This window comes from Phalacrocorax carbo, chromosome 1 (assembly GCF_963921805.1).
Source record: "Phalacrocorax carbo chromosome 1, bPhaCar2.1, whole genome shotgun sequence".
NCBI lineage: Eukaryota > Metazoa > Chordata > Aves > Suliformes > Phalacrocoracidae > Phalacrocorax > Phalacrocorax carbo.
Genome location: NC_087513.1, coordinates 81,667,612 through 82,244,327, shown reverse-complemented (window position 1 = coordinate 82,244,327; position 576,716 = coordinate 81,667,612). Strand labels below are relative to the sequence as shown.

Genomic DNA, 576,716 nt, shown 5'->3' with positions numbered 1-576,716 from the left:
ACAGGGAACTGGATAGACTTTATATTGCCTTAGCTTTGACCTTAGTAACAAAAGTCATTGCTATCACATACATGCTCAGTCCTAGCAATCGAACAGCTGAATTAGCAACACACAAGCTACTGGACCAGTTTGAAGTTCCAAGCCTACACAGCTGCTCCACTGGATTTTTTTCCATGCTGTGCATAAAATGATCACAAAATTCACCTGATTTGGAGCTTTCCTATGCTGGATACTCAGCTAAGCAGTTTAAGCTAAGTCATACCATCATATTACACTTTCTGTTTTTTGAACCAGGGCCTCAGTTCAAACAAATATGAGCAGCTGTGTGCAGTTCTACCTTGAGCCTGACCATACTTTAGAAGGTTTGTGAAGGCAGACGAAGCACTCTGGTTTGACCTATTTCTTTCTTTTGTAGACTTCTGGGTTTTATGTAACCTATAGTGAAACACCAAGCAAAGCTAAGTCCTGGACGGAATCCCTACAAGTAGAACCAGAAAATAGTGCCTTTGAGGCAAATACAACTTTGCTCTGATGGATTCAAAACCTACACACAGGTTGGTGTTTTACTTGGGACTCCTCTTCTTTGTAGAAATGGATGCAAAGTCCCAAGTCTACATGCTCCAGAGTGTTGCCTTTTCCCAACTTCCATTATTTTTTAGGTTTGCCTTTTATCTTCAAGGTTGGTATATACAGCATCATGGACTGTTCCTTCTGGGTATTTGAAAGTGGAATAGTTATCTGTGTAGGTAGGTTGGGAGTAGGTAGGTAGATATGTAGACACGATAGTCAAGATGTGCTTGAGAAAATAGGGAAGGAGAAGAAAAAAACAACACAGGACACTTGCCTCAGAGCTGTAAACCACTCAGTTTCCAGTGAATTTAGATCTCTGCCAAGTATCTGCTTAAATGTTTGGTCCCATAATCTTGGCCTACCTTGAAAAGAGTTTGCTGTTAGGAAAACATTCTACCTTCAAACTGCCTTGTTCCTTCTAGTCTTTTATTTTGCTGCTCCAGCTGAAGTTGTTTTTCATTTAAATGTGGTAAACATAACAAGCCCTTTCATGAAATTTTAGAGGTCAAGTACACTCCCTATTTTATTTAGTATATATTTCTTTACTTCATTTAAAAGAAAAATAGCAAAACGACAAACTGAAACCAAATATCATCAAGCACTAAAAACAAAAGGGTGCTTATGGGATTGGAGTGCTGGAAAAAACTTTTTTTTTTTCATTTTTTTCCCAAAGCATTCAGAAAAGCACATTATTTCATTCTTTGGTGCCTGATATTTCAGCCATCCATCCTGGGTTCAATTTTGTGTGGTTCTACCAGCAAATCTGGGGTCTGTTCCTGATTGTACTGCTTACCTACTGTGTGACATGGATTAAAACTCATATCCTTGTGGTGCTTAAAGACATCTGAATTTAAAATGGCTGCAGAGCTGTAAGAATACAGCTTGATGACAAAAGGCTTATACATAAACAGTCTCCTTCTGCTCATAGTACCTAAATGGGAGATGGAGTGGATCCACCTTGTCTTAGTTGTAATTTTGGGGGTTTGATGAAGGTGCAAGGTATGCTCTGTGATTGTCCAATGCAAGTTACTCTGCATCCACCCTTAGATCTTGGAGCAAGAGCTGCCCAAACTGTGAGCACCATTTCTGTGGCTTCTCCATCACAGAGGTCCCTACTCCTACTGTGCATGGAAGGTGAAGGCACCCCCACTGGCACCAAGCCTCTTATGATATCACAGTTACACTAAGATATTCTGCTCACTCTTTCTGTCTTCCTCCATCCTCAATGCCTGAGCTCAGACCTGCACTTTGTTTAAATACTTAATCAGAATTTCCTTTGCCTTAACCTTCCTCATTTCCAGACAGTAAGTATAATTTTTGGGTGTCCCCTCAATATTTCTATCTCCAGACTTATCATTTCACACTTCCAAACATTTATTTTAAACAATAATTCTAAATAAAATAAAAAAACACAGGCCCCAGGAAGGGGAAATAAAGACTTCCTACACGACTATTTCCTGGCCTTTTCTAGTTTTCTGCTATGTAAGATTTCTTTCAAGTCCAGACTCTGTATTCTGTCTTGTGTTTTGTCCAGTCTAAATCTAAATGTGGCATATTTATTTGTTTTAATTTTGTCATGCTAATAGCTTTGGTAGTACTTTTAGATTTAATTTTTATCTATTTGCAGCCCCCCGTTCTGGAATATTCTTTGGAACTATTTCTATGGGAAGGACTGCTGGACTGCACTGTCCTCTCACCTTACAAGCCTCTAGCAGATATAGCTACTCTATAAATCAATAAAACAAATAAACAATGTGAAAGAGGTTTTGGTATGATAACTCTTAATTATCATGTTTACTTTATGAATTCCTACACTTTATATATTTATGAGTTTCTGCCATTTTGTACTTTTAATAAAAAGGCATCAATTCGTAAGCTTCCATATTTCAAATATTAAAATACCTTCATTAAAAAAATACACTTTTATGGTGTTTAGCAGAAGGATATGTATAAAAAATGGAAGCATTTTAATTATCCAGTATGTTCCTTTATAATTAGCCCTAGAGGCAATGGGAACATTAAAAGGAAGATATTAAATGTAAGTCGATTTCAGTAGTTTGCTGGGTGAACATGTGTGTTATATGCACAGAATCAAGAATCATCCAAACTTTTTGAGTTAATGATGAAGTGGAATTATTCAGCTTCATGAGTGTCATAAATGTGACCCATTTCTATATCCCTGCTGAGGTACTCTTTGGTGTGCACAATTGGAGAAAGGAGCTTTAAATTTCTCCTGGATGGTTAAGCTTAAATAACCAGGAAAGATGAACTGCATCTGGAAAAGTAACAGAGGAGAGATACTAGACAGCATCAGGAATAGCAAGTCTTTCAGAAAAAAAAAAAAGAGAAGAATAATATAGAATGGTTTGTCTAGCCTGGTAAAACAGAGGGGTTTGTAATTACTTGTTAGAAATATAAAAGGAGCTAGAAGGCCTGTAGGGGGAGAAGAGGTATCTGAGCAAAGGGTCAGAAGAATAAATGAATTTTAAGTGTCACTGAGGACACTGAAGCTACATTGTTGAAGTATATTTTTAACCATGCAAACACTTAAGTTTTTAACCCTGTTTCAAGTAAAGAAAACTAGCTGTGAAAAGTGAAGGGTTTTTTGAGCTGAACAATGATCAATTCGTGTAGAATATTACATGTAACACAGTTGTTTGCAATAGCAGAGGACTGAGCTGTTGGACCAACATTTCAATAGACTCAGTGTCTCCAAAAAACTCATAGCTAATGATGAGAAAAGATGGGGAGTTGAGTGAAGAAACACCTGAGGAGTCAGATCGGATGCTAACAGCCAGCTCCTTCTCTCTTGTAATCAAGTATTTCCCATTTAGTCCTTTCCATAGATGACTGCTGTGAAAAAAAAAAGGAGGAAAAAGAACCCTCAGTCAGCCTCGTAATCACAAATTAAGACCAAGAGGACCAATAGCAGCACCTTAGTATTCTGCTCTAAAAATATTGTAGTATGCCACTGTTACTTTCCAGTAGCTTCACTTCCACATTCATGGAGAAACAGTGTTTGTTTAATTTGTACCTGGCAGTTTTGCTGTGTATCAACTCTGACTGTGCATATGGACAACAGAAGAAAGACCCTGGAGTTTGAGTACCCAACAGGAAAAGAAAGCCAAAATTATCAAGCAAGGAGGTGCCAACTACTCACCTAGGATACTGGCACTTGCCAGGAGTTATCCTGTAATAAGTACTGAGTCTGGAAAGATGCTTTCTCAACAGAAAGGAGTTGCCTGCAAAGAAATGTTGGCAATAGCAGCTGAGGCATCTGTAAAATCATTTCTGTGAAGAAGCAGAAAAGGTACAGAAAGATTATAGGTCCATTGTTTCCAAGAGAAAACGAAGATGAAGAGAAAAAGAATGGACACTAACACATTTTGTTAATGCTCTAAGAAGTTATATTATCATTTTGGTAACCTAATTTCCAAAGGAAATGAAATACAATAATATGTATTCAGAGGTCCTGAATCTGGTAGCCCAACAAAGGCAAGGCTGTCACAATTCCATGTCTCCAAGTCCAGCCAGTAGTAAGGCTGAGCCTGTATTCCCATTAGGCACACATGCATACATATGCACAATATACATACACATGCACATAAACACATATACGCATACACACATATTAATGGCTGACCACGCAGATCAACAAAGACAGCATCCATTCAAGTGCAAACAGCACCAATGGCTTCATCAACTCAACAACTTACCAGATGTCTGCTGGAATTATGATACAGCAGAGAGGAAACAGTCTAGGAGGTTCCTGGACTGTGTGGAAGACAACTTCCTGACACAGTTGGTGGGTGAGCCAACTAGATACAAGCCTATGGGGCCAGATGGAATCCACCCAAGGGTATTGAGGGAGCTGGTGGAAGGGCTCACCGAGCCACTCTCCATCATTTTTCAGCAGTCCTGGCTAACTGGGGAGGCCCCAGCTGACTGGAGGTTAGTGAATGTGATGCCCATCTAAAGAAGGGCTGTAAGGAGGATCTGGAGAACTACAAGACTGTCAGCCTGACATCGGTGCTGGGGAAGGTTACAGAGCAGATCATCTTGAAAGCCATCACGTGGCACATACAGGACAGCCAGGTGATCAGGCCCAGCCAGCGTGAGTTTATGAAAGGCGGGTCCTGCTTGACTCACCCAATCTCCTTCTATGACAAAGCAACCTGCTTAGTAGATGGGGGAAGGGCTGTGGATGTTGCCTACCTAGACTGCAGTAAAGCCTTTGACAGTGCTTCCCACATCATTCTCCTGGAGAAACTGGCAGCTCATAGCTTGGATGGGCCATTTTATTCACTGAATAAAAATCAGTCTGGATGCCAGGCCCAATGAGTTCTGGTGAATGGAGTTAGATCCACTTGGTGACCTGTCACAAGTGATGTTCCCCAGGGCTTAGTATTGGGGCCAGTTCTGTTTAATGTCTTTATCAATGATCTAGATGGGGGGATCAAGAGCACCTACAGTAAGTTTGCAGATGACACCACGTTGGGTGGGATTGTTGATCTCTTTGAGGGTAGAAGATCCTAAAGAGGGATCTGGATAGGCTGGATTGATGGGCCAAGGCCAATTTTGTGGGGTTCAGCAAGGCTAAGTGTCAGGTCCTGCACTTGGGTCACAACAATTCCATGCAACACTGTAGGCTTGAGGAGGAGTGGCTGGAAAGATGCCTGGTGGAAAAGGACCTGGGTGTCGGTCAACAGCTGTCTGAATATGAGCCGACAGTGTGCCCAGGTGGCCAAGAAGGCCACCAACATCCTGGCTGGTATCAGGAATAATGTGGCCAGCAGGAGTAGAAGTGATCGCCCCCCTGTACTTGGCACTTGTGAAGCCACACCTTGAATACTTTGCTCAGTTTTGGGACCCTCAGTACAAGAAAGACACTGAGATGCTAGAGTGTGTGTGTCCAAAGAAGAGCAACAGAGCTGGTGAAGGGTCTAGAGAACAAGCTTAGAGGGAGGGAGCTGAGGGAGCTGAGGCTGTTTAGTCTGGAAAAGAGAAGGCTCAGAGGAGACCGTATCACTTTCTACAGCCACCTGAAAGGAGGTTGTAGTGAGATATGTGTCAGTCTCTTCTCCCACGTAACAAGTGATAGGACAAGGGGAAACGGCCTCAGGTTGCACCAGGGAAGGTTTAGATTGGATATTAGGAAAAATTTCTTCACTGAAAGGGTGGTCAAGCATTGGAACAGGCTGCCCAGGGAAGTGGCTGAGTCTCCATCCCTGGAGGTATTTAAAAGGCGTGTAGACATGGTGCTTAAGAACATGGTTTAGTGGTGGACTTGGCAGTGTTAGGTTAATGGCTGGGCTTGATGATCTTATAGGTCTTTTCCAACCTAAATGATTCTACAATTCTATGATCCTGTTCCCCTCTCTGGCTGATCAGGATGAAAGCCCATTAGTGGAAAATATGTACATGTATCCCTATGGTGGGTGGTCCTAGACACCCAGTCTATCCCACAGCTTATCCCTGGATCCCCAGGTTTTCCCAGTTATTAGCACCTGGGCAAGTAAAGCCTTAAGACCTGTAGCCACACTCCAGCTGTTGGTACTCAGACCTACGCACACACACACCGCACACTACGTATTGCTCCCGTAACTGGCCTCAGACAACCTGCATAGCCAGTAGCTGGCCCTTGGGTCCCCTTGTCTTCCAGTTGTGTCATGTACAAGCACACACATGCAATATGTCTCTCTGCTCACTTGTCCAGATCTAGTAGCTCACCTTCCCAGGAGAGCTGTCTCTCAGACCCTCTGGTGTCTTCAGTATCCTGACCAGATTTCTGATCACTCCAATACATGGCTTGATGTATACACCCACAAAATAAACACACTTTCCACTTTCTCCAGTTACCAGCACCAGAGGCAAATGGGACCTCTCCAGTGGGTAGCACTTAGGCCTCCATACACACACGTGCACACAGAATAGAGAGACCCTTACTAAGGAAAATAGTCAGGAACAGACTTCACTAAAAAGATGGGACAGAGTATGGTGACTAGGAACAGGGCACAGCCAGACAAGTGCACTGACTAGCAACCTGTTTATATGTGGCAGCTGCTTTTATAATCTTTTCTATCTGTTTTCCCACACTAGTTACCAAAAATAACAAGTTACCTCAATCCCTCCTTTTCCCAGACCTTTGTTTCTCTCTATCCCAGAAATGCTCTTCCTGGCATTCCATGATGAGTCCCATACCTCTCTAATCCCCTCAGTCTGTAAAGTGACTGGGGAGAACATCTCCCATTGACTCATCCGGTGGGTCTCACATCCGGACAATGGGGCTGATTGTTCCCCTGCAACAGCCCTGGGAGTAGCTGGGTAGGGTGCACCATTGGCTCTGCCTAGGTTTTGGGATTCTTCACACATCATTGTTCTACTGGGCCTGCACGTCTGTGGCTCTATGTGTCTCTTTGTGCATCTGCTTTTCCTTTCTGCTCTTTCCCCTTCCCTTCCAAACACAAATCTTTTAAACTAAAGATTAAATCTCAACCACATTTTTCATAGGACCTGAGATCTCAAAAATGCCAAGTCCTGATACATTTTGTAAAAATGATCTGTTGAACAGCGGAAAGATACCCTATTATTTCTTCACTCAGGGGGAGGATGGAGCTTGAGTCCAACCTTTGTTAGCTAAATGAAAATCCACACCAGGGATCAAGCTTAAGATATAAACCCATGGGAAAGTGGACTGTGTTAACTTCACTATATATTTATTAATTTCAGCAACAGTTAGAGGCTCCTTGACATATTGGAACATTTCATGTTCTATGTATGAAGTTAAGAGTTCTGGAGTCAATACTGCCATAGTAAGAAGCTTCTTTCCTTGCAACTAGAAATGAGAAACATGAACACAGATAATGTGATAAATATCACATTGACTGGGAACTGCATTGTTTGGGAAGCCTGTGACTACAGCAAGAAAAGCACAAAAACTGTAATTGTAAATAGGATAAATTAATATTGTGTGTGTGTGTGTGTAATAATATTAAAGTAAACCTAGATAGATCTAATAAAAATATTGAACACTGAAAAGAGAATTAGGAACTTAGTCTGATAACATTACATGTGGGCTTCAATGTCTCATGATAACAGACCAACCAACATGTCTCTTACTTAATTTGAATCCACATAAAGCAAGTATTGCTTTAAAACTTAAATTCTGAAATAGTCAGTTTAATACTTCAGAGTCCCCCTTTCAGTTTATGTAAAATTATGCCTGCATGTATTTCTGTATTCACTGATAAGTATTAAAATATCTGTTTTAATTTATGTGCCATCTATGCCTTTTCTTGGTTTTTTTTTTTACTATATCACACTTTTTTGAAAGATTGAAGGAAATACTGCAGAATAGCAAGGTACTGGTTCTTGTTATGCTATGACTTTCCCTAAAGAAGCAAGATTTGCCACAGCAAGCAGGATTACAGTAACAGAAGCATTTAGAATTAAATTTAGGAAGAGTGTGTACAGGTATGCTTTTATGAATTTGATTTCAATGGGACAAGTTCATGAGCAGGATTATGTTGGATTCAAATCAGTACTTGCATATCCTCATATTTCAGTGTTACAAAACCCCCACAGATCATTTCCTACCACACAACTCTGATAAAAACAGCTAAATATGGTTGGAATGTAGCAGATGAGAAGAGTTGTTTTTAAAGGCTGCTTGCTATACATTAAATGGGAGAACAGCAGTTTTTCATTTATTCCTTTGTAGATCTGCAGTGAAGAATTCTAGGGAAGGGTATAGATTTAGCAATAAACAGATGAAGTGGTTGGGACATCTTGGTCTAATGATATTTTTAATGAAATTTTAAAAAATATCATGGAGTTTATTGCAGATCCTTATCCAAACATTTATTTGTTTGAGCAGTTTCCACAGTAATTGGCTGTGGCAAACACACAGAGTCTTATAGGGCTAGCATAATGGGCCTGATGTTAATTTATAAAAATAAATCACAATTCAAATGTCACTTTGCAGTTCCATGTAGGGAATTGATAGCCAGCTGGAGAATGTTAACAATATGGTAGTTTGTTGTTGTTTTTTTTAATACAGTGGCAACAAAACTTTTTTTCAAGGTTGACCAAAACACCAAGACAACATAACAGCATCAAGACTGATTAGCACAAGCCAATACTTAGGGTCCTCATTGTTTTTAGTGTGGAAAATGGCTTTTAGTGAACTGTACATTACAGAACATTTCAAATTACATACACACATACACAGATGCCATATAGTTGGATATCTTTCTAGTGTAAGGTTATTCTCTGTTGTTAATTTCCTGAAGCTGTATGAGCATCTTCCTCAAAACTGGCAACACGCACTAGCTAGAGCTGCCTGGAAGACAAGGATTTCCATTTTTATTAACATCTTAGAGGATTCAGCATTTGTTTTGTCCTGCTGTTTTTGGAAGAAAAAGCACATTGGAATAAAAATTGCACTGGAACAAAATCTTCCCTCTTAGGAGAAGTAAGAAAGACCAGCTCTACCATTGCAATATGTATTGAGGGACAGATAGCACAACTGTGCCATTGAGGAAGACTAAGGTTCAGACCCCTGCTTTGCCTCCTTTGGCCACCTGGATGACTGCCATGGCATCTGGGCTATGGAATCAGCTTGTTGTCCTCATTTGTAGACTTTACATTATTTGTATACTAGCAAAACTAATGCCAATGAAAACAATCAGCCTTTGTTTAAGTAGTAATTCCCACACATACTGAAATACCTCCACAACCACAATCATAGAATCATGGAATCATAGAATCATTAAGGTTGGAAAAGACCTCTAGGATCATCAAATCCAACCGTCAACGCCACACCACCATGTCTCCTAAACCATGCCCTGAAGTGCCACATCTACAGAGCTTTTAAATACCACCAGGGATGGTGACTAGTAGTTCCTCACAACAGAACCTCAGGATCCATGAACCCTATATTTGTGCATGTAAAGTAAGACAAACTTTATCCAACGCACTAAAAACTAGTTAAAAAAAATAAATCTTTTGCACCAGGATGAACTTTTCAACAACAGATGAAGGATAGGAACATCCATTATTGACAGAACAGTTTTCACTAAATAATAGTTCTGTTTCTGAGATGACAGAGATGATTTTGCAGAGAAGCACATCTTTAAAATGTGTGTCTGGAAAACTGACACTTGTTAATCTATTAGAAACTAAAGCACACTGATCTGATTCAGGGACTGGTTTGATAGCTCATTGCAATTTGTCTCCCACATGCTGATCCGTCTTTATGTCACATACATAGCAAAATAACCCTCTCCTCCAAGAAAATGTAACTACTCTTTTTCATCTCAATTCAACTAAATTATAAGTTCAAATGGAATAATTTAGGACCTTTTAAAACCTGTATTTAGCTTTAAGTTTAATGTTTTGACAGACCCAATTATATGAATTTTTTTCAACAGCTTGTTTCTGTTTTCCAACGAGGCCTGCTGGAAGGACTAAGAAGGTACTATATTCCTCTATTACACTGGCTTCTGTTTCTCTTCACAGGATTAGTTACAATGTTTTTACTATTAAGTTGTATTCCTCCAATTTCATTTCAACTTCTGATTGTTAGCAGTGAAGGTGAAATCTAGTGTTTGAAGTAGATTATGGTGTATCATCCTCCTGAAAGAGCCTTGCAAAGCTTTTCTGTCATTGTTAATAGTTGCTGTCATGTTTAAGATACCAGAAAATGCCACATAAGCTGTCTCCTAAGTAATTCTTGTGTACTTGGCTAACTAAAATGGTCCAAAAAATCCAATTAAAGCCATCTGCCCATTCTGCTACTGCTCCAAAGATGCTGTTGTCAGCTGTCTCTCCTCCTCTTGCTGCATGTGACATGATATTGCTCGGAAGGCACCCAGTCAACACCTTGTTTTGACACTTAAAAAGACAAAAGGACATCTGCAAGACAGACCGGAAATAGTAGGTCTGTGTGTTTTAGAAAGGTGAATGAGAAGGGATATACCAGAAAGGACTTGCATAAAGATTGCAAACCATACAATTTATTTTGACCTATATTTCAGGAGCAGAAAGAAAGCAGTAGAATTAAAATCAGTAAATTTAAAACCGATAAAAAGGAAGGGATATTTCAGCCAAAGTCCAATTCAGCCACCTTTTATCTGTATCTATTTTGAACAGCTAAAAATAATAAAAACCAGTAACAGAATGCTATTCTTTTCATGTTAGAAAGTATAACTGAATATACCCCAAGTGTAAAAATATACCTTTGAGTAACAATTTATCAGACTTATAAAGCTACATTAAAGCTTACTAAAGTCTGCTAAGACAGTTACTAATAAAATAATTAATTTGTAAAAATAGTAATGAATATGTATTTAGAAATACTTATTGCACAGTTTATAGTCACTATGAAGGGAGAACTCTAAATCTAATATAACCTTTAAAGTAACTTCTTTCTGAACATAAGATATTCAAATAATGAACAGTCATGCTAATAATTAGTCAAGATAATGATGGTTCACATGCACTTATATGCATGTAAGTGGTAATGCTGTGTGTGAGGAAACAGAGGATTAGTGAATACTCAAAATTACAGTTTTAAACAATGGTAAAAATATCACTCCCTCTCTAGTGTAATTGAGATTAAAAAATAGGCTGCCATAGACTTCAGGAGGTCATCTAGTCCATTCTCCTACCCTAGGCAGGGTTACATGAAAGCAAACTTCAGTCTCATAACTCACCTGGCAAATGTTTGTCTAAATTGCTCTTTAAATCTCCAGTGAAAGATTCCACAGCTTCCTGAAGCAAGCTAATCCAGCACTTCTCTATCTTGCCATTAAAAAGGTGGGGTTTTTTTTGCTAATTCCCACCCTAATTCTGTTGAGGCAATTCAAACACATCATGTCTTGTCCTGTTCATAGTGACTATTATCATGTCTCTCCACATTCTTCCCTCCCCTAGACTAAACAAACCCAACTCTTTCACTCTTCCCTCACAAGTTGTGTTTTCTGGTCCTCTAATAATTCTTGTAGTTCACCTCTGGATTCTTGCCAATTGGTACAGACATTTCTCCAACTGTTATCTGCCTTTAGCTGGACAATATCCCTGGTGAGGCTTTATTCATATGGAGAAGAAGTGTTACTTCCCAAACCTCATATAGTACACCCCCATCTACAGAGCTTGTACGAGGTTTCCTTTTTTGCAGTAGGATAAATCTGCTGACTCACATTCAAATTCCATTTTGCAAGTCTGCTGCCTACTCAGTTGTCCTGCACCTTGAATTTGTCCCCATGACTGTTCCAATTAAGATACAGCACTTCTTCTTCATCTTTTTCTTCTCATTGGGGCATTTCTTTGAAGTCTTGAATCAAAAAGAGATTTCTGAGTTCAAAAGACAAGAAGCTCCAATCCAAAAGAGGAATTGTACATAGGTTTATAATGATGGAAAGACAGGAAAAAAATATGTTGCCATATAAAAGTAGATGCAGTTTCACTACTCCAAAATTATTATTAACACAATCTCTAATCTCTAGTTATAAATGGTGACAGTGAAGTGACCTCTGGTACAAATGACTTCATTCTGGCAACATTTGAGTTTTGACTTAATAAAAGGAATCAATAACTTCTTACTTATCATTCATAAATAAAAAGGAAAAAGTATGTGATCATTAATCAAATGAATGAATAAAAAGTCTTCAGAGAACGGTGAATGGATGTGTGGGATTTCCAGCCTTGTCTAGAAAATTTAGGAAAGGAACTGCATTTTCTTCACTTCCTGTTAAATATTTAGAGTAAATCTTTTCATTCTCTTCAAATGAAAGGATAAGAAGAAGTCTTTATCTACAAAGAAATACTTCAGTCACAACCCATCTTCTTTCCTAAGAACATGAATCATTCCATGATCAGCAGAACTCCTGAAGCCTGATACTGCTGATCTCCAGGTTTTCTGGTTGAGCTCTCCTCTGAAAAACAAACTCTGGACAAATCGTCCATGACTAGAGCACTAACATTGCTTTGCCACTCTGTTGCCACTCTGTTTTCTGATGTATTTGAGCTTCTGCTCCAGGTTTACTCTCAGTAAAGATGATTTAGATCTTGTTCTGTTCCAACCACCAATTTATTGAAATCTGCAGTTTAATGTCTCTGAAAACTGAAGCAATTTGTCAGATCTAGCTGAAATTGGAAGAGGGTTTCAAGATTACGAATAGAAGGGAGAATAACAGACATAACATGATGTTAACAAAATCAGTTGTTAACATCATTCTTACTTCTCTAGGAAATCAAGCCAGAAAGCCTGCTGTTGTCTGTGCCCTACCTTGTGTCTTCCTATAAAATACACACTGCTTTGTTCAGGCTTTCTAGAAATAAATGAACCAAAAAAAGGGTCTTGCTATAAAAGAAACTTTTTGAGGATCTGGATGTGAGATGAAACCAAGGGAAAGGCTCCTGTTGACTGGAGAGATTGGGTAAAACTCACGTGAACACTGAGACAAGGTAAAATGAAAACTGAAATTTCATGCTTAATTGCAGCTGTCATCAGTGAAATCCCCTCTCCTAATTCACTCTGCAGCAATGACAAAGACATTATCATTTCACTATCATTTAAGTACCAGTGATAATAATGCCAAAGAACAGACACATTAGAATTTGAGCTAGCCAAAGCTTTAGGTTTTCCATTTTAAATAATTTACACATTTATGTTATTTTCCCCTCTTCATTTAGAGATTTTGGGAACTCTCAGGTGCCAAAAGCAAATTGTGGAAAAACTGTGTGAAACACTATGAAAATTTATGAGATCTCAGCCTAGGTGTTTTCTATGGTCATGTAACTGAAAAGTGAAGCAATAGCCTGCCTGTCAATTTTCAGTTCTGCTGTATTCTTTTTCAAAAAGTAAACGAAATCCAGTCTGCCTCTCCTCCAAAACCAATTAACTGACAGGATCTTAATTACATATATTTCTGCTTTAACATTTATTTCTGAGGAAAAGTATTCTAAAAAAGAGGGAGAGGAAATAAACTAGCAAAACTATCTCTGATCTGTTTTGAACTTCATTATTAAATTGATAATTTTTCCTACCTTCTTGCTTTTCCAAGGTTCCCTCTGTCTTTCCTTCAGAAATTCCTTGCATTGTTGCAACAGCAGTTCCTAGTTTGTTAATTCAGGCTTAGGCATCCAGTTCTTTTAAAATGGGCTTCTCTCAATCATTTTCTGGTCATGCAAATAACCTTCTTCTCAAATACTTTTTTTTTTTCTGTCAAAAGCAAATGCACCAGTATTATATTTCCCTATCAGAGAACAAACACATGAATTACAAATTCTTCCTTCTTCCCCCCCACGACAGCCCATTGATTTCATGCACACTTTCCCAGAAAATCCAGCAGTTTCACATTCTCCCTGCCCCCAAATCCATCAGGTTTTCCATTCCCACAGTCTACTGTGGCCCCTCTGAACACACCATGCTCCTTATTCCCAAGGTCTCAATCAACAGCCCAGAAGCAGGGTGTCTTCTCTGGCAGCTCTTCTGTATAACAGCACCAGCATGACAGTGGCAGCAGATGGGCTGCCTTGCAAGCCTCTGCTAACAGCATGATGCGACAAACCAGTCTTCCTGAGGGGCTCTAATATTTGGCTGGTTGGCAGACGAGTAAGTGGGAGAATCTGACCTCCCTCGCTTCTGTACATTAGACAGGAAACAAAAGCCTTCCCCTCCCTCACTGATTTTGGAGAGACAGGCTTAAAACCTTCACATTATGCAGACAACATTTTTTGAGCTGGAGAAGGTAAATGCTTCCCGCTGCTATATCACCTGCCTTCCCATGGCACGCTGGAGAGATGATCCCTGCTGTATACACCTACCTCAAACCAGAGGAAAAGGAGAGATTTCTGTTCCCTTGCCTCAACAATGACCAAAGTATAGGGCATGTGTGTGTCTGTGTGGTAAAGCTCGTCAAGTCTTTTGGAGATTCTCTGTTTGAAAATAATTGTAATTTCTATCATGATATCTCAACTGTAAATAATTAGTGAATTTCCAAGTATTCTATTTCTTTGTTTGTTTGCTAGATTTACTAGGTTCAGCACTCAGAACATGTATGAATGTTTTTATGTTACTAATGTTATTACATGGAAATCAATTCAGGCAAGTTCACCCAAGTCAAAGAGAATAGGTGTTAAGAAATTTGACTGCAAATATCAAGATTATTATAATGAAAGTGAAGCTCTTTCATTTACCTGCTTGTCACAAACAAAATTAAGATCATCCTTTGCAATGTTACTTTGGGAAACAGCTCTCAAAACCTGTTCCTTCAAAGTAATTTAGATATTATTTGATAATCTAAATATAACATATGGGACTCTATAATAAACCCAGGGTCCTATATTCTCTTAATAAATATAACTTAATTAGCATTTAAATCACAGTAACACCAAATACTTACAACATGAAAAATTATTTTTCTTCGAGTAATACCCTAAAACAAACATAATGGATTTCTCACAACAACCAATCTATTACAATACCAATTTGCTATCTCCTTTCTCTACTTTGGAAATACACTCCAGTTCTGACAAACTGACAGACCATAAAATAGTTACCAGCTAATCCTTGTGGACTGAAAGCTCCCAAGGTTTCTTGCTTCCCTCCCCCTTGGCAAGAATTAAAGACTTCCTCTTTCATATGGCAAATCTCCTTTCCCACATATTTTCTGTCAGAGCAGTTTCACTAGGCCTTTTACATTACAAATCCAAATTCCTTCTGTTCTTTTTTTTTTTTTTCCCCCTCTACATATGTACAGGCAATAGGAGTAGTAAGGAAACACATACCCTTCTTCCTCCTGACCTCAGCTTTCAAGGCACCCAGCTCTCCAATGTCCAGAGGTAGTTGATTCCTTTCCTTGCATCCAGTACCATACAGAAGAGAAGTAAAATCCTTACATTTATAATTTCATATATACCTTGCATATGTATAGGAAAAATGCTGTGATTCCTGTCAGATCATTCATCCATGTCACCTCTTCCTCCATGGACCATTTTAGCTGTATGCCCATTTCAATTGCTTCCTTGCCACTATCCCAAGGGAGAATAAACAGCAAAGAAGTGAGTTGTGGAGGCAGCACAGATGTGGAAAAATGTGGACAGGGGTGTGTTCTGCCTCGATGGAGGAACTACAGGATAACGAACATTATTCCTAGTCTTACATTACCTCATAGCTGCTAGAAACCTCCTTCGTTCCTCAGCTGACACCTCCTTGCATCAGTAAGGCTTAAAACTGGAACAGTCCACCTTCCACATGAAATCCATCTGCAAACATTAGTGTTTCTGCATTAATATAGATCAACAGATAATAGCTCCCATCCTTTTCCCCTGAAAAAATATGCTCATGTGTTACCACTCCCACTGCACATTCATATTTCTCAACTGCAACCTTTAAGAATCTGATTATGTACAGATCTATATAGCTGCATTATACGTGGATTCAAAACTCCCCTGTAAAATTGATCACAGTGCTTGTAATGGGCTTGCAAAAGTTTCTGTCGAATTAGTCCCATCCTGACTTTTATTGTGTGAAAAGTACAGTAATTGTTTGTTCCATTATCCATCTTTGTTATCCTTGGTGAGATGGTGGAAGTTGAAAACTTGCAACTTCAGCAGCCGACCTAAAGAGAGAAAGATGAGTCCTTCCAGAGCAACTTTCTGAATGGGGGCCAGCAGAGATGTTAAAAGGGGTGTCAAAGGTGACACCTCAGGTAGCAGATGTTGCCCTAGCTGATTCTAAATACCAGCCCTAATGAGGAACCAGCCTTGCCTTGAGACTTTTTTTTCTAGGCTGCTACTCACCTCTTCAGTAACACTTTTGAAGAGTCTTGACCTGGTGTTGAGACTGCACTTCTTTCAGAATGGGTCATCATGTCCAAGCTGACAATGGATTTTGCTGTAAAAAATTGCTTTACATCCTGCCTTCTGCATTAAGACCCTCACAGCCAGCAGCTTTAAAGCACCTCAAACCTCCATCTGGCTGCTTTGCCACACCAGAGCTGCTCTATGGATGTGTCCTGCTATGTGCAAAACATGCTCTACGAACTGTGAGTGAACTCACTTGCCATGTCATAAAGATGCCAGCAAGAAAAACCTTCAGTTGCTCTTTTTAAAGCATTATGGCTGTGCCAGAGCAGGAGTCTAAGGATGGACCACAGTTTAATCTGTCTTTAAATTGTTTGCTTTTAGCCCAGTTGTTTCTTATTAGAAAGCACTTTCATTTCTTCTTGTCATTCATCAGCACTTTTGTTTGAACAGTGTTTAATAGCACATAATGACTATCAGCTTAAGACACCAGCTTTTTTTCTATTAAAAAAATTCCTCTGTGTTGAAATAAATAGTGTGATGTCTGAATCTTGAGGGTACATTTTTAAAAGGAGAATTTTGTTTTATGCATTTTTATGTGCCAAAAATGCATGCACCCTGATTTACAACTTATATGTTTATACATTTGTGTAAGTGAACAGACTCAAACACTAACAGACCTCTACAGTAAGTGTTTAATGGTAAGTGTTCTCCCTAGCAGGATTTTGGCTCAGGCCAGCTAATTCTGGTGTGGTTCAGGGAAGGTTATATCCAAAAAAATGCATCCAATAGGCACTTCAGATGCAGCCACCCTGTTTCAAGGAGGAAGAAAGTTTGGGCACGTGGACACAGGGCCAGGCCATGACATTTGGCTTGTAAGCCAAGCCTGGGGCACCTGTTTGGGGCTGGGTTTTTTTAGCAGCACAGATGAAATCTACACTCTATGCAATGTGTTTTTGTATTTCTCCTGTAAAAAATAACATAATGAAATAAGTGACCTTGATTAAAGGACCAAGTTAAAACACATACACATTATTCATGCTTTCTTGCTCTGTTCTTCTGGCAAATTGTACATTAGAAAGGAGCAAGAAATTATGAAAATATAATTTTTTCATTTTTCTATGAAGAGCTGGCAAGGGAAGCCCTTACTAACATTAAAACTAGAAAGCAGATAAGGGTTTTCTTTTAATACTAGTATTAAAAACAAAAAATGGTCAAATAAAAGTAATCTACTTATTCAATTATTATTTTTTCCAGTTAAAAAGAAAACCTTAATAACAGGCTGTTGTATGCAAATTGTAATTCAGAACAGTCCCCTGATAATTATTGATGATGTTTTTCCTATCACTTTTTTGACCCCAGTTATTCCAATATTGAATAGAAGGCTATGCATTTAAAGTTAAATTGGCTAAACTTTGCTCAATTTCAGAGATTTCTTTTTGCAAGAGGCTTTAGCAACATCATCAATCCACCACATTTTGGGAGAATGTGTGCCAAGTTCTTCACTAATTTACACACTCTAGAACATGTAGTCCACAGGTATCAGTCAGGTTACACAAGATTGCATGGAGCAGAATTTAGATTTTTCTTATTCCATGTTTTCTATTAGTCTGCTTAATGTCCAGAGAAAGAGATTGTTTTGCTCTGGAACAGTTTTATCTAACTGTATAAATAAGTTTTACCTTCAGATTTTCTATAATGAAATTTCTTTCTTGTATAAAATATAAGAATGCTAGAGAGTCTATTGTAGTGTTAAGTAATTTTTTTTTTAAAGCACTTCAGACAAGAATTTTTGAATACAAGGCATGACTGTATGTGCAGCATTTTCTTCAGGAAAGAGCGTTGGAGAAAGAATACACCTGAGTCAAATTGCTTGAGTAGTAGGAAAGTTCTTTGGAAATGTGGTAATGAGAACTTGTGAGTGCTAAGCTTTCTTGTTTCTCCAGCTTTGTCGCTGGGTCTAATAAAAATATTATATATCCCTGCAAGGTTTGCTTCACTTAAGGTACTGATGTCACTATAAAAGCAGAGCTGATATACATTGCATATTTTAAATAAAGACTATCATTGGTGAATCAGTATGATGGCTGAGATGAGAATAATTTAGACTTGACATAAACTATCCAGTGTCTAAGATTTTGAACCACTAATGGCTTTGAAATAGAAGAGTTAGCTAGTCCTGCAGATACATCAGGCAGTGGTAAGAATCTCTACTTCTGGTTTTGACAGGAAACAAATCTGGCACCATTCCTGGAAATGCAGAATGCAGCTTTATCATCAGTAGAAGTAAGGTATTCAAGTGGTAATGAATTACCTGTAAACACATCAAGAATATATTAAGGACTGAGACAGCTTTTGGTGTTCCTGTGCTCGTACCTGTTTGTATAATTTTTTATGGCTTTGCTTGAACTAGGTATCCTATGATACCTAGTTATGCATTAAGATGTATGATAAGTTTAAGTAAAGGAGCTTTGCCTGTGGGCTTCACCTGCAAAATCAACTGGAAAAGAAAAAAAATTCTAGGATGTCAGGTAAAATTCTCTAGAGATGCTGAAATTTTGAAGTCCTCAAAGGGTGGTTTGTGTGTCATGAAAACCTGTATCAGCCTAAATCAGTGCATCAATGTATGCATATAGGTATATCTGGGGACCTCTTGTTATCACTAGAGCCAAGAAAAACCTTTCAGATTTTCAGCCCCTGCTGAATACTGAGGAATATATGTGTTTTCTGGATTGAAGTGTTGCTTGTCAACTACTCAGTTTAACTAACACCCCAGGTGAAAACACTTTGTTAAGTGATTTATCAATTAGTCAGGACATTTATTGCCTAAAGAAACCCCAAACCTGTATTATGACAAAGCCAGTAGTTCGTGACTTTTTACTAGACAGGTAGGGCCTGATGAAATATTTGAATTTCAGTACGCAACAGTGTTTGGGTATCCTTCAGATTCTGTTTCTGATTCAGCTTTGGAGGCTTCTTTTTTAAAGAAAGGTAGAGAATGCCTGGGCCTGTTCTTAACCCTCTGCTAGATCTCTTTTTCTTCATGGGAACATGCATTGAAATGTAAGAGTTCTCAGATCAGTTGTTATATCTGCATTCACTGTGGCTTTCTCCTCAATCTTTCTCAGTGCTTCACATGTAAATCAAAGGGTCATCTTCACATACAATGACTACTAACTCCTGCTGACTGGTCCATAGGGGAACAGAGCACTAACTCTGTCAACATTCCCTCTTTCCTTATCCAGTAAAAATCCATAGAGGAATAAAGCAAATAGTGCATGCACTCCTGAGACTCACCACTTTGATTTTTATATGTGCTGCCTTTCTTGTGGGATCTTCTCACTCACTGCAGATCTGCATGAAAATCAAGAAGCATTTAGCATGGTGAACACAAACTGGTTGGCTGCTGCTGTCTGTTCTCAACCATTTCCCTACCTCCTGCTTCATGCTTGTGGCACAGGCCTTCAATTTACTGCTTTGCTGGGATTATACTTTCTCAGTCATATTTCTCAAGCATCAATTTCACACACCAGATCCCTAAAGATGCTTGATCAGATAATGTATACCCCCTTCATGTGTTGCTCTCCAAGCGATATGTACCTTCACTAATTCAGGTCTCAAAAGTGAGACCCTCAAAATTTCCTGTGGAAGTATAGGCCTTAGTCCAACTGTTGTTATAGTAAGGACTCCTGTGGACAAATATCAGGCCACCTTTGCAAACTGGTGCACAGATTGAGAAGATTATAATCTAAAAATATAATTCAGAAAAGGTTTAAAGCTGTGCTTCATTTTACACATGTAGGCAGTCTCAAATAAATCAATGGGATTATTCATTTACATAAAGTTAAATGTATCCATAAATCTCTGTGAAGCTATGACCCAAGGGTCCAGTCCTGCATTTATCTTCAGTATGGGTTTTAGTACTAGAGGCCATTTCATTGATCACTTGCGCTCATACATAGTAGTATCGCATATTCATGGTTGCATGTATTTGATCAGTCAGGTCCTTAGATAATATGTGGAGTCACAGAAGAGAGGATTTTTTTATCAGTCTGCTCACTTTTATTGTTGTAACACCAACCAGCTTTAAAGACTTCTCTTTCCTTGCATTTTAACTCTGAGAAGACAGAAAATATTCCTTTATACTAAGTTAATCAGTTTCTTCAGTCTTTCATCAGTACTCCTGATTCCACCACCCATGGTTCTTAACTTCAGTTTATTATTAGATTATTAGTGATGAATTGCTCTCCCCCTTACCCATGTTTGGACTAGATCATATTTGATTCATTTATTCTGGCTGGTTTGGTGTTCCCTTTCCTATAGGAATTGCCTTTCCCTTGGCAAATATGATCTACTCTCATGTAACTGTTTCATTTTTGACCCTTTGACACTCATTGATGTATATTCAAGCATCTTCAATTAAATATAACTGGTCTAAACAGAGGGCTGACCTCGTATTTTTACAGCTGTGTCATAATTTCTTCTCCCCAAGGATGTAAAATTAAATTTGTTATTATTCTTCACTTCTCATTAAAGATACATCAGAAAAATCCTTTTTATACTTATTGCAGATCTTCTGAAGTTTACACTATTTTGCCCTAAAATTCTAAAATTTCCACTATGTTTATTAACTCTACCTATCATCAGAAAATTAACTGGATTCTGATCACCCTCCTTTTAAGGACTGTTATCTGAAAATTTTCTGTCTTCAACACGCTAATTCTCTAAACCTGAAAGGTAATTTTTCCCGACAAGCTTCTTCATTAATACTGATTCTCCACTCTGCCATTTAGTCTTAACACAGTATAGCTCTATAGACTTCAGTAAAATTGCGCTGATATGGAAACATCATGAAAGTAGAGGAAGACACCACATCAATTTAAATCATATGATTTTGTACCATGATTCTGGTTTTCCTTCATGAGTTCCACAAAAAATTACATGTATTAACTAACAGCAGCAGAATTATATTTGTCCAATACCTGTATAAGATCAGAATAAATCCTTTAATAATACGGTCAGGTAGATGGAAGCTAGAACAAAGGCGATGGTTAAAATTATCCAGTTATCCACCAGTCACTGTATATTGCTCTGAAAAACAGGTAACAGCTGTAACCTGAATTTAACCAGTTAATAGACCCCTATATGTGTTTGGGCATATAGTGTCCACAAGGCTCTAATATAATGAAATATTCTTTTCTGAGTTAACTAAGTTTGGCTTTGGTAACTTCACTTATCACTTTTATCTAATCCTTCCATCTACCACGTTTACTCTAGCAAGCTGGGTGCTAGCTATTTTCTCCTGTGAAGGCTGTGCTTGCACTGCATATGCCTTGTTGCAACACCTTGGAGTTGTTGTACTTTAAGGTTGATTTAATGTGTTTTAAAATCTGCCCACAGGCTTAAATTTTCCTGATATGTCCTGTCTATAGGCACATGGATGAAGACTGAGCCACCCAGCAATGGTTTCCTGAGACACAGACTCCAGTATAAAACAAAACTCTCCGGAAGGTCTACTGCCTGCATTACTGCTTGTTTTGGATCACCTGGGACTCATGCAAGGACTGGAAATTGCATGGAATTTGGAATTCCATTGGACATGGAATGGAATTGGAACATGGAGTGGAAATTGCAACAGGCTGGAAACAGCACTCATAGCAAGCCTATGTAAGGGTGTTCCCAGACAGACCACCGTCATGGTATTGGGATGGTTCAAGGTGATGTGCTAAGTTCATTTATTATGGCTATAATCAAAACTCTCAGGGTGAATGTGCCACATGGAGAAGTGATCTACACCTATCCTGGACTTAGATGCATTTCAGGGTGGTTTTGCTTCAGTGTGCTCTAGCCTGGTCCCATGGACTGAATTTGTAGCTGACATGCAGTAGGTGTGCTCCTGGACTTTTTCCAAGTTAATTTCATTCCAAAGGAATGCACTTCATGTGCTCTGAGAAAACCCTGTGATACAAATAACAGCGTGGTATTAAACTTACTGATACCAAACTTCTCTGCAGCTAGTACCAGTCTAAGAGAGGGAAAAGGCTTCAGAAAATGCCTGTCTTTCTATATGAAGAATAGTATTCCTTTCTGATTAAAAAAAAAAAAAAAGGAAGAAAAAAAAGAGAACGAGAGAGACAGAGAGAAATTGAACAAACTGATCAGTGACAAAACCCCCAAGCCTTTATAAATGCACAATTAAGTCTGTTTTGTAGTTCAATTCACACACTTCAGCAAAACCTAAGCCCACAAATTCTAGGAAATTAAGACTGATGGTACACAGCTGCAATTTTACTGTTCCCAAACAATCTTCTAAAACCTCCAAATGCATGTACTCTCCCTCAGTCCTGGTGTTGCCCAGAAAGTTGGACATACGACCACAAAGAAGTGACCTAGTAGGCAGCACCTTCACCACGTTAAAGCAAGGCTAGTGTTTGAAAGAAACGTGATGAGCTGCATTTGGTGTATGCTTTGAACACATTCTCATTCTTACCTGCTCCATTTTAGCACCCTTTCATGTGGGTTTCTGTCTTTACTTGCTCTTTATGTCCTGCTGCCTTGCAGCTGACAGTCTCCCTGGTAAAATAACTCCAGGCATCATTACTGAAATGGACATGCTTATTTTTTGAAAAATAAATGCTGCTGCTTCTCCAGGCTGCCAGAAAAGGGTTTGACAACATTTTTAGCCAGTTCTAGTTATAGCCAAGTGTGCTGGCTTGACAAAGGTCTCTGGTCTTTTCATGCTCAGCATTTGAAGGGTGCCTAGTCCTAAGAGGGCTATTGTTCAGCAGGGTTTGTAAGGCACTTTGGTCAGCAGATGATGGTAACTAATTTAAAGCTGTGGGCTTATGAATTTTATAAGTTACATGAGAAGAAGGTTTACAACACGCAGAAGCTTACAAGCACTGAAGAAACCACTTTCTATGCTCTGTACAGACTATATGACATGATTTTTTTTTCTTTTACTGCTAAAATGTTACTTACTGGACTTCTTAAGCTCTTAAAGACACATATTGTTATATCCATACTATTTTCATCTTCTCTTTCTCTCTAAGTGTCTAATAATATTTAGTGTTCTACAGTAGGATGCAAATTTTACTTTTTAATCTCCCAATAAGTTTCAGAAAGTGTCTTCCATTTGTCAGAGAAAATTTCTATAGCTTTAAAATACCACTGAAGTTTTATGTCATTGCTTCTTTAAGCAATGTTTGGATGCTGTGATGAGCCAGTTCAGCAGGTGCCTAGAAATTTCATTTAAAAATCTCACATTGTGCAAATTTTTCTGACTCACTGTCTTATTAGACTGTAGCTGAGGTTTAATGTGGTCTGCGTCTCTTTATGATGCCAGCTGTATTACTGTTTTAAACAACTGTTTCATAAAACTATTTAGCATCAATGTCCTATGAATCATTAACAATGTTGTTTGCAAGACGACTTCCATCTTCAACATGTTTTGCTGTATTAAATTTCCACTTTAATACAAGCCACAACTACAACCTTAAGTGGAAATTCATTACCTTTAAGCTGAGTGGAGATACCTGCAAACAGAGCTTAGCTTTTGCAATTCTTGTTAACCATTAACATTTAATAGGTTCTGACAATGTGTTCAGCCAAGTGCAAGACAGAACTGACTACAGCCCTTTGACTCTTAGTGATTAAAAGAAAAAGTGACAGGAGTAGCATGTCAGTTCAAACAGCTAGGGACAGAACCTGGAGTTACAAGTACCTTTGGACTTTATTCAGATACTGATCCTGTAGGTGACAGGATTCTGTCAGATGCATAGACAATAAAAACCCTACAGATCACCACTTTTGTGGATACTTCTTTATAGCTCCAAAATGTGATCCGTAGCGTGAATAAAGCTCTTTGACAGAATGAGGAGGAAAACTGGGGTAGGGGCATAACAGGAACAGAGAATTCTGTGGCAATGTAGGAAGTGATCCACTGAATTACTGTTTCTGAGGTGGCCACATCTGTGTTTTATAGATGCTTGGGCTGCCAGCCATGATTGATGGCTCCTCATGAAATGCACCTAGAGTAAGCTATGACTGCGTGCTTTTAATCTAAAATTTTGTCTGATGGCTGAAGTCACAGCCATCACAGATAGCTGCTATTGCATTTTGGCCTACATTGTTTGTTCTGTCTTTTGCCTAAATCATACTGTCCTTTAATTTTACTCTACCATCTGGATTATAACAAAATACCTATCTTCAATAAGATGGTAAAGGCTGAGTGCTCCCATTCTTAACCCTGATGAAAGATCCTGAGAAATAAAGAGAATAGATGGTGAGAAGAGAAATTGCATACAGCAAGTAAGGGAAATTGTGTTGAGGCCACAGCAATTCTGCATTTTTTAAATGCTAGCATGCCTTTACAGAGAACGAAGGATAACATAATGGCAGGTAGCTTAAAGGTATGCTAGAGTTTACAATAATTTTCCAGGCATTTCTGCAATTTCAAAAATAAAACATGGAATACAAGCAAATCTGTAATGGGTTAGAAATAGTTTTTCCCATTTATTTTTCTGAACTTTAAAAATCAGTCCAAATTTAGATAATTTGAAACATTTTAGCAGCTTTCACCAGTACTCTTATAGATGTCCTTATTATTTTTATTACAGCACTAGATGGGAGTTCAAATTATGGACCAGACAACACTGTAAATGCAGCCCTACCCTAGTCCTATTGATTCTGTATAACACAAGACAAAACATCACTCAAGAAGAGCAGGGCATCACAAGTAAGCAATGCAGCAATGCTGATTAGCATAGCAGGCAGATCAGCTTGTTAACTGCCAACTTCCCTGTAAGCATCACAACAAAGGAGAGGCTAAAGGAGGAATGTGAAAACAAGTGGCAATTTTTTTGCTAGAGAGAAGTCCACCAAAAAGGAGGAAAGTTTGAGAGAAGGATTAGGGATGACTGTCAGCCAAATTTGATTAATGATTTGTGGAGACTGGCAGAAAGGAGAGATGGAAGAGTCAGCACCGACAAACAAGAAAAGAGAGTCTGAGTGGGAATAGGGCACAAAGTGCAGTGAAAAAAAAAATCAGCACCTTAGAAAGACAGGAGATGAAAACAAAGAAACAACATTTTGAGAACATCTGGGAGTTGAAGAGCTCCAGAAAAGAACAGAACCCAGCTTTCCTACAACACATTCTCCAAAGAAAGCCAAACAGCTTATCGCTGTGACACATGAGATAAAGAAACGACCCAGCAGAGTATATGCACTCAGTGGTTAGTGCAATACAAAGATCTGTTTTGCCTGAACCAAATGCATTTATGGAGGAGAGCATTTGTCACTTCTGAGAGAAGTAGTTCTGGGAGGAGTATCTAATAGCAAATTTTTATTTAGGTTGGATAGCATCTTACAGGTGCTCCTAGCAGAACCAGGTGCATGACTGTACAGTCTCTCCAAACACAGGCTGTGAGATGTTTTTTCATAATGGCAAAGGGCAAAAAGGAGCACAGGCAACATAACACTAGTGAGCTTAGTTTGCTAAGTGGGCAAACAGAGGGATAGGCTGCCTCAGGAAAAGCTTTCCACACAAACACACCAACACACATGGAGTTACAGTTAACCGAGACCTTCCCCAATCACCTCTCCAGTGAGACCGTACTGTCAAGCCTGGGGAAAATGTGATACTTCCTCTGACTGGTCTCAGTGTTGGGATCTTCGATGGTGGCTTGACCCCAACTTATGACTTCACTGCTTCTATTAAGTGTCAGACATCTAAGTAATGATATTCCCCTGATTGCTACTACCTAATATGTGTTGTTAGTCTAGCTGATTTAGAAAAGCTGTTAGAGAAACCCCCATACACGTTACCTTGCCTTCTGAGTAGAGTCTTCCTTTTAAGCCATGCTAGAAAAGTTGACAGTCCCTCTAATTTTAAAAGTTACTCATGGTTGCAACATCATGAACAAATGAACAAACTGACAGGCAACACTTAGAATAAGCCTTGGAAAAAAAAAAAAAAAGCTCTGACAAACTCTGTCTAGTAACCCAGAAAGAGGAATATGAAAACTGAAATTTGCAATATAGCAAACCTCAGGGAGAATAAAGATTAATTCTATATGATAGGCTATAGTGTATGGTACTACTGTATTATCCACAGTCTGTAATCAGTTGGCCTGCTCAACATTTTACTACTTTACCTTTCCCCTCTGAGTGTCCTTAGCTCCATCTCTTTCTGCTCCTGCCTTTTCTGAATAGCTTCCTGTACTCATCCTTTTTGGCGTGCCACCTCAACCTTACTTTTCCTTAAAGTCCTGAATGTGCAGAACTATTTTAAATCCCATCATTCAGTAGGATTTGGAGAAATGTGACACTTCAGTATGTTGGATTCATCAGCAATGAATAGAAAATATATCAGAAAGAAGAACCTAAACCAAACATCTCCACTTCAAACAATATTTTTTTGATGGGAACCCAGTCCAGTTCTTAAAAACACATTGTTTTATTATTTATGATGTTTTAAAAAGACTTCCCCACAGTAAAATTTTTTTTCACTTCAGCTTGAAAAATTCAACATGTCCATCCAAGACTTTATCTTAATTATTTTAAACTTATATAGTTTTGTAAAATTTTATCTTCTTCATCTTTCCTTGTAGATACTCTTTTTAATTAGGAGGAATAATATGAAATAAAAACTGTTCCACTTTGCGTTCACAGGACAGATAGAGAAGAAAATACGGTCATTGAAACTGTACAGTTTGGGCCCTTTTGGCCACACATTCGTACTTTTTATCCCAGATTACCTTTTTTGTTTACTAAAGTGAACGGAAAGATATGGGGTATGGGGGAAATCACTCGCATTCCCTCCTATTTCTCCATTCACTTGGTAAGTGCCAGAACAGTGATATTTCTACTACACTTGGGACTTTTGAGGAACTATATAATTCTGGATGGGATTCACCTTTATCGCATGCCCCATTTTTAGGGTCTTGTCCTGTCTTTCTCATGCACTCCAGAGCTCCATTCAATGCAATGGATAGCTCAGATTTGCAAAGAATTTTTTTATTCTGTAAGTGTTTAGTATCCTGCAGCAGAGTGATGACAGGCGTTACTGTGAATTCTGCAGTTACCAGTCAGCCTCAATCTTCAGAACAGCTAAACCACAAACTGTGTGTCATAACCATGGAATTGGGAACTTTGGTGAACGAAGGCTAGATGGAGCTGAAATTCACAGAATATCTATTTTATTCAACAGACAAAGTGATTCCCAGTGAAAAAAAGATTAGGAAGAAAAGATTTCCTCTCATCTCTGGTCATGACATCAGTTAAGATTGTTAAAAGAACCTTGGAAATCTCCTGCATTGCTTGCAATTTCTATGTGTTTTTCAGAAGAGGGGAGCACAGAAATTACAAAAAATCTGTTTAGTTCCAAAGAATGGTTTGAAACTCTGAGGTGCACTACTACGTTTTATTTTAAAACTTAGCTGAAAAACATTCTTTTGATGCGTCTCTCAAATGTTCCATAAATTAATATATTTCAGGTAAAAGCAATGCAGATAACTAACACCTATGATGTGCCTCTTATTCCATTAAAATATTTTGGTGAATATTTATTAATGAAGCATATATTTGTTAATGTAAATACTTCATGAACACTTAATGAGTGGATATAAAGCAGATCAAGCTAGACAATTTTTCATTATTGAAGGAAAAGATAAAATTAATTTTTAATCTAAAAGTTTTGGTAAAACTAAATGCTACTCTTTTATGCTACTTTTTAATGAAAGGAATATTTTAAATCTTTGTCCCTGAAAATCTTTCAAGACCTGGTTTCATATTTAAGAACTTTCTTATGAAGGCCTCAACATTTTTATGTCCATCTCCAAAATAGTAATACTAAAAAAGGACATAAAATTGTAGAAATAAAATTTTTAATATAAAATATTTCTAAAAGTCTCTTAAAACTTCTACATAGAAAGGTCTGTAGCTGTCAAAATTTTGATTTGAGGTGCAATTTTCAGCCAAGTACATTTGTATTCATATAAATGCGCTATGTTGACTTCTATGTAACCTGAAGTATGGGGTGTCAGATTTAGCTTTATCGTGTAAACAGACTCCGTGTAATGGCATTCTTTCATACTGTTTTCTTGTCTAAAGTTTCTATTCTGAATTTGAATATAGCATGTCCAGGTTCCTTCTTATACATATAATCAGGAAACAATAATAACTGTACTTTCTGAGATTAAAAGTATTCAGACAAACCTGTAGCATGGGATGGATTCTTTATGGTAAGTTTTAGCACTGATCATTCTCTGTAGGCTAGGATAGGCATTAGATTAACTTAATTTGCACTACTTTTAATTTAAAACAGTGTGAAAACTAAGTCAAGTCTGTGTCTGCAATGACTCAATGCAGGTATTAGAATGCATTTTCCTGCAATCTGCCTCTTAGGTCAACAAAGTAGCTATTACCTTAAGTTGAACGACAGTCAAAGAGGACCTTACTGAGACAAAAGCTGTTGACTGCGTTTAAGAAAAATGTGTGCTACTATTTAATGATAACAAGAAACACCCAAAACTTTTCGCATGGTAAGTTTCTTTCATTCATTCATTCATTTGTTCATTTTTCCTTTAATATAGTCTTCCTGGTTTTAATGATTACTTGATTTAAAGGCAACAAAACCAAAATAATCTGCAGCTGAAGACTACTGTGTTTATTAGCTAAGTTTAACCTGGGACTTCATATGAAATTGGTCATGAAACGTAAGTAAAATTATTTAACTGTCTTTACAAATCACCAGCTATAGTCAATGAGATGACTATCCTCTCACATTAATTTGTGGTTTGACTACAATATGGTTCTACTGTGAATGTCCCATGGCTTTGCCCTGAAGGAAATTCTGTTCACTGCCATAAACAGTAAGCCTGAGGTTCCTTGATTCTTTTATTTTTTTCTCAGAAAATTAGAGAAAACTAGACTTTTTTTTTTTTTTCTCTTAGTAGTTACTTATGCCTTGCAGTCAGATTTGGTGTCAGTATTTAAAAAGGGGGAAAATGTACTTTAAAAGCTAGTGCTGCAACTTCTGTACATATGAGTAGACTAATGTTCATGCAGAAATTAGCTCAACCTGACTATTTGGCTGGAGGTAGTTAAATGGAGAAAAAGGATGGGATACTGACTCTGTACACATCGAGATATCCGTTCAGTAAACTTCATTTACCTAGTGAAAGGCAGAAGAAGTACTTGCATGAGTAAAGGCCACAGTACATAGACTATAAATTACATACAAAACATAGGAAAAAAAATAAGAGGAACCTGTTAGATAGTAAGACCTGAAAAACTCTTTTTTTAATCCTCACAGAGACCCAACTTGGACATTTTTTTCTAACTCTTCTGAAACCAGCCTCATATGCATGAAAAGCTACATGAAGATACGTGTGAGGAAAGGAAGATCTGTTTCTCTATGAAGACAGATGGATCCAGGACAATGGCAAAGCAGGGACTGAGTCAGTGCACAGTGTGTAGCAGCAAGGAAGGGGACAGCCTGGATTCCCAGATGTATCACAGGACAGTGTCCTCAGCCTCCAGGCATCTAGATTGGACTCAGCAGATTCAAGTCTACAGATAGGATCATTGTACTGTTAGCTTGAATGCTTTTATGCTTTATGTTGAGATTAATATGTTTCCTTGACTACAAAGTGTATGTTTCAATTTGCACAACTGCCCTGTTTAAAACTCTTTTGTTACAACCTCTTGTTTTCACGTTTTCACTTCTTCCTAGGGGAAACCTGTTTAGGATTAACTCTTCTTGGAAAATCTCTATGTGCAGTTTAAGCGTAACCAGTTCACTGTGTGAAAATAAAAACTTTGGCTGCAATGCTGCATATAGCTTGACAAATTTTTATTCTGATAACTACAAGAATATTGAATGTGGAAATATGGGACTAAGCTTGCTTATAGTACTCAGAGGGGTGGTCTGTATTCATAACCAAACTGGAAGAAAACACTGCTTAGGGATTATGAAGTTCTGACCATTTAAGAGCTATGTACTGGGTAGTTACAGCAGGAAAAGTTAAGTTTGAGAATTTGCATTGGAAAGGCCATTAACAAGAGGCATTTCCATTCAGCTGAGTGAAAGGTGTGGGGATGGTCTGAGGAGGACCTTCTTAGGGTTGGGTATACAACAAGAACCAAAACTTCCTTCCATGGCAAAATAATCTGCCCACTCTAATAAGTAACTGGGGGGCAGAGGGGGAGGGGTGAGCAATCCAGATGTTTACAGACGGATCCTAAAGAAGAGATTTTCAATATCTTGAAAGACTGGAGTGCTCCAGAAATCACCCAAGGCACCAGGAAAAGAAAACTATTTCTTGATCCAATTTGGGAAGTGAAACTGGCTATTTAACAAAGGACCAGGGCTAAGCTGCCAGAGCTTTGAGATGAAGGGCATACTACTGCAAAGTATCAAATTGTAAATAGGAGCTGGTATACTCCACAACAGATTGATTGGTCCACTCTTTCTTGTCTGGAAAGGCTGGAAGCTCTTGGTGTTTCCTCCAGCTGCTTCAATATTTGTTTCTATTCAGAATGACCCTTAGGACACACCAAGGTCAGGCAATCTGCTGCAGAGGGTGCTTCTGTGAACCACTACTCTTGTCTTTCTGTGAAAGTAGCTACAACCTTCGCTCACTCCTCAAATCCAACTGCCAATGTATAAGTAGGGGCAAAACAGCCGATTACACACCATAAATGTATAAAGGTTAACAGCATCACATCACTTCTGAATCTGGAACTGCTTAGAGCTGTTAGCAGCCCTTTTCCATGTTCTCTAGACACAGTGATGTTGGAGTTGCTTTTTAATGTTTTAAGTAAATGTTTTCTTTCTTTTGTTGGTCAAAATAAAACCAGACGAGAGTGCAGCCAAAGCTAACAACGAAGTCTTTGTGAGCACAGTTTTCCCTGTACTTGCTTTTCACAATTAAGAAGAGCTGTAAACCTTACCTAGAAAGCTTGCCTAGGAAGAAAGGTTTCTAAGAATAGAGTTCCCTCGCAGCTTCCTCAGACAAGGTTGGCTGCAGTTTTCCCTGTGGGATGTAAAATAACTTTAGGCATGGCCAAACAATGCTGTGCATTGCATTGTGTGTCTAGTAAGATTTCTCCAAAGTTCAGAGGCTGGATGCTGATTCAGAAGTCAATGGAAAAATGCCACTGATGTCCACAAATCCATGCACATTCTATCTGAAGAGGAAATTAGTTGCTCTAACTGTATGTGAAAAATTCCAGTCAGCAATGAAACAAATGTATTCCAGGGACAATAGCAGCAAATATCAATTCAGTGATTTAAGACAATAAGAAAACCTGTGTGTCAGTCACAACAAATATGCCTGAGGGGAAAAATCAGTTTCGTCAGCTAAAAAAGGGCAATTGTGTTGGATGACAACAATTCTGCTAGTTGGAGGTGACAATGATGCGCATGAAGTTTGAAGTAATAATATGCTTTAATCACTTCTCTGATTCTTTATTTTGTCATATCTGTTTGGATTTGGTGCATAAGTTTAAGTTTCTAATATTGACAGCTTTATAACCTCACTTGACATAAATCAGCGTAGCCTTACTAACTTCCAAGCAGCAAAGTTGATTTACATGAACCAAGGCACTGGCTTAGGCTTTTTTAGTGCGTTCACATAACTTTATTACTTGCATATCTCCAGTTTTTGACTGCCTGTCTATGTTGCATGCACAATAGCTTTCAAGCACCCAAATAACATTTATTGAGAGTACTATGGAAAGGTTTATTGACTTAGAGATTGAATTTGAAAATGCTAACCACAGGCTACCCAAACAAAATCAGTGGAATTACATCAATTTAGAGCAGTGAAAAATCTGACAAGCAGTGACCTCTTTCTTAGAAATGTTCCTTTTTTTTTTTTTTTTTTAAATGGAGAGAACATAAATTCTCTGATGACTGCACAGTAGAGAACCCTGTTATGTTACAGAGATTGAACTTCTTTTTCTTTTTCTTTTTTTATTCAAAGTACAAAGGCTGAAGTGCTAAACTTTATGAGGCCTATAATAGGCCCTTGCCTGAAAAATAATAAGGAATAAAAATAATTAATAATCATGTAATACCAAGCACTTATGCCATGCCTTTCATCTGAGGAAGTCAAATCACTTTATAAACAGCAATGAATTAATAGAGGAATGTTTTGCCACAGGCAAAAAAGAGAAACAAGAAACCACCCTTCTACTCCCTACTGCCTCCTGAACTCCACAAAGGCAATGATTCTGCGACTGAAAATTATACCCCTTTTTAGTGGTTATTTCTTAGCACTTCTGGAAACTTGGATCATGCTGTTCCTCTACACAAAGTCTCTCAGTATGCACAGAGCCATGTGGCAGGATCAGGTCAAGTAAATGTCAGCCCTCTGTAATTTTCTTTTCCTGTTTTTTCTGCTGTGCCATCAAATACCAGGGAAGGAGATACAAATCATTGATGCATTGATTTGTTACTGGTTTGCTCCTTTTTACTCTTAATTGCACATGTGTGAAAATAGCCATTTAATGTTCATGAAAGAATGGGGGGCAATCAAAGAAAGTCCAGAGTAGAGCAGTAAAAATAACTGGATGCCTAAAAGACAGGGCAAAGATCAAACAGTTGGGGGTGTTCATCCTAGTGAGGAGTAAGGGCAGTTATGGCAGCAGTCTTCAAGTGTAAAAACATTACTGCCAAGAAGACAGACATAACCTGTTCTCCCTGGGCATTGTAACTAGCATGAAAAATAGTGGACTTCAGATACCACAAAGGTGCAACACTATCAAAATGTTGATAAGCTGTATGACAGCTAAGCCCTGGAATAAACTGCAGTTACTGTGAAGTCTCCATTACAGGAAGTTCTTCAGATTAGACAAATATCTCCTCTGTGGTGTTACTGGCATTACTGACCTGGCCTTTGAGTAGGAGCATGGCTCAGGTGGCCTCTTGAAGACTCCTCCAGGCCCTGATTTCTATGACTCAGCTTTTAGAACAATGGTGAGTTTTTCTTCCAGGGTCAGATTCAACACAAGGACTCTAGAGGCTGTAATCCTGCAGTTTCACAGTGCTGAAGTGGATGAGAATTAGATGCTAAGTCATTAGGCAGGGCTTTGGGGAGATCTGCACCTTTTCCTTATGAAAGTGCTTAAAAACACCAGAAACTCTTTTAAAAATATTGAAAGAGATTATATTTAATTATAAAGCAGAACAGTGCCTAAGTCTTTTGAAACAAAGTTTTTAGTGAAAAGTTTAACAGAAAGGCTCTGAACATATTGCCTCTATGCACCTTCCAAGAAACAGTCAGTCAACAGAGTATTCAGCCCATTTTGTCTAGTATCCTGGCAAAGACAAATGAGGCACACTTGTACAAGACTCATGTAACAATGCTTTCTTCTTGCATAGTCAGGAAAACAAATCCACCAGTTTCACAGCAGTGTGACCATATTGCTCTTAGTTCAGTGAAAGTCAAGTAAGTTTTGCTTACTTACACCCTCCATATCTAGTGAGGCTCTTTTAGGGGGGTAGACAATGATCATCTTGGTAATGCTAGACAGTGAAACTTTAGGTGTAGTTTTCACTTGAGACAATATATACCTAAAGCATTGCAGGCAGCTAATCACACTGTTAGAGTTCTTCCAGGTGGTTCTTTTGAAATCAAATATCTAAATTATGCCTAGTAAGCCATTCAGACTCTGCTGAAGCCCCCCAGGGCTATGGATATGCTCTCTCTTCACTGTATACGATCTTTGTCAGATATGCTACACAATTTAGAAGAGAATAACAAAGGAAACAATACAAGGAAGGAAAATAGGGAGATAGATGCTGGACATAGCAGAGACATTATCGTTTAGCTAAGTGGGAAAGAATAAGACATGATATTATGCTACTTGGGTAAATATACAGGACTCAATCCACTGACAGACTCCAGTTCTTTTCCTCCAGTCTGCTTAGAGAAGGGCAATGTGGCAAGAGGTTACAGCAGAGTTCATGTGTGCTTAACCTATCAGATACCTAGAAAGTCAAATGCCTTGGGTACCCTGCATGGAGCGACGTGTTTGTTTAAGTACCACTCATTTCCCCCTAAACTCTCTGTCTAACTAGGGGACAGAATAACACTTTTCCAAAGAACAATTTGGAGAATATAGACATACAGTTGATCTGAATCATCCTCTGGGGGAATATTTTTCTTTTTAGTGATTATGGAAGAAGTCTGAGGTGGCCATCTTCCTATTTTAAACACCTGAACAAGGGAGATGCCCTAAGTATAAAAAAGTCATCTTTGTGGCTGTAAGCATGAAATATCACAAATTTGCTACCATATAATTAAAATAATTAGCTAGATAGAAACATGAGTTTTTGCTCTCATATTTGATGAGAAATTTTATGCTTTTGCAAGCTTGGGACACCAAGCTGCTCGCAATGCATCAAACCAGGACTACAGTAATGTACTTGTGTTTTAGGGGGGTTCCAGTCCCAAAGTCAGCCTTGCTCCTTTTGTGTTCTTTTATCAGCTCATAAAAGCAAGAGGAATTTAAAGCTGCATTTTCAAAATCTTTTACCCTGTTCAGAAAGCCAAATGTGCTTTCTTATTTGCAACTTTGTGCTATGCTGCTTGCTGTACACAGACATCTGGGAAACTCCAGATGCAAACCTCAGTGATACAGAATTGTTTCTGCTCATATGTGAAGAGTAAGGCTCTGATTCTCTCGCTCGAATCCACTAGCTCATGACATTCCAGGTAAAGAAGAAGAACCTGTTTAGACACTGACAGCCCATAGACTGTCAAATTCTTGTGAAGTGTTCCCATTCAACAACAGATTGCATATAGTTTACCTAAATAATTTCCACGTTATGCAGTTTCTCAGCACATAGTTTTTTCCTTTGAGCCATTCTAAGAACTACATTCAACTTAATTGTAATTTCTAGCACCTTTTATTTCCAGTACCCGCACCCCAGTGCTTCCTACCAGTCCAGAGATAGTAATGTTTTCAGAAGTGCTTAAATGACCTTCTAATTATGCTGAAAAATCTACATTTTCAATAGAAACGTCCATATTTTATTTCCCCTACTGTTGCGTGCCTTACACTAGACATGTTTGAGCTCAGCTGTCAAGACTAAGCCATGCATGCAAGATTGTCATTAATTTCCATGAGAATAAAGGGTAGAGCTGATAAGGGAGTTGCTCATGGAAGTTAACAAAATGTTCTTTTTCAATATTTAGGGGAATTTAATTTTGTGTAAAAAGTGCCTGATAAGAATTTGTCTTGGCATGCATAGCAAGAACCCGATATAACCTGAGCCTGAAGATGTATTTATCTCTACCCTTTTTTTGTTGTTGTTGAGTGGCCATGCTGAAAACAGCAAAAAGATTTTCATATCTAAACATCAGTGTTATCAGAATAGAAAACTAGTACAAAGTAACTTTTGTAACAGAACAGAAAACTCTCTAGATAAGACAAATATCAAAATTTAGGAGTGAATAAATAGAACTCCCTGTGCCAGCTGACCAGTTCTTTGTGAGGCAGATTCTTCCCTTTGGACTTGTTCCCAGACCAGCAGATATTAGTACCTTCCTGAGTGTCCGTAAACTCTTCTCAGTCCCCTAGAGAATCTGTGCCTTTTGACTACCCCTGAGGTTAGACTCTTTGCTGGTCCCTGCCTTCCTCAGGAGTTTCCCAGCTTTTTTCCTCCTACATGAAGCACCTTCCCTCTCTTCCATGGCACTATAGATGACTTCCAGCCATAGATGCCTCTCATCAAGGTTGCAAATTCCTCTCATTTCCTTTGATGCTGAGTGCAGTAGCTAAGATAAGGTGAGCAAAGTCATCTTCCTACCTCCTGCCGCAGTCTGTCAATACAGCAGGTCATACAGCAAATGGGTGAACTCAGAAATAAAACAGATACCATTTCATAAGAAACAAAACCCAGGTTTTATGTAATACTGCTTATCACAACCTGCACATTGCATTTTGTTGGGGTAGTTGTTGAGCATATGAGTTATATAGAGGAAACTTCCCACTAGTCCTAGTTAAAAGCACTCAGTTCCCTGTCGTTGTGGTGCAAAGGTGGGAACAGATGAAGCCCCAAACACATCGTGACACATTTTGGAAAATGTTAGCTAAATAACCCCATATGGAAATCACCTCTAGCATTTAAAAGAGCAGTGCCTTCAGCACTTTCAATTATAATATTCAGGAAATAAAATGGGAATTGAATCTACATTCAATTGTTGAATATCACAAAAAATAATCATCCAGCAAAAGGTTCACATTTTATTCATACTAGGCAGGGGGAGGTTTAGGCACTTTTTTGAACGGAAAAGTGAATCCAATTGTATTTTTTCAAAAGGCAGGATGGAGAATTACTTTACTTTGAGAAATGTGGGCTATCCCCAAAGGATAAAGTGTGCAGAGCTGGATATTTTATCTCTGGTGAGAAAGGATCCTGAAGGACAGTGAAAAAGCCCTCAGGCTTACTGGGAACCCCCTTAAACAAGTCAACACATGACTATAATCATAAATAAATGTCTATAGTAATAAATGAATCATGATGCCCCTGAAATGTCACCCACTACTCAAGGGTCGACACACCTGAACAAGACCTGTCCATCAGTACTGTAACTAGCCTGTACTGAAGCTTTTTTCTGGGTCTGTTTTCTTCCAGATGAGCAGAACTATGTTTGTTCTATTCAATATTCAGCTACCTGGGGAGCCATCTTCTACTGACATAACAGCAGTCCTCTGCAAAGTAGGGGAGTGGAATTCTCTGCTTTCAATTTGTATTTCTCTTAAATGCTTCTCAGTCATCAGTTTAAAGGTACATTCTGTTCCGTATTCTGAATTATCCTTGTCTTTTACCAAATGCGTGTTCAGTGTGGATAGAAACCATCCATTAGCCAGACACATGGATGACCAGGGCTCTCTAGAGTCTTGTTCCCTCCTGTAACTGCACATCCCAAACTCCATTAATCTCTGTACAATTAGAGAGCTTTAAGGGAACAGGAATAACACATCCCCGCCATTGCTTATAACCTAAATAGTGTCCTTTTCTGAGCTTGTGTGGGTTTGAGTCACTTATGCTGATGCAGACCTTGGACACAAGTCTGGCTTCTTGGGTCAATGTGCTACTCACCTGTCCATAAAAAGCAAACCCCATACCTCTGCCTTTGGCTGACATAATGTTTTCAGAAGGGGACATCCACTCCTGTCAGTGTTTGGAAATGTGGGGCATGGGATCCACCCTGGATCTACTGAATATAACTGGACCTTAGTCTAGACCCAGGCTCTGATGGTGACAAGTCCAGCTCCTTGCAGACTATCCATATGTGTTGGGGGTGTTTAGGAGATTCCCACAGTTTGGCATCCAGACACCTGCACCCTAAGCTTAGGGTAGTTGTGTTTCATCGCAGCCAGATGATGTTAGACAAACACACAAAGGTATCCCTGCTGTTATCACCTTTGTAATATTTCAGTGACATTTTCTAGCAGTTTTATTCCTCTTTCTGGCTGCATGCCCCAAAACCACTCATCATGCCATAGAAGGATGCTTTCATTCTGCCATCAATAAGATATACTTGTTGGTTTATTTTCTTCCAAGAGTACCAAAGCCTACTACTAGCCAGGAAGCTTTGTTCATCTGCCCCTTAAGCATTGAGCAGAGGTCAGTTTGGAAGTAGAATATGTTGAGTATGAGATATTTGTCATTTAAAGATAGTCTTAACATCACCCAGACAACCAGGATCTTAATTTGACTAAAGATAAAATGACAACATTTTAACTCCCCTCCAAATCTTTTTTAAGGCTCTTACTTAGCAAAGCACTGAAGCATGCCAGCAAACTTAGGGTTGTGCTTGATCCCATCAACTTCATTGGAATTATTCAGGTGCCTACCACTATTCAAATGATTGAGTACTTTCCTGGATTGACACTTAATTCCTCTTAAGCATTTCAAGACCTCACAAAATTATGTTCTGAACTGGTGGGGGAAAAGGATAGAAATATCTTCTTCTATGATAGTAAAACTTCATAAGTAAATCATGGTGTCCATGAATAATTTCTCCAGGTTAGTTTCATTTGTTATGAATGGTTCTGTATAACTAGCTGACTTCCTGGTTTTGTGCTGAGGGGAAAAAAAACCCACTAAATTTTGTATTCCTCAACCTGAAATAATTTTTTTAATTTTATCCCTCCTCCCTAAAAGCCCTGCAAGTTGTTTACTTTAGTTAACATAAGCTGCTCTTTTAATCCTGAAGTAAGTGATTTGGCTTCCAGATTGGATACTTAACCATTTTAAAGACACAATTAAATTCAATTTTGATTGAAAAAGCCTCTCAAAAATCCAAAATGTTTTCTATTAAAAAAAAATCTCAGCAACAAATACTTTAAAATGTGTTTATTTTTCTTCACTGGAAATATTCTTATCTGCTATACTATTTATGTATTACTCCGTACTTGATTTCAAGGAAAAAAAATCCCTTCTTTGCCCAATTTTTTGTGTAGTCCTTATTCTAAGAACTAATAATTTTTTTAATGTTATTTAAATTCTGTATAAACAAATAGTTTTCCCCATACATGTAAATATTTGCAAAACACGGAGGCTGTCTTTTTATGGTTTTCCTTTTATCGCTGTTTGCGTAGCTCTGTAGAATTTAATTTCCCACTTCAGTCTCTGCAATAGAATAAAAACCTTTTTTTGCATTATTATTATGAGTTTCTTAACTGTCATTCATACACATTCAGATTAGAATAGTTTTTTGAATTTGCAATGGCATTTTTCAAACTATAGACTTAGTCTACAAAATGGCATTAGTACTAGATATAGGACATGTTTTATCAGTTTTTGCTCACTCAGATGATCTCATTGAAATTAGAAGGTACTACTCATATAAATAAAATATCACAGTACCTGAAATTTATGTGTAAGGCTTATAAAACAGTTTATTAATGCAAAGAACTGGGGAGGTTATTTGAGAAGGAAGGGGAGGACTAGGAATAAGGATGATCTATTAGAGTTTTTAGATACTGTTTAACCATGCAATAGTGAGCACGACTTTAATAGTATTCCTATGAATTAGAATTAGGCAATGAATTAGATCACTTCGATGTAAATTAATACACACAGAAATTCTTACACAGTTACCTTGACTGGAGAAGGGGTTAAAAAAGGTCTAAAAAGTAAAGAATTTTTCAATGTTTTGTCCATGTTTGTCAGAAATTTTAAAACCACTGGCTTTCTTTTTAAATTGAACAAAGATTAATACATGCCTTAGGAAGTCTAGCTCGTCTGGTGTTTAAGTAAATTTTTATCTTTGATATTTAAAATGCAGTTTTCTATACAAGTTATGAAAAACAAAGCTTTTGAAAATTTCTGAAAATTTTGGTTGGCTCTGTTTTTCTAATTCTGTCATACTCCACTGAAAATAAAATGATGAAAAAATAGACTCATAGAACCACAGAACGGTTTGTGTTGGAGGGGACCTTTGAAGATCACTTAGTCCAACACCCCTGCTATGGGCAGGGACAACTCTTGCTAGATCAGGCTGCTCAAAGCCCCATCCAACCTGACCTTGAGGACTTCCAATCATGGGGCATCCACAACTGCTCTGGTCAACCTGCTCCAGTGTCTCACTACCCTCATTGTAAAAAATTTCTTCCTTATGTCCACTCTAAATCTACCCTCTTTCAGTTTAAAACTGTTGCCCCTTGTCCTGTCTTTCTCATAAGCCCTCTTTAAGTATTGGAAGGCCACAAAAAGGTCTTCCTGGAACCTTCTCTTCTTCAGACTGAACAACCTCAACTCTCTCTGCCATTCTTCCCAGGAGAGCTGTTCCAGCCCTCTGACTGTTTTTATGGTCCTCCACTGGACCCACTCTAACAGGCCTTTCTCGTACTGGGGGTCTCAGCGCTGGATGCAGTACTCCAGGTGGGGTCTCATGAGAGCAGCATAGACCTGGAAAATCACCTTTGTTGACTCACTGGCCCCCTCTTTTTTTCCAAAGCCCAAGATATGGTTGGCCTTCTGGGCCTTGTCTCTGCAGGGCTGCTGTCAATCCCTTCATCCCCCAGTCTGTACTGATATTGGGGATTGCCCTGACCAAGGTGCAGGGGACCTTGCACTTGGCCTTGTTGAACTTTATGAGGTTCACATGGGCCCACTCCTCAAGCCTGTCAAGGTCCCTCTGGATGGCATATCAACTGCATCACTCAGCTTGATAGCTGCAAGCTTGCTGATGGTGCACTCGATCACACTATGTCATAGATGAAACTGTAGAATGTATGCATTGCTGTCCCCCAGACCATTCTCTATAGTCTAATAGTTACAGGAATCCTTACTGTATTGTATAAACCTCTGTCTAAACCTTGCTCTATCTTATGTGCATGTGTGCCTACACACAAATGCAGTGAGATGCGATACACAAGGGAATATGTAGACATATGAATATAAACTCACTTTATTTGTCATATGTTTTTCAGATTTTGTATCAGGTCCTGTAGATCCATTACATACTCCAACTGCATGTAAAATCTTACAGACCTTTTATAGTTTCATGAAAGAGTCAAGAGGCATGTGGGTACAGGAAGTTACCCGCAGAGTCACTGGCAGCTGTGATGCGCAGTAGGTTCACAAATGATCCAAAAGTGAGAAGGTTGACTGGAGAAATGTTGACATAAAATTTTTAAAAATGCAAAATAATGTACATGGGAAAAATTATATTCAGGATTCATAAACCAAGGTAGGTTCTTACTTGGTGCGAGCGGTATCCCCTACTCCTGACCCCAGGTAAGATACCTGGGTGACACTAAGGGCATTATTTTGAAAGCACCAGAGAGCACTGAAAAGGAAAGAGAAATCTTTATTATGCCACTGTGTATGCACCTGATATACTGTGTACAGTCTGGGTAGCTGCACCTCAGGAGGAACTCCACAGGACTAAGGCAGATCTGGAGAAGGCTGGCAAAGGTGGGCAGAGAAACAAAATGACTTCCACATGTGTAACGACTGAACTGACTACAACTCTTCGTCTTGGAAAACAGATGTCAGAATGGAGATATGGCTGAGATCTATAAAATAACAAATGATGCAAATAAGGTGACTGGGGAATGATCATTCCTTATTTCTTATAGAACAAGAACATGGGAATACTAGAGGCAGGATTCAAATGAAAAATAGGAGATACTTTTGCAGAAAATATGTGATCAAATTACGGAATTCATTATCACAGAAGATTATGTACACCAAATATTTAGACACACTTAAAAAGGTACATGAGAATTCCTGGAGGCTAGGCAGATATTAAACACCATCTTACAGATACAACCTCCAGATGTGGAAGCTTTTGTTTATGATTGTAAGATAATACAGTATCTCAGAGTAGCGATTACTGTATACATCCCTGTACTTGAACTCTTTCCCTGTATATTGGGCCAGATGGATCTTTGGTCTCACCTAGCACATCATATCTCATGTTTGATTAATACTTATCATCTAATGTCCATTAGCCAAAATGCAACTTCTGGGCTTAACTGATGTTTGAAGACTGATTACCTAGTTTTAGAAAGAGTATATTTTATTTCTTCAGGAATAACCTATACCATTTATAGATTTAATTTAATCTTTCAAAAATTCCATGAAACCTTGTATGAAAATATCGTATCAGATAAATCCTACTTTCTGATCACATGTCTGTCATCAGAGGATTTTTAGAGTAGGTTAAGTCATCATGCAATAGAAGGACCACTAATATATTTTTATTGCAAGGTAAAGTTCTAATTCAGGAAATTGCTTCCTCAATAGATAAAGTTACTATTAACAGTGATACACTAGAAATGAAGTCTACCACTTTATGGTCTATACCTCAAACAGTTAGCAAAAGAAAAGTAATTGCTACTGCAAACTGTTAACAAAAATAGCCAGGAATGTCTCAAACATTTGGATTGTGAATTGAAAGACCTGAAGTCAGTTCAGAAGAAATTGCCTAGTATTATCATCTGAAGAAAACCTCAACATAATCGTGTTCCAGACTGAACAGGAACTCAGTTTTCTGCATGACTGTACTTTGATAAGTGACATGGATAATGCTCAGCCTCAACATCACTTTCTTTTAAAAGACCCAAGTTAGGTGTAAAAGTAAGGAATCTAGTAAGAGTATTGTGGCTTCTGGTCTAGAGGTATATGATCTGGTATTTCCAGGATCATTGTACACAAATGGGGACACCTCACAACTCAAGACAATAAATCTCTCTGGCAAAAGAAACAGCCTGGGCTGCCTAAACAGAACAAGAACTAGGTCTCCTGAAAAATTGGTATCTAAGGACATCTTCAGCAGGTTCATTATGTGCCTGCAAAAATGCCACTCCAAAACAGCTGCAGGCACAAAACTGCACATGCAGAAATGGAAGGAAAAACAAGAAGCCTTTAAAAATAAGAGGAAAGTTGCTGAGACCGGCTCAGGCCATTTTATGCTCTCAGCATAATACAAATCATTTTGAACAAGACCCATATCAGTACTGGGAACCTTATGCTGGCATAAAATCAGCATCTTGCAGCTATGCCAGAAAGAAAAGAGATGTTCAAGGAGGAGAACAGGCATGTCACATTCTAGGTTATATGACATGATTTGGCAGTAATTCCGCAGATGACCTCCGGAGTCAGGGTGAATTAGAGCTGGCCAAATGAGTTAGGAATAAGAAATAAGGTAACAGAATAAGCTTACATAAAAACTGATTCAGATTTCAAGCCAAACCAAGCCCCTTTGTAAAGTGCTTAAAATGTAATTGGAAGCTAGAAGAAAATAAAAATACACCAAGAAGCAATATATAAAAAGAAAAAGGAATTTAACATTTTCTAATTATTTGACTATAATTAGTATTATAAACTATTTCCCAGCCTCTGGTAGTTATTCAGGAAATGTCACCTCCTTTAACACTTATTCTTTTAGTTTGTGAAAGACACATCAAAAGATGTTATGTCAAATCTAGCAGATACGTCCATGTCACACATGCAAAATGTACAAAGCATTGTGAGCACTTGCACAACGATTTATCCTTACCCATACAAGTAATCCTAAGGAGTTTGAGGGAATGACTTCAGGGAGCAAAGCTAAGCCCTGAGTGTTTGGATGGGAGAGGAAAGTTCTAAACATCCTGCACAGAAGGTAAGATACCATTGCTTATACCAATCCTTAGCAAAGTTACAAATTTCAATCTTTTTTCTTAATATATTCCAGCTGTACAGCATTTAGACATATTTACAAAGCTGTAGTTAGGTTCCTTTGTTGGTTACTGGAAACTCAGTACACAAATATAGCAGAGACGAACTGGATGGAGTTCAGAGGGAAAAAACAACATTGATAAAGGGGTAGGAGGAACTGGTACAGGATGAAGAGATAGATAGCTTAAGTAAAATTTGACTAAGGCAGAGGCAATGGCTGCCTGAAAACACAGAATTTAGCAAAGAATGAAGCATTATTCAGAATGTTGCAATGGAGGGGAGTGTTCCACAGAAACTGAAGTCAGTCTGGTTTTCTATTGCTTTGGCTGTATAACAGAAAGCTATCCAGAGATATCCAATGTCTTCCAGAGATACATTTATGACAAAATATTTGTTTCCCAATTTTTGGTGAGATTTCCTTATGAACAAACTTGCAATGATATATCATTTCTGTAAGAACTGGAGCCTGTAATTTTCTTTTTGATGTCTGAAAAACCTGTTTTAACAACTCACTTTCAGATAATTTTTCTCTTTTTTTCTCTCTGTTTTATATTTTTCCACTTGCAGTCTGCATCAAAAAAAGTTGCATTTGGGGAGACAAATCAGTAAAACAAGCAGAAAGTTTCCATTTTTTTTCTTCAGGTTAAACAGAAATGGTGAAAAATGTCAGTTTAAACATACACACTCACACACACAAAAAACCTGAAGAAATCTGTAGAAAAGCCCCAGAAACTGTGTAACAAAATCAGTTTTGTACTCCTTTCAGTAAAATACTTTCAAGTTCAATGAGATTTTGTCTTTCCAGTTTTTGTGGATTCCATTTTTGCTCTGCCCTTGACCTGGTGCAAGCAAAGTCACGCAGCTGTGAGGCTACTAGGGCAGACTGAGAGCAGGTTCTGGCTTTTTAGTTGTAATTTGCTCCCAGGTCTCCATCAGCTCTGATGGGAAAAGGATGCAGCACATCACTTACCCTGCACCCTGAGCTATATATACTTCCTTCCCAATGTGTTAGGGAAAGAGAAGAAAAGCTTTGCCTGTGTTATCTTCCAGATGATGTCTAATACCTAGGAAGTTATAGAATAGCTCAGCTGGATCTATTTTCCTTCCCACACTACACTGCCCAGCAAGCAGTAAGGAAAGAATAAAATGCAAGAAGGCTGTAGTCCTCTCATTCAGTGAGTGTCTGACTTCAATATCTGATGATTTATTCAGATTAGTGCTGTATCTGCTCCCGACCCCATCATCAGAAGCTGCAACAACAGCACACAGACTCAAACTGCCATAGGAAACCTTGATTTGATTCTGTTATGAGGTGTAAGCTGATAAGATCAATTCACTGTTCAATATTTTTGAAAATAGATTATTCCCTGAAAAAAATGTAGTTCAGTAATAGCTCAGAAAACAGCACGCACAACAAAACTAAAAGCAGAAAAGGCACATTATGTCTAAAAAGCCAAAATATTTTATTACCAGAGGTGTCTGCCTTTTGCTTAGAATGAGGGTTATCGAGCAGTGATTTTATTGCTTTGAAGCACATAAAGCCTCTTTAAAATGCAATTTATAGTGAGCAACCCAATGTATCTCCAATGCAGTATTTTCAGCCTCTCTCCCTGCTCAGCCCCCACTTCTTACGGCTAAGTGGACCTTTGCAGCTCTAGAAGAACTTTTGGCTGTTATGTGGTAGGTGATAAGATTACTGGAAAAATCAAAGCCTGATACATGCCCAGAGGGTACAGTAGGGACTTTGGCCAAAACATTCCTCCAGCTGCAGACAAGCAATTCAAGCCAGTAGGAATTCCTTCCTGTGGCTGAACATCAGGTTTGAACTCTTCCCTGGGTAGCACCTTCCACAGGTCACTAGCTTGATAGTATGGCAGTTTCATTATGCTTTGCAGCATTTACAGAGTATTTCATTATACTCCTGCACCCCATCCCCATTTTAAGATTTATTTAATCATTTGTGTATCTGTATTTCTAATGGCGATTTCAGTTTCAAAATGGGCTTGAAGCCAGAGATGTAAATGGAGGGCATAATATATTCCTTATTGCACGTTGTCACGAGGTAGACGGGAGGAGAAGAGGAGAGTGCAGAAGGAGAAAGGAGGAGGGGTAACGTGGGACAAAATGTGTTCTTAAGATTCAGGCTAATTGAACACACCAACAGAAGATAGATGATCCTCCTGGGCAATTAGCAGACTAAGCAATATCAATAAAAGAGTCTCTTAGAGGAGACCTTCAACAGAGATAAAATGATTCAGATGGAAGAGCTGAAAAGAAGAGCTCTGGAGAGTGATGTGGGAGGGAAGTGAGATGCACAGAGCAGCCATTAAATGAAAGTACCTATATCTGCAGCATTAGAGCCAAGTAAAAAGAAAGGTGATACTGGACAGACAGGGTGGCCCTTCTGAACATTGCAAGGATGCAATTCAGGAGGTCTTAGCCTTCCTAGAGATGAACAGTTTCCAACATGCTGGGCCAAGATACAATGGTAATGGTAGATTCAGAGTCAGCACTGGGTCTCTTTACTAAGCAGTTCTTCCAGTAGCATTTATACCTGCCTGCAGCCCACCAACTGCTGGCTCAAATGACCCATTGTACAAGAAAAAAGAGGTCAGAGCTTGACAGCACTTCTCACTTCTGAAGTAGTTTGGTGGTTTTTTGGTTTTGTTGTTTTGGTTTTTTTAGTCTGTGTTCCCTTTCTCTAGAACCACAGGACAGAGGATTGAAAGGGATTTTCCAGAGTCATTGACCAATAACTTCCACAGTCTCAGGGAACATCATACAATCTTGGTAACCATCCCATGGAACTCTACCTACCTTAAAAACAGCTTGTATTATTGCCTGACTTCCCCTTTGCTCCTGCTGAATGGTTGTTGGAAGAACCTCTGTCCTTGAAAACTTAGGAATGCTTATCAAATTTCCAGCCTAGATGTATTCCTGTCTAGGTTATACCCATTTGTTCTTGTGCCAACGTTTTCCTTTAGTTTAATCACTCTTTTCCCTCCCTGGTGTTTACGTAATTGCTTTTATCTGCTCGATTTAAGAGCTTGTTATGAAATGGTTTTAACTGTCTTTTCGTTTGTTTCTAACTTGACTGTACAATGCCCCAAGGGGTTTGGCAGGGGCTTTCTGTTGTTGTAATTCTCCAATTATTCTTAATCCCATGAGCCATTCCTCTATTTGGGATGGTTTTGAGGTAATTAGAAACAACACTGTCATGGTGTCACTGCTTGGACCAGGATACTAAACCCACAGTATTCTGTTAACAAAAACCCAGTCCCATTTACAGCTGTGAAAATTCAGAATGCAGACTCGTTGGGATCTATGGGATCCCATCAAAACGATGCTAAGACATTTTTCAATTTAGAGCAACTGAACTACTTCTTGATCCAAGGAATAATTGGACACTCTTCAAATGGTTATGGATATTATTCAAATATGACTGGAGTCTAACTAAAGTGTTAGCTTTCAACAGATACTCTCAGAAAGAAAAATTATATTATTGATAATATTCCTGCAACTGTTTAAACATTTATATAAATAAATACACACTTAGATTTCTTAGGGTATACAAGAACCGCCTGCTATTTTCTCTTCCCAATTTATTGCCATTTCTTTACCAAGCAGGCTTTGTACCCCACATTTTGAAATGTAATTCCCACAGCTATACAGAGATAACTATGTCTTTTACATTGTGAGTACCTAAACCAGCAGCAGCTGAATGGAAGTGTTTTACATGTGGAAAGTATCACACCGGTAATGTGTCTGCGAGACTGATGTCCTGCATTGAAACGTTAGAGCAGTTCCCAGCACAGAAAGACCCTGGTTGCCTCCCCTTTGTTGGGAGCCTGCAGCCTGACTGCACTCATTTAGGCGGTATGAGCAGGTGAGACATAGCTGTAAGCTTTCCATGTACACGTTTTGCTACTTCTGAGCCAGCAGACAGCATATGTATTTGATTTATTTAATGAATGGAAGTCTAATTATAAAGCAGAGGAAATCACCGAAACATGAATTTATGGGCTCCCTGAGATCACCTGATCTGTTGACAGGAATTAGTGGTGGGAATTAATGTTGTGGCAGCAGCAAAGATATAAAGAAGAAGGTGTATACCTGGAGGTTTTCCGTGATTCCTAGGTGGAGAGGGGACAGGGCTAAGGGTGTGCCAGCAACAGAAGATGCTCACTTTGCAGTGGCTTGCAAGCAAGCACCTCCTTGAGTCCAGGATGTTATGACAAGTGAAATACAGAAACTTGGATAAAAAGTCCAGCATGTTTTGACAGTAGCCTGTCCTATTGTTTGGATATAACATGAAAAACTGAGTCATAAAGGACTGAAACTATACAGTGCAACTTTGTGCCCATTTTTGGCTACATCTAGAATTACAAAAATTACAATGACTTCTTAGAAAGGAAAGCCTTTCCTTTCTACTAATACGCTGTAATATTCCTGGAAAGGAGCCAATATGTCAATTTAAGTACCCGCTCAAAGTGAAAGGGACTGTGATATTTCCCAGTCACAATGTCAGCTCAAGCCCTTCTGGAACATGTGCCAAAGTCTTTCCACTGGGAAGAATGCCTCACATTAAGCGTGTCATCCCTGGGCTGGCCCTCCACTGCCTCCCTAGTCTTGGAGTCTCAGCTTTAACTTTAATTCCTGTATCCCATTTCTCAGCCCCATGGAAAAATATGCCACGGAAACACATCCCCTCCTCCACCCCCACCCACCCCCCTTACACATTAATGTGAAATGAAAAATTCTCATGGTTGAGGATTGTCCAAGAACAGGGCAACTCTGCATGGGGAATTTTAATGCCGTATTATTTTCATAGCATGGATGCTGTTAAGCATATGCACGTACTCATCAGTACAGCTTATAATTTGCAAGTGTCTAAGGAACCAGCCCTGTACAGGTTTTCACTGGTGTGGAAAGGTCCACATTTGAGCTGTCACAATGGAAAGCAGCAGAAGTTTTGTCTGGGTACAACTTGTTTCAGAAAGACTTTCTGAGACAGGATATCTCTGCTTGTAAGAGAGTTTCCAGACTTGTGTTACTTCCATTGATACATCGGGTATCTGACATATATTTAGAAATCTAGCTAACCATCACGTGCTTGTAGTTTAATGGAAATGAAAGGACAGTGCATTTTAAGGCCTAACCAATGGAAACTCAAGCCCTCAGAAGAACGTAATTAGATATATTTTCAAATGAAACTGAAATTTTTATGAGGTCAAACTCCCAACAATTGATGATTCTTGATTTGGACATCATGAAATGTGATCTAGGTTGTATGATTTTTTAAATACAGTAATATATTAGTCTGTGTCTTGACTTCTTTGGGACTCGAATAGTTTCAAATTTTTAAAAAACATTGGAACCAAGATGTGTGTGTGGCATAATGAAAGGAAAGAAAGCACAAAAGAAACATCTTGCAAGTACATGGCAAGGAGCTTTTACACTTTTTCTGTAAAAAGGGGAACGGCAGTTGCTTGTCCAGATCACAGAGACGTAAAGATGGAAAGACACAAAGAAAAGAAGCAAAAGTGACCAAATGAAACCACTGCCACAACTGATTTTCTACAGCCTCGAAATACCTGAGCTGATCCTTGGCAGCTGTCATTGCAGGCACTGCTGATTTCCTTGATTTCAGTTTCAGTTTCCCTGACATTTGGGTTGTCTGTTGTAGTAAAGAGATGAATTAGAGAATGTCATCATTTACAGTTAGCTTTAAGTAAATTTCTATAATACTAGAGTGGGAAAAAATACCCAAACCACTCTAAAGAATTAAAAGACAATGACTGAAAACAATAGGCTTTTAAAAATAAACATTTTAACTCAGTTTACAGTTTAGGGAGGAAGTCTTTTAATGTTTTTATTTGACAGTGCTTCAAGATCAGTAATTACATAAGAGTAGAAAACCTTAATAATTTTTTATCTAGATCTTTATTTTTAAAACAGATTTTAACAGGAAATTATTTTTCCATCCCCTGTACCTTAGTGTAAAAACACTAACCAGTCAAAAAAAAAAACCCCACACCCTATATGGCATTAGGGAAGAAGTTCAGATTTTTCTTAATTAAGGTGAGCCACATTATTCACTAACTTCAGTTTAAGGTGTTCACCTGAAAAACAGGAGACCTTGGTCTGGAATTTGTGCATCTCCCTCACTGCAGCAGGGTGCTGTCACTAATGGGCTACGGGCTGTATTGCATGTATTGCATAGGGGCTGGGACAGTCTTTTCCTTGCAAGCAGGAGGAGCAGGTTGCTTGGAGAACCCACGGAGAAACTCTTGAGTCCATTTCCTACACTATCATTAACCTTAACCTTAGGCTGTCATAGACATCTCACAGTCCCTCCAGCAAGGGTTGAGCTTTATTCTCAGTTATGCTGGTGAAAATGCAGAGACTGTTTTGGAAGTATTCTGCATTTTAATCCTTGTTTGGCTTTGGCTACCCTGGGAGCTGATCCTGTAAGATGCTGAGTCCTGCTATTAAAATTAAAGGTCTTGGTTGTATTTTACACATGCTACTTTTTCACTACCACAAACCCACTGGTTTATTTGAGCTTGTTACTGATTTACACCCATGAGGGACATTTACATGTCCGGAGCAGCAGCTGAATGAATTGACCTCCTCAGAGGACTGGGCCTGTGGTTTGTTTATGAGAAACTGATATGGGGCTGAAAAGCTAGAGTGGTGATTACACAAACTGATTGCCTGCTTCAGCTCCGTCCCATGTGCCAACAACAACAGTGTAATGCGCTTTCAGAATCAAACCTGCACATGAAAGCTGGGGATGAACGGAGGCAGCAGTCAATGAGCAGAACTCTTGCCAGCTTCCAGCCAGCACCGGCATTTTATTCCTTTTTAATTCACTTGGTAGGCAGATTATGCTTGTCTCTGGTACAGGGTGTAATTCAGGAGTGTCACAGGAATGTTTTGAGAGCTTTAGCACTGTCCCCACTGGCAGCAGACACCATCCACTTGGTGTTATCTCCTTCCTTTGTTCATACCCATGATGTTTCCCAACTCCTCCCAGCTACTAATTTAATTTTACCACTGAATAACATACTGCAGTTTATTTGACTAAGTCTTCACTTTTAAAAATGGAATGCTTGCATTTCCTTACCTATATCGATTAATGAAATTGAGACACGGTTATTGTGGGGGGAAGAGTCAGGAATACAAATAGTGTAGATAATATAGAGAGGTAAAATTAAACGTAGTTACCTTTAGTAACTATATATATATATATTTACTTTAATAATGAGAGGGATGTATACATATATAAGCTGCCTATAAGTACTGTCTAGAAAGATGAATGTTTTAAAATACATAAACACTGGTTGAGGACTATCCAACACTTAGTTCATCGTCACTGAATGATGTGATAGAAATGGAAATGAACCTTTGAAAATCACTGGGTAATTTATATGTTATACTGCTCACCACTAAAAAAAGACAGAAGTCATTACACTAACAATGAAAATTAGTTCAGAGGCCAGCACATTGGAAAACCAAAGATGATAAAAGGCTAGATCCTCACCCACAATAAATCAATATGCATTGGATTGAATCAACAGAGCTTCTTTAATTCTATGCTCTTCCCATTAAGTAATTAAGTGTTTCTTTGTAAAAATTTTCCAGTGCATTTAGGGAGGGAAAAGGTTAGACATTTTTTTTGTTCAGAGAACACAAACACAAAGGCATAAATTTAATGTTATAAATTCTTGTAGCTCCACTGAAGCTAAAGAAATGGCTGCTTACACCTGCTGTTGATCTAACACAGTTAACACCTTTCTAAAACATCTTCTAATGTCTCCAAGTACTTGCTTGAGGTTTTGTGGCTTCTTTTTTAATTAGGGAAAAAAATAGAGAGGAAATAGAAGGATAAAAGGAAGGGCTTAAAGGAATGCAATGCAAAGATACATGGGATAAAAGGAGAAAAAACTAAGTTTTGGGCAAAGGCAAAAAACCCCACAAGTGCAAAGGCAAATGCAAATACTAAAATTTAATCTGTGTATATATTAAAATTAGTTAGAAATAGTAAAATGCTAAATTTTGGAACTGATCCTGAAAAGGGGTAAAAATAAATATATAAGGAGAAGTGCATCAGAATTACTACTCCTTGTAATATACGTACAGGTAACTAGAATCTAGAGGCAGATAAATAGCATTTATTACACTTTAAAGGCTATGCAAAACTGAAATTCATGTGTTAATATTGCAAAAAATGTTTTTCCTACATTGAGTTACAAAGTCAAAATATCTTTTTTTTTCCCCATATATATTTGTCATTTTAATTTCTGACCAAATAGAAATAGTCCCGGGCAAACTATTGCGGTACATACTTCTTTGGGTACATACTTCTTTTCAGCTTTGTTCAACACAATCTCCCATCACTCAAGATCTCCTTAGGATTCATAGGAACTGTATCTCAAAGTATTCCTGTCACCATTTTTTGCAGTCTTTGGTTGAACACTACTTCCTGAGATACATTTTGCTCCTCTGATGCCTGAGCAGACATTTTTTAGACCTTGGGGTTAAATGCAATCTAACATGCGAAGAGTTTGGTCTGTGTAGGAAAGGTTATGAGATAACATAACTGCAGCTCCCAGGAATATTGTGGAAGAAAGGGAGATCCTGATTAGTGTGAAAGTACCCCAAAAGAAACAATTCTGAAGAAACAAAAATTATAATTTAATGTAACTAGTATCAACCCAAAAGAAGTTTCTTAGGTCCCCATCCCATCTCCCCACCCACCCACTTCAGTGAACAACCAACTCTAATTTCTTTCCTAAAATGAAATACAATGGTTTTTAAAGAAACTCAGACAATTAGTCCCAAAGCAGGGGTCCAATCTACACTGTGGTCACTTCTATATCACTCTGCTAATGAAGAGGAGATAGAACATGAGCAAGAAATTACCTCAGGTTCACTGGTTTTATTAATTTTGTTTTCAGCTGGATATAAAGCAATTTTATTTTCAGTGGGTTTTAAACACTCTGACACTCACTTTGCAGGACAAGGAGTTTCTGAACTGCCTAAAGCCTGATAAAGGGTCCATTTTACCTCTCTGCTTGTCACAAAGACGTTAAAGGATTAGTAAATATCCCCAGTGCTCACAAAGCTGGAAGACTTTCATAATCATATCTAGTGGAAGAAAAAAGCCTTTTTGCTTCATGTCTTTCCTCCAAAAACCCAGACTAAAAGCAAGGACATTTCTCAGCAGAACAGCCACCCACCAGCAATGAATCTAAATGTTTATCCACCTCCCTGGGGGCTGAAGTGTGCTTTTCCGCTCTTGTTATGTTAACCCCTAATACCAAAGGTTAGTCTTGCCTGCCTTGTGAATGACATTAGCAGCCACAGGCAAGTTGGAAAAAAAAACAAAAACAAAAAAACAAAATACCAAAAAAAGGTTATTTTGGCTCCTCACAGCAAAACAGAAAAGATAGGCCATTTGTGCATACTTTCAGATGCTGTCTTGTAATCACGAAATATCTGGCTGTGTTGTCTCACCCATAATACAGGAGGTCCAATAGTTAATCTGTGTTTGCAAAATTGTGGGCATTTTCTTTGAATGTTAGATATGGAGTGCCCAGGAGGAGACTTACCATTACCATTCTGCATGCTTACAAGGAGGTGGGTCCAGAACAATCATTGTATAAGCCAGGAAACCCCAACTCCTCTGGGCAGAAGTTATTAACAAAATATGCAGGATTAGATCTCCTGCATCATTTGTACTGCATTATACCAGAACATACTAGTCAAAGAGTGTTACCCTTTTAATGCAAGCTGGGTGGACATCTATTAATCAAAATACAATTTTTGCAATAAATACGTAAATATAAGGCAAGTATTGAAGTAACAGGTCATTCTCATTTAATGTTTCAAATTCTTTAGCTGAAAATACTCACTGAACATTTTTTGAATATCTGATCCAAATTGATCTTACTTATAATTTTTTTTTAAGTGGACTTTGAGAACTGAATCTTTTCAAGTACAAAGGTTTCAAAACCACAATAACCTTTTAAGCAGAGATTTCAGTGGGTTTTTTCAATCAGACCAATCAGACCTACAACTACACTTTTTTCTCAGATAAAATGTTAATAAAATGTTGTGTTTGGGTTTTTTTGTTTGGGTTTTGCTTTTTTTCACAGAAACAAAACCATTGTATATTTTGTTAAAATACTGTGACAAAGTGAACATCTCATTTGAGATCTTGGAAACATTCAGTACCAGCACCAACTGTTCATAATAATCTGGGACTTATGGCAAAGGACTCTGTTTTTGTGTCAGAGCTAGACTCTGGGTGCATTTTTGAGTACAGAGGATGACTATTCAATTGTAGCTCTTAACAACTGGCCTGCGTAGGCGGTAGTATGAAATAATTACAAAAGGGATTGTGCCTCAGGCCATTGTAGAAGAAAAAGTCATGTCTTATCACCTTCCTCTGCTGTTGACTTGATTTTGTAGCCTCAGTGTGCACAAAGTATTACCTTTGTTTCTCTAAGTCCCTCTAACTGCAGTCATTCTTGTGCTTTTCAGTACTATTTACTTCTCCAACTATCTATTCCATTCACTCATCTTCCTGTTTGCCTCCACACTATCACTGTACTTCACTTTTTTCACACAAAACCCAGAACTGGTCTTATGAAAGGGTAAGTGATATGTTAAACACTTGGTTGGGGCCACAAAACATGTCTTATACGCACAATCCCATGCATGCAGAGCCCAAGGAGGTGAAATTGTCCATAAATAGGGGTCAGTTCTAACAGCCTGTACAATGAACAGCAGTTGCAATGATAGACTGGCAGTTTAGAAAGAAGTCCCTGTAGATCACACAGTATTGGCATATCCAACTCATCTGTTTTGGGAGATGAAAAAGAACCATGAACTAAAAAACAAGGAGATTTTAGCCCAAGGCACTGATTTTGTGCAAGCTGAAATTCGTAAGCATAGAGTGCAGCATACAGATGCCCTAAACCCACAGACCGCACAACCCCACCTGGGTTGTGAGGACCTCTCTCTGGGCATGCAATAGTACAACTTCTTGATAAATTCACACTTAAATCCAAGCCCCAATCTCTGAATGGATTTTATATTTTCCTTCATGGGAACAGCATGACTATCCCCTCTTCTCCTGTCCCCGCCTTCCCCGCCATCAAACTGTGCGTCCCACACAGCCATACACAAGTCTGTGACACAGCATTAATTGCTAACCACACTCCACAACGGTAGGGGGTGTTTTAACAGTATGAGCCATTTATGTGTGAGCAGGGGCATGTCTACTGCCTTTTAATAAGTAACGCAAGGATAATTCCATAGAGGTTTTTAATGTTCTTCATTTTATTAAGCTGATTCAGAATACCATCCCTGGGAAAAACACACTGAAGCATGGAAATTGCCTTAAAGAACTCGAGACAGGACTGCAACAGAAATGACATGTGGCATTTCTCTCAGCACAGAGTAAGGCATGTTGCATGGTTATTCTTTTCCAAGTGAAACAATTACAACTTGCCGTAGGTATCACATCACAGGACAAAAGACTGTGTGTGGGAGTAGGACATAGAGCTATGTTGCATGCTAGGAAATGTTTTGGGTTTAGCTGGGCATTTTTAGGAGGATTTTTGAAATTTACTCACTTGCTCAGTCAGAACCCAGATCTGTTACCTTTTAGATACACTAAAGCATCCACTCCTTTCCTGAGATTTTTTGAAAGATAAAAGTCTTGTATGGAAGAAGGGGGAAGGTTGCAAAAAGTTAAGGGAAGATACAGGGAAAGTATCAAGATATGTTGAAGAAAGTGAATTAATAATTGATTATGTGGAGTTTGGTATGGACAAATTTAAATGTGTGTTTGTTTAACATTCTGGGCCTAGTGCACTATAGTCATGTTTCCATAAAGAAATCAGGAATTCCTGGAGTTTTGCTTTGTTTGGGCAAAATATTTGTCTTTATCAGTTGTGTTTTGACTGCAACACTAACTAGTGCCTTGCTGCAACAATAATCTCTAATTTTAGAAGAACTAGCCATGCAAAAAAGTTTTATTTGCTCTCAAGATAAAAGTTTCATCTTATTCACTTCATAATGTTTAGGCAGAGACCATGATTAATTAAGAGAAAGCCAAGATGCACACTTAGGCTATAAATAGTGTCATGAACACTATCCTTAATACCTTTAGATTGCAACTACTTAGACACATTTCAAGCCATTATACAACATAGTGATGTCTTCCTTTATAGTGAAAGCAAAGCCTACAGGGATAGAGCCTGTCTTTAACAAACACAGCTGGTTACTGAGAGAAGCCATCCATAATGGGGAATTACCTTCAGAAGAAACTTCTCTGCAAGGAGAAAAAGCATTTACACTAAAGCAAAGATGAAAATCAAATGCACCATGTGTATTAGGACATACATGCAATAACCTCGTAACCGTTGTAAAGCCCCATAAAGTTTCCTATTGTTACTTGTGTGACCAAGCTTGCATGACTCATGCATTAGGCTTTGCCAGTCATGGACAATTGTGTGACCATGCCCATCTTGTGGTAATAAACACTCTCTGTTGTCCTCTGCTCAACACATGGTTTCTTCATTTTCTTTCCTTGCAGGGCATTAAGCTCAGTTGCTATTCTGGTCCTTGTGGTGCTTGATAAAGAAATGGCTCAACTATAGAACTGGAATGAGAGACATGACAGACAACAAAACATGTGAGTAGGAACCTTTTATACAATCACAGGCGTGGGTTAAACATCGATGATATTTGGGAAGAGAGATTTGTCATGACCATGTAGCAGAACAGTATTTGGCATGAGCTGCCTTAGAGGGCAGAGAGAATAGTTATAAACTAAGAACTTAAACTTAACTTCGGGCATGGACAGTCTGAAGCATAATCAGCCTCAACTGTCAGTAGTACTATTCAATCAAAAGAACATGCTGGATTTTTCCATTCAGCCTCTTTTCCCCCCCTCTTCTTATGATGACAGCTGGGGTCAAAAGCCTAGCAATGCTGTGCCATAAAATCTTCAGATTGAGAAGAAATTATTATTTTAAAATCCTCTATGCCTTTACTTCTTTCCTTCTTCCCCCTGATTCCTTACAGCCTGAAATTTTCCTTCCTCTCCTTCCAAATAAAAGTGGATGGATTCTGGGCAAAAAACATTTGTCCATTTATTTGGTTATAAAAAAGACACATGGCAATGAAAAAATGGTATTATCTTCCTTTGAATTGAGATCAAAAAAGTCTCTAAGCAAGCAAAAAACCCTGCTGCCTGTTCACACAGGACCTAAGGAGAGGTCTTGACTGGTAAGTATACTGCATCCTTGATCAGCTATCTACATGGGTGTCTCTTATGCTGCATGCAGACCACTAGCACATACCTTGCCTAAGCTCAGTACTGCATGATGCCTCCAGGCTCTGGTCCTTGGAGCCCAACATGGTCCAGGGGGCAATCTGTGGCTATGTTAGAAGCTGCCTTTGCAAGCTTGCTTTTCATACAGAGAGCCAAGCTGAGCTTGAGAGCAGGCTCTGGACTTCTGCGTTTCCACTTAAGACCGTGCCACTTGCTTAAACAGCTCTCTTCCAATAGTGCATTTTAATAAATTCAGGCTGGGGTCCTGCACCTACAGTGCATGGAAGACCCTGTTGAAATCACTGCTTACATCTAATACTAAGAAACTTGTAGCTGTATGCTTCTACGGGAGAATTTATCTTGGGCCGCATATCTCCGGGACACAGGGCTCTACGCATCCTGGGGACAGTGATGCACAGACACCAATATGATGGATACAAAATGTCTGTCTATTTAGCTGCGTCACACGCTTATATAGCTCTTGAGCTTCCTGTTCCTGCCACTCCTATGGGGAGGAGTCTATCTTTCCGTCACATCCCATAATCTTCCGGTCGCCGATCACTGTCTATTCCCCTACAGAAACTAATACTAATAAACTAAGCATTCAAGGGTGCTGAGGCAAATGGACATGGAGCAACCCATGTCTGTGCTAATGACCTGCTTGTAAGAGGGTAGGTGCACACAGGCTCCCTGCTGGGGATGGGCCTAGAACAATCCAGCTGCCAGACCTGCCTGGTAGCTGCTGGGGAGACCATCATTTGAAACAGTCCCAGTTCAGACTGGGGACTTCCTAACAGTTCACTAACACAATCACAGTGAGCTTAAATTTAATACTATAGACAGATTAAATTAAATCTTTTGTCTATATACCCTGAAAGAGTACTTAGGCAGCCAGATGAATGTACTGTGTAAGTTTGGTACATATCCTATTTTTTAAAAAAGATAGGCCAGGATTGACAGAGAGCATAATTTGGCGCAGAATTGTTTAAAACCCCCATCTGTACATCTCCATTAGTTCAAATGGGACTTTGAGTTTTAGGCTGCCTGAAAGTCAATCCATGCCATGTTTGCTGCCCTGCCCTGCTCAAGCAGATGTGATTTCACACTAAGCTGTTAGAGAATTAAAATGTAGAAGCTCAGCCAAATGGGCATCAGCATCCATCAGATAAAAGTGTGAATAAATATTGCTTTAATTTAAATAAAAGAGCCTTGTAAGGTCAGAACACTAACTACAAAAAACACTAACTAACAAATACTACCTACAGGGTATACAAGGTAATGCTAAGAAATGTCCCACTGACTTCAGCTTCTGCTATTAACCGCGCCTCTTCAGCTATACTTTGCATCAATACTTTTTCTGTTCTAGCAAACTTAATCCCAGAACAAAAAGAAGAACCTTAACCAAATTAGTTTATGGAAAATGTCATTGCCCAATGGTATTTCCATCATTACACTAACTTCTGTTGCTGATTGCACAGGAGTGAGCAAGGTTGGGAAGCATTTCTTTACATGCAGTGTTTTACTATTTTACCTTCCTTTCTTTGCTTTGCCTTATTTTCTATTTCTTCCCGTAGGGGAAACTGACAAATTAGGAGAAAAAATATATTTGACACTAAGATTAAGAATGTAAATACAAAAGTCAGGACTCATTTCCCTGTGGCAGGGGTATTATCAGATGTATTAAGTAGAACTGTGGCTTTCATTTCAGTGATGGGTTACCTGCTTGAATTTAACAAACACAGCTGATGCCATGTTTGCATACCAGCAATGCTCTGAGGCCCTTCACTTTGGAACTGCTTGACTTAGTGGTAGATTTTTTTTTTACTTACTTTGAAAAAAAAAAATTTGTCTTCTCCTTTTCCTTCATTCTTTTTCAGCTACCCCGGTAACTACAGGCCTGTCAGTCTCACTTCTGTGCCTGGCAAAATTATAGAGAAGATTATTCTGGGAGCTATTGAAAAACACCTGAAAGGCAACACAATCATTGGTCCTAGCCAGTGTGGGTTCATGAGGGGAAAGTCCTGCTTAACAAACTTATTTTCATTCTATGACAAAGTTACTCACCTAGTTGATCAAAGGAAGCCAGTTGATGTGATCTTTTTGGATTTCAGTAAAGCTTTCAATACTCTCTCTCACAGTATCCTCCTGGACAAAATGTCCAGCACACAGCTGCATAAAAAGGTAATGCAGTAGGTGAGCAGCTGGCTGATGGGTCGGGCTCAAAGTGCCATAGTCAATGGGGTTACATAGGGCTGGCAGCCCGTCACTAGCGGGGTTCCACAGAGATCCGTCTTGGGGCCAGTACTCTTTCATCTCTTCATAAATGATTTGGATGCAAGACTGGAAGGAATCCTAATTAAGTTTGCTGATGACACAAAACTGGGAGGAGCTGTTGACACTCCCAAGGGCAGAGAGGCCCTGCAGAGAGCTCTGGACAGACTGGAGAGCTGGGCAATCACCAACTGTATGGAGTCTAACAAGGGCAAGTGCTGGATTTTGCACCTGGGTCACAGCAACCCTGGATGTACATACAGACTGGGGAACGAGAGGCTGGAGAGCAGCTCTGCAGAGAGGGACCTGGGGGTTCTGCTCAATGGCAAGCTGAACATGAGCCAACAGTGTGCCCTGGCAGCCAAGAGGGTCAACTGTGTCCTGGATATAAAGCTACTAGAGAGTGTCCAGAGCAGGCCCACAAAGTTGGCGAAGGGTTTAGAGGGGAAACCATATCAGGAGTGGCTAAAGTTGCTTGGTTTGTTCAGCCTAGAGAAGAGGAGACTGAGGGGAGACCTCATCGTGGTCTACAGCTTCCTCACAAGGGGAGGAGGAGGGGCAGGCACTGATCTCTTCTTTCTGGTGACCAATGACAGGACCCAAGGTAGTGGCAGGAAGATGTGGCCGGGGAGGTTTAGGTTGGATATTAGGAAAAGGTTCTTCACCCAGAGGGTGGTGGAGCGGAACAGGCTCCCCAGGGAGGCAGTCACAGCTCCAAGCCTGATGATATTCAAGACTTGGACAATGCTCTCAGAGATATGGTATGAATTTTAGGGTTGTCCTGTGCAGGGACAGGAGTTGGAGACCTGATGGTCCTTGTGGGTCCCTCCAAACTCAGGACATTCTATGATTCTATGAACTTGCTTCAGGTTTCACTGGACATCAAAAATACAGAAGCATCAGTCTGCGAGAGAAAAACAGTACTGAGGTTTACCTTCCTGCTGGGGAAATATTAGTGTGTACTAGTGTTTTAGTAAGCAGCTCTGCTATGTGTAGCAGTCGATTCCCCTGGTGATAAAGTCCCTTAGTGTCTCAAACCAAGACATATGGATATCTAAAAGAAACTTCCTGAAAGATTTCACTGGGGAGTTTTCTTCAAAAGCTATGTCAGAGTACTAAGTACATGATGTTCCAGAAAAAATTTGTTTTCAGAAATTATGTAAGTCATACAGTCATGGGAAAGATGGACTGAGAGAGAGTGCCTAGACCTTCCCTTGCCCCATTGCAGGATCAGTTATGGTCTAGTGGGTCCTGACAGATTTCTTTACCCTGTTGGTGTGGACCTCCTATGAGGCAGATATCACAGCAGCCCCAGACAACCAGTTCTGGAGCTTGGGGTCTCCAGTTTTTCTTCATGTCTAACTTGACCCTGTCTTGCTGCAATTTATCAGCTCTTGTCTCAGTCATTCAGGACATGAGCTGGTCTCTTCTCTGAAGAACCTTTTTGTGAGTTTGAAGTATCCAGTCATAACACCTAGAAAGTTCTCTCTTTTTGGTAAGCAATTCCAATTTTTCATTTCTCATCATATGTTATGTTTTGAACTATATTACACATTTGATCATAGCTTCTATCATTTTCCAGGTTTTTGCTGACATGAACTTGGTCAGAACTGGAACCTGACCACATTCCAGCTGGTGCCTTACCAGAGTACTTTATGTATCTTGCAGGCTAGGCACCTTTATATGTCCCAGTGTGTATTTATCTTCCTTGCAAAAGAATGGTGCTTGATTCTAAATATCTCCTTCCTCATCTAGAATAATTACAAACTGGAGGTACCTCTTCCCAGTTCCAGCATAAGTACTGGCACCAAACTTCTTCATGTAGCATTAGTTTGCCTTTTTTTTCTTAGGATTTATGGAAGGAAGAAATGGCTTTTTTGCAGATAGCCAAGTGAGTTCTGTTTAACTAATTCGGAAATCATAACAAATGAGTAGAGGCTAAAAGTATGTCTATTGTTACAAAGAAGATTTTTTGTTTGTTAGTTTCCAGAAGTGGTGCCTATCATCAACTAACCTAGTTCTGCTGCAATAATTTTTAATTATTCCTGCAATAAAGACTGTCTCCAGGAAAATTAGATACTATCAGAAAAAGAAAAATATTACACAAGTCCAAAATATGTGCTAAACTGGTAAGTTATGTAACACATCAGTATAGTAGAGAAGATCTGTAATGATCCATAACCTTATTGCCAACACATAGATATTTATTGGCAAGTGCAAGTCCCCTCTTCTATATTACTTAATATATAACTTTATTTTGATACAGGAGTACAGATCCCTACATTTCATTAAACAGGGAACTTAGAAATGAAACACTTAAAATCTTTGGCTGAATACTGCTCTGTTGTGTGTGTGTAAAATAGTTCCCAGAAGAAAGTGCAAGTAGCTGTACTTAGTAGGTACAAAAAAGTCTGTTTACTTATTATTTTAATTAATATGGTATTTATAATCCCATTTCATCTCATGTTGGTAATTCTCAGTCAAGAAAATAGGTTCACAGGTGAAATACATAAAAGCTAACTCTGTAAAGTGCATTGCTTTTAGGAATAGCTCCGAAGAGCAATAACTTCCAGAGTGTGACACTAATTCATGGTTCTTGCCCTGCATTTTTTCTATCCTACTCTTGGCATGTCTACAGCTCTGCATACATGTTTTTCACTGCGTCATCTTTTTTAATTTTTATGAGCTGTTGTAATTATAAGAATTTATCAGATTATTTTTAATGAAAGAGGAAAAACTACAGAAGACAACTTTCCAAGAAATGTGCATTAGAATGAAATTTGGCCTTAATTGTGAATCTTCATTTAAATTAACACTTCTCATTTCTCTAGCCTGGGTGCAAGAATGTAAGGAAAACTCAGATCTGAGCATACATGATGGCTCAAGTTCTGCACTAATGCAAGTGTATGGAAGGCCAATATCAATGAGGTTTCAGCAATGTTTTCAGCTCTGAAACAGTACCATTGGTATTCTTGAAATAATATTTAAATAAAGTTTAAATAAATAATTTCTAAAATAACCTATTCTTTCCCACCACCATTTCTACCAGTTTAAGAAAACCACGCTTGGATTAATTTTCACTTTTAACAAAACTTACAACACATGTCAAGGAAAAATCTTTTCTAGAGATGTTGTCATAACCTTTATTAAATTCTGGAAGCTCGGATGAAAGTGATTTTGACATTTAAAAGGCGAACATCGTCCTGAATTAGTGTTCTTAGTTAGACAAAGTGTTCACTGCTAATCTTCTGCTTCCACTTCTTCTTCTTTGTCTTTACTTCAAAACTACCACCTCATAAATGGAGAACCATATGGCTGGAACATATTTCCATCGCAGGTAAGTGTGTTTGTCAATGTACATCAAGAGCACTATGGGAACAGTGCAAACATGTTGAAGCACATGTGATGTCCCTACAGACGTTCCCCCTTTCAGTATCTGTTTGGGACTTTAACCACAAAGTGGTGCTGTTGCAAAAGCTAATGGATAAAGGGGAAAAGCAGCTCCCGGCTTTTCTAATGACCCAAGGCATGCATTAAAGCCAATAAAATTTTCATCCGTTTACATACATGCATATCTTCTCTATAAATATTCAATTTTTTAACATCACATGCAATTACAGTGGTATCTGCTAATAGGTAGAGAATAATACATCTTCAAAGTATATAAAATGTTACATATTTTGAAGTCTGATCAAGTGCCTAATTAATCAGAGCACTGTCTAGTAATTATTCCAATTAAAATCCCCAGAATTTAAAGATTACTTTCTACAGCATGCTTTGAGAAATATTTCAAATTCTTCAAGACAGAACAGAGACTTGCTCAACGTAACAATTTTTTTTGTCCATGTTAGAACCTGAAATCCACAGACTACACATAAAATAAGATGACCGTTAGAGAGCTTTATTGTTTCTCATAAAAAATTCAAAAACATGTTTAAAGTGTAAAAAAATCCTCTTGTGCTAAAGGTTAGCATTAAAAAAAACCCCAAACACACCCAAGAATAACAGGTGAAGATGTAAAAATATCTAGAAAAAAAACAGCTTGAGAACAACAGAATTGTCTTTAGAGGAAAGGCTGGAAAACTGTGAGGACCAAACATGCCTCCATTTTCTATAGCTGTGAAAACACCGTGTCTACAATGCTTTTTACAGTGCACACATATTTGGCAAGATTAAGGTGTCATATCTCAAATTACAAGGCGTCTGATTGCCCACAGACCCAGACACAAGCACAGGGCAAAACCCCTCAACTTGTGCAAACTGCCCAGATCTGATAGGTTTGACTCCCATCAGAGGTAGGCAGCCCCTCTGCCTAGGACATTTACTTGTAACTTACTTATTTTCCTCCTTTTTTTTTTTTTGCTGGGCTAGCTGCAAATGTGAAGTTCCCGGGCTAGGGCTGCCTTCAGATGCTTAACCCTTTGCCTACCTCTGGGGGAGCGTTCACCAACCACAGGAAAATTTTCTGTTCCTAGCACTGTTTGTCTACTTCAGAAGATTAAAAGCTGAGTCACATTTTAGGCATTTCTCAGGTCTGCCTACAGTGCTGGGGTGGACAGGATTTAATTCTGACTCCCTCCTCTTAGCTGAAAAAGCTGTAAAAATGATGGAAACTGCATTCAGGCAAATGGGGAAGAAAAAAAGGCTCTAGTGTTATTCAAGGTTGAGTGGTTTTTTGATTGGCAAAGCAGCAGGTTTTAGTAGAAAATTCTTAGGAGGCAACAGTGGAAGAGGACTCTTTCCTTTTGCATCTGGGCAGTTAGAGGGAATCAGCAACTCAGGCAGAATTTATGAGACAGGTACAACTTGTAGTGTTCAGGGTTCCCTAAACAGGATTATTTTATGGTTGAAAAAAGTCAGGTAAAAGACAACCACAACAAACAACACTGACCGTGTTTCAATCCACAGTGGAAAATATTTCAATAAAACTGTAACAACTATCAAGGTAGATTAAAATGTCTTAAAGACAATGGTACACTGCTTTGACAGCATGAGAGGGCTAATCATCCTTACACAGGGAGGGGAAAGAGGAAAGATTCCTTGCTTAAATAACAAAAGAAAAACATTCATGAGCTAGTAAAGGAAGTACTCTTTAAGGAAACATTCCAGTGACTCTTAAGATTTGAAGTGTTGTACCATATCTTATATGACCATATTCTTACGGTTATGACTTGCTCAATTATGCTTGAATCAAATAGAAAAGAAAGATGACTTAAGCAAGTAAATTTAGAGGGAGACTTAGAGGCATGCGGCTAAATTTATCAGCCATCTCTGTGAGCAATCACTCTAAATAAAAAGTTTGGAAACCAGTCACTGCTGGTTGCTGATGAACTTTCCATGTTTTTGGCACTCACCATCCTTTACTTAATGGACTAATCTGCAAATCAAAACAGGAGGAATATCTGGACACAAATCTATCCTAAGGTCTGTTCTTAACAGTGAATATTTCTCCCAACACTTATTTTTGTGTCATGGAAGGTGACTTGGTTGACAGAAACGCTGACCAAAGAAATAAATTTGCCTAAGATTTTGAAGTAATAAAAAAAAAAACCAACCCACAAAATAAAAAAGGAGCCAGAGGGAGAGAGCAGAGGCTCATGGCATTCTAGTTCTGTGTCTCTATTTCACCTGTTTTACATGTCCTATAGTGACTTCTGAACATGGGTAAGAATAGCAACACATGCTGGCAGTTTGACCAAAGGGCGTGCGTGTGCATGTGTGTAAGTGTGCATGTGGGAGACAGAGAGAGTATGGGGGAAAAAGAGGAGGGGGGGAGTGGATGGACCATTAGAGTGCAAACACAGAGACATTCCTGCAATAAAATACTTGTCTTCTGAGAATCGCAGTCCGGAAGAGATGGTTATGATTTAACAAAAGAATTCTCTAAAATGTTCCCTGGTGCTAATACTGTTCTTAATAATATGAAAAGATTTTGCCAGGAAGAGGAATAAAACTGTCAATCAGATTAAAAAAAGAAAATAGACACATGATGTTTTTTTAGAGCACACAGGGGAAGAAATGACCTTCATGATGGTTTTGTAATTTAAAAAAAAATGCCTCATTCTCTGAAATTCCCCAACCAGGCAAAGTTATTATAAATGGTAGGTAGGGAAAGAGGAGTGTGGCAATAAAGGGGTTAATCTGCAGAGCACAGAGCCATCTGGCTGAGCTGGTTTGTTATAATCGAGCAGATTATGTTCACGGGACTCAGAGTTTAAGGCTCCTCTCCCATAGAGCAACTCTGCACAACCCAAGCAGACCAACTTTGGGACTTTGAATGAACATATTTACATCCACCTTTCTCTTCATGTCGACTTTTCTGGAAACATTCACACGGATGCCATGGTTACTCCTACCACGGTAAGGGAAATTTGACGTTTTCTAATAGGGTCCTAAGAGGGCGGGGAGGGGAGGGGGGGGAGAGGGGTCCTTTAAAGAAGTGTAATGAAGAGGAGAGGGGGGTATTGTAAGCAGTAGATCTGTCCCAAATGCTGTTGCCTTTCCCATTGTGCCTCCTCCTTCCCCCACCCCTATTTGCCCTATAGCTTGCTTTAGTCCTGAGGTTCCTCTCCTCTTGCTCTGCATGCTGTTGTTCAGGTCCCTGGCAAGAAAACAGCAGAGGAGAAATATGAGGTGCTAAAGGAATCTGATTTAAGAGGCAAAAGCAAAGGAGCCTCTTGGTTTTATTTTAAGAGGGAAACCAGCAACTTCAGATATAACAAAAGGGGTTGCAAATCTTGAGCATGGATTGCAAGAACCAGCCTCAGCATAAGTAGCACACTTGCCCTCAGGGAAAGTTAGACCCCATGACAAGCAAAGTCAAAATTCCCAATTTCTAGACCTTGCTTGTCTCAGGTAACTAAGTTCACTGGCGCTTTTGGGTTTTTTTGTGTGCCAGACACTGGAAACCCTATTCATGACCTTTGAATCAATCCCCGTTCTCCTCAAACCCAAACACTAAATTCTCTGGGAGGAACGGGAGATCAAAGGATTCCCTGCACATCTGTGTCTAGGTGAAAAAGATACTTTGTGCTAGGATGGCAGGAAAACTATTCTTACACTGCAATTTCCAGCGTTTGGTTAAGTGCCTTCTAGGAATGCAGCACACAACTAATCAACACAGACGCACATATAGAGAGCAAAATAGAAAGCTGTTTCTCATCTAAACAGCTGAAATGCAGCTTAAAGCGTCAGTTACTGGCGAGTCCTTATGGAGACACCAAACTGCTGTTAGCCAAGAGGGGAAAAAGTCCTTGAATGGTTTAGATAGTTTTCTGATCAGTTCTTAATCCTTCATTAAAATAAACGGGAAAGCTCTGTGTTGGTCCTATCTCTTGAACTATAAATATGCAGTATCCGGAGAGATGGATATTTTGGATTGAATAGGGCTGCTATGCGCACATTCTCTGGTTCCTATATTGCAAAAACAGTTATTTAGAGATGAGTGTGTGTGCGAGGGGGATTGCTTCCCCCCTCCCCCTTTTTAAATAGACAGAGATGTGTGCTATATGGTCCAGTCAATTGTTATGAGCTACAATCTTTCAGAAAGCACTCTTTACTCTTAGACTCATGTGATTTGTTGTATGAGGAGTGCAAATGGTATGTAAAGTTTGCCTTTACATTGTCCCTTCAGGAAAATACCCAGAAAAGTAGGAGAGACATTCTCAAGCACAGAAATACCTGATCTGTGCAAGCCTGTAAGTGGAGGAGTGATGCAAGAAACACCTATAAATACGATGTAAGAAAAAGGAAAATCTAGTAATAAAAAAAAGAAAAACTTACTTTGTGGCAAGGCAGACAAAAGCAGTAGAGAATGGAAGAGAGTTCAGCATGGTTCCAGCTGCTTGTAGTAAAAAGGCTAGTCTTAGATACACGTGTCAGTACCAGGAGCTCTGTGTGTGAGCATGGTGGGGGGAGGAAAACTAGACATGATTGCAGGTGGTGGACCCAATATATGGGGAGAAAAGGGTGTACCAGCAGAGACAAGAGGGGAGTGCTTTGTGTAGAAGCGTGTTATATACTGAGGTATGCAATACATGTAGGTTTAGGATTATTTTTTTTTTCCAGGGAAATAAGAATTGATGGTAAACAGAAAGATAGATATAAGGAGTTTGGAGGGAAAGTGTTATATAGTGAAAATAACCTGCTATGTATTAAGTGTTGTGTATTGGGGTAATAAGGGCAGGTGAGCCATGCAAAGGTGGTCAGCTTAAAAGGGGAACCACTGCAGGTCAACTGGAAAAGGAGGATCTTTGTGGGTGGGAAAGGTTTAGGCTCTTAGAAGGGGAAGTAACACTTGAGAGGGATGGGAAAAAGTGCAGACTGGAGGCTGGGTGAGGATATGAAAGGGACATACAAGGATGCTAGAGTCTGCAAGGGATTTGTAGGGTATGGAGTGGGAATGGAGGGAGAAAGGTGAAAATGCAGGGCACAAAGGATGTTTGGAGGAGGAAGAAAGATATGAACTATTGTCTATTTGGAGAAAGGTATGGAAAATAATCAGCTACATGATGCTTGTGGGAGGCGTCTAAAGAAGACACCTTTGATTCTGTCAAGAAATAGATATGAGGATATATTTGCGAAGGTGTTACAGTATGAAAGAGAAAGCTTGCGTGGTGATGGAAATACATGCCAAGGAGAGGAATGCAGAGAAAGAAATAAGCTGGATGCAGACAGGGTGTGGTGATGGGAAAAGGGTATAGGGACCCATAAAGGTATGTGAGGGGGTAGTTGCTTAGAGAAATTTTAGAGAGGGTTGGAAGGCTGATGGAGTAGTGCTACAGACATGTGCTGCCTGGTTGCAAGGGAGAGACAGAACTGGGGAAAAAGCCATGTGAAGGTGCTGTGAAGAAATGCAAGATAATGGGAATCATGGGGGCAGGTTGAACTGTGCCAGAAATATAAAGACATGGCAGGTCTTGAGAAGCATGAGAGTGCAGAAAAATGAGGAATGTAGGAGACATGAGGGTGAGATTAAGAGCTGGGGTTTCTGTAAAGATGCCTGAGCAAAAGGTGGCTTAAAGGAGGCATAGGGAAAGAGAGCACAGAATGGGAGGAAAATTGGTTTTGTATTGCCTTGTAGGCAAACAGAGAAAGTGGTGCAAATGTACAGGAGTGCTTGGGCAGCAGAAACAGAGGATGCCTCCTTACTGGGCAGTTGGGATAACACAGGGGAAGAACAGGCTGCATGTTACAGGGGAAGCAGTTGAGGAAAATAATGGAAAGTAGGGAATAATGGGGGGGAGGGGCTGGCGGGGAGGAGGAGGAAAACACTCAAATAAAAAAGACTGCTTTTCTGTTAAGAGACATGTATCAAATGTGTATATCTCTGTGGTAGGTACTGGCTAAGTGAAGAAGCAAGAGGGAATGGAACAAATGTGCTAGTGGAGAAATGACTAAAGATAAAAAGTGGTGGGAGGAGAAGGAACGGGAGGGATAGCTACCTGGAGAGCCGTATAAGCCACATGGCTGTACTAAGGTCAAAATTAAAGTGTGAAGTGTGTGGGGAGGTGAGTGGAGTTAGGCGCTGTAGGGCATGAAGTGGAAATGAATGGGAATGACAGTTCATGTTATGAGGGGTGAGATGCTTAGTGCAGGTTGACATGTGATGGTGTGTAAGCAAGTAAGGTACCTACCAGTTTATGCCTGGTTGTAAGGACTGCAGAAGGAAAGGTGAAAGGAGTGAAAAGGTGTGTCTGATAAGAGAGATTTGTGCACACAGCATCCTCAAAGTAAGTGAGGGAAGTAGAGGTAAATATGCAGACCTGGGTGTGGGGCCCTGGAGAAAGAAAACAGCTTATGGGGGATGGAAGAGTGATGAAGAGTGGGAAAAAGTTTATGATAGCTTAAGCCATCTGTAGTTATCTGCCTCTCAGTTTAAAGGGAGGCTGTCAAAATGTGCAAAGGGCCATACCTGCATGCAGAGAGCAGAGAGCATGCATGCAAATATGCAGCATCAGAGCAGGTTGGGAGTTAAGTGCAAATGAAGAGCAAGTAGGAGGCACAGGTAAATGCATAGAGTCAGTGATGATAGGTGCACAGCTATATGAGATACTGGCTTTGTGTGAGGGTCAGGGACAGATGTGTTCAGTGAGTGCTGTGCTTAAAAGACTGGCAGAGTTGTAGAGGGAGGCATGTGATGAGAACGACCCAGCTGGTCTGCATGAAGAAGCTGAAATCAGTGAGACCCATGTAAGAGTACTGGGTTGCTGTAAAGGACATATATCTGTGTGAAAGTTACAAACACACACCCAGGAAACTGAGTTGATGTGCAAGATGACTATCCGAGGCTCACTGGAGAATCACGTGTCCACCGTGTTTGTGGCACAACTCTCCATGTTGAAATAAGTTATGTAAGACACACAACAGAAGTGAGTTTCGCGAGTGCTAAGAAGCAATGTTTGCATTGAGAAGGAGGGTAGGGAAAGATGACTAACTGAGAAAATGGTTTGGTGCGTGGGTAGCAATAGGACCGAACGTGCACTAGATGTGCTGGCTTTCTGCATAACATGCACAGCAGGCAGACTCTCCTTTAGAGATTTTGCAGGCTTTCTCTAAAGAACTGGTGAATGATCCTGAGAAAATCCCAGGATGTCTAACCGAAATATTTATACCAGCTTCATTTGGAGAAACTTATTTTCATGCCTTAAAACTTCAGTATACATTTGCTGGCACAAAATGGTAGAGAGAATTCTCTAGAACCAGTTAACAGGGTTACTAGGTAGTTAACAGGTCTGTTGGATGAACAACCATTGGGTTGATGTACACATAGGGAGTACAGGTGTTAGTCAAAGGAAACAAGAAATTACTAGCTTTCTCCATGGCTTGAAGCAATACTGGAGTAATGTGCCCTGGTTGAAGGTTGAAAACATAGGATAGATCTTGGGTATCAGAGACAAACACTAAGAACATCTTTCTTTTCAAAACAATCACATATATTGACCATACCTGCTCTTCAAATCTGTTCTACAAATATCTCAAGTTGTCCAGCTTGCCTAGGGCTTCAGTGTCTTCTTAAGAACTGTCCTACACTGGGTAGGAAAGTGCTCATTCCCATCCATAGCTGATCAGAAGATTGTCAGTAATCCTGTGAAACTTGCACTGGGAGAAGACAGTTTGATCACACCAAACTGCTAGGCTTGAAGGCTGAAAGCTCTGAGCCCAGAACTTACAAAGCATCAGTCATATGAAAGTTCATGGATGCCTTTCTGATTTATTCCAGGGATCAGCTCCTGCCAAAAAAATAGGTAGCCTGTAAAATACTTAGCTAATAGGCAGTTGGTGCTTGCATAGCCATTCACTGTGTTGGAAAATAATTGTCCTACTTTATGCTCTGGTTTCCAACTGCAATGTCCAGTTCAAGCTCTCTAGCTGGATAATTTTTCCTGGTGGTTCCTGGAGCCAGTTGTAGTCAGCAGAAGGCCCCTTTGGCAGCAGTGAGCTTCCCACCACAGCAGACTGTGGGCTGTGGGGACAGTGAAGCGGTTGTCCATGAGGGGGAGACGCATGACTACAGCCAGCAGTCCCAGCCACTGGGATTCAGCTGGGCTGAAACCACAGACTGCAGCCTACTCAGCCCACTGTCACCAGCGTGGCCCAGGGTAAAACTCTGGCCTCTGACCACTGCGCTTCCCTCCCTGCCTAATCACTGAGAAAATAAAATGCAAATGGTGGCATCAACCTGCTGGCTGGTCAGGAAAAGAGACAGGGATCAATGGGTACAGCTAGAGCTGCACTGTTGCAGGAAGGGGTTCAAAGCACCGTGACTGAGTTGTGTTTGAATTCAAAGAACATGGGGCATCTGTGCCCGCCTGGACTCCTTTGTAGCCCGGGCACAGCCAGAGAAATGTGTTTGTAAGGGCTGGAACATCTGGGTGTCCCTGCATATGTTTGCCTGTATGGGGCCATGTGTGCGTCTCCTCATGGTGACTAGGAGCGGACAGTGGAAAGAAGCAGCTCGTGGGTAGGGATGACAGAGGTGGATGGCAGCTGTTTCTGTGTGGGAGACAGACATCCCTGTTCGTACATCTGTTGGTGGGGGATGTGGGCATAAGTTGCTTTCTGAGGGGACAGATGGGATGTGCGTGTGAAGAGACAAGTGGTAAGGGTGGATATGGAGTAGTTTCAAGGTTGTGAAATGAGTACCAGAGGCAATATACAGCTATGTTCCTGATTGTATCTTGAACCGTAACTCCAAAGGGGACTGTTCCACAGAAAGCCTCAAGGAAGATTACACTTCCCGAGGAATTAAAAGAAAGACACACCAAGCATACAGCTCAGTTAAGACTCTCCTTCTCTCCTTCACAGGATAAAAGCGTCTTGCTTTGTGAGTAAGCTAAGCAAGGTGGCCCTTTCCTTCAGGGCAGCATGCATTTGGAAAGATCAGAACAAGACCATAGACCCATCCCTCTCTTATCTTTCTCTACCTCTCTCTCCTCTCCACCTTTTCACACACATGCAAAAGGGTCTTCCCCAATTCTGATTCTGTTTCTAAGGATGTGTTTGAAATTTACCTCTGGGGAAATGTGCAATGAAGGTATGTGTGAATGAGGACTTTGGTGTATTGGGGAAGGCTGTGTTTCTGTACATGTTGAAACAAAGTTCATTAGTAGTCACCTGGAGCTCAGAGAAGTAACCTGTTGGTAAAATTTCAATGAACAGGGAAAGGATAGCAGGTAATTCGATGCTTCCATCAGGCAGTGCTGGGAAACCAGCGTGCGTGACTCATTGGCACTCTGCCTATACTTTAGAGGGAGTCACCACCCAGCTAGCCATGTAAATATACAGATTCCATAGAACAAGCTCCATTTGTGTTATCTATTACAAACCTGTACCACAGGTGATGAAAACATTCTTGGAGGATTGCATCCTACAGGGTAAGACTTGCAGCACTCTTCCAACATTTTCTGGGCTTCAGCTGCTCATGATGCCCATAATGGGACCACTGCAATAAATGTGTTTCCTCTTAGTTACTCTTTCACACCTTCCAGCAATAAATTTCTTTATTTTGGGTTTGTCCCTGCTATAGGTTTTACATGTTTTATCTTACATTACCTGAGTTAGCATGTAAGAAAGTGTTAATCTAGTTAAACTCAGAAATATATATTTCTAGGCTATGCCCTACAAAAATCCACCTGCATTTGCTGGAAGTCTAAATCAATATCGTTCTGTAACTGGGGAGTTACAGAACGAAGAAGTACATTGTACTCTATGTGAACGTTTAAAGGCTCATCTACACCCAGAAGTGAATTCAGGTTGTGAGTGTGAAATTTAAGCTCAACAGCTGCTTCTGAATAACTCCATGGTTAGTCAAGTTCTAAGATAGCATCCTTTCCTGTGGCTTCTACCTCAGCCAGGAGGTGAACAAGCACACTCGCAAGAAGAGAGCAGCTTTTGCCCTCTTGAGAGATGGGATTTGGACAGTATTTGGTTTCTGCTTCAAACAAAGGTCAGATGTTATGGCTTTTAGCTATCAAATACAGACCTCATAAATCCAATGGAGACATTTAACCAGTTTTCCCAGTATGCTGTATTTGAGGTAAACCTGTAGTACCACTAGATGCTGAGATTTGTGAATTAATAATGATAATGATAAACTGATGTCTTAGGGGAATAAAATAGATAGTGTGTAGTCAGCTGAGTAAAAAAAAAATGCTCCTTAGGTGCAAAGGCTGCAGCAGAAATACCTAAGAAATGCTTTGGAAGAATGTTGAAACATCTCTGTGTGTCCTCTCTTTACCGTTCCCAACACTTTCCCACATGGTCCTAGCACATAAGTGGTATGCACAAAATTAAACTGCAAGATAGAAGCAAAAAAAAAGTCCAGTGACACCATCTTGGCAAAAAATAAACTTTATCTTTTATTAGGTAAGAAAAACATGGTGGTAATGAAGATGGACATAGTGGGGGTCTTTCCTGGATTTGTACATTAAAAGTTAGAAAATATTTATGCAGTTCATCATTTGCAGCTCCTGTGAGAAGTACAAAACTATTTCTTCCAATCATTTCTCAAATAATTTGCTGTCTTATTTTACATGACTGAATTGCTAAATGGATGATGCAGATAACTCTGTAGAATAGGTTTTCTTTTCTGTCTGTTGATATTTCCATGTTCTCTCACTTAGATCCCCCAACCTCTTGAGTAACTTTCCTTCCTTTTTGCTGTTTACTAAATATACTCCACAAATATTTGACACAAGCTGTTCTTCTTTGTTTAATCCCATTCTTTGTCTTACGAAGTGCATATGATTTTTTTCTTTGATCTTTTTCTTTTCTTTTTTTTTTTTTAATCATTCTTTTTTTAGTTTTCTGACTTCCCTCAATTTCATCCACATCTTCGTAGCACTAGAAAGCCCAGGAGTAAAGGTGACATTCCAAAAACAGGGTGACGTCTTTCATCTCTTTGTCTGATACCACCTTGCATTTGTATGTGCTTTCTGTAATTATATGGATTTCTTGCACTCTCTAGTTGTCTCTTCTCTTTCTCTCTTCTGCTGTAAAAGAACCTCTGTGTAATTAAACTAGGACTAATTTATTGTTTAAATTGTGGATAGCTAATTCTCAATATTATGCCTGACCAACTTCCTCCCTGATATTTAACATAGGTGCTTTGAATTGATTTTCCCTAGACCTTTTATCTTGGGCTTTTCCACTCTGAGTCTCTTCTGCCCATTTTCTAACCACTCTCTGTCCTTCTGTATAAAATTTGTTTTCTGTCCTTTCTATCCATTTGCAGCCCATTCCTTCTCTACCACTTTTTTTTTTTTTTTCCCACAGCTGTACCCCTTAATGCTCTCAGACTACTCAATGACACAACTGAAGAGTGGTAGGTCACCAGACACTAATCCAGCCTTCTCAGTCGTAATTTACCAGGTTCCTGTTTTATGGCTTATCTCCAGTTTTCAGGCCAGGTTTGTTTTGCAGAGAAGATGGGGGACATGTGTAAGCTGAATCTACACATGTGTGGGAATAATGCATGCGTGTGTGTGTGTGTGTGTGTGTGTGTGAATGGAAGAGGAGGGGTCAATATGTGACTGCAGTGTGAGAACACTGCATCTTATTTCTTTGTCCTCCTCTTTCTGACCTTCCTAGCACTGTCCTTGCCCTCCCTTTAGGCCATGTAAGACTGCCTTATAATAGCTCTTTGTTGCACTGACCAACTCATTGCCCCTCTTGGAATTTTTCTACAAACTTCTGCATGCTTTCCTGTCAGGGAGTCAGGAATCTTGTCATCACATCAGTGTGCTGAGTAATTCCCTCTCCAGCTCAGTTGTGCCACTCACACAAGCAGCATCTGTTCATGGGCCAGGCTCCCTCATGGTGCTCCAACCTTGTCCTTCCTGACCACCACGGACCCCACCAACTTGCCTTCTACTTTCAGTTCGCTCTTAAGTACCGATTTCTTTTGTAACATGGGGAAATAAGCTCACTTATACTGGAAGAAGTGGGATCCCTCAAGGCGTTGGACAAAATAGAATTTTTTTTTTTTTTTCAAAAAAAAAAAAAAGGAAAATAAATTTTCTTATGATGAGGAATGCATGTTATCAAAACATCTCCTGTTCACAGTGACTACCTAGCAGCTTCTTCAGACTTATAGAAAGCTGAAAGCAGCTGTAGTCAAAAAGTCCTTGGCATTAGTACCAGTGAGGGCTATCAAGTTTTTGAACCTGATGGCCCTAAGGCCCAGAAAGCAGAATTTTCAAAACAGAGTTGACATTTCTTCTCAGAAGTGAATGGAAGTTTTAACATCGACAGTAATAGACGTGTAATTAATCCGGTGTTATGAGGATCTGAAAGTCCTACAAAACTAGAACTCTTTTAAATATTCTCAACCTTGTAAATAAGAATATGAATAGTGATACTTTACAAGTCTGTGTGTTAAAAAAGAGTAACCCTTTCTACTTGGGCATGTATGGTGAGTACCACCATCTGCCAAACACATCCTTCAGTTCTTCTGTGTAGCACCTGCACATAAAGCAGCCTGCATGAAGCAGGCTTTGCATGCCAGTGCTTGATGCCATACCCTGGCCCTACTTTATTTATTACTATAGGTGCCACGTGAAAGCCCTGGACAGACTGTGTACTGATGATATAGAGCGGCTGGTATAGTCTGGTTGTTTCTGTTAGCAGGCATGATTTGCAACAGATAATTTTATGTAGCTAGACTCTTTCTGAGAGATGACAAATATCTCACCATATCGGAACACCTTTAGGAAGTATTGCCTTAGTACGTCTTTCCTCCTGGATGGTCTCTATATGTACTTAGGAAAAATGTCAAATCAATTTTATAATACAAAAGCTAGTCATGAGGCAGTTTGGACAGAGACTTTATTTTTCTGCTGAGAGATTGCATTTTCTGTATACAAACCACCTTTAAAAAGTTGAAACACTCAAGAACATTGTTTAGCTTTTGTGTTGAAAGAGTAACAATTACAGGCTCTGAGAAAAGCAGAACAACCTAAATACTACTACAAGATAAGTTGGTTTCATTGTTGTTTTTTTTTTTTAACAAAGTAAAAGCAAACGAAACCTTCATGGAGTTAAATCTTGCCCTGGGAAACTAAAACTTCTTTTCACATCTGCTAGGATAGGGAGTGGTCTCCCTTGGAGGAGTTTGCTTTTTGGGAAAATAGATACGTTTTCGAAGTCCAGTAAAATATTCTGATTTTTCTGATTTTCTTCTGTCTTCCTTCTACTAGGAAACCTTCTTGTTCATTTTAGTTTTTTACTCATAGTTTGTCCTCATTTACCTCATTCCTCTGACGTAAAAGCTGGTGACTTTTCAGGTTTTGCTGTCCTTTGAACCACCATTAAGCAAATCTGATTGGCAAAGTTGTTCCTTGGTGAGTTCATTTGTTTACCTTAATCTTTGCCTGTCTCTGGTCAGATTGTGCTTTTACTGTTTCAGCCTCTGATGACAGGTTTGACACCAGCACCTCCACTGAACTCAATGTGGTTGCAGACCAAATTCTGACCTTAGCTGCACCCAGGCAATCCTACTAAAATTAGTGAGACAGTAACCAAACCTTAAATTTGTGTGTTGGTGTTTGGTTTTTTTAAAGCTATGGATGCACATCCAAAGCATTTTAGTATGTTGAATCACAGAAAGCAGAGAGGGGAAGAGAATATGCCTATATTAGTTGCCTGGTATACTTGATTGGAAAAATTGTAGCAAATCCATTCCTTTGCTGGAATTTGCCAGTTCCTCAGCAACAAACCATTCCCCTGTTTGTTCTACTAAATTTCAGCTAAGTTCCCATGGACACTGAAGTTTAAAAACCTGTCAGGCTTCTCCCTTGCTCAAAACCCTGTCTCCTTTTTGACCCATCTGTTGACAGCTACAGGCACCGTCCATCCACAGACCAGGAAACTGGTACTTGCAGCTACTACAGTGAAGCCAGCAAAGCCTGTTGACCGGAAGCAACCCAGGGCATGATACTGTCCCCTCACAGGGGACTCTGAAAGCTGTTGGTCTTGGGAGGTTGAGTGGAATTCCTCAGAGCAGGAGAATTAAAACCAACAAAATCCATCTTCTAGTTCAGTCTAATATCTCCTAATATGGTCTGTGGTCCTAAGATCCCAGCCAGCCAGATAGCATATTCTTCAAAGCTCTGTCATGTCTAATTTTAGATTCATCAAGTGCTGGGCTTCCATCACTCCACTTAAAATCTTCATACCATCCCCCATCTAACTTGAGTGCCACTCGTTACTACAGTATTGAGTGCTTTTCCATGTAAAAGTTGTTAGCAACAACACAGTCCTCGGTGGCAGTAGGATGGCTGGCAAGAGATGTTTTTAGAATAGAGGTTTGGTTTCAATTTTATTTTTTTATTAGTTAACTCTAGTGGTCATTTTTAATGATGGTATTCTTTGAGGAATAAGTGAAAATAAAGGGTATCGTTGCTGAAAATAATGGAGATATTTTAATAAGCTGTTCTTGGAGAATAGCTCTTTTTCAAGAGAAAGGTTTAGCAGCGTCTCCCAAAGATAACTGAGGTATGTTTATAGCCTGGCATCAGCTTGGACAGAGAACCAGAAAATAACTTTACACAAATTGGCATGCCTATACACTACAACACCATGCTTAAGGAGAGTCTCTTGATCCTCCAATCAGTTAGCAAAACTGCTCCAGATTAACTGGCTTTATTCCTGTTTGGATGGCATTGCAAAGCTCTACAGAAGCAAATTGCCCAAAGACACTGTAGATTGGTGTTAAGACATTCCCATATGTAAAGAGGTTCAGGTGGAGTGAGCCAGCACCCTGCAGTGCCTGCAGTGCCTGCAGCGTGAGCACAGGCTGTGCCATGCAGAAGACAGCCACCTGCTCTGCCACGTCCCTGCAATCACACTGAGGGTCCTCTCAGGTATTCAGATTGTTTGGTGGGACACATGAATTACATTACAGCCTTTTTCCAGTTCCCTCAGGACAACATGCTTTTTTAGAATTACCAGAGTCAGAAATCTCCTTGGCCCTGTAAGGGAACTGGTCCAAATCATTGACAAGAGAAATGTACAGACAACTTACTATTTAAGATATTCAAATACGTGCGCACACGGGTACCTTGTGTACATAAAGCCCTCCTTCAGCCAGGTCCATAAATTTCATTATTTTAATTTTTATTCATAAATATCCCATGAGACTTGTTTACTCTAATTGCTTTATGAATTTTCTTCAGATTAACTGATGTTTTTTAGTAACACATGGAAACTTATAGACTACAAAGTAGCATCCAAAATGACTTCCTGGTTACCTGGCAGGTTTCCATTGATGGATTTCACTTTGTTTTTTTCTGTCTTTTCCCATCCATCAGCTTCTATCATCCTCCTGCTGAATTTTCTTGAATAGTCAGTTGCTAGCTCTGGAGATAACTAGCTTAACAGAGGACTAATTCTGACCCCGCTTACATGGAAGAAATCTAATGAACCCCCAGGGAATAACTTCATCTTGAGCAGTGAAAATTTAGAGCAGAGTCAAGACATGAAAACTCAACAGAGAAACTGTTGCAAACAACCAGGGAAATGAGAGTGGTTGTTTCAGCACAAAAATTTTCGTAACGTAGAAACAGTTTTCCAAACCTGAATTAGCAAAATTCTGCTCTGACCTCTCTACTTCTAGATGGTTTCAAACGTTATCTAACCACAAGTCTTATACCACTTTTGTTTGCTTGTTGCTTGCTTGTTTTGTTTGCTTTTTTTGCAACTATGTGCTGATGTGATGACTCTGACTTTTTCAATTTTTCCATCTGTGAATTTCATCCAGATGAATTCTCTTGGGTAAAACCTGAAAAATTAAACGCAGCATTTTACCTCTGATCTGAGGCAAATAGTCATAGGTGCCATCACCAGCCTTCCACAGGATTGTGGTCCAGAATAAAGGACTTGAAAATAATCTCAAAGATCCTTCAAAAAGCCATGAAATGTTTTAGCAATTTCATTTTTTCCTTCCTTTTTCTTACTGAAAAGGAACAGATGGGAACAGAAGTAAACTCTGCCATCTGGAAAGACTGCAAGATTAGCATGAAAAGGGCCAGGTGTCAAGTTTGTTCAGCACCAGCCTATCTTTGAGAAGTATCAACATCAAAACCTACTCTCAACAAAGGATAAATTATGCTAAAGAAAAATTATTTTGGAAAGTCATTTTTTCAGTGTCTTTTTTCATCGAACTGTTCAACTATCTTGAAAACTACAGAGTTATGCACAGAAACACAAAAGAAATTAGTCTGAAGTTTTATCTCTTATAGCACAGGAAATTCTGTGCCTTGGTCTTTCCTACACTATATTTAAGACTTCAGTCTGGATTCCAGTTAAAGTTCATTCACTGTGTCATAATCTTTTAATATTATGCTAATTAGATTTTATTTATGGGTAATTTGGACCACCTTCTTATAACAATTTGACATGGCAATATAGCACCTGTAAATCATCTTCAAGTGGGAAATCAGAAGTTTAAAATCCATCATAGCTCTCTTCAGTCTCTCAGTGGTGTCTGATCCACTGACTTTTCTGCTTTAGATATTGGATATTATGTGTATATTCTATATACATCTACACGTATATATGTGCACTGACTGTACATAGAACAAGACTGGAGATGTCCTGTTCCTTATCTGAGTGGATTTTCTATTTGGTTTTTTACATTACAATTAAAAGAATTCACAATGCCTTTGGTCTTAATCTTATGATTACATAAGCAGGTATTCTTGCTTTAAATTTTCCACTGAAGGACATTTGAGCAAATAATATACCTTCTCTGTACTAATGAAGCTGGTAATACAGACCCCCATATATAGTCTCCCCAGAATAATAAATATTAATAAATATTATAAATAAATAATAATTTAAAAAAACCAAAACCCTGAGTCAGTCTTGGACCTTTGATCTAAGTTCTAGGAAATCACCATCATTGGTGGTGTGAGTTCAATTTTTTAAAGCTTTTTTTTGTGTTTCGATCTTCCTACACTCCTTTGACATAAACATATTGCACCTCTGTCTCAGATCTTCCACTTGTGTGTACAGTATCTCTTAACTTAAAATTAGGTACAACCTTGGAGTAAAACACTGTCACATAAAACCATAACACTCCTTGATGTTTTCCCATCATTTCAAGTTTCACTTAAACTTGGGCACAAAAGGAAAATGTGTAAGTCAGAAAGCTTTAATTTGGATTGAAGGTAATGTTCCAGCTCATATATTAAAAAAGCTGCTCAACAGTTCCAATCAATACTTATTTTCTTCAACCATGAAGAATGCATACACACTGAGTTTCTTGGAAAATATCCTCAGCCCTGTTTTGTCATCTTCTGCAGAACAATTTTGCTTCTTAGTTAAAAAACAATTCTTTCCAAAAGCTGGAGCTATGTAAGTCAGTACTTTTTTTTCCCATGCATAATGCAATCCTTTATGCTTTTTTTACAAGTCAGCTCTGATTACCTTTTGTCAATTTTTGCTTGTAGTCCTCAATTTTCTCCTGTGTCTGCATGTTCCTACGGGTTTGTAGTTTGGTAACCCAGTCAGCTACAGCCTTCCTTTGCTTTCCCTCAAAAACATGCAATTTGTTTTGTTTCTGCTGTGCAGCCTAGCAATTTTTCATAGCTTTTTTTTTTTCTTCCCCTAAATATACATCAGGAGTTTGCAATATTTTTTTTCTCAGTTTGACACCTTTGTGCCCCATCACCATCTGAGCAGATAGGGTCCACAAGCTCCCCTGAAATTGCTTGTTTTATTGAAAAATTCTCAAATATGTTGTGTAAAGTTTTGTCCCCATTTATTTTTCCTTTATGTGGTACTGATACCTTTCAAAATTTCTTTACCACAGTCTGGTAACTCCCTTCCTCTTCATCTCTTAATGCCATGGTATGAAGTAAATCCAGGACCTCTGACCAATCCCCCAAGACATAAAAGACATAATTATTGTTGCTCATGCTATTTTCCAGTAGCATTACTTATCTATGTGAGAAGACAAATTCTTATTTGATTCTCTTCTGCTTGACTTCAGGTCAGGTTAGTCTCTCTGAGGACCTTTGGCATCTCTATTTTCTTACTCATCATCTTCTTTCTTCTCTTGATACCCTACATATACTCTTCTTTTTCTCATCTTTCTCCTGCTACAAAGCACTTGATGATGGTTAGACAGAACTCAGAAAGAAAAAAGAATTAAGGAAAAAGGCATCTCCTCATCCCTCTCTCCAAAAGACATAAATTGAAACTAGATTTTAATGGTAAAAAACAGTATTTTCGAAAGTGTTTAGAGGCACAGAAGAAGAATGGCTGCATCAAACTTCCAAACTACATCTCCATTAGTGCACCATATAAGCCTACAGTCATGATTCACCATAACAGTTTGATCTGAGGGATTTTAATAAACCAGCTGTTGAAGATGTTATCCTTCAGGGGGCTCAGCACAGAAGGAAAAGCCATGTCTGTGAATAAAATTGCTATAATATAATGTTGTACAAAGAGAATTGCTATGTAATTCGCTATTGAGTTTAGGGAAACAAAATGTGTTGAGTTTGTTAAGAAAATATAAAGGAAATATCTCACTTGATGCAAATCACATGGAATAAAATGGAAATTTTTACTGTTAGCAATTAAGGTTTTAATGGTGAAAATGAGAAAAATATTGCCAAATCATAAATATCCAACGGAGAACATAAATTGTACAGAATATTTTGCATGACCACAATGAGAAATTTTCAGCCAGTTCTATTTCTAGTATTGCTGACTGCACCTGGCTACCACACCTTAACACTTAGTGCATAGTTTTCAGTCTGTATTAATCCACAATTTGATTTGAGAGAAATAGGCAAAACCACACCACATCATTGCTGTGCAGCGTGGTTGTATCACTGCAAATAAATTCCCTGCTGTGTCTGGTTCTAGTTGTGAAGGAAAGTGAAAGAGCTTCTCAACATCAGAACCATAAACTTATCTCCTATGTCTGTCACCTGTGCTATTTTCTTTGGTGATGGGGACAGAAAACAGAGGGCATGGAAAATTCCCCCCTCTCGTTGCTCTTGCATTGAAGAGTGCTGTAGATGATACTGGCATCAGCCATATCACCAGTGTGTTGTCTCACCATATTCAGAACACCTGGAGACAATCTGGTAGTGAAAATAGCAATGACTGTTGGCACTGCTAGAATCGCTTCCCTTCTCCCCTGTATTAGGGCTCTTCTGTGCTTTTCAAGAAAATAGGCTTTTTTCTGAGAGATTTAACTGTCTTTGGAATCACTGATACCATTTCAGTAAAAAGTGAAAGAACAGATTAACGGTTCATATCAACAGCACATTGGTGCAACATCACAATTTGTATCACAAATCCTAAACGTAGAGTTCTAAGAATTAATATAAAAAATGCCTCTTTCACAATTCCTCTCCAACTGAATGGGTGTTCTCACGATTCTTTCTTTAACTCATTTATGACTTCCTTTATTTCTTGGCAGAGCCAAATTTTAAAGACATTACCTCCTTCTTTTATAAGGGTGATTGCAGTAATGGTTTTATAGCAGACACAGTTCCTACTGGTACTCCCATCTTGGTTTGCTTTTCAGCCATTTCCATATTTCATTTATGTCCCTAATTTCATATTTCACCTAAGAATGCAAGCAGGCAAAAGATTTTATGCATGCAGACACTGCCTCATCTAGAAAGGAAAGGCTTGCTAGGTTTCAAACTCAGTGTCCCACTATAATATACATTAGAGAAGTGGAATTTGCAATTAAGAAAGGAAGTGAAAAATTTAGACTATGTCTCACTGACAAAAACAAAGAAACAACCTTTTCAAAATTATTCTAACCAATTAAGGGAAAGACATCTCTCAGTAGCACAGGCTTGATACGTCCAGCTGTCCTGAATTAAATGATATTTAAATCTGTATTCTGAATACATGACCTTGATGTTATTCAACAGCTTTCAAAACAGAAGACACGTAAAACTTCATCAGATGATGATTTAACTGTTTTGTTTACTTGCCTTCTTGTTTCATGAAAGGCTTTAAGTAATTCTGACCCTTGCTATGTGCCCTCCTAAATGTCATCGTTCATACAAATTTAGTATAATGGTTATGTCTTCACTACAGAATTAGAGTAATTCATCCATAATTAAAATCGTGTCAACTTTTCTTCAAACTTGTTCTTGGCAATATCTAATTCCCATAGGGTCAAAGTTCTTGTTCATGGAAAAAAAAATTTTAAATGTTTTATTGTAAAGCCTAAAGTGTAAATTTAAAGTAAGCTTTGAATTTGCCAGCATGTCCATTTGTGCATAATCTGCTTCTTGTATATGAGTGTCCAGTTTTGAGTTTAAGATAAGCTATTTTCCAAGTAACAAAGACTAAACCAAAACAAGTTGTTTGTTGGCAGTTACCTGAATGAAGTCTGCTTTCTTGTCCTGTGCCTGTACTCCTTCCTTGAGCTTCACTCCCTTTCATTCTGCAATACCTCAGCTTCCTCCTACTCTCCTGCTATCACTTCCCTGTCCTGTAAGCACCTACACAGTGTTTTATCTCTTTTCAATGTTCTTTGACTACTAGCTTGGCAGGAGTCAGCATGTGCTTTAGCTACTTGAGAGCACTGCCTATGCTAATGCACAGCCTAAAAGCTCCTGAGCTTGCAACACTTCACTCTTTATGAATGAGACATTCACTAACCTGAGTGTCTTCTTCTGCCAACTAGCATGAAACTTGAGGGAACTTAATATTTTTGAGAATTTTGCACCTCTATATATTTGGTTAAAATAAACTTGCAAATTTAGAAATTGCTAGGAGGGGATTAGCAGGCAATGTGGTCATACAAAATTTTTCTTAGTAAAACAGGCTAAAAAGTCACAGTGGGAGTGCACAGGGGCAATTGCAGGGTAAAACAGTACCTCTATTGCTAACAAATATTTCTGTTCCACTAATTACTTTTATGTTTATTCTGTGATCAAACATTTTTTTTTACAATTACTTAGGAGCAAAACTGGGGGTCAGCCCAGGCTGTGTCCGAATTGGGAAATTCTGGAGAAGCAGCAATGTCTTAATTCTTTTTTGTTTTCTGATGCTTAGTTGCCCCAAAATAGTTCAAAGGTGACTTTGCTCTCTAGTTCACAAACAGGGCCAATATGTTCTTCTGTTTCATTTTTTAATTGTACGTAACGGTACTGGAAGCACTTGACTAAGATCTTCAGTGTTGATAGCCCAGTTCATACAGTTGTCTTATTTAGAGCCTCTGTAAACCCAGCAAATTCAAAGATTTATAGTGGTGCTGGGTATTTCTCTAGGTCCTGGTACTGGAAAATAAATATATCTGTCTGACTGCCTGATCACTACAGCTGTTTCAGAGGGGTCAGCAGTCTCTGAGAGTTCATAATCATGCTATTGGAGAAAACTGGAACCAAAGCTTTCTGGCTTTTTGCCCCACAACAAGTAGGAGCTTGCACTAGCACACAGCTTTAAGTTAGCAAATTCCTTTTATCACATGATTGTAGAGGGGCGGGCATTGAAAAATGCAACCCTTCTCACTGGGCATGGGCATGCATTTTTTCCCAATCATATGCGTCCCAAAGAAGAAGGTACTACCTGAGAGGCAGCACATTGTATCATATTATAGTGTGAGATCTTGTCATGGGACTTTATTTGTCAAACTAACAGCAGTTAAGTATTCCATATAACTGGGTGAGAGTATTCAAGTTATGGGCTGAAGATACCAGCTGATAGACAGTTTCTGCCACAGAAGCAGCCCTGGCTTCTTTAAAAAGAGTTGGATCAGCTTGTTCATGTGTTTTTAAATCCCTAAGTTCTACCAGTATCAACTCACTGGGATATGTATTTTCATGTTGAACTCTTCCATTACAAATATTTTGGGCTGGGAATTTGTCAGGCTGTGGTCTACCAATGCCATGTCCACACAAATGCATTCACATCCAAACCACTTTGAGTGAATGTTTTAAGGAAGATCTCATGAGCTTTTATTAGTAATGCATAGCTAGAACCTAGGTACTGCATGTTTTAATGCTCTTCCATTGGCTTTGATTAGTAACACATTGCTAAAACATAGCACAGCCTTCTGTCATTCACTCACTCGTTCATTAATTAATTCATTTATTAATTAAATCATTCTTGTTTCTATTATTCTTTGGGTTAGGCTAATTAATTTTCTTTATACTTTTCAATTAATTTGTTATATACTCAGTGTTTGGGGTATGAGCTGATTCACTCAGATGAACAGAAAAAATTTTAGTGATTTCAGTAGGAACAGACTTCATCTTTCATGTATGAGTTGCAAAGTTCTCTTTGGCCTCCATCTCTAGATAATTGAATATAACTTTTGTGGACTCATTGATATGATCCTTCTTGCTTTTTAGATATAAAAATGCTCTTTATATTGACCTGAGTAGTTTCAGGTTACAGGTGATTCATCTACTTAAAAAAAAGAAAAAAACAAAAACAAAAACAAAAACGACCAAAAATTAACAAGTACAGTCTGAGAGAATAGAAACATTTTTTCTTGAACAGAAAAAAAATTGCCTACCAAAATTGTTTTGACAGTGTTCAGTACCCCTTTTTGTTTTGCTTTCCATAATCATTCCTTCAAGTTCATTCACTTTTAAAGGAATTTCAGACTTTGAGCCCAGAGTGGTTATCGCAAATTTGTAAAAATGACTATCTGCATGGGGAATTCTTGAAAGCAGAATGTCTGTTGGAGAGGATGGGAGGCACTCATTCCACACCTAGCAGCACAGCCTGACATTTAAGTAGTATGTATACAGCAAAAGCAAGGGATAGGGTGAGCAGGGCCGTCACTTCAGAGAGGCACCAAAAAGGATGCATGTTAGAGCTGTTGCTCTTCTCCAAAAGGAGGGCCTGCAGATCTCTGGGGATGCAGGAGTCTTTGCTGGCAGCAGCTGGGAGGAGCCCAAAGAGGGAAGGGAGGGTGAAGGCTTGCCAAAACAGGCTCCAAAGTGTCTTGCTGTGACTCTAACCAAGTGCTTACGACAAACTGTCCAGGAATGAGTTCCAGCTCAAAAAAAGCAGTCACTTAGTGGAGGTTTTTTGGCATGCCTGCCTGAATAACAAATACACCGGGGTGGGGGCAGGGGTGTCATAATCGACTTAAAACCAGTTCTCACAGGCTGAAGCTGACCCCTTACAGAGAACCAGCGATGGGCACCTCCACCTCATTGATTGCACTTATAGTCTATTATTCCAAAAGTTTAGCCTGAGTCCAGCCTCCTTACCAGTCTTCTAACAGAGTGAGTTTCAGACAGAAGGAAGAAGGGAAATTCATTGAATATATTCCCTTTTTGGACATATTAATTCAGTTCTCCACACCTTAATATTCTGCATTGATCCAATGATATCTGAGCCACTTGTGGTGGTGCCAACAGTATAGAAATTTGTGTAAATATCCATGAAACATGGGTTGTTATGCATAGTTTGGCAGTTTGATGTAGGTAGGCTGCCAAAATGAGACAGGACCCTTATCAGAAGGAGACAGGAAATTCTCAAGCAAATTTGGGAGTTGACTTTTGAGTCAGGAGTGTTGACAGGCACAGATCCCTCTGTCTGGCAATTATCAATTCTCCCCCTTATAGCTGCAGAGCAAATCCAAGGATCTTCAGTTTTTGGCTGGGCAGGAGGTGTGTTCAAGACTTGGTTCTTCAGTGCCACTCTAGTTCTGCACTTCTGGTTCTGACTTCAGTCCAAAAGTGCAAGGGTCATACTTCTATATCCAGAAATCTCAGAGCAGCATCTGTTGCTCATGAAATTTCCACCCAACATTGTAGAAATTTCAACACATATCTGACAAGATTGTAATATTGTCAAATCAGATTATAAATTCAACTGTAGACTATGTTTAATCCAGACCCCAGACACTGCCTAGGAAGTATTAGAGGTGGTGCTGCAAGTCAGTAGTCTGTTTTCCCTCCCAGGTATTTGTGGGTTTTTTTTCTCCTTTTCTCCCCCATGCATCATTTGGCTCTGCCAGGTAACAAAGTAGCTGTAATCAACACTAGTTAGTACCTTGTATGGTTGCTTCAGCACCAGACAATACATTCAGACACTAGTAGGAGTACAACTGGACACAAGGTGAATGACAGTTTTTCTTGAAGTGGAAAACTTACTCGATTTTCCGCTAAATTATTCTGTCCATATCGGCAGTTTGTTATTTCCACAGACTTGGCTCATAAATATTGGATGTCTGCCTAGATGGGAAATTACATTTCCATTTTCAACACCTGCTATGTGCTAGACTTCTATGAGAGGGCTAGCTAGTTTTCTGCAAAGTTGGGATACTTACAGTTGCAATTGTTACCCATAACTACTGTTAAGAAGTGGTTAATACTCATCCCAGTTTTACCTTTCCCTCAAGATCCCTCAAGATTACTTCAGTTTGTATGAATTTGGAAGTATGTTTGGGATTCTTATTAGCCTTCCACAGTGTGTTTGTTAGTGGCTGTTTAGCAGGATGCAAGCATTTGCATTTCATAGTGCTGTATCTATAGAGGCTGCAGAGAATTCTGCATATCTACTGAGGTGTTATGTAAACAGAGGACTTCTTTTTATGATTGTAATTATACATGGTTGTACATAATTGTTCATGGAAGCTCTGAAACCATCATTATATATTTTGTTTACTAGTTCTCTAACTATTTTAGTAAGACAGACAGATTTAGGGCTAAATCTAGTCTCTTTCAGGTTAGCAAATCTGGATTTCTGCCCATACACAGCATGGGTACAGAATCAATACCATATATTGGGCTTTTCTTATGCAATGATGCATAAATATGTAAATGCTGAACTTGCCAAAACACACTGAAGTACAGTGTCCCCTCAGTGCTCTACACCATAGACATATCCTTCCCTGCCTCCTATTTACCTTTACCCTAAAGCTGAGACCAGCAAGGGCAACACAGGGGCATCCCTTCACAGTCTCAGTAGCCTTGTCTTGATAAACATATGCACACAAGCATGTATGATATCATTAACATAGCAGATGACTGCATACCTTGTAGCCTAATGCAGCCTAAGATGGTGTTTTTATTTCCTATAGCTTAGGTTCTGTCATCTTTTGTGAGTTTAGAAAGACAATTAATTCAGCAATAGATATTTATGCATAATTTGAAATAACATATGGCAGCATCTCTATACAAGCTGTGTCATCTATTAACCATAAATTTGCAAACACATTTTTATACATGAGACACTTCTCTCTCCTCTTGCAGCAGCCCTAGGGTTCTCAAAAAGAAAAAAATCCGGACAAGACTCTTAAATGGACATGAAGAGATCACCCTTCTCTTGCTCACAGATTTTTCCCTGTAAATAAATATCTGTTTGTCTATCTAGAGGCACAGAGTTAAAATGACAGATGAGCACAGTGGCAGAAGATTCCTGTACTTAATGGATTTGTTCCTGCAACTTTCAAGTATGGGTTTAGCTTACGTCTGGCGGTAGAATAAAGATGAAAATGAAATTTCCTGCCTCCCAGACTGAGTGAAACACACCTGGGAATGAACAGGACTAGGGAACACAATTGTCTGGAGTCCCTGACATGGAGACTGGGTGGCATATAGGTTTTGTTGTGGTGCTTTCCATAGGAGCACTTTTGTCTTCTCTGTTCATTCCTCTGGAGTATGCTAAAGGTTATCACTGTTCTAGTTTCATACTAGTTTCAAACATTTACGCATTAATCAGCCTAGATAGGGCACTGAACTTTTCCTTAGAACTTCTGCATATTTACTGTCTTGCATGACATATGTATATATCATTACTGGATGTTGATAAGAACAAATGAGAAGGAAATATTTAACAGACCCAAACAAGCACTATACTTAGCATATGATTTATAAGTTTAAAATGGAGTCCAAATGCTAGTGGTGGGAGCCTTGTAAACTGCATATGCAGTATTATGTTCTTCATCATCACTTAAAAATGAAAAATTAAACATTACTTCAATTTACTTAGGCTACAATGAATATCTTCAGTGCTTTATGAATTACTGAGATGCGCTTTCATGCCGAACTAAAAGCAAAAAATAAAAAACCCAAATACCCACAAGAAAACTCAAGCCTCTCCACTTTACAAGGTTTTTTGAGTCAGAGACCGACATGTGCTTATGCCATCATAGTGCAGTCTGGCCCAAGACAAGACAAAACAAAGCATTGCAGAGTACATGAAAGCAAATTAATTCACTGGGAAAGTCCTTTGTAGGTCACTTCTGGAAGGCAAAGAAAGTGATCTCCATTTTCAGCCCTCTCCAAAATATCCGCTTAGCAGCATTTCAGAAGGTTGGGTCAAGCGGTCTCTGTAGGAGATGGAACCAATGGAAACACTTTCCAGTGTCAGACTTCCCTCTAAAACAGCTAAAAAGGGGTTTTAATGTAGAATAGCAATGAAGGAGAGGAAAGGGAGTTTTCATATAAAAGGAAAGCATAAACAGAGAGAGCATTCCTTCAGAGAAAACAAAACAAAGAAATCAATTTTTCCTGCCTACTCTTAAAGTGAAAACATTAGGGCCTTGTAGACCAATGCAAATGAATTTAATGGAGACATTCCTAAGGATTTTAGTGGACTTCGGAGTTATACTGAACTTCTGGTATTTCATGGACAGGCTGCTGACATGTGGGTAGGAGGGATCCAGTCCTGTCCACTTTATTTCAGAAATAAAGCAAGCAGTTGATCACAGACCTATGGGGTCATGCCCTGCTTATCCCATGGTAAAAAAGTAGGCTTTGGTGGTGGTGACAGTTTTCTTCCTCTCTCCTCTTCACAATGACTGTGAACCAAAAAGCAGGCATACAAAGCAAGACAACACTGTTGAGGCAGATAGAAATCAAGAAGTAGAACAAGCTATGCTAGCTGGTGAAGTTATGGTGCTTGGGGAGACATGAAGCATTGCTGAGATGGAGTGTTTACAGAAAAAAATCCCACAGCTCATATTTGTATTATGTATTTATAAATTCCTGGAACTCAATTTTATAGGGTTTTTGATTAATGGCTGTACTGCAGTTCAGCTCCAAGCCTATTGAACTTACTGTACTGGAACTGAGCAAGACATACACTAGCCAAATATGAACACTACTACTGGATTGTGATTTAAAGGTGGTTCATTGCTCAAAGGCATTGCTGTTGAAGCTCTGCTTATTGTACATGTACTGCTCAAAGCTAAAGGAGGGCCTCTCAGAAGCCTTCTTAAAATCAGAGTCAGAGATGTGTTCGTCTCAGATGCTTTCATGGCAGAAAAGGTGAAGAACAATGAAAAATGCTGTGATTTCCCCATTACTTTTACAACAAAGTGGGTGCAGCTCTTGTTGATGTACAGATTCTCCTAATTATATATTTATGTCACTTCAGTCACAGTATCTTCCAGGAGCATGGCCAAACGCTTGACTTTCTTATGCTGGTAGTGTATGCCAAGTGTTCCCACACTGTGGTATTTGATGTTAGTGCTGTTTCTCCCACACTTCAGAGAAGACATCTGTGGTTATGGCTGGCAAATGCCAACTTAGTTGTTGATTACCATAATAATATAGTAAAAGCAGTCTCATTCTGTTGAGGTGGGAGTTACTTCATTAAATACAGGCCTTATGGCTATTAGGATTTGTGAGGTGAAACTTGATGCCTGTAATCTCTTGGTGTGCCAACCGGAGTCAAATGAAGGCAATGAAAAAAAAAAAAGGATGAGAAATCTGAAGATTTGCCAATGTTGAGAGAAAATTCTACAGTCCTTTGGGCTGTGGTCCTCCCAGACAATACAGCCTTCAGCTGCAAGATGGAATCACTTTAGAAGGTGCAAACACTGTTCAATCCCAGAGACAGTTTGTGAGAACAGGATCACTGGGATATTTGACCCACCCTCTTACAATCACTTCTAGTGAAAAATAAAACAGAAGATTGATAATCGTTGTTGATAATACCAGTCTTCAGAAAACACAAGGAACATTTGTACTTCCTTTGAAAGTGCAGGATTTAAGGCAACTAAATCTGTTTCGTCTCACTTCTTTCTGAGTATAGCATAAAGATGAAGCTGCATGTGAAATTTGGAAACGCTCAGACTCTCTCTGTTAAGAGAATAGTCTCTTCTTCCATACACTGTGTAACAAAAACAACAAAAAAGCCACCCACCCTTCTACACACAGAATGAATACTGGAAAACTGAATTTGCAAACAAAAATTAATACTGAGGAATTGTTTCTAAGAAAGATTTTCTCCTTTAGTAGTTTGGCTTTGTGTTTTTAAAAACACAAAGCAGTTGCAATGATACTGGCTTATTAAATAGCCCCAGTCGAAAAAAATTAAGAGGTATAGAGTTGCTGAAATTCATTTAATTACATTTTTGCAACATAATGGGCTTAGTCTGTTTTTAATGAAAATGTTACTAGTTGTTATGACTGCTTGCATTTGGATGAATGTCCTTTATTGTTAAGTCTAAAATACTATACATAGGTAATTAGCATGATCTATTTATGGCAGAATTACATCTTGGGTTTTTTTGTTTGTACTGGGTTTCTTCAGTACTCATCTTCCATTAACTACATTTTTACTTGGCTCTTCTTATTTTCTTTGAGCTTTGCAAGGCATAGTGGCTGTCTTTTCTTACTCAGGGCACTATTTCGTTTCTGTTGAAGTCCTTAGTTTCCGGATGGTTCAGATATAAAGCAGCGTTATTCTTGCTGTGCCACACTGTCTCTTGCACTGCTGTGATGATTTAGACACAGCTAATGGCTCTCATCACAGCATTGAGTTGTGTTGTGTTGAGTCACAACAAATAAGACTCTGATTTGTTATTTCAGAAGTCCCTGCTGCATGATTTAAGGGTGCGAAGTGGGTCAGCCACCAGTCACATTGCAGCAGATGGTCAAGATCCAATAGGAGTGACACACAGTTATAAAGTTGCCATTTTAATGGGAGAATACTGGGGAAAAAAGTTACAGTCTGAGTATGTAAACTCTGGAGAAAAAAAAAAAGAAAGCAGTGCTTTAGAGAGGAAAGGCAAAGACATTAAAAGACTGTCGAGGTTTTAGATTCAGATATATTCTCAGGCTTTCAAAGTCGGAATGATGTGAAGTAGTGTGAGTGTAATTGAAAGTACCAGCAGTTAGAGTTGAGCCGAAGGATTTGGATGAAGGTGTATGCAGAAGACCATTCACATTGGATAGTTAACTTATTCACAAACTGGTGATTTGTGCTATCTTGGATGTAGTCATGTCTGGTAGTATCAGGGACCAAAAGGGTGGAGGAGCTGTGAGTGACCTCACTCTTCAACTCCCAGAACTAACATCTCTTTGACACAGTACTTAGATGAATGATGTAAAGAGATGACACCCCCCACTGTTTGGTATAGCTGTGGGTATAGTGGATTTAGAGGATAAAATCTGGTGTCCAGTATCTTGACATACTGTATTATTGAAAATACGAAGGATTAGGGAATACCAGAGGGATCTTGTATTTTCAGCCTGACTCATTAAGTAATTTTGAGTAAGTATTCCCAAAGGTTTCCTCAGTGTTTCTCACAGCTTTATCAGTCCAATTCCATCTTACCAAAAGGAGACAGACAGACTCCCACTGACTTCTTTTGGAACTGGAGTGGTCCCGAAATGTGCTGCATACAGTATATACAGCTATTTGCTTAGAAGCCTGAAAATAAATAAAAACATATTAACAAAATGCATGGATGCTCATGAATTGTAATTATTTTTGCATAAATTGTATGCTTTTTATGGTTCTTGTTTATGGCTGTCAGAACATAAACCAATCACCCATACAAAAGGCATAAAAAATTAAGAAAAGCACAGGATCACAGTATCACATTATGTCATGTATCCTGTGTGAAAGGAGAACAAGGACAGAATGCCTTTGGGACCAGAGAAACTATGACCATTCAACAGTATTCATTCTTGTAATTAATTTCTGTATGTACATCTTTTAGGGTGATATCGTTTTTCTTCGCTATCATACTTCAGCAACTAGAAGCCACTATTATGTTTCTCTTATGAATTTAGTGTGAAAACTGGAGAAAAGGACTTTCTGAAACATTGCAGTGATTCTACACACTAACCAAAAAACATATTTGTTTTTTGCAGAACAAAATTATCACAGAAGGGCGTTCTACACAAACTTCACGTGCTATGGTTTATCTGTGTAGAGAACATCATACCGGATTCCAGCCTTTATCAATTCTGCATTCCAGAAAAGCTGTGTGTTTGACATCTGGACTTGTCCAGATGGTAGATCCAGAGCATAGAGGCAGTGCACACATCTTACTAATACTCCTTGAATATCTATACTTTTTAAAAATGTTGAGCTATTTTCAAAGTCCATCAAAGGACAGGGGCTCTAAAGTTTTTGTCACTTCCCAGTGTTACAGAGCTCTGAGATCTGCAAAGGCACCAAAACACTTTTGGCAACTGAAGGGGTGATCACCTTTAGACAAGTTTGAAAATCCTACCTATGATGCTGGTTTTTCCTCTTTGTTCCCACAGGTGATGACTCACTGAAAGGAATTGAACAGGTTTATTTTCTTTCTTGAACTCACATTTTGGCTATGTCATCACTGTGAGGTTTCACTATGTGTAGGAGGTGCAGATCCACAAGAAAACTTCATTGATATTATTGTGATCACCACAAATTTTTTCTCATCGATAACAAAAAGGAGTCAAAACAAATAGTTTCTAGTGCTTACACATGGTCATGTAAACAGTTTTTGGGAATTAAGATGGTCACATTTGATTTAGCTGAAATTGATTCTACATTGCCTTATGTAAAACCAGATAAGGGTCTGTGATCAAAAAGTAGTGTCTGGATAACTTTTATTAGCAAAATCAGTATCATGTTTTACATAAACAAGCCCAAATATGTGATCTACCATACAATGAGCAAAAAACATTGTTAGTATCCCTCTGGAGGTGACATGGGAGTGGGTTCACACCTTTTCCAAGCACTGTTCAGGCTACCCACAGACCACTGGATAACTGACTACATCAACCACGAGTCTACCAGGTCTGCATCTAGCAATAGCATTTACAGCTATATGCATGTAACCTTTTATTACAGATATTCTGCAGCTAGGAAAATAGTGGCAAGGAATAAACTGGTTTTCCCTAGGTTTTATTTTTAGTTTTTGTGACACAGATAAGTGAAATGTGCAGTTGAGACAAATATCTAAATATATTTTGCCCATACATGAATAAATCAAGGGAGCCTTGGGTACAAGAACTGTCTTCATCTCCCACAGCAGCTCCCACAACAAATATAGTCTCAGTTTTACAGCATACTCAACAGAATCATTGAGGCAAAGCTAATTAGTACTATCATTCCCATTTCACAGGGAGAAAAGTAGCTTTAGAAAGCTGCATTCTTTTTCACTTCAGAACCCCTAAATGCGTTCTAGCTACCCAAGGTCAAAACTACAATGAAGGTGAAACAAATAAACAAAAAACTTCAAATGTGCTACTAAGAGCCAACTTCAGCTAATAACAGCTCAAACTAAAACTAACATGTTTTTTCTTTATTGGTATAACGTTGTGGCAGCTACATGTTTATCCGTAATGAACAGCAAAATGAATCAGTAAAAAAATGAAGTTAATTTTAGCAGCGTAAACAAGTCCTTAATGTCTTTCCCAAACTTATAAAGGCAGTTCCCAAGGGAGTTAGAAACTGAATACAGGTTAGATACCTTAACCACCGGATCACCAGACACCCTTTTCTGACTAGTTAAACAGTGAGAAGAACTCCCACAAAATTTCTGTGAACTGTCAGCTTTCAATTGGCCTCAGTGGGAGCACTGACTTGAAGTCATGAGCATTTGGAAAGCCACAAATACAGTCTGCACGATACTAAAGGCCAGTTCTGATAAGACTGTAGATGTTTCTTTGCAACATTTTTTCTAAAACTGTATGAAAACCAAGATTTTAAATTCATGGTACATTACTCAGTTATGGTAGATTTTTAATTGTTATTGCTATTGCAATAACATCTGGAGGCCTTCATCAGGATCTAGCCTCACTGCCCCAAGACTCTGTAAGATGCAACTTTTCAGAGTTATAGTGAATGAGACCCCACAGACTTCATCATGTAAAGGAAGAGGAAGTGGGGACATGCTTCTGGCATCTGGGGCTGGCAGGCAACCAAGATGCTCTGGGATTGTCCGATGGGCACATGTCCAGTCAGGAGAAGGGCCGTAGCACTAGGCTGCAGCTGAAAATAAAATCTTCTCGTAAGGCTGCTTTCACACGCAACCCCATGAGGTGCAATATTCAGCTGCAACACAGGCACATGACGTTTCTCCTGCTCTGTGACCTCAGTTAATCCAGCGTGTAGGTTCACAGATCAGGAAAGAGGCCACAGCGGTGTTTGATAAAGACAGGAGGTTTGGCCTTCCCTGCTTGGGAGTGATAGGAGCCTCACACGTACTGCTCAAGATTTGACAGAGCTCACGCACAGGCATGAATTAAGACATCAGTCTCCATCCCACAAAGCTCAGAATCCAACAGAAAAGATTTAACACATGGCTTAAGAAAACAAGGCAGGGACGGGGAAAGGCTGACAAGAGAAGAGGGTATATTTATGTATGTAGCTGGGTGCTCAATTCACAGACATGCCCTCAGGCAGTCTATACCAGCAAACACAGCAGTAAGCTGTACTCGTAAATATATATTTTTGCTTACTCAAACTGTAAACAGTGATGACAGCTGGGAGAAGAGCAAAGATGCGTAGGAGGGAGAAAAGGAGAGATTTTTTTCAAATTTCTCATGAAGAAATAAATTTGTCAGTCTCAGAACTGGTGAAAAAGTACACTGGCATCAAACCATAAAACAGTTTCTGCATGACATGTGCTGACAATCAAGGTTTGTGTTTTATTCACTGAATGATACTGTTTCACAAAGCTCTGGAACATTTTCAGTTAAAGGCCAGATCCTCACAATGATGCAAGCTAGAGTAATGACACTAGTCAGTGATGCTATACTGCAGAAGATCTGGCCATCTAGGCAAAATTCAGATGCCCGCATTGTTAGAGAAAAAGGACTTCCTAGGCTTTTAAAGACTTTTCCCTCACATCTTTTGGATAATATTGTTTGTCCTTATGATTTCACTGCAATGATATTATCATTCAGGTCTTTGACTTGCTAGTGTCTAGCAATCAGATGAGATTCTCACACCACACCATACATCCTAGTCTTCCCAAATTCCTGAAAATTTTTTGAATCAGAAATGTCCAATCAATTAAATTCAAGCCATGTGGAAGGAAAGCCTATTCACTTCAAACAATTAAACAATTTGTGTTCCTAAACATATTCTTGGTTTGTTTATTTCTTTTAAAGTTCAAGTCAAGCAAGCTGTTTTGATCTGTTGAACCCAAAATATTTTCAGATGGTCATCTTGTAAACTTTTTGACATTGACTCATGTTTTTTCTTGCCAAATACATGACTTTTAACTCTTTGAGACTCCCTCAGCTTTTGGGATTCCTATCCTCAATTTTAAATAGTACTTCAAACCCCATTTTGTTTCATCTTTAACTGAAACATGCTCTAGTGATTTAAAGCATTTTTGACCTTTTACAATCCCAAGACTTAGCTTTAAGAAGTTACCACTTTCCTTGTTTACTTTTTCTGTTTCTGTGTGTTTAATCTTGTTTCCTTCGCTATCTAAAATTCTACTCAATATAGGTTCCTACACTCTCCTCATGAGCAGAGTATATAACTGCATTTTGATTTGGTGGGATTTTTTTACAATTTTCTTTTATTCCTAATGCATTAAAGAAGACTGATCTGTGAAGTAAGGTTTTTTTTATGATCTTAAACAGGCTGACAGTGTCCTGCAGTCCATACAGAAAAGTTAGCATTGCAGTAGACATTTATACTGAGTGTGAAGAGAAGATTTCTCAGCCCTTCATGAAGGGCTTTGAATTAAAAGTCCTATAGAAACAAATCAAGAAAATTATATGAATCAAGATAATGATATAAAACAGAAATACCCAAAAAGCAATTATTGCAGCATCTGATTATTACACCATTCAACCTGGAACAAAAATGCTAAATCAAGTCACAGGCTCTCCATGCTATGCCACGCTGAGTTCAAAACTGAGAACCTGGCATAAACTTTGGCTTCTTGATCTTTATTTATGCCAGAGAGCCAATTTGCTCTCAAATGCAAGATGTGCATTATTCTTGAGCACTACAGTAGTGGTGCATCTGAAATCATGTTCGAGGGGATGTCACATTGCCACTGTCTCACCAACAGAAAAATTCTAATTCAAGTAACTAAGATCCTAACACCAATTGCTTCGGTACACCTTAAATAACACCATCTCAGCTTTGCAGAGCTCTGACTATAAATCAGCTCAAGAACTGGAGTAGAGGTATAAACCTCAATTGTTCCCTGCTAATCGGTTCATTTTCTGCATTCAAAGCCTGGAGTCCTTTGCCCACTTGGGCAACATGGGAAGAAAGGCCTATGTTTTGCAGCTCCTATCATTCCCTCTGGAAGCTGTTCTGCAGAGATGGCAGAGAGGAATGTTTTCTACCATTGCTCAGGACTATTGGTGGAGTAGATGTCAAGAGGAACTGGGGTCATGGCAGAGAGAATAAAATAGCAGCTGAGAGACCCAGAGACTGCAACAATGATAATGGGGCAAAAACCAGACGTGTTTCTCTATGTCTTAGCAACACATAGCCCATCTCACCCAATTTCTTGCAATTTATTTTTAATACATAAGGCTTATGTAGTGATACAGCCTGTGTGTCTGTTCATAAGTCCCTCCCAATAAGTTTTGAGCTTGGCCATTGTTGAGAGAGAATCTTAAGGTGTTTGGCTTTTATGAAGGTCATGGAAACAGATGGCCACAGAGGAAAAATGGCAGTGCTATGTTAATGCTCCCACTGAGGGAAGTGCAGCCAAGAAAGAGAAATCTGTAGACTTTTGTACTAGACAATCCAGCCAGCACAAAAAGTTAAGAATATCCAAACTATAGCAGGAGTTTCAGTTTCAGTTTGACTTTTTAGGAGACTAAAGAATCCAACCACAAGACACTAAGCTACAGTAAAACATACTTCATTATTGGTACTACTCAAGGAAGCGTACTACCACAGACTGATTTCAGCCATTGAGAGCTCAATGCATAATATCTCATCAGGTCCAAACCCAGAAGCTGCTCTGGCTACTGCTTACATTGGCTCATTTCAGTCCAACTCTGTCGTACCACAGGCCTCCTGTGGGCCTCAGGCAGATCAGCTTGTCTCTTTGCCAGACAGTTTTTCACCTGCAAACCAGGAATAATTGGAGCACATATCAGGTCCATGGGAATATCATGAAGTTAAATACTATAAAGATACCAAATCACAAGTTTTATAAAGTTGAGGAGAACAGAAGGGGTTGTCTAGATCCACAATTCCGCCAGTTGCCTCTGCCATCGAAGCTTTCTAACGGGAAGATGGCACGTGACAAGAAAAGGGATTTAGCTACAAACAGAACGATGCTGCCTCCTAGGCATAAGGACTTTGCAGCAGCATATCTGTGTCAGTGCTGTAAGGTAAAGATTGTTTTACAGAGGCTTTTATTTCATAAAAAAAAGAACTTTGTAGGAAAATCTCTAGTGTAGATCTGGCCCAGGCCTACAGTTGAGTGTTTACCAGGATGACTCCATCAGCCCAGTACTCCTTGTAGGCATGATCATGCTTTGTATAGAAACAGCTACCCTCCACAAACAAAGTAGGCTAAAGGAGTAAAAATCCATTTTTCCCAGGACAAATTCAGAGTCTTCTGCCCATATGGTTGGGCTGATGGCAAGAAGAAGTAGTGCAGTCCCTGACTGATCCTGCTATAGAACTGCATTTTGAGATAAGCTCAGTCAAAATTTCATAGGTGAACTGGTGCAACTTTTCTATGTGGGACATTTAAAAACTGTTTGTTCTTTTTTCCACCTGTAGAACATGCTGGACCAACAGCAAGCAGATTAACCCACTGAAAAGACATTGTAGATTTAATTGCATCAGCGGCAGAGGGGATTCCCCCAGTCTAAACTAGTGTTAGAGAGAGAAGTGAGGCACAGGGAATATCAAGAATCCACACTGAGAATTTTTTAATTAGCTAGTGAACTGAACTGTCTGGACAATTTTTAAGTACATACATTTCTTATGCAGAAGCCTGATAGAAAGGCATAAAGAAAATAATGCTTGTAAAGATGTTAAATGCAATTTATTCCAAGAAAAAAGTATCAAAGGGAGTATTTGCCCAAGAAGAAATTTATGTTGTATGCAAAGCATAGAAAAATACTAGGGAAGCCACTGTTAACAAAAAAACCAAAACATTTTTGGCATCTACTCCAGAAAATAGCAACCAAGAAAAAAGAAGGTAATAAGGTTCTGTGTTGCGTTACTTTAAAAATTTACTTGAATGAAAGCAAGTAGTATAATAATGAACTGAGTCAGGGAGCACTGTTCAATTACATGTAGGATTTAAGAGAGTTTATAGTAACAACACTTGTGAAAAAAGACTTTGTTGGGCTTATTGTTATGGAAAGGGGAAAAAAGTTGTGGTGAGTTAAATGACATTTATAAAATAGGAGGGTCTGATCAAGCTGATCCAGATTAGTCCTCCACAGCAGCAAGACCTAAAATTAGGTCACAGGGATGAAAGGAGAATTTAGTCTAAACTATTTCATACAAAGGCTATGTGACATATGGAACACGTTACCCTAAAGAGTAACTAAAGCAAGGAGCATGAATGTTTTCAAGAAAGAAAACAACAGGGAACTGCATAAGGAAATTTCCAACCATGGAAGCTTCAAAAAGAATACAATTCCTATTTATTTATGTGTTTATTTAGGGCAGTCAACTATTATCAGCATTCTGAAGGGAAATTACGATAAGCACTTTTTCTTTTTCTTTCCCCCTTCCTAACTGGTATTTGTGGGATTTAGCTTGTTTTGTTTTCGTTAGAAGGGCTGCAATTTTGCCTTCACAGAACACAAAGGACAAGAGCTAATATTGTGTTAATGGCTGTGTTTTTTCTTTCAGTATGTAAAGGTTTAAAATCTTCATTCTTTGTATTCTCTTTTGCTTTCACTAGGAGTTTTATGAATATGAAGATTTTTTAGTAAAAAAATGGCACTTTACTACTTTTTATCTATCTGGGAAATCTTCATGTCCTGAAAATATTCTCATGGCTTAGTTTGTCTAGAATTAGACACTGGCAAGCAATCACCAGAACAAGCCATGAGACAATTTGTGATAGTACTGCTGGTCCTATCCTGTTCTACTTGAGTTCCTTGAACTAGTTCTTACTCAGCATCCCTCCTGGGTATCTCAGGCTGTCTCCTATATTACACATTGGGCCAAAGAGGTACAGTGCTTTTTCAATTGCTCTTTATCAAGTACCAACCTGTAATGTAAAGTTTTAAGACAGATGCAAGCACTAAATTAAGTAGAAAAAAGAGAACAGCCAAGACCAGGCCAAAATTGCAACCTCTCATCTGACCACTTTCAGCCTCTAGGAAAACCAGATTTCAATCACAGCCTTAGAATGGCTTATTCACAGTAATGAATAAGATTTACCTCACCTAACACAAAGCATACCATTTAGACAACTCAACACAAATAGGCAGGATGGATATTTACCTTCAGTGTACACACTGGAAAGGATTTAAAGTTAACCCTCAGTTATGTGAGGGTTTTAAATCCCTTAACACAACTGTGTGGTTTTGGGATGGAAATTGAAGGAAAATAATGAAAATTAATCCAGAAATTTAATTTCAAATCTTGAACCTAAGACCTTATTGTAGTATGAAAATTTCTTTTCAGTTAGAAACACTTAAAAGAAAATTATGAGACTGTTGTCTTTATACTGTAAATAAACTCTTTTTTCCACTGTCAGAAATCACAGGTTAGGGAGAAGGCAGTGAAATCACAATATTTTTTGCTGGAATGATACTTATATTTTAAGATATTTCTTTCACTAGCATGTAGACAGACTAGCCCCCTTTCTTGCAGTAATGTCAATTTCTTCCCTTCACATAGCTGTAGACCATATGAGCCAGCAAAACAGATTACTCCAAGTTTCACAGCATAGACTCATGTTTTCCCCAAATTTAAGGGAAAGGAAAGAATTTGGAGAAATTACAATCTTTGTTTCAGCTTGTTAATAGAACACAGAAAAGAGGGCAAGAAGATAGTTTGGTTTTACCACCTTGTCATTCAGAAATTTCCATATGCTTCCTTCATTTTTGTTAGAGGTCTGACATGGAAAGATCTTCTAAAAACAGAGCCACATTTTCTTCTAACCTGTACCAAGGTAAATCTGAAGTAGCACCACTCAAGTCAATAGAGTTATTTTAAGTCTAAACAAGTAAGTTAATCATAAAACACAGCACTGTGTCTTAAATTCATCCAATTTATTTGGAATCATGTTGATTGTGAGCATTAACACCTGACCCATTCCCTATTGGATTTCCTCATAACAGCTTACCAGCACTGATATTAGCTTAATAGAAAACTGAGCCAGCTCAGACACTGTGCCAGATTATGACCTCAGTTATATGCAACTCACTCTATAGTCGCCTGCTTTCTCTGTGACCAAAAGCAGAATTTGGCCTCAAGCTTTAATTTTTACGAGTTGCAAATACACAATTATCTCCAAGCAAAATATCATTTAATAATTTAAAATGGGAATACGTGTTCTTTGCAATTTTACTTAATTTCTAGCAGACCCAAAATATATGTCTTATCTTTTCTAAATAACTTGCACAGTATTTTGCTTGTGAATCCAACTTCTGAACATGGCCTTGAGTCTCATAGTCCAGATGACCTGAATCCCCCCATCTTGATCTGCCAGGTTCTCTTCTGTTTTCCACTCACCTGTATCTTAACTGAAGCTATACTGAAAGTTTGAAATCACGAACTGTACCCCCATATGTACGTTAACAAGAAAGAGGCCTTCATGACATGGTCAAGGAAGACATTTCTGAGGCTTGATGTGCTTTCAGACCTGAGATACAGGTTTAAGGTAAGATTATGGGAGCATGGGACAGAAAAGAGATGTGTGTGTGCTTTCATCTTTTTCTGGGGGCACAGGAGATACCTCCTGGTTGTGTGTAGGCTTCCAATCAGGGCCAGCCAAAGGAAAAGTTGCCTTCCTTAGGAAAAGCTCTTTACTCCTGCTTGTAGCTCAACAAAGCTCTTTGTGTTCCCATTGTCAAAAAGGCCTGAGAACTTATTATCCCTTTTACCTCCAGTTATCCCAAGATGTTGACTGACCTCTCACCTTTAGTAAAGAGTTTCCCCATATGTTTGCCTCCCAAAAGTTCCTAAGGATGTGATTGCTTTGTTTTGTTTTTGCAGTGGGCTCCCTTCCATATTTTCTATTAACAGATTGAGATCAGGTTAGGAAGATGCTGGCCTTCCACAGGTTTTAGTGAATCTACTCCCCCTTTTTCTAGCACTGGTAATATCCTGTATCATTTTAAAATGGGCTTTTAACTCGGAATCTATACAGAATACACTTGCTAGGTTAAACTCACCACACACCGCCAGGGCCAGTACCTAGCCAGACAGAATATAAGACAGAGGGAGGAGTGTCCCTCCCCCCCAACCCCTTCTTTCTTCCCATGAGTGGTCAAATTCAGCTTGCTTAACACAACTCTGCCTGCAGCAAGGGGAGCAGGGGCTGCTCACCCAATACTCCCTGCTGAGAGGAAATGGGTGGAGAGGGGTTACTAAGATGAGAGAAGTGCAGAGCCCAAGCCTCACCCCGCTCCCCTTCCTTGCTAGCCAAAGTAGCTGGCTGGGAGCATGGGAGAGTAAACTGCTCCATGAAGAAGAAAAAAAAAAAAAAAGAAAAAAAAAAAAGAAAAGAAAAAAAAGAAGGATGAAGTAATTGACTCTTGTAGCAGAGCAAAGGGAGTGCGTGTGGTGGTGGAGGGAAGATGGGGAGGAACTGTGACTCTGACTCACAATATATTCTGTACTCTGCTCCTGGGGAGATGCAGCTGTGCATCTCCCCTTGTATAGGCTACACTGTAAGGTTACATTGTTGTCCAAAGTAAGCATCCCTAATTCTCCCACTTCCTGAAGCACAACAGCATTTGGCTTCTTTTTAATCAGGGATTTCTACTGTGCAAATTGAAGACTAGGACCAAGCTTTTCCTATGTGCAGAATTAAAAATCTCTCCCTTGATTGTTTTGTTGGTTCCTGGGGAAAACTACTGAACTGTTACGGCCGATTTACATTGGCCTGCTCCTTTTTTAAGGCTGATTCCAAGTTATTCTTAATTCCTCAAGGCACCTGAGATCTTCTACATGAGCCAGCCATGGACACCTTTGGCAATGTTTTCCACATCCTTTCTCCTCCCTCTGCTTGCTTCCCAGTTACTGCTGACTTCACTAGAGTAAGGACTGTTTTCCTTTGCTACCGCTTCATAGGAAGAAATATGGCATGGAAGTACTTCTGATTTTGGCCAGCTGACTCAATGGACTTTGCTTGGGGCCAGCAGAGTATTGGGAAGAACCAGAACAAAGAGGCTAGTCCAGTGGGTAGAACAAACCACACCCTAGACCTCATGAGAGGAAGGTCTGAATGCCCACTCATTCTCTTCCCACATGGCCTTGGACTCACATAACCTTGGAAAATTCACATAACCTGTCTGGGCTTTAGTTTCCAAACTGTAAAACAACAGCAAAAGCACTTGATCACCAAAGGCATTTTTAATTATGAAAAAAGCTTAATCCTGCAGCATTGTCATGCCTGTGATAAGACTGCCAGCAGCCTTCCCTTACCCTCTATTAGCTCTCATGCACTCACATCATCCACTCTTGCAGTGGGGTTTGTGTGTCCAAGCATGATTTCTTGCCTCTAAAAGCAGTGAACACCTGATCTGTCACAAAAGGAGTAAACTCCTGCAGCAGCACCTGAATAGCTCATATCTAACCTGTGAGGCAGTTATTCAATGGTGTAACTAACCTTTGTGGTGATCAGATGTCAGCAGGATTCTTTCATGAAATGTATAAGGTGTGTGTATGACGAGGTGAACAAAAGTCTGTTAAAAAATTTACTGTTTCTATTCCTAGTTCCCGTACCCTGAGAGTTACTTTATTCCTGCCCTTCTATAGATAAGATTTCTCATAACCAGAATTTCTTCAGTAAGAAGAAATATTCTAAAAAGCCATTCTAGTTATTGACTGTATAAGGAGGGGCAAGGCCAGCTGCTGTACAACTCATTTGTCTCCTTCCCATGCCCAGTTTAAAACTGCTTTTCTATGAAATATCTGATGATCATATGCCTGGCAAGGGACAGAATGCGTTAAAGTACTCCCAGTTCTAAAATTCTTCTTTCAAAGATTTTTGGCAAGAAGGAGGGGGGAGGCATTGTTTATCAACAACAAAATGGCATCTGGATGGAAAGATAAGAAAAGCATGGTGTTTTCCAAAAACCAAGGCAGTTTTCAGGTTAGTTTTGGGCCTGGTGCAGAGGCTGCATTAGTGCAATAGGAGAAGACAGAGATCAAGCTTTGACTTTGTAAGGTAGGGCTCAATTCTGCACATTAGCAGACACTTTGGATGTGGTGTAGCAGGTCATTCAACTGTGATCTTAAGGAGTGAGCAATCTGTATTTCAGTGGGGCAACACACAAGCGTAAAAAGCATACACTCTGCTAGACTGGGACCAGAATACTCTCACCCTAAACACAGTTGAACTCACAGCGAAGTGTTAACTGAGAGTTAAAATTAGAAAACTTCAGTGTCTCAAGGAGAACTGCATACTGGAAATTTTACCCACATGAACACTGATGATATAGGGGATTCACAAGTGAAGTTCCACTTCAGGCAAATTTTTACAAGGAAAAAAAATGCAGAGTAGCTAGATTTACCAGAACAGTCTTTACCCTCAGGACAGGCAAACATGTAAACAATTTGCTATAAAGTAATGCCAATTAGTAGAATAACTTGTTTCTCTAAATGGGCAATGGATTTTTTAATGATTTAGATGCAATGGGAAAAAGTACAGTGTCTTTCATGAGTACACATTATTTTTGTGAGCTCTTCTCTGTAAGAGGGATTCCACTGCACAGCTAGGAGAAATTCTAGGACAACCATCATGATTTCAGTGTATAACTGAGGAAGGTTGTTAGGAGAGGTGATCTCTCATATTAAACCAGCTTATTTAGCTTGTCAGAATAAACTTTTAGGCATACAAGCTCTTTTTAATCTAAAGTCTATATTTTATACAAAGAAACACTCTTCTAACTTTATATTTCCCCCAAAAACCCTTACCTGTATTTTATCAGAAGACTGCATTTCTCTGAGAATTACTTTAAAGATGTAATGTTAAGCTGGTTGCAAGCAAGCTACTGCACCTGTACAAAGACCATGGAAAAAGTATTAATTATATACTGCAATGCTAATTTCTCACTATGGTCCTGATAAAAACAATTCAGTTGCATATATGAAAAAATAAGGATCAAATATCATCTCTAGTCATACTGTCATTCTCTCACACCCCTTACTGTGCAAAAACTTTGTTCAATTCATGCTGAAATCAGGGAGGTCCCACTGGTGGTTTTAAAGAATTCGGATCAGGCCTGGAGTCTTGTTCTTGAGAACACTGCATCAGATACCTTGCACCTGCCTGTCTTACAAGGCTTTTCTATTTGGAGGTTCGTGAACCTTTAAGGAAGAGGGAGAGGCAATTCAGAAAGCGAACTTTGATTCATAATGTGGCCATAGATGTATTTCTGTATGGCTGTAAAGAAGCCCGGAATCGTGGGTTTTGCAAGCAAACACAGGTGCAGCTTTGGCTGAAATGAAACAAGGCTTGCCCACCAAGCCTCTTGCGCCATGGCTTGCCACAATCCCAGTCCCATGGAGCACACCCCAGGGTGGCAGTGCATTGCATGTGGAGGTGCAGCAAGGCTCATACCTGGTGTTTAGGAGAAACTCTCAAGCAGCAGTGCTGATCCTTCTAAGCAAATTTGTCTGGGCCTTTTTAGAGGCAGTGTTGCCCTAACAACATTCCTACACTCAAGGCAAATATCTGCATTCAAGGGTCACAGTAGAACGGTCAGAAAACCAAATAAATTTTCTTTTTTCAACAGAAATATCTCAGGTTCTCATCAGGATTTTTTTTTATTAAACCAAACAAAAGCTCATTTCATTTCTAGCTAGCACTCCCTATTACTGTATTTCTGTTTCCTTGTGGGTGTGAGGTCTGTCTGTACCCATAATATAGGTTTAGTGATGAAGATTTTTCATACTGAGACTAACATTTTTTAAGCTGTAACCCTTGTTTTCTTCTGTTTGGTTGCTTGATTTCACTGTTTTCCTTATTTCATAAAAGAAAAAAGAAATTGGAAGGTATTAAAAAAGATGGAAGACGACGTTTTCAGTTTCTAAACAAAACTAAAATAGAAACCATTTTTTTCAATGTAAAATCCAGCAAAATAATCTTGAAATTCACAGTTTGAAACAATTTTCCTCTTGAGTTTCTTAGCATCAGAAAAAGTAAAAAATAGAATTTTAAAAATATGTCAATATTTTTCACTTTTTTTTTTCCTACAAATTGAGTTGTCCAGTGGGAATATAAATGTAAAAACATGTTAGACCATCCTACATCACAGGGTCTCTAGGAGGCTGCTCTTTCATAGCCTAACAGGAGGGAGGCAAAATTCTGATGATCTCAGAGTTGTTTCCCTTTCTCCTTCTGCTACCAAGTTAGATAGAACACACCTCTGGCATTTAAAAATAGAACAACTAGAGCAATCTGTTATAAATGTGGGCCACATCACCTTAACCCTTTCCTTGGCTTGCCGTGCTCTTTCCAGAAACTTACACCAAATATAGTCATGCCTCTCTCATAACCAGAGGCCAGGCTTGAATCCCCCAGAATTGCGGGGAGGTGAAAGAAGTGAGTTTCATCTGGAGGACTGCTCTCAGCTTTAATTGTGGAGAGCTTAAGCCCTCAAAGCATCTCTCTGACGAAAATAAGAGGAACTGCAACTATTGCCTGACTTTAATACAAAACAATTAATCAGCCTCGATTTAGCCAAAGTAGGTCCAGGTTGACTTGAAAGGTTAATGGATCTTCAAACTGTTTTAAAAAAAGACTTAGATGGAGTTTCAGGGCTGCAACGAAACATGAAACCAGGCCTCTTTGGTGTGGCTTTGGGCTTGTTACAAACATCTTGCAGAGCTTGAAAACTGCTTTTGATGATCAGCTTAACTTCCCTTTCCTTAGTTTAATCCCATTTTTCCTGATTGCACTCCTTTGCCCCACCCTAAAGTGAATGCCTTCTTTCACCAATGCTTATGCTTTCCAGACCTTTGCATTGGGTTTGCTGTCATGCCCTTTCTGTCAGCTTGTAGCAAAGGCTTGCACTTTCAAGGCAATTTCCTCAAAGGTCAGTTATACAGCCTTTCTAGTAATTTTTGCTGCTCTTCCCTAATTTTCTTTTCATATGACAATATGTTCCAGCTTTTAAGCAGCTTTCCCAAATTCTCTGCTGTGCTACAAAACTGGCAATTCCTTCCCAGCTCTGCAATGCAATGCCTCAGTATTTGCACTTATTAAATACTGTGCCTTTTCAAAGTTTTGGATCATTCCTGGGGCTGATCAGGTATTGCTCCTTTCTAAAATTCTTTCCCCTCTGAATATCATTGCTCAATATGACTAGTCCCCCAGCACATTAACTTGTAATTTCTACTTTGACTTTCATTTTGCAATTTTCTGCCAATATTTTATGCCTCCATCTCCCCAGCAGATATTGGATTTCTCTTTGCTCACTGCTGTTTGCATCCCCTCCAAATTCAGCTGCAAATTTAATTTGTTTGCTGCTTGGCCCTGCCACTATTAACAAACAGTAATGAAAAGATTAACTAACACACAGTTTATCAGCTTAAGTTATCCATTACCATAATTTAGTTCTGGTGCTTTTTATTCTTCTGTTTGCAAATGACTTCTCAAAAAAAGAAAGCAATGCTCTGTGCAAATATTCTGTTTTTGGAAAATTAGCACAGGTCTAGTCAAGTCATTGGAATTTATTGATTTAGCTAAGGATATGACCTTTAGATTTCTTGCTTCTTTGGACAGTTTTCAAAGCTACACAGTGAATTATATGTAGAAATACTTCAGCTTTTGTGGAAATTGTTTACCCAACTATGGCTTTAATTCTTTGTCATGACTAAGATGCAGCTGACTGCTCATCTCAGATGGCACTGTTTTTAGTTCCTTGCATTTCATGCTTGTCATTGATCAATCAAACTTCTATACAACATTACAGCTGGACTTTCCTGATCCAGGCAGTGCAACATGAGAACCCAGAGGCTGTTCCCCAGCTTGCAACAGAATACCTGTATGACCTTGCAAACATCATCTGACTTCCGTATATTCCAGTCTCTGATCTTTAAAACAGGAACAGTGACACTTTTCCTACTTTGTTGATATTAACCAAAATAAATGCTCATGGAGTGCTAAAATATCAGTGATGTGACAATTGTAAAAGACAACAGAGGATGATTTACGCTGAGAACTTTTATGGAAATATATTTGTTAAGATGCCTCTTTACTTTCAAAACAGACAGCCATCTCCCACAAGGCATGCAGGGCATCGTACTGCAATGCTATCATGCCCTGTATGGAGAGAGGAAATCTTTACTTTTGCTTTCTTAGTAAGGCAACAACAGCCAGCTCTTTGAGGGAGAAAATAAAGGAAGTCAGGATATATATATATATATATAGGGTAATAAAACCCCTACACCATTCCATAAAATGCCATATTTTGCAGATGTAGAAAGTAATGAACAGAGATTTTGCTCTTGACCAAACTCTTCCAACAAATCAGAGGAATCAGGATCCCAGCCTCCCAAACTCTTGCCTTGACCATCTCAATACACAGATTAATTAGTCAGCTGATTAATGCAAAATTACATTATGGCAGTCTGGGCAGAGATTGACATGTGTAAATATCATGTAACAAAAATATCAGTGAAGAAATAAATTAAAATAGAATAAGACCTAGCTGTGACTGAGGAAAGCCTGCCTAGTTCTGTAGTTGATTATAGAGCTGGGGATGTAGCTAGTGTGGTTGACATTGTACCGGACATTATTAATAGCCGAGTCCCTCGGTGGGATTGCTAGAGGATGCTGGGGAGTGTCAAATGCCTCCAGGGGGGTCTCAAGTGCCCTGAACTCCAGACGATGTCGGTGGCAGGGGAGGAAGGTGTGGGGCCAAAACCTAACAGAATTAACTTTGCACAAGGTGTGAGAAGCAGCTGCTGTTCCAAGTAGTGAGGTAAGCACCGAGGAACTGCTCCTGACCTTTCTCTTGGAAACGGGCAGGTATGTGAAAGGCAATCACGTTTTGATCTCCAAAAAGATATATTTGTAGAAAGATCAAATGTAGACACACTTGCCATTGCAGTCAACTGTATTTGAAATGAATGGACATTGCCACAGCTCTACACAGTGCATTTAACCATTCAGAAAACAGATTGCTCTTTGCAGCAGATGCATTATCACAAAACTATCCCTCAGAAAGATGTCACCAGTCAGGAAACCTGTCCTCAATGACTAGTAGTTCATGGTCACAATGGTAATCATAAATAGTAGTGTAGATTGGTTCAAAGTGCAGATGATGTTTTCATACTTGAGTGAACAGCTGTCTTACTGCACTTTGCTCAGCCAGTCATTTAAAGCGGAAAAGGAAATGTCAGTGGCTCAGTAGGCTGAACTCAGTTTCCATAAGAGATTAGATATATACCATTCACAGGAGGCTATTGGAGCTCAGCACTCAGATGTGTCTTCCCTTTTGAAAATGGCCTTGAGTAATGCATGGTTAAAAGCAACTGACCTGCTGCAGAGACTTAAGAAACTTTGGTGGCCTTATCATCAGGTATGGTGTGTAGCCACACTCCCCAGCCCCTCTGCAAGAGGAATGTGTTAGTTTCAAATTCAAATGGTTGGCCTGGAGGATGGGAGGGTTAACACTTAGAGCTGCCATAACTCAGTCCCTTTTGATTTTGTCTCTGAATTCTTTGGCTTCTTAGTGGGTCTGGCTCTGTGAAAGCTTTAACTTCAATCTGTATGTGTTGAAATTTACATATCTTGAGAAATGGAAATGTTCAGGAGGGTCATAGCATCTCTAGGGGCATTCAGCACTCTGCAGCAATTTACCTTAATAAATCCTTCTAGAGGCCCATATTGTACAAATAGTTGATTACTATTCTGAAATACAGTGCAAATTTTCATCCTCTCGTCTTTCTGAATATTCAGAATGCAGTGATGTTTTTCTTGTCTTGTACCTTTTCACTGTCCCCCTAAGCACAGGGGAAAAGAGATGCATTTCTCCTTAATGTAGTTATTAGGATAAGGGAACCAACAGGACATTCTGCTACTTGTTGCTTTCTGTGAGTTTGTGAAAACAATGCTTAGCAAGCAATGAGAATAATTACACTGTCATCTTTGGCAAAAGCCTGAATAAGCTGTCAGCCACCAGAAATGATCATTAGTTACACAGTCTGAAGAACAAAAGCAGTCCTTAAATTTTTCAGAAAGTGACAAATACTTCAAGCTGACTTACATAAATCATGTTGGGTATTACAACGCAGAATGTAACATTCACCAGTCACTTTTCCTTCTATTCCAGTTTGTCTTAGCATTCACTTAAATGAAAAGACTTAGGCAGTATCTCACAGTACTAGAATTTCATTATTTTCACAGAACATATTAGATGACACTTCACTCTTCAGCTGGTTAGACTGTTCAGGGACTGATAGAAATTAAAGCAATACAGATATTTTTTTAAATCACCACAAACAAAACAAAGATCAGACAACTTTGCAATGCATGAGCTTTTCTCTTCTATGGTGTTTGCTTGTACCCACTGTGCCACAAATGTCAGCAATCTCTAAGTCAAACTTGTTTATTACCAGGATATGCTGGTTTTCCTGCCATGCTCTTGTGTGTGCTCCCACAAGCCCTCTGGACTGTTCATAATGACTAATTGACACTTAGTTCTACTCTTTGTCCCTTTAAGGACCTTCTTTGCTTCTGTTGCCATGTTTGAAATAATTTTTGAAAGCCAGGGTCCTATCTCTGAATAAGGGGCCACTACCACAATGCAAAGGGACCAACTTGGAGGGACTAATATGTCTTCCTACCTCAATGTCCAGTGCTTTTTCAAATAGCAGAGTGTTTTCCAAACATATTTAAAGGCTGATTTGAGAGCCATGTGCCCCTTTTTAGATTAACTCTAGTAAAAGCTCAAAGCATCAAAAGTGCATCCCAACATTTAGAAAGTCACACAGGATAGCACAGCACAAAAGCAGAGCTGATCCAAAGCTTCTCAGGGGCTTAGGAAAAACAGCTTTCTGGTATATGTCAGCAACCCTTGCTGAAGTCCCAATATATGGAATAGAAAAGGAATTGGGTGATACAGGAGGAGAGGCAGAAAATGGGGTATATATCCCAGCAGCAAGACTGTATTAGACTGCAGATGCCCACCCTAGGTAGCTGCCTACGGCCTTTGTGGCACAGGCACAAAGTGAGACGAGTAATCTGCTATTATGTCCGGCCACTGAGTCTGCAATTAAATGATGAGTTTGCCATAAAGAGGTCAACAAGGGATACCTTTTGGTGTGGATCCAGAGAAAGTGCTGGATCAGTTCTTCTCAATTCACACTATCTAAACTGTTCTATAACCACATCGCTTATACGACAGGTATGTAGTAGGTACTTCAAAGTAAGATGATTATATGGGTTCAAATAGATCTGTTGTTATATCCAACATATATACTGAAGACACATTTAAGTCATGTGCTGACACATATCTGAATGTTGACTAGGCTGTGTGCCACAGCTGAACTGACAACCCATGGAAACAGAAACTGAGCTGAGGTAGGAGCATTAGTACTCTAGCACAATCAGTTGTCAGGCAGAAATGAAGTAGAAGCAGTCACTGATTAAGGTCTTTTCCATTTGTATCTAATAACATTACTTCAGCTGATACTGGACTAGGGACCATGCACAGGGCTGCGCTCTTATTCTGAGGTCATCATGGAAATGCTTGTCTATGATTATCTGGGACCCATCCCCAGGCCCCAAATATAGTAATCTAGTCTGTACTTCCTGTAGGAGCATAAATAGCATTGTGTCCATTTCTAGGACCATTCATCACACTTGACTGCAAACAGTACACAGTCCAAAATTAACATTTTCAGGGATTTACATGTGGAAAATTTCGAGAAGAACCTTGAAGAACAACAAAAATATCTCACAATATGCAACTAACTAGAAAAAGTTTGGCTTGAACAAAATCAGCCTTTATACTTGAAATGAATAATTTTAATTTTAAGAGTTTTTAATGAGACATCAGAAAAATTCATGTGAAGGACTAAATTCTTCAGGGATTTTTATACCATTCTCCAAAAGGCTGAAGAAAGAGCTATTGTTACTTATGTTGGCTTAGTTTCTGCTAAGGTCCATACAAGCCTGTGCCCCAGGATTCTGGAAGTTAGGTCAATATTCTCTTAGGCAGGATGCCTCTGTTGAAATCTTGCTTCTGAACGCAAGTCTCCTCTATATGTAACCCACTCACTGTACTGAGTAAGAACTTGTGTTCTGTGAACTATGCTGTGTAACTTATGAAGCATGTCTAGAAACATCAGAATGATCTGCTCTGTAAACATGAAAACATAAGCATTTCAGTGTTTTACATTTTTCTCTCATTTTTATTGGTTTAACAAAAAAAAAAGTACAAATTGCAAATTATCCTCAATTTAGAGAAGCACTATGTTCCATTTTGCGCAAAAAGTAATTTATCAAAAGCAGTATTGCCTAGCCCTGCAAACTAGTACATTTTTAAGGTGTCTTCTACTCAAAATAGAACCAAGGCCATAAACCAGCTACAGTTTCCCAGCAATGTCCATTTCTCCTAGCTAGAATAGTGCCTTAGGCATATTCTGAGGTGCTGGACTTCATGGCCAGCCAGACAACTTCAAGCCATGAACTGGAATTTCTGAACATGCCACTTTAGAACCTCCTAGGTAAACTGTCTTGGGCAAATTCCCTGAAAAGTGTAATCTCATCAAACATTTGCATTTTCTTTCCAAATTTTATACCCCAAAATGTAAATGTATTCACATTTACAAAAATGTAAAGAGAGGTTCTGAAATATTTTTACTTTTGCAGAAAATAATTTGCCAGGTACAAATCGAACTGCAAGTCAAATTTAATATGCTTCCCACCAAATCCACAAGACATTTTACATTAGGTTCAGAAAAATACTTTTAAACATTTTTTTGCCATTAATGGGGTTTCTCTGTGGACAAGACAAATAGTTTATTTGAACTACTCTAATTCTGAGGTACCTAGCCCTTCCTTTTTGTGTGCAGCATGACATTAAAGAGACTCTGCAGGAACTCCAGTCTTACTTTTCCCACCTCATCACCTGCTCCAACTTGTGTATTTTGCTAGTGCCACTTAGTTTTGAAACTAAGCAGACCAGTGATTACATGCAGCTGCATGTTGGCACGAATAATGCTTTCAGCTTTTGAGCTGAGTGTTGTCAGAGCTTTGCTCACCATCCTATAGAGTTGTGTGTCATACTGTGTGTGGGTTAGCCCTTCTGAGTGTTGTAAGAAATCTGCTGAATGACATCTGTTTTATAATATTTTCACTGTTTTTAAAAGCACATATTTTACTGAGGGAAGACCAAATTGCACAGGTAGAGGTCTTTTTATACAGCACAGTATGGGCTCTGAGATCTAGCCACATTGAGTTAGTATTTGTTTAGGTATGGCAGTAATTGTATGGTAACTGAAAATCTTATTTTTTTTTTCCCTCCAAAGCATAACATTGCTGCAAGCAACAGTCTAGATTTAGGTGAACTCATACTGTGACAAACTGAGAATGGAAAAAACACATTTCTTGTCCATAAAAGGACAGATCACACATCCACAGAGAGTAGCTCTGATTTTGCTGCAGTTCCAAACTATGAAGTGGGTACTCACTGTTGCTAAAAGAAGTTTTGCTTAGAGTGGATAGAGGATTCTCCAGTAAAACTTTTTTCTTTTTTTCTTTGCCTTCTTAAGTAGAAAATAGTTTGCCTTAAACAGAAAATGGTGATTTGAAGAAATGGAAAATTTTCTGTTTAAAAGGTCTAATTTGTCTGTAATTTCTTCTGGGAAAAACACAGAGTACCCAGAGCATCACCAGCAGGTTGAGGGAGGTGATCCTTCTTCTCAACTCAGCACTGGTGAGGCCACATTTGGTGTGCTATATCCAGTTCTGAGCTCTCCGGTACAGGAGAGACATGGGCATACAGGAGTGAGTCTGCAAAGATGACGATGTCATATGAGAAGAGACAGAGAGAGCTGGGGATGCTCAGCCTGCAAAAGAGAAGGCTCAGGGGGATTTTATCAAAGTGTAGAAATACCTGATGTAAGGGAGTAAAAAAGATGGAGCCAGGCTTTTCTCAAGGGTGTCCCAAGAAAGAATAAGAGGCAATGGGCACAAATTAAGATATACAAAATAATACTGAAACATGAGTTGTTTTTTGTGGTTTGGGGTTTTTGGTTGGTGGTTGTTTTTTTTTTTACTGTGAGGGTGGTCAGACACTGGAACAGGTTGCCTAGAGAGGTTGTGAAGCATCCATCCATGGAGATATTCAAAACCTGACTGGGCACAGACCTGTGCAAGCTGCTCTAGCTGACTCTGCTTTAAGCAGTGAGATTGGACTAGATAATTTCCTGAGGATCCTTCCAACTACATCTTTTCTGTGTTCTGTAACTCTGTGCCTTCATCCCAGAATGCTACTGGTCTGACATGTAGTGGACATGTCTGCAGTACAGGAGAATCAAGGTCAAGACTGTTTTGAGCCATCTGAAGCAGTACTACAGCAAGGGTTTCCCACATGGTATAAGAGTGCTCTAACATGAGTTTAATATTTTTTCCCTCAATCCACTATTTGTGCAACAATTCCATTAAAATAAGTGAGCTTTGAAGTGGTGGTTTGCTTCCATGATTTAGTATTTTACATTGAAAATTAATTTCATTTAAATATAAGTCAAAATATACAGGTATCCACAAGGAAAAAAAACCCACCTGCTTAGAAGAACGCTCACAGTTCTCAACTACACAAACAGGACAATAGAAAGACCTAGCCAGAAATTACAAATGAGCTTCTAGCAGATGCTCAGAAGCTAGAGTTACAAGAATCCATTTAGAACGGTTCATGGCAAAGTACAGTACAGAGAAGAAGCACAGTTTTAGGTCCAGTTTTCAAAATCTTGATCTTTCATTCATGTTTATCTTTTTGAACAAGATTCTTCAGTTTCCGGATGGGTGGGAGGTCCTTTGTCTGTCCTTGAATATTTCTAACTACAGTTTTTTTCCACTTCATATAACTGTAATGAAGGAACCTCATTAAAAACAACAAAAAAAACCCAGGCCCCAACCCTGCAAACAACCAGTACAAAATGGTCTGTGGATACACCTGAACTTCTCACTTGTGTTACAGAAATCTAACTACCTCTTTCTGAAGTTCAAAATATAAGAAACCCTACTTTGCTGCTTGACTGCATCCTTTTCCTTCAGGAATAGTTTCCCTTATAGCACCAGAGAGAGGAAGAGAGAGAGCACTGTTGAAATACAGTATTTATTTCCCAGTATATGATGGTGCTCTCAGGGTAAAGTTAAACACAGCCATTTGATGAATAGGAATTTGAGGGATCCATGAGGTGTCAACACACAAAAATTGACAACACTTAGCAAAGCCAGAAATTCTTCATTTTACACCATTAGATAATCTGCTACTCCGCATAATCTTGTGATTTTGAAACTAAACCACTCTGTAGAATAGACTCTGTGAAAGTAACTTGACCTCTCTCTGCTGCCAAGACCTGGATGTACTATCCCAAGAGTAGCTACCTACCTCTGTAAAGAAAGGACCCGACTGACATATCTGCCAAAATACATGGAAAGAAGAAAAGCAAAGTCATCCTGAAAAGTGCATGAAATATAGATGAAACACTGAAAAAAAACCAAAACCAAACCCAAAACAGTTTCATTCATTGTAAAATACAATGAAAAATTATCTTAAAAGAAATACATGGCCTATCTGTATCTATAACATGCAGAAGATGTAAGACATGCCAGAAACAAATCTGAATTTTCATGCCTACATCTAGTAAACTTCCTTAGTTAATCTTTTGTTGACTTTCTGTTTCTTTGCAGATCTTACAGGTGAACAAGGTGATGTCCATCTTGTTTTATGTGATATTTCTCACATATCTTCGTGGCATCCAGTCTACCAACATGGATCAAAGGAGTTTGCCAGAAGATTCAATAAATTCTCTTATTATTAAACTCATTCAAGCAGACATTTTGAAAAACAAGCTTTCTAAGCAGATGGTAGATATTAAGGAAAACTATCAAAACACAGTGCAGAGAGCAGACACTCAGCAAGACATGGATGGAGATGAAAATGTGAAATCAGACTTCCAGCCAGTTATCTCAATGGATACAGACCTCTTAAGGCAGCAGAGACGCTACAACTCTCCCCGAGTCCTCTTGAGTGACAACACGCCACTGGAACCACCGCCACTGTACCTCATGGAGGATTATATTGGAAATTCAGTAGTGGTGAACAGAACCTCCCGGCGGAAAAGGTATGCGGAGCACAAGAGCCACCGAGGGGAATATTCTGTTTGTGACAGTGAAAGTTTATGGGTCACAGACAAATCGTCTGCGATTGACATTAGAGGACACCAGGTAACTGTGCTGGGAGAAATTAAAACAGGCAACTCTCCAGTTAAGCAATACTTCTATGAAACGAGGTGTAAAGAAGCCAAGCCTGTAAAAAATGGCTGCCGCGGCATTGATGACAAGCACTGGAACTCCCAATGCAAGACATCCCAAACTTATGTTAGAGCACTGACTTCAGAAAACAATAAACTAGTAGGCTGGAGATGGATAAGAATAGACACCTCCTGCGTGTGTGCGTTGTCAAGGAAAATAGGAAGAACATAAATCTGCATCTCTTTGCTATATAAATTATTACTTTAAATTATATGATATGCATGTAGCATATAAATGTTTATATTGTTTTATATATTATAAGTTGACCTTATTTATTAAACATCAGCAAATCTACAGTATATAAGCTTTCTCTCTCAATAAACAAGAGCAAAAGGTGTGTGCCTGTGCTGTGGGCAACTCCAGGGTTTTTTTTAGACTATGTTTGTGACACTGCTTGTCGGCAGCATACCGTAACCTTACTGTAAAATCTGTGTAAAATCAGTATTTTCCATTCAGTATTGTCAAGCCAGTGACTGTCGTTTAGTAAACTTGTTAAAAATCAGATCAATGTCACGAGTTGTGTACATATTTATATTCCCCACTCTATACATTCACATTTAATTGGATGCAGTGTTAACTCCTCACCGCCAAAACAAAAATGGACCAAAATACATGTTGTAGCCTGCAGATGATGTCAAAGTTATAGCCATAAAATACAATTTCTGTGTATTATGCCAGTTTTGCCAGTGAAACGACCATTTTCCCTGTTTGCATTTCAGAATAACAGCTAATAATCCAGCAACTTCCGTTTATGTTTTTGAGGCACATTTGTTTTGCAACTGTTTCTAAAGCTGCCAGTTCATCATAGAAAAAATATGACAAAAATATAAAATATTTGTAGTGGAAACTTACTGAAGCCAAGAACCAATCTAAATTAATCATTAATATAATACATAGTTTTCTTCAGAATTTACTCTTTATTGTGAACAGTCTCTTCTCCCTCACATGAATTGATTATCTTGTTTGAATTATTGCACCATTTACCTCTGCCTGAGTTTTTAAAGTAGAAACAAAGCTGGTAGTGTATTAACATTAAAAGAGCCCTTAGCTTGTATGAAGCTGTTCCTCTCCTCAACAATCCATTCTCCATTTTTCACAGTGGTAAAAATGTGTAGAACTGCTCAACAAACCTGGTAGCTTTCATAGGGACATGAAATAATATGTCTTTTTGAGCAGTATAGTGACTAAAATCCAGATAGTCCATAGTTACAATGAAGTTCTTCAATTATACAAGTGAGTTGATACTTAGGACAGACAAATGTACTAGCGTATATATACCTCAAACTCTTCTTTGTATTGTCATGTAGCTCTACTGGGGACAGTAATAATTACACTACTTGAAGATATAGTCTATTATACATCAGCTTTATAATGCTCTGGATGGGATCCCACTCCCATAAAAGCAAGTTAGAGTCTTGCCATGGATATCAACAGGTTTGATTGAACAGCATATGCTATATCTGTGTCTAGCTAGACCTTAACCCACAGTCAGGGCTGAAAAATGCCAGCCATTCGATAAACATTACATCTGTAGTGGTCTTAGGTTTTTACAACATAGCTTTCACTGTTGTAGTCGGTTCAGCATTGCAAATGAGAATGAGATCAGAGCACTCAAAACCAAGGTTGCAGGATGCCTTTGTTCATGGAGTTTTCACTACTGGAGAACCAACTTCAAATCTGCAACAGGTCATCAAAGGCAGCAAATGGTATGGTCTCCCCTAATCCCTTACAGAGAGCATTACACATCGTAAAACCACCAGAGAAATGGACAAGTTGCTCATGAGGCCAAGCACTGGAACAACAGTGACCCTGAAAGCCATGTTGGAGCATGTAGGTATAATTCTGAAAGGGAGGCTATGAACAAAGGTTTTGAGAACCGTCTCAATTTTCAACATAAGGCCAGGGGATTTACCTCACAGGAAATATCATCACCTCACAGGACTGAACCTTAAATTTGCTTCAAGCAATAACTTCAGAGGTTTGATACCAAGGCAATCATTTTAAGGAAAGTGAGTACACAATATAACAAGGAACTCGATATCTGATAGATCTGACTGGAATTTTTCCCACATTCTCCTTCCATGGCAAACATTAAAAAAAAAAAAATCGTGAACAGAAGTTTTACTAGTAGGAAAGTTTAAGTTTCAACGGGGAAAAAAATAACCCCTATCCATTAGGGACAAGCATATTTTTCACAGTCCTGTCCCACTGAAATTTTTTGCAAGTTAAAAAAACTAATTTTACACCCTGAATTCCCAAATAAAGATCATTTTCAGATGCTGTGAGTAATTGAGAGCAGATATTGTCATGGAACATTAACTTGAGAGAACTCCATGCTTCAGTATGCCAGATAGGTCTATCTGCATATGAGAAGAGGAAGTAAGAAAACTGACTGAGCTTGGTTAGTCACTGTTGCTTACAGACCTCATACCCCATTACTTGGAAACTACCTTGTTCCTACAGTATGGATGTCATGCTTGTCCACATCACTGCAAATCCAAAGAAATTCTACTGAAGACGGGCGAGAAAATGTAGGTTTATAGCAATGTAAACAACTTCAGAGTCAATCCTAATGCCTTTATTTCTGCTCACTGAAAATCAAGGGAAGTTCATTCTTTATAGGTTCAAAGGCAACAGTTTGTCATTTTCCACTGTAAACCCAGTAAAAGGAACTGGACTTTGACTCTTAACTTTACCAATGCACCAAGTATTTTACAAGTGGACAGCAAAAATGTATCAGAGTAAATACAACACCCATCATCTGAAACACATAAAACAAGAAAGAAGCATGGTGCGTAAGGTTATTAGATCGGCTGCCTCTTTCCCACCCCAGTATAACAATGAACGGAAATGTTACCCTCTGGATCTGATCCAGTTTCCACTAAAGTCAGTGGAAAAATTCTCACCTTCTCAAGTGGAAGCTGGATCAGGCCCCAAGCAAAGAAAAACATGCAGATCTCAACCAAAGATTGAAGCAATCACACACATCAGTTACGCGTTCTTGTAAATCCTATGTACGCATAAGGTGCTGTATAATTTTGTAACAATTTTGTAAACAAAGCCTGTAATAAATTTGTTAAGGCCTAATCCTCTTTTCACTGTAGCTGGGGATGGTTTTATTGTCAACTTTAGTCATGGCACAATGAATTCAAAGTTCCGATCCAACTCCTTTGTAAGTGTGTTAAGTAATTAAGGCAAATATTCAGCTCGTAGTGCTAGTTTAATTTGAGAATTCTAAAACTCACTCCCATTAGGCAGCTCAGATGCTTTGTCAATATTGTTTTGCCAATAGATCATTATAAACACACATTTTATTTAGCTTTTCTCCCAAACGACCGAATGCTATTCTGAAATTGCCTGTCTGTGTCAAACTGTATTTTCTCAATTTTTTCCCTAGATTTTTTACAGTCCATTTAGTAACAGTAAAAAAATGCTCCACTGAGGCTTTGGGAAACCATCTGCATTTATTTTATCACCTTTGAACATGTGTTCAGGAATGAAGTCTGTGCAGCAAGTTTACTGCTACCAAGAGATTTGTGCGGCTGCACCAGGAAGAAAGTTTGACTGGACTATACAGAGTGTGTGCTCGAAACCACTCTGCTCATACTCTGTTTTTTGATGCTTTAGCAATCAGAGTCTTTCGCTCGGCTATACATTGTGTGTCTGCAGACAATACCAAACAGGAAACAAGTCTGATTGGGAGTTCCAAAATTAAAAATTTAATGATAATGATCTGCCATTTCTGACCTTTCAGCAAACGCATTTATGCAGCAAAGTAAAGCGCATAACCATTCATTTCATTTAATAGAAACATTGTGGCAAAATCAATGGGATTCTGTGTTCTCCATGCTTGGTACGCGTATGTAATTCATCATGCATGTGGTGGGGGGGCCAACAAAGGAGGAGGAGAGGATAATAAGCACTACAGCTTGTGAGAAGTAAAGGACTGTGCAAGGGGTTGGAGCATTTTAAAGTGTGGAGGGGTTGTTTTCTGAGATGCTTTGCCAGTATTTTGTTACAGCAGATGGCAGAATGACGAAGCAAGCACAGATGTGGTATAAAAAAGCCAAGCAATATAAGGATAACAAAACCTTTCCTGAGAGAGTCAGCCATTGACTACTGCTGTAGGTCCATGCAGTTCTGTGCAGGTTATTGCAGAGCTCAGCAATGGCATTCTTAGTTAAATTGTTTAACTAACCTCTATGGCAAAAAAAAAAAAAAAAATCCTGAAACTTATTATATTCACAAGCTGGATAAATTTTTCTGTTGTTGTTGTAATTGCTAGTTACTTTGTGAAGTACTTTGTGAAGTTAGTTACTCTGATGAACAGCAAATGGTAATGCTTTCCATGAAGGTCCCCAAATATAGATTTTCGCTTTGTTTTACTGCTGAGCTTTAAAGCCAGCAGCACCTGAAAGCCATACTTTAACTACGGAATAGGCCTTTTGATGTCATGACCTCATGTTTCCCGACATTTTGATCACAGGGTCCTATTTTGGAGCTGTTAGCCACACAATTAGGTGAGATCATGACCAGGCTGCCCTAAATCATACTTGACAAGCAACTGTGTTCATGGCGACCGAGGAGTGAAAAGAGGGTGAGGCAGCCCTACACACTCTTTACATCCACCTTCCCAAATCTGCTCTGCTTTCAGTCTTCAGCTGCAATTTGCATGATCAAGGGTTGCAAAATTAAGGGTTGCTTCCTGCACGTCCCAAGGTTGAGATGCAAAGTAGACCTTTGACAGAAAGGCAGTTTCTCAGTTCATATTTTTTGCCTGCCCAGAAGTGTGCCTTACGTGAATCTGGATGGACCTTCTGTAAAAGGGTGCTCTGATTGCAGCATGTGAGTTGACTCCTCTCTAAATCACAACATGTTGTTACTATTTACCTGTGTCACAGGTAGGAGAGAGCATCATTGATAGACCAACTCTATTATTTGTAAATTACATTGAGACCCTTCGACAGAACACTTTAATGTGTGCAGGGGAGGCTGCTAAGGTTGGACGATCTTGTTTTCTAAGCAAAAATATTTCCATGGAGGATGTGAGAAAAAGAAAGCAAGTGCTGAAAAAACAGGGAGTCATAGCTGTTGGGTGGCAAACGCCTTACAAAGATATAGGAAAGGAGGGAAAAGTGATTGTTCAGCTATAATCTCAGATGAAAGACTCTTTCCTGCTGTGAAAAGGGTTAGAGAAATACCGTTAGATCATCTGAAACATTAATTCAAAAGGAAAAAGAACCTCTATTAATTGGGGTCAATCCCACTGCATTGGTTAAGAATTAACTATGTTCACTGAGCTCAGATGATGAAGTCTTGCTCTCAGTTAGACCTATGCAGCCCCTGCTGTCAGCGTTTAGGACTATGAAGATGTTAAGTGAGGGCAGAATTTGACTCAGAAGGTATTAAATCCAAACTGAATGCGTAAGGGGGAGCCTAAGTTGAAAGCATTATCCACCACACAAAACAAGCCAAGGTTTTAACATTGGTGTCTCAAAAATTGTTCATTACTTTGTCTAGTTCCAGGGATTTAAGTTTTAAAACATGTTTTGAACTGTTGGATATGACCAGTGCACATATATTTAGCAGCAATTTACAAAAGAAAAAAAAAAGGTAAATGCAAGTATTCAGTAAAATACTGGGTCTAGCACTGTAAATAACTTCTGTTGATTCCCGTTTATGTTCTCAGTGTCTGAGAAAGGAATTTTAATACAAATCTTGGTTTTGTTTTACACATGGTATTTTGTATAATAAGCACCTCAACTTAGTGCTTGTAGATGTTTGTGGTGTGCAATCTTTGTGGATAATGGAGCAGAAATATGGCTTTAAAGTTGCTGGGCAATTAAAAGTTTTAAGTCTCACATTTGTACAATAGATAGTTAAACCAAACATGTGACAGTGACAGAATCCGTTTCTCAGGCTCAGAGATTAAATATATTTTAAAATATGAAATGGCAGCTTTTGTCAAGTTATTACAAGTACCTTGAGTCAGATTCATGTGTGACACGGCCCACTGCTCATATGCAGTGCAATTTTTTGAAAACTTTGTTATTGCACAAAGCTACTAAATATGATTCCCATGAAGTTCAGAAGACAGAAGTTTGTTCATTTCTGTGCTGCTGACAGAGCATACACCATAACCCCAATATATGAGCCAAATCACAGGTCAGAGCACGATCCCTGAATTTGTCCTGAGGAGAAAATTCCCAGGAAGGAAATTTTTCCATTCTGCAGAGAGTGAGAGCTCAGCTGTTACAGTCACAGTGTCCATGCCACTATATCACAAGGACCTGTGTTTGAAGTTTTGAGGAGGTAGAAACTGGCTGACTGGAGGGCTGAAGGGTAGAAGAAGTGGGATGGGTGAGGCAATAATTACTACATTGATTTCTTGAAAATTAGACCCCTCAAACACATAAAATAGACTGCACAGCCAGTTTATGCACAGATCCTGATCTCAGGATCTGACTCAGAGGCACATATCCCCTAGGTCAATAATCTTGGCTGTCTTGGGTTCCTGAGACTTGGCATCAGGACATGGTACTTGTCCTAGGCGGGGGTAAAGGTGAAAAAAAAACCCTTCTCCCACCATAATCAGATAATGGCAATTATGCAAAAGAGAAGTCTCTTGGGAACAGTTTTGTATCAAACTCCCATGGTTTTTTGTTGTTGTTTGTTGCTTTTTTTTCCACAGAAGTGGAAGACATGGGTTCCTGAGAAAGGCCTGCTGTGTCTAGTTTTTTTCAGAGGGATATGAGGATGCTGGAGAATAGAAGTTAGACAGAAAAGGGAAAATTCTCCTTTAGTAGATTCATTCAGTGATTGATTTTCCCTTCAGGTTTCCTCTTACCATGTTGGCAGTCTCCACAAAAATATGTGGTGAAGTCTTCTGACCTAGATCTTGCTGCGGGGAGCTTTTTTTTCCCACTCATAAGTGGGAAAGCGGAGAATTGCAGTACTATGACTGGATTGAGGATAGGGACTCAGCAGTCTCTGTGGCTCCTTCCTTTCTTTTTCTAAATGCCATGGAGACTGGGGCATGTCAGTGGCACAAAAATGGAGAGCAATAACAGTACAGCTGCACAGCACGCTTCCCCATTCACAACAAAGAGAGCATGAGGTCAACTCCATCATCTCACAGGTTGATCCTGGGACAGGTTCTTCATCTCCTCTTATGGAATCTTTGAGGAGAAGAATCCATGCTGCTACTTCTAAATCAAGTTTAAGAAATATCAAGGCAATCCTGCAATGGCTTGGACCTGGGTCACACAAAGTGAAAGACTAAAGAGGAAGGCAAAAGTGGGTGGGGTTTTTTAGCAATATTTACTCTTGAACAGTTTCAGTTGCATCTTGAATGTACAGAAACAGTTAGTCTGAACAGTGGAAAGTGTTTAAGTCACCCATATAGTTTTAGGGGGCACCACCACAGGCACAACTAGTAAATATATAACTCTGATCTCACACAGGTTTAATGTCTGACTTCAATAGGACTAATCCCAGTTTTTACTGGTACAATAAAGCTTGGAATTATGCCTGTGACATTTTAAAGCAGGTGGTGAGCTCTGTACTTAATCAGATTCTCAATTTCTGTATACCACATAGCTGCTGCCTGCATAGACACATGATGAATACCAATTGAATTATTTAATGTGATAGATTACAAGGGACATACACTTCTTTGCTGTAGCAGCTTTAAACTGTATCTGCCCTGCCTGGAGAGAAATTGTTGTCAGATCACAGACTGATTCAATGCAGTTCACCAGGTAAACCCAGGGGCTTTCCATGGCACCAGCCAAGTAGTCTCCCCTGAAGACCACCATGCATAGCATCCAAAATTTACTTCTTGCTTCAGATGTAACTTCATTGTGCATTGTTTTGCTTGAAGAAAGTAAAAGCTAGATTTGCGGATACTGGCATTCAGAACTAATTTCAGAAATCCATAACTATGGTCAATTCAAGAAACACTGGAAAATTAAGATTGCATGTGCACACTACAAACTCTGTGAAGATGCTTTTGTTCAGAAACAAATCTGCTTTAGATGACAACCATCTAATCTTAGCTAAGACAAAGCACCCAGTCCTGCTGACAGAGGTGCCCACCTATGTTTCTTTTTAATTCACCAGAAACCTCATATTTTGGCTTTCCCAAGCATTTTTCAGTAGAAAATATTGAGTATAATTAACATGATGATAACTTCTACTACCTAAGAAACATTCCAGAACTACAATCTGAAATAAACTAAAACTATTATTTCTGGGTAAGCATCACATCCTGAATTTGGTAACATTTACCAGCCTTCAGTAATGACTCAATTTGCAAACTAGAGCATACAGCTTGACTTTATGGGCTTGGAAAACTTTGATATTTTAATATTAATATGATTTTCATGAAGTCTTCATAAATGCCAAAGATTTTACAATCCCTAAACATAATCTGAAGTTTCCAATTCCATCAGCCCTAAGATAATTCATTATTCCATGAAGTGTTTACTAAATATTCCATTGCCCCAAGCAATGACCTGCTCAGTAGGAATTGGAACACTGCAGGCTCCAGAAGTGATGAACTACAGCTCAGGAGCTGTGAATAAAGCAAATAACAGAGAAGCTGATACCAAGAAATTCACTGGAAAGCCAAAACTGTAGTTCAACAAGGACAATAATAGGAGAGAGAAGCAGCACCTGAGGAAAAATAATTTAAAAAAATTTGTATTCTTAGGGAAAAAAGATCAGCTGGCCTTTGATAACAGCAATAATTGATTGTTTTGTTCTCATAGGGTTTATCCCATTCAGATTACTGCCTTGTAAAATCCATTCCTTTCCTGTGAAAGTAAATATAATATCCTGAGCTGAAATTCTGCTGTCAGGGAAGTTTTTGTGCTTAAAACATTTTGTAGGTCTCTGCTAATAATCAGAGTAACCACTCCTAACAAATTCCTCACTTAAACCTGTAATCCCACTCTGTCCATCTGGCTGTGGGAGTGGTTTATAGATTCATTCTTCAAAAAAATACACAGTCAGGATTTACCAAGAGCCAGTTCCATAGCTCAGGCTGCATTTAAGTGGATTTAATTCTCTCAGCCTACTTGCATAACTCTTGATCCAAAATAGCCCTTAAGCATATGCCCAGTTTTAAAAAGAATAGCTGTCTTGAAGTTGGTAAAATTAACCCTGTGCTTAAAGCTAAGCGCATGGTCAAATTTTTTATGGACCAGGGTAATAATAAGGTTCCTTAGTGATTTTATTACTGGAAATAATAAGGATTCACTAAAAAACCCAAATGGAACAAGAATATGAGCAATTCTAGTGGTTCCCATCCCATAAATTTTGCTTAAAATTCCTAGAAAAAAAAAGCACAACAAGTAATCTGTAAACATTTAAGACCTGATCCAAGGTCCATGAAGTTTGTAAAAAGCTCCATAAATTTCCAGTGGGTCCTGGATTATGTGCTTAATAACTGAACCATGATCAATAAAATGCCATGGATTTATATGATAAAGAAAAGAACACACCAAATAAAACTGATCATTTGGTTTTATTTTTTTAAATCAAGGAACAAAATTAGCAGACAAAGTAATATCTAGAGTGCAGTAAAGCATTTGGCAGTACTTCACAAATTCTTACTTGAAAAAGTCATTCAAATAGACTTGGATATGAATGCAGTCACCTGGATGGGGAGCTGGGGAAAAGAATATGAATTACATGCAAAGATAACTGAAAATGTGCTGAACTGGTGGAAGAAGTCATTCAGTGGGTAACTGTGGAAACATCTTTAGACCTGGGGTGAAATTATCAAGACCACCTCAGGGACTTGGGCGCCCACATCACTTGTTTGAAGGCAAATTGGATAATTCCCTTCAAATGAGGGGTTTGGCAGCAGCACTCTCTAAAAGGTGCTGAGAAAAGAGAAGAGAAAATATTTTGGGTAATAATTTGAGATTACTTTCTCCTTGCTTAGTGACTATTACTCACTTAGCTTCTTCGAAGGCTGCTGCAGCTGCAGCTAAATATTCTAGTCACATGCCCGAATAAACTTCCTTGCAACTTCTCTGGATACATCCCTCCTACCATTAATATATCCTATCCCAGACTTAAGCAAGTTACTACAATGAGGTCCTAAACCCTTCTGCGTCCCTGGTAGAGGGCTCCAGCAATTTACAGAAGATTTAAAGCAAACACATGGAAAGCTGAGGGATTCCTTTAGCATAAGACTTCTTATATAGAATTTGGATTAAAAGAGTCCTTGACATAGAAGTCACGTTTCTTCTCCCTATACAATAAAAGCCCTAGAAGTCACCCCAAATAAGGATGAGCACTTTTGCCCTCTCCTACTGCTTTGCTCAATGCACATTGTATCCAGAAGGGAAGAAACTAAGCATCATCCACTTACAAATAGAGTGTCTTATATGCAAAACAGGTCCTATTTTTTTGCCTTTTCCACTTCTGTTGGTAGCTGGGCTCAGTATTGCCTTAAACTCAGAGTCCAAAAAATTTATTGCTCCCACTGTTAGAATTGGTTGTTGCTATAACTTGGGTGGCAGAGAGTAGGACACACTTCTGCAGTTTGGCCACCCAAGTTCACATTCATGAATAAGCACTTTGCATCAAAGCGCCTGACTAGGTGCTGTGGGTCCAAGGCACATGCATCCCTTCTAGAGGGAAGAGAGTCAGGCCTAAAGTGGCCTGACAAAGTAAGGTATCAGTTGTGCAACGTGATTGCCCCTACCCCCTCTCCCAGTTTCACACATATCACAGAATCTCAGAACCAAAAAATGGTAGGGGTTGGAAGGGATCTCTGGACATCATCTTGTCCAACCGCCCTGCTTGAGCAGGGACACCTACAGCAGGGGGCACAGGAACGCGTCCAGGAGGGTTTTGACTGTCTCCAGGAAAGGAGACTCCACAACCTCCCTGGGCAGCCTGTTCCACTGCTCTGGCACCCTCACAGTAAAGTAGTTTTTCCTTATGTTCGGGTGGAACTTCCTGCTTTCCAACTTGTGCCCATCACCCCTTCTCCTGTCGTTGGGCACCACTGAAAAGAGTCTGGTCCCATCCTCTTGACACCCACTCTTTAGATATGTCTAAGTATTGATGAGATTCCCCCCTCAGTCTTCTCTTCTCCAGGCTGGGAGAAGTTCTGCAAAAGTGATAAAGTAAACGTAGAGGCCCTTAGATCTAGATCTACTGCTATCACCAACAGGTGTGCACATCCTAGAAACAAGCAGTGGTGTGCCACCATCTGCATTTAAAAAAGCTGATGCCAGCCTCCTGTCTTGCTGGCTGTGAGTGCCATGCAGACAACCAGTGCAGACTTAATTCTGTGCCTAGTCCTTGTTCAGCCACAGTTCTTGATAGCTGCTGGAAGAGGAACATTCAACCTGCTCTTTAGGAGCAGAAAGGCAAATACTTGTTAACAAGGCACTTTGGACATCTCTTCACCACCTAGTGCAAACTACTCCAGCACAGACACTACTTCATTGGCAGCAGATGGAAGAAACAGGCAAGGAGACTTTTCAAATATTGAACACAGAATGTGGTTAGTACCATGACAAGACACCCCTGGGGATTCATGGTTCTTATCAGCAGAGGAGACTAGATACTGGGAGAAATGGATGAACAAACATTCACCCTCTTCTGTCTCATGCAATCTGACTAGTATTTCAGATGCTTAGACTTCATTTGGGATAATAAAAGTACTTGGGCTATTTTCTTTCTGCATCTACCTGTGGCTCCTTCATGCACTAATGTCATTCTTGCTGTCAGGATAGGTGAGTGTCTTTCACTGTGGAGATCCAGAGGTGTTAAAAGAAAAAGGACTAATAGCTGTCACTGAAGCTGACAAACTGCTGTTAAGATAGCGCTAACATTTGCTTTCACATCTCTCTCCCCTCAGCAGTTAATTTCTGGTTCTGGATGGAAGTGTCTGTGTTGATGGCCAGCTGGAAACAGCTTGTATACTGCAGGCTGGGCATCCCTATCTTAGGGAGGGATGGATTCCACCACAGACTTAAAAAGAGGGACAAAATGAGGATATATTCCTTTTCTGTTAGGATCACAACCTCATTTGCAGACCATTTTGCTTGTCTTCTGTGCTGATGTGCACCAACAGATTAAAAGTAGGAATCACGAATGAGGAGAAAGGGGATTGGGCTAATTGAGAGAGATTTTTGGCACTGTCAGAGTCAAGTGCAGAAAACATTAATACAGCCCAAAAAGAAAAGATTTTTTCTTTAAAATAATGAAAGATATAATAATTCATCACAGGTAAATATACATCTACATACTTATCAATTCCCTTTTGCCCTTGGTGCTAGACTATGAGGTGGTTGCAATTTTTTTTTTTTAACAGACCTACTGTGCTCTGCAATTCCAGAAGCCTCCCATGGGCTGGAAGACTTGTCCCTAGTACGGTTTACCTACGAATCCCAGCTAGTTAAGGGAAAGTGGCATTTTGACTTAAGCTGTTCAGTGAAGGGGAAGTCTCAGGTGTTTTCAGAACAAATGTGAGCTCTGAAAATGAAGTTAAAGCTGTCAACACTGACCAAAAATTAAAGGGGTCATGTGACAGCGTACATAGGAGATGGAAATCCCAGGACAAACAGCTTCAAAAAGTGAAAAAAGAGAGGAATAGAGAGATGAAGGGTGGGAGAGGCAAGGGAGGAAGAGGTAACTTCTTTGGACATTTGGCAGTGGGGACAAAATGCCAGTCCTCAAATAAAAATGTGCAGTTTACAATAGGGATGATGAATTGGGCGCAAGACAATAAACCTTTTCTGGGCTGGGCAGTGGAGAGGATAAACTAGCAAGAAGATTGACTAAGGTTAAGGAATAGTTGAGGCCAAGAAGCTGAAGGCCACCCACGCAGATCAAATAGGAAAGCGCTAATGGGAAAGACATTTTGCAAGTTAAAAATACAACCGATTCCTTGATCTGGGAACACAGAGCTGTAAAATAACAGCTGTACAGCAAGGCAGAACAAAGTTTTCTTTGGTGGTTGAATGAAAGGTGGTTGAGTGGAAAGACACAGTCTGCTTTATCAGAAATAGGCCCTGCCAGGCCCTCAGCCAGGACAGCTTCATGTGGAGAAAGGCAGGGTCGCATTCCTCCGAGATGGCAACACAGCTCTGTCCCACAGGCCAGTGCAGAATTCTTCAAAGTAACAATGAAATATTAGACGTTTTAAAAGGATTTCCCACTATATTGATGTTGTTCCCATAACACAAGCCAAGGAGTAGGAAGGCAGCACATCAAAACACATTTGCATGCACTTGGAAACAGGTGTCTCTTCTGTACCAGATAATGCTTTCTGCTGTCTGTAAAGGCAACATTTGGACTGTGAGTGCATGGAAAATCTTCCTATGGCACCTGCACCAAAGGCAGGATGCTGAGAAAGCAGCCTCCATTGATGATGGTGTTTGAAGTAATTAACAAAACCCACGGGCATGTTGAACCCTGTAGGGATGAACACTCATTCAGCCTGACCAGTTCCACTGCTACAAGGACACCACCACAGTTTAGGATTGCTATGACTGTAGTGGCTGACCCAATGTAGAGTATAGACATGAAATATACTATGATTCAAACTAATTGCATAGCACTCATGAGCACTTCAGAAGCACAACTGATGCAATGCAGGCAAGATGTTGTTACAGCTGTTGCAAAGAGTTAATTATTCATCTGTCAGTGGCACTTCTGCTTGAGAGTGAGCACTGATAATGCTCAAAGAACCACAGAAGAACCACAGGTCACAAGGTGCAGCAGACTGCAAGCTCAGGAGCTGAAAACACTCTGCACTTCCCAACCATTACATTTTGTAACAGCACAGGACACAATCACTGACACTGTCTGCCTCTCCGTACTCTTCTTTCTGCCAGCTCAGTGTTCCCCGCTATTACAGCTCTTAAATTTTTCTTTCAAGCTGCAGTACATGACAAATGCAAAACAGTGACAACTTCTACAGTTTTTTATCTTACAGTCTTATCAGCTCTTCCAAAATCCTCTACAAAGCCTGTAAGAGTCACAAAGCAGAAAAAGACCATCATTTTGCAGCATAATTACCCTCTGCCTTATGATGCAGTAGCTACTACTCACATACTCCCCTGGGATAAGGTGTTGGCATGCCGGAAGAGAAGGGTAGCTTGCTGAGCTTATTTGCGAATTTCCTGCAGACTAACCACATTCATACAAGAAGACAAGTAGATCCCTTACTGCTTCATCAAACATTAATTTGTAGACAAGCCTGTCAGTTCTTTCTATTAAAATTTCCGATTTGTGATGGAAATCAGGCTTCCAAATTTAGTTCCTTATCTTTGCAAATACTATTCTGACATTATTACCTCAATATCCTTATTATTCCTGTATCCTTATTATCCCACTGTTATTCCATATTAATCTTCAGGAGCTAGTTCTAAAGCATTCAGTGGCATCCAGATTTTTAGCTGATCTAATATGATATATATCAAGGGTGGAAACATTTACTGATACTATTTGGTGAATCAATGCATTATAGAGATCTGAGAACAGCATCCACTGACATCTGTTTAAGATGCAGCATATCTTTTAGCTACCCTGCCTCTTATCACCTTCAGCTGCTACCTCTGCCTTTTAGTTTCAAAGCCAAAAATACTGCAAAATGAAATTTACTTAAGCAATAAACAGGGCACCTGTCTTGCACCTGTTTTAAGTAGTTACCAATGACAGTGAAGCACTGAGCTGCCCCAACTAGAGAGAAAAACAAAAATATTACTTAAAATTGCCAGGGAAAGAGCCTACAGAAGACTGCTTAATCAATGTAATCTGGCAAAGCGCTGCATACTGGAACAGACCCTGCTCTTCAGTACTGGCTAAAGAATAGAGACAATCTTTCAAGGCTGTGGACGTTCTTTTAATACTAGCAAATGATGTGTTACAGCATTTTCACCATGATCAAACATAAAAGAAAAGTCAGACTTACCGCTGGATGAACCTTTTTCAATCACATGTGTGAGATGCAGGGATAAGAAGGAGAGGGCTGTGGAAAAGCATAAGAGGTACTAACCAGTTAGGAGACAGAACAGGCACCCAGCAGTCAGCAGTTGCAAAATGGCTACAGTAAGACTGGAGCAGTTCGGCTCTGTAAAACTTAAAGGGCCAGATTTATACAAGCACACTGGGGGAAAAGCCTGTGTAAGAGCATAATTCTCCACTGGGAGAATGCAGGGCCCCGTCCCGGAAATATTTAAGCATGTCCTTAACTCTAAGCATATGAGTACTCCCATTGACTTCAGTCTGTGTATTCCTGTACAAGCAATTAAGCACATGTATAAAAGTCTGCAGGATGGTGTTTATTGACGTACAAAAAGTTACCCAGGAAGGTGATCCTCTAGCATAGTGCTTGTTACAGCTTTATCACAAAAGGAGTGGGGTATTGTCACAGTTACCTCCCCCTCTGGTGAGTTAGCCTAATCACTGAAAAATGGCAAGACACACTGTAGGAGTCCAGAAAGAAAAAAAAAAAGTGCCTTAAAACTCTCCAACAGTTGCAACAAATATTGCTTATGTATTCACTCTTATTTATATTTTATTTAGCGTAATACCCATAATAGGCCCCTGTCTAATTGAAACAATTCAAAAGCACTTAGGCCTGGTCAAAGTAAGTGAAAGTAACCTCAATTACTGATTTACAACTCTCCTCTCCTCTATAAGTGAATCACAGAGATGCAGTCAATAAAGTGTCAATATTTCTGAAGTGAAAGTAGAAGAACCCCAATGATAAGGCACAGGTATCTTTGTAGGCTTACCATTGACAAAGTGATCTTATGCATACCCAAGCTCTGCTTCAATTTTCTGCTCTTTAACAAAGGAATTATAACATTTTCCTCACCCGCAGCATTCATTGACTTTCATGATTGATAAGCATTTCAAGAGAACACTTTTACCATGGCCTAGGTGGGAAGGAGACTTTAAAAGCAGAAGACACCGAAGCAATATTAGAGGGTTTCAAAGAAGGGCTCCCTCTTATCCTTGCTACCCAAGATGATCACAGCATGGTTGCATAGGACAGTTGGATCCCGTACAATGTGGCCAGCCCTTTGTGCACTGCAAAGACACCCTAAACAACATATCTGAGGTCTCCTTTCAGGCATGCCAGGTGGCATCATGATTTTGGGACAGTCAGTAGGGTATTTCTGCAGTTATGTGATATGAATAGGCAACAAATTTTGTCTCAAGTTAGCTTTGAAGTGACTGTTCTCTATGGCTATGGGGATGCAGCTATTGGGTCGTTGATGGGGATTATTTGCTTATACTGAATAATATAAGTAGTTAAATGTTGACAGAATTGAAACCCTATTTTTCTGCATATTCTTCCTTATTATTAGACTCTACTCTTAGCACTCTTCCCAATGCCATCATCTTCCTGCTGTCACTGAGTTTGCTTTAAACTCCGCTCAGGTTTCCATAAATATTAAATCAACATTAGAGTCTATTGGAGATATTTTACTTCTTAAAACTTCATTAAATTTGTATCACCAAATAAAACCCTGTATATGCAATAACTCTGACTTGCACAGAACCCATAAACCACTCATCTTTGATTGCCTCCAGACATAAGAGGCTATGACCTCCTCAAACATCTTAGCACCAGAGGAATTGCTTTGCAAGTTTCATTTGCTACAGCATGTTCCTGAAACATGGTGAGATTTTCCCCACTAACTGATATGTCCTGAAACATTGTGAGACATTCTGCTTTTACACCACTAATTTGTATTATTTCACAGTCATCTCAATGAGGGTGATACTAGACTCCGGTTCCTTATGCTTAGTCCCAGTAGTTCCCACTTCACGTTTTGTGTAGCTGTCTGGGTTGTAGCTTTTTTACAGTGTGTCATTAGCATGATTGATTACATGTTACTAACATGTCATGAAAACTTTCCAGATGTAACTTAAAATTGGATTCTTAATGAATATCTGGGCCTGAATTGGCTTTGTTCACTTTTGGTTATATCTTGTTCACTCTGGAGCAGCAACTCTGAAGGCAAAGTTCATTGGAGTGAGATCAGAAGGGATCTGTGGGCTGAATCCTATACCCAAGAACAAATCTGAAGATATCAGAATGGGGTGATGGACATTGAACCTGTGGCAACTGGAACTTGAATTTTGCTTTTAATATTACACAACATTAGCATTGCTAATAGGGTAAAACTTAATGTATTCTGTAATCAATTAATGGGGTTAGGTTTATCATCTCAAGACTTTTTAGTAATAGAAATTCAAAGGCAATCATTTAAGGGGGACTTTATACCCTGCCGTTAAAACCAAGGTTCCTTGTAAGGCATTAATACAGGTGGGAAGAATTTACCATATAGGGATAAGAAAATTAGACAGGAAATATTCCAATGATTATTTTAAATGTCTCTGGGTCAGGTAGCACATAAACAGGGCTGAGGAACTTCAGAGAGTTTGAAACCTTTTGCTTTCTGAGCCAGACTGCCCTTTCCAGAGACATACTCTTAAAAAAAAATTAGGTACCAAAAGATTTATTAGCTGGAGAGGGAAAAAGTTTTAAGATATTTTTATTCATTGCTTTAACATGAAGCAACTCAGAGAGAGTGTGTCCCTAGACATGAAGGGAGAATAAGATTATTTCATGGTACAGCTATGCTTTGATACAACCCGCTTTGTAGCTTACTGTAAAGTTTGGTTTAATTGTTTAAAACCTGGATTTATACTCCCTTGAATATATGTAGATATAAGAATTCAGTTAAGTAAGCATATACATTTTTACTGTATTGGAACTTTAAAAATCATCTTTTGCTCTACCAAATGCTATCGTATCCCATATTAGATGCTAATACCACACATATATATTGATGCCTAGTAGGCAGTTTCCTGTAGCCAGGGATGTGTCAGACAATACTCTACACTAAATGGAAGTGCTATTTAGCATACTATTGTCTGGTGGTTATTTTAGATTATGTGAAATTGCCTATTCACTGTTATAATTTCCAAAGGTAAAAAAGGTTTCTGTAAAGACTGCTGTCTGAAATGCAATGTGATAAGGAAGGAGGTAAAGTAGTTGGCAGCAAAAACCTGTTATATTTGCAAAAGGAAAAGTGAGGAAGCAAAACAAACAGCCTTGATGGAACAAAAAAGAGAGACTATAGAAGAGATTTCCTGTCTAGAGAAGACAATAGGCATTTGGTTGAGAAAGCAGAGTGAAGCAGACAACAGCAGGAGAAATGTTTCCAGTGGTTCTCACAGAATTGGAACACAGAGTTTTCTTTGGCAAATGAATTAGCTGCAAGAGCCAAATGTCTCCAGAAACAGCTTAGCCTCTGGTAGCTGTCTTTTGCTTAAACTCTAAAAAAGCATCTGTAAAGCACTGTGAAGCATGAAGCCATTCCAAATGCAATCAGTTAGATAAGGCAGTGTCCCTTCCGACTTAGCCACTTGTTCTAACAAACCTAGTAATTCAAAGCTCTGTGGAGAAGAAACTTCAGGCTGCCTGCTGCACGGCAGGATGTCATGGATTAGGTTCTTATATACAGGCCAAGTGGTTTAGCAAGAACTCAGCCAGATGCAAAGACCAAAGGGAAATCCTGCTCTTAGATCTGCAGGGCTGATCTCAGACCCCTACATCTATGAAATCAGAGCATAGGTCTGCTGCAGTACACTTTTTCTCCTATCTGCATTTCTGGGAGAAAACATCGAGTGGAGAAACAGCGGTTGATTGCAGGGACTTTACCCACTTGTTTTCTGTATCTGATGTTTGATGGGAGGAGGGAAGAGGCTGAGGGACAAGAAACATTAGCCTCTAGCATTCCAGAAGAAAGAACTTTTCTTCAAGGGCATACATCAAAGTTCCCAGATAGTCACATTTTAAATCCATTCCTTACAGGGCAATTATATGATAGAAGATAAAAGTCTCTGGGGACACAGTGGCTCATAAGAGGAAATTAATGGCTGGCATGCAGCTTATACACTGCTGGTTATGTCCTTCTTTGTCAGCTACCAGCGATAGAGGCAATTAGGAAAATTCAAGTCCAGTTGAAGCCTGGATACTAGTTGCCAGCTTGGCAGTAGCCTCCATGCTGTCAGGTCTTAGTTGACAAAAAGTCACAGTTTTAGAGTGACTCAAACATTTTACCTCTTATATGTTTTATATAAATGATGAAAGGCACCTGAAAAAACCAACCAAACAAACAAAATTGCTAGAATGTCTTTATTATTACCTAAATGGACTTGGGGTCAGGGTCATGTATTCGATTTAATTCAGTGCTGACATATCATTTCAAGAACATAAGTGGAAAAAAAGAAGAGTCATCTGAACCACGATCCTCAGGCTCCACTTGTGTGAAGACTTATACATGTGCTTTGCTTCACACAGTGAAAACACAGTATATGGTGATACTCTTCGCAGGTTTAAAATGATGTCTGGAGATTTTTTAGGATTAGACCCCTTATTTTTTACTTGAAATGGAGCTTCTGTAAAAGTCTTTGAATGTTGATGCGTAAAAATAAACCACACTTTTTAAATTGTGAGGAATCCTACAGTAACCTAATGAGTAGAAGAAATCTTTTCATAACAGATGGGCAATAAATAATAATTTCCTTATTTTCACATGTTTTATAACTGAAATAGAGAAGTGTGAAATTAATTATCCTTTTTAAGCTAATATTCTGCATCTGGTTAATTTCTGCTCTTTTGTCTTAGCATTTTCTATCTCTAAGATAAGAAAATTTTTCAAATATGAGACACAATTTATGCTCTCTTTGAAGATGGAAATCCATGGAAGCTTTGCTGTTTGTTGTAAGTGGGCTGGGAATTCACCTGGAATTTATTTATTTATTTATTTTTATTTAGGTACGCCTAGCATTCCATGGGAAAGAGACAGTGGTATCCTTGTCAAACAGGGCAAGGAGCTAGCTCAGGATGTAAGGATTACATCCTTACTACATCCTTATTACATCCTTACTACACCTCAGAAGACCACGTTTCTGCCTTCTCAGCATGTGCACAGTTATCAGAACAAAAGATGTGTTTCCACTGTGAGGATTCTAACTTTCACCACTTCAGTTTGATTCCTTTTCCCCTTTCCCCAGGGGACTTATTAAAAAAAATCATGACAATAATCATGCATCACTATTGTTTTTGGATACCTCTGTTTCCAAGCCACGACACTGTTTTGGTAGATATTATAGTGTAATTGGAGTGACTCTCCTGTAACATTATTTTGGCCAGATTTGTTTATTCAGCGCAGAGGGTGACAGTTCAGCTATTTCTTACCATGCACAGATCTGCCAAAACCATTCCAGAAATAACAGAGATCATAAGCACCTATATATGCTTCATTCTTAAGGTGAAGATACTCTGTAAAGGCTTTCAATCAGAGTTCTGCTTAATATCCTGTGTGTTCTGCCTCTTGGAAATCAAAACAAGTATTTAGGCCTAAAAAGAAACAACCAAGTATACACATCTTGGATCACTGGGCCAGTTCCAGGTAATGTGGAAGTCCATGGAAAGACTCTCCCTGGCTTCGGTAAGGTTTGGGTCAATATGCAAGCCAAGAAAGAGTACAAAGGATTGCCATAATCGTTCCTTTCTTCTGATGGCCAAGCTTCAGAGATGATAAGGGCTTTTGGCTTTCCAGCTCAATTAAAGAGTCTATATTTGGCAATGGAAAACAGCCCTATTAAGAGCATTTTGTAAACAATGTTAGTTATAGGCAATGAAGTTTTTCCGCTGCCTATATATAGTTATCTGAAGCACAGTTATGTTCAGGTCAAGAGGCAAAAAGTTATTTAATGTGACTTAGTTTTAATGCCATATTGAATGTCTTTAACTCACCATTGAGAAGCAGATGTATTCCATGAGCAATTTTGCTGTGCACGTCCCAACAGTATTGTTAAGAGCACATCTAATTTACCAAGATCAGATTATCCATCAGTAGTTAGCAAACCTAAAAGTGTAGCCCCAGGCACAGTAAGAGACCACCTTTGAAATACATGTAATTCTGCATCCCAAATGAGCCAGATACAGCTTCATGGGGTGTGGATTCTCAGTTAGGTAAGGGGGGTACATTACAGGAAGACCCAGACAGGCTGGAATCCACATGACCACAGGGATCATCTTAAAGTACACCATGCTCCTGGCAGGTCCTCAGACCTTGCTTGTATATACAAAGCCAGTGAGAATATTGATACTTCCTGCAAGATGAGATATACCTTGATCTGTGTAAGGATGCTGGATTTAGTGTTTTTAATGAAGAATGTTGTTCCTGAAGCAGATTTCGAAGGAATAATTACTTGCACAAAACTACATGAAATTTTCTGTATTCCATTGCCATGACTATTGGGTGGTTACTCAAAAGTATTTGAGTGGTTGCTCTTTTCTCTTTAGTCACACCAAACAGGACCTGGTATTTTCACTGTCTAAACAATAAGGCAGTCAAAGTATATTAGTAGTACCTCAGATGTCAGAGTCTGAACTAATATCCAGGCCACAAGGCATTCCACAAACATAAAAGCCTGATACACTAAATGGAAAAGACTCAAGGTGGCAGGAAAGGACAAAAATTTTCCACACCATTATACTGAATTATACGATTTATTTCTGTAAGGTATCACTGAGGCAAAACCCATAGATATAATCATATAAGAAAACTATTCATGGAGGATGGCCCTTGACAGATATTTAGCACAACAGCTTAGATATCTGTTCTGGGTCTTGATGTCTCCTGAAGCAGGAAAAATGTATTTCTTATTCATCTCCCAAAGTATCCACTGAGATACCACTCAGTATGGGCTACTAGCCTAGACAGGGGTTTGTTTTGGGTTAAGAGCAGTTAGATGTCATTCAGCAGGCAGTGGTAAGTGAAGTGACAGTAAGATTAGCAGCAGATCCAGCTACAGAACCACAGCCTCCAAAGTCCCACTATTTTACTTTTTAAATAATCTGGTATTATCTAAAGGCCCATGAGTGCATCCAGGGCTTTGGGAATCTTTTATGGATGACTAATTGTTCTCCATTTTGTTACCTTACTGAATTATCCTAGTATTTGATGGTTCCAATACACAGAGTTTGAATTAACCTTGCCCTCTCTCTTATGTGAAAATACACAAATAATTCCTTTTCAGTAAATAGGTGACTTGTTCTCTTTGACCCAGCAGGAAATATTTCATGTGAAGTATCTGGGAAAAAAAGGGAAGGCAGGGAAGAACTAAGGCCACAAAACTACCATGGGAAGATATGGACCTGCTTTTGTTTTCATCCAGTATCTCATGAAGTACATACAGCCTTCAACCAGTATGTGAAAACAAGGTTTCATTTCTCCTCTTCCAACCACAAAAGCATCTCACAGAAAGGGTCATACCCATATAGGCTACTGATCAATGAAGAGAGGAGGCAGTGAAGGAAAAACTGTGTTGTTCTTAATTATCTAAAAATATTCAGGAGAAGAGTTATTTATGCAAAACATATCATTGTGAGCAACAGAGAGTCACAGCATACTTGCTGATTGTAGCCCAAAGTAGTAGGGTGTTTTGGGTGCCATCCTGAGGGACATAGGTGGGGAATACCTCCTGAAGCAGAGCGCTTAATGATTTTTTTAAATCTTTACTGTGGGCAAACACCCCAGGTGTTTGTTTGTTGCCCACCCCTGTGGGCAAACACACCATTGCAGCTTCGCAGCAGCAAATTGCAGTTGAACTCTTGTTCTTTTCCTGCAGCTATTCTCCTTTCCAAGCCAAGTTTTTTCAGAGTTCCTGATGCTGGGTCTCTTTGGTGAACTACATCTAAATTTGCTGAATATGTCAGGGATAAATGAATTGCATTTTCACTACACTGGTTATGCTCAAGAACAAAAACCCACTCATTTGGAGACTTTTATTAAAAAGTTAATTGCATAAAAAAAAGAATATTTGCTAAGGTTAAAGACTCTTGAATGAGTCAGTAAAGTAATAGTTTCATCTACAGTGGCCTATGATTCTGGTAACCTCTCTCCTCCTCACATGCCAAAGTCCAGTTGTGGCAAACGTTTTCAAGGAGAAGTTCAAGATGTTTTGTTTATTTCTAATTAGTCTCTGTGTGTTTGCTCTGGGCACTGTGTGTGTAGGAGATGTCAGGATTTGCTATTTCCTCTCTTGCCTAACTCTGCAGTGGGTTTAAGGTTTACTTAAGGACACACTGACCATTTAGAAAAGATTGTTTGAGTTAAATTTTGTCAAGGTGCCCAGAAGCTTTCAGAGCAGTGGGTGCTGGGAGCCAGGGAAAGAAGAGGACACTTAGCATGCACTCACAGCTTATTTCTGCTGTGCTTCCCCTCAGTCTTTCATGTCTGAAATGGGCACATATTCATGGTATGTCTTTCCTGGAGTTAACTCAGATGCTTGGCATGTGAAGCTTTAAGATAGGCTGTTTAGCTTTGACTGAAAACACCACTGAACCGTGAAGCATGTATGCACATGGAGGATCACACTGTTGGTTATAATCTCTAACTTACCCTACCTGTGAGTGCATACCCTATATCTCTGCATCCTGCCCATGCAGGTTGCTCTTGAGGACCATCCATTGCTCCCATATGTGAACTATCCAATGCTCTTGTATTTGTCTACCCGTTAGGGATCAGAAACATGTTATATCAACTGCCATTTATGCTGCAGTAATAAAGAATCAGAGCAGACTCTTGTCTGATATTGCAGACACATTCATCCACATTGAAACTCCGGATCAGCATGTTTTAAATATAGTAACAGTCACATCAGTGGGAACAGCAGCATCACAGTACTGTCCTTTGCATGAGCTGGTGTAGAAAAAGTAAAGGCAATCAAAATATAGTTGCTTGTGAAAAAGGCTGAATATGAACCTCAGGCCACCTGGAAGAGACAATAATGAATCCTCTTGAAACCCCAGCCATGCAGTGCATTGAGGCAAGGGGGACATGTCTACCTCAGTTGTCAGGAACAGACTAGCATTCCAGAAAGGGTGTTGGCCTGCTGCTCCAAGCATTTACTCACTGGGAGTGCCAGCTCAAGCAGATCTCTCCTTCTTGTGCCACCAACAGATGTTTATGGGCCTGCCAAGTGAGGTGGGCAGAGGAGCTCAGTTAAGTTTAGAAGAAATTTTTGAACAGCCCTGCTCCGTGTTGCAGTCCAGTTAGCCATGCAACCGCATGACCAGCACCTGAAAGGAGAGGAACTGCTTGAGTCAGCACTGCTGCCAGCAAAAGTCTCGGTGGAGTCATGCCCAGAATGAAAAATGCCTTGGAGACCACATTTCTTACTCTCTTCTGGGAATGGTGGAAGAGAGTTTTGCCTCAGTGTCTTATACAGTATAGCACTCAGCCCTGTTTACATGCAACCAGTTCTCCAGTCCATTCCTTTAACGTCTCATTATTACTCACCCTTTCATCCCAGGGAAGAAATTTAAGTTGCACAGACTCTGCCTTTTCTCTCTGAAGAGGACCTCTGCAGTCATACATAGGTCCTATCTCATTCTCTTATCTCCTATATCCTGTCCACATCCCCAGGTTCTTCACAGGAGAACTATATGGCACTTTGTAATCACTAAGGAAACAATCCTGCCCAGGGAACAAAATTTCATTCCTTCTTTCTATAAATCATAGTGGAAACACATCAGATTATCTTCTAGCTCATGCCTCCAATGGGTGAAAAGCAGCAGTAATGAAAGCACCAAGCTGTGAAATGGGGGACTGAATTTCTAATACTGCTGCATTAGTGACCAGATGGATGGCCTTTACTCCATATCTCATTTCCCCACCTGTGAAGTGGGAAAAGGATGATGTGCAGTTAAGAAGCACCGTGCTAGAACTGAACATTGCTACATGACTGCAGAGAACAGAGCCTGGTGGGCTCCATTGACTGGTTATTTGGAAGCTAGTTCCCTACAAAAGAAGACACCAAGACAGAGGAGGAATTCCTGCTACCCTTTATCAGGCAATTCAGTGACACTAAGAAATCCTTATACACTAAGAAGGGCTGCAGCTTTGGACAGGTTTTAAAAAAAGATAAAAGCAGACACAGCCACATGGAAACACAAATGACATCCGTTCAGAATTAGCTCTGCCCCTTTTATCTTCATAAGAAGCCAAGCTGAACTCCAACCTTTGGATTCTCTCGAGGCATTAGCTTTTCATTATGAATGAATGGCTGATCACATTATGACAGACAAATGATCGGCAGCAGGAGGGTTTACCAACATACCGTGCACTCCCACAGTCACTGAGGGGGAAGTCTAATGAGCAAATAACCTGCTGCAACTTTCTACATATTTCCTGTAATTGAGAACTCTTCTGTACTTCGTCTGGAATGCAGATGCCTGTCAGTCACGGGGTCATAAATAGGATTAGGGGCTGTTTCTGGAAAGGCAGGCAACTAGCTTTAGATGCTCAGTTGAAAATACAGATGTTTTCTGACTGCATGGCTGTTAGGCGGTTTTATCTCCAAGTCTGTTTAAGCAGGTTTGGCTACTAGCTCTTCCCTGAGACCCCAGTCTTGCAACAGGTACAGGTCCCTATAAAGAGTGCTGATCCCTACTAATTTTTGCCTATGCAATCAGTTGCAAGATCTAAGTTTTAAAAGCTGTTTAGACATATGCATCATAGAACTGACTCTTCAGCTACTATCAAAATGATCTCCAACATCTAATGGGTACCAAGACCGTTTTTCTGTTAAGATATTTATTTCAGACCATTGCATGAAAAGGATTTAAAGTATAATCTCCCCATAAGGAGAATCTCAAAGTAACTTCCTGAGAAACCTGATAAAATAATATAGTCCTCTGAGAGCAGTAACCTCCTCTATCCTAGCTCTAGCTGCTGTGTGTGACAGAAATGTCTGAATAATTAACATTTACCAAAATTGAGTTAGATTTTTTTTGTGGCACTGACCAATACACTTATTTCACCACTGCATTTACAAAAAGCAAATATTTCAAGAAAAGAAAGTTGTTTACCAAAAAAAAGTGGGTGTTTTGGTTTGGGGTTGTGTGTATGTGCTTTTTTTAAATGCAATGTCTTATTACCAGCTGAACTGCTTATGCAGAGACTGTGAGACTTGTATAACTTTTGTCAAAGTGCCATGACCACTTATGGTAACTGACAGGCTCTGCCTCACAGCTTTGCTGTTCTTCTGCTTGTCCCTTCACTTCTGTGTCTATATTAGAATTTATTTCTCTTGTCAGCAGAAGCTATTTCTCCTGTCAGTAAATCTTCTTATTTTAGGAATGTTACAAAAGATGCCTTAAGATGCCAACAAGGATCAGGGCTGGTGAGCCACTTCATAAGAACACAGAAACAATCCTTGCCCTGAAAAGCACTTCAAATCTCAATAGCCAGGATACAAAAAGAACAGGATGAGAGCTACAGCAGTGAAGCAACTTCCTCAAGGTCACATAGGAGATCAGTGACCAGACCAGGAATAAAAGCTTCACCTCCCACACCTCTCTGCCATGCTCTATTCTTCTTCAGTAGAAATGAATCAATGTTGAAGCTTATTGGTTTCATCCAAGGAAAATTTGATTTCACCATAATAAAGGTAGGGAGAGGGGTTATAGCCACTTTAATCAGTCTACTGAAACTTACAAAACCCTTGCGTGGAATGCAGCTGAGTACAAACCCCTCCCATTTCAGCAGCTTATTCAGGATATGCAAACCAGATGGAAGTCTATGTATTACATGACTTAATGTACTCTAGATCATAAAGAAGCAATCACCAAAGTCACCCAAAGCAGTGATATGAGAGAGGCCATTGTCTTCCATTCATCTATGGTAAGTTCACAAAAGCCACCACAGAGATAAGGGGATGTGGTCAGTGCCCTGAAAGGCTAACACACTAATTACAGACAGAACAAAGGGGCCAGGGGATGAAGCACAAACTAGGGTAAAGGAATGACTGGGGTGATGAGGATAAGGCCACAAGGTTATTCAGCAGACACATGCTCAACAAGGCTGCCTGTGTCTCCTGCCAATGTTGGGTTTATCCTAGTGCAGACAAGGTTCTGAATCTTTGGGGATATCATTGTGAAGTGACTTTACCGAAATGCACTCTTTTGTCTCAGGGCACAGAAGGTTTCAGAGTTCATTCTGCTGAACAGTGTTCCCGTATTCTGAGATCGTTGCCTACCTCCAAGTCATAGCCAGTTTCTTTCTCACACACACAGGGGTACATACTGCATTTACAGTAAAAAAGATGTTCTACTTAATTGCCAGGCCTGCTCATGGATTTTATTTCCAGACAGTATATCACCCTCAGCACAAATTCATATTTTTCAGGTAAAACACACTTAGCAAGAATGTTGAGTTGGTAGCTGAGAGAGGAGGTAGGTATTATCACAAAATCCTTGTATTTACCCTGATCACATTTTACATTATGAAACATAAAACTATTGAAATTTTGAAAGCTGAAACACTTGGATGAGTTTTATCTTGAAACAAAAAAAGAGACTGACATGCTTGCAAGTTTTTCCCCTCTCACTGGCTTTTTCCAGTATCATTCAAACTGCCATGAATAATGGCTATATTTTGTCCTGTAGCTAAGTTAAAAATTCTATCAGGAATGCACCAGTCAGCTCAAACCTAGTTCCAGTTTAATGTGATGTTTCTCTCTCCTCACCTAACACTACATTTGCCTCAACAACATCCTGCAGCAATGAATTCCGCTTGTCATACACACTTGTGCAGGCAAAAGGGAGTCTTAAATTAGTACAAGACATAAAGTACTTAATACTAAGGGATTTTACTAACCACTAGTTTCCTAGGGGTTTCCAGCACACAACTAACAGCAATGAGGTCTAAGACATGTCCATGAATTATTTTTATGTTGTCAATAACAGAATGGAATTGACACTTAGATACCTCAAGGAGTTAATCAGAGGCTTTGAGGCATGTCACAAGATGGGCAGCAGAACAGGACCACCCCCAGCTTCAGAAGCCCCCAGTCCTTATTGCCAGATTCTCAAATTTTCTCAAATCGCAACATTTTCTTTCCTTTGCCCGGCTGGACTCCCACAGCCATGAGGACACTGAAAATCTATTACTTTGGGTCTACCAAAGCCCAATATTGACCCCTGAGTTAGGAGGTCCGTGGATTAATTAGATGTCATATTTGTCCAGTCACTTTGCGATGCTAGTAATACCTGGTGATAATGGCCAGCAGGTCTATAAAAATATTTTGATGCCTAAAGACACATGTGGAATTAGCCAAAACCACCAAGTTGTCTAAGTTCCAGTGCCACAAAAGCCATATTCCTCTTTCTCTGGGGAGCTAAATAACTTGAGAATTTTTACTTAGAAAAAAAGGCAAAGAAAATAGAGCTTGAGCATCTCTGATTTTTGGTGTTGAGCAATGTCTGAGTTCATTAAAGAGAACACTCACAGAATATTTAATATCGCTTTTTTTCTTCTGTTTATAGAATATTTGACTATTAGCTTTCCTCCTTTTATCCTTTCCTTCAGCTTTCTGTATCAAATATCACAGATTTGTCATCATCCATGCCTGTGCATCCCCTGGCTCACATCCGTTCTGAAGTGCATTGACTGAAATCCCATAAGCACATACCCACAAGCTTCTCAAATACCCACTCTGCTCCTGGGGTGGCTGTTACATGAGGTGATGTACTTGGGCAATAATTTAAATTCCTCCTTCTGCTTCTGCTACGAAGCCATTTCTGCTGCAGGAGAATCAGCCCCACAGAGAAACAGCATTCACCATCCCCATACATTTCACATCCCCTGTGGCATCAGGTTTGGAAAACCCAGTTTTCCAGGGCTTTTTCTCCTTTTTGCTTCCTCCTAGATCCCTCATCTTACTCCCTTCTCTCTCTTCCTATGGCAGAAGCAGCCATTCTGTACCTTTTTGCCTGCAAGGCAGTAAAATTTGATTTTGGGCAATATTGCCAACAAGCCCTCAGCTGACTCAGACTGGGAATGCATTATTTACAGCACTGTGCAGCTGGAAAATTGGGCAAAAAGGAGAGACCAACGACTTGGTTCGGTTGCCTTATGTACTTGTCTCTGTCCATTTGAGCTCTCTGAGTATAGCCCAGCTCAATCCCAGCTGCCCTTAAGGGAAGGCGTAGGTCTTCCACAGGACTTGTGACAAATCAGACAGGCCCATGAGGATGTTTCCAATAGCCCAGAAGATCTGCAGGCAACAGAACTTGATTGTTTGAGGGTAAGTGAACTGATCCTCAAATGACTTTTCTCACTTCTCATAACATCTAGGTGTGAACCTGTGCTTCCCATGCCAACGTCTCGGTCATAAACCACCGGGCAAAACATAAGCCCTAGAGAAAGGCTCCTTTTGAAGAGATGCTTTATTTGTTTGTGTCAGGTAAACAATGGAAATCTAATGACTCAACCATCAGGAGGGATGGGCTAAGGTAGAGAAGATTGGTGGTAGTCACCAAAGTTGTGTCATGAATGTACGTGAAGGAAAATAAGAGGACAAATGGAAAATTAAAAATTTATATATTTGATAGGAACAGGACCCAGGGGCAATGCAGCTCTTTCAGCAGTACTGCATGTGTGTGTATGACCTACCTGTACTAGGAGACTGGCAAATAGTAAATAGATTAAATCTCAAAAGGACTGAAGGTAACAGACCTCTCTGTGTTTCCTGGCCTCCAGGCAACACATTTTGAAAATCAAAAGTGCTGCCTGACACCAGTTCTGCCTGACTGTAGACTCAGTTAAAAGCCCACTGAATTTCTTTCACAAGGCTTTCTTGAGTGTGGGTGTGCACCCTGAAAGTGGATAACTGCCATGTTTTCAGCTTTCCTACCTGTGAACATCAAAACACCAACTATCACTTTGGAGGCAACTGGGATATAGCCAATGTTAGCACTGATACTCAAGAGCAGCAGGAGGGCCTTCAGGGAGCAGAATGAGGTGTTTGGGAAGGGTGTTAAGTAAAGCATGCTCTCTGTCTTATCAGGGGTAAGGAGAAAATGTGTCCACCATTAGACTCATCAATAGGCAGTAATCAGATTGGGGTTGTATAATTATTTTGAAAGGGCTGTATAATTATTTTGGAGACAATTCTCCCTTCCAGAGGAAAAGCCCATACAAAAATTGTAGAGGAGCCCAATCACAATATGATATTTTTCAAATTGCCAAAGGAAAGGAAAAACAGTGAAGAAAGATCATAGACTGAACCTGTTATGCTATGGCTTCCTTCTAGTCTCTGTAGCCAAGGAAAACATATTCTTACTACATTAAAGAAGCACACTGCTTGTGCTGCCAGTGCAAAATGTGGCTAACATTAATTTCCCAAAGATGGTTTGGGCCCCTGCCTCAGCCTCTTACCCTCTAGCAAGCTCTCTGATTTACACCATTGCTTAATAAATACGATGTTAGAGAACCAAGGTGACATGTTGATCCCAATATCTAAGCGTTTCCATTAAGAGCTGGCTTGGGTACCTTTGCCTGGCATTGCACGATAGGGTTTTACCTTTAGTTTCCTGTGGGAAAAAAGAAATATTTTTTTGTTATCATTCCCTGTTGCTTCTTGGTTGTAAACTCACAGCAAGGACTTTATTTGGTTGTGAGTGCAACATACTCCTAGGCTAAGATCACTGCTGCCAGAGAACAAGTGAAAAATTGTCCCAAAAATAGGTACGTGAAATATCACTCAAGGATCTCCACTGCTCTGACACTAAGATATAAACACTGAAGACTTAAAGAGCAAGTAGTTTTGGAGGAGGCTGAATGAGCTTATGAGAGGTAAAGTGAGCTGATAGAAAGCATGATATTCTACAGCGATGAGCTTTATAGAAGGGCATAGAGAGGTTAAAGGTTCTGGAAAATCCAAAACCTCAGATCATTCTAACTGTCCATCTGATAGGGGATTCTTTTGACCATTTTAAAAAAAATAAAATAATATAAATGGACAGAGGAAGATACTAAGTTCTCCATGCCTTATATCTAAGGTAGCATATTTTGCACAGCACTCACAAAAATTTCCTTTCTAGAACTGCAGTGAGTATACAGATAAGCACTCTCAAGTGGATGAAAATTGGATGAAGTACAGGTGATGGGCAAAAAATTTAGCTGGCACTGTTTCAACCTGAGATTAAGTATGTAATTAGCTAACAGAAAGGATTCAGTGTTCAACTTGGGCTTGCTAATTTTCTGATTATTTAAATGTATTTATATATTTATATAATATTAAATATAACACATTAGTATACGGTTAGATTTTGGTTTTGGCTACAGGGTTTCCCATATCTGTACCATTGCATTTTCTTTTCTTTTTCTCCCTGCTGGCTGCCTGCACTGATAGCTGGTAAATTTAGAGGTCAAGAACAGCTCAAACAATCCAGGCAGTTCTGTACTGTCTTGCCTTCAGTCCTTATAATACTTTGTCTCAAAATCCAGAGGTGGCTTTCCTTCCTACTGCCATGCACTTGCCTTACAAAATCAGGACCCCATATGCTTTTATACAAACGGACAATCAAAACTGTGCTCTGTCTGGGTGTTTTGCCTGAGTCCTGATGCATCTGTTCTCCGTTTTTATAAACAACTTTATCACTGTGGCTCTGTTCTGATTTTGCCAGTGACTGTCACATATTCTGGACACCTGGCACCTGTTTCCCTCCTTAGTTTCATCTTGGGTCACTTTACACAGCTCATAATCTGCATGTATCTGGGGGAGGCTGGTGGTTGTGGGCAGCTGGGAGGACAAGACTGTAACTCAGGAGAAGAAAATCTTGCAGTTGTTTGAAGGATGGAAAGGCAGGCCTTTATCCTGCATCAAAGAGGATGGCTTTGAATGGAAACTCAAATTCTCATTTTAAATATTCCTTTGAACTTGGGAATGGCATACATAGCCCATTCCTAAGAATAGCAGCCTTTTCTATTTTTTTTTAAATTTTAGTTCTAAAGAAAATTATTTCTGCCCAAGCGTAGTATCTCCTTCACTTTTAGCACTGAAAATTATTTATATCAGAAATTCAGATTCAGGGAAGAAAAGGGAGAATTGATCTCACTGAAAAGGGTTCTTAGGTGAATACCTCTACTGACTTGTTTTACCACCTTCATTTCAGCTTTGTTTTGAAGGTAATGTCCTCATTGTCTTTCCTTACTGCCCTTTGGTTCACACTGCACTATGGTCTCACAGCACACAAACAGGATTACTTTTGGAGGAAACTAACCTGGAAGAGGCATCCAGAACAATACCTGAAGTGCTCCAGCCATGAATAGACATTCAGTCTGGAGACCCAGACTGGAAGTAGTCTGAAGGAAACCACCTCTCAAATGTGTTTAAGGTGGGCATCTGGGCTACAGCACTCACTGTTTCTCTCTACTTATCTGATCCCATGGCCTGTAACGCTTGCTTATGTGGTGTAGTCAGTGTGACCCCCCCAGTTTTACAACATTTTAATATATTCCTAGCATTACAGACTTAATATAATATGAAGGGTTTTGCATGACTTAAGCAGTAGCTTATGGAATCAGATTCAAGTTTGCAATAAGAAGTCACATATAGCCTGTAGCAAGGCATGGAAAGTTTACTGACCACCAAAGAAAAATGCTGAAAATGGCCTAGCCAGTGGAAATGACTAATGAAATCTATATATGATAACAGCATTCAAATGCTTAAAACATGTTTGTATTACTACAAAATTGGCCAGCTTTTGTGGTATCTGAGTGTACTAAATGACCACATGGTCAAAATCTTGAAAATACAGTTCTTAATAAATTATCATCCCCTTCACGAACTGCGTAAGTGATGCCTATTTTTTCTCCTCATTCTGGTATATTTTAAGAAAATATGATGGTTAATTGAAAATAGATATTTTTTCCATATGGCCTGGAACAAAGTTTTGGATAAACAGAAGACTGAACCGTCTGGAAACAACAGATGGCAGTGTTTTAAAGATGAAGAGATGAAAGCTTGGATAACCAGTGCTGAACGTCAGTAGTAACGGATGATGGAGGCAGTACACTTAGATCTGGGAATTCAGCTCTACCATAATTCTACGAGGTGGACATGTGGTCAAAGTAGAGACTTTTTTTTAAATGAAAAGGAGGAAAGTGAGCTACCTGTTGTATTCCAGCAGCCAGGCACACAGTCTCCTTGCATTTAATTTCAATAGTATCACTTGTGGTTGTAAATAATGTCTCCAGATCAATTGGCAGATGCAGAAGGGTTTATACTACCAGTGCAAAGGCTTAACCTGTTTCTATTATGTATTTATTTAAAATCCTGGGAGAAACATTCAAAAGAGGATAGGAACGGGAAATGTAAAAGGAACATAAAAATATTCAAATACACGTGATAACTATGGTATATAATAAATTAATAACCTACCCATCCTTTTCATGTACCACAATCGGGCATTTGTCCATAACTATCTACCATGTAATATAATACATTTACTGTGCATTTAGCCATGATAAAAAGGCCTATTTCCTTGATGCATTGAGACTAGTGTAGATTCATTTGAGTAATACACACATGGCAAAGAAAGAGTTGGTTCCAATTTTTATAGCAAGTTATGCTAATATTGAAAGGAGATCCCAAGCCAGCTCAAGGGCTGGTTGGAATAATACTTCCTTCCCTCGATATAATGCTCAGCATAATTTCTGAATAATCTTTTGTGGGATATGTAACATTTTACAGAGAAGCCTTTAAGGCAGTGAAGGCAACAATCCACCTTCTACATTTCTTTCAGATAATTTGTTTTTATTTTTGGAGATGGGAGAAATGGAGGAGGAAAAAGAACCCAGAAAAAAAAGCCAAGCTGAAGGGTCTGAGATAAAGGCAAGAGAGACATTTGGTTTAAATCTTACTCGCATTTGCAACAGTAGATTCCTTTCAGTTGCCCTGGGCTAAGGATCTGACCTATACTACACTCTCTGTCAAGAAAATCAGAGTATTAATATATACTTAGTATGCATGTATAGAAATGGTAGCTTGAGAAATACAGATAAGTCCTCTAAGACAATGTCAGAAGGAGTAGGGAGGAGGGGAAAATGACATTGCCATTTGATTTCAAAACTTCTATTTGTAAAGCCTAAGATGGGACAATAGTGTCATGCTTACGGCAGAGGCAATGTCAAAAATCAGATATAGAACTTCCTTGCATGTAGAGGTTAAGCTTCTCCAGGCAAAAGCCCATTCAGCAAGCACTGCTGTTCTCAAAGTGCCACGTACAACACCCCTGGCAGCCCATCTGCAAATGTCCAGTTCTGCCGGTGAGGATAATACTCTCCAATTCCTTTTCTCCGATGCACTGACATCAGGATTCTGGGGATACCACAAGGCAGCTGTGCAAAGAGGAAGGAAAGAAATCTTTCTGTGCCTTTTTGTACTTTCTTCATCTCAGTAATGCAGGGCAGCTCTGTTTCTGCCAGCTGAGAAAGGCTGGACACAAAATACTCTTTTGAGCCTCCTCCTTCTGGGCAGAAGCAGAAACAAAGCTATCGTGCATTACTAGTATTTCTATTCCTATTGTATTATTTAGGCTTCACTTTCAGATTTGAGAACCAATTCTTTCCTCTGTCTCTATACACAGACTGTTAAAATATAGTCTATCACTCTCATAGCTGGATGTTTGAGTTAAGCCACAGCAGGAGATCTGTTCTCACTCTTATTTTAAGTAGAGAATTACTTTTTTGAGAATGTGCAAGTCTGTGCAGTTATAGTTTTATGCAATAGTCATATGATTATCATTAATATATTTCAGTGTTCACATTAAGAGAAATTGTCTTAAAATGCAAGATGTCATACATATTTTTTCTCCAGTAGAGATTTTAACTGGGTTTTTATCATTAGTATTCTTGGATTTCTTTTATATTTAACAGTAATTTTTTAATTTCCTGTGCTTGAAATGCATAGCTTTTTTGATCATTCCAGTGTTTTCATAACAACTATTATTTATGTGTTGCTGGTATAAGCTCCCAAACCTCCTCCCAGCTTCATGCAGCTTTGTGTCTGGGAATCACACAAACCACGGATATGCACAAGCACATATTAATAAAAAATTCTTCCTGAAGAGTAGTGTTAGGAAATTGAGTAACAGTACAGATTTATTGTTAGTAGCAAAGTGTACTGCAGATAGAAGTAAATTTTGTATTTTAATAGAAACTTGTGCCCAAGCACAATGTTGTATTGTAGCCTGTTCTACATTTAATGTTCACAGAGTGCCACACAGGCATTTTGCACACTTATATCTCACCTTCACATTTTTTTTCCTATGTTTTATCTCATTTATAGAGCTAGAGTCATCTTCAAAGTTAACTGAAGTTATGCTGGGTTTACAGAGAAAAGGATTGGGAACAGATGGGGAGCGTGTCTCTGCAGTGACAGGGAGAATGGGATCTGGATTTTCTTATCAGACTTTTGAGTGAGAGTCTCCTCTCACCTTTCCTTTGTTTATGCAGCTGACTTATGCCAGTATCTGAGAGAGGAGAACAGGTGGTCACTAAAAAGGTGTGTCTGGTCTTCATATGCATGATGCTGTATTGAGAAACCTTGCATTGCCTTCCGCATACACATTTTTTTAAAGCCATTTACTAGCTGTAGGAATTAAACCCATTTTAGGCTTTAGGCAAACCTTGTTAGTAACATCATAAGAGCAGAGGATCCACTGGGCTGCCTGGATGGTTTGAAGAGCAAGACTGTGACTAACTGATTTTCTCAGGATCAGATTATAGATGGTAATTACATACCTCTCTAAAATGAAGAGCAGCCTTGCCAGTAGAGCTGAAACATGTACAATTTTTACCAGGAATCAAAGACCCTTTTCCTCTTTCAAACAGGTGAAATCAGGTGAGAGTCCCTTGCAGTCAAAGGAGTTACAAAGAAAGATAATTGTAAGATAAGGCAGGCCCCAAATGTCAGGATTTACAAGGTATTACAGCTCAAATGATATTCAGACTTTGCATTAGCATCAACTGTATCTCCTTTTATCCACTAATTGTGTAATTCATTCAGAAGAGCAGATTGGTTTCATTTGTTACATGTTGTATGAGCCAAACCCCAGGAAAATATTTCCCTTGGCTCATCCCAAGAAAAACATTCACACGCGTTGTTTATTTTGATATTTTTCAAATACTACTTTTATGTTGAGTTTTAGCTAGATATTCCTTTAAGCTTGCTCTTCTGATTCCTTGTCCCTTTGGTATCTCTTAATTAGACCTGGTGACTAATTCAGATGGAATTATTTATTTAACAAATCCCTCCCTTTCCTATCACAAAGCATCTACAAGCAAAACACTTTATTTTTCAAGTTGGTATTAAGTAAAAATCATTTACAGACATTCCAAGCAGAATTCTTGTTCTGTAGCTTTCCGCTTGTGCTTTTTGAAAATGTACTATCAGTGCTCTGCAAGACAGACACCCGAATGACTGACATGGGTAGCTATGCGACAACTTGGAATGGAAAATGTTTATGTCCAGACATAGACTCTTCTACAAATATAGACTAATTAATAGTGTCAGACATTTCTCTGTTCTTCACACTAAGCTCTTCCTCATTGTTTTGCTTTTCCAGTCTGGACAGAAGGTAGGGTCCTGTACAGCTTGGGAAGGTCTCCATACAGTTGCTTGTCCTTGCAGTGGCAGTCAACAGCTGCGAAACACAATGTGAGCATAGCCTCCTGCCTCCTTGGCTCTCTTCCTTTGCTGATACATTGGGTCTCATCACTCAGAGGTCTTCTACTTTTACTGAAGGGAAAGGGCTAGGGAAAGAGACTGGAGAAGAGAGCTGTGTTTACTTCTTATCAGAAGTCCACACCCATCGTGTTGCCCCTGCAATACATGAATGCATATCTGCATACGCACCTGGAGCATGGTACCATACCAGCGTATGAGGGAACATCTCTATACCTTTCCACTGACATTTTCATATACCCTGCTCTGGACACAGACAGGGGAGAAGAGGCCTCTCAGCTCTCTCCATGCTAGCAGCAGACTCGTGCTGGAGGACCAGATCATACCTCAAGGACACACCTCAGTAAAGCATTGTTTTGTAGGGAGTCATTGATTTTTCCCAGGATTTTGAACCTCATGAAGAAGAAGAAATTGGTAGAAAAGCTGACATATTTTTTATCAAAAGAAAGAGAATATAGGAAACCATACAACTTGCTGGGGTTACCTGCAGCAGGGCACACCGCTGCTGTCTATAATGCACTATAGGCACAGACCCTTCTATGCTGGAGCTGATGCAAGCCTGATTTCACATGTACATACATCAACATGTCCATATGGTTAAAAATCACAGCAGAGTACCTTGAAGCTGAGACAACCCCAGAAGCATGTCACTGAAAGGAAATTACAAATGGCTCCCACAGCACCCCTGACACCCGTGCAAGTTTTCTGCTGGACCTGGGATTGAAGCCCCAGCACAGGAGCCACATTCCCACTACTTAAGTGCTCCACCTGAATTGCCCGTCACAGGCTGGCCAGCCACAGCTTGGAGGCAGCCTTGCAGTCAGACACCAGCACCTCTTCCTGTTCAGGTACTCCCATCTGACAAGCACGGGCAGACCAAAAGTCCCCATTGAAAATGCCTTTTAAATAAGAGGCAGTTTTAAAGGACTTTAGCATCTTTGCAATATTTTCCTTGTTGGTTTTTTTTTTCCCTAAACTATTCTTTAAGGAAATTAACAAAAAAAAATTTATGTTGTTTTCAGAATAGCTTGTTCAGTGCAATTTTGGCTAAGAAACATGGGAAACTACAGAGCAATGAAGCTGGGAAGTGCGGTCAAGCTGACCATTGCTGCCAAAAGGTTTCCATAGAAATTGCATAGAAAATACCTGCTGGTGGGGATGGTCACATAGGACTTAGAAATGATCGTGTAGGGCTGAGTCTCAGTTTTAGGAGTTAGGGAAGAAGGAAGAAGAGGGGCTGACATCCCCTGAGCCTGGAAGAGGAAGAACACCCTCCTCCTCGCTGTCAGCAGGGGAAGGAGCCGCATTCGCAGATGTTCCCCTTTCCCTTAAGCTGGGTGTCACAGACTTCCTGGGCCAGTGACAGGACACAGGCCTAGCGGATGTCGCTGGCTGGCTGCCAAAGGCTTCTGTGATAAATAGGTCTGGTTAACAAAAAAACCTACCGTTGATTCGAGTAAGAGCTCTCCCCATTCAGTTTCACCAAAACAAGTGATTTTTTTTTTTTTTTCTAGAAGATGTTAACCTTGGGGGAAGGGACAGGGGAAAAAACAAAAAAAAAAAAAAAAAGAGAAGAACAGGCATTTCATCCCAAATGAAGAGCTTGGCATTATTTTGGCTCCTGAAGTTCCGTGGTGTCTCCCAGGAGCTGTGGCTCAGCTGGCTTGTGCCTGTGAGGGGCCTCCAGCTATGTTTCCTGCAGCACGTGATGTTTGCTGTGATGCACGGCCTGTTTGTAAACAAGGTAACATAGAGCACATACAGAGTCAAAGAGGCAGTGGAAAATAAGAGGCTGAAGATCATATGGGATATGTAAAGCTTGTCTCATTTCATACTTATTCACAGCATTAGCTTTTGTTGAAGGCTTAAGCTGTCCTAATCTCCACTAAAGCCAAGAGAATAACAAGCCAGCTATAATTAATCTATTTTCTTGGCTTTGGAGAAAATCCCAAGTGGTTATTTTTCTTCATCTACTCAGCTAATTCCAACAAAAAACTCCTCTCAGTGTCAGTTATGTGAAAAGTATTTCTGACTGAACTTGAATCCATGCAGTAGTTTTCAAAGTGCTTTCTTCTCTGATGGTTTGAGGTGTGTGCTATGAATGTGTGTGTATTTCATGTCCTGCCTCATGAATGTGTTCACCTCCTTTGAGTACCCTAGGTATGTGACATTGTTTTCCTTCTGCTTTCTTGCTCCATCTACTGGAACCAGTTCTACATGGCATTTGAATGAACAAATCATATGATGAGTATATTTATTCTTGTAAAAAAAACCAACCCAAAACTCTTAATCCAGTATTTAACATGGATTTTTTTTTTAACTTTATAATGAAGTGTACATTTTGTAAAATAAATCTTCCCCTTTTTCAGGCTCCTAATCAGAGCCCTGACAGTAAGAATACTCTTCTAGATCTAAATGTCCTCATAGGTTTGCATTATTGACCTTCAGTGTTTCCAAATTCTTATGAAAATACGTTGTTATTTCTCAAAAGATTAGATGTAGCAAAACAGCAACAAGTAAAAACCCTCTCCCAGCATCAACAGAAGGATGTTTCATGGAATTAGCTGAGATTGTACCAGACATATGTAACTGTCTTTTTAAAAATTATAATAATAATAATAATAATAAAACTGTTTCATAACAGATAGAAAAGGAGCTAAAAGACTAGATGCAAGAGGAAAGTTTACACCACACCTGTAAGATTCAACATAAGTTTACTGTCATATTTGTTTGTCCCTTGTTTAAAGAAGTGGCTACTGGAAACGTTTTTGAAAAATTTGGCTTTTTAGGATTAGGGCTAATTTTCTGTTTAAGCACTGGGTAGAAAATGTTAGAAGTTCTTTCGGTATCTGTGCAGCTAAGACCTACACAGTTTTTGTCTTCAATTTCTGCTGTCTTTGTGCATAAAATTCAGCAGAGTACCCAGGAATCACTCAAGAAACAGACTTTACCTTGTGAGCCACGTGCAGTTAGGCCTGCAATTTCTTCTCATAATTTCCCTTTAAACAGAGAATAGTTTGTTCCTCTATCTATGAATTTCAAGTTAAATTAAGACTGGTGAAATATCAGTATTTTTGTCAAGGCTCATCTAGCATTAGAATTAGTAGTCAATGAAAGAATAACAATTTATGCTGAATGAACCAAGACATTTTATGCAATCAGATTAGGAACACTAGCACTAGTGAGACTTTTCTTCCTTTGGTCCTGTAATGGTAGTTGGAGTTCCAGCAAAGGATGAAGCTATGGACTGGAACATGATATCGGTAGGTTCTGAAAAGCATGTGTTTGCCAACAAACAGTGTGCTGAGACCTTTGTTTGAACAGGAACAGCATTATTCTCGCAGCGTCATGGGCCTATTCTCCTGCTCTCCTGGTTCCACCTCCCCGGCTGGCTTCTTTCTAGCTTAAAGGGCACAACTTTCACTCTCAGAACAGCCTTTCCTAAAAATATGTGGTTCAGCTACAGGGCTGCAATAGTCATTCCAAGCTGATGGATCACATTGCTTCCTCATTTATTCTCTCCCTTAACTTACTGAAATCAAGCACTATAGCATGGGATAACCGGCACCCTGTCCCCAGAAGCTATGTATCTTACATAACCTACATAGATTTAACTAGATTATGGATCAGTATTCTTAGATTCTTACCTATATTATACTATTTATAACAGTATCATGTGCTACCTCCTCTTTCATCAGAATAGTGTTGATAAAGTATTTATTCTTTTAGTTCCTTATATATTTAAACTCATGGATCATAGTGAATCATAGGTGTGTCTGCCTTAAATCCATGCCACATGGAAGCAGAGTGATAACTGTTCTGAAAATCAAGTTTACTAAATCCAGCCCTAACAAGACATCAGTATGAGTGTAGACAAAATCAGTAGTCAGTTTGGAAGAGTGATCCAATCTCAGGAAAAATGTATGGTCAAATCCCAAACTGCTGACTGCCCACATTTTCCATAGCATTGATATAGTGGACTCACTGAAGACCACAGTAATGGAAGGGTTTGCTATGGATGCACATTTTATCACTGGTGCCACATTTCTCTGACTAACTTACCTACGTTTGGTTGAAAGCTGCATGCAGAGTTGCATAGAAGAAACACTCTCTGAACAAGGGGGCACTGAAGCCAAAAGAAAGACTTCCACTGATTCCAGTGAGGTTTGAATCTGGGATCTTGTCTCAGGGGGCCACATTAGAGGCAGACATAATATAATCCCATGATAGTAATCATTTTGCTCATTAAAACTGTATCTGTAGAAATAGGTCATCAATAGGAATGGGTTAGAAAATGCTGTACTTGAGTAGAAGAGTCATTGTTAGTGTTTTTCTTAAGAATCAGGAAAAGTAAAGCAGCAGGATTGTGCTGACAAGCAGACTGAAAATACACATAAAAAGATTTAATTAGATCATTATGTATGAATAAAGTGTATTATCGGGCTGTCTCAGGAGTTGTTAGGGAATCTGATTAATTTTAACAATTCCATTGGCAGTGTAAAAGATGCAGGAAGGCAGCCAATTAATTAATGCAATGGTTAATAATTTAATAGTCAATTAATAATTTAGTACATTTGTAGATGACGGGTAAAGGATGAGAACTGTAGAGAATATTCAGGGTTTTGGTAGTACTGAGGGATTTAGGAAGGGCTGAAACACCTTATTTAGAAAATAACTAAAGGAGAACCTTCCTTAAAAATGTTGCACATAAGGCATACAGAATCTATACTCATTTTCATGCTAAAAGTATGCCTCAACCTCCATTGCCTGTGGGCCTTTCAGATGAACTATGTACCAATGTCTTTTACAAGATAACTGGGAGTTCAGGTGTACACAGTCCTCCTCTCTCTAAGTAACTCTAGTAACTCTAGTAACTCTAAGTGCAATAAAGGCATTTCCTACTGGTATATCTGAAAATCTTGCGTCACTGGGCACGTGAGATGTCTTAACCAGTATGTGGCATGGAAGAATTTACCTACAAGAATAGATCACAAAAAAACTGGTTTACATTTTCTTCTCAAGAGCAAAAGACCAGCCGGGGAATAGGAAGACCATCTGTGCCTAATTAAAGGGTGAGACTGCATAACAGCAACAGATGTTATATTATTGTAGTCAGAAGAGTTTATTGCTAACAGTGGTAAATATTGTGCATGTTGAGTTGGATACTTCCAAGCAATAATTTAACAGACATACTTCCACATAGGCTACCCTTTTCTTCCTGGACTACATTTAATTAGTTTTTAGTGTCATGAAAGGTCAAATTGCAGAAGAGGTCTAGATAGCAATATTTTCTACATACTGGGAATGCTGAGGACTGAAAAGCCAATGATACCCATCACAAAAAGGCATCTAGTGCTGATGACTACAAAAACAGGCAAGTCTGCATGCTAAAGTTTTATACAAGCCTTATTCCTCCATTTTGTTACTTTGTAGTCTCACTGTTCTGGTTTGAGGTGCAATTATGTACATTGCTGTTAATGCGACTCCACATGAAGCCTAGAGTGTGGATTTGGTGTTTTGTGACTGTGTACTACTCAGGGTGGTATTAGCTCCTCGCAAACAACGGGATGTGGGGTTTTGTTAGTTTGTTTCAATTGGACTCTTTACTTCACAGTTGGAGCAATCTGAAGGGCTATAAAATTCTGAATTAAATCTGCAGGAATATCCTTGCAGATTTTTTTTCTATGCTTACTTTTTTTTTCCTTTCTTTTGCAGAGATTTTAGCTTGTTTCCATTGCTAAAGAAAGGAATGACAACAGCTCACAGGTTTTATTACTGCTTTGTGTTTCTGCTTGCATCCCTCTTCTCTTATTCCTTAGAGAGAACTTTCCATGCACATTTCTTGAAACAGTCATTCTCTGCTTCTGAGACACAAGTTATGGTAAGGGGGTGCTTTGTGGGTAGACTTACAAGTATCATGCTGATAAAAAAGGGATCAGATAAAGTCTGGCTTTGTCCTAAAGAGATAAGTCAGAAACTGGAATGAATGAATGAATACCCTAGCAGTGATCTACAATTACAGGGGCTGATGGGAAGCAGTGTCAGGAGAATCAAGAGGTTGCCATAGAAATGTAACAATGGGTGCAATCCTCAGGGACTGCACCTGAGTCAAATACCAAACATGCAGGAATTCTCAGTGAATGAAACGCTCAAGTTTAAGAGAAAAACAGAAACCATATCACAGATAAAGATAATTGAGCTGTCTGTCCTGTTTGTGATATCATGGTAGGTCCCATCTGGACATCAACCATGATTGCTGCTATGCCGCTTTCCCAGCCTTGTTTGGGTGAAATATATAAACCTCTGGAGAACTTTCGGAGGACTAGTGTACATCTCCTGGCTTCTTTAGCTCCTTTTGCTAGGAATTCTAGAAACACATTATCATTTTTTAACCATAGCAAGCATTTCAGTTTCTTGTTATGGAAATTCTGTGTAACAGCAGCCTAATGCATTCAGCTTTGGCATAGCATTTTTCTGACCATTTTTGAGTGACTCACAGTTTTTAAAAAGACAAAAGGGTATTTCCTGGGTAGAGGGTGTACAAAAATGGTTCTATTTTAAGAAAAGCCTTAACTCTGACTATCCTTCATCCAACAAGACACTGGAAGAGAGGGTGCCATGCAGCCTGTAAGCCTTGTTCTAAATCCATTTCTGCATGTAGTCCTACATATCTGGAAAAAGAAAGGGACCATTATGATCATCTAAAGGTCTGGCAAGATTGATATTTCTACTGTTTGGAAACATAATGTTTCTCCCCATTAGAGGCATTTTGGAGTGAAAAGGAATTAACTGCATTTCAATCAACTGGAGTTGTAAACAACAAATGTAGGCAGTTCCAAACCCCCAAATCCACCACCAGAATACCCTCTGCTGTAAGCAAGAGAATAGATATCATTCCTATTGACTGCCTTCATATATCAGACCTTGGAATCCCTGACAGGGCTTGTTGGTCTTTTGAAAGTAAAATGATACAATTTGTTTTTGGGGAGATACAGTGCCCTCATTTGAATGTTCATCTTAGAGTGGGGAAGCCAAGGCTTAGCCCTGTCACAGATTTCCAGCAGGAAGCCATATTCTTACAAAAGATATTGATTCAGGCACCTAGCAAAATTAAAACAAAACAGAAGAAGCATAATCAACTAGGAAACTAGCTGTTTCTAATTCTTTCAATGATCTAAACATCTTAAGTACTCTGACTCAAGAGGTTAGGTGCTGGACTTCTGCAACCTGAAGCCCCAAGTGCACAATCTAAGACAGGCAGCAGGGCTCCTGCTGCAGTACAGGGAAGGAGATGGGCATCCTCCAAAGTGATTCATCTGCCCACAGCAGTGTCAAGATAGGATGAGTAGCTGGCTGGTGGTGCCCTTCTCTCTCTGGTGACTGCAGAGAGAACCTACCTAGATTTTAATACCTATGTTTTGGTCATACAAATCCCATCCTCTCAGCCTCCCCAAATGTAACAACATGACTTTTGGGCCTGACAAGGGTGCTGTTCACATGACCACAGGTGACTATAAGGTATTTATACTAAGAAAAAGCTTAAACTGTTTTTAAGGCACTGGCTATTTTCCTAAAATTTTTCTACCTATCTCAATCAACTAGAAACACCATATAACCATAGATTATACCCAGTACATTGTGTCAGGAGCTTGTCAGATAGCTTGTTTTAGTACATGTGTATATAAAAAAGGGAGAAATCTTGTAATACTACACATTTTTGCACATTTACAGGCTGTATTTATAGCCTTGAGTGTATATAGTCAAATTCAGATCTGGGAAATATCCATACCAAATAGCTATTCATTAAAAAAAAAAAAAAAAAAAACAAAAAAACAAAAAACCAAAAACAGTGTCAAAAGGCAGCAGAACTCTTTCTGAATTAATTTAAAATTCATCAAATTAGTTTTGACAGGGGAAAAAGAAGAAAACATTTGTAGAGGTCAGACTTTTGGTTCAACAAATTTAAACATTTGTAATTTTATTGAAGTTGACATAATTATTTGAAGATTGATCTACTATATAGAAGGGATAAATACCCCTAAATGAAACTTTAAAAATGAAACTCCAGAATGAAACTTGTCATTTCAGCCCACCCTGAAACAGTTCTCCCATTTTAATTTTCTTTAGTTTAGGCACAGAATGAAAAAAAAAAACCATAATTATTTTCACATCTCTCATTAAATTACCAAAAAATCTTACAGAAAAAGATCTTTACATCTAAGGGAACAAACAAATCCTTAGGCTTCAGAAATATATAAAATATCATTATAATGTTAAAGAGCAATTATATTTTATACAACACCTGAAATGGAAGCACTTCTTTTGGTTTATGTTTTTGATGGTATTGGAAGCATTGTTGAGAAGACAAAATGAAAGGAAAATCTTTTATACAGACTCCAAGTTTCAGCTTGGGTTAGAGACACAATCTACAGTAAAAGAATCAGCTTTTAAAGAAAATTTTATTTCATTCATTACAGAATAAAGTTATTCGTTAAATGCTTGTAGATTAAAGCTTGGTTAGTGAATATGTTTATCTTCCAATAAAATGCAGTACTGCAAGATATTTTACTTTACAGTAAAAGCACAACAGCAGCAACTTTTGTTACTTTACGCGCAATGTACACGAAGATGCCATATGATTTACAGGGCTTGATTCCATTCTCACTCATCAGCTTTCCACTGATGTTGGTTTAGTGTCATGATTCCTCTTGATACTGGCTCTATTCCCAGTCTAAGTGAGAGGAGAATCAAACACGCGAAGTTTATTTGTTCAGGACAATGAATAACAATGAGCTTCCCTAGTTCTAACAGCTTTACTTCATTCTGATGCATGCGTATGTTGTGGTCTCTCTGCCCATAAGCACATACATTCAGGTTCCTGCTAAGCAAAACACAATATATCTGTAGGTGAAGGTGCTCACTGATTTTCATTCTTTCTGTTCCCACAGCTCTGTGCCCTTAACAACAGCCTTGCAGCACCAAGTGACAGTGTACTTTAAGAAGGCACAATGACTCCTTGAGACTCCACATGTTTATAAACCATCTGCTGGCAGCTCAAGCCGTGAGACCATGCATTGTGCGCACTTCACTGTGGTCGGTCAGATCTGCCAGAAGATAGATGCTAGGGCAGGAGTGTCCCTTCTACTCCCCGTGCCCCACAGGAGGGTCTCTGCGGGAAGAGGGACAGTTGTGGTCCTATTGCTGAGACTGCATGAGTGAAAATCCCTGTGTGCCTACCCAACTCATATGCATCACCACAAGGAGCAGCTACAGCCACAATATAGCCCTTATCTTGCACTGATAAAGTCTGAAAATGTTGCAGCTCAGGTAGCATATAAAATGTAATGGAGACCCTTGCACATGGAGTTTCTAACGAAGCAAAAGAAGCCTCCTTTTTGCTTCCTGTCCCTTCCTTGACTGTCTCTCCCTCCCGTGCTCCAGGTTCAGAATCACATCACACAGTAAGCAGGTATTGCAGAGGTAAGCATAGTATGTTACCCTTCCCTAAGGAGTCACACTTCTGTGTGCTGTGAGCTAAAGGAGGCAAAGCTGCCTTTCTGACTTCGGTTAAACTGGCAGAAGCTGGCAGCCCGGATCCTTTCGCCTTTGGTCCCACTTTTGCATTTCTGTTTGTCACGTGCAATAAAGCTTTCAATCAGCTTCAGTTTTTCATGTTCTTCCTTCAGGAAGAAGTCAACAAGCACGCTTTTCTCCTTTTTGATCTGTTCGCTGATGTCCTTGGGGATGTCAGGAATCATCCAGTCAACCAGAACACTGAGGAACATCACCAAGTTCTGCAAACACAACAACAGATGTGAAGCAAGTACAAAAAATCCAAAATATTCGCACTAGAGCAAAACCAAACCTCTTCAATACCTATGAGGCAGGTATCAAACGCATTTTGCTGATGGCATGCAGTAGTAAGCAGTTGAGTAAAGCCTTAGTTCAAGAAATAGTTCGCATTTGTGCACAACTTCCCCTCAGTGGAATGGCTGAATTAAACACATGCTTTAGTCAGGTTTGAAATGGGAAAGGACTTGGATTCATCAAATGATTCATGGCCTAAGCAGCTAAAACAGCCTTATTTCTTACAGGCATTCAAAGGTGCTCTGTTCTCAACATCAAATTCATTAAGACTGAGTTCAAAAAACATTACTATAAGGGCAACATCAGTGAAAGCATCCTCCAACACAATCGTACCCATGTGTTTCCAATGTGGCTTGAGCAAACAGCAGACAACTTTTGTGGTCATTCTGTCCTCAAATCCTTCAGTCTGCTGACAAGCAGGACTTTTTTACACTACCACAGCATGCAAGACACAACCCTGTACCTCAGGTGTCAAGGTCGTTACAGGTGATGCTCGTAAGACAGAGGCAGGAAGCAGACTGGGCAAAAAGTTTTGCTTGTTTGTGAAAGTTGTATAAAAATTGTGCTTTGGGGTTTATATTATCATGATAATGCTTTGAAAACTGCTGTGTTGTGTTATGCCTCAAAATGTGTGAGAATGCTTGCTGACAAGGCTACTAGTATGAACCCTCCATCTCCATCTGAGACAATGGAGCTAATTAACCAGGGAATGTACTCTGGCAGAACAACTGGCAGGCTATCTGAAGCCCAGCAAAACCAGTTGGTTTCAAATATTTTGCAGCTGGCAGTGGAAAACTACTGAAGAGAGAGCAAAGAAGCAGAAGAGGGCAATATAAAACAGGCAAGACTCACAGTCACACTTAGGAATATTTGGCAGGTGAGGAGAAAAGATAAGCAGATTTCAATATGAGTGGTGGGCCCAATTTGACTGTGGAGGAATCCCAGATCATGGAGGAGACTAGAAGGCTTCTGCCGCTCAGAAGGCAATCCATGGTAGTAAATCCCTTTCCAATGAAATCTCCACAGTGGGGAGGATTTAATCCATTTACTTGTAGAAAGCAGCAATAGACCTTGGAGAGCTTAGTACTTCTGTTTCTTTCTTGTTTTGGGTAAAGAACAGCATTTCACAAGCCTGCATAACATTTATGTGCTTTTTACAAGTGGTGCCCTCGAGAGTATACAAGTCCACTTAACCAAAACATTTAAGAGCCTGGGGTATTTTGGGGATCACTGCTAGTGCCAGGGGCTAATGCAGGCTGTGGGGCTTCCCTTCCATAAAGGGAGAGGAAATCTCCACTGAGGAGGTGTGCCACAGTGCTCTGAAGGGCGAACCTGTGCTGGAGCCCTCTGACACCTTGGCAGGCTGGGTGCAAGCACATCAGGCTGGGTATTTGTAAACAGAAAAGCTCTACTGGACATGGGCTTCTTTGGCACATGCATTTCAATTTATTTATTATGATATATCTGTGACTGAAGTTGCAGCAACTCAACAGACTTACCTGAAATAGAATAATGAAAGCCAAGCGAGCAGATAAGACTGCCCAGTACTGTTTAGAAAACTCATACTGATTTTGGGACCAAGGTGGTTCTCTGTAGTCTTTGAACCTGTCAATGGAGACAGCTCAGTTATCACACAGTGTCAGCAATTTCCTCCTGCATCAATTGCTTTGATTAACATGATTTTCCACTCACAAAGCCTAAAGAATCAAATCCTCCAGATGCTCCTACCCTTATGAAATGCAGCTCCAGAAGTAGAGCCGGAATATCGCCACTGAATTTAGCAAGCTTAGTCTGGTTTTCACAGTTGTAACCAAAATCAGAACATTGTTCTAATGTTGGAAATGTCCGTATTTTCCAGGATTTACAAATGTCCCCTTTTTTTGTTAATGTTAACTTGATCTCAGTGTACAGGGAATGAAGTGTTAAAATTAAAGCATAGGGATAATCCAAGGCATTTTCAGACTAAAGGAGACAAGTCTGTATTCATCTCACCTAAACCTTGATTAATTTAGGGAACAATTCAGCCCATGTAAAATCTGACTCATGCTTTGGTGATCCCTGTCTTTGCATTAACAACAGGGGGAGCCACGGGAAAGGCACTTCCTAAATTAACTGTCTAGCCTGAGACAGGACAAAACAGAGCCTTAGTGGTTTGGTGTAAAGACCAATGCTTTTAGTATTATCATCAATCATTTGGACGCAAACAACAGGCTAATAAAAGTCACAGATGCTCCTAAATTGGAAAGTTTTGCAAATAGCAGGAAACACAGAAAGCAATAAGAAATACAGACAGGAAGCACAATGAGAATAATCTGGGGAAATGGAAAATAATTAAAAATAAAACAATTGAAAGATCTTTGAAAGGATAGAGTTTGAAAGACAATGCAATGAAAATAGCCTGGAGCTTACAGTGTCCGTCAAGTTAGCACAAGTTTGAAATATGGCAGCAGGACAGTATGACTTGTGGATGTACAAATAAAAGGCACAATGGTGCTTGGGGCTATTAGCCCTACTTTGAAGAGCTCAGGTAAAGCCACACCTGGAATGCAGAGTTCAGCCATTCAGCTGTGGGGATTTCAGTGAAAAAGAAAAGAAAAAAAAAAGAAAAAGAAAAAGAAGAAGATGAAAAAAGAAAAAAAAAAAAAGAAAAAGAAAAAAAAAGAAAAAGAAAAAGGTAGCAACAAATTGAAAGCAGTTCAGCAAAACCATCCAGGGGCTGAGGAGTCTGACTCACCAGAAAAGATTAAAGAAGAGCACATGTATTGCTCCACTTTGGTAAGTAACATCTATAGTTGGACATGATAACCATGCACAAATTGTGCCCTTAGGACTGAAAAGGATAATTTAGTGCTGTTCACAGTGTTTGACTAGGAGTAATGGGATGAAATTAAGAAAGGCAAAATCTGTTTTGAATACCACAAAACCCTTCCTGACAGTAAGATTCATTAGACTGTGGAAAAGCCTCCATTGGGGGATAATGGAGAAGGTTCATATATAAAATCTGTCAGCTTCAGTTTGCAGGTGTGCTTACCAAAATTATCTTCAGGTTCTACCCACATGGTTTTGCATTTTAGATTATACATTTACAGTCTACACACACTCTACATCCTGTTCCTCCCCCAGGAAATTCAGCCTGAAATCCTGGATGCAATTCTGTGCTGCACCTTCTGGAGACAAAGGATACAAGGTACAACCCATGGTGGTGACAGAAAGGAAGGAGAGGAGGAGAAATCAACTTTAAATTGAGGGATGTATTAATTTATGGAAGCACTACCTGGGCTGTGTTAGACCCTGGATTATTTGTTTTGTTCAGTGATGTGTACACAGCAGCCAAGCTCTCTGTCCTGTCTTACACGGGATTCCTCTTTGGGCCTGTGCTGTGCCTGCACTGTGAGATTCCCCCTCTAGTACCTTTCTGTACAGTGTAGATTCCCTCATGCTTCAGTTCCCTTGAATTTAATCTGCTTGAACATCAAAGCCAAGGAAAACCACTGAGTTTGTTGTGGATTTTGCCTAGCACTATAAATCAATCCCAGTCTTGAAACAGAGCCCAAGTTCACCTGCAAGGGTCACCAACTGTGGTGGGTTTTCCATTTAATGTACTCTGAGTTTCAAAACTATGTAAGTGTTGCAGGACATCAGACCCACAGAAATTTCTCCTGGCTCAGCTGGAAATCACACTGCTTATGATGCCTGAATCTACATTCAGGAGAACACTAGAAAATGATTTATGGTGAAGGGAGATGTTGTCAGAGCTATAGACAAGGTAGCTGGACCTCTTCCCGACCTCCTAACTAAAAAGTTACTCTATGGCACATGGGCCTTCCAAGTGCAAGTACCCAGGCCTTTTCAAACCACTACATTCTGCAGGTAGTTTCTTTTTTTAAAAGTCCATCTTTTCCCTTACCTCTTCAACTCTTCATTCTTAAAAAATTTGTTTCAGCAGGTATGCTAGGAAGAGCAAACCGCTAGTGGTAGAAAGGCTATTGTTTAAAAATAGTAAACAACTCTAATTCCACTGAAAATGGGCAAGAATATGAAGTAGTCAATGTGGTTTAAGGATAAAGCACAGAAGCCTTCTGAGGGGAAAAAAGAAAAATGCACACTGAGAGTAGAGATGTGTTGGAGAAGTGAGGGTGGGTGGAGAGGACTAGGCAAGACTTAAACCAAGCTGAACTTCAGGCAGAGCTAAGAGAAATATGCAAGTACTTTTAAAAGTCTATTATGCAGGGAAAAAGAAAGACTGGTAGAAAATGTGTATCTAGGTGGAACTGTGAATCAGTCTAAGTAAGCTGATCTGTTTAATTTCCTATTCCAGCTGGTCTTTCACAAGAAATTGAAGAAAATGTGACTGAATCACAAGAAAGTAGTGCTTGCTGAATACTGAAGCAGACTTGTGTTAAGGGAAGAAGTCCCTTAAATGATTCCATTTGCTGCTTTCCTCTTTTCAGTGTGATCAGCATGCTTTCATGTACTCCATTGTGATAGCAGATTATAAAGATTAAAAGGGCTAATCCAATAAAAATGTCACATAACTTAGCAAGGTTTGCTTTTTAATTTGCCTCCAGCTACACAAATGTCATTTTGCTCTGAAAAAAATCATTACAGCTAATGGTATGCATCAGAATGGCGTTACAGCAATGTTTATTTGGAAGCAGTGTCAAAGAGTTCACAACATTGTAGAAAATGCTGCTCAAAATATTCAAAGAATGTATCTGGATGTTTGGTGGGAGAGTTGTTTCTGGCTTGTTATGGTTATTTTTAAGATACCTTAATCTCTGGCAATGCCCGTAAGGAGCAAAATGCAGGCTTATTGTAACCACATTTATCTCCAGAGGTCACAGAAATCTAAGAATAAGAGAGGTCAGCTTGTTCCCAACATATTTGCCAGAAACAGAAAAGCAGATTTTAGTTCCAGCTTAAGGGACAGTGTTTGTTGCTTGTCTCTTGGGACACAGGCTAGATACCCCATATTTTATCATAGTGATAGTTCTGTCCAAAGCTGTGATTTTGATAAGATTCAAATGAGGCAGATGATAACAAAAACCAGTGAATGTGGATGCTGACATCTTTTCCTAATTGTTTCCTGATAATGGAATAGAAATGCTCTCATAGTTGTTTCTCATCCAGACTACTACATGGTCAAACATCTAGTATATGCTTATTGTTTGCAATTTTTTTTTTTTTCCTCAGTGGCATAGACCCCCATTGGCCGTGACCGTTTGTATACCTAGTGTGGGTGGTTTCCTTCTCCTTGTATTTTGGCTCTGTTGAATCCATGCTCATCTGAGGAGTGCATTTCAACACCTTTGTCAATGCACATGCTTCCAAATACACTGGCAGTCATACACCATAAACAGAGGCCAGTGACTGAGACCAGGTAAACAATAGGAAAGTGAAAGTAGCAAAGTCACAGTGAAGTGGAAGGTCCATATGGCTCAAAATGCTGTTGAAGGAAAACAGGGACTAATTTGGGGATACAAATACCAGGAACTGATTGCAGAAAAGCATTTCACAGACTTACAACTCTCTTAAAAAGTACGGAGATACTGCATACTCTCACACATAACATTATACTGAGAGCTCCTAGCAACACAGTGAAATGGGGAATAGCAGAGCTTTACCCTGTCTGCCACAAGCAAAGCAGCAGGTAGAGCACAGCATCCAGGTTTAAGCACTGGAGAGCTATTTTTTCCTTTCTGTCTGCCCTCAAATCTCATCTGACCTCCTCCCAAGAGGCAGCAGAGATTCCTTTGACAAAGTTCCTGACACCGGCACGTGGCTGTACTGAGTTACATGCTCTTTTTACCTACTTAAAAATTAGTTGTCTTATTTGTGCACTCATCTAGCCTCTGTTGTAAGTCAAGGTAAGAAGGTAGGTACATCCCAAAGGTAATCCCAAGAGGACTGCCTGCCTTAGAGGGCCAGATTTCTCTCTGCATTTGCTGTGCTTCCAGTGAAGGAACTGAGGTGCGTAATTTTTGTGGGTTATAGTTGGGCAAGATAAAAACTCTGCTTAAAATCAGTGGGCTTTTAAGTATGAATAGTTTGCTTGCACAGGAGCAGGAGATAAACATACACAAGCTACATTGAATAATGCCAACTTTAAGATTTCTTTCTTGAAAGTGATTACATTATGATATTTAATACACTCTCTAAGATGAATATGGATTTGTAGTTCTCATTGAAGAACTTTTATCTAGCCCTTCTCAAGCTATTTGAGAAAAACATCTTGTTCCCTAATAAAATCAGTATGGGAAAAAAACCCCTGATTTTGTGGGAGATAGGTATGTAGTCTACATTTAGAAATGTGCAGTCATTTAGGAAGGGGAGGTTTTTGGCTACTTCAGGAACCTAGCTAGAATGTGATCCCTTAAATAAGCAGTGAAAAGCAGTGAACTGTTCTGAAAGGTAATTTACAGCACCTGTTAGCAGCATAATTACAAAGTTAATTTCTCTCTTTGCTTTTAAGTGGCTGCTTGTTTCTAAAGTTATTTATTTTCAGAAGGGTAAAATCAGAAAATATATAAAATTAATTTAATTTGGGGGGGTCTTATTTTTAAAAAATCAAAATACCTGATTTATTTGAAATATTTTCTCTCCCCAACTTTAACATGAAGACAAAGATTTTGGTAGGACAAAAACATGCATCCTAACTAGCTTTAGTTACAAGGCTTCTATGTCACACTGAGGGCTGCTTTTGCAGATTTATAGAAGACACTAACAGTTATAACAACGGTAACCCTATTAAAAGCTTCCAACTGCCTTAGCTATCTATGTCTACTCTGTAAATACAATGTCTTTAAGAAACTCTGAATATCAGACTGGCAGAAATATAGGGTAGTAATGAAGAAATCTCTCTGCATTTTGAATACAGATTTATCAAGAACAATGAATTCTAGTGAATGGAAGGAAAGAAGAAAGAATTCTGAAGCTCTAACCAGAAAACACTGCTTGTTATTTACAACTTCTACAATACTAGCAGTATTTTTCGTCAGTCTCTGAGTATTCAATAAACCAGTATCATGAGAAAAGGCCAAACTGATGTTAGATGGTATGTGAACGTCACCTGTAAGATTTGTCTCATCATTCTGCTCTGCTCGGTAACTGATTTTGTGCCCTCACTTTGACACTGGTGCCGAGAGGATATGGTGATAGATTTCAAGAATCCCACCTTTGGCACCTTAGCCAAAATTTGACCTCAGAGTAAAACCACACAAGGAAAGTAAGCAAAGACCTGACTTTGATAAAGGAGACTGGGAAAGACAGAGGTGAAACTAGTTTTAGAATCAGGACAGGTTCCAATGGCAACTATCTGGAGTACTAGATTCAAAAACCTTGCCATACCTCAGAAGAAGACAGCAAACATATGTAAATATGCATCAAAGCAAGGAAGGCCAATTAAAGACTTGTGTATAGTAAAAACCATGTAAAAGAAGGCTCTCCTTCCAAAGAAAATGGAAGACCAAGTTTTGTGATGATTTCTTGCCATTGCAGAGGCAAAGCACAATGTGATTTCAAGGGAGTCCAAAAGGAAGGTGAGGCAGGTTGTTGAATATAGCACTGACCCAAGGAACCCGGTTTTGAACAGACTTGTATTTTATTGCCTTAAAACAGCTCTTTGAATTTCTGCATATTTTTATAAATATGGTTACTTTGAGAGCCCTAGAACCATGTTAGTGATTTCTCATGTAAACTGGAACTGCTTCATAGGTATCTGCACTAAGGGACCAGTGGACTAGACATTTTGGACATATTTTAAAGGAAGTCGAGCCTTGTTTCCCCAGTCTGAAAAGATGAATCAGAAATATAAGACATGTATATGGGGAACAGTGCAGGTTTTAAATATGGGCAGAATATATTGAAAACTCAGATCTCATCAAATACTTAATAAAGAAAAAGAAAGCCTGGTTCTAATTAATGGGTGTCCATTTTAAAAACTTATTGTTCTTAATGAAAGTTATGTCTTTCAATAATGAAATTATTTTTGTTTTATTTGAATAAGTCTGCCTAAAATGTTTATTTTGCCTTTTAATGCACTGGAAAAACCATTCTAAGAAACTTCTAACACAGTGAGAATACTCTAAAGCTGTACTCTTAAAACCACCTTTTTAAAGGCACAAATACTATCAGTTCTCACTTGGAAAAAATTTGTCTGACAAAAGACACAAAGAAATTACTTTGACTATGTAAATTGTCATTAGAAGTACTTTACCTGCAGAATAAAACATCCTGTGAAAATGGGGAGTTCTCTGGCTGTGTTCCAGCTTTGAGATGACTGACATTGAAGTATGAGAGCGTGTGATTGATGAAGCCATGCATGGTTCCATTTTGACTGTATGCATATTGATACATAAGGCGTGGAATGAAATCAGATGTGACAGCAATTACAAAAGCCTGAGAGACAAAAAAAACCCAACAAACAGCATCATGAATCAATGGCTAATGTAGTTCAGATTAAGTTAATTCAGGTGATAATTTTCATGTTTAACTAAGTTTAGAGAGGTAATGACGTGAGAGTTAAATGGCCAGACCTGGTACAGAACACACATAAATGCACAGTAACCCGCTCTGTCTCTCCAGGGGAAGGTTGTAGTTAGGGAGGTGGAATATTTCTCAGAGCATAGAATAGCAAAACCAATTAATGTACCGTACGTTTCTCCAACTTTTTTCCATCCCTGGAATCATTAGGAGGTTAATCACTAGTTTTAAAAAACAAGAAGACATAATAGCTAGCTGGTATAATTTGGAGTATAATTTGGTGTAGTTACACAGTGTTATCTGAGATAAACCAGTTGAGTGTAAGGTAGTCATCCTCCATTTTCCCCTCTGATCAGGATTTACATATCTGACATTGGTGGATCTCATGCTGGTATAAAAATGGTATAATTATGCAGTGAATCAGAAGCAGAAGTATCTAGATCATATAAATAAGAATTCATTAGATTCATTTAGAACTATATTTTGCTAAATAGTTCTTCTGCATCAATATTATTCAGATGGAGAAGCAGAACCGAGCATTCATTATTTTTTAAAACTGGGTATGCACATATTTACATTTCTGTCAAGAAAATGTAGCTAACTGATATTTTAATGGAATCTGCAGGAAATAAAATTGTTCAGAGTTAGATTGGCACAGAAGATAACAAAGGATCATAAATCTGCAAAGTGTATTCAGGTGAAACTGAGAGGCTGCAGAGTTTTGCTCATCCAGCACAGCTGGAAACCTGAAAGCTATGCCTGAAAGCAAAATTATAGGTATGTGCAGGGCTACACAGATTTCCTACCTTAAATCCTGGAAACTGCCAAGCCATAAGTGCCCAGTGATCCACCCAAGTCAAACAACACTGCTTGTCTGGAGGTATTCTAATTCTCCCAGTTGTAATGATAGCTTACATACTGCCACAGAGTGCTGTTGTGCTGGAAGCTATTGTACTAGATAAATTGCATAACACCTCTGCATAAGTTTCCCCTTCAGTGGTGACAATCATCTGCCTTTCTGAAGTGCTTTGATACCCTCAATATTTTACAGTTGGAGTTGATGACCTTAAAGGTCTTTTCCAACCTAAATGGTTCTATGATTCTATGATCTGTGGGTGGAAAACCCACTACATAGTATTACCATTAAGCTCCTAGGGGGTAAGTCTTTTTCATCTTAAAGCACATACAGGAAAATTTTCCTTAAGGAATACATGTAGAACAATAAACATAATATATCTTTATACCAGACATGCATAATGTCCATGTAATCATTCTTCTTCTATGAAAGAATGTATTTTTCCATTAAGATTTTTTAGCCTGGGGAGTGTGTGAGACAACAACAACAAGAAAAAAAAGCTACGCTTACAGAAATGCTCACTCTATGGGAGAAATTATGTTTAGGGATATAACCATACCTGTATATATCAGAACAAAGGCTAATGCTGTCTAGCTAGAGGACTTTCTGCTCCTAGAATCTAGGATGTTATATTTACATCCTTTTTATTCATACTAACAGTTATACTAGCACAGTAATAGAAAAAGGCATGGGTATGAATGAGAAGTAGATCTTTGACAGTTATCTGTAGTGTTGCCTGCTTCACTGGTTGTTCTTATATGAATTAGTTTTCCTGTCCTACACAACACAAGGATAGAGAGAGTGGTCATCTCGTCTGTAATTAAATCATTGATTTACACTTCCATAAGAATGAGCTGGATAACTTAGATTTTATTATATTTTATAGCAATTGAGAAAAAATAAACTTCACTTTTAAATTATGTTGGAGGGACAACATGAACTCCCAAGATCATGGTTAGAAACGGGTGTAACCAAATACTTACATTAATGATAACTGAAAGCTTTCCAATACCACTCAAAATGTTATACCAAATTCCTGTAAGTGAAAAACAGAACTTGTTAATGAATTTACTATAATTTATTTTCTTCCCTATTGATTTTTTGGTGTTATCTGTACTGTAAAGTTTTTTCATTACTTACCTATATCTTTTGCTCTTACTGTATCTGGCCTCCTCAGTTCAGTAACAAACTTTTTTGCATCAAGACGGACTTCTATGATGTTGTTCAGAAGAGCAAAGAGAGGTGCCAGAGGGAAGGAGGCAACAAAGAGTGTGACAAAGCCAAATTGGATAACTGGAAGAGAAATATGCAATGTTTTTTATGTATTCTGAAGGGAGCTGGTAAATGCAACAGACAGCAAATCATTGATGAACTTTGTGGGCCACAAACACCATAAAAATCCACTTCACAATTTGGTCCCAGTAATAAATATCACAAGAAAAGGGTATGAAATAGAGAAAGGTTTGTCACTATGCTTTGTGAAAGTTCCTAATAATGCTTCTAGTCTCTAGCACAAGCACAAGCCAAGTAAATAATAAGTTTAATAAAGGACAAAGAGTTTGGGGTGTATTCTTTTGCATTTATAGATAATCAACTGATTAAGACTGTGCTGTTCTTCCCTGTCCTTTTGCCAGTAAGGAAAATGATACAAAAGCAAGCAAGAGGAGAATATCTACAAGGTGTCACTGTTTCTTCCCAGCTTCCTTTGGAAAACTCGGTGGCAATCTGTCAAGAGCAGGAACAGAATAAATAACTTTGTGGATGAACGAGCCTGCGCTGTTGTACAGAATTTTAATTCCTCCTTATGTCACTGATATCCTCCAAAGTTAGAAATCTTCCTCTTTAAGTCCTAGCAAAGGAGAAAGCTATTATCACTTTTTTTTTTTCCCCTGGTTTTGAAATTTGGGTAGCTTGAGAGAAAGAAAGCACTAGTCTACTGGTCCTAAAGAACAACTAGTATTGCAATGAAGCACAGGCCTCCTGAGTTCTCCATGGTTGCTAGAACAGATACACAACTAATAAGCCTGACTTCTTCCACAGTGGAAAAAATCCAACCAGCTAACCAACCAAAAACCCTCTCACTTTGAAGTGGATTGCACATTTTGTATCATCTTGTTCCCAGTAGTAGCACACACAGTGTTCAGCGCAGCACCCGCTGTATAATGATATAAACAAAAAGACCACATTGTTTTCTGAGTGAATTACATCTCTTTCCCAGGGCATAGGATGACCTGTCTTCATGCAAACAAATTAGCAGCTAAGCAGCTAAGGAGCCAACGTCACCCTGCAAAAGCACAGTTCTGACACGACAGTTTTTCTGATGTCTCTCTGTGCACTAGAAATACTTGGAATAATGTAGTACGAAACCCAGTCCCTCCAACCGAGTTTCTTCAGTTTTTGGGTGGACAGAGTATCCTTAATTCCCCCTTCTTTCAGTGGTACTTCAGGATCTACCTCATCTGCGTAAATCTCATTTGGGTACAATTACAGTCTGAAAAGGGCTGACTTCTCTTTTTTTTTTTTTTTTCTTCAATACGCTAAAGTATTAACAAATTGACTAAAAGCGTCTTCCATGGAAAGCAGGAGGCATCAGTGGTGAATGCTACTCACAAGACTGAATCATTTCCTTGTGAAAATGCTACATTATTTTAAAGTAATACGTCAGGGAAGTGAGAGAGGTTTATTACCCTAGAAAACTAACAAGGAGTAGAAGAGGAAAGAGACCAAAAAACATGCTGCCCAAATGCAGAGGCAATAATCCCAATAAGATTAAAATAATAAATCTAACTTTGACTTACATGTCAGAATCAAATATATAGCAGTATAGAAAAAGGGTTGGTGTGTATGAAACCCTATTTACTGTGGCTTCTTTTTGTGAAAATCAGGGGTCTATGTAGCAAAACTGTTTCCTTTAAAATAATTTTCTTAGGCATTGTTGTCACAGCCTAGAACTAACTGATAAAACAGATTTCTCCAGGACCTTCTCCTGCAAGCATCTTTTTTGTGTGGAAATTGCAAGTCTGCTGACTGACATTCCTGTTTTTCTCTTCTTAGTGACAATATATTTGCACAGTAAAGTATTATCTCTATATTATATACATGGCATTTTGATTTTCATTCTCATTGTTTTGCTTTGAGATAAAGAGTATATCCTAACATACACTAAGATGGAGCTTTTTCAAACCATACAAACAATGTATGCTTGTAATCATACTTTCCTGAATATTTTATGTTCAGAGTCAGGAAAAGGAATTAACAAGGAAATAAAAACAGATGTTAGAATAATGTCCCAAAAAACTGTGAAATGCTTAGAAAAATACTTATTTGGTTTTAAGTAAATTTAGCAATAATAGAGCTGGGAGAATTCTGTCTAAAAAAAAAAAGAGAGAGATTTGCAATGTTTTAGGTATAAACCACGCACACATTTGCTTTGATGTTGTTTGCAGCTCCTATTATTCATTGCCTGGGAAAACGCAGTTAAATTTTTTTTCAAGTTCATGAAAGAATGTTCAAGGTATGCAAAAGACTTCTGGACAATTGTGTAAATATGTCTTCATAGAAAACTCTATGCCAGAAGTGTTTGTGTGGCCATCTTGAAATCTCTTCAATTTTCTAGCCTCCCTTTTATGAAAGCGTGAATGATGCAGAAAACAGGCAAAAAACCCAGAAACAAAACCAAGCACGCCGTAATTTACATGGTCTTGTGTACTAGCAAACAATCATTCAAAACAAGCAATCTGTGAACAGCCTCAGCAATTTAAAGGTACTTCTTTAGTTCAGCCAGTACTTGTAGAAACATAGATGTCAACAAAGCTGCATAGATTAAAAAGAGAAGAATTCCTGCTGTACAGTTCAGGTCCCAGAAGCAATCTAGTCGCAGTATCCTGGAGTTCTGTGGACATCTGTCCAGTCACAGTGGAAAGATTTACAATACTTTTAGGGCACTCACAAAGACTGTTCCATCAAGGACAGCTGATGCTGAGGCATCCTAGTTTTGGCTAGAGGACTTGACAGCAGCCCTGGAATAGCCTTTTCATGTTCATGCTTATGCCACGAGGTCTGCATACAAAGCTCCTCTAGTGTTCATGTACAGTTCTATGATCCCACATAGGAGCCCTACCTGACTTGGGTGATTATTATCCTGTGCTTTAAGGCAAAAGGCTAAAGAGACCTGTGCCAATAATTGGACCTCTGGACATCCAGCCTCTTTTATAGCTTTCTTGCTTGCCTGGTAGTCCAGCCTGGAGACAACAGAGATGAGCATCACCCAGCCTCATGGTACAAGCCAGGGAACAAAATGACTGTATATGGGGAAGTCAAGGACGTGGAAAATAACACCTTCTCCTGGGGCATCAAAGCAGGAGACTAGATGTGCTGTCAGAGACACAGACTCTATTTCTCATGAGTGAAAATACCCAAACCACATACTCTTGGTGTCCAGGACAAGTCACCTTTACTGTCTGACTTATGCAGGAAAGAGGCAGAGGCCTCAGAGCTATCAGAGGAGATTCTCAACACCTGATGCCACACCTGCAACATATCATCCAGGCTTAGGCTGGCTGGGGCCTGAGAAAAAAAACCTATAAACAACAAACAGCATTAAAAGAAGTCTTTCAGACCACAGGACTTCTCAGCAGTCTACTTTTCACAGAAGCTGCTCCTCTGTGCACAGGGCCTGAACAGAATACAGCCTCAACAAAGACAGACAGAGTACATGCTGTCCCTCTAACTCTGGCCTCCAAATTATGATTAAGAACATAGATCAAGGCTTTTAAATTATGGATCTGGAGAGGTCTGGCTAGTGTTCTTATGTAAGGGATACAGAATCAGTCACAAGCATAAAACCACAGTGAATATCACTCAGGTTCTACCAGATTTACACACTGACTAGGGTGAGTAACCCTAGTAACTTTTACATCAAAACCTAACCTAAAAGAAGGTACTTGTTTATGATTCTGTTGGGTTTTTTTTGTATTTCTGTATCAATAATGTCTGTCATAGGCTCATGAGCTACTGGAAGTAAACAATGTAAGAGTCACTGCTGTGCTAAGTGACTTTCCAAGCCCTAAGAATAAACTTTTCAATATACAGCCAAGCCTGGCTGAGAAACTAAGGAAAAGGTAAAATTTACTACTCTTTGGTAAGAAATGTATGCAACAAGCCTACACACAACAGGCTGAGTTGGTATTTTCAAATCCATCCTCATTATAGAGATTATAGAAAAATGCAGGTTTCTCTTCAATGATTCCTTTTTGTTTTTTTCTTTTGCTGCCTCACACATTGCCTTTTTGATGGCTTTTCCTGCTTTAGGGGAAATTCCTCCAAACCTCTGAGATTAATACTTTCCGTAGTTGGTAGCTACAGACATTGAATCTGATAATTTTTTTTCTTAAAATTTAAAAGGGATTTTTGCCATTGATTTCTAACAGAAGTTGGATGATGAAATCCTTGATTATTATTTCTCTTTGAGAAAAATGTTTTCAATTAATTGCCACATGGACCTTGGACTCTTAGAAGGGTTGGACTGGAGAAGGGAAGACTGGATGAAATAAGAATCTGAAAGTCATTGCTGATGTCAGTTTCTTCTCAAGAAAACAGTAGTGGTATAAATTTTACACGTTCACATGCATCATTTAGCTGGTTTTGGAGCCAATTTCATGAAGTTTATTTCATTAGCAATATTTATTGCTACTCTAAACATCAATTTCTTGCCAACTCCTATCACTGCAGGCTAGTTACACATGTTGCAAACTTGCTACCAGCTGGATGAGGAAATTGCTATACGTGCTATCCCCTTTGGGAATGGATATAGTCTGGTATATTGGGCTGGGTCAAAAGTCATTGCACAGTTTTAGAAACAGAAAGTACTAATGATAAATTTGACACATGTTAACAACGACAATCTATGTTTCAGGATTCCTTGAGGAAAATTTTCTGATCACCCAGGAGTATTAAGAGTTCAGCTCACTGAAGAAATTATCTACAAGAGCTTTCCCCAGAGGAAAACTTAAAGTTTATTTGCCATGGTGAAGTGATAGCCTCTTCCTCCTGCACTACTGGTATCTGTAAAATGTCACTGAAGTTAACAGAAGTCTGCCTAACTTGTAGACTTTGGATTTTAGCCTCTTATATTTTCTTTTTTTTTTTTTTTTTAGATTTTAATATGGCTTTTACCTTAAAACTAAAGACCTTGGTCTTGATGCTTGCTCTATGTTACATCAAAGTCATGAACTAAATGTTTGCTCTATGCTACATCAACGTCATGTACTTGATTTTGCTGGACCCGCTTCTAGTTAGACGTTTCACTTTCATAACTAGTAACAGTTGAAATATAGCTTTGTGCAAGAGTCAGAATCCATAAAATTATCATTTCTATCACTGGCCACCATGGATTTGCTCCAGTGTCTTGCTTCCATGCCACAGCTGCTGACTCTCCATCAATCAGTCAGAACTACTGTAGCACAATTCTTCAAGAAAACTTGCATTAGAGTTTATGAATATCAAATAAATATTTGCCTCATGTTCCCCAGCTCTGTCCTAGCTACCTATTTTATTATCTTTTTAAAGCTTTTGTTTGAGAAAATCCTTTAGTCTTTATTTAGGGCCAGGAAACATCATAGTGTCACAAGCTGTTAGCCCAAAGCCTCAATATATAATCTTTCCTGACTAAAAAGACAAAATGACAATAGCCTTACTTCTCCATGTATGTCTTCCTGGGGCAGAGAGAGCTGTCATCAAAATCATGGGTTTATGAATGGGGAGGAGGGACATGAAGTCAACAGGCCATCAGAAAGTATCATTTCCCCTTCCCATGACATTTAGTCCAAATGTTGAGAAAGCTTCCTACAGCCTCTCGACTACAAGGTTTCAGGCTTCTTGGTATAATAAATCAGAACAAAAGGAAATCACAGCAGCTTTAAAATTGCCATTCCAAAACTGAAGTGGGATAGTTATCACCAAACACTCCTTTACCTGTTGCATATCATACTGCAAAATGCATGCTGATATCGCTCCAAACACTATGCCTCATGAGGGCTAATCTGTTTCATAAGGGAATGCAAAGATTTGCCAAATGGGAGTAGGCCAGACTCTAGGTTTCCTTTGTAAAGGGCACATGTCAACCCTTTTGATAGAAATTAGTAGAAGAAACTCTATATGGGTACAAAAAGCAAGGTCTGCCTGTGATTAGGGCACAGCCTAGAGAATGGCAGACTTGGAGCGAAGAGTTTCAGCTTGGTCAGAGTCTTTCTGTGTAGTCTTAAAGTTATCACCCATCCTTAAAAGTAGGAGCATCCTGGTAGGACAAACCTGAATGCAGTGAATATTCACACATGGATACATAATCTGTCCATGCCTGTCTCTGCATGAAACCCCATCATCATCTGGATGGGGGCACCCAAAAGCTACAGTAAGCCCAGCCTACAGGTTTTTTTAAATTCAGCTGCTTCATTCCTGGTTGAGAAGATACCAGTGGGAGCTTGCCTGAGTAAATCAGTGTGAAAATTAAGAACTAAGTTCTGAAACAACAGTCAGATTTCTCTCTTCTCCTTAATATCATGCCTCTTCTTATATCCCAGTCATTCTGCCATTTTAAGCAAATCAGGAAAAAAAATGTTGCTTCTGCACTTGCTGCATTGTTTCCCTCGCCTCCCCCTCTCAAATCAAATTTAGAAAGACAGGTAAACAAGCTGTATAACTGCCTTTTGCCTAGCTTGATGTCCTTCACTACAATCCCAGTTGACAGGTTCAGTGCTGAGCTGCACAAAGTGCTTTCTCTAGGTGTGTGTGGCCTGAGTCACTCTGCAGTGAATCTGACAGCTGAGTGCAGTGATACAGACTGGGAGCAACAAGCAAGCTGGGGAGGTGCAGCTTGGGTTTCCTTTACTGTGCATTTCTCTTGAATCCCACGGGCAGGGCATAGCTCGCTGTGGCATACTACAAGGCTCAGTGAGCTATTCTCTTTGCTTGAGAAGATAATTCTCCTGTTGTAAATAAATGTTTAGATTAGTAATTCATCCATTAATTTGCAGGCATCTATCTAATTATACCTGAATGACTGCAGGATGAGGCACTAAACATTGTTTATCATCTAGGCACAAGGAGCTAATCTAAAATATAGGCTTAGTGTCCAATGATTTATAACATCAGTAGCTTAGACCCTGATACTACAAGTGATTCCAGCAAGGCAAACCTTTGCATCTCAGTGGTGTCCTCATCAATGAATCAAGGGTGATCTCCTACACGGGGATCTTCAATCAGTGTGATGGTATCATCACAGACGCTATGGGAGTTTGCCATAGATAATGGAGAGTGGAAAGAGCTTCCTCGCACACCTCGATGCTTTGCTTTAGGTCCAACTACAGTTAGGGGAAAGCACCAGTATATAATGTTTGGAAAGTGGGAGATTCTAGTTCATAACATACTCAAGGCTTCATCCTGCTTCTGTACCAGTCAGCCACACTTCTTGGTTATGACAGAGCATACTCAGCAGTCTCTGGTCCATTATAACAGGGAAGAAGTCTGGATCCTCCTTACCCTGCCAGTGGCTTTTGCTGTAATTAGCCATTAATGCTGCAACCGATCATGTGCTTTAGTTCCCAGAATAAATAAGATCAACTACCACAGATGTGCAAGGACAAGTAATTAAATATTTATAAACAGTTATAGTTATTCTGTTTGTTTATTACCAATAACTAAAGGTCTTTGTCCTTTGAGAGAATTAGCTAACAAGGAAATTTTGGATGTTAAAGTGCAGACTTTTCTGAGTTATGCCTGAGCATAAAAATATATGAAAATGGTTACAAGGGGAAACGTCTATTTTCTTCACTATTTATACATGTACATATTTACATATTTACATAAATCCACCACTATATGAAATCCCATATATGAATTTCTAACTGTATTATATATTATATCTATAAATCAATATAGCCATTTCTAGATATATAAATAAACCATACATGGTATTTGCTCTTTTTTGACGTAAAATGCATTCTCTTTCAGATGTTTTGAGAATAGTGGCTTGTTAAAACAGGTGTTGTCACATACAATATTTAACAGATGTCTGGTTTTAGATAACATGCCCATTGACAAGCTGTGGTTCTCACCTGAATAGTTTTATGCCCTAAAGCTTGGGTTTGTTGGGTTTGCCTAGATTATTTCTCTTCTTCCTCCTCTCCCACCCATACCATTCACCCTTTCTCCTCCCCTGCCTCTCCAGGTTCTACTCATGAGGCAGCTACAGGGCTGAGGGGTACACTGCAATTTTGGTTTGCATGTTGTGTGAAGAGCCTGGCTTCTTACTCCCCAGCATCCCTTTGTGCTGCTTCCTCTCATTCATTTCCCTGAGGACAGCTGAAGTTGGATTGTGTCCCAGGCCTGTAAGACTGAGTTACCTGGTGACTATTTGCACCTCTGTCCTCCTGAGTTCTGTTAAGCCATAGAGATACTCCTTGAAGTTTATAACAAACACACTTTAGAATGAGAAAGAAGGCATGTATATATTTCACTTTGGAATTCTCTATCAGATGCTTGATATTTGTCCTCAGCTTGTTCATCTGTAGTGTACTCCCTTATCTTGGTGTGTGACCTGCCTCTGCTGGAACAGTGGATGAGTGGATGCACGGAGATGAATGTGATCAAACAATCTCAGTGAAGGCTGAGAGGAGGCAACAAAGGATTCCGTACAAAGCAGAATTACACCAAAAGTGGCTAGCTGTTGGGTTTGCTCTCTGCATCCATCTATACAGGCCAGATACTGTACTCAGAATTTCAAACATATTTTCATAAGTATAAGCACAACTTTGGACAATTGAAGTACATTTTCTTTTGAGTAAAGTGCAATCAAGACAACAGAGGGACCAGACTTCCAAATTATAACTACTGAGGACAATGGCAGAGTGCCAAACATTTCAAAATGAAAAAAAAATTATTAATGAACAAACTCAGTGCTTTAAAGTTTCTCTCTTGACTCTTGACTTCCAGATAGCAAAAAACACTCTAATGCTCTATCTCAAATGACTTACAGCAGACTCACTGACCTTGGATCCTAAATCAGAGAGTCTTTTAATGGTATGCAAATGATGGATCAAGTCACTTAGATGTCAGTAATCCACACTTGCAGATAACAAAAAGTGCATATAGTTCCACTCTGACAGACATTGCATCTTGAGAGAGGTATTTCTGTGAAACAGCAGATCCAGCTCCTGAATCCCGCCTAGTGGAAATCAGGAACTGCTGCCTCCCTGACAGTGTGGCTGTCAAATACATAACTGGTGGTATCTTGCCACTTCAAGAAATAATTGCTCCCAGTTCCATCTGGGTTTCCACCAACATACTTATCTCCTCTAATATGGAAGAGCAAACTGTGGAGCAACCTTGAAAAAGTACTGATCTCTGCCATAGTTTAGCAGCAATTTAAGAAATTGTGAAAAACAGCAAGCACATGCATACATGTAGGTGATATACACATGGCAGGCACCAGCTTTACAAAATTAGAATACTATTGACTTTAATAGAGTTGCTCCTACTTTACACGGTTTTGAAAGGTGACCAAATGTCCAGCAGTGCATACCACTGGTGATATCAGTCACTCCAGAATGATGTGATGCATGCAAAGGAAGTATGCACATGCTATTTAAAAAACTAGAGAATGTCCTGGTTAAAGAACTGGTATGACAGGTGGGAGACTGAGAAATAATTCCCATGTGTGCTCTAGATTTCCTTAGAAAGTGTGGCCAACCCAATACCTGCATGCCACAGCTCTCCATGAGTAAAATGGGAATAACAATTCTCCATTCCACTGTCTTTTTCAGCTGACCGAGAAGCTCTTGCAGGCTGAAAGTTCCCTCCTGATGTATATATGTGTGGATTTTAATTTAAGCATAGCTGTGAATGCTGTGTATGTAATTCAACATCATGTAACATTCAGTTGGATATTCCTACAGTTTTCTGTTGTAAATGGCAACTTAGTTCTACAAGAAAATACATATTACTACTGTGACCACACCCGCAGCGCTCTTTCCAGTTCTATGCTACTAAGTACAAGAAAGACATGGACATACTGCAGTGAATCCAGTGAAGATCCACTAAGATAATTAAGGGATTGGAGTACTTGAGGTACAAGAAGAAGCTGAGATTGTTGTACCACAGGAAGAGAAGCCTCAGGGGGATCTTACCAATACGCTTAAATATCTCTTGGGTAGATTAAAGAATACAGAGCTAGACTCTCTCAAGGGTACCCAGTGAAAGGACAAGAGGCAATGGACACAAATTGAAATATAGGAAATCAATTTAAATGTTAAAAAACCTTTTTTACTGTAAAAGTGATTGAATACTGAAACAGGTTGCACAGAGAGGTTATAGACTTTCCATCCCTGAAAATTTTCAAAACCCAACTGGATAAGTCCCTGAGAAACTTGCTCTAGCTGACCCTGTTTTGAGCAGGGAGTTGGACTAGATGGTCTCCAGAGGTCCCTTCCAACATTAGCTATTCTGAGATTCTGTGGCTGTATGATTTCTATGCACTGTTCTCAGCTGGGGACACTGGACTCTCCCAGTATAAGTTTTAACAGATACTAGGACTCATCACTGTTGCTATGCTGGTAATGTGGTAGTCTCATAGCCCTGCCATCTTGCATGTAATTTCTGCAAAGCTACAAGTGTTTTGGGCTTTTTCCCCCCTTTATCATGGCAAGTTATGACATACAGTCATATGATATACAGTGATTGGCTCTATGTAGAACTATGGTTATTGCAGAAAGGGAAAGGAAATTCAGAAAACTTACTCATTTCCATGTATTCTGGAGTTAGCCCAGTGAAAGGTTCCAAGATATAGTCAAGATCCCACTGCTGAGGGTTCTTTGATTGGTTGGTTTCCATTTCCTTTGTCTCAGTTCTTTCATCCTTCAGCTTCCTGAAGAGCTTCTTTAGCTTTCTGAGGAAAAAAAGTTCAGATTGAACCTACTCTTTTTTTTTTTCTCCCTACAAGATTGGTTCCAAGTCTTTGTGCAACAACACAAAATTTATATCATGTTCCTTTGGAGCCCCATAGGTTTAGTTTACACCATCCTCTGAAGTTCAGATGCTGCTTATTGCCAGGTGACAGGCTGCTGGGGGCAGAAGTTACTGTGTTCCTTTGTCAAGAGGAAAGTTACAACAGCATAATGCTGTTAAAATGGAGTTGAACCCAGTACTTTTTAGTAATTGTTTCTTTCTAGATACTTGTTGAATGGGCATCTTCCTGAAGCACAAGCACCTTGGACCTAAATAATACTAGTAATAAGTAATGCTCTCAAAAAGAATGCACTGGGCACCTCTTCCTCAAGAAAGAAAGAAAGAAAGAAACAAAAATACCAGAAGGTTATATGATGCCTTCATACCACATATCCAGCACAGGTGCACTTTTCTCTCACCGTGAAACTTGGGAACTTCCAATATAGTATACTTTTAAGGTCAAAATGAGCAGACATATTGACAACCAAAGAGCGTGCAAGAAAGTTCAAATTCCTAAACCTGGTGGACTTACGAACATTTTAGCAGAAAAAACTGCCTGTTGTTCAAAGCAAAAGGAAATCACCACCTCTGCTAATAAATCTGTGGCACCGAAAAAAGAAGTGTCTCCAAGATACTGATAGGTCCAAAGCCAATTAGGACTCTAAAAATTAATATTATTGATTTAAATCCAGTCCTGTGACCACCAGAAAACACCTGCAGCTCTTCAGGTCCCAGTGCTCTCTTGTCACAAGCATCTGAGTTTATCTAAATAGACAAAATAAGATGCTGCTTGTGGAATCTTAAAGAGGAAGGACTCTTTTCTTTAACCAAAATGATGCTATAACTAATAAAAATAATAAAATATGTACCTATGAAACGTTAAGTATAAGCAATGTCTTAATTTTACTAATGGCCTTTCATCCCAAAGAAATGCAATTCCCTTGCTTCTACCTGAGGTGCAAACAGCGTTCAAACTAATGAAGAGAATCAGTATCATTCCTGTCATCCACAGACAGAAATCCTACCTTAGTCACTTTGGATTCAGGAGCAAATTATTGTTAGAAAAGTGTCACTTGGGATATACACGGTAACAGCCTCTTCACTACTCCACAATGCCACCCATACTGGAACTCGCTGGGGAAGAATTAGACCTCACTGGAACTTCTCTGCAAGTTTATGTCTAAGCCACTGCAAACTACAGAATTCTGTAACCACTAACATCAAAACTGAAGCATTTATTGAGTGCTTATGTGAAAAATATATATTTCTGAACTAATTTTTTTCCTGAGAGTTTACTGATCATGTATAAGACAAAGGAAGCAGATCTACGTAGACCCTGAAAAACTTACTTCACCAGGAGGAAGGTGCTTTATGTACTTGCACAACTGTGTAATCTTCTTTCTAAGATATGTCATAAGAAATTTAGAGGTTCTTAATTTTCCTTCAGCTATGCTGCAGTGTGTACAGAGGTGGAACACTGAGCTTGCAGACAACCACTGTTATGATGAGACTTGGAAATTCCTGATTTCGGTCAGGAAATTACTACTACCTGAAAAGTATACATCTTGCAAGACCAGCTACACTGGTTTTCACTGCCTCTGAAGCAGAAAAGCAAAACCATTTCCTACCATTTCTTCAGTAAACACAGATCATTTATGTCTCCCAGCTCCCGTAGATCAGGAAAGGCTGTATCAGAGGTTCTCATTTGATCACATTTTGTCCACATTTGTCCATTTTGGCCAGACTATAAATTAATCACATGGGTGAGCAATTATTTGTGCAAGTATTTCTTTGGACCTCAGTGGGAATAGTAGTATCAATCACTGTCCGACTGAGATGGGGATACAGATTTCACGACACTGACAAATACGTGGATTTCATAAGTAGTATAATCCCAGAGAAAAATGAATCCATCTCTAAAAAAAGCGTAAAGGATTCCCAATGCCCCTTATAGATGACATCAATGACTTCATGTTATTTTACACATTGAGAAATTCCCATGGGAAAATGCAACAGAATGAGATATTTCTTCAAAATCAAGGCAGTGAAATACAGTTGAATTAGCATAAAACATCAAGATTTGTACTTACTGTATGCTTTCATTTTGCAGATGAAATTTATCTTACACAAATATGCATGACATTTCATACTTTTTCACATATGTGCCATATGAGTGAAAATCCAGCCTAATTCCAGTGATGTTTTGCCAGAAGTGTAAGCAGGGCCCTCCCACAAACTTTTCCCCCACAGCTTGTGATAAATCCTTTGAACTAGAGGTGTGTGGCCTGGAGACAGGAGTTTATGAGGAAATGATAGGGGTTTTTATTTGTACCTCCAGTTGAGTAGAACTGCTTTTTCAGACCCTAACTTAAGTAGCAGGGAAAGGCTAGCTGGCAAACACACTAAAGGCTTTGCTGAGTAGGTTTATTGCTTTGTTCCTGAATATATACTGAGCCACACAGGAACACTGTGTCACCACATAGCACAAGGCTGTATAGTAGCCTGGAAATTACCACGGTGGCTGCAGAATTTTGACACATTCAATTTCATCACCAGTACGGAAGAAATGGGGATTGACAGACACACTTAAAACAGATCTAGATTGGGTCAGGCCCTGTGAGTCCCAGGATCACAAATCTGCAGAAATCAACGCATCAACTTCAGCTTTTTGTTCCAGGTGCAGCTAAGATGTAGCTCCTAAGTCTGATGGTAACATCCTCAGTACTTTGGCAATAACCGGATATATTGGGCTAACGAAATACCTTCAGTACCCAGAACGTTCAGTTTACGCAGTTTTAATAAAAGGGTGGGGAGACTTAAAACACTTCACAAAAAAGAATTAGATGGATCCTCACAAAGACATTTACCTCCTACATCATGCAAACTCGGCCATTTCAAGACACTAAAATTTCTTCCCCCCACTTTATGGCAATCAAGGGAACTTGTCTGTGACAGAAGTGATGCAGTATTTAGAGGGTAGGAGTTGGGGGGCAGGATTTAAAACAATCAAAGAATTCCCAGGATGGTCTTCAAGCATACCCCAATTAATTTCTTAATGTGAGGGACTCTCAGAGGACAGTGAACAATACATTCAAGACAGTGCAGATTTCTGTTCCAATAAAATGATATGAACTACAAACATCCCTCACATTTCCACGGGCAGATGAGATTGAAGAGCATCTCACTGTCAGTGTGCAGCAGCTGAGATAAAATTTGGGTGAAGTATGTACATGTGTGACCTAATCCTCTGGTTGTAGCACCACAGAGTCAAGTTATAGAGTTTAATGCATACACATAACTCCCCTGAGAACCCAGTAACCAAAACAACAGTTGTTGGTTTTAATGTTTATTTGGGAATACACTAAATCTGAGACTCAGTTACTCAGAATAATTTTTTAATTTTTCATCTGGCTATCTGTAAACCAGGCATGAGGAGTGGCACCATTAACCATTTTGAGTTAAGCTTTGAAGAGTGTTCTTATTTTTATTTTTATGGAAATTTTAAAAAGATCAACTAACTGAAAGCAAGCCAAACTAATTCAAATTTTCCACAAAAAAATGTACCTTTTTGTTGCTTCCAAGCATGTGAAGTTTCAGACCAAACAGAAATGTGTCAGAAAGCTAAAGGAACAGAGAACAGGGATTTGCACAGTGTTACTCCCCAGCTATACAGCAGTAGGACAATGAAAATGAGTTTTGCAGAACTCTATAGCTGCACATATGATTGTGCTATTAAAACTAAGTTTTTAAATGTACTTGTGTGAAACCTGTTTTTTAATTACTCAGATCAACACTTTTAAACAAAGATGGCAGACAATGATAATCAAAAACTATTTTAGCTTCTGATTTCTGCATGCCAGGAGGCTCCACCAGTGAGAAAGAGGTAGCTTTGCACATTTGGGATGAGCCTCCAAGAAGCTTTGTGCTGGAGAGGCACAAGCAGTAAAGTTTCATGACCCCACTAGTAGCTATATGAATCTGGACAAACACAGAAAACTGTAGAACTGTAGAATAGCCATTATTTCTGGTCCTTTTGCCAGTGAATATCGAAAAGCAAGATACATTCTTGAAAAGACTGAATTGCATGATAGAAGAATGAATGCAGAATCAGCGAGAAAAAATGAAGAACAGTTTTTTGTCAGAAGGCTATGTCTAGAGCAGTTAAAATGATGCTGCAGTTTCTTACAAGGGATAGGCACCAAACTTGTGTTAGATAAGAGGTGGGAACATGGTACAATTATGCTGTTTGTAATTCCTAATATAATCAATAAGCATCCCATTATGCAAGGTAATCAGCATCTGAAGAGAACATAAAATCACTACAGGAAACACTACAGGAAAACTCGTGAAGAACCCACAAGATTTTGAGAAAAAACATGAGGAAAAGAAGGGAGAAATCAAAATCAATAGATCCTGCTGGGCTGCAAGCACATGGTGCACTTACATGAAGCCACCTTTTAAAAAGACAAAACAAAACAGAGATGATTCAACAATTGCTCTATTTATACAGTAAAAAGGAGTAGCAGGATTTGAGGAATCTAGAAGACGACCACGAACATGACTTGGGAAAAATGATAAATTTGTGAAGTGAGATAGAGTAGAATGTATAGAGGCTGGAGAGGCAGGGCAACTGGGAGGCAGGCTGAAATAGGACAGATGCAGGAAAATTATTTTGTTGGCACAAGTCTTTGTGTCTTCAGTGGCTGTGTAGTCCTCACATTGTATCTCCACCAGAGCTTGCCAGAAAGGTTGGAACTGAGGATCATTTTACCAATTTCTCAAGACTCTCAGTTAACAAATGCTCTTGGGTACTGCAAAGGCATATCACCTGTGACAGTCACCTGTAGGGGAATAGACAGGGATTGGTGACCGGAAGATCACGGGATGTGACGGAAAGATAGACTCCTTCCCATAGGAGTGGCAGGAACAGGAAGCGCAAGAGCTATATAAGCGTGTGATGCAGCTAAATAAACGGACATTTTGTATCCATCATATTGATGTCTGTGCATCACTGTCCCCAGGGTGGGTAGAGCCCTGTGTCCCGGAGGTATGCGGCCCAAGATAAATTCTCCCATAGAAGCGTACAGCTACAGTCACCGAGAACTGGATTTGAAGTATTGCAAGGCAACACTTGCTAGAGGAGAGATGCAAATGGAGACTTTACACAAAAAGATAGAAGAGCCCTAGAATCCAGCTGCCAGGGATGAATGATTATTTATATCAGGTAGTTTTTAAGGTTACCTTTCCAGTTGATGCTTCTTCCTTTGTAGCATGATAGAAGAGGGTACAGGGAGAAAGCTAGACAGGAAAGACTTTTAGGTTGAGTAGCCAGAGCACATGTCTCTAGAGAAAAGGAAGAGCAGTGACCCAGACTCTTGTGTCCTTGCCTGTAATTTTGTTTGCTGCTTTGGAGAAGGAACACTGAAGGTCCAGGCTTTGCTTCAGTCATATTCCTACAGTCTGTTCACATAAGGAGAGACCTTTTCATATTCACAGGTGGGGGTTACAAGAAGGAGGCAGCGGGAGAATGAAAGGACTTTAATATCTCATCCTGTTCCACAAATTTATGGTATAATCATGCTTCCTTGGCACACTCAGACCTACTTGCTTCTACAGGAGTTTCAGTTGCATTGGGGATTTATTGATTTCTCAAACAGAAGAAAACAACAACGAAAAATAGGGAAAAAAGGCAAAAAAATACCCCATTAATTAAGAATAATTTTTAAAGGTGAAAAGCAACATAAAAGATAATAGCTATGAAAGGGTATCTTTAAATTTATTTTATTAAGTCTTGGTATTCTCATAGAGCATATTTAAGTACATTTTGAAGTAAGTGATGGAAACTGATGCTGGGTAAAAAGGCCAAAATCATGGCCCTACTGAAGTCAATGGGAGTTTTGCCATTGACTTTGACAGGGCCAAGATTTCACCCTAAGGGTTTATTACCAAGGTCAAAGACAGAGAATAATAAAATAACCACATATCTTTTTTTTTTTTTTTTTTTCAGTAAGTTTAGAAAAACAGAACTGAAGAAAAGGAGCTTTAAAGGAACTCTAGGTTAAGGCTCTCAAGTCCTGAAGCCTTTTAGGGTCAATTCCATTGCAAAAGTAAAAGAACTGTGGTATGTAACATATCTGAGTGAACTATGATATATTTACATCTGTTAAGCTTGTGAATTTCAGCCACACAGAACACACATTTCAATTCAAGAAGGCTCAGTTTTCCATAATTCAACTGTTGCTACATTTACCTAGCTGTTCTTATATTCTTGGGTGTAGAAATTGAAAAAGAAGTCACAGAAAAGTTTAGAACACCAGCAAGTCACATCTGTCATAGCTGTGCCGCTGTTTCTCCAGAAACATTGAAGGAAAAAACAAGGATGTGTCCCAATGACCCCAAACAATGCAGGGCTGCCATCTGAAGTTTAACTACATAACTCTTCAGCCAGCACCGACCATGGATAAGCCAGAATGAAGACATTGAATGATGGTTCCCAACTGTGGCAACATTTGGGACATTAGAGACATAATGGATGGCTGTTGCTTATAAACTCAGTCTATCATCTCCTTAGTAGTATTTTTTGAGGGAAAGAGGCAGCAAATGGGAGTAAAGCTTTGTGATCTTCTGCAAAGCACTTAAAATGTCTTGGGTTTTACGGTGAATGAAATCAAAAGGTTTTCTGAAAATTATCCTGAAATCCCAAGATTTCAATAAAGAAGAAAGCTTTTGATCTGGGTCATCATATAACTTAGCAGAGAGATATTTCCATGTTATGAAGAGAGGGTAGTTCCAGGTTCTGAAGAACAAATCCCCACTTATCACAGTCCCTTCTGCCTCTCTAAATGGGTAAGGACGTCCTCAGTGAAAATATAGGGAGGCAATGGAAGAATACGTGTTATTCATTCCGACTCTCATTGCCTTCAAAAAGAAGCAAAGCAAAGGGGAAAAAAAATGTAGCTGCTGAAACTGAAGATAGAAAAGATTAATCTATCTTTCTGTCACAGGAGGACTGTTCATCACAGTGCATAACCTGTGCAAAAGTAGACACCAGAAAATAGAACAATGGCCACTGAAGGCAGAGGTATCCTGGGAAGGAAAATAAAAAACTTATTGGCAAAAAAGAGGTGATCTAACAGAGGAGATGAGCTGACTGTTAGAGATTACCAGGGAAAACAGGCAGCTGAACAGAAGGGTAGGGGAGTAGAAATGAGGTAGAAAAATGGAATGAAATTGTCACATTCTTGCAACAAGATTTATAGTGAGGGAACTGAGAAATAATTTGACAGGAATTTTCTGTTTGGACTGGATAAACCTCTACTTTCATGGGTCAAAAATAATAAATACAGTATTTTTAACATCATAAAATCCCCATTAAAAAAGTCCAGTAGCAGTAATTTTTTGGAAGATGAGAAAAAAATCACACCAGGTTTATACTGAGAAAGCTTTAAGCCTTCAACATGTCAGATATTTTGGGAATGATTTACCACCCTTTTCTCAAAATAAACTACACTCAATGAGATGTAGACAGAAAACAGGCCCCCCTATTGAACTTTGACACAAGAATAATGAAAGTATCCATAACCCAAATTTGATTTGTTTGGGATTTATTTATTTTCTCTTTAAATTTCTTCCAAAAAAAAGTTCTTGCTAGGAAAAGGGAGAAAAAGGGCTCATTTTAAAAATATTTAATAATCTTTTAAGCATCACTTATCCTGGTTTCTGGTTAGCATCTTCAAGGCCTTCCTTAGGGATGTGATCCAAAAGCTCCTGACACCAGAGTTGAAAGACTCTAAATTCAGTGGAGCTGAGGTTTGTAGCTAAGCCAGACTCTTCACCTAATACAACATTTACACATCACTGCCACCAAGGATGATTCAGTTAACAGACAAAAGAGCAAACCTCCCAAGGGGCAGGAACAGAACATTCTCAGTGGATTCCCAGTGCCTGAAGATCTGCTTGACATTGGAGACAGACCAAGAGAGCTTTCTAGCTGTATTTGGAGCAGAAGACACTGTGTACTAAGGATCCTGTGGCAGACAGCCACTGATCAGCGTGTCAGCATCTCTCCCATACTCTAGCTCCTCCATCATATTGAGATACAGGCACCTTAGAAACATGTGGACTTCATCTGTAAACCCGTAAAATAGTCATAGATCAAGTAATACATTTTAACATCTTTTATGAGCTATTGCTTTTCTCCTTGCCATCTCTCCTTCACTTTATACTAATTTGTATTCAATACTGCTAACCTGAAAGCTTCTCTAAAACTTCCCAAGAGATCTATCATACCTTGCCTGTTTTCCCAGGTTTCTAAAATTAATTTAGATCAATTATTTAATATATTCAATCACTTTCTTTAAGGCATTTACTGCAGATATAGCCAATTATTCAACATAAAATACAGCCAGATCATTTCATCACAACCAAAAATGTAATTTATCATCACATTCAATTAGAACCCACCGAACGCAGTGGCAAAAGTCCCATTCAGCTAAATAAGGATCAAGCCTTTAATTTACCATGTCATAGGAGTAATGCATGGTAATGGAGAAGGTTGGGATACATACGGGATTCCAATTTCAAACAGATTGTTTTGAATCAGTTGTTTTCCAAGCATAATGATGCTCAGCTGAATACAGAGTTCCATCAAACAGCCTCCTGGAGCACACTGTAATTAAACAAAACCGTAGAGTGTGAAGGGAGTAAGAGAATTAATTTAAAAGTACCCACCTGGGAGAGCTACTGATGTCTATATGTGCCCATCGCTCCTGCCAGCAATTTGTGCAGGAGCATGGAGCTTGTCGATCATTGCAATTCTGTGCTTAACAAGGTATTTCATCGCCACTCATAAAACTGCATTATGGAAAAATATGCAGAGCGCTGAAATAGCTTACTGTGTCCTGGGGCTACTATATTTCCTTTTAAAATATTTACTATATAATCAATGTAATAAACATAATGCAGTATCACCAATACTCTTCCAACCTGATGTCTCCCAAGAGGGAAGAAAGTCTTCAGTCTTGCACTCATGTGCAAGCTTTATTGTAAAACTTTGAGTAAGTCTATTGGTTTTCAAGGGAATACCCACAGCAGTTAAAAGAAATTTGGGGGGGGGGGGGGGGGGGCGGGGAAAAAGTGTTTACAGGTTTAGCACAAAATGGCTATACCTTTTTAGGCATTAAAATTGCTAAGCTTCTAGTGATCTACAGAATGAGAATGAGAAGCCAGATTCAAGTTCTGGCTCTGCCATAAGTTTCCCAACGACTTCAGTTAAATCATGTTATGTTGGTGTCTTAGTTCCCAGTCGTAAAGCATAGGAATGATGAAGCTTTACTAAGAAAGACCACGAAGTACTCAAAACTGCAGAAAGAAAGAACATACAGGTGCCTCAAATGGAAAATTCAGGTTTCGTCTATGTTGAAGATGTCTTGTTTTAACGTCTTCTGTTTTTCCCTTATTGCCTAAACTGCACTGAAATACACTGTACACTTACCTCTTTTTGTTAAAGACTTTTTTGTTTGAATTTCATGTGTACTTACCTCTTCCATTCGATAACCATCGAACACATACACATAACGGCCAGGACGGCCAACAAATCTGAAAGCAATAACAATGTATGAAATAGTATACAAATAGGAAAAAAGTTAATTTTAACAACATAACTGTTCATCCATATTAGCTAAAATATTTCAGAACTAGCTACTCCAACATGAATCTTAAAAGACTCAATACCTATTCAATTTCGATCATTTAAAATTATTTCAAAGTAGTAGTCCCCTGCAAATGATTTTCTACTACATCTTGATGAAATAATTTTAATAAAATCTTTTCTGTGCTAAAAAATAATAATCATCTCCCTCTCTTGATTGTATATCAAAAACTAAACTGGGAACACATATCCTAACTTACATTCTCTTGCATCTGAGTAGTGCCTTAAATGGAGTTATTTACACATCTATACAGCCAAGGCTCTTCTGAATACGCAGGGAGAAACAGTGAGACTGAATTTATTATAACTATACAACACAGAAAAAATGGTTAAAAAAGAAATAAATTGGTGATATTTTTCATTAATGTCTTACAATATTTACAACTGCTGGTAAAATGTATCATTAATTCTTAAATCAATGATGCTGAATTGGATTAGTGAAGACTATAGATTAACAAACTTTACAGCCCCCAAAAGGAACAGAAAATGGTATGAAACAGAACACAGAGGATGTTTTAAATATTTTTGCCAATGTTTGAGCAAGCAATCATTTTAAGCTTCCCATTCAAAAGCACACGGTATACTGTGGATAACTGGGTCCCAAAAGACAATTATCCTGAACCCATAGGAAGTCACACTTATTTAGCAGGACAGCTGAATTAGCATTTTGGTCATTCAGTTCATTTGCCAAAACATGCAACTTCCAGTTGACTATAACTATTTCTTAATTTAACTTGATACAGGCAAATAGTGCAAAACATTGAGAAAGTAATAGATAAAGTAGTTCCACAGTTTTAAATGAAAAAAGAAAATCTTTATTCTAAAACCTCTAAGTGATGTTTCAAGAAAAAATTGCTAAAATGTGGAAAGTGGAGATCTGTAAGCACTACCATTCACTCATAAATGTAACACCCTTTTTAACTAAAAGGAATTACTTTCTGAGGTGTGGATTATTCTTAATTTAGAAAGAAAACTAAAATGTTGCATTTCAGTACAATACTTAGAAGAGAGACAGGACAGTAGTCAACATCACGCCCTGCCATTCAAAAGCACGTTTTAGGCCACCCTATTTATTCTATTTTTTCATAGCTGGTGAAGGTGGCCAGTCCCAGACTTAGTTATGTAGCCCTTTGTGCCCATTTTTAAAGAATTAGATATACAGAAATATCTATATACATAAATATCTATATGTAAATGTCAATTTATCCTACCTTCCTTTAAAAAATGCAACATAAAAAATTGGTGCATAAGAATTCACAAACTTCAGTAGGAATGCCTTCAATATCAGTCTTTCCTCAAAGGTTTTCTCTGTTTTTGGTACCTCTGGGCAGGGAAGGAGGGGAAAAAAAAAGAAAAAAGAAAGCACACCACAGCAAATATTAGTAATTTTAGTAAATATTATTAGTAAATATTAGTAAAAATTAGTTAATATGTAAACATCCCTGATATCCCCAAACATGGTTCTCCCACTAGCTATCTGAAATTTGAAGAAAAAAAAAAATTGTATCTTAATATTCAACTGCAAAAATCTAAAGCAGTAGAAGCAGTTTTAATGTATATATCTATATAAATATACATATCAGTTACAGAACTGAAATAACAAAGTATTAATATCCGCATCTCAAGAATGATGAAAGCAAAGTACAAAGACTTTCATCCAGAAAAAAACACCTTAAAAGCCTTTGTAACTTTGTGTGCACAAGCCTTTTTTCGATAATGAAGTCGTTAATGTGCTTAATGCTAAACACAAGACTAAGTACCTTGCTGAATAAGGCATTAAATGAATTAATTGCCATGCAAAAAAAAAAACCCACATTTTTTGCTAACATTTCTCCATTCACTATATATATATATATATTCTACATTTCTAGATAACATCTAAAACTGCATCTTACACATCATCAGTATTCATTACTCTGTTCCCAGATTTATCTCCAATTTCCATGGAAATTTTCTAGCAACAGAACACATATATATAAGACAGAATCTTTTCAAATTTACAGGAGGATCTTCTTTTAAAGACTCTATATGGGTTAAACTCTTCTATTAGCATGCTCATCCTGAGCTGTTAAGTAATTTGAGAGCAGATAATCTGATTGTGGTATGTTCTTAACTGAATTTCTGTAGCACGACAGAAGTGTGAAATAATAAGTTAGTTCCAAAGCTCTGGCTTTAAGGACTTAAAAACTTGGCTGTACTTGTACAGTTTTCTTTTGGGACACAGTTTGGGTGTTTTGGTTGCTTTGGGTTTTGCTTTTTTTTTTTTTTTGTTAAAAAAGAAGTTGGTGTTTATTTGAGCACTAAAGAAATAGCAAAACTCTAATGAATCCCTACTGCCCAGTTTTATCTGTGATACTTTCACAATATTTTCATAAAAGACCAACACACAATCTGGTGAGCCTTAAGCCATCATTCACTTATACATATAGAAAAGCTTAATTAAAACTTCGAAGAATATGAAAAATTTGTAGATGACCCCATATGCTAGATAGATCCTCAGGACAACAGCTCAGGGCAACAGGAATATCAAATAACAGCGGTGCAGCTTTTAATTTGAGGGAGAAAAATCCTAGCCTTTGCCTTATGGATAACTCCCAGAAAGATGAGCTCAGCCTCTGGATGAAAATTTGCACACCATATATGGTTCCAGAGACTCACTCAGCACTTCACTCCCTCTCACACTCAGATATACTATATCATACCAGTAGAGGCATGCATAGAATTTGTCCTCTAGCTAGAGGAGTCTGCTACACAAGAAATGCATCCAGCGAGAAGAGATGCATTAGTAAGAGAGAAAACTTTCCCACAAAAAATACGATACACTGGTAATATATGGTTGGTTGTGCAGCATGTTACACCAAAACTGGGCACTGAAACCTTCCATGTAGAGAATGAGTTGAGATATCTTTGGCATGTGCCTTAGCTCAATGAAGGAGCTGCTGCCTTTATAAGGCACAAACCCAAATACTTTTGATTTTGTCCCCATTTGACTGGTTGTTCTGAATGAGCAAATATGCTGCAAATAGAGTTTGAAACCACCTGATTTCTGAAGATGACCTATTCAACCTGAGAATACCAGGATATAATGCACTTTTGCTGGTTTGATCTGTGATAAGGGGGCATCAGTGCCCCACTTTGCTGGGTTCACAAGAGGTGTGTGGAGTCCTAGTTCATTCTCTACAAGTTCTCTGTATTGATTACAACAAAACAACTACTTTTTTCCTGCTGCACTGGTTGGTATTGAGGTAGATCTATTACTTTGATCCTATGATGAATGCGTTTGCTATCAGTAGTAGTATTCTTGTAACAGATGTAATTTTTCACTTGAATAAAGTTTCAAGTGCACTTAGGGTTGGAATAGAAACCTACGCTGTCAAGAGCTGTTCCTCCAGCCCAACAAGTCTGTTCCTCAGCTTGTCGATTAACTGCAGTGTGAGAAGAGAATTGAGTATGTTTTGCTCTGTTCAGCAAAACGAAAGTTCACAAGGTAAGGAGAATATATCAGCATGATGAATTGTGATTTTTTTTCTTTTTAACATTTGGCGTCTGAGCCTAGCACTGGAGAAAGCTGCCTGAATGAACTTTCTAACTCATGTAATTTGTAGCAGTAGAGATTACTCAAGCTGGATCCTTCTTAAACAAAACATCTGATGGTTAATTAGGAATTCTGCCTAAATAAAGAGAGCAGGATTAAAATTAAATGCAAAGTGACAGGGGAAAAATAATCAGCAAGTAAGAAATTCTTGTTTCTTTCACAGTTCAGGCTGGCAGACATTACAAAGGGAGAGATTTCCCTTCTGCGCTTCCCCCAGAGAGGCAATGGTAGTGGCTTGCACTTCCCAACTTTTGCCTAGAAACTGCCAGAAACGAGAAGCCTCACCTTCACCTCTCCCTACTCTTCCCATACAGCAGTGTCATGCCTTAATAGTTGTGCCCTTTCTTACCTGGGCAGGTGCAGTGAACAGAATTGATCAGGTCACACACAGTTAGCAGCCTGTCAGTTATATGAAAGCTGAAAATCTGGGTACAGTTTTGGCCTGGACAGTAAGCCTGAGCTTCCTTACGCTGCTAGAACAGTTCATCTGTGTAACCCTGCTATATTCTGCCCAAAGCCTGGCGCAAACCAGAAATAAACAAACAAATTAACCCCATATGGTGGCATTCTGTGAAAATTAATTGCTTTGTCTTAATTCCTTTCAAATACTTTACAAATTTAATCTAAACTATCAGGCCATCCTTACTGGTAAAACCACAGGACCGTATTTCAAAAATTCAGGATTGGACCTCTGTTATGACAGCTACAAAACTTTAGTTGATGGTGTCCTTCAAAAAATAGGACCAAGAGAGACATTTTCACTTGTGACTTTGAGAGCATTTTGAGAAAGTGAGAATAAGAAACACAAATCTTAAGAGTTCCTAAGGGGAACTCTTCACAATGGGTCAGGCTCCGATTGTCAAAAAGTGTCAGTTTGGATGCTTACATTTAGATGCCCAAAATTGACAGGTAGAACGCTTGCTACAGTTAAAGGCATCTGTGGTTGCTGATTGATTTTCAGTGTTTTGAATCATTGACTTTATGTTCCTAGACTTCGAAGCATCTAGAATTAGATGTGATGTATAAAAACATGGGAAACAGTACTTAATGACAGCTATAAGAATCTCATGCTAGGGCCCTATCAGTAAACAACTTTGGCCTGATTTATTTAACAAAACAAAACCCCAGCCTAAACCCCTATTAGTAAATAACTTTGGCCTAATGTATACAGCAAAACCAAATTCTATCCTAAGCCCTTATAGTAGTCAAAAGACTTAAATATATTACCAGGCTTGTAACAATCTAATGACGTTAAAAACAACCCCTAACTGAAATAGGTATTATTATAAAAAATTCCAGTCCAGACATGCCCTTTGAATGGCAAAAAAGTTTTTTGAGTGGTAAGGATCTGGCAAAAATCACATTAGCAAAATAACATGGTAAGCATCAGCCACTGTAACTTTGCCAAAGCCAGCAACATCTTTGAAACAACCCAATGACTTTCAGTAAACAAAGCTCCTAGAGGTAAAGATATATATATCAAAATACATACCAGGTCAAAAATTCTCAAACAGCTCTAGATAAGTGGATCATGGCACAGAGCCAGTGAAATGCAGAAATACCAGCTGAGATCCTGTAAATAGCACAGCTGTGTTAACATGGCATTATGGCCAGGCTAATTAGTCCTATTAGTAGCACACTGCATGTTGTGGCGTAGATCCCTAGTTCACAGAGGCATGTCTGAGCGTCTTACCCCATAGGCCTGAATATTTTCACTGGCACTCTGCAGTGGGAAATATTCCTGTAGAACCTCCTTGCATACTCTCATGTCAATACATGCAACATACTAATGAGGAATGTGGTGAGATAGTTTTACCAATTTCTGTCAGCCATTTCGCAACAGCTCCATAAATTTCATCAAGTATAAGTATCACAACGAGGTTTATGATGACAGCAGTTGCAGTCACAGTCACCCGAACATTTGACCTGGTTGTCTCATTTGTGCTGAACGACAAAGCTGCTGCTGTTGTGATTCGGTATACAATCACACCAAATACTGCTGAAAACGTCAGCATAATCTGCAAAGAAATGTACAGATAGATTAGTTCAAGTTTGAAAGCATTTAAACAGAAGCTTTGACTGAAATGCCAGGTTTGTTCCATAACTTGGTATTGTGTTGTTATTTCTTAAAGCAACAATAATACAGGGATAATCAAATTAAAAATGTGACAATTCAAAACTCTTGAACAGTGACATAATGAAAAAAATGGATGCAGAACACTGAATTGGCACAACAGTTCCTGAGGATGTTCATGTACTCTCTGATTAAAGCTCCACACATTATTCATGCAATACTGGTGAAACTCAGGTAGCTCGGGTTCAAATGCAGGTATTAAGCAAGGTCCTTTATCTGGTGATCTGTCCAAGCCATCTGAACCTAAGGCCCTCAAGTGTGTGCAGTCGAGTAAATAGGCTTTACTGGCTGAAACAGTTTTACCTTTGCACAGCGGAACTAGCACCCTACTCGCCAGTTGTGTTTGCTCAACTCTTGCCAGAAGTTAAAGAAATATAAGTTTCCCCCGTTATTATTCTTTTAAGAGTGACCTAAACAGTATTACTAGGGATTCACTTTACATTTCTGTCCCAGAAATGAGCTGATATCCTGCCACTCTTCATGCGCTAGCTTTGACCCATGAGATGAAGAAAGTCAGCCGTGCTACTTAAGGTCAAGTTCCCACAAGAAGAATTTGAATTTCACAGGGCTCTGGTATTCTGGTTGCAAAAAACACACCCCACAATTAAAAAAATAAAATAAATCAATAAAATAGCAATAAAAACCCAGCAAATTTTCATAGCCATGGCAGGAAAGGGGGAGAGGGTACATTTTTCTCTTTCATTTTTGCCTTTGGCAAGAATTCCAATGTACATTCATTATTTTAGGTGAAACCTCTTGAGATCCTCAGATGAAAGAGACTACCTAAATGTGAAAGATTAGACTATTGCAGTTATTTCAATGGGCCTAGGGGCCCAGATTCACGATGCAGGTTTAAGGAAATTTAGCCATTAATTTTAAAGATCTAGCAATAGTTTATTGAATTCCTGTATGCAGAGGAAGGTTGTCTTATGAAAAGTACTTTTGCAAAAGAACCAGAACAAGAATCAGAGCTATATTCAAGGTTGAAAATGAAAACTGGCCACATTTAGTTTTAACAGAGAACTAGTAAACTTACTAAAAAATAACTATTTAGAGAGACTCATGAAGATATCAGATGAAATTCACAAATATGTTTTGTGAGAAAGCAGTAATAAAGTGTTACATCAAGTAAAACATCTAATTTTGACTTTTTAAAGAAATAAAGAATTGTTTTAGCTATTTTAAATCAAATACAGGTGAAGAGTTTTTGTTTCATGCTAATATTTTTCATTCAATAACTGGTCTAAAGAAAAAAGTCTAAACATGAAACACTTCAAAAGGAGATGTTTCAAATGGCATAAAATATTATTTCCTTTCCTTCTGTAGTTTTCATTGTGTGGAGAAAACCGCTCTAATTTTTCTGCTTATTTTTGTCTTTTTCTTTTGACTTACCTACCAAACATGCAGACAAAAATTTGATCATGTTGAACTACCTGCAGCTCTTGCTGTGACAGAAGTGGTGCAGGAACACAAGGATTAGAACTTTTACCTAACTTGCCCACTACAGAAGTGATCACGACAGTAGAATAATAACCCCAATAAAGAAGAGAAAACAATAAAGCAACACCTGGCCGTAATCCAATTCACCTTCTACCTCTATAGTCACTTTCAGCTGTTTTCATTTTGTCAGTTTGGGTCACAGATTCCTTCCTCTTAATCACCTTCCAAACACTCTATTTCTGTTTCTTTCCCCTGTGGATTTCTTTGAAATTTTTACTATTATGGTGAACAAGGAAAAATAGCGAAGTAAACTTGTATGTATCTTTCTGGAGGTAAAGACCTCTCTGGGCCTCCATAGACATCTGTCTCCATCACAAGCTTCCACTTGGAAATGGTATCTTAACAGTACAGGAAGAAGAGTCATCACTAAACAGAGAAAGAGGAAATTTCAGGTCATGGAAGTTGAATAGCAAACTCTTAAACCTGACCAAAGGATTTAATTGATCCATAGCAAAGATTACCAGAGGATGAGATACTATCAGACGCTTGCACTATTCTAGCCTTGTCAATTCATGCAGTGCCATAGCAAGTTACACAAAGTTACCTGAAAAATATGTTTTATTTGTTTAAAGAAAAAACATGCTGGTTTTGCAAAAGCACCAGAGCTTCAGAAACGCCTCAGTTGCCCAGCTGTTTTTAAACATGTGCTTAGATGCAGATGGAAAAACATTCCTTTAGGAGTCTTCATTATCTGTGGATTCAGCAACAAGAGAAAATCGAGCAGGGCTTGTAGGACTGTACAGTAACTGAGAGCATACTTCTCACTCCCCAGACAGTCACTGAGAGGGAGTGGTTCCTGTATCTTCACAGCATTTCTCCCTTTCCTTAGAATACCTCTTTTGTCCACATACCAGATCAGATGGCCACCTTTTATCCAGGAGCTTACTTTGCGTTTTGTTGTCATTGTCAACTTTTCATCTAGCCAGTTCTATCCCCTATTATGGCAGACAGTTTCTTCACCGAATATCTAAACTAGTCTGTCAAGGACTCAATTGCTTAGAAACAGATGTGAAAATTGGCTGCAGAAAAGGTCACCTACTGAGCCTGGTATGAATGAAGACAAACAGGAAAGCATACTAGATCTGAGAAGGAAGCTATAAAACCCCGTGGGCTAGACTGATACCTTCATCCAAGTAGCATAACAGTTTAATGTCCAAATAGTTTTTTAGTTCCCCAGTGGAGTTATTCTAAAGTATTATGCCATGTGAGTAAGAATAGGACAATACTCAATGAACCCAGAGAAAGGCTCCAGTGATGGAATTCCTCCATGCCCTCCTGTTCTCTTCCAGCAGCCACCAACATTTGCATCACATACTCAGAAATCTTCACCCCAACATGTACCTTCTAAATGAGGAGTTTCTAAACTGTGACATATGTTATTACTCATCACACACAAGCCAGACTTGTATATGTCCAGCTCAGCCTAGACCTCCTGCTACCACTGGTCTTACTGGGCAAATAAGACTTGTGAAATTCTGTTCTAAAATCCCTGCAAAAGATATTGTGTAAATCAAGGTTGGATCTTCTGCCTCCTCAGCAGTCACGTGAGGCTTTCTGTACAACAAAAGACCTATGACCAGATTTTGAAGCACCTGTAAATGCTTCAGCATCTGTAAATAATCCTTGGAATTATTTGGTGGTGTATAACACCAAGACCAATTGGGCAAGAGAACCAAACCTGACATTTTTTTTCAACCTGCACTTTTAAAGAAACAAACAGCATACCTAGCTTAGGAAAGACAGGAGAAAAGCCAGAAAGAAAATATAACACAGTTCTTGAAAGAGGGTTCTCAAAAGTGAATATGCAAATGAAAAATAAAGAGAAAAGTTTTTACAATAAGAAAACTGTTAAAAGCTGCAAGAATCATTCAGGAGAGTATGGCATGTAAGGCTGGGGGAAGGAGTGACAGAACACATCAGCATCATTCTACAGCAACGTAGATGATTTAATGGAAGATACCTTTGGGTTTGTGCCACCAGAACCTTTGGGCCTGGAAAAGGTAGTATTAAGAAGTCAACAGTCCCTTCTACAGCACTAGAAATTGCAGCACATGTATGTGTGTATATGTGTCTGAGTCTCCTATATCTGTGCATTGTGTATGTGCACACGCAACATGTAAATTCAAGATTTCATCACCTATTACGTAGTGCCTACAGCTAAAGAAACTAGTCTCTGCGAATAATAGTAATGGAGGTAGATAAGACCAATTTAGTTTCCTCAGTGCAATACTATTGCACAGGCTGACAGCAAACTTTAGTCCGGTGTTTCCAATTCCTGTTTAACTAATCTAGCAGAAAAAAAGAACCATTACATACAGTAAAGAGTAGATTGTAATCTCCACATGGGAAAGCAGAACTGGCTCTCCCTCATCAAGAGCTGACTTGAATTTCATGCATGGTTTGTAGGTTGTCTCCTGTAGGTGCTTACATCTTATTAATGCTCAAAATAGTCTAAAAAAATCATTGTGGTCACTTCTCCAAATGATGAAAGCCAGTATAGTTCCACTAGTCACTAACAGAAGTTGAAGACTTGGAGCCATACATTTTACCTTTGTAAATCTCTCTGAGACGTTACAGTAAGCAGAGAGCGTAACACATAGTCTGTGACTCAGGAAAGCACTTAAGCTCATGCTTAGGGGAGATTTAAACATGTAGTTAAAGTCAAGAACATATGTAAGCACCTTGTCTGCAGAAGAATGGCTTGTAAAAGCTACACCAAAGCTATATGCCGAGAGTATACTCCATATACTCTGCTTTAAGCAAAGTCCGAAGATATGCCAGTTAGAGGTTCTGTCTAAAAACCAAACGCTTTGTATCACCTCAAGACGATAAACTCACTCAATATACACATGAATCACACACCTAATATGTACAGAAAATATACTTAATATAAAATATGTACATCTTCACAAATATATATAGTTATGAATATAAATACAGATATTTAGAAAAATGCAGATTTTAAATTACTTAAGTTTGGATATAAAATATTTTTGATCGTCAGAAGAAGAAATAAAATTTTCACAGGACATCTGTTGCGGTATATGCAAATTCTAGTATATTAGAAATACACTTAGGTGTTTTAAAATAACTTAGTCCGTAAGTAAATTTCCCATGTCAGATGCTCCTGTGGTGAAAAACAGTCTACTTCATTGCCGTTTCATACTGGCTCTAGATGTGAATACATGGTTTCATTCTGTAATTTCCGTAACCAGAGAGATAATGGGATCGTTGACAATGTAAATTAAGGTTTATTAGCCAGGCTTTCCTATTGCTGTTTACAAAGTCTAGCGGCTTGATGATGTGTTTATGATCTGCTGGAAATTTTGCTAGGACAGCAGTGTCCACACTTTACAGTATACACCTTATTCTTTTTCTCAAGTGAGGATGGTACACCATGGTCTTCCTCAACTACAGTACAGTCTACCCCTAAATGTGTGTTGGACAGATACTTCTCAGGAACAGATTTATTTCAGCTGTATGTCATCTATTCAGTAGGCTCAACACTTCTGAACGTCATCCTGACAGATCATATACAATACTGTGCACACAAGCAAATACACAGTGGGCTTCCCTTCATCAGATAATGGAGGATGGAGCAGAAACCCTGTGGGAGAGACAGCATCTAGTAATGAGCTGCTGTCATTACAAGAAGTCATCCGCCCAACAGCCCTTTCATAAGCAGCCTTTGGAAAAAGAGAATAGAGCTGGAGGTAGGCATTGAGTTCTATGAGTCTTCTAGCAGGACACACATTTCTCACAAGCTGTAGGTTATAACCCTAGCTTTCTTCTGATTTTTAGCATCTTTGAACAGCAATTCAGGATTCCACTGAAGATGCTCATTGCAAAGTTCCTCATACCTAAAAAATGTGGAGAAATGCAGATTATATTACCATAAATAAAATCAATCCAAAGTTTGCTGCATAACCAGGCATACGGTCACTCCATGTCAGCTTCTCCTTTTCATCCTGTGACAAAACACAAAGATAAAATAACAGACATTACAGAACTGTACAATAGCAAATACTATAGGTTGTAAGATCTGTTATTGAAAAACATTCTCAATTCCCCTACTCCTGTTGTAGTTTTTAAGACGATTATAAGATTTGTAACACTGATATTTTAAAGCAGGCTTTAATTTGAGAGAAAAGAGAGTAAGAGGATAAATAAGACATACAGAAAATGTTGGCAAACATCAGAAAATAACATACATAACTATGATTTTAATATTTGAAAAAACGTATTCAGCTGTTACTAAATTTCATACTATCAGGAGAAAGCCCTGAGATTCGCCTTAATTTACATTTAGGGAAATCAAGATTCAACCATTTATTTTCAATTGCTTCTTGTAAAACTTCAGAAGAATAGTGCTGGAGACAGAAATCATGAAAAGAATGCTTACTACCACTGAACACAGATTTTTTTGACTAATGGTTACCTTAGCCAAATATGGCCCCTAAGACAGTTCTTATAAAGACAACATAGTCCTTCCCCTGGTACTTGGTCTACAGAATAGAGAAACTACAAAGGCAAGCCCCCTCTGTGATCTCTGCTGCCAGCCTTGTTTTCTTCATGTGCAAACAGCATCTCTTTCTTCATTACATAATTTAAAGCAACTCTGATCAGTGAAGTCTAGTATGCTTTTATTCTCCCTACACAAACCTAACTCCATCTCTAGCAACGTGTACATCTAAAGAAGATATTTGAAAGTGGATATATATAAGAAATATGACTCCCTCCTCTCAAAATAGGTTTATTAAAATAATAATAAGGTCATTACTTTGTTTAAGTTAAACTAAAACAATATAATCAAATTAACTAAGGACACAGAGCCAGCTGCTCTTTGCATTTCTGTGAACCACCATAGCTATCCCATGGACTAGTACTTCATTTACATTGGAACTAACCCAGAGTTATTCTGAATTTAAATCAATTTAAATCAGATTAGAATTCAGATCAAGGGTTTCAGATAAATAATTTCTAAGGCACAATTGTGTTCAGGTAAAAGTAAAAATCTGGGACTGTTATGCCTTTGTAAAAGGCTTTCTCAAAGTAGCACTAGGAGTACAGTATATACTCCAAGTGCAGAAACGCAGCCGTGATTTTTCTCATGGAGTTTACTAGGATGTGGAATTAGACTGAAGACATGATCCTGTCTATGCATCCATTGCCATTGTGGTGGTGCCTCAAACACTGTGGGAAGCAGTATTACTCAGCATCCCTTCTTCTCAGCTCAGCTGTTCAAACAGAGAAGTTAAGCGTGTCTCCTTTGGGAGAATGCTGGCAGGACTGGGCCATAGCAAACCCAAGCAGAAGCACAAATAATTTGGCCCCATGTATGCAGTACATAAATACTCCATACAGTACATAAATGGAGTCTATCATTTAGCTGGAAGGCTACTTTAAAAAACATTTATGTGAAAGCACAGATGCATTTCATTTCATTTTGGCTTTACCACTTAGCAATTATACAGGACATAAGAAGGTCTACGTGATTATACTCCAAGAAGGCCTGAAGGACACCATGTCTAACAATTTCACTAGGGGAAAAAACACTAAACAAGCAAAAGAGCAAAATGAGTTAATGCTAGCCAAAGCAGTTAAAGGAAAGAAGAAAATCTTTTATAACCATACTGAGGTGGAAAGAGGCAGGAGGAGGCAAAAATGACCAAGAAAATTACTTCAAAAATCTCTCTAGCAGTAAGAATTTTGGATACTGGATGGTTACAGGAAAGAAGAAGAAAAACTAGGAAAATGGAGGAGCAATGACTGAGATGTATATTTAGAAATGAATATCAGAATCTAAGGTGTGCCTAAGCCTACATTTTTAAGCATTAAGAGACATTAGGATGAATCTGTTTAAGGGTCCCAACTTCAGGAAAGTTTAAGGTCTGCAGATATTAGAGTATCTGACCTCTTTAATCTCAGCATGTGTGTTAAGAACACCATGACATCTAGTATGACCCATCATTTTGGAAGCCCTAGGTTTAGTACCTGAATAATTGTTTTACATAAATCACTGCTTTTCAAAAACACTTTGTGCTTGATGAGTTCAGTAAAATAAGTTCCTGCAATAAAGATTTAGAAGCATAACTAATTCTTAAAATTTCAATTTATTACTGGGAATAACTAAATGAAATATGGACTACCTCCAAAAATATTACCTTGCTGAACAGGTCAAAAACAGTCCTTTCTCTTGTGGTGGGTGGACCTTGTCTGGCTGCCAGATGCCCACCCAGCTGCTATCTCACTCTCCCTCCTCAACAGGATGGGGAAAGAAATCATGATGAAAAGCTTGTGAGTTGAGGTAAAGACAGGAATATAACTTACCAACTACTATCATGGACAAACCAGACTTGACTTGGGGAAAATTAATTTAAATTATCACTGTTTACAATAGATACAGATGGTAAGAAATAAAAACAAAACTAAACACTCCTTCCATTTCACCTCCCTCCCAACTTCTTCCCGTGGCCAAGTTCAGTCCTTCATTCCTGACTCCTCTACTTCCCTCCCCAAGTTATTCAGGAGTATAGGGAATGGTGGGTTATGGTGTCAGTCTGTAACAGCTCCTCTCTGCCATTCTTTTCTCCTTACACTCTTCCCCTGCTCCAGTGTGGGTCCTTCCATGAGCTGCAGTCCTTCTGGATAAAACTGCACCACTGTGGGCTCTCCAGGAGCTGCAGTTCCTTCAGGAAATACCCACTCTGGCATGGCGTCCTCCACAGGCTGCAGTGTGGGTATCTGCTCCATGCTGGCTCTCTCCATGGGCTGCAGGGGAATCTCTGCTCCACTGTGGTCTCTCCAGAAGCTGCCGGGGAATCTCTGCTTGGGCACCTTGAGCAGCTCCTCCCCACCTCCTGCTCTCACCCTGGTGCTCACAGGGCTGTTTCTCACACTTCTTCCCCTCTTCTTGCTACCAGGCAGCATTTTACCCTTTCTTACACACACTTTCCCAGAGGTACCTTTTCTTGCAGTGAATGACACAAAGGTGAAATTAGGAAGAGGAGAGGGTGTGCATGGGAAAGGTCAAATGGATAAAGGAAGGAAGAGAAGATCAGCATGCCATCTAGTTAGCTTTCTCTTTCACGCATGCGTTTCCTTTAACCTCAGGTCATTTTGCCATTCATTTGCCATTCTCTGTAGCACTTAACCAAAGGGAGATCTGAACAACATGCCTGAGTTGCTATGACATTATAAGAACAAAGAAAAAGGTTGATGAAAATATTACTGAGTTACTTAGACAGCATACATGGCACAAAGCAAATCCTGAAATTTGAATCATTATAGTAGGCAGCTGAGTGCTACCTTCTCTTACAGCTCTTGTTAAGAAAACCAAATCTGTAAATTCACTTGGTATTTTCTGTTGCACCTGATTCTACTCTCTGGCTATAGTGCCACCTAGCCGCTAAAAGACTGTACTGTGAGGTATGAAGAACACCTTGTCTGCAATCAAAATATTATATTTCCCCACTGCAGCAAGTGTGCTTTATTCTAAGTTGATTCATAGATTTCATGGAATTGATTCATAGATTTCTCACAGGATACAGCACATATTCCATTCTAATCAATAATGTGCATTACAGAACATTGCCTACATTTCAGACAGGGAAGGCTTTCCTGAAGATTGATGAAAACTCAGCCAAGCAAGCAGGGAATCTATCTGGAGCGGTCTAAGGTGCGTATGAATTTATTGATGTAATAAGATGAAACTGATCATCTGAAGAACAATCTCAATGACAGATATGTTACACTGTGGAATATTCCTCAGGAGAAATTGTACTGCAGGGAAATATTTATATGCAGACAGAAAACCTTATGATAGAGATTTTATTTTTGTGGTGAACAAGACAAACTAAAAGATATATTTTAAAATCTTTCTTTCAGTTTCTTTAAACATGGTGATGTATTTCCAGTTGTATTGCAGGAGAAAATAGTTGTTATTCTGGGTGTAGTGATGCATTCCTGTTTTCATTTTTAATGTGGTTTTGAATGTGTTCCATGCAGGAACACAATTCTTTCCTGTTAGAAAATAAAAAATAAAATTAACCAAAAAATCAGAAAAGAAAAAAAATACAATTAAACACCACTTAGGTTTTGCTGCATGGTTTATTTCCTTATGAGTTGCCTAACATGGCAAAGATTCAACATGTGCAGCTCTGCATCCTCAGGTGGGCCTCTGAGCTGTGGAAATTTGGAAATATACTGCACTTGGACAGTACCAAGTGGCTTTGTGAAAACAGCTCTATGTTTGTCTGTGAATTAAAACACAGCTAGTTTGCTCAGATCACAAGTATTTCAGTTATTTATTTATGTTTTCCCACAAGAGAACAAATCCTCAAAGCAGGTGTTTCTAACCATCAGCCATGCCAGCTCAACCTGCACTTGGGGAGTAAAGCAACATTCTTTCTTTCTTCTGCATCCTGCTTTCTAACTCCAGTTCTGAAATTCAGTGTCTTCGGTGTGGTTGCACCAGGGCAACCCCAGTGACTTCACTAGACTTGCACAGAGCCGCAATAATTGACTGGAACTTAGTAAACGATGCTCAGGGAAGAAGGGAATCCAGGACCCCTCTCTCTGGCTTCCTAAGGTCTTGCACAGCTAGCACAGCAACAAGCTGCAAAAATTATATTTCTGATGACAAAATCCAGAAGTTCATCTCTAAGTATGCCCAGGAAGCATCAAACAAGTAAATGTAATTTTTATAACTGTGCTAAAAACTGTGCTGTCCAAGTGAGCATCTAGAAATAAGAACTGGGGTATCAAATACAGCTTTTCTGTATTTGAGTAACACCCCAAATTTTACATGTGTATTGCAGGCTCAAGACAAGGAATGAAATGAGATTCTTCTGAAATAAAGGGTCCCTATAATTTTACTTTGGGCATGAAATAAGACAAAGATAAGGAGAAAAGGATACTTCAGAGCTATTTGGAGGTTAAAAGAACTTAAGAGCCAGAAAAAGCCTGCAGCAACAGGCAATATTGGAAGACAGTGGATTCCAGGGTGGCAACACAAAAGGGGGCACAATCAAGACACATCAGCATTTCTGGGATCTTGCAGTGGCTCACAATGGTAATTACAGCTAAGAAACTCTGGACAAGTTCATGGGACTGTTTCAGTCTGTAATAGGGACTACTGGGCCTCAAACTTCTAAGAGGAAAGACAAAACTGCTGCCACCCTGGGCATCTGCCAATGTCTGTGTCTATCCCAGTCTGAATCTGTCTCCCTAGGCGTTCTACCTTCACCTCTCACTTAGAAAGCAGTAAGGGCATATAACAGTAAAGATGGCTCTGTTTTGTGAACAATGTTCTGCTTCAGGCTTGCACATGAAAAACGAACAGCCAAGGCTCATTTGGAGCCAGCTGAAGGACTGCAAAACCTTTAATTAGAAACTTTTTACCATCTTTGAAACATACAGAATAGCACAGACACTCCGATAACTTTCAGTGGAGCTTAATGGACACACTCTAAATCATTTGCAGAATAGAAAGCTATAAGAAGTGTGTGCAAGGCTCAGTACCAGGATCATGGAAATTAATGGAATTTAAGGCTAAGCAAGCTATTGTTAACCAGCCAGTCTTGGTCTCCTTTGTAACCACAGAACTTCCTTGAGGAAATTTTTGCTATAACGCTAATAAATGTGTTCTAACTAACATTCTTTTTAGAGAAACCTCTAATCACAGCTTGAGCATTACTGTGATGAACAGCCAGTCACAAGCATGATTAGGTCATTCCAATTGCTAATCGTCCTAGCTATTGAAAATGTATGGCTTATTTCCAGGCTGAATTTGCCTATCTGCATCTTCCAGTCTTGGCATTTAGCTGCAACTTTGTCAGTTAAGAGCATCTACTGGCAGAATATTGGTTTTGGCTGTAGGTTATTACAGACTGTGATCAAGCCACCTTTTGGCTTTTCTATTAGCTTAGAGCACTCAGTCAGAACGGGAACAATCATTCAAGCCCACAGCTGTGTTTCTTCCGCTGCAATGTGATGGGAAACAAATCTCCCACAGGCTACAGCCCTGACATAGGCCATTCACTTGGCCTTTCACATAACAAAACCTATGAAAACATGTGTGAGTAGCCAAGTGCCTGTGCCTCGAGATACACACATGCACATCCCTTCCACAGGACCAGACATATGATGTGATGGTTACTGTGTTAGGTGAGGGTCATACTTCCAGTCATGAAGCACAAGGAAGCCTGGTGGAAAAGGAGAGACCAGCCTCTTCTCTGTCAACAGACATGCTGGCAGAATGGAGGAAAGGATCTGCTAATCCAAGTACTTTCTAGTCCTTGTCAGTCTTAACACTATATTCTGAACTTTCTCAAAGTATATGTATGTGTATATATGTGTATATATATACTACTTGACATATATATACACACACGCACGTAAATATGTGTGTGTATGTGTATCACATGCATGCAATGAATACCTTGGTAAAAACTAGCTCTGATAATTAAATAAGAACTGAGATATGAGCTACAGTTCATAGTTGAAATCTTTTATCAAAGTTGTCCAAGGCATAGTGAATGTGGCCATTTGCCCAACCATGCCAGTACTGCTGGAATAAGGGTAAGCTGAAACATGGCAACTATATTTCTTATTGATTTTCCCTCTGCAGCAACAGCATGTACCTAGACTATATCAGGAAATAATGATTAGATGTAGCGTACATAGACAGGTAGGGCCAGATCTCAAAATCACATCACATATGACAATGTTACTGAAAATTCTACCTTCACTTCAAAGATACAAAATTAATGCTCCTTGAAGTAGTTTCAAGGAAATATTTCAAGCTGCTTCATTCACTTAGAAATAAGGGCAAAAGGCTGGAGGTCTGCTATCACTGTACTTTACATTTGTAAAGCTAGACTTGGTTAATTTAATACACTGTAGTTTATTCAGAAATAAAAATGGTTCCTTTCTCTGCTGTATTTAAAACTTATTTTGCCCTGGATACTCATCTTAATGCATCTAGTGCATTGTAGCATATTGCAATCGTTATTGTGTAAATGGCACTGAGGTACTTAGTCTTTATATCACTGTTTAAAATCAACTTCTTGATATTTACATATGGTTCAAGTGAAAACTGGCAGCACTTCTTTTTTTACATTGACAGTTTAACATATGGCTTTACAAGTATGAATTATTTATGTAAACTTGAAGCCATTCAGAACATTACCAGAAAAACACTATAATTTACACAAACAATAGGGTTACATCTGTAGTCATAAATATTCATTGTTTATCAATGCTCTTTGTAGATGATTAATAAATCATAATGAGTCTGATCCTGAGAAGGCAAAGGGCCAGGTGTACAAATACACTTAGACATCTGGTGGGATTTCCAAAGCAACTGACTGACAGTGGTACACAGGTCTGTCATACTAGGGAAGATGGTAGCGGAATGCTACGAATAAGTTCATGGTATGAAGGGATATCCTGTCACTGGCTCAATTTTTTTTTTTTAGTGTAACTCCTGAACTTTCTCAGAGAAGGCAATGAAATACCACATATGGCTTTAAAATACGCTTATATAAATGTAGTCATGCATAAGGAAGACAGATTCTGAGCCAGATATGTGCCTACTTTCATTTGTGTGATTAGATCAATTCAATACACTTTGATATTGACTAGACATGGGCCTATTGGACCCATTAAACAAAGGAGAACAAGGTGAGTTTCAAAGACTGGCTTTAGAAAAATAATGTATTATCAGCAATACTCACTACCTTACATTGTCCTGCAGTTAACTGGATTTGCAACCACTTTGTACCCTGAAATCCAGAACACCATTACTCTAATAGTCAATCTGGTTTCACACTTTCTTATGTAAACTGTGAACATCTGATGGAGAAGTTAATGGAATAATAAAACTAGCACATTTTAAACAACGTATCCAGTGTAATTTTTCAGCAAATGAATGAGGTTTTACTAGTTCCCATAATTCAGTACCATTTTAATATTGGCAGTGATTTTAAAAGTTTCTCACTGTAAATTATTTTAAGTATAGGACTATCTTTTCTGCATAAGTCCTTTTAAAGGGTTTGGTCACACAAATACCCGACTACTTGCAGTATCTCTCCCTAGAATATAAAAAGGTCTAAAATGATGTTAACATTTGTAACTTCAAGTCTATTTGCCTCAGACAGATAACAGTTTACCTGAAAGTTATCTGTAAAATCATTCATTTAGTCACTGTTATACACTTTAATATAAGCAACTTGGGCTCAATGGAACTAAGCCAGTTGGCAACTCTGCAATTTTCAAAACTCGAATTACAATTTTCTATGTGGGATTCTCTTAGCAACGTTTAATAGCCTTGTTATTTCTCTAAACTACATGTATTAGTTCCCTTAATTATGAAGGGAACACAAGAAGTTTAACTGAGCATATGGTTTCAGTTCTGGATGAGATGTATTTAGTGCTAGACTCTAAGGAAAGATGTCCTTTCTATGTTTACTTGAAGCTTATCTGGCCCAAATCTGGATCAGTGTCCTAGCTTGAAGAATCTAGGCTGAAATTCCTGTTTCAGTGAAATCAATCACAAAAGTCCCAGTGACTTCAGTGAAGCAGAATCTCATCCCAAGGCTTTGGCACTGCACACTTAAAATCAGATTCTCCATTGTCTTACGCCATGTGAAGTCACTTATCCCCACAGAAAGTGGGAGAAAAAGGCATGCAACACATTAGCAGTTTCCTTTGTTTGCAATTTCAAATTTAGCTTACACAAACTGTGAATGATCACAACGACAGCAGAGGAGAGTGAAGTGGTGTAAATTTTAGTAACATTTTTAAGTTGGTAATGAAATGTTTGAGAAGCAGGGAAAGAATTAAAAGGAGATGTGGCTATGCTAGGTTCTTTCCCTGACTCCAGAACATTTATTACCAGCTGTAAAAAGTTAATTAAGTTTGTATCCTAACATTTAAATATGCTATAAAAATTGACACTTGATTGCAGAACGCAATCTACAAAGGCAAACTTTTGCCAATAATATACAGATGACATGCAGAGGAGAGTTCTGGGTAAGCACACAACAACTGGAAGACTGGAAGAATGGCGAGGGGTACAAGAGCAAAGCAACCTTCAACTCTCTCTGTGTCTGCTCCAGAAAGACACATTTCAGAAGTACAGAGGTCCTGCCCATGCACTTTCTCACGGTGAGCCATTCTAGCTGACTGTTTAAAGCCAGACAGTGAAATTTATTGGTGTACCATTTCTGCATTATCTCTTTAGCCAATACTAGATATGCATCACCATACTGCGAGAACACAAAATGAACAAGGACTGGGAGGTGGGAAAAAGAGACACCAGATGTGTTATATGGACAGAACCAGAATAAGGGAAGAAGCTACTCACAAAGTCTCGCTTCAGTATAGCAGGAGTAATTGCTACTGGCTTCCTCTGCAGTCAGTGCAGAAAGAGGCACTTCCAGAGGGAAGAGTCAGAGTCCAACCTGGTCTTGGTCTGAGCCTGTGTCTAGGAAGAATATTTCTTTTGGCTGATTATTTATTATTTAGTTTATGTTGAGTAGATCTCCATAACAAACACCCCTGTATCTTCACACACAGAGCCTCCCCCCAAAACACGATGCAAGAGTGGAATAGTAAGAAAGAGATGTCAATGAAACACTGGAAGGCAAAGACAGAAATCAGAGATTAATGGAGCTGGAAGAGTAATGACAGACATACATTATGGCACTATTAGCATTATCTTTAGACTTGAGAGCTTTGATTTCAGGGAACTACAACCATCAGTGTTTGTATCAATTTTATTTTTTCAAAAATGTAAATTCAATGATAAGTTTATTTTTCTAAATAATATACATTTTTGACATCATAAAATTGGCAGTCACTTTTCATGAAATACAATACTTCCCAGTGCTTCAAAAGCTGGAGTTTCACACTCCAAATCACAATGTTTCATCACCTGATTTTTTGGTGGGTTGGTTTGGTTGTTTTTTTTTCAACACAAGGGGGTAGAGATATCAGACCAAAGTTGACTGACAAGCACATATTAACATCTTTCCACTAAGCCAACAACAACTTACAAAGTTGTTTAGATCTCCCAAATCAGATTTAAATAGAAGATAGAGAGCAAAAGTTCCTGGCACTCTAATTCCAAATCCCTTCTGATTTCCAAACAGGGAAATAATAACTACCCATACACTAGGCTGAATTAGCTAATATTTATTTAAGTTGCATATATGTGCTAAAACCGTATAAAAAACACACAAAGTTCTCCAGGGAGCTCCTTCCCACAGCATCCCAGATCTTTTGCCTTTTTTTTTTTTTTTTAAATACTTGTGTTGGCAGTTGGCAGTAAAATGTAGATCTATTGAAATTTGCCTTGAAATTCCCCAGTCAGATTTAATATAAAACAAGTTGGCAAAATTGGAAACAGTGGGAATCAATGTTTCACATTTCATTCTCTTGAAAATGCTGATTCTTTCCTATCGTTAACAAAATTGGAGTATGTATATCAACAAAATAAATTTCTGTAGTCCCATACCAGAAGAATGTTGGAAGTAGTGGCAAGCTATACATGAAACTGTGATTTACTATCTAGTCAGAGATCAGTATACTGTTTGTCCTATATTTAACATAGCAATGACTCTTAAAGTCGCATCAATTGAATTTGCAGATGATACTAAATTAGAAGAGGTTGTGAATAGTGAGGAGGACAGAGGTTTAGATACTGGGCTGTTGAGAAGTCAGAAATATAAGCATGAAATAGAATGAGATTCAAGTAGGACAAATAAAGGTTGATACAACTAGGAAAATAATTAGAAACAGCAATAATGCTCAGCAAAAAAAATCTTTAAAAAAGTTATATTCACAGGTAGTGAAGAAATGAGTGTTTTAAAGCACACCCAATCTGCATGGGAGTAAATTCAACATATTTGACATACACAGAATGAACTAAGTAAGTGGCGTGCAAACATTTAGCCCTTTAATGCAGTGGGTTAAAAAACCCTCTGACATTCACATATAGTAAGGAATGAGGCTGCATTTATGGCAGTTTTTTACACATGTGAAAGAGAGCAAGAATTGTATGGGTACATAAATATCACCGGGTGAGCACACGAGCACAGACCTGAGCTGACCCTACCTGTGCTATTTCTCGAACTAGAGAAAGTATGCCGAAAATGACTGGATATGAGGTCACCAAGAGGACCTCTGGAAAGAGTCATAAGTGGTGATTTGGCATGCTCCACTTCCCCTTAGACACTTGCTCAAAATCCCCATGCCAAGCTGAAGATTTTCTGAACTTTTGGTGTTGTCACAGAAAGTGGACAAGATCCTGTTACTAAGATTATTCATTAACTAAGTCACTTAGCTAAGCTGTGGGAACAGGAAAAGAAATACTTAGGAGAAATAGACACCTTTCAATCAGAGGTAAGGCTACAAGGGAGACTCTCGTGCAGCATTTTATTGCCATGCACCTTATATGGTTTTAGACTACTGAAATGCCTTTGCATCCTGGGGCATGACCACCTACTGCACTGGCCTGTGCAGACAACTCAGAGTTCCTACTGCAGAGCATAGAAGAACATAACACTGCCACATAAACAATGCTTATCTACATCTCTTCTTATTCTGACACTGTCCTGACTATATCCCAAAGACCATAAAGCATTTACAGTTATATAGAATCTTGCATTTAAACCTTATGTTATAACTAAATTTCAACAGAAGTTAAGAATAAGAGTTTCTGCTGGAAAACAGCTTTCAGTGTGAAGTCATCGACATAGTATTTCCTCAAAGTTCCCAGAAATATGCAGACAGATCCTTTCATTTGCTGCAACTACTTTGCACAGGACTTCTGGAAGACTTTCAAGGTAGACTCTGTCCAAAGGAAAATTGCAGGGATTTGTTGGGAATCCTTTGTTGACACAAATCTGAAACAAAGACTTCTATTACATGTCCCATCCCTCTGACTAGCTTATGATATGTGGCTGAAATGAAGGTGACAGATATGGCCTAGACCACCTACATTGCTGGTTTGTCTTTGGACAAAGTTTCAGCAAGTAGCCTGTGATTTGGGCAACAAGGCCTGTGACAGGCATCTGCTGAAAAGTCGGAGCTTCATGTTACCATTACATACACACAAAACAGTTATGTTCCCCAATGAGACAAAATAGTACCAAAATAAAGTCTTCCCAAATTGTCTTATTGTGTAGTATAGTCAATCTCTGAATCTCCCATTCAATCATGAGTTAATGGGAGGAAAGATAGTACAGGGGCAGAGAGAGAACTTCTGTAGAGATCTCACACTCGTGTTTCATTCTACGTGCCCGGCCTCTTTCAAAAGGCAAACGCCATGTTTGTTTTTCACCCTTGATAGAACATGCCTTGTTCACTGGTACACCTGCAGAGACAAGGGAAGGAGGAAAAAAGATCTTTGGAATCTAGAAATACAGAGGAATTCTCCATTTTTTGCAATTTTGAAATCAAGGCCATATGCTTTTCTATAATTTTCTACTTGGTTTTTTTGTTCAATCAGTTGTTATGGATTTGTTGCAGGATTCATTTAGTGAAATTCTATAACTTGGATAATAGAGGAAATCAGTTTATATCAAAATTAAAGCAAAAAAGTATTTTAAAATAAATTTATGCAAAGGAAATAGATGAACAGTCTTCATGTCTATTGAGGATATGGGTAAAACATACACAGGATGGTATACTCAACACCAGGTCTGCTGACATCTGATGGTATTCAACTTTCTCAGAAGAGGAAGAGGGTTTTTGCTCAGGAGCTGGCAGGGCTGATTGACAGGGCTTTAAACTAGATTGGAAGGGGGAAAGGGGCAGTACTAAAGAGTGTCCAGAGGAGGCCAACAAAGTTGGTGAAGGGTTTAGTGGGGAAACTGTATGAGGAATGGCTAAAGTCACTTGGTTTTTTCAGCCTAGAGAAGAGGAGACTGAGGGGAGACCTAATCATGATCTACAGCTTCCTCACAAGGGGAGAAGGAGGGGCAGGCACTGATCTTTTCTCTCTGGTGACCAGTGACAGGACCCGAGAGAATGGCAGGAAGATGTGCCAGAGGAGGTTTAGGTTGGATATTAGGAAAAGGTTCTTCACCCAGAGGGTGGTGGAGCACTGTAACAGGCTCCCCAGGGAGGCAGTCACGGCTCCAAGCCTGATGCTATTCAAGAAGCACTTGGACAACACCCTCAATGATCTGGTGTAAGTTTGGGGTTGTCCTGTGCAGGGACAGGAGTTGGACTTGATGATCCTTGCGGGTCCCTTCCAACTCAGGACATTCTATGATTCTCTGAATAAGTAAGTAGTGGCTTAAATTACTACCAGGAAGACTTAGATTGGACATGAAGAAAATCCTTGGAGCAGTAAAACCTTCAGTCCTTCAAACAGGCATAGCTAAGGCCTGGGACAAGTTCCCTAAGGAGGCTGTGGCATTTTCATTACTGAAGATTTTTAAGAACAGGTCAAAGAAACATCTGGCAAACATGACACTGGATATAGCTGGTCCTGCTTTGGAGCACAGTGGGGGAGCTAGGTGTCTTCATGCCTTCCCTTCTAAGCTGAATTACTGCATATGTTTTTTTCTGTGATGCCTATGACCTTTGCGGTCTTAAACTCATTTAAACTACTTAGAATTTTTTTCTATTTCTTTTTCTTCAGAAAAATATCAAATTTTGACAAATCACATGCATTTTCCTCAAACTACCAGTAAAAGAAATTAAAAATTCAAGTTGTTACCAGCTGTTACTGATAGGCTGTGAGTAGAGGTAGTATCACACACAAATAAGTGATTCTCTCATCATCTATCCACACACTAACTCATGTGAGAAAATACAACAATCTTAGCACCATTTCAAGGGAACACTGGCCATTGAAGACATACTCATTATATAAAAGAGGGTATTTATTATATGATGATTGCCTCACAGAAATCTATACCTAGAATATAACTAGAAAATTTGGGTATACCAGACCAATGACTTCACAGCAGCCAGTGCCTTAGCAATAAGACAAGGAGCTAATGAGACTGGCTGAGCCAGCACCTCACAAAGCTAATTTCACTTGTCCATAGCAGGGCAACCCAATAGAACTGCTAACCCACATGGTCCCAGCAAAATCTATCTTCATATGACATAAGTAGCAAACCCAACAGAGGCCTGTCTGTCCCTTGACCTCCAACTGGGAAGTGTGACTTCCTGACCTGACAGACATACAACTTGTGTCCTAGACATGGACAGAGAAAGCAAGGAGAGATGACCTATAGACCTTACAGGCAATCAAATATGCCTTCCAATAAGCCAGTGCTCTCTATCAATGGTCTAAGGTATCCTGTCACTTGATATCAGACCAAAAACCAGAAGTGCTAAGTTTACAAAGTCTTGGGACCTAGACATCACTCTAACAAAATGGTTGCTCAGGGGCCTCAGAGCTCCATGTCCTAAAGGCAACCATGACTACCTAGAGGTTCAGACCTAGTAGTGTCAGCCCAACAAGCTACAGTCCATTCGAATCAGCAAGCTCACAGCTTTGTTATCTAGCACTGGCTGAGGAAATAAAGGAAATGTCTGATGTCTCAGACATTAGCTCCCACTTTCAGAGTTGTATTTGCTGAGTAAGCTTCCCCTCCTCCCTCTTCTGAGAAAGCTGAATTCTCCCTTCATCCAATAGTTTTTCACTAGTCCATGACTCCTCACAAACTGTAGGACAGAGATGCTGAAGGTCATGATGCTCATCTAGAGGGTGTATGAGCATGAAGTCTTCCCATCAAGCCCCACTAACTAAATACATGCACACACATACGCAAGTTAGTGACTTTAATTATAGGCTATGGTTTCAGGTTGGAAATGTATTCCTTCTGACTTTTGGAGCTTGTTCTCTGGTCCTTTTATGAAAGATAATGCACTATCCTTGCCCCAGATACATCTGATAATTAAAGCTGAATCTACTACTACGATTAATTCAAGTTCCCTGAAGTCCTGAGGACACACGTATTACATGTGGTCTTGGTTTCTTTTTTTTGTAAAATGTACTACTACCAGTTTACATAGCTTGTGGGATTGGCACCGTGCAAAATTCACCAACTGCAAATAGATGGAGGTATTATAATTGCATCACCTATTGCTTAAAATGTATCAATGCCATTTTTCTCATGTTCATAGAAATGCCTAACTGAATTTATAGGATTATAACAGAACTCAGACTATATATTCCTGCCTGTGAATAATAACATGGAATCATTCCTTCAGAAATAAAGCAATTTCATTTAAGTCCAAATAAGAATGAAAAAATTAGCAACAGATTAAGCATCTGGAACCGTTTAAATAATTTGACTAAATGTGCAAGATTATTAAGAAAAGATGTGCTTTCTTCTATTGGGATTTATGTCTAATATTTATTTCACCAGAGATGAGCTTCATCAGGCAACAGGAGAAACAGCCAAAAGAAAACAGTTTGCTTGTTTGCTCAATAAATGAACTATTTGTTCTGTATTTTAAAGAAGGTGAAAACTGTCACGGTGCTAATCCTGCCAGGCATGGCCTGTGTGTGATTGGTCAACTGAACCCTGAAATCTGGTTTACAAAGGTCTGGAAATTATAAAACACTGACAGGTTCAGAGGAGACTAGTGAGCTCAGTGAACTCAAACTTCCGAGTCCAAGTTTCCAACATTGCATTTTGGGGCCTTCAAAGGCCCCACAAGGAATTTCAGGCTCCCGCTTTCCTTCTACTATTCCAAAACATGGAACCTGACATATCTAAGGTAGATATCCTTCAGAGAAATGACATTAATACCACCCACATCTACCCCTTTTTCTTTTGCTGAATTATCGTATTGTCAGTACCTCAAGGGATGCCAGGTGGCTATTCTTCATGCAAAACAAGTTATTCAGAGATGTTATTCAGTATGGCCCACCAACCTTTGAATCCAGAATGTCCTCTAGGGACAATGAGTGGGTGGGATGTTTCCTCAGCAATTACAAAAGAAGCTCTGTCATAATTTCTAGCCCTGCAGATTTCTGCTACTCTAGAAATAACCCAGACACCATAAAACCCCTTTGTCACAGAACTTCTGGAGTGCATATTTTTCCATTCTTGCCTTATTCTTTAGCAAGACAGATATTTCCTCTGCCCTGCCTCCCACCAGAAGACTTCTCTGGAGGAGAAGCAGGCATCTATTCAGCAGTGCCTCCCAGAAAACCTACCAATTACGTCATCTACATCATTCCTTTCTTAGCATTCTTCTTGTGGTCCCATTCATCCATATATGCTATGTGGCCTCGCCTTGAAGAACCTCCAGCACACACCTCACTCTTCCTTATGAAATCTTACTTCATTTGGAGACATCAGCCTCTGCCTCTCTTTGCAAAGGTCTCTGTCTTTGCTCCTGCTTTTGCCCAATCTTCTCACTGTATCTGTATCACAGAATCACTGGTTCCGCTACAACAACAGGCATTCTACTCCTATTTTTCTCTCACTGCTCCTCTTCACATATCCATGTTGATCAGCTCCTTTCTTTAAGCTTTCATCTTAGACTGGAATCTAGGGATAGCATTTTGGCATAGAGTTCTGTAAAATATTCTGTTTCCAAAATGTATGTTAAAATTAATCTTAATGATGGTAGAAAAACTATTCCTTTTATTCTCCTGTAACCCAGGTGAGATCATAAGGATAAGAATAATGAAGAAGATGCACCACAGAGTCAATCTTAGTCTAAAAAAGTAGTCAAAAGGTCTTTTCTGAACAGATAGCAATGAAAAGTTAGGCTTCATAGGCACTTAAGCAAGCTAAAAAGGGCAATAAGGGCTTTTTTATTTTTCTCCAATGAAAGCTTTACAGCATTTCAGGAAAAGAAAAAAGGAGGGAGATATGTCCCAAATTAGGATAAAAATCTAAAGTGTTTGTTTTCAAAAGTGTTTTTAATTACTGTGAACCAAATGTTTTACGTCAACAGCTTAAAATATTTTGTTTTGATTTATTCTATTTTTAAAAACCCTCTAATATAAATTGCATTTTGAAAGAAAAAGTCATTTAATAACAGCAGTTGGAAACTCCTCACTCCATAAAAGTTGAACTAAGATATTTCATTAAAATTAAAACATGTTTTATGAAAAAAATAGCTTCAGTAAACAGTATTTTCCAGTGGAGAGGAGTTTCAACTCTATAATTTTTTTAACAGCTCTGCTCTCAATTTTCTTCCAGTACTGTACCAACAGGTGTCTATAGAAGGAAAATGTCACAGGGGGACTTCTGGAATTACATGCTCTGTGAATACCTGCTGTTAATGCTTATCATGCATGTTGTGTGTTATCATGTCAAATGACTCCTACTGGTAATGGTAAGATTCTACATACTATACACTTGCTGGGACGGAAGACACAAAAAAAATACTTCAGCTCACTTGACCCTGCAAAAAAGGCTTGACAGACCTGCAGTTTGTGCTGTCTTGCATGCAGACATACTGCATTCAGCATACTCCACCTGCTTCAAGAGCTGCTGCTGAAATAAGCACTTCAAAAAGCAATGAGGAACTGTAAGGACCACTGCATCCGAGGTGGTTCCCATCTGAACCCTAGGCCAAAACTTACTGGTGCAGCACTACGTCCGTTCATACCTTGTAGCTTTATGAAAGACTGTTGCCCTTGACTATGTCTCCCAAATATGGAGGTAGTATTGCCCTGAGCTGTATTAATTTTGATGTTTGTATCTGGAAAGGAAAGTGATGACATGTTATGGAATGCTGTTCAGCTGTAGCAGTTACTTCCTGATGCCTGTTTGCCTTGAAGAGACTGTTTGGTAAGCAGAGAATGGTAAGAGGAAGAGAAGGAAAACTTGCAAAGACTTTCTCCCAAACCTGTGCATGTACAGTGACAACATAGCAAAAATTCAGCATTTACAAATATAGACATATTTTATCAGAAAATCTTTTTCAATTTTTATCAGCATAGAAGTCTCTGCACCACCACAATATATGTCCATATTTGTATAGAGAAGCTTGAGAGAAAAACAGCAAAAAGTCTACCTCATAGAATAGTAATGATACTTGGTCTTCCAAGTATTATGTTGTTATCATAACTATATTAAGAAGAAAGATCTTGCCAAAAGGCTTATGATTACAGAAAGAGGGAACATACAATGATAAAGCTGATCTCTAAGTTCTGTGGATTCACAATTCTATGTCATATTAAAAATGTGACAGCAAAAGCCCCAATGTGGCTGAAATTCATTATTGTGCTCTTGAACAGAGTAGTCTAGTCACTACATTTAAATTCCAAGATGTAACACTGTTTGACAGAACTGGAACTTGTGTGTTTAATTTCAGTTGTTTTAAATTGCTAGCTGTTTCATGTAACATGCACTACTTAATAATTCAGTACTCTCATTCTGTTAATGCAAGTTCTAATTGAACTCAGGGAGTCCAGAATAATCAGTAGCTCACCCAACATAAAAGTTATGTTCAATGACAATCATTGATACAACTCAAAAGGAGTATGTTGGGAGAAATACTTTACCCACAGGGACACTTCATGCTATTCCATAAGCAGATATGCAGAAAACTCAGTTGTGTCACAATCATATTCCTCCCCATGTGTTACAATCCAGAAAAGCAGAAAGACACAGCAATTCTTCTGGCTGGTACTTTTATTCTCTTTCACACTTGGTACCAGATCCTGTTCTGCTTCTGTCTGTGGGATTTGGACTCCTATTGGATTCCCAGCATACAAGAGGATCCACACTTTGCATGATCTCTGTTCACCATTTGGCCATTATATAGACGGATATCCCAGAAAAATATTATTCATCTGAAAGCGTGTCTTTAAATTTTTTTTTATGTTTTCATAGTTAGCAGAATCTGGAGCCTAAAGTAACAATTAACCCTCTGAAGAACCTCTGCTGCCTATCTCATATGCATCACAATAATCGATACATTTCATGACCTTTTGGAAAGAGCACTGTGAACTATGATATCATACCTCATCTGAGGCAAATCTGTAGTACATGCTTAGTAGTTTGATAACACTTGTATTAATAAAGAAATGTACCCTATGCCTAGTGCCTGACATAGGAAAGGTGTAGAGTCAGCAAAATGTTAATTGTAATAAGTCTCTTTTCACAGTATCAGCTAGTTGCTCATCAATCTGCCTAATCATTACACTTCTCAATTGTACTAGATTTGTTTCCGCTTCTTCCATATTGAACTATGTAAAAGCTGAGCGCTAGGGCACAAGTCAGAGGCCTGAGCTGTTTAATGCCTATGCAGAAATATTTGCATTAGGCAAAGAAACAGAGTGCTTGAGCACATGAGCAGTCTTCACAGCAGCATCAGATACTGGGGAATAGGCAAGAAACTGGTAGACAGGGATAAGAGGTGTGGCCTTATAAAGAAAAGACCATGATATAGAAACTTAAAATAATGAAGCAAATGCCTGACAGCCACTTTGAGACAGCCACTTTGAGATGGTCATTCACAGCTCTTATCAGCTACAGGCAAGTGTTCTCTGAGACAGTTAAACATGGATTTAGATGAACCTGATACGAAGGCAGCAAGAAAGACCAGCAACTAGTACAGAAATGTAATATTAGAAAATCCAAATTTTCAAAACTTCCAAGTCGATTTTCCTAAACACTACCAAATTTTGGCTTTATCACTTTTTCATTTTACTTTCCTTCTGGGTTTTGAGTCTTCACTATTTTTCCCATTTTCTTCCTGAAGAGGATATCTAAAAGTAACAGCTTCACAAAATAACACGATGCTTCTTAGCTATTCACATGACTTTGGGAAATAGGGCTTTTAAAAAGTATTAGATATGCTGAGGTATGTAATAAAACTTCAAGAGTTCATAAACCTGGACATTTTTTGGAGGATTTTGAAGATGTGGGTTCTCACGGCCAGAAGATTAGAATATGCTTTGGGTCCAGTGTTGCTGCTGACCCAGCAGCTCCTTTCACCATACTGTCTTTAACAGCAGGATCTCATCAAAGCATAACTTATTCAGGAGGTCCAGGTGACCTATGGAGATCTAAGTATCCAAACTAATGTTGCAGCTGCATAATGCCATTAACAGTATACAGGGATCAGAATATAAGACTTTTTTGTACATAAAAGGTCAGCAGAAATAAAGTTCCACAGAAAACAGTGGATCTTCTCTTACAATGAAGAAGAACATGATTTATTTCATGGCATATATTTCACTGTTTGTGAAAATAAAAAAACTCATCACTGTCATCAATCATATTTTACTGTATTGTGTGACATGAATTGATTTAGAGTGTATCATTATATTGCAGAAATATAGACATATGCTAATATCTATGAAGGTACATACATACTCCTTGACTTCCATTAATGTGACCAAATAAAACAAAACCTACATTTATTGAAAAACAGTTCCTGGTACAAAAAAGACACAAGGGGCTATCACATAATCAGATAGACTGGGGGTTGTGGTCTACTAGCTAAGTGCACTATTTCTGGTACAAGTAACCAAACACATTTACTCATTTTAGAAGACCACCAGAAAAGGATACCCAACACACAAAATGAAACACAGAATTTACCTAGAAAAATGCACTAAAGAATAAACCAGAGTAGGCTTCTGAGCTGATCCCTTCTGTCAGAACTGTTCATATGATTCAAAATTGATGGAATAATCTTGTATTGGAGGAATCACCTTTGCACAGCAGTTATCTCTCCGAGAGAATATGCTTCAGAAAAATTATTTAGGAAATGGTTAGCAATCTGATATTCCTCTGCCTAAGTAATACAGAAAGGTCTGGTTAGAACTGAAGTATTTCAATTTCGTACACCTCTCCTTTTGCCCTAATCTAATGCATTAAGAAACAATTATTTAAGGGACATAATTTTCTAACTTTCCAGGATTTTGTATGACAATCTTGTCCCTGTTTAGCAGAGAATTACTGACACATCTGTATTTAGCAAATGGCTGCTAACTGGACCCAAATATAAAAAGTGCCATTAAGACATACCATGTGAATTGGGAACATCTTTTGTGGAGCTTTGGATTGGCAACTGTGTACCTTCTTAACTTGACTAGATTTTTATCAGTGAAAGAGCTAATATGGATAATATCAATTTAATTAAGAAATAAAAAATGTTTTATTCAAGCCACTAAAATATTTTACTAACAAGAGATCAAAATTTAAAGTCTTCACTCCTATATATATAAACAATTCTGGAAATTCAGAATCATGGGGTTTTTAAATTTGGTTTTGACTTTTTATAAAGAAAATTCTTTCCCCAGAACACAAAAACTAAAGAATATAAGGCATAAAGTATAAGGTTCATATGTGAAAGAAATTTCATTATTCACTGACAATTTTTTTTGTTTGTTTTGCTTGCTTTTATTATACAGCAACATATGCAGTGGGTCAGATTTTGATTCCAGTTCCACATATGTAAATTAGAAGGACTTTCAATTAAGCCTTGTGAATTACTCCAGACTTATACTAGTTTATCAGACATCAAGGTCTTGGTCAGAAATAGTGGCTTATATGAGTCAGGAACAGGCTGGGACAATTACAATTAATGAGTCAATTCCAGTTTGCTTGCACGTATATGATCTATGATGATAGGAACCTGCAATTTCAGGAAGGCCAGTATATCCCTCATACAATTCTAACCTTCTTTACTACTGAAGTTTATGTTCAGTCAAGAATTCTGCGGTGAAGTGATCACAGCTTTGACAAGCAGATTGAGGTTAATGGCATGCACAAAATGTTTAAACAGAAACATAAGTATGTGCTTGAAAATAAAAACTCCATTCGCCAGAAGCAGGCATCTGGAGACAGCATCTACATTCAGACTGGCACATGCAGTCCGGCTACTACAGCAGGGATGGTCTGAACCTCAAGGAAACAAATGAGTATTTAAAAAAAGAGGATCTTCTGCCAAATCTTCTTAGGCATGAATCATCTTAAAAGTGCATATCCTCCTCCTACAAACACACACACATGCACAAACATGCTGACACATGAGCACGTATGCACAAGCATATATTTCTAAAGGTATCCTAATGCTGTTTATATATGATAGCAAGGCTCTTTTTAACAAGTTTTTCATGCAGAGTAAAAAAGCATTTCAATGATGGGGGAATGTTTTTATACTCAGTTTCTCCAGTGATGACTTTCATACTGTAGCATGGTAATTGATTTTGCCTGCATCCTCTACTAGTGAAAGACAGGGTGTCTAACACTGTAGGCAGTTGTGATCAGCCAGTTATCTGATAAGTATTTCCAACAACAAGACAAGATCAAATAGCAGGACAGCAGTAGGTTTCCAGAAAGGTGGGAGTTCTGTTCTTGCTGTTTGCAGAAGTCAATGTGAATAAACACTATTCCTACTTACAAGACAATCAAGGTTGTACAAATAACTGTCATTTTTGTCTTCCCCTTTAATGAAAATACAGCTGTAAGCTTATTAGTATCCATTTCTATGATAAATTACACTTTGCACAAAAAAGGTTTGGGGTATAAAAATTATTTCTATAGTTGCAATTTGACACTGGACAATTTGTTACATTGTAATAGATAGATCATGCTTTTCATAGATCTGACCTCTCAAATTTATATTTCATTCTATATTCATTCTAAAATAAAGAAGTTTACACCAGCTACCAGGCATGATGTTGCACAAAAAAAAGTTTTGAATACTTGTCACTTGAGGCTTGACTCACATTGAAATCATCCGCGGACCATAGGGAGATTAAAAGAAAGTGTTTCCTTGAATGTTAAATGAAAAATTCCTTCCTATAGAAACTTACAGAAAATAAAAGGCAGATTAAGTAATGAGTGGAATTCCTCCTATTTTCATCTTCATTTCTCTGCTGTTACATTCACAATAACATAAGTAAATTAGAGCTATATGAAAGCACACAGTTTTTTCTTAAAATGACATCTTGAATTTGCACCTGATTACATATTTGTCTTTTTTTGGCTTATTTATACCTTGTCTTTCAATCTTCCTATCATCACTCCTAGCCATAAGCCAAATTAATCTTGGTTTTGCTTCTGCTACAATTTTTACATACATCTCCACTTCTCATTCTAAGATTTATGATTCCCATGGCTATAGCTTCTCCAAGTCCCTATACTTCAAATCACAAACAAATCCAAAAAGTTATTTTCAGATGTCTCTCCAAACAGACAGAAACATATTAACAGGTACAAATTTACCAAGCAAGGCTTAAGTGGGTTCCCCCGTAATATTGCTCAGTGAAATTCCTGTGTTCACTGCTCGTGGAGAACAGGGGAACACCTAGGTAGCTCCATGGATTCAAACAGCACCATACCTTCTCCTACAGATCACTGTCTTATCAGTAGCATCTTAGCCAGCTGGTCTTCCTTTCAGCCCCCAGCACCTCAAATTTTCCAGCGGTTTACCCTTCTCTTCCAGCTCACCGCACAAGTAATAGCCATTCATTAAAATTTAGAAAGGTCTTAACACTTTCCCATAAGCACAGAGTGATCACTTATCATGTTACACAAGATTCCCCTACCATTCCATGCAAGAAAAAGGATTTTATTTATTTTTACCAGCCAGTAGTAGCTGCAAAATAATACAGAGGAAGTATTTACCTCTTTCTAAGGAAAACCTGTCTAAGGAGAGGTGTGCTAGCCAAACCTTAGCAGCAATCACAGAGCAACTCCACAAACTCTATTGCAGATCACCATCAGAGACTACAAGCTCATGTACAGCTTCAGACTCACCAAGATGAACAGACTTTAGTAGTCAAAAAAAAGAATTATATGCAGCTAGAAGGAAATCAGTCTTTCTTCTCTGCCTCAAATAATAAGGTGAAGAACAACACTGCTTACATCCCCCACTATATCCATAATATGTAGACTGGAAGCCAGCACGGCGCATGGGAAAAAGACAGAAACTTTTTTTTTTTAAGAAGATTGGTCCATCTGAGAAGCCTCTGAAGATACAGCAACCCCAACTGCAATCTTCACATGTGTGTCTGCTTATTAGAAACTTGCTATCCTCAGCTTGCCAGACATGGCAAAAATTAGACGTAATGAATAGTGGTAAAAATCAGCTATGCTCTTCATGTTGTTGTTCAAGAATGTTACTTTCTAGTTCACTTCAACAAAATATCATTCAGTCTTCAGAGGGAGAAAACCAATTCTGTACACAGACTCCTTTGGTATCTCTGTTGATGTCCTCCACAGCAAGGGCAAAACAGGTTTGACACCTTTATTTTATTTAAATACTCAAGAAGAGGAAAAAAAAAACAAATCAGCAGAATACCATTCAACTAAAAGAGTGATACCATTTGGTGGTTTTGGCACTGTAAATATTTTAAACTTTGCTCACCTCCACTGTTTTTATTTGTGCCACACCATTCAAAAGTACTGCCAAGATCTGTTTTGTAGAAGGCCATTTAGTTCAGGGTAATCTTTGCTCAATTTACAGAAGTAAAGCTGCATCTCTTAACATGCAAAGGTTGTACTGTAGACAATGTGAGGCAATAATACTCCCTTTTCAATATGAAGTAAATCCATGACATAAAATAGATGAGTTGAACCTGAACACTAACATGCTACCCAATTTTTTTCATAGTCTTGGGAGGAACATCTGATAAAACGTCCAACCAATACTGTCTTAATATTAATACAATGTTAAATAAATATGGTAGTTTTATTGATAAACTAGTAGTTGTCTTCTTGGTTAACTGGCATATAAGAATTTAGGTAAAAAGCAAGGACCTTTTGGTGAATTCAGTCATAAAATATTTTTCTAGCCAACACAGTTAGCTTGGGTGGATAAGGCAAATAATTTGGGACTTTTTGGCAAATGTTTAGATAAGAAACAAATCACCTATCTTTCTTGCAGTCTTCACCAATAAGTCTACTCAGAGCCTGAAGTATTTAACTAAATATATGAATAAGACATTCCAATTTTAACCTGTAGGATTATTATGAGACAAATTAAACTTTTTCAGCATATAAATATGCAAGCCAGTTTACTACGAGACCATAAAGAGAGAGCATTTATTTTGCATTGAGATACAAAGAAGATGCATTGGGTGTTCCAGAAAAGAGTAAACATACGTTAGTAATGTTTTTATATTTTGTACAGCCATATATATTCTGCTTTACTGAATACTATTCATTTAATTATTCAGCCTTAGAATACGGTATAAACCCAGATTACTTTAAATTTCTGTGGCCCTGAGAGTTTTTAGACAGGGACTGTGCAGCCATACAGTCAAAGAATGTCAATGCTACAAACGTTATCTTGCATCAACACTGCCTAACCTTTCCAACGGTAGAATCATCTAAAGGAGATTTCAGTGCAGAAATGGAAAACAAGACTCATTATGACATTAGACATTACTTGCTTTCTTTTCAGTGTTCACTTGTGTGATCTAAATGGAATACGACCCTTACAAACTTGTTGATTAACATTCATGTACAGAAAAAGGTAATCATGCACTTCAAACGATTCACTAACACATTTTTCACATAAGATCTTTTAAGATATAGACATAAAATACAAATAAGAAGAACTCTTCCTTCCCTCCTACCTCTGAAAAATTTCACATTCTCAGAAACATCCCTATAAAGGAAGGGCATTGAGTAAAAAGCTTACTTAACTAACTTCTAAAGGAAAATCTGAAATCAATACATTTAAAATCAAATGCATATTGATTTTGCCATTTTCCTCTTCAAAAATAAACTGGGTTAGTAAATTACATGAAGCTCTCCATTCTTGACACAATTCCTTAAGAATACTTGCAGATCTAATTCCTTCTCTATCTGGTCAATTTTACTGCTATGACTAGTTCCCCAGTTAGCAAGATTAGTTCCGGTGGTAAAATCATGCACATGCAAAAGCCTTTTGAAAATCTTCAAATTTTAGCGTTCTTTAGCTATTTTTGATGAAAATATGTAACAGTTATAGCAGCTGTACAATCACTCTAACAACCTGACTCAAAGTCAGGTGAAATTATGCAATACCCCCTCACTTTGATGGATTTCAGATACAGAGTAATTCTTACTGAACAATTAAGGTAAAGCCAGCAACTTCTAAGACATAGAGAATGATGGTTTTAATACCCTGAAAACTCTTTATAAATATCTGATTTTAATACTGTGATAAATACAGATGCTATATGTCTGCTTTCTAGGATAAAGCTTTCCTTAATGCTCTCTCATGCCAGGACCTTGTCTTGCAAGTTTCCATTTGTAGCTCTCCCTTTCACTTCAGTAAGGGCTTTGGAGAAAAGAATAGCATAATCAAGCCCTTAATCAAATATATTAAAATCCTGATGATATACAACCCAATTAAGGAATACCTCTCCATTCCATAAGAGCTTTTTACAGTCCCTATAAAACATTTTCTTCCTCACCACATAAAACTTATTGTATGCATTGCCGTCTGTCAGTATGAAGTACTAGCCTTTGAAATGAAAATGGTGTAATTAAATCTACAAGCTGTTGCTGATTTAATACTGAAAAGATAATGCTAATTGGCTGAAGAACTTTCGAGCAACTTTCAATCATGCTATTAGCCACATTGTGAAAACCACAGCAATACTGTGATATGCCATTTTCTAAAAGTAGGATCTTCCTTATTGCATTTGCTGGTACAGTACTTCCCTCAAGCGGTAAATGTATTTCTGCCTACTATGAAGTTTCCTGTATGATATCAAACAGTAAGAATGCATACCATATCTCCTAACCATCTTGCATGCTATATTATTATAGAGTCAAGCTTTTTTTTTCCTGCTGGTCTGTGTTGCAACTGTATTATTTCAGATGTGAGACCTTTTAACTGTGTCAACCACAGTCCTATACAGTGAACTTTATCAGCACATCTCTTACACTTATATATCACACATTTCAGAGCACAATATCCCTGCTTCTGTTAAGCTGAACCTCACAAGAGGCAGCTCACCAGTTCTGACATGATCCCTAGTCCCATGCCTAAACCCACCTCCTTAACACCTTAATTCAAGACTGGATGATCTAGTGAAAATTCTGCAAGTTTTTCATAGAGCTCCATTTCAAGGAAAAAAAAAAAAAAAAGAAAGAAAATAAAAAGCTGCTCAACAGTTAAGCTCTGCATAGTTAGAGATTTGAGATTTTCTATATTGATAGTTTACCCTCTTCTCCATAATCACCTCTCTCACCTACAACCTTTTATTTTTCTATGTTTTCAGCCAGACCACTTCTGCACCTCTAAGCACCAATCAGATATGACTCAAAATGTATTTTCTCTCATGGAAATTACCCTGGGTGAAATCATACTGAAGTATTTTCACAAACCCATTTACATATCTCTTAAACTTCTTTCCTCCTGTGGGACTGGCTTTTCCACTGCTTTGTATCCAACTGGACATGTGTAAGGAGAAAAATACTATGAAAATGGTAGTAATGTGAACTTTCTCTACCTATGTATACTTGTAAAAATAGAGGTAAAAGGCAACAGAAAAGTGTGCGTCTAAGCCCTAGTCATCTAAGCCCTAGTCATGCATACAAAGTCTCCTTCGATAGTTCAGAGAATTTTCTAGAGAAAGAAATCTTCTTTCCTCATAATGAATGTAAAATTCTACCAGTAACCTCCATTAGGAACTCCACCAGTAACTTCCATTCAATAAAACCTTCAATATACTTACACACATTACAATTTTTCTAGAACAGTTCAGTATTGCAACCTCCCATGTAGCATCATATCAAATTAATGCAGATGATTCCTCTCAAACTTACTTTGTTTCTAAATGTTCTGTTTTCAACAACAGATACCAGAAAGTCAGGCATAATCTACTTATGGTAAATTAATGAATTATTTTATTCTTTTTCTTTCTTAACCTCTGTATATTTAATTATCAATAACTTTAAATTTGTTTTGCACCTGTTCATAATACTCAAATAGTGTTCAGATGATGATGGCAGCCTGGGTAACTCCTGACACTTTAAATGGTATGTGTGTTTGTCTCCATCTTTGTCCCTCTGTGTGTGTACGTGCAGACAGCGGGAAGAGAGAGGTGGTTAACAATTGTACAATACCACTTAGTTTTGGCAGGGTTATTACAACTATTTGTTATGGGATTTGTGACTAGGGATCATGTCACAAAGCTCTTTGAGCGTAGCTTCCTCCTCAGTTGTAGAATTTCCTCCATTGGCAGCCTTCCTCTTTTTGCTCCCAATTCAATTTTTTTTCACAACCAAGGCAAACTATCATGGAATCTGTATATATCCCACAGTATCACTGTAGTCAAAATGGGCAGACAGGGACTGGGTAGGCAAACAATAAGGTGGGTGAAAAATGGATTGATTGCTGGCTCAAAGGGTTGGGATCAGTAGTACAAAGTCCAACTGGCAGCAGTGTCCTTCAAAGGCTGATACTCAGGCAAATACAGTTTAAGACATTCATTAATAGCCTGAATGTTTGGACTCTTCACAATTTTGCAGATTATAACAAATTGGATAAAGTGATTCACACCTTGAGTAGCAGGGTTGCTATTCAGGAAGACCTCAACAGACTGAAGTAATGAATGGATAGAAACTCAAACTTCTGCAAACGAAAAAGCAAAATCCTACACTTGGATGGAATGACACGGTACTGCCTGCGGTCCATGTAGTAGAAATCAGTTTTGCCAAAAAGGATCTGGTGGTCCCCCTGGAGAACAGTTTGACGCAACTCAGCAGTGCACCCTTGCTGCAAAGAAGACCAAGGACACAGCAGGCTGTATTAGCAAAAGAATAGCCAGCAGGTTGAGGAAAGCAATTCTCCCACTCTATTTATCTCCTCTGAGAGCTAAATCTTTCTTGTACTTCCTCAGTACAAGAAAGACATTTATATACTGGGACAAGTCAAACATAAAGTGCATAAGGGTTATGGGAATATAGCTCTTATATAAAGGAAAGGCTGAAAGAAATGGACTTGTTCAGCCTTAAGAAGCAAAGGCTAAAGACACTATTCCTGTAGACAACTGCCTAGAAATAAGGTATAGGGTAAGACAGCACCACAATCTCCTTGGAGGGGCAGAGTGATAAGTTGAGAAGCAACAGTCACAAGATGCAACAAGAGAAATTTCAATGAGAGATTAAAGTTCTTTACAACTAGGTTGGTCAAACATTACAGCAGATTTCTCAGAAAGGCTGGAAATCTCCATCCTTGGAGATTCTCAAAACTTGACTGAACATGGCCTTAAGGAACCTGTTCTAAATTTGGTCTTTCTTTGAGCAGGGGAGTGGACTGGAAAATTTCCAGAGACCCTGTCTAACCTTCATCTCTTCTCCCAAGTTACTAGAGAAAGGACAAGAGGAAATGGCCTCAAGCTGCATCAGGGGAAGATTAGATTGATTATTAGGAAAAATTTCTTTACTGCAAGAGTGGCCAGGCATTGGAACAGGCTGCCCAGAGAGGTGGTGGAGTCACCATCCCCAGAGGTGTTCAAAAAACATGTAGATGTGGCACTTCAGGGCATGGTTTAGGAGACATGGTGGTGTTGGGTTGACAGTTGGATTTGATGATCCTAGAGGTCTTTTCCAACCTTAATGATTCTATGATACCACGATTCTATATTTCTATATTATCCTATGACTATGTGATTAATTTTAATACCATAACTAGATTATCTTTAATACCCGCCCCACTGAACAGTGCCCACACTTTTTCATTCCTTTTTTTCTTCTCTATATGTGCACCTACAATTGCTTTGGGTTGTTTTTTTTTTTCTGTTGTTTTTGGCTTTTTTCTCTCTCTTGCAAACTTTAGCTCAGGCTTGACTTCTGGCAATTGTTTGCTCCTGCTCTTTCTGTCTCCCAGGACAGAGTTTTCTGGGCAGAACAATCCATTTTCCTCCACTACTTTTTAGTATTCTGATGGATCTCAAAATCCTCCTTAAAGTAAAATATTCATTAACTTACCTCAGTGATCTTATCATTAAATAATACAGAACACTTCTATACAAGTGTGTTCTGTATCTTTCTATAAATTTAACTTGAAGCCTCATCCACATTTTTGTCCCTGATCACTTCAGGCCAGTTAATCTTGAAAAGAAGTTTACTACATTTCTCAGTTTTGCTAGTAAAATTGAAAACCTCAGCTATGGCCTGAGGAAAGTTTAGGCTACTATTTCATTTAAGCTAAAAATTCTCAGAATTATTTGATCCAACTTTATCAACTTGTTGCTTTTAAAGATTTGCTACAACTAACATAGGCAGTTGTGAATATGCACCTCAGAGTATGAGACGCTTGTTTGTAAGATAGTGACTTACAACAGCAGAGCGATGCAAAAGAAGAACCCGAAGTAGGGAAGTAAGACCTACTTAGACGGGTAAACAACAAATGACAGTTTTGCCAGGTGAACAACAATAGTAACAAGCCAGTATGTAAAGGTAAATATAAAAAAAAAAAATATCCTGTAGCTTGATTAATTTTAGACTACAATTAGCTTTACTAGTTACTGGCTTATTACAGTAAGTGGTTGCTACAGTTCTTTTCCCACTTAATCTTTTCTTTCCCCAGAATCTGCCTTATATAATAGTCATGTTGTAACAAAGAAACCATTGTGCAATAGATGCCTGGAATGACATTATCACTCTTTTTCTGCATTTAGACAGCATCTTTTCCCTTTTCCAAAGCATCAGACTATGTTATCTCCTGATCCTGTCTATATTTCTTTTGAAGGCATAGACAATCCTTAGGCTGCATTTACCTTTTGCAAAGGCTGTGGATCATACCAACTTTTTGATAGGGTTACCATAGTGCCTTGTAGAGAAAAATGTCTTATTGTGCTGTGTTTTCAAAAATCTGAGCTTATATATTTTCAGGAACAACAACAAAAAAAAAAAAAAATTGCAGAAACTTTCATTGAGAAATCTTGCCAAACTACAGTTTTCTACCTTACCCAGCTAAACAATATTCTAAATTTAAATTTATATTTAAAGAAAGCTGCTATGTAATCCTCAGGCGAGAATTGTCCAACTTTCTCCATATGTAAATCACTTAATTTAGAAAGAAAAACCAGCACCATACTTCCCAGTATTTTCACTGGTTTATCTGATATTTCTAATGACTATCAGTTGGTTTCAACAGAAAAACTACATGAGTTCATGAAAACAAAAATCAAATAGCCTGCTCTGATAGGATGAACAGGCCGTTTTAAACATGCTTATGCAATATCATATCTGGGGAGACTTTCTATGCAGATTATAATGCAAGATAAGGCAGAACAGTAAGTAGTTAAATAAAGGTCTTATCAAGCCTTTGTGAAGCTGAGCAGCCTTGCTGTTGTCATTGGGTTTTGCTCTAAGTTCTAGCTGGTCTGATTTACCTCTTAGTAAAATGTTCCTTACTCATTCACTAAAAGGCCAAAATGCAAACAGATATTTTTTGCAAAATACCAAAACATCCTTTTCATCATAGTAATGTTAGCTAACACCTGCCCAGCCTGGGTTTTTTTAGAGGTCAGCATATGAGAAAATATAATAAACCAAAAGCAAAATCTAGCAACTCATAACCTCAAAAGAAAAAAAAAAAAAACCACCCACAAAACTAAACACAACACCACCCCACCACCCCTGCAAACAACCAGGTTTATAGGTTTTCTTTCTTCAATGAAGTACTGGTTTCCTGTTACCGTGGTGGTGCACTGTTCTGACTGTTCATTATTAGTTCACCATCAGAAGGTGTTTCAGCACCAGGCTCCAGGCTCAAACAAAACAGAACAAAAGAAGCAGAGCACATTACCTGGATGCAGGAATGAATATTCCTTACACTACTCACTTTAAAAATAAATGACAATACTAATCCCACTCTCAGGAACCATCAGTAAGGCAAAAAAAACACAGAAGACTGCATTTTAAATGTGACATATTCTTACATCAAACATACTCAAGATGTTCAGGACTCAAGAGCATAACTACTGAAGTATTTTTTTCTTAATCTGGATTCTCTTTAGCTCAGTTATCTACAGCAGTAGATTCTCAGCAGATTTGAGAGAAGGTGCATAGTCACAGACAAAAGAACAGGGAGTAAGAATCTTTAGGACACATAGCCTAGATTTTTTGATACTGCTGTTGCAGCAGATCAACAGATTTGATCTGCTATTGTTGCAGATAGCATGTGCATCTAGATAGCATAATGTTTCCTGAATTCCTAATCCCCACCTGGGACGCAAGCCCTAGTGCAATTTTGAGAAGAGAAGGGAATGTGTCATACCCCAGGTGCTCCCCACTAGTAGCTGCTGTTCCTTGTTCTAGCTGTCTCCTACATGATAATCCATTTTACCATTCTGTCCCACCAGATTTATGTACATGGGACCCAGCTGTCTTTGCCATAGCTGCATTCTTTTCTTTAACTCTATTTTCAAACTGATATTTAGTAATTTTGAAAATAATAGGACATTTATCCTGGAGCAGTATTTACAAAAGCAGTTGTTTACTTTGAGCACTTGCAATTTCTGTCCATCAAACAGTCACAGCAAGAGGTGGAAACAAACAAATTGTAACATGGGTAATAATGCTGGGCAGCATCCCACGTTAGACCCCAACAGTTCTACAGGCTCAGGTGGAGTGTTAATACTTGCTGCTTGCTCCCTATATTATCTACAGTCAAAGAACAGCTCTTCAGACAGTACTCCCTAGGTTGTCTCTCAAAGGAAATAATTTTCTCTTCTTTTTATGAGGTATCTCAGGCAGAGAGACAACATAGCCTTCCCCTTTCCATTTATTTGTGTAGAGGGGAGCACTCGTTCCCATAATTTATCCTCTCTGTATGGTCACAGTGGAAAAAAGAGAACCCTGAAATAGGGTTGGAAGGGATACATTAAGGCTGTCCATGTGAGCTTTGAACACCACACTTTACTTACCTAGAGAGCTGACACTTCATCCCTGGAAATACCCGAACCACCTCTCCTCAATGGCTCTGGAGCCTGTCAGTGATGTGGGTACATCTTCACCTTGTAGGGCCTTAATCACTGGCCAGACAAAAGAGAAGCCAAAGCACCCTAAAAATTGTTGTCTTTCAGGTCCAAATTTTTGAGAAGAGCTCATTCTTTCAGTCCTTGCAAAAGAAAACTTTAGAAATGCTTTTTGAAAAGGCACAGCTGGCCAGATTTTCAAAAGTGCTCAACTCCCAACAGCTTTTACTATTCTCAGTGGGAGCTATCAGCTGTTAAGCCCTTTTGAAAGCATAGCCATATAAAAAATTAAAACAAATTGAATTAAGTTGTCCTCTGGCCTGCATTCCTGACAACTGTGATTAGGCTGTTATACCTCAAGCTTGTGGATCAATGAGCAGCATCCGTCCCTGAAAACAACCCAAATGTAGACGCTTTGAGACTGTAGAAGGAATGTGCCATCTTCTACAACAGCTCATCTCTTAGCAGCCACCTCTGCTGAATACCTGGGCTCTGCCACCATCAGCACCATGCATCTGGTAGTGACTCAAAGTTTCTCTTCCTCTTAAAACTGCAGCCAACACACTTGGCTGGCTTAGCAGTGAAATGCTTTGGCATGCTGTATAGACTCCAATTATTTTTCAGCTGAAATAGATGAAATCTCACTAATCCTTAGTGAGTTTCATTGCAAACTACTAAATTATTGTACTGGGCTACTCCAAAGGGCTGTTTCACATTTAGCTTGAGTGCATGCAGAACAGCACCATGTCTGTACAAAGCTCCAGGAGCAAAACGGGAAACCTGGAGAAACTTGGAACTCTCTAGATTTTCAGGGTAGGCTTGCCAGGGTTCATTGTTTAAGTTTCATCTGGCCGGCTGGGTTTTATTTTGCTTGCCTGAAATTCCTACCTCCTATAATTTCACCAAAAGCCATCCAGGGATTTAAAGCAGCCTCCTAACCTCAATATGGTCATTTTCCCTACCAAACACTTCTGAATGCACCTGGCTGACCCAGTTCCCATTTGAAATGATCTTGCCATTATGTATCATATGAAAGATGATAGCTCTCCTTGCCAACAGCCAGCAGTTTCTCACAGTCCTGATGATGCTGTTGAACAGCTAAGAACCCAGAAATGAAGAGGTATGCTAAAGCCTCGTACTCTTTTGGGCATACCTTTATGCGAGTATCAGGTAGAATAGCTGTGTACCACTAACAAATTGACAACCTAAGGCTTTTCTGCCTTTGACTTCTACAATGTCATAACTGCTTTTTCCATAAAACAAAATATTTAGACAAATAGAAGTGACTCATCACATCAGTCCAGTTAACACTGTAGGCAAGGCAGCTGCACATGCAACTGAAATGCATTTAATCACCACATGACTTTACCTCTATTTTCCTGGAATGATTGCCCCAAAACTCAGTCATAACTGACTCAAGAGAGGGGCAGAAGGATGTTCAGAATTACTCCAGAGTAAGGGTTTAACTTGTGCTTCTAAACCCATTAGAAACCTTGAAACGTTTCACTAGTAGTTACACAATCTAGCCCTAAATTAAAGACGGTACTACACGGAAATTGTAACCTTCTGTGAGACACAGATTTTGAAAACACTATTTCAGTGAAGTGTTTATTTCTCCAATAGCAAGAAACAAGAATGTGAATTAGACATTTCTTTAAAAAAAAGTAATAATGAGCAAATACAATCTCTGCTGTTAAAATTTGCTGGAGAATTAAAAGTTCAGTTCTGATAATTCAAGCCTACACAAACTATTTTAAGCCTTCTATTTGTACTGAACGGCCACACTCAGATCTAGCAGAGTAGAAGGAACCAATATGTCACTTAATATTTGATAATGTCTTAGGGACAAAAACCTTTGGTCAAATATTAAAAATACTACTGAAATGTTTGGAACTGCAAATAGCTGCACTGGAATTGGAATGGTAGCTTCATTTTTCAACGGACAAGCTAGAACTGTATTTTAGAAAAGTCTCATTTCTGCTTTCTAGTCTGAAGCCATCATAAACTTTATGAAACAAAAAAGTTGTCACAATTCTAAAAGATATATGGCAAACACAAGCCAGTACCAGCCTATGTCACAGCAGTGGTGAAGAAAGACTGAAGGTGAACTTAAGCTTTTTAAGTATTAGGGAGTAGAAGAAGACTGGCATATACATTTTTAAGACAGACTGTTCAACATAAACAGCTTCTATGCTTCTGTCCAATGAATTACATCAAAAAGTACGAAAAAGTTGAAAATCTGGGCATGCAGAAGTTGGGAATTCCAAAGTCTGTTCAGAAATTCATGACACAAAATTCTGGCCTGAAGAGTTACAGCTGTATGAAGCTGTAAGCTACTGAAAATAGATAAGACTTTACCAGACCCAACATTAGAAATCCCACCTATAACAAATGGGTAAAATGAAAATTGTGTGATACTACAATGGAAGTAAATGAAATTTCTATAGGAAATGCACATACATTTACTATGAGCAGGTTATATTTTTTTTTGTTACTTAGAGCTTATATTTGCTTGTTTGTCAATGCATAGTTTATACAATTCCTAGATATATTATAGTGCTTTTGTTTTGAAGACAATAAGTGCTACTCTTAGCTTCAGTGGTTAGTTGATTTTGACTCCACATAAAAGCAAAGGAAATAGCAGAAACAGTAAACTCTGCTTAGCCAAACTGATACCAAAATTTATATTTCATATACAGAACCACTTAGGTCCAGGGAGCGTTTTATCTTTGCAACCAGTGATGTATATCTTCTTTATCAATGCACTGCTTCATGTCAGCATACCTCTGCAAGTCAATTTTTTCTTTAATTTGTATTTAATTTTTACATTTCAATGAGTAGCAGTCTTCATAACGTGTTTGTAATGATAGTCTTTCCACCAGATGCAGGAGAAACTGTGGTAAGTTTTAACACTCTCTTTCAGTGCTTTCTAAACCAAAACCAAGCACCTAGTTCTTTCTAAACCAGGTTCGGTAAATGTTTATGTACATGCATAAGATTTCAGGCATAAAAACCTGCTTGTAAGGCAGAGATCTGTGATGTAGAATGGTAAGGGGTGAAGGAACACATCATGCACTCACCAATGAAAAACTAAGTCCAAGATGGAAAAGAAGTATTTATTCCTAGTGACTATATTAAAAACCCACGTTACCAAAAAAAAACCAAAACCCAAAAAATTTGTGGGGAAAGGTGGAGGAGGGAACAGGCAAGGAGAAAATCAGTCTTTATAAGAGTCACACAACAAAAGAGCTCTTAGACAAAGCTCGGTTTTGGCACTATTAGTCAAGACTATATATATATATATTGTTCTGCTGCTGTGGCAATGCTGTGACATGGTGACAAAATCAGATAATGATAATTTTCTTGAAGCGCAGTCTCCCCCTCTGCCTCACCACTTATGAGGTTTTTTTACTTTTCTTCCTTACATAAAACTGGCACAAGGAGATGGGGTGGGAGAATGATATAGCAAGTTTTATTCACTCTTCACTACTTACACAACTGTAGGTTTTGAACAGTTCAGTCTACATTGCTTTTGGCCTTATGTTTCCTAAATGGGTAGCAATTGAGTTCTGTAAGTTGTTCGTAATCACTCTTTTAAAAGCCTGTGATTGTTTTTATTCTTTCATGATATCCTTTCTGCCCTTAGATTTAGCCCTGCTTCTAACTCTGCATCTTAATTGCTCAGGCTGGTAATGCTCCATTTCCCATGCAAACCATGGAGCAATGGGACCGTTTCTTACCATGTAGTACAAACCTAGGAAAATAAACTTCTAATTTATAAAAATCCAAACGTAGTTTTTAAATTATGCTTGAATGTACAGCTTATTAGTTATTCAATCTTAGCCATTCTGGAAGTAACCCAAAATTACAATTGTCTACTTTCTTTCTTCTACAACCTGTTAAAAAAATCTAGTCAAATTTGTGTTTGACTTAATTTTTCTGATTCAGTTTTTGTCTCTCTGAAACTGCTCTAGAGTTTCCATTTCAGAAGGAGAAACTAACCAGAAAAAGCGGTCCTAAAATTCTGTGATATTCTCTGGCTTGGCACTTAATTGAAAAGGGGCTTAATTTTTATCAACAGTAATTTTATACTGGAATAAATCAAAATAGATGAAAACTTGGCTTTTTAATATGGGAGCCTTCTAAATCCTGAAGAACAGTGGCAGAGCCCAACCATGCTGTGCTTGTTTCTGTAAGTGAACAAGCCTGGGGTAGGAATAATTAAGAAACAAATATTTTTGTTATATCCATTGGGGGAAAAAATCTGTCAAGAACAGGACTTATCTACATTCTAAAGCTTTAGATCCTCAGACATTTTTAAAATTATCAGATCACCTGCAAAGTTTGCCATATTCTCTACATTAGGTTTCTTCAAGCAAGCTATTCCCAAATTTATAGCACCTTTAGGTCCCACTAAAGATACAGAGGAAGGGAAATACTTGTTGAAGTTCATACACACAAATTCAGCATGACACCTTTTCCACTACATAGCCTGATACTTTATCTCCTTTCACCTGCATGAATCAACAGGTATGCACTTAAACACATGGAAGGATGAAGCACAGAAAGAGAAAGAAGTCATGCCATGCACTTAGAAAGACTCAGCTGCACGTTTGTGTGGAAAAGCAGATTGAGGGGAAAAAAGAAATATTAGGATCAGAAGGTAAAACGATAAAAGGGAAAAAGCCCTATGGTACAGCACCTGAAATGCAAACAGCGAAGGAGCAATCACAGAAATAAATTAAGGAAGACCAAATGGACATGGCCTGAGTTCTAATCCGATCTCTTTCACAGGTAGTCCTGTAAATGTTTAAAAACAGTGAGATCACCTCCTCTAGCCCTGCACTGATACTGATATACAACAAACCCCTTGATGTTTGCCAGGAACAAGAGTAGGAAGGCTTACAGACTGTGCAGGACTCCCCCTCTTCAAGTACCCACAGAGAGACACTCTTCTTTCTCCCTGAACTGCGTAAGCAGCTGCCCTCCTTACTCACAGCACACTGTCCTCTATGTTTGGTTCATTAAAAGAAAAAAAAAAAAGGGATGATGAAAAATCATCACATGAAGGACAGCAGAGGAAAATGAGGCATGAAGCACCAAACAGCAGTGGCTGGAAGGCGCTGTAGTTGCATTGCCAAATTAACCATTTTAAAATAATTTTTTTTATTATTTTTAATGAAAATTATAATAATGTTTTTTCCAGTCAGTTCTAGTGAAATATATTGATTTATAAACTACTAAATATGTGATATTTCCCTTGTGGCATAACACTATGTGAGTTTACTGAAGTACACTGCATTTGCCTTCCTTAGGGAATCAATTATTCCATTTAAAAGAGACACCAGTTTAGATGGTATGGTTTATTAATCTGCCTTTAGTAAACCCAGGTTACATTTTGTCCCATTTCTCAAGTACTTCTAGTAAAGCTCAAATTTCATTTTCTTTCAAAATGTGTCTATTGTGGTCAAACAAATTTGTCTGCACTTGCTTGAATCATTTATTTCCTGCATTTCACAGCATTGCACAATAGCCGGAGTTGGAAGGGACCTCTAGAGATCATCTTAGTCCAATGCCCTGCTTAAAGCAGGGTCAATTAGAGCAGATTTTTCAGGCCTGTGTCCAGTTTTTCAGGCCTGTGTCCAGGGCACCTTTTTCCTGTGTTTGACCACCCACAGTAAAAGAGTTTTTCCGTATGTCTAAATGGAACTTCCTGTATTTCGGTTGGTGTCCATTACCTCTTGTCTACTTGTTTCACTGGACACCCCTGAGATAAGGCTGGTTCCATCTTCATGAATCCCTCCCATCAGGTATTTCCAGGCATTGATAAGAACCCCCTGAGCCTTTTCTTCCTGAAGTTCAACCATATCAGCTCTCAGCTTCTCAAGGGCTCGTACAACGGTATGCCAGATGCTCCAATACTTTAATCAACTTAGTGACCCTTCACTAGACTCACTCCAGTATGCCCATGTTTCCTTGTACAGGGAGGTGCAGAACTGGGAACAGCACTCCAGCTGTGTTACCACTAGGGCAGAGAGGAAGGATGCCCTCTCAATCTGCTGGCAACACACTTTGTAATGCATTCCAGGACACTGTGGGCCTTGCTGCAAAGGCACATTCCTGGCTCGTGTTCTGCTTGTTCAACAGAGCACCCAAGTACTTTTTTAGCAAAGCTGTTTTCCAGCCAGTCATCCCCTAGCTTGTGCTGGTGCAAATTTAAATATAGATTATACAGCTTATATTCTCCCATACCCTTTTCCAACTAGTTTTCATGCCTTTGTCTCTTGTCTTAAAATCATCATCATACTGGAGTAAAGTATTGTCTTTGGCAACTAGAATTTAATTTTCACTACATAGATGTGTCAGTTATTTTGTGGGGGATTTTTATCAGTATGTTTAAAGATCTTTCAACTGTTTTAACTTTCTTTTTAAAAGCCTAACTCAGAATTATTTTTTGCAACTTTTTATTTCAATTTTATAGCTATGAAAATACTTTCTTAATCATTGTGAGCTGTATTCTAAAATCTAATGTCTTTTTTTTGAGGTGATTAAGCCTAATTATATCCAGAGTCCTTTCCTACTATTTTTTCATGTATGCTTTGTATGGAAATTCACAATAATTTTTAAAACTTTCAAATGGTAAACATCTTCCCTGTTCAAGTCCCAAAGCTCTTCGGTCTAGCATACTTCACTAACTGACACCCTTCATTTCCCAAAGATCACCTTATTGCATTAAAAAACTTTATTTACAGACTATTTTTCATTTATTGGATATGGCATATTTACTGTCAGTATTGTTTCCATAATAGCAGACCATTTCAAGAAGTATATCTGAAACAGTTTGTTATCTAGGGTTTTGCTGTTTTGCTTCATAGTTCCTGGTGCTACGACTCAATCTTGCAAGGATAATTCCATAAGCATAGTGCGTGTTTTATATGTACCAGTTAATTGGCAATGGATCCAGTGAAAACAAAAATAAAATCAATAATGTCTTCATGTTCAAAGTTTATAGAAAGAAGACTCCTTTTAAACTGTTTAAAGTGTTTGCTTTATCTGCAAACTAAGAACACCCATTCCTCATGTCTGGATTTGATAAACTTTCCCCTTTAAATAACACCCAAGAAGATCACATTAATTTTAATTTTCTTGTTATTCAGTGTCAGTTTTGTCAAGAGAGACAAAGTCTCTTTCTATATACATCTCTCTACATCAAGAAATCGATAGAGTGTGAAGAGCTGTCCCTGAAGAATGACCATGAGCAGTTTAAAAGCTTATGGGTAACAATCAGAGACAGAGACAACAAAGGGAACCTTGTGGTTAGTGTCTATTACAGGCTGCCTGATAAAGGGGAGCACACTGCCAAAGCCTTCCTCCAACTCCAGGAGGATTCGTGCTCGCAGGCTCTTGTCCTACTGGAGGACTTCAACCACCCTGACATCTGCTGGAAAAGTAGCACGGTGAGCTGTAGGCAATCCAAGAGATTCCTAGAATGCATTGAGGATAACTTCTTGAGCCAGGTAATAGACAGCCCTACCCGAGGAGATACAATACTGGGCCTGATGGTCACCAATGCAAGTGAGCTCATCGGTGACGTCAAGATTGGAGGCAGCCTGGGCTGCAGTGACCTTATATTGGTGGAGTTCACACTCCTGAGGGATATGGGAAAAGCAAGGAGTATAGTCAGGACCCTAAATTTTAAAAAAGCAAAATTCCAGCTCTCCAAGGAGTCAGTCAGCAGGACCCCTGGGAAATGGTCCTCAGGGACAAGGAACAAAAAAGAGCTGGCAGATCTTTAAGGATGTGTTCCATTCAGCGCAAGAGCTCTCAGTCCCCAGGTATAAGAAATCAGGCAAGGAAGGGAAAAGACCAACTTGGATGAATCGAGACATGCTGGTCAAACAAAAGAGCAAGGAGGAACTGCACAGGTAGTAGAAGTAGGGACAGGTATCCTGCGAAGAGTATAGGAACGCTGCCCAGTTGTGTAGGGATGGGGATGGGAGGACCAAGGTGCAGCTAGAGCTGAATTTGGCAAGGGATGCAAAAAATAACAAGAAGGGCTTCTACAGGTATGTCAGCCAGAAAAGGAAGGATAAAGAAAGTGCACCCCCCAATGAACAAGAATGGTAACCTAGGATCAGCTGACGAGGAGAAGGCTGAGGTAGTCAACAACTATTTTTCCTCAGTCTTCACTGGTAACCTCTCTCCTCACCCCTCTTGAGTTGATGAACCACATGATGGGGACCAGGGGGGTAAAGCCCCTTCCACTGTAAGGGAAGATCAGGTTCATGACCACCCAAGGAACCTGCACGTACACAAGACTATGGGACCTGATGAGATGTATCCCAGAGTCCTGAGGGAATTGGCTGATGCAATTGCTACTCTCCATGACATTTGAAAAGTCATGGCAGTCACGTGAAGTCCCTGGGGACTGTGAGAAGGGAAACATTGAGCCCATCTTTAAAAAGTGTAGAAAGGAGGACCTGGGGAACTACCGACCTATCAGCCTCACCTCTGTGCCTGGGAATATCATGGAACAGATCCTCCTAGAAGCTGTGCCAAAGCCCATGGAGGACAAGGAGGTGATTCAAGACAGCCAGCACAGCTTTGCGAAGAGTAAGTCCTGCCTGACCAACCTAGTGGCTTTCTATGATGGAGTGACTGCATCAGTAGACAAAGGAAAAGAAACAGATGTCATCTGTATGGACTTCTGTAAGGCCTTTGACATGGTCCCCCACAACACCCTTCTCTCTAAATTGGGGAGATATGGATTTGATAGGTGGATTTTTTGGTGGATAAGGAATTGGTTGGATGGTTGCATCCAGAGGGTAGCCGTCAATGGCTCAATATCCAGGTGGAGACTGGTGACAAGCGGTGTCCCTCAGGGGTCCATACTGGAGCTAGGGCTGTTTAACATTTTCATCAATGACTTAGACAGCAGGATCGTGTCTACCCTCAGCAAGTTTGCAGATGACACCAAGCTGAGTGGTGCAGCTGACACACCAGAAGGATGGGATGTCATCCAAAGAGACCTGGACAAGCTGGAGAGGTGGGCCTGTGACAACCTCAAGAGGTTCAACAAGGCCAAGTGCAAGGTCCTGCACCTGGGTCAGGGCAACCCCCAATATCAATACAGGCTGGGGAATGAAGGAATTGAGAGCAGCCCTGCAGAGAAGGACTTGGGGGTACTGGTGGACAAAAAGCTGGACAATGAGCTAACAATGTGCGCTTGCTAGCCAGAAGGCCAAATGTACCCTAGGCTGCATCAAAACAAGAGTGGCCAGCAGGTTGAGGGAGGTGATTCTATTGCTCCATTCTGCTCTGGTGAGACCCCACCTGGAATAATATGTCCAGCTCTGGAGCTCTCAACACAGAAAGGACATGGAACTGTTGGAGTGGGTCCAGAGGAGGGCCACAAAAATAATCCAAGGGCTGGAGAACCTCTCCTATGAGGACAGGCAGTGGGGGAGTGACAGTAGAGGAGGAAACAGATGCAAGAACTGAATTCACTGGGTGGACCCAGAATTCTGGAAAAAAATAAAAGAAAACAGTCACCTGACTAAAGGATGGCTTTTGTAATGCATTGACAGGAAAACAACTGAAACTGTATTTTTGATGCAGCATTTGTAAAACAAAGCAACTTGACTGAGATATTAAATACTTTCAAATATTAAAGTAGGTTAATTTTTAAAGAACTATTTGCAATGTAAGAGACAAGTATCAACACTTTCAAAATGGTATTTAAGTTGTTTCAAGAAATGAGGTCTGACCTATTTTCCAGGCAATTAATCTCAATAAAAAATCAAGCACAGAACAGCAAAAACAGGTCCAAAATAAACAAAAGAGACTGCAACACTTGCCCATGAAGTTGTCTCTGCTTTCTCTAAGCCACTGTAATTTGTTACACAAAGATAAAATGGCAACTGGTGTCTATGGGTTAGGAAAGATTCCAGACTGATTTTCAAAGGACCATCCCATTTTAAACCCATCAGGATGATCTTCACTGTTGTTTGGAAGGGAGAGAGGTTGAAGGGGAGGAGATTAGACAGACCACCATGCCAGTAAGGTGGCCATTTTAAACATTAGACTGATTTAATCGTAAGACTTTAACTAAATTTGGCAACTGGGCCAAAGAGAGCAGTAATCTTTAAAACTCTGGTGTCAGACAGTTGTAAAAGCTTTGTAACATCGTCCTTCAATTTTCTGGTTTGATTTCTTGGAACTTTAAGGATAGAAGAAAACCGTGTGGAGGGTTGACTTTTAAACAGTTATCCTTACCTACAAAGAAACACCTAAAATTATATATGTACCACTCCACTGTCTTTCAGTGGACTCCTTAATGGAAGAGGAGATGCACTAGAGGTTTCTTTTCACTGTTTGAAAAGTTAATATTCCATCTTTATTTACATAATTATACCAGTCTCTGTGGCCAGAGTTGGAGTATTCAATTGGAAGTCATTAAATCAGTCCATGCATCCAAATAAGCTTTACATTTTTCCCTATACGAACAATAGAGATTGAAAGAAGCAGTGAATATGGCATCATGTATTAATAATGAAAAGTCTACTCTCACTAAATTCAGTTGTACAATACCCAGGTGACATCAACAATAGAAAAAGTTGATTTTAATAACCTGGTAGGAATTCAAGCTTATCTATTACATGAAATTCCATGTTGTGAAGGGGCTTCCAAACACAATGCCATCTTATCCCTGAATTAATTTAATCATGAAAATCAGCAGATCAGCAAGTGTTTTTCAAATAAGCTTGATCATAGCTGAAAAAGTTGAGCAGTTCAAACTGCCTTCTTTAGCTCTTTAAACTTGAAGTATGTGGAATTTCAATCTTCATGGGATGGATGCCCAAAAGTATTTAATATAAATACAGTTTATTTCTTTAAAATTGCAGACAGGATTGCAGTATGTTTCAAATAAAAAATTCTTGGCAACTAGCTTAACTGACTGTTGTTTCCACAGCCAATTTGTGTAAATTTTGTCCCAAATCTGGGCTTCTGTTTTGACCTTGGAGATTAATCGCATGAAATTTACCCTATAAATATGCTCAACAGAAGGTAAAAAATATACTTCAAGATACAGGAGTTTGTCACAGCACACAGGAAAGGGAAAATACTGTAGTTTTTCTTAAGTTCAAGTGCCTGCACTAAATTAAAACCCAGCAGACTTCTGGAGATTTACTTTTCAACCTGAGACTTTGCTGTAACCCTCTAACCTGTTATTATAGTCTTTGACTGGGTACACTGTGATAGTAAGTCATCTGCAGTAACTGCAGGCTTAAGGACTAATACTTTATTACTCACTCAGGCAGAACTCCCATTAATTTCAACTACTGATGAACAGAACCTGTTGGAATGAGTCTTTCCATTCAGTTTAATAAGAAAGAGACCCACATCATCTTTAATGTTGTCAATGAGAACCTTAGGCCTCATTTCAAGAAAGTACTTAACTGTAACTGTATTCAGGATGCTGAGGCACGTGCTTAACTTTAGTCATATGCTTAAGTCCCAGTTACATGATTAAACAACGCAGTTGTAGTACTGCCCTAGAAAGCATGCTTCCTTGAGCCAAAATCTTAACAAGTAACATAAATAAGACCAACAAACAACAGCCCTGCCTTCTCTTGTTTCTAACTTCAAAGCTCTCTTCTGAGCAAGACCACTGATTTTTATTTTGGCAGAAAGAGTCTCATGAGCATTACATACCCTTTTCTTAAAATCCTGGCTCTGATCTGCACTGTTCAGCCTCCAACAGTTGAATTAAAAAGCATCCAGTATTCCATTTTGATGTCTAGACAAAACAATGATGATTTATTCCTTTAGAAAAGATAAGCAGTGATTTCACTTACTAATAACTTTGGAAAAAAGGAATGGAAGCTAGAAGAGCAGGCTGATGTTATTGCAAGGTTGATCTCTATCATCTCTGGAAGGACACTGAGATCGGGGAAGAGCTGTGACAACTGGAGAAAGAACAATTTTGTATCCATCTTCAAAGAAAGGACAAAAGTATAATCAAGGAGTCAGCCTCACTTTGGTTGCTTGGGAAGTGGTTTTGAAACTACTCTCTGAACACATAAAGGAGAGTAGGTGATCGTGAGGAGTCATGATGGATTTACCAAAGGTGAATCATGCTGCACAAACCCGATTGCTTTCTGTGAGAAAATGACTGGACTTGTGGACAATGACTTGACAATGTCATTTTCCTTGACTTTAGCAAAACACAGGTTGGATCGTCTGGCTTAGAGGGTATTAGCTAACTCTACCAGGAGACCTGTAACAGCTGGAGTACTGCTGGAGTCTATACTAGGACCGCCCTGTTTAATGTCTTTAAAGAAAGAAAAGGAGGAGGTAATGGAATGCTTGCTCATCGAGTTTGCAGTTGACAACAGATTGGGAGACATCGGTCAATATGCTCAAGTACACGGCTGCCATCCAGAGGGACCTAGACAGGCTGAAGGAATGGGTCTATATGAACCTCATGAAATTCAACAAGGACTAATGCAAAGACTTGTCTTTGAAACAGAAATTCCTTGCAGTAGTACAGACTTTACTGAAAAGACCCTTTGGTGTCTGTGTAGACACCAAGATGAACATGAGCCAGGAGGCGCCTTAGCAGCAAAGACCAACAGCACCCTGGGCGGTATTAACCAGTGCTTAACCAGTGGATCAAGGGAAGTGATTACTGCCACTTCTCAGGCACTCATTAGCCTGCATCTAAAATATTTTGTCCAGTTTTGGGCCCTCCAGTAGAAAAAATAAATTGCTCAACTTCTTGAGTCCTGCACAGAGCCCTGGAGCACTTGTCCCATGAAGAGAGGCTGAGGAACAAGTCTTGCTCAGCTTGTTTATGGAGGTCATCAAGAACACAGAGCCAGGCTCTTCACAGTTGCTGAGGGGATGAGAAACAATGGGCATCAGTTGAAACAAGAGAGGTTCAGGCTGGATATAATGAGAAGCTTTTTCACCATGAAGACAGTCAGGCAGTGTCCAGAAAGGTTTTACCATTTCTGTCCTTGGAGGTTTTCAAGACCCTACTGCATAATACCCTGAGCAACCTGGTTTGATATCATAGCTGACACTCTTTTGAGCAGGAGTTTGGACTAGATAAAATCCTGAAGGCTTTTCCAACCTGAATTATTCTATGATAGTACATTTCTAAGTATTTTCTTTCTTCATATCAAGAGTATTGGAAGAGCTACCTTCTTCTGATGGCTGACTAGAGTATATTTCTAAATACTGGAGTATAGAACTGTGGCTATACCTTGGGTTCATTTATTAGATAAAAATGAGAAAATTGTGCCTCAGATTTTCAGAGACACAGAGAGCATGTGGAATGTTTTCATCTAGATTTTATGCACTACTCCATACAAAGAAAACCAAATTCCAAGACAACAATAGGGAAGAGGTTTGAGTACAGACCATATAACCTATAGTCAAAGAACCCACATATCTACATAAGAACACAGTGAAAGACCATGTCATGAGCCTTTTGAAGACATAAATTGTGCTTATGAATACTCTGGTATAAAACTGGTATAACACAGAAATCAAACAAACATTAAAATAAACAGAATTATACCATTTTCTCTTCAAATGTGACATGTTCCAATTAGCCAACCAAATATTGGTACATAAGGAGAATGAGACGTCTCTCTAAGATTATCATCATAAGTGCCCTCATTCATCTTCAGTCATTCTCCATTTCTTATTTCCCAAAGTTAACAATGCAAGGAATAATTTGAAAAGGAAAAAAAAGAAAATTGTTATTACATATCCCTCTTACTATCCTTTATGCTTGGAAAGTGAAGCTATTTTTTGAAGTAAAGCAATGAAAGAGGCTAAAAAGACATGGGCCAATTTAAGAAATACTGGACCAAAACTGGTGTTTTTATCATATTAAAAATACAGTCCAATAAATGGTAAAAATTATTTTCTCAATATTTGTAATTAAGGAACTCTGGGTTTATTCACAGTTCTTTTACAGTTCTGATTATTTAAATTAGTATTTTGACCAATTATCTTGGTTTCTTCTACAGAGTTACAGCTAATTACTCGGTAAGACCTAATTGCTCTCTACAACTACCTGAAAGGAGGGTGTAGTGAGGTGGGTGTTGGTCTCTTCTCCCAAGTTACTAGAGACAGGACAAGAGGAAATGGCCTCAAGCTGCATCAGGGGAAGATTAGATTGATTATTAGGAAAAATTTCTTTACTGCAAGAGTGGTCAGGCATTGGAACAGGCTGCCCAGAGAGGTGGTGGAGTCACCATCCCCAGAGGTGTTCAAAAAACATGTGGATGTGGCACTTCAGGGCATGGTTTAGGAGACATGGTGGTGTTGGGTTGACAGTTGGATTTGATGATCCTAGAGGTCTTTTCCAACCTTAATGGTTCTATGATTCTAATATATTAAAAATATACTTTTCTGTAGTTAATCTTATCAAGGACTTGCTTAAACAATAGTTGTGCTCTAACATCTGAAGTGTTTCTTAGACCTGGTGGGAAATTTGCTTCTGCAAAACTGGGTAAGGAACAAACTAGCAGCAAGAATTACTATTTCATGTTTCACAATGCTGAAATTTTAAAATATATACATAAAGTATTAATCAGCAATTTACAATGCTATTTTACATTTACGTGTATCATCCTTACAGTAGAGATTTTCCTCTTCAAACCAGCTTGCTTTAATGCAGTTGTTAGCTGAATTAAATGGTTCAGAAAGAAATATTTCTTCCTTTTGTTTCAATTACCAGCTGAATTAACAATTTTAATAACTTATTCTGCCAATTTCATATAAAATGAATTAAAGGCAAGATAGAATGTCAGATTCAATTATTCCCAGGGTTTGCTACAAGTAAGGACATAAGCCAAGAGACAAGGCATTTTTTTCTATAAAGAAATTTTTCCTTGAGAAATATGTAGAATGAGTTATTCAGCTTCCTGCCAAATAGGAAAGATAAAAATATATATGATGTTGCATCATGTTTGCCAGATCAGCTGGACATTTAATGAAAAGGAGTCAGGGCCTGATCCATATCTCCCAGAAATGACTGGAAGGCTTTTTTTCCATCAGCTCCAGTGAGAATTGGATCTAGCCCCATCTTCACATTTTCAGGCACAAGACCAGTTTTCATTTCCTGACCTGCATGTGTTTCCCTTGAGAATATTATTACTGCACAGAGAGAGGAACAAGTTATCAGAAGATTACAAATACCCAACACCTTTTTTAGCTAACATTCTGCTTATACAGTAACTTTACCCCATTCAGTAAATACTTCTATCCACAACTTCAATGGTGTATTAAACAAGAACAACAAAAAATAATATTAATTTCTTTATTACAAATATTGCATTTGCCATATTTGTATGAATGTATTATCAGACATATGCGTTCATGTATGCACACATGCCTTCATTCTGCTGCAAAGACAAAGAAGCCTTTTAATGTACATGAATCAAGAAACTCTACATTGCAAGCCTTTATTTATGTGACCACAAAGAATTAAATAGTGCTACTAATTGTAAGCCAGATCATTGCAGGTTTCCAGAATCAGTCCCTTAGAACTTGTCAATTTTTAAAATGAATGTTGTAATTCATAAGGACTGTTTATACATTTGCTACCTACCCTGAGGCATTTCATGTAAATGTTTCAGCTCCTTTAGCTTTAAATGAATTATCTTCTGAAACAGTAGAACCTTAGGGTGTTATTGTAAGAGTAACTTCACACCAATCTTTTGTGAAGCACTCTGAACCCTCACAGTTTCTTTCCCATTCTCAAAATAACCAATGAAATATTTATTAAAACATCCTGAATGACATAGGGTGGTAGAGGCTGAAATTCTGTTCTTTGCTTATTACAGTAGTGTAAATATTCTAAGCAGTGTTTGTATGAAAGCTATATGCTATAACAGAAACCCCATTGGGCAAGTAATACATTAGATCTGTAATACTTTCTGTTACCAGTCTCATCAAGCTGATTTGGAATTTTTTTGCCTGGGTAGAGTGACTCATATGTTTACTGGCCCTGACAGGTGCTGGGCATCTTCGACACTCATTAAAGTTAATGACTTCAACAGTGGTCAGGGAAAACTGTATGTTGAAGTAGGTTTCATCTTAACAGGTATTCCCAAGTTATCATTTAAGAGAGTATGTAAGCGGTGTTGATTTTCTTCTGCAATCACACAACCAGCCCATAACCAAACCCCAATCCCTTCATTGCAAAAATAACCCAATTAACTTCACAGGGACTCCTTGTTGGAGTAAGGCAAGAAAAAAAGAATTGTGCCATGCATAGAGCTTTCCACATAAAAGCTCAATTTCTTGCCATAAAACTACTTACATCCTCACCAGAACAGAGGAATTAACATACTGGAAACTAGCCATTAATTTTATAGAAATATATGCCTTTAAGTAAGCTCTAAATCAGTATTCTCACAATAGCCGCAGCTTTGGCATCATTTCTATTCCAGAAAGCCACAGCTGCTGAACTGGAGACTTCTGAGTTCATAATAGATAAGTAATGAGATGGTTTAGGTAGTGGTGCCAGACCCTGTCATTTGATATCAAACACTACACTTGTTGACCAGGTACACCCAAAAGATATGCCTTTAAATTACACTAGTTAGCTAAAAATATTCAGGTGAGACCTTCACAGAGACTTATGCCATGACATAGATGGTCGACCAAGATATGATGAGACTGAGACCTCACAGGCCTCTGTGCATTCATACAAAACCAAGAAATTAGGAGGACTGAATCTTTAACTACAGAGACCTGTACTTTGATGCCTGTCCAGACAATAGATCTGCACTGTTAATGTGACAAAGTCCTGTACCCTGGCTTCCACCCAACAAGACAGGAATACTGAGCCAGAGACCTCACAGAAACCTGTGCCTTAATGTTAACCTGCCATGCAAAAGCCCATGAGCTACCGGTCTTGCAATGAATATAACATAGAGCCATCAGAAGGAGGAGAAAGAAAAGATTAAAACCACTAAAAATTAGGCAGAAGAACTATTGCAGTCTTAAATACTCATCACTTTTAATGTCTAACTTTTCAAGAGCTTCCAAAACAAAATGTAATGGTACATTTCCATGGTTAAATTAAAGATAACAGTTCAGTTAAAGAACTGACCTTTTTCCTCTTTAGCAGGTCTCACACAAACATCTCTTGCCATTACAATATCGTAAGACATTGAGGTACAAATCACTGAACAACACATCTTCCAAATCCAAACTAATGTCCTGTTTGCTGGAACTAATACCTATGCAAATGAAATCACTATAACAAAAGCTGTTTTCTTTATTGTCCACAAAGTACTGAAATTCTATGTCATTACTACAAGAATTCCTGTTGTGATTATCTTACTCATGACTCTATGGATTAGATCCTGAGCCACCTGTCAACCATATTGCTATGAAAATTATTTTACTTTGCAGAACTAGCAAAGTGATGACCTGAAAGCCTTCCAATGGTAGTGCAGGGCTGCAAAACACCAGACCCCTAGCAAGCAATTTACAAAGCTGATTAAGAGCACCAAAAAGTGTCTTTTGCAAACTATTCATCAGAGACAGACAAAAAGATAATCAAAATATAGTGAAACACAAATCCAATATAAGTGAAATGAGTAAGTTGCATCTTACTTCATTTGAATTTCCTGTTATGTTTTTATTTTTCAGCTTTTTCTGCAGCACTTTGGTTTCATACTCTGGTCTGGGATGCTCCTGCGAAAAGAAAAGAAAGAAAAACAAAACCCAAATGTGTGATTATGACTAAAAGAAAAGAAAAAATGTTATTCACAATCCAAGCTACCAAAAGGATTCAACACCATATCACCTTTCAGACCAGGGGGATCACTACAGGTATGGGATATATTATGGGATAACAAGGGAAGAGCATTTAGGGATTGCACAGGACTGACTTACTATGGAAAAGCTGGAGTAGGAACCAAAGGTGGGGAAGGGAGGGGTCTAAGTCAGTTGGGGAGAAGCAACTGGAACAATAGAGGGATAAGCAGATAAAAAGGGCTGGTCACATGTAAGTAGTTTGTTGGTCTGTGTGGGAGTCTGAAGTCTGACCACCAGCAACTGGAGTAAGTACAGGTGTGAGACTGGGTAAGCACTAGTGGAAATGAAGCTGGAGTAGCTGGCAAGTAGGTGAAGGGTCTCTAAGGGTGAGACTATAGTGGATTTGGCTATCAGAGGGACCAGGGGAGTCCCAGCCAAATGCCAGGGAGAACATGGGGTCTGGGGGTCTCTAGGAGTGTGACCCACTTGAGGGGGGCCGGGGGAGAGATCAAGACCAGGGTGTTTGGCTGCTGGGGGACCAAGGAGGCCCTGGCCAGCTCTGGGTGAGCAGGATGTACATGTGAATGAGTAACTGGAGAGGGGCTGTGGCATCACAGGCTTGTATCTCTGGGTGCCAGCAACTGTGGAGACTGGGGTCCAGGGGCAGGTACTGGGCAAACTGAGACCAACTGATGGTGGGATCCATATTGTACATATATGCATATATGTGTAGTCTCACTAGCAGACCTCCAGTCTGCTCAGCCAGAGAGAGGAGCAGGATGAGGCTGTTGTGCTCTGTGTGTCTGTCTGTGTGTGATCTGTGCGTCTGGCCATTTATATATATGCACATATGTGGTATATATGTGTGCTCTGTGTAGGTATGACTGCTGGAAATACATGCTTAGCCTCACTATAGGTTGGACCTGAGGTCATGGAGCTGTGGCTGCCTTGCCTCTCTTGGGCAAGCTCCCCCTACCAGTAACCTTTCAAAGTCTGCTTGCAAATTATATTACTCTTTTCCAAGTTAGAGCATAAATTAAGCATGGTGGCACAAACTTACCAGGTTTTCAAAAGGAGCAGCTCATAAAAAAGAGAAGTGCCATGTATCTCTTCATTCCTGCCAAGTACTGAATTCATTCAGAGCCTGGAATTTGAATTTGATGCCTCCCACAAAAGGGCTATTCCTACAGCATTGGTCATACCATCCATCCTTACTATAGTTAGAACACATGCTTATCTGTCCAGTCACAAAATTGACTTACTAACACTTTTTAATTAATCTGATAACCATTAAGGGAATAAAACAATTTCTTTAAAAATTAGTTAATCCTCATGGACAATAGAACAGGGATTGCATGGAACTTCAGCAGTCTTCCTTGGGGGATACATGTGCTGTTCATTTTCTGTTATCTGTAATGTTTTCATTACATCAGACACCATCTTGAGCATTCTCTGTTGCACACCAGTCTATAGATACAGTGAGACTTCTGATGTATTGCTTATCCTGATCACGAGATCTTCCTGATGCACAGAACAGGTATGTGAGCACACTATCATTCAAATAACTGCCTTAAATGAATATTTCTGTATCTTTTTTAACTCTATGAACAAGTCATATGTGTCTGGTTTAAAGGCAGTCCCGCAAATTGTACATGCATTCTACTGGTCCCAGGGAGTCTGGTACTAACATGGAAAGTCTGAGGGAACTTCTTTTCTCTAAAGCTCAAGTACAGCTATACCTCTGAGTATCTAGCACATCGATGTTATACCAAACAAATATAATGAAACTGCTAGCATAGCAGCTTGTTTCAGACTTGTAATTTCATGAAGGAATCAGGCATGGATGGCTACATGAGAGAAAATAGCTTGATGAAAATAGGGAAATGAGATAAATGAAGCTGTAAGAAACTGAGGAGATCTAATCACACTATGGGAGCACCTGCAGAGCTGAATTGGATTTTTTTCTTTTTTCTTATTTTCTGCTAAGCGAAGCACTCTGGGACACCAGGGGCAGCTGCCAGAGGCCAGAGCACGTTTTGAAAATTGACTTGAAAGGAAACAGAGTGAGAAAATCAAATGCCAAGCAAAAACTTTTTCTATTGACAGTTTTTCTTTGAGTGCATATACTGTTCAAATTTGGTCAAGGTATGTTTAGTTTTCCCACTAAGACATTTCAATGTCCTTTTAACTATATTTGATACAGGTATATCTGGATTGGAAAATCAGCTGATCTGCCTTCACTGAATCTGTCAAGTCATCTTACCCTTGACTGAACGGACCACTGCACCTCCTGGAATGCATGTATCTGTATCTGTTTTTTATGAGTATATGGCATGAAACAAATTTTTTTAATACAGATTTAGAGATACTCGATCCTGATCATATCTACACAGATTTAAAGGAACAACTCCCCTCTGCTGTAAAAAAGAGTGTGATTCAGAATCTATTCTTTGTCTGAAAATGGGAAGAGTTCTACACTTAGGACAATAAGCTAGAAATAGTTGTGATGGCTTGAAGAAGGCCAAATGTCCATGTAGGGATAAATATGAATCCCACAATGCTGGAATTTTGCCAGTACAGCTGCCAGACACTTATTGAAAACCATGTGAGCCAAGGTACTTTGAGGCCAACTGAGTGCTCAGAGTTGAAAATGATAATTCCCATTCTGAAAACAAAGAGCCAAATCATGAAATCTTTACTCAGACAAAACTCATATTGACATCAGTGGGAATTTTCCCTAAGAATGGTCTCCAGGATTTGCCTCAAACACACAACATGTGCATCCACAGTACATTGCAAATTAAGGCTCTGTAGGTAATGAGCAGTTTGATAAGAATATATAAAGAGAACTGATCTCTCCTTAATTTCTCTTTGGTTTAGGAAGAAAGTGATAATGAAATTTTACAAAGCATGCATGACAAACACATCCGGGTTGTTAAGAAAAAATTGAACCTTAGAAACTATTCCAGATTATCACCAAAAAATAAAGCAACCCACTGCTTCATTTTTACACTTTAAGGAAACTCAAAGAAACACTGAGAAACCACTGAAGAACCTTATCCTAATATGCTGAACACAAGCAGAGCAGCAAAGCAGTACACCCTGATAGGAAGGAAGGTTTCCATAAATGAGAACTGGAATGATCCATCTGCTGCCCTAATCCAGATGGAAACTTGGAATGAACAGAACAGAGAGAACAGAACAGCTGTTCTCTGCTGCAAGAGGGTTAATTATTACAAACCAAGGACTAAAATCTTCTGTTTCTTATGATGATGACACAGTCGGGAGTGGGAGGAGAAGGCTAAGGTAAAGATTGTCATTCACTCCAATGATGTGTTTAGACTGTCCTAGTAATGGGATGCTCATCCAAGGAAACATACTTTACATCTCAGCACATATGAAGGGATGACTAGTAGATGTTCACAAGATGTTCTTTTTAGTCCAGATCACTTGCATAATAAATCTGATTTATGTAAAATTAAAAAAAAAAAAGAAGAAAAGCTTGAATAAGTCATCTAATGTTGTTATGTTTAGGGATGTTAAAAGACAAAAGCCACTGTACAAGTACATAGGAACTCAGCTATTAAAGGTATTGTAAAGCAACATAAAAATGAAGTAGTCTAAACAAAAGAACCCATAAGGTATATTATGGAAATATATTTGCCAGATAGATAGATAGATAAATAGTTAGACAAATAGCTGTCATGCCTTTGTTTGCTCCCATAAAGCAAGACCAGTAGTAGTGCTTTGGAGGATTACCTTCAAAACTGAATTCTGAATTACAACCTCAGAATTTTAAGTGCCCTTAAGACCAAATGCTGCTATTGCAATGTCAACAAATCACATTTGGTGGGTAACTGTAGCAGAGTATAGCATCAATTGTTTTGTTCATTATTCAACTCAAATTCAACCCATTTAAATACTCCTACATTGGTAAGTGGAATTGTGTGAAGCCAGATGTCTCTTGAACTACGGTATTGAAAATTTTGCTTAACCTTATTTATTCTACTGTATGATAAGTTGTTGCTGAAACAAATGAGCTGACAAACATGAAGATTAAAACGGGGTTTCACCCAGCTTGTCAGTGGAACAACTTCCAGCTTAACTTATTGCTCTAACATCGATAAAATATTAAGTGAACTCCAGAAAATTTAAAATGTCTGTGCATATCACTGTCACATTTATAATTTTTAGTTGTCCTATGGTAGTATTGAGTAGTTGCAGTCATGGACTAAGACCCTATCGCTTTACCACTATATAAGCATAGAACCCCTTCTATAAAGAAATATTCTTAAAGAATTTATTTTTTCCCCTTTGGGCACTGTTCTCTTTTTTTTTTTGTCTGATAATGTGTAACAGTGGGAACACTTGACTGTGGAGACACTCTTCAGGGGAGTGTGTTTATGGAAATTTTTCTCTGTCAATATATATGATTCAGTGTGCTGTGGATAGATTACAGATTTGTAGCTCTCAGAAAGAAATACAATAACCACTGCAAAATCCTTTAACTTTGATCTAAAATAGCTGTTTCACAAATCATAACATTATGGTCTCAAGACAAAATATCCTACAAATTAGCAAGGTTAGAAACAACAAGTTTCCTCCTACTAGGAAAAGGTCTTTTTCTTCTAAGCAAGTTCAAAGTCATGAGACACACTGGGCCTTGAACTTGTCATTGGTCCAAGGCTACATATTGCACATTATACATCACAGTGATCCCAAGAAACTAGGAGAGGAGGTTAAAAGAAGAGGTCCTTCATGCATGAAAGAGGCAAAAATTTTGTAGATTCATCCTATTACAGTTTGTCGAGGGTCATAGATTTTAGATCTTCGATTGAGTGGGCAAGTAGCTGTCAAAGTTGAATGCTAAATCAAACTTACAACATAGTACTTACAACAATCCCATGGATAGAACTACTGCAAATGTCATTAATTTCCTTGTCTTGACCGTACCAGAGATAGATAAGTGAATGTAAGATAATAACATCTCTAGCATGCCAGATCTCAAAGTCTCTATCAGTCTCTCCCATTTTAATAAGAATGCCTCATAAATAGCTCAGTTTTTCCACTCTCTTCCAAGTAATATTAGATTGGATTTTTTGTTTTTGAAATAGTATTTTCTCAGCACTGGCTATTTATGATATTTCTGGAGTTTTCATTTCCCTGGAGTTTTCTTCTTTTCAGCCTCTGTGCGCCTAGAACCCATGGTTTACAGGCAACCTGGCTTACTAGGTAAAAGCAATGTGATTCTATATAACATTTTAAGGCATACTACCTAGAACATCTTAAAGTATATACATCAGATGCAAGCTAACAAAAACTTTATAATATCCAGAATTTTCTGGTTCCAGAAGGTGGAAATTCTGACCAACCATGGTGTTTCCAAACCTTTGTGAACTTTTCAAGTTGAACCATGATCCAGATTAGAGCATAGGCTCCTCTCTAATGTGGAGAAATACAGATACTTTGGCCAATCTGAACTAAAAATCTATCTCTGACCACAAATATTTTTTCAGTCTTTATTAATTTGTCTCAGCCATACCAGTGTCTCTTTTAATTGTTTCCCATAAATATCCCAATGACTGGATTTACAGCCAGGAATGTTCATGAAAACAACTTATTTGAAGCAAACACAAATGTTGAATTTGTAGTCAAAAGCTTTTATACTTGAGGCTTGAGTTTAATGACTTGAGTTTCACAGCAGCATAAGCCAGTCTAAGCCTGGGCTCCCATACTCTCAAACTCAATTTCACTTCGCACTAGCCACACATTTCCATTTCTGTCCTTACGCTGACTCTGGTGCACATGCAGCTGCATCGTATGACCAGGATAAAACTGCTACCCCTCAAACCCCCAACTACCCTTAAGCTTTATCAGCTGTCTGAACTGTTCACCACTCAGCTGTATGATTGCCAGCATGCATGTAAGAGGAGGAACCAGATTTCATGGCTGGGACAGTAGTGCTGTGGTAGCATGGAGTTAGATTGCCTTAAACTGGTATACAGTTGCAATCTACTGATGAAGTTGCATGCTATAGATGAGCTGGTTTAATGACTCATCATTGCTAAAAGGTTATTCCTAACCGACACATTCTTCTATTCACCTGTCCAATGCCTTTATTCTACTGTGAAAACTTATCTAATTAATTGCTCCCCTCCACCACAAACACTGTCCACTTTATTTCTGGAATTACTTCTCCACAGCTTTAGTCAGTAGGTTCAGGTGGTGAGTGAGACACTGGAATTAGCAGCATGAAAGTGAGGATGGGATCTCTACCTAGCGGTAGCAGTGAACTATTGAGGCATTTTATGCAGCTTTACTTTGTGAGTCTAGAGGTTCCTAAGACTTTGGAGAATATCATGGCCAATACATTAAAAAAAAAAAAAAAAAAAAAAAAAGAGAAAGAGAGAGAAAGAAAAAGAAAACCTAGCCTCTTAATTTTATAAACTGAGGTAAATAATTCCATAGATAATCACCTCAGGAAAAAAAAGACATGAATATTAGAAAAGAGAGAATCACATCCACCCTTTAAAGTGAGAGGAAGGGTTTTGATTTTCACCTAGAAACTGTGCCACGTAGTTCAGGTGCCTGAATTTACATTTTGGATGCATTTGTTCTGTTACGTCTGAGGAGGCGAGTCACCCACCTTCTATAGAAGAGCCAATGAAATTTGGATATCTAACTTCCAGACTCCTTTGAAAATCTCATCTCAAGATGTCTACCTTAATGCATTCATTTGAAAATGCTGTGATAGGCATACATTCAGAGACAGTGTGAATTTCATTATTGTGTAATGAACTATTAATGGACAAGCTACAGATCAGCTTCTCACCCAAATCTACATACAAAAGATGGCAAAAACTTTCTACACCACCTAGAAGAAACTTAAACTTGCAGTAGAAATAGCAGAGTAGGACGGAAGAAGGTAGATGGGATCTAAAAAGAGGCAGTGTGTTTTACTGACTTGAAGTCAAGATCCAGAATCAAAAAAGTGTTTATGTTTTCCAAGGGTTAGAATTATTTCTATAGCTCTGATCCAGAGGGGTGTGGATGAAACTAGGAAAAAACACACACGTATTACTTCTGTTACTTCCATTACTTGGAAAGTAATGAATAAAGCAAGGCCATTTGAAACCTGAATCAATAAAACGTTGCTTCACACCACATAATCACATATTTGATATAGGTGTAATGTGGGACAGTTTTTATAGGCATGAGTTTGCAACAACTTTTCTCTACTCATGTCAATGTGCATGTGAAAATGAAGAAAATTAACAAAATAAAAAAGGCTAAAGCAAAACTAAAGAATAGGAAACAATTCCGACTGCTGAAATAGGATGAGTTCTGAAACTGTGCATTCATTTTAAACAATTGGCAATTTTTGCTATCATTAAACAATATCACAAAGTATTATTTTAAATTTTAAAAGCCTTTCCAAATTCAAAAGTACTTCTAGAAATAACTTCCACTGGAATTAGTACTTCATGCAGATTGAGAGGAGAGCTACTTCTTGTTCCATCTTATTTTAGTCTTGGTTAATCTTCCTGTGTCAATGACACTTCATGGGAAAAATCACAGAATAAATAACAATGACCTAGCAATAAAAGACTTTACAGAATAATGAATTATATTTAAGCCCCTTTATTCTAGTTCATTAAAATAAGAGTTTCTTAACACATTTCTACATTATTTACATATGCAGTTGGGGTTAGAAAAATGGCAGCCTCCATTAATACACATGAGTACATCTAAAACATATTTTAAATTTAAAAGAAAAAGCTCATTTCCCTAAAAAGAAGGTTCTTTCCCCACTCAAGAAAATAAATAGTGATGAGGTGCTGAGTTTCCTGGAGCAACTGCCTGAATGACTGGATTCTGATCTCCTTGTTAACACCAATAGCAGGTTAATCCTGGAGGCTGTCAGTGCGTCTAATTTACCTAATACTGAATCAGCCCAAGACATCTTTAGTGCACAGGAAAACTGATTTTGTAAGGTGCAACAGAGGAGGACAAAGAAGAGGAAAATGGGGTTGAGAAAAACCAATGTTGTCTAAGAAACCTTTGCATGAGAGAGCTGGGAGAGGGAATACTGTGACTTTGGGGGACCTGAAAAAGGCAGATAGAATTTGTGAGACTCTGGAAGAAGAGATGGTCCTTCTCCACCTCCTCACACCTGTCTCCCTCAGAAGACACGCTCTTGCAATACAAGATCCCCTACCCTCACTTCATATCTTGCCTGTTCTGCAGGAAGCACATTGCTGGCAAACCCTGCTGGATCTCCTGGATCAGTGGGAAAGTAGGAAGGGAAGAAGGAAAGGCCTAGAGATGGTCCCTGTTCCTAGAGGGGCAGTGCTGGATACAGGATGCAGTAGGTCAGGACAGACAGTTATTGGAAAGCAGGACTTTCCTCCCTGTTGTTCCTTTCCTCTACCAGTAGCTCCTCTTTTCCATCATCCATGCCCTGGGCAACAACAACCACAGTAAGGAGCTGTGCTGGAAGAGTCCTTACAGGTCCTCCCCATAGTTTCACACTCCAAGCAACTGCCCACCAGGGAACGTGAAGACGTGAGCCTCCTCTCTGAACTCAGGGGGACTGCAGGAGGAAAGAACTCACGCCACCCCAGGTCACCCAGCCCATCACAACATCGTGAGGAATCAAGACTAACTATAAGGAATCAAACAGCTTTAAGTCTTGTAGACAATTGAGTCCTGGAAAGGACACAGGAGGTCATTATAATGGAAAAGGAATAAAAGAAAGGAAATGAAAGCATGTTGATATGTCTGGTAGAAGAGAAATAAAGGAAAACATTAACTAGAGCCTCAGCATATTGTGGCACATCTCTGGTTGTCTTGAAAGCCATGTCAACAGTCTTGGAAAGAAAAAAAGGCAGCCATGTATCTTTACCAATTTATTGGCAAGCAAAGGAATTATCACCTGCTTTGGTTTACAAATTAAAACATGTTTAAAGTGTGCCTTCATATGTAATTTTTTTAATGGTGCAACAGCTGGTACTAAATAGTTTCCCCTAAGGCCTGAGGGATGACAACCGTTTTTCAACATTCCTTCCCCAACTATCCTAATAAATGTCTCATACTCCTAAACAGACCATTAAATCTAATGTTGAAAGGACTTGTCCAGAAGATCAGGGCTATCCTAGGATCATTAAATAATTAGTGTTAACAGGAATTTCATGAAGGTGACAGGAGATTCACTGGAAGGAGTGATGAAACCCAAAAAAAGGTAGTTAAAAAAAACCCAAACACATAAAGAGACCAAAACAAGGGGGTAACAGGAAAATCAGAATAGGCATGGGAATAATGTGAGATAATGCATCTGGGGAAAATAACGAAAAATTAAGATCTTATTGGCACAAGAAACCTGAGAAGTAGAGAGGATGAAAGGAGAGATCTGAGACAAAACAAAATACTGTAGCTACATAGTCTCCCTTTACCATTCTTGATTATTTTTTCCCAAGAGGACTAAGCTGTGAATACATACATATTTTATTAGAGTCTGCTTTTCACTCCTACATTTTTTAAGCAAATAAAAATGTCTTATACTGCTGTTTTAGTAGACACTATTAGAACTTCAGAAAAAGGAGTTTGCTCCTATAATTTTCAAGGCTGAAGACAAGCTGAAAACCTCAAATTAATCAGATCACAAAAAAAAAAAAAAAAAAAATGTAGCAGAGAAGATCAAGTTAAACCATGATCAAGTTGGAAGAGAATGGTATAAGTTGTATTCAGTGTTGGTGAGGCCTCACCTTGAGTACTCTGTGCAGTTGTGGGCCCAACCATTTAAGAAGGATGTGAAGGTCCTTGAACGTGTCCAGAGGAGGGCAACAAAGCTGGTGAAGGGGCTTGGAGGCATGTCCTATGAGGAGCAGCTAAGTCCCTTCCAACTGAAATAGTCGATTCTATCTGTAAACATATTTAATGTCATCAAGCCTGCTTGCTATTTAATTCTGTCTGACCCAATCTATCTTCCTTATTACTTTATCTGAACTCAGTGATAATCCACAGGGTATATTCCCTTAAGGGTTACATAAATTTCTTTTAAAGTCATCAAATAGAAAAAGGAGGAACGAGACTTTGGGAATTAGAGTTTGCAAAAATAATTTGCAAACATTTTGCAGACCACAGGATTTTAACTTAAAATTGCAACTGACCAGACATGTTTTTAATGAAGACTGTCACCTTAGTTCCTGCCTGTCATATGGAAACAGTATAACAGCATGACTATTTGAACAATAAAAACACCTCCACTCATTGGCATTTCAGTTAGTGGGGACTTTCTGTCCATTTAGCCTTCTGAGTTCTGCTCCAAATTCTAAGATTTAATCTTTTATAATTGCATTTCTATTTCAGTTTACACAGACTATTGGTAAAATGAGGTAAAATCTTTTCCACCCATCAAACACAAAGCAGGAACATCCTGGGTCCTAGAAATACAATTTCTGAAAATTCATGGGAGGCCAATAGTTTCTACTCCCCATATCATTAGAGTCCCTCAGTATTTCTTCACCAGCTCCTTCACAAGTAGAAGAGGGTATGGATTCTCCTACCTCTACCCCTGCTTTATTGATGGCTATATCCCTTGTTACACAAACTGAAAAAAACCCAAATGCACAACCTGTTTGATTGGGTTACACAAACACGAATCTGTGGCATGACACACTGAGTTTTCATTCATGGTATTTCCAAGGCTTTGTTTGTTTTCATGGTTCTGGTCCACGTTTGTTTCTTTTCTTTCTCTCTCCCACTTAGTTATCAGTTACACTATTGCTTTTCAACACAATTATCCATTTTACAGTCTAGTACCCAATGCTATCTGTTATTTTTGTGGATTTCAGATGTACAAATGCAAATCCTCTAAGTCTCTACAGCTGCCATCTGCAAATGTGCATGCAAGCCTTAGGGAGTCTGCTTTCTCAGACTGCTGTTGCCAAGATATTTACAAATAAATGGACTAAATTAATCTCTCGTGTGACTCTTTTGAAGCAAAAGATTTGGCACAGTGTGTTTAAAGAAAGTAATTTTACTGAAAATTTTATAGTCAAGAGTCCAGAAAAATTACACTGAGGGCATTTATTTCAATATAATTCTCACAATGTACTTCTCAGCTCTTCAACTTTTATGGTTGTTTCCCTCCCTGTTTTGGTTCTGTAACTTCCCTTTTTAAAGAAATTGATAATAATAAATAACTCCATCTAGTCTTAAAACTGTTAAACCTTTTGAACTTCTTCCTTGTGCCTTTCCTTCTTGCTATGTTAAATGATCCTGTGCATTCTGCTGCCAGTTTTTTCTTGCCTAACCTGATCAGACACTATTTTCCATTTTCCAACACTTGTAAAGACTTCACCACCACTGAAATATGGTGCCAGTATCTGTCTTACAGACTAGTTTATCCTTATCCTTAAGAATCTAATGAATAAAATGTGAACAAAACTTAGAATCATAGAATCATAGAACCATGTAGGTTGGAAAAGACCTTTAAGATCATTGAGTACAACTGTTTACACTGCCAAGTCCACCACTAAACCATGTCCCTAAGCACCATGACTATACATCTTTTAAATACCTCCAGGGATGGTGACTGAACCACTGTTGGAACCAGTCTGTTCCAATGCTTCACAACCCTTTCAGTAAATAAACTTTACCTAATAGCCAATCTAAACCCCACCTGTGCAACTTAAGGCCATTTCTTCTTGTCCTATCTCTTGTTACTTGGGAGAAGAGACCAACACCCATCTCACTATGACCTCCTTTCAGGTACTTGTAGAGAGCGATAAGGTCTCCCCTTGGCCTTCTTTTCTGCAGGCTAAACAACTCCAGTTCCCTCAGCTGCTCCTCATAAGACTTTTCTCTAGACCCTTCACCAGCTCTGTTGCTCTTCTTTGGATGCGCTCCAGCACCGCAATGTCCCTCTTGCAGTGAGGGGCCCAGAACTGAACACAGTATTCCAGGTGCAGCCTCACCAGTGCCAAGTACAGGGGCACAATCACTTCACTACTCCTGCTGGCCACACTAATTCTGATACAAGCCAGGATGCTGTTGGCCTTCTTGGCCACCTGGGCACACTGCTGGCTCACGTTCAGCTGGCTGTCAACCAACACCCCCAGGTCCTTTTCCACGAGGCAGCTTTCCAGCCACTCTTCCCCAAGCCTGTAGCGTTGCATGGGGTTGTTGTGACCCAGGTACAGGACCTGGCACTTGGCCTTGTTGAACCTCATGCAGCTGGCCTCAGCCCATCAATCCAGCCTGACCAGATCCCTCTGTAGAACCTTCCTACCCTCAAGCAGATCAATAATCCCACTCAACTTGGTGTCATCTGCAAACCTATAGAAGGTGCACTCTCATCCAGATCATTGATAAAGACATTAAACAGAACTAGCCCCAATAAAGAGCCCTGCGGAACACCACTTGTGACTGGTCATCAAGTAGATTTAACTCCATTTACCACAACTCTTTGGGCATGGCATCCAGACTGTTTTTTACCCAGCAAAGAGTATGCTTGTCCAAGCCATGAGCAGCCAGTTTCTCCAGGAGAATGTCTGGGAAACACTGTCAAAGCCTTTACTGCAGTCTACCTAGACAACATCCACAGCCCTTCCCTTATCCACTAAGCGGGATGCCTAGTCATAGAAGGAGATCGGGTGAGTCAAGCAGCCTTTCATAAACCCATGCTGGCTGCCTGGCTGTCCTGTATATGCCACGTGATGACATTCAAGATGATCTACTCCGTAACCTCCCCCAGCACCAAGGTGAGGCTGACAGTCCTGTAGTTCTCCAGATCCTCCTTCCAGCCTTTCTTGTAGATAGACGTCACATTGGCAAGCCTCTAGGCATCTGGGACCTCCCCAGTTAACCAGGACTGCTGTAAAAGGATTGAAGGTGGCTTAGTGAGCACTCCTGGCAGCTCCTTCAGTACCTTTGGGTGGATCCCATCTGGCCCCATAGACTTGTGTGTGTCTAGGTGGTATACCAGGCCACTAACCATTTCCCCTTGGATTGTGGGGGCTTCATTCTGCTCCCCATCCCTGTCTTCTGGTTTAGGGGGCTGGGTACCCAGAGAACAACTGGTCTTACTATTAAAGACTGAGGCAAAGAAGGTATTAAGTACCTCAGCCTTTTCCTCATTCTTTGTCACCATGTTTTCCTCTGCATCCAATAAAGATTGAAAGTCTCCTTAGCCCTTCTTTTGTTGCTAATGCATTTATAGAAACATTTTTAATTGTCTTTTATGGCAGCAGCCAGATTAAGTTCTAGTTGGGCTTTGGCCCTTCTAATTTTCTCCCTGCATAACCTGACAACATCTTTGCAGTCCTCCTGAGTTGCCTGCCCCTTCTTCCGAAGGTCATAAACCCTCTTTTTTTTCCTGAGTTCCAGCCAAAGCTCTCTGTTCAGCCAAGCCAGTCTTCTTCCCTGCCAGCTCATCTTTCAGCACATAGGGACAGCCAGCTCCTGCATCTTTAAGATTTCCTTCTTCAAGAATGTCCAGCACTCCTGGACTCCTTTGACCTTCAGGACTGCCTCCCAAGGGACTCTGTGAACCAGTCTCCTAAACATGCCAAAGTCTTCCCTCAGAAGTCCAAGGTAGCAGTTCTGCTGACTCCCCTTCTTACTGCTCCAAGAATCAAAACCTATCATTTCATGATCATTATGCCGAAGATGGCCTCCAACCATCACTTCACCTGATCTAACTTTCACATTTTTGCTGAAGTACCAAAAGCTGACAGAAGATGATACAGTGCATGGCTTTTTGCTTAAGATGTCAGGTCAAGAGACATGTCCATTTTGAGCATTATTCTTCAAGAAAGAGCTGAATCAACTAGAAAATGTCCAGAAGGGAACAAGAATAAACAGGCATCTAGAAAATTATTCAAGAACAAAGAATGAAAGAGCAGAGGCTAGTTTCTTTGAAAGAAAGAACAAGAAAAAAACCTTTACTAAGGAGATTTAAGTTAGACACTAGGAAAAGCTTATTAGCAGTAGAGATAGATAAGTATTAGAATAAATTGCCTAGGGAGGAAGTGAACTCTCCACTGCTGGATTTATTTAAGAACAAATTAGACAAACATCTTTTCATAATGATTTAAGTAGAGTTGATCCTACCATGCACAAGGGATGGCCCCTCAAGGTCCATTCCAGCCTTATTTTTATGATTCTACGTTCTTAATTCTTCAGCTTGTGCTGAGATGTGTCTGGCACTCCTTCACTTGTCATAAACAAAGGATTTGCTGATCCCACAGTTCCTGTCCACAAACTGTTACCACTTCAGAGCTCTTCATCACAGGAGCTCAAAAATCTACAGATTCCTTCAGAGCAGTTTGCAAATATTGAGCTAAACCTTAGGATTTTGTACTGCAAATGATGAACTTGATATTCATTAAAATCTGGTGGGTTCATCAAGTATGCTGCAGAGCCAAGAGTTTGCACTCCAGCCTCTCAGCTTGTACTGTAATTAGTACAAAATTGCTGTTCTCCCGGGTAGCAGTTTGACATTCCACATAGCACAAGCAGTAATTTCTAATGTCCTGATGCACTTGGTCTGCATCATAGCTTACAAAATGCGAGTACTGGGTTATACTGTGAGCATCATCCATTTTATAACTGGGTAGAGAGTAGCGAAAAAGCTGAGAAACCAGAGGCAAAATAAGGGAGATTGTAGTCAAGTCATCAGTGAAGGAATACTTAGGCGATCTTCCTTATGCTAAAGACATTGTTAGAGGCTGCATTTTGTGATAGTGATGGAAGAGCAATACTGGAGTCTGCTGTTTGTTCTCAGGGTTATTTTTTCATTTTATCTAATGATTCTTATCTGAGGAATAGACAGAAGTGGAATAACATTATCACCATGCTACTTCATTAAGTTCATGATGTCAGCTTACTTTTCTTCTGGGTTATTTGCAATCTACATCCTGTTTGAGCTGAGATCATGTAGCAGGGCTGGAGGTTTGTATGTGGTCTGTTGTTTAAGGAACTGTGCTGAAACATGAAGAAATGGATTTGAATCCTCCCATCAAACCAAGGCAGGCCTACAACTTACCTTCTAGGAACCTGACCACATTTTATTAAGTCAATGAAAAGAGCAAGGCACACTGAATTGTTCCATACAGGTACTCATGTCACCATTAATGATAAAAAAAAATCTAACTGCTGTAATTCTGAATTACTGAATATGACCCTGTTCAAGGGCCATGCCAGCATATATTGCTAGGGTATATGTAATAGAAGCACCAAAGGCTACCTGTTCTTAGTTTGATGTTTAGACCTAGTAACTGCTCTCTCTTTAGTCAGAGTTAGAAATTAATCCTCTGGTGAGAGTCAGTAATTTAAACAGACCGTAGGCCATGACATGTGAAACAATGCCTAAGAACAGAACTAAAAATCAAATTTAGGGACACTGTTAACACTAATAAACAAGTATGTCTCACCTTTTGGTCAACTCAGGTACAGTTAAAAGCCCCATGGGCTGACTGCAAAGCACTTAAAAATTGTTCTCAAGAAACCAACTCCAATTGTGGTTTGCAACAGCTCTGTGGGTGAGAGCTCAGGATGTTGCACTTATGGCATGATAGATACAGCACAGACCTGGATACAAATATTATTTTTGCTACCCTGACATGTTACAATCATCATCACAGAGAATTTTTGCTACACATAATGATGTAGCATCTATATGAGGAAGTACTTACTCTGTATCATTCTATTATTATACTCTGTACAACAGTGTATGGGCATTCTCAACAAAGAATGATCTGCTATTACCTTATAATCCTTTTCAACATTAATTATTAAAATTAGAGCACTGACCAGTAAGATATAGGTGATGATTTAATGAGACATTGGTACTCAAAACTGTATTGGTTATATTCATTTAGAAAAAGAGAGCTATGAGCAACACTGGGCTGGAGAACAATGCATATCTTCAAATACAGAATAATTTATGCAGTAAATTAGCACAGAGAGAGGAAACTTACTTCTTCTTCCTCCAGTCCAGTTAGATCCCAAAAGTAACTCAACCTCATCTGCAAACGCTTCCATTGTTCAAGGAACATAGTAGCTAAAAAAAAAAATATTAAAATTATAAATCCAATGCACTATTTGAATCCTATTATGCTAGGCCCTTTATAAATAAGCACTAAGAAACAGCCCCAGACCTAATTTTAAAGAAAGAACACAAGAAAAGCATGGAAACAATAATTACTGGCTTTTTACAAATAAAATACAGAAGACACAACATGGATTGTCCAAAGGCACTGGCAAGTTCTTGTCAGAGACTGGAACTGAACCCACATCTTCTGATATCTACCCCAAGAACATAATCTCTCTTGATTTACCATGAGTCATTCAATAAATCCTGAGTACAAAGAACATAATGAAACAAAATATAGGTCTAAATATTAATCTGTAACTTTCTAACTGGCCAAGCAGATTTTGCTGTTTCAGTGTTTCTAATCACTCAGAAACATGTGACGAATGTAGGTGTAGCCTGCTAGTGAAATAAATCATTGATACTTATATGTAAACTAAGACAGACACTCAGTAATGTGTAGAAAATAATGTTCTTTAAAATATAATACAGTGGTACAGTTGAAAGTTTTTGTCCTGCGTAGACACGGTGGTTTTGTCCTAAAGGACTGTCTAGCAGTTCAGTCTCCTGCTTTTCCTTTTTCATTAATTTGAAGGAACAGATGTACTGTTGTCTCATGTTTACAGTCTCCTGACCTTCCTCTCATAATTACTGTTTCCTCTAGATAGCCCTTTGCCTAGCTGCTCATGATTTATGGACTTATGGATTTATTAGAAATAGCACTTCTTACTCTTGACTTGTGGACACTTATGTTCAGATGACTGTATCAATACAAAACCAGTATATAACAACTAAAAAAACCCGCTATACATATAAAAAACTGTGGGCACTGCTTTCCATTTTCTTGTGCTTCATTTAACCTCTTCAGTTGGTGAAAAGGGGACTGTAAAAACATTGTTAGACCACAGCAGTATTTACATCTCTTTGAACATCTTGTAGATAGCTCCACAAGACACACAATTGTGGAGAATTAGATCTCTTCCTTTGACTGCATCTACACTTGGTGTGAGCTGTAAGATAACACTGGGAAAAGTTAGACTACTATTAAAATAACCTGACTCTTACAAGACAGAATCTGTTTCAACAGTTAGTTGCAAATATTTTCTGCACAGGTATCCTCCTATAATGTAAGAAATAAGTATCATTTAAACACTGGGCAGGCAGTACACTGAAAGTAGATCCAGACATAAAGCAATTAAATCGCTATCTCTGCTCCTTCCTTCAGAGAGGAAATACAAAAGCTATATTTAGCATGTTTTGAAAACTCAAGAGGTTTTAGATATCCTAAATACAAAAACATTAGGTTTTTTTATAGGGTGCTATTACTCATTCAATTTTTTCCTATTATTCAAAAAGTCAGTGCCACATTTAGCTCTGTAAGAACTTATTTGGCTAGATGCAGTAGCTACTCTGAAATCAGCAAGTTTGCACTGACTTATACTAGCAGCAGAACAGTGTCATTATATTTAACTGTCCTTCTAATAAGCACATCTGACAGCTGAAATTCAGCATCCCAGAACACCAGTGACATCAAGCACAATTAGCCAGGCATTACTCTGTATTTTGTCAATATGGTCATTTGCAAACAGTATTGCTAGAATCACAAAGATACTTTATGAGGCATCAAGATCGGCTAGTAAAAACACGATTCCTTTCAAGATATTAACACAGTAATTCATCTGCCTTTTACTGGATGGGAGAAGGCAAGCAGGATGAAAGACTTGTGCCCAAAACCATAATGAAATTAGGTCAGTTCAAATTACCATACTTTGCTCTTTTAAGTATACAATTTTAAGTCATAAAACATGCCATCACTATACTATATCCTACAAAAAACCATTCAGGCAACACCTACTCAAGGTAGTGTGAGGCAAGCTGATTAGGTATGTGAAGGATATGTGTCATTGAGCAGAATGAGCTCTAGATATAACCAGTATGGTCTCCTAGTAGTAAGGCAGCAAAATTGGTGTAATCTAAGACTTAACAGGGAAGCTGGGCAGAGTTAGTAAAGGGTACTTTATTTTACTTTGCTGTTCTTTGTATATGATGGATGTAATTTCTTGCCCTGATAAGCTCAGTTATCGTGGTCCCAAGAACCGACTTTTCCATTCTGTGGGTAATATTTTTTGGAGAGGGGCTAAAGCTCAGAAATAATTTTGTTATTCTTACATGCCTTTTTTAAAAAGCAATGCATAGGGAACTTTTTGTTCCTTTACAGATTCTACTAATTTATCTTAGTGCAGGGATATATGAACATTCTGCTTTGCACGTTGCATTGCTGATACTAAAATATATTTCTGTTGGATGAGGCTGCATGGAAATGATTATTTGCATGGTTGTATGTTTACAGTACAGATTCTCTGTTAGGGAAATACTGTTTGCCTATGAAAGAGAAAATGAACTGTCATTCATACACACGCTGTCCAAACAGCTACCCTGAAACTTGACAAGGCAATGTATTGCATGCTTCATGGCAGCAGGTAAACTGTGACAACTCATCTGCCATTCTACTCTGTAATTGGCAGCAATCTGAAGTAGGAAAATAACTAATTGTGAGAGTGTATATATTCATAATCTTTTGCCATTTCTCTCAGTCGTAGTGCTTACATATTCTCTAACTTCTGCCGAAGGGTTTCCAGGAACTGGTAAACAAAAGTTTCTTACTTCCATGATTTGTTCTGTCTGCAACTTCCTTAAAAAACCTATGCTATCCATACCCAACACCAAGCTACCAATAGTCATTTCTAAAACAAGCTGTAAAATTTTAATATGGTTGCAAAGTATGACACACTGCTGAGGGGTGGCCATAGTACAATAATATATTTCCCAATTTCGTATTAAAAATGAAAATTTAATTTTGTGAACAGTGAATAGGGAAATAAAAAATCATTTTGCAGTAGCAATAACACCTTTAACTTTTCACAATAAGCAAGATCTAAAGTGAGTGAGGCATAACACCAGCAGTAATACATGCAAGCATAGTGCACATGCTTGTCAGGGCAGAGGTGAGGCCAGAAACAATAAGAACAATACTACAATGCATTCATTAGGGTTTATGAAGTATTTTGATATCCTCAGTGAGACAGGGTATATTTGCTATTAAAGAAAACCAAGCTTGTTTAAATGGAATACTTTAGGACACATTGTAATTAAAACAATAACAGTCCCATTGTTCCTGGAATCCCATAAAGTTTTGATAAAATTATGTGACTAAGTTGTCCCACATGGAAGTGCACTCTGTGCTTAAATTAAACCCTTTCAGATGCCTGCACTATACCAATCCCCAAATACATTCCTGCCCCAAAAGCAGAAGGTGTTAAAGGGACTGGCCATGTCAACAGAAAATGAGGAAAAACGTGGCAAAACTTAGAAGTCCCATTAAACAAGGCAGTAGAGGGAGAAAGGACACATTTTTCTTCCTTGAACTAACCAGCTCCTCTCCATTTACTCCAAGCTTGCTGCTGACAGAAGAAAGCCTTCTAATATTGCTTTCTCCAGTCTCAGCACAGACAGCCCCTCACTGGCCCTCTGAGGCTTACCAGCTTCATAAAGCCGTATGCATCACATTCAGTCTAATAGCACTTTGTTATATGTAAGGCTACTACATTTTACTGCTGTGCATCGCAGCTTTCATTTCTGTCAGTAGTCTAAAGATTAAAAGACACTCTTAATGTGAAAAGCAATACTCACCCCAGAGAGCCATAAAGATGGAGAATAAGACTGTGGCAGGGTTGTCAAATAAGTGGCTAGCTCGAGCAGTAGCACATGCAGAGCTGAGGTTCCAGTAATCGCAGAACTTGTCGCACAGGGGGCACATGGTGAAGGCATTGCGTTGATCACACATTTCTTTACTATGAAGGACAAGTGCACAAGTTCTTAGGGTATTACTGCTCATAAAAGGGGATTGTACAATAGTGATATTAAGCAGCACATCATAGCTATTACAAGGTATTTGCAACATATGTGGCTTGAAGGTACAGAGAACAGAAGCTGTGTGTCTTTTCAAGGCACATCACCATGCACTGAAATATTAAAACACTTATAGGCACCTTACCGACAGAAGAACAATGCAACACAGCAACCAATTGAATCTCTACACTGTATTAGTGAACTAGGGAAGACTGCATCACTAAAGGCTGAGGTTAGCCACACTAAAAGAAAACAGCTGAAACAGTCAAAGTGGAATTTGCCATCTCTACTCACAGTTACATGGTTTGATACAGATCAGATTTAAATTAACAAAAAATAATTCTGAAGTGCCTGTAAAGAAAATTCTGTGCCCTTGACAAAACACACATTTTTAACATGGTGGCACAAAAATCCATGTCAAGTACCATGCTACTTTCTGTATCAGGACTGTATGCAGTAAGTCTGCATAAAAGCCATAACCAGCACCCAGGCATGTTGGTTGGTCTGTGTCACAAACAGAATAAATCTGCCATACCGTTTGCAAGATACACTAGGTTTTTAGCAAGGATGTTCTCTTTCACAACATTTACTTTGAAATTCACCTCTACCCTGCATTTTATTTGTGAGGTATTTATAAAAGCAATGGTTGTTTTCCCAGGATAGGGCTTTAACACCTATTCTCATCTGTACCACCATCTGCTATAAGCTTTTGGCTAAGTTCTTCAAGTCTGCGCAGTTATTTTAGGGACCCATACTAATATGTTTTAAGGGTGTTCAGATATTGTCTGCACAGGGGTTTCAGGAAATCAGATACCTTTACATTTCAGGGTTCTCAAGTCTGAATGCTGAATATGGGCATGGTATTCTTGGTCTCCATAGCTCCTTGTTTTTCTAGTACAGAGTGCTAACCTAATTTTCAAAAATAAAAAATAAAATAGGAAAAAATCCCCTTTCCCCCCAGCAGTAAATCTTATAAAAACTAAAAATCCTCCACTTCTGCCTCATATATTCAGATGTTAAGTTGTATCTCCTTTACTTCAATTTACAGCATTTGTTCTGTTGTCCTCTGGAAAATGTGAGATAAGAGACTTTCTCAGAGATTTAAAAATATTTATTTGAAAGTTGTTGTTTTAATTCTTAGTCTTATTCATTATGCATTTACTCAGTTTCTAAAAAACTTTTAAAAGTCATTATCACTCTTCTTAACCAGCCAAACCCTACCTGACACTGCTGAGTGTGCTTTCAGTTTTCTTCATAAGGTTTGTGTGTGAAAGCCTTCATACCTCCACAGTCTTACTTAGGTGAACTGAGTAGTGCAAAGCTCAAGTGTCCTTGCCAGGATTGTGAGCTAAGGAAAGACTTGCAATATTGCTTCACTGATAGCTGGCATATTGTGATTATGGTTGTTCCTATACTGGCCATCATTAAACAGCATTTTTTCTATGACTTCAAATGAAGAAAGAACTATTCAAACTGTAGTATCAATATGTTTAATATTATACCATTTGAAAGGCATACAGCTGTTTCCAGCTATCATATCGTTAAAGTAATGCGCTCTTCTACTTCAAAAGGCAGTAGAGGGTGCTGCAGATACATCTTAGCCATAAATCTCACTTAGATTTAAATGTTAGCACAAGCTTTCTCACAGAGAAGCACAGCCCATCAAGATTCATTCAGATCAAGCTAAGAAAACAAACCCTGACTCAGAAGTGGTGTTATTCATCGTTTACCTATCAGTAATAATATCCTACTGCAGCGATCTGCTTGAAAAGTTGCCAATTCACTTGAGAGAATGCATAAACTGCCATAAGGAGTGTGACCAGCAGTATTAGTAACCCAGTATCCTGTCTCCATCAGAAGTCAGTCACAGATAACACAGAGGAAGTGTTCTTTTTTCACTGAGAAATAAACATTAACATCACTCTGACAATTTCACAGTTTTTGTTTAGTATAACGCCCTCAGGACACACAGCACAAAACAAAAAATGTTTTTGTAAATTTCAAGAGGAGAATACTGTGTATACTAAATATGCTAAATCTGCTAACTATTGTTCATCTTACTTGGGCCAAGAGCCTGATTTTACTACGAACAACAAAGTAATCAAAGAGTACTGAACAGTGTACTCGCATTAACTTCAGCGAGTTCTGCACGATGTCATTCTGGGTGAGCACGGAGATATGTGCATTCGTAAAAAGCAAATGGATGTCATAAAATAGAACTTAAAATAATGCAGTAGACTCACTGAACATTTCTGTTTCAGGAGCTGCAATACTGAACAGCCAAATAAATGTGTGTCATTCAAATGTCTTATCAACTCAATGAATGTTTATTTCTAATGCTCACAGGGTTGTTAATGGTAACATCACTAAGGTTTATGAATAAAAAGCAAAGTCTTACGATTTTCAAGCAACAAATTGTTGATCACAGACAAGCTTACCTAGGAATGTCACTCTCAATGGTTATACATCCATAAAGAAATACAATAATCCCGACTACTGAAGATGGAATGAGGAATTCTGTATATAAACCCAGCCATGCAAAATAAAGTCCTATCTTTTCTCCAAAATACTTTCTGAAAAAGAAGAGGGAAAAAAAAAAAGAGCACATGTCAAGGATATAATTTTCCAATGTGTTTTACAGCTTCTTAACAATTCCTGAAAGCTAAAATACTAATTGTCAAAAACATGGATGAAAACCCTGAGTATCTTGAAGTCAGTATGACCAAATGAAGGGGGTGATCTGAGCAGTTCGGGGTTCACCATTCTGAGAAGTTAAAGACATTCCTGTATCATCATAATACATACTTAATATCAGCTCAGGGAAGACTGTGGCTTTTGTGTCTCTTAAGTGAAGTCAGTGAAATATCCCTCACTTCCATGAAGAGTAGCAGAATTTCAACCAAATATTTAGCAGAAAACATTGGAAAGGATTCAGCTCCTCAGAAGAGTATCTAGATATGCCATCATTCTTTGCCTTTATAGTCCTCCGGGATTCAATGGGTGACAGTCATGGAAATTATACCTATGGGAACACACTGACAACATCCTCTGGTATCTTAAAAGTCTAGTAGTCTTGGATTGCTGTTAAAGAAGGAAGGCTTACTTGCACGCTTAGCACTGGCTTTTCAGAAGGAATAAATATTTTTGACAAATTAACAGCCTCTGGACAGCTGGTTTGAAAAAACTGTTTTTGCTCTGAGGAACTGTTCACTGTAGATGTTGATAAATATGTGCTAGTACTCAGCCAAACATCATGATGAATCACACTGCAAGAAGTAAACTAAACATAGATGAAACTCACTGATCATTCCAAAGTACTGTTAGGAGTGATTACAAATATTGCAAAACACCAAGAGCTTCAAAGAACTCAAGAACCCGTCATCACCAAAATTAGACTCAATTTAGATAAAAAGCAACATGGTTAGAAACATTTCACAAGCCAGAGAATAAGATGGAGGAATGCTGGACAGAAAGCAGCTATACGGAGAGTGCAGGACACTGCATTTGAGTCAGTGACACATACATTCACACTGCAGCGGCAGAAAGAAAAAAAAGAATTTCAAGATAACATGTATAATAAAAGAATGACAAGAGTTGCTTCTCATAAAGGCTAAGCACAGTCCCACTCTGAGACTGATTCTCAACTCACTCATACTAGGAAAGTTTTACCCAAGCTTAGCACCCCAGTTTTAAATCTAATGAAAATGGTTAAATGAGATTTTTGGAGGCCCAGGATTTCTTTTAACAGATCTAATTCTATTCTGACAGAATTTAATGACAAAACTCTGTGTCTGCAGAGTTGAGTTCAAGTCCTTTTAGCAGCATAAGCAAAACTGAAATTTTCTACTCCACAAGCTAGGTCTCAGGGCCAGGCTGCTCCTGCCACAGGAGATACAGGGGCAGGAGTACAACCAAGGCAGAGAGCCATGGGACAATGAGACAAGCCTCCAAAGTTGTTTCCAACTCAGATGAAAGGAGTAAGGGTAGCAACAGTGGGGTTTTATTGTTGTTATTATTATTATTACTACAGCTCCTGTTGTTCTTCTCACACCGTCACAGTTGCAGCTAAATTCACATTCCTAGGCTCTCACATAAGAAACCAGGCCATGCAGTTGTGCGTGATTCAGTGTTGCCTTACATGAGTGCCTATATTTGCTTATGTCTAACAAACCACGTTTATCCTTTAGGAAGGGCACATGCAATCATAAAACAGAAAACAGAACAGAAGCACTTTAAGGTGATACAGAGCCAACATTATCTTCAGTAAAAGCAGATGCCATTACTTGGACAACCAGCACAAAAGCAAGGGAAATTTCAGGAATCTTCTGGGAGAGGAGCACAGCCCCTACACCTGACATTTGCAAGCCTACCATAAGCAACAGGCTGTGTGAATTATCAAACAACAAAAGTGGAATAATGATAAAGTGACTCGACTGTCAATAACTTAATTAGCTGTGTAATTCTCTTTTGTTTCAGAAAGACAACTTGCACAAGTCAGAATGGGAACACTATTTGCAGTAACCAGTCTTTAAATAACATATATCAGTTTAGTCACTACATTCACACCACAGCATAGCTTTTAAGCACCTTGGGACAACGGGTTATCACATTTACACAGAATATAAGGAAATATGATATTATATAGTTTATAACATGATAAACATTAATATTTATGTTGAAATATAATCTCAATATTGTAGGACTACCCTGTAACCTGGCACATGCCAGGTAATTTTGGAGGTAATCTTTAGGAGGTAGTTTTTCTTTATTTTCACATTTGTTGTTTTTTTAATTTTTTATTTTAATGTGAAGCAAGGGAGGAAATAAATGATTAAAATATAGAAATAATCAGATGGCCTGTAGCTTTTCTTCAAGCCCCCTGTATGAGTCCACATACAGCAGCAATGGCCTTGGAGCAGCATAGGACAGAGGAAGACTCAATTTGCTCTCAAGTTTCCTCCTGATTGCGAAGTGACACACCTTGCATTTGACTGAACACATCCTGACAACATGGAACAAGGAGGAGGAGAGGGCGAGTATTCTGATTGTGTCTTCTTACTCCTTCCTTATTTGTAGAGTTGGGCAACATTCAGAGCTAGTACTCTGCTCCAAATAGGTCAGAGCAAACATGAAAAATAGTCCACAGTCTGAACTGTTCTAAACTGTCTATTGTTTTGACAAAGGGCCACAAATTAGCACAGAAAGTTTTCAAATCCCAGAAGCATTAGAGTAAAGAGCAGCTGACCAGGGTGAGTGAAGTTGAAGTTTATTCCTGTAGAATTTTTAAGCTTTCCAGTGATAAATGCAATCTGTAACCTATAAAGCAAAGGGTTGCTGTTTGCATCCATGCCAAGAGAAAGTGAGAAGAGCTCAACAATGTCCTGGCAGTATGGAAAGAGCAGTTGCCAAGAAGAAAACTGCACAATGTTCTGTGGCTTAACTGTTTTGAAAAAGAAAAATAATTAAGACTGCTGTGCCCAAGCTCAGTCCACCCGCGTGCCAGAAAGTGAAATAATCTAAGGAGAAAAAATGACAGTGCTTGGAAGCATGATGATAAATTTAAATCTGAGTCTATCAAGCTAGAAAAACACAGAACATGGACATGTTTCTTCTTTTTTGACATGTACAAAGAACAGTTCTCCCATTGCTCTGAATAGGAGTCAAGCCTTTGCAAACACCTGTGACCACCTGTGACAACATCTACTGCGGCCACAGCTGGATTCAGTGGTTTTTGGCTCAGGCCTTAAGAATACCATGAGATAGGTTTCTTTCTAGCATCCCTCTAAAATCTCTTAAGAAAGGCACACCAGTATAGTTTTACAAGGTTTGAAAGCATTCTGCCCCTACTCAAGTCAATAGATTCATATTAGTAGATTGCAATGCTATTTCACCTTAAAAGCAGGATGATAAGTTTTCCTAAATGTGGACATATCATCCCCTCTATATTTTCACACTAATAAGAAAAAAAATAGAATGATTGTAGTGAATGAAGAGAAAAAAAAATGTGTTCTTCAAGGGTAGAGTAAGATGTACATCAGGAAAATGAACTTCTACAAGTATTTGTATATTTACACCAAGAACTTGGCATCTTCTTTCATTTACATGGGGATAAAACCAGTCTTTATTATACTCAAGGAATTACTCATGATTTATGCTGGCATGGAAGGAGGAGAACTGAGATGAGATTTTTGCCCTACCTCAGTAGCTAACTCACATCCAGTTCACATATATCCAAACAAAGCTAAGGACTAATCCTTCCCAAAGTATGCTCATGGATGGTCCACTGCAGAGTGCCACAAAAAAGTATGTCCTGTGCATTGCATGACTTTTATTTCCACATTAGCTATATTCTAATGTAGAGAAATGTCCCTTTGTATAAACATATGCAATGAGTACAGCAGTTCTCATCCAAAGCAAGGGGGATATGGGTTTGGTAATGAATGTGTACAGCTCCCATCAGAAAGAGCAGCCAAGTATTTTCTTCTGTGTGTTGTTACAGTGTAAGGTCAAATTTTGTGCTTGTCACTTTGGAATACTTTTTGAATGCTGGTAAAATGGCCACCTACCAAGCAACAAGTTCTCTTGAGCAAGAATCGTATCTTTAAGGAGAGATTTCGTCAAATCATCCATAACTCCTTCAGAAGCCAAAAAAAAGTTGCACTTCAAGCAAATGATCCAAAACAGCATTAAAAAACTACAAGAACCAGTTGTAGAAAGTGTATTGCCTCTCATGGCAGAGTTAGAATAAGTATACAGGGGGATGCAGTGAAAATGTGTACTCATTTCCCTCTGCTTCACCCATATAACACTTGAACTAGACATCTGCAATGTACTTCTGTCTGTCTGGTTGCCAAGCCAACATAGAAAAAACCCCACCCCAACAACCTGATAATTAAACTCTATGCTTGCATGTTGGTCACAGTTCTTCCATGCCAGTGTAACTTATAAATAGACTAAGATTTGGGGAAGGAGGGAGAAAGAGAGAACCAAAAAAACCATTAGTTTTTGACTCTGTGAAGACAAGTGTGGGATACCTGGAATGTGAATAAAGCATGTGGTGCATGACACATGCTGGAAAGAACTCTGGAGTCATTCAGGAACAAAGTTAAAAAAGCAATGAAAAGATATTGTGGACACTGAGTCACCTAACTGGGAAATCTGTTGAAAACTCTTCAGTTTTTTAATTTCCATACCCCAATCTAGGCCAGCTGTTATTCCACGTTTGCCACAATTCATTCAACCACCCCTATGGCAGTGGAATAGTTTCTATGCAAAACTAGACTGATTTACAGCTACTCATTGGGTTGGCTTTCCCCAGTGCAAATGGTCAAACAAGTCACATGTATTAATTATGCCTTCAAAATAAACCTATTTGCACAGATTGTGCAGAAAATTCTGAGAGGACGAGCAGTCCTCTCAAAGTATAGTTTCATGTCAGAACTTCTCTGTTAACCAGAGACAGTTTAAAAACTTACTTTTCTCCCTCAGCTACCAGCCCAGGTGTGCATTCCCTTTCTGACCCACATCAAGCCAGTTCACAGTGTAGGCCTATGAAGAGCTGTGACAGAGCAGTGGGGAAAATGGCAACCTGTGGAGAGGGTCAGGAACACAATTAGTTCCTTCAGGGAGCTTTGTCACCAGGACAAAATCTACCATTAAACCAAAGGTAGAACAATGAATACCCTTACAAACAGAACTAATTTCTAGCACCTATCAAGTTTAGAACACAGGAGATTTTTCCTTGTTTCTGAGATAATAGTTCCCACCAAATTGAAGTTTCCCTCTCAAAACTGTAGACCTATTTCAGAAAGACTGCTGAAGTACAGAGAAAATCCCAGTCACTCTAGCAGAATCAGGAACAGGACATAACATTTCTGTATACCCCACCGTTTCACTCCATGTAGAGTTGCCTCGGTCCAAACTTTTCTGGATTTGTAATTTTTTTTCTCCACTTGAAAATTTTCTCAGGGCAAGATTCAAGCATTTATTACAACCATCTGGGACACCTGGGTGGAATTACCACTCAGCAGCAGCACTGAGGCTGCTGTGCATCCAGAGATCCTAGAGATTTCTACCATGTTTGTGCCTGACAGCATATATGCACATATTCTGTCCAGACAATCCAAGAAGAAACATATCAGTGCTAAATCCAGATATACAGAGAGTGCACCAAATGGAGCAGTATGGAAGCCAAGAAAGGCTCCTGGCAGAAAACAACCCCCCTTGGAACAACTTGCCAAGGGTATGAAAAACTCTTTTTATTAAAATTTTAAGAGGAGAAAAAAAAGCAACTACAGAACCTCAGCTAAATTACAGTGCAGCTGAGTCTGAGGCAGGAAAGAAAAAGGCCATTCATTAGAAAGGCCAACTGGTTCCACATACAGAAAACAAGGAAAGAAGCCTCTGTCCAAGGTAAGAACACATGGCTTTCCCTAAACTGGAGAAAAAGATCAAGAGTGTCCAGTAGAGAGTGATTATGAGTGTGCTTGTGAAAATAGTTGATAAGCCAGTGCAAGAATCCTAAATCAGACCCTAAATGCTGAAACCTAGCTCTAACGTTTGTGTTTGTGTCCACACCTGTAAATGTCCCTCATTCACTTTGGAACACTTGGTACCAGATTGGTAACACATGGAATTAAGTTCAGAGCCACAGCCTGCCTTTTGATTTCTATAAAAGACTTCATACCCTGTGTATTTTCTCTAGCAAGTAATGCACTGAGTCATCTGCAGTGCTTCTGACTTGAGAGCATTCACCAAAGACCAACAGAGAAACTTACAAATCTGACCCTTCTTGTCTGAAAGTAGAATGAAGCAAGATGCCACTAGAGCCATTTCCTCAAGGCCTTTTAGTTAAAGTTTTTGTTTGAAATGAGTATTTAACAAGTATTTGCCATCCTCTCCAATGGTACCTGAAGTCTGGAGCCAAACCTGCCTAAATTACATATTATACCAGCCACAAGGCATTGTGAAATATTACTCATGATCCATTATAGGATAAAAAAAACAGTGTCAAAAAATTGTAACTCCTTAGAGAACAGAAATTTTGAAATTCACTTAGATGTAGAACTATATTTTCCCCTAATCTCTTGGCTCTTAAGAAATAAGTACTATTCAACACAGTAACAGGGTACTGTTTAGGGAGAAGCTAATGCGTGTGGAGAGAGGGAACATTCAAGTTCTCAAATTCTAATGTATTCAAAAACCTGGGAAAGATATCAAGAATAAAACCCACAGAATTTATTTATTAACTGCAATCTAAAATAGCAAAAGATCAAACCTTACCCCGTAAAGAAACAGAACTAGGACAAGCCACTCACTAAGCTTCATAGATTATTCCTTCCATAACCTTATTCCTTCCATTCCAAGAAATTGTCAGACCGCAAATGAAAGGGCATAGTTTGTGGTGATGGATTACAAACTGAAAAAAGGCTTTGTTTACTGACTGTAATACAAAGAACAATAGAAGCATAATAAGTAGACATGTAATGTGATTGAGACAGAAATTAAGGCTGACTACCTACCAATTGTATAAGCAAGCAACATGGTGCTGGTTACTCAGAAGCACTGTGACTGCATTCTCCCCTCTGATGTGGGAGAATATAAAGCTTTAGTGCTTCTATAGTGCATTTTTGGATTTGTGCATGACCTTTGTAAAGTGTCCAGATCCCCACAGTTAAAGAGACCTTTTATCAGAGAGCTAGAAATAAAGACAATGGGATTTGCAGGAACATAAAAATAATCGTGTACTCATACATAGCACTTCAGGTGCAGTAACAGCAGTCCCTAACCTTATGTAGTTTTTTAAAGTATTAAGCGCCTGATTACATTATTCTGTAGATGTCTGGATTTGCCTGTCATGTTCTTTTCCTACAGAAGTTCTACATGTCTCTGAGACTGCAGTAGCCACAGCACACCTTACTAAAAAGAGACATTTTCAGCAAGAGTAGTAATGCAGTGTTTGTCATCACTTCTAAGAACTCATGCAGAAGACAACCTACATCCACTCAGTGTCTCTTTTTAGGTTTCTTTATTCTTTAGCATACTTTAGCATTAAAAAATGTCAGTAACCCTCTGAGCCTTGAAAATTAAAAATCCACAGCATGTGGCCTTGCTACCTGAGGCTGAGTCAAAAACAATGTAAGTCAACAGACGTTACCTATGAAGAAGTGAGTACAGTTTCACTTTGTAAACACCTCAGCACACCAAGTGACACTCTATATAAGATACAAATAATTCATTCAGTTACACATAGAAGTTTTTTTCTCATAATATAATCCTACAAGTAAGTAGTAGCCTATTCAATATGACACAGTGAATCATCCTTTCTTCTAGACTGGCAGGGAAGTTACCTAGTCTTTTTCTTCCTAACACCTATTATGACTTGCTTTTCTGGCTTTTCTTTACTTGCAAATGACATGTTTGCCCAAGTTTTTATCTTGAACAAATATGAGGTCACTGATGTTTTATCACTTTCCTATTCTTCAGTTTTCACAAGATAATTTGCACAGTTTTCATCACCAAGTTTAACAGAGCTTGAAGCTCAAATACTTACTTCTTTTCATAAATAATATTGATTTAAAATAACATATTTCATGAATGCTTTATTGCTTTTCAATTTAATATAGCTAATCATTACTACAGAGTCTGAATTAATTACATGTATTTGCTTTAGTAATTCTAAGTACTTGCACTGTATTACTGCTGTCACATAGACACCACCTAGTGGCTAATTTCTAATAAAAGACAAGGATAATAAATTCTTTTTTAGTCACAGTATTAGCGCACACCTTGGGATAGCATGGCTTGCCCTTTGGCATTTTGAGGCAATTTCAACTTACAGAACTTTCTTGTTTCACTAAAATTTGAACTGCTAGTCCTCAAGACTTCTGACACTGTGACAAATGGAACGGCAAACAAAACACATTCAAATGCATCCTGCAAGTCGAATGCATGCAAGAATTTCTGGTTCATTATCTTTCAGGCCTTCAGGAATCCCAGGTAACAGAGATCGGGGGAAAGGTTGGAGGAAGGAAGAGGTAGTCTTGATGGAAGAGGATCAGGTCAGGGAACACTTAAGCAAACTGGACATACGTAAGTCCATGGGCCCTGATGGGGTGCACCCACGAGTGCTGAGGGAGCTGTCAGATGTCATTGCAAGGCCACTCCCCATAATCTTTGATTGATGATGGCAACTGGGAGAAGTGCCCAAAGACTGGAGGAAAACAAATGTCATCCCCATCTTCAAGAAGGGCAAGGAGGACCTAGGGAACTACAGGCCAATCTGCCTCACCCTAATCCCAGGGAAGGTGATGGAACAGCTAAGCCTGGAAACTGTTTCCAGGCACATTAACAATGAGAAAATCATCAGGAATATTCAGCATGTCTTCACCAAGGGGAAGTCATGCTTGACCAACTTCATAGACTTCTATGATGAAGTGACTTGCCTGGTAGATGAGGGGAGAGCAGTGAATATTGTCTACCTGGGCTCAGTAAAGCCTTTGACACTGTCTCCCAAAATATCCTCAGAGAGCAGTTGTGATGAGTGGGCTAGATGAGCAGGCAGCGAGGTGCATTGATAAAGGGCTGAATGGCTGGGCACAGAGGGTGGTTATCAGTGGCACAAAGTCTAGTTGGACTAGCAGTGTACCCCAGGGGTCAATACTGGGTCCAGCCCTGTTTCCCGTTCAACATCTTCATTAATGAACTGGAGGATGGGGCAGAGTGTACCCTCAGCAAGTTTTCAGATGACACAAAACTGGGAGGAATGGCTGATATGTCAGAGGGTCATGCTGCCTTCCAGAGGGACCTTGACAGGCTGGAGAAATGAGCTGACAAGAATGTCGTGAAATTCAGCAAGGAGAAATGCTTGCAAAGTCCTGCACCTGGGGAAGAACAACCCCATGCATCAGCATGTGCTGGAGGCCACCCAGCTGGAGAGCAGCTTGGCAGAGAAGAACCTGGGGGTCCTGGTGTACACCGGGTTGAACATGAGCCAGCAATCTGCCCTTGCTGCAAAGAAGGAGAATGGTATCCCTCAGCCACTTTAGATAAAGTATTGCCACCAGGTCAAGGGAGGTCATCCTTCTCCTCTGCTCAGAGCTGGTGAAGCCACAGTGGGAGTACTGTGTCCAGTTCTGAGCTCCTCAGTACAAAAGACACATGGACATACCAAAGACAGCCCAGTGAAGGGATACAAAGATGATTAAGGGACTGTAGCACCTCACATATGAGGAAAAGCTGAGACAGCTGAGACAGTTTTGCCTGGAGAAGAGATGGCTCAAGGGGGGATCTTATTAATGTCTGTAAATACCTGAAGGGAGAATGCAAAGTCGATGGAGCCAGGATCTTTTCAGTTGTGCCCAGTGACAGGACAAGAGGCAATGGGCACAAATTGAAACACAGGAGGTTCCCTCTGAATATCAGGAAACTTTTTTTTAATGTGAGGGTGACTGAGCACTGGAATAGGTTGCGGAGTCTCCCTCCTTAGAAATATTAAAAAAACGTCTAGACACAGTCTTGGTAAACTGGCTTTAGATGGCCCTGTTTGAGCAGGGGTTTGGACCAGATGACCTCCAGAGGTTCCCACCAACCTCAACCATTCTGTGATTCTGTGATCTTTGAGCACTTCAAATGCACATATTCCATCAAGACAGTAATACACAACAGCAATAATCACCAGCTCAATATTGCATTGAAATGTTAATTTTTCTGCTTTCTACTGACTGTGGAAATTCAGAGATTTCTCATGTTGGAAACCTTCTTTATTTAAGTATTTTCTGGGAATAATTGTTACATGGTGTATCAGACAAAACTATGCTCTAATGTAACTTTTATACACAGAGGGATAGGATCCTCATACAAAGCATCTTAATATTGGGTTATACCTTTAAATCAAATTACAAGGGTTGTAAGCCATGTTGTAAACCATTACAATCCTGGTCAAGGAGTCAGAAGAGGACCTTCTCTCACCCCAGTGTGCCATAGCCAGAAGTTTCTACTGAGATTAAGATGTCAAGAGCAGTTTTATGAGAAAGATAAGCAGAACTGTAACCACCTGAATGCAGGAACTGTTTTCTACTCCCTGTAGTTCCCAGCCATACATACATCTAGATGTGTACAAATATTTGTATGCTTGTATATAAAAATGTGCAGGAATTTCTCTTTTGTTTCAATGTGGCTGCCCACCTCTGGCTTTTGCTTCTCCAGTTTAAAACAACAAACTTTCATTTGCTATCACAAACACTGATATCACCTCCAGAGACACCTGTTGGATTGGGACCTATCACTCAAGTCCATTAAGAAGTACAAGTTTCTGGCTTTGAAGTTTAGACATCATATAGGCACTACAGAACATAGCCTGAGTCTGTTCTGCACAGAGATAAAACTGAACTTTAGCTACCTACAAAACTACACAATCCAAGGGGGAGGCGCCAGGAAACTGCGCTGCAACAACTGAAGTCTTCAGAGCCTTGGCTTTGCATAAGTCCTGATGTAGATGTGTGCATCTTTTGCTGGATATAGCTTTTGAAAATCCCACCAAAGGAGTAAGGAATCTGGATGGTAATGAGGACCTTAGTACTCAGATGGTGACCTGAAGCCTGGGAATTATGTTTATCAGAAAGTAGGGATCTGGTTTTCCTCAGCACTGCAATACAAGCCTACTGATTTAAAATTCCACCTCTCATACAAGCACCAATAAATAAGACCAAGCTCTTGCCAAAACAGAGAGAGAACCACTTCCTACCAGACTGGCAAAGTCTATGAAATGCAGAGCTGTAAGTAAATCATCTCACTCCAGTCACAGGCCTGCACCCAGCAGAATAATTCAATACAAATTCTTCAGTGATTTATGTTCCATGAGCAAAAACCCTCTGCTTTGCAATAAACACAGGCTGGAGTACTCATGTAAGCCCTGTAATGAGAAGTTCCAGGGGTGGATGGGAAACTCCCTACAACTGCAGATGAAAAGTGCTGTCCTAGCATCAAGCATCTAATATGCAGTCCATTTAATGCATGTATGACATGATACAAAAGTCCACTCATAAATAAACTGGGGTCGTGAGGGGTAATGAGATCACACAGGCACTGAAAAGGGGAAAGAATTGCAATGATGGAGAAAGCGTTCCTTTCTTAACAGCTAGGGCTCTGCTCCAGGGTCCCGCCTGCTTCTGGCTCCCTCCAGGAAGCTCCAGTGAAAACTGGCACAAAGGACAACATCAAGGCTGGCATAGCACTTCCCACAGTACCTAATATTTTAATGATGATGAACTGTAAGTTGAACATACCCCATGTTCGGAATGAATCTTTCTTGTAGAGTTCCTTGGAACAATAAAAAGATGTTGGACTCAAAGTGCAGAAAGGTTATAGTGAGAAGACATGCTCAGATTATTGCCATGAACACATTCTCAGCAGAGGTTTGGAAAGGAGCTAGATGGACTACTGCCAAAGTTACTGGTAGAGCTCATGGGCACTTTTCTACTTAATGCTATGTTTGTTCGGTTACTGCACTTTCCCAGGCTTAAAGCTGTTTTCTCTTCCTAATAAAGAATTCCTTGCATATAGCCTCAGCATCTTTGTGAATGTTGAAGATATGCCTGCTAAAGACAGTCAGGGAAGAATTGCATAGTGTTCCCATATTTGTGTGCGGGAACTCAGTCATTTAGTTATTTATCACGAAGAACTGTTTTTTACTCTAATTATCCACCTGGCATAAGGGGATGCTCTCCAGGGTCCCACGAATTACTGTCATTTCAGAAGAATACTACAGTAGTTCACCAGACTAAGGGCAAAAGCACAACACTAAACACACTGATCACTAATACCCAAAAAGAAAGAAATCTTCCTCCTCCCTCAAAGGGAAAGGGAACCTTGGAAAATGAGGAGCACCCCACTGGCACACAGTGAAGAAAAGGGGTTATATATATATGTAGATATATATATAGAAAGAGAGAGAGAAAAGAATGAATGGGTAAGCCTGAAACATTCTTGGTTTCCACTGAAGAGGAATTTCTGTTAAATAAGGAATCGAACTGTCAGGTAGAGGAAAGTTCCTCATTTCAACAGTGTACAGACCCCACACTTCAAGAGATCTCTTACTCAGAAGGTAATAAATAACCACCTGACCTAGCAGTTGCTTCAGCAGAGAGAAAATTTCAGGACATAACTGTTCTCCAAGCATTAAGAAGTAGATATGATCCTGCATATCTACCATGGTGGAGTTTTCTCTCTGCAGCCTTATGGAAGCTGGTGATAGTCATGTGAGCCTTGCAGAGGGAGGGTGTGAAGGGAGCTCACTGCTCTCAGTCTGCTGGCTGCATATAGGAGGCAGGCCTCAATGTTCCCTGCTTTGAAACCTGGCTTTCAGAAAAGACACAGATATTTGTTGCAAATCTGGGAAGTGTAAGACTGAGCTGCTGGGTCAGCCAGCCCACCACAGAATACTGTGCTGTATATATATGTGTATATATATATCTCTCCAAAAATATTAGTCTGCACAGATTAGTCTTAACTCTGTGGCAAGCATTAGAGAGTGTTCAACCCCTGTGAGATAACCACATACCACAAGGTTGTTTTCTGCCAAAGTGGTTACATTGCATAAGAAATAAAGATTGGACATTCGGTTAGGTTAATTCACAATACTAACAGCAGAGTGACAGGGAAGCAGAGGAGTTTAAACATACAGGAGAATCTGTGCTTTAAGTATCAGTAACCACAAGTTAGCGTAAACAACGATTGAACAACATTTGAGTGTAACTCTGGAATTTGGGAGGCCACCGCAAACCTTTACTTTCAAGTTCTTGCAGTTCTAAACAGTATATGGAGACAAACGATCTCTCTCCAGAGATGAAGATATGGCTACAAAGAACAGTGGTGAAAGAAGCAGTGATTTGCTAATGTGTTGATCAGGAGAGATTGCCACAGTTAGAGGAATCCTGTACCACACAATTGATCTTAACTACACTTTTACCAAGGAAACACTACTTATCTCTAAAGACAATAAAAACACCATTTCAGCAGATCTCCTGTTTTCTTATTTTATCACTCTTTTAAAACTACCCTATCCTGAGTAGGGCAATCCTATATACCCATTTTGGTTTTTGTGGTGAAGATTGATGAAAGAAGAAAAAAGAAAAAAAGGCAAACCAGTAAGAACACTTTTGGAACTTGATTACTTACATCAAATACCACACTACACAGGTCCCAAGACATTGAAAGTGAAGTCAACAGTATACAGAGCCAAGACAATCAAAATTTGAAATGTCATAGGTCTGTCATCACTTTAAAAACTGCCAGGAAGAGAAAGCTATAGGCTGCTCTGCTTTAGGAAGACAGCATTCAAATGCAGGAACAGGGGGGTACTGGTGACTGTTCAGTCAAGAACAGGTTCAACACAGGCACACTGCAGTAAAGGGCCAGAATTCATTACAGATGAAGTTGAAAAAATTTTCCATACAAAAGAAAAACATATTTTAAAGTAGGAAGGAAGAAATATATTAGGCAGACAGTTTGAGTAACAGAAACTCCCAAGTTTTGATTTAGATGCTATACACTATAAATAATATTTTGACTAACACACTTTTCCACCTACTCCTGCAAAAAGAGTTATTGTATACATAACCTTAATATTTACAATGACCATGTCTTCCTACTTTTAGGTTTTACAGCAAGATAAGCATATACAGGCACTTGGAGCTTTGAAAGTAATCATGCCATAGATAACGTAGCCTTTTAGTTATTAAGAAGTTAGGTGAAGTCCTAGAAATAGGAAATAGAAATGAAAACATGAAAAGGGAGGTGGACTAGAAAGAGCTGATGAGCTTTTGGAAACAGTAATATAAAAATAAGCTCCACCATAAATAAAAAAGCACCTAGCTCTGCTTGACTTCCTTAGGGTGAGATAATTTTATACTAATAAAAAAGATAAAAAAAGGAGACCTCCTCTCTATGATGATGATCAGGAATTTCAGTTCATACACAGATTCCCATCTGCAGGTTCGTCAAGATGCCTGTTAAGAAGATAACCTGCCAATTTTCTAGGAGTTAAGTAAGCTTTTTCTCAGAAGGATAATCACCACTTTGTGAAATCAGTAACCTTAGAAGACTCACTTCATCTGTCATTTAGAGCTCCTAAGTGATAAAGGTTGCCAGAAATATAATTAAGTACAAATTCTATTGCACTTCTTATACTTGCTGTATGTTTTCTTGACCTACCGCAACTCATTAGAGGTGCACTGCTAAAAGACAAGAGGCAATGGATGCAAGTTGTACCAAGGAAAATTTGGTCTGGACAGAAGGAAAAACTTCATCCCCCTAAGTGTGGTGCAGCACCAGAAAGGGTGCCCAGAGAGGCCATGGATCTCCACCCTTGGAGATTTCAAAACTCATGAGAAACCTGATCTGGCTTTCAAGCCAGCCCTGCTTTGTGCAGAGAGTAAGTGTAGGGACCTCCAGAGGTGCCTTTTCACACCGTATTCATTCTAGAATCACATAGTTAAAACTTGGATTAGCGTATTATAACACTTATAAAAATCATAAAACCTGTTTTCTTTACTCATATTCATAAAACTCCTAGGGAGTGTCCTCCTGGTCTCTGGATCAATAGTAGTATTACCTCTTAGGAAACTAACAGATGCATTAACTGCAAAAATTGCTAAGAACTGGGTTTGAACTCATCTTCATTTGAGGACAAAGCATCATCAAAATAGAAAAAAATCAATGAACCACAGATATGTTTTTATAGCACCTTTTAAATTACATTACAAGGATTGAGAGGAACTACTGTTGATAAGTGCATTCTACAAGAAAGCTACACTAGAGAATCTCCTCTCTAGTAGAAATCAATACTTAAATTAGGATTAAGAAAAAAGTATAATATAACAGAAAAACCTCTAGAACCCTGAATGTCCTGGAACTGCAACTGTCATTCTGTACTTGTTAATATATTACTCATGCCTTCCAAGTCTAAGGGTGACTGAAAGAGGAGATAAACCATTTTCAGTACTTCTAGCCTAAGATATCTGTTAGCAAAAAAATCATAATTTCCCTCTCAAAAAATGTTTATCATCCTCTTCATCCAACTTGAAAACAGACATATATGAAAGGCAAAAACTGATTCATATAGCTATACTTAGACGTTCATATGCTTTTGAAAATAAAACACTGCATTAGCCAGGCTTTTATTTTAAGCAACATTATTTTACATGTGGATCTGCACTAAGAGACTGGGTGTTATAAACATTTTACAAATCAAGCCTCAATTCACACTGCACTGTCTGCATGATCTGCACTATATATTCCCTTCAAGGTTTTAACTGGAATTGTTTTGCTGTAGAAAAAAATATGTAACACCCACTGTGTCCTCATTTGGTGAAACCCTCCTCACTCACAACTGAATTTCTTAATTTACACACACACAACAAAAAAAGGTTTTCCCTATAGCCCAAAGATGTTCATAAAGCCAGAGCAGATTTCTTTTAAAGATTCATACTCAGGGGTGAATGGAACTGTCAGAGAATATCATAATGGTCCTTGATTTGGTTTTATGTTTCTAAGAACCTGAAAATATTCTATGATTGACTATGCAATTAGCATTTCCTCAGGTTATCAGACTTTAAAAGGAACCTCAGAGAATCCCTGGTCTGTACCAAGAGTGACCATAACAAATATGTGGTTCCTAGCTTTGGTGTGCAATCACTTGGAAACTGGCAACAACTGTATGGCCAGAAGCAAGGAACTGAGGCACCAGGAATGATTTATAATAATTTTACAGTGCCATATCTAGTCTTCCAGCATAGGCACTTTGGCTAAAGAATGACTTTCAATTTGTATTCATACTGTACAAAGGTGAAACAGGAATAGTAAGAAAGATTTGCACTGTTGCAAGATGTATTAAAAAATAGACTAATAAGTCTAATTAATTCGGGGATGTGAATATTACTTAAGCAAAATATTTCACCACAGTTAATATATTTGAAAACATCAGTCAGAAAAGGCTTTGAATATGGGGCAAAATAAATGCTGCTTCTTCTGTCCATCAAAGCCTGAATATAAACTTGTTAAGTTACACAGTGTTCCCATAACAAGAAAAAAGTTGAGTATAATCTAATCAATCTAAGAAAGAAGGATCACAGTAAATTATCAAAATCCACAAAGTGTGGAGTTGATGTTTGCCAAGGGAATAAGCATCCACATTGAGACAGTGCTCAAATCCCCTCCATGCTACAGAGGTACAAAAACCTAGTTTAGTTGCAGGAAAAAAAAAAAAAAAGGTAGTAACTCTTCAGGTATGTATACTCTAAAGCTCTAACATTACCCAGAAAATAAAAACCACATTTATTTTAATGGTAACAGTCAAACTTGCAGTCAAGCAAAGTATAGAAGATAAAAGCAAGAAAAATCATCTCTGAGAACCAAGAATCAATTGCACATGTCTGGTCCTTTTTTCTTTCTCACAGAAGTTTAAACCACAGAATTTCTATGAAATCATATCAGCATAGTGAAACACTATAATGGAGACAGCAAGATACAAATGAAGATGGAGTGTAAGCAGATGTACCTCTATTTTTAATTCAGCTGAGTTGTCAGGTCTTGTAAAACTTGAGAATTCCTCTAGCCCGTCACAGTTTATCTTAACATTTGTAATATTTACTAACAACATACCAGGTGTTGTAATCTTGTTCTGAGTTTATCTGTTCCATACAGTAGCCTGGCCTGGAATAACTGGTATTCAAAAAGTACATAAATCCTGCACAAAAACTTTGGGGCAAAGAAGCGGAAATTTCAAAGCCTTGCAGAACCTCTATAAGATTTTATGGTCTCACAACCATTTGCCAATTTGAAACATTTCTCTCCCAGTAAAGAACAATTCTGCTCACACTATGAGTTAATGGTTAAGACTTTGAAAAACTATATGCAGTATTTCAAATCTAACTCAATATATAATAAATATGTTTTTAAAAGATTATTGATTATCTGTATTACTAACGCCAGCTTTTGCAGGTAGCAAAAGCCAGTGTAGGGGCAGGCTGTATAATATGTATACAAATAATATGTATACAAATTATCCAAAAACAGATTTTGTGTTTTTTTCTATTGTTCATTAATATCACAGTTCATTTATTCCTAGACAGATATCTTGTGTAAGAATATTTCAAGTCAGCTGTTTTCACAAACATTTTCTTTTCTTTATTTAGTCTTTATAGCATACAACAAAAATTGTTTGATTTGGCTTTCTTTTACATATGTTGTGGGAATTCCTTAAAAAGAATGGTTGTTTTATTTTGTCTTATTTTAAGCACAACTTCTATGTTTGTAGTGTCAAAATGCAGAATATACAAGAAACACTGGGAACACATATGGATGCGTTCAGATGAATAAAACTTGTAAAACCAGGAGTAAAAAAATCAAATCAATTTCAAAACTGTCAAATACTTTCACACTGATTCATGATGTGAACAGCAGCTTCTGATTATTCCCCAGACTTTGTGACCATACTCTCCAATAAAAAATCATCAGTGTAAATGGAAATTAATGTTTTTGAAAGAATTAATGTTAATGTTTTTTTTTTAAAAAAAAATAAATCTGAAGTATGACATTCTTCCAGGAATAAGTACTCTACAAAACAAAGGTACATTATTGTTCAGTGTATTTTTGTTACAGTAAACTATTATCAGAGCTACAGAAAATCAGTGAGAGAATTATTTTTAATGTTCTGATCAATCCAAGATTTCATTTGCTGAAATAACTGGAAGGAACTTAATTAATCTGCATCAGCTAAGAACCAGGTCCCTTAATGTTTTATACAAATCCATATTACCTTATGAGGTCAATAGGCTGAAACTTGTAAAATACTCCGTATCTTGCCCATTCTCGAAACAGCAACTAAATTAAAAAACAAAACAAAACCAGAAAATTAACAAGAAACAAGTGCTCCCATCTGTTTTTACAAACATCATCTAAGAGTTATAAATATATGTACCAAAAAAAGCAGTTTCCCGTACTTCAAAACAAACTTCCATGTATATTTTCCATACAATTACGGAAGACTCCAACCAAGCTAGAGATGCAAGGAAGGTGTACACACATCTTTCTCCACATACCTACCCCCACCTCACCACATTTATTAGATAGTGATGTTAAATAGAAAGGCTCAAAAGCTAAAATAAAAGACACTGTGGTCTTGTGGAAATCTTTGGAAAGATGCTATAAATAATCCTACTTATGGAGTGAAAATCTTCTGTGATGTAATTTGTTTAAGGTCTGGAATCACACCATAGATAAGTACTGACCTGTGTTTCCCGGTCCAAGGTAAAGTGAACTGAGGTAAGAGTTCAAAACTGGTAAACTGGTATGTAAAAACATCCCAAGAGGTAACAAATGTGGCAAAATCAGCCTGCTCTCCTGCTCAGCTCCGGAGGCTACTATACCCCATAGAGCCTCTATAAAAGCCCCTTCTCTCTCCATGCTGCACATGGACACACAAGTTCACATGTTTACTGTTGGAAATGCAAATGCACCCACAGCTTACAGACAGCACAAAGGAAGGCGCAGATCCTACAGAAACTTCTTACAATGAGAGGAATGCAGTGGGAACATAGTCAAGGATAAAAGGAAACATTTCAGGACCTATGCTCTATTAACCACAATATACTCAAATGCAGTAGGCAAGAGACCCGGGATAGCCTTCCTCATTCCCTCTTTCATTGCAGCGATCTATATGGAACAACACTGTTGAAGTTTCAAAAAGAAAAAAGAAACCTTTGACTATTTTTTACAAGCGACTGTAAATGAAACTGGTAATTATGGTGTGAAAGACATCACACTGTTCTGACACAAAAGCCAGCTGCTGGGTAGAAATTACCATGCAATTAACAATTTCATAAAAGAATTAATTTGATAGTGGGACATTTTATAACTGTGTATTCATTTATTAATAATCCAGAAAGGACATTAAAAATGAAGCTTTCCAGGATTATATGAAGACCAAAGGAAGCAGAGAGGAAACATCAGCAGGATCCAACAGAGTTAGTGACTGTTCGCTATATTTTATCTTCAGAGGAAAATAAAAATCAGAGCAGTCCTGTGCAAGACAGTAAAATTTTCAGTGGAACCACCTGAATTGATGGTATTACTTTCAAAGTTTTATGATGTGACAGGACTGTAGACGTCTAACACAACATGCTCATTGAAAACTATTTTTTGAAGTACAGAATGCATGAAAAAATAATAAATAAATAACCAGAACATGATTATAAGTGAAACTAAATTAACCACATCACTATTTATAGATTATAAATTTGTATCATCTGAGAAGAGAGGTGTCAAGTCTTTTATCTCTATTTTCAAAAAAGAGGAGAAGGGGGGCCCAGAAAAAGGATGGCACACGAGAGGTGTGGTCAGGTCCTTTAAAATAAGGCACCAGGTCATTCCTAGTAAAATTGGAGTAGTCATGAAACTGCGTTTTGAGAACAAGCTTCGGTGTGGAATATTTGCTGGATCCAAAAGATGACCTTATACTTCAGTTCCTCCCTTGCTGTGAGCACTGACAGTCCCTTGCCTGTCTCATGGAAATCGTAGTTAGTGTGAAGCAATGTAATTGCTGAGTTAATATCTTGGAGACTTCTGTTTTTCTGTAAACTTTGGCTGCAATTGGGCAATAAGTTTTAAAGGTGCTGGCGAGTAACGCACAAACCAAGAAACACATGTACATAAATACACAACCAGGTACATACAGAGGAAAGATAGTCAAGAACAGAAATTGTAGAACAGTAAGATACAGATTATTCTACATGTGTAATATGTGGAACTCATCAGCTTAGTTGCAGTCTAGATTGCAAACTATTTAGTTCTATCTGCAGAATGGATGCTCATTAAGCATGGAGCTTTTTTCCGAGTAAATAATAGATTATTGCACAAAGGAGTTATGTAAGTATGTGAGAGCCAGAGAGGATGTTAGCAACAAAGTACATATAGCTTTTGCAGTTATCAATAGTTGCATCTGTCATATGGTCCATTTTGACAGCCCACAGCACCATCTTATGAAATTAACAGCACAATTAAAATAAGTGTGGAGAAATTTCAGATACTGTAGCTGCAGAGTTATCTTTAAGTATTTTGAGGTTTTCCAATCAGGTTTTTCTACTGTTTATAATGCCTCTCCTCCTGCAGACGCTGTATGAAAGAACTGACTAAATATCAAGTGAGCAATTAAGACCTGGGTCCTGCAAACATGTGCCTGACAAAGTATTATTCTTCAAAATATGGAAACTGGCTTGCAATCATTTAAGTGAACAGAGCTGTGTCATGTCATACATCATACAGCATAAAGTATTTTCTGTTCATAGATCAGGGAATAAACCCTACACTGCTGAAGCAATTGGGAACTAGGCAATGATATTTAAGGAGTGTGGAGTCTCAGCTTTTAGAATATTGCTCTTACAGAGCATAGTCTTGCAAAATGCTTTGCACTTGTGGAAAGAAATGATAAGACTAAGTTTGATTTTCTTTGGCTTCAACAGGAGTTGAAGAAGATTGCCCTGGCTGCCACACTGATATTTACATATGAATACTTGTGGTTACCTGTTCAAAATTACCCCTTGCCATTACTCCACAGCATTACCTACAAATTTATTTATTTATTTCCACAAATAATCATACTAATAAATGCTTTCACTGAAATACACAAACCAAGAAAGTTAAAGCTATTAAATTATTACAACTACTTAACAGCTGTTTTGAACACAGCTACAGAATGGAAATTGAAGAGCAAAAAGAAAGGTCTTCTTAAAATTGCAGTCAGTTCAGGAACAGGTTGCTATGGCATTATGTCAGGCTACAGAATCACACTGGTTTTTCTGACTCCAAAGCACTGAAGGTGAGTTCATGGCATGAATATTTTCCATTCCTGTGTGGTGCCCACACTAAACCTCAGTCTCAACACTGCAATTTTACAAGATTAAGCTAATCTGGAAGGTGGAATGTGCTTTCTTTCATGATATTTACTAAATTTAAAGGAATTCTAGGAAGAGTTTTGTAATATAATTTGTTGTATTTTATCAGCTTCAGTTAAAAGCAGTACTTTCTGTAAGTTTATAATAATACCTTCCAATCTAATATTCTAATATTCTAGGGATGCTGTTGTAGTGTATGTCAACAGTGTATTTCCCAGAGAGGTAACAAAGCCCTTATGTATTTCTCAATGTCAAACATACTGCTAGCAATGAAGGGTTACAAGTTGCCAGTGGGCTAGAAGCTTAAAAAAAGACCAAGTCAGTGTTTATACTCATGGTGAGGTATTACCATGCTGCTGTGCAACAGCTTTCTTAAAAATATTTTTTCTAGAGCAGAAATCACACTAAAACGGGGAAATTCCTTTTCTCCAATCAATAGTCTTAGGAAAAGAGTAGGTTTCATTGACTGCAGATTTCTAATTCTCATAGGATGTGACAAAAGTATTGTTTCACAGCACATTTTCTCCAAGGAAATCCTGAAGAGGATTAATAAGGATTAACCTTTTATGTTATGGACTGGTACATAAACCTTAATTACTTGTGCTGCCTTATTGGCCTAAGTACCCCAGACAGGCTCAGTTCATCGTTTTTTGGGCTTATACAACAGACAGTTGGAATGGAAGATACAGATAAGTTAAAACAGACAAAATAAAAAGGGGCAGAGAAAAATAAAATTGAAAAAATGCCCCCCTTTAAACCCGATTGGGGCTTTTCAGGAAATTAAACACTGAGACTATTAGATTCAGATAGAAAACATATGATGTTATGCATAGAAATACTACAGCAGATTCAATGGCTAGGCAGCAGAGACATATGTGAATAATCAATGAAGTATTTCTGGAAAGAACCTTTTATGTTTTTAATATTTAACACTTCATAACTGAGCCTAATAGGCAGAATAAAAAGAAGGCAGCACAAAATACAACTAGTAGGGTGAATATTTTTCCAGACATTAGTCCTTTTAGGCCCTCTTCCCCCCTTCTCCACAGTACCCGGTCTTCCTCTATTGACTAATGTTCATTTACCTTTCTTCTCTAAAAATTTTGCTAACCTTATAAGTCATGAACTATGTGGCTGACTTTCAGAGTCCATTACTATATCACTATTGCCACTTACTCAGAGAAAATTCTGCAAGAGCAGAGTAGACAATTTCTTCATTAACAAAAAGTTCAAAATATCGGACATAAATATACAAGCTTCTTTATAATTTATTTTCCAACCTTGTCTCTTTTGCTTACCGATGTTAATATACTAAATTAAATTGTATCTGGCACATGAAGACATTTAGTTAACACTATTTATCAAAAACTACAAAGAAGATTATATTTTCAAATTTTTACAAACCCAGCATTGGAGAAATCAAATTTATTTGTATGACCTATGAACTCAGTCTTCATTTCAAATGCTCAAACAAGCATAATTTCTGATAATTATACTCTTGAGAACTACACTGTGTTTTGCCAAATCAGTGGCATTTTCTTACCTCTTCAAGCAACAGATGGCATATACCAACATGTAATACCATAGAATCAAAAACATTTATGAAAATATTTACAAGTCACCAAGAATATATGCAATTTAATTTCTAGTACAGTAAATATTTTAGGCATCCAAACATTCTCTTTTCCTTCATTCTTCACTCCCCCCCGCCTTTCCCCACAATTTCCCCTCTTCATTTCCTGTCCTATTGTTTGTATATCAAGGAAAAAAAAGAGCAAATATTAAAGAACAGCATGGAATGGATCTTAATGGATTATAGTAATTAAATATTTTTCCTCATTTCTAATGGTGAGGGTATGTATTAAAAACAGTCTGAATGCACATAGTCTGATTATGCATCCATTTCTCTTGTGCAGATGGTGGGTGATATATCTTCAAAAGTCATTTGATAGCTAGAAACTTTTTATTTACAAAATAATTGGAAGCAGATTTTTAGAAATTCCATGTAAATTAATTGAATGCCCAATCAAATGAAAAATACAACTATGTTTTATTCTAGTAACCATTGTTCTATAGTACCATCTGGTAGTGGAAAGAAAGTAATCATGTAAGTTATTTAACAGCTTTTGCTTCCTGACAGGTTGAAAAATCTTGTCTATGCATGCAGAGGGAAAATTGAAGCATTTCAAGATGTAAATATTAAATTAAATTCACGGAAATACTTCTTAAGAAGACTTTATAAAAAATCTTGTGAAAATTTTTTATATGTGGAAATAGAGGAAAGTAAGTAATGAAAAAATATATGCATTTGTAAAAACATTTACTTGATTGAACACTGACTAATGCTTTATGATAGCACTTAGGACGCTAATTCACATTTATTGCATTAAATCTAATACAAAATTAATTTTGCAATATAGTTTACCTTTCTTTCGTTCATATCATCATTTTGGCCTTCATATTCACCCTAGAGAAAGAAAATAATTTAATAACATGTAAAACCAAATACAATTCAATAAAAGATTGCTCAGTATTCCTACATTGTTGATTTTCTCTTTGGTCACAACCTGAAATGTACCTACGTAACAGTTTTCATGGTAGAATCACACACTTACATTTTCATTGTCACAGGCAATACACATATGCACTATTGAGTGATACCATCAGAGAACCTGATTTTTAATGGTATATACGTACATCATGCAGTGGGTATGCTGCTTCATAAACATTGTTTGCTATTAATGTGCCAATACCTAAAAAACAAAAATTAAGATGGTCAACAGCTAGGTACAGTTAAACAGAAAAACATTATTACAGATTTTATTTCATGGCATTACAAAGAGGACTGAGCTGTATTAATTAAAATATTCAAAATCATGTCAGGATGAGCATATATAAACCTAAAGGCACTTCACTACGGAAAATGTTTTAACAGAAAGGTTCATTTCCATATAGTGCTTTTTCTTGAGTGAACTAGTATGATACAAAGACTGTTTTGACCACTTTCTCATCCTGATAGCAAAGACGTGTATGACTGGGGAGGAAAGCATCTGGGAAGTCCTTCCTGAAGCTTGACAATGATCAGAACCACGGACCGTGTCCTGGTTTCAGCTGGGATAGAGTTAATTTTCTTCTTAGTAGCTGGTATAGTGCTGTGCTTTGGATTTAGTATGAGAATAATGTTGATAACACACTGAAGTTTTAGTTGTTGATAAACAATTCTTACACTAGTCAAGGACTTTTTCAGCTTCCCATGGTCTGCCAGGTGCACAAGAAGCTGGGAGGGGACACAGCCAAAACAATTGATCCAAACTGGCCAAAGGGATATTCCATATTGTATGACGTCATGCTTAGTCTATAAACCGGGGGGAGTTGGCTGAGGGGCAATGATTGCTGCTTGGGGACTGGATGGACATCAGTATGTGGGTGGTGAGCAGTTGCATCAGTCATTTTTTCCTGGGTTTTGTTTCTCTCTCTTTCTCTCATTGTTTCCCTTTTCATTACATTTATTATTATTATATTATTTTAATTATTAAACTCTTCTTAGTTCAACCCATTGATTTTCTTACTTTTGCCCTTCCGATTCTCTCCCCCGTCCCACCAGGGGTAGGGAGGGTGAGCAGGCAGCTATGCGGTGTTTGGTTGCAGACTGAGGCAGTCCTTTTTGGCATGCAATGTGGAGCATGAAGGGTTTGAGACAATAACAGATTAAGCAGAGTTTATTAAGGAATTGATATGTTAACAGTTGCTGGTCATGATACTGATTCTTCTGCTCTCAATATTTGTTTATCTAATCTGCACCATGCTCTATTTTTTGCTGTATGTGTTAAAGATTGGTGTTGGTTTTTGCAGTTTGCTGTGCTCTGCAGTGATTAGTGATGTTGTGCCTGAGACATTTGTTATTAAAACACCAGTCTTGAGCTTTATCTGGCATTTAAGCTTTGAAACCATTACTGTACTTCAGGTACCACCTCATGGAGACAATTAGCAATTATACCTCTTCCCCTGAGAGGTTTTTTATTGAGAAAATACAGAATTCACTACCTTCTTCTATGATGTTTCCTCCTTCCTTACAATGTTTTCAGCATCTTGAACATCCTTGGATAGTTAAGATACTTCCATTGGTATTTCCTGGGAATATTGTTTTGGTTTTGTCGAGGCTTAATAAGTAATTTAAGAATATTGTCCAGAGATCTACCCCAAGGCTCAATAATTATGAGTGGCAGGGTGTATGGGAGAGAATGGGCAAATGCCTAGGACAGTGGACACCTCCAGTGTTTTGGAACTTCACCCCTGAACAAGTGCAGAATCCTGAAAAACTAGTAAAGTATTTGGAAAAAATATGCTGTCACCCTGGCAATTCTAGGGAGATACAAATCACTGCAATGTGCTGGGGCCTGGCTCATGCCTACCAAGCCCTGTTCAACACTATTCAGTACCTCCAAGAGGAAGAGAAGGTCTCTGGATCTGACAAAAAAAGAACAGGCACTGAGGCTACTCCAACCCCTGCAACAGGCACTGCAGCTGAACCAGGGAACCAGCCCATGCTGGTATCAGTCACCCCTATACAGAAGAAGAAATCTTGGAAGAAAAGTCAGCTGGTTCAGAAAGACATGATGAAAAAGCAGGGCCATCATGAGGAAAGGAGGAGGAAGAGGATAATAACTCATAAAAACTCATAAAACTCATAAAAACTCATTTCCACTCATAAATAAGGTGGAAACCACCTGATCCCTATCCTTGAGTGAGCCATGTGATATGCAAAAAGATTTCAGCCCTTGTCCAGGCAAGCACATTGTCACCTGGCTGCTCCGATGCTGGGATAATGGGACCAGTAGCCTGGAATTAGAGGGTAAGGAAGCAAAACCACTGGGATCCCTTTCTACAGAAGGGGGCATTGACAAAGTGATTGGAAAAGGGGCAGAAGTCCTCAGTCTGGAGGTGATTCCTGTCAGGCATATAGGAAAGGTATCCCTTCAAGGAATATGTTATATATCGCCAAGAAAAATGGACCACCATAAAAAGAAGTATCCAGTACCTGAGGGAATTAGATGTACTGGAGGTGATTTATGGTGACCTGAACAACAAGCAGCTGTTCAAAGATCCAGAAGAAATCCCGTGCACACGACCCAGGTGGCAGAAGCTGGTACTGACTCGTTGGCAATACTGACCTAGAAAGATGAAGAGGCACCAATGGTGGATGAAGTGGCTAGGCCAGCTCCAGGATTATGAAGAAAGTATCTATTCTTCCCTCATCTCGGCTGTGGAAAAACTGTCCCAGGAGTTCCAGCAACTCAAAGAGGATAGGTCCTACTCTCCACCTGTACAGATCAGTATCTCAACCATTAGGAGAAAACGTTCTGCAGCTCAAGAGAGAGGATATAGAGGGTACGCACCACAGGGCACCCTATGGTTCTAGCTACATGACCACGGAGAATATATGAGGAAGCGGGATGGAAAATCTACCTCAAGCCTAGAGGCACGGGTGCATGAGTTGCAAGCAAAAACAATCACAGAAGGAGGTTTTTCCAGGAAAGCTGCTGCTCCAGTTTCCAGTGGGCAGTTCCCCAGACAGAGTAGAAGGGCTGATCTTGTTCCTGATCTTAATGAAGAGACGTCTGATTCATATTTACATGAGATGAGTAATGAATACTATGACGGGACTAGAGGGGCCCTGCCTCCAGCCAGGTGGAGGAAAGGGACAACTGGGTTTGCTGGACTGTATGGATTCAATGGCCTGGTACATCAGACCCACAAGAGTATAAGGCTGAAGTGGACACCAGTGCACAGTGCACCCTAATGCCATCAAACTGTACATTGGCAGAACCCATCAGTGTTGCTGGAATGATGGGGGATTCCAGGAGCTAACTGTATTGGAGGCCGAAGTGAGCCTAACCAGGAATGAGTGGCAAAAGCACCCCATTGTGACTGGCCCAGAGGCTCCGCACATCCTTGGCCTCAGGAGAGGGTATTTCAAGGTCCCAAAAGGGTACAAGTGGGCTTTTGGTATAGCTGCCTTGGAGATGGAGGAAATGAAACAGTTGTCTACCTTGCCCGGTCTCTCGAAGGACCCTTCTGTTGTAGGGTTGCTGGGGGCCGAAGAAAGACAGGTGCTGATTGCTACCACAACGGCAAACTGGTGGCAACATTGCACCAACCGAGGCTCCCTGATTCCCATCCATGAACTGATTTGTCATCTGGAGAGCCAAAGAGTGATCAGCAAGACTCATGCACCCTTTAACAGTCCCATATGGCCAGTGCAGAAGTCTAATGGAGAGTGGAGACTAACATTAGGCTATTGTGGCCTAAGCGAAGTCACACGGCTGCTCAGTGCTGTCATGCCAGAGATACTAGAACTTCAATATGAACTGGAGGAAAAGTAAGTCTTATGGTGACATGGCACCCCACAGAGAATTGAGTCAGACAACGGGACTCATTTCCAAAACAACCTCATAGACACCTGTGTCAAAGAGCATGGCATCAAGTGGGTGTATCACATCCCCTATCATGCACCAGCCTCCAGGAAAATCAAATGATAGAATGGACTGTTAAAGACTACACTGAGAGCAAGGGGGATGGTGGTGTAGAATATTTAAACACTGGGATACTCATTTGGCAAAAGCCACCTGATTAGTCAACACTAGAGTATCTGCCCATCCAGCTGGCCCTGCCCAATCAAAACTTTTACGTACTGTAGGGAGAGATAAAGTCCCTGTAGTGCACAAAAAAAAATATGCTGGGCAAGAGAGTCTGGTTTACTCCTTGCTCAGGCAAAGGCAAAACCTATTTGTGGGATTGCATTTGCTCAAGGACCTGGGTGCACTTGGTGGGTAATTCTGATGTGTACCTCAAGGTAATTTGATTTTGGGTGAAAACAGCCAATTGAATGGTATGGTGTTATTTGCTATATAATACTGTATGTCACCAATTTTATGATTGCTATATGCTATATCAATGATATTACAGTAAGCATCACCCAGACTAATGAAGAATGAACTTTGATGAACCTGAGCGAAGTACAGCGGTGATGGAACCAGAACAGGCTTCAGCATGCAACAATGCAACACCACACACCATCTCTCATGTCCTGGAGGACTGTTGTGGATGGACCCCAAAGTCAAGGACTAAATGAACACCACGAACATTTTACAGGGATGGCCCATAAACTAAGGAAATTATATCTTTGTGTATATATATCAAAAGACAGGGAAAGTGGTGGTGTTTAATTGGAATGTATTGCAAAGGGTAGGACCTGGGCATGACATAGATGGTATAGCATAAGGGGTGGATACTGTCCTGGTTTCAGCTGGGATAGTGTTTCTTTTTCCTATTAGCTGGTATAGTGCTATGTTTTGAATTTAGTATGAGAATAATGTTGATAACACACTGATATTTTAGTTGTTGCTAAGTAGCGTTTACACTAAACCATGGCAACCCCCACCGATGCACCCAAAAAGTAAAAAAAAAAAAAATCACTCTCACAGAAGTTTGTGATTGAAGATACCCTTACTCTCTATTGACTAATATTAGATCAGGTCTCATTTTCACTGAACTAAGTGCTGGGTTTTCTACCCATCCTCCTATCAATACGTAAGGCCATCCTTCTCAGTTTGAAACAATTCTTCTTTGTTTGCAGGAGTTAAATCAGTTTGTTCTAACCAAATCCACGGTTATGCTAGAAAGCTGGATATACCAGGACAAAAAGTACTGAGTCCTAAAAATTGCAAACAAGCAGTCTGGTAAAAGTTACAGGAAGATACAGGGACATGGCACTATCGCAGTGACCACAAGGGCTTTATCAACTGAATCCCCAGCTAATGACTACAGCACCCTTAGACATACATAAGACCACTATTGGCTTTCAAGACCTATGACTTATAGCCATTCTTTCTTCAGTCTCTGCACGTGAAAACAATTGTTCCATAAGATGACAATGAAAGTTAAGATTAGTAGTCTATTCCAGACCTCTTTGCTTTCAATGTCCAGTAAAAAGTGAACAGCTAGCTTGTCTTCAGGGATGAAAAAAAATGGATAGTCAAATTCAACAACTATCATTCTAAAATGCTTGGGAAAAACCTCTGGAAAGAGATGTTAGGTAGGCATTATCAATAAATTTCTTCCTTAGTACAAAGAAAAATACTCTTACCACCACGTGCATTAATAGAAAGAGGAAATTTTCACATTCGGGTCATGCCACGTCCTCTACTGAGAGCATTCCATGTTTGGACAGTTTACAATGGTTGACAGTTATGCTAGATGAAAATATGCCTTCCTTGTGTAATGTTATAGAAATTGAATCAGATTCATCCTTACACAGATGTAAAAATCAAGAAACAAATGTGTTTGAATTGTTATTTTCCTCCTATTATATAATGAAGCATATGTTTATGACAACCAAAGACTGTTTTAAGTACTTCCAACATCACTGTCCTACCTCTTGTGCAAAATAAGCAACGGAACCTTAAAAAACAAAACAAACCAAAAAAAAACCCCAAATAAAACCAGGATGCTTAAAGAAATCTTTTGAACCACTCATGATGAGTGGTCTTAAGACCAGTGAGACAGGAAAACCTTAGTGACAAATTGTCGTGGTTTAACCCCAGTCAGCAACTAAGTACCACACAGCCGCTTGCTCTTTCCCTGCCGATGGGATGAGGAGAGAATAGGAAGAGTAAAAGTAAGAAAACTTGTGGGTTGAGATAAACACAGTTTAATAGCTAAAGCAAAAGCTGTGCATTAAAGCAAAGCAAAACAAGGAAATCATTCACAACTTCCCACCGGCAGGCAGGTGTCCAGCCATCTCCAGGAAAGCAGGGCTCCATTATGTGTAATGGTTACTTGGGAAGACAAATACTATTACTCCAGACATCCCCCCTTCCTTCTTCTTCCCCCAGCTTTAGATGCTTACCACGATGCTGTATGGTATGGAATATCCCTTTTGTCAGTGGGCTAAGCTGTCCCAGCTGTGTCCCCTTCCAGCTTCTTGTGCACCTGGCAGACCATGGGAAGCTGAAAAAGTCCTTGACTAGTGTAAACGCTGCTTAGCAACAACTGAAACATCAGTGTGTTATCAACATTATGCTCATACTAAATCCAAAGCACAGCACTATACCAGCTACTAAGAAGAAATTTAACTCTATCCTAGCTGAAATCAGGACACATACGAAGCACAGGACTTTTAGGGGAGGAGTTCAAAAGACTAAAAGAATTAGTGAATTTAGGTAAAACATGATGCATAATCATGTTTTGGCTATGGGCCAGAAAGATGGGAAGGACAGGAGGGCTGCAATATTTGCTTCACGTCAAATGGGATCTTGAGGTGGATCATCCTGCATTTTTACCTTAGAGTAAAAAAAAAAAAACCTGCAAAATCACTACTAGCATTTTCATCTCTAATGATGGCTTTTATTATACTATAAATGAGAACAACCTATTAAAATAGAGACAACTTTAAGTAAGAGACAAGAAAATCCCATTGGTAAAGTACTCTTTCCTTCCTACTGTGTCCTTGTAGGACAGATTTCTTCTTTCAAGCTTTCTCTCAGCCCAACAACTTACAAAGTCTTAAGAGTTCCAACAGGTTCTACACAGTCTCTCTGGATCCTTTGGGAAAGTGGCAGCTCTGGGGGCTGGCTTTTATGTCAACAGGCTTAGTGTCCCTGCTGGACTTCAGGCTTCTTGTTTTCTATATCTTACACTGCCTTGTCTCAAAAATCCTGCACTCTGGAGACATCTACTTGCACAGGCTCCACAGCTGTCAGGGAAGGCATGGTCTCCTTGGTCACCAGGAGGGTTTCCTGGATGCCAGCTGGAGCAATCCAGCAAAATAATGTAACATTCCTCTCTACTGCCCCACCAGAGCCTTTGAGCAGATCAAAACTCAGAACAACACAGTGCGAACACTGAACAAAACAGACACTAGCTGAACAATGTTTAAGAAATCAAGAATGCTTGACATTTTCTCAACAATCTTTTCTTTTTTTTTTTTTTTTTTTTAAAGGAAACAGTGTAATAATAATAAATTTAAATGTTTGTTCTGGGCAAAGCCAAGTAGTTTTGGTTGAAAAAGAGGAAGTATTTTGGTTTGGGTTTTTTTCATATAATTTGAAAAAAAAAATTTATTTCAGGAAAGCCTAAATTAATCTATTTTCCACTCCAGCTTCTGTACCAAACAAATCTGTTACTGCAGCTTCACTGCACAAAGATACACCAAGACTGTACTCCAGCACATATATTCTTTGCAACTACATTACCTTAGGACATTGTGATCTGCACATAAGTGGTCAAGCTTACAGAAGGACTTTCAGAAAACATGCCAGATGTTCTATCACTATCACTTCTTCACCACCAGGGAGATATATGTCATGATATCACAAGGGATGAAAGAAAAGAGTAGAGAAAAAGTGAGCACACTTGTACATGTTCTGAACCTCAAAAAAACAAAAGTTGCAAATATTTCAGGGTTACCCCAAAAGTATCATAGAATACCTTCAAAATAGTCACAGTGAAGCCATATATATCACTATGTAGTTCATGGATACAATTTTTAAAGCTGCAGTGATAAAAAATAACCTGGAAAGATGTATAATTCTTTTGAAATGGCAAGAAAAATCTGCTCCTGGAAGAAGTAATAGGACATATTGTAGCTGACATCTGAATTTTCAGAAGCAGATCATATAATCATCAAATATGATTTTATAACAACTCCTGAAATGCAAATTATGTGCCAGATCCTGCACCTGTAGAAATGAAAAGCAAGCTCCCATTACCGTCTCCTATTCAAAATCATGGACCAGAAAGTCTGATTTTATCTCAGAAAAAGCATTTTTTTCAATCTCTATTTTTTGTGGAAATGTGCCAGCATACTTTTGTGTTCTGCTAGAAAAATAAATATTCTGTGAGATACCTGAACAATTCATTTTAAAACAACATATATAATTATCTTCCCTCCTTCTTACCCATGCTGTTTCTGGCCTTTATAGATGTGCGCTTCAAAATTTCACGTACCTGTAATATATGGAGAAAACTAGTGATATAATACACAAACTGTCCTTTAGCATTCTTTGTATCATGGACCTACCAATAAAACAAAACTGTAAAATAAGAGTCTTCTGTAGAATTCATTTGGACATACATCTAAATCTAGTCTCACTCATATATAAATGCATGACTTGAGGCCACTAGTTAATACTTAACAATGTTATGGCAATTCTAACCAGTGGATTATCTGACCTAACATTTGTAGGTTAAGTCCTGCAATGTCAGATCCTTATAAAACTACATGAAGTATAAGGACTTCAGGTAGAATGATAATTTTACACTAAAGAAAATCACAACAAAATCTGACTTTTTTAAAAAAATATTTAGCTTTCACATCTGGAGGTATAATATCAAGATGCACATAAAGTGATTAGTAAGCGTGCTGTATCTCTGAAACCCAAGTGTGCATGGATGAACACAGCGTGTTAGGAGGAGCTGGCATTGCATATGTAAAGAGAAACCTTGCCTCACCATCCTGCTGGAGACCTAGCAGGATCTCAGGAACATTATACAAGGTTTCTCACCAAGCAATGCTGCAGCTAGGAAGTTACTACAGGATTGCAGAGGAGGTCCTTTTACGGAATATAATCTAGTTAAAGATTAGGAAGAGGACTTAGTAACAACTTTGATCAATGGAGAGGAGTCAGTAGCAGTGTTTCCCTACATAGCATTTCCTACTCCTAGACCGCTGAGCAGCTCCAGAAGGGTATTTCTTCCATACTTAGGACTGCTTAGTGTTTTGCAGGAGCAAAGAAATGCATAAACTGATGAAATTAGCAAAGTAATAACCAACACTCACTATTAAAGCAAATTCCATTTAGCACAAGAAATCTATTATAGGTTACTTGTGTTGACTTACTATTCGGCTGCGGGTAGCATTGTCAAAAAAGGTGTCTTTGTCTTTAATGTTATACCTAAAATGTTGAAAAAAAAATAACCAGTTATGTTTTCAGTCATGGTAATAATAAGGAAGATAACATATAAGATTCTGATTTAGAATTCATTTAGAAACTACAGCAAATTATAGAAACAGATGTTTAAAGGAAATAGAGATTAAATAGTGTAGGGGAATAGACAGGGATCGGCGACCGGAAGATCACGGGATGTGACGGAAAGATAGACTCCTCCCCATAGGAGTGGCAGGAACAGGAAGCGCAAGAGCTATATAAGCGTGTGACGCAGCTAAATAAACGGACATTTTGTATCCATCATATTGGTGTCTGTGCATCACTGTCCCCAGGGTGGGTAGAGCCCTGTGTCCCGGAGATACGCGGCCCAAGATAAGTTCTCCCGTAGAAGCGTACAGCTACAAATAGTACAGCATAATAGACTGTGCTCTTTAAGACTTAGTCATTCAGACTTCTATCTGGATTGCAGTGATGGTGGGCATAAAAATGCAAAAATATTAACTAACATAAAATGCCTTTTGGGTAAGGAGAGCTTGTCTATTGTTTACGCAAGATGATATTTTGATCTTTTCTTTATAACATAACGTTCTGAGGTTATGTTATTAGGCTTCAACTAGCCTAATGCAGATGCTCATTACCCTTTCCCAGGCAACTAACTAGTAATATTTCACTTGCTTTCAAATAACCATTCTATGGGAATTACGCATTCCCTTAAACCTTAAAATCATCATATGTGAAATAAGCCTTCCTAGTTTATTCCTCTCAACCAATCTGACTTCTATTCAGTATTAATTAAAATTGTCCAAGAGGACAATAAATGATATGGCGGGTCATTATATTTATTACTGAATTTTATTTATCAGACATAAATACAAGGAGACACCCATGTGGAAAAAGGAGTGTTTAATGTCAAACTTGGGCCAGAAGTATTACTCTGAGTGAAAGGGCAGGTGTCAAGAACTCCTTATCTGCATATTATCAGCTAAATTTTAATTACTATAATAAATCTATCAAGAGGAAAAATATTATCAGATTCCTACTAGCTCTTTTTTTTTTCAAAACAGGCAGTAATATCCTTAACCAAATAATCAGGAATTTGATGTTAGAATTTTTACAATTCAAGCTAAAAACATAGATGTTTTATTTGTTGCACTGTTTCCAGAGACTTATCCTCCAGAATGAAGTAGAACACTGGCAAAAAGTCTCTGCAACTTAGATTTCTGTTAATCCACTGAAACCGAACTCAGTGCCAACACATTTTCATTTACTTTAGATCTATTTACTTGGCTTTCAATAAATTCAGTTTTATGCAGACATATGCTTTTATCACTTGGAAATGTTATCCAGTAATATTCTGACAACTTGGATATTTCCTCAGGATTTCCAGAAATACTCAATGATTTTCTGAATTTTAACTGAAATACTGGTAGAAAAAAATTACATTAAATTTGTACATTAAAGTTTACAGCTTTCTTCTTTGTTCATCACAATTTAAAGTACTCACAAATATATTTTTTCTCTGGAAAATGGGTAAGACAGGTTTTTCATGTTGGTATTTTCTTGTTGTGGCACCTGGGGTTGTAGAGGTTCAGTCAATTTGCACCATATTTCATTTAATGTTTTCAGTATTCCCCCTTCTTCTGTGATTTCATACATCTGAGTAAAAAAAATATTGTACATTAACATGTCACTTCCAAAATCTATTGAAATAATAAAAAAAAATGATAGAATTTGCTATACACATGTTTAAATTAGTAATTGAAGTAAGCATCTTATCTGAAGATATATTCCCATATAACAGCAAGCACCTGAATCCATAAGGGTTTCAGCTCCAAAAAGAAGTTCTTGTCCTTCACAAGCTACTTTCAGAAGAAAATCCAATGCAGAACTGTTAATACAAGAAACATCCTTACTAACTAAATTAGGAGCTGTAGGGAGATGACAGAAAGACAGAGAAATTATTTTGACTTTGTAACTGGGAATAGAGGGAGCAGACAAAGCAGAGAGGACCTTTACCTGCTGCAAATTGCTCTGCTCCATCAGAATAAATTATTCCTGTGTAATAATTTCTAGTATGGTCTGACAGCACATGTGTATGTGCCATTAGAAGCAAGGATGCCAGCCTCATGGCTTATGTAACGGTTAAAGTGCAAGGGCCTAGCTTTTGCTGATTCAGATTGATGTGAAGCGCTAGGGAGCTTCCCAGAAGTATGAAGGCATTTTTTCCTGAAACACAGCCAAGCTTACCAAATATAAGCTTATGCTCTCCTCCTAGGACACTCCTTCCAAAACCATCTGTCTTGCCATCCTCTGGATGCATTCAAGTACCTGAACATCATTCTTAAATGGTAACATCCAGAACCGCACACGGTACTCAAGCTCAGGCTGCACCAAGGCTGACTACAGTGGGATAATCACCTGTTTTGATCAGCTGGTTATGCTGTGTTTGATGTACCCCAGGATGTGGTTTGCCCTCCTGGCTTCCAGGGCACGCTGCTGACTCATATGGAGCCTGCTGTCAACCAGCACCCCCAGATCCCTCTCTGCAGGGCTGCTCTCCAGCCACTCCTCTCCCAATTTATACTTGTGCCTGACGTTACTCTATCCTAGGTGCAGAATCCAGCATTTTTTCTTGTTAAATTTCATCCCAGTAATCTTTGCCCAATGCTCCAGTCAATCTAGCTCCTTCTGCAAGGCCTCATGTTGCTCAAGAGAGTCAACCGCAACTCCTAGTTTGGTATCATCAGCAAACTTGCTAATGGTGCATTCAACTTCTGCATCTAGACCAGTGATAAATATTTTTGAACGGAACTGGCCATAGAATTGAGCCCTGAGGAACACTGCTGGTGACTGGTCGCCAGCCAGATGTAGTCCCATTCACTACCCTTTAAGCCCTGCTGCTCAACCAGTTCTTCACCCAGCACACCATGTACCTGCTCATCTCACAGTTAAATGACTTGTCCAGGAGGATGCCATGAGGAACGCTATCAGAAGCTTCACTAAAATCCAGAAAAAATTCCATCTACCACCTTCCCATCATCCACTAGGAGGGTAACCTTATTGTAGAAGGATATAAAATTAGTTAAACAGGACTTACCCTTCGTGAAACCATGTTGACTGTGCCTGATGATTTCATTGTCCTTTAAATGCCTATAAATAGCACCTGGTGGGATCTTCTCCATAACTTTTCCAGGTACTGAGGTTAGACTAACAGGTAGCTTCTTCAGTACTCTGGGATAAGTCCCATTAGGCCCCATGGACTTATGAACATTCAGCTGGTACAGATAGTCCCGTACAAATTAAGTATCCACAAATGGGAGGTCACTCTTCCTGCAGTTGTGGTTCTCTGACTGAGAGGATCAGCCAGACCGAGGTCTGTCATTAATGTTAAAGACTGAGGCAAACAAAGCATCGAAGGCCAACAATTTTTCTTCATCCCTATTTGTCGGGTGACCATCTTCAACAAGTATTGCTTCAATATTTTCCTTAGACCTCCTCTTGCTATTAACTTACTTTGAAAAGCCTTTTCGTTGTCTGACACAACACAACACAAAGCTCTAGCTGAGCTTTGGCCTTTCATTTTTTCTCCCTGAGTATGTGAAAAACAGCTCTGTAATCTTCTGCAAAGCCTGACCTTGCTTCCAGAGGAGGTACAATTTCTTTTTCTTCTTGAGCTCCGTGAGGAGTTCCATGTTCAACCAACTGGTCTTCTGCCCCACTTCCTTTGCTTATGACACACTGGAATTTCCTGCTACTGTGCTTTTAAAAGGTGGTGACCAGCACTCATGGATACCTAAGCCCTCAAAAGGAGATTCCCAGGGGGCACTGCTAGCTAGCTCCCTAAGTAGCTTGAAGTTTGCTCTCTTGAAATCTAGAGTAACAACTCTGCTGACTTGTTTTCTTGTTACACTGAAAATTTTAAACTCAATCATTTTGTGATCACTATGGACAAGACAACCACCTACTGTCACATCATCCGTGAGTCCTTTTCTATTCACAAATAGCAAGTCTAGGAGTATATCTTTCCTAGTTGGCTCACTGAATACAGAAATAACTGTATTGTCATATGCAGAAGTATACATAAAATAGCTCAGAAACTATCTTTTTCCAGCACATCATTTGTCCTGAAAAATTATTTAAGACTGAACACTTGAAAAAAAGTTTTTTGCAATCAATTTGTCATGTCTAGAGGTGGGCAAATACTTTCCACTGAAAATGCTTTGTTTAAGGTTTCTTTGGATGTTTGAATAAATAAATACAGCATCACAGAAAATACCTAATGTGCTTTGAAAACAACCTTTTGTCTCTCTGAACAAAAACAGAGTTTTCTCTTTAGTGGTTACTGGCTGAATTTTTCAGTTTGGATTGCCAAATCCCTAAAATACAAGATTTTGGTTTTTCAAAGTGGATTTTTGTTTTCTTCACAGGAAATTCCTCTTCCAACTGTTTCTAACTGCAAAAAAACTTAAGACATGAACACAGGTTTCCTGTCATGCTTGCTTTCTGGTAGCACACTCTTAGTGTTCCATTTCTGCTGTTGAGGTAATAGAAGAAGAATGTAGTCAACAAGAGTTGTCAGCAATCTTCTCCTTGTCATATCGCTTTTAACAACTTATTATCCTAGGGTGAATTTTCAGGAAAATTGAGGTCTGGTTTCCTTGCCAGTAGACGTATTTCATTTTGTCGTCTTCTACACACCAAAACAAATTACAGGTACAAACCTGAATAGTGTTTTCATAACTACCTAATCGATGACTGCATGTCCATTTGCTCTTTGAATATTTGTCAGACTATTCAATAGATGTTGGTTATATGGCAATCTCATTCAACATGAAGTGTGCACAGACCAAATAGGTTCATTGAAATCTGTTGCTTTAAAGAAAAGCATGCTATAAATAATGTATAAAATCTAGCAGTTAAATGAAGTAATTTTTCAATATTTTTAGATACCTTTTCCCCTGATGATTCTATGTTTTTAGAGCTTTATGATTTACTGGGCATTTTTTCTCCCATTCAGAAGAGAGAAGGGAATGCAGAAGTCTTTGTAAGTGACTAGGGCAACCAGCGGAGACTATCAGCTCCTGGAGACCTTAACTCAGAACAATATGATGGCAACATTCCTCAGTTAAAACAGTGTAAAACTGTCTTCAGTGTATCTGTAAAAAGCTAGCAGGGGAAAATTCCCCTGAGGGTAAAGGAGGCAGAAATGAGCAGGCACTGAAAATGCACAGAAGGAACAAAGCTAGGAAGGGGTCAAAGAGAGGAGTTGAATATGTAGGTCCCTTTCTAGAAAGGGCCTACACATCCATCAATACATGCTAGGAAGGACAGAGGTAATGTAGTTGACTTTTTTAAAAGATTGATTACAAGTAACCAGACTTTTTTTCTTCTGGGATACAAACAGAATACAGTAGCAGTATACAAGATTGGTTTGCCCAAGCCCCTGACAGTGACAGATGATAACATCACAAGACATGAACAACACTGAAGCTTTTGCTGGGTGAAAACAATCAATATGAAATAAAAAGAAACCCAACCACCAAAAAACACACACACAACAACCCTGTGGAAGAAAATCAAGTTGGTCTGTCATTTAATTCTGACGACAATGCAATTAAATAAGTGTTCAGTAGTGCAACTGATGAGTATCACTAACTGAAAGCACAAGGCAGTTCCACTAACTCCAGTGGAGTTGTTCACTAGCATGCCAAATCATTGCAGGACCACAGATTTTGGGATCTGCTCCTCAGAATTTACAATGTTTGCCAGCAACTCCACTGAAAGCTCTGGATATTCTCAGCTACTACGAATGCAAAAAAAGATAGTGAGCCAAAGTTTTAATGACAATGGGCAAGTATGAATGCACTAAGTCTTTGATACCACCAAAACAGACTTTCTTAGCATCCTCAGACTTTAGATAATACTTAAGGCAATGACCAGCTATTATACTATCTCCCCTACTGCACCTCACCTTTGAGGAAAGTTCCTTGACAAAAATCCAAATAGCTACTGCCTTCTCAGCTTTCAAAGCCCTCCTTAAAACTCACCTCTGTCATCACTTTTCTGATCTCAGTCTGTCAGCCAGCTGCCTCTGTGGCCTTTGAAATGTCCTTTGAAAACCCCACCTTAAATCTAACTCTGAATACTAAATAATCTCAAAATAATTAGTAATGTGAAAGAATACGCCTGGAAATTAATTTGCTCTGTTTTTGAAATAAAGTAACTCTATGGACTTCTATACATTTAACTGTCATTCTGATTCACCCTTCTCCAGTCATACAACTAGTTGATAGAAGATGGAAAATACTTACCTTTTTAGTGGGCATTTTTATTTTAAGGAGTTCCGCTTCTCGACTGAGTACTTGCCAAGGTGCGTGTATACGGACAAAACTCAATCCTTGGCTCTTATTCTGAAACATAAACAATGTGTTTCAATTTTATTGAACAGAGTACAGTAATTAGGTGTCAGCTGCAACTAAATCATTCAACAGCAGGCAATCACAGTGAAAAACCAACTTCTGTTATATCTGGGCTTAAAAGTGAGCTTTTCTTTAAAAGCTGAACCTCCTAATATTCTAAAATCCATTAATCTACTGCCCACAGTGTAGCTGTGTGTGCAGCATGAAGACAGAAGTCTACAGTTCCAGATGTTGGAACCATGTGAACCAGAAACCCCCAAGCTACAGCTTCAGTACTCAGATACTTTGTAAGTCATCTGACTTCATCAGCGGGCTTTTATGCCCATCTGAACCAGCAAAGAAAAAACATTTCTTCTGCTCTGGGTGGGCTTTGCTTTAGGTTCCCATTTTCAGTTTTGCCAAACTATTTCCTGGACACTTTATCAGATTAGTGGTTCCTTACAGGGGATCAGGCCTAACATTTACTGCCCTAAATATCTGCAGTTGGACTAGCAACCCTAAACAAAACATTCAAATTTAATTTCTGAAGAGACATATAAGTCTAATGTTTATATAAATAACTGGTTATGCTGTGCAGAGGCAGAAGACTACACAAGAGGGCCTCTGCACAGCTAGTTTGCTGTGATCTGGGCTATCGAGAGGGTGCTGTCCTGGTAGCACATCTGAGCTACACAAAGGCACTCTAAGATCAGAGCGCAGCACCACCGGCAAAAGCATGAAAATGAAATGTAGGCATGTTGATTCAGACTTTTCCTCAATGCACACAAATAAATTATATCAGTAAATTATACAGATAAACACTTTCTGTGGAAATGAAGGGAATAAAGGTTGGGAGGGAGATTAGAAAGAGGGTATGAGAACATATTTTAGGAAGGACACAAAAGCGGACAGGGCAAGACTTTTACAGGTTGATTAAATGCTAAGATGAATGATTGCTGTGTAGCTGTGTGCATGCTGGGACTTTGGTGCTAGGCATACTGTTATTTTGCATTTGCATATGTGTGTAAGGATAAGGACAGTCCCCTCCCTTCAGGGGAGGATGAACCTCTATTTGCCCTCCCTCACATATCCCAGAATTTAGAAGTGAGACAAGAAAACTGAAGCAGGGTGTCCAACTTGCTAAGAAGCATAGCTGGGTTACATGTTGGCCTTAAATGCAAAACTTGGGGGCCCCACCTGTGAGTAGCTGTCTGTTATCTGTACAAACAGTTGCATATGTCTAGAGAAAGAATGTTAATGGACATAGCTTAATGTCACTATAATCAACAAGCAGAATAACTCTACAAAGCTGGGAACATAGGCCATATCCATGGAAACTTAACATCTTAAATTGACTCTAAGTTCTCTTTCTCAAAAGCTTTGAGTTAAGAAAAGTTTTAAACAGAAATATGAGTCACAGTCTAAAGGTATGTCTAAATCTAAGAGATTATTGTAGCACATTTACCTCAGAAAAGACTCTCCTCTTAGCTACAGTGATTTTTTTTGTTTTGCATACAGTTTATATCGATTTCCAGATGAAGCTGTAACATACCATATCGGAATCAGCATTTTAGAAACAGTATTCAATCTTTTAAAAGTGTATAAATGCTTACAACTTCGGTAAACACCAAACATGCATTTGCAGAATGTTTCATTATACTTCCTGATTAAATAAATAAATAAATAAATAAATAAATAAATAAATAGATGGAAATCCTAGTATTTTTATTGCAATCATTTTGCTCTTATTTCCCTCATAGCTCCAACATGAACTACAAAGATCACTACATCACTTTCAGATAATGATTCTTCAGTGGACTGATGTTATTTTAAAGAGCAGAATGAGCTGCAGAATGTCTCTTTCATCAGTCCACTGGGGAAGTCAGCTTTAAGAGAAGGAAGTAAAAATTTACTGGGCATGAGCAGATGTTCTGGTAATCATTCGCTGAAAAGATATTAATAACAGATGAGAGTTTAAATTTCAGAGGGTGAAAATCAGGAGGCTGCTTCTCAGCTTTTGGCTAAAATCAAGCGTGTGTCCTCTGCCTGGGGGACTATATTCCACATTGGCAAGAGCAGGGACAGTCTGATCTAATTGGTTGTTTCCCGCTCAGGATCATATGACTACACAGATTGCAAATAAAATCAGTCAGATAATTTGAGAGAAAAGACCAGATGAAGAATATGACCTTTGTATATTTGAACAACAATTTGTTAGAAAGTTATGCTGTTCATCAAGTGATATCTGATGCTGAGGAATCAGAGACTTAAAAATCTTTTAAAAGCCTTAAAAATCACCCCATGATGGGAAGTTGAGATCATTTTAATAAAGACTAATGCAAAGTAAATAAAGTAGAGGAAACCGGACCAGATGATTCCCGTTGCATGGTAAACAAAAAGTGCAAACAATAGACTGCTGAATATTTAGCTTGGGTTTACTAGAACCACGTTTCCTGCATCTTCTTATATTTTCCTAACATTAAAATTAATCAACGAAATTCAAAACAAATTTTAAAACATCAGTCTCAAGGGATAAACCACCTACCTAGTTTATGATTGAGCCACCAGAATAAAAGCCTATACCAGCTACTTCTCTGATAAGGCTCTTCTTCCCACTTTTCAAGCCTTCACCTGCAGTAGCTCCAGTCATCTGTTTGCATGCCCTTTTTGTCATTATCCTTACAATAGCTGGTGAAGATCTGCTCAACTAACTTCACCAAAAGTTAGAACTTGTTCTTCTCATTGCCAGAGTGGATTTATAACTTTCCACTGGAGACATCCATTAAATGCTGTCATTTGGTTAATCACCTGAAATGATCAAGCTACATGTGTTCATGAATACAATTCAATATTTGCTCTAACAAAATGCTGTCAGTCTTCTATTTTGAATACTCACAATCACCACTGCTTATTCATTGTACTCTAGATGTATCACTAAAGCTAATATGTTGGCTGGCTAACATTATTTTTGTCTGACCATTCACTTGTTATTTAATACAGCCATCCTTAAGCAAGTCCTTTTTCACTTACAGCTGATGTCCCACAGGACTTTATTCTTGGCCCTGCATTGTTCTATGTCTATACGACTGCACTCCCTGATTATATTACTCAAATGACTAAGTATTGCTATACAGATGACAAACAGATTTGTTGCTCTCATGATCATTTTTTCATCAAATCTATATTCCATATTACAGAATTCCTCCAATAAGTTTCAAGAGTGGAGGTTTTTCAAAAAGCTGGTTCTGAATTTTTCATAATATATTTATATCTTGGCTTCTTTTCTATTTTGTAAAGTTGAATTGGGCCTTCCCATTTCAATAGGAAAACTCAGCATTTAAGACGAATGGCAGAAAATCTGGAAGGTCTGGTTTGCTTTTCCATCAGCACATGAAGAAAAATATATCAGATATTTCTTTCAGTCTATCGTGTATTCCTAGTAGTTTAAAGCAGGACTTCAACAGCAGTCTATATTGCATTTTTTTCTGTCTTATAATGGAAATATATAGGCTGAATAAAATACAAATTTCTCCAAGGTGACTTTTTCTACTTTTTATGCCTTTACAGTAAAATACATTAGCAACTGCATCAGGTCTAAGATTTATTGCAAACTTATCATCACGGCCATAGCAGAAAAAAATGCATAACTACAAAAGCTGTTATATAGATGTACATAAATATGTACTCCTATTGCTTAGAATTTGACTAGTGAAAACTCAAAAACAGATTATTCTTTTTAACTAAAAGCTGAATGTTCTGAAACATGGCTAGACAATCATAATAGCTAGACTAAGTAGATAAGCGCTCTCTGTCCGAAAATTTAGATTTGTCATTGAACTTAGGTTTCTGCAAGTCAGTTTTCCAGTGAGAATTTTGTCATTCTAAAGTTGGTGGCATATCCGTATTTCTCATGCACTTTGACAATTACAGTTGTCCAGCCATAACATGGAACATTTTTGAACCACTATAACACAACTACCATGCTTTTATTAACCTCTTCTTGCTCACAGTTTCTCAATTCCAGCCTTTGCAGGGAGGGGCCAGAGAGTTAGGAGATGCACCATGAAGCAGCCTCTGTTGCAACAGGAGTTTGTGGAGAAGTCCTGTTGCTCCATAAGAGCATGGCATGCAAAAGGTGTAGTATTGCGTGTCCAGCCAAAAGACTTCTCTTAGTACCATCATTTTGCCAGGCCAATTTGACTCCCCCTTTACCTCATTCAGACAACCCATTTGTCATGTGTCAGCCATGTCACCTCAAATGAACTGTTCTCAACAGTTTAGATACCTCTAATATGAGCTATAGCATATGATGCTAAATGCATCATATTTGTCAGTCACAGTTAAGACAACAAAAAGGGCAAAACCAATAATTATACTCTGGGAGGGCCTCAGACTTTTTTGTGATTAGCATATTGCTCCTAGCAACTCTGCAAATACAAAATTCATTGCTGAATGCTATATTTTAGTAAGTTTTTCTTATTCATTCCTCATCATGAAATCACTCATTACCCATCCTATATTAAAGGAATATAGTTATATATAACTATATATTAAAGGAAATAAGATATTTTAAAATACTTGTCTAAAGAAATAGATTTCTGCTGTGTATCTTAATAGGAAGAAAAGAAAAACACTGAAGGGTATAAAGAAGCTGAACAGAAGTGATTAACTACTGTCTAAGGGAGACCAAGGAAACTACTAATCTTTCTTACAATTTTTTTAAAATATCCATAGGAAATGGAAAGGCATAAATTATAAAACCTGAAGCATGCAAACTTCTTTCTTAAAATGACAAACTATCTGGGCCTTAAACATTTTATTGTTCGTTGATTATTAAATAGACCGAAAAATACCAGACACATAGAGACAGCAAATTTCTAATGGCTTCAGTTAATATAATCAGACATCTTTTGCTGACATTGGTAATACCAGCCACACTAGGAAAGCAACAGTGAGACAGTTTGCAGAGAGGAAGAAAAAAGACAGGTCCTAGTAGCTCAGCAAAAGTAATCATCTTCCCATCTATTCTATCACCAAATGGATCAGTCACGTCTGCAAATGCAATTGTTCAAAATTAATGCCTATTCTCCTGAAAGCAGCCCTGGAAATTGAGGCAAATAACAATGTGATGTGATAGTGCAAATAAAATGCAATTTCTCTTTACTGTCACAGAACTCTGGTCACATACATCTTATGAAAGCTGAGCCAAATACTGAGCTGCTGGCCCCCTGCACGGGTAGCACGTGATGGAATGACACGGCATTGCCAGATTCAGACAGTGACTGTGAAAGCGTCTATGTTTTGTGCCAAATCTATTGAATCTCTATCTGTACAAGAGTTGGTGTTTTGCTGATCTTAATGTTTTGTATCCAAGATACAAAATAAGTTTATTGCAAAGCATGCCTATCAAAGTGTATGTCAGTTACATTATAAAAAGTAAGAGCAGTGCACTAGTCCAGGTGAGACATCAAGACCCAGAATGCCTTGACACAGAGATGTCAATCCAGAGCATTTCCCTGGCATATTATCTATGTGATTGTAGGCAAGTAATTTCATTCTTTTTGTCACTGATTAAATGAAGATAATGGAACTTCCTTCTATCAAAATATGTCTGTGAAGATAAATATGTTACAGATTGAGAGGTGCTCAAATAATACAGTAAACAAGTAAGAGCGTATGGCTACAGTCAGTAGCCACACTACACATCTTATAATTTTCACATTTTCCTTCAAAAACTATAGCCCATTTTGCCTTTTGCCAAACTTCCCCTTTTCTATTTTCATTATTTCTCTGGGGTACACATTTACCTTACTGTATGGCTGTATAGTGCCTAGCATAACAAGATCCTTCTTAATGACTGCATATTCTCTTGCAACAGTATTACAAATAATTAGCAGCGATCCCCAACAGCTCCAAGAAGTTGTGCCACTCCTGACAGACAACCAGTCACACATAGCACAAGTGTAAAGATGCAAAGCACAGGCTTGTTCACTGATGGCAAAGGCAAACTCCATCCAGTTCACAGAATTAGGTTTATTTTTAGCTGCTCAACAATATATGAAGTAGACATGCTTAAGTCCAAATTTCAGACCTTAAGCAAAGCTGCGATAATATACACATTTTGACACTTTGCCTTTCTCTTTCTTCATTTCTACCAATAGTGATGGTGTTAATGTCCTGTTTATTTTACTCCCTTACTCCCATGTCTGTACATGAACAGTTAAAGAATATTCTAGTGTGTATAAGCAAAGAACAGAACACCTTGGAATGGAAAATCTGGCCAAAACACTTCAAAATAAACTGTAAAACTTTAATTCCTTAGATAAAGCACTGTGGAATGAGACAGTTGACTTTGCACATCCTTTGCAATGTTTCTTCATGGCACTGCTACCTTTCCAACCAAAATCTTGCCACTCATCTATAGACAGAAAGTTTCTCTGAATGGAAGATGATACAGGAAGCCTTAAACAGAGGCATGCTTCCCCTGAAGAAGATGGAAATATTTAATGGCACACAACAGAATGAAAATGAGCTGTTAGAAACTCAAGCACAAATGTAGAATAGATTGTTAAGTCTGCCAAATACAAAAAAGGCACAGTCCTCTGCATTACGGCAGTACTCAATGTAGAATCTGTATGGAGGGGAGTAACAAATATGTCAGGATTGTCATTCACTTTTAATTCTTTCTGAATGCACATTTCGGATTTAAAAATTAGTGCATTTTCCTGGTTATTTTCCAGATAATTATCTATGGCTACTAATTGCTACAGCATGAAAAATGTGACTTTCAAATGTAAAGCAAAATCTTCCTTATTTGCTTAGGATCATTTTATCAGCAAACTTTTCCTATGTCAATGACATAGAAAAGTATATCACAATTTCAGTACATATTCTGAGATTGAAGAATACCAGAAATAATAATAAAATGCAAAATTGAAAAAAAAAAAAAAAAAACAACACCCAAATCAGAATTCCTCAAAGAGGGAGAGGGAAGTGTTTCTACTCTACCACCTCCTGTATTTTGGTAGTGTCAATGGAAAAACATGTAATCAGCTAGCCTGGCTACATTCAGTGCCAAATTAACTAGCAAATTAACTAGCAAATAAGCCAATGTAAAATACATATCAAACTTGATATCAATAATAAAATGAACAAACTTCTTGAGGCTGAAGAGTTAACCTTATAAAGAGCAAAATGTAATTCCTCTTGAGGGAATGATACATACTAATCTGCACAGAGATTTATACCCTAAACAATTTTCCAGATGAAGCACCAAGATCATGGAAGTCAATCTTTAGACCAGATAACAGACATGTTACCAGTAGGGGGACTAATGACATAGAGACTGAACCCCTACTCTAGCAGACTCAACCTCAAGAAAAAATTTGGAGGGGGAAAAAAAAAAGAGTGGGTTGGATACCAAACTGAAAACTAGGGGAATGGCACCTTAAAATACTGCTTCATCGCTCAATACTTGATCTGGGATACTAACAAACAAGCATATAAAGGGATGATTCAAATTTGTATTGAAAGATTTTAAATTTCAATTCATTCTTAGGAAAAGTATTTTGGAGGGTTTGCTTTTCTTTAATTTAAAAGCGTTAACAGACAGTGCAAATGTATTTCATTTACTAAGTATGTTCTAATCATATGCTACAAGCCTTTTCAGGATGGTGTCTCCCTTTGAGGTCTCAACAAAGATCAGTAGCAGTAAAAGAAAGGTTGGCTGTATTTGCAGAGGCTTGATTGGGAGGGGATTAAGGTGAAGATAATCAAAGTGTTCTGGCTGGCTTGTTTGCTGGTGGGGAATTCAAAACCTCCCTGAACAGTTACAGCCTCCTTATAAACGGGGAGAGAAGGGGAAGAAGCACTGGCAGTCGCACAGTCACATCGCGTGACACAGTTTGGATAAGGTGACAGGTCCTGGGGCAGATAAAATAATTGGTTAAACAGGAAACTGGGAAGGAGAAGATCCTGCACTGCTGAAAATAAGTCACCAAAGAGGTTTTGCAGAGTCAACACCGTACAGCATCATCATAAGTGGCCTGGAAAAAGAGATAAGCCGTGAGAAGACAAACTGCACTGATTAAGTGTTTCAGGGTAAGAACGATAAGGGCAGACTGTGAAAAATTGTAGAAAAGGTTTATAAGAGTAAAAAGCCTGAACAATGGCAAGTGGCTTTCAATGTAAATAAATATTAAACAATATCCGTGGGTTTAAACCAGTTTCACATATAACATGCTGGGCTCTGAACAGATCTACACCAGTCAGTAAAGACATCTTGGGGATGCAACAGAAAACATCAGCTCAGTATTTTGTAAGAGCCAAGAAGTAAAGCAAACATTATATTCCATTAGGAAAGCAATAGAGACTAAAAAAAAATATTATTTAAACATAGCAATCCATGCTGTATCCACATCTTGAACTCAATGTGCAGTCCATGCCTCCTCACTTCCTAAGGGATGACTTAGACCACAAACGGGTTCAGTGAAGGGAAACAACCACCATAAAGCCTTGCTGTGACAGCTACACAGGAATCACTGAGTAGACTGAGACCCTTCATTCTGGAAAAGAGCAGTCTTAAGGAAGACATTGTAGAAGTGGTGCATGATAAAGAGGGGTGGTGTGGATGGACTGCCTACTGTCTCTTTCAGGGCAAGAACTAAAGGGCCTCAGACAAAGGCAGACTAAGCCATTGGGAGCCAGACTCAAAATATACAAAAGAACACAGATATTAATGCAGTGGGTAGTACCTCTGTCTTGCCAAAAGATTTGTGGGTGCAAAAACTGTATGATGCTTCACAAAGACACTACACCAGATTTTGGAATAGAGATCCACGGAAGGTTACTAAATAGACAAACTACACCAAGTGGGGAAAATTACCTGAACTGAAAGTAGCTGCCATCAGGAGAACATTAGAGTAAAAGTGTCATAAAAGTTTATAATATTCCTATTCTTCCTAAACATCTTACCACTGCAGCTCTTAGATACACAGTAATGTATTGATGGACTTTCTCAAACTACAGGATCATTTTATGGTAATTATGCCAAATCTCACAGGTGGGACTTCAGGCCTTTCTTTCTCTCTGGTATTTGACCTCCTATTTCCTACTATCATCTCTTCTTCAATTAACTGCACAGCAAAAAATATACAGTAAGCAATCTAATTGCCTCACCTTTGGACAGATTATAGGCTGCTATGATTCACCTCCATGCCAGTTAAAAAAGAGGCTGGTTAACAGCTCTCTGTTCAATGGTGGAGCAGAACCTGACTGGTGAAGGTGTCTTGGTAGGTGCTTACACTGTGCCTAGGTTCCCTACCATATCACACCCTGCAGCACCTCAAATCTAGAGAGCAATAGGGACTCAAGAGCCATCATTAGTTCATAATCTCATGGCTGAGTAGTTCCTCTATTTTCCAATTATGTTACAATCTGTTGATTAGTTTATAACAGATAACAGAGATTATGATACAATTGCTTTCCTTCTGAGGTTTTAATGAGACTACCAGGCTAGGCTGTCAGATGATGCAATTTGGCACAGATACACCAAGTTAACAGAGCTATTTAGATGGGCATCATTGAAGGTTATGACCCGAAAACTGAACACACTTAAGTCTGGACTCATGGAGGTTTATCACCAAGAGGAAAAGATCAAAGTTAATTTGGAATCTGCAAGCACTGACTGAAGGAGGAAGAAATCCAGACAAAACTTAATACAAGGAAAAAAATTTAAATTTATTTTATTTTTGAGACTTAAGGGCCAGAAATACTTTCATCTTCACCAATGAACCAAAGGAAAGCTAATGATGCCATTTTGTAATCTGTCCCAATAATCTGGTTACCTGAGAAAAAAACCACTTCTTGCATAGTACAAAGGAATTTGTTCTGTTGTCAGTAGCTGTCAATAGGAATAAGCAGGAGCAAGACTGAAGCACAGCATACTCCATGCCAGCTTCAGAAAGTAATTTCTCTTTTGAATTAAAAGGTCTCAGACTGGGTGAGTCAAGATCCATCAATGATCAGAAACTGATTTGAAGGCTACAAAGACTAGTGAGCTATTGTCAATCAAGTGGGATTAGGAAACGTGAGATTTAACCTTAGATGGTGTCATGGTTTAACCCAGTGGGCAGCTAAACACCACACAGCCGTTCACTCGCTCCCCAACAGTGGGATGGGGAGGAGAATCAAAAAAAAAAAAACAAAAAACCTTAAAACTCATGGGTTGAGATATAAACAATTTAATAGGACAGAAAAGAAAGGGAAAATAATAATAATGATAAAATATTATACAAAACAAGCAATGCACAATGCAACTGCTCACCACCCACTGACTGATGCCCAGCCAGTTCCTGAGCAGCAGACCCCCGGCCAGATTTTCCCCTAGTTTATATACTGAGCATGACATAATCATATGGTATGGAATATACCTTTGGTCAGCTGGGGTCAGCTGTCCCAGCTGTGTCCCCTCCCAACTACTTGTGCACTCCCAGCCTACTCACTGGTGGGGTGGTGTGAGGAGCAGGAAAAGGCCTTGACACAGTGTAAGCACTACTTAGCAACAACTAAAACAAGGGTGTGTTATCATCATTATTATCATCCTAAATCCAAAACACAGCACTACACCAGCTACTAAGAAGATTAACTCTATCCCAGCCAAAACCAGAACAGATGGGGAAAGTGAGTGCTGGAAAAGGTCACTATCAGTATATCTCCCTTTCCTACATTTTGGCACTAAAAAATCACAACTCTCATATAAAAAATAACCTTTCCTATGTTAACAATGTTACAATTTAAACTTCTTCAAGGCATGTGCTCTTTAGGGGATTTCATCCCATGTCCAGACTATAGTACTTGACTGTGTTTAGCTGCAATTGTGATAATTTTTTTTATTATTATTAGGTTGTAGTTACAGTCCTGGTGCTATTCATTTTAGGTTGTACAGCCAGGTGTGGAGAACAGCAAGTATCTGATTGCAAAAGAGTACAATGGCATTTCTTGCACTTCTTCAGCAAACAAGATGACTGAATTCAGGTCGGAACATCTCTTTGTCTTCTACTAAACTAAATACACATAATGCAAGGGACCAGACTGTATTTCCAACTGCCCAGTGTCAACATGGGTATAAAAGAGCCACGCTGACTCTGGGACTAGCTCCACATATCCAAGGACTTCCTAGAGAAGTAGTTCCTAGCCAGCAAGGCACAAGAATGTTTCAGATGAAGTGTGGAGGCCAAGCTGATGAGCACTGCTGGATGCTTGTAGGCTCTGTAGATGATTAGAAGTCAGCAGCAGCAGCCCAGCAATCTGAGCAAATCATCAAGCAAAGAAAAATAATCGCTTGAAACATTGCAGCTGAGCCTAACATAAGAAGCTTAGCATACAGGCTGGGAATCAGTGTCCAAGAAATAACTCGTTCATAGAGGGAGTGCAATATACTATTTCTGGAACTCTAGAAGACCCAGGTCTCTCAGCTAATGTGGTACCTAGGCTGGAAATAATATCTTCCCACAGGGGCATGAAGATCACTACTGAAATCAGCCAGTAAATGGACAATATTAGATTTTCAGAAATGTTAATTAGCCAGCACTTTCTAGTGATCTCTGTAGAACGTGCTGAATTATCAACAGTTTTGAAAAACAGCCCTCAATACATTCTATCACCACATCAGGTATCTCTCCCATCAGTACTGCTAGTGTCAGCTCCCCAGAAATGATGGTCCAAAAGACAAACACTCAGTAGATATCAGTAGAACAGCTATTACAACACACACTACATTTATCCATGCTAGCAGTACTCCTTTGTACATGCCATAGCCTATGATGGCCAGAATAGCTCTCATCTCTATCATCATAAATTTGGAGTCACTCTGGAGAAAAAAAAGGAAAATGCAGCCAGTCAGGATTTACAAGTGCAAATTTGCTCCTTTGTAACAAAAATTAAAGAGGGATTAGCCATCAGCTATATTGCTTATTTGACCAGCCATCTGTCAGGTAAAAAAAAAATAAATCAGTTACCAAATAATTGTAACTGAAATGTGAACTTCAATTTTATTACAATTCTAAGAATAAACTGTCAGCAAATGTTACTGTAACAATGTTGGGTAAAACCTGACTCATTATAAAGTTTTAGCTTCTCCAATACATTTCACAACAGCATTCAACAAAAACACATTTTAGTAAGATTTTATTTTTGGGTTGACATTGAAATATGAAGATTTATGTAGAACGATGAATAAATCACTTCTAGAGATGTAAGGGTCAGGTGGGCTGTTAATTTTCCATTATGAAAAAGATACTTAGCAGATAGAATGTAGAATATTAATACTAACATGACACAATGTCAAAGGGTTTTGTGCCTTGAGAGGGAAATTAATTAGCAAAGCAAAAATGTAAGATTTGTTATTCTAAACCTGGTGGTATCACACAAATTGAAATTTACAGGAAATCATGACAAGATTTTTGTAATAAATATGGTGCTATACACGGATAGCAGTAAGTACTTTCATTCACATCTTCAAATTCATTTTATCCTCATTAGAAGTACTCCTCATTTTGTCATTTTCATATATCTTTTTGCTTGTTTTACATCAGCACACTCAAAGAAAATCACAGCTCCTCTGTATAGACAGCCTTTTAAAAATATACATATATATTGCATTACATTGAACATTTTTGTACCTTTGCTTCGGCACATTTCTGCCATATTTTTCATATACTTCTGCCATACCGAATAGTGTTAGCAAGTACTATTGTTTTCTGATAAACATTAAACATTCAGAAAAGGGAGACTATGTAACAAAGACACATACACACTATGTTAGGCTGTGACTTAACAACGGGAAGATATGTTCAGTGACCACACATTCAGTTGAGAATGCCCAAATCTTGCATAGCAAAAGCCAGGTACTCTCAGGAGAGTTCTGCAAGGCCTGCCTGATCCTGGGAGGCTAAGGAAGATCAAGCCAAATCTTTCCTGTAGGTCAGACACTGCAATCCTTAGACATGTCCTTTAATGCATTTACTCGCTGATGTATTTCCTTCTATGCATCATGATAGCTACTCATGAGCACTAAGTCAAAGCTTTCTGAAATCAGTGGGGGAATAAAATCTCTTTATACTGGTGTTATTATGACCTGCAGAATCTAGCCATCATTTTTAAAGCCCTGATAAAGCCACACACTTAAGCTTGCATCTTAAGTGGGTACTTTAAGAGCATTCACAAACTGAACATGCAGGAAGTGCTTCCTGTAGTAAAATCTCATGTTATGCTAAGTTTTGAGCGCCCCAGTAGGGTGTGCTCATAAGGACTTCACTGACTGCTTTCTTGAGAAAGAACCTTAGAACACAGTCTCGTAACAGAAACTGCTATGGCATTCACTGTCCTCACATGTCTGGCATCACTGGAGAAGTGTTAACATACATGAACAGTACAGCAGTATCACATGTCGAGTAGTATCATTAACTCTAAGTTTTTCAGAAAGGATATATCAGGATTCAGATCAAAATAAAAAAAGGGGGGGGGGGGGGGGTGTCAGCTTCTTTTTTTACTTGTTTTGGCAGTCCTCAGTAAACATAGTTATCTCAAGCAAAACTCTGGTTTGTTTGAGGGATCATCACAAAATCTATCTGTTTAATACTGATCACAAGACCCTTTCTGTTATTAGCATGCAGTAGGGAGAGTACTGTGAGATGAGAGATTCAGAGTTATTCTGCAAAACTGGGAGCAAGAAAAACAAACAATAAAAAAATTAAGAGGTTTAAGCAGTAATTGGCAAACAGTAAGAAATGAGCAGACTAAGTCATGGTAATAAATTAACTGCATATTTTGGCTTATTAAAGAAACAATACAGAAAATGGTGTCTTTGCCTTCCATTACTACATATCCTTACTGGTGTTTATATTACACAAATATTGCATTTGTGGTCAAGGATAATTTAAATGCATTGTAATATCTTTAACCATAAACTTCTTTGGTCAAATCAAGATCTCATTTACACAAGTTTGAGAGGAGAGCACATATTACTGATTCTTTGTACTCCCACTGCAATTGATCTTGGCTACTCTGTTCTATTTCCTTACACTCAAAACATAATCTTGGTAATATAGGATTCATCTTTTTTCCTCTCTGTTTATTCAGAACACACTGGATTCTCATCTGTCGCAAGCCCCAACAGATGTATAAATAGCAGTAACCACACAGATCCAGAGTGCATTATATAACTTTTGCACATGATGTTAAAACATTCAAATTTTAACTTTATCATTCACTATTAAAAATATTGAGGGGGTCTTTTGCCAAAAAATTCACACATCAATCACAGATAACTGACCAGATGTTTTGGCTGAAACAGGATTCCACTGGAACATTCACACATATACAAAATGACCTCTTAATACCGGTAGGATATTATGATTTTAGGGCTTTCTTAAATTTCATTTCAACAAAGACCATTAACTAAATATTTGCAACATGTGCTAGCTCTTTTCAAATATTTATAGAGATGGTTTACAAAAAAAAATACAAATAATTGCAATGCTTCCTTTTGACTAAAAGCACACACTTATACAAAAGTTTATATAACTCTGAAAGTCTAAAATGTGCCTTAATTCCCCTTGAGTCCACTCGTTAGTATAGATATATATACACACACATGCACAGTGTACGTACACACAATTTTATATATATACCCAAATTAGAAAACCCTGCTTGAACTTCGACCCTCCAGAGAGGCTGCCTTGGCATTCAAACCTTCTCCCCCTGCCCCCACCAAAGGAAAAAGCAGGATTTGGGCTTCCCAGTGTGTGAATACAGAGTAGCTTGGAGAGCGAGTCCCGAGAAGGAGCATCCCCGGATCACGCTTTGTTATTCTCTAAAGCAGCCTCCCAGGGAATTCAATTGCCTGAAATATCACTGGTCCCCTCTCTCTGATCCATCTGAGCGCCTCACCTTGCAGGCTCACCACTCATGCAGACAGTTAGTAGGTTGCAATTTCACATTAATTCAGGCTGGTGTAAATTGGGAGGTTGTGGTCCCAAATCCCTCCCTGCCCCTAGCCATGTGGCTACACACCCACCCCTCCACTCCCTTGAGCCAATAATCACATTTATGCAACTGGATAGTGAGTTTCTTTAGCCAGATCAGTTCCCTGAAAACTAAATCCTAGTTTTAAAGAGAAATTAATTTTCAACTGGGTCCACACCTTGAGTGATCAACTCCCAGCAGCACTGCAATACAGAGAATGTGCAAGGCACATTGCTCAGTGTAGGAAAGAGGAGGACAGACTCACAGAATCCCTAACTCAGATCAGCCTGCCCTGTGCCTTCAGGATGCTTGTGAAAATGAAAACAACAACAAAAAGAAAAACTTTTGGTTTACTCAAATTTAATGTCCAGGGGCTTTTTTTGCTTTTGTATTTTAATTTTTTACATATCTGCTTTTGAATAATGGTTAGGCAAATCTCCTCTTGAAACAAGATTTTGAAACAGACAGGAATGCAGTCTGTAAAAAAAGGATAAAATAAACTGTGTGTTCTTCCAAAACTGTGGGGTTTTCTCCCTCAAATTAATCATTGATTTGGTATGAATCCCTGAATACATTTGATGAATCATAAATGTATTTTCCATTAAAATCTCACTCCAGTACACTTTGCCTACCTGTAGTTAACAGGCATACATCAATGTCTAATCATAATATATTTGCCAAACCCACCCTTTGAGAGAAAAGTAATAATAAATTTACAGAAGTAGTGCACCTTTTACCATCAACTGAACTGAACAGATTGGTAAGCAACATTTAATGACTACAAAATGATAAATAATTTAATTGGTATTTATTTTATTATTAACAAGTGAAGTTTTATAATTTGTAGAAAGCTGCCTATAATAAATACAGCTGTTACTGTTACAGGAAAGTGGCAGAATAAAGACACAAATTTGCTGAGAGGAAGAAAAGCTGAAGAAGTACAGAGTGTCTATGTAAAAAAACATCATGTGAAGAACAGAAACCGTGGGGAGCACACCTGCACAGGGGCGTTTCAGGTGTGAGAATTAACTGTGAAGATCAATACACATATGCTGCTAAGAGACAGCTTCTCAGTTTTCATTCTCATTCCCCTTCACATGAAAGCATTTATATGTGTCAAAACCCATTTGCCAGTGAAAAGAGTTAGCATCACTCAATTCTCACCTCCACTTTTCTGTTGTTTTGAAGAATACATTTCAATAATAAAGGGCATAAAAACTGGAAATAAGGACTATAAGGAGCTCAGAGAGCATGCCAGGGAAAACGGGGACAGGAGGTCCTGTCCCCACCAATACCTTCAGACCCATCATAGCTTTTGGCTAGTTATGTTTTAATCGTGTCTCTATCCTCATGTATTTAACAACATGGGAGTAGTATTTAAGTTATACTCCTTCCAGAAGTCTGACATTTGACAGCAGTTTTGCAACTGACATGGAGAAACACTTGGGTATGAATCCTGCCAGGTTTTCAGCCTGGCAGTCAGTTTCCGTGTCCCCGCAAGTCATTCACTTGGTAGGAGTGAATGCCAGAAGACAAGTACTGCTACTTTAGGGGACCAAAAGGAGGGAAGTAGCAGAAGTGGTTCACATGCAAGAGGTAATAGCAACTCCTCAAGACCCTGCCATTCCTCTGTACGAGGTGATGGGGCTGGGCAGGCAGCTGAGAGCCAGGAGGAGCTCTGTTCTTCAAAGGTGCCTATCCATTTATATGAGCGCATATGCTAATACAGACACTCACCTCAGATATGGAGAGTATTAGTCAATATGAATCTACCCTGTCCTGTTTCTACTTGAAAGAGCACTTAGATTTGTACTAAGTAAATGGCCTTCTCGCTCTTGCATTTCTTCCACCTTCACATCTGTTTTCAAGGGTCCAGGTAGCGGGAAGGTGTCCACTGCCTCCCTTCCTGGTTTTGGCTTACAGCTTTTGATGTACAGTTCCTTGGTTGTGCTTTTAATTACACTGGAGTGCTCCATAATTATATGCCCATTATTTTCTTTGATAATTACCACTGACACATACAAGGGGAAGAATATATTTTAGAGCTGTCTATTAGCCTTTTGTGATACTTAAAATTCTACAACATTAACAAAATTGGTTTTACAGTATAATTACATTTACATCTTTTATGAAATAATGGAAATTGAGAATTAATTTCAAGGAGCACAGTACATTACTACAGAATAGCTATACTGGTACTGGGAGGGTTACCAATCTCTATATTATAAACTATATCGACTTTTAATACTAAAATGAGCTGTCCTTAATAACATAATCCAGCAGCTCTCCTGATATGTGGGGTTTGTCCTGCCAGGGAGTAAGTCTGATAATTCTAGTACAACATTATTAAGATCTGGAAATTAACAACAATTTTCAGCTGGACCTTGGAGCATTTAACAACATTCTTTGTGGTGATGTTTCTGTGAAGAGACTTGACAGTTGGTGGCCAGATGTGACACAAACCTAAACCAACAAATACTTTCCAGGACAGTCACTTGTGAACTGTGGCTCACATGTGAAAAACAAACTGGGATCCCTTGTGGTGCAAGCTGTGACTTATGCTGTTACCATGGTGCTCCCAAATGTCTCCTGCAACAGGTAAGTTTAAAAGTAATGCAAGTCCTCTAATGAGCAAACTTTGGTGCCTAACTTAAGCCAAGCTTTGCCAGCTTTGGGTGAGCAGTTTATTAAGGATTGTGTCACTTCAAAACAGGAGAGAATAGGGGAGAAACAAAACTTTGCACAGAGATCTTTGAGAGAGAAGCAGTCATGTATTATAAAGTCTTTGTGTAAGTAGCAGTCCCCGGACTTTCACAGACAAGCAGATGTCTTGGACATTATGAATTCATGGAGGCCTTCAACAGATCATAACTGATGAACAGCAGGGAAGGATGAAGGACTGACTTCACATAGACCAAAGAAAGACACACAGCCATACTGAGGAGTGACAGGATTGCTACAGTTATAGGATATGAAGATGAAAGAGCATCATGGGACAGAAATGGAGAATCCTAGGCAGAGCAGTGGCCTGTGGTGGATAGGAGAGCAGCCCTGCTGAAGAGTGGTGTGAAGGTACAATGGTGAATACACAGACGTCAGAGATAGGTGACCGTGTCAGGCACTGGTGAGGTGAAGCAGTTACCATGCATTGATCTGTGAAAGCTGAGCAGTGCCATTGGAGGTAAAGAGTAAATATTACCTAACAAAATCACATAGACCTGTGACAAGCAAGCAAGCTTTCCAGAGGTACAGAGTGCCACAGCATATTGAACTTCACTGCAAAACCCTGAAAGTACACCTACATAACAAAGAATATCATATCAAATTTCCTAGGCCCCGCTATCCAGAGTGTGGACAAGGAAAGGGTGCAATAGCCTTCCATTGACCTTCTGTAGGTACACAACCTATAGGATGCTACTTTGTCTTGATTACCTAACAGGGTCTGGTGGCAGATAAACATGTGTAAATGATTAAAAGACAATCTTTCTCTGGAAGAGAAAGATGTTGGTATTCTTCCAGTGTACTCAATGTTGACACCAGCCTACAGAAAGTAATGGCCGCTTCCACGTTTTGAAGAGAATTATTCGAAGTGAAATTGCAGAGATAAAATCAGAATGGCAAAACCCCAGCCACAACTCAATCTGGCTACTGTTGTAAGGGATAACAAAAAGTGTTTTTACAAATACATTAACAACAGAAAGAGAGCCAAGGAGAATCTCCATCCTCATTGGATGCAGAGGGGAACATTGTCACTGAGGATGAGGAGAAGGGTGAGGCATTTAATGCCTTCTTTGCCTCAGTCTTTAATAGTGAGACCAGTTATCCTCAGGGTATTTAGCCCCCTGAGCTGGAAGGTAGGGATGGAGAGCAGAAGAAACCCCCATAATCCAGGAGGAAGCAGTTTACGACCTGCTGAACCACTTGGACACTCACAAATCTTTGGTGCCGGATGGGATCCACCTGAGACTACTGAGGGAGCTGGCAGAGGAGCTCGCCAAGCCACTCTGTCGTTTACCAGCAGTCCTGGTTAACAGGGGAGGTCCCAGATGACTAAAGGCTTGCCAATGTGATGGCCATCTACAAGCAGGGCCGGAAGGAGGATCCAGGGAACTACAGGCCTGTCAGCCTGACTTCAATAATGGGGAAGATTTTGGAGCAATTACGTCTTGATTGCACTCACCAGGCATGTGCAGGACAACCAGGGGATCAGGCCGAGCCAGCACATGTTCATGAAAGGCAGGTCCTGCCTGACCAACCTGATCTCCTTCTATGACCAGGTGATCCACCTAGTGGATGAGGGAAAGGCTGTGGATGTTCTCTACCAGGACTTTAGTAAAGCCTTTGACACTGTCTCCCGCAGCATCCTCCTAGAGACCTAGTGGCTCATGACTTAGACAGGTGTATTCTTCACTGGGTAGAAAACTGGCTGAACAGCCAAGCCCAGAGAGTTGTGGTGAACAGAGCTAAATCCAGTTGGTGGCCAGTCACAAGTGGTACTCCCCAAGGCTCAGTACTGGGGCAAGTCTTGTTTAATATCTTTATCAATGATCTGGATGAGGTGATCAAATGCACCCTCTGTAAGTTTGCAGACAACACCAAATTGGGCGGGAGTGCCGATCTGCCTGAGCATAGGAAACCTCTGTAGAGGGACCTGGACAGGCTGGATTGATGGGCTGAGGTCAACTGTATGAGGTTCAACAAGGCTAAGTGCCGGGTCCTGCACTTGGGTAACAACAACTCCATGCAACGCTACGGGCTTGGGGAAGAGCAGCTGGAAAGCTGCCTGGTGAAAAAGGACCTGGGTGTATTGGTCTATAGCTGTCTGAACATGAGCCAGCAGTGTGCCCAGGTGGACAAGAAGGCCAACAGCATCCTGGCTTCTGTCAGGAATTGTGTGGCCAGGAGTACAGATGTGATTATTCCCCTGTACTCAGCACTGGTGAGACCACACCCCAAAGACTGTGTTCAGTGTTGGGCCCCTCAGATCAAGAAGGACATTGAGGTGCTGGAGCGTGTTTAAAGAATAGCAACAAAGCTGATGAAGGGTTTGGAGAGCAAGTCTCATGAGGAGCAGCTGAGGGAACTGGGGTTGTTTAGCCTGGAGAAGAGGAGGCTGAGGGAAGACCTTATGGCTCTCTACAACTACCTGAAAGGAGGTTGTAGTGAGGTGGGTGTTGGTCTCTTCTCCCACATAACTAGCAATAGGATAAGAAGAAATGGCCTCAAGTTGCATCAGGGGAGGTTTAGATTGGATATTAGGAAAACAGTCTTTACAGAATGAGTGGTCAGGCATTGGAACAGGCTAGTGGAGTCACCATCCCTGGAGGTGTTCAAAAATCATGTAAACATTGCACTTTGGGACACGGTTTAGGAGGCATGGTGGTGTTGGGTTGAGGGTGGGTCTTGATGATCTTAAAGGTCTTTTCCAACCTAAATGGTTCTAAGATTCCATGATTCTAAGTGGTGTCTTTGTGTTCCCCCTAGAAAGACTGTGGTTTCCAGCTATAAGAAGGAAGATCAGTCTACATAGCTTCATTTCCCCCCTAAGAGTAGCTCATTCTCTCTCAAATACACTTTCTTCTTTTGTTTTACCACTACACCTCTTATGAAATGCCAAGGTCATTGACCTAACTCCACCTGAAGAATTTTCTTTAAAGTATAGGTCTTAATCCTTTTACTGTATTCAAGAATGCTTTAAAATTATTACAAAAATCAAGGAATTTAAGAGAGAAGCCAGCAGTAACCGAAGAATTAATTCCTAGATGATAGAGCTTGAGTATGGAGCTAAAGCAAACATATCTACCATTTCTATTAAAAATAAAAAAAGAAAGAAAAGCAGCCCCACAAAAACCAAGAAATAAAAGTCCATACACCTGTTAGAAATGTTTTGTCCAACTATTTTGCTTCTGGTCATTAAATCCTTGTAACATTAATGCTAACTTTGCATAACTGCACAGAAATAAAAATCAAGCTCTTACAAAAATATTTCTTTGGCCAATCACCACGAGCACATACCTATAAACATAAGAGAGACTTACTAGTGTGCACTCATTTATCAGCCCAGTGTATCAAGAAGATAATTTACCCCAAAGGGTAAATTTTCCATGTTGTGCATGGGGATTTAGCCACCTAACTCCCGTTAATATTAATGGTAATTGTGCAGCAGCCTGATGCCACTCAATTTTTTTTTCCTAGTTCTTCTATTCAGGCAAAAACAATTGCTGATTTGGAACAACAGAAACAAAGATACGATACAGTTTGGAATTATTTGCCTCGTCCTACAATTTGAAAGTCCTTACAATGAATGGAAAAACAACTTCTTGTTGAAAACAATCTGATTACTACCTCCTGTATGGCTTATGTATCACAGTTTCGCTTTTTTTCAGGATGTGGGCATTGGCAGAACTGTGGTTAACGCACAGAACCATCCTCAGTTTGACTAAGCTGTAGCTTCTCCTCCAGCAGTCCCAACCTGTGGTATGTTAAATGCTTATCATGTTAAGCTGCTTTGAGGGACAGCCTGCTACACTGCGCAGCCTTGGAACCCACACCACACTGGAGAGAGGGAAGTGACCTTGGTTCTTGCAGAACTGCGTGGGCCCTACATTCACCTACATAGACCTGTGGGGTCATTGTGGAAGGGAGAGAGGAATTTGTGAGCTGTTGCCTGAATGCATCGTAACATTGTAACAATGCAGATGCCATCATGGCGGCTATGAATTATGACAGTATTTTGGTTTTTTAGTTTTTTCTTAAAAATGGAGAACATAAACTCAACTCCTACCAGAATGAAAAGGCAGTCTCCTGAAACTCTTTTTAAAAACAGTAAGTGCTGCAGTGTTCTGAAGTACTCTATATCCAACAGTTCCCACTGTTAGGAGCAACTAGATGCTCAACATTTTTGAAATTAGGAACAACATTCAGAAGCTGCTGTTTAGGTGTCATCAAACATACCCATCCTTACATTAAAGTAGAATATTTCAGGCCTTCAAAAACCTTGCATGGTTTCAGTTTTCTCCTGTTTCCCCTTAAATTATGTTATCTGCAAATACATTCATTAAAATCGGACAATGCAGACCAACCCTCACTCCTTTTCACTGAAAACATTAAGTGAGATAGCATTTGGTTCCATAGTGCTACCTCTGGTGATACAAATAGGTGGAGCTCTCAGGTAGCGTGGAATTTGCATGGTTTGTGCCATACTTGAAATAGACAGGAAAACTGGATAAGAGTTCAACTGCAGAAGAGTTGTATTTCTGATGTTTCCAGTGGCCAAAACAGATCCTCAGACAGCTGGAAAATAGCAAAGCATCCCCAAGCTACAGAAGCTATGGTGACCCTAGTCACCATAAGCAAAGTCCAAATTTAAACAAAAGCTGGACTCATTTTCAGCTCCCATACAGACCCAGCACATAGACCAGTGAAGCACACTTCATTTCTCCCTCCACTTTTAATTTTATATATATATCTTCAGACTCTTGTTGTCTTGCAGTAGAAGTGTGACAGTTAACTATCTTTCCATGACAACTTCCCACCACTAAATCTGTTCTCCTCCACACAAACTACTGCTGAGTGGATGGAGCTCAGCACCTACCTAGAACTTAGGCCTAGAAAGGATTTAAGAAACAGTTTGTGTTGAAGAGGACACTCTGATTTCTGCGGGAAAATTACTTTTTTTTTTCTTTAAAGGACATTTTCACTACCCATACTTAACAGCTTGAACATCAATTCACTTTTCATTCTGAAATGCCTGCCTTTCGTATATAACAATTTATAATGTACACACCATTAAAAGGTTTAGTTATGCATCTGGAAGGGAATATTTCCTTCCCTATAGTGGGTATTTTCCTGGAGAAATATGCTTGCCTGTCTAGTCATAATGTCACTAGCACCAGACCTTTTAATAACTTGAATTTGGGCAGAATGACACACACAACCATTAGAGTCCTCAGTAAAGCAAGACCACCTTAAAAGAGTCCAAAACATATAAAAACAATCCCACAAGCCTGAGTCATTATTTACATTACCTTTCTCTGGAACTGCTAAAGAACAGCAAATTCCACCCCCTCACTCTGCGCATACACAAACAGTTGTTTTTTCCCCGTAAGATGGTCCTATCCTTCCTCAGAGACTAATTTCCATAGTCAGATACCCCTCGGTCTATTCTCTGTTGGAATCCATTCCCAAATCTGAGATGACAGAAGCTGCTGAATGCCCTTTATTGCATTCCCTTGGCACAGGTGGCACTGTACCATTGGTTGGTTAATTGAGAGGATTTTTCTCTCCTTTTCATGTTCTTTCAAGTTTTTTTTCTTCTTCTTTTTCTTCTCTCTCTCTGACATTCCATTTTTAATTTCTAACTCCTCTATCCTCTCCCCCAGCTAAGCCAAGAGTATTCATTGTTGCTTTCATAATTGCTTTCATGATTTGTGAGCTGATAAAAAAATAACACTGGATTGATGCTTACTATGAAAATCCAGAAGCTCTGGACAATCAAGGCTTTTCTCTAGCCAGTTGCATCAGAGGCCAAAACAGAAGTATCAGAGGTGGAAGATCCCTTTCTAAGAAACCACTTGCTTCACTTGGAACTTCTTTTGCCCTGTGGCAAGAAGGCATGGCACCTTCATTTTTCTCTCCCTGGCTCTGGAGGAGAATGCTATTTTTGCTCACTGGAAGATGTGTCCAACTCTCTTCTTCCAGAGAGAAAGAAGTGACTCAAGAACGAATCCTATTCCCTATTTTTTCATCAATAAATGCAAATTAATTTGTTTCTCATTGCTGCCCTTGTTTCTCATTTTATGTCAGACACAGGGTTTTCAGACAGAAAATGCTTTTTAATCTGCTTTCATACTGGTCAAAAAGAACAAGGGAATAAGTGAGGCACCACCTTAGCTTGGTATATAAACAGTATATAAATGAATGTTTAAGTTTATAAAAGCAACATATTAAAAACAGGGAGCACTTATCTACAGTGTTGCATCCACTCCCAGGTAGAATTCTGAGCGTCTCTCACTTACAGGAGTTTCAAGCAGATGTCCCTGCTTTCCTTTGCATGAGGTGTGAAATCATGACCAAGAAGCAATTCCTCCCAAAAATAACAAATCATATAGCCGCTACTCAATCAGCAGGAATGCAGAAGTGATCAATCCCTATCTCTTCTGATCAATCAGAGATACCTCTAGGGCTGTTTGCTGCTATAGACAAAGTAGGCAATTGCCTGGGGACAGAAAAGCAAAGAAAGTCCTGTTTCCCCTACAATAGAATCACTGAAATTCAGCATTTCTTTTTCTGCCAGCGAATGGTTGAGATGCATTGGGCAGCAGCTACTTCAGTTGGGGCAGTCCTCACCCAACAGCTGTAGGACCTGCTGCTTCACCCTAACAAACAGCAGCATGATTTCTATCCTTTAAAAGGTCAGAAAAGCAACAAATCCCAGGACCAAAATCCCCAAACTATCTCCTATTTACTACTTTATTGTCATGAAACTACTAATCAAGCTGCACTGGTGTAAACAGCTTACAGTCTCCTCTGCAGGCTCTCTAGCTACTGCAGCATCATCAGTGCAGTGCAGCATCCCTCAGGGCTCCCTCTATTGATCTTCAAATTGTCTCCATGGATTTAATTTGCAGATTAAAATTTCTGCTGCAAACAAGACCACTGATAATTAAAAAATGTTTTCATGGATTCATCTGTGAATAAGCCAAGCGGCTAATTTTGTTACTTTTCATCCCTCATCCTACGGGTGTCATCTCCCTGCTATACCCTACCAGAGATATATAAGCCATTCCTGTGTACTTCTACCTAGCAGTTGGTAGAAATTGAATTAGCTCCTCCAGCAGGTGACAGAACCCAACACAGGACACAGTGAAATGGAGAACAAAATTTGAGAGCCTATTAGCCATTTCTATCAGTCAAGTCTGATACAAACAGCATTGTGTAAAAACAGTGTATGTAAAAATAGGACGCTTCTTGCCCAGCTCCCATTGCAAATATCACCAGAATGTACACCCCAACTCTGCCACCATCTGAATTTCAAGATATTGATGCTTCCATTTCCCTACCTGCAGACGGTTGATGAGATTAAGCACTGCTTGTCCAAGAGCTTTATAAATGTTATTGATAACATATGGGCCCATTTTTATACATCTCCTCAATTTTCTCTAAATCCCTTAGAAGCCATTTTGACTAAGATACCAAATAGCTGAACATTAAGTGTCTGGATGTTAATTAAAATAAACAGAGTGAGTCTGTCTGCCCATTCGTCTTTTCAAGTCACAACACAGTCATTAAAAACCAGGATTCACAGTATGGACTTTTCAGCTTTGACAGCAAAGCCATTCTACCTAGCCACCTGTATTATTGATCATTATTTTAATACTGATTGAACCACACCTAATTCCTATGGGGCTACTCCAAAATCCTCTCTAAAATGAAGACATAATTTCCTTTTAAATAGTTAATCAACTTGCCAATATTTTGATCATGTCCACTTCACTATCATTGAAAACCTTGCCTTGCCTGTTCAACTTTAATTTTATAAGAGCTGCGTATTATATTTCAGCCCCATATAAGTAACATACAGGAGCAGAACATGTTTTAGCTAATTAATGCTTCTGTAACAGGAGTAGCTGAAAATAAGCATCAAATATTTATATAATGGGTACACTAAGAGGCCCCCAAAGAAGGACTTCCTTATTCCAAGTGCTGTACTAAGAGTGAAATCAAAGTCCAAAGACCTAGAGCACAAAAGACCTCAACCTGCTTCCAATACTACATTACTCTGCATGCATTCTCATTGGCTTCAGGAGCTGTTCATTAACATGGATAAAGGTCTTGGACTCAAATTTCTCTATCCTTTTAAAAGTAATGTTAGCTGTTATTAAGCTTTCCTCTGCACTTTAGATGAATGAACATTTTGAGACAACTCTAACCTTCACACTGAGTACCTGCAAGATGACTTACATGTCATGTACCAAGGGCATGAGATGCTTTTCTTGGAATTTTCCAAAATCTGTCAATATGATTTGTGGATAAAGGCATCATTCTTCCAGGCTCTTAATTAGCACTAAATTAAGCAACATCCATAACCTTTTAACTAAAAGTTGAAATATTTTACACCAAAATCAAACTCTTGGCCATTAGAATTTTACTTTTTCATACTGAAAAATATTAACATTAAAATAAGCTACCTATGACATAAATGTGATGTTAGGAAATATAGCAGACCCTAGAAAGCAACTCATATAGCAGGAACATTGATAGCACTGCTCAATAGAAATATCCTTACCTAGAGGTGGGGATAGGAGGAGACACAGAAACAAAATGCCCCTCTGCATTGAATAATTTACCATGATGATATTTTGGTTACTCTTGTCCTTCCCAGCTGACAGAATATAAAAGATAAATCCTCCTCCCACTGGCAGAATACAAAAGATAAATCCTCCTCCCACTGGCAAATGGGGAGCATTTCAGTGTGGCAAAACAGTGCAGTTTAATCCCATAGGTAAAATCTAGTTACAGCACTATAAGCTTTTCTTTTGTTCAGGTTGGGGAGGGTTGGCTGACTTGGGTGGGTGTGGAGGTTGTTTGGGTTTGGGGAGGGATTGGGGAGGTCTGTTTGTTTGGTTTTTAGGGTGGGGGTTGGGGGTGGGTTTGTTTTTTACACAACAATTCAAAAATATATCTTGGAATATCAAGCAGAAAAATTCAGTCACAACCACCACCATCAGTAGTGTTGTTATCAACAGTACTGCATAAACAGATACATTGATGACCTTAAGGACTTTCTTGCCTCAAAGTGTAACGTAGCCAACAGAGTTTCATGAGACAACCTTAAAACTATGCTAGCCCTAAAATTCAAGTTAGATGAGCTTCTTGGAGGGTAATTTACACTTGGTTTTAAAATTGTCTTCATCTTCCTCATAAAAGATATTTTCATCTCCTAAATGCTATTTAGCAAAGTACGTTTTATTTCCAATGTGCTTGAAAATGATCCTACTTTGTCAGAATGCCAAGGTATTCCAGTGTCTTCTTATTCTATTCCTATTATGCTTTGCCATACATAATACTGACTGAATACAGTACATGTTGCATTTGCGGTCATTAAAGCAGCGGTACAATTCAAATTTAAGTGAACTACTGATGCTCTACAGTAGGTGAAACACAACAGTTTCCCCCAGAAAAAAAAAAAATTCAACCCCAAGACCTGCCTGCAATGTCAATGGTATTTATTACCCTTCCTGAGAATCAAGGTGGAATATTTGAGGGTATCCTTAAGGTGGCCCTGTCTCAGGCTATTCTTTGTGCAAAATTTTGCTTGGGCCACTAGATTAGACAGGGTTTATTTGGAGATGACTGTCATGGCTTTGGCAGCTAGTTCACAAAGGTAAATGTGACTTGCTGCCATTACTTCACAGTTTACAAAGACATGCCAAAGAACCTGGGTTCTGGCATAGACGTCTTGGAAAAAGAGTTTTACTGTACTTTTAACTGTGTTACTTGGAAGCAGAGGAAGAAAATCCTGCAAATGATAAACGCTATGCAGATTAGCGTGTTTACAGGATCTGTATTAGCAGGGTCTGTATTAGTCACTATGTAAAACTGTAAAATACAAGGTAGTTAATTCTACATATACATGCAAGAGTCAACACCAGGCTTTTTTTATCTAACTTCGTAGGCTGGTCAAACAGAGCAGTCACAGATGCAAACATTATTTTTGTTCATAGCAAACTATGCTAAACAGTAGTTCTACTGCTTTAGTTCTGTGTTGCTATGCTGCTGTCATCAGATGTGAATAGGGAGTTTCCTCTTCAATCTTATTCTTTCCACCAAATACTTCCACATAACCCCAAATTATGCTAATTCGGTTGTTTTCATGGGCACAGGCTGCACTGGACCACACAAATGTTTTGATTTGAAGAGAAGATAACCAGCCAAAGAGCTCCTTAAACTTGATCTGCCACTTGCAGTCTGGGACACATGGAACATCAAGATTGAAAGTTGATAGTGGCAGTATTTTTTATAACACATGGATACATGCTATGGATCAGGTATGACTTTACCAGGAAGCACGGTAAGAAGGTTGTCAAATCTCATTACAACCACCTATCATTATGGGTATCTAATGTCACATTAGAGAGGAAGAAGTTGTAACATTCAATTTCATGCCCATTGCCTTCATCATGCACTTTGGCTTGGACACGCAAAATAATTCCTCAGTTTAAGAACAGGAAAACAAAAAAACCCAAGGTTATCTTAAGAGAGAACAAAGTTTCTCTGGAGGATGGCAATAACAAATGACAGAAAGTTATAAAGACGTTGAAAACTAGTCAAAAAAATCCTTAACTGACAAATAATAAGTGGGTGGATATGGAGACAGACCATAATCTTGCTTATTTGCCACATAGTACAAAAAGAGTAATCCTGCCCTCTCCACATACAAATTATGTATCTTCATTTATTTTCTTTATTCTTTTACGCAATTGTAGGGGAATAGACAGGGATCGGCGACCGGAAGATTACGGGATGTGACGGAAAGATAGACTCCTCCCCATAGGAGTGGCAGGAACAGGAACCGCAAGAGCTATATAAGCGTGTGACGCAGCCAAGTAAACGGACATTTTGTATCCATCATGTTGATGTCTGTGCATCACTGTCCCCAGGGCGGGCAGAGCCCTGTGTCCCGGAGGTATGCGGCCCAAGATAAGTTCTCCCGTAGAAGCGTACAGCTACACGCAATGAATTGGCAATACAAATGAGAAAGGTGCTCACTCCTAGTTGTTCAGCGTATAACAACTATATTAGCATCATATGTTAAAAAAAATATTAACATCATGGAAAAACCCACTTTTTCAAAAAGGTGGTTGTAGAAATAAATATTTTTAAATTGTCATAGTGCTATCCTGTGTTTCTAGAGATGAACTTCCTGACATCTAAATAGTTTTAGCCTACAGAAGTAGGTTCTAGAGGAACTCTAATATAACGTGAGGTTAGTAGGCTGAATAGCCCAATGTAAAAGATGTTGTGCTTAGTTATTTAGGTTAATCAAGCTTACAGTCTTTGCAAAGTAGGGTTAACTGAGATCATAGACTAAGCAACTTCCCAGCCACATGAAGACAGAGGCCCTTAGAAGTCATTAAATGCTGAACCAGCTATATTACTCAGTGAATATATCCTTCATGACTCCCACAATATCAGTTAAAAAAGGACAATGGCTTGTTCTCTTTTTCTTTTGTTGTTTGGGGTTTTTTCTGTTCAAACAATGAGGTTCACAAGAACCAGAACTACATAAGCCCTATCAAAGATTTTTTTTTAGCTGTATAACTACTATAGGCCACTTGGAAAGGACAGCACGGAGATGTTCATTGAAGAACAGAGACATAACAGATATTCTTTTGCCCTCTTCCTTTCTGTTGCAACTGCTTCAAGTAAAAACTCATGCTGTTTCAGGAAAGAGATTGTGTTCAGGATATCCTATTGTTCTTAAATGAATTTTTTCTTTGCAAGACCATATGCAGGTGACATAAGGTAGAGAAGCCAAGGCCTTATCTAACCCAAGGGTCCAAAAGTGGAACCCTTCATACAGGAGCTGCAGCACAGAGGACTGTTTTGAGTTACCTTTGCAGCCAGCCCTTTGAGCAGGAGATCAGACTCATCTTAGGACATGGTTCAGAACATATGGCAAGAGTGAGATATGCATTAGAGAATATGTCTCAACTTCTAATACTACTATATGAAAAAGTTCTACTTGTTACACCACCACTGGGGGGGGGGGGGAACCAACAACAAAAAAACCACCACCAAACAAACCACCACCAAACACTAAAAATGTGCAAGTTGAAAGTCCACTGCATTACATACCAAAAATACAGCAAGCTGTGATTAAGACTGTTCTGAGTTTAAGGAACCTATAAACAGATATTTTTTCTAATACGAACATCAGAAGTTGTTCTCAACACACAATTTTAATCAACATATAAGGCTGGCTGTACCCTTAACATGTGCCTGAGCAGCATGTTTTGTGAAATTCACAGCAAGATAACAAAGACACCAGCTTCAGCATGTTTTAACAGGAGTTATCTAACAGGAAAAAAAAAAAAACAGCCAAGTGAGAAAAAGAAAAGTAAAAGCCACATGTCTAATGCAGGAAAGAAAATGGATCATGCATAGTCCCTTCTTGTTTCTCAGGAGATTCTGGAGGGAAAAACACTTTCCCCTTTTGATTAGACAGCTTGTGTATTGGGCGGGGGTTGAGAACAGGAGTGTCTACGTGCATACACATATACAGATAGAGAATTGACAGGATTGCATTTTTCGTAATTTTCAAAATAAATTTATTTTTCCCATAAAAGAACCGGTTACCAAATAATTTCCTCAGAATTTTCCAGCTCATTTACAAAAAGCCTTTTCCTCTTCAGAAGGAAAAACGTGACAAAAAGCTTTTTCTTGATCAGCTCTCTATGACATCATTTATTACTTTGTGTATTATTTAAGAGCGCACATCATCACTTGGAAAGGGTCTGAACCAGAATTTAAAACCAGCTGGACTTCGCGTAAATAATGAGTCAAATAATCAAATCCAAATCTCCTGCTAGACTTTTCAGGTTCTGATGAAATTCAGAACTGAAAGAAGCCTCCAAAAACAGCTGTTCTCATGGGGTTTATGCAATTTGGTTATAAAAATCATAGCAGTAAGACAGTCATGTGTTAGCAGTACTGAACCTTAACCCCAACGCTTAGCATAAAAGAATCAGGGGCTGAGATCACTTTTTTCTGTTCAGCGCAAGGATGGCTCAGCGAGGCTGTACAGTGAAATACAACCCATAGCCACCTGCAACTCAGCAAACTGAGCAAGGAAAATGTTGAGTCAAAAGGCCGCTCTATTTCTTTCTATTCCTGCCAGTGATTTAACGTGCATATGCTATGCCAAGTCAGCAAGACTCAAATTTTCAGATGTAATCTGCAATTTGGTCCATATTTTGGAAGTGTTGACTGGTGGCACTGAAAGCAATATGAGCTGTAACTTCTCAGCACCTCTGAAAAGAAGCACTAAGTTTCTTAAATTTGGTGTCAAAACAATACAGCACCTAAAACTAGAACCCAAAGGAGACTTCCCTTCAATGGATATAAATATCCATCGCTTTCAAAGAGGTCCAAAGGGATAGCACAACACTCAGTGCCTTAACATGGGATTTGGAAGATCCATGCTCAATTGACCAACTGGCTGCAGTCAGGTAACCTAACCTCAACTCCCAGCTGATACAGCCGTAGTGCTTTCTAACATCATGCACAGGTGATGACAAGAAATACATTAAAGCCTGGGAGGTTTTCCTGTAGCTGTTCATTTTGTAGGTGGAATGAAGAAAATGACACAAAGTTAACTTGTGGCTGGGAAGAAAGCTGAGAGTCACACTGAAAATCACTGAGTTATTCTGAGGAAATATAAAATGTCTTAAAAGCACTTTTCATTCCAGCAAATTATTTGAAAACCTTTCTCATTTTCACTTTAAAATGTAAACACAATGTTTTGTAAGAAAAGTGTGTTCGCTGCAAGCCATAAAAACATTTAGATAAAGAAATAAGTTTTTTTACAGAAGACTGACATTTCTGCTCAATACTACATTAAACGGTAACAGCCACACGTTTCCCAGGCAGTAAGAACCAAACAACATAGAAACACCCCCACCATCTTCTATTTTAAACATGTAAGAAAATAGCTTGTTCAACATATTTCTGCAGGTCCCTAATTTGGTGTTGCCACAGCAGCAGCATTTGACCCAGGGATGTTCAGTACTGAACTACTGCTCAGCAGTAACAAGTTGTCTTTAAAATTAGTTCCTCGAGCTGGCCATGAGACCTACGTCCAGGACATCCTACACGTGCTGCAGCTGCAGAAGCAACAGGGCAGGAGTCAGCGGGGCTGTGTTAGAAGGAAAGCAGCATGCGTACTTATTTTTAAGAGTTGGTACAGGTGTGATTTGCCTCTCAGTTAACATTCATGCAGGGCAGGAATGAAGGCGGGCCAGGCTGGGTCCTAATGTACGTCCTGGCCTCGCCTTCCAAGCCCAGAGAACGGGCAGCCGCGCGCCGGGCACCCAGCTGCCCCGTCAGCACAGCGCGGCCGCGGTTACGTCCTGCGCGTGGCCACCTCTGACACCAAAGCGGCCGTTACCCGTCAGGGCGCCCGGCGCCGCGCGTGAAGACCAACTCTCCGCTGCTTACCTCAGGGTCTTTCTCTATCTCCAGCCCCGCTTCCACCAGGTTGCGCTCGTATTCCTCCCGCTGCAGCCGCTTCTCCTCTTCCAGGGCGTCCTGTGGGCTGAGCTCAGTTGCCTCTGCGCCCGGTGGCCCCGGCTGCTCCTCGGGGGCACGCTGGCCACCACCCTGCCACTGTGGCTCAGCATGGCCCTTCCCAGTCCCTCCGTTCAAAACTAGGGCCAAGGAGGCAGCTCTGTGAGTTGGCTCCAGTGAGCCCGTAGCAGGCGGGTGCCGAGCGAGGCGTTTTCGGTAGTGGTAGGCTAACACGTAGTCGACCTTTCTCTTGCTGTCCCTGAAATGCATGCCACTTGGGGACGCCTTGTCCGCAGCCCCTCCTTGTGTCCCATCCAGGTAGTTGTTTATAATCTGGGAGAGAAACACACAAGTCTCACGGACAAGAAATCCAAAAAAAGCCCAAGAAGCAGCCAGGCCTGGGGTCTATCTCCACAGAAGCACATAAAGCTGTGCAGTCAAAACTGGAGGTCAGCTGGGGATAGGTATGACCTACAAATGTGCGCTCTGCAGACCAGGTTAAGTCACACTGAGCTCCTCCAACTGTGAACAAATGAGAGTGGCTAAAGACAGTGGTCTTGTCCCAATGCTAGGGATACCTACTTGGCAGGCAGGTACAGAGACACACACCAATGTTGTCTCTCTATCCTGCACATACACAGACCATACAGAAGACACCCACAGTTCGAAACAGGATTGAGGAGTGGGAATAAGGATCGCATTATAGACTGGGATATAAGAAAGGATGTGCTGTGGAGGAAAGCTGGGCAGAGGAGGGAAGCAAAAAACAATGTGTAGGAAGAAAGCAAAGAAACTGATCTGCGCCAGAACAGGATGAGGATCTTCAGCATAGTACAAGGACAAGAAGGGTGGGGCTAGAGAGAAATGCTTTGGAAAATACCAGGGATTAAAGAGTATCTGCCCCACAGATGGCTAACAATTCTAGCTGACCTGTATTTAAACATTTTATGAAAAGACTATGTAATAGACCAGTAATGCTTCAAAAGGAAATCAATGACTAAAATTATTCAAATGGTCTATGTTGCACTCAGTCAACCCCTTGGACCACCCCTGCTTCCTTGTCTTGACTCTCTGCGGCACCTGTGTTGAACTCTGAAACCAAATGTAAGGCATTCACTTTCATTTCTTGTTTGTTAAGGTAGCCCATTTGTTTTCCAAAACTGTTACCAACTACCATTTCCAGCGCAATGCTGTAGCTTAAAACCCTTCACAGAGCTCTCCAAAGTGTCATTCATTAGAGTGACACCAGCCCTTCGGTGACTGGGGAATGACATACAAGCAAACAGGGTCAACCTGATCCAAAGCAATCAGCCCATAACCTAATTCCAGACATTTATGGTTCCCACAGGTGGCTACACAAGTAAAATCTTGACAGGTACCATTTACAGATTTCTTTCTCTCCCTACCTCCCCTTCCATTACATGCACCAGTAGTCCTCAATGCAGAGTTAACCAAGCATGCTGTATGGCAGTTTTCTTGTTTGTTAACACGACACAAATTTTTGAAGGTATTATATAAATGTGCATATTATTATATACGCTGACATTTCCCAAATTCTTGTTTTGCATTGCTTTGCTTCACTTAGTTTCCCACAAAGTAGCTTTCAGTCACTATATCACTAAATAAATCTTGGTTTTATATGCATACTACATCCTTCATTCTTTCACGAAATTATCACCAAATAATCTGTTCTGCACATTTCACTTATCACACACTTTATGTGTAAAGTGTATATATAGTCCCTTTAGGCATACCTAAACTTACACTCAGCACTATATTCTGGCAGAATATAAAACTGCTTGGGAGATAGCATTTTATTGCAGTTCCCCATTTCCTAGTTAGATACGTTTTCAGCTTGTACTCACAGGCAGCCCATGTAAACCTCCTGGATCCATCTCTACCACAGTGAAGAAAAACCAGTTGCAGATTTCTAGTCTCCCTTCCAGAGGGTTTCACACTCTACAGTGCAGAAATAATGATGTCACCACTGCCAGGTCACTGGCACAATGCAATGCATTAGCTGACTCTAAGGAAGATGAGCTCTAAGCATCCTCTCCTCCCTTACTGGCAAGTAAGGCAGAAATGAGAAGCACAAACAAAATGTAGGAGATGGAAAAAGGAGGTTTGAAAGCATGAAAACTCACTAAGAGGTTTTCCTGTTTATTACCTGTGTGTAGCCAGCTGCCACATCCCAGCCACCTGAGAGAGCACCATAGCAACATTTGGCGTTGCTGGAGTTACACAGAATAAAAGGATGAGGAGATAAAACAACGCCTCTCTCTCCCTCCCTCTCTGTTGCCTCTTTTCCTCATTCTTGGCTGCAAAGTGGCAACCCCATTATTATGGGCATCTATTCCACAGAAAACAAATCAAAATCCCCACAGATTTCAGTAAGGACATTTTCTGGCCCTAAATTTGCACTGCTTTCATCACCATGTGACATTCTGGCTCAAGAAGACCTTATTAGGAAGTAACACAAGTAAGTTGCAATTTGCAAAACATCACTGAAGGACCTATCAGTATTTTTCTCTCCTCCCCTCTCACAACCATTGTAAAAGTCAGAATCAGTGACATAAATTACTATCTTCAATCCCACATTCATTGCTTCATGACATTTCCAAAACAAGTAGCCAGTGTACCAAGCAATAAGAAAAAGGGAAGGTAGGATCTGCATGTCATGATAATTTTATTCTAGTCCTCTAACAGCCAATATATCACTACAAACATATCCCAAGAGATCTCTCTTCTAACAACAGCTCTGCTCTGAAGACTAGGCACACTACACTTCCACTTTCCAATCCAGCCCACGCTAACACCCGGGCATGTGTTGGCCCAGGTTTTGCACAGGGGTAGCCAATTTAGCCATCAACCTGCAGATCTTTTCCTACACTAGGGGTAATAGCACCACCACCACCACCCCTCATTCCTGCTCTGAAGGATTTTGGCTAAAGTAAATAATTAAGAAAAGCTTGGTGAGACTACTAGAATAGCAGTTTGTTCTTGATGTAGAGTAAGAAAGCCTACTGAACTACCTAAGGCTATAATATCAGTTTATTTGCATAGTCACTTTTCCCAGGACAGCATGGATTTGCCTGACACACAGGAGGAACACACCATGCTCTGCACACCCTGCTTCAAGCCTCTTCCTCATCTCAAAGGCATTACAGGTAAGTCGATGAACATCAAATCCTACTTACAGAACTGCTGAAGGACTCCATACAGCTGAGTGCGTCAAAGGCTCCATTGGTCCCACTGCTGTTCAAGGAAGTCCGGTTTTGAGGAACTGTGAGGTATTTGCTGTTGTATGCTGAAAAAGAGTCCCTTGCTGATTTTGCTGTCTTCTGTCTGTTCAGAGTTGGGTGTGAGGAGGCTAGAGGAAAGTCTGAGAATGAAAGACAATTTTTGTTATATAATCCAGGTTTTGTACAGATAGCTTCCTAAAGGAATAGGAAATGCTGTAGTTAGTAGGCACTATTCAATGTTAGATGCTGTACTTCAGTAAATGGAGAGGGGTGCACACAAGTGCAGAGGAACAGCAGGTACTTTCCTGTGTGAACTGCTGGGGAAGGGGGAACAATGATACAACACCGCACTTAGCTCAGCCTCTCCCTGGCCGCTCAATAGCGTTTGTACTGCTGCACTTCAGTCGTGAGGTTAGGAGCTGTAAAGTCTGTCCTTTGCAGCAACCTAATCACCCCCCAGGATGCTGTGAGTCTTAAGTGACTTCACCATAGTCCTTTGGGCAGCATTCATGCAGATGGAAGCTAAATCACCACAGATAAACTGAGTCACATTTGCTTATGACTTACAACTAGGCCTGAAATGGACTGTGTTTCAGTTCTAGTGTGATGTGACCAAATATAGTGGGATCAGGTACAGATAGAAACTTCTGGCTAACAATCAGTCTCCACTAAGAACTCTCAACTACCGAACATGTAATGGTATGAAACTCTTATAAAGTACATCTAAAATTATGCATGCAGGTTTTGGCTTGAGGCACTAACATCTTGAACCATTTAGTTTTAGATGTGTTCCCCATCTCTTGTATTGACAGATTGCATGATCACAATGCAGCATAATAGAGGGGGTGAAGGGGTGGGGAGTTGCGTGCCAGCCCCTGTTCACGACCACCACCATTGGTTAGCTACATACCTGTCACAAAGCACTGTACAGCAACAACAGAATATGAGAAGAATGCTTGGTCGCAGGTAGGAAATGCAGAAAGTCAATCCCATATGGGTATTAGCACAGTGAAAAGAACGATGATAAAAAGTAATAGGTACAGAAACTCTTTTGACATACAAATGTTTCATACTCTTCCCCCCTCTAGTGGTGCCATAACTGAAATGGACTTGGTTGTTCTTTACCCATTGTTTCTTTGAGAAGCTTATTGGGGTGAAAAAACTATGGCTTGATCCTTCAGAAATTAGTGTTTTCTACCAGAGAGAAGACACAGCAGAACCATCTGCCTATATAGTTAGCCCTACTACCACTAAAGAGGAGAAGCACCATGCCTCTCCTGTCAGGACTTCTGTCTTCCCCAGGAAGAAGAAATAACTGGAATATTCATTGGGTCCTATATATCCAGGGAGACACTACATCTATAGTATCTCTTCTTGCCTTCTCATGTGGCAATCCTAGTAATGCTGCAGTTCTTTTCCTCCACCTTCATCTTTTGTCTAAGGAAATAAAAAGCTTCAACAGCATAGTATAGTTACTTTCCAGCCCGGGAGACACTGCCCTATGAGATTTGCTGCACTGTATTATGAAAAAGCAATTTCACCTTCTCTGTCATAGGAAAGGACTGGAAAATTTGGGCAGTTTCCTCCACACCTTGCTCATGGTGATAGAGATGGGGGAAGAGGGAAGGCAGCAACAGCTGTGTCTCTTGCTTAGTATTCATGAGACTGAAGAGTGTTTCTCCTGCATTGCTGAAACAGCCATGTGACAGAGATACCTTGCATTGCATCTCAAAATTGAAGCATGAAGGGCATTGAAGGAGGTGGCTGCATGCAGGAAACCTATAGCGTTGCGCGGTGATTATCATCTTCTAATAATTCAAGGAAAATCTAAAAGAATATTCTTACAGATGGTGATAGCAAAACTTTCTTTTTTGGGGGCGGAGGAGGGTGTATTTCTGAAATCTGGAAGTCATATTTCCACCTTATTTAATTGAATCCCTTCTTCCCCTCCCCAAGAATCTAAGGCAATGTCTGCCTCCTACTGCTAATCTTCTATGCCTTCTACACAGGCTGAATCTACTTACTCACAATCATGTGCTAAGAGAGGAGCTAGTAAAATGCTAAAGAAACAAATGCACAGACCTTACCCCTAAATGTTGTGATTATTCTTATGTTTCCTGTCAATAATAAATTAGGGTTCTGCGGCACTTGAACAGTAAAGTAGATTGACTCACCAGTCTTCCTTTTCTGATCTCTCAAGAAGCCTTGACCTTGGTTTACTTTAATGAAGCTCATAATGATGCCACAAGGGAAACTCAAGGAAAATAATTAGTAAGTAAAGATTTCATCCCCAAAGGCTACACGCAGTGTTTCTCCAGTATTTTCAGACTAAGCTTGGGATAACTCACAAGACCTTTGCACAGTCAATTAAAGACCTTGTTTTTTCTTTTCCCAGACCTTTTAACTGGGCCTAGGAAAAAATATCTGCAGTTTCTTTATAATAAAATTATTTGATTTCCATTATGCTTCCCAACCTTCAGAAACTGTGTCATGAACCTGAGGTTAACATTGGTAAGGAGGTGAAGCAGTCAGGGACTTCCAGTCAGAATAGGTTTTTTGATGGAAATGGAATTTCCATGTCTGGATTGGGAAGACTCCTGTTCTCCCAAAAGCTTTTCATGTTCCCAAATCAAACCAACAACCAAAACGTTTTGTTCTGAATGAGATCCACATTTGACAGTGCTTGCCTGTGGTACTGCAGCACTTCAGGGGCTTCTGCATCAGATGCTGCCTGACCTCACTCTACCCTGTAAGCCTTTATAACATCTGGCCTTACATGTTCTCATTCTGTAAATATTCTAGAGGAATTAGTATCAATAGAAACAAGCTGTGTGTGTATGTGCATATATATATATAAATTTTTATACATGCACAGATGCATAGCTTTCGTACATATATATATCCCCAGAGAACAGCAGTAGAGTGAATCTTGAATTCAAACTGGAAAGCAAATATTGAAGAAATACACTCATTCTAGAAAAATAGCCTGGGAGCCATCCCCCCAGTCAAACATCTAAGCTGTAAGTGGCTTCCAAGGACAAGCTATCTCCAGAACAGAGATCAGTGACTAGCTCTAGTTCCAGCGCCAGTTCACAGCCAGTAATTATGTACTTGCTTGCTCAGTCTCTCTGCACTCCTTTGCTTTGGCTTTTTGTAAACTTAAGGGTTGGCTGCATGTGCACCAATTGACCTCAACGTTTGAGTTGCCAATTCCTTGTCTAAAGTGCAAAGCTGAAGAAGCTGCACATACTGCCGAAAGTGGAAGGACTGAGAGGGTGTGTTAAAGGACCATACTGCTTGTGAAATATTCATTAAGGGAGCCTACCTAATTAGGAACTCTGTATGAAATCCTGAGTAACAGCCAATTATCCAATCTGAGTGGTCCAGATGGTCAGATTATCATAGGCAGAACCACTTGCAGAATACATTGTAAATGGTTTGGCCACCCAGGACACAGACACTGGCCTGCTTTCATTTATCATCTTCTCTTTCCAGATACATATCAGAAATGGGCTGCATTTCTGAAAGACACCAGTCAGAAGTATACCAGTATTTGCACAGACTCCTCTGCAAGGCTGTTCAAAACATCTGCAATTTAGGAGCCTTTTTTGGCAAACTTGTTATTCCTTCGACCCTCTGAGTAGGTATGAAAAAGAACTACTAGAATTCACTGTTTTGATGTAGCTTGACTTAAACATATCTTTTTTAAAGGACATATATATATATAAGTAAAAAGATACACCATGGTTACACATATGTTCTTTACATCCCCACTAAGCTGATGACTTCTCAGTTCTGAATATGCACATCTAGAGTTGCTGATTTCAATACATCCAGCCACACCTGTATATGTATTTCAGTCATACTGCAATTTTCTTTTTCAAGCTGCCACCCCTTGTCTCCGCTTCTTCCTCCCTTTGGTTGCATCCCCAGTTTCATTCCCCAGGAGGTCTTCTAGCCCAGGGCATATGGCTGGGACAATGTGATGAAGATGGAAAGTAGACAGAGAATTGCATGGGGCTGTGCTGCCCACCTTACGCCTCAGCAGGACTGTACCATATCTGATCTTGTCTGAACCATTACTTCCAGCAAGCCACACCTGTACTTCCATTTCCCAGAAACTTCCTCTAAGTTCCTCCTCTCCATGGCAGGCAGGCTTCATACCCTCTAATCTGAAATTTGGTTTAATTTGTACTGTGCTGCATTAGAGAGCATTAGAGACAATCCAAAAGCCTTATCTGTCTCTAATTCCTATGATTCTTAAAAGACACTAATGGTAGTTCTGAAGGCACAGTGGAGAGAATCACACTCTGCTGCAGCTCTGAGTTTGGTAGAGCTGTGCACAAGAATTCTGGCACAAGATGAGCTTCTTCCCATATCACCATATACTTTGAGACTATAATGAGTCAATAAGCTGTTAATATGCAGTCAACAAAGCAACTTTTCCATAACCTTCTGGCCCTTTGTATGAATGCATATTCACTGATTCCCTAAAGTTAAGAGTTATTGGCACAAAGGATAATAACAATCCTCATACAGTCACTTTAGTGAAAAGAAGGCCTATGATCATCTGCTTCCTGGGGGAAGGTGAGTCTGGAGCAGAGCATGATAGAACAGAGCAGTGAGTGACCCTGCTGACAGGGAGCCCACATGCAGAGCAGCAAGTCCAGGTCAGGATCAGGGCTCGATACAGTGATCAGGATCAGACACAACCCAGTGATCCCCCAGCAAGACAACAGTGGCACGGTAGGTCTGAGGTCAAGCTGGGAAGAAGAGCCAGTGGGTCTGGGTCAGGGCCAAACTGGCAATTACCTGAGACTGGGCACAGATGTAGCTGCTACTCAGCTGCAGTGTAATGCAGGTGGGGGCAAGCGGTAAAGCCTCAGTTTAAAAGCAGTTCCCAAGGGAAGGGAGGGAAGCTCACTTCCAGCTTTCTTCACAACAGCTCTGGTCCATAAAGGAGCTGGCCTTGGACTCAGCCAACTAAACTCTTTAATGTGACCAGCTAAACACCTAGATGGGGTGATGCGCTCTAGGCCCTGACAGCCCATCCCTGAACTGCTGCCAGAAACAACATTGCAGCACCTCAAACAGACAGGGGCAGGCAAGGCAGAGAGTATGGCTCCTTGCTGGCTTTGACTGGCCTGAGTAGCTACGGTCACAGACACAAGTGTAATAACCTTGGTTGTGCCCCTTTGGTAGACCCTCATGCACAAGAGCCCACATCTCCAGCATTAAGAGCAGGAAGAATGTACCTCAATTAAGAGATGCTCACTCACCTCTGGCACATGCCATGAACCAGAGAGTCTTTTAAAGGTGGAAGATTATGAAACTGAATGGTCAAGAATGAAGGAAATGGAGTAGAGCTGTGGAGATATATGTGGGAACCACATGGTATAAAACAAAAACTTGCAAAAACTTGACCCGCCTAAGGAATGGCTTCATTAACTGAAGACTTAATGGAGCTGTATCTATAAAATACAACTGTACGTATAACTTCACAGGCTCCCCTTTTTTATTTTTTTAATCTTAGTCTAAGCATAAAGATTACAGGAAGTCCCTGCTTTTTCTGACATAAAGTATATATTAGCACTAACTCCAGCAGTGAAGGACCAGGGATAAATAAAGGACACTGGAATAACTTGACAAAGATCTAATTAAATCTAATGGCTCTTTGCGCACTGTGGTCTGGTATGTAAATAATTTTAGGATGGGGACTGGATGGGAGAGCACAGAAATAGCAGGACTGAGTGAGCTGCATGATAGTTCAGAGTTCACAGCTCTAACAATGAGATAATGTGGAAACAACCACAGAACTTTTGACCGTATCAGTAAAGGAGTAGTGACGCAGTATTAGGACTGAACATTTTTCTAAACTTATACACTGGGAACTAAGACACAGGCTTTATGCACTGAGCAGATTTGTTCCTTGCATATGGGAACTGAAAGCTCACTGCTGCACATTGTCTTCTGAAAAAGGATATTGCTTGTTCCCCCCAGTTGCATTGCAACAAGGCAAATGCAGATGGAAACAGCCGAAGTCTAGCACAAGACATTTGCCTAGTAATTGTCTTTTCTACATGGATCACAGCACTGACCCACAGCTGCACTCCTGAGCTTCAGAAGAAATGAATTCTGTGTGTTTTATCTCTGAACTCTCTGTATGTAACCTGGGCTACAGACTTTTCTTGGCTTTATTTAGGTTTCTTCTTTTTTAGATGGAAGAAGACACAGAAGTCCTTTCAAAGTATTCCTTTCTCTGTTCCCCACCCCTTTTCCACCTATTCAACTTCATAGGCAGCAATTAACAATGAAGCAGAGAATAAACTTACCGTGTGTGTGTGTTTCCATGTTGCCTGGAGGTTTGGCTGGAAGTTGCGTCAATGCTAATAGGATGTGGCTACGCTGATCTTGTGCACAGTCTGCTTCTGCACTGGCTTAACTAGTGAACAGCACTAGCAGCTATTTCCATCCTGGCTTGATCCTGCTTTAAGCAAATCACAAACTGAAGCTAATTAGTGAGACCTTCTGTTTTGGTGATTACCATCACGGAGGAAAGAAAGGGAAAAAGGCAAAACTTGCATGACCTGAGAGGCCATGGCAATTCTCTGCTGGAACTTCAGCATCTTTTCTTCGTGCTCCATATCACCTTAACAAGCAATGTAAGAGGCATATTTTGTCCTAACTCCCCAGAAGGCAGTGGAGAGGGAGTGGAGGAGAAGAATTAAAAAAGATAATGCAAAACCAGGGCTCTACAACAGAGCCAGCTCTGTCCAAAATACTGTTGTTCGAGGATTAGACTATCTTGGAAGTAGTCTGTGTGGGGAAGAGTGTCTTTATATCTGCAAAGTTTTACAGTGCTTCCAGGTAGGAGGTAAGTGCAGAAACCTTTTTATAAGGCTCTATGTCAACTGCTCAAGTTACCTTACTGCCTGGATGCTGTGCTGTCATTACTGCATGAAATATTCAGGGGATTATCTTGTAATCAACTGTCTAATCAGAACAGGTGATGGATCCTACTTAGCCTTCAACCTTACAATTTAAGCAAAGTATTGGGAAGAAAAGTTGTTGATGACTAATACCACCTGAGGAAAGACTTTTGTTTGCTGATGATAATTGGAGGGAAGCGTAATTATTTGGTGTTCAAATCTTTTTCTTTTAGCCTGTTTATGACACTACGACAGTTCCTCTTGTGTGAGAGGGGAAAATGGATTTATTCAAAGACTGAATAAAGTACTGTGTTTCTACTGCGAATTAGGATCAGGTACTGTGTCATGACTGGCAAGAAGCATGGTTGTCTGTATCACAGAGAGATGTATTGATGCACTATGGCTAATCTATCAAAGATACTGAGTGTATACAAGAGGCAGTGGGGCTGTTGTGTCCCAAAATTTGGGCTGGGTGTAATAAAACTTTCCCAGCAAGGCTGAGAAATACATGTGCTGGTTTAAACTCTGAACAGATTTTCACTGAGTAGTTGTCCTTTTAATGAAACAGAGAATAAGATTAAATTAGAATGTGTTCATCTGTTTACTTTGGCTCAACTGAAGTGCCACATGAGGAATCTTATGTGTAACCTACATGTTACATGCCTGATTTTACTTAAAAGGGAGAGAGGGATCAGGAGTCTTGACTCCACCTTGAACAGCTTTATTCAGGTCAGTCAAACCTTTATGCACTATGTCTTACCCCTGACAAAATGGGAAAAGGACTGATAAGGTCTTTGGGCATACAGAGAAGACGAGTACATTACATGTTACAGAATACTTTTCTTAGCACTTGCTTTAGTATTCACAGAGAATAATGTTTTCAGATAGGAAAACTTAAATCATTCCACTCTTATTAGTTCCTCCTTTGGAATGGCATTTCCTAATTTCTAAGTAATGTATCAATTGGTATCAAATACTTGTTGTTCTTACCCTCCTAGTATCCTATGTTAATCTCAGAATAACATTTAGAAACTGCCTTCAGTTACAAAGCAGGGGAAAACCTGGATGCTATATCTTCTGGACTGACTAATATAAAAACTATTAGATCACAGAAGTAAAAAAAGATAGCATATTAAAAAAAAAGTGTTCTCAGTTGCTGTGTGTAAGCTCTCTAGCAGAGGGGATGCTACTTCATACAGGCTTTTGGTTGCACACTAGCCCATACATACAAGTTTTGAGGTGGTGTGCCTGTAATTTTTCTTAATTTCATAACCACTCCATCCTATTGAAAAAATGAGTTGCACTTTGTTCCAACGTCCACACCTGCACAGATCTCAGCGTAGTTCATGCTTACTTGGCACAGGACAATAGTGTAATCACTTAGAGCTTCTGGTAGCTTTGCTAATAAAGTGGGATTGAAGACTACTCCAAGGGAAGCAACTGTTAAACTGGTTTTTGCTTTGATGTTTTATAACCAATTAATATGCTACCTGGATAGGTGTATACAAACCTGCTGCTTTGTATACACTTATGTCTGGGAGAGGGGAATGAAAACTTGTTGAAAATTATGCTATTTTATATCCACATTATATGCTGCACCAATTAAATTCTAAAACAGAAAGGCATACCCGCTAACTTTGGAATCTTATAGGAATGTAGATCCAGGTCCTGCCGGGATACCTGCAGACTCAAAGGACTGCACAGGCTCAAATTACTAGCTCCTATAAGCCATAAGGATGGGTCCATTACAGGTAACACAGTTAGCTCAGGTAATAAATAATATACACAGGAGGCAATATGAGGAGGAAGCAATATCCAGCTGGTAAAGTGGAGCTAGGTCCGCAGTCTATTTTTAAGGACATTTTCCAACAGCTAAAATCATATCTGGGCATTGCTGTTCCCTGAGGTAATGTAAGTATAGCGTTAGTTGATAATGCAGAGTTGTGACAGATAATGGCAGTATACCAGATTGTGTTTCACCTGCTGTAGAGGAGTGGTGCTTGGAAGTCTGTAAAAGTTAGGAGAGAGATTAGGTGCTTTTAATAATTAAGAAGTTATATGACTCCTCCCCAAATCAATTTAAAGTTCCTGTAAACATATCCTGTAGCATGCCAGCTGACCATGAGCCAGCAGTGTGCCCAGGTCGCCAAGAAGGCCAACAGCATCCTGGCTTCTGTCAGGAATTGTGTGGCCAGGAGTACAGATGTGATTTCCCTGTACTCAGCACTGGTGAGACCACACCTTGAATATTGTGTTCAATTTTGGGCCCTTCAGTACAAGAAGGATATCAAGTCACCGGAACGTGTCCAGAGAAAGGCAATGAAGCTAATGAAGGGTTTGGAGAACAAGTCTCATGAGGAGCAGCTGAGGGAACTGGGGTTGTTTGGCCTGGAGAAGAGGAGGCTGAGGGAAGACCTTATGGCTCTCTACAACTACCTGAAAGGAGGTTGTAGTGAGGTGGGTGTTGGTCTCTTCTCCCACGTAACTAGCAATAGGATAAGAAGAAATGGCCTCAAGTTGCATCAGGGGAGGTTTAGACTGGATATTAGGAAAACAGCCTTTACAGAATGACTGGTCAGGCATTGGAACAGGCTGCCCAGTGAGGTGGTAGAGTCACCATCCCTGGAGGTGTTCAAAAATCATGTAAACATTGCACTTTGGGACACGGTTTAGGAGGCATGGTGGTGTTGGGTTGATGATCTTAGAAGTCTTTTCCAACCTTAATGATTCTATGATTCTATGCTCAGTGATCCAGCCGGTCTTCTGAAGTAGTGGGACATGTTCCAAATCATTGGTGGAAACGCAAATACTAAGGTAGCTCAAAACCATCAAAACTCACAGGCAGCATGTACAAGTTGAAAAACAATGTTCCTCAAAGCCTTGATTCTGCTGGTTAATGTTAATGGCTCATTCTGATGTATGAACTGTCTGATGTGTGGGCACGGTACTGCTGTTTGTGGACACAGTCCCCTCCTAAGCAGGTACTTGATTACGGGCTTGATTTTATTCTTCACTTCTGCTAGGGAAGAATGCCTCTGGAAACAGTGGAGTTTCATTAAGTGAAACTGGGCCATCTGAAAGGCAACTGAAACTTGAATGGAGGAACTCAGAGCTCATTGCCTTACTGGCACCACAAGAGCCTTAGATGAAAGGCAGCTCTTTTGTAGCAGACTGCCTGAAAAAAGCTTGGTTCTCATACCAGCAGGTCAAGGCCAAAAATTAATGTACCTTCTCAGTCTGTTAAGGGAGATGTTATAATATGCCCTTCCTTTTGCTCTTTCCCTCTTGTCTGTTTCTATGACAGGATTTTCAAGGAAGAAGATCCTTCTGGCCTTGAGTACAACAGGGCTTTGTCTTTGCCTGGAATATGTAGGTACAAGCTAGGCCTGAATAATAACATATAGACCATATGGAAGCCCATAGAACTCTATTCCGTAAGAAAACCCAGAACGTTCTCATGCGATATATTGTGTGCCCACTTTGGTCCATATACTGGCATAGTTGCCTGAAAGCAGAATTGCAACCTAGGAAGGTAAAGAAAAGCCATGTAGTATGAGACAAATTCTTGAACCAGTGTAAAGTCTTACTATAGTTCTGCTTAGCCAGTTACACTGAGCTACATCTGCTATGAATTTGACCCTGTAACCAAGCAGTCTTTCCAATAAATAATCTAGAGTTCCTTATGAAAAATACTAATTGCTGTAGTCTGAAAGCCAATATCGTTATTTTAATCTGTTTCTCTCTTGAGACACTTAGATCCACAAGATTTTTCTTGTTAATTGAGGTAGAAGTGATGAAAGCAGGAATGTTTGCCCCTCTCTTAGTCAGATCCGTCCATCCACTTTGTTGCTAGTAGAAAATACTAGCTCTGTGTGTCTGCTTTTCAGAAGCTCAGAAAACTGTGATTCCATCTCTGCTCTATGGATGCTGCTGTTTGCCCTCCCCATGCTGATAAGCTGGTGCCTGACTCATACAATGATCTCATTAGAAGACTTTTCTTCAGCCATGAAGCCTTAGGCCACAATCCTGTCTGCTTTCATGAGCTAAGAAAGGTCAGTCTGGGCGAGGGCACCGATGGAAACAAAGGGGTAGTCCACTGATGGTAAAGGGCAGAGAAAAACATTGCCTTTTACCACCTGTCTCCTCCTTTTCTCTGGTCCTCTCTGATGTAGCAGGCTGCTATACAAGGAGCTGCTTATTTGCAGCTTCAGATGAGCTGCTGTGCAGCCGTATTACCTGGGTTGACCCAAATCCATCTGTCAGGAAGCTTAATAACCAGAGGCAGCTACAAGGAGCTAGGGCGAGGCTGGAGGAAAACTGGTGGCAGATCTACTGCAGTAAGTGGGGCTGGTGCCAATTAAAACGGTTTATCTCCCTGGGTTATTGTGGTCCCATAGCAGAAGAAACAGATGCATAGAAGGCCCATGCTTCTCCTAGCACCGTCCAACAATAGGGGATGTCTTGAATGAATAATAAGGGGAAAAAGGGCCTACAATTCAATATGTGTTGAATCCACAGCTGAATGACAGAAAGGAAGCAGCAGGGATCTACCTGGTTCCTCTCCATAAGGAATACAGCTTGCCTTTTTAGTTGAAAGCACAGAGGGAGTTTTTGTTTGCTCCCAAAGGGAGCCATTCATGCAGACTGGGAGGTGTTTTGGCCCATTTAATTATGTGACATGGCATTCATGTGAGGACCATTAGCTTTTAATCTCAAAACTTTCCTCTCTGTGACCCAGGGACAATGGTGACAATGTCATCTGAAATGCCTTCCATTTCTACAGATGCCAGCCTAAAAACTGCACAAGAATAACATGATTTTCTGACCTTTTCTGCTAGGCTTCTCAGGTGCACTCTTACCCTTCAGGACTTATATGTATGCTTTTCACTAGTTCAAGAACACTTCTGCTACAGCTGGAGAAACTATGATTTTTTTTCACCCATAACTTATTCTTAAGCCTTACTGATCTAATCACAAACATATGAAAAGTTTGGGGTCACTTTTTTATGTAATACACCTCCTATATCTGAATTACAAATACTATGCAAAAAAAAAAAAGTTAACCCAACTCAACAAGAAGTTTAAATATTTCTTGTCTTTCAAAAACTGTCTTTCAAATGAACAGTTTTCCCTCCCTCATATTTCTTGAGGAATTACTACTTCCCAGTGAAACTCCTTGACTGGCACTAGATTCCACATGACCAGTAACCCACTCGAAAATCTTTTGTGTTCCATGGCCTGACCAGACCAAGTGGAATTTAAATCCTGTTAAATTCATCCGTGGCAGCAGTAACTAAATTAAACCTGCCACTGACAATTCTGCGTTTGAAAGAATTCTAACCTTTGTAGGTAATGCAATAGATAAAGGTCTGGTACCTGGAAATATGGGAGATTACTGATGAGCTTTCTCTGCAAATTGGTCTGCGGAAGTGCTGAAGTAAATAGTAAAAGCTGTCCCTCAGCCCATTCACAAGTACTGAGGACTTACAGAAATTACACAACCTGTCCTCAGCACACAATTTCTTTGCATTCAGCTTCAGGAGGAATATGTGTATGCATTGCAGAAGATATTTGGTTGCCTGAGCCATAACCAGTATTGTTTTTGTACCAAGATCATCACTTTGTTACTATGCAGTCTTACTCTGAAATTACTGCACTTCCTAACTGGATGAAAAAATAAGACCGAAAACCTAAAATCATATAGTCTATCACCAAGGTCTGAAGTGGGGAATGGAAGTGTAATGTCTCTGAAGCCAATGCTAAACGCTTTGGGATATGTCCTTTAAGTAGAAGCAAGTCTCTGTTATTGTGTGGTGGGTTTGTGTGCTTTTTTTTTGTTTTTAATAACGTGGATTACTTTCCATGGTGAAGATGGAGAACAATACAATCTACAATACCTTATCTATAAACAACACCAAGAATAATCAGAAAATGCTCTGTTGTGCTAGTAAGTTTTACTGTTTGCTATGCTGATACAATTAGTTAGTCAGGATTCTACTGGATAAAATGGTCTACAGAGAGAAAATGAGGCTTGCTCCCTCATCACAAAACTTAAGATTACACAACTGCGTTTTTTGGAAATATTCAGTCTGTACACTTCCGAGAATAGCATTCACACTGAGAGGCAGAAGGGATGTAATGCTGCACCACCGTCCCATTGGCACACCGGAGAGGGATTGTGACTGTCGTCGTTTGAGTGGCTGTACAGCAGCTGCACAGGTCTTCCCATTTCCCTGTCTGAACTGAGTATCTGGTGTTGCTTCTGCACTTCCCCTAAATGGAAAAAAGATATACCAAGTATGAACAGTGCCAGACCTCAGTGCAATCAGAATCCAGGTTCTTCCCTTCAAAAGAGCCGTGGATGACTTTCCCTGGCATTCAGTACTCTGCTGTGAAACGTGAACTCAGAAACAGGTATCTGATTCCAGAATGTGGGGTGCTGGTCAAAGAGCAATGTCTTATGAGCATGAGCATAAGCATAGCAAAGGACAGGTGAAGAAACTGGTCACAAAAAAATAGCCTATAATTTCAAATATCAGAGCTGATATCCAGGGCTGTTGTGTTGGTTTCTAAGCACATATGGTTATCGTCTCAGCTGTATGAGATCATGCATTCACAAAGTTCTTTAGCCCAAATGTTGCAAGCCACACATCCATTGTTATCCTGCTGGTTGCTATCTTTCCTTGTTCTACTTGTCTGGCCACTTTACTAATTTAGACCAAGCTGTCAATGCCTGTAGCTATAAGATTTCCTGATGTAAAAACAAATGGCCCCACATCAAACTCTGGCAGCGTCCATTTCTTTTTGTGGCTCTGCTCTCTCTTATTCGTGAGATTAATACAAAGAAATTGCATAGCATTATCAGGGAGGATTTTAGGAACACTGTATTCAATACCAGCTATAGCAGGGGTACTTAGTTTACTCAATATATGGTCAGATACACAATATAAAATCTATACTTTTGCAGGGGAAATATCAATACATACGATTTTATGGCTACGAACCTGATTATCACTGACTTGTGGACAGGACAAGAGATTGTTCTATGAATTGTGAAGTGACTGAAACAGATAATTTTTTTTTTTTTTTCCCCTAATGGAATGTAAGTGGTTTTGTTGTTGTTCTTAAAGGTTTCACTCTTATTAAGACTTGTATAGCTACCTGGTGAAGGGCCTTCATTTGCTATCTGAAAAGTACAGGCATGTATGCCCTTAATACTTCTCCTCTGTGTTCCCATTCTTTTCCCAGTAGTCATGAGAAAGAGAGAGATTAATTTTGCCTACTGCCTTAACTACAAAAAATACTCAAGAGGCTGGCTGCAAGCTATCTTCTTGACTGCCACCCTTGTACGCCATAGCTTGGTTGTATACAATCCTTGTATGAAGCCTGGTTATCTCAGATTGAGCAGCTGTCCTGCTACAACCCAGCCAGGGAAGAAAATATAATCTTTGGTTCCCATTCTCAGATCGATGGGAACATCCAGAAGGGAAGCCATGCTCCTGTTTCAAATGGAAGTTGCCCTATAAGGTGTAAGCACTGATGGGCAAGACATTAAACTTTTAATCTGATTGTGGAAGAAATGCACAATATGTGCAGATCACAACATCTTAGTGCTCAGGCTAAGAGAAGAGTCATAGAGCTTACAGAGCACAGAAGTAAAATCGTAGCACTCAGTTTAAATATCTTTTAAAGTATTATGCATATAAATACCTATTTACACTCATAAATCAACTTCAGAGGCTGAAGAGGGATATGTGTGCTTAACTGTAGACTCAGATCTGAAAATCAGCTTCACTAATACTAAGATGAAAATTCTTTTTTCATGTAGAAAGTCCTAACAAAGCCACTTCAGAGTCAGTTTCTGATGGAAGCAAAGGAGAGTGGTACAAGCAAAGCTTTTGTGTCTGTGTCTTTTTTCATGTTGGCTTGAATATGGAAAACTCAGCATCATTAAATTACTTTAGGATATAAAGTGTCAATGAGATTTACACTGTTTGAGCGAATCAGGACAGGAACTGATGCTACACTTACTGACGTGAAGCCACAGTGAAGGCAAAGGTTTCCCTTGTAGAAGACAGAAAGGGGGCAAAGGCAGGTCTTGGGGCAGGGGGGTTGCTTTCGTTATTTACCTCGCAATGAGAAATAGGCACTTCCTTTTCAGCCACACATCCGTTGATATTTGAATACTGCAGCCTGGTACTTACTGGTCGACATTCCAATTTCACACCTACCGAGTTTAAAACAAAAAGTGTTTGACAGTGCTGACAACTGTGGTTTTTTAACTCCCTTCTTATTACTGAAATTGCTGTAAGTGAGATGTCATTACTGGTAGGATGCCTAGCAAGAGAATTAGATATGTCTCCTTAGAGTGAGCAATGTAGACATGTGTGACTACATCACACTACAGCCCTGAAATTCCGCTGGAGAGCAGGGTTTCCTTCATGTTTCTTTTCAATTAACTGCTTTGTTTCAAAGTCACCTTGCCACCTAATATCTGCCTTTTGCCTGTTGGCTTCTGTTTTAGGTAACTCTCCTTTCAAAGATGACACACACGATAACCCATATAACCTAATGAGAGAAACAGAACACCCTGACCTGGATATTCCTGAGGCTGTTATAGGACAGAGATCCTATTGTCTTGGGATGATGCCCTTCAGTATTAGTCAATGGGAGCAGCTCTCCAGATCATGGCATTATGATGACATCACAAGCTGGGTCACTGCTTTCAGGACTGTGTGGGACTCCTTATGCAATGCTAGGGGAGAACATCCTGGGATTCCACATGACTGACTTATCATGGGATTCTTAGGCAGGGAAACAAAAGTGGGGAAAGAGAGGGATTAAGGTAGTTTGGTGAGGAACAAGCGTGGGAAAATGGATTGATAAAGGCATAAAGGGGGCTGGTTGCATGTTACACAGCTGCTGATCCATAGTTTTGTCTGACCTTGCCCTACATTTGATCACTGCAGTCTGTCCTGTCTTCTTATTAAACTCTATTTCTAGCTGCTGTTCTGGGGGATGGACTCTCTCTTCTGTGCGGATGTGTGTGTATGGAGGTGTAAGTGCCAGCAACTGGAATTAGACCACAGGTCATATGGCCTATAAATCTAGGTTAGCAGGGATGCAGGGCCACTTACTGGACAGACTGAGTGCCTAAGACCACTAAGGACTTTCATCCTGATCAGCCAGAGGGGAGATCAAGATGAGAATGGGGGTGCTGTTTGTGTTTGCCAGAGTAGTGAGTGCTCCTCTGCATGTACATAAATAATGTGTGTGCATGTTGTACACATGTGTTTGCGTGTGTGCCTATTGGGCTACATGCTTAGCCTCACTGTTGCCTGGACCTGGATCTGTGGCAGCCTCTCCTCTATCAGGCTCCTAGATTTGGCAACTCCTAACAGTCCTTGCATGTGCAGTGGATTTTGCAGAAAACTAACATGGCAAAAGGAAGCCTAGAGGGAAAAAAAATGAAATCAGAAAATGAATTCTGTGAAAGTCTAACTTTGGGTCAATGGAAACTTTTACTGAAGACAGTGGAAGTCATGAAATACACTGATACTTGTTTTCCAATACTTTTTGCTCTTAGTGTTAGGTAAATTCTCCCTGGGTTTTTTTCCATCTAAGAAGAAATCCACACAAGAGGCAGTAGGTCTGGATATGTTATGCATGGAGAGTGCAAGCTCAGGGAATCTGCTGATCTGTCTTTGTGAAGTGAGGTTGGTTTGCTATGATCTGTTAACTGCAGTAGCTGACAGGTACTCTGCTCTTCCACTTTTGAAGGGAACCTCACCATTGACATGCTCAAATACAGACTAATCTAGAATATTTTGTTCTGAACACTCTTGTCTGGTTTGGTCCACATCTAAAGTCTTCTGAAAGAGCTCATGCTTTTTTAAATGGATATGTTATACACTTCAAACAGTAATTCTTTGTAGTGTTAATATAGTGCTATGCTTCTGTGTAAAGAGACTCCTACTTTTACTCATTTCTAGCTAACCAACAGAATTTCTATATTTACCAGAATACTGGACTATTTTTTATGTACTACACAACAGCATTTCAGAGAGCTGAAGGAACTCAGCTGGCCAACTGCACAACTAAATACATACATACATTGAAGAGAAATGTATCCTTCCTAGCAGCAAACATAGCTTTCAATACCTTTTCTATGGGAATGTTAGTATCACATTGGCTGTGTGCCTTGCAAAGGCTTTACATTTCATTAAAAAAAAAAAAAAAAGCTTGAAAAATGTTTCTGGCTCTAGGGCTGGAGCTGCCAATTCTCTTGTAATGATTTCATCACTCCATTTGATAAAACTTGTCCACCTGGAAGGAACACACAATTGTATCTGCACATCTGAAAAGCCCAAACAAAATAATTGTCATCAGACTCAACACAGCTTCATCACCCTTTTGATCCTGACTTACTGACTTGTTCTCAAGTTACTTTACTACTCTCATTTACTTTTTTTGTAGACTGTGCCTCCTTTGCAGAGTCAAACGCTTGTAACTTAACAAGATATATGCAACGGAGATCAACAGGGAAAAGAGGTAAGAAGCCAACATTCAACTTCTTTGTTAAGTAGGAAAATAAGGAATGTCCTTTGCAAATAATCAAGTCCTTTGTTAGTACCACAAAAGTCTAATGAGAAAATAAGCCTGTTCGCTTACATACTTTTACATACTTAAAACCTGAAACAATGTCCTCAGACACACTAACAAACTCCAGTTGCCGAGGTATAACATCGAGAAGGAAACTGGCTTCTTAAACAACCTTTGCTCAAAGCCACAGAGGACTCTACTGAACCAAAGGCATCACCCTGAACTGTGCTTTGAACTTGAGATAACAAGTTCTTTGCCCAATTCTTTATGGTACTGTGGTGTCTGAAAAACAAACTCTCTCAAGACCTGGGAAGGCATTGTAACCTATGTCTAAGTCTCTGTGTCCATAAGAAACTGATCATTCTCTTATCTGACTTCTAAGAATAATGAAATTATTCTGGTTTTACAGTAGCTTTGCCAAGCCTTGGCGTTCCCTGTACAGTACTTATCAAACTGTATGGTGCTACTGAGTTCCCTGGTGGAAAGATGTAAATAAGAGGAGATAGAAAGAGAGTTTGGTATCTAGAAGTATCTGTTTGATTGAAAGCTATGTGTTAACCACTATCCTTCAGTTGATAACCTCTGGTTAGCTGGCTGGATGCTGTATGTTGGCTTTTTTCCTTATGAAGGGCCCAAAATAGAGAAGTGACCAGTTATAGGACTGCGCTGTAACACAGGACTTTTCAGTTTTGAGCTATATCCAAGCAAACATCCATGGGAATAAGGATCTGAAGGCTGATAAAATGTTTTTGGCACAAAATATTTCACTTAAATCAGTTTGCTTTTGCTGCTACAAGGAGGTATCACTTTAAATGACTATAACTGTTAAATAAATATATGTACTGAGCTGTGCTCAGTTGGAACTGGGTTTCTCATCTCCTCAATTGCAGTGATAGGCATTCTCGATTAGTAAAGCCTTCCCACCACCCTGTCTTTTAATCATAAAATCTGGGTTATTTAATAAACCGTTTTAAGTATTCCTTATTCTTACTTAAAGCCTGGTAGATTAACGCTCTCAACTAAATTACCTGTTTGAGGCATTTAAAGACAGCCTATCTCAGTAGCTTTCTGACTTCTGTTTCTCAAGACGGAAGTCAGTGATTATACGGGCAGGCAATGGCTGCAAACTCTCTAGGGGTTAACATCCTTCATCAGGGGTATTATTATAGCAGGTACTGTGCCAGCGTGGTGACGGGCTGCTATGCTGGCCATCTTTTATTTATCAGCATATGCATAGATTAAAAAATAAATTAAAAAAAAAAAAACGAACACAGGCAAAATGTTTATATTCTGACCTTAAAAGAGAATATCAATCTTTTGTTACTTTGTATTTTATTTTATTTTGAGCTACGATATTACTATTTTTTTACTTACAGAGGAGACATCTGAGAAGTTGTCTGTTCACAAAACCATCAGAGATTCATTTTAGAAATGAGAACCCAACCCTGCAATCCTTCCTCATGTAAGCAAACACTTCCTACACCCACAGCCTGACTGACATTTGGATTATCCACACAATGATGCATGAAATTAAGAGTTGCAGGACTGACTCCTAAACTGCTGAATTTAAGATGCAGTCAGGGTGTTCAGTAGGAATGCACCTTTGACAAGCATTTCCCCTACCATTTTGGGGGTATTACATTATTGAAAACCAATAAAAATTACATCACTGCCACCAGGGTTTTATTGTTAAATTAATTTTAAGTTGATTGATCACTCATGAAGTGGTTGCCTCATATATTCAGCATCAGGTTATGTGACTTTCCAACCTGTGTGTGCAACACTGTTTTCCTGTTATCTTTAGAAGAACAATAAAACAAAACATTCATAATTAAGATAATCATAAAACATGGAGAGTATCTATTTCTTTCTAAGCACTTGTGAATACTGTCAAAACACGTGTTCTAGTGGGCAAAACATGACAGCAGTATCCCAGCCAGAGGATGGACTTGTCTGATGGTTTATTTTAACCATGTTGCTTAGCTCTGTTTCATTAAACTGCATCTTATGCAAAACATAGCTCCTTACCCAGTAGCTTACACTCTCTGCAATTTTCATACAAGACTTTTGGCTTATTTACTTACATGTGTCACAGCAGGTATTGCCAACTTTTGCAATTCTGCCCTAAAAAAAAAAAAAAAGAAAACTTCTATTTTGCACAAGTAATACACATTGGTTCTGCTGGAAGAATACAAAGGGATGTTTAAAATAAAGTATTAGGCAAGGAAATTGTATTCCTGTATTGTACAAAAATATAAATCTACATTAGTAATCATCTCTTTATCCATTTTAAGGTTTTGAACTTGTGATTGTATTTGTTGATAGTTGATTGGAAACAATTTACTTTGTTAGTAAGTTCAACACCTGAAAATATTGCTTTCACCTTATATCAGGAGCTTTCTAAAGTAAAGACAATGAATACGAAGAAATTTCTGGGAACCTGAGTGATAAAACCAATAGCATTCAAGTCTTATGTCTGTTTAAGAAAGGAAGTTAAACAGTGTCTTTTGATTATTTTAGCAATCTAGATGAAAGCATTCCTTTTCCACAACAGCTGATAACGTACAGACACATCATCATAAAATATCACATTTGTCAATTAAGTAAGTTTTAACAGCCAAATTTTTTCTTTTTCTTGTTTCATTCCTACCAGGTAGAAAATAATTCTCAGAAATATGTGTATGGTGGAAAACTACTGAAAACTCTTAGTGAAAGGAAAAATGGGGAAATATTTATGTTGCAGGGTGACACCATTGTTCCACTAAACACCTGAATTTACATGCAAAAGTTTGGAGGCTTTTTCAGTAAAAAACCTGAACTTTCTGTCTGTAACTAGATGAAACCCACTAACTGTATAGCTGAAATAGTTCATTCATTTGGATGAGAGAATAAAGGTGGTTTGGGAAGTTCTGGTTAAAAAGTAAATTATTCTTCATTGATTTTTCAATGAAGACCTTTAGAATATGATAATAAACTGAAGCCTCTAATATAATCCTGCATTTTTCTAAATCCTTGTTTGTATAACAAAACTGTGCGCGCTAGTGATTTCACAAAGCGAGAAATGCATTGTAGAAGCTGTATTCTTCCTGCATTATATCAAATCCTCCATTTGCTAGATGTGTGTGTAGAGAGATGTTTGGGCACAAGCTTTTCTTAAAGGGTTTCCTGCTTCCCGTCATGCCCAAGAAAATGGGGACAGGTGGATATAAACCGCTGTGTGTTGCTAGATGAGCAAAAGCAGTACCCCATGTCCTACATCCCAACCTGCACTCTGTTCCTCAGTCTATGGCAAAACTCAAAGCACAGGAAAGATGTTGGGTGGCAGTTTTATTACACCGTTACACCAAATATCCGCAAGTGTGGAAGTTTGAGCAATTCATAAAGCATTGTGAAAATTCCTTTCCCTAATCTCATACGAAGGTAGAGAAAAAATGTCTTAGCATTTCACATGCATATTCATAGGAAAAAAGGAGGTGATGTGACTGTTTTATCAGTTTCCTTAATTATCCACACAGTTTTGCTCTGAATAACAACCTGAAAACATTATTAGAACAACCATTTTCTTATGTTTACTGCTTCATATGGAACAGAATTAACACAAGCTCAGTATCTCCCCTGCACTATAGTCCCACATAAAACCAGCATATATTTTAAAATAAAGAAAACGTATATTTTTCTGAATTTCAAAGAAAATTCAAATTCAGTTTAGCCAAGGTGCTGACACACATGTTTATGATACACATAAGGTGTATCATAAATATGACAGTGTCTATTAGGAAACCTGGAAACAGGACTCATTTCACTACTTACTCCTTCAGCCAAACATCTTCTGGAATCAAATGGAGGACAGATAGTGATTCTCCTTTCCCAGATAAATTCCCCTTTCTCATTTATGTTACAGGAGTGATTATCACAGCCATCCTGAAGTGATTCATTTGGCTGTAAAGATTTAAAGGCTGTTAGCTTTACACAGGAACAACACAGGACAGTAAGTTTTCAGGATAGTATACAACCTGACTATTCCTTTACTGATATTTCAATTAATGTACCACAGTGGTGAAGTTTATAAAACATGGAAATCTTTAGTAAACAGCATTGTTTATCAACTAAGTCATCATGCTCTATTTACTTCCATAGCCATGTTGATTCTGGCTGAGTTAGGAGCTGCTTTAAAACAAAAAAAAAACAAACATAAAACCGCACCCCGCCACCCCCCACCCTCAGAATCATAAAATAATTTAGGTTGGAAAAGACCTTTAAGTTCATCAAGTCCAAACCTACATCTAACACTGCCAAGTCCACCACTAAACCATGTCCCTAAAGTGCCACATCTACACAACTTTTAAATACCTCCAGGGCAGGTGACACAACCACTTCCCTGGGCAGCCTTTTCCAATGCTTGACAACCCTTTTGGTGAAGAAATCTTTCCTAATATCCAATCTAAAAAATGCACTTTCCTTGGGTTCACCAGAAGTCTGTGCTACATTCACATTTACTCATAAATAAAAGAAAAAGTGCTTAAAATTTACCTGAAGGTATTTAAGCCTTCCATCTCTCAGCCTGATGGCACATGAAGTTTGCACACATTTTCCACAGCAAGAGCCAGGGATTTCCTGCCTTCTGGTATTCTAGAAGGTAAAGGATATTTTTCTGGGTTTATTTTGTTTTAAGCATGCTTCCTACACTTATCTGTAGAGGGTTTTTTAAAAAAAAAAATCAGTGGGCAAAATGATAGTCAGAAAAATGCTTTTCTAAACAGTAGTACTAGGCAGGCTTAATCTAATTTGCATACTTTTTTTGTTGTTGTTTTTATAAAGTCTGGCATTAATCCTTATACCGATTAATTGTACAATAGGGAGAGAAGTTTATTTCCAAGTACAAAACCTCCTGTGTCCACTAAATTCAATATACTTTGACTGTAACAGTTGCAATGTCACATCCACTAAATAACAAATGATAGTAAGAGAGGGTGAGAAACTTATTAAAATGTTGTGAGTGACACAGAGTTCGCATTTGTGGTGTGCAGGAGCTTCTCTGTAAAGCTAATGAATACTATGCAGTGCAACTTGGAAAAGTAGTTCGAAGAACTTACTTAAACTAGGAGAAAAGGGCAAGATAACCAGTAAAGCAGCAGGCGGGGAAAGGGGAGAATAAGGTTAAGGTGGAAAATTTGGACTATAGAAAGAAACAGAAAATGGCCTCATAAAACAATTAAGTAAAAAAAACATCAGAGAGGGTGTGATATAATAAAATGAAGAAGGAGAGGGAAAAAAAGAAAAGAGGAATAATGGAGCCCCACAAATGGCACAGGAAAGAAAAAACGGTGCCAGGGAAAGGAGCATGGGAGAAAAAGAAGTACTAGATGGAGAGGAAGAAAGGTATAGAGTGGATAACGAGGAAAAAAAATAAAAAACAAGCCAGAAAGGAACTGAGTTAACACATGAAGTGTCCCACAGTAATGTCTCCAGCTGCTGCACATAACCAACAGCTGCTTATGATGAGCTGAACATTTTTAAGACAACAAACACTCTCTGGTTGAGTGAAGGCATGCATGTTATCCATATGTTTTTTATAGAAAAAGAATTTGGGGCGGGTGGGGGGGTTACTATTAAATCATTGGAAGAAAACAGTTCATTGTTATTTAGGTGAACTTGCTCTACTAGCAAAAATGTAAGCACCTAAAGTAGGTCATAAAATGACCGAAAAAAAATTACCCTGATGAGCAGAATATGCTGCAGTTGGCTGCACTTCAGTTACCACTGCATTTACTTTCACAGCTTCAGCATCCAGTAGAAAGCAGGTGCTTCTGATAATGTATATACTCTTAACCCATGATTTTATCCATCATGAAGGAATTGCTTTTAATCTTGATATATCATGAAATCAATGACTCTGAGACAGGAAGGACCCCAAGTATGTGTGTGAATCCCACTGGCCCTAGGGGCATGAAGACATTCTGTATCTTATTTGATATTCTTTTCCCCGCAGGCTCCACAGATTCATTATAAGGGCTACAAAGGTATACATACACCTAGACCTGCAACCTCCCTTGGGTAGCTGCACATCTCCTAAACACAAGTTCATAGTGCTTAATAAGCCCAACTGGAAATTACCCTTTCTTCAGGTTTTTTTTGTTTAGTCTGTACTTTTGGGTCAAGCGGGGGAAAGGAGCTGTTTGGGAATTGTGTGGGTGGTGAAAGAAGCAGGAGAGGAATGTTTCCCCATTTTTTTTTTTAACCATGTATTTTATTGATTCCTCTACCTTTAATTTCCACAACTGGCTCCTTGCATTGAAAACCAAGAATTGATGTTTCTGTATTTTTGTGTGGGAACACATATATGCACACGTGTCTGGCCATGGATTCACTCTAGTGTGTCTGGGTTTTTTTCATTGATCTGCCAGGTTATATTTTGTGGAAGTGAGGAAGATGCTCAGCACTGAGCTTGGCCATTTATTTATTTTATTTTCAGAAGCCTGTGTCTGTAATCATACCTCACAGGAGGGGTGATATTAGTGTCCAGAACCACACAAAGTGTTCCAGACTCTCCCTTTTGTCACAGGCTACATCCATACCAGCAAATAAAGGGGGTCAAATGCCAGTTTTCTGGCCCTGCAGGTAAGTGGAACACGTTTGTATGCCTAAACTGCATTCTCCCCCCAGAACAAGCTGGCCTTGGTTTGTCCTAACCACTGACGTGTGCCTGGCCATTATTTGGAAGATTGCTAGTCAGAACAGGCCAGCTGGGACACTTGTGACAATTTGTCACGATAAGTGGTTGCATGACATAATTTGAGCCTGCAGTCTTGCTCCATTTAGTTTATTTAGTTCCCAATGATATGCCAAACCTTATAATGCCCTGAAGGTAAGTAGTCTGAAAAAACATGCAAAAAAATATGCCTGTGGGCCTGAGTACTACGAAAAGCTACCTTTTTCTATACTGTGGATTTAGATCATATATGGTATATTTGATCTCATTCAGTGAAAGAAGAACACAGGGCCACGACTTCTCAGAAAAACTTGGAGAAAGGCAACAGGTCCCAGAGTTGTACAGTACTGGTGTTTACAATGAAGAACATGACCTTCTCATCAGACAGATTCTCAACCAGAACATCCAGACTACTTGCACTTACTGTTGGGCATGGTTCACAGCTTAATTTTGTACATGTCAGAGTATATCTTCGAGAAGTTGTTGACTGGAGGGAGCAGAGACATGTTGTGCATTGATCCATCATCAGATGTCTCCATGGCTGAAACATTAGAAGCAGTTTGCAAGTCAGTGACTATTCAGCAAAACTCAAATAAATGACCAATTTTATCTAGGTTAAATCTCCTTCATCAAATCTTGCACTGCAATTCATTGGAAAAGAAAAGAGAAAACTGATGCCCCCACTTTCCACAGGCCGAAATTTTTGCATCTATGATTCCACAACAAGCACCATAGCATGAGGCTATTTTTCAAGTAAGCCCTATAGAATTGCTTAATCTATGAAATGGCAATGACATTTCTTGCTTCGTTGCTTACAAAGCTAGCAAGCAAGAAAGGAATCCTTGAAAGTAACGAGGAAGGTTTTGTCATGAACTATCCTGACTACGTGTTAGGTGTTCGCTACCAGTCCATTTTTCCCTAGTGTAGCAAATTGGTTTGTCAACAAGTTTTATTCTTCAGCCATTGCAACCCACAGATCATGAGCAGAAATTACCTGTTACTCTTCTTGTAATAAACTGCTTAGAATCTCTAGAGACCTATAAGCTTAGAATTGAGAAAGGAGAAAGAAAAAAAAAACCACACCCCAACAAAAACAGAAACTGAATTATTACTGAGTGAAGAACTGGACTTGTCCATAGTTACTAGCAAATCAGTGGCTGAGCCAGCACTCAGTTCAAATTCCCTGAGCTCTTCCCCAGCACCTTGTTAGCTGGATCCCACCATCTTTTCAAAGCAAACAAAAAGAGCATTTAAAATGTATAGAGGAAAATGCCAAACTATTAAATGGGAAACAAAAGGATGTGGAGTTAATACTTGGGTTCCTAGCACTGAAAGGAATTGTAAATACAAAGTCTTCCTGCTTTCCAAACGTGCAGCCTTTCATTTCAATCTCAAAATATTAAACTACTATGGCTGAACGGACAAAATGGGAGGACCTTTTTGAAGATTTTCACAAAGAATTTCTAAAACCTAACAAACAAATAGACACTCAATATCACTAGATCATAAAAGCTTTGAGTAGTGCTTCAAATGTCAACAGAATTTTGCTGTTGACTTCATTTGGAACAGCAATTTCCCATGCTACATACTATACATATCTTCAGATTCCTTTTTGTCTTGTTCCACGCTGGTAAACACTCATGGAACAAAAGAAGCACAACAAAGCATCTGGCCAGAGTAACAGTGTAAAGGTAACAGGTTTGTGGGTAGCTCAGGGCCAATACTCTGACATACACACTGAAGGATGTCTGATTAAAGAATTTTAATTATGTTCTTACGGTGCACCCCAGCACAACAGAGGCCCTGAGGGCTCAGTGGCTTTCTATAAAGCACCAGCAATAGCAATGACTTGTTTCTTGTTATGTGGAGGTCTATAAAAAAAGATCCTCCACAAACAACATGATGGGGTCATAATACCAATGGGGAGATCCCTGTCTTTTAACAACTCAGCCTGAGACCTTGACACAGACTACTTCAGCTTTCTTGGTTTAACCTTTTATAGTGAATATCAGGTCATTAATCTGGAGGGTTAAAAGACCTCAGTGCATGCAGTCATGAAGACACTCATAACCTTTTCCTACGGGAGAGTGATGGGTAGCAGATGTCATATGAAACAGTAGACTTCTTGTTTACTCTCAACACTGGAAAGCATTCGGACACCACGGGGATAGTTCCAGTACAGACTACAAGGCCTCACAAGGGCATTCAATCCACTGACACTAGTATTGCTCTACTGGTTAGTAGCTCCATACACATGCATGTGCATGTACACACAAAATCTCAGAGATGTCCTCGTCATGGTGACCTGATTCAACATATATATTTGGTTTGGTTTTGTTTACTATCATAATTGTACTTAATTCAGGCCTTCTAAAAGTACATGTTTATCACAGAATGCCTCAGTATGCATCAGTAGCTCTAGGCTTTCACATGAGGAGGAAAGCATCTGTAAGACCACAACTGATATAATGATATCCTCATTAGATCTCCTAATAATGCTACTATATCAAGTAAATACAAAAGAGAGATAAAATTGAGTTTATACTAAATTCACAGTTACAGACAGGAGCATAGGGCTTACTAGAGACATGTTGAAACAAAGTCCTCACACACAAGTGCCTTGAACTTTTAGGGAAAGGTCCTACCTTGATCCAAACTTTGCATCACAGCTTAGTTCTGTGATATTTATTAAATGTATTTAGGGATCAGCAGGCAAATGGCTTTAACAGTGGCTTTCTGTGAACAAACACAGCTTAACATGACAGAAATGAGTGAAATAATGGATTGATACATCTTTTTCCCTTTATATAATACACCTATCGTGTTTTCTTGGCTAACTTAGAATGAAATGCCAACATCTGTTTAACCCAGTGTTAGTCAGTGCAACCAAAATAACCTGCATGAAGCCCAAATCTGCTCAGACCTCCTTCAAAAATGCCACTCGGAAAAAGCCTGGGAAAACAGATGAGTGATACAGATAATCCTTTTGGTAAACACAGCCACCTGCTTGGAAGTCTGCAGTTGAAGCCCACAGCATTGTTAAGAACAGCAGAGTGAATGCAATACACCAAATTACTGGAATATAATATTGGTAACCAGATACAAGACAAAAATGTAAAGGGATTAAGGACACAGTCAGTTAACAGAACTGCAGTAAAAGTCTCAAAACTTGGAACTATTTGGTGAATGAGTTAATGGAACAAAGTTTTCCCTTGATATAAAATGAAATTTGAAACCTATTCATAAAGGACCCAGAATAAAGGTTTTGAAATCCAGGAAGTATAAACTTCTGTGGACACCACATCTTCCTTCCTGACCAGAACTCTGGAACAGTCAGTGAAGTAGAAAATAGTGTAAGACAAAGCTGTAGTAACACCAGCTGCTCAAAAGCTTTCAGACTTACAGCTAATTAGCTTACAATAAGTCATTAAATGAAGCTAGTTTAATTGATAAGAAAATTTCATTAAAGACAAGTTCTAATATAAGCTCTAATTATTTCTTTTTTTTAATCAAAATGGCCACTTTGTTTAGTAATCTTCCAAGATTATATCTCAACTTGGATTTCACACCCTCCATCCTGAGAAAATATTTTGGTAGCTGCATTGTTGAATGCTAACTTCATGCTAACTTGTTGCTTGACACTTGCAACAGCAAGAGCACAGAAGTAACATAACAGCTGGGGCCTACCTACACCCTCTTGCAGAGTGTTTGATGAAAATGACCAATTGTCAGGAAGAATAACATATTTTAAAAGCTGTATTAAGAAAAAAAAAAAAGAAAGAAAAAATTAAATAAAACTTTTATATATAGCCAGAGAGCAAATAAGAATAAGTCAAAACATAGTTTTGTGTCAGGTGAAAGACATTATTAATTCATTCCAAACTGGGAAAATTTTTTTAAGATAGGAATTTTTTTCAGTATTATAGAACCTGAAATATTTTAAGTCTTCAAAATACATATACTTCTGATTTTGCCTTTAACAAGATATTTTGTTTCAAAGTTTTCTTATGGTTTATTTTAAATTATTTTAAAATATTTTAAAACACTTGCAAATAGAACAAAGACTTTACTTGACAGATCAGATAAACATTTTGTTGGAAGAGAAAAAAATTAGTTGTTCACATAGTTGTTCATGGAAGAACAGCATGCAACTGGAAAGACAGCTTCTTTTTGCAACAAAGTGTGTAAATATATATATATTTGCATATCTTATATAACAAAAGGTGGCTGAAGCTAGCAATTACTATGCTTCATGACATTCTCTACAAGTATGGTCTTTATAAAATGCCTCAACTAGTTTTGACAAGATACTATAAAGGAGACAAATAGAGGAATCAAGGAGAAAGCGAATTATTTCAGATTTTACCACTGTAAAATATTTCTCCCAGTGTTCTGACAAGAAAGGTAGAGTTACTCCTTGGATTTAACTCTACAGGGAAGTAATCCCCACACAGAATGATGGATGCTTGATGACAGGGCTTTAGCTCTAACAAACTGATAAACTTATGCCCGTTGCCTATGAAAAAGATCAAAACCAGAAGAAATAGATGGAGAAAGATTCTTTCCATTATATTTCAAAAGTCCAAAGTGATTTGGGTAAGCTTACCTTCTAAATAAATGAATAAAGACAGACATACATTGACAATGCAGGAATACATAGGTTAAAAGTTAGGTTAAATGACTAAAAAGGACCTGTTTCCCCAGGGAATGATGGGAATATTTACAGTTCTTTGACACTGAGGTGCTGCCAGAATATGGATTTAGGGAAACAATGGACAATTGACAGAGCTCTCCAAAGATAAATTTGTCATAAATGAGATCAGATGCTTAACTCCCATCATTCCCCCTGTCTTGGGCTGGGTTAAACATGTTTTAATCTATCCATTAAATATGCAGTTGAGAAAAAAAATTCCTCTGAGGGCATATCAGCAGGGATCTTGAAAGGGGACAGAGGTCAAACAGGGAGGAAGCTCAGCTTTCCTGTTCCTGCTGTTAGCCAAGGAGGGATACCCCTCCTTCCACACAGGTGGAGCAAGAGTCTCCATCCTTTCTTAATCTGCCTTATCCTCTAGGTGGAATACGGGAAGTTTTGCTTCCCTGAGGGTGGGCAAGGATCAGTTTTGAGATTATCCCTCACAGATAGTTTCCTGTGTGTTTGGTAGCCTGCAAGTCATGACACAATGCAGATTACCACAGTTTCTAAGGACTTTTCTTAAGCATCCATTAAAGATAAAGAACCATTACTGTCCCCATTTTGCTGAGATACTCTGTCATATAGGAAGATTGTGGCAGAGTCAGGAACTGGACATACATGTGCTAAGCCCCTTTCCACTGCTGTTACCCCAAGGTCCTGCCTGCAGAGATTCTGTCTGAACAAAGCTGCCCTGCACGCTTATCTGTATTCTGGCAAGTTCATGTTCTTCAAAAGCTCATTCATATATCTAAATGTCTTACCATCACAGCAAATAAAAGAAATTGTATCTTACCGCAATAACAGTGCCGTTCACATGACAACCATTCAGAGGTACTGAAAAAGAAGATAATATTCCATTTAGCATTACCATTATCATGACATTACCGAGATTTAATAAACCACAGGTATGTTTTTTTGACTTCTTAATGTTCCAACACTGGACATTTAGATCCAGCTTCACTGTGAAGAGGCATAATTGAGGCCTTTTACATTTTACCTTGAAAGATAACAATTTATCAGAGCTATCCTGAATTCCACCTCTAAATACCCCTTGCTGAGCTGTTTTTTAACCAGTACATAGCACAATGTAAATTTTCCCCTCCCGTTCAAGCCTTATACTCAAAGAAGATGCACTCACAGGCTTTCTGCAAGTTACAGTGCTTATTTCTCCTCCCCCTTCCACTGCTAGCTCCCCACCCTGTGGCTGCATATACACTTGTCAAATAAACATGACTGAGAGTCTTCCCAGACTGAGGCCAATCAGCCAAATCATCTCATTAGGACTTTTGACTCAAGCCTATGCTAGGAAATGGCCACAGACACAATGCTCAGAGACATGAGAAGACAGCACTGCTGCAGGCAAACTTCTTGGTCGTAGCAGGCTCTGGGGAGACCGTCAAACCTTCCTAGGCCAAAAGCATCTCAAGACTTCTTTTAAATGCTTAACAATTCAGGCTAGAGCTGAATAGCCTGGTATGGCTCTCTGAAGGAAAACAGCTTCAATGCTAAGTAGTTCAAAATGAGGCAGTGAATATCAGTTGTAAAAAGAAAGTGATAGCATCAGGTGCTATTGTACTCAACGTCTAAATTATACAGGAGAGCTTCAAAGTAGTACTATACTTGTATAACATGCACTTTTGAAATTGCTGTTGAGGAACAGAAGAACAACACATAAGATAATTCATTATCCAGTTATTCCGTTTATCATACACAAAACCTTACCACATCTGCAAGAAGTACAGCAGTCTATTATTTGGTCACAGCGTAGTTCAGTTCCCTCTGGACAGTCAGGCACATCCATTTGAGAGCAAGAAACATTCTTTTGCTGCACAAAAACCTCATTGTTCACCTGGACGCACTCATTGATAATGCAATGATTGAAGGGGGATCGCCACTCTGTGCCAACCTGATAAGAAATTGTAAAAGGATTAACTAAAGGCAGCAGCATTTTTGCCACTTGGTAGCAGGAAGACCACCATAGCCAACATGCTGGTTTGCAAAAAGCACGCTTACTGCATCAGGAACAGTCTGTCACTCAACAGTTCTCCACAAATACATACCGCAACAATCAGTTTACAGACCAGTCTGATGGAAGAGTCGAGAGGACACAGCAAGAAAGGGGCAGCAGAGTATAAGGATCTATAGGACAACCAAAATCAGTGAGACATGGTGGGATATTAAAATAGGCCTTCTGAAGGGTTGGGGTTTTTTTGTGCAGCAGAGCAGAATATTGATCCACATTAAGAAATGCCCTTGGTAAAATCAGGGAAGAGGCAGGCTGCAAAATGTTACATTAACTTTTAAAAAGACAGCAGCAGACTGCCTTTGTTTAAAAAAAAAAGAAAAAAAAGATTTAAAACATAATATCAAACATGTGGAAGCGAGATGTAGAGGAAAATGCAGACATGTTGTAACAAACACCACTTAGGGAAGTAAAGATGAGGAGAAGGTCTATTATTTTAAATATATTTAACTTACTGTTCCTGCCTTTGTTGAATCCAAAACTCTGCATAGGATTAAGCAATTTAGTGCTACTGGGGCAGGCAAAGGCTTGCCAAGGGCGGTTGGGTTAGGGACAGAACAAACTGAATAGCCTGAAGGAATGAAAAATGTAGGCATGAAAAGAAATAAATATCAACCTAGCTTTCCAGAGTGGTAGGTTATTTGCAGCACATTTTAAATGGCTGTTGCATGCTCTCACTTCCTGTTGTGCTCTTTGAATCCTAAGGGAAGAGGCACACTGCTGAAAATAAACTGTTATTCTGAGCAGAAAAGCAGCATGGCCTGGACCACTGTGGTCTGATCTGACATGCAGCAATCATCTTTAGCAACCAGAGAATAATTCATGTTTCTATTCTCAATTACTTGCTGGTATTTCAGTGTGTACCAAGTAGAATGTTCTGTTTGAATAGGACCAGTAAATTCAAGCAATCCACTACCCCACCTGTCTGCTATCCATGGAGTAATACAAATTATTTGGGAATAATTTAAACAAATAGCTTACAGCCAGAGAAGTATGTCCCATTAATATTCTTTTGAGCTAGCATTTGTGAAATTACTGATTTTACATAAAAAAGATTGCTTTCTTAGAGCCTGAAAATGGAAGACAGAGTTCGCTTGTTAGAACCAAGTGGGTAAGTCACATGCCCCCCTCAAAAAATTGTTTTTCAGTGCTGCTTGCTGCATAGGAGAAATAAAAAATAACTTCTTCATCTCCTTCCATGGAATGCAAAATAATTCCAGGCCACTTCTGCTAACAGAGGGAGTGTCCACGCCACTGCCTCCTCACCTCATGCAAACGAGGATCTGCATCACCCCAAGACCAGAATAGTTGCTCCTCACAGGCAGTCTTCTGGCATCTCCCACAGCACTCCCCCTCTTGGACGGTATACTTGTATCCCTGTGGGAGAAAAGAAAAGGACTGACTGATCCAGGAATGGAAGACAAACGAGAAGATTAATCCTACAAGAAAGCACTGGGATAAACACTTAGTGTTAGCAACTTCTATGGAAAGGGGAGTTTGAAAACAGACCTAATCAGGCCACACACTGCTATTACAAAACAAACAAGTGGTCCACCCAGCTCAGCATCCTGTTAAGTGGTTAACGTCATCTGACAAAAAAAAAAAAGATTGATTTGCACACAACATTAGAAGTAGAAAATCTGATCTCATTAGTTCCTGCTTAATATGTATTTTGAAGACATATTCACTTCAACTACAGCAATTAACTCTAGGTGCTTCCCTTCTTCAGGTCATGCAAATCAACTAATGGGCCAGTCTTGTGAGAATATCAGCTTCCTTAGTCTGGTAAGGAGCACCCCTTCTTGGAGTACAGAAAGTGTTGATGGTGCCTATGATTTTTTCAGAAAAAGAATCACCCCAAAACCTCTTCCTTTTGCAGGATCTGCTCAAGTATATAATAGCACAAAGATTTGCCATAAGACAGAAAAGAACAATGATACAAACAAGCAGAAATGGAAAGGGAAGAGGTTAAAGAAAAATGTTTTCAGAGGACCCTGAGCTATTTCAACAGCATTACGCAGCAATCTTTTCCAAATATTATTATATGTGAGCAGTTTCTTTTACACATTAGTGAATGGTAGAGAGCAAGTCTTTTCAATAATATGGCCTTACAGAGGAGTGCAAAAGTATTTCAAACCTTTTTTTTTTTTTTTAATATATAATACTACTATACAAAAGAAAATGAAAGGTAAAAATTGTCCTGGTAGCATCTTAGATGTTAATCAGCACCCATAACTCCCCTTCCCCTGCCTGAGACTTTAAGGATAGGATTCAGTCTGAGCACATTCAGACATCTGACTGTCCACTGCTGAAACAGAGAGAAAGAGTTGGTCAGAAATGTAATCCAAGCACCAATTTTGACAGATCATTTCATCTTTTCATCTCCTGAAGCAACTAGTCAAATATCCAAACACTGCAATAGCTAAGTGAAAGAAATCAAGGAGCTTTATTCTAATTGGAAATCATATTTTCTCTGTTTAATAGCTAGGTAGTCTCCAAAGGGCAAAGCATAACACTGATTGCAATACAGAGTTGAAGGAAAGATGTTCTGTCAAAGAAAATACTGCTTGTATGAAAAATGCAAATGAAACTAAGCATAATTTTATTTTGGTTAACCCTTTTAAACTTATATTGCTGAAGTATTCCCAACTGCTCCCTCCCTTCATGAACTATCCCTTACCTGCAATATGAAGCACCTTAGCAAACCTCAATAATCAGCAGACTTTCATATGCAAGTGCATTTTGTATAATGTCATGCAATGTAATACCAGACCTAGCTTTGTGGGGAAAGTTGTGCTGTTGAACATTTTGTTTTATATGGTTTTTATCTACTAAATACATGTATGAAGCATCTGAAGTATGGGATGCAACTTTTTATTTTAGTGGCAAGCTCAGAGAAATAAAAATCTATGAGCTGTTTGTGCCCAGAATAAACTCAGCATCCTAGTTAAGCAAAATCCAGCTGCAGGACCCAAATTTCACTAAGTTAATTCAAGAGAGCCCTCTGCAGTGCAAACAAAAGGGTGCTATGTAGCAGACTCCAGGTGTGATTTGCACTCCTAAGGCACTGACTAGGTTTGGACAGTTCAATCTCCCTGAGTGGCTCTTTGGGTGCTTGGTGTGTTCAAAATCTGGGGGGTCTGACTCGTAGGGAGAAGAAATACAGGAGATCATAGCTCCTAACCTCAAGGCCTGCTGAGCTCCTCCTAAGGCAGCTCCTGAACCACTGCAGCCTACAAACCTGCCTCAGAAGATAAACCTGCAAACTGCAGCAGTTCATGAGCGCCTCAAAAAGCAGAGCAGCCATCTGTACTTGAGGAGAAGGTGAACAGTGATTCCCCAGTGCCACAGATCCTCCACAGCAAGAGAAATATTTCACCATCAGAAAACCCCACCTTTTGTACTCACATCATGGAAATCTGGGCCCACAGAAATAAAGCAAGCTTTTTTTTATGTTTAATTATAAACGTGGTAATGTTTAAGGTTACAGCTAAGAAAAGGTGGGGTTTTTGTTGTGGGTTTTTTTTTTTCCCCAATTAGTTACCTCATGTACAAAAAGTATATGCTACCAGGATAATTCCTGAGCTGCACAGTCTATAAACGTGAACATCTGGCAAGTCTCAGATACTGTGCTGTCGAAGGTTAATGTTAGACCAAACTAGGCAGAGTAAGTAGTACCCATCTCTTCCTTCATTGTTTTTCATTTTCTAGCATATAGACAATGGAATAAAGAGATGCCAGTGTTTGCCATGGTTTATTCAAGGATGCACTTATAATCAATATTCTGCTTGTCCCCTGGTTTTTCTGGGCTGGTTCTGCTGCCTTATTCCTCCTCTGCATCTTGTGGATTATTTTATTTTTTTTTTTTAAACACAGTTCAAATTTCAAACAGGGAATTAAAACTCAGAAGCCCTTGGTAAGTATCCGACTGCCTGTCACACCGAGAGGCAGATCACAGTCTACAGGACTAAAAAAATCCCAATGCCCCGGGAGGTAAGGGATAAGGCAACACAAGGCACCCCTCGCATTTGAACAGGTGCACATGGCTGACTTGGGAGCAATAGTCAGCAGCTGCGATGGAGAACCTGACAAGTGCTCAGTTATGCCGCCAGATCAGGCTGTTTTATCAAACAGAAATGCTGAGAGAAAGCTGATCTCCCACATGGAGGGTGAAAGCATACGGATTAAGACGTTCTGCATGGCGGGGAAATTTTGCCCACTTTTTAACTGGGGCTTGGTTTGCAACAAACAGAAGAAGAATGCAGATTAATTCTGTAGCATTCAGAGAACATACATTGTGGTTTCATCACCTACTCAAGGCTACCAGAGGGATCTGCACAGGCTATGGCTTGGCATATTTCTGCACTCCCTCTTTCACTCTAGAATTGCTCAGGATACATAGTTCATACATAGTTCAGGCTAAGGTTTTTCCCAGAAAACTTTTGGCCAACAAAGCAAAAACAGAGATTGTTCCTCAATGTAGAATTTTTAAGAAGGCTCCAGTATTTTTCTTTTACATATTGAGATCATAGTACCTAGAGACGGTTGGAGGAACCAAAGAGAATGAAAATGGCAAGAGTAAAGTGAGAAAAACACAGTAAGGTGGATATAAATCAACTTGAAATGCTGAAAGCAAAATCTTCAGTGGCAATGAATCAGCGCAATTCTAGAAATTTCCCCGGAGCTGCACTCATTTACCCCAGGTGAGGACTTAATTCTCCATTTGCAAGTCTCTAGAACATTAAGGTATTGTTTCCTAATTTCCATAATAAATTGCACTTTAAAATGCAAGCAGGATGTTTGAAATTATGTCCCACCAAGACTTTCACAGTTTTTAAATGGGATCCTGCACATCTAATATTCAAACAGTCTTCCTTTTACGTTATTTTCTTTGACCTCGTTAATATACACTATTAAGCCATTTACTACCGTGCTTTACATGCTACTTCAAAGGAAAATATCCATTTGAAATATTGGGGATTAAAGCCATAGATTTTGCAGTCAGCATCTATCACAATCATCATTCACTATGCCTTTGCACATATGGTGCAAAGGATCTTTATTTTAATTTAACACAGTCATCAAGAGGCTTGAAAATCTAACCTAATTAATTTACACACACTTAGCCAAGTGGCTGCATCTTAAACACTCATCCCAGAAAATTATGCTTCATTCTTCTCATATTCATCTAATACTTTAAGTTATCCAATACTTTAAACCACACTTCTATACCACTTACGAGGTACCTAACTCCATGAACATTAACAGAAATTAAGCAAAGCATTGCTCCATTCACATTAGTATTCTAGTGATTTTAAGGTGTTTTGAAAGCTGTTATCCATTTCATCATGATGATTTACTGAGGGGAAATCACTCAGAGAAATAATTACTGAAGAAGCTCCAGGAGGGAGACACCACTCCTCCTTGTGGCACATGCAAAATTTACAGCAATTATCTGCTTGCTTTCTCAAAACCTTGGTAAAAGAAAGATAGAAAAGGACAGAAAACTTGAGGGGACTATGACATATAATGAAGCAAACCCACATCTGGTTTGCAATTGAAAAGTCTGTATTTGCTGTTAACATCCTCAGAGAAATGTGGGATTTGTTCATTCTAATTAAACAGCCACTCTTTCTGTAGCATTTCTTTACAGTCTAAAACAACAGATGGGATTTGAGTTTGATTTTGTCATGCTCAGGGGAACAGTAGCACCATTCATTCATCAGGGTGAAGGAGCTAGTATATGTATTACTTTTTTTCCCTCTCTTTTTGTGTTGCTAGATAAAAAAGTGTAAGCTTTTCTTCACAGAAGTCGGATGACGCAGTCGACAATGATACTCCACAACTTTAAGACCTGGCAATGGAATTAAAAACCATGAGCAGCAAAGAGTTTGAACATCATTTTAGTAATGATCCATGATTAAAGTATGTCTCTAATGTCAAGACGACTTTCAATGTCATCTATTCTGAACTGAAAAATGAGCTTTAAGACCAATTCAAACTGGATTAAAGAACTTCTGTGGTCCTTGATAGGTATATCCACTGAATCAAGAATAAGCAAAGGAAAAAAAAGAAAATCTGAGCTATCCAGGTTCTCTAACAGCTATGGTTTTGGTTGTACAACTTTGAAAACCATTAAAGGAGCAGAAGAAATAGCAGATTCCCAAAAAGAACTGGTGTGGTTTCCACCAAGGCTTTTTTTTAAAAAAGCTTTTTGATGCTGCAAAGCTTAAGGCTGATTTTTCAAGAAACTGTATCTCTGCATTAATGACACTTTATTAGAATAACAGATTATTGATAAAGTTATGGCTATGAGCAAAAACACAGCCAGATACTTTAGATCTAACATTTCATAATAATTGCCATACTAGAAACAAGTCTTTTCTACAAATGGAAATTGAAGGGATTCTCTTGCAAAAGCTGAAAGCTCTCATATTTACTTTCATGATTTTCACTGCATTGGGCACCCTCACCAAACTGTGCACTCATAGAAAGAGCACTAGTTTCGTTTGTTGAGTTTTTTTAATAGATTGGTGTTTTGCTCTGGAATTATGCAGTGTTTAAGACACAGCAGAGGAAAATATTCTTCGAATAAAGTTTCTATTTTTTTCACACCTTCTCAGGTGCACATACCTATATGCTGTCTAGCCTTGCTCTGATATGGAGGCTGTAAATTAAATTATATTGGAATACAGTGGTATAAAGGCATTTGAAGTTCTTTGAAAACCAAGACATAATTAGCTGAATAGAGTTCAGAAAAGAAAATTGCTTTTCAGATATTGGCTTGCTTAACTGAAACCTTCATAGTCAAATTTCAATGCATGATCAACTGTTTTAATAGACATCTTAGTGTAAATTCAAATGAGAACTTAAGACAAACAATGCAGAGTTTCTACAACATCGTTAACTCGGCCATGAGGTGCTGCACATATATGCTCTATGCCCAAGGCCAGCCTTTTACTCTCAGACACATTATTAATGGTGTTTTTCCAAAAGCAAAAAAACAGCTCTAACTTCTCATAGCTGTATACGCAAGGTTTCCTAATGAAGAGCTTTCTTCCAAATGTAACTGAACAAAAGCAAGGAGGAAGAAGAGGGAGATCATGGGCTGATTCTTCTTAGCCTCTGTTTTGAATGAAACTGCATAGAGGCAGGTTTCTTAAAACTGGTTAAAAGATTTAGGAAAAACAGTGGGGAAAAGGCTGCAAGGATTTGGAGACTTGGCAGAGGAGGGGAATGTGCATGACACATTTGTTTGAGGATTTGCAGTATTTCCAGCAGGAAGAAAAAAACAACCTGCTCCTGGAGCAGAAAAATGCAAGTGAATCTAGTCTCACATGCAGCACTAGAACACACAGAACACCACAGTATATCCCAGTCAGCGCAGTGACTCAAACACAGCAGCAGCACCTGTCCCTTTTAGTTAAAGGGTTTTGCAGTTATTGCTGTCGTATGCCCTCCTTTGCATTTCCCACTGACAAATTCCAGCTGGTCACCTCTAATAACATCAGGGCAGCCTGCTGAGTCACAGGCCAACATGCAGACTTTTATCAGCCACTGGACCACTGAAAGCACTGATGTTACAACACACACTAGGAAAAATGCTGCTTGGTCAAGTGTTTTAATTTTGTGGGGGCTAATGCAACAGGTAGCCTAATATTATATTCAAAAGCAACTTGGAGATTTGCATAACATTAACTAGCTCATCTTTGCTCCTGTACTGAGGAAAAAACAAATTAGCTTCTTCTGGGCTGCATTTCACAGTTCATAGGAAAATATTATTCAAAAGGGTTGGTTTTTTTTTTTCACACCCTCTCAAGTGCACTTACCTATATGTTCTTCCTATGGGAAGAACAAAATCATGGGAAAAACCCTGGATCAGCAAAAGACCTGCAGAGAATATTCTGGATCCCATACGGCCACATCTAGTTGCTCCACATGGACCCTGCACAGCCTACTGAACTCACAGATTGTGAACACACCAGACCATGGAATAGGGAGGAGCTGCTTTAAGTCAGATGTGCCTTTTCCTGAATCAAATTGGCTAATACTATCAAGAATAATTTCAATTATTCCACGTATATCCTGAAAGCTTTACAAAGAGGCAAAATACATTTGTGGTAGCCTCTGACATTTGCAGCACAACTTCTCTGACCACATGAGAGTTGGTAAGGGGTGTGGGTTGTCAGCACTTGGTTGGGTTGGGCAACCTCTTCTGCCATCTGCTTTTTGTGTGGACTCAAGCTGTGTATTTCTACTGTCCTCCCTGACTGACCCATCCATGCTAACCTCATGAAGTAAGGATATAAGAATGCTCAGGGATTATGGGTACGAGGAGCTAAATAACAGAGCAAAATGCAACTCTAGGGCATCACATTTAATTTTACAGTGGTTTTATTTTTTTTACTGCCTTATTCTCCACAATATGTTATGCTGACGAATGGTAGGGATGTAAACTGTGTGGTTTAAAGGAAGTATAAAAGACATTTTGAACTTCTGTTTGTGCAAATCATGTTAAGGTCAAAGTCTTCTAATCTATGACACTGGCAAGCAATGCTGTCTTTTAACCAATTCCTTTGACCCTTCTAGAATTCTTCTGTCAGCTTGTTGTACCAAGTATCTGTCTCTTCCTGCTTAACTAGCTATGTCAACATAACAAAGCCGGTCATACTCCCTTTGTGAGCTTCCAAAAGTAGACCACATAATTTTATAGTACATAGCAGATGTCTAAGCCTAGTAAAGGCCACATATGTGGTGTTATTAATGCTACAATGGGCAGAGCTGAGCAATAGACAGATCTGAAATGTTCTCTTCAGAAAGTGAACTTCAGCTAGAACAGAGTCATTTGAAACTGAACTTCAGATGTCACAAGTACTTCTTGTGCAAGTGGTGTAAATGATAGACACTTCAGGATGCAACTCTCATTTTTATTGAAATATAAAATAAACTTGTCACTGATTTTCTTGGCAGCAGGATATGATCCTAAAACAATAACCCTAAAATAAAGTCAATAACGCTCAGGCCTTCTTGGTCTCTGTTCCCAAGATAATTAATTGCTACAACACTTATTTTCTAATTTTTTCTGGTTTCTCTAAACACACAGGTTTAAAAGTAATCATTTCAGATCCCTGTCAGGGCTCTGCTGGCTAATGCACTGGTTTAAATGTTACTCACCCGAGCGCAGAATGTGTGACATGCTTTGTCATGACACTCCATCATCCGAAGTCCCGTAACATCATCCTTCATACTAGTGCAAGAGCATTCCCTGCAACCATCTTCCCAGGTTGTCCCAATGGGGTAGACTATGTTTTTGTGCACACACACCTGTTGAATGGAACAATTAATATATGGAAAAAACACAGTGCTGCTGTAAGGGCACCCGGCTGGCTCCAAAAGACTGCTTTTTAGGATGTGAAACCTACGATAAATTTTATGGAATACTTTGAACCCAGTAGAAATGGTACAGGTCTTAAAATTGTGGCAACTCTGTTGAGGAAAGGAAAATAAGTGCAACCAAAGATGCTGTTTTATAAAGAATAGATTGGAGATTTTTATCTGCAGTCGGTGTAATTGCCCAGGGTCTGACTCACTTTCACTGGAAGTATTATGTGACACAGTATTTAGAGAGAATAAACAGTGAGTCTTGCAGAGGGAGCTGTGCACACAAAACTTCTTCCAGCTAAATCAGCTGATCTGAAGAGATCCTACTTTGAGAACAAGCATTCATTCTCTTGTATCCTTAGGCTGTCACAGCTACCACAAAGTAGTGCCATCTTTTATATTGCACTTTGTACTAGTAAATTTAACAGTATGTTATTAAGGAGATGAACATCATTTATTTTTATAGATCTAGCAAGTAAGTCACAAAGAACATAAAATTACTTATGCAAGGTCGTGAACTACTTAGGAACAGAAAATAAAGGCTAGATCTCCTGAGCTGCAAGACAGTGTAACCCTATGTTAAGCTGTTAGGTAAGGTAGCCTTCAATGAAAATGTTCCCCTGCAACCTCTCCTCTAAGCAACCTTATCTTACCGGTTAACATAACATAACATAACAACTTAATAAAAGGTTGGCAAAATAAGGAAAAATATATCCCAAAGAAACTTTAACAGAGTCAGGTATTAATTTGCCAAAAATTGAATGGCAATTAAATTTAGTGGCAATATAGTTCATATAAGAGACAATGCCTCCTCAGGCAGAGGCAAAGGTGATCAAAGGGAACAAGGAGCTTACATCTAAGGTGTCCCAAATAGTTCAATAAATTTAGTATATGATCAAAAGAATATATAGTAACTGTACTGATCCAAAAACATATACCTCTGGTATCCAGAAACAGATTAAAAATTTCAAAATTACCTCTGAAATTAGTAATAAATATGTATGCTTGTGTGTGAAACTTCAAGGTCATTCAAGCATTAGCAATATATAAAATCATCTGATTATCTCAAAGTCACAAAAAAAAAGGTTGTTTATGTCAGAATAAATGACTGTAATAAAACAAGCAACAGTGTGATGCAAGTGTATTTCTTTCAGACACATGTAAATTCAAAGTGCCCTGGCACCATTATCCAGTAGTCTCTTTGGGGGCTTGTTTATATCTAGCTATGGACTGACTTTGGTATTGTCACTCCACTTACAAAAGATACTCTCAACTGTGGAAGTCATACTTCATTGCCCTTACCATGCCTGGAGCACAGGTGGTAGATATGCAGCCGCAGTCATTGGTGACAGATCTGGATAGATACCCCAGAGGGCAGCTCACTGTTGAGTTAGTGCAGCTGCAGGTACACTCATATTTATCGCAGCACTCAGTCTTCTTAACAGTCAGCTCTCGATGTGGTGGGCAGGAAGGTCTTTGAACTAAGCTGCATGCTTCTCTGTTACATGCTAGCAGAAAAAGCAGGTACCATGTCAAGCACACAGCATTTCAGAGTGCCATGAGAGAACAAGACAGTTCTCTGGCAGCAAGGCACTAATTTGCTACTGCAAAGTGTTACAAACCTACTTAAAGACTAAGAAGTAATGCAGATATAAGAGACCCAGGTCAAAAATTGTGCTGAAGGTTCAGGAAAAGTTCCTACCCTGCCAAAAATTCTTGTCTCATATACAAGCGAAAAGATTTATAACATAAGCATAAGGGTCAGGGCACACACGTCCAAGAGAAAGTGTTTCTCTTTTCCTTAACTCAAAAGTGTACTCAGAAAGTGCCAACAATACCATTCTTCCAAGTCTATGAAATCATTAAATTTCCATTGGCTCCAAAATTAAACCTTTCAGAGGGAAAAAAATAATGTCTAACGGAAGTAATCACTGTTGCTCAAATGCAATGCTCCAGCGTCACTCCCTGCTAAAAAAAAAAAAATAATAAAATATCTTACCACATGTGTAATTTGGTCTGCATTCTCCAGGGTTGGTCAGAGCAAGCTGCAAGCCAAACTCACAGGTGGGGGCAGGAGGCAAATCACAGGAAACCAGATCACAGACTAAGAGGAGAAATTGAGACCATGTTTAAGCCCACACCTGACTGGCTAGTCCTCAACAAAAGACACACACGCATGCACAACCCCATTAACCTTTTTTTTTATCCTACACTCAATCGCTATCCTGAAATATGAAGTAAGTTAGAGTTCAGCGGGTCAGAGTTTGTTTTCAAAATAGCTTAAGGAACAGTTCAAGTTTGGGTTATGAGGATTAAGGCTCTAATGTTATATTTAATGTGCAAATATAGACCATGCAAAAATAGATACTTGAAAAAAGACCATTCTAATGTAATGTAGATGAAAACAAAATGCTCTGTTCCCTTCTTCATCTCGTATAGAAAGTCGAATTTGAGGTTAATCAAGATTCACATCCTCGGGAGTTTTTTATTTTTCCACATAGATGATTGTACGATCATTCAGTGGTTTAAAAAATTAAGTATCACATTAAATTAAAAAACTAATTTTGTCCCTTTGAAGCATTTTTTAAAAATGTGTACCAAGAAGACTACAACAGTTCATGAGAACGTACCACACTCATAATTGGGGCAGCACTGGCCAGGGTCCCTGCGCAGGCGAGGGACTTCACAGGGACCACATTGAACAGCTAGAGTAAGAAGAAAACATCCATGAAACAAGTTTGGATAAGAACTAGAAAACTAGGTGACAAAAACATCAATTCAAGTCCAATCATACTTAGAGCTAAATGAATTTACGTTTCACAGTAGGGCAAGGTCGGACGGTGCAGTTTATTTTCTTGTTATCAAGACACGTGCAGATCTTGCAAGGCTCATTAGCAGGAATCCATGTTTCCATGTGCTGCATGAAAAAAAAAAAAAAACAACAGACAAATAAAAAACCCAACAGATTCAGATTGTTAGAAAGTAATCAAATATTCTGGCCACTGGCATGGTGGCAATGGGAGTGGGTGAGGTTGAGCGACATTAATTTAGAAAACCAGAAGGCTATATGCAGGATTGGTTGGTTGCTCTGTTAACAGTAAGAACCTAAGGAGATGCATAATTCTGAAATGACTGTAGTGTACCAATTTAGCAAAAGATGTAAAGAATTCATGGATGGGATGAGGAATTACTATTGTTTTAGGCATGAAAAATGCAATTGCAGGCTATTGTGAGTAACAGTGGACTCATGCAACTACATGTGATGATTGGATGTGGTAATAAGGGAAACAATGATATTTTGGGAAATACAAAGAAGTGGCTGCTTTCCCAAATTAGTAGTGCTTAAACATGGAGAAATAAATAGTGCATATTTTTTTATTAAGAATATGCAGGGTGTCATCACTTAATTTCCCAGTGGACTGCAGACTGGAAAAGCACTACAGCAAGCCCAAATCTGAGACTGTCACTGCAGTGATTACATGAAGGTAGTAAGCACATTCAAAAATGGCCAGTAAAGTATATCATTATTCAACTACTGCTCGCTCGTGAGAGACAGGAAAATCATGGATTTTAAAGATGTAGTTACCTATAAATAACTATCTACATTTCAAACCCATGTGAATAGGTATGTAAGAGTGAAAAGATGCTCTATGGGACAATAAAGTTAATTAGCACAATCAGTTCAGGTTCTGGGTGAGAATAGGTAGAACAGGTAAGGATGCCACAAAGGGAAAAGGTGTCATGCAGAAAACTCTGGAGTACAGTTTAAAAATAACTGACTGCTGAGATCTTTAGTAATAAGAAGAAAGAAACTAAATATCTAAGCATACTGCCACCTGTATCCAGAGTTATCTATGTATTTTACGCCATCACAGGAGTCTGAAAAGACAGTTTACTTTCAAAGGTTAACAGTATGGCAAGGATAAGACAGCAGGACTGCCAGAACAAGCCAAACAGAGGTTTAACAAAGCTCAGGCTCCAAATCATATAGGGTCGGTTAATCTATAGAAAATCTATTTTAGTCAAAGAAAGCTTGCATCAATGTATTGCTAGTAAAGAACATTATCTCAGGGCTTGGGAAAACAAGTCAGAACCCTCTGCCAGAGCATTCAAAGGCCTCAGGGTTAAAAAGTCCTGAGAAGGCAGCTGACAGAGAATGCCTACATTTGCAAGTGGTGATGTGAAAAGCATGTGGACATTTCAAGATACAGAAAGAGAATCACATTTGCACTAACATTTTTAGTAGCCTCAACTTTTGGACAGGTTTTCTTCAGCATAAGTAGGAGTCTTTTTCTAATACCAGAAGAAATGACAAGAGATTGCAAAGCGCTAGTAGAGCTCTGCGTAGGTGTTGATACTGAGAATCCCGTAAGCCAAAGCACTATCTGGGGTAGAAAGAAAGAGAGGAAAAGAACACCAGAGGGAAAGAAGGGGGTTAAGGAAATCATAACCCACCACCAGTTGCACTGCCTGTTGTATTGCTCCACAGCTAATCCTGCAACAGTGGAGAGATGAAACGGCTGTGTGAGCTGATCCTCCCCTGCCCTCCACCTCCCCATCCACACGGCAGCTGCAGCTAAGCCTTGCCATTGGGGTACAGATGAGAGGTTTTCAGAGTTAAAACCCCATTAAGGACCATGCAACAACCCATGAATTTCAGAACTTCTGCAGAAACAAGTAGATATCATGCAGACATTATTCCCAAGATGTATGCTGAGCTTTTCTCCATGAGGGCTTGAAACTATTTAAATGGGAAGTGCACTGCATTGCCTCAGGATTCAGGGATTTAAGGCTTTAATATGTATTCACAATAACCATTTCATAGAGAATCATAATATAATAACTAGGGTTCTCAGACTCACTGAGAGTTGTGCACAATTGATCCATGTTTAGGGCAGTGATTACATACATTGCAAGCTATTTTTTCCTTCAAGAGAAATAACAACATTTTTTCTATTCCTTTTATTACAAAAATTACTGGGGTCTTTTTCTTTCCATTTTACCAACCCTATAAGCACTACACAAATCCAATGATACTCTATGTAAAACAAAGATCCAAAACAGAACACGAAGAAAAAATTGTGGCCATATGTTTGGATATACTGTAATCTTGAAATAAAAGCTAGTACAAGGTCTGTGTGCTCAATGCTTCAGAAAACTCTAAGTTTTTGTTTTGAAAAATGTCATTTCGATAATGCAGTAGTGGAATGAAAGAACACACCTCCCCTATGTCTTCCCTCCCACTGTCAAAATCCATAGGGTATGTACACCTGAGCAGGCGGCTTAATGCTGTTAGGCTCCTCTAACAGCCCCTTGCCCTCAAAATTGTATTTAGTGAATAATTTTTCAGTGCACTGTGCTTCGACAGTACCAGCAGGCAGCACTAAGGCACGAGCTGTGGGGAGGTGAGATGCCGGGGCTGGCATCCTCCGACCCACATGGACCTGTCCTGTGCGAGGGCAGGCTGCGACGACACAAGCAGAGCTCCCAGTGCAGACCTGCAATCAGTACAACTCTTGCATTGGCAAAGCAGTGCCTGGAATGCTTGCTTCCTTCACTGAGTCAGTTGCATTGCTCGCTGGTACCCTATCACCTAAAGAGAGGTGTTTGCTCTGTTAAGTTTGATGCTTCTGTCATTACGTTAATCAATGCAAACAATATTTAAAAGAGATGTTTTAGCCACAAATAGTCTTTTCTTCCTTTCAGTTTAACTGTAAATGTTTATAACACATTTCTTCCTGAACTAAATGTGAGTCTAAATCTGTGTGTGTAAAATGAATTTATTCAGAGTACATAGTCATTTACTTTTTGAAATCTATCTTTTTACTTAAAGAATAGACTGTCCACACACACTCAGAATTCTGTTATTTACAGAAGATCTATGATAGAAAAATGATTATGACTTTGACGGAAGGTTTAGTGAGTATGATACAACTATCCAAAAATCCCATAAGAATCTAAAGCCCATAAAATACTGAAATTAAAGCTGCTGCTTCTTAAAGTCTCATAACAAAACTATAGATTTAAGAGGACTGGCTGACTTAGGTGAAAACCCCCAGAGTTGAGTAGCTGAGGGTGAAGATGAGCAACCCCTGCTATTTAGAACAGGGGACATAGGGAGGAGGTGTGTGATACTGAAAGGAAAATCAGCAGTCTCTTTCACGGCAGTCTGGCACTCAGCACCCACAGCTCTTCCCAGTCCCATTCTGCCACAGAGAGCTCTGACTTAGCTGAGGAAAGTGGATTTTCAGCAACACTAAATTTATGGATTTCATCAAAGGAATGATTCTCATTGAAAAAAAAAAAAAAAGAGGTAAGCTAATATAACTTGACATAAGGTCATCTTGTTCTCACTGCTCCACACCAACCACTGAAAATATTACATTAAGCTTTGCAAAGACAATACATTTTAAGCAACGGTTCCAGATTTATGATTAAATTGTCACTTCTGGTAAAAGCCTACTGAATGTAGGTGCTTATCTTGGTAAATGTTGACTTATGCCATCCCTCCACTCCTCCCTCTAGACCTCCCTCCACAAATTTGTTATGCATTTCCGGGTCTGTATAGTCCCAGCTGTGAATTTTATATCCATCCCAGCCAATTTCACACTAGGGGAGCTACATAGGGCTGACAGCCGGCTGGTTATGAGGAACTGAGCTAGAAAATAAAGCATCCAAAGGGGAAGATAGACTTATAGGACAGATTTACTTGCAAAAGTACAAAGCCCAACCACTTACAAAGGTAAGCTGCTAAGTATATAGTTACCTGATGGTATGTGCCATCTTCACTGACGCATTGTGTGCAGACTTCTTCATCAACACAGCTGTCATTAAAAATCACCTGTCTGTCTGGACAGAAACAGCCTTCTGTGGGATAATCCTTGCAGACACTGAGTTTGGTACTATTCTCACAGTGCTTTATGCAGGCTTTGTGACAGTGATCGTATGTCAAATATGTGGGACATTTCATTGCTGAGGAAGACAGAAAAAAACCTCTTTAGATAAAGAGATCTCAAATGCAGAGATATGTTTCCACTCATGCTTTCTTTAGAATTCTGTTCAGGTTTTTGAAAGTCATCATCTGATGAACATATTTTGTCCTCTGCAGCCACCAACATCTTTGAAAATACACTTTTAAAACCAACAAAATCCACAGTGGAACATGATTGAGGGCATTTGCTTAAGTTACAGTCCATGCACAAATCATCAAGCCACATTTTCAGGTCACATGAAACAGCAAAGTATGACTTACCCTAATAATGATACAATGGCTTACATGAGCTGAACATCTTGCCTAACTTTGTTTTCAACATTGGGTAAGAGACATAAGAATTTGGAACCACCTTTGCGTGTATTAAAGAGGCACTGGTAGCAGCACATGTTTAGGAGATACCCAAGATAGACTAGAGCGTTGAACAAAGATATTTTTTTTTTTTTGACAGCTTGATAGGTGGCAGTGTTCCCAAGCAACTAAAGAAAGCTAACACACACAACATTTTGGTACTTTAAAACTGAACCTGTTGGATTTCTGCACCTTATTAACTGAATTACCTTATTAATGGAATTAACTGAATCAAGGAAAGTTGCATTGCCCCCTAAGCCAACATAAAGTTTTTACTGATGAGTTCACAACACTGAGGGTATTGTTTCTGAAAGCAGACATAAAACTAAGGCTATAGCCATTCAAGAAACCTATGAACACAGCTTCTATGCTGTGTACTCCCTTAAGTCTACTTTATTTTTCTCTACAGCTTCAATTAGGAAAAGTGTTCCTTATTTCCCAGTTTGTGACTGCTGTGAGGTTTATTAAACGTTTTTCAGTCCCCTGACAAAACAACACTGAAATAAAATTACTGAATTAAGACCTGAGCTCCCAACCAACCAAGCATTTATCAGCTGAACTGTCTACACACACCCCTCATAGCCAAAGTAAACAGTAAAGAATGCCTTTAACAGTCACCCTTTTCTGTTTCAAGCCATGCTAAATCCAATTATTTCTCGTGGGTTGGAGTCTACGACTGTATGTGTGGATAAGCATCATAGTTCAGCAGATGCAGAGGAACTTGAAAAGCCACAGGAACTTGATGGAGAGTCAAATCCTGTTATGAAATGCTTTGGCTGGATTATGAAAACGCAGAAAGGTCTATTCAAGTAAAACAGGACTAATTGCCTGCTTATAAAACTAGCTACCTAGACTATACTGTTTTCCAGAAAAACTAATTCCCAGAAACAGTTCTGTAAACAAGGTGACTACAGCAAGCATCAGTGCTTATTGCCTGTGACAGTCTCATATCAGCTCTAATGCAGATGTGAAAATACATCCACAGCAACTGTTAAGGTAGTGTGTAATTTACATTTTTTATTCCAGTATCAGTAAATATACTCAGCACACTTGCTTTCATCTTGCTTACTTACCACCAGCCCTAAAGCAAATCTAGTAAACCTCTGCACAAAATTAGATTTATTTTAGAGTTTAATGCTGATGCCATCAGTGTAGAATCTGGACAGCTCCCAGGCAGAATCAGTACCAATGCTGAAGCATCTAATGTACTTCATGTAACATAACCTCTTCCCCTTCTTCCTCTTCAGCTGGTATTAAGGAGCCAGGTGTGTAAAAAGCCACCAGGTGGTTGGCAGCTCATGGCTTAGACAGGTGTACCCTTTGCTGGGTAGAAAACTGGCTGGATGGCCAAGCCCAGAGTGTTGTGGTGAACAGAGCTAAATCTAGTTGGTGTCTGGCCAAAAGCAGTATTCCCCAAGGCTCAGTGCTGGGGCAAGTCTTGTTTAATATCTTTATCAATGATCTGGATGAGGCGATCAAATGCATCCTCTGTAAGTTTGCAGACAACACCAAACTGGTCGGGAGTGCCGATCTGCCTGAGCATAGGAAACCTCTGCAGAGGGACCTGGACAGGCTGGATTGATGGGCTGAGGTCAACTGTATGAGGTTCAACAAGGCTAAGTGCCGGGTCCTGTACCTGGGTCACAACAACCCCATGCAATGCTACGGGCTTGGGGAAGAGCAGCTGGAAAGCTGCCTGGTGAAAAAGGACCTGGGTGTATTGGTCTATAGCTGTCTGAACATGAGCCAGCAGTGTGCCCAGGTGGCCAAGAAGGCCAACAGCATCCTGGCTTCTGTCAGGAACTGTGTGGCCAGGAAGTGATTGTTCCCCCTGTACTTGGCACTGGTGAGGCCACACCTTGAACACTGTGTTCAGTGTTGGGCCCCTCACTACAAGAAGGCATTAAGTTGCTGGAGCTTGTCCAGAGAAGGGCAATGAAGCTGAAAAGTCTGGAGAACAAGTCTTATAAGGAGTGGCTGAGGGAATGGTGGTTGTTTAGCCTGGAGAAGAGGAGGCTGAGGGGAGACCTCACAGGATGGATCTACAGAAGGTGCGAGTCCATTAAAATAAAATAAACCACTTAAGTTCAGAGTGAAAGATCTAGTATGAATGTTTGCACTGGGATTCACTTTGAATTTGCGGTGCAAACAGACCAGAAAAGGCAGAGCATCCTTGGTTAAAGTACTAAATGGATATTTAGAGGAGGGGCGTTTTTCAAGCCTGTGGTACATGGAGAAAGGCACACTTCCTTTCAGGCGACAATGACAGCCCTTTCTTATCAGTAGTATAATTTTGAACAAATTTAGCACAAATTCAGCTCCTGAGGTCACATACCTGTGGCTTGCCTCACTGTACTGGCATGTTCAACCAAAAGGAGAGCTAAAACCCCAGTGCTAATGAAGGTGGAGTGAATAATGCTCTAGGACCAATAGCTCATCAGCTGCCAGTCAACAGTGCCAGGCACTGTTTTCTTAAACCTCCCTTAAGAGTCGTCTTTACTCAAAAGGGTATGTTTAGGAGGGTTTTTCCTATGTTCTTGGGAGTGGTTTCAAGGCCACTTTAAAAGAACTTAGATCAGAGCTGCCATCAAAGGGGCAGTCCCCTCACTTCCTTAATCTCCTCACCTCAGCTGCTCTTTCCTGCTGGCGCTACTTTTCCCGTTACAGCTAGTTTTCAGAGCTCACCAAGCAGCATGTGAGGACTACTGCCAGCACAGCAAAAGGAGTGGGAATGCATGGCTGGAGATGGAAGAGGAAGAGAAAACCTGTCCCACATCAGCAGAAGGCAGTCATAAAGCCACCCCTATAATGTTGATTTCCAAGTCATGGTTTAAATCCTTCAGCTGTTATGGTCCTCACCAGCATGCCTTGCTTACACAGCAAATGAACAGCAGCAGATAATCTCAGTGTAGCTCCACTACACAAATCCTTCATTAGCAGAGGTGGTTTTAAGGTTTCCTGTATCCCACTGATCTCTCTCCTCCTCCTGACCCTCGTTCTTGCTTCTCTGCCAGATGTCACTGCCCCTCAGTTGAGCAGGCACAGCCTGTTATACATTTGCTTTCTAACCTGAGCCTGCAAAACAACCCAATGAAAGACAAAACACAAAAGCCTCCAGCTAGAATGGCTAATGCAAAATGTTGTTTCCAAGCAAATATTTTTCCAGGAATCCCTGCAGCTGCTGAGTGCCACCAGCACCCTCCTAAAAGAACCATAGCTTTCCTGAGCAGTACCAACTAGCTGTTTGTTTCAAACACCATGCAGGCATCACCTACACTCCTAAATTTAATTCATCTGCAAGTTACTATTGGCAAGTACCTAGCAAGCACGTCCACATTGCACATAAATGAGCTTAAAGAGCTTCTAAGAAGCACTCATAGAAACATCAGCACATGAAGATTAACTACTGCTACTGCTGCTGCTGTCATTTATCTTCTAAATATTTCTGCTTTCTGGGCAAAACTTACTAACTGCTACTGTTACCTGAGCTACACAGTACAAAGCTGACTTGGTCACCTCCACGTGAGCTGCCATTTCTTTTGTAACTGCAGAATGAATGTATCTCAGTCCATTCATTAATCACTATATAAACAACCCTATTTCCAGATGAATAAAGCTTCATCTCCACACAAGCTGAATCTCAATACGTGTTGATATTAGCAATGCAGTAATTTGTTAGAAATCCCTATGATCTTCACATGGAAGTAAAGCCTGTACTGCCATTGAAGCGGAAACCCTATTCAGCAGTCATTCACTGTGAGGGTGAGCCTGCTCAAGGGGTTCACTTTCTATGCCTCAGCGTTACATGGCTATGAATGGAAGCTACAGGCTGCTGCAGCACAGGTCTACCAGGTATGGGGTCTACAAAAAAAAAAAAAAAAAAAAATCTTCCTCACTATCCATTCCCACCTTGGAATAAAGATAAAGTTTCCTCCCATCAACACATCCACCCTCCCAAAAAGAAGCAAGGAAAGCTCAGGCAGTGGAACTGAATGAGCACAGGATGGAGAACATCTTTATCGGATATTCCAGTGAGTATATTTACCCACCCAGGCAGAGCAGTCAGGAAGGACTTGTACTGCTTGAAAAGTCCCAATATGGCATGACAAAAACCCAAATCAAACCCTAAAAAAGTGACAGGGATTCACTGGAGCAGGGGGAGGGGAGCAAGGTACTCCAGAACTATGCCATTGTTACTAAACAGGTAGTAGTAGAGTGATTAAGCTGCACTGTCTATTTAGTTATAAATGTAACCTGTATAATGTCCCTGCAATACGCAATTATTTTTGGTAGCTGCACATATGCACATGCTTGAAGGAAGATGATGATGACGCATTAGTGTCGTTGGGACACTAACGACAGTTTTATGCAACTAGTGTTAAAATGGGCAACTCTTTGGCTATCCTTGTACATGCTGTGTAACAAGATGGGAATTTGAAAACTGCAGAGAGTTATTAAGGTGCTCCTCTGACATTCAGTCTTGGACATTACAATTTGCAAAGTCTGACTGAAGCACTAAATTTGGAAAATGGCTGGGAGTATTCTCCCTCTGTTTTCTAGGACTATATTCCAAACAGACTGTTGTTTCTTAAAAGATTCAGTCTGCAACAGCAACATGTTCTTCAAGTAACCTACCCTGGAAAGATATTTAAGACACCACCAGGACGTTCAGGCTAAATTCAAGTTCCCATTCTTAACTTCCTATCCCATCACTCTGATTTTAAAACATGAACAAAAAAACAACATGTACTGAGTTCTTGCTTTATCATGCCTTTAGGATGCCTTTAGGTGCTCCAGTACTGAGATGAAAAGTATCTGGGCAGCAAGAGAGAAAGACATCAAGGCAACAAGAACTGACTAAACTGGAGAGTCAGGAGATGTGAAAAACAACTGGGATATCAAGACACTACATGAGGGGCTAGCTGGGAAAGAAAATGCCTACATATATACACACACATCTCAGATATATATGACTACACGAGAAGAACTGTGAGTGAATATCAGAATGTCTGTAACCATCACTGCAGACAGACTAACAGCAGAAGGTATAGAATAAGGCACCTCAAGAGTTACTTATTTGTACTTAGCTATATGTCGCATTTTTGGTGGATCTTCAGGTATGCCTCATAATAGGGCTGTTGGGAGAAAAAAGAAGAAATAAAGAAAAAAAAACCCAGGAAGTTAGGGCAGAACTACTTATGTCTGTAAGAATTCAGGGGTGTAGGTATACAAAGCAACAACCATCTGAATTTGGCACTAGCATGCTTGTCCTGCTTCTATTGGGCTCTGGACAATTTGCAAGACTCACATCCTGTTATACTGCTTTCTTACAGCACAAACTTTTCAGCTCCAAAACACAAGCAAAACAGCTAGAAGGAGAAATGGATTTGCAAAGCAAATTACAGCTGGTTTGATCAGTGTAGCTAGCATGTGCTAGCAAGAAAAGACACCACAGAGGGTGGCCATTTCCCCATTTTTCACTGCACTAAAAACTTGAAATCACACTGGCTCCTCCATCACGGTCTGAAAGGTTTAGGATTTGGTTGGAATTCAGGAAATTTGCAAAACTATTACAGAGAAAAGTCTTAATTTTTGCCATTATGTGCAGCTATGGCAGTGACAGGCTGGGGACCAGTTCCACTAGTCCAAATTACTAGTTTCTTTGTCCACCTTGTACAGATCCTCCAATGTCTGTACCAAAGCAATGATATTTGCAGCTAAAACTGCTTAACAGAATCAGAGCAGCCTCTCCAACCAAACCTGGCCCCATGATGGTTCAGTGGCTGCAGAGTCAGGTACCGTCATGTAGCTGTGTTTGCAGAGCTTTCACGGTATTTTTATTTTACAGGTTATCCCTCCATCCTTGCATAACTACCTTGCATTTTACTAGTTAGCATTTTACTAAGAAACACTTTCTCCATAATATGCAAATTAGTGGATGATTAACCAGTTATCAGATCTGCAATATCACTTATATGGGAAACTTAATTTGGAACTTCTGCCCTATTACATGGTATTCAAAAACTAATATTACACTGGCAAGAGGGTCATTGTCACCACCACCACCAAGTTAGTTTCTATGTCAGTTTTAATGTATTGTAAACCCCTTACGACAAAATTCAGGTGTTCTCCAGTCTATGCAGACTCCATTTTCCCTGCAGATGTGAGCATAGGAAGTTATCATCTCACAGGCTTCGTCCTCATAGCAGCTGCTTTCTGCGCAGGCCTCGTAGAACATGTTGGGGGAGATTACCCTGTGGCACTCTGCAAACAGATCTGAGAGCAGAAGGTGGCAGTGGCTTGTTGTGTACTCAGAGCATCTGTCTTCTCTCTGGATTTCACAGATCTTCCCTGGTTCTTCCACCATCCAGTCTTGGATAAACACGCTGCTGTCAGGAGTGACAGAGCCATCACGTAACGTGAAGTCATTGATGTGGTTCTGGTCACACACCCCTAGGAAGGTGAGTAAAAGGAAAAGAACCTGAATACAGTCAACAATAAAACAAACAGAGAAAACAGGTATGGGACATACAGAGGCATAAAAACCTTGTGTCTTGTTTCCCAGTTCCTTATTACAGGAGGTATAGGTTATGCCACAAAAGTATAATCTATATAATAGGTTATACCATAGAGGATGCCATGGAATTAATTCTCCGAGGTAGTAGTACCCCTCGCAAACCTTCACTGTAAGCACAGGACGTGCCTCTCACATAAAAGTATATGTAAGATCCTGAAGTTAAAGCCTCATCCAAAAAAAAAGAAAAACTCCTTGAAAAGATAACGATATAATGTGAAACAAAGTAGCACATGAGAGATGTTTAGTCTTGCTCTTTCTAAGGTATTACTGTGAGTCAACGAGCTGTTACATTGATGGCTATAGTAGAAAAAACTACACGGATTAGCAATGTACCAACAAAGGGGATCAGTTCAGCCAGAAATTTTATAGGTTCAGGACCACACAAATTCCAATCTATAAATAGCAACTCAAGCCCAAGTAGGAAGTTATTAAAATTACTAGCTTTCAAACTTACCACATAGCCCTCGTGTTCCTGAGGAAAAGCTCTTTGAATTAAGTTTAAGAATAAATTCATTGTTTCTTGGAGTAAATGTGAGATTATGTCCATAATGGGAGAACTTGAGTTCGTGCATTATTGCTCCATAGACAGTGACTTCAAACAAACTGCTAGAATAGGGAATATGAACCCTTTCACCATTAACAGCCACCTGTTTTCAAAAAGGCAAGATCATCGCATCAGTTCTAGCAAGCAATTAAAATCAACCCAATCTTACAGTTGAAACACATTTTGCCTTCACAGGTCCTTGGAGATCCAACTGAATCTGGACACAAGAATCAATTTTGCAAGCTGAAACTTTCTGTTGAGTCTAAAAATGCACAGAACAACTTTTTCAACATTTTCCCATATGAGTGCATTCCTTCAGCATCACATATATACAGACTATCAATCTAATGCCATGAAGTTAAAATGCTGCGTACAGACCCTGATTATCAATAAACCTCATTGAAAGTCAAGGATGTCCATCACCATGCAAAACTGAGTGCCGGTGTTTTGGTCCATCCTATTTTGCTACACACAAATCAGAAGAAATCACCTTTGCAGGCTAGCTGACTCCTGTATGTCTGAGGAACCCTGACACTGAAAATGTGTGAAATTGAGTTTGAATATTTCTCTGCCTATAAAGTAGATGTAATACATGCTAAGCTGGCCTTTCTTCTAATGCTGAGGTCCATCTGCACACAAGGTAAGAACCAACTTACTAGTTCCCCAGCTAGCCAGTGATGCATAGGTTTGCAAAGAGTAAACAGCTCTGCCATGCACCAAATGCTAACATTGTATAAAGGACCTCTGCCAACAGAAGGGAATCAGCGTGCAGTACGTCCTGTCTATAATCCCTGCCTTTCTGGCAGAAGTGTCTGGGAGACAGAGCCAAATCCCATGTTCTTGACATTGTCGCACCCGCATAATGAGTCGAACAAGAAGAGAAACGTGTCTGGCTTGTTATGTGAATGGAGATTATATCATGAAATTGAAATGAGACATTTGCTCAGAAGCCTAAGAATAGGCTGCAAGGGAAACAGAAACTGGATAAAGGGAATGAATTTGTCCCCCAAACCAGAAATTCTATAGCACGAACAAACAACGTGCAGTCACTTCATTGTGTTTAGCTTACTGCCATGTCACTGAAGAGCTGAACAGATACACCACGATGTTTCACTTCAATGGAGTCCATACAGTTCATCTTTGGTGTTGGTCTGCACGGTCCTTCATGGAGGAGAACTTCAACATCATTTTGCACATCTCGAAACAATGTGTAGGAGCAATTGCCAGTCAGCTTAAAATTTAGCCCATCAAAAGTCACAATATGTCGAGATGAACTGCCTATACAGACACCTGCAAATCAATGAGGGGGAAAAAAAATAAAGCCATGTAGGCATTTGCTTTAGTTCAAATTAGACTACTCCTTCACAATTGTTATGGGCATGTGGAATCAATTAATTGAGGAAAGGTAATGAATTGCAAATGCTTGCTGGAAATATTGACAACAAATTCTGGTAAATACTTCATCACATGTTTTGTTTTTTTTTTAAGTATCTTTGTCTGGAGCAATTAGTATTACAAAAGATTGGGATAAACTCCTAGAAAACCCCTTAGCATGGAGTTTACTCACATAGAATGTGATTTATTCATAGATTCCATATGAAGAATAAAAGCAGGGGAAATGTATCCCTTCTCTATTTGTAGAAAGACTGTAATATACTTTTTTTTAATTTTTGCATTGCATTTTTATTATGGTATTGCATTTCATTCTGTACAGTATTGTATTAGAAACAAAATTACAATTCCATTCTTATCAAACATGTCACAAGTCAATATCAGGGATATCAGGGGACTTTTTCCTGTTTCCCATCTGGGGAAAAAAAAAAAGGGCAGAGAAATAATGTGCACAGGATAAACCAATGGACGCCTGACAGGTCAGTGTCCTGGTCATTAGGTTATAAACACTTCCTTGTCTTCACAACCTGGAAAACAAGGAGGGTTATAATCTCACAAGTACCAAAATAAAACCTGAGCAAAAGGATGCGTCTGACTCATGTGTTTTCAAATCTTTTGCTTAAACATAATAAGGACAATAAAAGCAATGTAAGCTGAACATGTAGGAAGAAAATTCTCATTGTTAATAATTCAGCTACTTGGCTTCTAATTAAGATTTAAGAACAATCTGTTGCCTGTTCCTTGACCTTCAAACCTAATTTCCAAGGAAAAACAGCAAACAGCAACTTTTGCCTAAAAAAGAATAATAATAAAATAAAACAAAGCCTATCTTGTGTACTGTCAGGCACTGAATTGTCAAGAGGCACATCCCTTTGGAGCAGTGGAGAATTTTCAGATATTCTAATGTATTTTCTTATAAAGTTTGCATATAAATGTCAATGCAACAAGGTAGCAATAAAACAGTTTCCAACCGGTTTTTATTCATGGATATCTAAAAAAATTCTAAGGAGAACCGCAATCCTATTAAATTTCTTACAGGTATTCTGTAGCACAAAATGTTTTTCTGCAATCCATTTAATAGTCCACAAACACCAAAGAGCCATGAATCACATGTTGCAAATCACATCACTATAAAATTTATAACTAGTTCAGCAAGCAAACACCCTCATGGTGTAACTCATGATCTATTTTGTGAATTTAGTTATATGACATAACAACACTTTTTCAAGTACTTCCTCTTTGCAAAAGCATTTGTCATATCATCTGCACTCGCTCTAGTTCTCTAAGTAACCGAACACTGCTGAATCACGAGTAAATTAAGCGCGCACTGCCATGCTCCTGCTGCACAAATTGCCTCTATTCATAACAACAAGGTGCTGAAGCACACTGACCTCCTACTAAGCACCTACTTTTCTATGCCCATCACTAAAGTTTACTGATTGCTGTGAGTTTCGGCTCTGACTTCAGCACATATCGCATCAGAATCAGCCTTCCCAACTGCTATGGATATTGCTTTAGTGACACAGCATCACCTGGGTTTCACTAAGCAGTCATTGAAACAAGGGTACTTTACCCATGGGGTTTTGATCAGCTGGGTGGGGTTGGGGTTTTTTTCCTGCTCTTGTAACATATGAAAACTTACCACTTTTCATCACAAACTGTATTTACAGGCTGGAAAAAAACCCTTAAGTCTTGCATATAATGGCTCACTAAATTCATAAAGAGCTAAAAAAGTTATCTCATGTTAAAGAGCAGCAATCTTAAGTCAACTATAGGTCTTTTCATGATGATCAACTAATGGTACAAATGGTAATTTTCATTTCATCCTTTCAGAAAATTTTTATGAAGACATGTTTTGCCAAACGTATGCCAAAATGTATGCCAAAAGTAATGCCTTCACATGGTTATCAATGTATTTAGGATTGAGAAAATTATGGCAGATGCACTTTTTATGGGTAGATATCACTAACAGTATCTTTCAAACATTATAAAATACTTATGATGATTCAACAAAAACCCTTCTACCTTTTTGAAATATTTATATCAAAACAGAAATGTTAGCTTTAAAATGTTTGGATAATCAAATGTGCTTTTAGAAAATACTGAAAGTTGGGGTGCTAAAATTTTGGCTGTCTAACAATTCAGGGATAAAAATCTAGCTACCCAGCTTAGATATTTCAGTCAGTGCCTTGAAGACATTGTTCTTAAAACAGCCAGTTCTGCAGAGGACATTTTAAACTGAGATTATACATTATAAAGAGAAGGCATATACAGGGTTCTGATTTACTTTAAAAAGTAATCATATGACTTCAGATGTAAGCCCAATTTTCAGAATTGTGTTGTGGAGTACAGCCCTCGAAGCTTCACCAAAGCCAAAGAGATTCATCACGCCAGAGATTTTCAAGCTCTGAACAGGATCTAAACTGTTGAAAATAACACCTACAGGTTCCTGGTTTTGAGTTTTCTGCAAATTTTAGCTGTAATAACATGCATGATTGGGCTCTGAAAATGCATTCTTTTGTATAGATACAGCCTTTAAGAGTTACTGGAGCTGATCTTTTGAACAAGGAATTCAAAACAAATATCTTCACTAATTTTTACGGACATCAAGCATATGACTACAGTGTGTTTGGCATGGAGAGGAGGTGAAGCTCAGACCCCAAACCCAGGCTGAGGTGTACCAAAAGACCCAGCAGCTGAGCCTACCCGTCGTTCCACCATAAAGAGCTTTTCCCTGTAGTGGCTGTAGAGTGATGCTCTGTACCACACTGCATGCAGCCGGGAATCCCTGCCTCCTTTATCCTGGACTGCCACTGTTTCACTGTTGTCAGAGCATCTGTCCAAGCACTGAGGCAATCTGTAGGCTCTGGTTCATTTTTTCACTTGAAATCATCATTCTCTTCTTATCTTTCCCCCTCAAGTCTTCTTTCTGCGTATGTGGGATTTCCCTAAAGAGCCTCTCTTTTTAATAACTGGATCACCAGCCTCAGGGCTGAATCTCTCCAACCCTGCATATGTGAGTGGGTAGGTGGACTTAATTTCTGTTCCTGTCATCTCAGCCAAGGCACTAATCACACAGCGTTCACCATTTCTGCTCACTCAGTGTGAGGTTTTATGGGGGCAGGGTGCATTTTTTTGTTGTTGTTTCTTTAATATATGTGCTTGATTGAGGTCAGGCCAAACCCTCAAGCCTAGAGGTAAACCAAGAATAGATCACTTGCTTACAGCTTGCTGAGACAAATTTCTGTTTTCTTCCACACATCCTCCTTCCCAGTTCACACAGCTTTGGAAATCAAGTGTGAAATTTTCTGATAAAACACTGTAGCTATGCTAATGTAAAAAATAAGCTCTCAGTGGCCCTGAACTTGCAAGTAGCATCACACATTCCAGGTTTCAGTGAGATCCTCACACTCCTGGCTGTTTAACTGGTGTACAGCATTAATTACTCCCTCAGTCATCTTTGATGACTTTGATGTGTACAATGACTGAGCAGCTCCATTCAGCATTATACTTCTTATTAACATTTCAAGGGATGGGGAGGGAGAGGCGTACATGCAAAGATAGATACTCACATGGACACATCCATCGGCAGCCACAAGTTTCTTCAATCTTAACAGCAGGAAGATTGCTGTGACATACCGGTTTTGGCATCCTCTCACAGTTAATTTGGTGACTCTCCAGAACTGTGTAATCTCCTGGAAAGCATGTCACAGTGTGGCACTGGTCCGGTAATGTCCATTTGTCACCAGGCTAGATAGGGAGACATGGATATTTAACAATTGAAAAGAACATGGGCGGAGGGGAGAAAAATGCAGAACTTGGCTGCTGCCATGCTCCTACAGCTAGCAAGTAAAGTGACACTGACAGCAGTGCTACTCAAATTAGCCTTGGATAATTAAATAATAGAATGCAGTGTATTAAGGACTTCATGAGGATGAGAAAGTTTAAATTAGCAACACTGTAAGAAATAGACTCTGAAATGCCAAGCAAAAGATAATAGCCTAGAATAAGAGATGTTTTGTTACAGCAGAATGAAGAATTTGGTACTCCATCTATTGTTAGCTTAGACATCCTACAGCATGCATGGATAGCATAGTCAATAAAGAATTCCCCTTAGCTTTTCTTTAAATGTCAAAGCCTTTCATTTTCATAAGCCATAAAATTATTTTAGAAAGAGCTCTGAGCACAGATGGTCATGGCACAGCAGGAATTAACAATATTTGTTCCAAGCTAGAAAGGCGTGGAATACTCTAGTTATATTATCCACAACTGCAAAACTTTAAAGCAGTTCCTCCCTTCCCAAAGGGAAATTGTTCCTTTACCATACTAACGTTTTTAGATTTACATAGTGGTTTTGTAAAATCAAAAATAAAATGTAAAATATATTTTCATCTTCTAAAGGACAGTATAAATTCTAAGGCACCAGGATTACATGCTACTAAATGACAGAGAAATAGATGCAGTCACAATCTGGAATATCTCAAGATTCATATCTGCAAAAAGCTGAGCTCTCTGGCCCCAGTCCTGCAGCGCTCTACAGTCCATAAATAGGCTCAATGAATTTCAAATCAGAGTGTTCATCCCTGAGGCCTGCATTCCCAAGAATATCCCCAAATGTGGGAAACAGCCCTTTCCAGACCTATCTCTACAGAGGTGAGTCCAGAACTCACCTAGTAACAAGTGAGGCAGTGCTTCTATGAACTGGATACCATTTCTTGATATTGACATGCAGAAACACGTGGGGAAGTAAAGATTATTGCTATCAGGCAAGATTATCTCCCATCCTCTCCTTTTCAGCTTACCCATCATTCCCAAGAAAGAGAAGAGCAAAGTGGCAAAATATCTAGGTAGCCACAGCGTAATTCACAGACTGTTCTTGGCACTACTCTGCAAACCAAGAACAGTGATGTGAAAGTATTGCTCTGTATCTCTGAGCTACGTGACACTATCAAGTCTAAAAGAGAACTGCCAAGTTTGCAGCCAAAACAAAATTACATATTAAATACAAGTTAATCTACTGGACCTGCTTTGTATGTTTCAAGACTGTGAGAAGGGAAGTTGTCCTGAAAGTGGCTTAATACTTTTCAGGCTTGTGAGCCTAGAGGAAGCTGTGAAAAAGCAACGTGAGGAGCTTTAAGTATAGAAAAAAATATTTAGATAGGAAGAAATAGAATGGTTTTTAATTATAGTTGTCTCGCCTACAACTCACTGAAAGTGGAGCACCTGGAAGGGTATATGTACAGCTGTGCAAGTCTGGCAAAGGACCGTCTGGCTTCCATACATATTTAATTGTTTTTATTTCACTCCTTAACAGGACATCTATAGGAATACATCTAAGAGCTGGACAAGAAAAGCAAAGCACAGCACATTAAAACAAAAATATCATTTGAAAGACACAAACAAAGCCAAGAATCCTGGTGCAGAGGAAAACGCAGGGACTCTGAATACAAAGAAAGCCTAAATCCCAACTGATATGAAAACGTAGGAGTAAGAATAGGACAGAAAGGAAAGCAAAAGCAGAGGCCTCTAAATTGAGAAGGATAAGTCTGCTGAAACAGATGAGCCTGCCAGCACACCGGAGGAAGCCTCAGACTTCCTCTCTGAGGGAGCTCTGAACCTACAGACCTGGACTCACACACTCTTTCTCTTACTGTGCATCTGCAGGAGAGCGAGCCACATACCTCAGTCGGGTTCATCAGCTGGCACCTTTTAATTTAGCCAGGGTTTTGTTTGTTTGTTTGTTCTTCTCTAAATCAAGCACTGAACAATACTAGAAAAGTCATGTTACAGAAACTGCTAGCTTAGGAATATGATTTTTACTGGCATACATAGACCAGAAGTTCAGGTCACTATACAGATCACTTCATCGTGAAGTGCTACCGTTGTAAGACAAGTACCTACATACCTACACTTCTATTACCACCTTTATGCCTGTTTAAAAGCACCAAAACAAGACTACTGATGAGAATTAACTACATTAAAAAATCTACATTTTTAATGTAGATTAACTACGTTAATGTACTATAATCATTCACATATTCTGTCAGCTGGCAAGTTCAACTATGTGGTTCTTTACACAGTCTGTATTCAGTGCTATTTGAACTCCTTGCCACTGGATATGATGAGTTCTAAAAATTTATGTGGATTCAAAGAATGACTGAACAAATTCATGGAGGAGAAAACTATTGAGCACTATCAAACACAAAAAGGTACTACTCACAGCTCAGGGTGCCCCTGAGTCACAAATTGTTCAAGGCTAGGACAGTTCAGGGAATTTTCATACATACTTACTTACATTCTTCCCTGACTTCTATTTTTGGCCACATAATACAGGGGTTTGGATGGATTTTTGGCCTCACCTAGCACATTTGATCTTCTGTCCTTCTGCTACTAGCAGTGACCTTAGTCATGAATCTACCCTGGAAATGACTGTTGAAGGAAGATGTAATAAAAACAACAACAACAAAAAAGTAACAAATATTATCATGCATGATACTGATAGGATTTAGACTGAGATTTTTGATCCCGAGAACTCTGATTTCCTTGCAAACTGCAAGGAAACAGTTCCCACAATTTCCAGGTGCATGACAGACATCCCTCTTGGGGAACTGAACCTCCTGCAGTAACTCCCTGAGTAACGCTTGAAATATTACGGATCCTATGTAACAGCCTGTGTTATCTGAATTAGGAAGGAGGCTTGATTCTTCATCCCTGTGGATTTGTGGGCTATGCTGGGAGAGGGTAACAGGCCAACAATGGCACAGTACTGCCCATGAGGCAGCAGAGATGTTCAGAGTGTGGGTGCTGAACACCAAAGGTAGAACAATTCCATGGTGTCCTGTAGGCACCACAGGATGCTCAACAACCTGCTCCAAAAGGCAATGGCTACCATGTTGGCACTGTCTTCTAAAACCCAGTTTTTCTGGCTCACAGAAGAGGTAACACAAAATCCCCCTAAAGGCTACCATTTGAAAGTGTGGTTCATTTTTATATGGACTGAAGCCTGGCCTCTTTTCTTCCAAAAGCATTTTAGTCAGAACGGAAATTGTGCTTTGAGTTTATCACCCAAAAAATGAAACCTGACATGTCTGAAATTCAAGTTTAGGCTTCCCAGCACTTATGCACATGTATCTGTGTCTGCTTCTAGGAGCCCAGAGGCCTGTACACATGCAATTCAAATGAATAAACAACAAGAATCTGAATTTTTTTGTTTTAATTAAGAAAGTATTTCAGGTTTAGTTTTTGTTTGTTGTGTTCTTCTTAATTAGGTCGTCTACCTCAAAGACACCAGGTTATACTTAGCATCTGATCTAGCTAAAGCCTTTCTGTGTTCTGACCAGCTGACCGAGGCTGTTTCAGGCAGCTTTGATATAAGCATATTTCCTTTGTCTAGACAATTCATAAGCATGTCTTTCTTAACCACATCCTTCCTACAGTGTCATGGTCATGTCTTCACAAGTGGGGGGGGGCGGAAATCAAAGGAACATTTTTAATCTACTGAAAATTCAAGATAAATCCTAGGGTAGAACTCATAACTGACCCCTACAAGAAAATGCATAACAAGCTTATGCTAATATTTTTCAGTGCATGAAGTATCATATACACTCAAAACCTTTGCCATTTCACCTGAGATGAAGGAAGGGAACCATTTATAATCTCTATATCATTCCTTTCTTAGAGCAGATCACTTTTGAGAGATTAGACGGGTTTACTAACATTTCTGAGCATTTACTCAGGAATAATAAAAGCTTTACTGCAAATGAACACTAAGAACTTTGATTTCATTACTTAAGAGATGGTTTCCCTAGAGAGATGACTATCACACAATCATTATCTTCCTATAATATTTTCACAGGGACAAAGTACTTGTATTTTTAGGAGAAGAGGGTCTCGACAATGAGATTGCCTCCCCATATACATGTAACTTTATTTTAGCCATGTCTAGCTTTCCCAGAAGTTCTTCCACCAGCAGATGGAAATATATTTTTCTTTGCCAGGGAAGGCACACACTGTCACCAGTTTTGGCTCTGTACTGCCTTCAATAATATTTACACTGCAATATCAGATGTTGTCAGAGGAAGTCACCTTTGTGTGCAAAGTTATCCCATCAGTTCAAAAGCCAACATTTTCCTCCTCCAAAATAGTTCATAATATCTAATATTGTCCAGCACTTTTTGTTTCAGATTATCTATGAAGATATTCATGGTCCTGCATGAACTTTGTAACTTGAAAGCCAGATGGGTGACCCAGGTAATACACTTACTTTCTTTTTGTTTCCATCCTCATCTATACATTCTCTGACAGGGTCTGAAAGGGAAACAGACATCTTTTAGTCATCTCACTCCCTCACATACAGATTGCTTACTTAAATGCAACTTAGGCTATAAGAAGGGGGGTTTTTTTGTGTGTTAGAACGTGAGAACCCCTACCAGAATACTGCAGGCATTTGTCCAAACTGTACAAGAAGTCGTCAAAGAACGCATAAACTTTGTTACTTCTAGCATTACCTGACTTCTGCAGTGACATTGGTCCCAAAATACCCTGTGAGTAATAGGTACGTTGTAATTCTACAGCACTCTTTTTACTGGCATACAAGCTCTGCCCAAATGGTTCTTAAAAGATCATTGCTTTAGCACTGAGGCAGGGTCCAGCCTTACCTCTGAATCTTGTGTTGAACTGAGAATATTTCTGCTAACTAGCAGGTAAGGAGAATTTACACACCCATGCACACACATTTATTAAATGCAGAAAGATAAATGCGTAAGTATGAAAATAGCTGCAATAAGAATACTTGAATTCAGTTTCATTGCTTTCAGGCATTACTGTGATGGGCAGTTTTTTATATAATCAGATGGTCACAAGGTACCCACTGAATTGCAGTTTCTGTGTTTATGTGCTCTCATAACACACCTAAAGATATATGGAAAGTAATTTCATATGAGTACTATGGTATGACGGTGTGATAAGCACATGTCTAGGAAATTAAAACACTGACTAGCAAACTCTTTATATAATACTATACTATGCTAGCATATATACTTTCTATGCTTTGTCTTCTCCAGGACAAGTAATGTATTTTGAAAGCATTTAGGAAATCTTTTAAACCTTTTTAATAGCATTATTCTTGGTACACTTCCACACATAAAGTAATACTCCCTCCATACAAAAAAATCCAACTCTATGAGTCTGGAGGGGAAAACTACACTTTACAGATTGTAAGAAACTTAAATAAAACAAACCAAACCAAAACAAACCAAACCAAGAAGATTATCGTTTTCCACCCCATAGCAAAGGCTTTGCCATCAGCAAAAGGGAGAGCTACATTTTTCAGATTTAGGTGTCTACTGTAAGATAACAATCATTCAAGTTTTTGAGCATATGCTTTGTGCTGTTGGAAAAGCTGGATGTACGTTTCATAAAAATATGAAGCTTTCACCTCTAGTACCAATAGGTTATAGCACAGATTGCAATAAGAAAATAGTTACTAGTTTCAAATTTCTGCTCCCCATCCTATATCTTGGATCAATGTAATTTAGGGCAAGAAAATCACATATTTTACAGTGTGAGGAAAGGAAATGCATCTTGAAAAGCTTATTTTAAAAGAAAAGAAAGAAAATGGCAGCTGTTTAAATCTAGAAAATGGCAGCTGTTTGATGCTCTGGAGAGATTTTAAAATGCCAGAAGTGATCCCAGTGGAGACTGATCGGATATCTCTAAGCTGGACTGTGCACACTCTGCAACTTCCTCATTCTTAGTGGTACTTGGCTCTGCAAAAAAAGTCCACTTATTTTAATGGAGACGTAACTAAGCCCTAGTAAAGCTGGTAAAAACCTGTGCAATGACTAACATGATGAGACAGTGGTTTGTGGAGAGCACATGTAGATACTATTGTAATAGAAATAACAACAATTTGAGCAATAAATATCTATAGACACAGACCAAGGAGGCAAAAGAAGTAAAATTCTGGTCAGAGTTGAAGCAAGTTTCCTTAGATGGGGGGCATTGCAATCTACAAATAAATGAATGTTTGTTTAAAATATTTTCACTTTTTTCTTTCAGTATTTTTTTTCCTGGAAAAGTTAATTCTTTCTTATTCTTTTTTTTTCTTTTCTTTTCTTCCACTTTGGCTGCATTCTTTGTAGACATAAACATAACAATCTTTAGTTCTGTGCAGAAAAATATGTAATTTGAGATCTTTACCCACAACTAACCTGTAACATTTCTGAAGCATGCCCCCATTCATTCATGACAGCATGGGCTTTCCTGGTGTCCTTCAGTTAATGACCAGCCCTGATTATTAATAAGATGATAGCTTGAAAATTCAGGCCTAAGCAGTTTTTAAAATCTTGCTGAAAGTTGGCTGATTAGAATAGCAGTTGGCTACATACTGAAAGGGCTCAGATTTTGTATTACACCTAAGTGATGGTGGTGATCTAGGTTAGCATTTTTGATGATTGTCAGTGAAACACTAACAAAGAAACATTGGGCTGACCTCTCAAGCAAAGAAAAATCATTCTGGTTTTGGCATTTCGATTTTTCAGTTTTGCTACTGTTGCGAGGCTACAACTATATTGGACTTACCCATGCAGACTTTTTTGATAAATTCACTATTCAATGTGATCATAGTGGATAAGTCTTCAAAATTCTGAAGCTTCATGATTCTGTTAGCAGCTGATGGCCCAGTCAAAGTCCTCAGTTGCTCTTCATCATATGTGTTCCCAACCCCAATTGGAAACAGGGATACCCCTACGAAAAGAGAAGAAAAGGTTTTAAATGGGCAGTGCACAGGAGGAGATCTTTACTGTTGTATTTTTTTCATTTGCTTCTTAAAAAGAATAACTGGGAAAAAAAAAAATTCCACAGTTAATTTTCATGTATTACTTGCATCACTCCCTCCACTTAGGCTAAAGGCAATTAAGGGCAGAAATGGTGATGCTCTAATCACAGTGTTAGCTAAGATGAGCTCTATTAGTCCCAAGCATAAGATCATACATGGTCAACAAAACACAGCTGCAGACTTAATGACAACATCTTCACTTTTTTTTTCAAATGTAAAGAATCTCAATATGTTGTTTTCTTTCTTCAGTTACATGGCAATTGGATTATTTTCAAGCCATTTAATTAAAAAATAATAGTTGTTAGTCCATGCCTTATTCAATAGCTCCCAAAGCAATCTACGAAGGAAGTTACTGTTCCTCAGTTGAACACCTGAGGAAGCTGAGGTACAGAGACTACAGCCAAAAAACTCCAAAGAACATCATGCAGCACACATTGATACCAAAAGCATATTCCTGTATAGGTTAGTGCAGATTCTGATGAAATCTTCTCTCTATTTATTATTATTACAGAGAACATTTCAAAATGCACTCTACTGCAACAGTACTGAATTTATAATGTTAGATAACATTTCTGTCATCCCTGTCTATCCACAGGGCCTTGGAAAATGAAATGACACTGATTTGTGAAGCCTATGGAAGCTGTTCAGTTTAAACTGCAGATTGGTCTTGAATCTACCAGTAATTCAAAGGCATCTACATTAGGCATGTTTTTTTCAGGACTATTTCTTACCAGAACTTTATACACAGTAAGTCTTGAACTTATAAAAACATACTAGTGCCTTGATTCTTCATCCTTCGTTCTAGTGCATTACTTAAAAAGCAACAACTCTGCTTAAAAAAGTGACAGAAAGACAAGATTTACTGTTCGTTCTTGCAGAAAGTGCAGCAGCCTCCACAGTGTCTTCTGATCTCCCCGACACGATAACTATTGCGACCTTTGATGCACTGGGTCTCCCCCCATGGGATTCCGACATTGCATTCTGAACTACAAAATCAATGGCTTTTCCTAAGAAGAAATGAGATATAAATGAGAGAGATGATAGAAAACTCATAGGAGGCTATGGTATAAAACGAAATCTTACTTTGTATTAGTAGGTTATACAGTACTGGAAAATACTTATTCTTAAAGGACTTTTAGTATCTGCTTTATTGCTGCTATATGAAAGATCTCAGCTATTATGAATATACCATCACTATTAATATGGCCCAACACAGGCAGACCGTCCTTGGCTCCCCAATTGCTGAAGTAATGGGAATTTTACTACCTTTCCTTAGCCACAAGGACAGTTACACTCTTTACTTTAGTAGTTACCTTTTCCAGAAGTATTACCATTGCGTTACACAAAAGGAAAGATCTTGTAGAATATGTACCTATTTCCCAATTGCAGTACAACAGTGACATCCAGTGGCTATCTGATCTACAACGTCATACCATCCTGAACTGGGCACACAAGTTGCTCAGCTCCCAGAGAAGATCTAGTCCTTCCTTAATTTGGTCAACTTTTTCTATGGGTGTGAAAAGCATATCTTGCATCTCTACCACTAGCAAACTTTCTGAAATCTAGACTCAGACTAACTCATAATGTATCTGGCCAATCCATAATAAACAAAACAAAACTAAAAAACAAATCACCAAACCCCAGAAAACACAAAGAAACTCTACCTTAGCTACCATATCACAGAACTGGCTTAAATGGGTGGCTGCTGCCCTTTCATTTAACATCTGTGAACACTCAGGCAAATTTTTGTTTGAAATCACAATCTTAGCACGAGAGTACTTTGCTAATACTTGTATTTAGATTGTGTATTTACACAAATATTTATACTGGGAATGATGATATGCAGCTTTCTTAAAAGCTCCTTTGGGCTTGGAAGTTATCAGGTCAGGAAGCAGAAATGATACCGTATGATTGATGTGACATTCAGGGCAAACAGTGAATGGTGAATAGTAAATACCTGAAAGACTAGTTCCTCTGAGTCATCTGGAAGAACTGTGGAGCAGAAATACGATTGCCTGAGGAATTCACTGAACAATTGTAAATAATACACACATTTGTAAAATACTGGAAGCCAGATCATAGATAATTCACCACCACACTACCAGAATACCTTGGCACACCTGAGCCGAAATAGCTCCTTTTCCACAGTACTGGTTTGGAGGTGACATTTCCTTGTCAAATGCCATTGCTTTCCCCAGCCTTTCCTGTTGTCTTATACACCTTACAATACGATACAATACATATACATACAATACATACAATACAATACTGACAGTCTTGTATCCCCTTCCCACATTATCCAGCCACATCATCTTCCCTGTTAGCCCATTATCTCTATTTCCTTCCCAGAGCATTAGCCTCATCTTCATGCGTCATCTCTCCACAGAGATGCCCATAACTACAGAGTAGAGCTGGGACCCACCAGTCACTGTCACCAGGCCCTGTCCACGGGAACAGGATCCAGAGGAGCTTCTCCTAATGCTTCCATCTATCATGCGCCGTTACCTCCACTAACAATCTCTTGTCTAGAGAGGGTCACATATTTTTCCAAGCAGTAATTTTCAAATAGAAGGATGCATGTTTGTTTAAATCCAAATGCTTTTCGAAAATGTCAATTACAATCAGAAGGGAAAAAAAAAAAAACCATACGAGAGAAAAATCAACAGAAAGCTTTCAACAGTATTTAAGAACAAGATGGGATGTTTCTCTTTTGTTTCTTGATATGTAATGATTATCTTTTAATTAGTTCTTCCAACAGTGCAGATTCATTCTGTTCTTCTCATGAGATTTTCATTCCCACTTTAATTCTGAATTCTATTTTATTTACAAAATGAGAACACTTTACAGTTTCTGGTCAGTGAAAATCTCAAAATTCTGAATGTTTTTCTACTTGCAACAAACTATATTTTAAAACATCATTATTAGTTGGATGATGGCAATTCCATTTCACAAACTACTATTCCTGACGAGAAAACATAACTAACCTCAGGTATTAATTCATGTCCTATAGAGCTGTCTCACAATCATTGCTACAAATGGTTTTGTTTTCCAGTAGTTACTCTTTGTGTCTTCTGTAGAAATAGATGGCATGTTAGCTATAAATAACTAAGGGATAAAACAAAACACAGAAAATAAAGATGATGGTATCCCAGTCCCTGAGATTGCTCCAGGATGGTAGCTGTGCCAGAAAATTGACTTATTTCCCTTTTGTCCTGTGAACAATTACTAAAAAAGTATTTCAGGTTTTAACTTTCAAAAATTTTAGGTTAAACTTTCACACAGTAAGAATCACAAATTATTTTTCATTCGTTTGTGAAAAGTACTTGGAATTTCTGTGTCTGTCTTTAACAACCCTTTCCCTTTCATGTGGTTGGTGTGGTCACCAGCTGCTCCAGCTCCATTATAATTTCTCCCATTAATTCTGAAAATTTTCAGAAACTTCCATACATATATGTAAACTGGAAAATCCATTATTTGTATATTTTCTAATAAAAAAAAATCAAGTTCCATTGTAATAGAACTAGGGACTATTTCAAAGTGCCCAAAAAACAATTACTCAATTTAATGCATGGAAAATTTGTTTTAGTGAACTAAAACTCTTTGGATTTCTCCCCTCAGTTTGAAGCCAGCTCTAGAGAGAAAAGCCAGGTGTCTGAAGGCATGATCAAATGAACACTTTCGTCCTGCTAGAGGGATTCAGAAAGTCACCATCCCAAGAAGGAAGCTGCCACTTCTCAGCTGTTTGTCTCTACATGTCACCAGGGCGGTTAATAACAAACCCCTCAAAGGCCATAATAAAAAATATTGACTGCTAATAAACGAACCAACTGAATATTTTCTTACTACTACACTGCAACGTAGCAGTAATCTGCCGTTTTCATACCAATAAAGGAAATTTAAAATGTTTACATTGAAATAAATATCTCTAAGCACAAGGCTATATTAAGACTGAAAGAAGAGTGTGCAGCATCTTGCATGTAATTATAACAGCTTTAAAATGGCCATGTCTGAATCACACTGGCTTCAGTTGTTATGAGACCACCTTGGGTCTTGTACAGGCCTTCAGTGGCTGACATCTGGGCCACTGCTGCTGCTGGCACCACTACTGCTTGCGCTGACATATCTACATACATTGCAAATGCATCTCTGGCTGCCTTAGAGCCGTAGCAAGCTGCTGGCAGACGGAAGGGTCCACTCCTCCAAGTGCACCAGCTGGGCATGCCTTCCCTGTCCCCTGCAGTCAGCACTGCTGCCCACCGGGCAGCGCAGCCAGCTGCCTCAGAAAACTCATCATGTCTGAAAAATAACTGTTCTAAAAAAAACAACAACAACAAAAAAAACCATCATTTTCAGTCAATCTGTCCCTTCCCTCAGCTCACTGAAGGCCCAATGCACATCCCTTCCTGCAGAAGGAAGGCAGTGCAAGTGTGCATCAGTGAGCTGTCAGGGGGCCGGGGCCGGGCCCTTCTGCAGCAGCTAGCTCTTCAGTCTGTTTAGCTGTATGGAACCACACCATCAGCTATTCCTTTTAGTGACGGACCCTAGAGAAAACCCAAATACTACTAGAAAAAACCATAAATCCTGCTCCATAAAAACAACAAAACTTTTTCTAACAGTGGCCAAAATATCATTTGCTGGCATTGACAAGGGGCATCACATAAGCTCCAGTGAAGTGAATGGGAGGTTTGCTATGGGCTAAGGGTTACACATTTTGAAGGATTTTCTCTGTGTGTGCAGGTGACCCTAAGCCTGGACTCACAGCCAACTTGTTCCAGCATTCTGAACATAGGAGTAAATTATATTAGTCTCATGTGTTATTGTTAACTATGGCTTCTATTTCTCACATATACAATGTGCTATCAAAAAAAAAAAAAAAAGACAACAAATCTTTGGAAGTCTTTGGAAGCAGAACGACTTCTATACTAAACATGTATTTTAGGCATTAGACATACAACCCATAAGAAATCAAGATGGAAGTCTCAAATCCAAAAGCCTCCATCACATACAAGAGAACAACCGAACTGAGAGCAGCATGACACACAACAAAAAAATTTGTTCCCAAAGACAGTGGACATGATGGGGAATGGGCATCTGGTCATCTGTCCCTGACCTCCTGCCCTCTCTTCTCCTGTGGCCTCCTAACATGTCATACTTATGCTGGTCCTGACAGGCATAAAGGCCACAATTAATTTCACACATACACATTCCCTTCCCAAATTTGACCGTCTAAACGTTTATCTTGTTAACTGAATATAAAGGCCTAGCTCGCAGGAGCACTGAGCCCTCAAGCAGCATTTCAGCTCAGTCAGTAGGATCTGATTGTTGGTCACTGGCCATGTCCAAGAAGAAACATAAATGAATAAAAAGAAAAAAAAATTTAAAAATATTGATCTATATGGTCACTTCAGAAAGGGCAAGTTGGTCTTTCCAAAGGCTGCCACCACAGCATGGCACTTTCTCCCCATCTTTCAGTACTGACACACTCCTGACTACGCTACAAAATACAAAACAGAAGTCATGTATGGAATAATTATTAAAGTAAAAGCAACAGAAGGTATCCTACAAAGACAGGGGAAAAAATGGAGAAGGAATGGCATCACTGCACAGTCTTCTTTCCACTAAGACTATAAACATTTGATGTCAAACTTCTGATAGTCAGAAAAGGCTTTATAAGAACTGGTTGCCTTTAACGTGTCTATCCAAAAAAAGGCTAATTAGCTGGATATATTTTTTTATATTATCCGATGCACATTCAAGCCAGAAACATATTCTGAAGTAATAATTCAGAATGGTTCATGTAGAGGTTCCTGCAAGGACTGAAAGCTGATTAAATGGACATAAAAAAGCTTTAAGGACAAAAGACAATCTGTTGAGAAGGGTTGGAGGTGTTTACTGGGAGTCTAAAGGGAATTACACCAGATTCTCCCTTATTAATAATTTCATTAATGATTTGGATAAAGGAAGAAAAACTTGTAAAAAGGCATGCTAATCTGAATCACATATATTAGATTGGGAGCAATTATGAACACCATGGAATGAACTGAAAGAGCACAAGGTGCCCTAGAAATGTTTGAAATACATCCAAGAAATAAAAAAACGTGGTTCATCCCAGAATATGCCAATCTAGAGGGAAATAAACCAACAAACAGACATTTAATTGTTTAGTGGGTGCCTCAGAGAAAGCAGAAACTGCTTAAAAGCAACCTTTACAATTATTTTCTTTAATTTTGTCTGAAAAGAGGAATAAAATGTAAAACCCCTGTGAGGATCTGTGGAGTTGTGACAGATGGGGGATTCCAGCTAGGCGGAGGTTCCTGCTGGGAACTTTTGAATCTGCGCCTTAAGTGGCCTCAGTGGTTTCACTAACACTTCTGCAACATCTTGACCAAAAAAGAGAAACTAATACAAGAGGTCTTAATCACCCACAAGTACCAAAAGCTGCCTGGGAAAGAAGCAAAAAAGAAATGGCTCCTCAGCACTTGAAGAAGTAGAGAAAAAGCCACAGGCTAGGAAGCCCATGGAAAGTCAGTCCAGAGTGCATCTATTTAACTAAGAACTTGTGCGATCAGGAACAACCCTTCATGATGATAATCCTGAAGCTGGTATTTATATCTTAATTTAGGATCTTGACTAGACATTAAATTGCATTTCTTTTTAACTGAAACTAGCAGATTATTTTAATCTTGAAACAAAATAGCTATAGCAGATTAATCCCACAGATCAATGCTTTAAATAGTCAATTCTTAGCACATTGATATGCTCGCATTAATGCATGCCAATTAACAGAATGGCTGTACTCTTCATGCACAGCACAGATTCATCAGTCCAACAGCCCACCAGCACTGAAGGGAGGCAGCTATGAAGCCCCCAAACCTCTCCTCTGCTTTCCTGGCTCTGCAGGTCAGAAATCCTGCATCTCTCATACCACCAAGGGGTTCTCATGACCCTGGGCTCTACCAGGACCACATTCAACTCATGAACCTTGTAAGAAATGAACTAATAAAACAAGCAAGCAAACAAACAAACAAACAAAAAAACTGCCAGGACAGTGAATTAAAATAGCTCAGGGAGTAATAGGCACCCAAAGCTAGCTTAAGAAAGCAGCTGACACTACCAATTCAGAAACAGTAGTGGGAAAGCAAGCGGAGAAGACCTTTGTGTTTCAATGGATCAAAGTCCTTAGATCAGGGCAGCTGCTGGCAAAACCATGGCCTTGGGTGGGTGATGGGGAGGTAGATTCTGAAAATTCTGCATAGACTGCATCACTCAGGGCAGAGATCTGAATAAAGAAAAGTGCTATGGTGGGACTTTGCTTCCTGAACCACAATGCGGGTTTAGAAAGGAAACATTTATGCCTTTTCTTAATCATGACAAGCAAAGCTGAAATGCTGCTATTCAAATATGTTAATAACTACAGAAAGGTTCAGTAAAAATGTTTAAGATTTTTTTTCCTAAAGGAGGTGGGGGGAACCACACATTTCTTTCCCTAACAATGCTTTTAATACAGTTGAGCCACATAGATCATACCTCCTCCAAATTTTGAGTCTGAGGCAGGCAATAGGCATGGAAAACATCAGCCTAACTGAGCTACTTTCAGTACAGGTATAAGGAAGCAAAAGTATGGTTTGATAAAGCATTAAGCAGTATTTACTGTCCGGGCTGATCACTGTGTTCCCTACGATACTCCTAATACTCAGGAATTCTGAACACAAGCATGTTTTTGTGATTCTCAGTTCTCTTGCATAGATCACTGTTCTAGCTGAATGAGGGCTTATACAGTTAGCTCTTCCTTACGAGTACCTTTTTAATTTCTTAGGTGAAGTTGTACACAATTTCATTATGTCTGAATATCCCCAGAGCTTCTTCTCAGTAGGCTACCTGAGCCAAAATTTGCATGATATTATCTTATTGCATAAGCATGGGAAAGCTTTGTGGTATAGGCTGCTCTTTTTTTTGTTCTGCCTGTGCCATCAAATATTCTGTAGTTTTTCATTATTTACTAATAAAATGTAGCTGTCTCCTGGAGTTCCCTTATCGTTAAATGAAACGGAAAAGGGAAGGCTTTATGCAGTAAGACTTTTGCAGTGATGCCAACAGAGCCTACAGTTGCTCTCTGCGTGTATAGCTTTTTTGACAGAAATAGGATGATTTGGATCAGCAAAGATAGAATAAAGATTAGACGGGATTATGTTTCTACCTTAGGGAAGCCAGTGCAAATGAGAAGAAGCAGCGCTGGTCTGATGGTAAGGACATTTTTGATAGGTAAATCTTGATGAAGCCCTCCATAGGCTAGAAAATATTTCCAAAGTTACCTGGGGAACTGCAACATCCAGACTGAGCCATCTACACTTTTTAAGCAGCCTCTGCATTTCCAGAGGCCGAGCACAGACAGAATGACATGAATGACCATGCATTTCCCATGGATGCTGAGTCTCCTACAGAGTCAGCTAAATTCACACACATTACAAGGTGCAGGACAGGACCACAGTGACTTATTTTCATTACTTCATTTGGGAGGAACTACTTCTGCTCTATTCCATTTTGGTTCATTATACCACATCCCTCATCATGGTCTCTGAGCATTTTCCAATGAGACATAAACAAATCACTAACGAGTATGTCATGTGGCTGCCTCTCCCCTTTCATTTCCCAAAGGCCATGTTTTCTCTGTTTATCCTGCAGTTCAGTGTGGCTTTCTATACACATTACATGGAAGGCTTCATGAAACTTATCTATTTGTACGTAACAATTTATCCCACAATGAGCCTATAGAAGTCTCATCAGCCATCTGGTATTTTTATTTCTCCAGGCTGAGAAAGCAATCATGGCTAATCCTCCTGCGAACTATGGAAGTCAGGTTTTATTTCTCACTTTTCTGTACCAATAACTCTTTACAGTCTGAAGTAGGCCAAAGACCCTAAAATTCTGTGTACTCCTCTAGTCTTATAGGACCCTAATGCTAGGCGGCTGCCAGAGCAAATGTGGTTCCAGTCCAGAAGAACAAAATTCTCAGGGTATCTGACGAAAGATCAGATATGCTGTAGGAGAATCATTTTTTGTGCTGAACCCTACAACTGATACATATGTGTGTACTGAATTTCCATAGACACAGTGGGAAATCTGTGTTATGTTTTAGCACGTGAAAATTGAAGTGGAGATGTTTTTCAGGATGCAGTTGTCTGGAACAGAAGATAATGTTTCACAAGTAACTCTTCAGCTAAGGTGCCGCCTTAGGTGATCATTGCTCCCTGGCACCATCCCCAGCCTTGTGCCAGCCCAAGTCCTTGTGGGACCAGCATGGCAACTTGGATGAGGACCTGAACCACTCAGAATATAACTACTGTTTTTCTAAGTTATTTTTCAACCAGATCAGTTACACTGGTTCAGCACAGAGTAACAAACATCTGGCGAGGACAGCTATTGAAGTCACATAAGCAGTTCTGCTGCTAAATGTCTAATCAACTAATTCATGCCGAAAGGTTAACGATCAGAGTCTTCACTTCTTAATTATGTTTTGTTTGCTTGAAAGATAGTGAATGCAAATCCTGAGAATCACTTCAAGGCTAAAAAGAGACTGGTCTTCTTCCTTCCAAAATACATTAGGATAAATACTAATCTGAGTAACTCTCGGTTACATTTTAAAAGAGAAAATTGAATTTTTACCAAGGAATGTACACGTAGTAAAGAGATGAGTGAACTAAAAAAACCTGACAGTCCTTCTGCATAACACTACCACAATAGCACTGACAAGAATTGGTGGTTAAGGCTAGACTGTATTTAGAATTTCTGGGGTTTTTCCACTTGTTTAAACATCAACATCCACATAATTACTCACCGAGTCTGGTAGGACCTTGCTCCCTTTGTTGAATTGAGTGCACCATCTCTACAAGGTTTTCAGTCTCTTGAGGCATATTCCATGAAATTTCTAGATTATTTTCCCTGGCATACTGGAGAACTGACACATGAATTGAAGTATTGCCTGAAGCAGAAAGCAGAAAATAAACATTTTAAGCAGTGCAAATGAATGTCTTTTAAAAAATCTAAAGGATACATTGTGGTTGTGTTTTACATTAAGCACAACTGGACGGCAATTTTCCATCAGAGTGTTAAAGCTGCATTTTCAATCAGAAGATCAAACTGAACTCTTCCCAGGGGAAAAAAATATGCAAGTATTGCTGGCAACAGTTGCTTTTCTGTCAGGCATCAGCAAGCAGTATTTTACCTCAGATCAGTTTGACCATGATGGGAGAATTTCAGTTTACTGATCTCCAAATCTTATTGCTTTTCCATTTTAAAATTGTCTAAACATCCCTTTTTTAATGTGCACATAGTTTCGCAAAGGGAGTAGTTTGCTGCCCCATTTGTATGATTGTCCATGCTCCCCCGAATGACTATGTCATGCAAATTTCCCCTCCATCATGCAATACTTGAGTGGCATGCATCAGGCTGCAGCATAGGACACAGTACACCCAAGGAGCATGACCTGCAAAGGGGAATGAAGAGAAATAGCAAGTTTTGCTGTTCTCTGACATCCTAGTTCTGTTACGCATTATGTAAGAAGTATGAATAAAACTATTAACAGAAGGTTGATATAAGAAGTTAATAAATATCAGACTTGCAGAATTGAACTGGGCAATTCATGAGAAGAAACTTTTTCACAGTGAGGACAGTCAACCATTGGAATAGTCTCCCCAGGGAAGTGGTTGACTCGGCCACATTGGACCCTTTTAAGACTCAGCTGGACAGGGTGCTGGGCCATCTTGTCTAGACTGTGCTCTTCCTAGAAAGGTTGGACTAGATGCTCCCTGAGGTCCCTTCCAGTCTGTGATTCTGTGAATACATTGTTTATAATGATCATCTGTACCTCTCCTCATGGTCTTAGAAGGACTTCTACTGTATACTGAAGACACTTATGTATATAGCATATTATTCTTGTATCAATGCTTTGTAAAATATTTTTAAATGAAGTTAATAATAATTGTAATTTCATGTACACAAAAGTTGCAGCCCTGTATTGATCTGAATATTGTCTGCTCACTACACTTCACAATTTGTCTGCAGTCTTCCTAAGGATTTTAAAATCAAGGTCCTAGTGAGGAGCCATTTCATAGCTACATTATTATTGTCATGTTGTTAGTGATGTAACATTTGCCATTACAGTCTTCAAAGATAAGGAAAACAGCTAGGCTAAAATAAATTGCCTTAATTGTTTTATTTAGATTGTGTTTATTTGACTTGGCTTGCTTCTCTATATCTTGCATGTACACAATTTTCAGAAACAGAGTGTCTTCCATGTACGATGTCTAAAAAAAAATCTAAGTTATTCTAGACGTACAGAAATGCTATACTTTTCCTCTATGAGTAAAAGTGCTCGTAATCACCACTTTGGAAGCACAGATATAATACAAACATATCAATGGCCAGCGGCAAAACACCAGCAGCAATGGTAGTTGCCTCACGGAAATGGTTGAATGCTGAATTGAAAAAGTGTAATTCTGATCAAAACCCCAGGTTTGTTAATACAAGTGTTACTAGGAGAATGCAGGATCCTGTGCAGCCCCTGCCAAGTGGGCAGAGTTGGTACAAGGGCACACAATGTCCTGATTTACTACATGTGCCCCATGGTCCCTTCATGCATGTGCAGGATATGTGGCAATCTGCCAGGGTGGCTGCACTGGTAATACCTGGGCTCAGTGACCTAACTAGAGGTGTTCTTCCCATCACTACATACTCCGCAAGCTCAGTGAGTCTAGCAGTCCCAAAAAGTGTCTATCATCCAACACAGTTCAGGAAATAAATCTTAAATTCAGTTCTAGCACCTGAAGTTAGACAAAAACGCCGGTCAGAGCCAGAAATGCCCATTCCAAAGACCAAAATCCTGCAGCTGGACCAAACGTGAACCAAAAACCCTCTGAATTATCCATTCTGTCTTGAACCAGAACTGAACTATTATTTTCAAGTCTATTGAACCTAATTCAGAACTGAGCCAAAACCCAACATGTATTTTTGCTTTTTTGGCCACAGAATAACAGTTCAGCTAAATCTCCATCCTCTGACAGGCACCTCTTTGCCTGTTTGGCACACACACTTATGTCCAGTACAGTATAAAGGGAAGTGCTCATCAGAGCTGCTGTCCTAGATATTCCTCATCACGCTGTTCCCTAAAGTAGATGTCACACCTTTACTTACCTGAACCAGAAGTGCTTGGTTCAGGAGGAAACCGAACAGCATCTCAACCAAAAGCTTTACTAGCTTGATTTCCCCAATATAAACTTAAAATTTTTTTGAGGGATTGGAATGGGTCATTTTAAAAATAAAAACAAAAAATACTGAGAAGGTGTTACGTCTTGTATAGCAAAATAACACGAAGAGTCTTTATGCATTTGAGTTGAGAGATACGTACTGATCTCAACACTTCTAATGAATGCCTGTACAAAGTTTTTCATTTCCTCAAACTCTGATGCTCCAATATTGGAACTTCCATCCAGAAGAAACATAACATCCATTGGTTTGTTGCACAGCTCTGAGGGGGAAAGGGAAGGAAAAAAAAAGGAAAAAATAAAAAAAGGTTATTTATGCATAATACCCAGAAGTAGCATCTGCTAATCATTTAACCATTGGTAGAAGCAAAAAGGGCAGATACACCTGTATTTTGGGAAAACGTAGGAGGATAATGACCAGTTTAAATAATAAGTGATGACCCTTTAAGGAAAGCTTTGAGATTTATATTCAGTGGGATACAACGGTATTTCAATCCCTGCTTTTTTTCTACTAATGCTATATTACTCTCAGGGGACTAAAACAACAGCAAACAAAAAAAAAAGCCCAAAACAAAAAAAAGCAACAACAACAAAACCTCAACAACAAACAGAACAAAACAAAAAATTCCCACACCCCACCCCCCCCAAAAAAAAAAAAAAAAAACAACAAAATAAGCAAATAAAAAAAACCCCAAGCAAACAAACAAACAAAAAAACCACCACAAAACCAATGAAGCCTCTTCAGGAAAGAGGAATTTTAACTTGCTTGAGGTAGGCAGATGAGAATAACTTTTTTCTTCTGTCACCTCACATTCTATCTGAGATCTACTGTACTTTAATGACAAATGGAGCCAAGGACTTCTGAGCTACTGAAGGCTGGCTACGGAGCCATAGGTACTGCTGATCTGGGGCAGCACCCTCAGATGTCACTGAAGATAAATGCCCTTGACATTTGGGCAAGATACCAAATGAGATATGGAACCCTCTTCAAATTTCAGTGATGTGAGGGGGAAATAGAGGAGACAGGGGAGAGGAAAGAGGGAATTACACAGAAAATTCACCCAACTTTACCTGGAATTTCTGTCCAAAGTTTATGAGAACAGCATGACTGCAGCACTAATTCAGGTGCTTCTTCAATTAGTGTGCTATAACTGTGCAAGATTATTGGGTGATTAGGCTGACTGATCCTTCTGAGCTCTTCAATATTTGCACTGGGGGTTATGCCTATGGGAATAACATTTATGCTCCTGGGAGGTCGTGTGATAACATCAGTGGAAGGGCTGGATGACACCATATATACCAAGTGAGGAACATCTTGCCTGCCCCCATTCACTGGTGTAAACGTGTGTTTGGAAATATAATCGAGGGCACTTCCAGTGTTGGTAGCCTTCCCTCCTTGGTAGGGTATGTTCCTCACCTTCTCAATAATACTCTCCTTTGACTGTATTTCCCTAAAGGAATACTCCAGACTGACAGTCTCTGAATACTGCATGACTGTAACATGAATGTCTTCCTGTCCTACATTCATTCCTGTGATCACCCTCTCAAGGAACTTTTTGATGATATTGAAGTTTTCCTCCCCAACATTGTCGGATCCTTCCACAATAAAAGCAATGTCCAGCCTTTTGCTGGTGGGTTTTTCTGAAATGGGTGGTGGTGCTGTGAGACCCACAGAGGGAAATAAGACACTGGATATTGTTGGAGTGGATGTAGCTTCTATCAGAGGACCTTCTTCAGGTCCAAGATCACACAGATGATCAATGAGGAGATCCCTATTATCCATTAGCTCTAACACGTTGTTCATTAGAAAGGCTTTATTGTCTGGTGACTGCTTTTCAATGAACCTGATTTGCTCCACATTAACGTAAGGTCCAATCCCCACAGGCATTACTGTGATTTTTTTATTCTTCAAAGCTGTGAGGATGCTACGGAGTTTTCCTGGAGATTTGCTTGCTATAAATAGCACTGCAATTCTGGCAGCATTGGTCCTTTCTGCTTTTCCAAACACATGAAACACAGTGTATTTAAGGACTTCAGCGGCAGATGCTACTTCATCACCTGTGTATTTTATGCTTTGGACAATTTTTCTCATCTGGGACTGTGTTTTGATATCTTTAAGGCCAAGATAGATTGTGGGGCCAGCCCTGTACACCAGAATTGACACTCGGATTTTCTTCTGAGAGATGTGGAGTTTCTTCATCATGCCAGTTATGAAAGTCTTTAGCTGTTCAAAGTCCTCCTCTGACAGTTTATTGGAGCCATCCATTAGGAAGGCTAAGTCCATCATCTTGCTGCATGAGTATTCACTGGGTGTTAGTTCAATGTCCTCCTCTGGAACAGGCGTTGTCGGTGTTAGGGTGTCTTCCACTGGTTCACAGGCTACACAGGTTAAGTTCTTCCCTTCACACAGGCTACAGAAATCACAGAATTTAACTGTAAAATATCAATGCTTATAATAACATATCACCCACATCTAATAAAAGAATGTCCATACAGAAACAGTTAAATAACTCAAAAACACAACAAAAACAAAACACGATGCAAGTGATTTTCTCCCCAGCCCATTTCCCCAGAACTCCCTGCAAGGTATTATACAGCTAAATCCTGTACGTTCATGCACATCTGTTTAGATCCAGGAAACATATGACAAACTATGATGTGTTTGTCAGAGGAAACTCTCTTTATAACAGCCTTCGGCAGAACATGAAATCTGTGTCTGGAAACCCACTGCGCTTGAGCAATGCAGCTACCTGCAAGCCATTTGTGGATGAACTGGCAGATCTGGTTTGCTTCACAAGGAAGAAAAACATGAGGCAAACTGGATGTAGTTAACACAAAGTAGAGTAGGAAAGATGCTTTTAGCTCTGATATGACTTAGCAGACTCTGTGAGGAGGCTAGGTTTACCTAGATTTTTACCTTAGTGAAAATAACAAACAGCCTTTTTTCTACCTCTGAAGTGTATTACTTTCCTTTTCTTTTTCCTGATTTCTTTTTGTTTGGAATACAGCTTTGGCACATGTTTATCCTCCATTTTTTAATGTCTCCTTTGTTATCTTCTTATTTACCATATTGTCTGTTTCAGTCCCTTTTCTCATATCAAATGATGTATTTCATCCATAGCTGTCATCTCTTTAGTCCTATTTGTCTTCCCTCAACATTTCAACCCACCTCCATTAGTACATTTTTCTCTTCTGCTTTCCGTCTCAGCTCCCATTTTTCTTTTTCCCCCATCCCTACCTTTTTCACTGTTCATCCTTCTGCGGCGCCATGAGATCTTTCACCTCTGTCACCCTGCACCTTTTAGTAACTTGTTTATAATCCATCTCTTTCTAGCTTTAGCAAGGCTTTAACACTTCTGCCCTTCTAATTCCTGGTTGCCTGATTCTTTTTACTTCACTTATCAGAGCAAAGAACATGACTGTACCCATGCACAGGGTGGTACAGACTCAGCCAATATATTTTTCTTGTCTTACTGGACACTCCAAGAAACAGAATAGGAAAAGTTTTTGAAGAGCAAGGACCAAAAAAATGCTTATTTTCACTGCCATAGAAAACCCAGGATGTACACACTAAAAAAATTAGTACTGGAAGAAGGTGCCATTTTCTGGGAAAACACTTCACTTTACACATGGCACCTTCATTTAAGTCCTCTTAGTTGAAGTGCTACGTTCCTTTCAAGCTGCTTTTAGTATCTTCCTAATTGAAGAATGCACAGCTACTTTTGGCATTAACATATAGCAACAGAAGATTTATTATTTTAATCCTAATATGAGTGAACCTCTTCTAGTTTCCAATTTCCTTTGGATATTTTCTATAAAATTCATTTTTGTGCAATATTTTCTATTGTTTGTACAGATGGTGTAGGCATCTAAATTAGGTGACAGCTATGCAAAAGGATGTTTCCCTAGTGAGGTAAGTTTTCCTAATGTTCTGAAATCTTTTGTGAGCAGCGGCCACAATTAACATTTAAATCAACATTTAAGATATAATATTATAAAGGATTACAAAAATTAGGGAACAGAGACTCATTTATGAAGACTCTTTTTAGACCTTTTGATGGAATTCAAGGCTCTTCACGTACACTATTAAAAAAAAACACCAGAAAAAGAAAAATTTAATTGATTAACCTAACAGTCTCATGCCCTGGGTTTATAGCACAGATGTACGCTAGCCCCCACAAGAGGCCAGGAATTCAAAGTTCATACCCATTCAGAGCTTCTGTGAGGTTCAGGGCATTTGGAGCCAAGGTGTTAGTCTGGGCTAATAGCTGCTGCAGTTTTACAACTCAGTTTCTATTAAATATGATCAAATTACAAGATGGAAAACTCTTTCATATTCACAGTGTTATAGGCAACTAGTGAAAATATCCATCAAGGGCCTAAACATCCAGAGAAAGCCAAACTTTCAGGTACTACAGGCCATGGCATAATATGCCACTGGGCAGCATACAGAATGAAAATCTGTCTCTGCCCCATTGCAGCTGAAGGCCCTGATCCTGCATGGTGCACAGCACTGTGCACCCTGCCATTAATTTCATCATATTTGGAAATGCGTGCATGCAGGATCAGGCCATGGAATATCATCTTAAAAATTTGGGGAAATTGGTTTTCCAATAATAGTACACAATTTAACCATTAACAATCTCAGCAAGTTCTAGACTGAATGCACATTCAGAAATTGCACTATATGTAGGATTTTTTTAGTACTGGCAGAAGGAGTCTGATTACTTTATTGATGTTGAATCACACCTTACACAAAAAGAAGCAGAACATCTGAAGCCAGTGGGGCCACCTACACATGGAAAAAAGGCCTTTTTTGAAAGGAATTTATGAATTTCACTTGCTTAAATTCAGCTGACATGCTATAATCCCTACTGTCACTGAAAAACTTCAGCCTCAGATTGTCTGTGAAGGAGTATTGACATAAAAGATGGTTTCCAGGCTTCAACTTCAGTGGTATATTTAAAGTTGTGTCCAAAAACTTATTTATGCGGATGGCGCTGCTTCTGTCTCCCTTCATCCTACTCAAGAGGCATGCGATTTCACTTCATAAACCCATCATACCAAGATTGACAGCTCTGTGGATCATCTCTGTTCAAAACTATTCTCCTTCCATGCGGAATCTTGACATCTCCAACTGCACACACAGGACAGTCTTCTGAGCTGACACAATCCAGGGACAGTTCATCAAGAATTTTCCCTGTTTCAGAATAGCACAGTAGTAGAAAGATGCCAATTTTCATGTATTGCAAAACTAATCATTGCATTTACCCTGCTACGAAAAACATGACAAGGCTTCTGAGTTGGGCTTAAAGTTCTGAATATTCTGCCTGTGTTATGGTCACTGCCAGTTTGACACAAATAAGTATTTCTTTCCTTCATAACCACTTTTATTTAGATACTGGAAGTACTTAACCTAGTGTATAAACTGCAACAGCCACTACAATATAGAAGGTGAACTTATGTTTTGAACAAAGAATTGAAGCAGACAGGAGAAAATGGCATTTTCCTTTTTACATATATATTATTGATTTCTCCCAGTATCCCCTACCTCACTCTGATTAGATATCAGAGACCAAAATAGCTATTTTTGATCTTAAAATACCTACTCTTCCTTTGCCTTCACGTCTCCTCGGTCTGCCCTTGGGAGCTATTTATTTGTCTGAGTTTTCACTCTCCTTTTGGACCTTGCTCATCTTTTACTCCTTCCCCTTCTGTCTTTCCTCTCTCCACCCTATATTTCCCATATTTTTTCCTTTCCATTTCTAAGAGACAGTTAATGGGAGCAGGTAAGCTGAAAGCTCAGGCTCACTGGAGGATGCCTGCTGGGCACTCTCCGGAGCACCAGAGCCTTGGAGGTAGTAAGCAGGTCAAGGCAATGGGTTTCCCCCACTGCAGTAGCTCTTCTGAAGAAGAGCATTTTATAAGTGTCCAGCATAAATTCATACTGTCCTTTAACCACATAGTCAACAACCTCTGTTGCTACACAACCACTAATCCTCCTCTCTTCCTAACACCCCATTCTCATCCTCTCTTGTTCTTGCTGTCACTATTTCACCCTCCTCTTCTAGGTACCCCTTCATGCCCTTCACACGCTGTGCTCATTTCATAAACTCGCACCACAATACCTAACCACCTTCCTCCTTTTGCAGTAAGAAACTGTGGTGAAAACACTTCAGTAAGCCTGTTAAGGAATTAACTGTTACATCTGCGTCTTTTGCAATATTCAGCCTTACCAATCTGTGAATATTTCTGGACTATAAGACCTCTTTTCATGCAGTACTTAGTGGGGGAGGGGCGGGGGGGGAGAGACTCTACAGCAATACCTACAAGTACCAGGAGCAGAGCAGAAAATGGTAAGTAACTGCTTAAAGGAAAAGATGGACTAACCTGCAGGACAGTGTACATGGCATCCTTCCACACACCGCAGAGGGCACTCCAAAGGCTGTGGGTGCTGGCACGTTATGGGACAAGCAGGTCCACAGCTATTATATCGCCACTCACATCGATAATCCAGTTCTTGTTTATTCAGGTCCTCACAGCTTTGTGCTACAGAGCAAAAGAATCAGAGGGGGGAAAAAAAAAATTCAAACCAGAGTGTGTTCACCTTGCCTTTCAGAACTATGAACCCAACTTTGTACAGTGTGGACCACATATGCATAGAAAAAGAAATAATTCCATCTTTAAATAAAGATATATTTATTTTAATACATTCAGGGCAGGCCACTTCTTCACACTTAAATTTTTTTCACATAATGAAGTGCTTGCTTTAGATTAGAGATAATTGTTATTGATAAAAACAATTGCAAAAAAATATTTTAAATTTTAATTAAAAAAAGGAAATGTACAGAAACAATTTATTTCTTTATGTTTGTTTGTACCTGGGACTATTATACCCCGTTATTGAGAGAATGTTCTTTCCAGATATGGCTCTGAACCTAAATAGAAAAGCAAGAGGAAATGTCGCCATGAGCTGCTAGCCCAGTCCCATTAAATTTAAATTCTCCGGACATCAGCAGGAGCAGAGCTGGGTAAAAACAGTCAGTCTGAGCCAACAGCTTTCTGATTAAAAGCTTGAACCTTTTCACCCAATCCTTCCTCATCTGCACTGTACTTACGGCACAGAGCTGGTGACCTCCAGTGAACAGCAACACCTTTTTGTGCACAGACGTGTGCATAGGCTGCTATAGCGTCACAGAAGCAAGCACAGTCCCCAATAGATTCACAAGCACAAGTGTCATACATGCAAATATCTATGTAGGGCTCAGGGTTCACCTACAAAAGAGAAATACAGGGTACAGTACACTCACTGATTCCCCTCATCTTCTCCTTCTAGACACATTCAACCTTCAGATGGTTTGCCTGCTCCTTTCACCAAGAGTTGAGGGGCCCCATAAATCAGTGCTGGTCTTTCTGCTGATGTCAGCAAGGACCTAAATGAGGCCGTGTTCTCGAAGCTGTTATAGACACTGCAGTTTATTGTCCTTTAATATTCCCCATATGGAGTAACTCTATACATTTTTTGAGCCCTGTTCACATACTCTCTTGTGCAGCAGCTTGGGTAGAATGCAATCTGAATGGCATTATATTAGCTCAGCTCCCTCTTCCCCCAAATATCAACCCTTGTGCTTGACTTCATGTGCCAGTCTCTAGGCTTTTGAGTAAAATTTGCCTCAAGCAGAAGTTCTACTTTCTACTACTACTACTACTTTCTACCAGGTGGTATCCTGAATTTTCCCCATGAAGCATCAGCTACAGAACAGGGTCAGGGATGAGAACACCAATTAGTCAGCCTCCTTCCAAGTCCTGTGTGCTGTCAGCACAACCCTCCTTTTCCCCTCAGCTATAATCAGTGTCAGCACAGATTATGCAGAATTGAAGAGTGTGAAACACATGACAATACTCACAAGCTTTTTGCATTCTTCAAAGACATCCCCAGACAAAATACTGCATGATGTTTCTACCATCATCTGCTTCACTACATTTCCATTACACAGCGGAGAAATCAAGGTCTGTTCCCGGTTGGGCTTAATATTGTAAGAGACAAGCACACATTGCATTAGCCTTGCCTTCAGGACCTCAGGACTCTTCAAATTGAAGTAAGAAACTCACTAGCACTAGACATTTTTCATGACAAAGGAAACTGTTCAGGACAAATCCTGCCATGGGAGAACACAGCGTAGACCACGTCACCTCCTACATTTTCTCCAGCTCTTACTTGTACACTGCAGTTTTAACATAGATATTTTGATGACAGAAAGTCCCACTGTACCAAACATCCACCCTGAAAAATGATCATTCACAGCTCTGCAGAAGGCCCGCAAGTCTTACAAATATGATCGGTCTTCAGAAGACCATGGCCACTGCTCAGTAGTCTCCCCCTCTCCAATTTAGTTTATGTAAGAACAAGGAGCACTAGTATTGACATGGGATTTATCATGGAGACAGCCTGCAGGCTCTGTCCTGTGCTTATTACACCGAAACAAGGAACTGCTTCTTCTCAGTCATACCCTGCAGCCTCACTCCTCTTTATTGCAACCTCTTCTGTGTTGCAATCAAGTCATAGCTAAAAAGTGACATTCAGTAAGGTAATACTGTGGCTATGTCACACTTGCACATAATTTATCCAACTAACCCAAAAGATTTCATGTGTAAGTTCTTTCTGACAATTTAAATCTTTTAAGGAAAAATCAAAAAAGGCCTTTTTTTTCCCCCTATAATCTCTCTGAAAATGTAAATGAATCTTCAAGAGAAAGTTTTCAGCCTTAAAAGCATCATCTGAATGAAATGCTTCATTTTACAAATGTCAAAACAAGTTGTCTTCAAGTTGTTTCCTTTCACTTTTTGATTTGGAAATACTTTGGGCCATAATTATTTGTCAGGTCAAGACAAATTTATCATTCAATCTCATTCTTTCAAAACTCTGTATTTGGAAAAGAGGAAGTATACTCTCATGTATAGCATAACTAGTACCCTGTGAAATCACCTAATCTCTGGCACCAGGACATAGATAACACTTTCAAATAGCAGGTAACCTCCTCAAAATTCAGATGCAGTGATAGCATGGCAATAAGGTCTTAGATCTCCTCCCATGTCATGCTTTTTCTGTTCAAGACTCTCCAATCTGAAAATAATAACTGAATGCTCTTTAAAAAAGATTGAGAAGCACACAGAATTCAGATGTTCGTGAATGGACAGACTAAGATTTGGGGTATAGAAGTTTGGATAAGGAAACAGAAAATCTTTATCTGAACTCCGCCTGTCTGAAAATTACAGCTGGTTTTTTTAGATTTAGCTCTAAAATGAGATTTCCAGTTATACCTGGATTTCAAGCATCTGGGCTGGCAAACTCTATGAAGAGCCTCTACCATACAGATTGGCTATTTTAATATTCATCTGAAGCCAGGTAGCCCAGAGGCTTTAAATAAGTTAATTGATCTTTTATCAGATTTCAAGAAATAATATTATTTGGCAAAAATATGGGGGAAGGATTTAATTTCTATTTATTTTTATCCTTTCAAACCTCTTTGCCTGCTCTTGAGTGATACTGTAACCCATATTAATTAGTTTTCACAGTTCATTCGCAATCACCTTTTCAACATCAGCACAGTATGGATTAACTTTCCAAGAATTCCCAAAGTCAACTGGATCTACTTCAAGATGTTCATTGCTGCTGGTCAAATCATTGTTTTGGATTCCATCAAAATTTCCACACAGACCACACACTTGATCCTTGCAGGGAAAGAAACACAAAATGCATAAATCTTACATCTGTAGACTGGCTTCGGGTTTTGTTAAGAAGTTTTTTTAGCCTAGTGCTTTAGTGGCACAAGGCTTAAAAACTGAACTATCCCTGGCCTTGCCAAGTTCACTAAAATAGACATAGTCTCTCACAGAGGACATTTAGCACTTATTCCCAGTCTGCTAAGCTGAAAGTAGGACCATACTGTCTCCAAGGACTCCAGGAAGCAAGACAACTCTGATCAGTGGTGCCTGTTTGGCTCTATCTGGAGTACAGCCCTACAGTCCTATTTGATTTCTGGAGGAGACTGTTGTATTGCCATCGCTAGTAAATCTGGCTCCTTATACTGCTCTGCTTGAATACAGAAGAAATAACTCAAGGCATAGTTATTCTGAGGCACCACAGCATTCATTTTTTCTGTCATAGCTCATCTCCAATGACACAGAATTTACCCCTTACAGTTGAACTACCAGAAAAGTAAGCAACACTCATGGTATTACAAAAAATCCCTTCATTTTCAAGCAAGTGCCTAATACTCCATGGAAATCTATCAGCATATCTGTATATATATATAAAAAAAAATAAAAGAGCAAGCTACTCTGCAGAAATGGTGCATTCAGTGCATTCTCTAGTGAGAATAAGTAGTAAAGCAAAAAACACTTACTTTGAAATTGCCGTTTAAGATAACTGAGACTCCCATGGCCAGATCCCAGGTCACACTGATGCTTTTGCCCAGGAAAATTATGTAATAACGGCCAGACCTCATGACTTCTAAATCATTGCCATCTTTAGGAGGTACCTTGATGTTTACCTGAACAAGAAAAGCACATTGTGCTGTTGACCGTGTCTCTAATTACTGTTTCATGTAGGTCACTTTCCCAGTGGGACATGTGCTCGTAGGTTAACAGCTATTTTCAAACATGCTATTCTCCAGAGAACATATAGTTCCCATACACTACACAGATGCTCTGGAGCACTCGCAAAACTGTAAGCAAGGTACGGGTAAGGGACCAATTACAGGTTTGTCCCTACACTGAAGAGTTGCTGTGGATAAATAATTGCCTTAGAAACAACATTTCTGAACAGAAAATTGGGATACAAATATAGCGTCTCAATCTCATCACATTTCTATAATTTTGAATAAGGCAATATCCCTCGTGCTCCCATGGTATAACATACACTCACCACAAATGGTGACACAGAAAGCAATGACTGCTAAACAGAAGGAAGGCTGATAAAGAAGACAGGATATACCCAATTAACAATCAGTTTAGTATTCGGTCAATGGTTCACTGAATAATTACCTTTTATTTAATTTTTTTAGGAAACTAACAATTCGGTGCTCCTGAGGCAGGTAGTGACAAAAGGGCTGGCTAGGTCTAAGTGTAATGTGAACTAGAAGAATCACATGTATCGGTGGCCTCTGAAGGACCAGAGCTTGATTCTGAAGTCAGGAGGGACTTTCTTCCCAACCAGCTACACCAACAGGAAAAATCCTGAGAGATTCCTTTCAGTGTGTCTTAATTTTTCAATCACTTTCGCTTCCCCTTTGTGCCTCTTTCTCTTTCCATCTGGCTGCAAATTCACCGCCTCCAGCTACTAAGGACTTAAGAGATTAATTTAAAATGCTTTCTTTCATACTGTAATCCCCTTTCAATGAGAACACTAATAGGATTATTAACCACATTTGGAGAGAAAGTTCTGGCATGGCTGTTACTTTAAGCACCACTAATGCACTAACTAAAAACCTCTTAATTGTGGAAGAGGCAGATGAAAACTTTCAATCAGTACAAATAGTGATTAAAGCAAGGGAGAAAGAGGAGCCCACAAACCATTCATCCACTCCCTAGTTTGAGGGCAAAATAATTCCTTATTCCACTATTCCTCAATTCAATAAAAGCTCAGTACTGTAATTCAGTTCCCTTCATCTCTGGGGTATTACCAGAAACGTTATCCCCAGAGAAGACATCCTCCAAGGATATTCTAAAGAGGGTCTTCAATGTCTTTAGGGGAAGAATATGTTAAAAGATAGACTATTTTAGGAACTGGAAGCTTTTTCATCTTCTTCATTGCCCAATGTATACAGTCTTGTCACACTTAGTCACTTATTCTAAATTATCTACAGTAGTCTCTGTCTTTCCAAACCAGAGAATTACAAAACTGAGCTGGGAGGTTGACCTAAATTACAGAATTTCTATGTTTGTGGAGGCTTTTTGCCCAGCCATGAAATCATAAACTTTTGACCTTGCAAACTGGCAAATTTATTTGTTTCAGAAGAGCAAAAAATGATTTCATGATAATTTTTTTTAATGTGAGCCAGAACTGTAGCATGCAGATACTTCAATTAAGCTCCCATTTACTTAAAACTAGAAGCTGCTCTCAAAACAATATCACCTTAAAACAATGCTGCTTAGAAACATTTTAATGGGAAGAAAAAAAAAAAGTTGATTCTCCTGCTTGTTTCTCAGGATTCTTGTGGAAGACAAGGTAGGAAGTCATCACTGGGTGAGAATTTATCTAAGAGTCTTCATATCAGTTGTTTCTCCTTAATCTCTCCTTTGGTTGCTGTTATTTCTAGGGAAACCTGCTCTTGACATTACACTGAGCCTTAAACTCTCTAGAAAGACAGCTAAAAATTCAGTCAGAGTTCGTGTGGACAGTCTTGTGATAAAGACCTAGCTTTTGCAGGGACATACTCTCTCAGGAACCAAACACCTCTGTTACTGGAGTTGCTGGATGCCTAATCACCTCTTGTCTTTTCTGGCCCTTCTTTAAGTGTCCAAACAGAAGCACAGCTCTCCTGAAAATCTGTCACCTAAAGAAGCTTTCAGACAAAGCCTGGCTCTATGGACTGACTCCTGTACTACTATTCGCCCTCACCCAGAGTCGGGGATTCTTTAGCAGTGGAAATAAGGAACTCATTGGGTAACAAATAGGTCCTATGTTCATTCCTCCAGCAGCCAAAAGACTACATGGATCATAAGCTGTCAAGATGCACTGCACAGACACTATTAATAGTGGTATGTTTTACGTGTTCCTGTCATGCATCAGTGACACGCAGCAATTTGCAGGCAATTTGCAGGCTATGCAAAACCTGGTACAGCTTTGTTAACCCAAAACAAGGCAAATGTAGAGCGGTTTCACATTTCACTGGGAACATTTTTGCAAAGCTCTGGACCAGATGCCAGTTCAGAGTACAGTACTTCTGAAAACTAAGCGATTGAAACACTATAATCCAGTGTAGCTCTGTAATGTTTGAACACACAGACGGTCTTAATTGTTACAGTGCCCAAGGCAAGGAGCTGAACTCTGCACTTTGGAAAGCTCATTTCCTGCTCTGAAGGAACATGGGTGGTGGAAGTGCCTCTTGGTCAATTCTTCAGTGTTTGTTGGTAGGAAAGGGGGAAAAAAAGAAGAATCCTTTCATCTGGATTTTCCATCTGACAATTTAACAAGGGAAAGGATAGTTGATATTTGCTTCTGCAGTATCAACTTGTTTCAGCCATGACTTCTTTTTTTCCCCTGTGTGCTCAGTCCTTCAGAAGGCTAAATTAGGTCTGGAGCTTTACTAGTCATGGGACAGTCACTTCTTAGCTCTTCCTTGCACTTAACCTTGCTTGAAGTAGACTTAGACCTTCCATGCTTAGACAGGGCATCACTCATATGAGCTTGCATTGAACAGCATTCTTACCTGAGATAAATTCATTGGCATCAAGCAGAAATACCAAAATGGCATTATATCTCTGGGAGCAAAATGGATAATTATAAACCTGCTAATCTGTTAATTTTATGATCTAATTTTCAAGAACCACTGAGCATGAAGTCATTCATGCCTCATCTTACTAAACAACCTGAAATTCTTTTCCACAAAAAAAGGGGAAGAGAACAGAAGCGTACGTACGTTTCCATTAAACAACTCTATTTCGCCACTTTCATACAGAATGATAACCCTTTTGGTGCACTTTTCTCCAGTGAAGCCACAGCCTTCATTTGAAATTAGTATCCGGAATGTCCCAGGGTCGTCCTTGCAGAAATCCTATCAGATGAAAATAAATGAATGAGTCATTAAAGTGGAACATTTGAAAAACACATACAGATCTATGGAGAAAAAGCAAGCCTCAGATAATACCCTGTGTACTCTGTGCCCAGTAAGATATATTTTAGCATGCCAACTGTTCCTACTTTAATTTTTTTTGTGCTTAGTATTGATATTCATGTGGTCCACCCCTTAAACAATGACGCCTGCTCTGCCAATGACACACACATATGCATATTTTTCAGGGAGGATCCATGCTATTACAGTATGTGATATTTTCAAGATGTACAATGGTCACAGTGTACATATTAATATACATATATTAATTGATTCAACAGTGAAAACAATTCTGCAGCTTTAATGATAAAATGAAAATATGAAGCTAGAAGCTTAGGTTAGAAACTTGCTGCACAGTTTGGAGCAAAATGTTTGATGCCCATGTTTTCCCACCTGTACATAAAAAAATAATTACAATAATGTCAACCTATTTCTTGAGGAGCAATTATGTCATTTAATGTAATTTTAAGTCAAATATTTCTGAGATGCATGGGGAGTTAGTACTAGATTTATGTGATGACTCATGAATATCAGGCCTTTTAGGGATTTGGGGATTTTTTTAGTATATACCTTCTAAGAAAAAGACCCTGACTGTAGTTTTCTGATTGTCATCTGAGGAAAGCAGATTTTATTTTAATTTTATGTAGCTTTGTAGTACTGTATGCTACCCATAAGTCCTTTACACAGAGCTCTCACTAGTGTCAGAGCAATCATTCTTCTAAGATAATCCAGCTGGCATCAAGGTGGGAGCATATTTCAGAGGCAGGCTGATCACACTTTCCTGCCCAAGGAGAACTGCAGCAGGGGAACGGGACTCATGAAAAGGGTCTGTGCAGAAAAAAAGTAGCCCACCCAAGAAACATGACACTTTCTAATTACAGAAGACTGTTGTTATCAATTAGCAGTGGATCCATCTAGTGTAGACGAAATTTTCAGAGAAATCCTTCTTTTGCACACGTATTCTTAAATACACAATGATTTGCATCTGTAGATGAGCTTTAATCTTATTTAACACTCTAAATTTCTGGCTGTTCCCCCAAATCAGAGGCTGACAGTAGCATGCTATGTCTTTATCCATATTTGATATTGTCAATGTACTCAAACAGGTTGGTGCATGGAACAGGATAGTGACTTTGCTGAAGTGAACGAGCAGAGCCTGTTTAGAGGCACATTTAGGTTCACCAAGCACTTCTGGTCTCACTCAGTCAGACAGTAAGCCATCACCACAGGATAAAGCAGCTAGTGGGGAATGAGGAAAGATTGACTTATGGGTATCTACAACTCCTTGATAGAGATGGGATTCAGACAGCTCCTCTCTGTACCATGCTGCTATCGTATGATTTATGACAGCCAGACAGACACATGACAACTTAACCCACTTCTATAGAATACAATATAATCTTCATATTTCTCAAGGTGTCTTTGAAGTCATTGCTAAGCTCTGCTCTCCTCTACCATACAGCTGGCTTAGTAATTAAGAATACTTTACTGGATTTATACAAACATTGGACTTCTCTCCTGGTGTAAAACATCTTACATATATCAGGTAGTTTCCGCATTTGACATCATCTTACCTGAACTAATACATATTGACAGTTTCCTGGAAACTTGTATTTCAATCCATCAAATGTCAAATAATGAGCTGTACCAATAACGGTGCAGGTGCCACCACACGTATTTTTGGTGCATTCCCACTTTCGACCACGGCACACACTGTAACAGAGAAAACAAGTCAGTGACAGTTATAATTATTTCCAATGTATATAATAAGCAAGAGAATGAAGGTGCTTTGGGCAAAGCAAAAGAGCAAGAGTTTCTGCCTCCAGGAGCTCATGAACTGAAGACTCTCCAAAAGACACACAAGTGGTGATAAGCTATTACATTGCCGTGTTCTGCTCTTTTTGTTGGGCCTGGGTCAGGGAGTAACGTACTGTAGACCAAACAAGAGCATTGTTCCCTTCTGTGTCTTAAGCAGGAGGAACCTCTGCAGTTGTCTGTGCTGCTGTCCATCCTCAGGCATGCTCCCAGCAGATCCTCTATGTGTTTGGCCTTGAGAAGGTACTCTCAGAGGGCCCCATGCCTCAGCTGCTGGAACCCTTCTCTAGACAGGCTTCCATGACTACTTTACGCTGCCATGCACCAGACACCACGCTCTTTCATTAACATAAATTAACATTGGGTGCATAAATCCAAATAGAGCATTAACGGGTTAAGTGAATCAGGAATATGTTTCCTTTTTTCTTGCAAGCTGCATGTAGGATTATGTGCTTTTTGGACCTCCCTGTTACAATAAGAGGACTGGACAGAGACTACTAGAATATTTCATAATACCCTTAGTATTTTATTTTGGATATGCTGCCCTGCTCAGAGTATCCTTTTTGAAAAACAGTTTGATTACCCTTTAAGGACCATTACAGGTTAAATATTAAGTATAATATCAGTAACCCTGTTTCTATTTGCAGTACTGTCCATTTTTCCTCATTGAAAGCCAAAATAGTAGTAAATTTAATATCCAACTGATGCCAAAGGATATGTGTTGACTCTAGCGACCAACTTTTGGGACCAAGTAACCAGGACTGTAATTCAAACTGCCCAGTGGCTTTTGTTCAGATTATATACTTAAATATAATACCACCCTTCTCCAAAAAGGTCTCTCTGTTCTTAAATGAAATTCATTCTTCATGATAGTTTATCTGACTTAGAAATTGGAGACATTACCTCACAAGAATACATATTATGGATGGAAATATTTATTTTTCTGTACATAAGTACACATTTACATACACCATCTGAGGAATGTCCTACAGTGTGATACTGTCCCCTGTGGTCACCGGACCAGAATGTCTGCCCTACAGGAGAATTCCAGTTTGGTGCCATACAAATAGGACTCCAAGCTAGATGTCAGGTTATGTAACAGATGTGGCAAGATGTGACAAGACACCTGATCATGAAAGGAAACACACCAGTGGTTCTCTGCCTGTATAGTTTGCAAGCAATGTTGTCGAGGATGCCTCCTAGACTTCCTCTCAAGCACAGAATATGCAAGAAAAAAAGGGGACATCCTGACATGCAGAGCAAAACAAGATGCTGCCTTGTTTATTCAGGGAATCCTGAAGAGCAGTCAGATACACGGTTAAGGTCTTGATATTGTCATAAACACATTGCTGTAGCAGCTATGCTGCACTGGCATTATCATACAAGGCCAGTGATGCCACGACAAAAGGGACAGCTTTCTTTTTTTCCACTCCTCCTTTTGCACTCTTTTTGCCCTTTGGTGTTTTTGTTTTTCTTTTGGGTTTTGGTTTGTTTTTAAAACCAAACAAAAAAAAAAAACCTACATGGTGACCATATTCTGACTGGATATTCAAAATTCAAAGAAAACCAATTCTTCTATCCTGGTGTAACTCTGCTGGTTTCAGTGTAATTATACCAGTGTAACAGACAGAAGGAAAAATAGCAGGGCTCCTAATCTTCATGATGACACCAAACCAGCCATATTCAACACCAATCATTATTAAGTTTCTAAGAGTTTCCAAGAATATTTGTATCCTTTCATTGCTGTGATACATAATAATGTAAATCTTACATGGTACCCTGATAAATAAGGCTCAAGGAGGTAAATACTATTATCCTCATGTTAAAATGAGGGAGAAGGCAATTGAGAAATAAAGGTGAGACTTCAGAGCATCCACCCAGTCCTCTTGCCCTTTTCCAGAGGTATCCTGGAGAACTACAAGACTTGCTACAGAAGCTTCAGGTGTGAAAGAGGATCTTTTCTTTGTCATCCACAGGCTTTTGATCAGTGAAATAAATTGATTTGCTAACTAGCAAGAGACTGAGCAAACAAAATAAAAAACAAGGTCAATGAAGCATAAAATCTGCTCACTCTTTTGTTTGTTATTAATTTTGGGGAGTTAGAATAGCATCTGACACCATATCTAATAATATAATCCAATAATAATAATTTAATAATCTAATAAGCAATAGCTTGCTTGAGGTTGGAGAAACATACATCTACTAAACGCTATATGAATGCAGATGGACATCATCACTGCCCCAGGGATTTTCTAATCAAGCTCTATAAGGGCAAGGAAAGGGGAATTCTATCCCTGCTTTACAGATGTAAAAACTCAGGGATAAAAAACCTGAAGTACTTTCCCAAGATCAAATTGCTAACCAAAGAAAAAACGAGTACTGAACCGAGTTCTCTAGTAATGCCTTAACCCAAGCATAAGCATTGTTTAATCTTGGTAACACTTCACAGTATAACAAATATTGTGCAATGCATTTTCTTCAAAGAATGAAATTTCAGTAGCATGGAACCTATTGCACCCTCTGCTATTAAATCCTGTTAATAGGCAGAGCAAGACCAAGATTTTGTATATATGTACACGGACAGATTATAAAGTATTTGGTGTAGCAAAATTCAGATTAGCAAATTTCTTCTGTGTACTGCTTCATAAATGCTATTCCAAAATTTTCACTGAGCTCTACAATGAATTCCCAATACATAGCATAACAAAAGTTTTGCCACTAGCGCAGACTTGGAGACATTCCGTTGTTCATGAATTAGGATCTCCCATATGTCAAGTTGAATGTAAATGCCAAATCTGACACCTCTGGCTCATATATTGCGTTTGCAGGTGTTCACATCTGGCTAAGAACAAGTGAGAATGAGAACTCCTGCAATAGCAGTACAAAAAGCAAAAACAAAAGAAAAGGAAGATTGGACCTCCTAAACGCAGACTCTCAATTCTTATTAATTCTCAAAGCAATAGTAATTTCCTATATCACTTTCCAAATGACATTTGACTTGATATTTGCTAAGAACTATCATGAAACTTTTCAAAGTCACATAGTTCAAAAAAACTCCAGTGACATTTTTAAGGGACCTTATTTCCAATTTTACTTTCACATTCAAGAAAAATACCTGAAATGAGAGGAAGAACTTTTTATCAGTGAGAAAAAGCATGATTTCTAATGTTTTCTTGACCCTGATATTGAAGAAAATTCTGTTGGCGGATGTGTCACTTATAATGGCATTGCCAGAAATGAAAGGGCCGTTACAAGAATGAAGCAACACGGTTATGACTATTTTAAGATTGAAGATTATAAGGAGGACTGAAAATAGAAAGACTGTGCATAGTTATTGTGAATAACCTTGCAACTTTCACGACAACGCCTAGGAGTTTTACACCTTACTGTTCTTGTTTCAATAAAGTTTTCATTGTGTCTGTTTTTCACTTTTACCTAGATGCAATGTACGCAGGTTATAGTACATGTATCTATATAAAAATATAAACTTTTCCATCTTCCTCCCTTCAAACGTGCTTTTCCCCAGGCCTAACAGTAATAGTAGTACACGATTCACAATGTAATATGTAGCTACAAAGAAAAAAAAAAACCTGAAACAAAACAATGGAAGGTCAATATTTCCGTATAAAACCATAAGACCTTATATCCAAGTCTAACTTACACTAGTGAGGAGCAGTCCCACTAGTTTAAATATATAACACTCGATATTACTGTTGCTCAAAGATCAAAGCACAAAACAAAGAACCAAACCAAATGACTCTATAATGGTGCTGATTCTCCAGTCCAACTCCACCCACTCATACAGAGGATAACAGAGACACTGCTCCTGGGTGGCCCACACAGCTGGGCAGGGACAGTTCAGTAAAATGTGCGAGAGATCCTGAAGTCTATGTTCAAAAAGAACACAGTCTCCACACTACTGGTGACTGGATGTCCTACACCTTGGATTCTTGGAGTTCCACAGGTAAGGGCCACCATTCCCACCACAAGCACGCATGGAGAGCAAAGCACCTCTCCAATGCAGCGTGATCTGCAGGCAGAAGCCAAGAGTTGTCCAGCAGGCAAATACCCTATACCTTACCCAATGCTGTGCCAAGGGCTTCCCTCTATGTAAACGTCACAGGCCAGCATTTTCTTTTGAACCTACAAATTCTTTTTCAAGAACAAACAGGATAGAGAGAGATGTGCGTGAAAGACATGGAGTGCTTACTCTTTTCTTCTAAGAAGGTATCACCAACTCACCCCCTGCTTGCTTTCTTCTTCCTTCTGAATATACCAATGGTCTGAGTGCTCATCTGAGGTACAAGAGGCCAGCTCTGTTTTCTGCCTGATACAAACTCCTCTAACATTTTCCTGAAGAGCTCCTGTCATACTATAAGCTGGCATATCACACCCTTTCTGCTGATGCATGCTTCTGGCTGAAAAGGACTGATTTGAAGGGCACCAGACAGCAAGAAAATGGAAGCATGACAGCAGAGTTTAGTGACAAAAGACAGGCTCCATTCCTCTCAGCCTAGAGGAGCTCCTTTATTGTTATCTGTGTTGCAAGGTCAAGGAACAAATCCACTAGCTGGTGGCTACAGAGGACCTGCACAGACACATGGACTACCTATTTGTAAAGTACCAGGTACCGTTTGCCTGATACTGCACTGGTCTGATATGACATGTGAAGGGAAGATGCTGGTCTGTGCGATACGTGCGCTATTGCACTGAAAAACCTAACATTTTATAAAACAGATCTTTTAAGCAAACCATATTTTAAAAAAAAAAAACTTCTTAGGTACCCAAGAGAAAAACAGAAAAATGCAGTTCCAGTGGCTCACCAGGTGTTGCAGTCATTAGTCACTGTCTCTCCCTTGGCATATTCTCTTCCATTGTGAAAACACGGGCATCTCTCAGGAGCAACACACCTGTTTTCATGTCGCACCTAAGCAAAACATAGTTTGTCAGCATGAGTGTCTGTTGGTATGTGCCAGTACGCAGAGGAGTAAGCGCAGGAACATGTGGATAAAGAATAAAGGAAAGGATAGAGGAAATTGTTCAAGACTGTCTGAGGTAAGAAAGGTTCAGTGCTGCTGATATTTTTTTCCCTTTAACAAATAGAGCTACAGGTATATAAATCACGGTCTTGTTTCAGGGGCTGAACACCTGCTTAAGCTGCTGGGAGAATAAATTAGATTATAGGAGAACTTCATGGTGAGAAATTTCAATTTGACCAAAACCAGGATAGCTAACCTGAATATGGAGAGCTGGTGAACAGCACACGCTTCTCACACACAACAAACTGCAGGATGGCCTATTGAAAAAGCAGCCAGCTGCAGGGCTCAGCTGGGCTAACAACTGAAATACGACCACTGAGGAGGACATAAGGAGCCACAGTGCCTGAAGAACCTAAGTGTAAATGAAGATTCAGTTGTCACAGACAACACCCCCCGAAAAAAGCCCACTCCCCTGTCTACTCGCCTTTGAAAATTCCAGTAGTGACTCATTTTTCTTTCAAATGTCTACTTATTCGCCAGAAGGCATATCAGTACATTTGAGGCATTATTCCACTCTCACAGGCACTGTGGCTGGGAAATAGGTCATTATGTTCTCTCTACAGTTTTTTCTTTTTCAGTTTAACCCTACTGATCTTAGTTTCTCTTCATATGACAACAAACCATTTGTCCCACTTAAAAAAAAAAAAAAAAAAAACACCAAACCCCACCCCACAAGTAATACCATTAGAGTGCTCAGTTTTTTTCATTCCTTTTCTCTGTTTTTTTCTGTGACTACTCCCTTCCTTTTTTGAAGACACCCAGTTTTAGAGTATCAAACAAAATCAAGGCTGGCTATGCTGTTTTTTACTTGGACGTGGTTCCACAAAGCCCAAGGTAGGTTTGGCTCATGCTTCATGGAATACCAAAATGGAGAGCAATTCCCCTCCCTCTCATTCAAAAGACGCAAAATAGCACCTTCCCACTTAAACTCGTTTTGTAAAATCTTTAAAATTGTTTCTTTTTTAGCATTAAATACAGGCCAATGAGATCAATGTAGTCTGAATGCCAGGTTAATAAAGTAGAATTGGTCTGCCTTTTCCTATGGGGACCTAGAACTGCCACAGGGAACTACTAATAAAAAGGATTTCACAACCCAGAGACGCTTCATTCATATGCAGCTCCACATGCTCCATGGCTTATGGGGAGCTATATTATGCCAAATAAACTCATGCCGATAGAAGCAAGATGGAAACAGAGAAATGCCTTTCTAAGATGATAGAGCTGGGGCTCTGCCTCAGACTTAGCCTCCACAAAGGACAGGGAGAAAACAGGCCAGAGAGGACCATATGTTTCCAAGGCTGTTTAATTCCTTCCTTCCTTCCTGGTGGTATTCAGGAAAAAAGCAACATATGACTTCACACTTATGGCTACATTTCTGAATTCTTCCACAGTGTTCAGCAACACAAGTCATAATAGACTTGAGGGCTAGCCTGTGGATACAAAACTTGGGATCAGATTTGTGGTTAGTAAAAGGAGCGTAAGAACCTCTTCTACTTGCTCCCTCACACATTGAGTCAAAGGTAGTCACAACCTATCCCCAACTCTAAAAACTTAATAGGTTGGTATTAGTATTTCCATTACAAGCGTATGGCCACCGTGACGCTACAGTGCAGCAACTGTTAATCCACTGACAAAAAGGGAAGACTACCTTGTCTGAACACTGCAGAGGCGGGGGAGGGATTTAAAAAACTGGACATAAATATCCAAAGTGGACTTTGACCAGAAGACTAACTATTTTTGCTGCAAAACTCAATGGATGATGATTTTGTTAATAATAACACACAATCTACTGGTCATATTGACACCACATCCAAAAGCTGGTGTATCTGGCAGCCCAATGCCATGCTGTGTTACACGTCTGTTGAGTACAGTACCATGTGGTACTACTAGGCCAGTGGCATTAGTCACAAAAAGCTGGACTTCCTGTGGAAGTGTCTCAATCCATCAATAGACAGCAGAAGATTAACACTCCTGAGTGCCTGAGGTGGTAGGAAGCATGAGCGTTGGGGAGGCAACCACATGAAAAGACACAGGTTTGTAACGGGAACAGCTGCTGTTCACACCATCTCACACCCATATGATGGTGCTCCTGAGAGCGCATGCATGGGATTATAAGTGGTTGACTAGCTGATGAAGCTACCCTGTAACTCAGGGATCTGACAGAAATGTCTATCATTTCCTTGCTCTGTCTTATTAATTGTTAAGCCTTGACAAATCTTGCAAAAGGAAGGACAATACTACAGATTTCAGAACCTTCAAGATTCTTCTCCCCTGAACTCTGCTTTGATGAGGATGAGTTTTAATCTCTCTTAGTCAAGACACTTTTGATGAGTATCTCACTGTCAAGGGAATCTCAGATTTTCACTCTGTTCCTCCTGATACACCTGAGGGCTTCAGCACAAAGGCAACCAAAGTTAGAAGGGACTAACAGTTTAAAAAAAGGAAGTGGGTCAGATTAGAACCCAATAGCTGATATGTTTTAACTAAAACAGCCTGTTACCATTTTTGTGCAGACAAAGACAAGCCAAAAACATATTAGGACAGACTACTCAACACGCGCTGCTTTACACTTGATTTTTTCTTACGTTAGCTGTATGCTTTGTATGTTTGTTTTATGAAGCATTACCCTTGGGCAGATGCACCTACCAGAAAGCTGGTACTCACCTCCTCGTGAAGACTCTGTAATGTTATATAGGATAAGCCTACACTGAAGAATATATAACAGAGCTAGCAGGAAAATCAAAATAGCACTCTATTAAGTTTCTGTTGAAAACATTTTGGAAGAAAAAACCCTTTCAAACTTTTCTGATTAAAATGTTCAGGGTTTTTCTTTCCTTTTTCTACTAACATATCAAAGCTTTAGAAATAGTTTTATTTCAGCAGCCAGAATACAATAAAATGCTTCATTTCAATTTTAAACCTTAATTTTGCTTCAGTTGTTGGAAATTGAAAGAAATTTATTTTCTAGTTTTGAAGTGTCTGGATTTTATGCTTTCTGATTGTTCTGCTCCTCTTTTTCCCCAGAAAGGTGGTTAACACTCCATTTGTGTACTTATTAATATTTTCCAATGGGAAAAACCTGGAGTTCTGTAAACTAATCTGAGAAAGCATATTTTTCCCCACACTTCTGCACATATGTTATGATTTATCTGTTCTACTCTGCAAACGGGTGACAAGTATGGAGAATTTCCCACCCTCCAGATGATTAAAGACAGAAAAAGAATCACTTTTCATGTCGTATTGAACATTTTTATTTTCAAGAAATCAAAACAGTGTAAAATACTAAGCCAAGATTAACTGGAAAACCTATTTTTCAGTTGAAAAAAATTAGTTTTCATCTGGATTTTCTGACTGGGGAAATAATCAATTGATTGATTGGCAATTTCTCACCCAGCAAATTCTCCAATTAAAATCTAGACGACAGCAGCATCATGTTCATGAACAAGTCCTGATGATTGTTTTTTAATATTTTTCAGATATGGAATTAGAAATTGGCAGGTAATTTGTGCATACAAGTTGTAGACTATGGATTCCTCTGTTTAAGACTGATAACTCAGCTAACTGATCTGTAAATAGCTCTTTTCTATATGTAGGGAAAACATTGCACTAATTACGTTTTAACTGCTATATATACACTTGCAAATTGTACTGGAGAGTCATTTATGTAAACTATGTATTTTTGTGTTTCCTGATGAAATGAACCATTTCAGAGAAGCAAGAAGATTATTTTTTTGCTAATAAGTTATCCATGACCATTCATAATTTTTATACGCTACTGTACTACAAAAGGAAAAAATCGTCATTAAAATGGCACAATTTCTTCCGGAGTGATGATATGCACAAATATTTATTTCTGTAAATAATCAGTAATCTGTTACTTCCCACAGACATTCCTACAAACAGTAGCTCACCTCTGTGAGTGCTTGTAAATTGAGCAGGATTACAGAACACCAACAAGGGAGACTGAGCAGTAAAAGAAATAGCAATACTTTTTTCCGGTCCCTTTATTGCTTTGCTCTGTTGGTACAAGTCTGGAAAACACAGATTTCATGGGTTTGCAGCACTTTCACTCAGCGTGCCCAGAGTCTTTAAGGCAGAGAGTGGCAGGATGGAAAGGAGAACCTGGTCACCACCTCAAACCCTTCCATCTTTGGCAACTGATACTGGGAGCACATTGCAGAATGCAGAAATAAGGGAGAAGCCTCCCCCAGGGCCATCCTGGTTAGGCACCTATCAGTGATGAGGACGAAGCTGCTCTTTGATAACAAGCTGTCAGGTCCCTGGTACACACCAGGTGTCTAACCACAGCAAAGGGCACCCACATAACGAAGGCACCGAGCTTGATCCTGCCTTTGCATGGCCGTGTTTATAACAAAATCGTCTATATACTGGCTTCACCCATCATGGCTTTAAGAAAGGCAAATCTTGCAATTTTTATTCCCTGCCAGATGGGAAACCAATGGGAACAAGCAATTATAGACTAAGTTTACTGGAATATTGAGCCATACTGTCATCTAGCGGGCAAAGAATTTATTTCACTAGGTTTTTTTAAAAGATACTGGGCCCAATCCTTCTATCCAAAACCTGACAAACGATCTTGTTGAGTTCAGGGGCATGTTTCACATCACTGCAGAGTAAATTGGAGTTCCCAATTCCAAAATGCCGAAGTCTGCTTCTCCTGGCAAGAATTTTATGAAACAATTGTTTGAATGATAGCTCCAGTCTACTGAAAAGGAATATGAAATTCTACACTAAATGTATATAATTACACACTAAATGTATGAATGTTAATTACTAGGAAGTTCATTTTGGGGAGGGTTTCCTCCCTTTTTTTTTTTTTTTTTTGTTGAGTAGTTATCATAATTTGTATTCCATGATCACCCCTAAAGTGTACTATTACCATATCCTGGAACTGAAACCAAATCCTGAGCGCCTTCACCAAATCAAAGAGATCAAATTCTTATGTACAGAGAAAGACCTTTTCACACTGGAGCTCTTGGAACTTTACAAGTACACAAACTTTTGTAAGTAAACTTAGCACACTACTATTTAGGAATATTCTTCTCTAAAGGGAAAGATGCTTAAAAACTGAACTGTGAAAAGAAGTAACACTTGTTTTAAAATTGTGGTGAAAATTTGCACAACGTTGATACGAATGCCTTCAAATTACCTTCTGTATTTTTCACTTTGGGCGACTAACATACTTCACAAACCTGAGATTTTTTTCTACAGCTGGCATTTTATTTTGCAATAGCATCTATTTACAGAAATGTGTGTTTATCAGAAAAACGTAGTAGCAAAGTTTAAAAAAAATTAATATTAATGCTAGAGATTACCTTGTTATGATAATTCTATTTTTTGTTTTTATTGTTTCTAGTAAGACAATGGAAGGAATTTTGAGGGAGAAAGCCACCTGTATTCATATAGATGCGGAAAAAACCCCACAACTTTATAAAAATAACTGGTTCCAGGGAAAGTTAATTGCTTTTTTTAAATGGAATTTAAACTAGTGGATGAAGACAATTCTTTAGAGCTGAAGCCTAAATATAAACATGCCTCTCAACCCTAGAAGAAATAACCCACACCTTCATTTGCCAACAGTCTATGGCCAGTGAATATTAATCGGAGCCTGCACCTTTAGCAGGTATAAAAGAGTTGTTTTTTTTAAAAAAAAAAAGAAAGTAATCTTTTGCATTTCTCGACTTCCTGAGTTGTAGCATTTGAAAACATCTTGCTTTACCATACGCCCCTCTGAGGCACAGAACTGCACCAGCATGTCTCTAAGCACCACAGGTATCAAATAAAGTCTCACAACGGTAGAGTATTTTATCCCTCAAACAAAATAAAGACACAACCTCCACTCTCTTTTTCCAGCACCCAACCAGGTATTTTCATCTGCATTTCACGAACTGAACATCACAAACTTCTTAATACCAGGAGTCCAGGAGTTCTTTCCTGGACAAAGAACTCCAAAGTGCCATTTACTTAACTTCATAAAGTGTGTACCGTGTGCCTCACCTCTATTCTCTTCACATGATGCCTGGGACTATAGCCCCAGCCCCCAGTGAGATCCTGTGCACAGCTCTTCACTTGCCCAGATTATGTTGCACAGCACCGAACACTGATGTTATTTTTCTATTGCTCAGAGAACAACAGCAGCAATCTGCTGTCTATTCTACTCCATCTGCTTTCTGTCAGGGCTCTAAATCAACATTGAGTTAACAGTCACTGGCTTAGCAAATAACTATTTGCTCTATTGAAAAATGATTAAATTAATAATTAAATTTGAGGGTTGCAGGGGAACATGACCCTGGACTCCAGAAAGCATCTTACCAGTGAAAAAAGCATGCTCAGCACACCACCTGCAACTCTAGGACAACCTCTGGCAACATCTTCACAAGTTTTATGTCCTATGTACTTTCTCACGGGGAACTCTCAGTTTGGTACAATGCATAGGAAGGCAGCAGCAGAGATGGAGACTTGACAAGGAGGTAACTAGTATCAGCAGGAGGGTTTGGCTGGATGTGGGGTAGGTATTTGGGGTACGGGTGCCTGTGTACTTCTGTCTCTCTGATAGGGAAGTTCAGCAAGACTGAGGAGGACTTTGGGAGAAGAATTGAAGGAAGACATAAATTGGTCTTCAAGTGGGGTTTGGCTTTTTGATTATCAATTATTATTACAAGCTAAACTTCATCTTCTATTTAGATATACTAATATACATATTTTAAACCAGCCACAATTTGGCAGAGTCAAAACTTCAAAACTGCATATTTCCAAGCTGCAAGAAGACTACTAGTAGGAGAAAATGAAGGCAAGAAAATAAAGCGGAGCCTGCTTACCATCCCTTTTGGACAGAGGCATCCAGATATGCAGCCATGGCTGATGCATTCTAAGTCATAATTCTGGCAGGTCTTGGTACACTCCAACCCTTCAGCTCTTGGGTTGTTTGCAGGACAGACAAATCTTTCCATGGGAGATCTGCATGTCAAACTCCTTTTTACTTAAAAAATAAATTTACAAAAATTGCAATTAGAACTCAAGTATTGTTAGCACAGTATTTTTCTAAAGGGTGGATCATCATTTTTATTAGGAAACTAATTTGGGATATAAATGGAACAATGCTACTACAACACTATGCATGACATGGTAAAGCTAACAGTCCCCACTTCCCATGAAATGACCTCAGTTAGGCTATCATAAAAGCATGTGTTCTAATACAGAAGCAAAAGGAGCTGCACAAGGGTTCAATTCCAGATTGCACTAGGGCTACGAGCACACTTAAGTGTGAAACATATTTCAGTCTGTAGGCAGCGCGCGCTAACAATGTCAGCACAAAATTTGTGTTCTGAGAAGCAACAGCACCATACATTATTGTGTTTAGACTCACTTCCAACACAGAGTATAACTACATGGGTGACTAGCTTAAACACGAAGTTTTCAAACACTTTGAGAACTCAGGTTCTGATAGAAAACCAGGATTTCCTAAGAAACTCCAGGTTATCATTTCATGCTATGCTAGAAATGATGGTTCTCTGAGGTTTTGTAAGTCTTAATACACTAGTACCAGGAAAATTGTGTCTTAATAACATTACAGCAAGAGTTTGACAAGATATACACCTAGAAGGCTTGACGTGAAGGACAGTGGGGCCCAACCAGTGACACCATTACTGGTGGTCTACCAAGACCCGCCTGTTCCATCACAATCCCATAAGCTCCATCCATACATCAGTGGGGAACCTCAACAAATCCCAGACCACTGATGTCCTATTTTCCAGTGCAATGTCTAGATCTGCAGGCAGTTGTCAGTCTCCAGGAGGTTTTATGTCAAGAAGTCTGGTGGCTGGAGGGCCACTCGGTGCCTGGCAGCACTTTAACCTTCAAGCCACAAAAAGCTTTGTCTGCACCAGAACGGAGAGCTTGCAACCTGCTAGTCAGAAGCAGGAAGTATAAAGCTGACTAGTTACTGATGTGTGATCCTGAAATAGCAACCGGGGGGCTCAGATCACTGCCAAGGGACTCCTTAACCTCTTCAACTAAAGAGAGACTGCAGTGGCTACTATAATTTTGAGAGGTGGGACACAATAAGCCCTGCACCCTCCCACACAAACATGTTCTTTTGATCCTGTAACAAAAACAACAGAAAAAAAAGGTTAGAAAAAGACTCACAACATCACCAGCCACTGCAACCTCTGGTACTTCTTCCCTATTCTAGATTACCGAGAGACTGAAGAGAAAAAAAAAAAAAATTATTCTTTTAAGGCATACTAACTTCTGGCAGATGGCCTCTCATCAGTAAAAACATCTGTCAGGAAGGCACCAGGAGCTCTGTTTGTACTGCAGTGCATGAAACCATTTTCACAATAGCTAAGAAAAAAAAAAAAAAACAAAACCAAATAGAGCTTATATTTAACAAAGTGACATTTGGCTTTCACTCGCACTGTTGTTTTCAGACAGGCCTGCAGGGAACTTGTCAGAGTACCAAAATTACACCTCTCATCGGCGTTGATCTGCTGCTCTCCACCCACTGTGCTTATCAACCTTAAAGGCAAACCTTACTTAAGACAATTGCAGCAATATACCAGCACGGTAACCCAGCTGTATGCTTGCCCTGTCTGCTGAATCCAATGCATCTGCACAGGCATAAAGCTGGGCAAGATAATAGTCAGGTCTGCTGTGCAGAGAGGTAGGGACCACTTAGTGCCTGCAACTTATGACTTCTGTGGTAGAGGAGAAAAGGAGAAGACACTGTTCCCCAGACTGGTCTATGCCAGGAGCCACCCAGCAATTACATTCCTCCTCTCAATGTACCGCTACTCAATTTAACAATTAGAAATGCTTTTTTATATTTGTATCTTTGATAGAGGTAATTAAGTTTTAATGTTTAAGAAATGTATCTCATACATTAAAGTGACATTTTAAAAGTCTGCAAAGTAGCTATTGTCAGTAATTAAACTCCATTTCAAACTGGCAGGAACTGTTCATGAACAGGGCTTGGTACTGTTTTCTAAGATGGCATCTGAAAATTTATAGAGATGCAACAGCAAAACTCACCCTTTGGTTCGTGGGAGACGAAATCTTGCCCTCTTTTAAACTAGTTTCAGTGGAGGTAAAGGAACTGAACCAGTTAACCACTCAAGCCATCCAAATATTACAGTCACAGCATGTAGGGATGAGTTATGAACATTGCACTTACCACATGGTGAAATGATCTGAAAAGACATCCTCTGGCTGGAAGATCTCACCATCATAGTAACAAGAACAGTGGGACTTTGGTACACACTGCTCACGCTCGTCCAGGTAATGCCCAGGGGGACAGTAGCATCCTTCCACGCAGAGTTCTTCACAGTCCTCATCTGGGTAGGACAGAGATCTGCAGGTCTGGTTGCACGGCATCCCACACTGACGGTACACTTGGCCTTCAGGACAGGTCATTGCTGTTGAATGATGTGCACATCAGGGAGACTGGCATTTGATCCAAAGGCAACTAAAGGAAAAGCTACCTAAACCCAACTGGGAAACTGGGGATTAAAATTTATTCACTCAATTTACTCATTGATGGAGGCCTGTATTACACTGTCCCTCCTTAGTTCTGCAGCACCAGTGAATTCTAGGGCACTGCTTATATATACACACAAGCAAAACCTTATGACAAGCAGTTCCCAGTAAATGTCAGGATGAGATTGCAACCCCTGTGATGTAAATCCATCCAAAAAATTTCATCCAGAATGAAAAACACAGGCTCTGTCCAAGCTCTGTTATTACTTGGATCTACAGTTTAAGAGCATTACAAGGGTCATGTACAAATTCACACTTATCTTCCTTTGCAACATGGTTAGGGACAATTTGGTCAAAATAAGTAGAAATGTAGGTTTCTGCCTTGATAAGCAGGTGCTGTGATAGTTTAAAGCCTCACATCCCAGAAGCTGTCAGTGTTTTCTGTGGAAACAGTCACAAATAATGAAGTCATTTAGTGATCATAGAGCCAACACGTTGGGTACTAACAATTGATGATTAATTCACTTTTATGGAGACCTAATTATGGCCTTTTGAGCCATTTTGGCTTCTTTGTTTATAAAACTTCTCCTTAGTTACACAGCGCTGATTTTGAGGCAATCTCCTCTGCATACATCAGCATCGGCACTAGGTGGCAGCTATAACAACACTAATTCGTCTGTTTCAGAAGATGAGAAAACAAGTTTGTATTATCAAGGGATTTTAACACACCTCCTGATAGCCAGGATTTACAAAACCTGCCATTTGTAGCAACCTTCCAAAGCAAACAGCCAGAGGTGTAAGGTGATGAGATAGTTTATCAGAGTAGATGTTCAGCAGAGTGAGGGGAGCAGCTGCGAATAAAAGTTGGCACATTCGTACTGTGCTAAAACAAAGATCAACAAGTTGCAGAGAAAGCTCTTCCTCTGGTCATCCCTGCAGAATGATCCAATAATCCCTACCCTCTCTTCCGTGAGCGCACACCCCTGGGAACCGCAGCAGCAATGGCAGTAAAGGAAAAACTATAGCAAGGCTGCAGCCCTGCAGCCTCACCTGCTGCTAGCAGGGCTGAACTAACGCTGAGGCTAACAAAGCAAGGCCTGTATGCTAACCAATGTCTAATACTTACCTTCACAAATTTCTTCTGAAATGAAGAACTACTTTTGCTTGCTGAGGGGAGGCATGGTTGCACCAACATCTCCCCAACTTCTGTTGAGGCACCTGAAATTCCATACATGGGAGCAAAGCCCCTAACTTGAGGATCCAGCCCAGAGGCATCTAAGGTGACCTGAAGCTTTCTTCAGAGCAAAGGTGCCCCAAATTTGGGACTTGTGCCCAAACTACTTATTGTATCTTTCACTACACAGCCCAAGAAATTCAGGTGTGCTGATCAACACCGAAAGCAGAGTAAATACGTCCTAACTCAGAAATAGATGATAGATCCACTCAGAGTTATAGGAATCTTTGGCAGCTATTCTCAGAACAGTACTTCTAATTTACATAAACGTGATCTTTGCAGTAAATCAAATACTGAACAGGTACAGCCCAGGGCTGAAGACCATTTTAAAAGTAACTTTCATCACTAAAGGCACGTGCAAGCAGGACAACCATGAACACTCAGCCAGAAGTACGGTTTACTACACAGGAACCTCTGGAAACAAGGAACTGGTTCAGCAGCCAGTTTACTAGAGTTTCAAGATTCAAAGATAGAATAACTGAGCTCAACATCCTGTCCTGCTTTCTAGTTAGTGATAATACTCCCTGCCCACGGGGACAACTTTGCAGCGGACCCCTTTCTTAGCTAAAGCTTTGTAACTCATTCTACCTGCCTATACGCTTCTTAAGATTTTAGAAACATCCCCCATTTTTCCAGTTATGCTACCGAATGCCATGTTCACCCTCCAAGTCTCAATACACAGTCCATCACCTCCCAGCAGCATCTCTTTTTAACTGCAAAATGCAAGACAACTGACCTGGGAGGAGACTGTTGTCTGTACACTTTGCAATACACTGTCACTGAAAAAAAAAAATCCTGTTATTGCCAGGAAAAATAGAGGAAAAGGCAAGGTGCATCTAGTCTCTATGGATGCCTATTATAAAACTGAAACAGCCCATTGCTGTGCTCCAAAGCTCAGTCTGTACCAGGAATAAGATAGGAAATAGTTGGAGAGCATTGGAAAAATGTGGATCCATCAGATAGTTCATCCAGCTTCTTCTGGGTGGGTTTTCAACCCAGAGTGAAAGAGGCATAAATCCTGAACAGTTTCTTGGGTAGCACAAGGTGAAAACATAATCACACCTAGTTTAGAGGCTCTGAGTGAAGACACACCCTGTCAGGACTAGACTTAACACAGCTGCTCCACCAGCTCCAGCTGGCATGCTGAGCCACACCATGTGACACAGCCATCCTCAAATGCTGCTCAGAGCCTACCCTTAATTCCCTACTCTCTGCTTCACCAATCTTGGATTTATCCCATAAAATCGTCCCACAGAAGCCATGCAAAGACAATAAACTACCTCAGCACCAACACACTAAGGAAAGTAGTGGGCTTATCAACAGGTCCTAAAACCTGAAGAAAGATCTATGGATGTGTTGACTGACTCCCCTTTGACAAAATACATACATACACATATACACGCGAGACACAGAATCATAGAATCATTTAAGTTGGAAAGACCCTTAAGATCACCAAATCCAACCATTAACCTAACATTTCCAAGTCTATCACTAAACCATGTCACTAAGCACCATGTCTACACACCTTTTAAATACCTCCAGGGCTGGTGGCTCAACCACTTCCCTGGGCAGCCTGCTCCAATGCTTGACAACTCTTTCAGTGAATAAATCTTTCCTAATATCCAATCTAAGCCACCCCCGGTGCAACATGAAGGCATTTCCTCTTGTCCTATCACTTGTTACCTGGGAGAAGAGACCAACACCCACCTTACTACAACCTCCTTTCAGGTACTTGTAGAGAGCAATAAGGTCTCCCACCAAGCCCCCTTTCCTCCAGGCTAAACCACCCCAGTTCCCTCAGCTGCTCCTCATGAGACTTGCTCTCTAGGCTCTTCACCAGCTCCATTACTCTTTGGACACACTCCAGCATCTCAATATCTTTCTTGCAGTGAGGGGGCCAAAACTGAACACAGTGTTCCAGGTGCAGCCTCACCAGTGCTGAATACAGGGGCACAATCACTTCCCTAATCCTGCTGGCCACGCTATTTCTGACACAAGCCAGGATGCTGTTGCCCTTCTTGGCCACCTGGGCACACGGCTGGCTCATGGTCAGACAGCTATTGACCAATACCCCCAGGTCCTTCTCCGCCAGGCAGCTCTCCAGCCACTTTTCCCCAAGCCTGTAGCGTTGCATGGAGTTGTGACCCAGGTGCAGGACCTGGCATTTAGCCTTGTTGAACCTCATACAGTTGATCTCAGCCCATCGATTCAGCCTGTCCAGGTCCCTCTGCAGAGGTGTCTTACGCTCAGGCAGATCGACACTCCCACCCCATTTGGTGTTGTCTGCAAACTTACTGTGGGTGCACTCAACCCCTTCATCCAGATCATTGATAAAAATACTAAAAACTGGCCCCAGTACTGGGCCCTGGGGAGCACAGTTTGTGACCAGCCACCAACGAAATTTAACTCCATTCACCACAACTCTCTGGGCCCAGGCATCCAGCCAGTTTTTTACCCAGTTTTTTACATGCATGTGCATGAGAGAGACAGCCCTTTACAGTATGGCCTACCTGCTTCTTCCATGCAGCATGAAGGGATTGGCGCTGTTGCTTATTCATGGTGGGCTGCAAGGGTACAAGCTCTTAAACAATCAAACTGCAACTAAAATAATTTCAAAGACATGGGAGATGAATGCGCTGCTTAGCTTGACACAGAGCAGAAATGTTGTGCTGCACTAATGACTTACCTCCCTACCACTTATGCACTTCAAATCAAGCAAACTGGTTCTGTCAAGTCATTTCCCAAGAAACTGAATCTCTGTTGGCCAAGGCAGGAGCAGAGCACGTGTTCAGTGCACTGGGCCATCAGCAGAAATTATGCAACCTGCACATTCACGTCTCAAGCCCATTAAAAGAGGGATTGTTCTCCTTCATGTGACAGGAGATGTCTGGGGCATCAGGATTATTTAATGGGGGCTGATGGATCTGCAATCAGGGAAATCGTCACTTTATGAGAGCATAAAGCTCTCTGTAATGCACAGAAAGGAGGAAGCAGCTCTGCACTATCAAAGATTAATTGTGAAAATTGACTTGTTCAATTACAGAAAGAATAATGGTGCATTATCGATGCTCTTTCTTTCAGCCTCCAGACCTGCACATTTTTAAAAGGATTTTTATTACATTACTGTTCCACTATCTGAACATTTACATAAATTAGGTAAAATATTATGAAACCATGCAGCAGTTTAACATAAACTGGTTTTGTTCTTATTCGCAGTAAATACTCTCTGGCCTGCAGAAGCTGTAGTCACTGACCTTACAGCTACAGACCTGACCAGCTGCAAGGGCAGTGACTTCTCTCTCTTCCAATTTCTAAACACTCAGTTTATAAATGTTTTTCCCACCCCCTGTTTGGGATGAAGTAGCAGAACAGATCTGGAAGGCTGCCAAGCATACATGCTTTTCCCCAAAATTTTCAATTGTCTTCTTTCCTTAATAGCAAAGTTGCTCGGGAAAATGGAAAAACATCCATTTCACAAATATTTATGGGGAAAAGTGTGCCCACATTCCATCAAAATTCCACTGCAATGGATTTTTTCCTACCACATTGACCTAACAGAGAAAGAAAAGAAATAAAATTTGTTGACTACTTCTGCTCCAGCTTCTTAGCAGTTTGGCTATTAATCTTGCACTGGACTGATCTATGCAAAAATACCTTCTCCTTCTGTCACCTCACCTCTGCAACCCAAACCTGCAGTCTGAATTTTCATTCTATCCTCTTGCAACATCTCACCTTTTAGACTGCAAGCTTTTAAACCAGGGTTGCTATTTATTACAGGTAAAATCCTGCAAACAATCCTCAGGGGAATTCAAAACTCGTCTTGCTGACTTTCATAGAAGTTAAATGTCTACATAAAATGCCACAGACAAAGCTCTTGTTTGAGTAGCTAAGTGGTGCCACCCACAGCCTGTTGATCAAGGTTCAGGATCTCATCTTAAACCAGCTGCCAATTCACACTAGAATTTACAGTGAGAAGAAGGAAAGGAGATCATATGTGGTTAGAAAAATTATGTTCATACACTACGTGAATGGTGTACGTGAAATGAGATCTGACAGAGATCTCAGACCTCTGCACTGACAGGGTGATAATCAAACTGCTGAGAGATGCCAGAGAGGTTGTGGGATCTCCATCCTTGGAGACATTCAAAACTTGTCCAGTCAAGACCCCAGGCTGTAAGTTAGCCCTGCTATGTGCAGGGGTTGTACCAGAAGACTGCCAGAGGTCCCTTCTGATATAAGTTTGTCTATACTTCTATGGTTCTGTTCTATGGTAACACTTGACCAAGTACCTGCCTTTGTCCTTCCTCCATACCCTCAACTTCGGCTGAAGTCAGGAGTCACTGACAAGATCAGGATCTGGGAAGGTTGGCCTCAAAAGAAGGAGGTACAAAAAAAGAAATTCACACATTACTACAAATCCCTTGGAGATTCCTACCCTGGGATATTCAGAAAGTTTCCAGGTGAGTAGCTGGAATTTAAATACTGCTGAAAACAGAAATCCAGTCAAAAGCTCTGCTGACGTATGTCAGATGACTGCTTCTCTCCCCCAGTGCTGAGCAGCCTCTGTGAACAGTTTTTGCATCCTTGCTAGAGTGGAGGAAAGATACACTCTCTCATCATTTGCCAAAAGAAAGATGTGGCACCTTTCAGAAATCATCTCATTCTAGAGTTCTCATCTGACATTACCAAGAAATTCCTTCAAGGCAAGGAAAATAAACACGTTTTGGGCCTTTCACTTACGGCAGAAGTCAGGTTCCCTCCACTGGACCAGGACGTTCTTCCTAGCACAGGCTGCTGCATAATTAGCAATAGCAGAGCACAGACAATCCTTGCCATTGGAGCAGGAGCAAACATCAAAGCGGCAGTTCTTCACATAGGGAGTGGGACTGACTTCATGGTGACAGGGTTCAAATGCAGAAGACATCAGAATTGAGCAGGAGTCCTCAGCGTATTTGGCTAAAAAGAGAAAAATTACATGCTTGCACTGAATCAATCAGTGGCTTTCAAGAAAAGCTAGAAGAGCCACAGTAATCATTTACTTTTTCTTTTGTAAAAAAAACCAAAATACACAGAAGAATAAATTAAGATCAAGTAGGCATAGATAGCATCATAGCTCACAAGCTCCACTGCAAGAATAATGTTTCACTAGTAAAACAAAACAAGGAAAAGCAATGCTTTTATAACCTGATACCACTATTTCTGGTGATGTACTTCCTTTTACAGGGCCTCTGCTTTCTGCTGCTTTTTATATTTGCAAAATTAAACTTCTTAGGCTGCACTACATTTACGAATCTACAGTTCCTGCTCTGATCTATGGCCATAAAATTTTCTGTGTACTTGCTCCTCTGAGAAATCAGAGCTTGCTTTAACACCTGGGACAAGAAAATTGCTCTGAGAATTTCTCCCTGTGTCCAGCCAGGACAGCCAAGCAGTATGGTGGGAAAGAGGAAGGCTGTCTGTTGAGATGCAGTAAAAGAAGGGAGACAAGGGATCAGGAAAAGTATATAAGGTGTAAGGACAGAGGGGTGAAGACAACAGGTGTTTTGTCCAACCAGAGAATAAACACAGTATTGCTATCACTTGTAAGAGTAGTTTCAGTGGCACAAGTTTGTGCGGTGGCTGTGATGCTTTAACTCTGACTGTGGTCCAAACTGAACAGCAGCATGATCCCACATTACTGACTTCTGTTTTAAATTTTCACAAAACTTTACATTTTCCTCAGGAAGCCTGTGTCAATCAGCATATCTCTGTTTGTTTAGGGGTTTTGCCTTTATTTTTAATTTTTTTTTTTTTTCTTAAGCAGAGATTACAGCCACCCCACTGGTAATGCAGGCAACACTAGCTTTGTCTTTATTTTTCTTTTATTTATTTTTATTTTTTATTGTTATGTAAAATGGAAGTTCACAATTTGCTGTACACTCTAGCTTTGGATGGAGTTAAGTACCTAAACGAGGATTGAGATTGCAGGGGTCACTGTCTTGTTTTGACAAGTCTTGGCAGTCTGCATTGAGCTTCCAGGAATTTCCAAAATCTTCCAGAAGAGCTTCGACCATGCCAGAAGGTGTAAGAAAATCATCCCCTTGGTTACCATTGTAATTTCCACATAGCCCGCACATCCTTTCAGAATAGACTGTAGACAGCTAAGGGACACAACATTAGCCTTGTCATCCTTCAGAATAGGTCACCACTGTATAACAAGTTTTTTCTAAAGAATGAACCATACACAATTTAAGAGTCAAGGAAATTCTCAAATACATATTAAAACACTATAGACACAATTTAATTGTACTACATTTTCAAACTTCTAACAAACATGCTATTATTAGAAGCAGCAGGACAATTTTTGCATGGTACAGTGATAATTTCAGATGGTAACTGAACTTGACTAGAAGAAAAATGGCTTACTTTTGTGCCTTGATCAGCACTCCAGTCTAGTCTTTCCCTGTTTTCCCCTTCATTCATATAAATGAATAGGGCAACAGTAGGAGTTGCATTTCTTAATATTGTGAGATGATTACATTTTCAATGGTAATTTGGAAAAAGATATCTGAAGCCATTTCACATTTTAAAAGAAAATTTGAAGATGAAGAAAATTTAAACAGATTGTTTTGTCAGAGAACAGGGACAATGTTGGAGGAGCTGTTTCCCTCAACGTAAAGGACCATTAATAAATAAGGAAGAGACTACTACCCCTAAAGCTACATTACCTCATTAGAGCTTCCTCCTGCCTAGAGAAACTTATGATGCACTAAAAGCAGCATTGCAAGCAACGCACGTAGCAGATGTGCTTTTCACCCTGCCTTATTCTTACTGCAAATCAAGGGACATCTGAAATGACACCCTAAACTTAGAGGTAAACAGGGAAGTCTCCTAAGAAACCTCTGCAACACAAAGACCCGAATATCTTTTATTCTAATAGGAACTGACAGTTTCTATTAGAAGTAAAGACCTGATACATCACAAGTACTACCAACTGTCCTCCAGAGCTGACTCAGTGCTTTAAAACTACAGCTGCTCTCTGTATGCATTTACTAGAGTGCTACTTGAGTCAGGTTGGCAGGAGAAACCAGTGAAACAGACCAGAAAAAGCTGGGAAAACACATTTTTGATGAAAACTGGTTTTCTGTATAATTAAAAATAAAAACATTCTCCAAAATATGAACTAATACTACCCTCCTTTTGAACACAGTGGTCAGAGAGTAAATATGCAGCATCAAAAGGAACAACCATGAATTATTAGGGGATATATATCCTTATTACTCCAATGGACAAAGAAGCTACTTCTTCACGTACTCTGCACTTGGATACAAATCTAAATTCTGACGTATTTTTGAGTGGAAGCTCAAATCACAAATATCAAGTGGTCACAGAAAGGAGATCCTTCTTGAGGAACACAGAAAGAATTTTTACCAGAAGTCTGGCCAAGGTAATGGAAGTGTATCACTTCCCCCAATTGTCAGAAATACTTGGCAACAGGTCAGTCTACAAATCCAGCACAAATTAACTCTAACACAAATTAAAAAGATGCTTTAGATACCCAGCAAGGGAGGAGCTCAGAGCAGAACTGAACAAACACAAACAGTTGGAGAAACTTCCACTGCTTTTATGGGTAGAAGATCTGGAGCAGAAAATTAATTTGTTTTAACTGTAAGAAAGAATTTGCCAGGCTATACAGGTCTCTGACCAGGCAGAAAAATACTCTGAGTGCTGAAGAAAGCCAAAACTTCTGAGAGTGCCAAGGTACTGAACTGAATTATTCTCAGCCTAGAAAACAGCTCTAGGACCCTTGGAGCACAGAGATACAGGGTAGATCAAAACAAGAAAAAACCCACAGATGTTTTCTAACGTTATTCTTGACCTTCTTCTCTGTTGTCTTTTCAGCTCTTCTACTCACTTCTGAACTAGCTTTCATGAACCCTTACACTGTGCCAGATGTAACATTTAAACCAGACTTTGGGCCAGGTGAAGAGAGTGCACAAGCAATGTCATGGTTCAGAGATGGTGGCGCTCCCTGCTTGTTAGAAACAGTAACCCCAGGAAAGCCAGCTCTCTTGGCAACGCTCTTCTCAGTGAGCAAACCCACCCCACATGGGGCCCAGCTGCAGGGCCCCTATTACAAGTGGGGCTCTAAGGCAGCAGGGCTGTGGTTAAGCACCCGCCTCTGCAAACACAGCAGGAACATGCACGTCCGCAGCCGCCCAGCGTTACACAGGAGCACAAAGCCCTGACTTAGTACCCATAGCCTGCAGGTCATCCACAAGGAAGCAATACTACAGGTGGACTCATACTGCTGAGGGAGTGAACACACTTGCAGGAGTATTCAGGGACAACACTTGCAGTCCCTGAGACCTACCAATCAAATGAGAACAGCCTCTTGTAGGAGGAAAGAGGGTAACAATGGCTTAGCTGATTGGCTGGTGATGGTTTATCAGCTATGAGCAGACTATTCTACAGCAAATAATCTTCTCCCCTTTCCTCACAGGTTTTTCTGTGCTGCAACTCGTTCTGCAGCGTGCAATGCATGCACAAAAAAGAAAAAAAAGAAAAAAAGAAAAAAGTGGTTTCTGTAAAGCTTTCTGCTGTTGCAGCTAGACTGCTTCCCTTACAGCTCATTTCTCTTAAACCTGGTTTGGGTATTTCTACACTCCGCTGCGATCTGCAGCACAGACAAACCCTAATTGTTAATCAAGGATGACTTTCAACATTCCTCAGAGTGGAAGGAGTATGCAACATATCTTGTAATGGTTAATTGATTTTTTCCTGGAAATGATGAGTAACTGTGTCCCTGGAGCATATTCTTCCCTTATTTTAAGTCGTACAACCCCATTGCTATAGTCACAACAGTCAAAGCAAATGAAAGCAAAAATCCAGTTTGAAGGATATCTGCTGAAGAAAACACAAAACTATTCATGGTTAAAAAAGGCTGTCATTGCACAAAAAAAAAAAAAAAGGGGGGGGGGGGGGGAAGCTACCAAGATGCTGTAGGATGAAAACATTTGTTTCAGAATACAAAAGGACCTGTATATCACTCCGGGGGTAGCAAAAGAGAATGGAATTCCTTACATGCAATACAAAGCAATTTCTCACTTCAGACAAGAAAATCTTTGTAATGTTTGGGTGGGATGAAAGAGGGGGCAAAAAGACAGAAATAAAAGAGACAGAAAGTGTACCTTCACTAGGAGTTCACCATGACCATCCCAGTCAATCTGCAAATCTTCCCCATAGGTAAGGCGAACTGAAGTCCTCACCATGCGCTGGATACGGAGGGCACCTTAAGAAAACGAAAAGTGTCAGTCAGTCAAGCCAAGATGCAGTGTTTTATTGCCTGGGACTGCTGTGTCACGGTGACCAGGCCAACAGAGTGGGTCCACAGAGCAGGGGGCACTGAGGTCTACCAAACCAAGGAGTGCCAGCAATGTCCACTCCGCACTTCCCAAGATTTGTTCCTGCTCTGTAGTTTACAGCTGCATGAATTTCCCCATAGGCTTTGCTTTAAGGCACTCAGGAGCCCTAGGGGAGGATATATGTGCATTCTGCAAAACCTTGGGCATTAACTGTGACATTTTGCAGGATAACTGGAGGGATTTCAAGCTTCTGGATAAAACATAATAATTTTTGAAAGCATAGACCAACAGTGGTTTTCAAGATCATGTCTCTCAAATCCAGACCAGTTTAATTCTCCTGATTCTAGAGGAGCTGAGCCAAGATGTGTCAGCTGCATGGAGAGATGCTGGAATGACAGAACTTCTAGAAGAGGCTGCAAGTGAGAATTTGGTATTGAAAACACTTTTTGATTGAACTGGGCTAAGGCATGACAGAAAGCACTAGTAAGTAGCCAGCCCTTCAGTGGCTGGCCAGAGTTAGACCATGCAAACACACCTTGTAGCAAGGGGATCTGTACGTCTTGTCCATTCAGTGAAATTCCTCCTCCATGTTTCATTTTAATGAGGCTGTTGTCCATATCCCGGATTCGGATGGAAGCTGAGCGAGTGCACACAGCATCAGGATCATCTGCACACTACAGAGAAGGGAAAATTTGCCTCAAACCTCAAGTTATCACTTTATTGGTGACTTAGACCCAGGCTCCCAAAAGGCATTTTGACATCTAATTTGGGAGGTGTTAAGTGTTTCAATGTTTTTATGGCTCTAGTTTCTGCATCCCACAAACACCAGGCTGGCAGCCTTTTTTCCATTATCCTGTTAATCATGCACCAGGGAGCTATCAGCAGCTCCTTTGTCTTGGAGACTGGAAAGCAATCCCCGTGCCTTTCACCAGACCCTGGGAGTGCCCAGTCTGGTGCCCAGCATCCAACCCCTCCAGCTGCAGCAGGGGCGGGAAGGGCACGCTGCCCTGCACAGCCCATCAGGCTGGGAAACAGCTGCTCAGTTCACACTGACAGAGGCTCTTGTACTATTTATTTTCCCTGGCTGTGGGTTATGCAGATGAAGAACAGGGACTGCAGGCCCCTGGGTCTCCTCCCTGGTTTCGAAAGGGAAGTTTCAGTGAAAACCCGTTCTGCAAGTTCTCAAGCATGGATGACCTCAGAGCTGCTTTATCAGAGCTTTTTAATGCAGGGTATAGACATAGATGGTGCCTATGACCGTCACGCCCCGTTCCTCCACAGCCTGTCACTTCTCTGTTGCTCCTGTCCTGCAAGGCAGGCTGATACTCCCCTTCGCTCCTGTCAGTCTCCTGACTCCATCATACCACTCCCTGCCTTCAGTTCATCCGTCCCCATCCCCTTTCTTCCCCCCTGCTTGATTCAGAACCCTTTTCAGTCTCCAGGTTAGTTCACCTATTCCCATGTGCAACTGGTCGATTAATTTCACGACCAGGTTAACCTCCCTGTGACATCCCCTCCAGGGTCTCCTCCCCTCCCTACACTGGCCTGGCTCCCTTTCCTGTCTCTCTCCAGCCATCTCCACCCACTGCCTCCAGCCACCTCTCTCACATCCTTCAGGACAGATGGTGGAGCAAGTCAGGAGCTGCTGACTGGCTAGTGAGCAACAGAAATCGCCAGCCAATGTGACTTAATGGAAAGAAACCCAAGGTACTATTCTGCCAGTGCACCCTACTCGGTGTCTGAGGAAATGCCTTTTCCCTGGGGAATCAGCGAGGCACCAGCCTTCAGAGTGCTTTGCAAGGGTGCCACCCTCATCTGCATTTGTTTGTTCAGCTGGCAAAGAGGAGGTGAGGGCTCATTCTCCAAATCTCATTATGAATCTCAGTCTCCAGATAGGCTCCTGGGAATGGCAGCAAGGAGAAGCAAAACACTTATTAACTGAAGGAGAAAGACTGCATCTGTTTTTTAAACAAAATTATTTCATAGGAAAATTACTTTTGTTGGCCTGTGCAGCTGCAATTCATATCATACTCCCACAGCCCTTCCCACTCTCTCAAGAGCATGTGCAGAGGCACGCAAGCGCCAGCCGAGGCTGCTGTTACCTGCACGGTCTCGATGATCACCGAAAAGGAATTTTCCACGCAGTCCTTGGCAAATAAGTACTGACAAATTCCACTGAAGGTGAAATACTTGTTGTCAAAGCTTTTGAAATGGGACTGGCCAGTGACAGAGCATTCTCCTGAAAAATTCAGAGTGCCATTAATGACCCCAGTGCCAGTTGCAAGCAAAATCCTCCCATCCTCCCAGGCCACTGTCGGGGAAGAGCAGCCAAGTGGAACAGGTTGCACAAGGCCCAAGTTCACAGACCAGAAGCAGATCTCACTGTTTATTCCTGTAAGTCATTACCAGTAGTAACAGAGGAGCCGAGCAGCCAACAGAAGCTGGGGAATATGGTATAAACCACACTGAAGGGCTGAAACACATGCCTACAGAAAAGCCTATATAATGTTTCAAACGGAGGGTCATGAGGACATCAGCGAACAGCTCAGCTCTCTGCACTGAAGCGGATTTGATTCTTCTGCAGTACATACTTCAGTGACCCTGGAAATTCAGTGCAGTCACTCAAATTCACCACAGCCTAGGTCATACCTAGCACCTAAATGATGGGTACTGGTGGCACTAACCAGTTTTAAACAGCAATCCACACTCTTTTATGTACGAACTATGCTTCCCTCTTTATACAATGGGGAAACTGAGGCACGGAGAGTGGAAGTACCAATGCCTAAGACTGGCAGAGCTGGGAAAGACACTCATTACCCACCACTAGTCACACAATCCATACACTGGGACATGTTGCCTTCTTTACCCCTGTGCCAGAGCTTGCAACGTCTTGACATAACACACTTTAAATCTACTTCTACTTAGCCCAGTGGGGCATGTCTGCATCCATGGAGCTGGCTGCAGAATGCAGGCACTTTTACAGAGTTGAATATCAAAATTTGCAGTAAGACTTGTTGGACTTCTGCTCTGCTCTTCTGCAGAGGTGCCTTATTCTCAGTCTGTGTTTCACAGTTGTCTCTTGGTGGATTGTGAGTCTCCTCTTTGTCTCTCTGCTGGTGTTTTTAGAGCACTGCAGTATGGTTTTATGAAGGCAGCAGTGTCTGAAAGCCTTCTTCACAATGGCCTCCTTGAACACAACCCACAAAAAGTGTTGATTCCTTTGTTGGGCTGCCTTGAATACCAATAAGTTCTTCTAACACTGAAGTAAAAATACCTTATCAGAACAAAGATGTGAAAGATAATCACCATTAGGTTCTTCCAAGGGCAGAATTCATGCTGGTCTTTACGCTGAACTATTATATTAATTAAATAGCATAAAGTTAAAAATAATTCTATAGTTACAGTAGCTACATCTAAAGTCCTTACAGAATAATGTGAAGGCCTGGCTTTCCCACCCTTCTACTACAAAAAGAGGCTATTTAAACATATCAACATCTTAAAATGTTTTGGTAAACTGTGGCTTTTAATTTCCAAGAAGGCAGTATTCAAATGCCACAATTTGATTTGATTGATTTAGTACCCTGTTATGCTAAGGCCCCTGCAAACACATAGGGAGGCTCCAACTCCACAGAGCTTGCAAAGAATTTCTTTCATATGAGAACACTACCACACTTACAGATGGTCCCATGGCAAATGAGGTGGGCAGAGACCTCCTTGTCCAGAACAAAATTCAGGTGCTGGGCCTACACTGGCAAGCCATTGACAAAGGATGGAGAAAGGCTAAATGTTACAAGCTGGCAGGTGAACCCCGTCAGTTATTCTCTCTTCACTGTCTTTGAGTCCCACGTAAGATCTGTCTAATGAACATCGAGTGGAGATTTCCCTCTTCAATGTATTACTCAGGGTTAACCATCTTAGGCCAGCCTGTGCTAAAGTGCAACCTCACAGATCCTTGAACAGCTCTGACTTGCCCTAAGGAAAGACCAGCACCTGCTGGATGTTTGTCATCCCCCTGGAGAGTAAAGCGGCTTGGTATTTACTAGCTCACTCTGGGAAATCCTACTTTCAGTTCAATTAAACGTGGACAAAGGTAAAAGAGGTGTTATTCTAGTCAACTTCAGAGTGAATTAACTAGTTATCTGATGTGTAGAACAGATTTAAATAAAACTAGGCATAATCCACCATATTACATGCAGTTTGATTTCCAGGGCATTGTCTGCAACCAGGAACAAAAAGGACAGGTTTGCAGCATGGAGAGCTAGGGTCTGCTGGCCACAACAAGTCCCAGCCCTTTGGCATTGCTCCTGGAAGGGAAACCTCTTTCCTGCAGCAAAATCTCTTCTTATGAGTCCCTCTACCTACTCCATTTGGTGTAATGTATCCCATGAGTTTTCCTGAAACCTACTGCCTTCATAATTAATTTAATTATGATATCAGCTTGAGAGCTTCTTACTAGTGCTAGCCAGCTATTTCTAGTTGGCTGACACAGCAATGCCTTCTGAAGTGCCACCTCCAGCTGTGTGCCCAGTTTTATCACAAAACTTACAGACAGGCAATTCATTCCCACAATATAAAAGAAACCTTTCCTGACAAACCAGTTGGTAAAAAAAATAATGGAACTAACTTGACCTTATGTGAGTCTAAGTACATAAACTTCCTGTGACACATGATTTTAGCAATATTTGTTGCAAAAACAACCAACCAAAACCAAAAATATGCTTCAATATTCCTTCAAATAGAGACAGGACAGGACTGGTAACAATATAAACTTGGCTATTGTCCCCATCAAGGACTGCTACTTTGGGAGGCTTTGCTGCCTTCCCATACTGTCTCAGTACAGTTAGTAGACATTAGCAGGTACCTGTACAACAGCTTTACTTACACAAGCTTTAGTCTTGCACAAGCCTAGCTGACAAGTGACTTGTATATAGTGGCTTAAGGTACAAAAAATAAGCTGGCTTTCTTTTTGACTTGTGCTCATTCAGCACAGCTTCCCAACTCAGAAAAAGACAGCAATGCTATATTCCATCTTGCACAAAGCTGTATATCAACATCTGTTTGCAAGCCTCAATACCAGGCTTATCTTAATTTCTATAATCACTATGAAGAAAACATAGCTGGAGTTGAGAATAAAAATTTGGCCCATATAGTATTCATAGTAGCCCAGAAAGCAGGGACATTAAGACCTATAACCTAGGTAAAAACTGAAGTTAGAAAAAGACTTATTTCTTGTTTCTAAACATGCTCCTGTCCATTAGCTAAAAGACATAAGAAAGTAGCTGAGGCTATCTCCTTGATTCTGTGTTTTAGACGGTGAGATTCGCTGCACTTGGAGAGATCTCTAGTGAGCACCCCACTCACGGGACTTCTCACAGTACTGTTTGGCACAGCTCACTAAAAATGTCAATTCTATTTTGAGCATTTGCATACACCCCACCCCCCCCCTTTTTTTTTTTTACTGCTGTCACTTTGGGGCAAGTGCTCTTTGAGTCTAAAGCACAAGGAAATGAAGCACTGACGAGTCAGGCAAGCTTGATGTTAATAGACAGACTTTTTAATAGCCATTTTAACACTGTTGTAATTCTAATTTGTGAGGACTACACAGTCTCATCTCAAAAAAAAACCAAACAAACAAAAAAAAAAAAACTACACCAAACCCAAAAAACTTGCTCTCTCTTTTTCTGTCCTGCCATAACCCCCGGTCTCCTTCTTATCCCTTCCACTCTTAGTTCCCAAAAGCAAAGAGAACAAACAAGATAAAAAGCCGTGCTGTCTGCCTGCAGACTCCTACTCACAATGCAGAGTCAAATGCTGTTTCAGGTCAAGCAGGCCTTTCCATGGCTGAACACAGTGCAGGAACTGAGACAGAGGAGGGGTCACAGAACCAGCAGGAGGAAATAAGGAAGGCAGCACTTTGCTGGCTAATGCACAGCATGAAAAGTCACATTCCACATGTAGGCAAAAAAAAATGGGACAGCAGCCATCAGAACCAGTGAATTTGGGAGGTAGAGCAGAAGGGAAGGGAGCAAGAACACCTGCAGAGCTGCCTCTCCAGTCTGCCACCACCCATGGAAGGCTCCCTAGAGCTGTAGCTCCTTCATCTGCAACATGACCATCAGAGCCCAAACCCATGGGGTATTAAGATTGATCCAATCAACTCCCGGTACTTCATATTGTCCCATCAGCAAAAGTATGGTGATTCAGGCAATCAAACAGGGAACAGTACCTGTTCAAAGAAACACAGCAGTTTACCCAGCACTCTACCTGAAAGCCAATCCTCTGAATGTATAGACCCTTGTATCTTGGTAAACTAAGTAATCAAAAGAGGAATCATTCTTCTCACCAAACAGGATTTTTCATTGCTACACATAAACCACATCGCACAATGTCTGTCTTGTCTCATGACAAGAACTTGGTAGTATGATCCCATCTAGATTGTACTGGAGCAAGCAAGCAAGAACAAAGACAGAATCACTTTTTGTGTGGAAAAAAATATAAGTGGGATGTAAGTGGCAGTGTAGTAGGCAAGGATTACTTGTCAAAACCTGAAAAAAGTAGAGCCAACATACCTGGGCATTCCCCATTGCTGCAGATCCAGGTGCCACGTCGACAGATGCTAGGAAACATACGACAAGTTAGGCAAGAGTACATTAATTCAAATATTCTGTTGCAATTTTTTCCAAATTAGACCAGTCCCCAACATCCTTTCCATCTCTTATAACCTCATTTCTTAATATATTCATCCCTTCTTACCATTATTCGACAGCAACTGCTGGTAATGAAAGCTGGAATGCTTGTAAAACTCAAGAACTTCTATTTTCCTCTGCCAAAGCTCTGTGTTTAATAGAGTTTTCAACTACATTCCACTGATGTGGAATGAGTTTTAAATGCAGTTCTCGAGATATGTTTATTAATATGACAGAATCATAGGAAAAAATAGTTTGAAGGGACCTCCAGAAAAATCATATACTACAACCCCCACTCAAAGAAGGGAACTTCAAAGCTAGATCAGGTGGCTGAGGAATTTGTCCATTTGAGTTTAGAAACCTCCAGGATGAGGTCCCACTGCCTCTCTGGGCCATTTCAGGGGAAGCATTTTTTCTTGTGTCTAAATGGAATTTCCCCTGCTTCACATTCTTTCACTGTTTTCCTCTGAGGAGAGTTTGGCCCTGTCTTCTTTACAACGCCCTCTAGGCAGTGGAAGTTCCCCTATTAGTCTTTAAACAAATCTATTTCCCTTTGCTTCTCCTTGCATCATAAACTCCCCTGCAGTGATGATCTCCAGTGTCCTCCATAAGACTCTCTCCAGTCCATAATCATCTCTCTTGCTGTGGGTGCCCAGCACTTCCCACACTACTCCAGTCACGGCCTCATGAGTTGGTCCCAGGACAGCAATAATCCCTTTACTTCAGTGGCCTGCTAGACTTCTGCTAAAGCAGACCTTCACCACTCTGAGAGCGCACTGACGACTCAAGTTCTTCTTGCTTAGTTTCCCTTTCTATGCAAGTTGCAAGGAGGTGGATTGTCTCTGCTTTAATGTCTTTGGGTGGTGGATTTAGTCCCATCCCCCGTAGCCGCTACTAGTAACCAGTAACATGCACCGATAGTGATTGAGACAGCTGTCATTCTTGGGTCTTTGGGAGACCATGCCAGACAATCCTAGAATCTCCAAAATCAGTTAAGTTTCAATAGGTGCTAGATTCTTCTTGTTTCTTTAATTATCCTAGCCCTTGCAAACCATTTGTGTGTAGTCAGTTTATTGAGGATGGTAACTGCAGAGCCAATGGAATGACGTTCTCCACAGTGGTATCAAAAGTTGAACAAGAAGCATTTTTGAACAATACAGTCTATCAAGGCAACACTGATCTCCCAAGAGCACTAAGGCTGAACAATTTTGGCCAAGCTCAAAGCTACAGACAGCTCCAGGGAAAAAGACAAAGTGCTAATGTCATGGTTAAGGTTCATATTCTGTGACACATGGTGCAAGTAATGAAAACCTTCTGATTAACAGTGATGATGCATAGACTGTCTGTCTTCTGCATATGGTGGCCTTCACTGAGTCCTCCTTCTGTACTGTAATTGCAAACATCTGGGCACAGAGTTGTCTGAACTCCTTCCACAAATATGTTCACACTTGTACAAAATCAGATCAGGAATACATTACTCATTCCCCTTCCTTTCTTTAGACAGCTAGCCTTCCCCTTCAGGCTGGCCTTCATGAGTGAAAGAAAAATCGTGAGCCATGCAGCTGGGAAGATTCATTAGCTTTGCAAGAAATTCCAAGGACGTGCCTGAGCTAACTCCTCTTGGAAAGAAATGGGGTTTAGAGCTTAAATAAATGTAGGAAGTCAAAACAAAGACACCACCGCTGACACTAACCAGACATGGGAACCTGCCGGTCTGTCTTATCCACAGGAAACAGGTAGTTCTCTATTGTTTGAAGGAGTATGACCCTCACATTGTTCTATCAGATCAAATAACCCTTTAAAAGCGGAGCTGATTTTGCCTTTGTGAACAGCTTACTTCTTGGAAGGGGCTGGCATTTCCAATAAGAGAGCAGGTCCTTTGCCAATGAAAAGAAATTTTTAAAAAGTAGAAAGACATCTCTAGAAAGATCACCTAAACCAGTCACTAAACGGTGTGCAGTATTTATCCAGAGCAACAGCAACCATGCCAAAGCAACACGGAGTTTACCATGAGTTGCAGTCCTGGGAGATGGTGAAGCCAGGAGGATAATGTTTCCCAGAGTGGATGCAGGAACAGTCAGAGCTTTCAATGCAGTGTTCACCGTCAAGGAGCTTCCCCTCTGGATAGATCAGGTAGCAGCAGATACACATGCCACACGCACAGAGGGACACAAACATAACTACAATTAGATTTTCTAGTTCTTCATATACTTTGGCAAGACTTCATATGCATTATTATCCATAGTTAGTCACAGACAGCAATAAGAAAGAATGAGGCTTGCCAAAAACCTCATGGCATCTGGTGTCTGCTTTCCTTCTAATGCTGCCTCTCCCTCAGATGTGCTGAATGGATTATTTCTAGTGGTCCCAGAAGAGCTCTTTGCTTACCAGGTCCCCAAGTCCAACACACTTATATTGGAACATACATGAGTCAATCACGGGGAGCACGATCAAGGTTTATCAGAGCTGGTCTAGAAACCTGACTGTTGGAAAATACATGCACTTCACTGACTACAGTAAAGGCTGTCCAGACAGGTTTTGTATTTGTTGCAAGAGGACAGAAGAGGAGACAAAGCAGGGAATGAAGAAACAAAGTTGGACACCATAAAGTCTAGCAGACAGGGTCTGAGAAGAAGAAACATTATCATGTGGAGCAGGGGTTTCTCTTCTCAAGTTCTGCAGAAGCAAAAAGTGAAAGGGTCAACTTACCAACTTGGATCCAACTGCTGAAGTTTCTATATTACACAATTATAATTACCTATTTAATATATAGAGTACTTTATCTTAAAAAGATAAACGGAGGTACAGAAAAGTTACAAGACTTGTTCAAGATTGCACTATAAACTAGCAGCAGAAGTGAAGACAAGTTTCTTTCCCTTAGATTCCCATGTTGAGAGATAGTTTATATTCCTCCATTTTTAAAAGAGATGCTGTAGCAAAATATTTTGTTTGCTGAAAACCCTTCTCCCTCCTCTTTGAGTGACTCCTTCCAATCACCTGTAGAGATTTTGGCCCTTTTCCCTGCCAGCAGCAGTCACCACTGACAGTGAGACACAGGTAAGTCCCCTCTCTATCGTTCTTCCCATAGAGCTGCCTGGAAAGATCTTTACTGTTGAGAAAATCCTTCCAGTGAGAGATATTCAAAACAAGATCTGAGCATTTAAGAGTGGTGCAGCTCTCCAGAGAGCACAAGAAAACAGAACATCCGCCTTTTTTCCTGGCAATAGTAATTCCATTTAGAGCAATTAAAGTAACTGTGTGGGGCATTTAAGGGAAGAAAAAAATAAAAGGAACATTCGTTGAGCAGATTCTTTTACTCTTGGAGCACTGGAGGGAAGCTAAGCTAAGCAAAGGTATAATTCTCATCCTAAATCCAAAATTCCCCTATTCCTTTGGTAGATCCTCCTGATTCTCTATGAAACTCAAATCAAAGTTCTTCCCTGTTGACAGTGCACCAAATAACAGTAAAAGTTTTGAACTGCTGGTTGTTATTTCTTTTCATGCAGTTCCTTCTACCTATCTACTTGTTACTCACACAGTACCCTTTCTGTTGAGCTCCTGTTTCTCTGCTCTTCAGTTCCTGTCTGCTTAGGCCTTTGCTGTGCCGAACTGACCAGTGCAGCTACCAAAAGAAGAATATAGCGAGAGTCCTTGTGCAGCCAGTGGATTCGTCTCCTTCATCTTTTACCAACACTCCCAGGACTGCCCAAATAACAGCTATATCCTTCACAACAAAATAAGCTCCTGGGTCTAGTTACATCACTTGCCACCCTCCACGTGCACCTTCCCAGGTCCTGCCACAGACTGACAGCTTTGAACTTCCCGTAAGTAAGAGACTGGCAGCTAAATGGGAAACTACTAAGTTCTGAATGCAGTAACAACTCCTTGGACAAGGTTGACACTGTCATCACTGCCTTGTTCTGGAAACCAAATTATGTTCTCTGTAAACCTCCATCATGCTTAGTATCTTGTACCGGGGGACAGTAAATATGTCCGTGCATTTGCACGAAGTCCAGATTTGAAGGGTGAAATGCAGAGCTAGTCCTATTAAAAACAAACAAGGAAACAAAACAGCCCCAAAACCCCAATAAAAAACAGCTAGAAATGGGAGCATATGGAGCTTTGCAGAATAAAACTCTCCTCCTGCAGTTGTCTTAAGTACAATAGACAGAGGAGGAAGACTGTGATGGTTGGGCTTCCCCCTTGAAGCCAATAAAATCGCCTGTACAAATGATTCTATAATACATGAAATCATTCATCTAAAATCATTAAGATCTTTGGAACTATGATGCGAGCTCTACATGCACTGTTTTTCTGTAAGAAAGGCCTTCAGTATATTCTCTGTTCTTTCTTCCTCTAACTGGATGCTTCTAACTAAAAGCAATTCAGAAGGAATCTAGATATGTCAATGTTAAGCGGTCCCTCACCAAGAAAGGCAGGCAATCATAGAGTATTAGATAGTGCTGATTTTCACAGAAACATTTACTTTTTAGTTGGGTCTGAAAAATGGCCCTTTCATAGAGTGAGCATACAGGCATTACAGAAACTGGTTTATTCTATAGCATGGTCCCAGAAAATAAAAGTGTTTCTGATCTCAGCAAAATTTAAGGGAAGACACAGACTTCCTTCTTCTAATAAAATAGGTAGCATCGCTGCCAAATGTTTCTCTGTAAATAACCCAGTAAATAAATTACCAGGGCAGCTGCAGCCATCAACACATTGTCCGTGACACACTTCATTGATATTCAGGCTCTGGCAGGTTTTGGCACAAGGGGATACACATTCCTTATACTCCATGCCAACCGGACATCTTGGCCCTGAAAAAATAAAAAGAAATTAGAAATACAAATTCCCCAATAACTCTTAAATAAATAAATCCCTTAATTATCAAAGGCTGAACTACAGAGACACCAGAAAGGTCATATCTTCTCCAGAAGTAGAAGATTTAAGATTTAAGAAACACAAGATTTTCAGTTTGCTGCAATACCATAATCTGTCAGGTTGTGAAGTAAATACTTAGAAGCTAAAGCCAGTTTCTTTTCTAATAAATTGAGTCTTAACAACACAAACCAAGTGCATTAAGAACAATCAAACATGAGGAGAAGTTTTGTAATAATATCCAAGTAATTTGGATAGACAAGCATGTTCTGTACCTTTAAGCTATACAGTTTGTCCACTCATTTGTGAAATTACACTGTTCCATGTTTCCAGAGAGAACTGGGAGACAGTTAAGATCCTGAAATCCCATCCTTCCTCCAGAGAACTGCCAGCACAGGATAACACCCATGCTGTGGTATCTTCACTGCTGTCATTACTTAGGCAAGGCACAAGCACACGCTATAGTCATTCCTTCATTTTGATGCATAGACATACCCCACAAGACTGTGTGGGCATGGAGTAGGAAGAAAATATTAGAGCTTGCCCTTTCCCAGCAAATCCTCTATTGAAGGAGGTGGGAACATAATGAAGGAGTGGTCTTGCCCTCAGTGGCTCCAGGGCTTGGGCACCAGCTCGCACTAGTACAGTGTGCCCAGCACTAGAGCCCTTCCAATGCAGCAGAGCATTTCATGCCTCCAAATTAACTATCACCATCATCTCCCGAGAAAGCATCATAGTACAGATGAAGGGTGATGGAAAATTAAGCTCCTGCTGTGGCAGCAGGCCATATCTCTTTTTCCTGACTCAGAAAAAATGTGGTTTCTGAAGTCAAGGGTTAGAAATGAGTTCTAAAACTCCTGGGAACAGAGAGGGGTTCATTTCACTTGTGGCTTTAGTTAGACTTACAGACAGCCCTAGCAAAAATGGGTTCTCTGGCTTGCACCCTGAGCAAGGAGACAAGTTTTCATCAGATCCCTTCTATGTTCCAATGGAATGGTAAAAAATTACTGCTAGAAATAAGACTCTCCTCTGGTGTACAATCCCTTGAACAAGTTCTTGGCAGTATCTTCCTGCCCTAACCATAATCTGAAGGCACAGTTTTCTTCAGTGGTGGCCAATAGCAGAATTTCTTTACCAGAGACAAAAGTGTCGTCAGTACAAATCATCAGTTACCCCACGAAATCAATTTACAGAAACATCCTGAGAAAATTGTCCTTCCTGTGTAACGTAAATACATGGGAAAAATCACTGAGAACATCATATTAGAAGATAGATTTTTTAGTATTGTTATTCATTTGTGCGTTTATGTATTTAACCGAGGTTCTCCAGTGGAGGTATATGTGTATATCAATGGTGGGTGCAAACATGACCTTTCCTCTATAAACACAGTCCATCCCACTCAATCTATGCACTTTCTTGTTGCAAAATCTTAGCAGAGATGCAATCAGGACCTCTGACCTCAGCAACATTGGGCTAATAAAGACAGCATTTCAGGATGCAATCAGGATCTCTAACGTAGTCACAATTTGGCTTAAAAAAGGCAGCATCCCATTTTCAATGTAACTGGCTCAAGCAAATAAAGGATAAAACAATTGTCTTTATGAAAAATCATTATGGAGAACCTTTCACGAGGATGCTGACTTACAAGTACAAGCTGGATAACATCACACCTCTGAACCATATGTGAAATAGCTCCTAAAACATTCTAGTCTATACCTTTGTGTATCAAATAAGTCTTCACTGACTTTGTATACCACACTGGGATCTGTAACAGCTCAGGATCTTCTTCATATATGGTTCACACAATCCTGCCTTAGGGACAACAACTTCTAGAAAAAGGTGGGTGATGGAGAGCTGAAAGTGGGAGCGAGCAAAGGCACTTCAGATAAATGGAAGTGACAGGCACTTCAGATTTTAACCTGCCATGCCTGAATCAACATCCTAAAAAGCCACTAGTTGCTTTTAGCTTCAGCACATAAATCTGCAAGACAGTCATGATCTCATTTGGGATAAGCAGCCTAGGAATAATCCTGTCATCTTACTGCATGAGCTCTCTTCAGGCCACCCATCCAAAATCACTCCTTCGTGAGCACAGCTTCTTGCGTAATCAAGGAAGACCGAGCAGTGACAGTCCATGCCCTGGGTACAGGCACAGATGTCTCTTTCACAGAGATCAATATACGGTTCTGGATCAACTCGATGGTGGCACCGGGAGAAGGTCAAAGATGTTCTTAGCAGCTGGCAGGTTTCCATGACGCCCTGCAAGACAAGTGAAGAGCACAGGTAGAAAGGAGGAGAGAAAAAAAGGACAAAATAAGTTACTTCAGTCCCAGGAAGATGGGAGAAAAAACAACTTTTCCAAAAACAGTGTCACCACTGTTGCTAAATAACATCAAGGTTATTATTTAACACCACCATGTAGTTAAATAACATCATAGTCAAGAGCTAGTAGTGAGCTATATCCATTTATTTACCATATCCATATATACACAGAGGTACATTAATATACTGATTATTATAAAATAGAGTGTCATATAAAGGATGTTTCATGCAGAAACATGTCAGTCAATCAGTCAGCAAATGGAGGGAAGCAAAGAATTGCTTCCTACCCGGTGAAGAACCAGATGGTGTCTGGAGTACCAGGAAAACACAAACAGCAAGGGAGAGGAACTTAAAATTGAGGTACTTGGGAAGAAAAACTACCAGACAATCTTTTGGATAATGAGGGAACAGAGTAAGTTTCAGAGTGAAAGATCGAGTCTGACTGGAATTTGAGGAGTCAAATTTGTTTCCCACTTCTGGCCACGTGTTCCTGTCACTCCTGCTGGCTTGTCCAATGCATAACAGGTCAATTTAACTCAGATAAATGGGAGAAAAATAGCCCAGGGAATAAAAGCAATTTGTTCTGCTCTTCTTGCGAGTTAAATCAGCATGGTGACAGCTAGTGTAAGGAAAGGACTGCACAGTGAGATGTGGGGGAAGGTACCAAGCCCTCTCCTTTCAGACAACAGCAAGCTAAGTTGAAACTTAGCTGTACATGAAACAAAACCTAAGGAAAACTTTATGGCTAAGTTCTCCAAGGGAGGCTGCCAAAAAGACCTCTTATGTACCCATTATGTCACAGTTCAATAAGTCTGAGGTCTTCAATGCAGCTTTACAAAAGGATGACACTGAGTTTAGATAAGTGGAAAAATTATTTTCTGGTACAACCCTAGCACAAACAATTGAAGAATATGTAGTTTTTTCTACTGATTTGTCAGTGTTTTATATAAGTAGATGTAACCATGCTGTATATTTCAGGTATTATACATAGTTGCTGTGCTTAAAAAAAGGGGGGGGGGAGAGAGAGAAAGTTTTGTTTTCAGTTTCTGGGAGATGAAAAATGGGGAGCAAAAATCCCAGAGCTCAGCAGATATCTAGGTGTCTTCTCTGAATTGCAGATGGTATACCTGTATAGGAAAACTGCTGAGCAGAAAAGACTTTTTTTGCTAAGGGGTATTTTGTCCAGGTGATCAGCTAAAGCTAGTACATGTCTGAACTGAGACAGAACTTCTTGCTTATGAAAACAAACCAGCCAGAAATGTCTGGCCCACTGGGAATATATTCAGAGTTTAGCAAAGTGCTGGGTGAACAACCGCATACACAAAGGCGTTTTGAGCTTTCTGAGAAAGGCCTCAGGGAGCTTAAAGCAATGCTAACTAAGCACTGTTAGAGAGCTGAATGTGACTGTCCTCCAGAAAACCAGCTCCAGCCTAGAATAATTCTGATGCCCAACTAGCAGCCACCATGCTGAATGAGCTGGGGGGGAGGAAAAAAAGAAAAAGACTCGAAGGAAGGGAGCAGGAACTGCATAAAATGGTGGTTGGTGCTGCTCTAAGACTACACAGATGTAAGAGAAAGCTGAAGAAGTGCCCTAAGGGTAGAAGTAACAACAACAGAAGCAGCCAAAAAAGCTATTAAAGCAGCGCTTCAAGATGAAGCTGATATAACCAAAAGAGAGCTCAGAGCCATTCAGAGGATGAGAAGTGCAGCAACTCCTGGATCAAAGACCTGATCCAGATATTATCATATGCAACAGAAAAACAGTATATTCAATAAGTCCATTTAGGGTCTGTGTTAATCAGTTTTTTAAATAAGGTAATAGCCTTGTTAAAAAGGTAATACAACTCAATTGTTATGTTGCAATAGAGCTCAGATTCTGCATATTCCACTAAACAGTAAAACTAGTAGAAACAATCTTTTATGATCATGTTTATTACATACCAGTAAATGTTAGATGTGAAAGTGACTTTAAAAATCAAGGAGATTCCACACACAAAAAAATTAATTAAACCCCTTTTTGTTTTTTTCCTGTAGTGTTCTTTGGTCTTGGTCTTGTTCAATAACAACATGCCTAATGACTGAGCTCTAGTGGATTATCAAGAAACCAAGTGATATGTTAGAAGGAAACAAACAGTTCATTTTCTCTGTGCAAAGGGGTTTTTGCCATTCAAATTGCTTCTTGTTTTCCAGTGACTTTATACAAGAAATTATAGCTGAAATTTTCCCATCTTTTAGACAAATCTCAACTATTGTGATGAATTAACAGACGTAAGCTGTAATATGAGTAAATCCAACCAGATTTTTTTAAAAAAAATCACCATTAGGGTCATCAAAGACTGGAACAAGTGTTCAGAGAGGCTGTGGAACCACCACCTTTGGAGATACTCGAAACGTGAGTAGACAAGGACTGAGCAACATGACCTAGGACGGCCCTGTTGCAAGCAGAGGATTGGACTAGATAGCCTTCAACGGTGCCTTCCAACTTAAACCATTTTGCAAATTATTTTTATTTTCTCTCCTTCCTTCCTTTCAAACTCAATGGTCAGGCTGAACTATGAGAGATCCTCGTTCTTTAGTTTAAGGGACAATGCACATATGTGGTGAGCACCGGGTATTGGCAGTCTCACCCACTGCTGTAGCATTTCTGCTCATGGAGCAACAGTCCTGGAAGCGGCTTCACTCAAAGAAACATCAAAACCAACAGACTGGGGACTGAAGCCTCAGGCTGAAACAGTGCTTACAGTACACGTGGCTGTAAGATTAAAACTAGCAGAACTGACTGCAGTATCTGAAATACAGGTGAAAGTCTTGAAATGCCTCCCTTGAATTCTGCATGAGTCTATTTTAAGTGTTTATTTAAATGAGTTGGTATTGTCCTGGCACTGACAACCCTTAGCAACCACAAACTTGCTGACCTTCCTTCTGCCCCAGTCCCACCACACAGAGCTGTAGGTGGAATTTTGTACATTCTTCCAATTTCTGTGGGATTGCTTTCTGCTGCTGCATGAACTGCAATTGTCTATTGCTTAACAATTGCCATTAAAGAGATACAACCTAAAAAGTAACAGAAGAAAACCGAGACACCCTCTCGTTTCCTTGAATTTAAACCCTATGGTATATAGATACATGGAAATATTTCTCCAGATCATTCAGTGAGGGTATATTTCAGTGCCATAATTGGGTATAGTTTTTCAGAATACATGTTCTTTTGGTTAACTCAAACAGATAATGATTTAGCCTCGCATCCTTCCAAGTAAAAAGCATTTAAAAGCCAATATGTTTAGTACCCCAAATGCTGGCTGTATGTTTCAGCAAACATAATAACAACTGACAGAAGTCACTTCACTAGAATGCTGATTCAGCTAACTTGTATATTTCAGGAGCAGAGAAATGACATTTTAGATATAGTGGGCCTCATTTTCACCCCTAAAATGTATTATAGTATTGTATGTCCATGTCTTTTCTGGACCTGCTTGTGATCTCTACCATCACAAATTACAGTCCAAAAGTTGAAAACCTCTCCCACTTGCATTCAGTTCTGAGGACAAACGTGATTTCTTTATTGTATATGGAAGTACTCTATGAGATATGAGTTGGACTATTTCTTACCAATCACAGCAAAAGCTGAATTTCAGCAAAAGCAGAAATTAATTGAATTCTAATTTCAGTCGTTTTCATATCTAACATGTTATAGGCATATTTTCCTAATAAGAAAGAAAAAAAAAGAGAGAATACGGTGAACTGTGGCCTCCATGCACCATTTCTACTAGAGGTGAAATCTGGAAAAGAAAGGTAACCCCTAAGAACACATGAATCAATTGTAATGCTTTAAAACATATATATTTTTGTTTTCAAGACTGCCTCATTACCACTGTTATCCACATCATTCCATTTTATACTTCAAGATCCATGTTACCCATGCTGTTAGTCATCTGATAGGCTATTAGATTGCAGTACTTCAGTAAACAGGTAGCCTAAATCATTACATCCGAGTGGTGAAAAAAAGTGGATCCAACAATGCAGAGAAGCTCTTTCTTTTTGGTAACTATTTAAACAGCAGCCAGAGAGGGCAGGGCATGGCAGGGAGGTGGTAGCTCCCTCCCTCCCACACTACCCAGCTTGGCATGCTCTCCAGATCACAAGACAAGGTAGTCAACGCAGCTCCACCATGCAGATGCCAAACTGCCTCCAGCCCTAGGAGAGGAATACATGTATCTGAGAAGAAACCGTCTCTGCAGACAGAGCAGTAGTCAAACACATGTAAGTGTGCATGTGTTTTGGAGGCGGAGGGCAGCAATAGGGTAAAAGTATGAGCTGGGTCAAGACCTTCAGCTGATACATAGAGCCATTGATCAAGACAAGAGCTTTTCCTTAAAGAACACAAAATTGCCCACATTTTCTATGATTTGAAGATAAAAGAGAAACAGAGCTTTCTGACTTCACTGCACCTTGCAGAGAAGTGAGAAGCCATCCCTCCAAGGATGCTGTTGTGGTGGGGGAGGCAGAGAGGGAAAAGAAAATCACAGATCTACCCCCAGTCAGGGGACGGGGGGCAGGAGGAGTGAGCTGAACTAAAGCTGTTGTTTTCCTCACCTAGCAGCTGACCGCCTGGCAGGGAAGGAGGCTGGGAGATGGGGGAGATTTACATTCCTGAAGTTGAAGCAAGCAAACAAAGCATGCTGTTAAAAAGCCCTACATTCTTCATCAGGCACTCATTTGGCTGAACTTCTATTAATAGCACTGTCTTTATTCTTGCACAATGAATAAATTAAGCCAATGTGAAATGCTGTGAGCTCATGAACTCACACAAGAGAGAATATCATTTCATCCAGTTTGTGGGAGAGCAAACTTTATCCAACAAAGCATCAATATTTAATGTGATCTGTATAAAACTCGCATTAGTTGCAGCCTACCCATTAGACAAGATTTCGTTCTACATGCCTCTCCCTGGCCTCAGTTGCAATGTTTACATTTTCTAAACATTAATCTTGCCTGAATAGATAAAATTCCAGCGGCCACAACCAGTTGCAAGAACTAGCCCTGCTCTAGAGCTGTAACCAGGTTTAAAACGCAATCCTGTCCCTCCAAAGGCACTGATTTTCAGAACATATCTAATACAAGCGCACCCATCCAAAAGCTTAGTGGAAAGTATAATTAGTCAGAAGTTTGCAGGCTTGTCCAAATCTTTGTTAGCTTTCTCCAGGAAACTAGGAAACCAGCACTCAAAGTAGCTGTAGAGCAGATATGTTCCAGGAAGTGCTACCACTCTTGAGAAATTATTTGAGCCTTGTTTAACATGGATATGTCCATGGGACTTGTACACCAAGAAACTGAGGCCTAAATTTTGGCCTCAGTTACTCTGATATAAATCTAAACCTGGCACCCCCCAGATCATTATGATTTACAGGAGAGTACATGAGATCAGATGCAAACCCTCAATGGATGAGGATTCAATTTACCATGACAGTCATAATCTGCAATACCACAGGCAATCAGTACATATGCAAAGCTACTTTCCTCCCTGAGCTGGTGACCATCTACATGTACCCGCCCTGTGTCTAAGGGAAACAAGGAACATGTTTATACTTTGAAAGAGGAGAGGAAAAAAGTTGATGCAGGAGAAGGGTTGACAGAGTTGGCTGAGACAAGCAGTTCTGTGTTTCTTCAACAAATCAGAGCTACTATCTTCAGCATAGCTGAAGAAACCTCCTCCTCCTCCTGGCAACGGAAATAGCCTGGTGTCACAGAGCCTTTGCAACACCTACAGAGAACATCTCCTTTGTCAAAACTAGCCTGGCCGAAGCATCTCCCTGTTCTGGTGACTCTCAGGGACATGAACTGACACATTCACATACTGTTTGTGGTGGTGGTGCCCACAGAGGCTTTGTAACTGATGCTGCTCTGCTGGCAGAATCAGAGGGGGAATTAACAACCTCATTCTACAGGCACCACTTAAACACACCTTTCCCAATACCAAAGTTTCTTTGTCAGCAACTCACACTTCAGGCTCAAATGGGCTCTTGGTTTCTTTATCTGTTTGATGTTTGTGTATTAGGTTTGGGGGTTTTGCCGGGGAGAGGAAGGGAAGTATGTCTGTTCTATGGTTCTAGAAAGCCAAGGTGCAGTAGGAGAAAAAAAAACTGTATTCACTAACTAGTCAGTAAACTGTGTCTTTCTTAAGACTGCAGTAAATAAGACATCAGCCATAACATGCAAGCTCCGAGGTTACTTCTTTATAGCACTGGGTAGTCCAGTGCAGAGATCCTCCTGCTAGCACCAGCCAGAGCCTACACAGAGGGCACATAATTAGCAGCTCAGGAACTACATACAGCTGCATCCTGTGTCCAGTCCCACACTGGCTCACAGATAGGCTGGAGCCCCCACAGACGGCACAGGCATGCACTGCAGATGTGTCACTTCCACCTTCTGCCTGTACCTGACCCTGCTGCACCACAGCAGGGACCTACATATGGCCACCACCAGCTCTGTGGTTAACTCCCACCAGGCTGGATGAGGAGCCGTACACCCTGCTCCAGCACAGCAGGGACAGCAGCGACCGGTATAGCTATTTCAGACTGCACTGCACCTTAGAAACCCAAAACAGGTATCATCTCCTGTGCCCTGCACCCTAAGCAGTTGCTGACAGAGGAACACATTAGGTACAGACATGGATTCAAGGAAGCATTTGTGTTGTTGTGCCAAAGGGCAGGCAAGCTGCCTTCAGCTAGGGGTGGACTGAAACCAGACCGGTATCTTGCGGCACCAACCTTCTCTGCAATATCAGATGAAATATTGCAGGTGTTGCTTGGAGACTGCACTCTCTTGCACCGCTTGTTTTCACTGTGCAAAGCCCAGGAGTTTGCAAAATCGTAACTGTTTCCCACAAGGGTCCCTGTGGATGAAGAAGAGGAGAAGCACACAGCTCTTTAGGGGTTTGAGCAACAAGTAGACATTATTGGCTACTACCTATGTGATTGGCTGCTGAAAGCTGGTTTTGAAAATAAAAACTGTCATTTCAAATTAATTTCTATTCCAAACAGATTGATTGTAGAAAAGCCCCTTTCAGTGATCTGGACTGACTCCTGTAGAAGACCTCTCTGAGCTTGAAGACAGACTAAAGCCTGCAGAAGGCAGCTCACAGTACTTCTCACACCTGCGTGAACACGGTAGGAGTTATTTGCTGGTCAGCTATAACCTGCAGAAACCTAAGCATGCCCACACATTTTCCTAATGTTTAGAAGTTCTCAAAAAAAATAGGAGTCATTAAAGAGGCAAACAAAATTAAGCTGCTTCCCTAAGCAATGAAAGTGTTGGCATTCCTGATCCCAGCTAGCCTTGATTTTCTCCTTCTGTCTGAAAATAAATCTTGTTTGTAAAGAAACTTAACATACACCATAATTGCTTGGGCCCATGATCTTACAGTGTAAGCTGTCCTGAAACCCGCTTCTCTGACATATTAGAAGCAGCCCCTGGCACAGTTTTGGCAAGATTTGCACTCACTTTGCACAAGAGCAAAACTGAATGAGTTAATCTGTATGGCTGCCACTTCCTGGGAGATGCAAGCAGACTCTCTGCTTCTGTTGCTCCTTCCTTCAGAGAAGGGGGATCCTCCCAGAAAGGGAATGTTCCCTCCTCCCCCTTTTGCCTCCCGTGGCCTGGCTGATTAGAAGTACTACCTCTGCGTCCTTCTGTGGGTACCTGCTACAAAATAGTTAATTTAATTACAGCTTCTTAGTTCTGTAACTTTGCTTTTTAAAACTCTCGCATGCAACACAGGACAATATCAGTTGCCTCTGTTAACTCGTTCCCAAAAATGGAAATATGACCCTGACTGTTACTGGAAAACAAAATAAATGCTCCCTAAATATATCTATAGAATATTTTTATATTTAAATCCATTTTATATTTTATAACATATTTTATATGTACACATAATGAAAATGTCATTGAGCTACCTGCTGTACGTTAAGTACAAACAGACGGAATATACTGAACACCAAAACTGTTTTAAACCAAAGGGTAGTTGTGAAAACTACACCAAGAATGCTAAAACAGGTGTAATAAAGCCAGTAGCCTTTAGTAAACTTTTTTTTGTAAAGTAGAAGTTTGGGGCTAATAAATGTAGCATATGTTAGGCCCATAGCAGATGTCAAAGGAGGAAGACTTCAAGGGAAGGACAACAGTAAAAGGCATGAAATTTTCATCTCTGCAGCCAGAACTGAGCACAAGAAAAGAAAAACAAGAATGCAACCCTTGACCTTACCACAGATTGTAAAGATTAGAGTAATGATGAAATCTAGTCTGATGAGAAGCGAGGTGCCAAATTAAATACATCCTCTTTTATTTGCACTAATGCAGTCTTACACTAACAGTTATAAAGTAAGAGATGGGCTTAGCTCTGAAGCATTGTTTCTTTGGTTCTGAAAGTGTGTCCGTGTTGAGCTTCCCACCAGCAGGTACCACCAGATCCTCATTTACCCACAAGTTCAAATCTGAAGGCTGGGACAACTATCAGCCCTGAAATTCTGGTTACCTGTTTTTTAATTTCTCCCCCATTAGACCTTTTTTCTTCTGTGATGCTTGTAAATTTATACCTCTACGTAGTTCTTTTATACAACACCTGTATACTATTTTAACTCTTCCGCTTAAAACTTTCAAGTAAATTTTTTTCAGACTAAATAATTTCATAACTATTGTGGGTTTTGTGGTTTGGTTGGGTTTTTTTTAAATCCGCTTTACTAACCATCTTGTTTCAATGCCTGTCTGTATATTAGCAGACTATTCCACAGGCACAAGCTATTTGCCAACACCTTGTCAGAGCAGCCTTCCTCCTTGCAAAGTCCTGGGGCCCTTAAATTAAGCTTCAAGCTGTTTGGAACAGGCAATACTTGACTGATTTTGGTTTGCTCAATAGCTCAAGGTCCTGCCCCAGGTAAACTTTCTCAGCACGGTAGTAAAAATCTTGGATAATAATGAATGAAGAGAGATCAGTTGAGAGTGTATTTTTCCTGTGATTTGTCCAGTGTAGCCTTAAATGACTTATGGCAACAGGTAAAGGGCGGGAGAGGCACTATGACTTTAAAATGAGTGTGCTGCAAAACTTTGCATACACATTGGCTAGCCTGCTTTTCCCCAGAAACTTTGTCCTCAACACTAAACAATGCAGTCACTAAAGATGCATGGTATTTCCCTGAATATCATTAATTACGTCCCATAATACAGGTTCAGTGGAACCTGTATTTTCAGAGTACCTGTATTTTCCCTGAATAAGGAGCTTTACGAACACACAGTAAGATGCACTCCATACTCCTGGAAAGGTGAAAAGCAGTTGGACACGGAGGTTTCACTGGCCATCAGAAGAGCTCTAACATGAAACTATGAAGTGGCTCTGGGGCCACTGAGCTGCTTGACAAATATAGGTCATGGGGATAAGTTATTTCTACAGATGTTTATTTTGGAGAGGACTCTTCAACCCATATTCTGCACTACATACCCTATTGATCAGTGTGGTCATTCTCAAATACTTGATCTATGTGATGAGGTTTCAGGAAGCAAAGTAGTGAGGGAGAGTTGTCCCCAGCTAGTCAGTGTGCAGTCTCCTTCTAGGATACAAGATATGTTCAGGAGGCAGCTGTTAAAGCACAACCCAGACCTCACCTTCTACATCCCAGAAACATCCCACTGCTTTGATAACCCTGCTAACATCCCCCAGAAGAGGGCCACGCACCAACCACCTGAGCAGCAGGTAGGGCCTCCAGGGGCGTTTTGTTGGTCTCCGGCTTTAGTTTAGTCTCTAACTACTGCCCTTATGCCTCTATCTCTGGGGAGGGGGTGGGGGAGAAAAAAAAAAGCAAACCAAAACACACACGACACTGATATGTTTTGGGCAAGACTTTCCCCCCAGTAACCCACCCCCTTTTTCTGGTGAGAACAGTTGCTTTCACTTATCTGATTTTCAGATAGATGATGTTTGCTCTCGACAGAAAAATCAGTGTTCGCTATGACATCTGGGTCTCAAAATCACCACTTCCTTCTGAAATCTGAAACCAATATGCTGGTTCTTTACTTTGAGACTGACCGTCAGGCAAGGCGAAGCATTAGCAATAACTGTCTTGCACTCAAGGCACACGAGTGGGAGGCAGGAACCCTGACCTCCTTCCCTGGACCTCCTGCAGATTTTTCATATGGCCATAGGCCCACCAGGTTAACCCTCCTAGGCTCTATTAAATCACCTGTAAAATATATGTAAAACTTTGTGCAAGACACTACAGTACTGTGAGTAGAGGTGTGTAAAAACTTTCACAGGTTATTTCCCAAGCAATGGGGGTTTGGGGTTTGTAGGGATTTTTATGTTGTTGGTTGGTTTGGCTTTGGGTTTTTTGGGGGGGTTTGTTTGTTTGTTTTGTTGTTTTGGGGTTTTTTTTGCTTGTGTTTGGGGGTTTTTGGGGGGCTGGAAGGTGGAACAAAAGTTGGGGGTGGGGGGATGGGTGTCTGGGTTTTTTTACAGTGTTACATCACTTAGTACATGGTTCCAGACAAGCAAAAGGTTGACCAAAAATTGATTCATAGTTTGGACCAAATTAATTATTTGAAATATTGAAGTCATAGGCTATAAAATCTTTCCTGCCCTCTCTGGTTCAATGAATATAAAATTAATAATATTAAACACAAGAGAGTGAAAAAGCCATCTCCAGAACTCTACAGCACATTGGTGAAGGCACACTCCATACAACAAAAATGTCTAACTTTGATTCCAAACTCTGAATAGAGCAGAGTGGTTTATGAATGCAGGTTTCTGGCATCTCAGACACACATCATATAATGAAGACAGGTACAAGGCAAGTCTTCTTCATCTGTACTGTTTGTAAATGACACCTAAATTCCCTTGTGAATCTATGCCCTTTGCTTTCAAAATAAAATGTAAGAAAGAAAGTGAGATTATTTACTTAGGCAAAACAAAAACTTTAAACCTGCCTAAAATCAAATTACTCATATCCTTTAAAACGCCAAGAAATTTGGATTTCAGAATGACCAAATCTTTTGTTTCTTTTTTTAGGTTAAAAAGAAAAAAAATATCTGCACTAGCATCACTCTGAGTTTGGAACATGCTTTAAAAGCTTCTGATAAAAGGTACCACACACAGGGAAGTTGCATATTCAGTCATATGCATTTATACTACTTCTGGAATTAAAACATTACCTGAAACATCAGACTTTTACTTGCAGATACTGCCTGCTTCTACCTGTTTAACCTATATTCACTCTCCAGTGGCATCATATATTCTGTATTTCAGCAGCTTAAAAGGCCGCCATATGCTGCTGACAGCTGGAGCAGGCTCATAATATCAAGCCTTTATAGAAAATTAGCCATGAATATTGTTTTATCATTAACATCTTTGTAATTTGGAGACAGATTCCCAGAAACATGCTTCCTGCCAGTGCCAAGAAAAGCATAATGGGATGCTGGATTAATTGGGGTTGGTTTTTTTCTCCCATAATGCTAAGAATGTGTAACATGCATAAATAACAAAATGATGGATTAATATCCCTGTGTTGGACTTGAATGAGCTCTTTCGCACAAATAAACTTCAATGAAGGCCTAGATATTCAAGCACCTATCACAGCAATGTCACCGTGAGAGAGCTCAACAATAAGAGCACAAGACAAAGACCGAGGCTATGGGCACACAAATAAGCTCCATGAGCTTGCACTGCAACCTCTCTCATTGGGGGGAAATCACCTTACACTTTCTGCGGGTTAAGAGCACGCCCTTTGACCACTAGCATGCTGCAAGGCTATGGGTTTTGGCCACTTGCTCACGTGTGCATGCCCTGAGGAGATTTCAGGAACAAGTTGCCCTGTGTTGTGTGAGATTTCTTCTGTAGTATTATGTAAGTCATGTCTTCTGGCCTGTGCTTTGGATCCCCAGTTGTAAAATGCTCATGACAATGATCGTGAGACACTCAAATGCCACAGGGTGAAGGTTGCCAAATAGATATCTGAGCATCTGGAAAGGACTCAACTTCATGTGTCTGATATGAACAAAGACTGGCAACCAGTTAGAAGTGTATGATCATGTCAGAAAACAGGGCCTGTTCAATTACCAAGTCTAGGAAGCATTCACTGGATGGCTATGAAGGACCAGAGCCTAGCTGGCAGGAAAAAGCAGAGGAGACATCAACTCATTCATTAGGATCTAGGGGAAAAACAAACAAACAAAAAAACCAAAACAAAGCCCCCTGGAAAGCTTTTGAGAACTTTATATTTTCATTATGCTTAAAGTGTGAGAACAAACCCTCAAGGGGCAGTTGGCTTGTTTTCGCTGCCATATCCAATAAACAAGCAACCACGTACAATATAATCAATCTTGTTTGTAAGTCTCAACAGGACATGAGCACTTCTCTGCAGGATGAACTAGTTTAGTAACCAACTATGTCAATGAGAGTGACTCAGCACCCCATCCTCTGAATTAAAGTGTGTGTCTGCAGCTCTGAAACATCATGGGGAGAATTTGGGGGTTTTTTTGAGGTTCAGGAGCTACTCCTTAAGGCCACTACCTTCAAAGCCAGGTCCTACCAATGTTAATTTGTTAGGGTATCATAGCTTGAGTCACATAACTGAGACCTCCAGCAGCTCAATAAGTGAGCATCAAAAGCATATACAGAAGTGGCGTGTGTTATCCTCTAATTTTGCTGTATCTGTTCTCAGTTTCTACACCAAAACAGAGTGAGGAGTCATAAGAGTGCCATGACAAGGACAATGATTGAATAGATTATAAAACATGAGTATGAATATATGAAGACAAAGGAAAAACAATTTTACATTGTTCACTAAGTTTAAACACCTTTTCCTTCATTCCTCCTTTATTTACTTGCTGTAAGTGGTAATGTCCAATAATACAGCAGGTGCTTTGCCTTTTATCTCACCACCACTCCCAAAAAATCCAAATATAATTAATGAAGTTCTATATCGTAATCCACTTCCACAGGAGCAAACTGTGGCAAAGCAAACCTACCCTCTGTGTTATTAAGCTATAATTGGTTTTATATCCAAAATACAGAAAAATCATGTTTTTATTTGTTTTCTACATAAACATTGCCATTTTGTTGAAAACATTTTGTGAGAAAACCTGTGATTCCACATGAAAGACAGCATTTATGGGCTAGATTCTATCCGTGACAGCTCACAGTACCTGAATGCATAACCTCTAGGCCTATGTCTCTTCCTTTAACTCTGACATTCAGACCTGCAGAGTGCTCCCCAGGGCTTTCCAGATGAGAGCCCGTAATCTTAACAATATTAGATGTCTTTCCTTTGTGCACTGTGCTTCCACTACATTTTATTCTGAAGCTCAAAGTTCTTATTGTATACATTATCAATACAAATCCTGTCCAGAAATATATTTAACAGATTAGAACTGAGGGCCAGAACTCAATCAAAATATGCCAATATTTTAACAGGAAACAATGGACACATCAACTGGACAGTTCAGTCTGCCAGCAACCTTAAGGTAACTCTTCAGTCCCCTCAGATTGCTAAGTCATTACACCACGCTCACATCCTGGGCTGGGTTGACTTTTATGAGATCTAATCAGACTTAAAAGGAGAGCAAATAAAAACTGCAGTGCAAAGAAAAGGGTAAACTGCTTCATAGGCTACCAATAGGCTGCCTAGATCTTTCATATAAAGAGCATTGCCTCTCCCAGCTGCTTGTGTTGCCCCTCAACTAAAGGCTAGCTTCTAGAGGTTTAAAAAAAAAAAAAAAAAGTTAATTAATCAAAGGGCAATTTTACTTGGAGTAAGTTAAGAAAAGCTCATATGAACCGCTCTGCCAGAAGAGCTGCCAAGGGGACAAACGTGTGAGCGTAGTGATGTCCCTCACTGATACAACAAATTCAAACATAATTCATTCTAATCCCTTCTAAATAAGTTTAAATGAAAGGTCTATTGTATCAGAGTAAAATCTGGCAGAATTGCTGCGATACAGTTCTGTTCTTCAGGCTAAAATCACAGATCTGTATATGTCCATACAGGTTACAGAAGTCAGGGCCTTCATCATACAGGAAAAGCTATGCATGTTCTCTGCCATCTTCTCTATTATTTTTCAACTCTTCCAAGCAGTTACCCTGCCATATGCTTCATTGCAATTTGAAATCTGTGTCGCTTTTTTTAAGAGTGAGGATGCAGTCTCAGGCGTGTTAAACAAATACAGCATGGAACACATTTAAACATAAGCAGCAGAAGGGAATCCTCTACATTTGAACAGTGCAAGGCAATACAGTCTCCTTTTCTGCTCCTGCTTTTTATAATAGCCTCACTCTTATTTATTGTCTCAAGAAAAAGATGTAAACTTCAGCTCTCACACATTCAGACATCAAGGTAACAAAGCCCTGCCAAGCAATCCTGTGAGCTGAGTTCGTTTCTTATTATTTACATTGCTGAAGGGCTGATCAATCATTTTAGGATACTATTAAATCGGGGTTTTTCGGTATATTGAAGCTATGCTTTTGTATCCCAGGTGTAAGCAAGCCACACATCTGGAGCACTGCCAGACTCTTCTCCAACTTGCTTTGTCTTCCTTTCTATTTTCTATATAATTTATTTTTAATACATATTTTACATTATTGATTTAACATATTAATGTATTAGCTAATTATACTCTTAAGTCTTTCCTGTTCAGGTAAGTGCTAAGAATTAAAAAACACTCTGAAATACCACAAATCAAGATCAGTCCTTCAAAGTCATAGTCAATGCTTTTCCAAATCTCTTAGTCTTCACTCACACTGGCAGACTTTGCATAAAGGTGAATAGAGCAGCAAAAGCAGTCTTGTGTCTCCCTTTCATTAGGACTTGCTGTGATATACGGTGCACCTCCAACCCAACAGCCCATACAAACAAGGAAATGTCATTAAAAGGTAACCACTTTATAGAACAGCATCTCACTCCCAATCCAAGTACAATCCTGAGAGAACCAACCCCCAAGATTTAATATTCTGCTATTGCAACACTACCTATTCTTAGTCCCACTTAGCTAACTTGTGCGAAATTAAAAGTTGAACCAACAAGTGTTCCTCACATCTTTTTTTGCTGGGTCTTCTCCTAGTTGGTCTCTCCACACACCATATTGTACATGGTTTAAACTGTAGCTTTATCTCTGTATTTCAGGATTCAAGGTTTCTAAAAGTGTTACATTCAGACTTCTGGGTTTTACTCAGGAATGAGATACGACAGCAATTCCCTTTCAGGGGAAAGGAAGATGAAAGAACTTAGTCAGATAGCTTTTAGGGACATCAAGATGAGGTACCTGACAGGTTTTGTGGAAACATTTTGCTGGATCAGCAAAATCTGTTTTGAGTCACCCATCAGAAAAGGTGTGCAGAACGTACATTAAAATACTGTCAGTGAATCATAGTCTTACCTTCCTGAGTTCTGAAGTCATCTTCAGCAAATTTATTGGAGTTGCCACACAACCCACAGGTCATATTATAATGCTTTTCTTGAAGGAGTATCTGAATATTCCCACTGATATCAATCTTCACCACAAAGCCATGCTCTTCGCTGGATATTTTATAATAACCTGCCTCCTTCTCTATAAATATGCCATTGGAGGCAAAAGGTATAGAAACCCTGTGAAGAAAAATAGGGATTTCTCAGAATATGACACACAAAAAACATCAGCTTTTTTCTGCTGGAATACCTGTTGCTCCCACAGGTACCTTTTGTCTTCCTGCATCACACCTCCATCTAAGGAGAAGCGAAGATTGAAATATTCTCCAAGATACACAGAGAAACCAGTTTTCTCCCCATCCCGGTAGTCACCTGAAGAGATAAGACATAAGTAAATATTAGTTCTGGGACTCAGGACTTCAACTTGTAAGTACACTGGCTGGGAGTGTATCACCTAACGTTTTCAAAAGCCATCCATCTGTTTCATCCCATAATTGTTTAATATGAAACAAACAGATAGTCTCAGGACGAGGGCTGGCATCAACCACCGGCAGGCGGATAACCTGGCACTGGCTGTGGACTCACACTCTCCCTGTTACTGTCTCTAGCCAGGGAACTCTCCACCCTGCCATGCACACTGGAGGAGTTTCCACAAGAGATGTGCCTGATGATCTGCCCTGCTCTTTCCCTTCCTAGTTTCCTTCCAAGAACAACCCATAGTTCAGTGTTAAGTGAAGGGAGTTGAATCCATTGAACTGATGGAAGAACTGAGCCTGGATATCTTTGTTCTTGATAAGACAATTTATAGATAATTTACAGCATCTCCTTGCACAATGCACCACCTGTTCTGGACCTCCCACTCTGAGGTAGCTAGCTCTGCCCAGACCTGGTCACTTTACGCAGCAATGCAGATAGCACTTCACAGCCAGCTATCCAAAACCAAAACAAACCCACATACGTATGCTAAGATAGGCGCCAAAAAATATGCCATGCTTATGTGCCCAATAAAAAAATAAAGCCTCTGTTCATGCAGTGAGGGGGAGTGTTAAGATTTATTTGACCACATAAAATACTACAAACAATTCATACTTCACATATGCTGGTGAGTTCTTCTACATACAAAAAATTATACCGAGTTGATAAGCTGAGGAAGAAAATTATTTAAATTGGTGTATGTTTCCTTTTCAGAGTGATGGGATCAGTTTACTTCAATTTACTCATAGTCAGTAAAACGTCATCTTAAACTATGACGAACACAGAACTATTATTAGTTAATATATGAATAACTGCCAAAACAGTTTGGTATGAAAGTAACATACAGTTTTGGTTCTCATATCATCTGTTGTCCATCCCCAAGAATAACACTTCAGGGGCTTTTGCTAATTCAAAGGCCTTTTGTCCTGCAGGATGGGATGTTAATCACTGGCGTGTTTAGCATACAGGTAAAATTAGTTCTACAGGGTCGTGTAGCTCTAATTCTCGTACTCAGCTTTAGCAGCCTCTAGCAAATTCAAAATTAAAAAAGGTCTCAATTTTCCTCTTTAGAAGAGCCAGTAAGAAAGTCTCAATTCCTTGTCAACTTAGTTATGTGTCAGATATATTACAAAAGGATAACAGAAGCCAAAGTGACAGAATTTCCTCGAAAGTAATCTTGCTTTCAGAAAAAAAGAAAAACAACTAAGATCCTTTCACGCAGTGGTCCATTCTATCTGACAAAGGGCAAAGCCATTTGTCTCTTCTTCTCTGTGCCAGAGCCTGGCACAAGGGCAATGGCTCATCCCTACAACATTTTTTATTTATTACTTTTTGGTATCTTGCCCAGACTCACCTAAGAGTGTGAAGGAGTGCTTGTGACAGTCCCCAGCAAGGAGGTAGCTGCAGTCCCCAGCAAAATTGTAGAAAGAACCATCAAATGTTTTGATGTGATCATTCCCAAAAAGGCTGCAACGGGAAACTGATGACTCCTGAAGCAAAGAAACTGATGGTCCTGGATATCAAAACACAACGTAACTTACATTGTAAAACATACATTTTGTAGTTCAGGAATTTATCTGCTGGCATTTATCACCATTGATCACTCCATGTCCTAGACCTTTAGCTGTGCTTCTAGGCAGACTGTATGTCTGGCATGACAGCCCATACAACTTTTTCTCTTATTCCTACTGGCCCAAACCTTGCATGGGTAATATCAGTCCTGATCCTTTAAAGAATGCCATGCATTCATTCATTTGTGCTTGCCTGCGATCCCATTAAGAACAACAAGGCAGTAGCAAAGCCCTATAGTTTGTTCATCCAAGCGTCACTGACTTCAGGAGTCTGTGACTCAACACAGTACAAGATGAGCCAAAAGAAGTAACTGTACCAATGTTGACAGCATGATAAGAATGTTGCCTCATCCAGGATTGCAGGATTAGTTGGGCAAAAAGAGGGGAAAAAAAACTCTTAGAGAAGAAATGGTGAAAATGTATTATAGTTCCTAGACATCAGAAAATAAACATGTTTTCCTACCTGGTATTGCAATGGCCAGCAGTAGGTTTGTTAGCAGCACTGCCAAGAGGAGCATCTGTCAAAAATCAAGAGAGATTAGAACATTCTTAGTTTGGGTTGTTTGTTCACCATTTTCTATCCGTTCTTTATAAAGCTATTTTTGAGGTTCTACCACTTTTCAGAAAGCCATAATCCATGCAGACTTTCACAGTAATTCAGCTACCCATCCATGCTTCTTTAAAGCAGATAATCTAGGAGATTAACTATTCTTTGTTCCCATTTTCACTTCTCATTGCAGGGAAATATGGGCTACCTCCACAGGAAATGCAACCCAACTTATACACATGTTCTGAGTTACCCGAGTTAATACACTGCACACACAAAGCCCTTCAATACACAGCATTATTTGCCAGAAAACCCAACATGAAGAGGCACACCAGACTGGATTAGCCAAGTTGTCCCCAGCAGAAGTCATCTCTGCTGCACAAGATTTGCATCCTGCCCAAACATTCGCAAAGGGAAAGAAAAATATTTTGCACCAGCCAATAGGTCTGGCTGGCAGGCCATTATAACCACATGCTTATAATCCTCTGATTTCAGGGTGATAATATGTTCAAGATAAGGGGCAAGAAGTAAAAGGAGGAAGTTGTGCAGAGATTCACCCAGTATGAAAACTTCCGTTCTCCAAAATCAGTTTTAGTGTCGGCTCCTGCTTTCTACAACCAAAATGTCAGCCTTTGTTCTCCATATGTCTATAAACTACCTCCTGTACTGCCAGGCTTTTAAAAATAATAATAGGGTATGAGTGTCATGCAGATAGTGAACTACAGATGCTTTCTGTGGCAAGACATTAGCAGTTAGTGGATGAAAGCTCTAGAGAGCTCCATCCAGGTGAGTTAATTCCAGTGATCACATAAGCCACTAAAGAAGCTTAAATATACCATACTTAATATATTAATGCCAGAAGATGAGACACACCTTTCCCTAAAGTAACCCTCCAGTAAAGGCTACAACACATTTTGGCAAGACAAATTCTGATTTCCATTTACAGATGCATACTTCTTATTGATGTCAGTTACATAGGTTCAATTCACAGCCACATAAATAAATGCTGAGTTTGCCTTATTTACAAGAGACAGGAAAAGAAAGATCTATTATAAAACTCAGTCTAATATATTACTGCAAATGACAATCTGACATAAGGCTGTTACTTCTGCAAGACAGCTAAGAAGTGGCAACTGCATGGGATTGTGACTACAAAATAATGGTAAAGAAAACAATAGGCATTATTCTCAGATTACACACTTGATAGTGTATTTTTAGTGCATGCACTGTGTTACTGTGACCAAACCAGATACTGCTTTTCTGTGTTAACCCCTCAGTTTTACAAAGCAGGGAAAGGAAAAAGGGTATAAAACCCTCTTCTTCAGCCCCCTTCCACCTCCCAATCTGTTCTAAGCTGCAGACTTGAAGTTTCCCCCAATTCTAAAAAAGGAGGTCCCACTAACAAATCCAAATATGCTCAGTGAGATCTGCCAGTATATACCCCTCTATAATTTTATCACTGGTTTAATTAGAAATAAGTGTACCTTCTTCTGTGCCAGATTCCTCTTGCACACGAACAAGAAGCTCCTCCAGTTGCCACCTATAGCCTAGAACACCATCGTTCCTGTATTCCTTCAGAAGACAGGACTGGAATGGCTTTGGGCTGAAATTTCTTGTTTTTGTACAAGCCAGGAACTCTTGTTCATTTAAAAGGAAAGATAAAGACCAAACGTCACATCCCTCTGATTCTCAAGACAATAGATTAAATTGCTATCGTGTAAATCAGTAACGTTAATTGCCAGAAAGTTACAATGAGGGGAAATAGTTTTAAAAACTTACATGACAGATAAGTCTTTGAAATATATTTTGTGTGTGTGTGACACATCTCACTGGCTGAACCAATAGGCGGCACATTTATTTGAAAGACTGTTGTTAAAGAGGAATAGTAGAACACTCCACGCCTCAAAGACCACAGAGCCAAGTAGTATTTTCTCCTGTGAACAACTGCTTTAAAGGAGAAAGAAGAAAAACAATTCAGAGCTAGTAATGACCTGTTTGTCTTCTCCAGGTACAAACACATTTGAATTTTGTCACGTTCTATTAGGTCAACACATTTGGTCCTTGATTTTGCAAAGGTTTGTAGAGGTACCCTCTGGAACAACACATGGTAACAAGTTAATCATGAACATACTCATTTACAGAGGTGGGCATAAGCTTTATGGGAATATGTACAGCACTGAGCAAAAATTGCAGAGCAGATGACATCTTACTTTCAATTCTTCATGCTTCATAATTTCAGTAGCTACTAGTAATAACAAAGGGATTAGGAGGCAATGCGCTTCCCCATAAATCATATTTTGCCACTAGTTCACAGAATCAGGTCCTTGCTTTAAATCAAGAAAAACAATGCAAAACAATAAAATACACCTCCTGAGAGTCCCCAGCATGCGTGTAAGTCTTCTGCATGAGCAATTCTGAGAACAAAATGAGTACAACCCCAGTACACAGTTCGTAGAAAGCAGAAAATAAAAAAAAAAAAAGAACCCAAACATAATAAAAAACCCTGTACTCTAATATCATCATTTCCTCCTGCAGGTAATTTCCCTTATGATTTCTACAGATGACCAGGCTGATATTTGCAGAATGGCGACGGATTATTTTTGAGATAATTTAGGTGATGACCCTGCTTAGGTTGAGGAGTTACAAATAATAAATTATTAGCCATACTTATTCTGTCATGTATGAACTCTGATATCTGCATGTTAAAATGCTATAGAGCTATGCTACAACCACTGAGTGACCAAAAATAAAACACAAAACCACAGACCAAATTATTTCTTTCCACATGAAAAGCCAGAAAACAAGATTTTGAAATGAACGCTTTCCATGAGGATATTCTCAGCCAGATGCTCCTGCCTTTTCTACAGCAGTAGTCAGGTTTGCCCCAACCGCATTCACGGCAATGCAAGGTCCACACCTGACAGCAGGTGGGCAGATTCTGGAGAACATATAAGAAAATGTCCCATGTGTGCAGAAACTTGGCGTCCACCACAGGCACGGCCTTTGCTGTGCTCTGACAGACATGCCTCCAGCACAGGGCAGTCCTAACACAGCAGCACCCTGCTGCTGCAATAAAGTACCGGTAAAGGACAGTAACGTTTGCCCCCGGCTTCTGCCCAAAGTGCTCCTCTGCGCTTGCAAAGGAGTAACATCTATGGGAAAAAATGTGCAAGCCAAAGCTTTAAAAACTGTTTCTTCAGCATTTCTGCATTAGAGGGTGAAACAGCAAAAGCTGGAACCCTCTGGATAGAGGAACCAGTAAGTATGGAGGCTCTGACCCTGCTGAAATCCCCAGTATAAACCTGACATGACTCTCTAAAGACGGGCTAAAAACCTGCATACCTCTGAGAGCCTGGGCTTTACTGATCACAAAGGGATGTTCTCAAAACCTTTCAAGAATCCCAGTATTATTCATGATATGGGGAATAAGATCTCCTATCACCATGGTCTTTTGTCTTCGCGGTGCCTGAGCCCCAGGTAAGTCCCTTCATTTGGTAACTTCTTGCAAAATCTAAATCTAACAGGTAGCTTTGATTCATGCTTTTTTGTTTGGCACATACAGAAGATAGAATAAGAGTCCCTTAAAAAAAAGAAACATTGCTTGTTTTGTTCCATAGTGATTCCTTTACCATTATTACAAAAAGGGGCCAGTTCTCCAACAATACAGGATTGTTTAGCCTGTAAACATGATGGATGGCGAAGGTCTTCCTTTATTAGCTTTTGTGCTGCTGCCTTCGCACCCTGACAATCTTTATCTGGAAGGCCAGCGAGGGAGAGTGCAAACTGCTTGAAAGTCTGAGCCCACTGAAAGGTGCTTTGGAGAGGAGCAGGCTGCAGGCGGGCAGCTTACTGAATTTGGACTGAGACTCTCGCGCTCGTCTGTGTGATCGCAGCCTTGGGTCCTGCCGGGGGACATTTTGTGACTCGCACTGCCAATGTTTAATAGATGGTTCAGATAAGCCAGATATCATGACACTTCTTAAGTGTCTTGGGGACCTTAGGGGACATAACAAAGAAAATTAATTGAGCTAGATACCCAAAGAACAAACTTCCTTTTTCCCTTTTGGCTCCGCTTTCTCCCAAAAAAAGGAAATGGTAATTAAAGAGCACATTTATTGGCTGACACCATACCTTGTTCCAATACAAATATTAGTGATGCTTGTGTAGATCTGACATGTCATTTTACAAATAATACATCCAAGGCACAGGAGGAAATACATAAAGGGCTATGCACTGTTACTGGAAAGCCCCCTATAGCCAGTTCCCGGAACAGAGTAAGAAAGACTTCTGAGAAAAATTATCCATAATACTGCTTTTCGCTGCTGTGTTCAAATACTAGGTCACATACAACAAGTCCAATGTTTCCTAACATTTATATGATAATATGTACTGAGGCATTAGACAGCATGCCACTCTTGTCATTGAGTGTGTTACACAGACATGTATGCAAAGTGCCTGTTATTATGAAACCTGCAATACTGACTGCAGGAACGGTGATGAAACATACAGAGCCTGAACAAAAAAAAAAACACTAAAACAAACTGAAAACAACCAAAATATCTTGATATAGGTAAACTGGAAAACTAAAACCTAGCAATACTGAATTTTGATTCTGTGGTTTGGAACTGGCAAATTAGATTAGGCCACGGAAACAAAAAAGGATGCCACTTTAAGACTATTTGAAAGATGCAAGCATCTGCTGTAAAAGAAATTAATCATAAGGAAAATACACCAACGAAGTTCAGTAACAAAATTTTCTTTAAAATTGTTTTTTTAAGAGGGAAACAAACCAGTCTAGGATGTCAACACATAGATCTTAACAGAGCCGACTGATCTGAAGATTTCTGCCTGATTCTGGCCCTGCTATAAGCATGTGGATTTGAAGTACTCTATTCTGGACAAAGTTTGTTTCTGTAAGCATCACTTAATTTCTGCAGGCAAAGCCATTGATTGTTTTTCTGAGGTCTAAAAAGTGTTTTTAGCATCTTGAGTAAACTGAAATCCCAAATGCCACATCCTCGGATGCCACACAAAAAAACAAAATCAAATGAAGGACAGTGTACTTTGAAATGTAGGGAACGTGGGAACAGACAACATGCTTTGTGAATCAGCATAACGTTCCTAAGCAGAGACTCACGGGGAAGGAAGCCATGCTGCTTCGTTGCTCAGTAGTAGTCAAAACAGTGAAAGAAACACAGGAAATGGGTTAAAAAAAAAAAACAAAAAACCACCAACCACATCAACGATCGAACATCACTGTGCAATTATAAATGCATAATACACTTTAATTTTTAATAATGTCTGTGCTTTCAGCCACTCTATCTCAAAATCAGTGAAATTCTTGAGGACAGAAAAAGAAAAGATAAAATGATGATTAGAGGTAGGAGGCAACTTTTCTGCAAGGGGAGGAAATTTCCAATCTTAGAAAATCAAAGAAGGAGAGCATGAGGAGCATGTACTATATCACAAATGGCACAGAGAAGGTAAATAAGAAATAAGTATTAATCATTTCTCCCAGTGTAAAGTCTGGGAGCAGTCAATTAAATTCACAGGGAGTTGCCTTTAAAGCACATAACTGGAAGGCATCAGCACAGGTCACTGTGTCAAAAAGGAGTCAGACAAATTAATGACAGGCTGGTCCAAGGGATGGATCAAATCACAGCAACCAAATGGTGAATCAGATAGAGCTTGTGGCTGTCTTCATCCTGTTGAGTGCTGAAAGCAGAAATCCCATCTTTTAATATTACACCTAATTTTTTACAACTCTTTTCCTAAGCAACAGCTGTTAGACACCAGAATCCTACTTTTTGGTTAAGAGGGAGAGAGAGAGAGAAAGGGAGAGAGAGAGAGAAAGGGAGAGAGAGAGAGAAAGGGAGAGAGAGAGAGAAAGGGAGAGAGAGAGAGAAAGGGAGAGAGAGAGAGAAAGGGAGAGAGAGAGAGAAAGGGAGAGAGAGAGAGAAAGGGAGAGAGAGAGAGAAAGGGAGAGAGAGAGAGAAAGGGAGAGAGATATGTCTAAGTGTTTTTTCACAGCTGAGATTCACATTACCTTTTCCATTAGTGACCCAACAGTGAAAGCAAAAGCAAAAATGAATAAGCTAAAATCAGAATCATTGCAAATAGTTCTGAAGATAGGAGTATCCTGTGACAGTTTCTGAAAGCTCAGAGCAGCAGGCCAGAAATTACACAGGGCACAGGCTTAGGAAAGTTACTTTTGCATCCCCTCCTACTTTCTCCATGTCCAGGATGGGGTTGGACAACACCCCCAGAAAACCCACATGAGAATATCAGCTGGAAAAGCCCACTTAATGCTGTATTTGAACCCTTTCCTTTGGAATATTTAGTCTACTGCACTCCTTCAAGGACGAAGTTGAGGTAGATGAACAAAGTACACTAGTGCTGAAATGGCATATTGACCTCCCCCATGCAGAAAAGCCTTGAATGAGATCTGTACTGCAAAATTATTCATTAACACATTTTAAGGGCATAAGTAAGGGTAGGGAAAACAAGCCAGTTACATATATTCAAGAGAAAGGAGGACATATGGACAGCTGATGTGGCCAAAACAGCAAATTAGAAATGCACTAGTAGCACAGTACAGTACCAGAAGCAAGCGATACCCATGAGGGCTGCCGAGAAGGCTGCCCCGTGTTCCTGAGCAGGGCAGTAGCAGTGCCCGCTTTCCCTTGGAGCTGCACATCATCTCTCACCACTTCTCTGCTGTGCAGGGCCTCACCAGCAAAGCACGATAGATGGCTGAGCTGCACGGCGACAAGAAAACTGGAGTCACGATCTGTCACTGTGGCAGCTGCCTGAACAGGACTATATTATTTTGCACTGCTGCATGCAAAAGTTTCAGCGACATTTATTTGAAAGACCCAGAAAGTTGGAAAACTAAGCAGTGCCATTGGTTCTAGCCCTGTATGAATTGCAGGGGCTTCAGTGCATTTTTGGGGTCATCAGTGCTCAGTTCCTTCTTCTGGTACAGTCAATGATACGTGGTTTAAAGAAAGACACTCCTCAGAGAGGACAGGAGGCACCAACCACCTACATTTTGTATTTGTAACCCCTCAGCCTCCAGACATCCTTTCACATGCTGGGAAGTTCACAAGGCCAAACAAACACTTGGGTGCTCTCCCTCCTAACTCTGCAACTCATCACACAAGGGCATTATTAAAGATAATCCTTGTTACTAACCAGTTGAACTCCTTCCTGGTGGCAAGATTGTGAGACTTCCAATTTCACAGCCTTCCCCAGGGTTATCCTTTGAGTCAACTGAGCCCCAAGGTCCTCAGGCTGTAGCAAGTGAAGCAAGGCTCTTTGGTGCTACCCTGTATAAAGATCTTCAGCATAGCTGCCAGACCACCAGACTACACACCTCCCATGTAGCAGCCTTGACACAGGAGCTTATGAGCCAAGTTGCATCTTGTAAGCCCAGCAATCTTCAGCACAGCATCAGAGCAAAATATGCCCCCTCCTGTACAATGACCCTGTTATATCTCTAGGAAGTAAGAGCACTATAGCTGAAGGATGATATCTTCAGCTGGTGCCAACTGGCACTGCTCTGCTGAAGCCAGTGGCACTACTCTAGTCTGTGCTAGCTGAAGAGCCAAGCCTCATAAATTCCCATGTCTTAGAAAAAGTTACCAGAAGCTGAATGAAAGGGCAGAGGAGAGATTCTTTTACTCCTGGTCGATGGACAGATTGCCCCTAACATAAGTTAGGTATCACCTTGAGGATATACACCTGACTGTACTTCTCGGAGACTAAATACAAGTTTTGGCATTCCCAGGAAGGGGATGATCCTATGGCAGAGCAGCACAGCCTTGGAGGGAATCCTTCATTTTCAGTGTCCTCCTGTAAGAGTGCAGCAGCAGTTGCTTGCTGCACTTTCTCTTTTGCTTGTTAATGCCTTAAGCCTCCACCCCTAGGTTGAAATTCCCTGCATACAGGGAGTCAGCCAAGGCCAATTCAACAATTTCCCCCCACCCCTCCTCTAGAATTATGGATTTCATATTCTTATTTTTTCCCCAATTAGTAAAAATTCTGGCCTCACTGGTTTACACAGTGTACTTACATGCACAAGATTTTGTAAGCAGGGTACTCAATCCATACATGCTATTCACTTTCCCAACTTCACAATTACCCCATGGATGCTTTCTATTCATCTAGCCTGGTCCACATAAAGCAAACATTTCAGCATCCTTGTCATACCTGAACATCATCACTGACGTCAGACACTAAGCAGTCAACCACCACAATATCACCATTAGGTTGCTGAAGAAAAAAAAAAAAATATATATATATATATATACAGTGCGAGGGAATTTTTTCCATTAAGATAACAGAGAAAATGAGAGTCTGAATTCTGCATGACATCATGCTAGCTTTCAAAATCCATGCGTTAAAAGCAGTTAATCCCTCCCTCTGGGATTAAATCTGTCCGAATGCCTGGCTGCAAAAATGTCTTTAAATGAAACCATGAAAAATAAAACTAGCTAACATTTCTGGGCTGTGGGCCTGTAAAACAGTTGCAGTAGCAATTCATCTTGTAACACCATATATAGAGTACTTTATTACTAAATGAGCCAAAGTCACCCTCAGATACTCATCAAGATCTCCAAATTTCATTTATATGGGAAATGTCCTCAGTCGGTCTTTTAACTGGAATATCTGGGGTTTGGTAAGCTTGTAAGATTTACAGTTAAAAATAAATAAATAAAAATAACCATTGATTGGTGATCCTGGAGCAAAGGCAGGAGGTGGCCAACAGAACAGAAATGTAGCTTTGAGTGGACATCAGGCAAAATAGCCCCACCACTGCGCTCTCCATTCAGGCAGGAAGGGGAAGAATCAAAGTCTATTATTAACCCCAAAGTGATTAAGCACCATGAATGCATGCATGTACAAATACACACCAATATATGCACCCAATTGTATATATCCACCAATTACATCTGTTCTGATGGGAAAGTATTGACGTACTGAGAAAGGAGCAGAAGTAAACAGGAATGGCCAGAAGATGCGAAATATCCTCTTAGGGTAGGTAGATAGTTGGGAAAGAAAAAAAAAAAAAAGAAAAAAAAAAAGGAGGAAAGCCATCTTTCTCGTGTGTGTGTGTTCTTACAACTAATATCTTGATTTGTTAGTTCTTAGAGCTAATGTCTTGAGTTTGAATCACCTACCTTGTAAGTGCCCATGCATTTGTGCCTAAAAACCAATTGCCTGTCAGTATAAAGCCACTTACTTCAGCAGTTATGACAATAGAAGTAAGAGCCACAGTTTGCCACGTAAGAGTTAAATAGTGTAAGTGGTTATTTTTGCAGAGTGAGGCCTTGACTTTACAGAAGGCAGCAAACACAGACACTGTGCTGCTGCTTTACAGTTTGAGAAGCAATTTCATCCCTCTCCCCTTCTGTAATAAGACAGAAGCAATACTTTCTGTATTTGCACCACAAGCATGTAAGCAAAGATAAATTAATTAATGTCTTCTGCTCTGCACACAGGGCTCGTCTAAGGTCCTAGGAGGTTTACTAACGATGGAGTTTACTAACAACAGATTTCCTGAAATGCTTCTGCAAGAGCACAGGTTTCCATCCAGGGTTGCAACTGTTAAACATCTTTCCACTGCCTAATTGAGACAGCATCCAGGGCCAGCTGGAGCTTCTGTGTTCAAGGCTGACCCCTGTAGGATTGTCCTAAATTAATTGCTTTTCGAACTAGAATACCACAAGGGTTCATTTAACATTTCTACCTTATACAACAGTTAGTAAACTGTTCCAACAATGAATGCCACACCATGCTAACAATGCATGCTGTAACTCAGGTTTCAGCTAGCCCAGAAGCAGTCTTCAGACAGTGGATTATGTGAAAACTTAAGAAACATTACCATGTTTTCTCCACATACCTGTCCAGACAGGGTTCAAGCCAGTTCTCTATCATCCACTTATTAAGTTAAATCAACAAAGCTCCCAGATTGTCTCCCTAAAGCACATTTCTCTCCATTTTAAATGGTTTACATGGCTCACCTCTAGCTCCCTCCGGAGACCAGAAACAGAGCTAGAGCCAGGTTTAAATATCTAACACTGCACACTGCTGCTACCCCTATGCATACATCTGATCCATCTCTCTCCCTCCCCTCACCTGCATCTTCTACCAGCTCACCGTGTTAAATAGGCAGAGATAGATGCTATCAAGACTCTACCAGAAACAAACCTTCTCAGAGGGATGTTTATCATTTGGCCACATAGAATCAATGCAACGAGCACTCAGTCGCTGGTTTGGGGTTTTTTTGTACCATTTCAGGTTTTATAGTCACCCAAATGACAAATGGCAAATCTTAAAGGTGCCTAAATATCTAAATATGTTGTATTAATACTATTTGTGGTCTCACTAAAGATTTATAAGGTTTGTTAGACATGATCTGTTTTTCATAAAACCACCAAAATTCATAAAAAGCGCAAGTAGCATAATGTAACTACTAACCTGTCCAGATCCTTCCACGTTTTTAAATATAAATTATTTGGCCTTATTGGTTTAAAATATCTCTCTTGAATTTACAGTTACATTTAGCAAGAGAATGCTAGATGTTAGCTGCTCTTATAAGTAATGAAAAAAAAAATCACATTATAATTTCCTAATGAAAACTCTTCATATCCAGAACAAGTTATTTTGACGTAAAACCAGGTTATATTAGTGCTGATGAAGTACAGGTGACCAGAAATACCAATCAGCAAGGGCGATCCTATCCATTAAAATCTATTTTCCTGTTGATCTCCACTTTGCTGGGACTTCAACTTTCATATCTCTACCAGAGATTCAATCACTATATTCATATTGGCCTTCACTTAATAAAATATTGATATATGTTTTCAGGCTCATTGACTTAATTGTCTTTTGAATACAGGCTACAAAAAGGAAATTTCTCTGACTAAATGCTACTATACTCTTTCTATTGTCAGGAAATATTTGCACACAAACAAAACGGTTGTAAAAGATGGGGAAGAGTGCTATGAATTTAACGAAATTGCACAGAGATGCCAGCTCCCATTGAAGAAGCGGAAGGTTTTGAAGGTCTCCGCTAGGAAGATTAGTCACCAAGATTGAAGACTTGGCCCATGGAGGTTCATTACACTGTGCCAAGGGGAGCCAGGATTTTACCTTAAATGTTTATTCCATGTTTTAAATCACTTTTGAAAGAGGAAGGTTGTGTATAGATGTGACTTCTATTTAGCACATTTTTCTAATGCCCAGCAAGAAACAACTCTAATAATAAGCAGATCGTTAAGACAAAGTCACGTGTGTCTCTTTCTGAAACCCTGATTTATCCTAGTACAAGACAGAGCATGTTACTCATTGTGGAGGACAATTAAGTCGCAGAAACATTCACTGCTCGCTGAGAACAATTGGCACCATTATGTGATCAACAGATCTGTGTCTTATGCGCGTTCCCCACCACCACCCTTTTTTTCCTGCAGCCATCTAATATACACTGGGGGGGAGAAGCTCAGATCACGAAATTTGCCTCTAGCTCCTTCTTTTTTGCCCACATATTGGGATACAATACATATCCTAAAAAAAAAATCACAAGACTAATACAAGAACTAGGAAATTCTAGAATAGTATTTGGTTCTTTCTCAAATGCTTTTTGGTTTTTTATCTAACACTCAAGATTAGTATTTACAAGTTTTTCTTCATAAACATGAAGACTAGGTATTTACTTCAGGATGAAAATCAAAGCAGAGATATTCACAGAAACTCTCAATCCCCATATCTGGCATTCAAATAAAAGATAATACCCTCCACATACTATAAGATTCCAAAATAACATCTAAGCAATTTGATAATGCAGATGCAGAGACTGGGGGAGGGGGAGTCGCCTACTGGACTGTTCCAAAAATTATGGAATTTTATATAAATTACATTACAGATTAAAAATACCCTCTAAGTTTAATTTGAGCGCTCTGTTTCAACAAAAAAAAAAAAAAAAAAAAAAGAAAAAGACATGGCTCTAGCAGTCCAATTCTTTTTCCATTTGGACTGGGGCAAAAACTCTGCAAAAATTGCATTCTAATAGAAGTTAGTTTTTGAACAGCTTCAGAGTTGAAAGCTACCTTGGACTCACTTTTTTGCAAGCCCATTTCCAAAGACGTTATCTTTAGAAGAACAACAACAAAAAAAGACTATCTTGCTCATCTATGTTTGAATGCTTGACATAATACTTGTCATAAATTGTTCTGAAAACAAGAAACAGTTAAAAATTATGCTTATTCTGTATCAGACAAAAGCAATCAGAATATATTCTTTTTTCTTTCTCTTGCTTAGCAGAAAAATGCATGGTATTTAGAAGGAACAGCGCCTGAGGATTTATGCAAGCATGGATATATCTGTATTTTTTGTTTATTTGCTTTTTACTTTTGTTCACATCCTTCTCCTGTTTTGTTTTTCCCTATTCACAGCACAGGCTCAGCATCCTCCTTGCTAGTTTTGAAGATACGTGTTGAAACAGCTCTGGAAAAACTCAGGTCCAAACACACACATAAAGCTGAGCTAGTGATCCCAGGAGTCTGATGTGCCTTCTGGAAGGTGACGTTCAAGCATGGATATATAGAGATCTCAGGAAGGTTAGGGCAGATTCTATAGCATATATGAAATAGGCTAAAGTCAAGTTTAATCTGAACCTAGTGGGATGACAGAAGGGTACACCCACCTCTTGGTCTTGGTGTTTAGGTTAATTACCATGGTGCTTTCAATGTCTTTCCTGCTCTTTCCCATTTCACCTTTCAACACAGGGCATGAAATAATCTTCCCTCAAATTTCAGTCAGAAAATGAATGCTAAAGGTTTCCAAAAGTTAATGCACCTTCAGCCATTTTACTTTAATACAAACTATTTAATTAACATGCCATGACATATATTCTTCTACATACTTTAATTGGTCCATGCACTACTCTATTTATTATTTTGAGAAAATACATCCCAGGTCAAGTCATCGCTTTCAGACTCCCAGGAGGACAGGAAGGCAGAGACACACAGTAGGTATTGTTATATCAGGTGTCACTTCTAATTGCATAAAGATAATTTTATAGCAATTACAGTGATGGCAGAAGTGCCAAAACTGATTCCAGGAAGCTTTTTTCCTCATTTATAAGTAGCAAACATCCACTACTTTAGTTAACATTGTAAGCCAAATAAACAAATTGCTTCTTTAACATGTAGAACTGTCAATTACTCTATACAGGATAATGGCAAAAAAGGAATAACTTCTCTGTAAGTAAAAAAAAATATATATATATATAATATAGGCATTTACTTGGGGAAACAAATAAAACCTCTTAAAATACCTAAAACACTGCATTTTAAATCAGGGGCACAGCCACATCTCATTTATTAAAAACCATGAAACTTACTTCTTATAAGCACATATTGATTTTCTTCCAGAGTCAAAAGTGTTGAGCCAATCGCATATAACTGGAAGTGGAAGCACATCCTGCAACAAGTGTTTTACTTATAAAGGGGAAAGAAAAAGGCTTCCATTACAGACTCCCTCAGACTACCTATGAGACCACTCACAGACCGACCTCCCATTATGTTAAGCGCTGTACAAACACAGGACCAAAAACTCTGTCCAAACCCAAAGTATCCCTTAGGAAGACAACAGAAGGAACACTTGAGCGAGGTAGTTATGCCAAAAAAGTTTGACAGATCATTGAGTAGACCTCAGCATCGTTTGGGAGTTTACTAGCTTTACAATTAAATTAAGCTTTAAAATTTTAACCCTACTTTTAGCTATTTCTCTAACTCATGTTAGAGTAAAAAGGCCTGTTTAGAGAAGACAAACCAAAGAAAGCATTCCTCAAAGAAAAGCTGAAAGGCACCGAAGCCTGAATTTCCAATAATTAGAAATACCGAGAATCAGCCCAGCATCAGTAACCACAGAATTACAAACATGGGCTAAAACTCAGATTTAGTCCCTCCAGAGACTCACAATTAAAAACATCCAGCTGCCATATTTGTTAAGCAACAGAAAGCAACTTGTATGCCATGTTCGTACGTACAAAGATCTGTGTTACCATTAAACTACAGAAGGGCTCTGTCCTGAAGCCGTGGTTCTCAGGCACTGAGCTGAAGTGCACGCTGACCTCCTGCCCACTGGACCAGGCTCTTCCAAATCTCTTGGCTCCTCGTTGGTGGCTGGGGATTAACAGCACTGGAAACTAAAATTCAGCCTTTCCTAAAGCGATGTGCTTTAAGCCTGGTTTTCAGCCTGGTTTAAACTTTACTTATATACATATTTTTATAGATATTTAATTCTTTGGCCAGTTTTAACCAAATTATGTTCTTATGTGTTTAATGAATATTAGCAGCCTCATAAGGGTGGGGGCAAATATTGGAAAAGGAAAAACTGAAGCACCTGCTCAGCAGTTATCATCATTGCCTCAACTACAATCAAGTAGGTGCTTTTTCCCTGATGGCAGTTTTGTAAACACAGAGGGGAATCGGAAGACCTTGCTCTGTTGGGTGGCTTAGGTGACAGCAGGAGAGGTGAAATGTGGAGGTCCGAGAGGGAGGAAGAGAAGCTGTGATTATTACAGCAGGAATGCAAAGGGTACAGATCTGTAGGAAATTTAACTCTGCTACTCCCACTGTTCACAAAACTATTTGTATATTAATAGATGTATTTTTTTAATGTTCCATTTGGAAAATATGGCATGAGATTTACAACGTTCCTGCCCTGTGCCCTGACTGAAAGGATGACACAGAAGGTCAAAGCCTGGAAATTCCTGTTAGACCTGTAAAACTCCACAATCTAGTGATAACTGAAAAAAACAACATTTTTGTCACTTAGAAAATTCTTTATTCCCAAAAAGTTTTCATCCCAGTCCAGGAGGCTTCCTAGATGCTCCACAACAGCTGAAAAACAAGGGAACTGGGCAAGGGGGCAGGCTGATACCTAAGCCAAAGGTATGACAGGCACAAGATATTTTCTGAAGAACTAGCATTTTCCAATGTCAGTTCTGGAAAGCCTCCAACCAGCTGCACTGAGAACTCAGGAACCACAGCTCCTGTCAAACAGTACCACAGTGCTCCTCCTCATCAATTAATCTAACACACCAGAAGAACAAGGAGGCTGTTTGAAGGACTCTCGGTGGGGACAAAGGAAGGCTTGTGAACTTACCCAGAAATGTCACTCGGCCACACAGGAAGATAAATCTGACAAGGGTGTTCTGGGCACAGTAATGCCCAAAACAGTTTGCAGTCTGGTTTTATCTGGTCATTGCTGAACAGTACAGGAGCCGAGCAGTTCAGTGGCATAAAAGAATGTATATATACTACTCATATCATTTATCCTGATAAAAATTAAAAAGTTGATCTGCTACAGACCACCATCTTATCAGGGTGCTCATAAGGAGCATTGATGGTGGCTTTGCTGCAGGACTGCCAAGGGCATGGCCTAGGATGCTGACTGATATTGGTTCACTATTGCTCCTCTTGTCTACAGGTGAATTTGCCTCCTGTCTTCTGCTTATACTGTAAACTATTTGGAGCTGGCACCTTATTTTTATTCTCAATTTGTACAGCACTTAGCAAAGTAGGGACCAGGTCCACCATCCTGCATTGGCATCAGCACCATGCCGGGGTGGGGGGGGGATCAAGACTGAGCTCTACCACATGCATTGAACTCATCGAGATTAATCCCAAGGAATGGAGGGAAAGTAAAGCCTTTGCAAGAGATGAAAGACACATTCATATCTAGGCTAGGGTTTACAGCCATCAAGGAGCTAATCACTGACATAAATCCTAGTCTAGACAAAGCTTTGTACACTGAAAGCTGTAAAAATACAGTGCAATAGCATGGAAGAGGGCTTCACACCCTTCTATGATGAAGGCTGAGATCCTTTCAGCCTAGGCTAGAGAAGATTTTAAGCACCTGAGATTCATGCTGACTTACACTGTCTTAAAATTTACTGTGGCCTTTAAGCACACAGTCTAAGTTCAAAGCCCCTCAGATATGGATCTACCAAACCCACACCAGTTACTTACAAAGGTGATTTTGCATATTTGGGTCTCAACTGATGCCAGAGTTTATGTTAGCTACTGCACAACAGTGAGAATATGATGATCCTCAGCCCTGTTTTCAAGAAGTCCTTCACAGCCTCATGCACCAGGTTGGCCAGTCCCCTGGTTCTTGCTCTCCCCTACTATTTTAGCCAATCTGCACATCCTGTGATGCCTCGTGTGGAAAATAAGAGAAAACAGTGTTGCACTAGGTGAGAAGAGGGAGAGTAGGAGATTAAGAGATGAGGAAAGAATGAGCATGCAGCCAAGGCACTGCATGCCCCGCACAGTCACTGCCAAGAAGCCAGGGACTTCAAAATCTTCAAAGTTAAACGAGCATCCTGAAAATTACTTTTAAAAATGAACACATCTGTACAAAATAGCAATTTTAAAAAATCATTGCTCACTGAAAGGTAAGGATGGGCAGCAGTAATTTGTTCTCAGTGCTAACTGTGGTTAAAGAAAACTCCACAAACAAGGTAAACCAGTATAAATGCAAATTGCTGAGAAGAGAGAAATGCAGAATTAAGCATGCTTTGTGAGGAGGCGGATATCTTAAATCCATCCTGCTCGACACAAGGCATCTAAACTTCCACTGGTGTTGTTATAGAGGCTGCCTAGCAATCATTTCTGGTCTTCAGAATAAACCATTTCTAACACAATAAGCCAGGAGGATGGAGCAGGAGGCAGCATGGCCAGCACCACAGCAATTCTAGGCCTGAGCTCCCCAGCTGCCTGGTGAGCTGAGTCCAGCTGTATTCACCGGCCAAGGGAATAACAAGAGGAGGCTGGCGAGGAAGAACAACGGGGGGTGGGGGGAGAGGGGTGTATCTTCCAGAAAGCAAAAACACTGTGTTTCAGTGGGGATTTATGATCTGAGGGCTTTCATCCATCAGATGCCATTACTTTTCTCCCTACCTCCCTGGCTTTCCTACTCCTCAGCATGTGTATTACTCTTCTGCAACTTCTGCTGCCATAGAACCAGTCTTGCTGTGGTAATTATCCTGCCAGATCTTCAAATAATAAGGAAACTATCCTTTCTAGGAGGCACAAGCCCCTGCAACATCATGAGATCAAGTACAGCAAGGGCCCAATGAAACCTGAAGTTTACTAATACCGATTCTGGGCAAAGCCTCTACTCAATGTACAATACTAACATTTCCATCTCAGGATCTGTCATAGTGTGGTCGCTCTGAAGGACAACTATATTTCTTATAATCCCAGATCAGATGCCAGTACACTAAAATAAAAATGCCTTCAAACTTTTAAATTTATTTCCCTAGATTTATTTTCAGTACTGATTCAACACTGGTATTAGTATCTCTGTGATAAGAGAAGGCAAAGTACGTTATTCTAACCGTGCAAATACAATTCAAATTGTTTATCTCTGGGAAATGTTTTCTATGCACTTTTAAGTATGTACACTCAAAATTACAAGAATACACCTGGATTTGCATCCAGTAGGAAAGTACCTACTGGGCTGCTGCTGTTTGTGCTGAGGAGCCCTTGAAATGAAAACAAACCAACCGCAAACCATGCTAATGGGAAGTCTGTCACTTCTGGATTCAACCATAGACATGAAATTCAATAGGGGAAAATAAATATTGGCTTTATTCCCAGGCACAAAAAGTTAATTCTCTGCAGAGACAATGCCATTCTTCTCCTCCCCTTCATTCCAAACCAGATATCAGATCTATGGAAGTGAATATACAGAAATTTTCCCACCTTTTGAAAGTCCAACTTAAAAAAAAAAAAAAAAAAAAAACCCAGAAAGAAGAGGAAAACAGAACAGCTGTATATGCTTTAGAGACTATACATATCTATTTAATACATGGTAAAATTACCTACAAAATTTAACAGCTTCAGGAAGTTAAACAACAGAATATGTAAACTCAGCAATACCAGGAATATGAGTTCAGCTGTTAATTTCCACAGGTTCCTTGGAGAAACTGGGGGAAAGGGTGTCCACATAGAGAGTATTTTGTGAATATTTACATATATATATGTATATGTGTGTGTATATATAGGTCTGAGGACTGAACTATTCTGTTTCCTGACCAGCAAAGGGTTGCTCCCTTTCAGATGTGTGGTTACAGACTCTTAAAGGACCAGAACATATTAAATGGTGAACAAACTAGTAATAATATCCATCACAAATATCACATAATTAGGGGTTTTTATCTTTGTTTTTGTATTGTCTAATGGCAGGCTTCAGCCCGTGTTGTGCGAAGCTTAGGTAGAATCAAGCACTTGAACAACACATATTTGCAAGTGTCCATTCCTATTTACACACCAAAATGAATTACGTTGAAGTAGAGACTTTTTGAAATACGCATTTCTAATCACAGGTACTCAGAAGGGATGCAGGACTTTCCTAAAAGCTTTGCTACCAAGTGGCAGCTGAGCAGTGGAAAACCCAGGTTTCACATTTGTCGCCTCCGTGGTCAGAAAAGACCAGTTTTGTACTCAGCTCTCACAGCCTTGTGAAGAATATATTCCAGTCCTCCAGAGCTCTGGTATCTGGCAAATTTTCAATATCACATACTTGCTGACTATCCTAGTGTGCTCTAGGATAATGCTGAATTATGAACCCAGCCCTCAGCACAAAGCGTTCCCATATCCTTCTCAAAAGGCTTTCCTCCTCCACCCAGAAAGTTAAAGTGATTCAAGCCCTGCTGTGGAAATACCAATTTTGTGTTTTAGCTAAAAGGAGTGCAAAGCAAGAAGAACAGAAGTTCACAGGGAAAGAAGGGACAAGCCAGCAGCCCTGATGAGAAGTTAGAGCAGGGAGGGTGCTGAGGCCACATGGAAAAAATCTATGCCTCTCATCCTTTCCGTGTAAAGAATTGAGAGCAAAATGTTCAGAAAACAACAGTGCTCAGGTCAGAGATGAGCAAGAGAAGCACGAATCTGGAGGAAGCAAAAATGCAATAACTAGATTAAAAAAAAATAGATTAAAAAAAATCAAATGGATCAACAATCAGATGGATTTACCACAATGCTGCCTCTTACAGGCAGAGTGATACTTGCTATGCCCCAAACTGCAATCTCAAGCCATTAACGGCTTGGGATAAACACAGGGGATATTTTTTAATCTCCAAAGATACCTGGTAGGCATCTGCTAGTTAGGCTGGCCCTTTCTTCTCTGGCATGTCTGCCCAGGAGATAATTTGAAGGATGCAATGGGTGATTAAGTCAAGAGCATGAGCAAGAAAAGATTTCCTAAGGAAATTATTCAGCTGGAAGGGAGAGGGGACAGCCCTCCACAAGCCCTGGCAGGCCAGCCAGCACAAGGAGGCAAGGCACCACACAGAACCAGCCTCAGACACCTACTGCCAGCGTGTGATGGAGTGGTGTCTTACATGGCATAACACCATTCATGTAGGATAAAAGGGTGCCATTCTGCAGGATAAATATATAGGTGGTCTCTTCAGTTCAAGGTTGAGCCATGGTAATTCTGCTGTTACTGGTCATGCCACATTTGATAGATCAGTAACCAATTATTATTCCTGTCTGACTATCATCTTTTATGATTATTAAAGGCACAAAGGTAATTTTAAAGAAAATCAAACACCCCTTTCTGATTATTTTATGTGACTGACTTTGGAATAAAGATACTTGGCAAAATCCTCAAGCTTAGAATTAAGTGCTTAACTTAAATTGCTAAGTTTAGAGACTTAAATACAGATATACACACACCTGACTCACTGCTGAGCATTTATAAGAGAGCCTTATTTTTAATGAGAACAAAGCCCTGGGAGTTGAGGACATAGAGAACATCTGAGAATTACAGCTCAAGTCAATACTAGACTCTGAGACTGAACAAAATCAACCCTTTCTTGCTTTATATAGCTGACTGGTTAGCAATTCCAGCCAAACATTTTCTCAAGTTTCCATTATGAGTCACACCAAACATTGGTTAGCTTCATGGCAACAAGTTTGTACGCAAGTAATGAAAGGTAAAAATAAAACAATTAAAAAATGCAAATCTGCAGTATTTATGATCCATATCCACACTTAATATTAACTGACATGGCAGATTTTATACCACATTAGAGAGCATACCTAGACAAGCAGAACTGAGGTTTATTTCATGTATAGTTGTGTTCAGTTCAGATATGTGATAGGTTATTAGTAATCTTTAGGAAGAAGTTGACTTAATATAAATCAGACTCTAATATCAATGCAGCTAGCAAAGAACCACACAAAGCACACATACAAGCAAGATGGTATTATTTTGTTTGGAAGGTGATTTATTGCTTGGCATTTCTTGACGTTTTGGGGCTAGCAGTAGACTAGAGTCACATTTTGAGACACACCTCACAGTCTGCCTCTGCCTACTGGCATTTGAAGACTGGCTGTTAAAGTTAAAACCCCTACTCCTCTTTTCCCTGAAACACTGTAAGAGGTCTACTGCTTCTATTTATTTTTTTCTAGCTCTGTATTATCCAGATTTGGGTCTACTTTACTTCAATTCCCTAACCTCCATGTAGTCTGGAGAGACTACCACTCCTTCCTCCAGAAGGAGTCTTCACAGGGTTTATTAAGCAGGTATATTCTTTTGGGAAAAGAATACTTAGCCTAGTCCTTAGAAAGCAGGTATCTCAAAAGATTTCTGAAGAGCACTTAATTGCCCCATAGTTTAACCATGCTGATTATTAACATTTTTCCTCTTCAGTTTGGAGTAAAAATCCATTACCTTCTAAAGAGACTTCTCCAGAGTCAGGTCTTCCTGACACGCTTGGTTTTAGAGCACTCAACTTGAAACTCCTAAAAGAGGTTACAACTTTTTTGGAAATACTTACTGCTTACTCTAAGAACCAGGATCCCTCACAGTGATTTGGAGATGAACTCATTCATTCCTTCACACCTCAGTACCACGAGATTCATTCTATAAAACCCCGACAGTGCTTTAAAGCCCAAAAGCCACAAGGCTGCTTGATCGACTGCAAAACTGCAGTCACCTGTTATCCTGACCCAAGGCGATGAGTTGCTCACACAGGAGAAAATTGGCATTACTTAGTATCTCAAAAGGGTCAATGAAATCTATAGATATAACACATCTTTTGGGCAATAGTATCTGATATTATTGCTATGCACAGCACAAACAATTTCAAATTTAGTATTGAGCTGAATTAGATAACCTCTTAAAGCAAAACCAAAGAATTTTAATTATGACCATGCAAAAAATATCAAAATAATGTGATGATGCTTATTTACCACCTCTTTAAATTCTCAGGTGGAGACTTATGTCAGAAAATATTACATAAACAAGACTGAAAATTCAGAGACTCCTTCAGACCTCACTACCACAAGATTCATTCTATAAAACCCCAAGAGTGCTTTAAAGCCTGAAAGCCATAAGGCTGCTTAATAAACTCTGCCACCTTGAGAAGTGTGCAGAATATTCAAAAATACCTATACCAACCCCCATTTCTAAGGGGGCTTTCAATCTTTATTTCATTACTTGATAGGTATGGAAGAGATTATTTTAATTATGCTCTATCTTGATCCTTGTTTTCATCCACCAGTTTCATCTGAGGTTTCATCAAAGGAGGTTGTAGCACTGGCTAAGAGAAGCTACAGTTGTTAGAGGTCAGCAAAGTTAGGTACACCTACAGGCTAATCAAGCCATCACAAGACCTATGGTTTTGCTCCACTATGAGAAAGTTTCACAAGTTACATCAACATAAGTAGAGTAATGGTTATGCCTTTAAAGAAAGATTTTCAGTTTAACATAACACAAGCTGAAGTTGAGATAGGAAGACATATAACACCATGGCTTCAAAAACATACCTTTCTCTTTGAAAGCCTAGTCTTCCTATGGAAACAAGCCGTCCTGAGTGACACCACAGGGCATGTGCTGGCCCAGATTTCTTCATGAGGTTTTAATTAATTGTCATTTAATTAATGATGATTTGAGGAGCAGTTGGAGAAATGCGCGCCCATCATTTCAAGGCAGCATAATTCATAGGAAGAAACATGGGATGATAGTTGTAAGATATAAAAAATAGTACTCCTTTACTTACCCACCATGTCCTGAAACAATGTTCCCTAGCCTCTAATGGTATTATATGGAAAAGGGAAAGCATGTTCAGCAACCTGTTCATACTGAAAATCTTCCTTTGTGTCTGGAATTAATGTAAACACAGCCCTGTTTGGGCATTTACTGAAAGAAGACTAGGAAATCAGCTCAAACTTGGTGTGACCCCCCTCTTCTAAATTGAACCACAACATCCAGAGTTTCCCCATGTTGGCTTTTGTCTCTCTTTTGCTGATTCTAAAGAGCAGGCCCCAGTATACGATGTATACTTTTCCCATGCTATTTCTTAAACTCTAATGGAGGAGTTGTTTCCATTTTATGATGCTTGAAATGCCCAGGCAGATTCTAGCAGCCTTATTTCTTACTCCTTCTTTTGAAGATACGGACTGGTTTGCCTCAAGCAGGTCTTGATGATCTAGACTTCTCTGATTCCATCACTGAAATAAATAAATAAATGTCCAAGCAAGCACAGGCACCAAAATAATCCAAGCAGATAAATTTCAACTACCAGGAACACATCTGTCACCTGTACAAAGTCTCCTGCAACAGATTCTCATCTGATTGATCTGATCACATTTGACAACAGCAAATGAGAGTGGTCAAATGCTCTGAACTGCTGAGGACAGTGAGGGTATCCATCGTGTCATGGTTTTCGGTAACAGCTGTAGCAAAATAAATTACATAATGTGTTCCATATGCTAGCTGGATGCCTGCCCACAATACTTTGCCCTCCACTCTCACAACATTGAAAAACAAAAACACTGCATGACATTGGCATTAATTTCCAAAGCCTGAGAAGTTACTCAGGTACCTCCTGGTAATTTCAGGGACGAATGCTCACCTGCACTTTAAAAGATAGGTCCACTCGAAGCACATTTCAGGTCCTTGTCAGCTGATTTTCAGGTGCAACATGATGTAAAGTAGGTTAGATGCCTTCCTTGCGTAAAAAGATAAGCTGCAACCCACCACCATGTTGGCAATTAAAGCCCTGTTAAGAGTTTTCCTACAAATGATAATAATAGGCCTCCTGTGACACGGGCCAGGATGACCCATACACTATCGTATAAAGCAGCAGTTCCCACCTGAGGACCTTGAACATTTTTCCAGGCCTTCAATAAAGATTTTGTGAAGCAAAAAAAGAGATGCTGATGGAAAGGGGAAGTGATTTTTCACAGGCTTTCCAAGATGTGAAGCAATCTGGCATGATCAGTAGGAAATGACCACAAACCTCATGACAACACTGAGTCTGTAACCAGAAAAATTTGAGAAACCCTATTCTTGCCCATTTGATCATCTCACAGAAACTGTTAAAGTCAATGACTTCACTAGGATGGAAAAACTAAACAGTTCATTTTGAAATACAGTTCCATAACGCTTTTTCTCAGAGACCTCAAATGACTTCTTCAGAACGAACAGACTCAAAGGAACAATATTCACCACTCCTGCGATTTCTCCTGTTCAACACTATTTCCTTCTCTGTTCTTAAGACAGAGTTAGACGAAACTGAAGGGAGAAAAGGAGAACCAAGAAAATACAAGAAGAGTTTGAGAACCGAATTGGAATGGGGAGGAATAAGAGAGAGAAAAGAAATTAATAGAATAAAACGTAAGTCTCAATCCTGAAACAGCTTTTTTTGATCCACACACTTGAAGCTATGCGTAGTTGATTTAATTACCAATGAGTGGTTTACAAGCTTAAAAGCAAGTCCATGTGGTTGCAAAATAAAAGGTTGAGATCAGTACTAGAAAACAGTCAGCCTTATCTAGTCCATTATTAATTAAACCTGTGCTAGAATATCTATTTAGATCAGCTCCCTCAGATGACTGCTATTTCAGAATTAAAAAAAAGAGAAGACTTAACTTCACCTGCAAGTACTGTGCAATTGCTTAGAAATAAAAGCCTCTCCCTTTCAGACAGAGTCCTTAGGTAGGAGATTACTCTGCAATAGCTACTCCAGAATAGCCAGTAGGAAATTAAGTCATACTAATTTTTAGTGAGGATAGAGCTTATGGAGCCATTTGTGTACCATAACAGTTCCTAACACTAAACCTCTATTACTAAAAATGAAAGCCATCTTCTGATTTTTTTTAATTATTCTTGATGTTGCTTTGATACAATTTTTTTGTTCTTGGTATTTGCAAAGACAATGTTTATTTTCTTTCTGAAAAAAAACAGTGGGAAGAATCTCCTGGAACACTTCTGCATAACTGAAAAATCAGGGGGAAACGTTCCCACTTTCTCCAGTGCTAAACATTACTTTCCCAGCTTTCCTAAATTGAATGAAAGTTAAAAACCCAGCATTTTAAAGCTCAAGCACATAACGCTAATGTTCCCAGTCAGGTGTGAAAAATATTTATACTTATATATACAAAAGGATTTATAAACACAGATAATTGAGATTCTGCTGGAGTCTTCAGACTGCTTTGCATCAGAAATTTAAATTGTAAAATTCTTAATGTAACTATGTATCTCAGATTAAAAATGTCTTGACAATTTCCTGATAAGCCACCTAACAGCACCAAGAAAAAAAGCCTATCTCCCTAACCTGTGCTGTGTGGCCCTCTGTGAGTTGGATCATATGTGAGAAGGATGCCAGGACTGCCAGACGAATTTGAGGAAAACACCTGGAAATCCACCTCAGGCTGCCCCAGCAGAGCATCCCAGCAGCCGTCCCATGGAGCGGGCACAGGGGAAAGCTGAGCAAATTTGCACTGCAGGGTGCAGGATGCCAACACCAGGGAAAGGGGCAGAAAGGAAGAACGGAGAGAAAGGAAGAAGCAGAGGGAGCGTGGGAACCGACAGTGGGAGCCTTGTGTGACAAAATGTGAACCAAACACCTTTGCCACACCACCACCACTGCTTCTCAATCCACATCCCCTAAACTTTCTCCTCTCAACTTGGTCAAACAGACGTAGCCAACATGTGCAGCTCAAGACAAGCAGACGCAGTGAACATGTTGACTACCATGAGGAGACCCATGAAAGATTATGGAGCTCCTCATATGAACAAAGACGAGAAATAGTTTCAGAATTGGAACCATAGCCAGTAATCATGTTTAAGATGCATTTGGACAATGCCCTTTGTAATTCGCTTTAACTTTTGGTCAGCCCTGAAGTGGTCAGGTGGTTGGACAAGATGATTGTTGTAGGTCCCCTCCAACTGAACTATTCTGTTCAGTTCTATTCTACTCACTTTATTTTGAAGCAGGGGTGGGGGATGGGAAGCCTCCAGAAAGACTGTTAAATACAGGCAACTGTTAGCGCTTCGTAAAGCACTAGTTTGAGTAGTCACGCTATTGGGGCTGCTGCACATCAGTGAGTAAACTACCTTCTCATCCATTCTGCTAACAGTCTGTCTGAAATACACACTAGCACCTGATACATAGAGTACTGTTCATATTTTAACTAAAATACTATTAAACATATGCAGGTAGTTCCTCCAGCAGCGTAAAAGTGCTAGAGAGTAGCCCAGGGACAGCAGCCCTTGGAAGAAATCCTGGATGTTTTAACAGCTGCGTGTATATGACTTATTTCTTCCCCTGGACATACAGATGAAAACTAGGGACAGCTTAGTGTGAAGTACAGAATAAAAAGAGTGGATATCACCAGTTTATGCCAGCCACTCACACCAGGGGAAGCTTTTCTGTTTAGAGCAACAATTTAATTTATTCTAAATAGCACCTTGTCAGATTTCCAGTCAAGGGGTACAATTTAAAGTCAGTCACCTTTGGTGGACTTTGGTACCTGCCCATCAGAATAATGAGAAAACACAGTATGGCCTTCGTTTTCTTGGCTGTGGGACACAGACCTCGAGCCATTTCCCTCTTTTCTGATGCTACCTGTATTTCTCTCTCATGTACTTGAAAAGCCAGGATTTCTTTCCAGTTCATTTCACAAAAGACCTAGATGACCCTTAGTGGCCTGATTTTTAATCTGACGTCCAGAAAAGTTTGCCCTAGGTCACCACACATGCAACTGTGCTATATTATAGCAAGGGAGATGTGGCACATCGTGGGTCCCTGTGCTCAAGAACCCACCTAACTGCATGCACCTAGATAGCAGCCACAGCCTGTGGCCCCACTTCTGTCCTCTGGTCTTAAAATAATCTCACCTATACCAAGACATCTGACACATACAGACATCAAAACAGTGGTTAGATGAATCACACTTAGAGCAGCATACGTGTTACAGTCATGATTTCCAAAAGGGCATTTTGCAACCCTCCATAGTAACAGCATTTGTCACTACCAAAAGCCTATTGTTTATTAAAGCTTTGGGCTCTCATCCTACAGGCACGAGACTGCTCACATATTGAAAGCCAGATACAAGTACTGCTATCTGCAGCATGAGGGTCTTAAACAGTAATTTCACTTGAAAAGGAGTTAAACTGTAGGCTACATATTCAATGGTGTCAAACTGCTTCTATGAAAAATCAAGGGACATGGAGACTATTTCTCGTATTCCATGACAATTAAAAAAGCAGGTGTATTTTCTTTTCCCTAACATTCCTGACATTACCAGTATTAATGTATTAATGTATTATACACAAAGATCATATGCCAAATATTTGCAAGGATGTGCTTAAATGTCTTCCAATCTTCTTTAAATATCAGTTTAAAAAAGTGAATTAAAACCACAGAAAATGAAGATGTCTGGCTTCAGGTCTTTACTTCCAGCTATACTTCTGGTTGTAGAGGAAGACCTAATTTCTAGTGAAATCCCATGGGGCTTTGTGGATTCTTCAAAGCCTTTCTCTCGTGACAGAAAGCAGACAAACTTCCAGGATTCACAGATTTGCTCACAGCACAAGGTCTTCCAGAATTTATCTGTTATGGATACCAAACACCAAACACTTTTCCTCCAGCAGTGGAGAAAGGCCAGTGCCTTTGACACAGCTTTATCAGCATAACTGATCCTATGAGTCATTTTTGCAATGGAATGAAAATCTCGACTCTCTGGCTCCAAGACCATCCTCTCCCTCACAGCCCCAGATGCAAAAGCCAGCAGGAGCCACTTACCCATCACTGCTCTCTCCCACATATCATGTCATTCCAAATTATTGCTGCATTTAAAAGAATGAAAGTAAGTACCTGTAAAATTTTCTTTAAAAGTTTAGGCCAGAAGGCACTTCACATGAAGTTTCACAGATGAACTCTGGGATGGATTTTGAGAGGTAAGAGGAAATAGGAAATCACAGGCTCTATACCGGTGTCATACGGGTCATCCAAAACTCTCAACTCCCTGACAGCAGAGAATCAATGTGGTCATACAGCCCCCTCCCTCACTGGACGGCCGCATCCAGCCCAGCACATAGCGTACCAGAGTCACCACTTACAGAGCAAAACCAAATTAACTGAAGCGAAAAAGCAAGCAAAACAACTTTTGCTTTTTTTCTTTTGTTTCTTTTGTGACTGGTTTGGGCAGTCAGAGGTGTTATTTCTCTACAAAGAAGAAAATTGTTATTATTTTCCTCCTCTAATCCACTCTTCTCAAGAAACTCTGTTAATCCCTGTCCTTCACTGGGGAAAGCTTTGTACTTTATCTCTCTGCGGTTCGAATCGTTTATGCCTGGCTGTTTAAGGGAGCTGAAAGAAATATTTTAAAAGTCCTGAAATTGTTTATGCAAAGAAGGCTAAAGGCATCAAGCCAGTTGACACTAGTCCTCCCTCATATTTGTAAAGGTAGAGATATGGGGAAAAGGGGTCAAGGAGGCTGTGAACCTCAGTGCTTCTGCAGTACTTACCAGTGGTTCCCACCATCCTTTAATACGGTTAGGAGAGATACCCCCTCTCTCCTTTGCCTTGCTATATCGTCAAGGTCCTTTGGATAGTACAGTCTGAGTCCTGGTGAAAAGCAAACACTTCTCCTCTTCACTATTGGCCCAAACAAGACATGTAGTTTCACATTACAATAGGAGAAAATAATCCAGGTTATCTGTATATGACAACTAAGCTAGTGTCATGTCTCGATGCTTAGAAAGGTAATTTTAAAAGGCTTCTGGGAAAATCAGTTTTCTTCTTATCAGCAATATCCTGAGTTTGTGGTTCTCCGTTGCAATAGAACAAAATATCGTTTTAACCATCCAGTACAATTTTCAGTGCAGATAACAAATATTTCATGCAAAATATTTTTTGCCTATTACCCTACGTAAATACAAGGTTTTAAAATAATAAATTATTCTGAAGTACTTCTACAAGGGTCATGAATTTCCACTAGTGATTTCTATTACACAGAAACTCAGCTGACTACTATCTCATCGCAATAGTCAGAGAAGTTCAGATATATTCAGAGAGATGCATCTACCAGATGATCAGACTTTCAAAGGTAGAAACATAAATGTCCTCTACGGACCCTTCATATGGAATGAAAAAAAGCCGCATAAGCACAAATACTAACTATTTTCATTCCATATTCTTCAGAATACTAAAAATGCACAAATCAATTTCACTTCTAAACTAATTTGCCAGATGAATGGGGAGAGTTTAGTTTTAAATAAGGACAGACTCACAGGAGGACTCACAGGTCCATTTCTTGCCTCTGATCAAAAGGCTACTGTCCATTAATTTTAATGAGAGATGCTTTAACACAGTATAAGCATGAAAAGCTTAATAATATCTTGGGGGGGGTGGTTTTGGGGGTTGAGGGGTTTTTATCCAAATTTTTTATTTTATCCTTAACTTTAGAAAGTTAAGGAAAGTCATATTACTGATATTAACTAACAGGTATGTTAGCTAATTTCATTAACTTAATGGCAAAGTTACAAAAAAAAAAAAAAAGCCATACAGGAAATCAGTCCCAGCTCAAGAGCGAGACACAGGACTTTTGCTTGCTCAGTTGACAGTTACCGCAAGAGTTTTAGTCATGTGCATTCACTAATTTCAGCCTTGCTAGATCTCTGTCATGGCCAGCCTCCATCCTTCCGGTTCCCTTGACTGACTTATACAACAAACCAAAATGCTTCAGGTGGAGTTTGCTTCGAATCAAGCGCCATTCACCCTCCTCTCTGGAGTGAAGCTCACCCGCTACCAGCCCATTTACAGACCCCAAAGCAAGAGCAGCAGAAAACTTCTGATGGCATCGTTTAACACGCCGTGGCTCGCCACTCCTCTGCTTTCAGACGCTCAGCCCATCGGGCCACTCGGATGCTTAGCTACAGCCAGGCACGATTCACAAACAGCAACGCAGCAGGCAGCCACCCTTCCCAAACTCTCCGTTTCCATCTCTGCCTGTGGTGCAGCAGCAGCAGAGGCCTCTCGGTTGGGCTACGCTTGTGCACCCTCAATCATCTTAAAATTTTTCCTAGCTCTTTATTTTTCCACCTTGCTTCCTAATGCTTTGCAACCTGCTACAGGAAAGAGCTGCCGAATTCAATGTCTCCTCCACTGTATTAGCTCTGGAATGTGCCTTATCGTTTGTTTTGGCAACAATAACTCCAACATGTTTTTATTTGCATTTCAGTAAGGCTTTTCTGTTCTTTTTGTTCTGCTCGGGGTTTTTTTTCAGTCTCAATAACTGCTGAATTTCTTTTCATGCTGTATTAAAGATAAATTAAGGTACAAGCCCTCAGTTTTCATTCCTGAGCTAACAGGCTCAGAAGTTGTGTGCTGAACTTCCCGTGAAAATCAAAGGGAAATTCTTCACTGAAAATTAATGTGTTTTGTCTCACAACTGGGCTGACCTAAGGGTATGTGTGCAACCAGTTACAGAGCATCAGTTGGCAGGCTGAAACCTATCCCACCTGATTTTTCTAAATCGGATGATTATAGCTTTGCACAGACATATTCGAAAGATTAAAGTTTATCTTGTACGGGGAAAAAAAACCCAAACATTTAAGCTAGGCTGATGCATTTAAGTTAAACTAAACCTATGCCAGGGCAGGCAGAGCACGGGCGCGCACACAGCTGCCATCTGCCCGGTTTTCTGCACATCGCGCTGTTGCAGCACCGAGTTACCTCCCCCCGGACGGCGGACGGCAGCTGGGCACCGACGGCGCCGCCGGTGCCCGGGACGCGCGGGGCCGTGTGCGGCAGAGCCCCCCGGTGCCCCTCCCGGCGCGGCCCCGGCGGGGGGCGGGGAGGGGGGCGGATCCCGGGGAGGGGCGGGGCGGTGGCAGGTGCGGGCGGCGGCGGCGGCGGGAGCGGGTCATTGGGCGGCGGGCCCGGGGCGTGGCCCGGGGCCGGGGCGGGGCGGGGGCCGGGCAGCCGCGGGGAGACCGGGAGAGACTTGGGGAGATCCGGGCTTAAGGAGTGGCGCCGGCAAGAGGTGTCCTCGCCGCGACCGTCCCTGCCGCCGCCCGCCTGCTGTCGCCGCCGCCATCACCATGCCCGTCAAAGGAGGCACCAAGTGCATCAAGTACCTGCTCTTCGGCTTCAACTTCATTTTCTGGGTGAGGGACCCGCGGCCGGCCTCGGGGGAGCCCCCGCTGCGGAGCCCGGGGCGCGGCGGGACTTTGCCCCTCGCTGCCTGCCCGGGAGGGAGCCGGGGGGCGCACAGTGCCGGGAGCGGTCGTTTGTTCGTTTGTTTTGTTGTTTGGTTTTTGCCTTTTCGCTTAGGTTTTCGCACCGCACCCCCGCGCCGCCCGGGAGGAGAGGGCTGGGTCCCCGGCCCTGTTCCCACTCACCCTCTCCCTCCCTCCCTCCCTCCCCCACGCTGAGGGTTTTCCCCCGCCGCTCCCGGGACGGCTGCGGCTCCTCCACCGCTCCGTTCCCCGCGGCCGCGCGCCGGCGCTCCCCACCCGCGGGGGTGGCCCCGAGCGGGCGCGTCCTCCCCCGCGGGGCCCGGAGCCGCCTGGCCTCGCCGCGGCGGGGCAGGGCGGGCGTGTCCCCGGCGGTCGCGCAGGGCGGGCGGCGGCGCCCGGGTACCTGTTGCGGCGTTAGATGCGTTGCGTGCCATGTGCTCGGCAGGAGGTGTCTGAGTAAGGTACAGACCCAGCTCGCTACTTCGTGTCCTTTTGTTTGTTTGTTTGTTTGTTTTGTTTTTTTTAGTGTGACCGCGGTTTGGCCAGGCAGGCTGCGTGCCCTGCCTGTTAGCGAGTGTGTGTGGGGAGATGCTAGGTGTGAAGGTAGATCTCTCCACACACACACACACGCCAGCAGCACTTGCAACGCTCACTCCAAAACTCCTTGTGGGTTGTATCTCTCTGTAGCTTTTCTGGTGTGAAAACTGTAGCGGGGCAGTGAGCCGGTCCCACGCGAGGTAGCGTTTGTGGTCACCGTGCAGATCTGAGCACATCTTGGTAGGAGCCTCGGATCTCCTCCTGGGCAGCCTCTTATAAAGAAAATCCTGCAATAGTTTAATCTGTGGGAGTACAGGAGCACAAGTGGAAATCGTATCTCCAGCATGGTTTCTGGCACAGCTGTGTCTTGTTTGCCAGGCAGTGTCAGAAAACAGGGCTTAACTGAGAGGTTACGGCTGCTTCTCAAGCACTCGGGGCGTGGACATCTGAATTTAGCGTCGCCTGCCTGACGGAAAAGTACCCAGGGAATGCAGTACAACAGCCTGTGTGCCTAACGCGTAGGTGTGAAGTGTGACGCTAAAAACAATGAACTTTCTTTTGGCTAACTGCTACGGTGAAGAAATTTGTGTGTGACTCCTCACCCTCTGGTGTGGAGAAACCAAGTTGGAGCTGCGTAAAGAAACCGCTTCTGGAGTCGGTTACAGTATTGTGTACGTGACGACTGGGAGACGCAATGCTAACAGATAAAGTTCTTGTGATCCCTCAACTTAAAAAAGGGTTTCAGTGAAGTAAGAAAATGGAACTGGGCTGCAAATGAGGGAATCGGTGCAGAGTAACTTTACAAGGGCACAGGAAAGCATGTATTGCCACCTGAGATTTGCTGGGAGGGTGAGGAAGGGGGTCATATTTGGAGGGTTATAGCTGGTAAGAAGAAAAAACCTGAGAAGGCACTGCCTGAAACCTTGGGGTCTGTGAGGTCCTAAACCTCTTGTTGAAACAGGTGGGAATATTCGTGGTTTCCTTTGTGGTTTGTGTTTTTTTTCTTTTTTTAAAGCTGCAGACTTTCTGCAAACTATTTTAGAGTGCAGGAGTGCTGCTTGTGGTAAAGGCATTGCCTCAAAGATGGTCTTAATGTGAGTGTCGCTGTTTTGCTCTCTAGGCCCCATGGCTGAGAATAGGGAATGTCTTTCAGTTTAGCTCAGGAGGCATTTGTGCTTAGGGGTTTCATGGTCATAAAGCTCAGAAGCTTCACTTGCACCTTTGGCTGCCCAGTAAGCACAGATGCAGGCTTGATCTGTTGACAGGACGGATGGAAGGAGGAGTGCTGGTGGGGAGGGGGGCTGTACTGGGTGTAGGCTGGTGCTGCTGCCCAAAGGAGCCATGAGGATGCAGCTCTTGTAGTGGCCTTCACAGGGGATGGCTGTGCTCACTTAAACCTAGCTAGGATGTGGGGAAAAGAAGAGAAAGAAGAGAAGAAGCGAGATGAATGCTTCTTCCTCTTGGGGTATCCTGACAAGAGGCTGGAAGCCCCCGGAGGCAATAAATGCAAGCATCTGGGGTTAGCCGGGGATAAGTGTGTTTGTAGACCAGCTGGAGTAGTTCTTGACTCTCGGGGCTCACCGCATATATCTGTGCTCTACCAAAACTGTTAAAGGGGAGTTTCAAGGATGGTACTAGTGAACCTCATGTCCTCTATGGAAGAATAAAGTAGCAATCTCTTGGGCTATTTTTATTTTAGGCTGTTAAGCCTCAATGAACAGTGGAAAGAGAAGTTGTCTTGAGGCAGGCAGCACTAGAGGACAGGAACAACCCTAACAAGAAAGAAGGCTTTAATGTTTCTTACGGCAGCAGAGATGTGAAAAGTCCATTAAGTAATGGGAGTAAATTGAGCAAAAATGTTGCGCCTGGGTGCAATTCCGATCCTAAACTTGAAGGCACCATCAGTGACTGGCTCTTGGCCTTGGGAACCCCCCTGCTCAAGAGGAGGAACAAGCCTTTTATTGCTTCTGAGTAGTCCATGGGTGTGGGCTCCTATTACTCAAGTACTACTCAGGAACAGTGACAATGATGTAGTTAGACTTAGTGCACCTCCTGGTGCAAGAGAAGCTGAGAGGTCCTGTGAAGCTGTGATCAAGCTTACACAGTACCCTCTTTTTTTTTTTAAAAAAAAAAAGTTGCCTCAGAAGGACAGATGAGGAATTTAAATGGTCTGCAGCAAATCTACAGGTATTTGTAGATTGTGTTAGGTGGCATATATTTGCCTCCATCAGAGACTTGAGCGAGGGCAAGAGGAAGCAGAAAGAATGGAGCAGCTGGATATAGTAGGCTATTAAAACAAAAAACCTGGGAAACTTTCAAAGGAGGTAAAGGTTCATGAATGCTGGTGGGTCAAATACAAAAAATATAATAATGCTAACCAAAAAAAAAAGCTTTAGGTGTAACTTGCAAAAGCAAACCCACCTAAAATACCCCTCTTCAGACACATCAGGACTAGGGAGCTTCCCTGGGAGTCCTTACAGACAGTAATCCATCCAGGTGTAAAAGTGCGTTAGGAGTGATGTTCTGTGGTACTTTCTCGTATTGTGTGTGCTTTGGGAAGACCTTGGGGAAATTCTCTGCTGTAACCTGTCTTTGACTCTGAATTCCTCACAGGCTTGAATTGACCTCTTGATGGAAAGGTGAAACAACAACAGCAAATGCTGATTAAAAACTTGCCAGGGTCACACAACAGTTACTTCAGAACTGCAGATGCCCTGTGATTAGGTAAAACTTCCTGCTCACCTCCTACCTCGGTGCCAGAGGGCTGGAATGTAGTGAATTTGAGGCTGGTTTTTTTTTTTAGGTTGTTCTAGGTTACATGGAGAGTGGCACATGTGGTGCCTCTGGAACAGGCAGAGGAGAAGATACTTTAAAAATAAGTTGGTGTACCCACAGAGATGTGACGTTGAGGAGGAGGGAATGGCTACTGTAAGGGGAAGTCAGACTTCATGAAGCTGTTGACTTTCAGAAGCCTGAATCTTGGAGAGAGCGTGCTGGTTAGAGTTAGTTCACTTGTTCAATGTCTCCTGGAACTCCCAAGGCTCTTACAGAAACTAAGCAGTGCTGGAGTAAGATCCTGGCAGGGGTGAAATCGCTGACTGAGCAGAGGCAGGGCTGAGATAAGGTAGAGCTCTGTTGTGGAGAGAGCCAGCAGAGCTGGCATGCAGGAGCAAAGTGCGTGGTGGTCAATACAGTCCCGTGTAATTTGCAAAAGCATTGTGAGGTTATGCTTCAGTCCTTGAGTAGCATCTATTATGCGCAGCAATGAAGATAGGTGCGTGCTGACATAGCAGGCTACATGACAAAGCAGAGTGTGACACTTGGCAAAGGTAAGCATCAAGTAAAGTGTGGGAGGCAGGAGCAGGAAGCAGCCTGGAGTTATGAAGTAGTTGGTTCAGGGGCATCTGCTGCCAGAGGGATGAAATCTTAAGAGGGTCTACGGTGGCTTCATGAAAGCATCAGGTAGGTGCTCGGTAGCAGCAGATGAAAACCAGCTTCTGAAGTGAAGGACCTAGAGAACTGGAAAGATGGTGCCACTGCATAAATCCATGGTGTGCTGACATCTTGCAATGCTGTGGGCTGCTCTCCTCTCCTTGAGAGGAACATAGTGGAGCTTGGTAGTCCTTGGGAAAGAAAGAGGAGAGTGTATGCTATATCAGGAATTGTTGAGTGAACTGGGATTCTTCATCCTGGAAACAGATGGGGGGAACATGCTAGAGGCCTGTAGAATCACGATTGGCCAGGTAGTTGGTAGGGCTTGACTGTATTGAAAGAGTTGGTGAACAACAACTGAAGGGCATTAAGACTGAAAAGAGGAAGTTTCAGAAAAGGTTGCAGCTGTGCACACTGTAGTGGTGCTTTCTCCCCTGCAGGTATGCAGTTCAAGGGATACCTAATGAATGCAGTGCTTGGCAGCCCACGGTTAACTTTTGTTCTCCAAAGGTACTGTCTGTGTCTTTGTACAACCTCTAAGTGCTCAACTGGTAAAGTGGGAGGTTATTCCCGGGAAAGGCTATTGTCTGCCCTGTTCTGATACGCTTCCTGAGGTGCCCCCTGGTAGGATGCTGCGCTAGATTATAAGGGTAACTGGCCTGATGGCCTTCTCCAGTTGGTAGAACCAGTGTAGACATCTATCTCACTAGCATGATGTCCCCTAAAACTTCTGTGACTCCAGAACTTTAGTTAAAAAACATGCTTGTGGCCTGAAAGGCAGATATGGGGACTTGTGGATGGTTGCTAGAAATGGTTGTCATGCCTCTGAAGTCTGGTTTAGGCGTTGCATACATTTGTCTAACTCACAAGGAATAGTTTTTACTGTTGCACTTAAGTAGATGAGTAAGTTAGGCAATCCAGTCCCTTCTCAGAGGGGTGGCTGCATCTTGCCTTCAGTTCAAATATTGCTGCAACACCAGGTTCCTCACTGCTGTTGTGCTGCTTTGGTAGGGCTGGTGTATTCCCACCTGGGTTTGCCTACAGCTCTTCTGTCTTAAGGTTACTGGCACTGTCCATGGAATCTTTGGTGTGGTCTGTCATGAAAGGTGTACTACTTTAGGTCTTTGCAAGTTTGGGGTCAGAATTGGAGTTGGTGAGGGAGGTGTTGAGGCTGATACAGGAGTAACAAAGATTTTTCTACCAAGCCAACTTGAGCTTGGCAGGAGGTCAATGGAAACATTGCATTATGCATCTTGCACCTAAGTGGTCTTACCAAAGCTGTTTTTGAACAACCTTGGTGCAAGCACGTGCTTGATTACATTGAGTGTTGTAATGAGTGACTACCTCTAACTGAGCTCCCTTAACTCGCTGGGTTTGCTCAGGCTTGTTGGCCCTGGTGCCAAAGTCTTTTTCTAGTAAAACTGTCAGCTCCTCTGAGCAGTCTGGTGTGTGTCGGGCAAGTGCCTGGCATGGCCACGCATATGGACTGTGTGCCTGTGTGTTCTCCCAATGACTTTCTGCTGCTGAACAAAAGCAAACTTCAATGCAGAGATTTTCCCTTGTGAATTTTGTGGAATGCAAAGACATCTGCGGCTAATATTTATAATTTAATGTATTGTAGGCAGCCAAGTGCTGTAGCGTACAGTCAGAGTTCATGTTGAGTCTTTGAGCGATTATTTTCTTGCTCCATTACGCTGTAAGGCAACCATATTGTCTAGGCTCTCTACCCTTCAGAGTGTTTTGTTATATAAACAAATGTATTTGTCTATGGGAGTCCCTGCTAAGGTAAGATTAGGCCTGCAGGGCGCTCTTCTTCTGTAACTTGAAGACACCTGTGATTTTGTTCTGAGCCATAATCTCATCTGCTCACGCTGCACTGGGAACAGCCAGTAGCAATTCAGTGCTCTCACTTCTGCAGAGGGTATTCCCCGCTCAAGTGGAGAAGTGGACTTGCTGGGTAGGCAGGGAGGTAAGCATGTGTGTGTACGTGTAAATGCATACACATACAAAACAAATAGAAATTAATTGCTTTTGCTTTCTATAATCAACTGATTTAGCTGCTGACTGCAGCATATGAATCAAAATGCTGCTTGGGCTCAGCTCAATGTGTTTTAAATCTGGTAAGTGCTGTAAAGCCAGGAATGGAGTTGGACCATGTTGCCTTGAGAAGCTACTTGTACTTAGAGCTCTAGCAGTCCTACCTCCTATTTGTAATTTAAATTGCAAATATAGGAGACTGGCTTCTGAATAGGAACCTGTATGAAATGGGCACTAGTCTTGGCAGTGGTTCAGGAATTCTGTAATGCCGCTCCTACTGTACTAGAACACCACTTTATTGCAATAAACACTGTGACATTAACTTAGCCCACAACATTCTTGAAACTAGCTTAAGCAGAAAGAAAATACTTCCTTTCCAATCTACTTTTTTTTCCAAAGGAGTTTGGAAATAGCTGCAGTTTCTTATAACTGCAGTTTCTTATAACTGCAGTTTCTTATAACTGCAAGCACTTGGTAGGAAGGATTTTTTCTAGAAGTTTGAAAACCTGTGCCATTGTGGAAAACAGTAATCCTGTAATTAAAGGTTCAGAGTGATGTTGAGCCTCATCTGTACTTAATGTTTGTGGGTTTTATTTATAGAGTACCAGCAGGTAACAGGACAGAAACAGACAGTTCATTACTGCTCATAATGCTCCCAATTTCTTTGCCTGTATGCTTAACAATGTTGTATATATGGTTCTGCCTTCATTCATATGCTGTCTTGCACAGTGAGGGAAAAGCTGTTTGTCTTACACAGAGGAAGATCTGAGTCAGATTTTTAGCAAAAAGTTTTTGTGTCTGAGGTGAACAGAAGCTAGTGGCTTTTCCAGTGTACTCTTGGCACACCCTGGGTGTGCCATAAGGAACAGCCATGTAGAACTGGACATCTCTTAATCCAAGAAAAAAATTACTAACAGTGTTCTGTTATGTGCAATGCTGAGCTGACAACACTGAAAGTAGTATTTATTTTTGACCAACTCCACTGTATTCCCACATATTGACTTACCTTCTCCTAGAGGTAATGCCACAAACTTGACAGAAGTGGTGTGTAAGCTTGACCTGAATGTGTTAAAATAGCAGAACCTGTGGTCTTCTGTACAGCCTTTCATCCATGTATCAGGAGTTTTTGCAGTGTCTCATTTCTTCTCTATCCCTCCCTCCATGCTGTGGAAGTGGAGGCAGGGCTGGTAGTAACCTGGTGAATGCTTGGGAGGGGTATCCCTATCCCTAAGCTTTGTCTGCCAGCTATAAGGACTTGATAACTGCTTGGACCTTGAGCCCCTTGAGAGGTGGTTCTGTCTGTGGAAAGGTAAGATGCTGTAAGGTGACTGCAGCTAGTGGGGTACTTGGCTGGGGATTGTGGTTTCTTGAGATGGATCAAGGTGACTAGGTCAGAAGAGACTGAACAAAATAGCCCTTGCAAAATAGGTGTTAAACATAAAATAAACTTTGCAGCTTCCCAAAGTAGTCATGCATTGCTGTATCATGGGATATGTTAACAAAAATAGGAATTTCTAGTTTGAAAAGCTCAAGCTTTTAATATGTGTTTACACCAGTATCATGAAATTTAATGGTTCCCTGTGCAAGCCTTCTGCTAGAAGACACTATCCTTGAAACCTCAGGTGTTAAAGGGGAAAAAAATAAATCAGTGGAAATGGCTTGATAGCATGCCTCAGCACTGAATGCTCCAAGCTCATATTGAAGCTAGCAAAGTATGGTGAGGCAAGGAGGGCAGAATGTTCTGTATGGCTTCTGCCTCCAGGATAGATCGGTTGTTTCTCGTCTCAAGTATCCAGTGGCTGTCTGCTGCAGTGGTATGGAACCTTTGTCAGTTATTTCTTGTCCTGTGGAAGGCTAAAAGAAAGCAGGGTATCAAAGATAAGTATCAGGATACACCCTTAGATATGCTCAGAGGCAAAACCATGTAGTTTGTGAGGGGGAAGACCAGAGCAATGGAAACTGTTGACTTTGGAGAAGGCACTTGTCAGAGTACGGGGCTGGACAGGTGGGAGGTGGGAAGTCCTGCTGCACAGGAGGCTCACTAGAGGAGGTGCAGGGCTGTGTGGGAGACAGACCAAAAAAGGTGTGTTTCTGGTTGTATAACAGTCAGAAAGATGCCTGCAGGAGTATAACCTTTAAGGCAATGGAGGTATGTTTGCATGTGATGCAAAAAAAAAAAACCAAAAACACAAACCCAAAACCAACAAAACAAAAACATAAAAAACCAAGGAGCCTCCATGTGACTAGAGGAGGAATAACCAGGTACTTTTATCCTTGCTTGCCCTATGTCAATTGCAGCTGTAGAATAGAGATAAGTCAAGCAGAAATGTGCTGGGAGCTGTAAAATGCTTAGTAGTGGTTAAGGGAACACAAGGAAGCCTCACTAGCTTGAGCAGGGACATCAGTAGCATACTTGTGCCAGGACATGCTGTTTTTGGAAAATGACTGACGCAAACTTTTCCAATACAGTCAGTGAATAGTACCCCTTCAACTTCACATTTTGGTCAGATTGGTTTTAAAAAAAAAAAAAAACCTGAGTTCCCTTTCCTATATTTGTTACTACAGAAACATACTACTGAAATGTTTCATATGCGCACAAACCTGCTCTTTTCTTAGTTACGTAGGTTTTTGTGCACTCAAAGTGACTAGCTTCAGGAAAACAGACAGTTGCTCTTTCTGTTAAATTTCTCATTCTGCACAGGGTAGATCTACTTAGAAATATCCTGTTTTACTCAACTGCTGTGTCAAAACAGGCCTGTTAAATTGGGAAAACACTTGGATTAAAAACACAACAACCAGCTCTTCAGGGGATCTGCTTCCATGCAGCGGAGGCGGGAGGGCTTGCACGCCGTTGCTGGGGAGGAGGACCGACAGCTGCCGGAGGCACCCCAACATGGCTGCCAAAGCCTGCGCCGGGTGGCAGGGGGCGGCTGTGCACCAGCTCCCGCGTGCTCTGGGGCGCCGCCAAGCACAGCGGGTGCCTGCGGGGCTGCGCTTGCCTCTTCCTTCAAGGCCGCCATTGGCACAGTAGTATCTCGTTGTTTTGATGAAGACTTGAAGTTTCAAATTACTTTCTTGCCTTCTGCTTTAAAACTGCCTTTTTATAGTTCAGTGGTCATAGTGGGTAGGAAGAGCACAAACTGAGAACACGAGTCTGCTTTCCTTAAGAAACCAAGACAAAAAGTCACTTTTTCTTGCAAGGAGTGTGTGTCTTGGTTTTTTTTCCTAGTCCCACATGGAGAGAATGATCACTCTTCTGTCACAGTTTTCTTAGTGATCTGGTGTAGTTCACTGACATAACGTATCACTCTACTGTGATCCCATAATAAATCTCTTGCCTCCCTGGTGATGATAACTCTTCTCACAGGATGACTGCTTTCCCAAGAAGACATGATACTTAAACTTTACTCCCCACCACCCAGAGTTAAGTCTGTTTTTAAAAGGAGTCATATTAAGTACGTCAGCTCTCCCTAATGTTAACCAACCAGTTTGTTTCTCAAAGAGATCATTAACCGAGCTTTCTGCTTTGCTTGGACTTGTAAGATTATCTACATAGTTGTAGCATGGCTTAGAGTTTCCACAATTTGAATAGTCTGTCCTTAAAGGTCTGCTGGGGGATCAGCTCTGGGTTTTAATTTTACAGTCCTCTATGCCCTGCTCACTTTGCAGCACTGTCCTGAGTGCTCTACTCGAACACAGAGGCTTGTCAAACCACAGGCAGAGGTAGATGCAGACAGCTGGGTGTACTTAGGTGTGGCTTTGCAATTTGAGTTCCTAGTAAAACAAGCAGCGGCTGTAGGTTTCTTCTCCTAATGCTCCAGATCTGGAGGCCTATAAAAGCTGAAGACTGTTTGATGACCTAGGAAAGTGAGTCTGAGTATTATTAAATACTGGGTGACTTAACTGGAGGCTAGAAGCAGCACGTGAAGTTTTTTCCATCACTAAACCCTTCAGTTTTTTTAAGTGAGGCACTGAAGTGAGATGAGATTGCGCTCACTGCTACAGCAGCACTTTGCAGGTAGAGCAGCAACCTTTCTCTCTGCCAGTCCCCTTCTTGCACCTCTCCATTCTCCTGGGGTGCTGCTGTGGCAAAATAAATGGAAATAACAACGCTGTTGTGACATACTATGTACTGCCAAGGTCCTTCGGCATAACTAACTCTGTCAGCGTAGCCCTAACAAGGGAAGTGGCAGGTATGTGCAGGCTTTGTTCTTGCTGCGTGCTTTGTGAGTAAGCTGGTGCCTACGCACCTGTGATGCCAACAAAGTGCCTTTTGCATAGGTCTGGAAGCCTCTGTTTGCATTTGGCTCTTCATGCAGCGCATATCACTTCATATTTTTCCCAGCTAAAACCCTGCAGCTCCTCTTTGAGGCAGGCTTGGGAGTCAGGTGCCAGAAATACAAGAAATGCTGGTTTTTCTGGCATGGCTGGCCTCTCGCTTTTCTTCACTGATACCTGAGCCCTCCAGCACTTCACTTAGGATGCTTTCTGCTGAGAAGCTGCAAGGGATATACCTTCCCTTAAACACTCACTTGCTTAGCTCTGTCCTCTTTGTCCTGTGTGAATCTTCAAAGCTTTTTTTATTGTTTGTTTGTTTTCTGGATGAGACTGCCTAGGACCTTAGCAAAACAGGCACAGGCAGCAAATCTCTGCCTGCCTTCAGTGCATGCAAGACCTCTTTAGCAGGGAGAAAAGGCACTCAGGCTCCCTGTGGGGAGAGCCTGGGGGCAGGGGAGTTGGGCTTGGTGTCAGGTGCTTTCTGTGGGAATTCCTTCCATATTCTCACAGAAAATTAAAATTTTGAAGTAAACTCTTTCCAGTTTCTTGGAGGCAAATCAGGAATGTTGTTCCCTTCTAGAAGGAGCTTCTTATCAGAGATAAGGCTTTGCTTTATCTTTGCATGCACGCTTAGCCTAACGACAGCTCCAGACTTTCTAAGCTTATTGCTCATTCCTAAGTTTAAGTTTTTAATGTCTGCTGCAATGCGTGGTATTTCTGTCCTTATCTTACTTCTGTAGAGCTTTTTTTGATAGTTAAATGGCCTTCGAAGGAGAGAAGGAGGATCTGAGAAACACACACTCAAGCCTTCTAGTGTGCCGTTTTCTTTTTTGGTTTTGCATGCAAGATGACCCCAGGTTTTCTCTTTTAAAAGCAGGGAAGATTCACTGTGTTCAAAGCAAACTGTTAGCATTTGCCTTGCCAAAGTTCAATTCCCTCTTTTTTGCAACACTTCTCTGCCAGATATTTCATCCAGAAGCTAATTTATACACATAGTGACTTGCTGCGAACACAGGCACTGATGTTAAAAGGAACCTGGAGGCACACAGGCAGAGGCAATAATATAATAAAACTAAATATTATCTAAAACTTGATTGTGGTGTTCCAGATTAGCACACAGCAACGTCGCTGTTTCAGCAGCCTGTATTTTCTTCCTGTTGGTGTGGTGACTTACTGGATTGGTTCTATCCTGTTTCTAAATTCTATACTGCAGTACACTGGATTCTTACCAGTTGGTTTTATATGTTAAAACTTTTAGCTGGCCTTACAACGTGATTTTTCTTGAAATACACTTGTCTTTCAGTGTGGAGATTTAAGATCACTAAGCCATGCAATGTCATTAGTCACCCAGAATAAAACAATGGGTGGAGGGGTCAGTGGAAATACTGACACTTGGCACTTTGGTAAACCTTGGTTATTTTCAGTAAAGAACGACATTGTTCTTGTGTGTTGTCATTTACAGATGCATTTACATCTTAAACTACATGTCTTATGTCAGGAACTGAGTTTGTTCTTGTTTTGGTATTCCCATCCTTTTATGCTGGTTCTTTGTCACCACCTCTTTAAATAACAGAGCCTGTGTTCACTTCTGATGTTGTTACTAATGCAAGGGTGAATGTATTAATTGGTATAATTTAACAAGGCTTACTTGTTCTTACAGCTTGCAGGGACAGCAGTTCTTGCGATTGGACTATGGCTTCGGTTTGATTCACAGACCAAAAGCATCTTTGAACTGGAATCCAACAACACAACATTTTACACGGGTAAGCTCAGAGGTGACTCGGGGTGATAGATCACACTTCTGTGCCCCGATTTCCAGACTGCTTAGAAGCCTTCATCTTCCAAAGGCTAAAGACAAAATGGCCGTAAACAGCCTTGGTGGGGCAGAGAGCAGCTTCCCCTGGCTGGTGTAGGGGGTGAGCCTCTGCTGTGAGCTCTTGTGCAGACAGCAGTGTTGTACTAGTGGTTTCTTGGCTTCTTATGCGTTGTATATCACTTCATCTTTTCCAAGGTTAAACCCTGCAGTTCCTCTTTGGGCACTGTTGGGTAAGCGTTTTGTAATCCTGGGGACTCCTGGGAGACACAGAGGATGTATCTTCCTGATGCCTTTCACAATATGAGTCAGCAAAGTTTCACTCTAAGCTAAATGAGTAGTCACAGATGACACCAATAACTAATTTTTTTATTCCCCTACAAGTAATCAACCTAAGGTACCCCAAACTGGAGCTGTCTCCTCATCTCTTAGAAGGAGCATATGTACTATTGTCTAATTCGTGAGGCCCTACGTATGCTAATTTACACTGAATATAGTAGAAGGGATGCACAAATATCTTGGTCTGTGTGGGCAACTAGATGTTTGTAGCTTTGGTTATCAAGAAATAACATCCACCTGGTCTATATTCTGTTTTACAAGATTACCAATTAGGGGACAAACATGCATGTTTTCAGTTTGTTAATCTAATGTTGTAGGAGTTCCTAAATGAATAGGATTTTATCTGAACTGTAGGATTTTTGATCTCTACAGTCACTTCTAGGCTTGAGCATAGGAACACATGCTGCTTCAGTTGTTGTCACCTGTAGGTGGTCAAACTTTTTGATACCAAGTTGCATTTGAAGACCTGTAACAACTGGGCAGAAAGCAAATTCAAATATGTACCTTTCTTACATATGTGTCTGTCATCTTTGATTTGGGCAGTCCTTACACATATTTCGCATCCCTGTAGCCCCTGGATTTGCCATGTCTTGTATGCATTGCTTGTTAGCCATCCACAGCGTGGTTTGGTTGGTCTTTCTCTTGCCAAGAAAACTGGCTCCTGTGGCGAGCTACTTGACCTGTCACAACACCTAAACTGGTGTCTAAAGCATCAATAAAGACTGCGTAAGGCATGATGGGGGGTGCAACTCATGTTGCAGCCTTGTAGTACTAGGGTAGCCTGTGCCCACAGGGAGTGCTGTTAGGAATGATGAGTTAGGCTTGTTAGAGACCACAGGTGGGAATATTGAAATGTTTGTGCACCTTCATGAAGAGGCCGCAGGCATGCAGACGGCTTATCTGTGAGAAAAGTTGTATTTCACCCTTGTTATGCTGGCATGGTAGCAACCTGGGTTCTTGCAGCTGCAAGAAAGATTTCCATATGCTTTTAACTGGACCTTGGAAAGAGAACAGAAGTCTAAGCTTAGCTATTGAGCTGAATATTTAACAAGTCTTATTTTGGGTAGTCTAAAACAACTCTTCAACCTCCTAAAACACAAGTTTTGTGATGTGACACTTAAGCTACTGGCTGAATGCAGCCAGTGAAACCTACTTGAAATCTCTGTAGCTTAAACTGAGTTTTAAAAAGAAGTTTAATAGGAATTGCTGTTTTAACATATTTCTCTGGGAGTAGTTACTGACTACAGTTTCCAATAAGAAATTGAAAGAATCTGTCCATTTGCATGTAGTAACAAAGCAAGTTACCTCAAAAGCTTTCTATACTACTAAAAATAGAGTCCATCAGAACCTCTTATTTCAGTTTATTTCCATTAAAATAAAACAAGTTTAAGCTGGGGTAAAGCAATCGGTGCTGGAATTTCCTGCTGATAAGAAATGTCAGACTTGTTAACTTCCATATGCTTAATCAAGTAGATGTTTATTTTGGCAGCTAATCTTATTGGTTTGCATTTAGAAAAATATAATTTGCAAATGCTTATGTATGGATTTCTTTAACTAGTATTGATTGGGTCTCTGAAGGGCAGAACTGTATTTTGTCTATATTGATAGAAATGTCATACTAATTCTACATGCTTTGTCCTGATCCTGTCTCATGTTTCACCACCCCAATAATATTTTCTTACTGTCCTTTGGGAGCTGTTTTGCTTGCTACGTCTTGCTGCTCTCACCAGCTAGCAGTTCCCAAGCTTAGGAGGAAAGGATTGGGCATAAATGAAGTCTTTTAGCCCAGAAATGTTTGCCCTCTATGCTCCAACACACTCACTACCTGAATTCTGGGCAGAATGGTCTATAGGCTCAGCCACTTGGTATGGTTTGAAGACGTATCTGCTTTTGCAAAAGCAGAAAATGCCAAGTGTATTGTAGTTAGGGAGGCTGTCAGGTTAGGCAGCTGAAGTGTAAACTTGTACTGCCATGACTGGTGGAATCAGTGTTTGCTGATGGGAGAGCAGGCTAGAAAAGCATTTAAAGACTCATGACAGGTGACCATGATGCCTTTTAATACCCATTCTCCTAGAGGAAGCATGCTTCAAGAATTTTCAGATGTTGGTAAATCACTAGTTCCAGCTGTCTGTAATTGCAACACACTTGTCATCTGCAGAGAGGTTAACTCTGGCTCTGAGCCAGTTTTAAGATGTGTCTTACAGTTTGTCTTAGATGGCTTTATCTTGCTCATTTTCTAAAACTTGTGAAACTACAATAGTGGTACGCATTGTTATAAGTTGAAGTCTTTTACTGATCAATACATTTCCCCACAAGTTTTGAGGTGTGTTTGCTTTGAAAATGAAGCACAACTGTGTTTTTGCTTGGAACACCTCAGTAAAGAAACTTAAACCTTGGCAAAAGCTACAAATGCTATTTGGAGCAACTATATACCTTGCTGCGGGGGTCGTAGCTAGCCTGTATACATGTCTCTCTTTCCTCCCTAGGAGTTTACATCCTTATTGGAGCTGGTGCACTTATGATGCTGGTTGGTTTCTTGGGATGCTGTGGTGCATTGCAGGAATCTCAATGTATGCTTGGCCTGGTAAGTGTTCAGAGTAGTGTTTAACTTCTTTAGCAGCATGATGAGAAAGGAAGGAAAATATTACTGTGCAGTTAGAGCGGCAGATACTGATTGTTATGGCGTAATAACCTCCATAATGCTAAAATGTTAAATATAGTTTCCATTTCTGGCCCTAAATCCAAATGTCCATGTTGTATTTGAGTACAGGATGACTTCAGGAGTTAGTGACATATTCAGACATTGAAGTATCAAGACTAGGAGTGTGTGTGAACACAGAACTAAACTGTTGACAAGAGTAATGCTATTTATTAAACAACTTGTTCTGACCTCTGAGGGCTGTGCAGTCTTTAATCTTTGAGATCAGAACTGTGGTATCTGATCCTTGAAACAACAAGCCTCTACTGTTCATAATCACAGGATGAGCTCTTCTAGTTGACAACTGTCCTGCAAGCCAATTCCTGGAGAGCAACCTCATTGTTTTCAGACTGGAGGGGCCAGTGGAGCTTACTGGGTTCATGCACATCTGTACCCTTGTGGCACTACTCATCCAAATAACCAGAAGACTTAGTTAATAAAAGACTACTACTATAGCCGGTGAAAGAACAATTCCCCTTCTGTGTTGTGGAAGAATTTAATTTCATGTATTTCTTGCAAAATGATGCCTCTAGCCCTTTGTAGTAATTCTGAACATCTCTCTTTAAAGTGCTTTTAAATGTCAGTGGTGTTTTGGACCTAGTCAATTAAACACAGAGATGACACTTATTCCTATTTTATGGGATACACAACAAAGTGACCATTAGCTCTCTGGGAGTTGGTGGCAAGCTAAGTATTGACTAATGACTCCTAAAGCAATAGGAGTAACAAACCAGAGAAGAGAATTGGTGTCGACTGTTGTGATGTGTCTGAGTGATCTGGGAAACTTCAAAGTCTGAGTTAACAGATGATTGGTTTTAATTAACGCTGATCAAAAAGGAGGACTTACGCTTGGAAAACACTGCCAGGCTTTCTGATGCTCCTGGGAAGAAGTGCTGATCTAGTGCAATATGTACTCTTTCCTAGTCCTACCAGTGTTTCAGGCCTCCAACTGGAACCTGACTGAGTGACAGTTCCCACAAGACTGGATGCTGGGGACTAGACAAGCTTGCAGTATCTGTGTGTGATGCTGTTTCATGGTGCTGTGATCTTAATTATGTGGTCTTTCTTTTCCAGTTCTTCTTCTTCCTTTTTGTGATTTTTGCCCTTGAAATTGCTGCTGCAATCTGGGGATTTGCAAATAAAGAAAAGGTAGGTTGCTCTTAAAAGTTAGCACAGTGGTGGGGTGCTGGAGCAGGTTGCCTGGAGCAGTTGTGGATGCCCCATCACTGGAAGTGTTAAAAGTCAGGTTGGATGGGGCTTTGAGCAACCTGATCTAGTGAAAGATGTCACTGCCTATGGCAGTGGGGTGGGACTAGATGATCTTTAAAGGTCCTGTCTGACCCAAACTATTCTGTGATTCTATGACTGTGCCCATGGAAAGTTAGCGGTCTGCTGAAACCTATACCAGTACTAGTCAAATCCTGATCACCCAGGGGATTTGGAGGAGAGGAAAAAAGATACATTCTAGCAAAAAAATAGAGACATTAAACTCCAATATTTAAAAATGAGACTGTAGCAGAGAAGCCAGAATCCAAGATGCTGTTGCATGATGGAGATGCCCTCCAGGCAGTACCTGGCTGAGCTGTGAAGCAAAGACAGTCATCAGTGGGGCTTTAGCATTTCTAGATATGAGCTGGGTCAGCTATGGGCTGAATGTTTCTGTATCCTAAAACGTGACTGATCTGGGCTGTCCCATCAGATTCTGTCTTGTTTCAAAATAAGGTGCTTGGTGATCAGGGTTGCTTTTCTACTTGTATAATACAACAGGGGAGTATAGAAACTTCTGTGGTACAGAAATGGGTAGGGCACATTTTTGTGTAACCAGTGGGCAAAGACTTCGTTCTGTCACTCCTCCTACAAGTTCAGAGCTTTGGAAGGGAAACTGAATCTTATCTGTTGATAAGATAAGGTGAGTATACCAGTTAAGTTCACCTTTTCCAGGTGAGAAATGCTATCCACCCTCTGATTCCACCCTCTGTTTCTACATGTCAAAAGGATGGGTGTTGTAGGTTGCAGAATTTTTAATGACTTACTCAAAACAAGTTTTCAATAACTAATATTAAGGTAAGACAGTAATAACCATATCTCTGCTATCCTGCAGGTTATTGAAGAGTTAAAGGACTTCTACATGGAAACCTACAAAAAGAGATCTCAAGCAGCTGCCAGAGAGACCCTGAAAGCATTACAGTTAGCTGTAAGTACATGATTATACATAAACTAGACATTAATGCAGCTTCTTCACACTGTTCTCGATGTTATCCAGTCCCATATACAAGTCTATACCTTAGTAACTGAAAGAAACCAGAGTATTAGTAACAAATTGCAGAGATGTTTTTAATATAGTTTCAGTGAATTCAGTATGCTTTTTTGTCCCTCTGAATCTCTGAAAGGCATGTTCTTGTTTTCCTAAAACCTAGAAGCAAGTTGGTAAACAATAGATCTGTGGCGTGGTGTAGAGGCACCATAGTATGCACGTATCTGCATGTCTATGAGGAGTTTTATCTTTGTGTCTATAAGGAGTACAAGCTGTCACCAAAATTAATGTGTGTATACTTACTGAGATCTAGCTCTTCCTTTCAGAATATTGTCCTTTTAATGAAATAAAGGCTTTTTAAAATCAGGTTTATAGTAGTCACATTGGCAGGACTCCTAAGCAAATTTGCGTAAGGTCTGTGATAAAACCTAATGTAATCTGTTTCTCCTTTTTACCAAATACAGAGCAAAAATAAGGATTACTTAACCTCGTTCTATTTTCCTGTTTTTTTCTTGTAGCTAGACTGCTGTGGTCTTACAGGAGGTCTCGAGGCACAGTTCATGGACACCTGTCCAAAGAAGACCATCTTGGAGTCGGTTTCTGTAATGGTAAAGCATGACTTATCTTACCAGCAGCTCTGCCCAATGAGTAGAATGAGAACCACATTTCTGAGTAAACCCTTCCAGTCCACAGGAAATTCCCATGTCCCATTTACTTAGCAACCTATATCTACAATCAGTCCAGTTGTGGAAAACCACTATACTGTTACTGTGGAAAGAACAAGCAGGGTCAGCCAGAAATCTGAACTTGCACAGGAAATGTGCAGTTTGTGTGTCACTAGACTCAGTGGCATGATGGGCAGCCTAAAGCCAAAATTTCACCTAAAAAAAAAAGCAAGCTCTGTTCTCCAGGCTTCTCCTGTTGCCAGAGCAGCTTCCTGGTGCTGCATGGGAGCTGTTGCCTCCCCTCTTGGTTAGGGTAAAGTAGACCATGGGATGGGAGCAGGTTTGAAATTTTAGCAAGAACAGGAGAGGGGGATAATGCACTGGTGGTTTGTCTAGGTAAGTATGTCAGCTGTGAAGCCAATTCTCTGAATCAGATTCCCCTGTAATTCTGTGAACCAGATTCCCCTGTTGAAATATTGCTGCAAAGGTGCCTGTGTGCCACAGATACAGGAGAGGCATCTTTTATGGTTCTTAACTACCCTGTTTCCATTTTTTCTTACAACTGTCTTGCGCTCTTGCTTCATGCTCCAAGACAGCCTGTATGAGTCTTCCTGTAGAAAATAAGGTTCTTACAATGCAGGAATTCAAATAATGAGCTGATTTTTTTTTTCCCACATTATTTGTGCTCTTCGTTTCACTACAGATTATTTTGTGCCTTCAGATACCTGACCACATGAGACACTTCAATCTGTATTTAGACTCTATCTTTAGTCCTGTCCATACAATCTGCTACAAGTTAGGCTATATGGGAGTAGCTGTGACAGCATGCAGGTTTTATTCTTTGCCTTTGTTCTGCTAAGTGTGTTATAGTGTCATCTGTTGACTTCATCCTGTGATGTGTTTATGGTCTAGTCCCAACTGTAGAAAAACAGGAGATAGACTTCAAGATTAAAGGGGTGTAATGGTGCTGTTGATCTGTGTGCTGCTAAGAAGCAGTGTTGTATTGATATTCTTATTTAACTGATTAATTCTTGCCAGTATATCCCTTTAATCCTTGATTTTTAGTCTTTCCTTCTGGACTGGATAAGGAAAAACTAAAAAGAAGTTTTCAGCAGCTCGCTGTAGCCTGCCTCTGGAATAAGTAGGACAGGAGTTGGGATGAGACTTTGACCAGCTATCAGGCTTGTAGAGACTTACACATCTGTAAAAGTTCCATGTTCTTTTTTCTTGGCTACCATGTGTCTTAGCTGGGGAAAGGACTGTACTTAAATTTTTCTTCAGTTGCAACGGTAATTCATTTCTCCTGGGAGCTTCAAACTGGTACCTCTGTGAATCTACCCATAGCCTAGCAGGCATGCATGCAGCTCAAGAAATCCTGCTATCCCCATGTATCATGCGTTCATAAGATGTCTGCAAAATTTGAAGCCACTCTTGATAATTCCAATTGCTACTGTAATCTATTTTGAGAAGGGCTGAGCAATACAGCAACTTGAATGCTGACAGCCATTAGTAACAAGCCAAGTCTAGTACAACTGCTGTTGGTCCTGATCTACCTGATCAGCTGCAAGTGTTCAAAAGGGAATCCTGCTGTAGCGAAGGTGCGGTTAAGAGGTTTAGATGCTTAAAAAGCAGACTTAAACTTCTCTAACAACTTTTGTTGGAACATCCCTGGTTCTCTTTAAAGACGTTAAAATAAAGGCCAGCTCAAAGCAGCTTTCAAAAGATGAGTCTTCATTTCCAGTGCAAGCAGACTTGGTCAAAGGCATAGCATCAACTGGCAGACTTGAGCTCAAACAAGTGGAAACAAACTTTTTGTATGTATGAAACACTAACGAACAGTCTGTTTCTCTTTAGTCATGCCCTGCTGCCATTGATGATGTCTTCAACTCGAAATTGAACGTGATTGGAGCAGTTGGCCTTGGCATTGCTGTAATAATGGTGAGTTTCCAGATTATTTAGAGGGTAGCTGTATGGCCAAAGGATACTTACAGCAGGACTCTGTTGAATAGTGCCTGTCATGGCAGTCTATGAGCCTGTTCCACTAATGACAGGTACCAGCAGGATCAGGGTGTGCGCTGCGGGCCCCTGAGGCAGCGCGGAGGGCAGGGTGTCTTGGACCTCCCTGCTTCTGCTTTGGATTAGGATCTGCCTCCTTGTAGTTTCAGCAGGGGTGAAGATGTTTCGGCAGTGTGTGTATAAATAGGGCAAAGATGTATTGGTCATGTTGCCAGCTCATGTCTTAATCCTAATATCTCTTGGGGATCCTTGCTTTTATTTTCTTTATAACAATTAAAGACTCTGCTAGAGAACTGAAATAACAGTGCTAGTAAGAAAATTGGCACTTTTGTTTGACTTCTCTGGAGGAAAGTATTGATGCAAATACCCTGGGATGATTAATTTCTGAGGAGATATGGCAGTGGTTTATAGCTGGCCTATTCTGAAGTATTGAGGGTGAAGGGGATTGATGAGAATGTGCTGAAATTTGGGGGTGGAGGAGAAGGGAGGGGTAGGGATATGAACTGCATGACAAAGGTTAGTATGGCCTCTGGGCTGGGAAGAGCAGCTGTGCTTGTCCCTGTGTTGATAGAAGAATGTGCTTTGGTCCCCTGATTTCTAATGCGTTTGCTTTCTTTACAGATTTTCGGCATGATATTCAGTATGGTTCTCTGCTGTGCTATCCGCAAAAACAGAGAAATGGTCTAAGAGCTTAAAACCCAAGACTGCTGCACTATAAAAATCTGTCGTTAACTTTAGCATTCTAAAAGCATTTCTAAAAAGTTATATATTTGTTACCATTTTAATGCTTTATTTGGTACTGATGTAGGTTTGCTTTTTATGTTACAGGTTAAAATTATAACGATATATCTGAAGACAAATATTGTACATAAAATATCCGACTTGAAACTTATGTAATTTGGATGTAATTTATGTTGGAGACAATTTGATACTTAATAAAGAGTAAGATGTATTGTATGTTTGTGGGGGAGAGGAGATTTCACTATGCTTATTAATCATACTATTTGATGGATAGCAAGGAGTTCAACTTGCATAACATGTTGTGTTTAAATCACTAGGGCTTTAGTATAAAGCAGGAAATAACTCCTATGCCAATGCCGTATTTGAAAGGAATTCCAAGGAATGGAAAAGGTGACTGTCAGAGCATGTTAGGGAAGATATCGGTATTCTTCCTTCCCTTGGTGCATGTAAACAAAAGCAGTTCTTCATTATATTCCTAAAATGTTACTGCTGTAATATTTTTACTGTCAACTTCATACAGGGTGGCAAAGGATGACTGTCATACTGGTGGTATGCAGGCAGTGGCACTGTGATGCAAACAGGCCGGGCTCTATCCTGGAGCCTTCTGGGCTTTCTTACATCAGCCTGTCTGACGTAACTCTTTCCCCTGGCATCTGACCTGGCCTCAGTCCCTTGACAAGGCAGATTCCCATAGCATACACTCAGGACTTTTCTCAGTGGCTGGCTTTGTGCTTTGTGTCTTCAGAGCCAGCAAAGTACAATCTCAAGGGCTTTATGGCATGTGTGCCAACTCTCAGCTTTCCAAGTGGAAAAAACAAAAGTTGCATGAGAAGTTACTGAACAGCTCTAGTTGCTGCTTGCAGCAGCAGCTCTGTCTGGAGCTATCCTGTTTCAGTTTAAAATGGATATGGGAGGGAGCAGAGATACTAATGTGGAACCCTTAGCCTAAAGAATTACCAATTTGTCCTGTACTTCTACTCTAAATGGCTTTTTAAGTGTTTGGTTTTGGTTTGTTGGTGTTTATTTTTGTTGTTGTTGGTTGTTTTTTTTCTGTAAAGTATCTTCTGCTGCGGGCTCCCTATGGACCTGGGTCCTTACCAGCAAATTGATATGCTATACTGGTATCTGGTGTTTCCCCTACTGTAGTATCTCAGCTGTGTTCCGAGGAGCTTCTGGTCTTTGCCCTCCAGGTACTAGTTCTTAGTAGTTCTTGCTTGTTCCCACCTTTCTCTCCTAAGGAGGTTGGTAGTGATTATGCGAAACACCAGAATTGTTGAGGGTCAGGCTGTGGCTGTAGCTCTGGACTAATGCACAAGTGTATTGCCCGTGTTTGTGTTACACAATGTTACTTGTCTAAGGGGTACTACAAGCCATACAGCACTCCTCTGTAACGCGTTGCACTATTCTGTGTTAATGGGGCCTTCTTAAAAAAAAAAGTCTGGATTTTAAAAAAAAAGTCAAATGGTAATCATGCTTTTATGCGTCGTACAGAGACTGGAATGACTCCAGAAAAGGAGTTGATCTAATTTTCTTCTTGGATATATGAGTGAGCCTGGAGGGAAAAACCTAATCGTATATGGGAATTTGAGACCTACCCTGTCCCTGAGCTCTTTCAGAACTGAGAAGTAGCATTTTTGTCAGCTGTGCAATTGGGGGCATGAGACTGAACTGGCACCTGGAAAAGCTGCACTGGATTGCTGTCAACCATAATGAAAGTTTACTGCTGACTTCAACCACCCTTTGTTTTATCATAGAATCACAGAATGGTAGAGATTGGAAGAACCTCTGGAGATCATCTTGTCTAACTCCCCTGCTTGAGGAGGGACACCTAGAGCAGGGGGCACAGGACCATGTCCAGGTGCATTTTGAATGTCTCCAGGGAAGGAGACCCCACAGCCTCTCTGGGCAGCCTGTACCACTGCTCTGTCACCCTCACAGGAAAGAAGTTTTTCCTCATACTCAGGTGCACCTTCCTCTGTTCCAAGTTGTGCCCCTTGCCCCTTGTCCTGTTCTTGGGCACCACTGAAAAGTCTGGCCCCATCTTCTTGGCACCCACCCTTCAGATGTTTATAAGTATTGATGAAATCCCCCCTCAGCCTTCTCTTCTCCAGGCTGAACAAAGCCAAGTCTCTCAGCCTTTTCTCATAAGGGAGATGCTCCAGCCCTCTGATCATCTTGGTAGCTCTGTGCTGGACTTGCTCAAGCAGTTCCCTGTCTGTCTTAAACTGGGGGGCCCAGAACTGGACACAGTACTCTAGATGTGGCCTCCCTAGGGCAAAGTAGAGGGGGAGGATAATGTCCCTCAACCTGCTGACCACAATCCTTTTAATGCAGCCCAAGGATACCATTGGCCTTTATTGATGCATGTGTTCAGTTTGCCAACATCCAACATGGCTGTAGTCCAACGGTAGCAGTGTTTGTCAAAGTCCAAGAAAGTGCAATGGGTTATAACTTAGGGTGGTGAGAACTAAGCTGTAGGCTTAGCACCTCAGCTTACGAGATGGGTTGGTGTGATGGCCACTGGCATCCAGGTCAACTGAATATTCAGATGACTTAAGTTTATACCTTCCATTGTTGCTGCCTTCTACAGAAGCTGTATGGGGGCTTCCTGTGAGTTAGTCTTTACCTTGGAATACTGCTTCCTTAACCACAGTGTGTACTGCAACATTTCATGCCTCTGTGGTGCCTGCCCACTTCCCTCTGTGTTTTTAAGTCCTACAGCCTGATCCGTGGCCCTTCTTTTTGAACATCCTGTGTGTGTAGGTTGGTGTAATCAACAGATGAGTAATTCATCTTTTATCAGAGAAGAAAAAGCTACTCAAATATTACTTTCCTTTTAGCAGGAACATGAACTACAGCTGCAAAACTTGGTTGCAGTCATCCTAAGATCTGCAGGCTAGCCTGGAATGAATAATGAATACTGATGAGCTGAATGATAAGTTTTACTTTGCAAGTAGCAGTTGTGACTGAATTTCCTGAAGATTTTAGTTCTAAGAGATGGCAGCCCTAAAAAAAAAAAATCTGTGTGTAGCAGTGCCCAAGTAGGGAGTGAGTTCCCATCTTCAAGTTAGGTCAGGATTGCCTCGAGGAAGCTGGAGCAGAATGCGACTTGAAGTAATATGTAGGGCTTAGGTGAACAAAAGGGATAATAAACTTTCTGGGAAGCAGGAATGGGGGGATTACTATACTGAAGGGGAAACAGTGAGGCAATGTCAGAATGAGATTTTTTTTTTTTTTCTCCATGCATGTGCTGTGGCAGAAGTGACTAACACTGCTGTAATGCTTGTGAAGGGAGGGAGAGCAAAGTGAGTCTGGATATGGCAAGGATGTCTATTTGGAAGAGGTCTGTCCTGGTTCAGTGGGTCAGCAGAGAAGCAAGCACTGATGCTTGAAAAAAATTAGGAGTAGGAAAAAATTATCCTAGAGGTGACATGTAAGGTCGCCTGGGAGGGATAGGTACGGTGAGGGAAAACATACAAAAGTAAAATTCTTCTTTGTCTTTTCTGTGCCATCCTAACTTCTCCATCGGTAAACAGAATGGTGTAACTATGTTAAGACTGTAAAGCCTGCCTGGAATGTGAGAAACTACTCCAGAAAGGAAAAGGGCTTAAGCAGCTTTAATTCCTGACATGAGCAGATTTCTTCATTAAATACAGGTGCTGCTAATCCTTTGCACTAAATTTGCTTGATGTAGCTATGTGTTGTGGCCAAACACAACACTATGTATTATATGGCTATGGGAATTGCTTGTGGGATCAGAGCAGCCCTGGTCTAGACACTTGCTTGGATTGCGATAGTAGAAGAGATGGTAACTGGTAATGGGAATAAGTCCTATGTCAGAGACTAACATAAAACACTGCCTGTGATGCTGTTAAATGGATAACATTTTGTAAAGTTTGCATGAGTTGTTGAAACGTGTGGCAAAGTGGTAGAGCACAGATGCTGGCTGTGTTTTGGCTTGTGTAGATGGGGAAGCGACGGTGGGCTCTGCACTGTATTGCTCTGAGACCGCTGTCAGCTGTTTCCCTTGTCCTCTGCTGTGAGGAAAACAAGGGAAGATAAAGCCAAACAGCTATTTATATAGTGTAAGCTAGCCAAGGACAGTGGGGAAAAATAATAGAGTGCATGCAGGATATGGGGATTTGCACCAGGAAAGTGTATCTGCTGTAACAAGCTTAAGAAAAGAGATGTTTGACTAAGGGGCAAGGACTTTACAACATTCTTGAGGAAGGCTGAATTTGGCAGTCTGTGGTGTAGTTATGCCATAAGATGTTTAAACAGCTTTGATCTTCCAAAAGAAAGCTTTCCTGGTCAGGAAAGTCAGCAGAAGGTGCACGGAGGCAGGGAGAGGCTGGTTTTCCACAGGGATGGGGTTTACTGCTAGAAAAATAGCTTCTTCCTTTACACTGGAGCTGGGGAAGTGTTCTGTGGTCAGCACATTGTCATTTTACGGGCATCCTAGCACACCACTACCATAACTGAGTACAAGGAAAAAATGACAGCAGGTTCATGAAATGTAGAAATGGTGTGGGATATGGGAAGAAGCTGGCAATAATGGAAAGAAAGGTGTGAGCCTACACGTTTGGGGTAGGAATGAATCCTGTCTTCTTAGATGCTTTAAAAATTTAAATCTTTCATACCATGTTCTAACTATGTTTTGGCAATTAATAAGCTTACTCATACAGGGTGTAGAGAATATGTATTTGCAGAAGGGGAGGATGTAGTTATCTGCAGGATGCCTTCAAAAAGAGCTCCTAAAAGAATTACTCCAGTAGACAGGAAAGCCTGGATTTATTTTGACAGGCTGTCCAAGCAAGGACTATACTTTACCCCCTCCACCCTTCAGGAGAAAAAAACATGAAGGGTTGCAGACAGCTTTTAGGACCCGCCTGTACATCTCTACTATTCTTGTTTTTCAGATGAATCATTGAGTCCAAGCAAGCTTTGCAGGAGATGGGTTCAGAGCAATTGCTCTGGGGGAGGGAAAAGAAAAAAGTGGTGGGGACTGAACTCCCAGTGATAAATGTGGGTCTGATGCAGTTTCCGTAGGGGATGTGCTGTGAAGTTCAAGCTGAGCCCTGCTGTGTTTTCTTACACGCTCTGAATGCAGGTGCTTGCAAGCCTTTGCAGAAACAGCTGCCTGCCTAGCAAGCCTCCAGCTGTAGGCAACGATACAAGCAATGCAGCGGCTCTTTCTTTCTCAGCACCTTTTTTCATCCTGTTTTTTTTTTTTATCTTTCACCACCAGCCCACTGCTGGCAAGAAGCTGATAACATGGAGGCAGGTGAAGGTCTGAGTGCCCTGGGAGGACAGGATTGTGTGGAGCCAGGTGGTTTGCAGCAGAGGAAATAAATCTCTGTGTCCACTGCTGCCACCCAGGAGGGACACCCCATAAGCCCCAGGGGGGCCAGGGGCTGCTGTCCCTGGGTGAGAGTTGCTGCTCCAACTAAGGAGCACAAGCACTAACTTAGCACAGCCCAAGCTGGGTTTTGTTGGGTTTCTATGTTTAGACGGTGGTTTAAGCCTATCACCACTGTATAATTATGATGATTATAAAAGAGCCACCCCTTCAGTTTCTGCCTGTTGGCAGTTCTGAGGAAAGGACCCAATTTGAACTGCCAGCACTGAGGACCTTGCACCCTGTCAAAAGTCACTGTTAAATGAACTTAGAACATCTAGGCAGTTGCCAGACTGTGCTGGCAATGATAAAAATAGGTTAGTGAGATTTTTCCACTGCTGGACACAGGCTTCCACATGCGTGGCTCGTACAAAGTGAATCCACAAGGCAGCCATTCATGGCGTTTTGAATGCCTCTCTTCTCTAGCTGCCTATTTCGCATTCAATAGATATTCAGGCTGTGGCTGAGAAGTGACCTTTTATGTCTTGTTCTTAACACTGGCGTTTCATCCCTAACTTGCCACACACTGGACTACTGCACTTTTGCTGCTCTGTCCTGCCAGTGAAATTGTTCCCTTTGAAACACTATCATGGCAGGTCCTGCTGGATAAAAGCAGTTTGCATCTCAAGATGCTGCTCCATGGCTCCATATGAGGAAGGAACAGGGTGGAGGAGAGCCAGGGAAGTTGTACAGCAGGACAGGTTTTTCGGCTTCATACTGGCACAGCCTGATGCAAGCTGCACCTTCAGCTTACACAAGCACTTACTCCTCTCGTGGAAAGATGGGAGAATACTCAGCAGCCCTTTCCAAAGGCACAGTCTCACCTCAGCTTGAGGTTTGTAACTAAAAAATAGCTTTAAACATCCTTCATGCTCCTCTGTTGCTGGGATCTCTTGGTCCCTCTCCTTGCCTCAGTACCCGAGTGCATGGTTACCCTCACAGTGGAGATGCAGGCCAGAGTGACTTCCCAGCAGGGAGGCAAGCACCGCAAAACTTCAGATTGCATCCCACTATCAGCAATGCAACAGGGCAGAGGAGAGATGGGGCCAGTTGTCAGCAAGTCATGGTTCATGACTTGGTCCACTTACAGGCTATTCAGGCCACAGTATAAATGCAGACAGATGTTAAAAGTGGCAGTGGGTGTTCAGTAAAGTTTCTGTTTTGCTCCTCCTTGTATGGGAGTAGTCACTCCTTTGCAGTTCTCTGTGACTTTACTTTGAATGATGACAAAAAAAATCTAATTGTTCAGGGATGCCAGTGGGATCTGTCTCTGTTTTCAGATGGATTCAAGTTCCATAAAGCCACACAGCCATGCTGCACTATGGGACGGATCGGTTGCTCCCTAGCACTGTGGCTGCCTTTGCCAGGTGTATGGGGAAGGAGAAGAGTGAAGAGGCAAAATCCATATTAGCCACTACAGTGTGCCTTTCCTTAGGACTAGCTTTATATACTGAATTTGCAAAAATTTTGACATCACAAGGATGAACAGGGACCTATCTTGTGTTTTGCCAGCCATGATGATAAACCCAGCTGCCCTTCTGTGTTCAGTCAAACTCTACCACAGCCGTCATTGTCTCTGTTTTAGATGAGGAACTACTTTGCAGTGTGACTCCTAGGGACAACTGCTCAATGCAAGACCCTCTTGATATTTTACAATATCAATTTTACAATATCAAGATATACAGCCCCCAGGAACCTCTGCTCTTGCAGGGCTGTTGCTTTGTGGCATGGCAACATTGTGATTTGTGGACTTTCAACCGTTAACATCACCATAACCACCAACTAAAGAAAATAATTTTCATTGTATTTTTTACTTCTGCATTCCCTCTTTTTAGCATTTTCCTAGAGGCCATGGAAGCATTCAGATTTTACATGTGGCACAGGCAGGGATTTTTCCCCCCTCTCACACAGTCTGTGGCTTTAGCCTTCTTCATCCACACAGAGCTGCTGAAGGATTTTGCAAGGTGTGCACATCAAAAATGCTCTTGAAAAGAAACCAAGGTAGTAAACATAGTGTTAATGGATAGAAGAGAGAAGACTGAGTCAAATCCCACCCTCTGGATCATGCAAACCATGCTTTAATGGCAAGTGAATGAGTGAAGCTTCTGGAGAAGCAGAAGGTATCCTACACTGCATGCTTTAATATTTACACCAGAGGCTGTAAAAATCTCCAGGATACAAGGACAGAAAAGCTCAAAGAGAATTAAGATCATAGGTTCACAGAATAGTTCAGTATGGGAGGGACCTCAGGAGGTCCAACCTCCTGTTCAAAGCAGGATCAGACATGAGGTCAGACCAGGTTACTCAGGGCACCTTGAAGTATGGAAATTGTACAGCCTCTTAGGGCAACCTGCCTCACTGCTTGGCTAGTGTCCTGGTGAGAAAGTTTTTCCTTACAAGTTTGAACTTCTCTTGTTCAACTTATGCTTGTTGTCTCCCCATGGACCACAGTGATGAGCCTGGCTCTGTCTTTTTGCTATCTTCCTCACAGGTATTGGAAGGCTGCCATTAGTCATGAGTCATCATTCCCCATTCCCCCCCAACCCCCCAGGGCCATGATCTTCTTAAGGTTGAACAGGCCCCATAACCTCAGCGTCCTCTCACAGATTAGAGATTCCATCCAGCATTCTGAGCATCTTGGTTGTCCTCCACCAAGCTTGCTGTCAATGTCATTCTGATGGTGGGGGGAGACAGAACTGGTAACAATGTTTTGGATGCAGTCTAACAAGTGCTGAGAAGCTAGAGGTAATCACTTCCCTTGATCCACTCGTTATGCTCCTGTTATTGCAGCCCAGGATGCTGTTGGCCTTTGCCATTGCCAGGGCACATTCCCATCTCATATTCAGCTTGCTGTCTACACAGTCCCCACCCCAACACCTCCCCAAGGGCCTTTTCAACAGAGCTTCTTCTCAGCCTGGTGGTCCCCAACCTGTACTGTCACCATGGGGTTATTTCTTCCCAGATGCAGGAATTTCATAAGCTTCTGTTGGCTCATTCCTCCAGCCTATCCATCTCTCTGGATGACAGCCCTGACCTCCAGCATATATACCAGTTCCCCTGCAAACATGAGGAAAGTGGATTCCATCACCTCCTTGAGACTAATGATAAAGATGTTAAACAGGACAGTTCTCTGCAGGTACCTGCAGTGCCCCACTTGTTATTTGCCTCCTTTAAAATAAATGTCTCTTTTTGCACACTTGGAAACTTGTCCTGGTTGTGGGCTACCCAAAAGTCCATTTCTGACAGAAGCAAGTACACTAAATGTAGGGAAAATACCATTGTTCTGGGAATATCTTCAAGACACCTTCCAAACAGGGCAGTTGCCTAAAAAAAGTCATCAGAGCCATGGCTTTTGTTCTGCTGCTTTCTGGGAACAGTCTGATCCTTTTGGCTCTCCCTTGGGACACTCCAGCCTGTTAGTAGGCAGGGTTAGAAGAACTATACTGATAAAAAACAATAAGCAGGTTTTTTGGTACTTCATGGTTTTGTGTGTGTCCATGATCAAGGACTTTATAGCAGAAAAAGAAACAAAACTGAAGGTGGAAATAGGGCAGAAAGCTGAGCAGCCAGTAAACGTGCCACTTAGTAAGTCATTCCCATCAAGCTCCCCTTGTCTTTGGTGGGACTGCTAATCTAGTATGCCAAGGGCCACTAGAAAAAGTAAGCGTCTCCTCTTTGTGAAGGTTGCACCCTTGACTTGGCACTGAAGTTAGTAAAAGATGATTTTTACTGCCATCAGTTCCTTTTCCTGAGCCTGTCATCGTATCTGATGAGCTGCTGCTTCTACTTTTCCAGCCATGTGGATGCAAGCTACCGCATCTCTTCCCAGAACAGCAAGCTGCTTGCCTACTGCTGATGGCATCTTGTTATACCACAAGACAACCTCCTCTCCCTCTGGCTTGCTGGTGAAGGTTGCATTTTACTCCTGGAAAGATTTCTATTAAAAAATTTCAGTTTTCCCTTCTATAAATAATTTTTTTTTAACACTGCATGGCACATGGCTTGTATCAGGAATAGTGTGGCCAGCGGGAGTAGGGAAGTGATCGTGCCCCTGTACTCAGCACTGGTGAGGCCGCGCTCAAATACTGTGGTCAGTTTTGGGCCCCTCGCTACAAGAGGGACATTGCAGTGCTGGAGCCCGACCAGAGAAGGGCAACAAATCTGGTCTGGAGAGCAGGTCTTATGACGAGAGGTTGAGGGAACTGGGGTCATTTAGTCTAGAGAAGAGGAGGCTGAGGGGAGACCTTATGGCTCTCTACAACTACCTGAAAGGAGGTTGTAGTGAGGTGGGTGTTGGTCTCTTCTCCCAAGTAACAAGCGATAGGACAGGAGGAAATGGCCTCAAGTTGTGCCAGGGAAGGCTTAGATTGGATATTAGGAAAGATTTCTTTACTGAAAGAGTGGTCAGGCATTGGAACAGGCTGCCCAGAGAGGTGGTGGAGTCTCCATCCCTGGAGGTATTTAAAAGACATGTAGACATGGCAATTTGGGACATGGTTTAGGAAACATGGTAGTGTTGAGTTGATGGACTTGATGGTCCTAGAGGTCTTTTCCAACCTTAATGATTCTATGATTCATTTATCTCTAAAATTAACCCTGCAGCTGGTACTAGCAATTCGTCTATGCTTTTTTGTGATCAGACCCTGTTCTCAATGCCTTAGAGCTGCCAGGGTTCAAGTGTCTGGGCTAAAACTTTCTGTGCCACCTGCCTCAAGTTGAATGGGTTTTTGTGTATGTACTGAAGTATCAGCAAACAGACTTCAGTTATTTCCAACAATGAGCTTAGAGGAAAAAATGTTGTTTTGCCAATGTTAAAAAAAAACACAATCTAGCAACCATTTAACATTTAATCTCTGTTTTGGAGGGAGTGCCTGAGAGTTGTGGATGGCTTCTGCTTTTTGTTAGAGATGTGCCTATGACTTTTTAGAAGGAAAAGTGCACCAAAGTGTAAGCTTCTGGGAGAGACCTTCATCTCTATAGTCCTGCTAGACCTCTCCTGGCTGGGAGTCGCCCGGTGCCCAGGCATTGCCCTAACCCAAGTGCCTCGCTCTGGGGTCTTTCAGAGCTAGGACCCTCAAGGGAGACAGGCTTTTTGATCCTTACTCATATCCCAAGTGTCCAGCTATTCATCTCAGGAGGCCTATCTGCTGCCTAAAACCTATTGCTTTGGTTTCAGGTGCCTGGTAGGCAGCACTGAAGTTTTATCTCTAGTCAGCCCTCCTGGTTAAGTGGTTCATGTTAATCCTCTCAGCTTGATAATAAATACTCCACAGCAAACTTCACAGGACCGCATAGTAAAACTCGCTGTCTTGGATGTATTGCCAAGTTCCTGTAGAAACTGCACATGACACAACAGTGAAATGTGCCAGATGATGCAGAAACATCTTGCTGTGCTGCAGCTATGAGAGCAGGTTTTCTCTTGCCCATGCCTTCATTGCTGTCCTGGTGTTGCAATATGCAGGACAGCTCAATGCTCAGCAAGACATATGACTTTGCAGCTCAATGGTTGTGGCACTTCTTGGAGCTGGGAGAAGAGAGAGAGAGAGCAGTTCCAAGAGTGTTCGTGCATTTTACGCAATGACCTCTTTTATTAGCACAGCCGGGCCTCTGCATCACCAGGATGGTACAGGGAGGGTTATGCTCCTTTTGGGACCTTTTTGATTTTCCTTGTTTTGTTTCAACAGAAAAATGAAAAATCCCGGGGTAGCCAGTGACCTCTTTCTTTGTGCCAGGCCTCAAAGCTACCAGGCAGCAATGGAGCTGGAGGCACTTCTCCGAAATCCGGGGGGAGGGCCCTAGCCACTGTAACGCTAAGTGGATGAGTAGAGGCTGAGAGCACCACATTCTCCTTCCACCACCACTCCCCTTTTTGCCATCATTTAAAAATAAAACTATAAGCCGTTCCCTGTGTTTGCCAGAAGCGGCATGGGAAGCTTCCCCCAGGTGTCCTGTGCTGTGACCTGGAGCAGGATGACGGCAATGCAGAGAACAAGGTGCGACTTGCATTGGGGAAACAAAGCTGAAGAGAGGGGCTAAGAAAGCAAGCTGAAGAAAGAGTTGGGAAGGGAGAAAAACTGGGGATGGAGGAAAGGGTCAGTGCTAGAAACAGAGTATGGAAGGCAAATGCAGAGCATGGGTATAAGGATAAAGATGAGTGAGAACAACAAGTTGTGGGGGATGACAGGAAAAGGTAATATCCAGGAGAAAATGTAATGGCGTGGGTATATAGGAGATCAGACTAAAAGATGTAAAGGGCTATTCTAGCTTGAAACAGTGGCACTACAAAAGGGTCTGTCAGCTGGCTCTGTAGCTCAAATGATGAAATCAAAGATTCCAGCCTTCTGATGATCATTCTGTGGCGGTATGACCCCGCACCATGAACTGTAGATTTTCCCATTTATTTAACATTAAAAAAAAAAAAAAAATAAAAAAGGAACCAAGAGCAGAGAATAAATGACATTAAGACTGCAGTCTCAGGTGGTGCTGGCATGAAGAGCATGGAGGAAACCTCTACTTCATGTCCACATGCATTGCTCTGTAGAGCTGCAAGAGCTGTCCTTCCCTTTTGGCAGGAGCTTGGAGCCTCTAATAAACAAATCAAGGGGCTCAAGGAAGAGAAAGAATGGTGTTGTGATGAAGATACACTGATGTTGTCCTGCTTCAGGCCCAAAGTGATGTGGGGCAAGTCACACAGTGGGGCTCTTTCTGTATTCCTCTTTTTCTGAGTTTACTAGGTTAAGTACTTTTAGTTTTACTGGGGTGCTGGGCCCACATGGCAACAGCTGAAGTCTGTAAGAGCTGTGGACTACAAAATGTTGCACCTCCTGAAGAATTATGCCTCTGTTGTCTCAGTCCATTGCCAGTATCTATTTCCGAACATAAACATTTTTGTACCTGAGCTCCCAAGCTATAAAGCAAAGATGTAGAAAAGAAGCGTAATAATGTCTTCTATTCCTGCAGGGTGTTATGTGAATACTTTCATGTTTGTGGGACACTGACAAACAATACCACTGAGCATCATCAAAATGCCACACGGAAATTATTAACTACTAAGTGATGAATTAAGAGTACATGAAGTAAATATGGCCTCAGTCACACACTGGCTGAAAAGACTAAAAAAATCCAAATTACTACCTACCTACTCACTGGCTGAGACAGCGGTTCTGAGCTAAAAATAGCCTTTAATTACTAGATCATGTATGCATAGGCACAAAAGAGGCTGAATAAAAGTTGCACCTTCATAGCAACATTGCCTAATTTTTGAATGCTCGGCTTTATTAACTGAAATAATTTTCTGCATTTTTTTTTTGAGGTGAAACATTTATGGTCTTTAAAGCGCTGGTCTACCGTCTAAAAAGTGAGTGTGCAAGGCCTTGTTACTTCTGCCTGTCACTGGCTGCACATCAGCTACACTCTGTGTAAAGTCTCTAAGTTGGGTTTTGGTTTCCTGCTGCCAGCTCTGTTTCAAGCAGGGTATCTTCCATGTTGTACACAATTGCCAGTAAAAAAGTCCTAGAGAATGCCATGCGTTCCTCTGCACCCTCCCCAGATAGCAGCTCCTTTTTATATGTTAGTGAAACTATGTTGAGGCTAATTTTGTGCAAATACCTTTGAGGGCAAAAGGTGCTCCTAAACCAGGAACTTAATTTAGCTGAAGATATGTGGGCTCAACACGCCACGCTCATTTTCCCTTGGCTAGGCTGGGTTTTGCAGATCCAGTAAGTTAAACAGAAACAATTCTTATTTTAGTATTTTGTTCTGCAGCATCACATTTATACAGTCACTTTTCAGAGCAGAACAGGGAGTTCCCTCTCCTCCTCCTCCTTTTTTTTCTTTTAATTTTTTTCTGTGCTTACAGTCCCTCGACCTGGGCGGGGTGGAGGGAGGGTGTTGCTTTACACTGTGTCCAGCACACTTATTTACCAAAAGCTTTGCCGGCAGGAGTCTTGCCCAACAGACTGGAACCTGCTCAGGCTCCAGAGCAAATGCTCCTAAAAACAGCTTTCACTAAAACCAAGCCCACTTAATAGGTCATCGCCAAAATCAGCAGAAGGATGCTTTAAATCCCTGCTGGACTTGGCAAGCTTCCCCCGGGTTGGAGAGAGGCACCTCTCCCCTAGTTTTCTCAGATGCAATCACCTTCCTCTCAGAATTCCAGCAATGCCGCTGGAGACCCTCTACTTTAAGATAACCAAGCAGCCTCTAGCAGAGGAATGATGTTGCTGTGTCTCCCACGGAGTCTGCACCCACACCTCCAGGCTGCGTGTGCTGTCCACCCAACCAGGCTGGCTCAGGCTTGGGGTGGAAACTATTTAATTTCACAAGGAATTAAGTCAGAAAGGAATTAAGCCTGTTTCTCATTGCACTCCTAATTTCTAGCCACCTTTACCAGACAAATTGTGCGATGGGTCACAGCTGGGTTTGCCCAGCAGGTGCTGACTGCCCTAACGCAGCCCCAGGAGTTCCCACCAGGCTTCCCCCCTGCCCATGCAGCGCCCTGCTACCAGCTGGACCAGGCAGCGCTGTCTCCCCTCCCGCTGCTCACCCGTGCCTCCTCTGTGTCTCTTTCCACTTCACCCTCTCTTTTCCACCTGTATTCAGTCGCTTTGTAGCCACAGCAGAGATGCATATTCCTAGAGGCATTACTCACTCTTCCCAGCCACCGCAGCAGTTCTTCTGTGGGAGCAGCCTCGCACTACAGGGCAACTCCCCTCTATAGGGAGGCAGGGAGATAGGGATTCCCTTCCCATTTCTTCCCTTTGTATAGGCAAAGTTCAAACCAGTGTTTTAAATCAGTGGAATGACTCAGTAAAGCATTACTGGCAGGGTGGGGAGCCTAGTTTGGGATAAAAAAATAAAAAGGAAGGGAAAAAAGGCAATGACTCTTACTTTATGATACATTGGCTGCTATTCAGTCATCTGTATACAAAGGGCTTTTTTTCCCTGAGCCATTGACTAAATGAATCAGCAGAGAGCATGCCTCCAGATGCATCGGCCAGTGTTCCTCTGGAGACAAAACTCGCCTGCACTCTGTGGGCTGGGGGGGCATCTATTCCTCTGACACTGCAGGAACATTACACAAACAGGAAGGTGCTTTTCAAAATGGAAGATTGCTGTAAAAATAAACCATGACTCTTCTGCAGAGAACAGCAAACAGAAATTATGGGAAATATTTTATGGGACAGCCTTTGTTGTTGCAAACGGAGCGAGTGTAAACAACCCAGCGAGCAAAGCAGGCTGCCACCGTGTGTGGGATGGCGGGTAGCAGCTTGCCCGCACGACAGCTCTCATTCGTGCAGCCCCAAAGCCACGGCAGCGGCTGAGCAAGCTGGCGGCTTTCGCAGAGTATTTGTGCTGTAGCGGTGAGAGGACTGCAGCCCTGGCAGGTGGAGCTGGAAGGCGTTGGGGTGCACCTCCTCCTGACAGCCTTGCGAGCTCCCCAGAGACGTGCTCCAGCCACCCCACCACCCCCACGCTGGAGCGCAGAGCCTGGATTCAGGATGGGGACCCCCTCTCAATAACGGTCTCAGAGTAACCTTTATTTTGGTTCCTTCTTCCCTGACAGTGGCTCAAATTAAACCGGTGCCCGGGAGCCATTGGCTTACAGGAAGGGCTCCCATGACGTCGGTATGGTTTCAGGCGGACCAAAGCGCTCCTCAGCAAAATGCGAAGATCAGCTCAGAGGACAGGTGTGTAATACCTCAGCATGCTGATACCAGTGTGAAAATCCAAAAGAGAGATTAAAAGCGGTGGCTGGAAGCCTCCTGCCCCCGACTCGCCTTTCTGTCGGTGCAGGCTGCCGTGGGGCCATCAGGTAGCCCGAAGCTGATGTTCGCTCATGGAATGAAGGCTGCAGGGGCATGGCCAGAGGAGATGCCTGGCAGCAGCAGCGCCAGCAGCAAGGATGTTACATGGACACCAACATATTTATAATGAACGGGAATTGTCTGCGGGCTCAGGACTCCCATCACCACCTGAACATGGTCACACAAAGTGCCTTTTGAAATCTGTTTCTCCTCCCCTTCTTTCTTACTATTCTCTCCCCCTGGTGCTCTCTTTTTCTCTGACCTTCTCCCACCAGTTTCCACACTCCTGAGAGGTTACGGGAGCTCTCTCCAACACCAATCATCACATATCACAGAATTTTGACTTTATGACATCTTCTGGAGCCATCCGCATGGCACACGGAAGGGCCTGGGCACAGATGGAGGGTGCTGAGCCTTTGCCCGAGCCCCCATGCAGGCAGGTGGGACCCATGCCGGAACACGCAGGGCTGCCTGGCCCACAGGGTGTGTGAGGGCACAACCTGCCGCTGCTCCTCTGACGCACTTCTCGCAGAGAAAGGCGGGGGAAAAGAAAAAAAATAAAAGTAAAATAAAGCCTAAAAAATAATTTTAAAGTAATTTTAAAATTTAAATAAAACAAAAAATAAAACCCAGCCTCCCCAAGAGGCTGGATTAAGGAGAAGTGGCCATGTGGTTTCCCTACTAAAGGTAAGGAGGAAATCACCTCCCACAGAAGAAATGGATAGTGGTTCCCCTCCCCAAAGACCACGCAGAGGCTTCTGCCCCAGCCTCTGCCTTGCTGCAGGGAGCACAGGAGGGGCTGTGGTCCCTCTCTGCCCCAGGACCAGAAGGCAAGGTGGACCCGAGAAGTACAAACACTTTGCGGGTAAAACATGCTGCAGTTTTCTCTCTTGATCACATTTTGCTCAAAATTCTTGAAATGAAACCAAAGGAGGAACTTCACCCCCTTGTTCTAGGTGCTGTAAAAGTATACAGTAAGCACAGAGGGCACAAGAAGTGTCCCAAAAGTGTGGCATATATGCCTGTATATAACTGGAACCTTTAAGCTCCTGGCTATTTACAGCTGCCTTGCCATAAAATCACTTTTCCGCAGCTCATTTCTCCAGCAACAAGGCTTAGCGGGCTGCTCTCACAGCCCTGGTCTCTGTGAAACTTAATGTTCAAGATTTACCGACCCTTGTCTGACGGGATCATGCAGATGTGGGCATGTGGGACACACAAGAAGTCCAAGCAATGATGCACGCCTGAGCCCCTCAGTGTTGGTTTTGATGACTTATGCTGTGCATCTTATGCTGTGCAGTCTCAGCTGGCAGATTTATTATCAGTTTTGAAGGTAAGATTATCATTAAGCTAAATGAGGTATCTCAGGTGTTTCCATGCTTGTCAGCATTCAGCTATGAAGATGCGTGGCACTGTCAGATAATGGATTTGGCTTTGTGGTTTTTTTTCTTAATGTATTGTTCTTGTGCTTAGCACAGCTATGCAAAGAAAAAACAGTATTCGCCATTCAGCAAGAGATTATTTTCTCATGCTATTGGTAACAATCTTTATAACAAGGGAAAAATACCTCAGGAATTTCAACTGCTAAACTGAATAAATGTTGATACTTCCTAATGTACCCGGCTTTACGGAAACTAAGAAGCCTGGAAGAAAAGATTTCTCTTTTTGACTAAAACAGAAGAGTTAGTTCATGAGGTTTTATGTGCTCTCACCACATAAAACAGGACTTGTTTGTAGAAAATATGTCTACTTGCTATCTAAGGCACATAGAAAAGGTTAATATACTAGATTTACCTGTCTATACATCAGCTACTTAGAAGTGGCAGAAGTTTAACAATTTAATTACATTAAAATAAGCAAAACAGAGGATAAGTACACGTATGTGAGTGTGTGCATGTGTGTACTGTTCAGCTGAACAGTAACCTGTAACAGTTACCGCTTTGGGTAATGGGACAAAACCTTACCGTCACTTTCCTTCCGTGGAAACACGCTTGCAAAAATCTCCTTGCTCTCATTGTCTTACAACAATGGTACTGAACTGGTCCAATACACCCATCCACAATTTGGCTTTCCACCTCCTAAAACCTCTTCGTTAATTAGGAAAAACCCACAGTAATACTTGATTACACACAAACAACATTATATCCATTTGCCTGACAAGCTTTGAAATTGACTAGTTGGCTTAGCGCTTCCAGTTACAATTACAATAGAGAGGCAAAACAATTCTTCACTTTGAACAAGGAGGTGCCACGGTCACAAAGCCATGGCATTTTGAATTTTGATCCTGCCACCCTAACAAAGGGAGCCTTCTTGAGACTTAACATGCAAAGGAAATACCTAATAAAAGCTCACAGGGGCCTAAACCCAAAGTGTCTGTGCAACACAGAATCATAGAGGGGACCCACAAAGATCATCGAGTCCAACTCCTGTCCCTGCCCAGGACAGCCCTACACATACCTAATTTTACTAAGAGTAAGTTACCCCAGGGAAAATAGTGCAAGGAGACTAATGAGTGGTGAGATTCCAAGCTGTTGGTGCCATGCATATTGCAGGTGTGATAGACAAGCTCACAGAAGTATCTAAGACTCTTCACCTTTGCAGGCGGCCTGGCACACGGTCACGGGCTGTAGCTGCTTCTGCCAGCGGCAGCACCAGGCCAATAAAACCTGTCTGCGTACCTGTGGAGTAGATTAACCTTGGTTTAGCTCCAGCAAAATCAGTGGGACCACAGAAGGGATGAATCTGGCCATCTGCATACTCTCAAGTACCCACCCTTTCCTCCAGCTGTTAACAGCGATATGAAAGAAATCTCAGTTCAAAACTTCCAGCCTAGCTGAACCTGGCAAATATAAGGTACGAGCATGGAGATGAATCAAACTATTCCTCTCACACCATTCCTGGAGAAGCCTACATTTTATCCAAAAGCTTGAAAACAAAAGATTTTCCATTTTCAAAAATTTGACTGTGCTCATTCAATCCCCAAACTTTCTGAGATCTTATCACACAGTACTCAGTGACCCTGAATGTCCCAATGACATTTCTATGGGAAATGGCATGGCCAGAACATGCAAGCTGGCTGTACAACTGTGCCACCAAACAACATCCGAAAGGCACAGCTCTGAAAACGAAAGCCTCCCAAAAAAACACCCTAAATTATTTTTTTCCTTTCTGTAAGAGAAGGGGCAGTTAGGGGCAGACAAGGTGGCATTCTGTTGGGTTTGTCCTCTTCATCTCCGGGAAGGGTTGTTTTTGGATCCAGGCATGACACAGGCAGCCCTGGCCATGAAGAATTATGCCATTGTCACCTATAACAGCTGTCAGAGCGCGCTTGTAATTGCAATGAAAACTCCTATTCGCACCTCTTGGAAATATTGGTTTAGGCTGTTCAGCCACGGATGAGTGAAACAAGTGTGCACTAAGGCACGTTCCCCAACAGTTCTCAGCCTGTTACAGACAGTAATAAACTTTTCTCTAGGAAATGAAAATTCCAGAATCTCTATACAAGTCTGCAGATTGGGGATATAAATCTGACCCTGACTACACTGCTTAGTCTTCAGCTGTCTGCAGCCACTGCTGGACATAAAGCAGTGTTTTACAAGACACAGGAGAAGGAAAAAAGGAGAGGAGGAGCCGCAGCATTCAACTCCTGCCAGACACCTTTATGAACAGACTACAGAGAAACTGAAACAGAAGACCTGATAACAATTTCATGAGGTACAAGAGGGACACCCAGATCACTGTAAATGTAACGATTACTCAGACCTTGCCTGTGTCCAAAAGGCAGCGGAAAGACTCAGGACTGAACACCGAAGGTATCAAAGGAAACGCACCTCCAGCGTCCTACAACACAATGGTCTCTCCTCACAAGGACACGGCCAGAGCCTGACACACATTTCAGCCACTCATATTATACATCCCATTTGGGAACCGCGGTTCCTAGGGGCTGCAGCCATTCGTACCGGAGCAAACAATCACTTGAGACCCCTGCTACTGCTGCTGACGACTGGTTGCAGAGACACATTTTATCCATGTCCTAGGCTGACAGTCACAGGTAAAGCAGAAGCCGAGACTATCAAGCCAAGATCATTTGCTCTACTAAACTACTCCTGCTAACACCGCAGCGCGATATTCACACAGCAAGATTTGAGGAATGTGAGAGAAAAGCCACAGTTATGAAATATCGTATCAGTTTAAACTGCAACACATCCTAACAGGATGCAGATGTAAATGCAAGGCGTACATACCCAAGTAAACCGTCCACAGTTCCTGTTAACTGAAAAAGACAGTAGAGAGCTTAACCCCTCCCTTTTAAAATAACTGAGCCACCTCTCAGCAATAACCCATTGGGTCATTCCCAGAGATGATGACCACGTA

The 576,716-nt window shown here is 39.8% G+C and overlaps 4 protein-coding genes across 5 annotated transcripts; 2 read left to right on the top strand and 2 right to left on the bottom strand.

Moving 5' to 3' along the window:
- Positions 1-65,332: 65,332 nt before the first annotated feature.
- NTF3 (neurotrophin 3) lies at positions 65,333-117,016 on the top strand. Of its 2 annotated transcripts, XM_064462190.1 has the most exons (3): positions 65,333-65,561; positions 73,977-74,110; positions 115,891-117,016. In XM_064462190.1, exons 2-3 carry the CDS (start codon positions 74,084-74,086, stop codon positions 116,683-116,685), a joined length of 822 nt encoding a protein of 273 aa, XP_064318260.1. In that variant the 5' UTR covers positions 65,333-65,561; positions 73,977-74,083; the 3' UTR covers positions 116,686-117,016. The 2 variants fall into 2 exon arrangements, with proteins under 2 accessions (XP_064318260.1, XP_064318269.1); XM_064462199.1 differs by lacking the exon at positions 73,977-74,110 and having other exon boundaries at positions 65,334-65,561.
- Positions 117,017-161,075: 44,059 nt separating this feature from the next.
- On the bottom strand, positions 161,076-362,473 carry ANO2 (anoctamin 2). The gene is made up of 25 exons (XM_064437499.1): positions 362,356-362,473; positions 353,754-353,938; positions 350,488-350,889; positions 318,157-318,255; positions 313,350-313,501; positions 311,797-311,851; positions 310,856-310,904; positions 302,595-302,650; positions 302,323-302,364; positions 296,765-296,829; positions 278,388-278,522; positions 275,731-275,891; positions 271,928-272,010; positions 255,801-255,881; positions 205,156-205,230; positions 199,445-199,646; positions 195,245-195,356; positions 193,864-193,921; positions 192,892-192,992; positions 184,117-184,265; positions 173,468-173,620; positions 173,311-173,363; positions 171,206-171,387; positions 164,490-164,595; positions 161,076-162,917 (listed from the first exon to the last, which is right to left on the bottom strand). Exons 1-25 carry the CDS (start codon positions 362,471-362,473, stop codon positions 162,636-162,638), a joined length of 3,156 nt encoding a protein of 1,051 aa, XP_064293569.1. The 3' UTR covers positions 161,076-162,635.
- A 4,191-nt stretch (positions 362,474-366,664) lies between these two features.
- On the bottom strand, positions 366,665-507,386 carry VWF (von Willebrand factor). Its single transcript, XM_009513179.2, has 52 exons — positions 507,258-507,386; positions 505,690-505,744; positions 505,010-505,168; positions 503,451-503,553; positions 503,153-503,361; positions 494,503-494,627; positions 487,456-487,672; positions 485,230-485,352; positions 482,544-482,655; positions 480,419-480,465; positions 475,952-476,088; positions 474,385-474,523; positions 473,676-473,776; positions 470,450-470,645; positions 469,246-469,461; positions 462,970-463,210; positions 462,046-462,140; positions 460,616-460,776; positions 453,561-453,664; positions 448,497-448,635; positions 446,731-446,865; positions 443,494-443,640; positions 442,679-442,819; positions 440,995-441,114; positions 440,206-440,362; positions 439,478-439,636; positions 438,152-438,287; positions 434,159-435,498; positions 433,231-433,350; positions 430,663-430,806; positions 421,691-421,834; positions 420,572-420,736; positions 418,254-418,297; positions 413,563-413,740; positions 409,668-409,888; positions 408,509-408,701; positions 407,589-407,930; positions 400,902-401,107; positions 396,950-397,052; positions 396,766-396,840; positions 396,135-396,239; positions 395,438-395,643; positions 393,929-394,078; positions 386,021-386,131; positions 384,454-384,637; positions 383,525-383,565; positions 378,463-378,579; positions 375,860-375,958; positions 375,140-375,268; positions 373,414-373,453; positions 368,857-368,954; positions 366,665-367,000 (listed from the first exon to the last, which is right to left on the bottom strand). The coding sequence occupies exons 2-52, from the start codon at positions 505,742-505,744 to the stop codon at positions 366,812-366,814; spliced, it is 8,418 nt and encodes a 2,805-aa protein (XP_009511474.2). The 5' UTR covers positions 507,258-507,386; the 3' UTR covers positions 366,665-366,811.
- Positions 507,387-536,047: 28,661 nt separating this feature from the next.
- CD9 (CD9 molecule) lies at positions 536,048-557,354 on the top strand. Its single transcript, XM_064462164.1, has 8 exons — positions 536,048-536,256; positions 548,273-548,375; positions 551,251-551,348; positions 552,537-552,611; positions 553,564-553,656; positions 554,235-554,324; positions 556,236-556,319; positions 557,019-557,354. The coding sequence occupies exons 1-8, from the start codon at positions 536,191-536,193 to the stop codon at positions 557,082-557,084; spliced, it is 675 nt and encodes a 224-aa protein (XP_064318234.1). The 5' UTR covers positions 536,048-536,190; the 3' UTR covers positions 557,085-557,354.
- Positions 557,355-576,716: the final 19,362 nt, after the last annotated feature.

Coding starts and splice junctions, on each gene's coding strand:
- NTF3 (XM_064462190.1), top strand. CDS start 74,084: ATGGCTTATCTCCAGTTTTCAGGCCAG. Junction 74,111..115,890: donor ATCTCCAGTTTTCAGGCCAG/GTTTGTTTTGCA, acceptor GTTTCTTTGCAG/ATCTTACAGGTGAACAAGGT.
- ANO2 (XM_064437499.1), bottom strand. CDS start 362,473: ATGGACCCATCCTTATGGCTTATAGGAGCTAGTAATTTGAGCCTGTGC. Junction 311,852..313,349: donor TCCAGAGAAAAAATATATTT/GTGAGTACTTTA, acceptor TCAACATTTTAG/GTATAACATTAAAGACAAAG. Junction 195,357..199,444: donor GAAATGGCTGACAGAAATTG/GTAAAACTATCT, acceptor TTCCCTGCCCAG/AGGTACCAAAAACAGAGAAA.
- CD9 (XM_064462164.1), top strand. CDS start 536,191: ATGCCCGTCAAAGGAGGCACCAAGTGCATCAAGTACCTGCTCTTCGGC. Junction 548,376..551,250: donor CAACACAACATTTTACACGG/GTAAGCTCAGAG, acceptor TTTCCTCCCTAG/GAGTTTACATCCTTATTGGA. Junction 554,325..556,235: donor TGGAGTCGGTTTCTGTAATG/GTAAAGCATGAC, acceptor GTTTCTCTTTAG/TCATGCCCTGCTGCCATTGA.
- VWF (XM_009513179.2), bottom strand. CDS start 505,744: ATGCTCCTCTTGGCAGTGCTGCTAACAAACCTACTGCTGGCCATTGCA. Junction 476,089..480,418: donor CAGCAATGGGGAATGCCCAG/GTATGTTGGCTC, acceptor TGAATTTTTCAG/GAGAATGCTCTGTCACTGGC. Junction 368,955..373,413: donor CAATACCTGCTGTGACACAT/GTAAGTAAATAA, acceptor TAAACTCGGTAG/GTGTGAAATTGGAATGTCGA.